General features: G+C 44.7%; 1 protein-coding gene, 1 long non-coding RNA gene and 1 pseudogene across 4 annotated transcripts; 2 read left to right on the top strand and 1 right to left on the bottom strand.

The window, feature by feature from the left end:
* Positions 1-98,273: 98,273 nt before the first annotated feature.
* On the top strand, positions 98,274-100,154 carry LOC141134574 (uncharacterized). Its single transcript, XR_012243214.1, has 3 exons — positions 98,274-98,371; positions 98,496-98,579; positions 99,719-100,154. It is a non-coding gene; the product is annotated as an uncharacterized lncRNA (long non-coding RNA).
* A 92,397-nt stretch (positions 100,155-192,551) lies between these two features.
* LOC141132388 (rho GTPase-activating protein 7-like) lies at positions 192,552-507,512 on the top strand. Of its 3 annotated transcripts, none has more exons than XM_073620714.1 (14): positions 192,552-192,684; positions 316,264-316,335; positions 340,801-340,882; positions 341,314-341,377; positions 366,878-368,190; positions 374,873-375,016; positions 388,145-388,304; positions 396,055-396,253; positions 399,124-399,340; positions 419,967-420,081; positions 433,025-433,240; positions 434,705-434,925; positions 458,946-459,119; positions 505,988-507,512. In XM_073620714.1, the coding sequence occupies exons 1-14, from the start codon at positions 192,675-192,677 to the stop codon at positions 506,076-506,078; spliced, it is 3,078 nt and encodes a 1,025-aa protein (XP_073476815.1). In that variant the 5' UTR covers positions 192,552-192,674; the 3' UTR covers positions 506,079-507,512. The 3 variants fall into 3 exon arrangements, with proteins under 3 accessions (XP_073476815.1, XP_073476814.1, XP_073476816.1); XM_073620713.1 differs by having other exon boundaries at positions 192,558-192,754; XM_073620715.1 differs by lacking the exons at positions 434,705-434,925; positions 505,988-507,512 and having other exon boundaries at positions 192,558-192,754; positions 458,946-459,107.
* Positions 507,513-550,837: 43,325 nt separating this feature from the next.
* On the bottom strand, positions 550,838-550,956 carry LOC141135930 (5S ribosomal RNA; annotated as a pseudogene).
* Positions 550,957-557,664: the final 6,708 nt, after the last annotated feature.

Here is a 557,664-nt window from a genome sequence, read left to right as displayed (position 1 = left end):
GTGTTGAGTTATTTTGAGGGGACAGCAAATTTATAGTTATACGAGCTGTACACTCACTACTTTACTTTGTATCAAAGTGTCATTTCTTCGTGTTGTAACATGAAAAGATTTAATAAAATATTTACAAAAAATGTGAGGGGTGTACTCACTTTTGTGAGATACTGTAGATAGAAAATGGATAAGATGACAGTTAGGACCCTTTCACACGTGATTTCCAATCAAGTCCGCCCGTCAGTTTTTCAGGCGGACCTGATTGGAGCCTTCATTAACTCCTATGGAGCGGCGGATGTCAGCGGTGACTTGTCCGCTGACACCCACTGCTATTCGATTTTATCCTGTCCTTGAAATCCAGACATATGGTTACCCTATTTTCCATCTGTCTGGCGGATCGGATCGAATGAAAAATAGACGGGCGGTCTGTTTTCGTCCGATCTCCCCATAGAGGAGAGCGGAACTCTGACAGGTCCGTCACAGCACAGTGAGAGGAGATTGACCTCTCTTCCTCCTAATCAGCGGATCGATCCTCCACTGAGCAAGCGGACAAGCCCCTGTGTAAGGACCCTTACACCTTGCTCAACAGTTTTGACCTATTCATTTACAGCTTTTGAAATTCTCCTGCTCAAAACCTGTAGAATTAGTAAAACTTACCTAAACAGGCAATATAAAGCACACAGCTTTCATAAATTTATTGCACATATACTATATGTGTATATGACAATTCCAATGTTTGGATTAATTGCTTAAATTAAAAAAAAACAAAAAAAGAAACGTCAGCTTGGTTTCACAATGGTGAAAATGTCATGCGCTTTTTTTTTTTTTTTTTTTTTTTAATACAGTTCCTTCAGTTACAATAAAACATGTCAAATAACAGATTGTATATGGCTTCTGTCAGGCGACTGATGTACACATGGGCCGAATGTTGCCCGTTATTTTTAACTGGCTGTTGTCTTCCAACATTCGGCTTGTGTGTACCCGGCTCAAGGCTCCTAATGTCACTCTTTTATTTCAGCCACTGGTGACAACTCAGCAGTGACAGCATTGCTAAGAAAGGGGGGAAACACTGATCTGTTTCTATGATATCACTCCGTCGCTGACCAGAACAGTGAGACATTGCTTTTCTGCTAGCTACTGAGATTCAGCCAGTAAGGGAGCAATGGCTTCGATTAAGAATACTCCTTAGAAATAAATTTCTTTTTTTCCTGTCTAGTTTATGCTGTCTCAGAGGACATTAACTTCTAATACCACAGTTATTGGACTCCCAACTACCTCAAGTATAAAGCCAAAAGTACACAAGAATGGCGCACACACACACACACGTTTTATTTATAATTTATTATTCTACAACAATTATAAAACGTGAAAGCTTCAAGGATGTGACTATTTTTTTATAGGAACCCTATCTAAATATATCTATTAATATTTTGGTGGCTAAGCCAAAGAAAAATCATTCCACATATGAAAAATAGTTTCAGATGTGTTTCTTCAGTTTTATCCGTATCCCATATGAACAGATGACCTGCATTATGCCATTGCAATTACAGATGTGCACGTTATTTTTCTTGTGTTTGTGTTCACTCTAGTGGAATTAAAAAGGATATTATTCTAAATGCTGCTTAGTGTTCAGTGCTTTATAGTGGGCTTGATTTATTAAATAGCATGTTCAGTTTGTATATGAATTTTCATTTAGCGTAGTAAATGAGGTGAAGCTATGTTGACTTCAGTCATCCAATCATGTATAAGCAAAACGTCCTGTTTTTTTTTTGTTTTTTTTTCCTAGCACATGATTGGGAATTCAAAGTGAACAGAACTTCACTAATCTAATTGAAAATTCACTTTGCAAAGTGAACGTGCTTTACTGCTTTAGTAAATTAACCCCTATATACTGTTTATAATTCTCTTCAGTTGATCATATCGTGTTGTGTTGTATAAGACTGCAATTTTTTTCTAAATCATAATAATAATTAAAAAAAATCATAAATTATTTTAAATATACTCAATTTTGCTTTGTTTAAAATATTGGCTATGTTTAAAATATGTTTACTTAATGTACAGATTAGCTTTTTGTTTGATGTAATATTCATGTTTTTAAGGCTGCACTTGTATACAATAAAACCAGTATGCATGAGTGATTGCATTCAACTATCTACTTGTGTATCACCCTGGCAGACTTCTAGTAATTTGTTTTAAAAAAAAAAAAGAAAAAAATTTTACTATTACAAGACCATAAAACCTAATACATATCTACAAATACGGGGAAAATTAGATCTCATGTGCGTGTAAAAGCAGGTGTCCCAATACTTTTGATAATATAGTGTATATGTACATACACAGCACTGTATGTTTGCCCTTTTCTTTTTTAATACAACAAAATCAAAAGTGTGGCATATGAATTAAAAAAGTCACTGTATATATACAAAGTAGGTTTTTAGGAAAAGGGGCATATGAGTGTTGCTGAACATGAGATTTTAGTGAGGCATCCTATGATTTCTAATTCTACATCTCTGAGAAGAATAATGCTGCAGCATTCTATGACTTGTAGTGCTACTGACCCAAAAGAGAGACCAGTGTGGACTTGTACAGAGACACGGAAATGCTTTTAGGACCTTCTGGGACATAAATAGAGCACTTGCTTGGACATGCATGCTACTGTACAGAGAAGTACATAGCAGCACCTATTCCACATGATTTTCCATGCAATGTAAGCTACAAGTCTCAGCAGACCTATAGTTAGACCTTACATTCCGACTTCAGACAAAATGTTTTTATTTCGTTTTGGATAGAGTGGGGAGTGGGGAAGAGTTAGAACCTCAAGCAGGTTTTTATTACAAAAATGTTAGTTGATAAGAACACATTCACCCAGTATTGCCAAGAGCCAGTCTCTCTGTGAATCCTTGCACCCTTGAATCCCTGGGATTGAGATAAAATTGTAAGCTAAAAAAAAAAAACCCACAAACCAAGGTATGCAGAACATTATTGCTTCTGAATGTTTAATTAAATCAGTATTGAACTTAGAAGGAACCCACTTGGGTACAGATATAGCACAGTATCATCACTGGAGTCCAATGCAGCTATGAGGTTGCAGAAGCCCTCTATCTTTTTGCCAACCCTCCTGATGATGCCACTATTCTGGGATAGAGGCATAGACTTTGAAATGCTTCATGAACAGCAGCAGATTTGCTAACAGCGTCAGGTGTAGATCCTAACCACAAATCATTTCTGACAGTTCGTATCCCCCCAAAAAAGGAAAAAAAACCTCGGGTCACCCAGAAGAGGGTGAAAGGCATCATAATTGCACTGGACTTCTGTGATGAAACAGTGCCTGTGAGTTTCATGTTCCAAATTTGGTACTATCTGGTGCACTTTTGCTTGGGTTTTTTAGGTTTCTGTTATTGCCTGGGAAAATTGGATAAAATTTTGAACAGGCACATGAACAAAAATATTTTTAGTAGAGTGAGGAAGGGATAATGACAATGTTTAAATTGCTGTCTTCAATGTCTATTGACAACCATACAACCCATTATTGTAAATGTTACAGGGCTGGGAAAGTAAAATCCAATTAGTTCACAGAGAAGACGAGAAAAGCTGTCAGAAATGTTCAGTTTTCAAATGAGGGTGGGAGGAGTAGTTATTGGTCGTGTCTAGTCATTCAGTATAAGACCCCTTTTACACTGAGGCGTTTTTCAGGCGCTTTTGGGCTAAAAATAGCACCTGTAAAATGCCTGAAAAACGGCTCCCCTGCAGTCCCAGTGTGAAAGCCCGACAGACGTTAAAAAGACTCCTGCAAGCAGCATCTTTGGAGCGGTGAAGGATTGGTGTATACACTACACCTAAACCACCCCTGCCCATTGAAATGAATGGGTAGCACTGGCAAAGCCCCGCTGCAGCGGCGCTATGCCAGCCGTTTTAAACCCTTTTTTGGACGCTAGCGGCTGAAAACATCCACAAAAACGATGGTAAAGCGCCGCTAAAAATAGTGGTGCTTTACCGCCGACGCCTCGGTGTGAAAGCAGCCTTAGGCTACTTTCACACTGGGGCGGACGTCGGTGGTAAAGCGGCACTATTTTTAGCGCTGCTATTCGGCCGCTAGCGGGTGAAAAAGGGTTAAAACCACCCGCATAGCGGCGCTATGACGGCGGTTTGGCGGCGCTACCCCATTTTCAAGGGGCAGGGGCACATTAGGAGCAGTGTATACACCACTCCTACAGCGCTGCAAAAATGCGGCTTGCAGGACTTTTTTTTTAATGCCCTCGGACTTTCACAATGGAGACACAGGAGAGGCTCTTTACAGGCGCTGAAGGTCCGCTTTAAAGCCCCGTTTACACCTGAGCGAGTTTCAGCTTGTAAAACGTTCAGCTCTGAAGCTCCAAAATGCCCAACAAGCAAAATTCTATTCATTTCAATGGCCCCTGTTCACATATGAGCATTCTGTCGCCTGAAGCACAACACCTGAAGCTCAAAAAAGTACATGAGCTTCTTTTTTGGCAGATTACAAGCATTTTTTGGCCCCATTGACTTCAATAGAAACGCCTGACTTGAGCAGAAAAATACTAAAATAGTAGCTCTCCACCCCTAATTTCCTCTGCCTCTCCTCCCCGTAGTGCTTTCTATTAGCTAAACAAAAATACCTGAAGCTGTAAAAAGCTGGTAATACACTTCTAAAACGCTTTTGAAAAGCTGCAAAAAAAGCTTTAAAAAGCAGAAAAGAAATGCCAGTAAATTGATATGCTCAGGTGTAAATGGAGCCTAACTAGCTGTCTTACTTTGAGATGCATGTCAGCATGCAAGCTGTTACAAGTATACTGACCAAATGAAGTGTTTATGGGAAAAATAATTTTTGAATGGCAATTGCTCAATTGGCAATCGACAGGACAATTTTTTTTCTGGTTTGATGCTTTCTTAGGATTATAGGGGAATACAGGATGATTTATAATCAACAAAAAAATGATTTGACATGTCTTGGGTCCCTTACTGTATATACTGATTGTCGTATCTGGACAATTGTATTGTTTGCAGATGATACAGCAGTAGTGGGACTCCTTTACTCACTGTTTTGAGTCAGCTAGGAAGTGGAGAATCTGCAAGACTGGTGCAAAGGTGACAATCGTTTTTTTTAAAGTAAGGAAGACAAAATAGATGATTGTGGACTTTAGGAAGATCCAGCAGCACTCCACTTGTCCATATCCAAGGTGAAGCTGTTGATAGTCCCTTTCTTTAAAGATTTGGGAGTGCACATATCTGATACCCTCATCTGAAGCACCAATACAGTCAACATAGTGAAGAAGACATATCAACTCCTTTACTTTTTGAGGAGATTAAAGTGTGCTGGCCTTAACACTTCAGTCCTCATCACATTCGTTTAAGTGTTTGGAGAGCATCTTTACTTTCTGCATTACTGTTTGGTAGGGTAATTGGTCACTGAAAATAAACAGGTACTGCAGTGGATGGTAAAGGCTGCCCAGAGGATTTTTGGCAGCAATCTGCTCATCGTCACTATTTACAATAGCAGGTGTAGGAAGATGGTCCTCAATATTATGAGAGACTCTTTGCATCCTGCTTATGAAGTGTTTGTCCCCCTTCCTTCAAGTTTAAGGTTGTTAGGGCTAGAACCACCAGTCTGGGGAACAGCTTTTTCCCTGATGCTGTGAAATTGACAAATTTGGCACCTGTCAGGGCTGGGCTCAGCCCTTCCTTCTCAGAGCTGGCCGCTCCGCTGTCGTCAAGTTGCCATCTCCTATCTCTCCACAGTTACTCAGCTGTTGATGATATCCTGTTCGTCAGTCCTGCCTACTTAAGCCGTTCATCCCAAAGGATCTCTGCCTTTGCCTTGGTCAACATCACAGAAACTATCTCCTGCGATCCTGTTCAAGACTTGCTTTGCTGACATCCCTTCTGGCTCCAGATCCTGCTTGCTGTTCTACTACATTGATCCCTGACTTCTGGCTTGGTTGACTATCCATTCCGGTTACTGAACTTTGGCTATGTTTTGACTACCTTTGTTCTTTTTACTTTTATTATTAAACAAGTGTGATTTAACTGTGTTTCTGTCTCGGGCTGATTTCATGGTTTATGACAGCACCACGCAGAATTTTTGCTGCTGTATTTGGTATTACTTCTTGCCTTTTTAAAATTTAGTTTTTTTATGTGTTGTAGTTGCTCACATTTAACAAATTAGTGTTTATTTTATATTGTTTATCTTTAGGCTGGTTGCCACATGGGGTGTCTAGCACCTGTGTGTCCCATTATGATGTTTTAGTGTACAGGTGAGGCATCCATTTCCTCTGCCTTTGGCCTGTCAAATTCTATGGCAGGATTAAATCTGTGGCTGGACAGGGCTGAACACTGTACTGAGTGGTGCCTGCATTTAGGACCCTATGCATTGGCAAAACAAAATAGTTCACTAGCCTTCTGGCATTCACTTTCAGTGCTGCTGCTCTGACCTAAAATGTGGGCCCTTATTTGTTCCACCAGATAGAACTCAAAACTCTTGTACACACATGCTCCCTTGTAGCTACATGGACTCCTAGGAAGGGTGGAGCTCTAAATACATGTAAACTTTTTAGCAAAAGCCCAGAGCAACCTATACAATCAGTGCACTGGTTGTCTGCAAAATGTGGACCCAGGGCTATAGGCTTCATTGTTTCTAAGTCAATACAAAGCCTCCGGGCTCCAGGGCCAAAATTGAGAACTGAAAATCCAATTTCTGCTCTATGAAACAAGCAGCACAGAACCCCCCAACCTGCCTGGGTAACACAAAACCATTCTTCTGCCATGGCAAGGCACCATACTGTCACAATATATAATATCTAATAGATGAGATGAACACCATGTGTTCAAAAAAGTTCAGGTAGAAAAAAACTGAGCCTAGTCTACTTTAGTAGAGTAGACCTGAACTTCTCTATGTAATAGAGTACATTAGAAATGTTTATTGTGTATAAGCAGTACTATGAAAAAACATACCTTTCACCTTGAAAACAAGTTACTGCTGCCTCTGAGCACTAGTCTCAATCAGGGCTGGCCCTACCATGGGACCCAGTGGGCCCATGATCCCAGGTGGCATTTTAAGAGGGGTGGCAGTTGTACCCGTACGGTCACCCGTGTCGGCTGTCTCCTGAGATCTGCCTGGTGGACTGCTGTGAAAGGCTGCATCCAATGAGTGTGCAGTCTGTGCTGCCTGTAAGACAGTTTCACACTTGACGATTGCCAGAGCCGCTGAGTGTATGAAACTGATATGTAATGTAACTGAATGCAGAGAGAGACCAGTTGTCAAAATTGAGCGTTGATGTTGGGGATGGGCGGGAACCAGCAGCTATCAGACACCAGCCAATGGGATGGGGTCTGGGTGTGTATGTGGCCCTGCCCCCTTTGTTAAGCAGCCCAATCATTGGCTGGTGTTTGATAGCTGCTGGGTCCCGCCCACCCCCGACATCACCGCTGAATTTTGACAGCTGGTCTCTCTATGCATCCAGTTACATTACATGTCACTTTCACACACAGTTTCACTAAGCGTCAATATCGGCTCAGTGTGAAACTGCCTCTCCTCTGTCGGTGCCACCTGCCAGTGTCAATCAGTGTTTCCAATCAGTCCCACCTGTCAGCGCCAATCAGTTTTTCCAATCAGTGCCACCTGTCAGTGCCAATCAGTGTCACCTAATATCAATGGAACCTACCTGTGCCAATCAGTGCCCATCAGTGCTACCTATCAGCGCCCATCAGTGCTGTCTATCAGTGCCCATCAGTGCTGCTAACCAGTGCCACTAAATGCTGCCTATTACTGCCAATCAGTGCATCCTATCAGTGCCGCCTATCAGTACCCATTAGTGCTGCCAATCAATTCCTATGAGTGCCACCTATCAGTGCTGCCAATTAGTGCCCATCAGTGCTGCTAACCAGTGCCACTAAATGCTGCCAATCAGTGCTGCCTATTAGTGCCAATCAGTTCAAAATATCAGTGCCATTAGTGCTGCCTATCGGTGCTGCCAATCAGTGCCAGTGCTTTCTATTAGTGCCAATCATTGCTGCCTGTCAGTGCTGCCAATCAGTGCACTGAGTGCAGGGATAGGGTGATGAACTCAGCAGCCAGGCACATTGTCCATGGGGGTGCTGGCCTGGTGGGGCACAACTGAAATCTGTTGATGTTTATTAATTCCACATGCCGATCTTTAGTATAATGGGTAATCACCACACTATTTACAATAAACTACTGGAGGTAAAATAAAAAAAGTGTCAGCAAAAGGCCCGCCGCTAAGCACTGTTGTGTTTCCACACCACAAAAAAAAGTGCATCGCTAACTTACTGATCAATAACTTAACAACAATGGTGGAATACTCTAATGTATGGAAATTTCAATAGGCTTCAATGTTACGACAATACCGGTCTCCAATACGCACCTTCACATATAATACACATTAAACTGAAAATAAAACATACTGTATAAAATGAAACTTAGCAGGGATGGTGGAAACCCCTTTCTATAGATATTGGCTATACAGATTAACTTCAAACGCAACAACTTTTTAGTTAAGAGGTTCACACCATTATAGCACTTTTGACTTTTTATTTTTTAGATTGTCACACTTAATTGTATATGTTTTAGTTACTATTCTAATGTGAATTTTTGCACTTGAAGTTAATTTTCCACCACCCTTGCTAAGTCCATGTCTTTATGGAGCTTGTTTGTGCACTGGTGTGCAGTCATGTTGGAACAGGAAGGGGCTGTTCCCACAAAGTTGGGAATATGAAATTGTCCAAAATGTCTTAGTATGCTGACGCCTTAAGTGTTCCCTTCACTGGAACCAAGGGACCAAGCCCAACCCCTGAAAAACAATCCCACACCATAATCCCCCTTCCACCAAATGATTTGGACCAGTGCACAAAGCAAGGTCCATAAAGACATGGATGAGTGAGTTTGGGGTGGAGGAACTTGACTGGTCTGCACAGAGTCCTGACCTCAACCCGATAGAACATCTTTGGGATGAATCAGAGTGCAGACTGCAAGCCAGGTCTTCTCGTCCAACATCAGTTCCTGACCTCACAAATGCGCTTCTGGAAGAATGGTCAAACATTCCCATAGACACACTCCTAAACCTTGTGGACAGCCTTCCCAGAAGAGTTGAAGCTGTTATAGCTGCAAAGGGTGGGCCAACTCAATATTGAACCCTATGGACTAAGACTTGGGTGCCATTAAAGTTCATGTGCCTGTAAAGGCAGGTGTCCCAATACTTTTGACAATATCGTGTGTGTCTATATATATATATATATATATATATATAGACACACACACACACACATGGCTTTTTTTTCCCGCAGAGAATAGGTGCAGGAACACACCCTCCCCACCCAACTACCCGCTCTTCTCTCAGCACATATTCCACCTTCCCCCACACCTTTACAGTGCACTCCTCTCTGTACAACTTCAGGCTTTGGCAACCCCTCACCTCTTCAGACGGCCACCGGTCTCTATGGTACGCGCAGGCTTTTTTATTAAATTTAGCTCTGTGCTGTAGCACAGAGCCGAGAAGGAGTTTCAGAGCTCCTCTTTGAGTGCAGTTGCTCAGCGTCATATCCAGAGGTTGTCTTTGGGAAATAGACATACGAGTGCTGCCAGCATTGCTGCAGAGGTGGAAGGGGTGGGGGGTCAGCCTGTCAATGCTCAGACCATATGCTGCACACTGCATCAAATTGGTCTGCATGACTGTCATCCCAGAAGGAAGCCCCTTCTAAAGATGAATCACAAGTAAGCCTGCAAACAGTTTGCTGAAGACAAGCAGACTAAGGACACGGATTACTGGAACCATGTCCTGTGGTCTGATGAGACCAAGATGAACTTATTTGGTTCAGATGGTGTCAAGCTTGTGTGGCAGCAACCAGGTGAGGAGTACAAAGACAAGTGTGTCTTGCCTTCAGTCAAGCATGGTGGTGGGAGTGTCATGGTCTGGGGCTGCATGAGTGCTGCCGGCACTGGGGAGCTACATTTCATTGAGGGAACCATGAATACCAACATGTACTGTGACATACTGAAGCAGAGCATGATCCCCTCCCTTCGGAGACTGGGCCCCAGGGCAGTATTCCAACATAAAGACCCCAAACACACCTCCAAGACGACCACTGCCCTACTAAAGAAGGTGAGGGTAAAGGTGATGGACTGGCCAAGCATGTCTCCAGACCTAAACCCTATTGAGCATCTGTGGGGCATCCTTAAATGGAAGGTGGAAGAGCGCAAGGTCTCTAACATCCACCAGCTCTGTGATGTCATCATGGAGGAGTGGAAGAGGACTCCAGTGGCAACCTGTGAAGCTCTGGTGAACTCCATGCTCAAGAGGGTTAAGGTAGTGCTAGAAAATAATGGTGGCTACACAAAATATTTACACTTTGGGCCCAATTTGGACATTTTCACTTAGGGGTGTACTCACTTTTGTTGCCAGCGTTTTAGACATTAATGGCTGTGTTGAGTTATTTTTAGGGGACAGTAAATTTACACTGTTATACAAGCTGTATACTCACTACTTTACATTGTAGCAAAGTGTCATTTCTTCAGTGTTGTCACATGAAAAGATATAATAAAATATTTACAAAAATGTCAGGGGTGTACTCACTTTTGTGAGATACTGTATATATACACACAAGCATGTGTGTTTGAGCTTTGGGGTGCACACCCTAATGCAATAGGCTGCGCACTCCTATGCCCGTACCTTAGTAGCCACCTGGCCGTATCCTACCTGTCAGCAGGAGGTAGGATCCGTCAGCAGGAGCAGGGCCGATCCTGGTCAGCTGTGTGCTGCACTGGTTGCTAGAATCACCTACCATGAGCAACCAGTGACATCAGAGGCCGCGACCATACCAGCATTCAGAGCGCTCAGCCTCTGCGCCTAGTCAATTAGCTCCGCCTCCACCCACCCACTTCTTCCATATTCCATCTTCTCCAGAGTGGCTCAGAGCTTGGGGGAAAGGAGCACGTCTGAAGAGAGCTGCCTGTGCCTGAGTGTGAGCTGAGTGCTGTCCACAGTCCACCTGCACAGCACCTGCTGCTGCCTGAGGTGTTGCAGCCTGCCTGTCGCTGTGTCCATGTTCTGGAGGCTCGGCATTGACCCTCACCCTGTCCATTCTGCCACCAGTGAGTTCCCCATAGCAGCATTGTCTGCAGGAGTCCTGTAAGTACACACATCACAAGTTGTATGAGACATGAGAGCCTGAGAGGGACTTGCCTTGCCCAGCCCTGATTAACCACTTCAGCCCTCGGAAGATTTGCCCCTTAAAGTGGAGTTCCACCCACTTTTGCAACTCTTCAGCATTCCTCACAAAACTGTGCACTGTAAACGAATTGGATATTTTTTATTTTTTTTTCTCAGCACTTACTGTATATCTGCTGTATTCATTTTTCACTTCCTCCTCCCTGGCCGCGGCCCATCACATCATTTCCTGTTTGCAATGCCTTCTGGGAAGGGGCGGCAACTTCCTCTGACACTGCCGTTGCTATGGAAACCTATTACACTGCTTGTGCTGCACTGAGCATGTGCGAGATCTGCAAGGATGAGATCCAGGAAGAAATACAGTCTGGCTTCAGATGCCCAGACTTAAGATGGCCACGGCCTGTTGTAAGTTTATAAAATAAAAAACTACTGCTATAAACTAACAAAACAAACCTTAGTTTACAGACTAACTTTACTAGAATACATTAAGCTTGTGTATTATAGGGATAATTTTATTTAAAAAGTATAATTTCGGCCGGAACACCACTTTAATGACCAGGCCATTTTTTGCAATACGGCACTACGTTACTTTAACTGACAATTGCACGGTCATTCGATGCTGTACCCAAACAAAATTGATTTTCCCACAAACAGAGCCTTCTTTTGGTGGTATTTGATCACTTCTGCGGTTTTTATTTTTTTGCTTTAAATTTTGAAAAAATCCAACATTTTTTACTTTTTGCTGTAATAAATATCCCCCCCAAAAAATCTTCATCAGTTTAGGCCAATGTGGATTCTGCTGCATATTTTTGGTTAAAAAAATTGCAATAAGCGTATATTGATTGGTTTGGGTAAAAGTTATAGCGTCTACAATATAGGGAATAGATTTATGGCATTTTTAATCTTATTTTCTGATAAATTTTAGTTATCATGATATAAAATAATGAATGTGTGGGCCTTTGGGTAGGCGTGAGTTTTCTTTTGGGGGGGGGGCAGCATTTCATTCTTGGGCCCAGGCAGCGCAATGTCTTGGGCCGGCCCTGGTCTCAATAGATAGGGAGTGAGATTTGATGATGCCACTATTGTGCTGCTTACAGTTCTCCTCGCTGGGGGCTCTGCCATGAGCAAGCAAAACCCTGCCTTTAACAAGATGGACACCTCCATGCAACAACAAAATGGTAAGTCAATAATGGAGAAAGTACAGCTACAGGGAGATAGCACACAATACTGGTGACTAGTTCTTTCCATTCTGTTGCCCTTTCATTGGGCACAGCTTCTAAAGTTCACTATGTGTTGTGGTGCACTGCATTGGAAAAGAATGCTGCAATATACGGTTTTTTTTGGTCTGTTCTTGTGTGTTATAAGTCCCTTAAAATGAGTAGTCTGCCTTAATGCCATGCACAAGAAAGGCAAAAGTGTGAATGTGACCTTAGTATGTTCGGCACATCACGGATCTTGTGGACAGATTACTGGGAGGGGCTGGGGAAGACCCAGCTGTCATGGTGCACGTTGGCACCAATGACAAAGTCAGAGGCAGATGGAGTGTCCTAAAGAACGATTTTAGGAACTTAGGAGCTAAATTGAGGAAAAGGACCTCCAAGGTAGTATTCTCAGGAATACCAATGCCAGGAGCATGGCAGACAAGATGGGTGAACTAGAGATACTGTTGTACGAGGAGGATTTGGATTTTGTGGGAATTTCAGAGACCTGGTTCAACAGCTCTCATGATTGGCTGGCAAACATTCAAGGGTATACCCTTTACCGCAAGGATAGAAAGGGTAAAAAAGGGGGAGGGGTATGCCTATATATCAAGAATAATGTACAAGTGAATGTGAGAGATGACATCACTGAGGGAGCTAGGGAGGAGGTTGAATCCTTATGGGTAGAGCTCCAAAGGGATGAGGCTAAGGGAAAAATAATACTGGGAGTATGCTATAGGTCCCCAACCTGAGGGAGGAAGTGTAGACAGATCTCCTATCACAATTTGGATTAGCAGTAAGGATGGAAAGTGTTATCATAATGGGGGATTTTAATTATCCAGACATAGACTGGGCGGAGGGAACCGCACATTCATTTAAGGCTCGCCAGTTCCTCAATGTCTTGCAGGACAATTTTATGGGTCAGATGGTAGACGCACCAACTAGAAATAAAACATTACTGGATCTACTGATTACCAACAATACAGACCTGATCGCGGATGTTGAAATACGGGGCAATTTAGGTAACAGCGATCACAGGTCAATTAGTTTCAGTATAAATCACACAAATAGGAAACAAAGGGAATACAAAGACACTGAATTTCAAAAGTGCCAACTTTCCTAAACTACAAACCTTGCTAAAAGGCATAAATTGGGATAAAATATTAGGAACAAAGAATACGGAGGAGAGATGGGTTTGCTTTTAGAGCATATTAAATAAGGGCATTAGCCAATGTATCCCATTGGGTAATAAATTTAAAAGAGTGAACAAAAATCCTGGATGGCTTAACTCCAATGTAAAAATGCATATAAAAGCAAAGGAGAAGGCCTTCAAAAAATACAAGGTTGAGGGATCATCCTCAGCAAGAAATGTAAGGGTGCAATTAGGACGGCTAAGATAGAACATGAAAGACACATAGCGGAGGAGAGCAAAAAAGATCCCAAGAAATTCTTTAAGTATGTAAACAGTAAAAAAGGTAGGACAGACCATATTGGCCTTATAAAGAATGAGGAAGAACATCTGGATACAAAGGATGGGGAGATGGCGAAGGTATTGAATTTATTCTTCTCCTCAGTCTTCACGAGTGAATCGGGGGGCTTCAGTAACCAAAACTGCAGTGTTTATCCTCATGACACAACACAGGAAGCACCTCCATGGTTAACAGAGGACAGAATTAAAATTAGACTTGAGAAACTTAACATTAATAAATCACCGGGACCAGATGGCTTGCATCCCAGGGTACTTAGGGAACCCAGTCAAGTGATTGCCAGACCGTTGTTCCTAATTTTTACTGACAGTCTACTGACTGGAATGGTACCAGCTGATTGGAAAAAAGCCAATGTAGCACCATTATTTAAAAAGGGCCCATGATACATCCCTGGGAATTACAGACCAGTTAGCCTAACATCAATAGTATGTACACTTCTGGAGGGGATGATAAGGGACTATATACAAGATTTTAGTAATGAGAACGGTATCATTAGCAGTAATCAGCAAGGATTCATGAAGAATCGTTCTTGCCAAACAAATTTGCTAACCTTCTATGAGGAGGTGAGTTGCCATCTAGATAAAGGAAGGCCCGTAGACGTGGTGTATCTGGATTTTGCAAAAGCATTTAAAACAGTTCCCCATAAACGTTTACTGTACAAATTAAGGTCCGTTGGCATGGACCATAGGGGGAGTACATGGATTGAAAACTGGCTACAAGGGCGAGTTCAGAGGGTGGTGATAAATGGGGAGTACTCGGAATGGTCAGGGGTGGGTAGTGGGGTTCCCCTGGGTTCTGTGCTGGGACCAATTCTATTTAATTTGTTCATAAATGACCTGGAGGATGGGATAAACAGTTCAATCTCTGTATTTGCAGACGATACTAAGCTAAGCAGGGCAATAACTTCTCCACAGGATGTGGAAACCTTGCAAGAAGATCTGAACAAATTAATGGGGTGGGCAACTACATGGCAAATGAGGTTCAATGTAGAAAAATATAAAATAATGCATTTGGGTGGCAAAAATATGAATGCAATCTATACACTGGGGGGAGAACTTCTGGGGGAATCTAGGATGGAAAAGGACCAGGGGGTCCTAGTAGATAGGCTCAGCAATGGCATGCAATGCCAAGCTGCTGCTAACAAAGCAAACAGAATATTGGCATGCATTAAAAAGGTGATCAACTCCACTCTACAAGACTGGTCTGGCCGCACCTAGAGTATGCTGTCCAGTTCTGGGCACCAGTCCTCGGGAAGGATGTACTGGAAATGGAGCGAGTACAAAGAAGGGCAACAAAGCTAGTAAAGGGTCTGGAGGATCTTAGTTATGAGGATAGGTTGTGAGCACTGAACTTATTCTCTCTGGAGAAGAGACGCTTGAGAGGGGATATGATTTCAATATACAAATACCGTACTGGTGACCCTACAATAGAAATAAAACTTTTTTGCAGAAGAGAGTTTAACAAGACTCATGGCCACTCATTAAAATTAGAAGAAAAGAGGTTTAACCTTAAACTACGTAGAGGGTTCTTTACTGTAAGAGCGGCAAGGATGTGGAACTCCCTTCCACAGGGGGTGGTCTCAGCGGGGAGCATCGATAGCTTCAAGAAACTATTAGATAAGCACCTGAATGACCACAACATACAGGGATATACAATGTAATACTGACACATAATCACACATAGGTTGGACTTGATGGACTTGTGTCTTTTTTCAACCTCACTTACTATGTAACTATGTAACTATGCCTTTGTGCAACTTTCAGTAGACATTTACTCAACATTTGGTGGGTGAAAGTACTATTAGTGACATTTACCCACATCTGTTCTTCAGTGGGTAAAGTTGGATAATGTATTATTTATTTTGTTTCTAAAATAGCAAATTGAAATTCTTTTGCTTGACATTCACCAGATATACTTTACCCCGACCACAACCTTAGTACCATTCACCAGGGTTAGTGTGACAAATTTTGTGTTTAAAGTGATATTTTGCCTTAAACAGTGGAATTTTAGCCAATTAGCAATCCATAGTCAGGTGACATTGTAACACTCTAATTTCTGAGGGATTGCTAACTGCACTTTTGTGGGTTTGTGACTTTGCAGATACAAACATGGATAGTTTTATCTTAATCTTGACTGCTGTTATGCTAATTTGTTTTATTGCATCAAATTGATCATGAAATCATCAAGTATGATCAGTTTAGGAGGCATCTCATGGTAGTGAGGCTAGTGATGCAGGGTAGCTGTCTGTGCCCGCCTCCACCATCATAATGTCATCATGTGGCTTCAGTTTTCTGCATTCTTAGAGGACCCTGCCCCTGGACAGCTAATAGGAAGTGTCCATGTTACCAAGAAAATTACATGGACATTTAAAGGCAGATCTTTCTCCTCTCTAGTAAAGAATAAATATAAGATAAATATAAGATTTGGAACCCTGCATGCCACGGATCAGGATAGTAATAGCTACATTTAGATTGTAATTTATTTTTCTTGCATAGTTATTAGGTTGGGGGGTTGATATCCGATGTTCAGCTTTAAGGAAATTCTTTCTCCAACTTGCACAAAATGCAGTTAACAGCACCGAAGATAAATGTTTTAAATTCTTTTCCTGACGCCACCATGGCAGCATACCTGTGATAGGCTCCGCCTTTCTCCCCTCCCTCAGGACCAATTAAATAGCATAAATTAAAGGCCAGTTAGGCCGCGCCCCATCCTTCTTTTTGTTCTCATACCTCCACGCACCAGTGAAGAGTAAGCAGTACTATGTTCCACCCTCTGCCTCCAGGCAGCTGCCGGCTGGGTTAAGCCTCTCCCAGTACGAAGTCCCAGTATCAGGCTGCTAAAAGTGCCAGAGTAGCTTGGGAGCTCCTTCTGTGGGTCTCGATGGAGCTGAGCAGTTTTTCCTCTTTAGGAATGAAATCTGCCTTTAAGGTTGGTGTCTGCAACGCTTGTTGGGTTTGGGGAGGCCAGCTTTGCATCCTTCTTACCTTTGCCTTTGTCTCCTGTAATTTTCTCATTTTCTGCACCTCCTGTTCTTTTCCTCCTGCAGTGGCATATGTATAGGTTTGGGGTAGGTGGGTATGTGTGTATATATATATATATATATATATATATATATATATATATATATATATATGTATATATATATATATATATGTATATATATATATATATATATATATATATATATATATGTGTATATGTATACGGATATGTATATTTGTGTTTTGTAGGGGATCAGAGGGGTGGACAGCTGGCTCAGAGACAGCCCATTAAAACAAAAGTGGCTTTATTCAGCAAAACGGCAAAGTAAACATAAGATAAGACAGACTTGTCTTGTCACACGGTTGTGCACTCAGGTACAGCTCACAGTTCAGCAGCACACAGGCTTATAGGTAATAGTTCATGGCTCCAATCAGAGCTACAGTCTTTATGTGGTTAAGCTCACCCAGCACACCATCCAGCAATGGACATTTTCACACAGCATGCTGCTGTCTCTTTCTCTCCTACTCAAAGAGCTCCTCTCTGAGACTTTCAGCCCAGCTGACAATAAGCAGGTCTGAAGGGAAAATACCTGCCCTCCTCGATTAACCTCTTCTTAACCCTGCCCCAGGCTTACCCTCTGCAGTATGTATATATGTTCATGTATATGTTTGTGTATATATGTGTGTGTTCTTATGTTGGTTGATATGTATGTATGTGTGTGGGGGGGTGTTATATGGAGCGGTATGTGCATGTATTTATATATGCATGCATATTGTTTTTTAAAAAAAAAAGGGGGAAAGGAGAGAGTGTGTAGATGTATATATGTGTATGTATATATTAAGATATACATTATTAGAGGGAGAAGCGAAGTTGCTTTTGCCTTATCTATTTTTCCTCTTCTCTGTCTTTCTGCAGCTGTCCGTCTCTCAGCTGGTCGTCCCATTTCTCCACGGTTCGAGTATCAGTCACCACCCATACAAAAGACCCTCAACACTTAGGTGGGGACCACCGTGTCGGTAAGTTTTCAGGAAAAGAGTGCCCTCTCATGCGGATTGCTTTGATTTGCTTCAGCTCCGCGCGCCCACGCTCTCAAAGGCCAGAGCCAGAGGCCATAGAAAGGCAGACGTTCTTCAGAGAAGCATAGCTCGGATGCCGCTCCCACTCAGGAGAGAGGTTCCAAGCAAAACGTCTTAGCTCTTCTTTTCCAGACCCAGCACCCCAACAAGAGTCCTGCAGGACCTGTGGCACAGTGCCTATGCCCAGGAGGCTGGTGAGTGAAGTCGGCCTGGTTGAAGTTTGCAGCTGACAAGTAATACCGAATGTCCTTATTACTTATAAGGTGGCACAAAACTTCTGTTTTAAACTCACTGTAATTACTCTAACTAGCCAGCCCCCTTGTCGTGGGTCTAGCCACTAGCAGAACAACCTGCCTCATGGATCACTTATACTCTCAGTACTCCTGAGGAGGGGGCGCAGCCTGCAAATGATTTTAGCTCCCTTGCACCAGAGGAAGATCTGGAGCTGCTTGGTGTCAGTTTTTCTTTGGAGAACTGTGTATCCAGGCAGTCATGCAGACCATTACATGGGTTAAAAGACAAAGTCATATTTACCCTTTCAATGAGCAATCACTTTTCAATTAGGAAACTGGTTTAATTCAAGGCGGATATAGCATCGCTGAAATCCATGCCTACAGTGGGACCAGCTTTTGTCCAATAGGGTGGCGGCTGGGAAGGGCCTGCCACTCAACAGAGGCCCTTACATTGGTGACGGGTACTTTGGGTTTCTGCTCCCAGGATATGGTTGGGGAGGAAATCCTTAGGACTGATATCTTGGGACCCGGCTAAGATGTATCAGCAAATTTCACTGCGGAAGCAGCAACAGTCTCAACCTGGTGCCTGGCCAAGGCAATGCTATACTCAGTTACGGCTAGGGGTACCCTATGGTTGAGACCCGAGGCGGTGTTTGGCTTCCTAGAAACAAAATTGGAATAGTCACTTTATAGTGCAAGATCTCTGTTTGATATGAAACCAGAGACAGCCATGTTGGAAGTGACAGGAGGAGGGTCCGTTCTTCTCCCATAACAGAAAGCAGGAAAGTAAAAAAAAAAAAAAATAACAAAAAATAAATAATAATAAATAAAGGGAGAAATGTGTTTCTCCCGCTAGGTTCCGCTCCTCTAGGGGCAACCTTTCATAAGGTCTATAAATGAAAATGTTTGGGTGTACCGCAGGTACCCACAAAACCCTTTTACCGGGGCATGCCCAGACTTTTAAGGTAAGTCCCAATGGGCACACACCACGGGTTACTGGATAGTGGATTGTGCAGATCCTTGGAGGATAGGCACTCATGGTCACTTTGGTGGATTCCTCACTGTTCCTTCTCTGGGCTTTTTTCTCCCCCTCGGAGCTGCCAGATCCACTGCAACCACGGTGGTTACAATACTTACAGACACTTCAGACTCAGAGGGGAGCTGTCCTGGTCCCATCTCACAGGAGAGATTGTAGGTTTCCTACCCACCCCTGTTTGTAGGTCATGGGGGTTGGAGAGAAGCATTCGCTTGCAGCAGATGGCTGGAGGCTTTCGCTAGATTGTCAGAATTCTTAGCCTTACATCCCCAACATTTTTTCTTTTCCTTTTTATTCCAAAGTAAGTAAATCTGGCGATTGGTTGGACACATCTCCGCTTTATTAGCCTACCTTTTAGCCTATGAATATCTCTAAGAATATTCACAGAGGTTTCAGTGCTGTGTCAGTTCCTCTTGGAGAACAGGGTCTCCAGATTCGCCACTACCTGGGCGTCATTCCTTTCTACATAAAAAAAAAAAAGAGGTTGCTTTTCAACAGTTCCAAAGTGCCTGTGGGGGCTCTACTGGTTCCTCTGTTTTGCTTCCATCAGAAATGGACGGTGACAGTCATAAGGAGAATTCTGAGATCAGATACCTCTACTTCCTGGACGACTTCTAGGTGTCTCAGCCTCCTGGCCATAAGGTTGTCATTCATAACCGATGATTCCTTGAGTGCATGGACACCGGTGCTAGTTTCAACTTCAACGGAGGAAACAGGATCTGGCGCAGCTATGGTCAGTGTCACGCAGTATGTATAGCGATCCACGGTGATGGAAAGACCTTGAGGATGTCATAGACCATCTGACTGGATCAATGTGATGAATCATATCGGCAAGACAGCCTGGAAGGCGCACTGCGAGGCTCTGTCGGTCAAGGCAAGCGGAGATTGCTAGCTAAGGAAGGTAGTCTCGAAAGCGCTGGAAGGTCAGGCAGCCTTTCTTATCACTTTGACCTTGCTACACAGAATCAAGGGTGACCAGTCATCTTGCGGTTGAGCAACAGGACAGCAATTGCGTATTTTCAGCTCCAGGGAGGATCTTGCGGCAATATGCTATTGAGAGATGTAGAACCCAGAATGTCTGGGTAGGGAGATCACCAGCAAATTCCGGAAGCAATTTACCTCCTAGGGGACTGGAATACACGGACATACTGTCCATCATGCAAGCTTGCCAGAGCATGAGGGGGAGGCTTGTCCACAGGTGGCCTACCACAGACAGGCTTCTTTGCTTCTCACAGCAAATGCCAATTTAAGAAGAGGTCTGACTCGGTTTCCGCTCCCCAAAGCAGAGAACAGAAGCTGAGTTTCTCCATGAAACTGCAATCAAGCCTACTGTATATGTTTTTCACCAACTTCTCTTATAATGAAATTGCTCTGGAAGCTGTCAAGAATGAGCATGGGAGTCAGGACCACCCCTCCATTCTGACCATAGGAGTCTTGGTGCTTCCTGGCTATCTACTTCAGAATACAGAAGTCGATTCCCCTTCACACATGCACAGACTAGAGATGCAAGCATAATGGCGGGAAGGGGAAGCCGCAGAACCTAGATTGCTCCAGAGTTGCTCTAAGAGTGAGCTCTACTTTGGGGGGTGCGAAAGGCATTCTACCAACAGCCTCTATGCCAAGATCTGGAACAAACTTGTGTTTTTTTCTATTTTGCATGGCAAGATATTATTCTTACTGCACCTCTGGTGGCAGCTATTCTGGTCTTCTTGTAGGTCAGATTGGACATGAACCTTATCCTATACTCTTTTGAGGTTGCAGGTGTCAGCAAGGACAAGGTTTAATTTGGCCAAAGTCCCTTTAGTTTGTAAAATTTTGAAGACAGTCAGGAGGTTTCATCAACCGCGAGAGAGAATCTTTCACAATTAAAATCTTTCGATGCTGTTGGGGTTTAGTTCAACTGTTTACTCCAACAGGGCAGTGTTCGGTTTAAGACATCGCATACTAACCAGTATTTAGCGCAAATCGTCAAACAGAAGTCGGTTTGAGTTTCAAGCCCTTAGAGCTTCAGAAAAGCATATTGCTTTTGTTACAAGAGTAGAGCTGCATCCTGTAGTTCAGCTCATTTCAGAGGTAGCTACAGCCCTCCATCTATCAATCATCTGTCCATTGCCTAACTTTCCAGACATTCAAGCAAGAAAACCACACAAATTGGTCATTCCCAGAGCTTGAAAGAAGTTCCTGTCCACAATTGCTCTTTTCAGTTCATATGATAAGTCTTTCACTGTTCCAGATGAAATTCATCAGGCAAGAGAGGTTGCCTCCTGGACTTTAGCAAGATTGGTTGTGCAGATGGGAAATGGATCATGAGCCTCCTTCAGTGGCAGGATGCATCCTCTTCCAGAGGGGTTGAGGCCTCATAGACGGCCCAGTTGAAAGCATCTATGGATTCATTCTACAGGAAAGTGGCATGCTTTTCCCAGCATACCTTTTCAACCTTCACAGAATAGATCTGGGTGCCTTGTCATCAGTGGGCTTCGGAGGAATGACTGTTCAGTCTTCTACCCCATTTGAAAAAATATATATATAATATATATAAAATAATTATTTTGGTTTGTTAAGTAGAACCCACGCTGTCAGCTAGGATATGTATCACAGGTATGCTGCCATGGTGGCGTCAGGAAAATGGAAAATTGTATCATACTTACCTTAATTTTCCTTTCTTGACGCCAATCCATGGCAGCATACGGACCCACCCTTGTGCGTTTCGGTATCTAGCTAATTAAGAAGAATGGGGCGGGGCCTAACTGGCCTTTAATTTATGCTATTTTATTGGTCCTGAGGGAGGGGAGAAAGGCGGAGCCTATCATAGGTATGCTGCCATGGATTGGCGTCAGGAAAGGAAAATTACGGTAAGTATGATACAATTTTCCGTTTTCCTTTCCATAAATGATTATGGAAAACATAACATTTTTTAATAGGTATCTAACATGCATAAAATATCTTAAAAAAGTTGTAAAGTCTCATGGTTTTTCACCTTAATGCATTCTATGCAGGGGTGTATCATGAAATCAGCTAACCCGTGTGCGAAATAAAAAGGGTGGGCCCTAAGCAGTCAAAAAAAAAAAAATGTGGTGCACATAGTGCGCTGCTGCGGAGTGTGGGTGTGGTATAAATTGCACTAAATATTGGGGCGTGTCTTAAAGGGGGTGTCATTTGATAGAGTCTGAGATGACTTACATAGTGCAGAATATGGTAATGTTAAATAGGAAATGTATAGTGTATAGAGTGTATTATGGTTGGTAGCATGTGCAGGAGAGGAGTAATGCCGCGTACACACGGTCGGACTTTTCGTCTACAAAAGTCCAACGGACGCCGACGGACTAAAGCTGGCTGGTAATCCGATCGTGTGTGGGCTTCTCCGGACTTTCAGCAGACTTTTTCAGCCTCAAATCCGACGGACTTTAGATTTGAAACATGCTTCAAATCTTTACGTCGTAACTACGATGGACCCCGAAATCCGCTCGTCTGTGTGCTAGTCCGACGGACAAAAACCCATGCTAGGGCAGCTATTGGCTACTGGCTATGAACTTCCTTATTTTAGTCCGGTGTACGTCATCACGTACGAATCCGTCGGACTTTTGTGTGGTCGTGTGTAGGCAAGTCCGTTCGTTAGAAAGTCTGCTGCAAGTCCGCCGAAAGTCCGCCGGAAGTCTGTCGGACAGGCTGTCGGACTTTTGTAGACGAAAAGTCCGACCGTGTGTACGCGGCATAAGGAGTGTATGGAGTTGGGTAATATGTGCAGGAGAGGAGTGCGAAGTGTATGAAGGTGGGTAGTATGTGCAGGAGAGGAGTGCAGAGTGTATGGCGGTGGGTAGAATGTGCAGGGAGAGGAGTGCAGAGTGTATGGAGGTGGGTAGTATGTGCAAGAGAGGAGTGTGGAGTGTATGGAGGTGGGTAGTATGTGCAGGAGAGGAGTGCGGAGTGTATGGCATTAGGTAGTATGTGCAGGATGTATGGCGGTGGGTTTTCTGTGCAGGAGAGGAATGCGAAGTGTATGGCAGTGGATAGTATGTGCAGGAGAGGAGTATGGAGTGAATGGCGGTGGGTAGTATGTGCAGTAGAGTAGTGCGGAGTGTATGGCAGTGGGTAGTGTGTGCAGGTGAGGAGTGCGAAGTGTGGAGTGTATGGCGGTGGGTAGTATGTGTAGGAGAGGAGTTCAGGGTTTATGGAGGTGGGTAGTATGTGCAGGATATGAGTGCAGAGTGTATGGCGGTGGGTAGTATGTGCAGGAGAGGAGTGCGGAGTGCATGGAGATGGGTAGTATGTGCAGGAGAGGAGTGCAGAGTGTATGGAGGTAGGTAGTATGTGCAGGATAGGAGTGCGGAGTGTATGGCGATGGGTAGTGTGTGCAGGAGAGGAATGCAGAGTGTATGGAGGTGGGTAGTATGTGCAGGAGAGGAGTGCAGAGTGTATGGCAGTGGCTAGTACAGTGGGGATCGAAAGTTTGGGCACCCCAGGTAAAAATGTGTATTAATGTGCATAACGAAGCCAAGGAAAGATGGAAAAATCTCCAAATGGCATCAAATTACAGATTAGACATTCTTATAATATGTCAAAAAAAAGTTAGATTTTATTTCCATCATTTACACTTTCAAAATGACAAAAAACAAAAAAATGGTGTCTGCAAAAGTTTGGGCACCCTGCAGAGTTAATATCTTGTACTGCCCCCTTTGGCACGTATCACAGCTTGTAAACGCTTTTTGTAGCCAGCCAAGAGTCTTTCAATTCTTGTTTGAGGTATCTTTGCCCATTCTTCCTTACAAAAGTCTTCCAGTTCTTTGAGATTTCTGGGCTGTCTGTCACGCACTGCTCTTTTAAGGTCTATCCATAGATTTTTAATAATGTTGAGGTCAGGAGATTGTGAAGGCCATGGCAAAACCTTCAGTTTACGCCTCTTGATGTAACCCCCCATGGATTTTGAGGTGTGTTTAGGATCATTATTCATTTGTAGAAGCCATCCTCTCTTTAACTTCAGCTTTTTCACAGATGGCATCAAGTTACCATCCAAAATTTGCTGAAATTTTATTGAATCCATTTTTCCTTCTGCTCGTGAAATGTTCCCTGTGCCACTGGCTGCAATACAACCCCAAAGCATGATTGATGAAACCCCATGCTTAACAGTTGGACAGAGGTTCTTTTCATTAAATTCTGTGCCCTTTCTTCTCCAAACGTACCTTTGCTCATTCCGGCCAAAAAGTTCTATTTTAACCTCATCGGTCCACAGAACTTATTTCCAAACTGCCTCAGGCTTGTCTATATATTCATTTGCAAAGTTCAAAAGCTGATTTTTGTGGTGAGGACGTAATAGAGGTTTTCTTCTGATGACTCTTCCATGAAGACCATATTTGTACAAGTATCTCTTTATATTGGAATAGTGTACCACAACTCCAGTGTCTGCCAGATCTTTCTGGAGGGATCGTGCAGTCAAACGTGGGTTTTGAATTGCTTTTCTCACAATCCTGCGAGCTGTTCTGTCTGATATTTTTCTTGGTCTTCCAGATCTTGCTTTAACTTCCACTGTTCCTGAAGACTGCCATTTCTTAATTACATTCCGAACAGAGGATATTGACATCTGAAAACGCTTTGCTATCTTCTTATAGCCTTCTCCAGCTTTGTGAGCGTCAACTATTTTCAGTTTCAGTTTTCTAGACAACTGCTTAGAAGAACCCATGGTGCTGATTGTTGGGGCAAGGTCAGATGAGTCTGGCCATTTAAAACCTTTGAGACTGACATCACCTGGTCTTCCCAGACGATGATTGAGAACAATCCTTGACACTGGCAGGTCTCAGCTTTGCAAAGGGGGCAGTGCATGCTATAAATTCTGCAGGGTGCCCAAACTTTTGCAGACGCCATTTTTTTGTTTTCTGTAATTTTGAAAATGTAAATGATGGAAATAAAATCTAACTTTTTTTGACATATTATAAGAATGTCTAATCTGTAATTTGATGCCATTTGGAGATTTTTCCATCTTTCCTTGGCTTCGTTATGCACATTAATACACATTTTTACCTGGGGTGCCCAAACTTTCGATCCCCACTGTATGTGCAAGAGAGGAGTGCGGAGTGTATGGCATTGGGTAGTATGTGCAGGAGAGGCGTGCAGGGTGTATAGCGGTGGGTAGTATGTGCAGGAGAGGAGTGCGGAGTGTATGGAGGTTGGTAGTATGTGCAGAAGAGGAGTGCGGAGTGTATGGAGGTTGGTAGTATGTGCAGAAGAGGAGTGTGGAGTGTATGGAGGTGGGTAGTATCAGGTCGTCTTTAAGGCGTGGCAAATGGGGCAGCTGCCTTGGGCCCTGTCATTATTGTGGGGCCCGACATCCTGACAATCACTCCCTAGCACATAGTGTAACTGAAGGGAAAGGGAAGCAGTGATCGTAAGTGTCCATGCCTGACAGCGGAGCTGAGTGGAGAGACACACTGACAAGCAGTGGCAGAGAACGGAGGAGTGAAGGAGGATCGCATAGAGGAGATAATGACATTCCTAGGCAGCAAAGATAAAGGAAAGCTGCTGGTGCGAAAGTTACAATCTGAAATCGAACATGTGCTTGGCTGAGCTGATGTTTGCTTACTACTAACATTACTAGGAATGCCTGTACATACACTGGTTGGTTTTGTGATTAGCAATCTGAATTAGTTAGTTTGTTCTGCTGTGTTGAACTTTCACTTCTTCTAGTTGCTAAAGTCACTTATCTCTTCTTCTCTGCTTGCTATGCTCATTGACAGTACTGTTTTGAATGTAATCCTGGCCACCTTCATTACCCCCATCTTTTCTGCCACATGTTAAATTCTGCTGCAATGCAAGACAACACTTCTACTCTGTCAAGTGGACTGCTGTGTGAGTTTGTAGCATAATCTAGCAATCAGTCAGTGAGCAGTAATTACGGTATGTGCAGTAACCTCTAGCAATCAACCATTTAACAGTAATGATGTGCAGTAATCTCCAGCAACCAATCAGTGAGTGATACTTATGTGTAGTAACCTCTAGCAACCAATTGGTGAGCAGTAATGATGTGCAAAAACCTCTAGCAACAAATTGGTGAGCAGTAATTATGTGCAGTAACCTCTAGCAATCAGTGAGCGGTATTGATGTGCCCAGAACTGGACAGCACTCTCTAGGTGCGGCTGGACCAGAGTCTTGTAGAGCGGGAGAATTCTATTCTCTAATCATCTTCATCCTCCTTTCCATCCTCTACCATCATCTCCATCCTCCTTTCCATCCTCTATCATCGTCTCCATCTTCCTTTCCATCCTCTACCATTGTGATGGGAGTCACTTTGGGCAGGGGGCCCATGGAACCGAGAATCTCTTGGAGAGGTTGGGAAACCCTTGTTTCCACTGCCCGTGCACCTCCTATGTTACAAAGACACAAGTCCATCAAGTCCAACCTGTGTGTATGCGCTTTTATGTCAATAGTACATTGTATATCCCTGTATGTTGTTATTGTTTAGGTGCCTATTTAATAGTTTTTTTAAATGATCTACGCTCCCTGCTGAAACCACTGCTTGTGGAAAAGAATTCCACAGTTTTACCGCTCTTACCGTAAAGAACCCGATACGGAGTTTCCAGTTAAATCGCTTTTCCTCTAATTTTAGTGAATAGCCGTGAGTCTTTTTAAATGCCCTTTTGTGGAAAAGTTTTATCCCTATTGTGGGGTCACCAGTTTAGTGGATTACTTAAAGCTTCTCTTTATAAGAAAATAATTCCATGCGCTAATAAGCACAATCATAGCTTTCTTTTATAATGCTGGGAAAAGCGTGCTGAAATATCTCCAAGTGACAGAAACACAGACGATGATATCACATTGAGCTTAGCAGACCATCCTCCCTAGGATGAGCAGCTCCTTTTATTTATACTGTAAACATGAATAACAAAGGAAGGTGGTGGCTTCAGAATCAGCCAGACACTTGTATTATTTCAAAAGAACCAATCACACACATGTATATATTCAAATAACGTGTGCAGATGGTCGTGTGCAGAGCCATGGGGCAAGCGTCTTGTGAGACACAGTGTCTCACAATTTGAACACTACTTACATGGCTCTGAACACGACTGTGTGCACACTCCCACTGCTACCAATGACGCGAGCCGTACTCTATCATGGTTCAGTGGGCCAAAATTTTATATGGTTATGCTATGGTTCCCATGTATGCAGATCTGCCTACTAGGAGCGTTAATGCAGGCGCCATGAGGTGGCCAATCTCTAGGTGAGGCATGAATGAACATCCTTAAAAGCAAACAGATCTCCCGTGTTCATGGGAAGGTTTCCGCAGCCAATGGTCTTCCACCAATATCTGTATGTGCGAATACGCTTGCGTATTACAGCAAAACTAACACTGGGGGACATCTGACAACATACATTAATAAAAATTTCCACAACAGTCTTTCCTCTTTGTCATATGCTCCCATGTGTCCCTCTATGACTCTTGATCTTCTTCTTACACCTGGAAATGAATCAGTCCTTACAGTCCATGTGAGTTCATCACACTGCTTGACTTGGAGACTCTGTTCTTCAGGAGGGATGCCTTAGAAGATGACATGAAGGCCAGTCGGTCTGGAGTCTTCTGTGTCTTGTACGTGGGTTGAGCTTTGGGGCGTCTCATCTCAGTGAGGAAGATGTGGTCATCTGCTCGGGCTCTATTCACTCGCCCAATCAGGCAACAGTAGCACCTCATCGCGACATATAGAAGGAATAGAAACAAAAACAACATGAGTATATATACCTCTACTTCCTTCAATCATGATCCGCTGAAAAATAAAAAAATCCCGAAAGATTCCCAGACCCTTAAAGAGGAAGTAAACCCTGATGGGTTTACTTCCTCTTTGTTTCCCTGCAAAGGTAAAGCATAATGGGCTACTATGCATCGCATAGTAGCCCATTATGTGTCACCTACCTGACACAGGAGCCTGCAATGTCACTGCTGTCCCCTCTGCTACGGAGCGTCCATCTTCTTTCCAGGTATCGTGGCTCCGGCGCTGTGATTGGCCGGAGCCGCGATGATGTCACTCCCGCGCATGCGCACGGAAGGCGCAGATAACGGCATATCGCCGTTAGCAGCAGCATGCTCAGTGCGCCTGCGCGCGGCTGTCTACAGCGCATTTGCAAATATCTTTTTGCATCTTTTTTCCTGTCTTTTTGCAAATATCTCCTAAACCGCGTAGGTTTAGGAGATATTTCTTGGACCTACAGGTAAGCCTTAATGTAGGCTTATCTGTAGGTCAAAGTGGTCTGTAAGGGTTTACAACCACTTTAAAAAGATTCCAACCGGGGGGGGGGGGGGGGGGCATGGCTTCGGCATGCACGAGTGAGGACGTGCTTTCTCAGAGCTCCGTGAGACCCGCGCCTATACTAGCCTGAACGGCAGCTTTTCCGGGGGGAAACACATTCCAAAAGATGCCACCGAAGCGCAGGATATCCCTGCAACCTCAGCGGACACCGCAGAACCGGTCCGAATCGCTGGACAACTTTTTTGGAGCCCGCAGAGATCCGGCAAGTACAGCCAAGATGGCGCCTGGCTCCCATGTGGCAAGGGATGCGTCCCCCATCAGCTCTCCTCACATGCCTGTGCTGACCCTACCTCCCCCCTCCTCTCCCTCAAGCTCAGACAGCGCTGAAAGACCCACAAATGGGGGTGATCCCTGGGAGAATAGGGACATTAGATCCCACATTCTATCTCTCCCCACCAAGGCTGATTTGGAGCAGTTTGCCCATGGAGTGGAGAAGGCCCTGAGACAGGACATTGAGGATCTACAGGCAGACACAGCACATTTGGGAGGTAGAGTGGAGGCTTTAGAGACACAATGGGAAGAAACTACCCCCACTCTGCAGGCCCTTACTGAACATTGTAAAATGCAGGATCGCAGGCTTGAGGCTCTGCTGGATCAAATGGACAATTTTGAAAATAGGAGCCGCAGGGTTAGCATTAGAGGCTTCCCTGAAGCAACGGGCCCAAGGGACATTATACCCACCCTGCAAGGGATCTTTAAACAAATACTAGGCCGCCAGGCGCCCGAGCACATTGAAATAGACCGGGCTCACAGAGCCCTGCGACCTCCCTCTGAAGACCCAGATAAGCCCAGAGACATTATTTGCAAGTTGCATAAATACTCGCTCAAGGAACGCATTATGAATCAAGTTAGAGGAGTCAGACATGTGGACTTTGATGGCGCCCAATTATCCTTCTTCCCAGACCTTTCCAGACGCACACTGATGCAGCGCCGTGCTCTTAAACCACTATTGGTGGCCTTACAAGATGCTCAGCTGCCCTACAGATGGGGTTTCCTGTTCAGTCTTTCTGCAACTAAAGATGGGAAACAATCTACTCTGTGAAGTAAAGCTGACCTACCCCGCTTCTTGGAGTCGCTTGGACTGCCTCCGGTGGATATCCCGGATTGGAGGACATCTCCAGATATACCTCTCCCCACGCGCCCCGAACCGTGGCAACCAAGCCGCAGCAGACTTTGACGCGGATCTAGGAGAGGTCCCCCCAGACATACGCCGACACCCCATCCTCCACAGGAAGAGTCCTGAATGGATGTTGTCTCTACCGATGGCTTCTAAACTGCTTACAGTCATTACCTGACCCCCCTTAGCTGCCGTATCAATATCCTCACTATTTTTCTTCCCATGTTTTAGGGATAGATTAAGCATCTTATACTGGCTGCGGTCCTCCTAGCAGACTCGCTCCTAGTGCCTTACCACTTTCCCCCAATAGGACAACTCCCTGGAGTTTGCCTCTGCTTGCTTCACCGTCTCCTCACTATGGGGGGGGGGGGGGTGGAGGCTCCCGACCAGTGGCAAAGTTGCTCTATGTTATGCCCTTTGGGCACTTTGTTTTGTTTTTTTCTTTATGTTTAGGTTTTTGTTTTCTGTGTTCTTTCTGTGCTAAGTTTACACCTGCTATAACTGCTTTACTTTTTAGGCTCATGCTTATGCTCTATGTGTTTACTGCGTTCCTTGCTGTGGGCCTGGATGTGCTGTTAGTCTCATCTCCCTCCTGCCACTGGTCTAGTGATCCTGTTGTGTGACCTCATACCATGGCTGCCCTGAAAGTCATATCCTACAATGTACGCGACCTAGGATCCCCGTCAAAGCGCAGTAAGTTGTGGCTTGAGATGAAACGTATGGGGGCGCATGTCATTTTTTTGCAGGAAACACACTTTCGCACTGACTCGGTCCCCCGCCTCCCTACCCATCCATATACATCGTGGTACCTCAGCAACTCCCCCTAAATCGGGGGGGTCGCTATAGCGATCCACAAACATTGCCCATTCGTCATGACAGATCAATTGCTTGATCCAGAGGGTCCAGAGGGTCGATTTGTTTTCGTTAAAGGCACTATTTATAACCATAAATTTACTTTTGCAGCTGTGTACGCCCTGTCTGCCTTCCGGGAGGGTCAGTTCATCTTGGGGGAGAGACTTTGACGTTAGCCCTGATCCACATATAGATACGTCTTCGGGACGCTCTACGCATTCATTTGCCTTTCTGAAACATTTTAGGAAGTCCCTGCTGAAACACCATTTAGTAGACTGCTGGAGACTACTCCGCCCAGCAGAGAGGGACTATAGCCATTTTTCAGCCACTCACAATAATTATACTCGCATAGATCTTTTGATGATGGACCAGTACTCCCTTGACTACCTATCTGGAGCTTCCATAGGCTCCATTACCATTTCTGACCATGCGCCGGTTTCTATCTCCTTGCATCCCCTATCCGTGGAGGCTCAGACATGGAGCTGGCGTTTGAACGACAACATATTGGATGATACAGTTGCCTTGAAACAAGTCTCAGACACCATTTCTCTGTATTTTGCAGAGAATAAACCAGGCGAGGTAGGCTTGGGATCCATTTGGGAGGGCCATAAGGCAGTGGTTTGAGGGGAGCTGATTTCCCAGGGGGCGAGACTGTAAAAAAGCCAGGGAGGGGGAACTACAGACCTTCTTAGCCAAAATACCCTCAGCAGAACTCATGCACAAGAAAAATGTTACCCCTATTATGGCGTCAGAGTTATATGCCCTCAGACAGAAATTAGCTACTCTATTAGACACTAAAATGAAGGCACGTATATGCCATTTGGCGCACAAATTCTATGAATTTGGTAATAAATGTGGGAGGTTGCTAGCAAGAGCCCTTAAGCACCAAAGGGCCACTGGACAGATACATAAACTCACTTCCACGATGGGTGCCTCAGTTATCCACTCCTCAAAAATAGCAAACACATTTAGGCACTATTATGCACAGTTGTGTCATCTCCCAGGAGTCTTGCCCAGCTCTCCGGAACCCCAACGGGTCGAACGCATTCTTCAATATCTCACAGAGGCCAACTCCCCACAACTAGAGGCCTCCATTGGCAAACAACTAGATACCCCCATTTCCGTATCGGAAATTCAGGCGCTGGTGAAAGACCTCCCTAATGGGAAAAGCCCCGGCCCAGACGGCTATACTAATACCCACTACAAGAAATATTCTGAGGTGCTTTCTAATCCCATGTGTGCTTATTTCACGGCTTTGGCCTCAGGTACGGTAATGCCCTCGGAAGCACTAATGACGCACATCACAGTTCTCCCAAAAGAGGGGAAAGACCACACCCTGCCTGGAAACTATAGGCCTATATCACTTTTGAACACAGATATTAAGATCTTAGCCAAAATATTGGCCAATAGACTCAAGCCAATCCTCCCGACGGTGATCCACCCCGATCAGACGGGACTTATCATGGGTAGAGAGGCTAGGGATAACTCAAATAGGGCACTCCAATTGATACACTGGGTTGAATCTCAGGGGACGACCCTCCCCTGTCTCTTGCTTTCCACTGATGCCGAGAAAGCGTTTGATAGGGTGGACTGGACCTATATGAAAACGGTGCTGACCAGACTCTGTTTGGGCCCCAATATGCTGGCTTGCATATCCTCTCTGTGTAGCTCCCCGACTGCCAGAGTGAAGGTAATGGGCTACTGTTCGATACCTTCCCGTAATGGGACACGCCAGGGGTGTCCACTATCCCCTCTTATATTTGCTCTAACCCTCGAACCGCTGCTTAATAGGATCCGTCTCAATAACGATATCAGGGGTTTTAGGGTAGGTCCGACAGAACATAAGATATCCGCTTACGCAGACGACGTCTTGTTTTATGTCTCTGATCCCCTGATATCGTTACCTAACATTATGGCAGATCTGAAAGCATTTAACTTACTATCTAATTTCAAGATAAATTATAACAAGTCTGAAATCCTGTCACTAAATGTTCCTCCGGGTTTGCGTACACAGCTGCAATCTGTTTTCTCATTTACATGGTGCCCAACTGCCCTGAAATACTTAGGGGTACACTTGCCCACGAGCTGTTCCCGGCTTTATGAATGCAACTACACACCGCTACTTGCTACTATTAAAGTAGACCTGAAAAGATGGGATAGGGTCGCATTTTCGTGGATGGGCCGAGTCAGTGTTCTTAAAATGAATGTGCTACCGCGTATATTGTTTTTCCTGCAGATGGTGCCGATTGCCCTTCCTAGGACTTTCTTCTCAACCCTCAATAGTCTGTTCTTTAAGTATATATGGGGTGGGAAATGCCCTCGGCTAGCTCTACGTATGCTACAGCGCCCCAAGACAAGGGGAGGTTTGGGGGTACCCATAGTCCGCAGATACCATGAAGCAGTAGCTTTACAACGCATTTTAGATTGGTATCACAATACCCCTTACAAACTATGGGTACCCCTAGACAAGTTTCTAGCAGGTCGAAATTTATCTCAAGCCCCCTGGGTCCCCCGGGAACATAGAGGTCTCTCGATGCTGGTTTCTCCACTGGCTGCCCACGCCTTGGCGACTTGGGACACCCTGAACAGGGGAGGGAAGCTGGCATTACCGATTTCCCCCTTGGCGCCCCTAAGCGGCTTCCCCTGGTTCGCTCCTGGGGAACATCCTTCCTTCTTTCGGTCCTGGGTGGCTGATGGAGAGTCCAGATGTGGCATATTTGTTCAGGACCATGGCCTGTTAATGCTGACCATGTTGAGGGAACAGTATGGATCTTTCCCTATGGATGAATGGTGTTACAGACAGCTTAGGCACTTTATCAACAGTCTTCCCCAAGGAGTCCGGTCACCTACTTTAGCCTCGCCATTCAAGCATTTATGTATGGCGTGCTCGGCTATTCCCCATGCCATTTCAGTACTATATGACCTATTATTGAACATGCATACTGGGGAGAAGCCGGGGTTCATTAGAGAATGGGAGAGAGACCTTCAGCACATCTTCACAGAGCCTCAACTAGACCATCTATATAGACTGACACACTCGAGCACAGTGGATACGAAAATGCAGGAGAATAGTTATCAAATTTTGACTAGGTGGTATAGAGTACCCTCCAAGCTCAGGAAGATATACCCTTCCCTTTCAGATGCATGCTGGAGAGAATGTGGCCTCAGAGGTTCTTTCCTTCACATCTGGTGGGAATGCCCCAAATTACGGCCCTTTTGGTTGGATATCCATGCTCAGATCAAGATTATTCTGGACTTGGAGCTCCCAGATTCTCCGTTGGAATCCTTGCTGCACTTTCCCACCACTCCTCTTACCCAATACTGCAAATCCGCACTACACCATTTGCTTAATGCAGCACGGCGGCTAATCCCAATCCATTGGAAAACGCCCCGTATACCTACTCGTGCCGAATGGGTGGCTTTGGTTAATCAAATTAAGGCCGCGGAGGAGTGGATGGCACAATATAAAGATAGATATGAGAAGTTTTACTCCATGTGAGCTACCTGGATAAGTTATGCAAACCCACCTGGGCTATCTGCCCAGGGGCCTTCAATGGCTGCAGCCCCCTCTGTTTGATGGGGTTGGGCTGGGGAGAGCGCAGGGCTCCAGAGATTAAACAGGCTCTGGGACAGCAGAACTCTGGCAGACTTGCCACTGACTACCTTAGCCTATCATGCTAGCAGATGTTTTTGGTTCTTTTCAGATTTAGGACACGGTACTATTTTATTTTATTTCTATTTTATTTTTGTTTTTCTCTCTTACCTTAATATGTTTCCCTCACCCCACTTTGTTCACTATGTTGATGGGCCCAGGGTCTAAATGTGCGGTCTAAGGTTTACCTTTAATTAGAGACACACATCCTCTATAGCGATGTACCGGATAGGGATGATAGGGGTGATCCATTGCTGTTAGAGTTCATATCATAATTTTTAAAATGATGAGTTATTTTTCTGTTGACCACATGCACCCGATAGGGGACCTATCATTTTATAACCTGTCATGTCATATCCTCTACTACTTACATGTCTTGTTAAATGTCTACTTGTTTGTTATCTAAAAAATGTTCAAAATAAAGATTATATAAAAAAAAAAAAAAGATTCCAACCATCACTAGCTATAGCTCTGGCTTTGCCTTGCAGGGATCTAGCCTTATCCATATGGGCCTGAACTTTGTCACTAGTATCCCCTATCCAGGTACAACAATCTTTACCTATTAATTCACAGAAACCCCCCTTGGATGCAAACAGATAATCATGGGCCATCTTTTAATAGAAGGGTCTTGATCTGCCTTTGTTCCTGTGGGATCTTCCTTGTAGCTTCAACAGTTAAAATTGAACATCCCATCCACACTGGATGAGAAATTGTTCAAGCCTCCACCCTGTACAAGCAGGAAACCATGCCCAGACCTGGTTGGGGTTGGTGAATGCTTCCCTTCTAGCTGTTCCTCCAATTCTTATGCCCCGTACACACGGTCGGACTTTGTTCGGACATTCCGACAACAAAATCCTAGGATTTTTTCTGACGGATGTTGGCTCAAACTTGTCTTGCATACACACGGTCACACAAAGTTGTCGGAAAATCCGACCGTTCTAAACGCGGTGACGTAAAACACGTAAGTCGGGACTATAAACGGGGCAGTGGCCAATAGCTTTCATCTCTTTATTTATTCTGAGCATGCGTGGCACTTTGTCCGTCGGATTTGTGTACACACGTTCGGAATTTCCGACAACGGATTTTGTTGTCGGAAAATTTTATAGCAAGCTCTCAAACTTTGTGTGTCGGAAAATCCGATGGAAAATGTGTGATGGAGCCTACACACGGTCGGAATTTCCGACAACAAGGTCCTATCACACATTTTCCGTCGGAAAATCCGACCGTGTGTACGGGGCATAACTGTCATGCCTTCTTTAATAAGGCTTGTGATTTTCCTATTGACTCTTTGATTTAATGAGATTGCTCTATGCTGCCATCTAGTGACCATTTTGCATAACTGCGCTATATCTATTTCATGTAGTAATTTAGTATAGCTGGTTAGATTTGGTACATGAAAGCCTCCGTACTTTCAATCCCATCAGGCCTTGCATCAGCTTCCTCCACCATTTTCATCTTTTCTTACCATGGAAGCATACGCATCTGCTGCTAAGCTCTACGTTAGCCATCCGGATCCATCTTGAGTATGTTTACTAATTGTATCTTCAGCTAGATAGATAGATAGGATGGCACTAATTGTATGATCTTTGTTAATTGCATTTTGTCTGTATCTGTTACAGTTTTACTCTATCTTGTATCAATAAAAGTTCAAAAGTATTCTGCGCCTACTGGAATGCATTGGTATGAGAGAAGTTAACAGTGTGCCCAAATACACCTCAGTCACGTGTAGTGAGGGGCATAACAGTAAAACGAAGGCTTCTAAGCACGGCTGGCATACAGAACAGCAGCAAAGCAAAGGCTTCTAAGCACGGCTATCATACAGAACGCCAGTAATACAGCAGTGTTATCAGCTTCCATATAGCCGGACACCATGTCACAGACAAATTTAGAGCACTTCACAACAAGGTCAGAAGTTTATTCCACGAGCACAAGGAGGTCAGTGAAAAGCGAAACAATTGCCATTGCCCGCGCAAAGGCGGAATCTGCAAAAGTAAAAGCTGACTTTGCGGCAAAGGAGGCCAAAATAAAAGCTGCATTCGCCGAAAAAGAAATAAAAGATGCAACTTAAATTAGTAAAGTTATGTATGGAAACTGCATTGGAGGAACTAGCTGCAGAGAAGGAGTCAGCGGCTGCTGCGGCCGAGGCAGACATCTTAGAAGAACTTGCAAAGCCCACCAGTGAGCGGCTCAGCAACGTACTTGAAAGAAAATCCGTTCCTGACGATGGTACAGAGCGTACCTCAGAATATGTGCGGCGACACGCCGAACCACACAGCTGCCCACTTACAGCACCAAGAGCGGAATCAACCCCTGCCATTCACAGGCCTTACGTCAAGCAAGAAAGTAAACCCGCACTCAGTCAGTTTTCAGCACATTCTGCAGCCAGGCTATCAAAACACTACGTCACAGTTGACCAAATCGAAAATGAAGAACGACAGATTAAAAGACACAGCGACTGTATCTCTGATGACCGCAAATACCCACCAAGTTCCTGGCACAACAGAGCGCCCCCTGGCTACTCACACAACGATCAAGGTATGTCAGATTTCTTTAAGTTCTTAGCACGACGTGAACTGTTAGCAAAGGGACTTGCAAAGTTTAACGATCGCCCTGAAAGTTATAGAGCATGGCGTTCGTCCTTCAGAAATGCAACTAGAGACCTTGAGCTTAAAGCAAGTGAAGAAGCCAATCTCTTAGTCAATTGGCTGGGGAATGAGTCGTCAGAGCATGCAAGGAGAATCAGAGACATTAACATTAATTACCCAACCAGAGGGCTGAGCATGATATGGGAAAGGGTTGATGAATGTTACGGTTCCCCAGAAGTTATAGAAAACTCTCTTTTTAAAAGAATAGAGGACTTTCCCAGGATTCCTAACAAAGGCTACCAGAAGCTGAGAGAATTGAGTGACCTAGTGACAGAACTCCAAATAGCCAAAGCAGAAGGAGACTTGCCAGGCCTTGCCTTTCTGGACACAGCCCGTGGCGTTAACTCTATAGTGCAAAAGCTACCTTACAGCCTTCAAGAAACCTGGATTTCACGAGGCTCCAAATACAAGCAAAAGCACAACGTCCCCTTCACACCATTCTCTTATTTTGTGGACTTTATTCGCTATCAAGCAAAGGTTAAAAATGATCCTAGTTCTGACATCTCATCATCTGACTCTGCTCACCCTAGGTCAAGTAAGCCTGCTCTAACCCGCAACTTCAAAGACGCACCTGTTGCAGTACGCAAAACAAGTGTATCTCCAACACAGGATCCAAGTAGAGAGTGTCCTCTTCACAAGAAGCCTCATTCGTTGTCAAAGTGCAGAGGTTTTAGAGAAAAGACTCTCCAAGATCGCAGAACCTTCCTCAAGGAAAACAGACTTTGTTACAGGTGCTGCGCATCAACTTCTCACCTTGGGAAAGACTGTAAGGTGAGCATCAACTGCTCTGAGTGCAACAGCTCAGAGCACAACACAGCTCTACATTCAGGGCCAGCGCCATGGACTCTTACCCCCTCACCCACAGTGGAAGAGCACGGCGGGGAGGAACAAGACACAGTACCTCCTGTAGTTACACCCCGGTGCACCCAAGTCTGTGGAGAAGGTCTGTCTAACAAATCCTGCTCTAAGATTTGTCTTGTCACAGTTTACCCCACGGGTCGCAGAGAAAAAGCAGTGAAGCTATACGTGATCCTGGACGATCAAAGCAACAGATCACTTGCCAGCTCAGCCTTCTTTGACACTTTCAAAATCAAGGAAGCCAGCTCTTCATACTTACTTAAGACTTGTACAGGGGTAAGTGAAGAAACTGGGAGAAGAGCCATTGGTTACCAAATCGAATCCTTTGATGGTCAGACAACCCTGCCTCTGCAAACTCTAATCGAGTCTAATCAGTTCCCAACGGATAGAGAGGAGATCCCTACACCAGAGGTGGCACTTCATCACGGACATCTGAAGGGCATAGCACATCTCATCCCTGAACTGGATCCCCAGGCCGAGATAGCGCTTCTCCTTGGGAGGGACATCATCAGAGTTCACAAGGTGAGAAAACAAATCAATGGTCCTCACAATTCCCCTTATGCCCAGAAATTAGATCTGGGATGGGTCATCATAGGCAACGTATGCCTAGGGAGTGTTCACAAACCAACCAGCGTGAACTCTCTCTTTACAAAGACACTAGAAGGCGGGCATCCATCCCTATTTCAGCCTTGCACCAACAGATTCCTTGTAAGAGAGAAGCCTGCCAGTGTAATTCATTCCAGCCCTTACACCGCTAATCTTCTTTGTCATGAAGACAGAGATCATTTAGGGTACTCAGTTTTCCAAAGGACTTAAGAAGATCACAAAATTGGCCCATCTATTGAAGATCATATCTTCTTGGAGATAATGAGACAGGGATTCTACAAAACCAACGAAAACAGCTGGGTGGCACCCCTGCCTTTCAAGGCGCAGAGACCCCGTCTTGCTAACAACAGAGAACAAACTTTGAAACGCCTTTCTTCCCTCAGATCCAATTTTCAAAGAAAAACAGAAATGAAAGGGCATTTCTTCTCATTCATGAGTAAGATGTTTGAGGATGACCATGCCTCTAAAAGACAATGAAGAGTGCTGGTACCTACCAATCTTTGGTGTCTACCACCCCAAGAAGCCAGGTAAAATCCGGGTAGTGTTTGACTCCAGCTCACGGAATCAAGGGGTCTCATTAAATGATGTCCTCCTAAAGGGACCAGATCTCAACAACACACTTCTTGGTGTTCTCATCAGATTCCGCAAAGAAGCAGTTGCCATAGTTGCAGACATTCAGCAAATGTTCCACAGCTTCCAAGTCAAGGAAGAACACAGGAACTTCTTGAGATTCCCATGGTTCAAAGACAATGACCCTACTAAAAACATTACAGAATACCGCATGAAAGTGCACGTTTTTGGTAACAGTCCATCTCCTGCTATTGCCATCTATGGACTTAAGCTATCTGCCCAAGAAGGTGAGAAAGACGTTACACAGTTTATTGAAAGAGACTTTTATGTAGATGATGGTCTGAAATCACTTTCTTCACCTGAAGCTGCAATAAGTCTACTCAAGAGGACTCAAAGCACGCTTGCCTCTTCAAATCTCAGACTGCATAAGATAGCATCAAACAGCAAGGTCGTCATGGAGGCCTTCCCTTCCCAAGATTATGCCAGTGACTTCAAAGATCTGAACTTAGCTACAGACTCCCTTCCTATGCAACGCAGCCTAGGACTCAACTGGGACCTCAAGTCTGACACCCTTACCTTTCAGGTTGACCGAGAGACAAAGCCCTTCACACGGCGAGGTGTCTTATCCACCATCAACAGCCTGTATGATCCACTTGGGTTTGCAGCACCAATTACCATCCAAGGTAAGATTCTGCTTAGAGAGCTTACTGCAGACACATGTGATTGGGATTCTCCACTACCTCCTGAGAAAGAGACATTATGGGTAACATGGAGAGATTCTTTAAAGACTTTATCCAACCTACACGTACATAGACCATACACCCACTTTCCTCCCACAAGGGTTCAGTCTACAAAGTTATGTGTATTCTGCGATGCTTCAGTTAAAGCAATAGGAGCAGTAACCTACCTCAAGTCAGTAGACATCAAGAGTCAAGTTCATATTGTGTTTGTTATGGGCAAAGCCAAGCTAGCACCATGTCCTGAAACCACCATTCCAAGATTGGAACTGTGTGCTGCTGTACTAGCAGTAGAAATAGCAAAACTTATTACATCTGAGATGGATCTAGAACTCGAGGACACAGAGTTTTACACAGACAGCAAGGTAGTGTTGGGTTACATTTACAACGAAAGTAGGAGATCCTATGTCTATGTACACAACAGAGTCCTAAGAATCAGGAAGTCGACACAGCCCACCCAGTGGCGTTATGTCTCAACTGATCATAACCCAGCAGATCATGCTACAAGGTCTGTACCAGCATCATGTCTCAAAGACACTACATGGCTCACAGGACCACCCTTCCTGTACAAGTCAGTGCCTACCACTCCAGTAAGGGAGACATATGTACTGCTGGAATCTGAATCTGACTCCGATATCCATCCTCAGGTTTCCACACTACATACAACAATTTCTAACCAACTGTTGGGATCCAAGCGCTTCCACAAATTCTCCACTTGGAAGTCCTTACAAAGAGCTACTGCTTCAAAACTCACACATGAGACTCTGACAACCTTCATGGCTGAAGTATCAGCTCTAATGAATACCAGACCTTTGACATCTATACCTAATGATCCTGATGATCCTTTCTTGCTTACACCTTCCACTTTGCTCACTCAGAAAGTTGAGGTGATCACAGCTCCTCCAGTCAATCTAGACACAAAGAACTTATACAGATGTCAATGGAAAAGAGTACAAGTGTTAGCTGACACCTTTTGGAACAAGTGGAAGAAACAATACTTGTCTAATCTACAGACCAGGAACAAGTGGCAAGACAGCAAACCCAACTTACAGCCTGGCGCCATCGTTCTCATGAAAGACTCTCAATCGAGGAGAAACGAGTGGCCTTTGGGTCTGATAATCCAAGTGTTTCCCAGTGAAGATGGAAACGTCAGGAAAGTTGAGCTCAAAGTCATTAGGCAAGGCCAGCCTAAACTTTTCCTCAGACCTGTTTCTGAACTTATTTTGTTACTCTCCTCCGGAGTGCCATGATGTGTGGTATCCGTGGGAAACCAAGCGGGGAGTGTCATGCCTTCTTTAATAAGGCTTGTGATTTTCCTATTGACTCTTTGATTTAATTAGATTGCTCTATGCTGCCATCTAGTGACCATTTTGCATAACTGCGCTATATCTATTTCATGTAGTCATTTAGTATAGCTGGTTAGATTTGGTACATGAAAGCCTCCGTACTTTCAATCCCATCAGGCCTTGCATCAGCTTCCTCCACCATTTTCATCTTTTCTTACCATGGAAGCATACACATCTGCTGCTAAGCTCTACGTTAGCCATCCAGATCCATCTTCGGTATGTTTACTAATTGTATCTTCAGCTAGATAGATAGATAGGATGGCACTAATTGTATGATCTTTGTTAATTGCATTTTGTCTGTATCTGTTACAGTTTTACTCTATCTTGTATCAATAAAAGTTCAAAAGGATTCTGCGCCTACTGGAATGCATTGGTATGAGAGAAGTTAACAGTGTGCCTGAATACACCTCAGTCACGTGTAGTGAGGGGCATAACACTTACCTTCTCTCATGCCATCAGATCCGCACGATCGGCCGCCGACATAAGATGCTGGGACAAGTTTCACCCGGACGCATGAACCTCTTGCATTAGGTGGAATTACCTTATAAGCTGTAGACCCGCAAAAGTACCAAACTAATGCTGAAGCATAACTTAAAACTATAACTAATTTTACCGTCTAGAAATGTATCGTTAAGTTCTATTGACAAGTGTCTGGAGTTTTTACAAGTCAAAACGCCTCATACCAATATGAACATCATATATAGCATGCACCGCTGTCATTGCTGGGGTACTAAAGCTCGGTGAAGATTCAAAGTAGACCCAGCAATTGGTCCTGTTCACTTTCTTAGCTAGTTGGAGAATACACAAAGCTAAAAATATAAATAAACAAAGATACTCCTCATCCTTTGGTGTAGTTGAGCAGCTACTTGCAGTGGCTGGCGTGGATCCAGTTGTCTCATCCCTCAAGCTTCTTTTCAACGACCCAGTCACCTGGATGGAAAGAATGTAAACTGGTTATTGTGTCAGGGTCCAGGAGAGACTCATGAACCCTGTGGTGGACCTTTTGAAGTTCATGTTACAGTGACTGCACCTACCCCATCAGCTGAGAATATAGGCGACAGGTGCTGAGGAAAGTACAACTCTGTTTTTGGTTGACCTCCAAACAAACCTCATATAGCAATATCCCAGACATGTGGGAACTCAGTGACTGTGGTCACTGCATAACCTGTCTGGGGTGTAATACCTGGAACCATTGACAAAAAGGTTCTTCATCTGGGATGGGAGCCTCCTTCACCAGACTGCTGGTTGCTGATTCAAATTCCATCAAAGACAGTCGTAGAACATGTCATCCTACTAGGTCACAAATTTGGTTAGAATTAGAGCGGTTAGTATTATTAGTTTGAAAACTGTCACTCACCATTGTCTCCCCATTTTCTTCCTCATTACAAATTGAAGGAAAAGACGCAGGGTTTAGAATGGTGCAGAAAAAAAACAATGAAACAATGATACAGCCAATTATCCTTTTACCCTCTTTTAGGCGTGTGTATTTATGCATGTGTACAGCTATCTACATACACCTTCAGAAACTCACTGGACCTGAAAAGATACTGATAAACAAAAGTTATTCATCTTTAACCTGCAAAAAAAAGGCCACCAAAACAATATTCCTGTGCATTGGTAAATTGTCACTGACATTCCCCAAAACCGACAACAATGAAACCCTCTGTTTCACATTCCTACAAAAATACAATGGCCGCAACGCGTAGGAGGGCTGCCGCGGTGGTTTCTAACATATTCATGTTACTACATACAAACAATGAGAAGACTAAGGCATGAGACAAACATTTAGATACAAACGTTACTCAACTTAGGGATTTAGGATGTTGCATAGTTACACACATCCTTGCCACTCTGACAGTAAAGAACCCTCTACGTAGTTTAAGGTTAAACTTCTTTTTTTCTAATTTTAATGAGTGGCCACGAGTCTTGTTAAACCCCCTTCTGCGAAAAAGTCTTATCCCTATTGTGGGGTCATCAGTATGGTATTTGTATATTGAAATATTCCCCTCTCAGGCGTCTCTTCTCCAGAGAGAATAAGTTCAGTGCTCGCAACCTTTCCTTATAACTAATATCCTCCAGACCCTTTATTAGCTTTGTTGTCCTTCTTTGTACTCGCTCCATTTTCAGTACATCCTTCCAGAGGACTGGTTCCCAGAACTGGATAGCATACTGTAGGTACGGCCGGACCAGAGTCTTGTAGAGCGGGAGAATTATCATTTTATCTCTGGCGTTGATCCCCTTTTTAATGCATGCCAATATTCTGTTTGCTTTGTTAGCAGCAGCTTGACATTGCATGCCATTGCTGAGCCTATCTACTAGGACCCCCAGGTCCTTTTCCATTCTAGATTCCCCCAGAGGTTCTCCCCCCAGTGTATAGATTGCATTCATATTTTTGCCACCCAAATGCATTATTTTACATTTTTCTACATTGAACCTCATTTGCCATGTAGTTGCCCACCCCATTAATTTGTTCAGATCTTTTTTGCAAGGTTTCCACATCCTGCAGAGAAGTTATTGCCCTGCTTAGCTTAGTATCGTCCCCAAATACAGAGACTGAACTGTTTACTCCATCCTCCAGGTCGTTTATGAACAAATTAAACAGGATTGGTTCCAGCACAGAACCCCGGGGGACCCCACTGCCCACCCCTGACCATTCCGAGTACTCCCCATTTATCACCACCCTCTGAGCTCGCCCTTGTAGCCAGTTTTCAATCCATGTACTCACCCTATCGTCCACGCCAAAGGACCTTATTTTGTACAGTAAACGTTTATGGGGAACTGTGTCAAATGCTTTTGCAAAATCCAGATACACCACGTCTACGGGCCTTCCTTTATCTAGATGGCAACTCACCTCCTCATAGAAGGTTAATAGATTGGTTTGGCAAGAACGATACTTCATGAATCCATGCTGATTACTGCTAATTAGGGATGAGCCGAACACCCCCTGGTTCAGTTCGCACCAGAACCTGCGAACGGACCGAAAGTTCGCACGAACGTTAGAACCCCATTGACGTCTATGGGACTCGAACGTTCGAAATCAAAAGTGCTCATTTTAAAAACTAATTTGCATGGTATTGTCCTAAAAAGGGTTTGGGGACCCGGGTCCTACCCCAGGGGACATGTATCAATGCAAAAAAAACTTTTAAAAACGGACATTTTTTCGGGAGCAGTGATTTTAATGATGCTTAAAGTAAAAAAAAAAAAAAGTGAAATATTCCTTTAAATATCGTACCTGAGGGGTGTCTATAGTATGCCTGTAAAGTGACGCGTGTTTCCCGTGTTTAGAACAGTCCCTGCACCAAATGTCATTTTTAAAGGAAAAAATCTCATTTAAAACTGCTTGCAGGTTTAATGTAATGTCGGGTCCTGGCAATATGGATGAAAATCAGTGAGACAAACGGCATGGGTACCCCCCAGTCCATTACCAGGCCCTTTGGGTCTTGTATGGATATTAAGGGGAACCCCACACCCAAATTAAAATAAGGAAAGGTGTGAGGCCACCAGGCCCTATATACTCTGAACAGCAGTATACAGGCGGTGCAAACAAGACAGGGACTGTAGGTTTGTTGTTAAGTAGAATCTCTTTGTAATTTTGAACGGGTACATTTTTAACGTGTTTAGCTCCAGCCAAAAAATCTTTTTTAAGCTTTTTGGAAAACATAGGGAAGGGTTATCACCCCTGTGACATTTGTTTTGCTGTCTTTCCTCCTCTTCAGAAGATTTCACCTCACTTTTTGTCCCAATGGATTGGAAAGCATCAGTGGAAAGGAGAAATGTTTTTCCCATATTAACTCTTACAGGAGAGAATTTCCCTTCCTAGGGGTAGATTTCATCTCACTTCCTGTTGTCTCCTTCCGTTTGCAAGTAAGAGTCGTTTGTAAGTTAGTTGTTTGAAAGTAGGGTCCTGCCCTATATACTCAGCAGAAATTTGGGCCTTAGGTGTTGCTGTGGCCACAACACTGTAAGCCCTCACAGGGCCCTGCTGTGAAATATTAGATCAAGAATTGTAATTACATGCCCCTGTTGAACAGGAGCTGAAAAATTAGGCCTTAGGCACTGGTGCTGGTGCCACAACACTGCAACCCCTCACAGACACTCTAGTTGGAACGCAGGAACGAGCCCTGCTGCAAAGTATTGCATCAAAAATTGTAATTACACGCCCCTGTTAAACAGGTGCAGAAAAAATGGGCCTTAGGCACTGGTGCTGGTGCCACAACACTGCAACCCCTCACAGACACTCTAGTTGGAACGCAGGAACGAGCCCTGCTGCAAAGTATTGCATCAAAAATTGTAATTACACGCCCCTGTTAAACAGGGGCAGAAAAAATGGGCCTTAGGCACTGGTGCTGGTGCCACAACACTGCAACCCCTCACAGACACTCTAGTTGGAACGCAGGAACGAGCCCTGCTGCAAAGTATTGCATCAAAAATTGTAATTACATGCCCCTGTTAAACAGGGGCAGAAAAAATGGGCCTTGGGCACTGGTGCTGGTGCCACAACACTGCAACCCCTCACAGACACTTTAGTTGGAATGCAGGAACGAGCCCTGCTGCAAAGTATTACATCAAAAATTGTAATTACACGCCCCTGTTAAACAGGGGCTGAAAAATTGTGCCTTAGGCACTGGTGGTGGCACCCAGAACCAAAAATGTTCTTACAAGCTATCAGCGTGATGATTGAGGAGGAAGAGGATAATTACTCAGGGATAGTCACTCAGCATCAGCATAGGCAGTCTTTGAAGGGATCTGAGATTTCAAAAAAAATTATTCGGTTACATCAGCATCAGGTGCTTGGTAGCTGGTGGTGATCCAAGACTGATTCATTTTTATGAAGGTCAGTCAATCGACTGAGTCAGTGGACAGATGCACCCTGTGATCGGTTACCACGCCTCCAGCAGCACTGAATGTGCGTTCCGAAAGAACGCTGGATGCAGGACAGGCCAGTAGCTCAATTGCATACTGTGCAAGCTCTGGCCAGTGATCCATCCTCAAGACCCAGTAACCCAGAGGATTTTCGGTGGGAAAAGTGTCCAAGTCTGATCTTGCCCCTAGGTATTCCTGCACCATGTAAAACAGACGCTGGCGATGGTTGCTGGAACCGATCATACCTTGGGGCTGCGGACCAAAAAATTGTCTGAACGCATCGGTCAGACGGCCACCTTCTCCACCGCTCCTTCTTTGACTGACCGAAGCCTCAGCAACACGTTGTCCAGAAACAGGAGTTTGTAACCTCCCAGTCTCTGGGAACGCGTTGCACAGACCTTTCTGCAAGGCCTCCCGAAGATGTTTCATCCTCTGCTCCCTCTGCGATGGCAAGATAAGGTCCGCAACCTTACCCTTGTAACGTGGATCAAGGAGGGTTGCCAGCCAGTATTGGTCCTTCTCCTTGATACCACGAATACGAGGATCCTTACGCAGGCTTTGCAGGATCAGGGAGGCCATGCAGCGTAGGTTTTCTGAGGCATTCGGTCCGGAGTCCTCTGGGTCACTAAGGACGACATGGTCCGCAGCCACCTTCTCCCAGCCACGTACAAGTCCATGTGTTTCTTGGGACTGATCCCTTAAAGACTGCTGCTGATGCTGAGTGCCAGGCTCCACCTCCATACTGACACAATCTTCCTCCTCCTCCTCCTCCTCCTCGTCCTCTTCCTGTGTGATCGGCGGGCACGCAGGAACACTGTCTGGATAAAGGGGGCCTTGAGAGCTAAGGAAGTCCTCCTCTTCCTGCCTCTGTTCTGCCTCAAGTGCCCTGTCCATTATTCCACGCAGCGTGTGCTCCAACAGGTGGACAAGGGGGACAGTGTCACTGATGCATGCACTGTCACTGCTCACCATCCTCGTGGCCTCCTCAAATGGTGACAGGACAGTGCATGCATCCCTGATCATGGCCCACTGGCGTGGGGAAAAAAAAACAAGCTCCCCTGACCCTGTCCTGGTGCCATAGTCGCACAGGTACTCATTGATGGCCCTCTGCTGCGTGTGCAGCCGCTGCAGCATGGCCAACTTTGAGTTCCACCTGGTGGGCATGTCACAGATTAGGCGGTTCTTGGGCAGGTTAAACTCCTTTTGGAGGTCCGTCAGCCGAGCACTGGCATTATATGACCGGCGGAAATGCACACAGACTTTCCTGGCCTGCCTCAGGACATCCTGTAAGCCCGGGTACCTGCCCAAGAACCGCTGCACCACCAAGTTAAGGACGTGAGCCAAACAGGGCACATGGGTCATTTGTCCCTGTCGGAGGGCAGAGAGGAGGTTGGTGCCATTGTCGCAAACCACCATTCCTGCCTTAAGTTGGCGTGGCGTCAACCACCTCTGAACCTGCCCCTGCAGAACTGACAGAACCTCTGCCCCAGTGTGGCTCCTGTCCCCCAAGCACACCAGCTCAAGCACCGCATGGCATCTTTTGGCCTGCGTACTTGCGTAGCCCCTTGAACGACTACGGAGCACCGCTGGTTCCGAGGAAGAGGCCATGGAGGAAGAAGAAGAGGAGGGGGTGGAGGAGAGAGGTGTGTCACAATCAATAGCATTTTGGAGGCGTGGTGGCGGAACAACCTCCAACACTACTGCACCTTGTCCTGCATCCTTCCCAGCTGCCAGCAGAGTCACCCAATGCGCCGTGAAACTTAGGTAACGTCCCTGTCCATGCCTGCTGGACCATGAGTCAGCGGTAATATGCACCTTACCGCTGACCGCCCTGTCCAGCGAGGCATGGACATTGCCTTCCACATGCTGGTAGAGAGCCGGAATCGCCTTCCGTGAGAAAAAGTGGCGTTTGGGTACCTGCCACTGAGGAACCGCACATTCCACAAACTCACGGAAGGGGGCAGAGTCTACCAACTGAAAAGGCAGCAGTTGAAGTGCTAGCAATTTTGCCAAGCTAGCATTCAACCGCTGGGCATGTGGATGGCTGGGAGCAAACTTCTTTTGGCGGTGCAGCAGCTGGGGCAGGGAAATTTGCCTGGTACAATCTGACGTCGGTGTACCAAAATCAGATTGCCCACAAGTACTTGGCTGTGACACACCTAATTCTACACCTTCATTCCTCTCAGTGCAGGTCTCAGAGAGGACTGAAGGTCTAGTGGGGTTGGAAATCTCAGCTGATGAGGAGCAAGGAGAGGTCCTCTTTGTTCTTTGGTGTGGGTCTTTTAGATACGCTTGCCAACGAACTGCATGGCAGGTCAACATATGTCTGGTCAAGCATGTGGTACCCAAGCGGGAGATGTTTTGGCCACGCGAGATACGCTTGAGACATATGTTGCAAATAGCAGCGGTGCGATCTGATGCACTCGTCTCAAAAAAGGCCCACACCAAAGAACTTTTTGAATAACGCGCAGAGACTGCAGCGCCCTGCACATGTGGAGCTTTGGGGTGTGATGCAGTCAATGTGCTGCCCTTAGGCTGGCCCCTGGAGGGCATCCTGCCTCGTTGGTGATGTGCCGCCTCCTCCTCCTCCTCCTCCTCTCTCCTATCAGGCACCCACGTTGAGTCAGTGACCTCATCATCCCCTCCCTCCTCATCACTGGAGCAAACCTGGCAGTATGCTGCAGCAGGGGGAGCATGACTGCCAGATTGCTGTCCTTCTTGGGCACCCCCTCTGTCCGTGCTCATGTTACTGCCTTCATCGTAGCTGCACTAAGCTGGGATATTTATATATATATATATATGTACTGATACTGCAGCTAGCAAAATCAACTGCCTGCCTGTAGTATGAGAACACCACCAACCTTCTACAGGTAGCTTTAGCTGAACACTGTGAGGTGGAGGCACCCCACTAACTTGTAGGTTTAGCTGAACACTGTGAGCAGGACGCACTGCACTAACTGTAAATAGTCTAGCTGCCTGACTGTGGTACTAATAGGATCAAAAGAACACCAGCAATTTTCTTCAGGTAGCTGTATTTACTGTAACAAGACAAGCCTGCCTGTCAGTAAGAAGATAACAGAAACGGATCTAGCTGAACACTGTGAGCAGGACGCACCCCACTAGCTTGTAGGTTTAGCTGAACACTGTGAGGTGGACGCACCCCACTAACTTGTAGGTTTAGCTGAACACTGTGAGCAGGAGGCACCCCACTAACTTGTATGTTTAGCAGAACACTGTGAGCAGGACGCACTGCACTAACTGTAAATAGTCTAGCTGCCTGACTGTGGTACTAATAGGATCAAAAGAACACCAGCAATTTTCTTCAGGTAGCTGTATTTACTGTAACAAGACAAGCCTGCCTGTCAGTAAGAAGATAACAGAAACGGATCTAGCTGAACACTGTGAGCAGGACGCACCCCACTAGCTTGTAGGTTTAGCTGAACGCTGTGAGGTGGACGCACCCCACTAACTTGTAGGTTTAGCTGAACACTGTGAGCAGGACGCACCCCACTAACTTGTAGGTTTAGCAGAACACTGTGAGCAGGACGCACTGCACTAATTGTAAATAATCTAGCTGCCTGACTGTGGTACTAATAGGATCAAAAGAACACCAGCAATTTTCTTCAGGTAGCTGTATTTACTGTAACAAGACAAGCCTGCCTGTCAGTAAGAAGATAACAGAAACGGATCTAGCTGAACACTGTGAGCAGGATGCACCCCACTAGCTTGTAGGTTTAGCTGAACACTGTGAGGTGGATGCACCCCACTAACTTGTAGGTTTAGCTGAACACTGTGAGCAGGACGCACTCCACTAACTTGTAGGTTTAGCAGAACACTGTGAGCAGGACGCACTGCACCTACTGTAAATAGTCTAGCTGCCTGACTGTGGTACTAATAGGATCAAAAGAACACCAGCAATTTTCTTCAGGTAGCTGTATTTACTGTAACAAGACAAGCCTGCCTGTCAGTAAGAAGATAACAGAAACGGATCTAGCTGAACACTGTGAGCAGGATGCACCCCACTAGCTTGTAGGTTTAGCTGAACACTGTGAGGTGGACGCACCCCACTAACTTGTAGGTTTAGCTGAACACTGTGAGCAGGACGCACCCCACTAACTTGTAGGTTTAGCAGAACACTGTGAGCAGGACGCACTGCACTAACTGTAAATAGTCTAGCTGCCTGACTGTGGTACTAATAGGATCAAAAGAACTCAAGCAATTTTCTTCAGGTAGCTGTATTTACTGTAACAAGACAAGCCTGCCTGTCAGTAAGAAGATAACAGAAACGGATCTAGCTGAACACTGTGAGCAGGACGCACCCAACTAGCTTGTAGGTTTAGCTGAACACTGTGAGGTGGACGCACCCCACTAACTTGTAGGTTTAGCTGAACACTGTGAGCAGGACGCACCCCACTAACTTGTAGGTTTAGCAGAACACTGTGAGCAGGACGCACTGCACTAACTGTAAATAGTCTAGCTGCCTGACTGTGGTACTAATAGGATCAAAAGAACACAAGCAATTTTCTTCAGGTAGCTGTATTTACTGTAACAAGACAAGCCTGCCTGTCAGTAAGAAGATAACAGAAACGGATCTAGCTGAACACTGTGAGCAGGACGCACCCCACTAACTTGTAGGTTTAGCAGAACACTGTGAGCAGGACGCTCTGCACTAAATTTAAATAGTCTATCTGCCTGACTGTGGTACTAATAGGATCAAAAGAACACCAGTAATTTTCTTCAGGTAGCTTTATATACTGTAACAAGACAAGCCTGCCTGTCAGTAAGAAGAGAACAGGAACGGATCTAGCTGAACACTGTGAGCAGGACGCACTGCACTAAATGTAAATAGTCTAGCTGCCTGACTGTGGTACTAATAGGATCAAAAGAACACCAGTAATTTTCTTCAAAATACTGTAACAAGACAAGCCTGCCTGTCAGTAAGAAGATAACAGGAACGGATCTAGCTGAACACTGTGAGCAGGACGCACAGCACTAAATGTAAATAGTCTAGCTGCCTGACTGTGGTACTAATAGGATCAAAAGAACACCAGTAATTTTCTTCAAAATACTGTAATAAGACAAGCCTGCCTGTCAGTAAGAAGATAACAGGAACGGATCTAGCTGAACACTGTGAGCAGGACGCACTGCACTAAATGTAAATAGTCTAGAAGATAACAGGAACGGATCTAGCTAAGCTGAATACAGTGTATATATATATATATATATATATGCAACACCTGGGATGCATATATATAGACAATACACTTTAAGTGCAGCTAACTGACTGACTGTCCTGCCTAATCTAGCTAACTCAAATGAAATGACACTGTCTCTCTCTCTCTCTATTTCTCAGCACCGGAACACACTGCACAGGGCCGCCGTGCAGGCGGCCTTATATAGTGTGGGGCGTGTACTAAATCCCCTGAGCCATAATTGGCCAAAGCCTCCTTGGCTTTGGCCAATCACGGCTCTCTGTTAAGGCGGCGCTGTGATTGGCCAAGCATGCGGGTCATAGTGCATGCTTGGCCAATCATCAGCAAGCAATGCACTGCGATGCCGCAGTGAATTATGGGCCGTGACGCGCCACACGAATTTGGCGCGAATGGCCCATATCGTTCGCAATTCGACGAACGATCGAACAGCCGATGTTCGAGTCAAACATGGGTTCGACTCGAACACGAAGCTCATCCCTACTGCTAATGATATCATTCTTATTACTAAAATCTTGTATATAGTCCCTTATCATCCCCTCCAAGAGTTTACATACTATTGATGTTAGGCTAACTGGTCTGTAATTCCCAGGGATGTTTTTTGGGCCCTTTTTAAATATTGGTGCTACATTGGCTTTTCTCCAATCAGCTGGTACCATTCCAGTCAGTAGACTGTCCTTCATGGTTCCTTGCTCAGTCCAACTCAAAAGTTCTCCAAAACTCTCCAGCTCCTGGTAGCCATGTCTTTCCTCATCCAATCATTTAAATTAGCTGGCTAATGTACCAAAAAGAGCATGTACTATTCTCTGTAATGCAGCATGCTACAACGTATGGTAGTGTTTTACTGTATGTTGCAGTGAGCTGGGAAGCTGCATTGGGATGCCATTCAAAATTAATGGTACTGCTTCACACAGATGTATTTAACACCCGTTCACATTATCTTGGCCTACTGCAGTGCAATAAACGTGTTGTACATTAAAGCACGCTGTGTGTTGTGTTAAAACAGCACATTCATTTGATTGGGCTGGCCATCACACCACAATGAACCAAAAATTGGGTATACTGCACTTTTTGAAGAGCACCACAAAGCAGGTTAGTGCATTTCCATTTGTTACAATGCAAGTGCGCTGCATCATGCAAGTTACTACAACACAATTGTATGTACAGGTCCTTAAAGTGACACTAAATGATATCCTTATTTTCCTAAAATTATCAAAACATATCCACTACTTAATGACCCTGTAATCTGTTTTTCAATAAATGGTTTCATCTGTATACTTATCTATTTTTAGTTCACTCTGTTCATGTGATCCCTTGTGTTATTGAGGATGCAGGGGAGAGGGGGGAGTGCTCGATAACAGCTGGGAATTCCGGGAGCCATGACGTCACTCATTGGCTCCCGTGTCCTAGCCGCTACCCTCTCCTCTGCAGCCGTCACTTGACACAAGGGAGCGGAGCTGCAGGAGCACAGGACTAGACCAGAACAGACTAAAAACAGGTAGGTATACAGATCTGTTTTTACACAGGTTAGGCAAAATAAGTAGCAGGAGGGGGAGGGTATACTTTGGACAGGCTTGAATTGCACTTGAAGAAGTTAAAGTAAACAAGTGATTTGCCCATGCAGGGCAATGCAAAGGGGTTCAATTAACATTACCAATGTTTATAGAGAGCAAACATATTATGAAGCATTATCCAAAGTTCATACATCAGTCACATAAGACCCTTCTACAGTGGAGCTTATACTAAAATGCACCTTCTTCCATCATACTTTACTCATATAGGCAGTTTAGAGGTAATTTGGTCAGTTGGCAATTAACTTTGGATTTCATTCTTGTGCTGTAGGGCAAAACCAATGGGAAAACATCATAGGTGTGTGCAGCCTATTGCATTAGGGTGTGCACCCCAAAGCTCAAACACATATGTGTGTGTGCATGTGTATATATACTGATGGTGTCAGTAGAGCAATGAACGGTGTCATTAGGGCAGAGATTGGTGTCAATAGGGCAGTGGACGGTGTAAGTAGTTTTTAATTTTTTTTACAATTGTGTTTTTTAAACAATCTTTTTACTTTATTTTTGGAGGGCTTTGGTGAAATATCAGGGGTCTAAAAAGGGGGATTCTGCACCACACAGGGTGATTAGGGTGTGCCCAGGCACACCTGGCACACCCTGTGCGCACACCTATGGAAAACATACAAAAAAGGGGTTCTGGGGGATCTGAAATAGGAACTCCAGCTAACAACATTACAATTATGCTTCCCCAGGCACAAGTCACTGTGTGTTTAATAGTATCAAATTGATCACACAAATTTAAACTGTTAAAAGTAATACTGACATATAATCACACACATAGGTTGGACTTGATGGACTTTTTTCGACCTCACCTACTATGCAACTATGTAACTGGTATGGGTAACCTATATAATGGGCATCGCTTAATGGCAGCCCACGGTCCGTGTCCAAGCTACTGCTCTTTCCAGACTGCCGCGATTGTGCCATTTAGCTGCCTGTTTTATCCACAGCCTCCGCCGCTGTCAGCAGAGTAGAGCAGAGCGGATGGCTGGAGGCAGGACAATTTTGGACTGGGGGCGGGACAATTCTGGACTCAGGGCGGGACCAGCACTGCATGGAGAGAGGCAGCTTCCTGGATTAACTTTTCACAATAACCAGGAGGTGATTGGCTGCTAGGAGGCGGTCCTAGCAGCCAATCACCAGCTTGCTAATATGAAAAGTTACCCGGCAGCTCCCGCACCCCACTCAGTGCTGCTGTGCCTCTGCTTTCAGTTCAGGGATGCCCCGCCTTCTGCTCTCTGCTCTATGAAAGGTAGGAGAGTAAAGGGAGGAAAGGATACGGCTGCGAACTTGTGAAGGATGGGGAGCGGGGTCATGTACAGGGGGCAGTGCTGTGTGTGTGTATGCGGGGGGGGGGTTATGTAAAGGGGTGCAATACTTTGAGGGGATGTGAAAGAGGCAGCGCTGTGAGGATGATATGTTAAAGGGGCAGTGCTGTGTGTGTGGGGGGGATGGGTGATGTGAAGGGGGCCGTGCTTTGGGGGGGATATGTGAAGTGGCAGTGCTGTGAGGGGGATGGTAAAGGAACAGTGTGTTGGGGGTGATATGTAAAGGAGGCAGTGCTGTGGGGATGATATATGAAGGGAGACAGTGCTGTGGGGGTGATATATGAAGGGAGACAGTGCTGTGGGGGGATATATGAAGGGGGCAGTGCTGTTGGAGAATGTGAAGGGGATGGTGCTGTGGGGGGGGGGTATATGAAAAGAGTAGTGCTTTGGGGTGAGATGTGAAGGGGGCAGTGCTGTAGGCAGATGTGAAGGGGGCAGTGTTGTAGGGGGGATGTGAAGGGGCAGTGCTGTGGGGGGGATGCGGAATGGGCATTGCTGTGGAGGTGATATATGAAGGGGACAGTGTTGTGTGTGGGGGGGATATATGAAGGGGGCAGTGCTGTGGGGGGATATTTAAAGGGGAGCGGGGTCATGTACAGGGGGCAGTGCTGTGTGTGTGTATGCGGGGGGGGGGGGGTTATGTAAAGGGGTGCAATACTTTGAGGGGATGTGAAAGAGGCAGCGCTGTGAGGATGATATGTTAAAGGGGCAGTGCTGTGTGTGTGGGGGGGATGGGTGATGTGAAGGGGGCCGTGCTTTGGGGGGGATATGTGAAGTGGCAGTGCTGTGAGGGGGATGGTAAAGGAACAGTGTGTTGGGGGTGATATGTAAAGGAGGCAGTGCTGTGGGGATGATATATGAAGGGAGACAGTGCTGTGGGGGTGATATATGAAGGGAGACAGTGCTGTGGGGGGATATATGAAGGGGGCAGTGCTGTTGGAGAATGTGAAGGGGATGGTGCTGTGGGGGGGGGGGTATATGAAAAGAGTAGTGCTTTGGGGTGAGATGTGAAGGGGGCAGTGCTGTAGGCAGATGTGAAGGGGGCAGTGTTGTAGGGGGGATGTGAAGGGGCAGTGCTGTGGGGGGGATGCGGAATGGGCATTGCTGTGGAGGTGATATATGAAGGGGACAGTGTTGTGTGTGGGGGGGATATATGAAGGGGGCAGTGCTGTGGCGGGATATTTAAAGGGGGCAGTGCTGTGGGGGAGATGTGAAAGGGGCAGTCCTTTGGGGGTGATATTTGAAGGTAACAGTGCTGTGTGGGGGGGGGTGGTGATGTAAAGGGGGACAGTGCTGTGCAGGGAAAGTGAAAGGGACAGTGCTGTGGGGGGATATGTGAACGAGCAGTACTGTGGGGGATATGTGAAGGGGGCAGTGCTGTGGGGGGATATGTGAAGGGGGCAGTGTTGTGGGGGGGATGTGAAAGGGGCAGTGCTGTGGGGGCGACCATCGGCCACGAGCATCGGCACCCCCGCAGTGCAGCAGGCGTGTGCCTGCTATCCTGATCCCGCGAGCCGACGTACAGCTACGGCGATTCGCAGGATCGTGCGGCCCTGCCGCAGTATAATGAGGGAAGCTGGTCAGCAAGCGGTTAAAAACAACAAATGTCAACAAGTTTGTCTTGTAAAAGTTTGCAAATTTCCTTTTTATTAGATGATTTTGTTAAAGTGTTAAAATTTATGTGAAGCCAAAACATTTTTTTCTAGTTTTAGATAGAACGTGAAACCAATATTTGTTTTTTATCGCTGTCTGTGTCCGCACTCCAATACTGTTAGTACTGGTGACTGGTAAAGAAAGGGATGAGTTGAGTTGTCACGGCACCTGTTCTGTCTAAGAAGGGATTTGCCCTAACTTTGTGGAGATCTTCTCTCACTATTGTGTTTCCAGTATAGGAAGTAAGGAGAAATCTCTCCGGGGGACACATGAAAATATTCCTGACTTGGGTTATAACTATTCTTTACTCTGACTTGGTTTATAACTATTCTTCAGTTCGTTTCTGTCTTTCATTGCGTTCTATAGTTTGCTTCTGATTTTCAGTTCTGATTTTCAGTCCGTTCTTGTCCGGCCGTTTCTGATTTTCAGCTTGTTCTCGTCAGGTCCTTTCTGATTTTCAGTGCGTTCTGCCAGTTCGTTCTGAGCAGCCGTTTGTTTATTAGCCATGTTGCGGTTACGTACTCATCGTAGAGTTTGTTCTGTTGTTGGGCTTTGTGTTGGAGTTATTGCTTTGACCCAAGTCCAGTCCATGAACAGTGGGAGGAGGAGTTCTTGGATGAAGAATTGGTTGCTTAATCATGACCAATTCTGTCATATGCCTTTGTTGCGGGAGCTCCAGGAGAATAATCCTGATGATGTCAGGAATTATCTCTGGATGACGGACCCCGTCTTTCACCGTCTCTTGGCTTTGCTGACCCCTTATATTACGAAGCAGGACACCTGCATGCGGCAAGCCATCACTCCCGAGCAAAGGCTCGTCGCCAACTTGTAGTACTTGGCGATGGGGAGAAGTCTCCAGGACCTGAAGTTCACGACTGGGATCTCCCCCCAGGCTCTAGGAATCATTATTCCAGAGACCTGTTCTGTCATCATTCAGGTCCTGCAGAAGGACTATATTAATGTAAGTTTTATCCTTTAACATCACATTCTATGTATTTAATGTTTGCTAATGTATTGTATTTATTTCTTCATTCCATAATTGCCATGATTGTAATATGCTATGAATGTCCTCTTTGTCCTCATGCATGCTGTAAGCTTTTAATGCTCCTTTTTTGTCCTTCATGCATATTTGCCTTCACTAACCTCCCCAGCATGCTATCCTGGGCCCATACACACCTAGCCTACTTAACAATGTATTTTGTCAGCTCCATTGTAGTGCTTACCCTAAACACCCCCTAAAATGTGTCCAAATGTTATTGTTGTCCTTAAATTCCGTTTTAGTTTGATTTTCCACCCTTTCCCCAGGGGGAGGAGGAGCCTGTGACGTTTCCAGCAGTAGCTGTGTGTGAGCACTGGCGACGGATGAGAAGCCTCTAGCGCAGAGCTCTATGCAGCTGATCATTGTAATGCGATCTTACGAATGGGGATATGTGAGTGAAACAAAGTATCCTAGCATATAGTATCTATCTACTGTGATCTCTGCACAATGGATGTGTTTTTCTTTATTTTGCATGTCAAGAATATGAGCGGAAAATCAAACTAAAACGGAACTGGCGATGGAGTGACAGTAAAACTTTCAATATATTCTTTATACATTTTTACAGCAAATCGGCACTGAACTCACTTATTTTTGATATAACTTATCAGTTGAACTTTGAGCATTTAATGTTGGCGCCCATAAATTATTCATTTATTTATTTATTTTATGTTTTTTGGCAGATACAATTAAGGATTATTGTGGTATTTATTTCAGAGGTGTTTTATATGGGTGAATGAATAGGGTCATTTATTTTTGATTGGTAGTATTTATTTATTTAAACCACTCAGTGAGCTACACACTAGGGTGTAATAATAAGAGGATAATATCAGCGCAATTAATCACATTCACTTAACTTAAAAAATAAACTGGTATTGAGCATTGAAAGAAGAAGCCACACATTGTTGAGTATAAAACATTTTACTCCAAGCACATCCACATGTGCGTTATAAACGCTTTTGGAACAAACCAACATCTTTGTGTATAACATGTATGTTTGACATAAATTTGCCTTTTTTGGGGCTAAACAGGCATATTTAAAAACATAACATACACATCCCTAACTCAGAAACTTACATAGTTCAAATTTGCTAAAGTGAAGGCCATATGAGACGTTAGTATGTCAAAACTGTGTTGATTTTGCCTTCATCAGATGGGGTGATCTCACCCCTGTAAAAGCCAAATTTTGAAAATGCACACAAATTGGGACTCAAAATGTGGATTTCCCTCATGATCCCATGCCTAAAATGTGTGTATTTTCCCTACATCTATTTTGCTAAAGCCACAAAACACAGTGTTTCAACATGTGCTATCTGCCATTATGGGATATCAATGTAAGCATTTTGTGGGTGCAACCCCTTCCTCCAAACTAAAGTAGGTGAGAGGAAGGGGTTGCACCCCTGAGACACGTCCATCGATCCCCCATGATGGGAGCTAGCACATTTTGACACACTGGGCCTTATTTCAGAAAGGACAATACACTTTGCCCTACAAGTGCACTTTCAAGTGCACTTGCATTGCACTTGTAGCGCAAAGTGGTTTTGCTTTTTTGAAATAAGCCACAGTGTGTCAACATGTGCTAGATCCTATCATGGGGGATCAATGGACATGTTTTGGGGGTGCAACCCCTTCCTCTCACCTACTTTAGTTTGGAGGAAGGTGTTGTACCCACAAAACACATACCTTGATATCCCAATGATGGCAGATAGCACATGTTGACACATTGTATGCATCTTCAAAATTATGCTTTGTAATTAATTTAAAACTTTTAAAACACGTACAAGAATAACGACAAATAATGACAACTTACTTTTTTTTTTTTTTTTTTAGATTTTAGATTTTGCCTAAAATATCAATGATGTTGCTCAGTTTTTTTTGAACATCATGGATATTTTGCTTCATCTTTTCTAAATCACAATTGCACACCATGATCTCTCTGATGAGTACTTTTGCACTTCCACTGCTGAAGTTAGTTTCTTCTTCCACGAGATCCACATCACCTAACAATAAAAAAAACACACCATGTATTATAAATATGCAGGCATATATCTATTACCTGAAGCTGTGGTCTCAGACACTGACCTGTTGTCGACACCATTTTGACCACTTCACCCAGCACTTCCTGAACCTCTGCATCCACATCCTCAGGTTGTATGCTGAGTTCCCTTTCTTCAGTAGATGTGGGGTCACTGGTGTCCTCAGATGTCCCGATTCTTTTCTCCCCTATGTGAATACAACAAAGGTATTCTTAGCAGACAGATATGTTAGGCTACAAATAGTAATATGAAACATTGCTTGGAAGTGTCATCCAATTGTCTGTTTTGGCAGAGTTCCAAGCTGAAGACATGATTTTTTTCACTTTTAAAAGCAGGAATACTTACCTGTTTTGAGCAAGTTTTACACATGGAGAGACCCCTAGTATCCACTGGGGCACCTGTGTGGGACACTATAACAAGGTTGTTATGGTGTCCCAAACTAGTGCTCCTGCGTTCAGATGTATAAACAGCTGCTGAGTGTCTTCTCCTTACACTGAATCAAGTTGTCATTTCATTATAGTTTCAAACACATATAGACAACAATGTAATAAACTTATTTTAATCCAAATAGGCATGAACAAATGTAGTTAACCTGCATCCTGCCAAAATCGCCGTATTAGTGGTTGAACAAACGCTGTTTACTACAAACGATTCCTATGCCCACGAACCTCAAACTTGGCATTTTAAACTGTACAACAGTAAAGAAAAGCACATGGACCAGTAATAATAATAATAGGAACACAGGACAAATACTTTTTTGCAGCACTTTCCTGATCTTTCTATACTGATCATGCTCCCTCAATTTCAGGTCTGACCAGCATTTCCTCAATTGCTTGGATCGTCGTACCCCAAAAGTCCTGTGCAGACTTCTCACAACTTTAGCCATGATCTTGGCCTTTCTCACATTAGGGTTTCTGTACGGTCCATGCTTCCCATCATAGTCTGTCCTCTTCAAGATGTCCACCATCTCTTCAAAGGACATATTTGAGGCCTTATATCTCCTCCTGGAATGGGAACTGCCTTGCTCCGGGCTTTCTTTGTCGTTGCTGATAACAGCACACACCTGCTGTGTCTCTGCCATGTGCTCTCCCACTGCCCGGAAAGAGAAGAGGCAGGGAATACACTAGAAAGAAGGACAGGGATGGAGTTTCACGCATTGCTCAGTGTATATAAAGCATAACACGGGGGTGACGTACGTACGATCTGTGAGTGGAGGACGGAGGATCGTTAGTGCCGATCATTTAAATGAAGGTACAATTGTAACTTGGGGCATCAGTGGTTAGTGGCCTATACTGCTTATAGATTGAGGCCTATATTGGGACAAGATTAGGAGAGTTTAGCCTGACATTAGGGTTTGTCTTCTGTTGTGTCTTGCAGATAAAATGGTTGACAAATTCACAGCCCCTGACTTCCTGCCCAACTTCATAGACAAGTACAGGGAGCTGCCATGTCTCTGGCAAGTCCAATGCAGGGACTATTCGAACAAGCAAAAGAAGAAGGCAGCACTGGATAAACTGTTGGAATTGGTGAAGCCTGTGTATCCCACAGCAGACATCAACTATTTGAAGGTCAGAATTGAGAAGCACATATAATAGGGAGCGCAAGAAAGTCCAGGATTCCCTGAGATCAGGAGCAGCAGATGACGTATATGTCCCCAGGCTGTGGTACTACCACAGCCTGCGTTTTTTGTCCAACCAGACGGAACCCAGGCCATCGCTATCAACACTTCCTTCCACATCAGCTGAGGCTCCTGAGGTCCAACCTGGGCCTTCCACCCAGGAAGAAGATGTGGAGGAGCCCAGCTTGACCCAGGTATAGCATTGTTGAACATATTTCTTGTCAAAAATTGAATGATGTTAACTAGATATTATTGATCACTAATTTCTGATTTAATAAAGTGGGTTAAATATCAATAGACAGTAGTAGCCAAAAATGATTGGGACAAGAATGAAAAATGCTGGGGTCAGAATGATAGTCTTTTCTGTTTGTTAACATTCAATTTGCAACAGTCATGAGCTCAAAATTGTGTGTGATTGATGACCAAAAACCTAAAACTATGTACCATTTTCATACACAGGAAAGTCTCAGCCAGGAGGAGGCCATGGCAAGCAGCCTGATGGAATCCCAGGTTCCTCCTCTCCGCCCTCCAACCAAAAGGACCAGGAAGGCAAGGAACCTGGAGGAGTCCGCGGCTGCTTTCCTAAAACAGGCTACTGCAGCACTTACCACGACCCCTGGTGGCCACGAGGCATTTGGATGCATTACTGCCAGCAAATTAGAACACATGGAGGAGGCCCAATGCACCATCTGCAAAGAGATTATTCTCAAGGCCTTAAACAAGGGAATGAGGGGCGAGCTCACACCTCAAACACACCTCTGTGAGTTGGACCATGCTCCTTCACCACCTCCAGCAACACCACCAACACCACAGCCACCCCACCCACCACAACAGCATGGAAGGAAATGTGGAAGGAAGTGTTGAGAGTGATGGCCTGGGTTTGGTGTGATCTGGCAAAAAACGCAGGCTGTTGTAAGATCACAGTCTCGGGACATATATGTCATCTGCTGCTGCTCCCGATCTCTTGGAGTCCTGGATATTGTGCTCCCTATTAAATGGACTCCTCAGGTTACCAATTTTGACAGTCAAATAATTGATGTCTGCCCTAAGGTACAAAGGCTTCACCACTTCCAACTGTTTCTCCAGCATTGCCTTCCTCTTTATTTTGTTATGACCTTGTGCTCCCTATTAAATTCTAAATTTTTGATTTGACAAATACTTGCCTATGTGTTTTACTTCAAAAAGGACTGTTTGTTTGTGATTAGGCAGGTACATTTCAAAAATACAATGTCAAATTAACAAGGGACACCAACATAGTTGTATCTTTGAGGTTAAAAAATACAAGAAAATAATGGTGTTGTGGTATCTTGACACAAAACGAAAAAAAAAAAAATTATGATCACTAGAAAAAAAAAAGATAAAAAAAAAGATTCTGGAGATCACAAGAAAAAAAAACAACCAAAAAAAAAATATTATTCTGGAGATCAATAGAAATAATTAAAAATACGTTTTTCAGAACTCTGTGAATATCAGCAGCAAAGCAACGTCATTATTATAGCATTATAAAGAAGAAGAAGAGAATGCGCTGCATTGATAATTTGCCGCGTCACAAATGTGATATCTCCATTACGAACGCTATTTTTACAAGACTGAGCGCTTCCGGCTCGTACTTGATTTCGAGCATGCGTGAACTTTTGTGCGACGGACTTGTGTACACACAATCGGAAAGTCCAACAACAAAGTTTTGTTGGAGGAAAATTTGAGAACCTGCTAGCCAACATTTGTTGGCGGAAAGTCTGACAAATGTTCGATGGAGCATACACACGGTCGGACTTTCAGCCAACAAACTCACATCCAACATTTCCCGTCGGAAAGTCTGATCGTGTGTACGCGGCATAACACATCTGGTGAAGTGTTAGAACCTCCTTCAGGAGTGTTATTGCTGTCTATGTCCCTATTAATGAGACCTTGCACTGTCACCAGGAATAGAAGTGAGGGGAAATCCAAATGTTCTGACTGTCACCATAAATTGAATAAAGGGTTTTTTTCTCCTCATTTTATTTCTGGTGACTTGGAATGCATGGGAATCCCTTTGAGGAGGACACAGATAGCAGTAAAAACTCTTCCCACAGTGTCCAAAACTAAAGTTTTGACTTGGGTTACACTTTAAGGTGTTGAAGTCTGTTTTAGCAGAAAGGTGTATCCTTCTTCTTACTAATTTAAAGTGTAACTAAAGGCAAAAATGTTAAGGTTTGAATAGAAATTACAACACGTGTTAGGTTTTTATTGCTGTTAGGGAAATTCACCCTCTCTATACTGTTTACCGTTATAATAAATGAAAGTAAAGAAAAATCCAAATTTTGGGTTCACATCAGGACACTAATAGAGGGGACACTAGCTTTGGTGACACACCGGGATTTCCACTCACTTCCTTGTTTGATTATGGGACAGGATGTAAAGGGAAATCTCCCCAATGGGACACAGATGGCAAAAAAAACTGACTGGGGTTACACCCTTGTGTCCAACACAATTAAATTAAATGGCAGACAATGATGCATGTATTTATTCCTCCCTATACATGGTATCTTTATAACCATGATTAAACTTCAGGGCAAGTGAAACGCGTTTGGGGGGCGTGACATGGTTGGAGCCGGGGCTGAGGCTGTCGTACACCTCCTTACATGATTTTGCTGTGATATGCAAATTTTAGGATTTCTTTTCCCTACTAGCGGTTATACCCTTCTAGTTAGTAACTAGAACTAAATAAAAAAATGAAACTGTCTGGACCACTCCCACCGGAAGTGAGCCGAGCAGGACACCTCAGAGAAGAGCTCCTGAATCCCCAACACTCCATCCGCATCCATCCAAGCCTCATCATGTCTGGAACAGGTCTGGACCCCACAGATTTGTTGGGCATCGTCCCCTGCAACCGGCCCATACCACTATTGTGCCGATTCGCGGCCTCGGCCTAGTCCATTACGGCCGTTCCTGGCGCCATCCTCAGGCTCCCAGGGCCTCATACCTGCCATCCTTCACCCAGGCAGCACTGCATCTCGCCTGCCTTCCTCCCATCCTTGTAGGAGAGCCTCCAGAGTGAGTTGTCTGAAGTGAAGGCTTCTGGGAGATGACCTAACAGGAAGTGTCAGCTGAGACCATCTACATGAAGTGATGGAATCTGAAAATCCTTTCAAATATACAAATAAACTGACAAGATTTTAACCACTTTAGTCCCAGAAGGATTTACCCCCTTATGACCAGAAGTGAATGCCCAACCTCCATCATATGCAGTACATCCCAGCCGGCATAATCCAGCCTTGATCCACAGTGAACATCCATCCGATGACCCTGCCAGTTCCTGTGAAGTACCTACCTGTGAGGTCTGACGGTCTGGATATCGTTCTACATGCCCCGAGTGGCACCATGTCTTCATGACTCCATGTCTTAGACAGGGGAGTCCACTGGATCAGGTAAGAGTTTATGCCTACCATTCTCTGATTTGATGCCGTTGTTGGTTGATGAGGTGTCCATGTACTGATCTACCCAATCTTCTTCCTACATTCGGAACATACTTCATTGCCAGTGACTTTCTTTATGTGCACATTTGGAGACTTTGGCCTTTATTATTATTATTTTTATTATTATTTTTTTTATTTTTCATTTTTTTCATGACACATGGACTTTTAACAATATTTGTTCCTTTCACCACACCTGGTTGATAGATTTGCGGTTTTTGTTGCCACATCATATTATCATTTTTTATGCGCTACATTTCTTTTACACGCCTTGATAGGCAGTTTTATTTCAATTAAACTGGTTGCGTTACTATCATAAATTGCTATTGTTTAGTTATTTCATATACGTTGTAATACAAAGGCGCTGCTGTCGGAGCAGCCTATTGGTGCCTCTGCCTGAACAGGATATATGAATTACCACTCTCCCCTGGACAGGGTTGCTTCTTCTCTGGCAGAAGATGACTCTTTAATTTTGTTTAAGGGAGCATTGGGGCCTTGCCCTACCTCCCTTCTGAAGTTAGCTATATCTTCTCATCATTGTTACATACTATTCTCCTCTCTGTTGCTCATTCTTGTCTTTCTTCCAGATGTCCTTCCGGAAAATATTGCATCCTTTCCCTACCTGACTTGAATTCCAGACACCAGGACAAATCCTGTATACCTCTTCCACGAGGCTCACGGGTAAGTGGCTGTGTGTTGCTTAAGCTCCCCCTCCATCTGCTCCATGGCTGAAGCTGATAAACTGACCTCACCCCCTATGAATGGTATCCCATAATACACAGGGATTGAACTCCCAGATTAAAAGATGAAAAATATTTCAATACTACCATAACCAAAAGATTGATGTGATCTTGTTACACGAAACACACTACCCTAGATCATATTGCCCCAAGTTCATCCATCCTAAGTTCCCAAATTTTTACCTCGCTAATGCGGAAAATAAGACTAAGGGTGTAGCAATTCTTTTCTCACACAAATCGAAATTCACACTCCAGCTGGAACATAAAGATCTGGATGGAAGATTCATCCTAATCAAGGGAGTGTTGGATGACCCACTTTACTCCTTCGTTTCTTATGCACCCAAATCGAGGCCAAGCAAAACTTTTTGAAATGTTCCAAAAACTGGGACCCATGCTGGAAGGCACAATTGTGGTGGGAGGAGATACCAACATAGCCTTCGACTCGGGGCTTGACAAAAAGCGCCCACCGGGTACTCAAACTACCTGACCATCCAAACAAAGCTTACGGATAGCTAGACTCATTCACCAACATAAATTAATTGACATTTGAAGAGAACTCAATTCTCAAACTTGGGACTATACCCATTTTTCGCACCCACACCAATCCTTGTCCAGAATTGACCATATCTTCCTGTCTACCACGCATATACCCCTAGCACACAAATCATTCATAAGAGATATTGTGTGGTCTGACCACTCTATGGTTTTTCTTCTCATACAAGGAGCCCAGAGTCCTCATGGAAAGAATCACTGGAGGCTTAATGAATCAATACTTAGTGACCCGTTGAGATCAATTGAAATTCAAAAAGCCATCAATGACTACTTCTCCCTAAATGACAAGGAAGATATAAACCCTGAAACTCTGTGGGCAGCCCATAAAGCCACCATCAGAGGGAAACTTATCCAGATTTCTTCCCAAATCAAACGAGCAAATAAAGCAGACATAGATAAACTAGAAAAGGAATTCCTAACTATTAACATCCAACATAAAAGAGACCCTAAATCTATTCCGGCAGCCAAACTCGATGAGGCCAGACTGGCTTTAAACCTTGCTCCTACATCAAGAGCAGAGAAAAATTTACGATGGTGTGGGGCCCGGTTTTACCAAATGAAAGATAAAACGGATTCAATGCTAGCAGCTGGTCTAACTCCCAAACTTCGCTCTACTACCTTACCAAAAATACGTGTCACAAATGGATCTGGGACACACAACCCTCAGAAAATAATGAGCGCCTTCCATGATTTCTATAAAACTTTATATAGCGGAGGGGCGCAGGAGGATCAGGCTGGTATTGACTCCTTTTTAGACTCTTTACCTATTCCCAAACTGGAAGATCGCCATATCGATAGATTGGAATCTCCAATAACGGTGAAGTGCTCTTGGTAATCAAAAACTTGAAACGGAGGTCGGCTCCTGGACCAGATGGGTTCTCCAACCCCTATTACAAAAAGTTTGCACCCATTCTGTCCCCATATCTAGCATGATTCTTTAATGCCCTGAGGAAGGGAACAACCCTGGAATGCTCACTTAACTCAGCGTTTATCACAGTGCTTCCAAAACCAGGGAAAGACACGGGGGAGGTTAGCAACTACAGGCCCATATCATTAATTAATAATGACCTAAAGATCCTAACCAAATTGTTAGTGGACCGGGTGTCCTCCTTCATAAGCTTATACATAAATAATAATCAGGTGGGGTTCATCCTGGGTAGGCAAGGCCCTTATCAAATTAGACTAGGGCAATTGACATTATCTCACTGTTGAGATCGGGCTGGGATGGGGGGCAATCTCAAGAAGGACTTTTACTAGCTATAGATTTACACAAGGCCTTCAATACTGTCTCATGGCCTTATCTTTTCAAAATATTACAGTATTTGGGGTTTGGCCGACACTTCACTAACATTCTAAGAGCACTATATTCGATTCCCGAAGCGCAAGTATATCTTCAGGGATACTACTCAGAGCCTTTTACAAACTCTAAAGGCACAGGACAGGATTGCCCCCTATCCCCCCTGATCTTCGCAATAGCGATTGAAACTTTAGCCATAGTGATTAGGACTCACCTGGATAATCGTGGCTGTCAGGAACCATGAATCAGACCGAGACAGAAGTATAGTTAAATCACACTTGTTTAATAATAATAATAATAAGTTAAACAGAGTAAGCGTAGTCAAAACAAGCCAGAGTTCAGTATCCGGATCGGGTAGTCAGCCAAGCAAATGTCAGAGAGCCAGAGATAAACGTAGTAGTACAGCAAGCAGGATCAGGAGCCAGAAGGAACGTCAGCCGAGCAAGTCTTCAACAGGAACGCAGGTGAAAGTCTCTATGATGTTGACAAAGGCGAAGGCAGAGATCAAGTGAGCTGGACGACTTTAAGTAGGCAGGACTGACGAGTCCAATCAACAACAGCTTGGTAACTGTGGAGAGAGATGGGAGCTGGCAATTAGCTGACAGCTGAGCGGCCAGCTCAAAAAAGGGCTGAGCCCAGCCCTGACAGTACCCCCTCCTCAACAACCCCTCCCCGTCTAAAACGTCTATGGAAATCACAGAGGAGGACAGGGGTATGTACGTCCAAGGATGAGACCCAAGATCGTACCCTTTCCAATGCACTAGGTACTGTATGCGCCCACAGAACCTACGGGAGTCAACAATGAATTGTACTTCATACTCCTCATGGTTCTCAACCTGTATAGGGTGAGGACATGTCACCGGGGTGGTAAAGCGATTGCAGACATGAAACACATTTGAGATGCGCATACTAGGAGGAGGTCCAAGGCATAAGCCACTGGGTTAATCCTACGAAGGATACGGAAAGGCCCAATAAAATGAGGTGCGAACTTCAGAGAAGGAACACAAAGTCGGAGGTTGCGAGACGACAGCCAGACTCTGTCCCCAACCTGGTAGGAAGGTGCAAGCAGGTGTCTGCGGTCAGCATGGAGTCTGTACCTATTGTTAGCATGTTGCAAAGCCTCCTGAACTTGTGCCCAAGTGGAGCGAAGACCACGGAGATGCTCCTCTAACACAGGAATACTCTGCGGAACAAACGAGTCAGGAAACATGGAAGGTTGGAAACCATAATTCGCCATAAAACGAGGACAATTGGGAAGCAGAATTCAAGGCACTGTTGTGAGCAAACTCTGCCCACGGTAATAGATCTGACCAGTTGTTATCATGGTCAGAAATATAGCAACGTAAGACTTGCTCCGAGGACTGATTGGCTCATTCTGCTGCACCATTAGACTGCGGGTGATACGCAGAGGAGAAAGTAAGCTGAATTCCCAACTGTGCACAAAAGGCTCGCCAGAACTGGGAGACAAACTGACTACTCCTGTCCGAGACAATCACCTTGGGTAGCCCATGTAAGCGAAAGATCTCCCAAGCAAAAATGGAAGCCAGTTCCTTAGAAGTGGGCAGCTTCTTAAGTGGAATACAATGACACATCTTTAAGTACTGGTCAACCATCATAAGGATAACAGTGTTGCCTTGGGAGTTGGGTAACTCCACAATGAAATCCATAGACAGGTGGGTCCAGGGCCTCTCTCCATTGGGTATGGGTTGTAGGAGGCCACTGGAAGGTGTCGTGGAGTCTTACTCTGAGCACACACGGAACAGGCAGCTACGAAGGCAGTTACATCAGCCTGTAGACTAGGCCACCAGAATTGTTGGGAAATGGCCCAAACAAGTTGATTCCTCCCAGGGTGGCCAGCTGCCTTGGGAAAATGGTAAGTCTGGAGCACGGCAGTATGGAGACTTTCTGGGACAAAGCAGCGGTCACAAGGTTTCTCAGGAGGAGCATGGACCTGAGCAGTAAGAATTTTGTCACCCAAAGGAGAAGTAAGACTGGTGCGAACCGTAGACAGAATACAATCAGGTGGAATCACAGGAACCGGAACCGACTCCAACTTGGAAGTGGAGGAAGATTGTCGTGACAAGGCGTCAGCCCTTACATTCTTAGTACCGGGTAAGAATGAGACAATGTAATTAAAACTCGACAAGAAAAGAGTCCATCGTGTCCTTCTGGGAGAGAAGCGCTTAGCCTCAGACAAGAATGTGAGATTCTTATGGTCAGTAAGAATGAGAACCGGCGCAGTGGTACCTTCAAGGAGATGTCTCCATTCTTTAAGGGCTAAAATGATCGCCAACAGCTCTCTGTCACCAATCTCATAATTGCACTCTGCAGGTGACAATTTCTTGGAAAAGTAGCCACACTGATGCATGGTGCTCTCAGAGTTAGGACGTTGAGACAGAAGGGCGCCAACTCCAGTCTCAGAAGCATCTAGGATAAAAGGCAATGTAGGATCAGGATGTGCCAACACAGGAGCAGAAACAAAGGTAGCCTTGAGACTCTCAAAGGCCTTAATGGACTCCGGAGACCAACTCTGTGGGTTACCGTCCTTTCTGGTCATATCAGTCAGGGGCTTGACCAGAGACGAAAAGTTATGAATAAACTTCTGATAATAGTTGGCAAAGCCCAGGAAACATTGCAGAGGACGTAAACCCACGGCTCGGGGCCACTGTAGGACTGCCGAAAGTTTCTCTGAGTCCATCGAAAAACCAGCAGTGGAATTTACATTTAATTTAACCTGTTCACGATGGAACTCGCACTTCTCCAGTTTACAATAGAGATTGTTATCTCTTTCTGAAGCACACGACAGACATCTGTCTGGTGGCTCTCTGGGGACTAGAAAAATATGAGGATATCATCGAGATAAATCACCACATATAACTGCAACAAATCTCGGAGGACATCGTTAATAAATTCCTGGAAAACTGCCGGGCATTACAAAGGCCAAAAGGCATTACGAGGTACTCATAATGGCCTGTTCTGGTATTAAACGCAGTTTTCCACTCGTCTCCCTCCTTAATCCGCACGAGATTGTATGCCCCTCTCAAATCAAGCTTCGTGAAAACCTTCCTTTGAGGTGGTCAAAAAACTCTGTAATCAATGGAATCGGGTAGGCATTCTTAATCGTGAAACGATTGAGACCCCTATAATCAATACAAGGTCTCAGTTCACCGCTCTTCTTCTTCACAAAGAATAAACCAGCACCAGTAGGAGACGAGGATTTGCAGATGAAACCTCAAGAAAGTGCATCTGCAACATACTCCTCCATGGCCTTATCCTCCAAGACCGACAAAGGGTAAACCTGGCCACGAGATGATATGGCACCAGGTTTAAGGTCAATTACACAATCATAAGGCCGGTGTGGAGGCAAACTACCAGGTTGACCCTTGTCAAAGACATCGCTAAAATTGCGGTACTGCTCCGGCAGGGAGGAGAGTGAAGAGGTGCACAGGACCTTGGCTACCTTCTGGAAGCCTGTCTCACTGCATTGTGGTGACCAGGAGAGAACCTCAGCACAGAGCCAATCAAAAGTGGGGTTGTGCCTCTGTAACCAAGGATAACCAACAACCAGCGGAAACCTAGGTGAGGAAATAACTTGAAATTGGATTATCTCATGGTGAAGAGCCCCTAAGGCCATGGACAACGGAACCGTCTCATGAGTCACATGGGCAGGCTGTAGAGGTCTCCCGTCAAGAGCCTGAATGGCAAGTGGAGTGTTACGCAGCTGCAGTGGAATTGAGTGCTGTGATACAAAGGCAGCATCAATGAACAGGTCGATTAGAGCCTCTATCTCGATGGACGACTCAGCCCAAGAAAGGGTGACCGAAACCAGGGGCTTATCCTTCTGGATAACTGGGGACAAAACAACACCACCTAAGCTCTGTCCATGACAGGACCTCAAGGTTCGGGTGTTCCCTGGACGGGTAGGACAAGACTTCAAAAAGTGACCTGCCTGGCCACAATAAAGGCACAATCTCTCCCTCCTCCTAAAGGCTCTCTCATCCGCAGAGAGACGCGTGAAGCCCAAGTGCATGGGTTCATCTTCACAGACCGACTCAGTACCAGGAGGCATGGGAGGTGAGGGAGGCACGGGTGGGACTGCAAAGCTCGGAGGCAAACGTACAGGAGGCCTCCGCAAGCGCTCCTTAAAAGAGAGTCTTTCTCTGAGTCTGGAGTCAATGAGGATGGCAAACATGATCAACCTCTCCAGCTCAGTGGGTATATCTTGGGCTGCTATCTCATCCTTGATGGAATCCAAAACCATGAGAAAAAGCAGCCACGAGGGCCTCATTGTTCCAAGCAACCTCTGCTGCCAGAGTACGGAATTCAATAGTGTAGTTGGCGACAGTTCTCATACTCTAATGGACATGAGGCACTTGGCAGCAGAAGTGAAGCGTGCGGGAATAGCAAATACCCTTTTAAAGGAGGCCACAAAGTCAGGGTAACACAAGACAATGGGTTTTTGCGTCTCCCATAGAGGGTTTGCCCAGGCCAAGGCTCTCTCAGAAAGCAAAGATATCACGAAACCTACTTTGCTTCTGTCCATGGGAAACGCCTGGCGCAGCATCTCAAAGTAAATCTCAACCTGGTTGAGAAACCCTCTGCTTTGAACTGGATCGCCCCCAAATCGCTGGGGAAGTGGAGCGGAACCAGACATATCTTTTACAGAGGTAATACTCGAGGCGAGTGCCTGCACAGAGACTGGCGCAGCAGCAGGGACGGCCTGCAACTCAGGTTGTACCGGAGCAGCCACAGTGGGAGTTTCCAGGTGAGCCGTGTGACTCAGGAGCATTTGTAACGCTATGGCAAAACTGATCCATGCGGTGAGCTTGCTCATCCAATCTGGAAAAAATATTACCAAGAAGTGGATTGACTGTATCTTCTGAATTCATGGCCTTCGCCTACTATCAGGAACCATGAATCAGACCGAGACAGAAGTATAGTTAAATCACACTTGTTTAATAATAATACAGTCAGGTCAATATTGGGACATCTACACAATTCTAGATTTGAAATGAAACGAACAAGATGTGCTTTAACTGGAGACTTTCAGCTTTAATTTGAGGGTGTTTACATCCAAATTAGGTGAAATCGGTGCAGGAATTACAACTGTTTGTATACTTTTTAAGGGACCAAAAGTAATGGAACAATTGGCTGCTCAGCTGTTCCATGGCCAGGTGTGTTATTCCCTCATTATCCCATTTACAAGGAGCAGATAAAAGGTCCAGAGTTCATTTCAAGTGTGCTATTTGCACTTGGAATCTGTTGCTGTCAACTCTCAATATAAGATCCAAAGAGCTGTCACTATCAGTGAAGCAAGCCATCATTAGGCTGAAAAAACAAAATAAACCCATCAGAGAGATAGCAAAAACATTAGGTGTGGCCAAATCAACTGTTTGGAACATCCTTAAAAAGAAAGAACGCACCGGTAAGCTCAGCAACACCAAAAGATCTGGAAGACCATGGAAAACAACTGTGGTGGATGACCGAAGAATTTGTTCCCTGGTGAAGAAAACACCCTTCACAACAGTTGGCCAGATCAAGAACACTCTCCAGGAGGTAGGTGTATGTGTGTCAAAGTCAACAATCAAGAGAAGACTTCACCAGAGTGAATACAGAGGGTTCGCCACAAGATGTAAACCATTGGTGAGCCTCAAAAACAGGAAGGCCAGATTAGAGTTTGTCAAACAACATCTAAAAAACCCTTCACAGTTCTGGAACATCCTATGGACAGATGAGACCAAGATCAACTTGTACCAGAGTGATGGGAAGAGATTAGTATGGGGAAGGAAAGGAACTGCTCATGATCCAAAGCATACCACCTCATCAGTGAAGCATGGTGGTGGTAGTGTCATGGCGTGGGCATGTATGGCTGCCAATGGAACTGGTTCTCTTGTATTTATTGATGATGTGACTGCTGACAAAAGCAGCAGGATGAATTCTGAAGTGTTTCGGGCAATATTATCTGCAAAATGCTTCAGAACTCATTGGACGGCGCTTCACAGTGCAGATGGACAATGACCCGAAGCATACTGCGAAAGCAACCAAACAGTTTAAGGGAAAGAAGTGGAATGTTATGCAAGGGCCAAGTCAATCACCTGACCTGAATCCGATTGAGCTTGCATTTCACTTGCTGAAGACAAAACTGAAGGGAAAATGCCGAAAGAACAAGCAGGAACTGAAGACAGTTGCAGTAGAGGCCTGGCAGAGCATCACCAGGGATGAAACCCAGTGTCTGGTGATGTCTATGTGTTCCAGACTTCAGGCTGTAATTGACTGCAAAGAATTTGCAACCAAGTATTAAAAAATGAAAGTTTGATGGATGATTGTTAATCTGTCCCATTACTTTTGGTCCCTTAAAAAGTGGGCGGCACATATACAAACTGTTGTAATCCCTACACCGTTCACCTGATTTGGATGTAAATCCCCTCAAATTAAAGCTGAAAGTCTGCAGTTAAAGCACATCTTGTTTGTTTCATTTCAAATCCATTGTGGTGGTGTATAGAGCCAAAAAGATTAGAATTCTATCAATGTCCCAATATTTATGGACCTGACTGTAATAATAAGGTAAACAGAGTAACCGTAGTCAAAACAAGCCAGAGTTCAGTAACCGGATCAGGTAGTCAGCCAAGCAAATGTCAGAGAGCCAGAGATAAACGTAGTAGTACAGCAAGCAGGATCAGGAGCCAGAAGGAACGTCAGCCGAGCAAGTCTTCTACAGGAACGCAGGTGAAATGATGATGTTGACAAAGGCGAAGGCAGAGATCAAGTATGCTGGACGACTTTAAGTAGGCAGGACTGACAAGCAGAATCAACAGCTGGGTAAATGTGAAGAGAGATAGAAGCTGGCAATTAGCCGACAGCTGAGCGGCCAGCTCAGAGAAGGAAGGGCTGAGCCCAGCCCTGACAGTGGCATACAATGTGGAACACAATCACACAAATGCACTCTTTTTGCAGATGATCTGCTCCTCTTCATCACCGCACCACTAATCTCTCTACCAAATGTCTGCCGCCTACTGGACGATTTCGGAAACATTTCGGGACTACATGTCAATATGTCAAAGTCGCAGGCCCTTAACATAAATCTACCAGATTCCTTAGTTTCCCGGCTAAAAAGCCACTTCGCCTTTACATGGCATGATTCTCACATTACCTACTTAGGGTTGCATTTACCGTCTAGGATAGATCAGCTATATGCAACCAATTATCCGGCAATATTTCGCAAATTGGAATTGGAATCAGATTTGCGTGAATGGTCTTGACTACCTATATCATGGCTAGGGAGGGTTCACGCTATAAAGATGACACTACTTACACGTATTCTCTATTTCTTTCGGTCCCTACCCATACCTATTAAAATGGACCATTTGAAACACTTTCAGATGAAAGTTATAGCCTTTGTTTGGGGATCCAAGGGGCACAGTATAGCTAAGAGGGTCTTTTTTAGAGCCCGAAACAAGGGAGGGATGGGATTACCTAACCTACACAGGTATTACCAAGCAGCACAATTAGCCCAAATATCAGTGATCTACTCCCGGATTGCAAAACTTGATTGGATGCATATTTAAAGGGAAGCAGTACCACAATTCACACTAGATTTCTTACTGTGGTGACACCCTAGTAAACGACCAGCAATTCCCCCCCCCCAACATTAACTCATTCAATGTCAGTATGGGACAAACGCAAAATGAATCCAGAGTTAATATCCCAGATTAAGCCGCTGGCCCATTTATTCCACAATCCCCAATTCCTCCCAGGCATGAACAATAGAGCCTTTCAATGGTGGCTGAACAAGGGGCTATACAGAATAGGCCATTATTTTAACTCATTGGGTCCACTCATCCTCAATCACTGTATCAATATCCTTGAAATGCCCCCAACTGAAACTTACAGACACCAACAAATCTCTCACTTCCTACACTCCATTTGGGGATCCAAACCCTTACCACCTAGCATAACGTCATATGAACATTGGTGTGGCCAGCTTACGGAGCAGATGGGTGGAATCTCGGTGATATACGAGTCACTATCTGTAGAGCACTCTAAAACAACCTGTATGTTGGCCTGGGAAAGTGAGCTCAAACAGGAATGGGAGCTGGACAAATGACACAGAGTGATCACATGGTCGAATCGAGGTATACTCAACGTATCTCTGATGGAGGCAGACCTAAAAGTTCTAACTAGATGGTACTTGGTTCCCACTAGACAAAATTATATAATTACATTTTCCCCCCTATGTTTCAGAGAATGCAATCACACTGGCTCCATGATCCATGTTTGGTGGGAATATCCAAAACTAAGAGGGTTCTTGAATGGGATCCTTGCAATCATCAGAAAGACGGCGGATTTGTCTGTCCCTATGTCCCCCCACATAGCACTGCTGAACTTCCCAATAGAAAAAGCCTCTAAAAGTAAAAGGAGCCTCATTCACTTTATCCTTCTAGGAGCTAAAATTACGATAGCGAAACCATGGAAGCAGTCCACGGTTTCCAATGACCAGGCCAAACGAAAAATATCTTGGATCATGGCTCAGGAAAAAATGATTAATATCCTACAAGATACTGTTCAAAAATTTGAGTCCATTTGGGAACCTTGGGCAGATTACATGCACATACCCTTGACATCTTCGTAAGAATTGGGTAAAACAATCTTGGTAGGTTCCCCATTGATAATTTCATCAATGACGAAACGCGTCTGGGCGAGGACACGTGTTGACGTCACCACGCTCCCACGTTAGGAGGACGGGATTTTGTGTACAGCCGGCCGGGTCTGTTTTTGATCTTTGACATTTTAACTTCATGTAAGTGCATTACTTTTTAATAAATTGCTAATTGTGACAGTATTACGCTATGGATGGTCTCTCTTCCTCTATATGTGGCTGGGTCTTGTGGTCTGGTTAAGGTCTTGTGCTGCCGGGAGGAGTCTGATTATCCTGTCTATATCACCCTGCATCCAACCTGTCCATCAGTCCGTCAGTGGATCCCCCTTATGAGGAAAGGCCCTGGCTGGGTTTAAGCCAATTGCCCGATTTACATGCTAGCTGGTAAGCAAGTTTTTCTTCAGGTGGTGGCACGTTTGTTATTCCGATTCACCTGGGTGTTTGTCACTTGATTGAACTATTATCGTCCATCTATGAACCACTGTATGGACTTTCCATTTGTAGCGCAGCCTTTTTTTCCTTTTATACAGTATACTTGTGTTGTTACATTGTGAGCTGCTGCTTTTGGACTTTATTATATTTTTGGTTTATAGTTGCTGTGAAATTCAGATATTTCCACATATGTTTCAATGTTTATTATTTTTGACCTAGCACGTTTTTTTTCTTACTAATCTAATCCGGAAAGACATCTCATTCCTCCTTCTATACATCTTCTTTCTTTTCTATACCCTTCTTTTTCCTTTCTCTCTTTATCTGTATTCCTTAATACCACCTTTGCTAAAATAGTTTAAATAGCATTTGATCTGTGGGATAGATGTGCCGCTCCCCTTTCCACAACACAGCTTGTACTAATTTGGGGTGTCCGGAGAGGGGCGTCTCTTCCCCCCTTATGTTTGATTGATGTACCTGTGCCCACTAACCACAGTTGTTTCCAAATATATCTATTTGAAATTCGTTCTCTTATACGTTGTATTAACATGGATTTATTATTCCACTATGTAAAAGAATGTATCTGTATTTTCTCTGAAAAACTTTAATAAAAAAACTATTGCAACTAAAAAATGAAACTGTCTTTAAATGGCATACAATGCATATACACTACTTCAAATGAAATTTAAATCATATGATTAAATATAAATTAAAGTTGTTCTTCTAAAGTTGCCCTCAGTCTTCCACAGTTGTGATGAAATCTTTCCTTTACCTAAATTGCTTATTCTATTATCATTGCACACTGAACGCCTTAAGCATGGCCATGATCCAGAAAACTTATACCGTATCGTTTGGGCCTGCTCAAAGATGAAATATTTCATGGAAAACCATTGCCTGCAATGCTACCAATTATTTGGTTTATTTTCTCCATTTAAAAGTGATACTAAACTTTTGAGTATGTATTCGTAAAGGGGGAGCTTTTGAAAAAAAAAAATGTATATATATATATATATATATATATATATATATATATAGCCCAAATTTTGGGCTGAATTCGGACCTGAAATGGACCAAAAGATGCACAGGGCACCTGTGCAAAGTCGCACCAGAGCCACATTGGAGATATGTGAACCGGCTCGATATAGAGAGCCATTACAATCTCCTGCTATTGCAAATTGAATGCTGGGATGCCGCATCCAGTTCGCAATAATGTAAGCCCAGCCTTAGCCTCCAATTTTATTTTTGCTGCTGTGATTTGACTTCCTGTTAGAGGGTGGCATTCAATCTCAATGATCCCACTGTAGGTAGAAGAGTAGCCACTTCCTCATGTTTTTTCCTGGGATAGACTATGGACTAAGGGATTTGTAGTGTACATAGAGCAATGCACATTACCACAACTAACGTGCACTGTTCATTACAAACAGAAGTGAGTGGAACAAAGAAGAACATAGGAACTCATGGAGGACGTTGCAAGAAGACAGAAAAACAGTAAGAAAATGTCATAATTTTTTTTTTATTACAGGGCCATTAAGTAGTGGATGTTTATGGCTTATTTTTGGCAAATAAGGATATCATTTAGTGTCACTTTTCACAAATGGATCTATCCTGAACCACCTTCAATAAATTTTTGGTAAGCTGTTTCGACTTTCAAATGGGATGGACTGAAACGACTTTATAAAATATAGACAGACTTTTTTTTTGTAGGTGTGGGAGTCATTTATGGATATTTTACCAACTGTAACCAAGCAAAAGTTAATACATACTGTTGCTTTGACATCCTGGAACACTATCAGAATTATAACAGTCCTCAAACCTTTAGTCTTCTCTGGAATGGTCCATTACATTTTCTTTCTTTTCTTACCTTTTTCCATATGGTTGGCTGGCCACCACTGAGCAATTTTCTGGTTGCAGTTTCATCTTAACGTGTTCCTCTATTATTTTTTTGCGGTATGCCCTCTTTCTGCTACTTTCACTGTAGTTTAACTCATAACTCAAGCATTTGATACAGTTCCCCATAAACGTTTACTATACAAAATAAGGTCTGTTGGCATGGACCATAGGGTGAGTACATGGATTGAAACCTGACTACAGGGGCGAGTTCAGAGGGTGGTGATAAATGGGGATTACTCAGAATTGTCAGGGGTGGGTAGTGGGGTCCCACAGGGTTCTGTGCTGGGATCAATCCTATTTAATTTATTCATAAATGACCTGGAGGATGGGGTAAACAGTTCAATCTATTTGCGGACGATACCAGGCTAAGCAGGGCAATAACTTTGCAAGAAGATCTGAACAAATTAATGGGATGGGCAACTACATGGCAATGTAGAAAAATGTAAAATAATGCATTTGGGTGGCAAAAATATGAAGGATATGAAGGCAATCTATACACTAGGGGGAATCTAGGATGGAAAGGACCTGAGGGTCCTAGTAGATGATAGGCTCAGTAATGGCATGCAATGCCAAGCTGCTGCTAACAAAGCAAACAGAATATTGGCATGCATTAAAAAAGGGATTAATTCCAGAGATAAAGCGATAATTCTCCCACGCTACAAGACTCTGGTCCGGCCGCACCTATAGTATGCTGTCCAGTTCTAGGAACCAGTCCTCAGGAAGGATTACTGGAAATGGAGCGAGTACAAAGAAGGACAACAAAGCTAATAAAGGGTCTGGAGGATATTAGTTATGAAGAAAGGTTGCGAGCACTGAATGTATTCTCTCTGGATGTGTTACATTTGTGAAAATATGATTTTTTTATATTAATCAGACATAACATTACACAATAGTGGTTGCTCATAGGTTACTGTCAGATTTTGGCCTGAGTCAAATAAATGCTGCTGCATACAATGGGTAAGTAGATACCATTGTTGTATTCAATTGACAGTTACAACAATCCATTGTTTACACAGCTACAGTAAACAGGTATGTTTTCTGTTGTTTGGTAACTATGGTAAATAGCCTGACACATAAAAGGGGGGATTCAGGCATAAGCTAGACACACATCATCATGCTTTAAGATCAGAAGCCACTCATCATACAAGAAGGGTGCCTGGTCTCAAGGAGATTCGTTGCCAATGGAGATAAAAGCACATTTACACACTGCAGAAGTCTCAGCTTCCTTGCTTATACCACAAAATAACCTTGCTAGATAGACGCAAGCAAAACATTTGGGGGACTCATCCGGGATCTGTGCTATAGTTCAATTGAAGCAGACCTGTTTTTCTGTAGTGTGTTGTGTAGCTTGTGCTAGGTAAAATGCTGCGTAAGTTGTTTAGGAAAAGCAAGGCTGCAGAGGGTTCTGGTGGCCAGAAGGAAGTGTGCAGCTTACCTATCTGGGCCAGAGACAATGAGTGGGAGCCTCTTGCTAAAGAATTTGTGAAGTATGTTTCTCCCTTGAAGCTGACTTGGGGTGATAAAGTCTTAGATCATTTTGTAGATTTTTGCCTTAAGGGGTTGGATTTAAGTAAAAAAGAGAAGAGGATAGTGTCCACAGTGAGCTGGTATATCCTTCATGCTATTTATACCGAATCACAAAGAAGGGAGAAGGCAGAGGCAGAAGTTAAGGTATTAAAAGACCAGCTAGCAGTTGCTTCAGAGTGTGTACGTTCAACCGCTAGTCGGGCTGATGATTTTCAAGAGCAGCGTGTAGCCCTCATGACCAAATCAATTAATGCCTTAAGAAAAGGAAAGGGCGTAAACCTGTTAGTAAAGCCAGGGTACGTGCCATTGTCACATTCCAAAATTGGGATTGTGAGGATGTGCTCTCCTCAAATGATAGTAAGGATGAGGAGATAGAGTTTGTAATTTCACATGATGATCTGCTAGTGGGAAAGAAAAAGTATGCCAGACCTTTCATTACTAAGCATAGGAAACGGCAACATGATAGAAAGGATATGGCAGATGGGGAGGTGAATTATCGCAAACCCAGAGATGTTGAATTTGAAGAAGTACAGGAGTTTACACAAACTGAACTCCATGAGCTGACAAAACAATACAAACAGAGGTCTGGGGAGCCCCTATTGAGTTGGCTCCTATGCTTATGGGATGAAGGGGCGGACAGTGTTGTTTTGTCAGGTAAGGAAGCAGTGACTATGGGAGTGTTAACCCATGATCCACAAGCGTCAGGCAATGCAAAAAGCCAGAGAGTTTAGCGTGAAATTTTCCTTGTTAGACCTCGTGAGAGATGGAATAGTCCGAGTATACGCTAGTTAATCCGCTATAACCGGATTAAATACATTTCCAGAATGGATAGGTCCAGATAGGGAACCCTTTACGTCTGCTCTGCGCTCTAAGCTGATGAAGTCTGCACCATTTAATCTCAGGGCTCCATTATTGTCCTTGTTGGGAGGCCTGGGATTAAATGTCAAGATTCATGAAGCCACAACCCTTTTAAGCCAGTTGGGGGAGCTAGCGGAGACTAAAACAAAACCTGTCCGGGCAGTAGATAAGGTCAAGGTCAGACAGGAAGAATACAAGCAGAAAATAACAGAGAAGAAAGGGAATGGGGTCGAGAAGACCGGAGGTGAAGAGAAAACCAGGCTAGTTATTTCTAGGAAAGAAATGTGGGTTGGCCTATTAAAGGCAGGAGTACCTAAAGATGAGATAGATGGCATTTCTACTGCAGAAATGCTGAAGAGGTGGAAACATTTAGTAGGGAAAACTGTCAGGGTTAGAAACACTACTCCTAGTGAAGATAACATCAGCTTAGACTTAGAGAAAACAGAACAGACCCCTCCTGTTAGCCCCAAACCAATTCCCAAAACTGAACATGAACCCTAACCCAAATCCCTTTATCCTGGGAGGAGTTAGAGAGAATCAGAAAAGGGGATTGGGAGGTTCCTTATCCTTTATGAAGGGAAGGTGAGTCTCCTGTAATAGCAGTGAGGGCAGTGACAGCAGGAGACCGACGCCCATATGCACCTGTCACTGAATGGTGGGGGAAGTCATCTTCTTTACACATGTAATGACTTTAGTTGATAGCGGAGCTGAAGTTACACTTTTGCAAGGAAATCATTCCCATCACAAAGGAGAATTGATGTAAAAGGTTTGGGAGGGAAAACTACACTAGCAGTTAGGATACAGGTGAAATTGGCTATTGGCAAGGGATCAGGATTTATGACAAATGTTTTGGTATCAGAGTTACCCGAAAATATTCTTGGGATGGATGTACTTCAAGGTCAGTCAATTCAGACTGAAAGAGGTACATTCACATTCTGGTATCCTGATAAAGCATATCTGGTAAGGGCGGTGAAGGCTGTGGTCTGAGGTCATGCGAAATGGACCCCTGTCTACATTCCTCCACCAGAGAAGCCAGTCTCTCTCAAGCAGTACAGACTTCCTGGATGCCACAAAGAAATTGGGGAGACTATTCAAGAACTGTTGAGAGTAGGGATCCTTAGACCTGCTGTAAGTCCTTTCTCGTCTCCCAGTAAAGAAACCTGATGGGACATATAGAATGACTATCGATTACAGAGGTCTAAACTAAGTGGCACCTCCATTGAAGTCAGCTGTACCAGATATGATCTCAATTGTTGAGAAAATTGCTAAAGATACAGGAGAATATCATGCTGTGATAAACCCAGAGTGTAAAGACCAGTTTGCTATGGTGTGGGATGGCCGCCAGTACACTTTCACCATGCTTCCTGAAGACTATGTTCATTCTCCAATGATTTGTCTTGGACTGATTGCCCGAGATTTAAGTACCCTGAGTTTGAAAGTTGCTGTTTAACTACATTGATGATATCCTGATCTCTGGAACAAAAGAAGATGTAACTGAAGCACTGCACCTGCTGATACATCACATGGAGAACAGAGGGTGGGCTATTGACAAAGACAAAGTCCAAGGACCTGCCACAGAAGTGAAATTCCTGGGAATGATGTGGACTGGGTCGCAGAGGAAAATTCCACAGACAGTTGTGGAAACTATCCAGGCTCTGTCGCCCCCTACTACCAAAGAGGAGGCACAGAAGTTCATTGGAGTTGTGGGGTTCTGGAGATCATTCATCCCACATCTTGGACTGATTCTGAGGCCTATACATAATGTCACCAGAAAGAAGACTGAGTTCTTATAGGGTTTAGAGCAGCGGACTGCGTTCCTGGCTGCTAAAGAAGCTATTTTGCAGCATCAGGGATTAGGACCGTGAGACAAGGAGTACCATTCCAGCTGGACGTAGTGGAGCAGAATGGTACCATAGCTTGGAGTCTGTGGCAGCCAAAGAAAGGACTGAGAGCAATACCCATTGGATTTTGGTCCAAACAACTGACAGGGGCACAGAAGAGATACAGGAACCTAGAGAAGTACCTGTTTGGGTCCTACACAGCACTTGTACATGTAGAGACCATTACAGGAAAAGAGACAGTCACCATCCATACTGCATTGCCAATAGCAGGATGCGTGAGCAATAATGGACTGACCACTAGGGCAGCTGTAGCCCAGAACCAGATACTAATGAAATGGAAGTGGTACCTCCTAGAAAGAGGGAATATTTCAGCTGGGGATGTTAGAGACATTTCAAATTAGTTCGCAGGGCTTGTTACTTTTACCAGCACCCGGCCAGAAGAAGAAAATCCTGTGCTGCAGTCATCCCTCATTCAAGAGGCTCCACCCTTTGAGTCTCTGTCAGAAGACATGAAGGAGTTAGCATGGTTCACTGATGGTTCAGCCATAGTCGCCTTGTCTGGGCATAAATAGACAGCAGCAGCCTACAACCCAAGTACAGACACAGTCCTGCAGGAGACCGGAATTGGAGGGTCCAGTCAGTATGCAGAGTTGAAAGCTGTAGTGATGACTCTTCAGGAGGATCCTTCTTCCCATGTCACTATCTACACTGACAGCTGGGCGGTTTTTAAAGGACTGACAACTTGGATGCCCACGTGGAAGTCCAATGAATGGGTGATTCATGGAAAGGTGGTGTGGGGAGGCAAGGAAGTCTGGGACTACATCTGGAAGGAAGCTCACTCCCGCACCATTAAAGTGGGGCATGTTGATGCACATGTGCCCCTAGTCCCAGACTTTGAGAACTATAACAGAGTTGCAGATGAAAATCGCCAAAGTGAAGGCAGTTGTGCCAATTGATCCTGTCTTGATGAACTTGGCCAACTGGTCCCACAAGCAATCTGGACATTTGGGGCAGAAAGCAACATATGAATGGACACAGTAGAGAGGATTGCCTATATCCATGGACATCATAAAGACTGTAATAGGGAACTGTACAGTGTGTGGAGAAGTGCGACAATGGCCATTGCAAAATTACTCCACCGGGTCGATTAGGAGGGGTGAGAGGCTTGCAGAGATCTGGCAGATTGACTTCATTGGTCCCCTGCCCCGGGGAAACAATGGACTGAGATATTGTTGCACTGCAGTGGACACCTTTTCAGGACTTATGCTTTTTCATCCTTGCAAACATGCAGATCAAGCCACAACACTTCAACTTGTTGTTGCTTATGGCTGTCCCAAACAAGTCCAAAATGATACCAGCTCACACTTTACTGGATCAACAGTACAGCAGTGGGCCAAAGATTCTGGAGTGTACTGGTTGTGCCACATCCCATATCATCCGCAGCTGGTTTGATTGAAAGATACAACGGGCTATTGAAGGACCAGATATGCAAACTTACACCTACACATACACTAAGGGGTGGGATCGGGTCTTCACACAGGCAGTCATGTTGTTAAATTCTAGGCCAATAGCCAAAAGCACACCATATGAGAGGATGGTAGGGACTGGGGCACAGATTCCACAGCTGGAGTGCAGAGTTCAGTATTTATGTAAGGTTCCTGAAAGAACAGGGCTTAACAGATACTATGTTACTGCTTCCCATGACATAGAAACCAAGAGTGACGTATCTGAAGCTGAAGCCTATCTAGGAATGAGAGGCAATCTGGCAGGAAGGTTTGAAGTTATACTTGCATTGGCAGTTGAGCTTCAAGACAGTGGCTGGGACTCTGACTGGTTAGTGGATACTTTGCAGCAAGAGTGGAAAGTGAGGCTACATAACATCAAACCTTCCAAAATAAACAGCAGTGATCTTGTGGGAAATATCGGTATATTTCCTCTCCTCTCTATTGATGTTCTTTGGGAGGGTCAGAAATGGGTACAGGCGGGGGCAAAGTGTTAGTCAGATATCCAGGCAAGAAGCCATTTAGAGTACAGATTTTAGCTGAAGGGCCTGGATCTACTGTTTATGTATTTATTAGAAGGAACAGATAATCCGCTTTGTTTTCCACTCCACAGGCTGTCTCCGATTTTTACAACATAGGAAGACCAGAGAAAAGTGGTTACATGATGGAAAGAATGACGGAAGATCGCAAGAGCTGTGGAGAGCAAGGCCTTTGATGTATTACAAGCCTGGACTTGTTTCTAAAGAACTTTAGAATGGACTTTCTAATGAACTTTTTAGTTAAAGACTGAAACACCTTCTCAAAGACAGAAATATGGGAGGTGTTGCATTCAAGGAAAATGAATGTTTAGAATGAGTTTTCTTAGTAATGAATTGATTTTCTGTATGGAGTCTGAAAGAAAAAAAAAACTAGGGCGGAATGTGTTGCATTTGTTAAAATATGATTTTTGTATATTAATCAGACATAACATTACACATTACAAATAGTGGTTGCTCATAGATTACTGTCAGGTTTTGGCTTGAGTCAAACAAATGCTGCTGCATAAAATGGGTATGTAGATACCATTGTTGTATTCAATAGACAGTTTCAACAGTCCATTGTTTACACAGCTATAGTAAACGGGTATGTTTTCTGTAGTTTGGTAACTATGGTAAACAGCCTGACACATAAAAGGGGGGATTCAGGCATAAGCTAGACACACATCATCATGCTTTAAGATTAGAAGCCACTCATCATACAAGAAAGGTGCCTGGTCTCAAGGAGAATCATTGCCAATGGAGATCACGAACATACAGTAACAGAAGTTAAGTAACTTTTAAGTGTATTTGTACTGTTATAGACCATAGGCTGTTCATTTGCTAGGCATTTTTCTTGTTATAGATATCTGTCAGTCTTGTATTGTATTCCTAATATTGTAATAGTTTTGTATGTACAGCATCTTTGTATAGTAAAAGCATATTTACACACTGCAGAAGTCTCAGCTTCCTTATACCACAAAGTAACCTTGCTAGATAGAGGCAAGCAAAAGACTGGGGAAGAGACGCTTGAGAGGGGATATGATTTAAATTTACAAATACCGTACTGGTGGCCCCACAATAGGGATAAAACTTTTTCACGTAAGGGAGTTTAATAAGACACGTGGCCACTCATTAAAATTAGAAGAGAAGGGGTTTAACCATAAACTACGTAGAGGGTGCTTTACTGTAAGAGCGGTAAGGATGTGGAATTCTCTTCCACAGGCGGTGGTCTCAGCGGGAGGAATCAATAGTTTCAAAAAACTATTAGATAAGCACCTGAATGACCAAAACATACAGGGATATACAAGGTAATACTGACATATAATCACACACACAGGTTGGACTTGATGGACTTGTGTCTTTTTTCAACCTCACCAACTATGTAATAGTCTGTCTCCTATCTCCTACTCTCAAAAAAATCATTAAAAAAAATAGTATTATTATTAGACATTCCATCCTTTGTTGCAAATGACAGAAAACCGAGCCTGGCCAAGATCTCCTGCATTACAGTCCCACTGCTCCGAATTTGTTTTTGCTTGAACAGCTTTGATATGGCAGCCCCTGTTTCCTCCAACATAGCAAATTTCCCAGCTCGCCGTTCTCTTGTCCAGGCTTTGCTCAGTTTACTTTCTTATGTATGTTTCATCCAGAGCAAATGAGTGTTCTAGCTGCTCGACAGACACAAAGCTGTTTTTACATAAACATTAATTAGCTGCTCACTCTGCCCCTGACAGCTCCACATACCCACCCCGAAGTGGCATTTTAAGTTGCGTCTCCCTCAGGAGTCATGCTCAGGTAATTCTCACCCGCAGATTCCCTGTAAACACCTTGTTACACTATAATTAGAATGCTGATTATTTCAGGGCCAGAAAATTGCTATTTAAAGGTCACTGCAGGCTTCTCATTTAATGTTTTTGTGTAATCTAAATGAACAGGTGAGAAGCACTGAATAAACTCATAACATTGGAGAAGACAAGAGATGATTCCAGGCGGATTACAGAGGTCCTCTGGATCTATAGAAAATGTAACAATTGTGCAATACTTTGCTAGATGCCACATGCATGAACGTGGCAGACAGGGATTAGCTTGGGGTTGAGATTGAACTTAATTCACCCCAAACCCAAGCTGAACAAACTGTGCCCTTTTGGCCAGTTTGCCTCTGTGAATTCCTGGCTACTGTTTATAGACAAACCAGACAGGGATCTCAGCCAGCTTCTGTTTGTAAGCAAGATGAGGATCTTAGCTTACATCATTACCCAAATATGGTTATGACCAAAGAAGAAGAGATGGTCGCACACTTGAGTCAACAGATTGTTTGATGAAAGAAGTCTTTATTGTTGTGTGCCAGACAATCATACAGGGTTACAGTTGACACATTTCACACAAGTGTACCGTGCTTGGTCACAACACTGAGCTGTTCTCCGCACAGGCTAGGAGAACAGCTAATAGAAAAACAACCAACATATACATTTAAAAACATGCCATGAATTATGAGTAAGAAAAATCCAAAAGTAAACATATAAATTCAAAAATGTCACTCACTGAAATAAAACAAAGCCAAAACAAAACATTTATATGTTCACTTTTGGGTTTTTCTTATTTCAGTCATTCTCAGTTGATGATACTTCAATGTTTGATTCTTATGGTACGTGTACCTATGGGCCTTTTAGGCCCCTTAGCTTCACTGTTTATAGATGGTACAGTATATGCAAAGCAATGCATAATTTGTGAACAAACGTTTTCATAAATCTTGTTTGTTCTCAGTACCTGGTATTTGCCAATTAAGTGTTTCCTTATTTGTGAAAATGACTTGACGTGTTGTATCTGAGATGCTTTGCCATAATACAATTAATGTATATAAAAAAAATAAATAAATAATAAAAGCAAACAGAGATGCCCTACTTAACCACTTCAATATAGGGAACTTTCACCCCCTTCCTGCCCAGGCCAATTTTCAGGTTTCAGCATTGTTGCATTTTGAATTACAATTACGTGGTCATGCAACACTGTATCTAAATGAATTTTTTTGCACTGGGTTTTTTATTTTTTGCGCTCCAAATAAAAAAAGACCAAAGATTTTGAAAAAAAAAAACCTTTTTCTTAGTTTCTGTTATAAAACTTTGTAAATAAGTACATTTTTTCCTTCACTGATGAGCACTGTTGAAGCTGCACTGATGGGCCCTAATGTGGCGGCACTGATGAGGTGGCACTGATAGGCACTGATGATGGGGCACTTAAATGCAGCACTGATGGGCACTGATAGGTGGCACTGATAGGCAGCACTGATGTGCACTCATAGGTGGCACTGATGGACATTGATAGGCGGCAGTGATGTGTGGCACTGATGGGATCCCTGGTGGGCTCTAGTGGGCATCCCTGGTGGGCATTAGTGGGCATTCTCGATGGGTCTACAATCATAATCAATGTGCTGATTATTAACTTTTTCACGTAAGGGAGTTTAATAAGACACGTGGCCACTCATTAAAATTAGAAGAGAAGGGGTTTAACCATAAACTACGTAGAGGGTGCTTTACTGTAAGAGCGGTAAGGATGTGGAATTCTCTTCCACAGGCGGTGGTCATTGTGCTATATGGCGGGCAGGAAATGGTTAAACTATTGGAAGGCATTGGTCAATACAGCTATTCCCCTATAAAAAAAAAAACTCATAGCTCCCAACTGTCTCTGATTTCGAGGGACTGTCCCTGATTTGGAACAAAGTCCCTCTGTACCTCTTTCCTTCTTATTTGTCTCTTATTTTAGTTTGATCTATATAGTTGTATATAAAATGCATTTTTTATCTTTCAAAAAGTGCTTTCCAGTGCTAAACCTTTCATCCAATTTCTAAATTGCTGCAAATTTCAAAAGCCAATATAAAGGAATAGAAGTGGTAAAAAAGCACTTGTGGGTTTAGCTAATCATTTTTCTTTGTATAATTCTCCTTTAAGGAGGCGTGGCAGGGTGTGTGTCCTATGCCTACATAATTTGCTAATAGGTATCCCTCATTCCCATCTCAAAAAGTTGTGAGGTATGCAAAACCACGTACCACTCATAGAAATAATAATAAATAATAAACCATGCAGTATTTCTCTCAGTAGCCAATTCACTAACATTTTTACCAAAATATTTATGTTTTGCGATATTTATCACTTTAATGTAGCATCATTTTTGGTATTTTTTCTCTTTTTTTTTTTTTACATGCTAACACTGGACCCCAGAGGAAGGTAGTTCTGTAAATAAATGCACACAGAAATATTATGAAACTGAAACCCTCTAGTGTGCTTTCATTCACAGAAAAATCTCCCTCTGTTAAAATATTACAATTTATTTTCAATCCTGAGCTCAGGATAGAACATTTCTTCATGATACATTGTATACTTTTTTTTTTTTTTAAACATAATATTTATTAGCATTTTCAATCAGCACAAGGTAGTTTGAACATTGCATCAATGTTGCAGAGAACCTACAGTAAAGTACTGAGTGGCAGTCTATCCGCTTAAAGTGGACCTTCGGTCATTTTTTCTTCTTTCCTTTATTCAAACCTTAAGCCCTTGCTGTGTAGTAATTGTGAATAAAAAATGTAAATATGTGGCAGTAAATACCTTATTTTCTACACTTCCTCTTTCCCTGTTTGTAAAACGCCTAGGCATAAAACGCTGTTTCCTACATTTGCACTGACTCCCGGGAGATAAACGTAAGCTATCCCAGCAGTGCTTTTTTTCTGATCAGTCTCGTGAGAGTTTTCTGGCAGGGGAGGGGCGGGGAGAGTGGAACAGGGCTGCGGGGAGTGAAAGGGGAAAGCTGAGGACGCCTGCAGGGTTGGATGGGGGCAGGAATGGGAGGAGACTCCAAGGATCACTGTGCTTTCCCACAGAGAAGAGATTATGTTGGCCATCGAAAGGAGGATTGCCTTTCTATTTTTTATATGGAGATTTCAGCCTCTGTGTGTGAATAACTGTAAACTTTTCGTAAGCTTCTGAGAGGTAAGAAACATATTTTCTACCTTGCATGCACGGCCGGGATCCCTTAACCATGCATGCGCAAGATTACAACAGGCGGCGAGGCAGAGCGGACGGAAACATTTCCAGGAAGACTGTGGCTAAGGCTTTATTTGCCCTCAGCTTGCCGACCAGCTGCCGCAGTTTCAGTGCAGCAGAATGCAGAAACAGAGGGGGAATGGAGCGCTGACAGGTGCTGCTGTTGAACAGGTATGGGGCAGTAGTGTGGAACAGGGGAGGAGGCAATAGGGTATATCCAGGGGGTAACAAAGAGTTAAAAACTTAGCACATATGATGAGCGGCAGCCAGCTTCTCAGAGTAGAAGGGACTCTGTGATATGGGAAAGACAAAACAGAAAAAAGGCAGCGCCGCTACAAGGGTAGTAGATTAGTTAAAACAAGGCTTTAATAATGTTAAAATGTGCACTCACATTTGAGTAAGAAAAACAGGCATGGGTTAGTTCTCCTGAGCATCGTAGAGTCTCATCTGGTTCCAGCTGGGCTGTGGTGGGGTCAGACCACGGCCGCTTCCGGTGGCATCCGTAGCTCCCAAGTATGGGATTCCCTCAGCCAGCGCGTCAGCAGGTACGTAGGTGGATGACGTCAGATGTTGGAGAGCGGGGGGCGTGGCCGTAGCGCTCGCGTTCAGAACATGCGTGCTCCTTCGTCAGACGCCTGACGCTATAACTTTTGCGCAAATCAATATACGCTTATTGCGATCTTTATTACCAAAAATATGTAGAAGAATACATATCGGCCTAAACTGAGGAAAAAATTAGCCTTTTTTTTCAAAATTGTAGCTTTTTTTGTTTATAATGCAAAAAAAAACAAAAAACCACAGAGATGATCAAATACCACCAAAAGAAAGCTCTATTTGTGGGAAAAAAAAAGAACGTCAAATTTTTTGGGGTACAACGTCGCACGACCACGCATTTGTCAGTTAAAGCGATGCAGTGCCATATCGCAAAAAATGGCCTGGTCATTAAGCAGCCAAATCTTCCGGGGCTGAAGGCATTTAAACATGGAAGTGGTAAGTGCACAGATATTGCTGTTTACAAATTATGCTGTATGGTAATTAACCTGCATAATGATGTTTTTATTTTGATTTGGCTACCTTGCCTGCAGTTCCTCTTTAACCACTTCGCGCCCGCGCTATAGCCAAAAGATGGCTACAGCGCGACGCTCAATTGCCGGGAGGGTGTCCCTTGATGCCCTCCTGTTTACTCCCTCCCCGTGCGCTCCCGGGGGCGCACATCGGGGAAAATCACAGATCGTGCTAAATGGACAATAACAGCAGCCATTTAGCACTCGATTTTTGTGTCCAATGAGAGATGATCTCAAATGTAAACATATGAGTTCATCTCTCGTTGCCAGCTCTCCATCCTCACACAGAGACCGCGTGTGAGGAGGGAGAGCTTCTGTGCTTCAGATTGTGAAATTGTGAGTTTACAAAAACACATATACAGTGCCCACAGTACCCATCAGTGCCATCTGCCAGTGCCAGTGCCATCTGCCATCAGTGCCACCTGTCAGTGCCATCTGTCATCAGTGCTACCTGTCAGTGCCATCTGTCAGTACCATCTGTCATCAGTGTCACCTGTCAGTACCATCTGTCATCAGTGCCACTTGTCAGTGCCATGTGCCATCTGTTATCAGTGTCACCAGTGCCACATATCAGTGTCATCAGTGTCACGTGTCATCAGTGCCATGTATTAGTGCCATCTATCATCAGTGTCACGTGTCATCAGTGCCACGTGTAATTCGGTGCCATCTGTCATCAGTGCCACCTGTCAGTACAGCTGTCATCAGTGCCACCTGTCAGTGCCATGTGCCATCTGTTATCAGTGTCACCAGTGCCACGTATCAGTGTCACGTGTCATCAGTGCCACATATTAGTGTCATCTACCATCAGTGTCACGTGTAATTTGGTGCCATCTGTCATCAGTGTCATTTGTCATCAGTGCCTTCTGTCATCACCAACAATAGCTAGAAGATTATATTCAGCCGAGGAGGTGTACAATATTCTTGCTGGCGACGAGAGCAACGGGGTGCTCTCCGCTTCAGATTCCTCCTCATATTCAGATTCTGAGTCTGATGTTGACTACGAGCCTGTCTTAACCAGTGGTACACTGAAAGCCTCAGGAGGAGGAGGAGAAGGAGGAGGAGGATGATGAGAGCCCACCCGCCAGACGAAGGCGTACTGGTGTGGAGGCAGTGCCATTCACCAGCATCACAGTGCCATCCACCAGCACCGCAGTAACTCAGCAAGAAAGGCCACGTACCAGTGGGGTGTCACCTCAGTCCCAAAGGGTTAGGTCCCATGCCAGCCTTCCCTATTCCCTTCAGAACCCCTTGTGGCGTCCTCCTAATTTAGGAGAAGCTAACGTTCCCCCTTTCACTGCCCAGCCAGGAGTCCAGGTGGACACAGAAAATTTTTCCCCGATAGACTTTTTCCATTTCATTTTTACTGAGGACATGCTTGCATCGATTGTGGCCGTGCAACCTGTATGCACAACAATTTATAGCAAGTAACCCAACATCCTCTTATGCCCGTCCCTACAAGTGGAGAGCCCTAACAGTGGAGGAGTTTAAAATTTTTTTGGGCCTCACATTCTGTATGGGACTAAAAAATGGGACAGAAAAAATTAATTACGTTCATATTGGTCTACCCTCCCCATCTACCACATGCCCATCTTTTCCTCAGTAATGCCCAGGACCAGATATCTCACGATTATGAGATTCCTACACTATAACGACAATACCCAGTGCCCTCCCCGAAATGACCCAAGCTTTATAAAATTCGGCCGCTAATAAATAATTTTTCTGAAATCTTCCCCCAGTTGTTTACCCCAGACCAACACATAGTGTGGATGAGTCCCTTATCAAATTTTCTGGCAGGCTGGGCTTAAAACAATTTATTTCCACCAAAAGGGCCCGCTATGGGGTGAAGATGTATAAATTGTGCGACCGAGCTACAGAGTATACCTGTGCCTTCATGGTATACGAAGGGAGGGACACCCAGCTACATCCTCCTAAGTGCCCAGAATACATTGGATCAAGCGGAAAAGTCGTTTGGGAACTCATAAACCCACTCCTGGACTTTTGTATGTGGACAATTTTTATTCTAGTTTGCCCCTGTTCCGCAACCTTCACAGAAAGAACACGCCAGCATGCGGCACCGTAAGCACAAACCGGAAGGGCTTTCCTCAAAGCCTCGTCAACAAGAAGTTAAGAAGAGGGGAGGCAGCGAGTTTACGGAATGAGGAAATTCTGGCTGTGAAGTGGAGGGACAGAAGGGATGTCTACATGCTTTCTTCGATCCACAACAATACATTCGTTGAGATCAACAGGAGGAATGGCCCAATCCAAAAGCCAACATGTATCCACGAATACAACATGTTCATGGGGGGTGTCGACTTCAACGACCAGATGCTCGAACCCTACCTTTCCACAAGACGAACATACCAGTGGTATAAAAAAGTTTCCATTTATTTGTTAAATTTGGCCATATACAACACCTATGTAATCTATCGCAACTCCACTGAAAGACCCAAACCCTTCCTTGGCTACCAGTAGGAAATCACCACTGCCCTTATATACCCGAACGGCCTACCAGAAAACATTCGATCCGATGTGATTAGCAGACTCTCTGAACGCCACTTTCCCGATAAAATACCTCTCAGACCAACAGGCCAAAAACGTCAGAAAAAATGTCGGGTGTGCACCAAACAAGGAGTGAGAAGAGACACCACTTATCATTGTCCCCAATGTCCTTCCCAACCAGGCCTCTGCATAGTTGATTGTTTCCGCCGTTACCATACTTCATTAAATTATTAGTGAAGTATGGTAAACATAAACCTCACTTCCTGCCATTTACCGTCACACCCCTTATGCCTCTGCTTGCTCTGTAACTGACCCTGGCTTGTTATTTGACCACGCTTCTGCCTACCGATTCTGTTTATACCTCTGCCTGATCTGGAACTGACCCTGGACTGTTATTCGACCACGCTTCTGCCTATTGATTCTGTACATACTTCTGCCTGATCTGGAACTGACCCTGGACTGTTTGACCATGCCTCTTGCCTGCCTCTTGGACTGATCTTGTACCCTACCAGTAGACTAGTGGGATTCTGAACACAGGGGTCTCACATATGTGAGGTAACACTTCATATTTCCATCGCACACATTCCTGGATGAGCTCTCGAGTATGGGTGGTGCAGCAACAACCAGCTGGATACTGGTTCAAGTCACAATGAAGATATTTGCCAGCACACCATGGAACGACATAGATAGCGTCCAAACATGTAATTTATGGCATGATCACAACACAAGGAGAGCGCAAGGTTTCAGAGTCACGCAGGACCCCTTCGTCAGGCATGTGATAAATGTGGGGTAACAGTGGAAAGTATTTAAAAAAAAACATCAACCAATCAGAAAAAAAGAGAAAAGGAAAAAAAAACAAAGCTCCTCCGACTCCCAGACTGGTGTGATGTCACAAATCCCGCCAAAACACTTCAAATGTTTAAAATACATAAGCAGAAATCACAAAAAAAAACACATAACAAAAGGAAGGTTTAGAAAAGGACATCCTGAAAATGTCATTATGGTACCTTTATAACAGTGTTGTGGCGTGGGTCCCCAATCATTGTGGGGACAAACCAACTGTCAGGGAACATCAGGATGCAGCGCATGATCCTGCAATAGATCGGCGCCAGTGCAGGGATCGGAGGCTGTGGGGCAGATCACAGCAGTGATCGTAAGCCACGCTTGCGTCATGCAGCGGCAGTAACCAGGGCAACCGGAGACACTGAAGTGCCGTAGTATAGCCAGCGTATGAGGGTGATGGGCTTACAACAGCCACCGCCGACTGCGCATGCGCGTTGTGCCGGTGGTAGCTGAGCAACAAGGGACGCTGCTGTGCTGGGGCCGCCGATGTCATGGAAACGAATGACGTTGGTGCACACTAGGAAACCAAGAAGTGAATACGAGATAGAGGAGAGAGAGTGCGAGTAAGAGGGGAAAGGAGAAGGAAATAGGACCGAAGAGTCATGAAAAAGGAAGCGAGAATAACAGACAAAAATGACGAGGACGCTCAATTCTTTGACTTTGTTGACTTTTTGAATAGCATCTTTACAGTGGTCGTGTTCACTCCTGAAATTTCACCATGTAATATCTCATTCTTGGATGTAATGATCACTAACTCTCAAGGCTCTCTGGTTACATCTCTCTTTACAAAACCCACTGACAGAAACACACTCCTGCACTATCAAAGCACACATCCCAAACATCTTTTAAATAGTCTGCCGATATTTCAATTCATGAGAGTGCCACGGATCTGTTCTGACGAAGATGACAAACTAAAGCAGCTAAACAAGATGTATGACAAGTTTCTGGAAAGGGAATATCCTGCAGAAGTCCTTGACCAGGCATTAACCAAGATTAAGACTACTCGCACCAAGCCCTCTGGGCCTTTCGATCGACCTCTGTTCATACACACATTCAACCGTGAATCTGATCATATTAAATGGGCCATGATTAAAAACCTACACATTCTACAAGCTGACAACGCATTGGCATATGAACTTAAAACGGTGCCCCTAATCACACATGGACGCAACAAAACTCGTCGTGACTTTCTCGTACAAGCTGATCCTAGACATAAATATGCTACAACCATACCGAGAATTTCCCAGAAGACCGGCTGCTACAAATGCCACAACTGCAATGTGTGTAATTCCCTTATATGCGGCGAACACTTTATGCACCCACATAGGGGTAACCGCTTTTGCATAAGAGAGTACCTGAACTGCAACAGTACCAAAGATATGTAGCAGTATAAATTGTGGCCAAAATTTATGAAGAAAAATTAATAATTTGCAAAATTTTATCACATAAACTAAGAAAAATGCGTTTTTTTTTTTCAAAATTTTACGTCTTTTTTAATTTATAGCGCAAAAAATAAAAAACCCAGAGGTGATCAAATACCACCAAAAGAAAGCTCTATTTGTATGAAAAAAGGACAAAAAATTCATTTGGGCACAGTATTACATGACTGAGTAATTGTTATTCAAAGTGTGACAGCGCTGAAAGCTGAAAATTGGTCTGGGCAGGAGGGGGGTTTAAGTGCCCAGTAGGCAAGTGGTTAACAAGCGGAAAAGAACATAAAAATATGCACAGTACGTATAGAGATTCAGAAAAAAACAATAAACGAGGAACTACTCAAGATGTGTGTGGAAGTGGTTGATACTAACCAGGAAAAGTCAAATTGTATATAGTATCCTAGAGGCTAGACCCAGAGGGTAAGCCCCTGAGGGACCAGTAACCAGGGGTAAAGGACTATAAGTCCCTCTTTAAGTGTTAGATGACTAGAAACAAACTTTTAAACTAATATATAATTAGTCAGATATGGTGACTGAGTAGTGATCCCTGTGAAATTGGCCTAGCTTTCCAAGTTGGATTGCTAAACAGTGTTCATAGCTGACCATCAGGTTCAGTTGGGTTTTGACATGGGAGGTATTAGGAACTAGAGAACCTCTCCACTTTGAGAATCATCAGTCTGGCAGTAAACAGGATATGAATCACTACTGTCCTATAGTCTATTGGAAAGTCGCCTTTTCCTATACTGAGGAACGCAAGTGCAGCATTCGGTTTGGTCAAGCACCCTGTGACCTCAGAAATCAGTTTAATGTTTGGTTCCAGAAGCTTTTCAAGTGTGGGCACTCCCACAAGGTGTGAAGTAGACATGTGCACACTGAAATATTTCGTTTCGGAATTTCGTTTTCGTCCGAAATATAAATTTATTTAGTTACTCCCGAAATTCGTTTTTCTTTATTTCGTTTTTCGTTAAAAACTTGCATTCGTCCGAAAATCGAAATGAATTAAGGTCGAATCGGTCATTAAAGGCTTATGGTGTCTGTCGAATGTTCAAAGTAGATTCGACGGAGCAGCTAAACTGTACGACGTCGCAATCGTACATTCCGGTCGAATTTTCTGGGATGCATTTGACCGGAAATGTTCGATAGCAGCATCGTACAGTTTGTTTAGCTGCTCTGTCGAATCTTCTAACTTTTGACAGACACCATAAGCCACATTTACGTTTGCATGTTTTCGTTTCTGTGTCGAATCTTCATCGTTCATGCTCATTGCATTGGTCTACTCTGCCCCAGCAGTCAGCCAACCAAACTTTCACATTCGTTTCTCAATCGGAAGTGCGGAAGTGCGGCCGCAAAATCCGACGCTGTGTGGCTTAGAGAGATAATGGCAATGGCAGCACCAGCAGCAACCCATTCCAGCACTAGCAGCATGGAGGAGGCTGTTCCTGGGCCTTCTAAGGCAGCATCCAAAAATGGGCGCAGGAGGGGGACACAAGCTGCATCCAGCAGGAAGCGTAACCTAATGTGGACTCATATTGAGTCCCAGGTCCTGGTAAGGGTAATCGCTTCCTTGCTGGATGCAGCTGTGTGGCCCCCGCTCCAGGGAAACCACTACGGAGTGGAAGCGAGAAAAGTGGGAGGAGATTTCCAGGAAGGTCGAGGAGACCTATCGCCATCGGCGTGACCCGACTGCCTGTCGCAAAAAATTCAGCGACATAAAACGGTAAGTAACGTGTCTGATTATTTTTTTTTTTTACATTTTAACCACTTCAGCCCCGGAGGTATGGCTGCCAAATGACCATGCCACTTTGTGCGATTCGGCACTGCGACGCTTTAACTGACAATTGCGCGTTCGTGTGACGTTGCTCCCAAACAAAATTGATGTCCTTTTTTTCCCACAAATAGAGCTTTCTTTTGGTGGTATTTGATCACCTCTGCGGTTTTTATTTGCTTTTTGCTATATAAGTATCCCCAACAAATATATAAAAAACGAATTTTTTCCTCAGTTTAGGCCAATATGTATTCTTCTACATATTTTTGGTAACAAAAATTGCAATAGGCGTTTATTGATTGGTTTGTGCAAAAGTTATAGCGTCTACAAAATAGGGATAGTTTTATGGCATTTTTATTAACAATTTTTTTTACTAGTAATGGCGGCGATCAGCGATTTTTATTGTGACTGCGACATTATGGCGGACACATCGGACACTTTTGATGCCATTTCGGGACCATTGTCATTTATACAATGATAAAAGCTCCAAAAATGCACTGATTTTACACACACACACATATAAACATATGTTATTGCTATCACAATTTGATGTCAGTAAAGTTAGGTGAATTTTTTTTTTAAAAAGGAATAAATAATTTTCAATTTATCCTCCCTCCTGTGAAAAACCAAATTTGCGCATAGGTGTGCCTAGCCTACACATAGTTTGCAGTTGCACATGTTATATATTATCGCCACAATCATTTTAAGAGGAATATTTCCATGCCGTTATTTGTTCTTAGTTAGTTATCACTAAACTGAGCAGTAAGTGCTTTTAAGTTCCACTTGACCTGACCACCTGTAGGTTGCGCCCCCTTTCTGACCAGGCCATAATTTGCTATTTAGCGCATTGCAGCTTTAAACTGCACGCTCCTGTGATGTATTACCCAAATGAAATTTATGCTCTTCTCCCGCCATATATAGAGCTTTTATTGGTGGCATTAGATCACCGCTGGGTTTTACATTTTTTGTTATTGAAAAATAAAAAAGTTATATATATATATATATATATATATATATATATATATATATATATATATATATATATGTATATATATAAAAAAGTGTTACGGTGGCTGGACTTAACCAGCTTGCGGACCCGCCATATTTTTAGTTACTATGGGGGGGGTCCACATCTGCAAGTGGGTTAATGCTTTGCAAAAGAAACAAGGAAGGAAATTTTACACTATACACAGTTCACACAAGCGCGTAATAGAAAGGTGGACTGGAGTGGACACAATGGACATTTACTCGGCACAATCCCTATCCTGCCTTTTATTATTTATTGTGCACCAAAAAAGCATAGGTTTTTCTTACAATAAATTTGGTTAATAAATAAATGTGCAAACCTTGTGCTACATGAAAAAATGTGCCTAATCCAAAAATTCCATTTGCATTGTTTCATTCTACGGGTTCATTCTACATGTGTTTCATGTGTTGATGTCATTTTCAGATTACAATTGTAGTTTAATTGTGGAACCCGTTTATCTTCTCTTTTTGTTTTGCAGTTCATAGCGCGTAAACGCAGGCAGTCGGGGCGCAGAGGAAAGCAGGTATCTCTCCTCCCCCATGAGAAGGAGCTCTTAGCAGCTGTAGGGGAGGATGAGATAAAAAAACTGCTTGCTCATCAGGGTTGGTGTCAGCATTGCATTGTGTGTAGGAAATTTTTTTTGTCAACCATGCGACGCGACATATTTATTTACCTTGATGTGTTTGATTTTATTTAAAGATCGTCTCCAGGCCCAGCGCCGCCGGAGGCAGAGGGCAGAGGAACAGGAGTCCTCCACGTCATCATGCAGTAAGTACTGTAGTAGTGACACTAATACAGTGGTTCCTTTTCCATTTGTCCAGTCTTCCATTGTTGATTCCAGCGTCATTGTTTCTCGCTCATGTAGTGACAGGTAGAGCCTCTGCGACGCTCTGTCAGGTAACGCAAGCGATTGCGTAACTTACGTAATTTGACAGAACGTGGCCGCTCTGAACTGAGGTGCCTGATCAGTGGCAGTGCACCTAGCACTCGCCAGCGCCGCTGGAACCAGGACAGGTAAGTGCCTCGTATTTGTTTTTTTTTTAAATGATTTTTTCTAAATGGTGAATGCATGTCCCTGCCTTGTAGATAAACGTTAGTGACCTGCCCTGTATTGCCATGCTAATGGATAATTAATTTGATCTATTTACACTACAGTATATTTATTTACGTTTATTAACGTTCATCATTTCTCCTTTATAAATAGGTGTCATCCAGTCAGAGGGGGAGACTGAGGAGGAGGCTGAGGCAGCAACGCCCACATGTAAGTTAGTATAATCTTGCTGGTATCTGCTGAGTGATCATACATGTTTCAATGTTCTTGTACTAATGTGTGAGATTGTTGTACACTGCAGATTGTAATGTTCTTTTCTATCATTACTCAACAGCTGCTGAGCAGGAGGTGGAGGAGACCTGCCCTGTAGAGGCTGCTGGGGATGCGGAGGAACAGCCAGATGCGGCAGATCCAGGGAGTAAGAATAACTTTTTTTGTATTTTACAGGCAAATATAGTATTTTAAATATGAAATGCTGATGGCATACCTTGTCTAGAATAGCTTGTGATTTATTCTGCAAGGCTTCGGTTTAGCTGGAACTATTAATTATATTAGTTCCCCTCTGCAGATGATTCCAGTCTTCCTGTTAGCGTGACCTGTGCTTGTTAATATTTCCCCAATGTCCCTGATCATGCCACCTTCTTGCTGCAGTTTAGATTCCCAGTCTGAGCCAATCACTGTTAATCATTATGAATAACACAGCAGGCTGGGGGGGGTGTCAGAAAAGAATCTCCAGCTATTGGCTGGCAGTCCCTGGACATGTTCAATCTCTGGCATGCCCCTAATGCATGCATTAACACTTTTCTCATGATGTTATACCTGTTATACCTCCTAGCCTAGACCAGGAGTGAGTAACCTACCTAGCCTAGAACAGAAGTGGGGCTTAATTTATTCAACAATCAGTGGCCTTACAAAATTATCAACTTTAAAAAATAGCCTGCTATATTTTATTAAACAACTTTTTATTAGGTCATCCCAAATGCAATGGCTTGAATGACTTCTCTTTGGTGAGTGTAATGTTAAAAGCTGGTATAGCTGATATGTTTTTCTGCAAGTGCAACTGATCCTCCATATTTGCCAAAGTCAGTCAGTCTGGATGAGGTAGATTAGTTAGCAGTAGCACTTAGGCGTCCATTACACCTTAAGATTTTCTCCAGCCGCCCGTGCGACCAAGCAGATAAAATCTTTGGGAGATTCCCCTTTACACTGCTCGATGTGTAGAGGGGAATCCCTTTGTACTCTGGCCGGGGAGGACACTCAGCTCCACCCCGGTCAGAGTACAGTAAAGTAGTACTACACCTTCCTGCACAGCTCTGCAAACTTGGTATGATGCAGCGAATTGACACAGACACCACTATCTCCTACACACAAATTGATTAGGTGCATCTCACTAAATATCAAAAACTGGTATGGATGGAAGTGAAAACATCTCAAGATGTTACAGGATTGTCTACAAGGGCTGGGAGATCGTTGCCTTTATATAATGTTAGGGTGAAGAAGCCATGTGTATGTGTATTGTATTATCTATCTATCTAATGTATTTTCTTTTCTTCACAGGTGAAGTCTTCATCCTGCAACTGCAGCCTGTGGACGAAGACCTGGACCTGCCCGCGTCTGGTTGGACTGGCTGTCCTTCTGAGTCCCCAGTGGTTTCTACAGTCCTCCACCCTTCAACATCCCCCCACCTGGCCTCCCCAGTGCATCCTTCACCCGCTCCAGAACAGGCACACATCCCCCACCCTCCAGAGCCACATGTGACGGATTATCTGCGGCGCATTGTGGAGGTCCAAAAGAGACATTTTGCAGTTACCCGGAGGCTGCGTCGATCTTTGGCCCTCCACAATCGCCGGCAGCTCCGTCACTCTGTGGCTCTGCAGAGGTACCAGCGTAGCCTCAGGAGACACCTGGAGGCTACGCGGTACCTTGGTGACCAGTTGGCTGGGATTAATATGTCCCTACAGCGACTGGTCACCAGGTTGGGGGAGAATGTACTCTAATTTTTTTTTTTTTTGTTTTGTTTATGTTAACTGTTAAATAAAAAAATTTTGTTCAGAAATAATTGTTTTCTTGAGTTTTGCTTTACTTGTTAGATTTGTGTGATGTTTATCTAAATGAACTAGTCCATATATTGTTACTAACTTACTAGAGGCCTTATAATTGTAGTTTTTCTACATTTAACCATCAGGCTGAACTTAGAAAATTGATGAGATTTCTCTCTACACTATTTCAATGTGCAAAGGGTAATCCAATGTATTGTGTCCAGTCACGCCGTTCAGCTTTCCCTCCACCAGAATACACGGCAGATAGTTAGAGCAGGGGTTACTCTATACAGTCCTCAACAGTTCACAGGACATAGGTTGCAGGCTTGCAATCATGAGGGCAACAGTTAACCAGACAGAGGTTCACAGGCTAACGCAATTACAAGGGGCAACAGTTCAAAGGGCAGTGTCATGGTTATGCAATAGAGTTTGTCTGTCAGCATACCTGTCTCCATGTGTTCATCTCTAGAGACCAGCTGACCCTCACCTGACTGCTTTTGTAAGCTCTCCTCTAGCATGGCTCCACCCCAGCTCCTATCAGGGAACCCTATATTAACCTGTGCACTGCAAGCCAGCAGTGCTGATCAACTATTGTGTGTTAGCTTTCGTGTGTACTGGCTGTGTTTCCTACGTCTGATTCCAGTTAACCGACTTTGGCCTGTTCTCTACTATTCCTGTCTGCTCGTGACCCTGACCTTTGGCGTGTCCCTGACCATCCCTGTTTGCCTGTGACCCTGAACCTTGGCGTGTACTCTGTTGTTCTTGTCTGCTTGTGGCCTCGACCTTGGCTTGTCTCTTACTTCCTTGTTGTTCCAGCCTGCTGCCTCTTTCCTCTTCTCCTGTAGTCTACCGTGAGCATGAGATGTGAGACCCTGGGGGCTGCGACCTGGAGCCAGACTGCAGCGCAGTCCATCCTCACCACTAGAGGCTCTGGTGAACACCTACTGGCTCTTAGACTCCGCGTCCTGGAGAATCTATGCTCTAGCTCCCAGTGGGATCTGTGTTAGTGATCCAGTAGACCTGCTTCCTGAACCTCCCAGGTTTCAATCCACAGCAGTCAGTCCTAGGATCCACTACCTAGCGGTGCACTTCCGATTCCTACAGAGTGCATCTGTCACCTAGCCTCAAGGTGACCTGACAGGCAGTCATCATTTCCAGGGCTTGAGTAACATGGCAGCAGGGTAGATTACTCACTCACACTAGTGACTATGGACAATTGCAGATGGTCATGAAACAGGCGGAGGATCAGAGAGGGCCCTGGTGTCCCCAGGGTCAGAGATGGTAAATGGGAGGGGTCCTGGGCATCTGGATGCAGCTCAGCAGTGACCAACTAATATATCTTGCATAGAATCACGTTTCCAACTGTATGCTTCTTTGTGCTATGTTGTGTTGGTAGCATATTCTGATCCTTGAGTTGACAGTCTCTCCATCAAGAGGAACTGTCATGCTGTTGAGGTCATCTTTAATCATTGTCTCTTATTTCCAGACCACCAAACAAAAATGGTTAAATTAGCACATGTTGCTATTTGTATTTACAAAGACAGCAACACGTGAGCAGTAGCGCCACGTCAAGGCTTCAACCCTTGCTACTGTCCATTCACACAACATTCATTCATGCAATCAAGCACACTCTAGTCACTCTACACAACATTCATTACAAAAAAGGGTGATGGAAGGAATAAAGGGAAAAATTTGGATTGCTTAAAACAATATAATTCTATTTAAATCTTGGGGTCACACCAAAGTCAAGTAGACAACTGCTATTGTGTCAAGTGGTAAGAAAATAAAAAAAAAGATTTTCCTCAACATTTGGATGGTTCCTCTGAGTCCCATCTATCTTCACTGTCCATTCACACAACATTCATTCATGCAATCACGCACAATCAAGTCACTCTTGTCCCATTTATCTTCACATGGTAACAATGATTCAGGTCTCACAAATTAAGGGTAGGGTAACCCAGCTTGGGGAGGTTAAATTTGAGGAAAGTTATTTGTTCCATCAAATGGGGTGTTAGTTGTGAACGGTGTGGATTAAGGATATTCCCAGTAATAGAGAAAACTCTCTCACTTTGCACAGTGGTTGGAGGACAGGATAGTAGTTGCTGGGCAACCAGGCAAAGACCAGGCCACAAACTTTTCTTACCATCCCAATAGGTCAAAGGGTCCTCTGTAGGAAGCAAAGGTGCTTCATGTAGGTAGGCCCTGACCATTTCAGAGGCACTGCTCTCCTCTCGATTACCTGCTGCTTGACCTGCATCCACCAGATTGTCAAGTGCCTCTACCCAACATGCACATGCTCCACTCTGTTGTTTTTGAGTGATGCTGCCAGGCCTTGGAATAGCAGACATGGCAGGTGAATCTTCCAAACCAGCCTCAACCGTCGTACATCTCTGTTGCTGCAAATTCCGGACCCTTTCAATCAATTTTTGTTTCCAGTAGGAGAGGCTGTTGTCTCTGAGTGCCAGTTTACCTTTGATCCTGGGATCACACAGGGAAGCCAGCATGAGTTCAGGGCTTTTGCGGACACGGTCATTTAGCCGATCTTTTAAGTTAGCTTGTAGCTTTCTGATGAAAGACGCTACATCGGCATGAAGTGGGCTGCCACAAACAGGCTCACTGTTTTCTAGGTACAATCCCATCTTATCTATGAGATAGGTAAACAAGGGTATGACCTGTCCTAGGGTGGCATTGCTCTGACTCAAGTTTTCCGTCACATTCCGAAAGGGTTTTAAGACATAAACGAGCTGCCCAATTATACACTAGTCATCACGTCCCAGTGTGGAATCAATCCCGATGCTGTGGCGGGATGATAGATTGTGGATGGCTGTCTTTTGCTCCAAAATGCGTTCCAGCATTTCCAGGGTATAGTTCCACCGGGTGCTGACATCTTGTTTCAGGCGATGTATGGGGAGCCCTGATTGTTCTTGCTCCTCCCTCAACAGTTGACTAGCCCCAACACTGCGGTGGAAATGCCCTGCAATCTTTCTACAAAGGTCCAAGATTTGAGCAATCTTGTTGGTTTTCTCCACTGGGATTGCACCCTTGACCACTAAATGCAGTATGTATGCAGAACAGCGCACAGCGACAAAAGATCCATCTTGGAGAGCTTTAACCATGTTTGAACCTCCGTCTGTCACAATGAACCCAACAGAGACATTGGTGACTGCCTGCTCTCCAAACCAATTGGCCAACATTGATCTAATTGCCCGCAATATGTTGGCAGAGCTGTGTTGGTCATCACGGACTTCTGTGTGGAGCAGGAAAGCTTGATAACCCTGCTGGTCTTGCGCTGCAGACCTGCTTCCTGATGGAGTTTGAACTCTTACACCAGCGCCACCACCAACAGGCACAGTGGCCTGCCACCAGTGTGCAGTCAAAGACAGGAAAGCGTGTTGACCGCTGGGAGCTGTCCACAAATCAGTTGTCAAATGAATTGTCTGACCCTCGGCTTTGGCCATTTTTTCCTTCAATAATCCAACGCATGAGTGGTATAGTGCTGGAATAATCTTTCTGCTGAAAGTTGTTCGTGCAGGAACAACGTATCGTGGAGCAAGGGCATGCATGAGCTGTTTAAACGGCTCCCCTTCAATCATGCGAAAAGAGGCTCCTCCAACAGCAATGAATTGGCCAATGAGGCGGGTGATCTTGTTGGCCTGCTGTTTTGACATGCCCTTGGAACTAAAGCCAACAAAACTAGGGTAGGGTAGGCTGATGATGTCCTTGGGAGGATGAGGAGCCTGATTGGGTCTGCAGTGGAACTACTGCACGTGGGCGGGTTGTATTAATTGAACCCTCCCTATTGCCTCCTGTGCTCTGAGTAAGTGGTGTGCTTGAGGAGGTACCACCAGTACAGTCAGAGTCCGTTATGCTGCTTCCTGCGCTACCATCTTCTTTTTCTGCCTCTGCCCGCAGTAAAGTAGAGTGGTGGTAATTTTTAAGGTGTAGGTTCATACCAGCATTGGTTAAATTACCTAACTTTTTACCCCTACTTACTTGCTTCCCACACAATTTACACTTGGCAAAGAACCCGCCTTCCAATGTTTGAAAGTATTTCCAAACGTTGCTGCGGCGGGATGCAGCCCCTTGACCCTGTGGATATCTATTTAGGGCTGATATAGCTGCAGCAGGTAGCACACCAGTGGTGGAAGCTGTTGCCACTACAGTTACACTTGGTGAACTAGGACTAGTGCTGCTAATGGCAGGGGTGCTGGGGACTGGGAGGTCGGTGATATCATCACAGGATTCTTCCATAATAACAGAGGGAGAAGGGGAGTTAGCAGCAGATGAAAAAAGTGGACTGCTACCTGTCCTACTCCTCACAGAATATCCCTCTTGCACTTTCTCCAGGTCAAGCTGTAAGTCCTGTGGGCTAAGATTGTATAAAACATCCGCAGTGTTTGGGGAAAGAGGAGCATCACATTCTAAATCATCTTCTTGGGCCAATGAAGAAAAAGTCTCACACTCTGTCTCTGCTGCTGTCTCCCTCAATTGCTCCTTTGGGGAGCTGGGCAGTGGCACTGGTAGTGTGATTGGTGGTGGTGACTGTAAAGGCAACTCCACTTTACTAGGTTTCTTGCCTATTCCATAAAAATATGCAGCCATGACACCTGTAGAAGTGGAAGGAGGCGCTGCACTGGCAGTGGAAGTGGCAGCAGATGTTGGTGGTCTGGCAGGAAAAGTAATATTAGAAGAACTGGGGGTGGTGGAACTAGCTTTGCTGGTGGCATTGGCGGTGACACCCACTGCTGTGGACGGCATGTTGGTGGCGGCAGAAGTGTCAGAGGCACAAGTAGCAGAGACCTTGCCACTTTTTTTACCAAGGCGTCCACCGCGACCACGACCACGACCACTACCTCTACCAGCCTTCACTTTTACATTAGAACGGTACATTTCTGAACTTTACAGCAACTGCAAGTCAGAAAATGGACTGGAGTGGAGATAGGGTATATAGAATCTCAATCTATAAATCACCCCCCACCACAACACGGGCAGCCTCTGAGGCTATCACAACACTAGCAGCAACACTAGTATCACTAGTCTATCTATCAAGTTCACAACACAGATGTAGCTTGCTTCACTACTATTCTGCTGCTGTGCTTAGCTTATGCTCAAATGAAATAGTTCAGGATCTCTGATAAAGTGACAATGAATTCAAACGGACCAGCTAAGATTGACTGTTCTGAAATGAATCAGCGTGTCTGTCTCTCTCTGCTAGCAAATCGTAAGTGAAACTAAGTTGGCTGTACATGCGGTTCTAGCTATGTTACTGCCCCTCCTCTTTGGTTACAATTGACCAATAATAACCATCATCATCATTATTTTTATTTTACTTAATTTTTCTCTCTACGTCGAATCTTCTCTCTCTATGTCGAATCTTCTCTCTATGTCGAATCTTTTCGAATAATCTTGGACTACTATGGTGGATAGACTATAGAGTTAAGGTTAGGCACATTCGACCACAGGTTCGATAGACACAAATTGTTATTGTTAGCGTCATGTCGAATCTCCTATCTATATCGAACTGTTGTCGCAACGAAAACGAAAATAAAGCATTTGTTTATGTCGGATCTTTCGTTTTTCGGAATCTGCGCTTTCGTTATCGTTTGTTAAAACGATAACGAAAATACCTGAAATTCGGACGAAAATGCATTCGGACGAAAACGAATGCACATGTCTAGTGTGAAGTAAGGAACCCACTGCCTGACAGCCTCCCCAGCATAATGCCCCGTACACACGGTTGGACATTGATCGGACATTCCGACAACAAAATCCTAGGATTTTTTCCGACGGATGTTGGCTCAAACTTGTTTTGCGTACAAACGGTCGCACAAAGTTGTCAGAATTTCCGATCGCCAACCACGCGGTCACATACACCATGTACGACGAGACTAGAAAAGGCCACTTCAGTACCAAGCGCGGCACCCTTTGGGCTCCTTTTGCTAATCTCATGTTGGTAAAAGTTTGGTGAGAGACGATACGCGCTTTTTCAAACTCGTGGCTTTCAGATCGTTTTCTGCGGTTCAGTTTGTGCTTGTGGGTTTGTATCTGCTCTTCAGTGCGTGCAAGTAAGTTCCGCGTGACTTAGTCATTGTGTTCTTGTGCGTTCGTTACTGTTTTTCACAGGCCTTGCTGTTCTTCAGTGCGTTCTGTTACTTCGTTCTGAGCAGCCGACCGTTTTCTATCCATGTTGCGTATACGTACTCCTCGTAGAGTTCGTGCTGTGTGGGGGCTTGGACACAAGTCCAGTCCATGAACAGGGTGGGGAGGAGTTCATGGACCAAGAATTGGTTGCTTCAGCGTGACCAGTTCTCTCATATGCCTTTGCTCCGTGAGATCCGTGAGAATAATCCTGATGATTTCAGGAACTTTCTCAGGATGACGGACCCCGTATTTCACCGTTTGTTGGCTTCGCTGACCCCCTATATCAGCAGGCAGGATACCTGCATGAGGCAAGCCAGAGACCTGTTCTGCCATCATCCAGGTCCTGCAGAAGGAGTATATGAAGGTAAGATTTTTATCCTTTAATATCACATCACATTGTATTAAATGTTTGCTAATATATTGTATTTCTTTCCTCATTCCCTAATTACCATGATTGGAATATGCTGTGAATGTCCCCTTTGTTCTCATGCATGCTGGATTTTTATGTAATTATTTTTTTGCTCCTTCATACATATTTGCCTTCACTAACCTCCTCAGCATGCTCTCCTGCCCTATATTCACCTCATGTAGTCACTTAACAATGTATTTTATCAGCTCCATAGTAGTGCTGTACCCCAAACACCCCCTAAAATGTTTTGAAATGTGATTTGTGCTTTAAGTTCAGGCGGAGTGCCAGAGGCTTTTTTTGTAGTGTCCCCAAATAATTTTTATTAACCCTCCCTCCCCCCAACTGCTAAGTCAGCTGATACCAATTCTCTATCTATACTCAATCATCTACTTGCTGACTTTGCCAAACCCATACACACTATACCCATCTCTTTTGTGGTCAGATTTATGGATGAATTCCCCAAAGCATGTAGTGCAAGGGCCTGCCTGTATGCTTTCAAATGGTACTGTTTAAAGTTTTTGTATCCTATTATTATCTTGATAGGTAATAGCAGAATGTCCAAATGTGCTCAAATGTGTACAGTGTGTATTTATATCTTTGTATTAGGACACTTCTTACCTGTCCAGTGGGCTGCCAATAGTGTAACTAAGGAGGGGCTGTTCCAAGTAATACCCTGTATTTAGGCATTCATCTCTCAATGAAGTGGAGAGGGTTACCTGTCCAAGATCCCCCCCCCCATAATGTTAGAAATGGACCATGAGAGGGGGGGGGGAATATGATAGGTGTACCTTATACTTTGGTGTTGTAAAATTCCCCTTAATAAATGTTATCTGGAGGTTGGCCAAGAATGTTTGTGTCTAATCTGCTTGCCATGTTTATGTGCAAAAATACTAATTTTTTTTGTTTTCCTCAACAGTTTCCTTCCATGCCACAGGAATGGCAGACTGTGGCCTCCCACTTTGCCCAGCGGTGGGACTTTCCTAACTGCAGAGGGGCAATTGATGGGAAACACGTCCACATCGTCCCACCATCCAACTCGGGGTCGTACTATTATAATTACAAGGGGTTCAATAGTATTGTGATGTTGGCGATGGTGTCGGCTAATTACGACTTCTTGTATGTGGACGTGGGGAAGAATGGCCGGATGTCCGATGGTGGAGTCATCACCCAGATGGAGTTTTACAGGTGTCTCCAGAATGGCAGCTTGGAATTGCCACCTCCAGAAGACAATGTGGAAGGACTCCCATTCGTCTTCGTTGCGGATGAAGCATTTGCGCTGGGGGACCATCTTATGCGGCCATTCCCGATGAGGACCCTCACCCCGGAACAGAGGGTTTTTAATTACCAGCTGGCCAGAGCCAGAAGAGTGGTGGAGAACACATTTGGAGTCATGGCCAGCCGGTTCCGCCTATTTCTGACACCCATCCATATGGCGGATTACAAACTGAATCACATTATCCTGGCGTGCTGTGTTTTACATAACTTTTTACGCCAACATTCTGCCAATTATGCTGGCTCAGTTGGGCCTGAGGACGGAATTCTACATGAAACAACCCTGACGGCGCTTGAAAGTGGCCGTCCTGGCTTGCCCTCCCTGAGTGCCCGTGATGTCCGGTTAAGATACCTTGAGTTCTTTGCGAGTAGGGGGGCCATCAATATGCCAGACAATTTGTGAAGCCTTTATCAAATAAAAAAAAAAAAGCTAAGCTTTGGTGACATGTACTGCTTGTGTTTGTTTTAGCTGACCCTGACAGCAATGTGGGGAGTCCTGAAAATGGCGTGATTGTGTAACCTTATACAAAGCACTGTTGGGTGTTATTTACTAAAGACGTAGACACTTTGCACTACAAGTGCACTTGAAACTGCACTGAAACTGCACTTGTAGTGCAAAGAGGATTTGCCCTTAGGAAATAACCCCCATTTTCACAGAAAACAGCAATTACATCACCACAAAAGCGTTGTAGCGTTGAGACAATAATCCACACATTCTTGATTAACAATCTTTTTAATACCTGCACAATCACATGTGCATTTAGAAAAGGTTTTTAAAACAAACCAACATGTTTGTTGTATAACAATTTTTGTGGTGGCATTATCAAAAATAGAAATGTCCATTTAAGATAAAACAGGCCTGTGTAAAACCAACAAGAAAGACAAAAATCTTGAACTTACAAAGTTCACATATGGTAAAACTTGAAGGCAATATCAGACATGAGTATTTAGGAACTGTGTATGATATTGCGTTCAGATGGGGTGAAGTCACCCCTTGAAAAGCCAAATTTGGAAGATGCACACCAATTTACGAATGTCAACATGTGCTAGCTGCCATCACAGGGGATCAAGGGACGTGTTTTGGGGGAGAAACCCCTTACTCACAGCTACTTTATTATTGAGGAAGGGGTTGCACCCCCAAAACGCGTTCATTGATCTCCCGTGATGGCAGATAGCACATGTTGGCACACTGTGTGCATCCTCCAAATTTGGCTTTTCTAAACATCACTAAAACATTTTTTAAGATTGTAGCACACAAAAAAACAAAGTGATTTTGCGGGGATTTAAATCTGCCCCAAAACATCAATGATGTTATTATTTTTTTGAATAACATCATTGATTTTTTTCTTGAGGTTTTCCAATTCTAAATTACACCCCATGATCTCCCTGATCAGGATCTGGGCACTTTCTGATGTGAAAGGATCTGGATCCACAACATCACGATCACCTAAAAAAAAGAGAGAAACCAAACAAAAACAGGTATCAAAAATCTGCCGGCATCCATCTCTTACCTGAGCCTGTGGTCGCAGACACTCACCTGTTGTGGTGACAATTTCCACCACATCTTCTTCCTCCTCCTGCTCAGCTTGGGTTGGGGGTATTTCCCCTTCTTCCAGAGATGGGGGGTTTTTGGTCTCCTCGGATGAGGGGTGTCCTCTGAGTCTTTTCTCCCCTATATAAAACAAAAATGGTATAATTAGCACACAGATATTTGATGGCCGAAATCTAAATATGAAACATTGCTTGGAAGTGGTGTACAATTGTCTATTTTTGCAGAGTTCCAAGATGTAGCATTTTTATTGTCCGTTGTCAAGCTTCAATACTTTACCTGTCTTGTACAAGCTTCACAGATGGAGACCCCCCTATAGTATACACTGGAGCACCTGTGTGGGCCCCCTAATAAAAAGGGTGTTCTTGTGTCCCACACTAGTGCTCCAGCGTCCAGACGTCTAAACAGCTGCTGAGTGTCCTCTCCTTACACAGGATCTAGTTTGCATTTCATTCTAGTAACAAACCCATCTACACAACCAAATATTTTTCATACAAGTAGGCCCTAAAAAATGTTGGCAAATGCATATGGCCTAAACAATGGTGTTTTATAGGCCGAAAGAAAAATGTTTGATACGAACGAATAATGGGCCCATGAACATTAAATTTGCCATTTTAAACTGTACAACACTTAAGAAAAGCACATGGAGCAGCACGAACGTAATAAAGACAAAAAGAATAGGAACACAGCACAACTACTTTTTTTGCAGCACTCTCCGGATCTTTCTGTACTGCTCGGGCTCTCTTAATTTCAGGTCCAACCACCGCTTCCTGAGCTGATCTTTTGATCGTCGTACCCCGAAATGCCGGTGCAGACTTTTGACCACTTTCGCCATGATCTTGGCCTTTCTGATATTGGGGTAAGGTCCATACTTCCCGTCATAGTCAGCCTTCTTCAGGATGTCCACCATCTCCAACATCTCACCAAAGGACATATTTGTGGCCTTAAATCTCCTTCTGGATCGGGACGTTTCTGGATCCGGGCTTTCCTCCTCCTCGTTGCTATAATTAGCACGCACCTGCTCTGACTCCGCCATGTGCTCTTCACCCACTGCGCCGAATGAAAAGGGGCGGGGAATAGACTAGAAAGAACGTCAGGGGCGGGCAGAGTTACACGCATGCGCAGTGTGTATAAAGCGTAACACGCGTGCATATTACGTACGATCTGTGAGCAGAGGAAGGAGCATTGGAGGCGCCGATTGTAATAACGAAGGTAAGAGACAAACTTGGGCCTATACTGCTTCTAGATTGAGGCCTATATTGTAACCAGATTAGGAGAGTTTTGGCTGACATTAGGGTTTGTCTTGTGTTGTGTCTTGCAGTTAAAATGGATATCTTGAATGATACAGACTTCATGGCAATATTCATTGACATGTTCAGGGAGCTGCCTTGTCTGTGGGAGATCAACCACCCACATTATAGGAACCAAACAAAGAGGAAGGCAGCGCTGGATCAATTGTTGGAAATTGTGAAGCAGGTGATCCCCACGGCAGACATCACATATTTGAAGATCCTAATTGGTGGCCTGAGGAGCACATATGTAAGGGAGCACCAGAAAGTCCAGGATTCGCAGAGATCCGGAGCAGCAGATGACATCTATGTCCCCAGGATGTGGTACTATGACAGGCTGCATTTTCTGGCAGGCCAGACTGAACCCAGGTCATCACTCTCCAGTCTTCCTTCCACGCTTCCTTCCCCCCCAGCTGAGGCTTCTGACGCCCAACCTGGGCCTTCCAGGCACTAACATGTGGAGGAGCCCAGCTTAAGACAGGTATATCATTCCTCTAAATATTTCAGGTTATCCAATCAATGATGTTAACTAGATGTTAGTTTGGAGTACTAATTTATGATTGTGATTGATGATGCAAAACATTACAACCATGTCCCTTTTTCATACACAGGGAAGTCTCAGCCAGGAGGTGGCCGGGCCGAGCAGGCTGCCTGATATCCAGGTCCCTCCCCTACACCCGCAAAGAGAAAGTGGCAGGAAGAGGAGTACCCTAGAGGAGGCTGCCATAGGCCTCTTTTGGAAGGCTACAGAGGCCCTGGGAGCACCACACACTGTGGAGGAAGACTTTGCTGCCATAATTGCCTGTAAAATGCAGCGGATGGAGGAGGGCCAACAACTCATGTGTGAGTCCTTAATGTTGGAAGCTCTCAATAAGGGGTTGAGGGACCAAATAACATCTGATACCCACCTTTGTGACCTCACACATGGTCCTCCTCCTCCTCCAGGTCCTCCTCCTCCTTCTCCTCCAGGTCCTACTAGTCCTCCTCCTCCTCCAGGTCCTACTCCTCCTCCTGCCACATCTCCAACAGAAGAGCCACAGCCAGGAAGGAAGCGTGGAAGGAAGACCAGAAAGTGATGGCCATGGGTTCAGTCTGGTCTGCCAAAAGATGCAGCCTCTTGATTTCTGGGACTTCTGGACCAGACTGCACTCCCTTACATATGGACTCCTCAGGCCACCAATTTTGATGTTCAAGAATTGATGTCTGCCCTGGGGGTCCAAGGCTTCGCTACTTTCTCCTGTTTATCCAGCGTTGCCTCCCTCTTTGTTTGGTTCTGATCCCTTAATAAAGGACTTTTGGTTTCAATTATACTTGCCTATGTGTGTTTTCCTTCTAAAAGGACAGTTTGTTTGTGAGGATTCAGGTACATTTCAAAAATACAATGTGAAATTAACAAGGGACACCAACACCAAACAATCTCCTTGAGATTAAATAATACAAGATAATAATAGGGTTGTGGTAACTTGACACACAAAACACACACAAAAATATTCTGGAGTAAAACTAAAAATAAAATAAAACAAAGATCAGCCTTGGAAAAAATACAAACCTAAAATAAAAAATAAATCTGCCTTTAAAAAAAAACAACACAAACAAATTTTTGTCAGATGTGACAAATCAAGATATATTAAGGGAATCCCGATAAATAATAAAGAAAGAAGTTTGTGAGAAGTGTGTGTGAATATGAGCAGCAAAACTACTTAATTCTTCTCACATTATAAAGAAGAAGAGAGTGCGCTGTATTAAACCATTTTATACATTGCACCGTGACGAAAGTGCTGTATCCATTGCGAACGCTAAGTTTACCAGACCAAGCTTTGTTCACTTTTTCATTGACTTTATTAGCGCTGCAATATTTTTTGTTTGATTTTAATAAAGTAACGCCAAGCTGCTACTGCAGCAGGTATGGTGAGGTGGGTGCTCGAGAGGGTGGCTTTGGAAAAGGATTGTGCCAGAATAAGAGAACTCAATTATCCCAGCGGGTAAAATATTGTTCTATGGCCTTCCACTCTTTGCTGTCAGATGGAGTGAACCAGTGTCTTATTTGATCCAATATTACAGCTACATCGTAGTCTTTCAAATCCAGGAGTCCCATACCACCTGCCTCTTTGTGTCTAATGAGTGTATGATAAGGACACATTGGTCATTTACCCTGCCATACGTAAGTGCTGAGGATACGTTTACCTCTGTGAAGAAGGAAGGTGGTGCATAGATAGGTAATCCTCAATACAGATACAATAATTTTGGAAGCAATAACATTTTAAAAGTCTGTGGTTCTGCCAACCCATGTCAGGTAGAACTTTCCTAGTCTATCCATCTCTTGCTTACAAGAGGTAAGCAATGGAGTGTAGTTAGCTTGAAAGAGTTTGGAAGAAGGAGACATTAGGGAGATCCCCAAGTAGGACACGGGTGAGGTAACGCAGTGGAATGGGAATGACTTCTGCAATTAGGATTTGATGGTTTTGTTGATGCCCACGCTCAGGATTTTAGATTTGGGTTCATTGACCTTATAGTAAGATATGTGGTTGAATTCTGTCAGAACTTCCCTACCTCCCTTATATGATGAAGCCAGATCTGTAATGGTAAGTATGATATCATCTGTGAAAAGAGTTAGTTTATACTCTTTGCCCAGAATGGATATTCCTAGAGTGGTGAAATAGAGGGGTGGTTTCTTATTTTTTGCGCTAAGGGTTCCATTAGAAGTGTAAATATTATAGGTGACAATGGGCACCCCTGTCTAGTGCCATTGGTGATTTTGAAGTTGTCAGAGAGTATGCTGTCCGAGAGAACTTGTGGCGATGGTGAGGTATACAAGGCCATGATCACTGACAGGATATTGCCTCGGAAGCCGAATTTTGGACAGGGTATGGTGTAGATAGCCCCAGTGGATCCTGTCAAAGGCTTTCTCGCCATCAAGTGTTAGGAAAATGGAAGGGGTTGGCGACCAGAAATTAAGCCCACCTGGTCGGTGTCAATCAGGTTCGGCATGAAAGGTGAAAACCTGTTAGCAATGACCTTAGCGTAGATTTTTAGATCTGTATTTAATAGTGAAATGGGACGAAAATTTTGGGGAGATACCGGCTCCTTTCGTGGTTTTGGCAATGTGAGAATAGTTGCAGATAACATTTCAGATGGGAACGGACTGGAGGATGCAGCAGCGTTAAATGTCATTTGCATATGTGGGGATAGTGAGGAGAAGAATAGCTTATATTGTTCGGCTGAGAAGCCATCAGAGCCTGGGGCTTTATTATTGGGGAGGGAAAAATTATTTTCTCTAGTTCAATAGCTGTAATAGGTTTATTAAGGTCTTGCAATTGGGTTTCTGACCATTTTGGAAGGTTAATGTGTTCAAGAAAGTCAGAGATCAGAGTTTCAGATGGTTATGTTGTGTTTGGGCCATTACTCAGGTTATATAGGGAACTATAAACTCTCCTGAACGCATTGGCTATGTCTTTGGGATTTTGCATTTTGCCCCCATGAGTGGGGTGTTTGATGAAAGAAATTCTTTGTTTTGCTGTCCATTGTTTTAGTTGGGATGCTAATAGTTTGCTAGCCTTATTGCCATTGGCATAGAAATTAGATCAGAGTTTGTGTAATTTTTTGCAGTGCTGGGTGGAGAGAAAGGACCAGAGTTAATTTCTAATTTTGGATAGCTGGTTGCTTGTTGTAATATTAGGTTTGTTTTTGTTTAGTCTCTCTATAGTGGCTAGAAGTGAATCCAACTGCTGCATCCTTCGGCACTTAGCCTGAGCCCCAAGTCCCAAGTTTCAACATCACCCCCTCATGACGGTCTTGTGTGCATTCCATGCGAGGAAGGGATTTGTGGCAGAGGGCGCATTGTGCTCAAAATATTCTTGTATTTGTTTATGTATATATTTTGAAATATCAGGATTAGACATTAAGAAGACATTGTTGCACCACATATTTATGCACCCTGCGACATTCTTCCCCCCCCTACATATATCGAGACTGCCGGGGCGTGGTCTGACCACATGATGGTGTGAATTTCAGAAGACATTATACCTTGTAGTAGAAATTTGTCCGTCAGGAATAAGTCAATTCTCAAGTAAGAACAATGGGGTTTGCAAAAAAAAAGAGAAGTCTCGTTTCATGGAGTGTTGACATCTCCAGATCTCAAACAGGGCATTGGACTTGAGGAAGTGGTTCAATGTAGAGGGTCGGGTGCGCTTCGTGATGGGGCGATGGGGCCTGAAATATCCAGGGAGCCCTTTGGGACTGCATTAAAATCCCCACAGAGCATCAAGTTCCCCTTCTTTTGGATCTTCTTCCAGAGCTTATGAAGAAAACAGAAAATTTTATACTTATCTGACGGTAATTTTCCTTTCCTGATGCAAAGCATGACAGCATACACAAATGGGATAGGCTCCGCCTCTCACCCAATCAGGACTGTTTATACTATATATAAATGAGTCGCCTCCCCCCAGGCGGCATTCACATAACTACTACTTAAATGCGAAATGCACAAGGGAGGGACCTGTATGCTGTCATGCTTTGCATCAGGAAAGGAAAATTACCATCAGGCAAGTATAAAATATTCAGTTTTCCTGACACAAGCATAACAGCATACACAAATGGGATGTAGCGCGCCAACAAAACCTATAAGGGAGGGCCATGCTGAAGCATTTGAATCAACATATTAGATTCGTTTAGAACTGAAGTCAACTCTCCTGCTTCCAATGTTGCTTAATTGACTTTGCAATAGGCAAAAAACGGGTTTGTAATATATGAACCGGGTTGGTATCCTGTAAAATTCTGGACCTCTGAATTTTGCCCATGAGCATGCCACCCATCTGATAAAGTGAACTCTGCACTAGATTCATGAATTTATCTTCGTCCTATAAGCCCCTTAGGTTGCTCTGACCCAAGATAATGCCATGGTCCTAGTGGACAGTCTTCTTCCGATACTGCCAGGCCTAAAGAGGCCACTGTCTGACCTTCTAGAGAAGGGCCACTTCCATGTATTTCTTCCACATAGAGTCCATTACTCCAGCTTGTGGTGACGCAGACATTTCAGTTTGGACATGCCGGAAGGGTGATGTCTTGACTCAGAAGCTAGAATGCAGACCCTCGTCTGGTGCTGGAGAGGAAGAAACAAAAGCTATTTTGTTTGATTATGGTAGCAATTAGGTAGATTACCGCTTGATGATTGGATCGCTGAAATCATTCTTCCAGATGCGATATCCTTAAGAAATACTGCTTTAGTTCCACTGAACCTATTGAAGTAGCCTTGTTCAGAAGAATGGAGGAGAGGGACAACCTTCTCATCACTAGTTGCACTGCAAGTTCTAAGGGGAAAGAATGATCTGTACCGGCGTTTCGGAATTGGTTCCCCCAGATGTGGGGCGGTCACTGGATCTCAGGAATTGAGGACCTGACCAAGACTTGACTACTGCTCTATCCCTTATCTTATATTACTTGCAGCCATCTTAATCTTTGCAGCCGGGAACAGAGGATTCTATCCTTAAATTCTGTGAGATTTCCCATGTTCTAGTAAACCTGGAGTGTGCCATAGGTTCCCCTGGTTTCCACAAGATTTCAAACAATAGTGGTGAGACCCCTCGATGAGCCGTCCTAACTCAGTCTCCCAGTTGCTAGATCCAACATGGCTGAATTTGGATACACTTGGCTCCGCTGTGTAGAGTCTGAGATCTCAGGAAGACTACAGTAGGAGGTTCTTGGGCCAAAGTCTGTACTTTGAGGACACCACGGCCTGTAAGGCCACCGGATCATTATTGCCCTTATCCCAGCTGTATGACTACAGATCCTGGTTGAACTAAATGGACTTGTGTCTTTTCAACCTGCCTAACTATGTACTATGATCCTGATGAGGAGCTTGGAAATCACCGAGTACGGTGGCTATATAGGCTAACCTGCCGATCAAGCTGGATGTTAGTAGATCCACTGCTTCCACTTCTGGAAAGCTCCTCTTGCAGGAATAACTGCCCTTCCTGACCATTGAGTTTACTGCCAAGTTGAGATTCATTGAACCGCTTTTTGGTCTAGGGATTCACCCTTGACATCCAAGGCTTCGTATTTTACCGTATCTGACAGGAAGTTCTGGGAAGCCAGAACACAGAGCGATGAGATGAGACGGGTTTTACTGTTGGCAAACCTGAATGGGAGATACCTCTTGTCACAATGATAGGAGATTATTATTGCCGTCTGTTTGGGGCATAACTGAGGCCTCCTAGGCTGTGTTGCCCAATCTACTTCCTCACTTGGGAATCATTGTACCCCTGATGCTAGACACATCTTCCTCCATTGGCCTATGTCATTGACCTTGAGCTAGGAGGTCACTGAGGTGAATACCAAGAAAGTGAATAGACGCTGATGATTGGTATGCCTGGAAGTTGATAAGAGTAACTATCCTTAGCCACCATCAACGGGACTAGTCCCATATGTGGGGTAATCTTCCCTGAAATAGGAAGCAAATCTTTCACTACCTTAGAAGGCCAGTTTATGATGTTCTCAATCTTCCAGTGCATCCAACCGACTGCATGGATTACTGCAGACTTACTTCGACCATTTGAGACCATGGGATACAAACAGATGGGATAGAGCTAGGACTTGCCTCTACATAAGACCTAATACTGTCACCTCCATGAAGGCAACTCTACAGTATTCTCCTGAACATCTAAAATGTAATTATTATAATGAGATTAGTTGGCCTTCCCTCTGAATCAGGGTTTGCCAGGAACTGAAGGATGTTGAGCCACCTTCAGCTGTTGTTCACATAAAAAAACCTGCAGCCCTTGCTTCTGCAAGGTGGCCACTCCTGGAAGCAATGTTCTGGAAAAATGACTTCAGTATGTGGAATAGTCAAAAAGTTGTTGAACGAACCCAAGGTGAAACTCTCAGAAGCCTGGGTGTACCGAAGTGCGTATGTACACATCAGCTAGATTAACCACTTGACCACTGAGCACTTAAACCCCCTTAATAACCAGACCAATTTTCAGCTTTTGGTGCTCTCACATTTTGAATGACAATTACTCAGTCATGCAACACTGTATCTATATGAATTTTTTGTCCTTTTTTTCACACAAATAGAGCTTTCTTTTGGTGGTATTTAATCACCGCTGGGTTCTTTATTTTTTGCGCTATAAAAGAAAAAAGACCGAAAAATCTGTAAAAAAATTAATTTTTCTTCGTTTCTGTTATAAAATTTTGAAAATTAGTAATTTTTCTTCATATATTTTGGCCAAAATTTATACCGCTACATATCTTTGGTAAAAATAACCCAAATTAGTGTATATTATTTGGTCTTTGTGAAAGTTATAGCGTCCACAAGCTATGGTGCCAATATCTGAAAATTGATCACACCTGAAGTACTGACGGCCTATCTCATTTCTTGAGACCCTAACATGCCAGAAAAGTACAAATACCCCCCAAATGACCCCTTTTTGGAAAGAAGACATTCCAAGGTATTTAGAAAGATGCATGGTGAGTTTTTTGAAGTTGTCATTTTTTCCCACAATTCTTTGCAAAATCAAGTTTTTTTTTTCTTTTTTTTTTTTTTCACAAAATTGTCATATTAGCAGGTTATCTCTCACACACAGCATATGCATACCACAAATTACACCCCAAAACACATTCTGCTATTACTCCTGAGTATGGCGATACCACATGTGTGAGACTTTTACACAGCGTGGCCACATACAGAGGCCCAACATGCAGGGAGCACCTTCAGGCATTCTGGAGCACCCATGCCAATTCTGACATTTCTCTCCTACATGTAAAAATCATCATTTATTTGCTAGAAAATTACATAGAACCCCAAAACATTATATATGTTTTTTTAGCAAAGACCCTAGAGAATACAATAGCGGTCATTGCAACTTTTTATCTCGCACGATATTTGCGCAGCAATTTTTCGAACGCGTTTTTTTTTGGAAAAAAAATGTTTTTTGCTTTAAAAAAAAAAACAAAACAGTTAGCCCAATGTTTTTGCGTAATATGAAAGATGAAGTTACGCCGAGTAAATAGATACCTAACATGTCACCTTTCAAAATTGCACACGCTTGTGGAATGGCGCCAAACTTCGCCACTTAAAAATTCTAGGGCCAAAATTATTGCTCTCGCTCTACCGATCGCAGCGATACCTCACATGTGTGGTTTGAACACCGTTTTCATATGTGGGCGGGACTTACGTATGCGTTCGCTTCTGCATGCGAGCACATGGACAGGGGCGCTTTAAAAAAATTTTTATTTTTTTTTATTGTTCATTTTACTTTATTTATTTTAGTTTGACACTTTTTTCCCCAAAAAAATTTTTTTGGTCACTTTTATTCCTATTACAAGGAATGTAAACATCCCTTATAATAGGAATATGGCATGACAGGTCCTCTTTACAGTGAGATATGGGGTCAATAAGACCCCAAATCTCACCTCTAGGCTGTGCCTGAAATTAAAAAAAAAAAAAAAGATCCTGGCTTCGATCGTAGCGGTGAGTCGGTAGAAGCACCGGAGGGCGGCGGGAGGGGGGGACGTCCCCTCTCGCAAGAACGATCAAGCAGTGTAACAGCCACTATGATCATTCTTATGGTGTAGGGAATCGCCGGCTGAAAAAGATGATATCTCAATGATGCCTGTAGCTGCACCCATCATTCAGATATCCCCGCACAAAGTCAAGGACGTCGTATGACGGAAGGCCGGAAGTGGTTAAAACGCTTTTTTTTTTTTTAACACAAAGTTATCCATTTATACAATATTTCTAACACATAGCATGTACATATCAAAAATGACACCCCAAAATAGATTCTCCTACTCCTCCTGAGTACGGCGATACCACATGTGTGAGACTTCCACAGCCTGGCCACATACAGAGGCAGAGTATGGCTGAGTATGGCTGAGCATGGCCGAGTATGGCTGAGCATGGCTGGGTATTGCAGAGTATCGCAGAGTATGACTGGGTATCGCCGAGTATGACTGGGTATGGCAGAGTATGACTGGGTATCACCGAGTATTGCAGAGTATGGCTGGGTATTGCGGGGTATTGCAGAGTATTGCAGGTTATGGCAGAGTATTGCAGATTTTTGCAGGGTATTGCAGAGCATGGCTGGGTATGGCAGAGTATGGCTGGGTATCACTGAGTATGGCAGAGTATGGCTGGGTATCACTGAGTATTGCAGAGTATGGCTGGGTATCACTGAGTATTGCAGAGTATGGCTGGGTATCACTGAGTTTTCAAGAGTATGGCTGGGTATCACTGAGTATTGCAGAGTATGGCTGGGTATCACTGAGTATTGCAGAGTATGGCTGGGTATCACTGAGTATTGCAGAGTATGGCTGGGTATCACTGAGTATTGCAGAGTATGGCTGGGTATCACTGAGTATGGCTGGGTATCGTGGGGTATGGCAGAGTATTGCGGGATATTGCGGGGTATTGCAGGGTATGGCAGTGTATTGCGGGGTATTTCAGGGTATTGCAGGGTATGGCAGAGTATTGCGGGGTATTGCAGGGTATGGCAGAGTATTGCAGGGGTATTGTGGGGCATACCAGAGTACTGTGGGGCATTGCAGAGGGCATTGCAGGGCATGCATAGTAGTGGGGATGGCTGAGCATGGATGGATGGATGGCTGGATGTCTCTGTGCAGCGCTGTGGGCACTACACATGCAGCCCACAACGCTGCAGCCATCCATCCATCCCCCTCTCCGCTCACAGTGTACCGATCGGTACACAGAGGGGAGGAGAGGAACCGGCGTCATCAGATGACGCCGGTTTGTTTACATGTGATCGCTCCGTCATTTGACGGAGCGATCACATGGTAAACGGCCGCGAGGACCCGGCGGTCACGGATGCTCTCGAGTGCGCGCCCTAGGGGGCGCGCGAGAGCAGAATTCTGGGAGGACGTCCCTGGACGTCCTCCCAGAGTTAAACAACCGCCCTGTAGCCGTCATTTGGCTATGGGCCGGTTGTTAAGCGGTTAAGAGAAACTGTATGTATATAAATGTGCCACGCTACTCCTAACCAACAATCAAAACAACCTATGCTGTAAAGTAATCTGGATGATATGTGTATCATAAAACAGTGAATTACAAAATAATCCAATCATAATATAAAGTGCTCGTAAAATAATAATCCAATCATAATATAAAGTGCTTGTGCTCCATGAATCACACACAGTCCATAATGATATAAATATAATCAACACAGTCCATATAAAGTGATAAGGTGTCTTCATGCAATGTGCACTCCTCCCCCTTCAGTTGTACCCTCACCTTAAGGGCTTAGAAAATAAGCCAAAAGATGTTTTCAGCAGATATCCTGGACCATCCTTCTATCTCCTATAAGTATACTGGCTGCTGTGTGCTGGTACTCCTCCCTGGTCACCTCCTGCTCCTGATAATAGCCCAGCTTTAAGAGGATACCAGTTTTCTCCTGGTCACTTCCAATAAGCCTCCTCGCATATGCCACATAGGAAGAATAATAGAGGCATACAATAGTGTGATACCGTCTAAGAAAGAGTAATCCAAGAGGAAGTCAAGAGATCTGTGACGAAACCGGTAGGAGGAGCCTGATTGTCTGACGCGTGGGAAGCAGGAAGTGATCTGGAGAGGAGGCATAGGATTGATCGCTGAGAAACCAGGGCTGCAGATCTGGGATTCAGGTGACCCTATCCCCCCCTCACCACCACAGCATTACAGCACTTTACAAGCATTCTGTTACTATGTAAATGTGAGTTGTATGAACTTTGAGCGTTTTTTAAGATTAAAAATTTCTTAGACGGTATCACACTATTGTATGTTAGTTTATAGTTTTTTGGTAGCTCACGAGGTCTCACCCATTTCTTAGAGAAACTGTAGCTGCTTTACCTGATGGTTTGAGTGATTGTTCTCAATGACTCCATATGACTACTAAATCTGTCTTCCGACTAAGAAACAATGGACCAGTGGTTCCTGTTGGACAAGATCTGGTAACATTTGCTTAAAGCCTTGATATCTCTAAAGAACCATACTGGTAATTAGAGGAGTTGGAAAAGTGGAAAGAAATTCTATTGACTTTCTTACTGCACAAAGTACAACTCGCCAGCACACCATGAATCTTCCGTTGTTGTCCCAAGGTCACATCACAAAGACAAGGGCTGCACAGCCTCCGCTGATCCTGAGCCTTCTGCCCAAATTTGCTTTAATTTCTGCAATATAACACCTACTGGGCACATTTGAGTGAAAAGGAACTTTGCTGCTCCGTGAGAGGAGCAGACTTGTGCTTAGGCGATCAAAGACGACTATGGATCTTAAAATCTCTTCTCTCGCTCTTCTCAGGCCCTGTCACCACTCTTTGTTCTGGGCCTAGGTGACTAGCCTAAGGGATTAGTCCCTGATCTGGACATCACTGATTGCATCTTAAATCACATTCCATTCGACTTATGCCCGGTACACACGGTCGGACATTGATCGGACATTCCGACAACAAAATCCTAGGATTTTTTCCGACGGATGTTGGCTCAAACTTGTTTTGCGTACACACGGTCGCACAAAGTAGTCGAAATTCCGACGAGACTAGAAAAGGCCAGTTCAGAACCAAGCGCGGCACCCTTTGGGCTCCTTTTGCTAATCTTGTGTTAGTAAAAGTTTGGTGAGAGACGATTCGCGCTTTTTCAGACTCGTGGCTTTCAGATCGTTTTCTGCGGTTCAGTTTGTGCTTGTGGGTTTGTATCTGCTCTTCAGTGCGTGCAGCGAGTACAATTGACTTGTCATTGTGTTCGTGTTCGTTCGTTACTGTTTTTCAGGTCACTCTTTACAGGCCTTGCTGTTCTTCAGTGCGTTCTGTTACTTCGTTCTGAGCAGCCGACCATTTTCTAGCCATGTTGCGTATACGTACTCCTCGTAGAGTTCGTGCTGTGCGGGGGCTTGGTGTTGGGGTCCTGACCTTGACACAAGTCCAGTCCATGAACAGTGTGGGGAGGAGTTCATGGACCAAGAATTGGTTGCTTCAGCGTGACCAGTTATTTCATATGCCTTTGGTCCGTGAGATCCGTGAGAATAATCCTGATGATTTCAGGAACTTTCTCAGGATGACGGACCTCGTATTTCACGGATCATTATCCCAGAGACCTGTTCTGCCATCATCCAGGTCCTGCAGAAGGAGTATATGAAGGTAAGATTTTTATCCTTTAATATCACATTTTATTGTATTGAATGTTTGCTAATATATTGTATTTCTTTCCTCATTCCCCAATTACCATGATTGTAATATGTTGCGAATGTCCCCTTTGTCCTCATGCATGCTGGATTTTTATGTAATTATTTTTTTGCTCCTTCATACATATTTGCCTTCACTTACCTCCCCAGCATGCTCTCCTGCCCTATATTCACCTCATGTAGTCACTTAACAATGTAATTTATCAGCTCCATAGTAGTGTTTTATCCCAAACAACCCCTAAAATGTTAAGAAATGTGATTTGTGCTTTAAATTCAGGCAGAGTGCCAGAGGCTTTTTTTTGTGGTGTCTGAAAATCAGTATTATTAACCCTCCCTCCCCCAACTGCTAAGTCAGCTGATCCCAATTCTCTATCTATCCCCAGCATGCTCTCCTGCCCTATATTCACCTCATGTAGTCACTTAACAATGTATTTTATCAGCTCCATAGTAGTGCTGTACCCCAAACACCCCCTAAAATGTTTTGAAATGTGATTTGTGCTTTAAATTCAGGCGGAGTGCCAGAGGCTTATTTTTGTAGTGTCCCCAAATAATTTTTATTAACCCTCCCTCCCCTCAACTGCTAAGTCAGCTGATACCAATTCTCTATCTATACTCAATCATCTATCTGCTGACTTTGCCAAACCCATACACACTATACCCATCTCTTTTGTGGTCAGATGTATGGATGAATTCCCCAAAGCATGTAGTGCAAGGGCCTGCCTGTATACTTTCAAATGGTAATGTTTAAAGTTTTTGTATACTATTATTATCTTGATAGGTAATAGCAGAATGTCCAAATGTGCTCAAATGTGTACAGTGTATATTTATATCTTTGTATTATGACACTTCTTACCTGTCCAGTGGGCTGCCAATAGTGTAACTAAGGAGGGGCTGTTCCAAGTAATACCCATTATTTAGGCATTCACCTCTCAATGAAGTGGAGAGGGTTACCTGTCCAAGTCCCCCCCCCCATAATGTTAGAAATGGCCCATGAGAGGGGGGGAGGGGGAATATGATAGGTGTACCTTATACTTTGGTGTTGTAAAATTCCCCTTAATAAATGTTATCTGGATGTTGGCCAAGAATGTTTGTGTCTAATCTGCTTTCCATGTTTATGTGCAAAAATACTATTTTTTTTGTTTTCCTCAACAGTTTCCTTCCACGCCACAGGAATGGCAGACTGTGGCCTCCCACTTTGCCCAGCGGTGGGACTTTCCTAACTGCGGAGGGGCAATTGATGGGAAACACGTCCACATCGTCCCACCACCCAACTCGGGGTCGTACTATTATAATTACAAAGGGTTCAATAGTATTGTGATGTTGGCGGTGGTGTCAGCTAATTACGACTTCCTGTATGTGGACGTGGGGAAGAATGGCCAGATGTCCGATGGTGGAGTCATCGCCCAGACGGAGTTTTACAGGCATCTCCAGAATGGCAGCTTGGACTTGCCACCTCCAGAATACAATGTGGAAGGACTCCCATTAGTCTTTGTTGCGGATGAAGCATTTGCGCTGGGGGACCATCTTATGCGGCCATTCCCGATGAGGACACTCACCCCGGAACAGAGGGTTTTTAACCCTTTCATGACTAAGCCTATTTTTGAAATGTGGTGTTTACAAGTTAAAATTCTTATTTTTTGCTAGAAAATTACTTAGAGTTCCCAAACATTATATATATTTTTTTAGCAGAGAATCTAGAGAATAAAATGGAGATTGCTGCAATATTTTATATCACACGGTATTTGTGTAGTGGTGTTTTAAACGCAAATTTTTGGAAAAGGGACACTTTCATGAATTTAAAAAAATCCAAACAGTAAAGTTACCCTAATTTTTTTGTATAATGTGAAAGATGATGTTACGCCGAGTAAATAGATACCAAACATGTCACCCTTTATAATTGCACGCACTCGTTGAATGGCGACAAACTACGCTACCTATGAATTTCCATAGGCGACGCTTTAAATTTTGTTTACGGTTACCAGGTTAGAGTTACAGAGGAGGTCTAGGGCTAGAATTATTGCTCTCGCTCTGACGATCGCAGCGATATCTCACATGTGTGATTTGAACACCGTTTACATATGCGGGCGCGACTTCCGTATGCGTTTTCTTCACTGCACGAGCTCGCGGGGACGGGGGCGCTTTAAAAATTTTTATTTTTTTTATTTTATTGCTGTCACAAGGAATGTAAACATCCCTTGTGACAGCAATAGGTGGTGACAGGTACTCTTTATGGAGGGATCGGGGGCCTAAAAGACCCCCGATCCCTCCTTTGCACTTCACAGTATTCAGATCGCCGAAAACGACGATTCTGAATACTGTGTATTTTTTAAAATTCGGCGCCATTGGCAGCCGAGTAAACGGGAAGTGATGTCATGACGTGGCTTCCGCGTTTACATTCAGAAGGCTGTAACGAAGCCGCCCACAGCTTCGTTCCAGCCCGCCCCCAGCCACCGAAGGGGGCCGATTGGACACCGGGCTTCCCGATCGCACGGGAGGCCCAGTAAGAGCGGCAGGAGGTGGCGGGAGGGGGGGATGTCCCCTCCCGCTCCTCCGGTATAACAGCCGAGCGGCTTTTAGCCGCATCGGTTGTTATACTCGGATAGCCGATCGCCCGCTCTAAACAGCTGCAGCTGCGGGCATCATCCCAGTATAACCCCGGAAAGCCGAGTATGCAGATGTGCGTACGGTCGGCGGGAAGGGGTTAATTACCGGCTGGCCAGAGTCAGAAGAGTGGTGGAGAACACATTTGGAATCATGGCCAGCCGGTTCCGCCTATTTCTGACACCCATCCATATGGCGGAGTATAAACTTTTTTTTTTTTACACCAAAATTCTGCCAACTATGCTGGCTCAGTTGGGCCTGAGGCCGGAATTATACATGAAACAACCCTGACGGCGCTTGAAAGTGGCCGTCCTGGCTTGCCCTCCCTGAGTGCCCGTGATGTCCGGTTAAGATACCTTGAGTTCTTTGCGGGTAGGGGGGCCATCAATATGCCAGACAATTTGTGAAGCCTTTATCAAATAAAAAAAAAAGCTAATCTTTGGTGACATTTACTGCTTGTGTTTGTTTTAGCTGACCCTGACAGCAATGTGGGGAGTCCTGAAAATGGCGTGATTGTGTAACCTTATCCACTTCAGCCCCGGAAGGATTTACCCCCTACCTGACCAGAGCACTTTTTACAATTTGGCACTGCGTCGCTTTAACTGCTAATTGCGCGGTCATGCAATGCTGTACCCAAACGAAATTTGCGTCCTTTTCTTCCCACAAATAGAGCTTTTTTTTATGGTATTTGATCACCTCTGCCGTTTTTATTTTTTGCGCTATACACGGAAAAAGACCGAAAATTTTGAAAAAAAAATGATATTTTCTACTTTTTGTTCTAAAAAAAAAATCCAATAAACTCAATTTTAGTCATACATTTAGGCCAAAATGTATTCGGCCACATGTCTTTGGTAAAAAAAAGTCAATAAGTATATATTTATTGGTTTGCGCAAAAGTTATAGCGCCTACAAACTAGGGTACATTTTCTGGAATTTACACAGCCTTTAATTTATGACTGCCTATGTCGTATCTTGAGGTGCTAAAATGGCAGGGCAGTACAAAACCCCCACAAATGACCCCATTTTGGAAAGTAGACACCCCAAGGAAATTGCTGAGAGGCATGTTGAGCCCATTGAATATTCATTTTTTTTGTCCCAAGTGATTGAATAATGACAAAAAAAAAAAAATTACAAAAAGTTGTCACTAAATGATATATTGCTCACACAGGCCATGGGCATATGTGGAATTGCACCCCAAAATACATTTAGCTGCTTCTCCTGAGTATGGGGATACCACATGTGTGGGACTTTTTGGGAGCCTAGCCGCGTACGGGGCCCCGAAAACCAATCACTGCCTTCAGGATTTCTAAGGGCGTACATTTTTGATTTTACTCCTCACTACCTATCACAGTTTTGAAGGCCATAAAATGCCCAGATGGCACAAAACCCCCCCAAATGACCCCATTTTGGAAAGTAGACACCCCAAGCTATTTGCTGAGAGGCATGTTGAGTCCATGGAATATTTTATATTTTGACACAAGTTGCGGGAAAGTGTCAATTTTTTTTTTTTTTTTGCACAAAGTTGTCACGAAATGATATATTGCTCACACAGGCCATGGGCATATGTGGAATTGCACCCCAAAATACATTTAGCTGCTTCTCCTGAGTATGGGGATACCACATGTGTGGGACTTTTTAGGAGCCTAGCCGCGTACGGGGCCCCGAAAACCAATCACCGCCTTCAGGATTTCTAAGGCTGTAAATTTTTGATTTCACTCTTCACTGCCTATCACAGTTTCAGAGGCCATGGAATGCCCAGGTGGCACAACCCCCCCCCAAATGACCCCATTTTGGAAAGTAGACACCCCAAGCTATTTGCTGAGAGGCATGGTGAGTATTTTGCAGCTCTCATTTGTTTTTGAAAATGAAGAAAATCAAGAAAAAAAATGTTTTTTTTCTTTTTTTAATTTTCAAAACTTTGTGACAAAAAGTGAGGTCTGCAAAATACTCACTATACCGCTCAGCAAATAGCTTGGGGTGTCTACTTTCCAAAATGGGGTCATTTGGGGGGGTTTGTGCCACCTGGGCATTCCATGGCCTCCGAAACTGTGATAGGCAGTGAAGAGTGAAATCAAAAATTTACGCCCTTAGAAAGCCTGAAGGCGGTGCTTGGTTTTCGGGGTCCCGTGCGCGGCTAGGCTCCCAAAAAGTCAATCACATGTGGTATCCCCATACTCAGGAGAAGCAACAGAATGTATTTTGGGGTGTAATTTCACATATCCCCATGGCATGTTTGAGCAATATATCATTTAGTGACAAGTGCAAAAAAAAAAAAAAATTTGTCTCTTTCCCGCAACTTGTGTCACAATATAAAATATTCCATGGACTCGACATGCCTCTCAGCAAATAGCTTGGGGTGTCTACTTTCCAAAATGGGGTCATTTGGGGGGGGGGGTTTTGAACTGTCCTGGCATTTTATGCACAACATTTAGAAGCTTATGTCACACATCACCCAGTCTTCTAACCACATGAAGACAAAGCCCTTTCTGACACTTTTTGATTACATGAAAAAATTATTTTTTTTTGCAAGAAAATTACTTTGAACCCCCAAACATTATATATTTTTTTTTAAAGCAAATGCCCTACAGATTAAAATGGTGGGTGTTTCATTTTTTTTTTTCACAGAGTATTTGCGCAGCGATTTTTCAAACGCATTTTTTGGGGAAAAAACACATTTTTAAATTTTAATGCACTAAAACACACTATATTGCCCAAATGTTTGATGAAATAAAAAAGATGATCTTAGGCCGAGTACATGGATACCAAACATGACATGCTTTAAAATTGCGCACAAACGTGCAGTGGCAACAAAATAAATACATTTTTAAAAGCCTTTAAAAGCCTTTACAGGTTACCACTTTAGATTTATAGAGGAGGTCTACTGCTAAAATTACTGCCCTCGATCTGACCATCGCGGTGATACCTCACATGCATGGTGCAATTGCTGTTTACATTTGACGCCAGACCGACGCTTGCGTTCGCCTTAGCGCGAGAGCAGGGGGGGCAGGGGTGCTTTTTTTTTTTTTTTTTTTTTTTTCTTTATTATTTTTTTGCTTTTTTATCTTATTTTTAAACTTTTCCTTTCATTTTTTTTTTTTTTTTAAATCATTTTTATTGTTATCTCAGGGAATGTAAATATCCCCTATGATAGCAATAGGTAGTGACAGGTACTCTTTTTTGAAAAAATTGGGGTCTATTAGACTCTAGCTTTCTCCTCTGCCCTCAAAGCATCTGACCACACCAAGATCGGTGTGATAAAATGCTTCCCCAATTTCCCAATGGCGCTAATTACATCCGGCGAAATCTAAGTCATAAAATGCTCGTAGCTTCCGGTTTCTTAGGCCATAGAGATGTTTGGAGCCACTCTGGTCTCTGATCAGCTCTATGGTCAGCTGGCTAAATCACCGGCTGCATTCTCAGGTTCCCTGTTGAGACAGGAGAGCCAGAGAAAAACACGGAAGACGGTGGGGGGGGGGCATTCTCTCCCACTGCTTGTAAAAGCAGTCTAGAGGCTAATTAGCCGCTAGGATTGCTTTTACATGAAAGCCGACCGCTGGCTGAAAAGAATGATACCAAGATGATACCTAAACCTGCAAGCATCATTCTGGTATAACCACTCAAAGTCGTGAATGGCGTACCTGAAGACAAAAAAATGGTTAACAATAAAGCACAGTAAACGGTAAAGTATAAAAAATTGCATACCTGAAAAGCAAACATGATAAAACATAATAACAATAAAACATTGCAGAATAGAATACAGTAAAAAAAGAGCAGAACAATAGAGAGAATAGAGAGAGAGAGAACAGTAAAACGACAACTATTATTTTTTATTTTATATTTTTGTTTGTGTTTTTTTTTTTTTTTTTTTTTTTACACTTTTTTTGTAACTGTAACTTTTATAACTGTAACCGGTTCCAGGTTCGGGTCTCTCAAAATGCGATGGCATCTTGGGAGACCCTGTGAAAGTGTGCCTAGTCTGTGCAATGCTGTACCCTACGCTAATACTCAACTAGTGAATGGTAGCGTTCAAAACATTCACCAATGCAAAGACCAGGATTGTCAGGACAGGAGGGACAATAATAGCGGGTGTCACGCCTATATCCGCGCTTGCTGCAGACACAACATCTTTTTTGGCAGGGGTTCGTTGGGTAGGGGTACTCGGGAGGACATAAAGAAAATGCCTCTCATGCAGCCGACTGCATTTGGTTGGGGATGTGAATGGGGGAAGTACGGGTGCTGCAGAAATGGTGGGTTCCCAATTAGGATTGGCGAATGCAGCAGGAAGGGCATTATGGGCACGACAGGCCTGTGTTTGTCTTCTTCTTGGTGGCAGCGGGACACTACTTGTGCTTGCCACCTCACCAGCTTGAACTGCACTTATGGGACTCGCCACGTCACCAAGTGTTACTGCAGTGCTGGTTTGACTACGATCGGGGTGTACTAGGCCGCTGGTGCTTGCCAGTTCACCAAAACGCTACCAAAAAAACTGTTAGCGATTGCAGGGATCAGGCCTGACTCTGCGAACGCTGCAGTTATGCGTTTAGTGTTTTGTAAGTGACAGTGATCCATCGATACTGCACTTGGGTGGGCTGGGCCGGGCGGAGGGGCAAAACGCAGGTGCTAGCAGGTATCTGGGCTGATCCCGCTAACACTGCGTTTTTGGGAACCCTAAACTGCTGGGGACGTTAGTATAGATCTGATCGGATCAGATATTGATCCGTTCAGATACTATACCACTAAGGGAGGTGTACGGTGCGTGCATGGGTGTTAGCGGTACTGGCGCTAATCTGACGCTGCCTGGGGCTGGTGCTTGCCAGTTCACCAAAACGCTACCAAAAAAACTGTTAGCGATCGCAGGGATCAGGCCTGACTCTGCGAACGCTGCAGTTATGTGTTTAGTGTTTTGTAAGTGACAATGATCGATCGATACTGCACTTGGGTGGGCTGGGCTGGGCCGGCCGGAGGGGCAAAACGCAGGTGCTAGCAGGTATCTGGGCTGATCCCGCTAACACTGCGTTTTTGGGAACCCTAAACTGCTGGGGACGCTAGTATAGATCTGATCGGATCAGATATTGATCCGTTCAGATACTATACCACTAAGGGAGGTGTACGGTGCGTGCATGGGTGTTAGCGGTACTGGCGCTAATCTGACGCTGCCTGGGGCTGGTGCTTGCCAGTTCACCAAAATGCTACCAAAAAAACTGTTGGCGATCGCAGGGATCAGGCCTGACTCTGCGAACGCTGCAGTTATGTGTTTAGTGTTTTGTAAGTGACAATGATCGATCGATACTGCACTTGGGTGGGCTGGGCTGGGCCGGCCGGAGGGGCAAAACGCAGGTGCTTGCAGGTATCTGGGCTGATCCCGCTAACACTGCGTTTTTGGGAACCCTAAACTGCTGGGGACGCTAGTATAGATCTGATCGGATCAGATATTGATCCGTTCAGATACTATACCACTAAGGGAGGCGTACGGTGCGTGCGTGGGTGTTAGCGGTACTGGCGCTAATCTGACGCTGCCTGGGGCTGGTGCTTGCCAGTTCACCAAAACGCTACCAAAAAAACTGTTAGCGATCGCAGAGATCAGGCTTGACTCTGCGAACGCTGCAGTTATGTGTTTAGTGTTTTGTAAGTGACAGTGATCGATCGATACTGCACTTGGGTGGGCTGGGCTGGGCCTGGCGGAGGGGCAAAACGCAGGTGCTAGCAGGTATCTGGTCTGATCCCGCTAACACTGCGTTTTTGGGAACCCTAAACTGCTGGGGACGCTAGCATAGATCTGATCGGATCAGATATTGATGCGTTCAGATACTATACCACTAAGGGAGGCGTATGCTGCGTGCGTGGGTGTTAGCGGTACTGGCGCTAATCTGACGCTGCCTGGGGCGACGCATATCACCGCCGGGCGATCAGGGGGCTAAACCTTTATTCAGTAATAAACGACGCGTGCCCTGACACTATAAAAAATAAACGAACTAACCAGCGTCACCCGCAACGGTTATACGGTGATCAGTGGTGAAAGGGTTAACTTGGGGGCAATCAAGGGGTTAAAACATTTATTAGGTAGTATATGGGGGTCCCTGTCGCTATAAAACGCTGACGGCGAACCTAAATATTTACTTCCCTAACTATCGTCACCAGCGACACTAATACAGCGATCAGAAAAATTATCGCTTAGCGACACTGGTGACAGGGGGTGATCAAGGGGTTAAAACTTTATTAGGGGGGGTTTGGGGGGTACCCTAGACCTACAGGGGGCTAACCCTAACTGACCTAACACTGTAACTGTCACAAACTGACACCAATACAGTAATCAGAAAACAAAAAAAAACCCTGCTTGGTGTCAGTTTGTGACGGGGGGGGGGGGTGATTGGGGGGGGGGATCGGGGGGCGATCGGGGTGTTTTGTGTGCCTGGCGTGTTCTACTGTGTGTGTGTGTTGTGCACTCACATTACAGTCTTCTCTCCTCGGCGCTGGAACGGAAAATACCGAGCCGAGGAGAGATGACATCATTTCCTCTGCCTCTGTGTACAATACAGAGGCAGGGAAATGATCCCATTGGCTGGGAGCGATCACGAGGGGGGGGCCACGAATGGATGGCCTCCCCCTCACCACCGATCGCCGGGGAGGATTTGCCGACCGCCGCAGGCACCGGGGAGGGGTCCTATCAGACCCCCCACCCGCGGGCAGGCAAGGACGTACCCGCGCTCTGAGGACGTATATGTTCGTGCGGCGGTCGGCAACTGGTTATACAAAGCGCTGTTGGGTGTTATTTACTAAAGGCATAGACACTTTGCACTACAAGTGCACTTGAAACTGCACTGAAACTGCACTTGTAGTGCAAAGAGGATTTGCCCTTAGGAAATAACCCCCATTTTCACAGAAAGCAGCAATTAAATCACCACAAAAGTGTTGTAGCGTTGAGACAATAATCCACACATTCTTGATAACAATCTTTTTAATACCTGCACAATCACATGTGCATTTAGAAAAGGTTTTTAAAACAAACCAACATGTTTGTTGTATAACAATTTTGGGGGTGGCATTATCAAAAATGGAAATGTCTATTTAAGATAAAACAGGCATGTGTGAAACCAACAAGAAAGACACAAATCTTGAACTTACAAAGTTCACATATGGTAAAACTTGAAGGCAATATCAGACCCGAGTATTTAGGAACTGTGTTTGATATTGCCTTCAGATGGGGTGAAGTCACCCCTGGAAAAGCCAAATTTTGAAGATGCACACCAATTTACGAATGTCAACATGTGCTAGCTGCCATCACGGGGGATCAAGGAACGTGTTTTGGGGGAGCAACCCCTTCCTCTCAGCTACTTTATTATTGAGGAAGGGGTTGCACCCACAAAACGTGTCCATTGATCTCCCGTGATGGCAGATAGCACATGTTGGCACACTGTGTGCATCCTCAAAATTTGGCTTTACTAAACATTGCTAAAACATTTTTAAGATTGTAGCACAAAAAAAAACAAAGTGATTTGGAGGGGTTTTAAACTCGCCCCAAAACATCAATGATGTTATTATTTTTTTGAATAACATCGTTGATTTTTTTCTTGAGGTTTTCCAATTCTAAATTACACCCCATGATCTCCCCGATCAGGATCTGGGCACTTTCTGATGTGAAAGGATCTGGATCCACAGCATCACGATCACCTAAAAAGAGAGAAACCAAAACAAAAACAGGTATCAAAAATCTGCCGGCATCCATCTCTTACCTGAGCCTGTGGTCGCAGACACTCACCTGTTGTGGTGCCAATTTCCACCACGTCTTCTTCCTCCTGCTCAGCTTGGGTTGGGGGTATTTCCCCTTCTTCCAGAGGTGGGGGGGTCTGTGATCTCCTCGGATGAGGGGTGTCCTCTGAGTCTTTTCTCCCCTATGTAAAACAAAAATGGTATAGTTAGCACACAGATATTTGATGGCTATAAATATGAAACATTGCTTAGAAGTGGGGTACAATTGTCTATTTTGGCAGAGTTTCAAGATGTAGCATCTTTATTGTCTGTTCTCAAGCTTCAATACTTTACCTGTTTAGTACAAGCTTCACAGATGGAGACCCCCCTATAGTATACACTGGAGCACCTGTGTGGGCCCCCTAATAAAAAGGGTGTTCTTGTGTCCCACACTAGTGCTCCAGTGTCCAGATGTGAAAACTGCTGCTGAGTGTCCTCTCCTTACACAGAATCTAGTTTGCATTTCCTTCTAGTAAAAACAAACCCATCTACACAACCAAATATTTTTCATACAAGCAGGCCCTAAAAAATGTTGGCAAATGCATATGGCCTAAACAATGGTGTTTTATAGGCCGAAAGAAAAATGTTTGATACGAACAAATAATGGGCCCATGAACATGAAAGTTGCCATTTTAAACTGTACAACACTTAAGAAAAGCATATGGAGCAGCATGAACATAATAAAGACAAAAAGAATAGGAACACAGCACAACTACTTACTTTTTTGCAGCACTCTCCGGATCTTTCGGTACTGCTCGGGCTCTCTTAATTTCAGGTCTGACCACAGCTTCCTGAGCTGATCTTTCGATCGTCGTACCCCAAAATTCCGGTGCAGACTTTTGACCACTTTTGCCATGATCTTGGCCTTTCTGATATTGGGGTTGGGGTAAGGTCCATACTTTCCATCATAGTCGGCCTTCTTCAGGATGTCGACCATCTCCAACATCTCCCCAAAGGCGCTGGAGCCGTCAGATACAGTCCCCCTGCCCGGCCAGCGCGTCAGTGTGACGCGCTACCGGGCACCCGCACGGGCTACGGCGCGCACACGGGGACCGCCGTGCACCCGCGCGCGCCGCACCATCAGGCCGCGGACGGGTGTGCGGCAAAGCGCTCGTCCCGTGCGCATGCGCACCGGAGCCCGGCGAGCGGAGACGCTCCCTGGCTCCTGACAGTGCCCCCCTCCTAAGGGCGGACACTGGACGCCAAGGCTGGTCATCAGTTCCGGATGATCTTGATGAAACTTTCGAATTAACTGTGGAGCGTGCAGATTCCTGGCGGGCTCCCAGGAATTATCTTCGGGGGGGTACCCCTTCCATTGAATCAGGTACTGTAGCTGTCTGCCCCTCTTTCTACAACCAAGAATGGATTCCACTTCGAATTCAGTCTCGCCATCGATTCTGACTGGCGGAGGAGGGGGTTCTCCTCTTCCCGGAAAAGGACTGGGCACCACAGGCTTCAATAGTGACACATGAAAAACGGGGTGAATCCGGTATGTCTTGGGAAGTGACAATTCCACAGCCACAGGGTTGATAATCTTCCTGACTTGAAAAGGCCCTATGAATTTAGGCCCGAGCTTTCGAGATGGCAGCGGTAATCTCAGATTAACGGTGGACAGCCAGACCTCATCTCCCACATCAAATTTTGGGTTTGCCTTTCTGCCCCGGTCGTACTGTCTCTTGTAGTCCTCCTGGGTTTTGCGTAGTGTGTCTTGAATTTTTTGAACGTTAGTTTGTAGTGAATTTATCCTATCCTGGACTGCAGGAACTGCCGTTTCGGGGATGTTGTTAGCGAAGGATGTGGGATGGAACCCACAATTGATCCAGAAAGGGGTCTGGTTGGTGGAGGCATGGATAGAATTATTGTACGCAAATTCAGCGTAGGAGAGAAGGCTCGCCCAATCATCCTGGGATCCCGAGCAGAAGCAGCGAAGGTATTGCTCTAGCGTCTGATTGGTCCTCTCTGTCTGGCCATTGCTCTGGGGATGATAGGCCGAGGAAAGACAAATGTTGATACCCAGGGCCTTGCATAGTTCCCTCCAGAATTTGGACGTGAACTGGACGCCTCTGTCCGACACGATGCTCCTTGGTATCCCATGGAGCCTAACAACCTCCTTAAGAAAGATGTTGGCCGTGTCTACGGCAGAGGGAGTACCCTTCATGGGCAGAAAGTGAGCCATTTTGGAAAGGCGGTCGACAACAACAAGGATGGTGGAGAAACTCTCTGAGCTGGGTAGATCTACGATGAAGTCCATGGAGACATCAGCCCATGGTCGTTCCGGAATAGGCAAAGGTCTGAGCAGACCCCAGGATTTGGTGTTTTGGCCCTTGTTTCTCTGATACAGGGAACAGGAAGCCACATATTCTTTACAATCCCTTCTCCATCCTGGCCACCAAAATGAACGAGAAAGGAGTTCAGCCGTCTTCTTATTCCCAAAATGCCCTGCCATCTTATGATCATGACACATCTGAAGGGTTAAGGGCCGAGTCACTTGTGGTACAAATATTTTTCCCTTAATCCAGAAAAGGTCTTCGTATCTTCTCAGGGAATGCACAGTTGGTTCTGTACAAGCACCTGATGAAGATTTGATGGAGGATATCAAGTCTGCTTGAGTTAGTCCGAGAAAATTTTGAGGAGAGAGGATCGTGCTGGGTGTTGGTATTTGGGAGTCTGCGGAAAACATCCGTGAAAGGGCATCAGCCTTCCCGTTCTTCGCCCCCGGTCTGTAGGCTATATGGAAATTAAAGCGGGAGAAGAAAAGGGCCCAACGGGCTTGACGGGGTTTTAAGCGTCTTGCTGTTCTGAGGTACTCGAGATTCTTGTGATCCGTAAAGATCATCACCGGATGGACTGCCCCCTCCAGCAGGTACCTCCATTCCTCCAAAGCAAACTTTATAGCCAGCAGCTCTCTGTCACCCACGCAGGGCCGTCTTTACTATTGATTGGGCCCTGGGCAAAAAAAATTCTTGGGCCCCCCCCATGCAAATTGTCTCTCCACCCCAACATTCGAAAAAACAAAACAAACACATAAACTTATGTATTGCATTGTATTCTACTTGTACTGTCTGCCCTCATGTTGTAAAGCGCTGCACAAACTGTTGGCGCTATATAAATCCTGTATAATAATAATATATAAATCCTGTATAATAATAATAATGATGGGGGGAAGAGATAGAGAAGTCCAGGATGATGGGTGGGGGGGGAGATATGGGAGTCCAGGATGATTGGGGGGGAGAGAGATGGGGGAGTTCAAGATAATGGGGGAAGGGGGGAGATAGGAGTCCAGGATGACACACGGGGATTGGGGGGGTGTACTTTGAGGTGTTTGTATCATACAGGGCACAGAAAAAAATCAGCACAAGGGGCAGTACTTGCATATCCTCCTCCCTCCCGCAAAGTAACTATCTATTGGTCACCTCTGCACATCACTTTGCTTACCTCTGCTTCCTCATCCACAGCTCACTTCTGTATTCCCTGTCTATCTCTGTCCCCCCCCATACACAGCTCACCTCTGTACCCCTCTATCCACAGCTCAACTCTGTACCCCTCTATCCACAGCTCAACTCTGTACCCCTCTATCCACAGCTCAACTCTGTACTCCTCTATCCACAGCTCACCTCTGTACTCCTCTATCCACAGCTCACTTCTGTATCCCCTGTCTACCTCTGCACCCCCCCATCCACAGCTCACTTCTGTATCCCCCATCCACCTCTGTACCCCCCCATGTCCACCTCTATATCTTTCTGTCCACCTTTGTACCCCACATCCACCTCTGTGTTCAGCTCTGTACCCCCATCCACGTTCACTTCTATATCTTTCCGTCCACCTCTGTACCCCCCCATGTCCACCTTTGTACCCCCTATCCACCTCTGTAGTACCCCCCATCCATGTTCACCTCTGTACCCCCCCACCGCCTCTGTTCACCTACGTACCCCCATGTCCATCTCTGTACCCCCATGTCCATCTCTGTACCCACCATGTCCACCTCTGTACCCCTTCCACCTCTGTACCCCCCATGTCCATCTCTGTACCCCTTCCACCTCTGTACCCCTTCCACCTCTGTACCCCCCATGTCCATCTCTGTACCCCCATGTCCATCTCTGTACCCCCCATGTCCATCTCTGTACCCCCATGTCCATCTCTGTACCCCCCATGTCCATCTCTGTACCCCTTCCACCTCTGTACCCCCCATGTCCATCTCTGTACCCCCATGTCCATCTCTGTACCCCCCATGTCCACCTCTGTACCCCCCCATGTCCATCTCTGTACCCCCCATGTCCACCTCTGTACCCCCCATGTCCATCTCTGTACCCCTTCCACCTCGGTACCCCCCATGTCCATCTCTGTACTCACCATGTCCACCTCTGTACCCCTTCCACCTCTGTACCCCCCATGTCCATCTCTGTACCCCTTCCACCTCTGTACCCCCCATGTCCATCTCTGTACCCCCATGTCCATCTCTGTACCCCCCATGTCCACCTCTGTACCCCCCCATGTCCATCTCTGTACCCCCCATGTCCACCTCTGTACCCCCCATGTCCATCTCTGTACCCCTTCCACCTCGGTACCCCCCATGTCCATCTCTGTACCCCCCATGTCCATCTCTGTACCCCCATGTCCACCTCTGTACCCCATGTCCATCTCTGTACCCCCCATGTCCACCTCTGTACCCCCCATGTCCATCTCTGTATCCCCCATGTCCACCTCTGTACCCCCCATGTCCACCTCTGTACCCCCTATGTCCATGTCCATCTCTGTACCCCCCCCATGTCCACCCCTGTACCCCCATGTCCATCTCTGTACCCCCATGTCCACCTCTGTACCCCCCATGTCCACCTCTGTAACCCCCATGTCCACCTCTGTACCCCCCATGTCCATCTCTGTAACCCCCATGTCCACCTCTGTACCCCCCATGTCCATCTCTGTACCCCCATGTCCATCTCTGTACCCCCCATGTCCATCTCTGTACCCACCATGTCCACCTCTGTACCCCTTCCACCTCTGTACCCCCATGTCCACCTCTGTATCCCCCATGTCCATCTCTGTACCCCCCATGTCCATCTCTGTACCCCCCCATGTCCACCTCTGTACCCCCATGTCCATCTCTGTACCCCCCATGTCCATCTCTGTACCCCCCATGTCCACCTCTGTACCCCCCATGTCCACCTCTGTAACCCCCCATGTCCATCTCTGTACCCCCCATGTCCACCTCTGTACCCCCCCCCCATGTCCACCTCTGTACCTACCATGTCTTCTCACTTCTGTACCCCCCATGTCCACCTCTGTACCAGCAATTCTCTGCAGTCTGCACAAATGAATCCTCTTCCCCTTCTCTTCACCTTGTTCTTTCTTACCTGATCACACGGCGGTGCAACGAACACAGTCCCAGCACACAGCCAGAAAACTTCACTCGGCTGTGTGCTAAACAGGTCTGCCAGGCGGGGGTGGGGGCAGGAGGAACACAGAGCGCCGCTCTCGCTCTGTCATTGACTAGGGTCCGCAGCTCCTGACAGAGGGAGAAGCGGGACGAGCGGGCTCAAACACATGAAGCCAGCTGTCCCGCTCTCCTGTATAATGAATGTAGCCGCTTGGGAGAGCAGGGGGGATTGGCTCCCCCCGCTACTCCGCAAAAACTGCGGGCAGAGCAGGGCTTAAGTGGCAGCTGCTTTGGGCCCCACAGCAATGACAGGGCCCAGGGCAGCTGCCCCTTTTGCCCTGCGTTAAAGACGGCCCTGCACCCACGTCGTAATTGAGTTCCGGTGGGCTGAGTCTCCGAGAAGCGAAAGCTACTGGGTGTAGAATGGCCTTTGGTCCCTGTCTCTGGGAAAGAATTGCTCCGGTTGCGATTTCCGATGCGTCTACCTCCAGTATGAAGGGCTGAGTCGGGTCAGGATGGCAGAGGATTGGAGCGGAACTGAATAGCTCTTTTAACTTAAGGAAAGCCTCTTGAGCCGCTGTGGACCACTGAAAAGATTGATGCTGCCAAGTTAATTGGGTAATAGGTGCCACAATGGCCGAGAATCCTACGATAAATTTCCGATAGAAATTGGCAAATCCTATAAACCTCTGTACTCCTTTTTTATTAGATGGAGCTGGCCATTCCTGAATTGCCTGAATCTTCTGAGGGTCCATGGCAACCCCATTGGTAGAGAGTATGAACCCCAAGAATTGTATGCTGGATCTCTCAAATTCACATTTTTCAGCTTTCAGGTATAGCTTGTGTTGTAGCAGAATAGCAAGAACCGTTTTAACGTGCCTTCTGTGCATCTCTAGCATAGGGGAGAAAATAAGGATATCGTCCAGATATACCACGAGAAAGTCATCTAGATATTGTCGAAATATATCATTCACTAGATGTTGGAAGGTGGCTGGGGCGTTGCAGAGACCGAATGGCATCACTAAATACTCGAAGTGGCCGAATCTAGATCTAAAGGCCGTCTTCCATTCGTCTCCCGCCCTGATCCTGACGAGATTGTAAGCCCCTCGGAGGTCGAGTTTAGAGAACACCTTGGCCGATCGGAACCTCTGGAACAATTCAGGGATGAGCGGTAACGGGTACCGGTTCTTAATTGTAATGTTGTTTAGTTGTCGATAGTCTACGCAGGGTCTCAGGGTACCATCTTTTTTCCCGACGAAAAAGATACCCGCTCCGGCGGGTGAGGATGAAGGGCGGATGAAACCCTTCTCAAGATTTTCGTCTATGTACTGCTTCATGACCTCCAACTCGGTTTCAGACAGGGGAAATATCCGGCCAAACGGAATCTCAGATCCAGGAAGAAGGTCAATTGGACAGTCGTAGGCCCTGTGAGGTGGTAGGCGGTCAGCCATTTGTTTGCTAAAAACTTCTTGAAACTCGAGATACTCGGAGGGGACGTGTTGAAGATTGCCTGGTGGTATCGCCATTGTGGCACAGACTTTGGAATCCGGGAGCAGGCAGTGCTGAGAGCAATACTGCGAAGAGAAGGATACCGACTTGGTGCTCCATTTGATTAGTGGATCGTGAGCTTGTAGCCATGGTAGGCCAAGTATGATGGGAAAGATTGGTGAACGGATTAGGTCAAGCTGTAAGAACTCCCGGTGGCCGGAGTCTGTGACTACTGGAATAGGTTGGGTCTCCTGGGTGATGGGACCAGAGCAAGGAAGGGATCCGTCGGCCAAATGTATTTGCAAATTCTGCTCTTTGGTTTGTAGAGGGATCTTCAATCTGTGTGCCAAGGTGGAATCTATGAAACAGCTGCAGGCCCCGGAATCAACGATGGCCTGCAGGCGAGTCTCCCTTTCCGGAAGCTGTAGAGAAACAAACAACATCACATAAGCCTTGGGAATGTTATTGTTTGGAAAGTTCAATACGTTTGATTGAGGGAACTTACTAGGCCTGATCGGACAGCTGCGTAGGAAGTGTCCGGTTCCTCCGCAATAGAGGCAAAGGTTAGACTGCCGCCTGCGTTGCTTCTCTTCGGAGGTTAACGGACCTCGGACCAGGCCGAGCTGCATTGGTTCGGCCTCAGGGACCGATGCAGAGGGAACTGAAGATGAATTTGAAGGTACAGTGGAGTGAGGTCTTGGTGACGCCCAGACAGGGCGAGGCAGCTGAAACCGTTCTGAGCGCCGCTCCCGAAGACGCCGGTCGAGCTTGGTAGCTGCTTGAATGAGTTCCTCTAGGGAAGCAGGGGTCTCCATCCTGGCTAACTCATCTTTGAGTAACTCAGACAAGCCTTGACGGTATTGATAACGTAAGGCCGGCTCGTTCCAGTTTGTGTCGGCCGCCCATTTACGGAACTCCACTGTATAGTCCTCAACAGGTCTTCTCCCTTGGGACAGGTGGTGCAAGATAGCTTCGGCTGTGGCCATGCGTTGCGGATCATCGTAGAGCTGGGTCATGCTCTCAAAGAAGGCCTCGATAGTGTTCAGGGCAGGATTGCTCTGTTCCATCAGGCTGTGGGCCCACGCCTGGGGCTCTTCGGATAGCAGGGAAATCACAAACCCCACTTTGACGATTTCTGAGGAGAAGGTTCTCGGCTGTAGAGCGAAGTAGAGGGAACATGCGTTTTTAAAAGCCCTAAACTTCTTGCGGTCTCCCGAGAACCGTTCAGGTGTAGGGACCCTGGGCTCAGGAAGAGCCATGACCACAGTGGGGTTGGCCGGAGCTTGGGGAAGTGGACCCCCACTGCTGGGTGCAGGAGCTGCGGCTGCGGAAGGTAGTAACCCGGTGATCTGCTGCAGACGGTTATCAATTTGTGTATAACCTTCTTGTAACTTCTGTACGGAGTCCGCAAGGGTAGATACCTGTTGACACAGGATCTCCAGAGGAGAGCGCGCTCTGTCGGCCTCAGACATCTGGCTGGTTTGTACTGTCACGGACAAATACTCACCGAGGCCGAGATGCCGAGAGCGGCTCGCCCTTACGACCACGCGCACCCAGACCCCCGAGATGGGTACAGGAGGCTGAGGGCACGCGGAGGCACAGGCTTCCGGGAGGATAGTAGGTTCCGGAGCTGGAAGCGGGTGTCCTGGGATCCGTAGGGAGCAGGGCTGAAAACACAAGCGGAGGTTAGGGTACAAGCAGGTGATAATCAGGGTATCACAAGATCCAGCAATGCAGTGGTTAAGCTGGCCAGGGTTTGGTGCACAGATCAGGCAACTAGAATCAAGATAGTCAGGCAGAGTGGTAATTAAACAGGCCAGGGGTTTGGTACACAGGTCAAGCAGGTTATTGGTAAGATTGTCCAGCAGAGTAGTGGTTAAACAGGCCAGGGGTTTGGTACACAGATCAAGCAGGTTATTGGTAGGATTGTCCAGCAGAGTAGTGGTTAAACAGGCCAGGGGTTTGGTACACAGATCAGACAGCAGCACAAAGGGATAATCCGGGAGAGTAGTAGTTAAACAAGCCAGCAGGGGTTCGGTACACAGATCAGGCAGCAGCACAAAGGAATAATCCGGGAGAGTAGTAGTTAAACAAGCCAGCAGGGGGTTCGGTACACAGATCAGGCAAGTACAGGGTAAACACAGGCTCAGGGAACAGGGAGAGCTGACGACAAACCAGCAACCCGACTGGGCGCTGGAGCCGTCAGATATAGTCCCCCTGCCCGGCGAGCGCGTCAGTGTGACGCGCTACCGGGCACCCGCACGGGCTACGGCGCGCACACGGGGACCGCCGTGCACCCGCGCGTGCCGCACCATCAGGCCGCGGACGGGTGTGCGGCGAAGCGCTCGTCCCGTGCGCATGCGCACCGGAGCCCGGCGAGCGGAGACGCTCCCTGGCTCCTGACATGCACAGTGTGTATAAAGCATAACACGCGTGCATAGTACGTACTATCTGTGAGCGGACGAAGGAGTATCGGAGGCGCCGATGGTGATAACGAAGGTAAGAGCCAAACTTGGACCTATGCTGCTTCTAGACTGAGGCCTATATTGTAACAAGATTAGGAGAGTTTTGGCAGACATTAGGGTTTGTCTTGTGTTGTGTCTTGCAGTGAAAATGGATATCTTGAACGATACCGACTTCATGGCAATCTTCATTGACATGTTCAGGGAGCTGCCTTGTCTGTGGGAGATAAACCACCCACATTATAAGAACCAAACAAAGAGGAAGGCAGCGCTGGATCAATTGTTGGAAATTGTGAAGCAGGTGATCCCCACGGCAGACATCACATATTTGAAGATCCTAATTGGTGGCCTGAGGAGTACATATCTAAGGGAGCGCAAGAAAGTCCAGGATTCGCAGAGATCCGGAGCAGCAGATGACATCTATGTCCCCAGGATGTGGTACTATGACAGGCTGCATTTTCTGGCAGGCCAGACTGAACCCAGGTCATCACTCTCCACTCTTCCTTCCACACTTCCTTCCCCCCAGCTGAGGCTTCTGACGCCCAACCTGGGCCTTCCAGGCAGCAACATGTGGAGGAGCCCAGCTTGAGCCAGGTATAGCATTCTTCTAAATAGTTCAGGTTGTCCAATCAATGATGTTAACTAGATGTTAGTTTGGAGTACTAATTTATGATTGTGATTGATGATGCAAAAACTAAAACCATGTCCCTTTTTCATACACAGGGAAGTCGCAGCCAGAAGGTGGCCGGGCAGGCTGCCTGATATGCAGGTCCCTCCCCTACACCCGCAAAGAGAAAGTGACAGGAAGAGGAGTACCCTAGAGAAGGCTGCCATAGGCCTCTTTTGGAAGGCTACAGAGGCCCTGGGAGCACCACACACTGTAGAGGAGGACTTTGCTGCCATAATTGCCTGTAAAATGCAGTGGATGGAGGAGGGCCAACAACTCATGTGTGAGTCATTAATTTTGGAAGCTCTCAATAACCAAACAACATCTGATACCCACATTTGTGACCTCACACATGGTCCTCCTCCTCCTCCTCCAGGTCCTTCTACTTCTCCTCCTTCTCCTCCTGGTCCTACTAGTCCTCCTCCTCCTCCAGGTCCTACTCCTCCTCCTGCCACATCTCCAACAGCAGAGCCACAGCCGGGAATGAAGCGTGGAAGGAAGACCAGAAAGTGATGACCCTGGATCCAGTCTGGTCTGGCAAAAGATGCAGCCTCTTGTGGTACCACAGCCTGGGGACACAGATGTGATCTGCTGCTTTCCGGATCTCTGGGACTTCTGGACCAGACTGCACTCCCTTAGATAAGGACTCCTCAGGCCACCAATTTTGATGTTCAAGAATTGATGTCTGCCCTGGGGGTCCAAGGCTTCGCTAATTTCTGCTGTTTCTCCAGCGTTGCCTCCCTCTTTGTTTGGTTCTGAGCCCTTAATAAAGGATTTTTTGGTTTCAATTATACTCTCCTATGTGTGTTTTCCTTCAAAAAGGACACTTTGTTTGTGAGGATTCAGGTACATTTCAAAAATACAATGTGAAATTAACAAGGGACACCAACACCAAACAAACAATCTCCTTGAGATTAAATAATACAAGATATCAATGGTGTTGTGGTAACTTGACACACAAAACACACACAAAAATATTCTGGAGTAAAACTCAAAAAATAATAAAACAAAGATCTGCCTTGGAAAAAATACAAACCTAAAATATAAAAAAAAACTGCCTTTAAAAAACAAAAAATACATAATAAAAATATTTTTGTCAGATGTGACAAATCAAAATATATTAAGGGAATCCCGATAAATAATAAAGAAATAAGTTTGTGAGAAGTCTGTGTGAATATGAGCAGCAAAACTACTTCATTCTTCTCACATTATAAAGAAGAAGAGAGTGCGCTGTATTAAACCATTTTTAACATTGCACCGTGACGAAAGTGTTGTATCCATTGCGAACGCTAATTTTACCCGACCAAGCTGTTCCGTCTCGGAATTTTTTCTGAGCATGCGTGGCACTTTGTGCGTCGGAACAGGCCACACACGGTGGGAATTGACGCGATCGGATTTTGTTGTCGGAAAATTTTATAGCCTGCTCTGGAAAATGTCCGATGGAGCCCACACATGGTTGGAATTTCCGACAACACGCTCCGATCGGACATTTTCCATCGGAAAATCTGACCGTGTGTACGGGGCATTAGAGTTATACGCTGTCAGTGGGTTAAGCCATAGGGCTTGACTACCCTCACAGAATAGGAGGAGGAACAGCCTGCTGCATCCATAGTGGTTGTACTGCCTCACTGGTCACTCCAATTTCACTCATGGATCAAGCACCACAGAGGCGTATTACTGGCCAAGTTTGCCTTCAACTCGTCTGCTGAGAACCAAATATCCTTGGCTACTGAAGTAAACCCCAAAGCAGACCACACCATACTCCCTAATGGTAGTATAAACCTTCATTTCCAATCCATATTGCTGTTCCCATGCCTCTGCGAAGGCAATTGCATCATCCGCTGGCAGACTGGCACTTCTGGCTAGTCTGATGAAGATTACTTGGCTTGGCTAACTGCCTCTTCAGTAAAAGTTGGGCTTTACAGAGGGGATCTTGCATCCTCTGTTAGCATGAAGACACATCTGGCCAATGTGATGAATCGGAACGATGAATGCCTGCTGTTTTTGAGGCAGGAGGTACCCTTTAAACAAACTCAGCTGTTTGATTAGCTTAGTACCTGAGCGTTAGCGACTTGAGATCCACCCAGTCAGTTTGCACTTGAGTGAACACATCTGCCTTTGTGTTTACTGCCGCCTGGTATGCAACTTGGCATAGTATATTGGCGGGCATGTCAATTAACCACACTCCCCGTTCTGCCCAATATGGCCCTTACTGTGATTTCCTTTAGTCTGCACCTTTTGGCAGTACTTTGAATGTTCGGCAGTTTTTAGAGCCAAACAGGACCTGTCACTGTTGGAAGAACAAGTTGCCACTGGGAGAGTTTTACAATCTATACTGCCCACGCACTTTTTTTTTTCATAATAGCATACTTACCTGACCCTCACCTTATTGATCGTGTCTGGTCTCTGGGTAAGCTTATGGCTCAAGATATGAGCTGCAGATTTGTGGTCATAATATACAGTAGTATCTCACAAAAGTGAGTACACCCCTCATATTTTTGTATATATTTTATTATATCTTTTCATGTGACAACACTGAAGAAATTACACTTTGCTACAATGTAAAGTAGTGAATGTACAGCTTGTATAACAATGTAAATTTTCTGTCCCCTCAAAATAACTCAACACACAGCCATTAATGTCTAAACCCCTGGCAACAAAAGTGAGTACACCCCTAAGTGAAAATGTCCAAATTGGGCCCAATTAGCCATTTTCCCTTCCCGGTGTCATGTGACTCGTTAGTGTTACAAGGTCTCATGTGTGAATGGGGAGCAAGTGTGTTAAATTTGGTGTTATTTTTCTCATTCTATCATACTGGTCACTGGAAGTTCAACATGACACCTCCATGGCAAAGAACTCTCTGAGGATCTGAAAAAAAGAATTGTTGCTCTACATAAAGATGGCCTAGGCTATAAGAAGATTGCCAAGACACTGAAACTGAGCTGCAGCATGGTGGCCAAGACCATACAGCGGTTTAACAGGACAGGTTCCACTCAGAACAGGCCTCTCCATGGTGGACCAGAGACATTAAGTGCACATGCTCAACATCATATCCAGAGGTTGTCTTTGGGAAATAAAAATATGAGTGCCACCAGCATTGCTGCAGAGGTTGAAGGGATGGGGGGGGGGGGTCAGCCTGTCAGTGCCGCACACTGCACCAAATTGGTCTGCATGGCTTTCATCCCAGAAGGAAGCCTCTTCTAAAGATGATGCACAAGTAGGCCCACAAACAGTTTTCTGGAGACAAGCAGACTAAGGACATGGATTACTGGAACCATGTCCTGTGGTCTGATGAGACCAAGATAAACGTATTTGGTTCAGATGGTATCAAGCGTGTGTGGAGGCAACCAGGTGAGGAGTACAAAGACAAGTGTGTCTTTCCTACAGTCAAGCATGGTGGTGGGAATGTTATGGTCTGGGGCTGCATGAGTGCTGCCGGCACTGGGGAGCTACAGTTCATTGAGGGAACCATGAATGCCAACTTGTACTGTGACATACTGAAGCAGAGCATGATCCCCTCCCATCGGAGACTGGGCCGCAGGGCAGTATTCCAACATGATAATGACCCCAAACACACCTCCAAGATGACCACTGCCTTGCTAAAGAAGCTGAGGGTAAAGGTGATGGACTGGCCAAGCATGTCTCCAGACCTAAACCCTTTTGTTGAGTTATTTTGAGGGGACAGCAAATTTACACTGTTATACAAGCTGTACACTCACTACTTTACATTGTAGCAAGGTGTCATTTCTTCAGTGTTGTCATATGAAAAGATATAATAAAATATTTACAAAAATTTGAGGGGTGTACTCACTTTTGTGAGATACTGTACCTGGAAGTTATGGCTAGGACATAGCCTTAATACAATATCAGTGGCCATCCACACACCCATTTGCAGACATTGAAGAAGCAAATGGACCTATATGCTGTCAGCAAGGGTTGAACGCTTAGGCTCGATTCACATCTATGCATGTTGCTTTTGAGTGTTTCTGCAGTGCTTTTTGTGGTGCTTACCGCGTTTTTGAACATGCGTTTTTGATGCATTTTTGCCACGATTTGCGGTTTTCATTTTGCGTTTTTTAAAGGACCAATTGGAAAACATCACTGCTTATATCACAGAATGTCAGGTGACATTTGTACTTCTTGCTTCTTCCCTAGTCTTGGTGTCTTTTGGTGCTTAGATTATACTGGCTTCAATGTCCTTTTTTTCTAGCAGTAGCCACAGCTACTGCTGCAGTTTTGCTTGAAGAGGATACCGAAGAAGAGGAACAAAGGAGAAACCGTAGATTTTGGGTGCATTTAGCGATTGCCGATAGGGAGCAGAGAGGGTAATTCTGGATAATTTGCAACGACCTCCTAGCACATGAAGACAAGTTTATGGATTACACACGGATGTCTATTAAAAGGTGAGTTCTTGATTTTACCATTACCTACCCCTACTCTGGTTTAGAGTTAGGTTAGGTTTAAAAGTCGGGTTAGGGTTAAAAGTTGGGTTAGGTTTAAAAGTCGGGTTAGGGTTAAAATTTGGGTAGGGTTAGGTTTAAAAGGCAGGTTAGGGTTAAAAATCGGGTTAGGGTTAAAAGTTGGGTTAGGTTTAGGGTTAAAAGTCATGTTAGGTTTAAAAGTTGGGTTAGAGTTATGTTTAAAAGCTGGGTTAGGGTTAGTCTTAACCCCAACCCAAATTTTAACCCTAACCCTAAACCAATTTTTAAAGTGAAATCTCCTGACTAAATAGGCTCAACGTAGGTTCTTGTATAGGTGACATTGTGCTTGTGGTTTTCTCAATGCCCTTTTTTGCCCACACAGTTTTGATGCTTTGCTTGATTTACTCAGCAGTAAGCTGCAACGTCAGAACACATCCTTCAGGGACTGCATTCCCCCAGTTGAAAGGCTTATTACATTGAGGTCATTTTTTACTTTTTGGTTTATACTTTAACCCACAAAGCACTAATCAAATGAACAGGCCCAGTAATGCCCCGTACACACGATCGGACATTGATCGGACATTCCGACAACAAAATCCTAGGATTTTTTCAGACGGATGTTGGCTCAAACTTGTTTTGCGTACACACGGTCGCACAAAGTTATCGGAATTTCCCATCGCCAACAACGCGGTGACGTCAAGCACGTACGACGAGACTAGAAAAGGCCAGTTCAGAACCAAGCGCGGCACCCTTTGGGCTCCTTTTGCTAATCTTGTGTTAGTAAAAGTTTGGTGAGAGACGATTCGCGCTTTTTCAGACTCGTGGCTTTCAGATCGTTTTCTGCAGTTCAGTTTGTGCTTGTGGGTTTGTATCTGCTCTTCAGTGCGTGCAAGCAAGTTCCGTGTGACTTTAATTAGTCATTGTGTTCTTGTTCGTTCGTTACTGTTTTTCAGGTCGCTCTTCACAGGCCTTGCTGTTCTTCAGTGCGTTCTGTTACTTCGTTCTCAGCAGCCGACCGTTTTCTAGCCATGTTGCTTATACGTACTCCTCGTAGAGTTCGTGTTGTGCGGGGGCTTGGTGTTGGGGTCCTGACCTTGACACAAGTCCAGTCCATGAACAGGGTGGGGAGGAGTTCATGGACCAAGAATTGGTTGCTTCAGCGTGACCAGTTCTCTCATATGCCTTTGCTCCGTGATATCCGTGAGAATAATCCTGATGATTTCAGGAACTTTCTCAGGATGACGGACCCCGTATTTCACCGTTTGTTGGCTTCGCTGACCCCCTATGTCAGCAGGCAGGATACTTGCATGAGGCAAGCCATCACTCCGGAGCAGAGGCTCGTCGCTACCCTACGGTACTTGGCGACAGGAAGAAGCCTGCAGGACTTGAAGTTCTCGACAGGCATCTCCCCCCAGGCTCTGGGTATCATTATCCCAGAGACCTGTTCTGCCATCATACAGGTCCTACAGAAGGAGTATATGAAGGTAAGATTTGTATCCTTTAACATCACATTTTATTGTATATAATGTTTGCTAATGTAATGTATTTCTTTCCTCACTCCATAATTACCATGATTGTAATATGCTGTGAATGTCCCCTTTGTTCTCATGCATGTTGGATTTTTATGTAATTATTTTTTTGTCCTTCATACATATTTGCCTTCACTAACCTCCCCAGCATGCTCTCCTGCCCCTATATTCACCTCATGTAGTCACTTAACAATGTATTTTATCAGCTCCATAGTAGTGTTTTACCCCAAACACCCCCTAAAATGTTTTGAAATATGATTTGTGCTTTAAATTCAGGCAGAGTGCCAGAGGCTTTTTTTTTTGTGGTGTCCCCAAATCATTTTTATTAACCCTCCCTCCCCCCAACTGCTAAGTCAGCTGATCCCAATTCTCTATCTATCCTCAATCATCTATCTGCTGACTTTGCCAAACCCATACACACTATACCCACCTCTTTTGTGGTCAGATGTATGGATGAATTACCCAAAGCATGTAGTGCAAGGGCCTCCCTGTATACTCTTAAATGGTAGTGTTGAAAGTTTTTGTATCCTATTATTATCTTGATAGGTAATAGCAGAATGTCCAAATGTGCTCAAATGTGTACAATGTGTATTTATATCTTTGTATTATGGCACTTCTTACCTGTCCAGTGGGCTGCCAATAGTGTAACTAAGGAGGGGCTGTTCCAAGTAATACCCTGTATTTAGGCATTCATCTCTCAATGAAGTGGAGAGGGTTACCTGTCCAAGATTCCCCCCCCTATAATGTTAGAAATGGCCCATGAGAGGGGGGGAGGGGGAATATGATAGGTGTACCTCATACTTTGGTGTTGTAAAATTCCCCTTAATAAATGTTATCTGGATGTTGGCCAAGAATGTTTGTGTCTAATCTGCTTGCCATGTTTATGTGCAAAAATACAAATTTTTGTTTGTTTTCCTCAACAGTTTCCTTCCACGCCACAGGAATGGCAGACTGTGGCCTCCCACTTTGCCCAGCGGTGGGACTTTCCTAACTGCGGAGGGGCAATTGATGGGAAACACGCCCACATCGTCCCACCACCCAACTCGGGGTCGTACTATTATAATTACAAGGGTTCAATAGTATTGTGATGTAGGCGGTGGTGTCGGCTAATTACGACTTCTTGTATGTGGACGTGGGGAAGACTGGCCAGATGTCCGATGGTGGAGTCATTGCCCAGACGGAGTTTTACAGGCGTCTCCAGAATGGCAGCTTGGACTTGCCACCTCCAGAAGACAATGTGGAAGGACTCCCATTCGTCTTCATTGCGGATGAAGCATTTGCGCTGGGGGACCATCTTATGCGGCCCTCACCCCGGGACAGAGGGTTTTTAATTACCGGCTGGCCAGAGCCAGAAGAGTGGTGGAGAATACATTTGGAATCCTGGGCAGCCGGTTCCGCCTATTTCGGACACCCATCCATATGGTGGAGTATAAACTTAATCATATAATCCTGGCATGCTGTGTTCTACATAACTTTTTACGCCAACATTCGGCCAACTATGCTGGCTCAGTTGGGCCTGAGGCCAGAATGATACATGAAACAACACTGACGGCGCTTGAAAGTGGCCATCCTGGCTTGCCCTCCCTGAGTGCCCGTGATGTCCGGTTAAGATACCTTGAGTTCTTTGCGGGTAGGGGGGCCATCAATATGCCAGCAAATTTGTGAATCCTTTATCAAATAAAAAGCAAATCTTTGTTGACATTTACTGCTTGTGTTTGTTTTAGCTGACCCTGACATAAATGTGGTGAGTCCAGAAAATGGCGTGATTGTGTAACTTTATACAAAGCACTGTTGGGTGTTATTTACTAAAGGCAAAGACACTTTGCACTACAAGTGCACTTGAAACTGCACTGAAACTGCACTTGTAGTGCAAAGAGGATTTGCCCTTAGGAAATAACCCCCATTTTCACAGAAAGCAGCAAATTACATCACCACAAAAGTGTTGTAGCGTTGAGACAATAATCCACACATTCTTGATTCACAATCTTTTTAATACCTGCACAATCACATGTGCATTTAGAAAAGGTTTTTCAAACAAACCAACATGTTTGTTGTATAACAATTTTTGGGGTAGCATTATAAAAAATAGAAATGTCCATTTAAGCTAAAACAGGCATGTGTAAAATCAACAAGAAAGACACAAATCTTGAACTTACAAAGTACACATTTGGTAGAACTTGAAGCCAATATCAGACATGAACTGTGTTTGATATTGCGTTCAGATGGGGTGAATTCACCCCAGGAAAAGTCAAATTTGGAAGATGCACACAAATTTACCAATGTCAACATGTGCTAGCTGCCATCACGGGGGATCAAGGGACGTGTTTTGGGGGAGCAACCCCTTCCTCTCAGCTACTTTATTATTGAGGAAGGGGTTGCACCCCAAAACGCGTCCATTGATCTCCCGCGATGGCAGATAGCACATGTTGGCACACTGTGTGCATCCTCCAATTTGAGCTTTGTGAAAAATCGCTAAAAGATTTATAACATTGTAGCACACAAAAAAACAAAGGGATTTGGAGGGGTTTTAAACTCGCCCCAAAACATCAATGATGTTTTTATTTATTTTAATAACATCATTGATGTTTTTCTCGAGGTTTTCCAATTGTAAATTACAGCCCATGATCTCCCAGATCAGGATCTGGGCACTTTCTGATGTGAAAGGATCCGGATCCACAACATCACGATCACCTAAAAAGATAGAAACCAAAAAAAAACAGGAATCAAAAATCTGCCGGCATCCATCTCTTACCTGAGCCTGTGGTCGCAGACACTCACCTGTTGTGGTGTCAATTTCCACCACATCTTCTTCCTCCTCCTGCCCTTCTTGTGTTGGGTGGATTTCCCCTTCTTCCAGAGGTGGGGGGTCTGTGGTCTCCTCGGATGAGGGGTGTCCTCCGAGTCCTTTCTCCCCTATGTAAAACAAAAATGGTATAATTAGCACACAGATATTTGATGGCAGAACTATAAATAGGAAATATTGCTTGGAAGTGGGGTACAATTGTCTATTTTGGCCGAGTTCCAAAATGTAGCATTTTCAGTGTCCTTTGTCAAGCTTCAATACTTTACCTGTCTTGTACAAGCTTCACAGATGGAGACCCCCTATAGTATACACTGAAGCACCTGTGTGGCCCCCTAATAAAAAGGGTGTTCTTGTGTCCCACACTAGTGCTCCAGTGTCCAGATGTGAAAACAGCTGCTCAGTGTCCTCTCCTTACACAGAATCTAGTTTGCATTTCATTCTAGTAACAAAGCCATCTACACAACCAAATTAGTTTCATACAAGTAGGGAGTAAAAATTGTGGCCAAAAGCATATGGCCAAAACAATGGTGTTTTATAGGCCGAAAGAAAAATGTTTGATACGAACGAATAATGTGCCCATGAACATGAAAGTTGCCATTTAAAAATGTACACTTGTAAGAAAAGCACATGGAGCAGCAAGAACGTAATAAACATAAAGAATAGGAACACAGGACAACTACTTACTTTTTTGCAGCACTCTCCGGATCTTTCTGTACTGCTCATGTTCTCTTAATTTGAGGTCCGACCACCGCTTCCTGAGCTGATCTTTCAATTGACGTACCCCGAAATGCAGACTCTTGACCACTTTCGCTATGATCTTGGCCTTCTGATATTGTGGTTAGGGTAAGGTCCATACTTCCCATCATAGTCGGCCTTCTTCAGGATGTCGACCATCTCCAACATCTCCCCAAAGGACATATTTGAGGCCTTAAATCGTCTCCTTCTGGATCGGGACGTTTCCGGCTCCGGGCTTTTCTCCTCCTCCTCGTTGCTATAATTAGCATGCACCTGTTGTGTCTCCGTCATGTGCTCTTCCCCCACTGCGCCGAACGAAAAGGGGCAGGGAATAGACTAGAAAGAACGTCAGGGGCGGGCGGAGTTACACGCATGCGCAGTGTGTATAAAGTGTAACACATGTGCGTATTACGTACGATCTGTGAGCGGAGGAAGGAGCATCAGAGGCGCCGATCGTGATAACGAAGGTAAGATCTAAACTTGGGCCTATACTGCTTCGAAATTGAAGCCTATATTGTAACAAGATTAGGAGAGTTTAGCCTGACCTTAGGGTTTTTCTTGTGTTGTGTCTTGCAGAGAAAATGGATGGCTTCAATGACCACAACTTCCTCCCCTTGTTCATAGACAAATACAGGGAGCTGCCCTGTCTGTGGCAGGTCAAACACCCCCTTTATAATCATAAACAAAAGAGGCAGGCAGCGCTGGAGAAACTGCTGGAGTTGGTGAAGCCAGTGGTCCCCACAGCAACCATCCCCTATTTAAAAACCAAAATTGGTGGCCTGAGGAGCACTTATCTTAGGGGGCGCAAGAAGGTCACAGATTCCCTGAGGTCCGGAGCTGCAGCAGATGACGTTTATGTCCCCAGGCTGTGGTACTATGAGAGACTGCGATTTCTGTCAGACCACACTGAAGTCAGGGAATCCCTCTCCACTCTTCCTTCCACTCTTCCTTCCACCCCAGCTGAGGCTTCCGATGTCCAACCTGGGCCTTCCAGCCAGGAAGAAGTGGAGGAGCCCAGCTGGAGTCAGGTATAGCATTCTTCTACAGATTTCTGGTCAATAAATAAATGATCTTTACAAGATATCATTATTGATCACTAATTGCTGATTGAAAAAAGTGTTTTACATATCAATAGACAGTAGTGGGCACCCAAAATTGGGACAAGAATGAAAAATGGTGGGCTCAGAATGATAGTCTGTTATATTTGTTAACATTCAATTTGCAACAGTCAGGATGTGAAAATTGTGTGTGATTGATGAATCAAAAACTAAAACTATGTCCCTTTTTCATACACAGGAAGACCTCAGCCAGGAGGAGGTTGTGGAATGTGGCAGTCAGGAGGAGGCAGGGATTAGTGGCAGCCAGGAGGAGGCGGGGCTAAGTGTCAGCCAGAAGAAGCCTGGGACCAGTCGCAGCCTGACTGAATCGCAGGTTCCTCCCCTCCGCCTTCCATACAAAAGGGCGAGGAAGGTGACTCACATGCAGGATTCAGCGCAGGCTAATTCAGGAGGCTTCTGCGTCCCTCCGAGCCTTACCCACTCCTGAAGAGGCCTTTGCCTGCATGGCTGCCACAAAACTGCAGGGCATGCAGGAGGGTCAATGCAAGCTATGTGAGGACCTGCTTTTTAAAGTCCTAAGTAAGGGGGTGAGTGGGGAACTAACACCCAATACCCACCTGAGTGAGTTGGCCCCTCCTCCTGCTGCCACAACTCCACCACCAGAGCCACAGCGTGGAAGGAGGCGTGGAAAGAAGACCAGAGAGTGATGGCCCTGGGTTCAGTCTGGTCTGACAAAAGATGCAGTCTCTTGTATGACCACAGCCTGGGGACACAGATGTCATCTGCTGCTTTCCGGATCTCTGGGACTTCTGGACCAGACTGCACTCCCTTATTTATTTATTTATTTCAGGTACTTATATAGCGCCGTCAATTTACGCAGCGCTTTACATATACATTGTACATTCACATCAGTCCCTACCCTCAAGGAGCTTACAATCTAAGGTCCCTAACTCACATTCATACATACTAGGGACAATTTAGACAGGATCCAATTAACCTACCAGCATGTCTTTGGAGTGTGGGAGGAAACCGGAGTACCCGGAGGAAACCCACGCAGGCACAGGGAGAACATGCAAACTCCAGGCAGGTAGTGTTGTGGTTGGGATTCGAACCAGCGACCCTTCTTACTGCTAGGCGAGAGTGCTACCACTACACCACTGTGCTTAGATAAGGACTCCTCAGGCCACCAATTTTGCTTGAAAATAGTTGATGTCTGCCCTGGGGGTCCAAGGCTTCACCCATTTCTGCTGTTTCTCCAGCGTTGCCTCCCTCTTTGTTTAGTTGTGAGCCCTTAATAAATGATTTTTTTGGAAAATTATACTCTCCTATGTGTGTTTTCATTCAAAAAGGACAGTTTGTTGGTGACGATTCAGGTACATTTCTAAAGTACAATGTGAAATTAACAAGGGACAACAACACCAAACAATCTCCTACAGATTAAATATAACAACATATCAATGGTGTTGTGGTAACTTGACACAAAAAACATACAGAAAAATATTCTGGAGTAAAAATAAAAATACAATACAACAAAAATCAGCCTTGAAAAAAATACAAACCAAAAATAACTAATCTGCTTTAAAACCAAAAAAAAAAAAAAAAAACAACACCAAAATAATGTTGTCAGATGTGACAAATCAAAATATATTGAGGGAATCCCGATAAATAATAAAGAAATACGTTTGTGAGAAGTCTGTGTGAATATGAGCAGCAAAACTACTTAATTCTTCTCACATTATAAAGAAGAAGAGAGTGCGCTGTATTAAACCATTTTTTACATTGCACCGTGACGAAAGTGCTGCATCCATTGCGAACGCTAAGTTTACCAGACCGAGCTGTTCCGTGTTGGAATTTCTTCTGAGCATGCGTGGCACTTTGTGCGTCGGAACAGGCCACACACGGTCGGAATTGATGCGATCGGATTTTGTTGTCGGAAAATTTTATAGCCTGCTCTCAAACTTTGTGTGTCGGAAAATCCGATGGAAAATGTCCGATGGAGCCCACACACGGTCGGAATTTCCGACAACACGCTTCCATCGGAAAATCCGACCGTGTGTACGGGGCATAAGTGTATATTTCACCAAAAAAAAATGATTTATGATTTTTAGTTAGAATTTTGCCACAAACATATAACATGTAGAACTGCTTCATTCTTTCAAAAATAATTGTTCAGATCACAAAATAATTTACTAAGTATTAGGCTCATCCCTATTTCAATATAAAAAATATTTTAGTTAGGTTTCCACTATATGTATTTTAATTATTAAATAAAAAAAACACAGAACTAGGATTTTTAATTATAAAGTATGATAAGTAAATGGGTCTTGGGAAGCTTCAGGTTGCTGGGAGGACAACGAAGGAACACTTTTTCCATAGTGCTGGTCCTGAGCAAGACTTGGAGCATTAGTGAAATGGTAAGGTGGCCCCCTATTGCCCACATCTGTTGCTCCAAAACATGATCCTGGTGGCCCAAGTGCAGACGGTAGAGGAGGTTGTTGGTGATCAAGCTGTCTAAGTGGTGGTCTAGATGGGTATTGATTTCCTGGTCTGTAACTTTGTTGCATGGGCATCTAGTAATATAATGGGGGGTTTGGGAAAGAAGCATAAGTGGCTGTCTGCGTTGGCTGCTGTGGAAGATTTCTGTCTCTCTGGAAACGGTTTTGGGGACTGGGGATATATAATTTGATGCTTTGCATCTCCATTTACAGGGCATCGGGCACCTGGTCAAAATAGGGCACAAGGGTATTCGCAAATTGTTGGGAGAGAGACAATTGCCCGGTAAAACGATCAGACAGATCCTTTAATAATGTGTACATTTCCTCAGACTTTTTCATTTGCCCATTTGGTGGCACCCCCTTAGTTGTGCGCCAATTGTGCACTGGTGCAGCAGCCCCCCCTCCTCCTGTTCCTCTTCTTCAGCTATCTCAGCCATTTGCTGATGTGGAGATCCTGGGTTTGGAGGCTCCTGTTTTGGCGCTGATGAGTCTTCTTCAGCAGGTTCATCGTCCCAGCAGGTGTCTGTGCTGCAAATCACAAAACAAACCAGACCATTGTTTTTAGGGGGGGCGGGTAATAATTGGACAGAAACACAGATTCATAATACCCTTTTTCGAAAAATTACCTTCGCATCTCCAGAATGGGTCTCAAAAATTCAAGGTCTTTGGCATACGAGTATGGTGTGAAGGACTTTGCAGCCGAACCACTTCTCATACTCATACGTTCATTTTTTTTTAAATGACTGTTAAAGCTATCCTTTGCAAAACAATGAAAACATATTTTTGTTATAATTTCAGATATCTGGACACTCCATTTCTAGTCTGCATTTTCAGTTCTTGATTGGGAAATCAACTGCTAGCTACCTAATCTGGGACACGTGCTCCATTATTTGGGAAGTTCTTAAAGAGGTGGTCTTCCCGAAACCTACAACTGATGAATGGGCAAAGATAGCAGATATCTTCTGCCCGCAGTGCATTTTCCCAAATTGCGTGGGTGCTATTGACGGAAAGCATATACGCATCCAGAAGCCAGTAGGCAGTGGCAGCAGCTTTTATAACTATAAAAAATATTTTTCATTTGTGCTTTTTGCAATGGCAGATGCCAATTACCGTTTTGTATATGTTGATATAGGGTCCTACAGCAGAAGTTCAGGCTCTAGTATATTTACCCACTCAACCCACGGGCATCTTCTGCAAGAAAATTGGCTGGGACTACCAGCCAATAGACCACTCCCTGGAACTAGTGGGCCTGCAATGCGGTATGTCTTTGTGGCTGATGAAGCATTTGCACTAGGGGAACACCTTCTCAGACCCTATTCAAGCCACTCTTTGAGCCCCGAAAAAAGTGTGTTCAATTATAGACTCACTCAGGCCAGGAGAGTTGTTGAAGGTGCTTTTGGCATACTGGCCAACAAATGGTGATTGTTGCACACACCAATATATCTAAAAATGCAACACGCTATACAGGCTGTAAAAGCTACTTGTGCTCTCCATAATTTTATTTGAGAGCATGACGGGTTCCAAATTGAGGACACCCTTGGCAATCAGGCCATGACAAAAGCTGAAATGAGATCCACTCGGGGCAGCAGGAGTGGTGCTGCTTTTCGAGAACATTTCTGCTCATATTTCATGTCTCCAGAAGGTCAGCTGCCATGGCACCTAGATGCAATAGCCTAGATAGACCAAATATGACAGATCTTCTAAACATTGTGAATGTGTTTTTTTGTTAAGCTTATGTTTGTTCAATTTTTTGAGCTCTGCTCTACTTTTTTTGCCTGTATTGAAAAATGTGTATTTGACATTAAGACGCTATTAAAAACAAATAGCCTAATTTGTAGTTGAATTTTTTTGAATAAAGTTTTTAAAAGAACATTAGTCTCAAACAGAGGAATACAGCTGTTAGGGAAATACAAGTCCCATGAAGCATTGCAAGACTGACAGCTACAAGCATCACTGACAAAGGTCGAGGCATGCTAGAACCAGTAGACCACAGGCTGAACACACATTATGCAAAGATTAACTTTAGAAACAAAGGGACATTTTAATCCCCTACACTTTGGGGGCTACAATTACTGGATAGTGACTAGACATGTGCAGTTTATCAGATTTGTAAGAATTTTTCGAAAAATAGGACATTTGGAGGTCTCTGAATTCATTATTTACAATAGTAACGAATTTAAACAATTTCAAAATAATAAACCAGAAATTGAGCTGAAATTCTAATCAATTCAAATGCAAAAGTAAATAAATAAATAACAGAATTTGCTCAAAGTCAAAAAAATTATAATTCTAATTTAAAACATCATAATAGAATAAAAAAAAATAGAATAAAATAGAAAGAGAATAACGGTTATATTCTATTTTCTTCTATTTTCTATTAATTCTTTTTGTATTCTTTTCTCTGAGTTTTAGAAAATTCAGCATAATTATACAAAATTCGGCAGAATTCAACACAAATTTGGAAGAATTCAACACAATTCAACACAAATTTGTCAGAATTCAACACAAATTTGGAAGAATTAGCCCAATTTTAGTTAAATTTGGCCCAATTTTAAGGGAATTTGGCCCAATTTTAGTGAAATTTGGCCTAATTGTAATGGAATTTGGCCCAACTTTAAGGGAATTTGGCCCAATTTTAGTGAAATTTTGGCCCAATTTTAAGGGAATTTGGCATAATTTTAATGAAATTTGGCACAAATCTAAAGCAGAACTCCACTAACTCCGTAATAAAAATTCAAAAATGTAGCGAATTTACCTAAATTAATTTATTTAAATAACTAATTAAACCAAACTAAACCCTCAAAAATGTTTTGGTCCTGCACATGGACACATGCATAGTTAGAGTGGATCTAATAGTCTACACACCCCTGGTAAAATGTCAGGTTTCTGTGATGTAAAAAAATGAGACAAACATAAATAATTTCTTAACTTTTTCCTCCTTTAATTAATGCTGAAGTTTCTTTGGGGTTAGTCAGAGGCACATGATGGCAGGTGTGTACTGACTCCTTAACATGAGTTTGAATGTGATTGCTTAATTCTGAACACAGATGTATCCCCAGTTATAAGAGGATGTGCACACTTATACAACAACATTATTTGAGTTTATTATTTTGACTCCCCCCCATAAAAGATTTAAGTAAGTTTTTCTGTTGAGTTGGTACAGTTTATAGGTCACATTAAGGTGTAAAAAGTTCTTCAAATGATTTCTCTTTGTCTCATTTTTCAACATCACAGAAACCTCAAATTTTAACAAGTGTAAGGGAAAAATGCAGAGAAATGCATTGAGTGGAAGCCCCCATGGACTTTAAAGGGCAGGAAGGAATAGATAGGGAGTAGATGGGTATAAAAAGGCAAAAAAATGCCAACTTTATTAATGTACAAAAATACAAAAGGGATTTATAGGAGAAATTCAAAATCGTATACAATACAAAAATGCACCAATGATAAAACATCAAAATTTGTTACAAAATATATATCACCCAAAGCTGGTAATCCAAAGTGTTACTCATGATGAGTTGAACTCAATTTGAATTTCACAGCATATATCCCGACATGTTTCGGAAAATCGCATTGGAGTGTACTTTTCCTTCTTCAGCGGTAATTTATAAATGGGTATATTATTGTTGTATCTGTAACACAAATGTATATATGTATAATACAAACCTAATATTTGTAGTGTAGGCATCAGCAATATGGCTTGGAGCCTAATTGTATCATGTTACAAAAGTGGTATAAAAAATACTTACATACATATCATTGACTCCTTGAGCAGAAAGAGCATAAAAACAAAAAAGGAGAATACAAGCTGGCTGCGTGAATCCATAAACACGGCATAGAGGTTATCCGTGTGTCCATGGGCTGGAGAGTGAGATGCATTCACAAGGGACGCCTGGTTTCACAGCAGAAAACAAGTATAACCACTGTGGAAACAATTATAACAAAAGGGGTGATTAAATCCACCTGATAATGTTACAGAGTGACAAGGGTAAAGGCATGCTGGTCAAGCAGAGTAGACACATGGACAGAGACCATGTCCATGTATTAACAAGTATGAAAGTAGCATTTACTTTTAAGATATACCATACAGCTGACATCGGGGCTGCAGCAAAAGGACTGACATGGAGTATCCAGGTGTCAGTCTTATTATACCCACTAGGATTAGTATGGGCCAATCAGGTGGTTGACTCTGCCTGATCAGCTGTATACTTCACAGCTGATCGCGGAGGTCAGAGCGTCCCTCTGACGAAGGGGCGCACAGCGTAGCCACGCCCCTAGGGGCGTGATGACATCACACGTCTCCACGTCACCGGTGGGAGAAGAGAGCGCCCGCCGCTTGTCAAACAGGCGGTGGCAGAGGCGTAGATAGGCTCCTATTGGTGCAGTGAAGCAAGGGCACGGACAAAATGTATGTCCAATGCCCACCCTGCTCCAATGGAGCCCACCCGCCGGGTGTCTGCATGCAACGACACAGCCGAGGATGGGGCTAAGAAGCCACCTAGCGGTGAAGAGGATGTGAGCAGCCAGCAGGTTTACAGTGAGAAAGGATTTACAAAGACATAACAAATACATATATACAATGTAGATGGTCACAATGAGCATCTCAAATGTAGAACAAGGATACCATGGAAGAACAAAAATAAAAAAAAAAATTAACAAACAGAGTTATATGAGAAAATAATATAGACAAAAAATCTTGAGCTAGGTGGAGATAGATGGGAGATTTGAACGCACATGCGCTTTGACAATGAAAATATCTATTTACGAGAGTAAATCCCAGAGAGTGTTTGTGAAGCCTCCTGGTTAACGCTGTATATTTAGCTGTATTTATAAAGTAAGGTGTTGCCATAAACAACCCTACATTACTGGCTGTGTTTGTGGATAGGAGAGACTATTACTCAAACAATTCTTATAGGTAAAAAGCAGAGACAGTGTCTTGAAATGTAGTAAAAATAGCAATGTATACAAAAAAAAATGAGGATTTTAGAGATTTAATTCACAGACCATAGAAGTAAACCCTGGAAGAAATGAGCGAAAATTGAACGCCTCATTTAGCCCAGGTAAAGCAGTGGCCTGTAGATTAAATATCCACCGTAACTCGCATTGGAGGAGGCGCTTATTAAAGTCGCCTCTCCTGGAGTGGAGGTGAATGCGATCTAGTCTCAGGAAAAGAGTCTTGGGAATGGAGTCTGGATGTGCCAAGGCCATATGATGGCCAATAGGTACCTCAGGGTCCCGTTTACGGATTGTGGATATGTGCTGATATATTCTCTTCCAAAACTCATTAATGGTCTTTTCGACGTAGTAACAACTACACTCACATGTGAGTAGGTATACTACGGCGGGTCTTGCAGTTGATGTAATGTTTGGGACGAAAGTGATGTCCATTTGGTAGAACTATATTGTGGCACCTATCCATGTATTGACAGTATGGGCACCTTTCACATGAGAAGGTGCCCAACGTTTTGCAAGGATCCCCTCTATGAGATCTGTATTCTCTTGTAACTAGCTTGTCACCCATGGAGGGAGCTCTCCTGTATGTGACAGCAGGTGTATCTGGTACAAATGGAGACAGTAGAGGGTCCGTGGTAAGTAAATGCCAGTATTTGTTCAAAATTTGCTTTAGTTGTTTGTGTTGTGTTGTATAGGTGGTGATAATCCTGGTGGTGTTGTCAGTGGAGCATAATTTCTGTGTATAGAGTAAATCACGACGTGACTGCCCAATAGTTTTTCTATACGCCTTTTGGAGGCTAGAGTTAGAATACCCTCTTTCGAGGAGTCTCACTCTGAGCTTATTGGCTTCATCTTTGAAAGTGGCGTCATCTGAACAGTTTCTACGTACCCTAAGGTACTGACTGTAGGGTATGGATGCTAAAAGTGGTTTAGGGTGAAAGCTAGTCGCATGTAACAGCGAGTTCCCTGCTGTGGACTTGTGATAAAGCTGACTTGAAAGACTGCCGTCAACTTGCTTTTTAACAAGTACATCCAGAAGTGTAATCTCTGTTGTACTATAAGATATGGTGAAAGTGAGATTAAATTCATTCTGATTGATAGAGGCTAAAAACTCCTGTAGGAGCTCAGCCAAGCCATCCCAAATTAGAAACACGTTGTCTATGTAGCGTTGCCATGAAAGCATATGGCCGACTTAGACAGACAGCAAGTCATTGGTGAGCAGTGAGTGTTCCCACTCCCCCAGGTACAGATTGGCGTACAATGGGGCACAACAAGTCCCCATCGCCACGCCCTGTACCTGGAGGTAGTGGGGACCGTCAAAGCAAAAAACATTGTGGTACAATATGAATTCTAAAGAATTTAAAATGAATTCAGTATATTCAGGTTTACATTCACTGAATTGTGACAATACATGGCGTATTGTGGCAAGACCCTTAGTGTGTGGTATAGTACAGTACAAAGACTCAACATCGATGGTTACTAATAAGACACCATCTGTGATGTGCAGATCTTGAAGGGTCTGTAAGAAATGTAGAGTGTCCCGTACATAGGATGACAGACAAGTAACAAGTGGTTTGAGGTGGTTATCTACAACTCGACTAAGGTTTTCAGTGAGATAACAACAACTGGAGATAATAGGTCTACCGGGTGGCTTTTTTAATTGTTTGTGTAACTTTGGCAATGCATAGAACGTAGCTTCTCTAGGATAGCTAGTTCTAACATACTCCCACATTTGTTTAGTTATGACGTTTTGGTGGAAGGCTGAATCCACCAATAGATAGAAATCATGAGTACATTTTTCAAGTAAGATCGCTGAATTGATCGATACCAATCGAGATTGCCGAGTATATTTTCTTACACATCTCAATGTATTGGGCATTGTCCATGACCACGACATTGCCACCCTTGTCGGATGGCTTGATTACAATATTGTGGTCACGGGCCAACGCATCGAGAGCAACTCTCTCATCGTGATCAAGATTGCCATGTGATTTGGAAAAGTTTTTAATATTTCCAATATCTGCTGTCACAAGTTTAAGGAAAAGCGATGCATTTTATTGGAGGATCGAGAACATGTGGATGTGTTTGCGTGGTAGAGGTCTCATCGACTGCAGCGAGAAGGGCCTCTAGGTCAATTGAATCAATGAGATCCACAGGTTGACTTTTCTCCAGCAAAGTAAAAGGGGTATTATCGACTATGGCTGAAAGGGTCTCTACATTAAATGGATCAGTAGCGTCCACAGGTTCACTTTCTTCAAATAAGGTAATCAAGCTGTCTAATGCCCGCTCATCTTGATTGGGAGGCCCAAACTCTGGGCTGGATTTTTTGGCGTATAGACTTTTTAACAAAATTTTACGAATAAAGAGGTGGATGTCCTTAAAGGCTCCAAATCTGTCAAGATTTAATTCTGGGCAGAAAGTGAAACGTGCAAGGACATCCATCTCTTTGGAAGTAAGCAAATGTGAAGATAGATTAACCACGTTAAGCATGGTTTTTATTTGTTTGTTCAGTTGTGAAGTATACAGCTGATCAGACTGAGTCAACCACCTGATTGGCCCTTACTAATCCTAGTGGGTATAATAAGACTGACACCTGGATACTCCGTGTCAGTCCTTCGGCTGCAGCCCCCATGTCAGCTGTATGGTATATCTTAAGACCCCATTCACACAGGGGCAACACGACTTGCAGGTCGCCTCAGCGAGGCGACCTGCAAACGACTTCCGCGGCGACTTGCAAAACGACTTCTGTATAGAAGTCTATGCAAGTCGCCCCAAGTCGCCCCCAAAGTCGTACAGGAACCTTTTTCTAAGTCGGAGCGACTTGTGTCGCTCCGATTAGAACGGTTCCATTGTACAGAACGGGAGGCGACTTGTCAGGCGACTAGGTCGCCTGACAAGTCGTCCCTGTGTGAATGGGCTCTAAGGTAAATGCTACTTTCATACTTGTTAATACATGGACATGGTCTCTGTCCATGTGTCTACTCTGCTTGACCAGCATCTCTTTACCCTTGTCACTCTAACATTATCAGGATTTAATCACCCCTTTTGTTATAACTGTTTCCACAGTGGCTGTACTTGTTTTCCGCTGTGAAACCAGGCGTCCCTTGTGAATGCATCTCACTCTCCAGCCCATGGATACACGGACAGGGGCGGACTGACCATCGGGCAGTTCGGACGCTGACCGAGGGCCCGTGGCCAGTAGGGGGCCCCATGGCAGCTTCCACTTCGGGACCCGATCTACCCGTCAGCTAGCTGTGATTGACGGGCTGATCGGGTCTCTGCTCACTGCTAAGAGACTGCAGTGTATACACACACCTCGTGATGCGCTCCTCCTCCTCCCCGCCGGCCCCTCCTTCCCTCCCGTCCACCCCAGGTGCTTGTATCTGTCATCACCTCGGACGGACAGAAAAGAGGAGGGGCCGGCGAGGAGGAGGAGGAGCGCATCACGAGAGGTCTGTATACAGGCGCTTCCCGCGCTACTCTGCATGTAGGAAGGAAAGTGCAGCAGCTTGTACCACGTGCTGCTATTAGAAAGTTGCTGCACAGCTTCCCACCCACAGTGTCCCCCTGTGCCCCCCACCTCCCCACAGTGTCCCCCACCTCCCCACAGTGTCCCCCTGTGCCCCCCACCTCCCCACAGTGTCCTCCTGTGCCCCCCACCTCCCCACAGTGTCCCCCTGTGCCCCCCACCTCCCCACAGTGTCCCCCTGTGCCCCCCACCTCCCCACAGTGTCCCCCTGTGCCCCCCCACCTCCCCACAGTGTCCTCCTGTGCCCCCCACCTCCCCACAGTGTCCTCCTGTGCCCCCCACCTCCCCACAGTGCCCCCCTGTGTGCCCTCCACCCCCACAGTGACCCCCTGTGCCCCCCACCTCCCCACAGTGACCCCCACCTCCCCATAGTGTCCCCCTGTGCCCCCCACCTCCCCACAGTGACCCCCACCTCCCCACAGTGTCCCCCTGTGCCCCCACAGTGTCCCCCTGTGCCCCCCACCTCCCCACAGTGTCCTCCTGTGCCCCCCACCTCCCCACAGTGCCCCCTGTGCCCTCCACCCCCCACAGTGACCCCCTGTGCCCCCCACCTCCCCACAGTGACCCCCACCTCCCCAAAGTGTCCCCCTGTGCCCCACAGTGACCCCCACCTCCACACAGTGTCCCCCTGTGCCCCCCACCTCCCCACAGTGACCCCCTGTGCCCCCACCTCCCCACAGTGCCCCCCTGTGCTCCCCACAGTGCCCTCCACCTCTCCACAGTGTCCCCCTGTACCCCCCACCTCCCCACAGTGTCCTCCTGTGCCCCCCACCTCCCCACAGTGCCCCCCTGTGTGCCCTCCACCCCCACAGTGACCCCCTGTGCCCCCCACCTCCCCACAGTGACCCCCACCTCCCCACAGTGTCCCCCTGTGCCCCCCACCTCCCCACAGTGCCCCCCTGTGCTCCCCACAGTGCCCTCCACCTCTCCACAGTGTCCCCCTGTACCCCCCACCTCCCCACAGTGTCCTCCTGTGCCCCCCACCTCCCCACAGTGCCCCCCTGTGTGCCCTCCACCCCCACAGTGACCCCCTGTGCCCCCCACCTCCCCACAGTGACCCCCACCTCCCCACAGTGTCCCCCTGTGCCCCCCACCTCCCCACAGTGACCCCCACCTCCCCACAGTGTCCCCCTGTGCCCCCACAGTGTCCCCCTGTGCCCCCCACCTCCCCACAGTGACCCCCTGTGCCCCCACCTCTCCACAGTGCCCCCCTGTGCTCCCCACAGTGCCCTCCACCTCCCCACAGTGTCCCCCTGTACCCCCCACCTCCCCACAGTGTCCTCCTGTGCCCCCCACCTCCCCACAGTGCCCCCCTGTGTGCCCTCCACCCCCACAGTGACCCCCTGTGCCCCCCACCTCCCCACAGTGACCCCCACCTCCCCACAGTGTCCCCCTGTGCCCCCCACCTCCCCACAGTGCCCCCCCACCTCCCCACAGTGACCCCCTGTGCCCCCCACCTCCCCACAGTGATCCCCTGTGCCCCCCCACCTCCCCACAGTGTCCCCATGTGCCCCCCACCTCCCCACAGTGCCCCCTTGTGCCCCCCACCTCCCCCCTCCCCACAGTGCCCCCCTGTGCCCCCCACCTCCCCACAGTGTCCCCCTGTGCCCCCCCACCTCCCCACAGTGCCCCCCTGTGCCCTCACCTCCCCACAGTGCCCCCCTGTGCCCCCCCACCTCCCCACAGTGTCCCCATGTGCCCCCCACAGTGCCCCCTTGTGCCCCCCACCTCCCCCCTCCCCACAGTGCCCCCCTGTGCCCTCCACCTCCCCACAGTGTCCCCCTGTGCCCCCCCACCTTCCCACAGTGTCCCCCTGTGCCCTCCACCTCCCCACAGTGTCCCCCTGTGCACTCCACCTCCCCACAGTGCCCCTCTGTGCCCTCCACCCCCCCACAGTGTCCCCCTGTGCCCTCCACCTCCCCACAGTGTCCCCCTGTGCCCCCACCTCCCCACAGTGTCCCCCTGTGCCCCCCACAGTGCCCCCCTGTGCCCTCCACCCCCCCCACAGTGCCCCCCTGTGCCCTCCACCCCCCACAGTGCCCCCCTGTGCCCTCACCTCCCTGTGCCCTCCACCTCCCCACAGTGTCCCCCTGTGCCCCCACCTCCCCACAGTGTCCCCCTGTGCCCCCCACCTCCCCACAGTGCCCACCTGTGCCCTCCACCTCCCCCCCACAGTGCCCTCCACCCCCCCACAGTGTCCCCCTGTGCCCCCCACCTCCCCACAGTGTCCCCCTGTGCCCTCCACCTCCCCACAGTATCTCCCTGTGCCCTTCACCCCCCACAGTGTCCCCCTGTGTTTTCCATCCCCCCCATGGTGTCTCCCTGTGCCACTCACACACAGTGTCCCCCTGTGCCCTTCACCCACCTACAGTGTCCCCCTGTGCCCTCCAGCCCCCCCCCCATGGTGTCTCCCTGTGTCCTCCACCCCCACTGTGTCGCCTTCCCCCCTGATGGCTACCCTGAAAGACACTGTGTTAAGTCTGGAGGATCCCAGTGCTCTACTGTGTGCCCTGTGTTTTGGTTTGTGCCCTGCTATTTGCCCTACTGCGTGCCCCATGGCCTGTGATGTGCCCTGCTAGTGTACCCCCTTATGTGCCCTACTCTGTGCCCCTTGCCCTGTGATGTGCCTTGTGATGTGCCCTGCTGTGTACCGCCTGTTGTGCTCTACTGTGTGCCCTGTAATGTGCTCTGTGTGCCCCATGCCCTGGGATGTGTGCCCTGATGTGTACCGCCTGTGTCCTGTTCCCAAGGATGTGCCCTACTGTGTGCCCTGCTGTGTGCCCTACTATTTGCCACATGCCCTGTGATGTGCAGCACGCTCCCTGCTGTGTATCTCCTGATGTGCTCTGTGATGTGCCCCGCTGTGTACCCACTGATGTGCCCTGTACCCTCTGTGATGCACCATGCTGTGCTCAATAATGTGCCCTGATGTGTACAGCATAATAAACCCTGCTGGGTGCCCCATTATGTGTCCTGTGATGTGCCCTACTGTGTGCCCCATGCCCTGTGCCCCATGATGTGCCCCGTGCTCTGCAGTGTGCCATGTGATGTGCCTTACTGTGTGCCCCATGTAAGTGGGGCTTTGTGTAGGTGCGGCTTGCATGTGGGCGGAGACACAGGGGTCCCCATGATCTTCTATTGCCCGGGGCCCCATGAGTTGTCAGTCCGCCCCTGTACACGGATAACCTCTATGCCGTGTTTATGGATTCACGCAGCCAGCTTGTATTCTCCTTTTTGTTTTTACCCTCTTTCTGCTCAATGAGTCAATGATATGTATGTAAGTATTTTTTCATCAAAGAGTTTTATTAGAAGGTTAATGAAGCTTAACAAACAAAGCCATTTAGCAATAAAAATCTGCAATACATGTTGAGTACATCCATTATACAATGCGTACAGCGGCTACCGACTTTATGAGGATATTAAGCAGAGTTTAAGTTATAACCGCCTACTTTTGTACTAGAGATGCAAACATAGATCCCGAGAATTAAACCTTTCTGTCGCTATTCTAGAATTGGAATTTGGATCAATCAGAACATTTCAAGCGGCATACATAGCCAACTGTTAGCTTTGGATTTAATGGAGATAACATAATTTTATTATTTGACAGAACAAAGAGTAGAGATAGTGAACATAAGAAGAAGTGGCGAATAAAGAGATAGGTAAAGAGAAAAGGGAGTTAATAGAATGAGGCCCTCCTGTAAAGAGATGGCGTCCCCACCCCCTCGGTCCCCTGTGCGTATATTTGTCGCATGCGGAACTACGAAGAGTTCCCACATCCAGAGATGTATTAAATATTCATAATTTGTTCATAATCCGCAGAACACCTGAAGATTAGCCATGGGGTCCATGTTTTGTGATATCTTTCTATGCTATCCGTGGATTGGGCTAGCAGGTCTTCCATACGACAGATCTCGGAGATTTTCCAAAGCCACTCCTTAACCGTAGGAGCCTGTGTGCTTTTCCACCGTAGTGGAATCAGAGCCTTAGCGGCATTCAAGAGGTGCTTCGTTAGAGATTTTTTATATCTCTTGTAGGGGAAATTCGAGATGTGGAGTAGGCAGCATGCTGCATCCAGATTAATATTAGTCTCCGTTATCTGCCGTATAATATCCCTTACTTTCGTCCAAAAAGTCTCAAGAATTGGGCACTGCCACCAAATATGTAAGAGGGTGCCTGACTCTCTATTACATCGCCAGCATCTATCTGAAGCTTCAGGAAACCATTTCTTGATTTTATGTGGAGTGACGTACCAGTGAGTTAGGAGTTTATATGCTGTCTCCTGTGTTTTGGTGCTAATGGAGCATTTATGAGCCAGCGTACAAGCCGTTAGCCATTGATTATCTGTTATATCTCTTTGCAAGGCGCTAGACCATTCTACTCTAAATCTGTCATCCGTATTTGATATAGGGTTTTGAAGCCAGGAGTAAACAACAGAGGTTGTCTTGTAAAAGTCATCTCCTCTGTGACAAACTGTCTCTAATTGAGTCATAGGTCTCCGGAAGTGAGGTAGTTTGTTCCTATCCATAACGAAGCTATGTATCTGGAAGTATGACCACCTGGACAGATGAGGGATATCAGCCTCCTCCTTCATCACTGAATAGTCTTTGATTTTGCCATTTCTAATGCAATCTCCTGCAGTCAGTAAGTTTGTTATGTCCAGAGTCTGGGAGTTCCCGCCTGCCATACCCGGAGCAAAATCTGGATTATTCTGGATCGGAGTCAGTGGGCTCAGCTGTGTTGTTAAATCATATTTTTTAACCACCGTCTGGAAGGCCTTCATGGTAGCCCCCGTCAGAGGGTGTTGTTGTGTGGACTCATGGAGCTTACCCCAGGGAATCCATGGGGAGAACCTGAGTCTGCCCAAGGTCACTGACTCTTCCAGTTGGACCCAGTCTTTTGACTTTCCATGACAGTGCCAATCAATCACCATGGTAAGGTGAGAGGCTAGATAGTAGTTGTGAAAGTTGGGCAGACCCATGCCCCCTCGCTCCCTGGGCCTGGCTAGCAAGGAAAATCCAACTCTAGGCCGTCTATGACCCCAAAGGTAGCGTGTGAGAATAGATTGTAGTTGCTTGAAAAAATGTAGTGGTATCCCAACTGGCAATGATCTCAACAGATATAATAGTCTCGGGAGGATAGCCATTTTAAGGATAGCTGCCCTTCCGAACCAGGAGAAAAATTTGGAGTTCCAACTAAGTAAGTCCGAGGCAATGTCTGTTAGCATTGGTGGAAAGTTCTTCTCGAAAGTTTTGGACAGTCTCGAGGGTATCCATACCCCCAAATATTTGAGTTCACTGGTTACCCAGCGGAACGAACAGTTCCTCTTAGTTTTAGCTAACAGATCTTCTGATAGCGATAAATTCATTGCCTCAGACTTAGAGTAGTTGATTTTGAGGTTCGATATGTAGCTATAGTGCGTGAATTCCGCCATCAAATTTGGGATTGTAATATGCGGTTTAGTTAAAAAAAACAAAAGATCGTCCGCGTAGGCGGCTGTCTTGTAGATTTTGTTGGCCACTTCAAATCCCGAGATGGATTCATTCCTGTTAACGTTTCTAATAAACGGCTCCAGTGAGAGGATAAACAGCAACGGCGACAAGGGACAGCCTTGTCTCGTCCCATTTGAGATTTTAACCTTGTCCGATAAAATGCCATTGACTTTTATCCTAGCACAAGGGTTCTGGTAGAGGGCTGCAATCCACGTCATCATGTGCGTTCCCAGACCTATATGGCGACATACCTCTAGCATGTAGTCCCAGGAGACCCGATCGAAGGCCTTCTCCGCATCTGTGGACAGGAGAAGGCCCTCGATGTCCTGTGTATGTGCCGCATGTGTCAAAAGTAAAGCCTTTATAATGTTGTCCCTTGCCTCTCTACCAGGCATGAAGCCAACCTGATCCTGTCCAATCAGTGATGTAAGGAGCGGTATTAGTCTATTGGCAAGTATCTTAGTTAATATTTTGAGGTCTAAATTCAGTAACGAAATAGGCCGATAACTTGGGCACTCTGCGGGGTCTTTCCCAGCTTTATGTATTACTGTTATGTGAGCTGTCAAAAAGTCAGTGGGTACTTGTCTGGGTGATGAGAGGGAATTTAGGGCTCTTGCCAATGGGTTAGACAAGATATCACTAAAGGTCTTATAAAAGATTGATGTATAGCCATCAGGCCCCGGGCTCTTTCCAGGTTTGAGTCCCTTAATGGCTCCCTGTATTTCAGTCAGTGTTATCTGTTCTTCCAGAGGGGTTGTCTCTGCGGTCTCTAGTCGTGGTAAACCACTCCCATTCAGGTAGTCTTGTATGGCCCGTATTCTATCGGTCAGTATTGCAGGAGGTCTTTTTTGTCTCGGTAGATTGTAGAGTTTTGAGTAGTAGCTATGAAACTGAGACGCTATAGCTTCAGGAGTTACCTCCATGGTCCCCTCCGGTGACCTAATTCCCGCTATCACATTGGCAGCGTATGCCTCTCTCAGGGCTCTGGCCAGAAACCGGCCAGTCTTATCCCCCGACTCATAGTATATCCTTTTTTTAAAAAATAGGGATCTCTGCGTTTTGGTGTGAAATAATTCCTGTAACTTTTTCCTGGCTTCTAGCAGTTCTGCGGCTGTCTGTATAGCTAGGGATTGTTTGTGTAGGGCTTCTAGGGAGTGTATTCTTTTGGTTAAGTCCCTCAGTTCTTTTTCCTGTTGTTTCTTGCGTTGTGCCCCAAACCTAATTAGTTCTCCCCTAATCGTGCATTTATGTGCCTCCCAAATCATCAACGGATCCATATCTGGTGTGTTGTTATGGGTAAAAAAGTCAGTTATTGCTTCACGTATGCGGGGGAGTAAATCAGGATCTGTTAGCAAAGAGGAGTTCAATCTCCAAGTGTTTGCCTTGGGCGGAGTGTGCGTAAGGTCAACTTCCAGGGAGATAGGCGCATGGTCAGAAATTGTCTGAATGCCAATGCGGGCCCCCTTCACCATTCGTAGGTCCCTCTGGGATATGAATATGTGGTCAATGCGGGAGTATCGATCATGAGGGATCGAGTGAAACGTAAAGTCTCGAGTGTTTGGGTGGAGGAATCTCCACGTGTCTACCAATTGTAGAGAGTTTAGGTGTTTTTTGATTGTTTTGAGGGCCCTGTACCTTATGCAGGACTTTCCAGTGGAAGAGTCTATAGTTGGGTTTAAAGGGACATTAAAGTCTCCTCCCATGATTAAAGTTCCTTCTGCAAAGCCCTTTAGTTCATGTGTGATCTTCTGGCAGAAGGTGACCTGGGACGCATTCGGGAAGTACACATTGGCCAGCGTCACAGTCTTATTTCCAAATGTGCCTTTAAGAAAAATATATCGGCCCTCCGGATCTGTTAGTCGGTCAGTAAGGATAAAGGGATTGTCTTTCCTAAGAAGGATGGTCACCCCTTTAGTTTTTGCTAGGTCATTAGTTGCATGGTATGCCCTATTGAAATATGCATTGGTGAGTCTGGGGATTTGATTGGTGCGGAAGTGGGTTTCCTGTAAAAAAACAAACTGAGGCCTACCTTTTTTCAGCTCCCTGAGAAGTGAGACTCTTTTCTCCGGGATGTTCAAACCCTTAATATTATGGGAAATCACCATAGGCCCCTCTCCCAATGATGAGTACGCCATTATTGTAATGTAGGTGTGGGGGCTTGTCAGGCTTATTCTGCGGAGACAAACAAAAGTTATATACTGTATACGCAACTGGTTAGGAGACCAAGGGGTCGGGGTACAGAAAGATCCGAAGTTTAGAGAAAAGTAGAGTATAGTTGAGAGAATTGAAAGTAGAGGATTCAAGAGAAAGAAGATAGTGAATCCTATTTCGATGGAGAAATTTTCAAGTAAATGTACTTTAGACGTATAACAACTTTTCTAAAGCAATTAGGTAGTACACCTGGGTCGAGAAATCTCTGACCCACGTGTACTTTGTGGGTTCGTGGGTGGTTCGCCACCAAAGTGGTGGGGTCCCACCTAGTAGAATCGTGTAGAGGAGCAAGTCCCGCTTACTAGACTCTAATAATCAGTGCAATGCAAAAATGTTTTGTTTTTTTGTGACTTAGATAATGTAAACCACACAATTCGGAACTAAATAAAATAGAACGACACAGCCTGTAAAAAAAATAGGCAAGTAAAAAGTGAAGACAAAAGGAACTAATGTCTTGTAGGAACAACCCTAATTTGATAAAATAATAAACTTTTTTTATAGAACCGGGACATCTTCCCTGGAGTCTGTATGTGGTATCTTGTTTCGGGTTCCTCGCCATCTCCCGCTTCGTTACCATATGAAAGTCTCTCGTTTGCTGAGGCCCAAATTAGCGAACTTCTGCTGTTGTCAGTCCTCTTGGGTCAAATCAGCATTTTAAAGCATCGTCCAGTCGAATATTAGCCATGCGCGAGGGCCTTCCTTTCCTCCTCCCTTCCTCCCTCCCACCTGCCTCCGCAGCAACTCTGGTGCTTATGTGAAGAAAGTCCTTCTGCTACCTTGGTGTGGTTGAGAGGGGTTTAAGTAAGGAGTGGTCTGTGGTCAACTGGCAGCAAAACTGTGGTGTGGGATAAAGGCAGAAAAAAGAGAACAAAAAGAAAAGGAAAAAAAGAAAAGATACCGTCCTCCAGGGTTGAGATCCAATTGCGTCACTCCATCACTTGAGAGCCGTGAGGCATTTGTCTCCTATTAGGAGTTCCTGAATGGTGGCCGCCTCCACGACCATGTCTCATTCGCTTAGGAAACTGCTTCTCCGGGGTTGAAGATGGTGAGGAGTGGGGACTTCTCGTGGTCGGTGGGAGAGCAAACTCTTGGTACCAGTCCGGTAGTTCCACTCCATCTAAGCCCAGGCCTGTACAAAAATCCGGTAGATCAGCTGGTGAGCGTAAAGTATGTTGCTTTCCGTCTAGTGTCACCACTAATGCAAAAGGGAAGCGCCATGTGTAGCGTAAATCCAGTTCCCTAAGTTTGTCCAGCAGGGGTCGCAATGCTCTGCGGTTACGCAGGGTGATTTGGGAAAGGTCTTGGAACAGCATAATGTGTTCACCATTAAATACAATTTGGTCATTTCTGCGGGCTTTTCTCATGATTTCTTCTTTCAGTGGATAGCTCTGGAGGCAACAAATGATGTCTCTTGGAGGGGCTGTATCTGGGCCCCTTGCTCTAAGAGCTCTGTGTGCTCTCACAAACTCTATTTCCATGTCTTCCTGTCTCTCTAAAAGAGAATTGAATACACGCTGTAGGGCCGGTATTATCTGGTCTGGGATTACCGTCTCAGGGATCCCCCTCACCCTTATGTTATTCCTCCTTCCGCGATTATCAAGATCCTCTAAATGTCTGTTCATTTCAATGAACTGTTCTGCATGAGAGTCCACCACCTTTTCCAACCTATGTATGGCCTTATCCCTGCGCTTGCCTGCGGCCTCCACATGCTCCATCTTATCAGACAGTGAGAGGAGGTTGGACTTCAGGTCTGTGATGGCGGCCGAAAATGTGGATTTTATATCTGCGGCAAACCCAGTCATGTCTGCATATGTGAGGGGCTTGTTGGAGCGATTACGTCCCCTACCTGAGTCCTCCTGTGTGGATTGGGAGTCCTCACTGAAGTCCTCCTCATCGTTTGGTGCCCGCGCCATGTTGGGGCCTGTACTGCTGCCTCGTGGAGACGGCTGAGCCTGTAGGAGTTCTGCTATGCTTCTAGCAGCGGCAACAGCTGCAGAATTGCGGCGTGGTCTGGGGTGCGGTGTCTGCTGATTCCGCTTGCCCATCTCCCGGTCTGTGCTCTCGGGTAGTCCGGCTTTAGGCTGTGTCGTTCCGGGAGCTCCTCTAGCACACGTCCATCTTGGTCGCTCGCCAAGCCACGCCCATGTAAGTATTTTTTATACCACTTTTGTAACATGATACAATTAGGCTCCAAACCATATTGTTGATGCCTACACTACAAATATTACGTTTGTATTATACATATATACATTTGTGTTACAGATACAACAATAATATACCCATTTATAAATATCCCCTGAAGAAGGAAAAGTACACTCCAATGCGATTTTCCAAAGCATGTCGGGATGTATGCTGTGAAATTCAAATTGAGTTCAACTCATCATGAGTAACACTTTGGATTACCAGCTTTGGGTGATATATATTGTGTAACAAGTTTTGATGTTTTATCATTGGTGCATTTTTGTATTGTATACGATTTTGAATTTCTCCTATAAATCACTTTTGTATTTTTGTACATTAATAAAGTACTCATCTACTCCCTATCTATTCCTTCCTGCCCCTTAAAGTCCAAGGGGGCGTCCACTCAATGCATTTCTCTGCATTTTTTCCTTACAATGTTATCTAGGATGTTGGCAGGCTAGCACATTATCCAATTCTCAAAATGTATATTTTTTTTGATCATTTAGGTAGCAAATACTCGTATAAGTCCCCTAATCCCCAAGAATTGTTGTGCAGATATTGATTTACACCATCTTGCTTACATAGACTCCTTTATCCTCTGTCTTTGTATTCCTTGTTTTTCCCCTCTTTTTTTCCTTTCTCTCCCCTCTCACATGGCATCCTATCAAGGTGACCAAAGGACAACTTTCATGTCCAAATTACATAAAGACTTGGAAAAAAAAAGAGTCCCTGGACTCTGAATTGTCATCTATCTTTCTAAATCTTACCCAGACTTTAGAGAAAAAAAAAGTCCTTATTATATTGGCATATTAAATCTTTTGAAGAGTACATTACTGAAAACCTGAACCCTTTTGGGCTCAGGATACAAATTTTCCCCACCTTTGATAACTTTGATCCAAGTTTCAAAGTGGCCTGGGAGGAAAATTTAAAATTATGTTAAAAAAACATATCACTTAAGTATTGAGTATCAAAAACGTATAATGCCCTGTACACACGATAGGATTTTCCGATGGAAAATGTGTGATAGGACCTTGTTGTCAGAAATTCCTACCGCGTGTAGGCTCCATCACACATTTTCCATAGGAATTTCCGACACACAAAGTTTGAGAGCTTGCTATAAAATTTTCCGACAACAAAATCCGTTGTCGGAAATTCCGATCGTGTGTACACAAATCCGATGTACAAAGTGCCACGCATGCTCAGAATAAATTAAGAGAGGAAAGCTATTGGCTACTGCCCCGTTTATAGTCCCGATGTATGTGTTTTACGTCACCGCATTCAGAACGATCTGATCTTCCGACAACTTTGTGTGACCGTGTGTGTGTAAGACAAGTTTGAGCCAACATCTGTCGGAAAAAAATCCATGGATTTTGTTGTCGGAATGTCCGATCAATGTCCGACCGTGTGTACAGGGCATAACAGGTCTGGATGAAAAACTAGAAAAATTACAAACTCAAATGTCACACCTTAGAACGCATCCCTTGTATGCTGAATCTGAGAAAAAAACTCAAAAACCATCTAGAGCAATTCAATAGAAACATCTTGATAAAAAAGGACAAAAAATTGGAGAGATAGAAAATCTTTTGAAGATGGGAAAGCTTACAAATGGCAAGCTAATTTTTTTTTTTTGCTACTTCAGCGCTTGCATTGAGAGGATTAAAAATCACCATTTATGGCTCTTTTTTTTTCCCCCATCTCATTATCGTCACATCATAGTAGCATAAACATTACTTTTTATTTTTATTAATTTTAAAAAATCTTTGTTTATTCTTTACAAAAATACAAATCGCTCAACTAGCACTGACCCACGGTATGCTACTAATATTCCCATGCCCCTTCCCCCACCCCCCCCCACCCCCAACCTGCAGTCGTGCTCCTGGTAAAGCATGTATTCATTACAAGAACTTCTCGGCGAATCTCCCAGTTTTTTTGAAGGATATCCACTTCGCCCACTTTTCACCATCCAGATCCTCTTCTATCTCTAGCCTAGTATCTTCAACCTCGCCCGCCTCTAAGATATAGGTTTCGTTAACCCTTATTAACCAATCTCGAATGCTTGGGCCCTCAACCTCTTGCCATTTTTTTGGTATTAAACATTTTGCCGAATTTAGCAGTACCGGAGTTAAAGATGCATTATACTTGCCAATATGACCTTCAGTCCCATGGAACAAACACACCCTAGGGTCCTCCTTGATCTCAGTACCCATTATCTCCTGTATTATCTTTAGCACATCCTGCCAGAATTTTTTAATAATTGGGCACTCCCACCAGAGGTGGGCCATTGTTCCCCTGACGGAGCACCCCCTCCAACAGTTTCCGGAAATTTCCGGTTGCATCTTATTGATTCTATCTGGTGTCATGTACCATCTGGCTAAACATTCAAAATTTGATTCTATCATTCTTGTGTCTACTGCTGATTTATGTGTTGCGTTTAGGATGGCCTCCCAAGTCACTCCGCTAGATGTAGATCCCAATTCGGATTCCCATTTATTGAAATATAACGGTTTCGCTGCTTCACCCTCATCCCTCACTATTTTATATAATTCTTTTGTTTTCCTTATAACTCTATTCTTCAGGAACAATTTATCCAAATACCTGAGGTTCTTCTTATCTCTAATGGGGCCGGGGAGACTTTTGATAAAGAGCGCAAGCTGATTATATCGCCATGTGTCTATTTTCATTAGGTCCTTGAGTAGGTATAATTCCTGAAAAGCGACAATTTTACCATTTTTCATAATATTCATCAATTATGTATCATTATTTTTTATAAAATTCCCTCCCGCTTCCCTCAACCCTGGCAGAAAAAACTCATTATCTTTTAAATAAATAAATGGTGAATCAAACTCCCAAGCATTTTGTTTGTGTAGCTGATCCCAAATCTTTAAAGTGTAGCATGTTATGTTATGTGTGTTAAGGCCTAACTTCCTAAAGTGTGGGGGATTCCAAATTAATTGGTGTAGTTTTGCATTACTCATCTCTTTTTCAAGGTTTACCCATCTTTTATCTATCAGTTCCTTACCCCAATCTAACACCCGTGATAGTGCTATTGCTCTGTGGTATTTTTTAAAGTCTGGAAGTGCCAGACCACCCTGTGCTTTATCCCTACTCAGGACCTTGTAAGCAATCCATGGCTTCTTATTTTTCCATATAAATCTAGTAAGAATATTGTTCAGTACCCTGAAAAAGGTCTGCGCTAACGGGATTGGGAGCAGCTGCATTTTACACAGTATTTTCGGGGCCAGGGTCATTTTAACAGTATTTACTCGTCCGATCCAAGAGATCGGCAGATGCATACTTTTTCTCGATTCCTGCTTGATCTCGTCGAGGAGAGGAATGAAGTTTAAGAGGTACATTTTCCTTAAGGAATTTGCTAATGTCACTCCCAGGTAACTAATTTTTTTGCTCCACGGAAAATTAAACATTTCCTTAAGTTTAGTTGCTTCTTGTCCCTCAATATTGATGTTAAAACTACTGACTTACTAAGGTTGACCTTATAATTTGATAGCTCCCCGTATCTCCTCAGCGTAGCCAGAAGATTGGGGAGCAAAATCCTCGGTTTAACAATGTAGAACAATACATCATCGGCGAACGCCGAGAGCTTATGTACATCTCCCCCCCACCACGCATCCGCATATATATCCGGATTCTTTCGAATCGAGGATAATAAGGGTTCCAGGGTCAGAACGAACAGGAAGGGGGACAAGGGGCAGCCCTGCCTGGTCCAGTTTTCCATCTTGAACTCCGCCGATGGTGTACCATTCGCCCTGACAAATGCCGACGGGGATTTATACAATGCTTTAATCCAGTTCAACATGGTACCACCCAAACCGACTGCCCTCAACGTGCTCAACATGAACCCCAGTCTACTCTGTCGAAGGCTTTCTCTGCGTCAATCAACAGGAGTAGACCGGGGGTCCCCTTCGCTTTCATCGCATCCATAACCAGGAGCGACCTAACGCCGTTGTCCCTCCCCTCCCTCCCTGGTATAAAACCCGTCTGATCTGGATGGATCCAGTACGACATTTTATCCTTTAATCTGCTGGCTAATACCTTGGCGTATAATTTAATATCTGCATTCAGCAATGCTATCAGCCTATAGCTCAAACATAGCGAGCTATCTTTCCCTTCCTTTGGTATTAGTGTTATTGACGCCTTCAGTGATCCCTCGCATAACTCTTCCTGACCCCCTATCCTATTCCAAATCTGACAAAGCTTGGGGGATCAGGGACTCCTTAAATTTTTTTATAGAAATAGGAAGTAAAACCATCTGGCCCTGGACTCTTTCCAGAGGAAGATGCTTTCAAGGCCCTCTCGATCTCTTCTATAGTGATCGGTCCATCTAGTTCTTTTGCATCACTGTCCGAAAGGCTTGGTAAACCTAACACCCTTATAAACTCATCCATCTTTTCCTCTCTTTCCATGGTACCTATCCCGCCTTGCCTAACCTTATAGAGGGATGCAAAATAACTCCGAAATTCCTCAGCTATATCTCTGGAATTATATTTTAGTACCCCCTTTTTATCTTGGATCCTATCTATGAAGTTGGACCCTCCTTTCCTTTTCAATACTGTTGCCAGATGCTTCCCCACCTTAATACTCCATCTAAATCTATCTTTTAGGTTTTTGTTTAAAGTACGCTTAGAATCTCCATTAAATCTTTTAGTTCTTCTCTTTTTATAATGAGCTGATGTAGGAGTAAGTTATGACTACCACTAGCGGCCTTATGTAACTGTTCAAGGTGGTAGATTTCTTCTATGAGTTCTGTTTTCCTTTTTGACCTTTCTTTTATCTCATTGGCCCCTATTGAGATCGAAATGCCCCTTATATAAGCTTTTAGCGCCTCCCACAGGACTGATCCAGAAATCTCTCCGGTATCGTTTAGCGAGAAAAACCCATCGATTTCTTCCTGTATTTTTCTACAGATATTAGGATTCTCGAAGAGCTTTTCATCTAAATGCCATGAAAATGGGGGCCTCCGGAATCCCGGGATCCATACCTTCATCAGGACTGGGGCGTGGTCAGACAATGTGGTGACTCCAATCTTCGTATCCTTAACATATTCTAATAATCTATGATCTACCATAAAATAATCGAGCCTTGAATAAGACCCGTGGACTGAAGAAAAAAAAAAGTATAGTCCCTGTCCTTCGCATGCTGTACTCTCCATGCATCAATCATATGGCAACTATGCAATTTCTGTCCTATTTTTTTTAAGAGTTTCCTACCCACTCCCTGTGAACTAGATGTACTATCCAATGTTGGATCTAAGCAGAAATTGAGATATCCTGCCAAAATCACCTCCCCTGCCCTGAAAACCATCAACTTGTTCAGGACCTGAGACAGGTATTTGGTTGGGTTTCTATTAGGGCAGTAAACATTTGCCAGGGTAAAAACCCTTTCTCCCACCCTCACCTTCAAAAAGAGGTAGCGACCCTCCAGATCTGCGCTCCTCTCCAAGAGCATAAACTTGGTCCTTTTTGAGAACCCAATTCCCACCCCTTTGGCCCTCTTGATAGGGGAATCCCTATAGAACCAATTGGGGAAGCAATTGGAGAACAATCTAACGTGTGTGTCCTGTGAGAGGTGGGTCTCCTGAAGAAACACAACATCTGCATTGGATTGCTTAAATTGTCAAGCTAATTTAACCCATGTTAAATCATTGGGAAAATCCAATAGAGGAGTGGGCACTAATAACAATAATTATGAATGTTCTGTACACTCATCTATTTCTTCTCTTTCACAGTCTTCTTCTCATCATCAAAGCCGGAGACGACAACGCTGCCGTCGTGGCGATGAATCGTATGACGAATCCTCCCACACGGAGGGCTCACCACCAAGGTCAGGTAACGGTGGTCACTCTCGGTATACCACCAACAGTGATACACCAGATACATTTACCCCAGCTACCAGTTCTGGATCCTCCTTACATATACCCACCACTTCAATTACTACACGTTCTAAATCCGTACCTCCTGGTACTTTTTTAGACTTAATGAGAGGTCATGCACAGACCCATCAAAAGAAAACTCAATCTCATCTGTCCAAAATCCACAAAACAAACAAATAAAAACCATGCTTAACGTGGTTAATCTATCTTCACGTTTGCTTACTTCCAAAGAGATGGATGTCCTTGCACGTGGCCTCACTTTCTGCCCAGAATTCAATCTTGACAGATTTGGAGCCATCAAGGACATCCACCTCTTTTTTGTAACATTTTGTTAAGTCTGTACGCCAAAAAAATCTGGCCCGGAGTTTGGGCCTCCCAATCAAGATGAGCAGGCATTAGACAGCTTGATTACCTTATTTGAAGAAAGTGAACCTGTGGACGCTACTGATCCATTTAATGTAGAGACCCTCTCAGCCATAGTCGATGATACCCCTTTTACTTTGCTGGAGGAAAGTCAACCTGTGGATCTCATTGATTCAATTGACTTAGAGGCCCTTCTCGCTGCAGTCGATGAGACCTCCACCACGCAAACACAACCACATATTCTCGATCCTCCACTAAAAAAGAAATCAACCCTGTACCCTTCACCCAGTTCAAATCGCAATGCATCGCTTTTCCTTAAACTTGTGACAGCAGATATTAGAAATATTAAAAACTTTTCCAAATCACATGGCAATCTTGGCCACGATGAGAGAGTTGCTCTCGATGCGTTGGCCCGTGACCACGATATTGTAATCAAGCCATCCGACAAGGGTGGCAATGTCGTGGTCATGGACAATGCCCAATACATCGAGACGTGTAAAAATATACTCGGCACCCTCAATTGGTATCGACCAATTCAGCGATCGGTACTTGACAAATTTACTCATGATGATTTCTATCTATTAGTGGATTCAGCCTTCCACCAAAACGTTATAACTAAACAAATATGGGAGTACGTTAGAACTAGCTATCCTAGAGAAGCTACGTTCTATGTGTTGCCAAAGTTACACAAACAATTAAAAAAAGCCACCCGGTAGACCTATTATCTCCGGTTGTGGCAATCTCACTGAAAACCTTAGTCAAGTTGTAGATAACCACCTCAAACCACTTGTTACTTGTCTGTCATCCTATGTACGGGACACTCTACATTTCTTACAGACCCTTCAAGATCTGCACATCACGGATGGTGTCTTATTAGTAACCATCGATGTTGAGTCTTTGTACTGTACTATACCACACACTAAGGGTCTTGCCACAATACGCCTGGTATTGGCACAATTCAGTGAATGTAAACCTGAATATACTGAATTCATTTTGAATTCTTTAGAATTCATATTGTACCACAATGTTTTTTGCTTTGACTGTTCCCACTACCTCCAGGTACAGGGCGTGGCGATGGGGACTTGTGCTCCATTGTATGCCAATCTGTACCTGGGGGAGTGGGAACACTCACTGCTCACCAATGACTTGCTGTTTGTCTATGTCGGCCATATACTTTCATGGCAACGCTACATAGACGACATGTTTCTAATTTGGGATAGCTTGGCTGAGCTTCTACAGGAGTTTTTAGCCTCCATCAATCAGAATGAATTTAATCTCACTTTCACCATGTCTTATAGTACAACAGAGATTACATTTCTGGATGTACTTGTTAAAAAGCAAGTTGACGGCAGTCTTTCAAGTCAGCTTTATCGCAAGTCCACAGCAGGGAACTCACTGTTACATGTGACTAGCTTTCACCCCAAACCAGTTTTAGCATCCATACCCTACAGTCAGTACCTTAGGGCAGTGTTTCTCAACTCCAGTCCTCAAGGCGCCCCAACAGGTCATGTTTTCAGGCTTACCATTATTTTGCACAGGTGATTTGATCAGTTTCACTGCCTTAGTAATTACCACAGCTGTTTCATCTGAGGGAAATCCTGAAAACACGACCTGTTGGTGCGCCTTGAGGACTGGAGTTGAGAAACACTGCCTTAGGGTACGTAGAAACTATTCAGATGATGCCACTTTCAAAGATGAAGCCAATAAGCTCAGAAATTATCCTCCACTGACAACACCACCAGGATTATCACCACCTATACAACACAAACAACTAAAGCAAATTTTGAACAAATACTGGCATTTACTTACCATGGACCCTCTACTGTCTCCATTTGTACCAGATACACCTGCTGTCACATACAGGAGAGCTCCCTCCGTGGGTGACAAGCTAGTTACAAGTGAATACAGATCTCATAGAGGGGATCCTTGCAAAATGTTGGGCACCTTCTCATGTGCTCATACTGTCAATACATGGATAAGCGCCACAATATAGTTCTACCAAATGGACATCACTTTCGTCTCAAGCATTACATCAACTGCAAGACCCCCGCCGTAGTATACCTACTCACAAGTGAGTGTGGTTGTTACTACATCAGTAAGACGATTAATGAGTTTTGGAAGAGAATATATCAGCACATATCCACAATCTGTAAACGGGACCCTGAGGTACCTATTGGCCGTCATATGGCCTTGGCACATTCAGACTCCATTCCCAAGATTCTTTTCCTGGGACTAGATCGCATTCACCTCCACTCCAGGGGAGGCGACTTTAATAAGGCCTCCTCCAATGCGAGTTACGGTGGATATTTGATCTACAGGCCACCGCTTTACCTGGGCTAAATGAGGCGTTCAATTTTCGCTCATTTCTTCCAGGGTTTACTTCTGGGGTCTGTGAATTAAATCTCTAAAAACCTAATTTTTTGTATACATTGCTATTTTTACTACATTTCAAGACACTGTCTCTGCTTTTTACCTATAAGAACTGTTTGAGTAATAGTCTCTCCTATCCACAAACACAGCCAGTAATGTAGGGTTGAGTAATAGTCTCTCCTATCCACAAACACAGCCAGTAATGTAGGGTTGTTTATGGCAACACCTTACTTAATCAGTACAGCTAAATATACAGCGTTAACCAGGAGGCTTCACAAACACTCTCTAGGATTTACGCTGGTAAATAAATATTTTCATTGTCAAAGCGTATGTGCGTTCAAATCTCCCATCTATCTCCACCTTGCTCAAGATTTTTTGTCTATATTATTTTCTCATATAACTCTGTTAATAACTTTTTTATTTATTTTTGTTCTTCTATGGTATCCTTGTTCTACATTTGAGATGCTCATTGTCAACATCTACATTGTATATATGTATTTGTTATGTCTTTGTAAATCCTTTCTCACTGTAAACCTGCTGGCTGCTCACATCCTCTTCACTAGGTGGCTTCTTAGCCCCATCCTCGGCTGTGTCGTTGCATGCAGACACCCGGCGGGTGGGTTCCATTGGAGCAGGGCGGGCATTGGACATACATTTTGTGCGTGCCCTTGCTTCACTGCACCAATAGGAGCCTATCTGCGCCTCTGCCGCCGCCTGTTTGACGAGCGGCGGGCGCTCTCTTCTCCTGCCGGTGACTTGGAGATGCGTGACGTCATCACGCCCCTAGGGGCATGGCTACGCCGCGCGCCCCTTCGTCAGATGGACGCTCTGACCTCCACGATCAGCTGTGAAGTATACAGCTGATCAGGTGGAGTCAACCACCTGATTGGCCAATACTAATTCTAGTGGGTATAATAAGACTGACACCTGGATACTCCATGTCAGTCCTTTGGCTGCAGCCCCGATGTCAGCTGTATGCTATATCTTAAAGGTAAATGCTACTTTCATACTTGTTAATACATGGACATGGTCTCTGTCCATGTGTCTACTCTGCTTGACCAGCATCTCTTTACCTTTGTCACTCTGTAACATTATCAGGTGGATTTAATAACCCCTTTTGTTATAATTGTTTCCAAAGCGGCTATACTTGTTTTCCGCTGTGAAACCAGGCGTCCCTTGTGAATGCATCTCACTCTCCAGCCCATGGACACACGGATAACCTCTATGCCGTGTTTATGGATTCACGCAGCCAGCTTGTATTCTCCTTTTTGTTTTTCCCCTCTTTCTGCTCAATGAGTCAATGATATGTAGGTAAGTATTTTTTATACCACTTTTGTAACATGATACAATTAGGCTCCAAACCATATTGTTGATGCCTACACTACAAATATTACGTTTTTATTATACATATATACATTTGTGTTACAGATACAACAATAATATACCCATTTATAAAATTTCCCTTGAAGAAGGAAAAGTACACTCCAATGCGATTTTCCGAAACATGTCGGGATATTTGCTGTGAAATTCAAATTGAGTTCAACTCATCATGAGTAACACTTTGGATTACCAGCTTTGGGTGATGTTTTTTCATTGGTGCATTTTTGTATTGTATACGATTTTGAATTTCTCCTATAAATCACTTTTGTATTTTTGTACATTAATAAAGTTGGCATTTTTTTTTTTTTTTTTTTGCCTTTTATACTCATCTACTCCCTATCTTTTCCTTCCTGCCCTTTAAAGTCCAAAGGGGCGTCCACTTAATGCATTTCTCTGCATTTTTTTCCTTACAATGTTATGTAGGATGTTGGCAGGCTAGCACATTATCCAATTCTCAAAATGTATATATTTTAACAAGGGTGTGTAAACTTTTTCAATGTTACTTACATTTCATGTCTGCTTGCTTCTTGGAGAAACTATCCCATTGTTGATGCAACTCCTTTGCAATTTCAAGCCACCCCTGGTCCCGTATTCTACGATCCTTGTGTTGGGGATCAGCAGGAGTGTACAGATAGGTTCTTGGCCTCACCAGGCTGATCAGATGCTCAGTCCTCACCATGTTTGCTGTAGTCCAAACTGGGATTTGCTGGTTCTCAAGGCATCCTGGGTAGTTTATTTTTAAAGGGCAGGTGTTTGATTAAATGCTGCTTCCGAAAAACGCAAAATGCATCAAAAACGCATAAAAAATTCTGGACTTGCATTTTTCTTGCATGCCCATTGAATTCTATTACATGCAAAACGCTGCATTTTGCGGGAAAAAAAGTCCCTGACCCTTTCCAAAAATGCAGAGGCACAAAATGCATTGATGTGAACATGTTTCATAGGAACCCATGTTAAAAAATGCATTTCTGCAAAATGCATCAAAAAACGCATTTGTGTGAAACGAACATTAGACAGGAGCAATTACAGATAGTAGTGTAATAAATTGATTACTTAAAGCACTGTAACTGTAACTGTAAAGCGCTGGCATTTAGACATAATAGGTTAATGCATAGCAATCATTAAACACATTGCACCTGAAAGCAGACCTTAAACGCATAACAGTAACATATATGCATAGCAGTGGCATCCATACTGAAGCATCACTCTGTCATAAGCAGCGCAATAAAGGGTTAATATACCTGGCAGGATCACCTACCGTAGGCGACTGCCAGGGGCGTAACTAGAAATCACCTTGTATGGGCCCCCCACAAAAATAGCAAAACAGTGCAAAACAGATGACAGTCTGCCACTCCCTACCTCCTGTCCAGACTCCAGAGCCTCCTCATGTGCCGAAAACGATGTCCCTTCACAGGACCCCTTTACATTACACAACCCCCTGCACATTTGGACCCCTTTACACTACACAACCCCCTGTATCACTGGGCCCCTTTACATTACACAACCCACTGCACATCTGGATCCCTTTACATCACACAACCCCCTGTATCACTGGATCCCTTTACATTACACAACCCCCTGCACATCTGGACCCCTTTACATTACACAGCACCCTGTACCATGAAGCCTTTGGCTTCACACTGGTGTCCTGGAGTTTGTCGCAGTGCTGGGGTATACGCAGTTTTTCTGCATTTTATCCCAATTTTTAGCTGCAGTCCCACAGTTTTCTATTAGTTTGTATAATGTTACTGTGTTTTCTGAAAGCACACCAAAGTTGCGGTATAGAGGACAGTTGGTGCGCTTTCAGAAAATGTTGCAAAAATGTGTAACCTAATAGAAGTCTGTGGGACTATAGTGAAAATGGAGTTAAATGCGGGAAAACTGTGTATACACCTGTACTGCAACTGAACTACAGTGCATCAGTTTGAACCCACTTGAGTCCTGGTTCACATATATGCGATGCAGGAATCAGCACAATTCTACTACGGATTCCTGCATTGCATGTCGCTTGCCGGCAATCACACTGACCTTTGCAAACTGCTATGGGTGTCAATGTAAAGTTAATGACATCCGCAGATCAGTTTGCAGATCGCAGTGCGAACTGTAAAATGGTGCAGGAATGGGATCGCATAGGTGTGAACACCCATGTGATCCGATTCCAGTGCGGAACGAAAAAAGGGTCCTGCACCATTTTGGAGCAAATGCGATGTGATTTCAGCCATAAGTTTGTATGGCTGAACTTACATTGCACAGACATCGCATGTGATTTGCACAGCAATGCGGTGCGAATCACATGCAATGTCTGTGATCGCACTAGTGAAAACCCTGGCTAAAGAAACATGATGTGGCCATCAATTAGTATGGGCTGATTAAAAGAAAATGCTTTGGATAGAGTTAATTCTGCTGGAGGACATCAGAGGAAAGAGGGGGAGAGAAAAAGATTTGGGAGAGAGAGAGAGGGCAGAATCTGGACACTGACAGTGCTGCTAACTCACTTGGATGTACCCAGGATGCTCACACTTGCTTCTGTAGCTGTCGGCTACTTGTGTAAACGTTCCCGCCCCCACATTCCTTTGAGACACAGCACACGGGCTGCACGGAGCTTGGACTGACACAGGAACAGAGGGAAGGGAGGGGGCAGAGCCGATGCAGCCTCTTCCATTTCTGTGGAGGGGAGGAGGAGTTGTACTCGCTGGGCTGTTAGAACGTACTGTAGAACGCACAACATTGTGTCAAGTACAGCCGACATCCCTATATTTTTGCCCAATGGGTCAGTCCACCTGAACTGGGATCTCCCTGCGCACATCGCCGCTGCTGCTACCATGCCTACCTGTTGTCACTGTTTCATACGCTGCCTGACAGCGTGCGCCATACGGTGCAGACCGCCCCCGCCACCGTTAGTACACCACTGCCGGGCCCCACTCAGCTGCGGGCCCCATAGCGCCCGCGTGGGTCGCTATGGCGGTAGTTCCGCCACTGGCGACTGCCCTGTAAAGGTTAAAAACAGCAAATCCAAGCATTAGAGCATTGACACAGTGATCCCAAATCTGTAAAGCCAGGCATTGCTAAGTTAATAGGAAAGACTCAACTTTGCAGCAAACACCTGTATATCAGTTTATGCATTAGTAGTCCACAGACAGACAAACAAAACCTGTGAAGCAAATGAAACAGACAAAACTATAAACAGCAGTTTATCCTACTTTGGCAGCTTGTATATTAACAGCATAATGATTCAGACACACCATGACATCCCATGGAAAGCTTACCTGCTCTGTATAACACCCCTCTCTGACTGACTCTAAGGGAGGATGGGAGAGGCTCCATTCCTTAACAGGGGGACACCAATCTATTCCCAGGCAGCCTCCTGGGGCTCCCGGCCGCTACTACAGCAGGCCAGCAGTTACCCCAACATCATCTTCCTAATCCCTGTCGACTGAAAGCACAGTCCAGCCACAGGAAGCAGACAAGGAGCCATCTTGGAAGGGGCAGCCCTGACAAAATATTTTAGCGTCTTTGCAAGGGAAACCAACATACCCAAAGCCAGACTAACAAAAATGTGTGTGCAGGGCCACAACTCACCAGGGAGGAGAGACCGGATCAGTCCCAACCCAACCACAAGGCAGAATGGTTTTACCTGCATCCAGAGACCAGTATCCCAGCCCCCCAGTATCTGGACCTGGGGGGGTCTTCCTCGTATGGAAGTTTTACAACCGAACAGAGGGGCTTCGCCACAGGAAAGAGGCTGAACCCGTACGGCTGGCCAGATTAATCCGGCAAGGTGAGGGCAAAAATTAAACTTTTCTTCGATTCATAGCTATAACCATTTGAGGAACAAAAAGAGAATGCCACCCGGGGGGGAGGCGACTCATTTATATATAGTATAACCAGTCCTAATTGGGCAAGAGGCAGAGCCTATCCCATTCATTTATGCTGTCATGCTTGTGTCAGGAAAGGATATTTGATTTGTGCTGGGTGCGTAGATGTTGGCGATGGTATAAATGGCTTTATCGATTTCGCATATCAATATATCATATAATAAATCTTCTCTAATCATCCAGGATGACCTCCAAAGGTTTGAAGTGAATGGTATCCTTAATGGCTGAAGGTCCCACCGTACTACTGCCTTGTTTTAAAAGTTTACAGAATTTTAAAACAAAGTGCACAAAAACACTTCAAAACTACAACCCCTCCTTCCCGTATCCCCAATCATTTCAAAAATATTCTTAATCTATTTTTATTGCATATTCCATCACAATAAGATAAAAAAAGTACAAAAAGGGAATCATGTAAAATACATTTTAAAACCATTCAGCATTCTTATTTCCTACTCCTTAACTATTTTTATATACTGTATAGGGGTGGCTCTTTAATCTTTATATATATTTAAAAACTCTTTCCATCAATAATATACACATTCTAACATTACTACAGTACTTCCCGACCCCATTTAATTCAAAGTAACATTATTTAATACAACATACATAACAAGAAATATAATTTAAAAAAAGGAAGGGGAGGTGAAAAAGGGACAGGGGACTTCACTTCCCAAAGGGAAGGAGAGAATTGGCCTTTACTTTATTTCCAGACTACCTACAAATCTCTTTATTTCCAGGCTACCTACAAACCTAATAATTAAAAAAGTCAAGACCTTAAAATAATCTATTTCCATATATAAGATCAACGGCAACCAGTTTGTTCTAAAAGCTTTATGCCTATCATGGTGTTGTGCTACCATCTCTTCCATTTTCATCAAATTTCACATCTCCATGACCCACTTCCCAATCCCCGGGGACTTGGTAGATTGCAGTCTGGGAATCAATGGGTGTACATTGGGTTCACACTATTGCCAACACAGACATTGCATGTGATTCGCATTGCTGTGCCGATCACATGCGATGTCTGTGCAATGCAAATTCAGCCATACAGTTGTATGGCTGAACTTGCATTGGATTTGCATGGAAAAGGTGGAGGAACCTTTTTTTTCTCCACACTGGAATCAGACCGCATGGGTGTTGACACCCTATATGTAGTGTATAGTGTTCACATCCATGCGATCCGATTCCTGTCTGAATTCACAGTTCACACTGAAAACCGATCTGGGGGTGTCATTAACATTGTATTGACACCCACAGCGGTTTGTAGAGGGCAGTGCGAACTGCATGCGGGGGAGATGCGATGTGGGAACCGGAATCATGCTGGTTCCCGCATCACATATGTGTGAAGCCAGCAGGGCCAGTACGAGGGGGGGGCGTAAAGGGATGGATGCCCTGGGCAGCACAATTTACTAGAGGAAGGGGGGGCGCAGCTGAAGTGCCAGCAATGTGCTGCTAAAACATGGCTGGATATGTACATGTGACTGTACACACCAGGCACAAGCCTAGGATGTGCCCTTCACTTCCCTGTCAGGCGGAGATTTCCGGTGTAATCTCCGCCTGATATGCGTTTCCTAGTCCTGGCCCGGCGTGATGCCATTAAGAGGCTGGCTGGGAGGCATAGTTACTAGCGAGTGGAGGGTAGCATAGAGTGCTGCCGGAGCTGCGAGTGTGATCTAGAGGAGGAGTAACCAAGCAATAGTAAGCCATCTGCAGATGAATTAACTCTTTTTTTTTGGGGTGGGGGGGCTGAGGGGTGGTTAATAAATTACAAATGGTATTTTTGTAGTATGCATGAAGGGGTTAATGTGTATTGCCACTGGTCACTGATACATTAATGACAAGTGGCAGTTAATTAACCCCTTTGGGCTGCATTAGTGGCAACAGTGTGAGTGTTAATTAACCCCTTCATGCTGCAGCATGAAGGGGTTAATTACCACTGACACCACTAATGCAGCCCAAAGGGGTTAATTAACTGTCACTTGTCACTAATGTATCAGTGACCAGTGGCAATACACATTAACCCCTTCATGCATATTACAAAAATACCATTTGTAATTAATCACTTGCCGACCTGCCGAAGTACATATACTGCGACGGGGTGGCAGCTACAAGCCCTGTGACGTACCCGTACATCACTGCCTGTTTCAGGGTTTCGGGTGCATGCCCCTGCCTGCCTACTTCCCTGTGATTTGACACAGTGGGAGTCTGTCAGCAGATCCCGGCCAATGATTCATGGCTGGGACCTACTGACTTGCTGTGTCAAATTACAGCCCATAGCCCTGTATTGCCATCTTCGCCCTGGGCACCAGATGAGCTTGTGCCGGCACTGGAACCCAGGCTTAAATATGTTCGTGTGAAAGAGGCCTATATTTATGTATAATTTCATGGAATTGTAAATAAAATCATGCTTTTAGAGAAAAGGATGGTTCTTTAATACAAGATACTTTCTCTGATTAGGGTATGACACCTTTTAAAGTCCCAGTATTAGTCCCAGCATTGTTCTTTTTCAGTGGTGTGTGTATATATATATATATATATATATATATATATATAAATGTAATAGTGGGATGCAATTCCTACTATTTATGTAGTACAAATCTTGATACATGTGTAATGTTTTACAAATATTTATATCACTTGAAAAGATGTAATTCTGACCACTAGATGTCTCATGTGAGCTAAAGGCTGATTTTCTTGGTGTTCAAGCAGTATCAAATCCAAAAGCATGCATGTATTATATTGCAACTTATAAACCCTTAGAAGCCATGGCTACATTAATTTTTTTTTTTTTTTGGCTTTCATCCCGTTATCATCATCTGGTGATCTGGCCAGAAAGTCTGATGTTTTTCAACAGTACAAGCTCTCCTGCAAATGTAGCAGTTAGTGTTGAGACAAACCATTTACCACTGACAGGGCTGCTTAGATTGATCAGTTTTTATTCATGTAAAACCTTTATCCCCAAACAAAAAAAACTATTGCTGTAACTGCTTGTGCAACTGCAGTGTGAGCTGAAGTTTGGCTTCAATTTGTTAGTGTATTTAAATCTGCTAGTGCACCTAACACTCCCCTCCCCTAGACTGACAATGCTGCTGTCCAAAGGTGCCCCCTGTGCCCCCTTTGAGGGTAACATTTTTTTTTTTTACAACCGCTTTAACTCTTCTCTTTGAAGACTGGAATTTTAGAGAAAAGCACAGAGAGAGCAGCTCTGAAAGTTCTAAAGTGCAAGAGCTGGGTTAAGAATTTTAACTGATAGTTCACTGTTTATTTTATTGCTCTCAAAGTATTAAATTAAAAAAATGCTGATGGTGTAAACACTACTTTAGGCTAGGTTCACTCACGTAAGCAAAATTGTATGCATTCCCGACCTCTAGAAAACATGTACTGCACTTTGGCAGATGCTGATGGTGCTATTAATTCTTAATGGCAATGCCACGTATGGGAATTGGCGCGCATGCCAAACTGCAGCGCGATTTAAAAAGAAAAGGGTCGGGTTCCCCCCCCCCCAAAATTCTTGCAGACAGAATATAAATGTGACATGCGTGCGCTTGCATGTATCTGAACAGAGCCATAACCCTTGTAGTGCAGGTGCATGCATTTTCACAAGACTTTAGGTGTGTAGTGGTTCTAAATTTATTTATTTATTTTTTTTTTTGCCATTAGTAATACTTTACCAAAAAAAAATTATATATATATATATATACACACACATTAAAAAAAATCATAGCTTGACTTTTTCAAAATAATGAGCAAATACCAGTCTCAAAACCAAACTACCATATGATAAAGTACAGAATGAGGCTACAACATCCTCCATGAAAATGACAGAAAAGGAGGGCTTGAACTATGATCTGATTGGCTCTGTTGTGGAAAGCTCCTCCCACATGGGAAGGTCCTGTGCTTTCCTCTTCCCAGCCTGGGGCTGTGAGCTGAGTGCTGATTGTGGAGTGATGGGAAGAGGTGCTGGAAGGACTGACACTGGAGCACAATGACTAGGACAAGCTGGAGATAACCTTCCTGGATTAGCCTGCTCTGCAATATATGGATACCAGTGAGGATCTTGTTTGACATCTTTCTTTATGGTTTTAACTGGGGAAGAGTGAGCAAAATGATTGGAACACGTGAGTCAGCCACACTTCTTTTCTGCTTAAAGTGCTTTGTGAAGTCCCAGAAATGAGAGCTGTACACTACAGCTTCCCATATCACACATGGATCCATCCCTCTGCTTGGTATATCACAGCACTGACAGCTCCTGTCATCCCCTTCCCTGTCCTGTCCCCTGCCACTCTTCACCCTGTATTTGTTGTTTTACTCTCATATTTTATTTTTATTTCCTTGTAATAGTTATTTTATTCTTTTCATGTTTTGTTTTAATTAGATGTTGGAGTTAGATACAGGTCTACTTACATGATGTGCCATAGGTCAGTGTTTCTCAAATCCAGTCCTCAAGGCTCCCCAACAGGTCATGTTTTCAGGCTCTATTTTATTTTGCACAAGTTATTTGATCAGTTTTAATGCCTTAGTAATTACCACAGCTGTTTCATGTAAGGGAAATCCTGAAAACATGACCTGTTGGGGCGCCTTGAGGACTGCAGTTGAGAAACCCTGCCATAGGCAACCATAAAGCTTCTTGGTTTTAATTTGGCTTATTCCTTGGCTGCGTGATCAATGTTATCACAGCCCAGAGGTGTACCGATGGCTGATACTAAATGTTGTCCCTGGAAAGGTGCCCTTTGCCAGCAGTCTGCATTCATTCAAATTTCCATGCCATTCACATTTATTCACTATTTTTGTCGTTTTTACAAATACAGTTCATTCTCGCACAGTTCTATTCTAGAGATCCATGTCCTATATTAAGTGTTTTAAAGTAAAAAAAAATAAGTGTGTAAAGCGAAGATTGGTTGAAGCACAAATTAAAAAAAAAAAAAAAAAAATTACATTATATCAATAAATTGACTATAAAAAAAGTGTTTTCTCCATTAAGGCTGAATTCACACCTGCCCGTTTCCTAAGCACGAGACAAAAAACGCACACAAAAATGTCTGTTTTGCCGCGTGTTTCGGAAATGCACGGGTTGCGCTTGTGGTGCCATTAATTGGTAATGACATTCCAAGCATGGGTGGCAGATGCGTGTTTTGCCACTTGATTGTTTTGTGACAAAGAGTGCTACAAATGCCTCAAGACGCCCACTGAAAAGGTGCCCAGTGCTCCACGACCGTTAAAGGTTCTGGAGCTACTTTTGGCACAGTGCACTTTAACACTTGAACGCAAACAACAAAAAAAAATATGTTCGTGCTGTTCTCAGGTGTATATGGAGTCTTAAGGCGATAGTAAACCGCAGTTAAAAAAAAAAAAAAAATCCCCTGCAAGGCAATGTCATAATGTGCTAGTATGCATTGCATACTAGCACATTATGAGAAACTTACCTTAAAACAAAGCCCTCCAGCATCGTGCTGTCGCCTGCTGAGAGGACTTCCATCTTCACCCGGTCTTCATTCCGGTTTCGTGGCCCTTGCCTACATGAGTGGCCGGGGGCGCAATGATGTCACTCCCGCGCAGATGCACGGGAGCCGGTGTTTACGGCACGGGCTCTGAAGGTCCGGCATGGGCTGTATGTACTCTGAATATCCCCTAAACAGTGCAAGTGTATTAGTGAAATGTGTTCTAAGTCTGATGAAGTACTCTTGATAACTAGTATGTCTAAGGTTGACAGGATGTCAGGCTGGACACAGTTGAAGCTAGCTATTCCCAAATTGTACACTCCCCCCAACATGGGTATCAGCTGTTACTTGCCCCTATGCCCATTTATCAGCAGAGAACATTGGGTAAAACTTGTAATGCTATGTGCTCTTGTCCAGTTTTCCCATTTTTGTCACAAAGAGATTTTTGCACAAACATTATTTGTAGCTCATGATGTTATTGCTCTGTGTTTATCTACATTTTTATCATCTAACATCTAATGTGGTCAACCTCCTCCACTGTTCCATCAAGCTAAATAATTGCCTGGGTCACAGATGACCTGTTTTATAGTGTATTGTCATTGTTATATCACTTCTGATATATTTAATTGAGGGTTCCACTTTTCACTAATAACGTAGTATTTGGCTCTCTACACCAAACAAGTGGAAAGCCTCTGCACTTTAAGCCTCAGTGATGATTAGTGATTGTCTCACTTGGACTTATGCATGCTTTAAATTGGTTGTAAAGGCTAAAGTGTTTTTTTTTTTTTTTTTTGTTACCTTTTTTATGGATTCTCTGCATAAAGGTAAAAAACCTTCTGTGTGCTGATCCCTCCACAGCCCCCCGAACACCTAAGCCCCCTCTCAGTCCAGTGATGTGCACAAGAGCCTTGGTTGTCCCAGGACTCCCTCTCCTCATTGGCTGAGATAGCGCTGTGAGCCAATGAAGAGAGAGTGGGGGGCTGGGCTGAGCCGTGGCTCTTATGTGTCTTATGAACGCGTAGAGTGGGGCTCGGGAGTGAGCATGCACCAGTGCCCCCATAGCATGCGGTTTGCTGTTGGGGGCACTGGTCAAGGAGGAGGAGCCAGGAGCACCTAGTGTGGACCTCATACGTACACTCATTTAACTCTGTCTTTCCCATACCATATATCTCCATAATGCTAGTCTGCTCCTGGTTGCCACGGGAGATGGACTTCTGGGGAGGGGGCCAGAACATTGACCCTGTTGCTACTGGAGGACCCGCCACCTTACCAGGTACCACGCTGGTTGCTTGTAGTTGTTCCTTCACTTGGTTACCTATAGCAAGTACACTTCTCTTCTTGTGTCTTGCCAAGTTAACCCTTTTGTAGTATTGTTACTTTATACCCCAAAATGCTTTAAAGAGCCAGATTCTTGTTCCTAAACCTAACTAAGATTGCATAGTTGCCCAGGCATACCTCTGTAAGATAAGGGACACCTATTAGCAAAAGTATGTAGGAATAGGACACGCCCTCTGCAAAAAACGCATTTATAACCCATTTGTCCCACCACCCAATTCTATCTTTGCTCTGTTCAAGAGCTATGGCTTACTGAAGAATATTCACATTCAACACTGTAAGGCACCATTCGCACAGGTGTTTGGTCACGCTGTGAATCCCAGTGACAGGAGTCTACTGGTTCCTGTGGCTGGGATTAAGAGCTGTGTGCAGATAGCTGCAGCCTCTATATGCTATACTGGGCTGCCCTGTGCAATGGTTTTACACAGAGCAGTCCTGATCCTCCTCTTCTGGGCTCCCCCACCAGCACTCCTGGCTCCTCCCACCTGCTGAGTGCCCCCATAGCAATAGACTTGCTATGGAGGCACTTGTGGAGGTTTGATCCCAAGCCACGCTCTGTGTGTTCATAGACACACAGAGCGTGGCTAGGTCTGCCCCCCACTCTCTGCTCAAAGGCTGTGATTGACAGTAGCAGGAGCTACTACTGCCTCCCTGTCCAGAGAGGGGGGAGAGAGAGTAGAGAGAGCTGGATCGAGATCGGGTTCAGGTAAGTATATAAGGGGGCCTGGGGGGCAGGGGGAAGAGAATGCATTAAGGTAAGAAAACTTCTTCCTTTACAACCATTTTAAGCTACAGTGTCTTGAAAAAGGATTCATACGCCTTCGCATTTTGTCATGTGAAAAACGTAAATTAAATTTATTGGGATTTTATGTAACAAATCAATACAAAGTGGCACATAATTGTGAAGTAGAAGGAAAATGATAATTGGTTTTCAAATTTTTTTACAAATATGTGGCGTGCATTTGAATTCAGCCCCCCTCAATAATTTGTAGAACCACCTTTCGCTGCAGTTACAGCCGCAGGTGTTTTTGGGGATGTCTCTACCAGATTTGCACATTTTAGAGAGTGACATTTTTGCCCATTCTTATTTGCAAAATAGGTCAAGCTCTGTCAGATTGGATGGAGAGCATATGTAAACAGCAATTTTCAAGTCTTGCACAAATTGTCAGTTGGATGTAGGTCTGGACTTTGACTGGGCCATTGTAACACATGACTATGCTTTGATCTAAACCATTCCATTGCAGCTCTGGCTGTATTTTTAGGGTCATTGTCCTGCTGGAAGGTGAACCTCCGCCCCAGTCTCAAGTCTTTTGCAGACTCTAAACAGGTTTTCTTCTAAGATTGCCCTGTATTTGGCTCCATCCATCTTCCCATCAACTCTGACCAGCTTCCCTGTCCCTGCTGAAGAAAAGCACCCCCACAACATGATGCTGCCACCACCATGTTTCACAGTGGGGATGGTGTGTTCAGGGTGAAGTGCAGTGTTAGTTTTCCGCCACACATAGAGTTTTTTGCTTTTAGGCCAAAAAGTTTCATTTTGGTCTCAACTGACCAGAGCACCACGTGTCTGCTGTGTCCCCAATATGGCTTCTCGCAAACTGCAAATGGGACTTCTTATGGCTTTCTTTCAACAATGGCTTCCTTCTTGCCACTCTTCAATAAAGGCCAGATTTGTGGAGCGCAGGACTAAGGCTACTTTAAGACTCGGGCGGGGGCGGTAAAGCGGCGCTATATTTAGCGCTGCTTTACCGTCATTCTAGCGCCGCTATTTGGTCGCTAGCAAGGGGGTTTTAACCCACGCTAGCGCCCGAAAAAGGGTTAAAACTGCCCGCAAGGCGCAGCAGCAATTTGCTGGCGGGTTTGCGGTGCTGCCCCATTGTTTTCAATGGGAAGGGGCGCTTTAAGAGCGGTGAATACAACACCACTCCTATAGCGCTGCAAAGATGTGGCTTGCAGGACTTTTTTGACCGTCCTGCAAGCGCACCGATCCAGTGTGAAAGCCTTCGGGAGACACTAACCCTGCTTTAAACTTCTCCACAACTTTATCCTTGACCTGTGTGATGTTTTCCTTGACGTTCAAGATGCTGTTTTGTTCACGAAGGTTCTCCAACAAAGCTCTGAGGGCTTCACATAACAGCTGTAATTTAATCTCAGTATAAATACACACAGGTGAACTCTATTTACTTACCAGGTGACTTCTGAAAGCAATTGGTTCCGCTACATTTTAGTTGGGGGTATCAGAGTAAAGGGGGCTGAATACAAATGCACACCACACTTTTCAGATTTTTTTTTTTTTTTTTTTTTAATTTTAAAGCCATTTATCATTTTCCTTCCACTTCACAATTATATGCCACTTTGTATTGGTCTGTTACATAAAATCACAATAAAATACATTTACGATTTCGGTTGTAACATGACAAAATGTGGAAAATTTCAAGGGGTGTGAATGCTTTTTCAAGGCACTGTACGTGCACTTTCTGCAAGGACAAAAAATAACTACTGATCTGCCAGAAATGTGTCCTTATAACTTCTTGCTTAATAAACTTTTAAGTTTCTTCTGTGAACTACACCTCCCACTACCTCCCAATAAAAAAAGGAGCTTCTGAGAATGAAGGCATTTGTAGTACGGATCAGAAGAGCAACCTAGGGTGACAGCATTGCTCCTGGATAGATACAGTGCAACGAGCGAATATTGACATCCCAATGCTGGGTATATAATAGTAAATTTATGTTCGAGAGGTTTTACTTTAAAAAGTTTGTTAGATTTGACTAATTGTTAATGGGTTTAAATCGATGTTCTTTTTCGACCAAAGTGATAAGAATATTTGAAGGAGTAGGATGGAATATTGTTCTCAAACAAACTAACTTTAAATAGTGTATGCGGTTTTTGTTCAATAAAGTACATTCACTCCCAAATTGAATGTTAACTGCAAATTCAATTTTAAACTACTTTTGGAACGACATATGTCAAGCTATCAAATGTACTGAGAATTTCTTTTTACAAATATTTGTATGAACATTTGTTTAAAAATCTACTAATGTATACCCAGCTTAAAGTGTTATTAAACACAGGATTCACTATATCTGGTCTCCCACAGTACACAGAAAATGCAATTATATTAGTAAATATAAACTGCTAAATACCTTTTCTCATCAGCAGTATATAGCAGTCTTGTGACCTCTATCTGTGTCTGGGTAAAGCTTGTAGGAGTAGTTTTTATTCTACTCAGTCCTTTAAAGCTGCAGGACCCCTGACCCTCTGTCTGAACAGTGCTGATTGGCCCTGGGCTGATCACATGCACCCTCCTAAGAAAAACTCTTTAGCAATATACACCAAACTGAGCATGTGCAGAGTGGCTCCAAAGGCTCTGTCTTATCAGGAGATGGATTGGGGACAGTGGAAGAAGGGGAGCATGCCCCCACCACCCGATCTGTGTTGTGAATAGGTACAGCCCAAGTCACTCAACAGTTCCCAGACAATGATTTATGGCTGGGACCTGCTGATCGGCTTAGCAAATTACAGTACAGAGCCCTGTGTTTACTACACGGTACTCTGTACAGGGAGCAGCGATGTGGCTGGCTTTTTTTTTTTCTCCCTTTTTCAGGGAGAAAAATCTGCCAAAATGATTAGTAAAAGTAGCACATAATGCATGCATTACACATTGGCGCACAGTTAACCCCTTGATTGCCTCTAGATGTTAACCTTCCAATCTAGTTTTATTAGTACAGTGTCAGTGTATAGTATTAGCACTGATCACTGTATTAGTGTCACTGGTGACTAATCAGTGTCAGATTGCCTGCAGCACTATCACAGTCTCACTATAAGTCCCCCTCACCGCCATTACGAGTAAGAATGAAAAAAAAAAATTAAAATAAATATATATTATATTTGTATTAATTTTCTCACAAAAGTGAGTACACCCTCACATTTCTGTAAATATTCTATTATATCTTTTCATGTGACAACACTGAAGAAATTACACTTTGCTACAATGTAGCACAATGTACAAGTAGTGAGTGTACAGCTTGTATAACAGTGTAAATTTGCTGTTCCCTCAAAATACCTCAACACACAGCCATTAATGTCTAAACTGCTGGCAACAAAAGTGAGTACACCCCTAAGTGAAAATGTCCAAATTGGGCCCAAAGTGTCAATATTTTGTGTGGCCACCATTATTTTCCAGCACTGCCTTAACCCTCTTGGGCATGGAGTTTACCAGATCTTCACAGGTTGCCACTGGTGTCCTCTTCCACTCCACCATGACGACATCACGAAGTTGATGGATGTTGCGCTCCTCCAGCTTCTGTTCTGAGGATGCCCCATAGATGTTCAATAAGCTTTAGGTCTGGAGACATGCTTGGGCAGTCCATCACCTTTACCCTCAGCTTCTTTAGCAAGGCAGTGGTCATCTTGGAGGTGTGTTTGGGGTCATTATCATGATGCAATACTGCCCTGCGGCCCAGTCTCCAAAGGGAGCGGATCATATTCTGCTTCAGTATGTCACAATAAATGTTGGCATTTATGGTTCCCTCAGTGAACTGTAGCTCCCCAGTGCCGGCAGGACTCATGCAGCCTCAGACCATGACACTCCCACCACCATGCTTGCTTGTAGGCAAGACACGCTTGTCTTTTTACTCACGTGGTTGTTGCCACACACGCTTGACATCATCTGAACCAAGTAAGTTTATCTTGGTCTCATCAGACCACAGGACATGGTTCCCGTAATCCATGTCCTTAGTCTGCTTGTCTTCAGCAAACTGTTTGTGGGCTTTCTTGTGCATCATCTTTAGAAGAGGCTTCCTTCTGGGATGACAGCCATGCAGACCAATTTGATGCAGTGTGCGGTGTATGGTCTGAGCACTGACAGGTTGAGACCCCCCCCCCCCACCACCACCCCTTCAACCTCTGCAGCAATGCTGGCAGCACTCATACGTCTATTTCACAAAGACAACCTCTGGATATGACGCTGAGCACGTGCACTCAACTTCTTTGGTCCACCAGTGCGAGGCCTGTTCTGCGTGGAACCTGTCCTGTTAAACCGCTATATGGTCTTGGCCACCGTGCTGCAGGGTCTTGGCAAACTTCTTATAGCCATGGCCATCTTTATGTAGAGCAACAATTCTTTTTTTTCAGATCCTCAGAGAGTTCTTTGCCATGAGTTGCCATGTTGAACTTCCGGTGTCTGTAGTCCAGTGAGAGCGATATCAAATTTAACACACCTGCTTCCCATTCACACCTGAGACCTTGCAACACTGACGAGTCACATGACACCAGGGAGGGAAAATGGTTAATTGGGCCCAATTTGGACATTTTCACTTAGGGGTGTACTCGCTTTTGTTGCCAGTGATTTAGACATTAATGGCTGTGTGTTGAGTTATTTTGAGGGGACAGAAATTTGACACTGTTATAAAAGCTGTACACTCACTACTTTACTCAGTGTCATTTCTTCAGTGTTGTCACATGAAAAGATATAATAAAATATTCACAAAAATGTGAGGGGTGTACTCCCATTTGCGAGATACTGTGTGTGTGTGTGTGTGTGTGTGTGTGTGTGTGTGTGTGTGTGTATATATATGTCTATCTATCTATCTCTCATCATTTGTAGACGCTATAACTTTCACACAAACCAATTAATATACACTTATTGGTATTTTTTGTAGCAGAATACATTTTGGCCTAAATTAATGCAAAACATTTGATTTATTTTTAATTTTTTTATTAGATATGGTTTTATAGCAGAAATTAAAAAGTAGTTTTTTTCCAACATTTTTGGTCTTTTTTGTTTGTATAATAGAAAATAAAAAAAACAGTGGTGATCAAATACCACCAAAAGAAAGCTCTATTTATGTGAAAAAATTACATAAATGTAATTTGCTTACAGTGTTGCATGGCCCAATTACCAGTTACATAGTAAGGTTGAATAAAGACACCAGTCCATCCAGTTCAACGTGAGTGAGTGTCTACAATTGTCCCTATCCCTGTACATTGTGTCTCATTAAGATGCTCATCTATTATATTATTATTTATTTAAGGTACCCATATAGTGCCGCCCATTTACGCAGCGTTTCACACATCGCACACTCAAATCAATCCCTACCCTCAAGGAGCCCACAATCCAAGGTCCCCAACTCACATTCATATACTAGGGCCAATTTTGGACAGAAGCCAATTAACCTACCAGCATGTCTTTGGAGTGTGGGAGGAAACCCACGCAGGCACAGGGAGAACATGCAAACTCCAGGCAGGTAGTGTAGTCATCGGGGATTCGAACCAGCGACTTTTTACTGCTAGGTGAGAGTGCTACCCACTACACCACTGTGCTACCACTCTCCTAACACATATGCTAACTAACCTGTGTAGAAAAGATGTATATGCTTAACTATTTTTAACCTGATCTGGCTTTCCTGTGTCAGCCAGTGGAGGTTACAGGGAAGAGGGCATTCCCAGCCATTGCTGAGCACTCTCTCCTCTCACATGCAGCTGCCACTGACGCAGGGGAACATGTGACTGGACTGGAGTGGGCTGAGAATAGGTAAATATATCCATCTTTGGGGGGCGTGACCGGATGTGAAGGAAGCAGGACATGTTCACAGTGAGCTCTGCATCTCTCCTGATAATCTATCCTTCAGTAGGAGAAATTTCGACCGATTTTCGGTACTTGGGGTACCGGTCAGTGTGGACTATAATCCGGTCATGAAAAAGGGGGCATCCAGGGCTGGAAAACAGTCTCAGAAGAGCCAACAATGGACCTGCTCTGTACGAGGCCCAGACACGAGTCCCGCCGCCGCCATCTTGCCCTACCCTCACTCTGCAAAGCAGGAGAAGAAGCAAGCCTGGAGGATGGCATTCACGGCCGCTGCAGCTCAGGAATCGGGCTCTGAGGACTCTCCCTCGGTCTCTCCGGACCCAGAGACAACGCAAGATGTCATTACCAGACCTATCCTGGCAGCCATAGATGCAAGCAAGGCGGCTGTAATGGTGAGCATAGAACATCTCACTACAGAATGTACTCTGATTAGACATGATCTAGATAAGATGAGGGGCAGGATTCCAGAGGCTGAAGACAGAATATCAGTAGTGGAGGATACATCTCACTCTCAGGGAAATCAACTAGCTGAACTGCAAGCCATGGTGAAGTCACTGCAAAGCAGAGCTGAGGATGCAGAAGACAGGCAGAGGAGGAATAATGTGAGGGTGGTAGGCCTGCCAGAGGGGGCTGAAGGTTCCCAAACTGTTTCCTTTGCGGAACTGTTCTTTAAGCGGTTGCTGGATCTGGGGGAGCTACCTCCTACATATGTGGTGGAACGGGCCCATCGGGTGCCCACGGGAAGGCGTCCTCCAGGGGAATACCCTCGTCCATTCCTGGTGAGGTTCTTAAATTATAGAGATCGTGACATGATCCTGGCTGCCTCAAGAAAACACGCTGAGCTAAAGTTTGAAAATGCCAAAGTGATGCTCTTCCCTGACTTTTCAGCGGAGACTCAAAGGAAAAGGCGCTCATTTAATGATGTAAGCAAGAGCTTAAGGGAGAAAAATATACAGTACAGTATGCTATATCCCAGCAAGCTGTGGGTTCAACATAAGGGCGCAGTAAAGTTTTTTGACAATCCCAGTGATGCGAACGAATGGCTGGACCGGAATCCTTGAGATCGGCTGGTGCCCGACTAAGAACATAGCTTGCTCTTGTTGCACCTGTTGTGCCTTGAACTGCATCCACATGGCTCAGGTCACTTTTCAATAGTCACGGACATACCGAATGGTAGGGGCTGTTCTCTCGGGATTAACTTTTATTTTTCCGTGGGTTCTTTTTTTCATTTTTTTTTTATATGCCAAATGAAGTATGTGATCGGATGGAACAGGACCTGTGAGGACTGATGCAATATCGGATAAACAAGCAAGATTCATGTGTACACAGGTATGGAAAGTGAAGGACAATCTCCTGACCTAAGAGCCTCTTATTCCAAGATTTATTTATCCTTTTTTCTTTTTCCATGGTTATTTTTATAAATTCTTTTTATTCCCATTGGTATTGGGGCTGACTAACTTTTGAGTTAATCCAAATAGTACAGAATGCTGATGTCTTTGCTTTCAAGATTGTAACAAGGTATATAAAAAGTATCACCACTGGAGGGCCATACATCAGGGTGGTTTACGAACTATAGTTGCTCATATGTGCACATTCACATGTGCCTCAAATTTTTTTTATTTTTGGGGTCTTCAGTGGCTATGGTTTATCTTTTTATCTTTTCTTTTTCTTTTTATGTGTTATTGATCTTAAGTTTCCTACTCCGTTTAATGCTTTTAAGATGTGGAGTACGGTACGGTAGACACAGGAAGGTACTACAAACTCTGTTGGACACTCGCACAGAAGGTTGACTTTCTAAACGTAATTTACTCTTCCCTGTTTTTTGTTGGGAAGTTGATTCGGTTTGGGACTGAAAGCTACATACCGGACTTTGTTTTTGTTTTTCTGGTATAATGGCAGGGGGGGTTGGTATTGTTCGAGTTTCAATGCCGGGGATCTTATTTGCTCAGTTCTCTGCTCTTGGTTAGTATGTAGGGGGCTCATGGCTCCACAGTTCGCGAATATGGGTTTCTGGAGGGGATTGATAGGCCTCTACAGGGTAACTGTGTAGACAAAAGATTATGGCTAATCCTATTAAACTGGTTTCATGGAACGTCCGAGGCCTGAATAGTAAGTTTAAGAGGGCATCGGTGTTCCAATATCTCAAGCGGGTTAGACCACATGTTGTTCTTTTACAGGAGACGCACCTAGATGGAAGCGGGATACTTGCCTTGCGTAGGCCATGGATTCAGCGGGCTTTTCACGCCACATACTCCACATATGCAAGGGGGGTGTCCATACTTTTAAGTAAATCTGTTCCATGCACAGTTCATCAAGTGATCTTAGATCCGGGGGGAAGATATGTGGCCTTTAATACAGGCATACCCCACTTTTAAGTACACAATGGGGTTTATTTACTAAAGCTAGAAAGTGCAACATCAGGCTCACTTCTGCATAAAAACCAATGAACTTCTAACCCCAGCTTGTCCAATGAAGCTTTGGTAATAAAGCCTGGAAGCTCATTGGTTTCTATGCAGAAGTGAGCCTGATTTTTGCACTTTCTAGTGTTAGTAAATAAACCCCTTTGTGTACTTAAAAGTGGGGTATGCCTGTATTAGATATTTGCTCCAGTAAGGTGTTATTAGTGAATGTATACTTGCCGCCTCCTTTCAATGTACAATGCTTATATGATATGTTAGTCAAACTGGCGCCTCATGCACATCTCCCGTTGTTAATTATGGGGGACTTCAACACCACCTTGGGGGCGTTGGAGTCCTTGAATGTGGGAAGGTCTGGTTCGGTGGATCTTGCATCCTGGGTCAACATGGCAGGACTTGCTGAGATATGGAGGGCCAAAAACCCCACTGCCAGGTGTTTCTCACATATATCACAGATGCACCGCTCTTCGGCAAGGATAGACCTTACATTTGGTAGCCTGGTAATGTTGTCATATGTAAACTAAGTTGAGTACCTTGCGGGGGGCTTGTCTGATCATAACCCGCTTTCTGTCTCGCTGACCCTTCCCTCCGGGGGGGGAGCAGTGGGGTGGAGACTTTGGCCAGGATGGCTACAGAATGATCAGATTACTACCCTGCTTGGAGATTCAATTACAAATTATTGGAAATCAAATGAGGGGTCTGTGGACCCTTCCATGGTGTCGGATGCATTTAAGGCAGTAATCGGGGGGGATAGGATAGTATTTCTGCCATAAAAAAGGAAAGATTGGAGCAAAATGCTGAGGTTCAAATGTTACAGGACAGAGAGAGAGGGAATGCGCGGAGAGCAATGCCAACTGTCCCTCGGATTCCTCCTATGTAGCATTGCTAGAGGCTCAGAGGATGCTCAACCTGCATTTCAATAATCTAGCACATACAGAGTCAAAACGTAAGACAGAATCAATGTTTATGGAGGGGGATAAAAATGGGAAGCTTCTAGCCAGGCTGGTGGCAGACTCGCAACAACTAGCAACCACCCCAGTAGTCAAAAATAAAGACGGGAAATTGGTCAGTGATCCAAAGGACATACTGTCTGAATTTCGGGACTATTTTTCGAACCTATATGCTCCCAATATGACCACTCAGCCCTGGAGGACTTGTTGGGGGGACTCCCTCTTCCTAGACTATCAGACGTAGACAGGGAGACATTAGAGGCGGACGTTTCTAACAAAGAGGTGATGTCAGCAATCTTTACCTTTCCTCCTAACAAAGCGCTGGGCCCAGACGGGTTTCCAGAAGACTTCTACAAGACGTATGCTGATCAATTAGAACCCAGACTCACTACACTATTAGCTCACTGTAAGCAAAGTCAGCAATTACCTGCGTCTATGCTAGATGCATATATGATTCTACTTCCCAAGCCTGGTAAGGACCCTCTAGAATGCTCATCTTATAGACCGATCGCGCTACTAAATATGGATTTGAAAATCCTAATGAAAGTGTTAGCAAAGAGACTAGCAGGAATAATTTCTACTTTGGTGGATATCGACCAGACAGGGTTTATGCCAGGTAAATCGACAGACACCAATCTCAGGAGAGTATTTACCCACTTGCAGATAAATAGCTTAGACACACCCACTAGAGTTGTGGTGTCCATTGACATCGAAAAAGCTTTCGACTCTATTGACTGGCACTATATGTTAACTGTACTGGAGAAGATGGGTTTTGGTCCAATTTATTTATTTTTTTTTTTTTTAAGAGGATGGGTTTCAATGCTTTTATAGTAACCCAAGAACAGCAGTTCGCATGGGAGCACACACATCCCCATTCTTCCAAATTGGTAGGGGCACTAGGCAAGGATGTCCCCTGTCGCCCTTTTTGTTTGCCCTCATGATGGAACCTATAGCAATAGCATTGAAGGCGGCGGGGGAAGTTAAGGCAATTAGGGTGAGCAACATGAATGAATGTCTGGCACTGTATGCGGACAATATGTTGCTGTTCCTAAGAGACCCAGGGGAATCGTTAGTGGCTGCACTACGCATTATGAATTAATTTTCTCAGTATTCTGGGTTAAAAGTCAATTGGACCAAATCGTCTATTCTACCTATTGACAATGGTGCGAGGGATGTGGCAGACCCAGATTTGCTGTTGAAATGGGTATCTCAGTTCACATACTTAGGGGTCAAAGTTACAGCAGATGTGGTGGATTATATGTCACTTAATCTGACACCTCTTTTAACATTTCTGAAGCAGAAAGCTCTAGCCTGGCAGAGACTCCCTTTTGTCTCTTATAGGCCGGATAAACCTGTTGAAGATGACCATTCTACCTGTCATATTGTATTTTCTGTGAAACGCGCCCATTTGGGTTCCCAAATCCTTTTTTAAAAAATTAGATAGTCTCACCAGTTCCTTTCTTTGGGCACCTAAACAGCCAAGAATAGGTCTGAAAGTATTACAAGAACCTTGGGGTGAGGGTGGTATGGCCCTCCCGGACTGGAGAAAATATTACATAGCTGGACAACTGGTGGTGGTACATAGATGGCTAACCTCTGAGGATGGGGACTCCGCAAATTTCCTGGAAGCTGCTCATCTGGGCTCCTTTGAGTCTTTGTGGATGGCCATTCATAGAGGAACCAAAATGGATCTTCCGCTGACAGACTCAATGAAGACCACGCTTGGGGGGAAGCGGTAGGAATGGCCTATCCTAGTTATCAGGGTCTATCTCCATCCACCCCCCCTATGGATGAACCCTAAACTGCCTCATTTCTATTCATTTCATGATCCCATGGGTTGGGCAATTAGGGGTATCAAAACTCTTAAGGACATTACTATGGAAGGGGAATTACTGACGTTTAACAAATTAAAAGCTAGGCATGATTTACCTAACGCTTACTATTTCAGATATATCCAATTACGTCATGCTTTTTACTCGCAATTTAAGAATATGACCGTGGAATCATTTCCCTCAGGTCTAGAAATCCTGTTAACCACAGAAGACCTACCCAAGACGCTTTCAGTTTCTTACAAAGAATTGTTTAAGACAATACCAAAAGCGGTGTCTAAATGTAGAGAACATTGGGACGCTGTGGTTCTGGATATTCAGGGCGAGGATTGGGATGACGTGGACTCACCCGTTTCAACATCTAATAGCAGCTAGAGATAAACTAAATCATTTTAAATTCCTGCATAGGATTTATTATACACCAGCTAGGCTGGCTTCTATCTACCCAACAGTGCAAGCGGAATGTTGGAGATGATCCTTCGCTCCAGCAGCGACTGAACATATATTTTGGAGCTGCCCTCAGATCAAACAGTATTGGTCTCGGGTCACCTCCTGTTTATCGGAGGTTTTGATGACTCCGATCCCAATGACGGTAAAGGTGTGTCTGTTAGGATTGGTTGATGAGGTGGTTCCTTCACAAGCTCATAGAACACTTCTCACCATATTGTTGTTTTATGGAAGAAAGGCAATTCTGTTGCAGTGGCACAGACCGGGGGCTCCTGATCTGAGCTTCTGGAAGAGACTGGTTAATACTATGATGCCATATTACAAGGCAACGTATCTATCCAGGGGTTGTGCAAAGAAATTTGACAGGGTTTGGCAATCTTGGTACAACTCTGAGTTAACGGTTGGATAAAATCATTGTATGTGGGTAGGATGATGTGAAACCCTCTGTGTAGATCCAGGGCCTAGCTCTACATTCTGGTCGTGGACTGTGGGGGGCATGGTAAATACAATCTGATTGTTTCATGGTGAGCCGAGGGAGAGAGAACTGAGCAAAGGGGGTGGGTTAAAGGAGGGAGGGGGGAGGAGGATTTTATTTTATAGATAGTCAGATACTGTTGTTAGATAGTATATTGTTGTATGTTGGAAAAAAAAACAATAAAATTTAAAAAAAAAAATATATCCATCTTTTTTACACAGGTTAGTCAGCATAGGTGTTAGGAAGAGAGAGGGGACATTTTTAAGACCAGTTAGGTTGAGCCTGGAATTCTGCTTAATTCCACTGCCCTAACATTTTATGTTTTTCATACAGCTTTTTGAAGCAGCTTATCAGTAGCGATGAGTTAATTAATTTTGTGGGTGCTAGAACTCAGTTAATCTGACTTGTTCTTCACTCTGAGCAGATGTGACAGGGCTTTGGTTTTCCTGTCCACTCGGTGACTTACGATCACGTGCTGGGATGTAATGGGAGCTTTTATCCTTTCTCTACAGGGTCCTGTTCCCTCAACATCTGGCTAAAACATTTTAGCAATTTTTCTGTGTGTGTGTGTGTGTGTGTGTGTGTGTGTGTGTGTGTGTGTGTGTGTGTGTGTGTATATAAATATATATCTATCTCTTATCTCTCATCTCCATCATCCCAGTCTTTTTGCCCCATACACACGGTCGGACTTTCCGACGGAAAATGTGTGATAGGACCTTGTTGTCGGAAATTCCGACCGTGTGTGGGCTCCACCACACATTTTCCATTGGACTTTCCGACACACCGTTTGAGAGCAGGCTATAAAATTTTCCAACAACAAAATCCGTTGTCGGAATTTCCGATTGTGTGTACACAAATCCGACGCACAAAGTGCCACGCATGCTCAGTATAAATAAAGAGATGAAAGCTATTGGCTACTGCCCCGTTTTATAGTCCCAACGTACGTGTTTTACGTCACCACGTTCAGAACGATCGGATTTTCCGACAACTTTGTGTGACCGTGTGTATGCAAGACAAGTTTGAGCCAACATCCGTCTGAAAAATCCTAGGATTTTGTTGTCGGAATGTCCGATCAATGTCCGACCGTGTGTACGGGGTATTTAGTCTGTAGGGTTCAATATTGAGTTGGCCCATGCTTTGCAGCTATAACAGCTTCAACTCTTCTGTGAAGGCTGACCACAAGGTTTATGAGTGTGTCTATGGAAATGTTTGACCATTCTTCCATAAGCGCATTTGTGAGTTTCAGGTACTGAGAAGTCAGAGACCGAGAAGTCACCGCTCTAATTCATCCTAAAGTTGTTCTAACAGGTTGAGGTCAGGACTCTGTGCAGGCCAGTCAAGTTCCTCCAACCAAAACTCGTTCATTCGTGTCTTTTATGGACCTTGCTTTGTGCACTTGTGCGTAGTCATGTTGGATCAGGAAGGGACCATCCCCAAACTGTTCCCATAGCGTTGGGAGCATGAAATTGTCCAAAATGTCTTGGTATGCTGACGCCTTAAGAGTTCCCTTTACTGGAAGTAAGGGGCCAAGCCCAACCCCTGAAGAACAGCCCCACACCATAATCCCCCCCCCCCCCCCCCCCCCTCTACCAAATGATTTGAACCAGTGCACAAAGCCTGGGATGCCATTAAAGTCCATGTAAAGGCAGGTGTCCCAATACTTTTGACAATATAGTGCCATTTACAGCTTTGAATGTTTGTTTCTGAAAGCAGAGGACCCACAGAATAAAAAGGATGGTGCCACGGATTTTCTACAATTCGTGATAGTTGCACAACTGTTTATATTTTCGATAATAATACACTAAAATCATTATTGGAGCAGACACACAACATAAATGACAAGTTTCCTATTAAATTTAAAAGATAAAATTGTATTAAATTAACAAATAAAAAATGTTTGTAAATTTTAAATTGTACAAAAATCAAAGGTACTCCAAAACTAAATAAGCAATTTGCACTTAAAAATTGGAGGCTGGCTCCAAATCTGTGCATTGTGGTAACACTTGATCCACAGTGATGTGTGTGTGTATTGCAACAAATTGATGCAGGCATACACTTTATTGCAACACAGTGCATTACAACACGTGCCAATGAATCGCAATACACTGCTGTGCATAGCGTTAAATGAAGGTCATTTTAAAAAAAGGAAAAAACAAGCACTGCAATGCATTGCAATAACGTAGTGCAGCACATGTGCATAACGAGCAGATCAGCGTACATAGGTTATGGGCACCAGCTGATATGAATAGGTCCTTACTGTTTTGCTGCACCACAGTGATCTAACACACATAATCTGCAACACTGCAGTGTGTGTGTGTGTGTGTGTGTGTGTGTGTGTGTGTGTGTGTTTTACACACAGCTTTTTTTTCTTTTCTCTCCGAGAATAAGTGCCAGGAACGCAACTAGGATTTAACACACCTCCCCCCCTCCCCTCCACATGTACATCGGACAAGTGGAATCAAATAGTGGTTGTGGCCAAATTTGACTAACAGTGGGAGGTTCTTACACAGTGAGTGCAGTGCCTCTCTCGCTTGCAGGGATGTTATATAGTGTGGGCATTGGCATTTTGGCACCACGGAACAAATAGGAGATCACAGTGGGTGCAGCCTACCACGTGAGGCCTCCTGCCTGTTAGTGCACTCTGGGCACCTACATCTTCCTTGTCCCTGTACTGCACTCAGTGGGATCTTCATAGGAGATCTGATCTGTGGGAATCACCGGGAGACAAGCTATCGCTTTTAAACACAGATTTCCACCAAGTTCCAGCTGAAAAAAGTCCTGACTGTACATTATGCATGTGTGTTGGTGGGGGAGGAGGATGTGGTTTTTATAGGTTATATTTACATGGGAAATTGGCCTCTCTTCTGGCAAGAATCATACACATTCTGTGTGAACAGCCACAGCCAAATTTGTATCTTTCACAAATCAGTGGCTGGTGCCATTTTCATTTGCATATAACTGCTTGTGTGAGCAGTTAGAGGTTGTAAACCTTGAGGGGGGGACCCTGCAAGACAAAGGCATACTAGCTCATTATAAAATACTTGCCTTAGAACAATGCCCTGTATCTGTGTCGGCTCTCCGAGTACAGCACGACATCTTTCACCGGAGTTCCAGATTCGCAGCTCCGGCTCTGTGATTGGCCGGAGCTGCGATGACGTCACTCCTGCGCATGTGCGTGGGAACCGCCGGTCACGGCACGACTCCTGAAAAAAAGGCACCAGCAACCTTTGCTTCAGTGCGCATGCGTCAATGACGTGAATATACTGAATATCTCCTAAACTGCAAGTTTAGGAGATATTCAAGGTACCTACAGGCAAGCCTTGTTATAGGCTTACCTGTAGGGGGGGAAAAAAGGTACAACCACTTTTAAGTGCAAATGGAGCCTCTGGCCAGCCCTGGATTCAGATAGTTTGCATCCAGGGAAGGCATTTCTGCATCCAGATGTGGAGTTAAGCCACATCTGAATACAGCAGCAAAATCCCCCGCTGACGTCAGTCGGGAGGAGGAGAAAAGAGAGGCAGGTGGTCACGTGAGCAGAGTGGTGCTCTGAAGTCAGGTATAGACGGTGTTTTTTTTTTTTTAATAAAGCAGACACTGGGGTACACAGGTTTAGGAAACGCATAGGATTATATAAAGCATTAAAAGTTATTTCAGCAGCAGGAGAGGAAGGGGCGAGCACTGTCACGAGCTGACAGGCAGGGAGGGGAGGGGGGAAAGGACGCAGAGAGCAGGGCTGCGGATGACGGAGGCACGTAAATTGACCACTGTGTCAGGGCTCAGCAGCCATGATAAACAATGGTCAGTTTACAGGGGAAGGGCAGAATCAGCCAGGTATTTCAGGTGTTACAGGGGGCCAAATGACACAGCACAAGCACAATGCTGTATAATATGCTTTAAAGGAAGATTATCTTTGTTACCCTAAATAAAAAAAAAAAAAAAAAACTTTTACGCAACCTATATTAAGGCTTACTGGTGGCATAGAGAGGGTTAATGACTAAGGGAATTACATCCTAGTTTGCTTATGTCTTTTGCCTGCTTTAGCCTTCTGTCTCAGATACGACGTTGTCGACAGTATTTTTTCTTTTTTTTGCTTTTTCGTTCCTATGGGTCAGCTGCAGGTATAGGATTGTGCATATAGAGGTTTTCTATTTGTGTTTTGTCGTGTGTTTTTTTTTTTTTTTTTTTTGTTTTTTTTTTTTTCTTTCTATTGGTTAAACTAGATAGGTGTATGTATTTCTTCTTCCTTTTTTTTTTTTTTTCACATTATAATATAGTAATAATACATATCAAAATGAATATTACATTTGTGTTTCTGCAACCTGACCACCCATGTAACTGCAAGTGTTACTAGTTAAAATACTGCTAGTTTATAGAATACGCTCTAACTTTAGAAAGTTTGCCTTGGATTCCCTTGTGGTGGAAGATCATGGCCTAGGTCATGGCCAAAGAATATGATGTGCTTGATTCCAGACCTCCCTTTGGGGGCAGAGAAATGGTATTCTATAGACCTGCACCTTGGGGAAATTCGTGGCAACTTATAACAGATTCACTTTAAGCCCTCATGCACACAGGCTGTTAAAAAAACGTTATGAAAACGCCAGTATCTTTGCAGTGATTTTTTTTTTACTTTTTTCAGCGTTTTTGCAATAGCGTTTTTTAGCGTTTTTTAGCGTTTTTGAGCGTTTTTGAGCGTTTTTCCGCGTGAGCGATTTTTTTTTTTTTTTTTTTTTCAATGGATCAAAAACGCTAAAAAACGTTGGTGAATGACGTTTTTGAGCGTTTTTCAGCGTTAGAGCGTTTTTACAGCTGAAAAACGTCTTTCAGAACCCACTGGTCCTGGGTTTTTTTTACAGCTTAAAAACGCCTATGCCACTTGCAGCTCAAAAACGCCTAGGTGGGCATGAAGCCATAGACTAACATAGACAGGCCTTTTTAAGATGCAAAAAAAGCTCAAAAAAGCAGCTGTAAAAACGTCCGTGTGCATGAGGACTAAGTATACGATGATAGGCGTTTTTTTTTTAATTTTCTAGGTTTTATTTAGAGATGCAGATTAGCCTAGGACAGAAAGTGTGCAACGATGAATGAGAGAATGGAATGTGTCTTGTACTGAAATCAAGCAAACATTAAAACAATAGAATTGCTGTGGAGACATTTGCACAGGATAGACATGAGATTAAAAGGGAACGAGGGCAGGCACCTTGCATTGAGGTGAATCGAAGGAAACCGTGGTTTCCTGTTCCCAAGTGGGCTGTAGTTCAGTTGTATGCATACATTGGCAGCCTTAATTGACAGCATGTTTAAAAAGAAATTTAGCCTTATTTAATGACTCGAACATAATGAAGTTTTACGTAAGAGCTCTGGGAGTGAGAGCCTGAGTGGCTAAAGCAGTTGAATACAGGAACACCATGCAATACAACCATTTTTATGGATGCAGAATAATTCTTCACTTATTGGTCTGTTCAGATAATGTTCAGTATATGTAGGGACCTTTTTATTCATGTCTGAGGTTAGTTTAACTGTATTTTTATGGTTTTCAATTTTAGCCTCAAAATGACCTAGCATTTGTCAATTGTTGGACTAAAGGTCTTTTGTCCTCTTAAGCTGGCCATCGATCAATAGAATTGTGAATGAAAATTCTTAGGAAAAGCCTAAGGAAAATTTTGTACAAAAAATCTCAGAACATTCGTTGGTCATTCAAAAGATTTTTTTTGGTTCTAAAAATTGGTTTTGGAATGAATGGATTTACGAAACCATATACAGTAAAAACTGGGTTTGAGAGTAAACTTGGACTTGATAGAAAAGTGATGTCTTGATATACAAGTAGCGTCATGTCACAACTGAGTATAAAAGAGAAGAGAGGTGCCTCTAGGTGTAGCAATATGGTTACATTTAATGAAGGTACAACATTTAGCAACTCACATGGTTGATTAAAAGAGGCACATCTAAGTATGCAGGCATCTGGCGTAAATCTGCCCACAGACCATCCTCCACACCGCCGGCTCTCACCGCTGGCAGTCTGCTATCATGACTGGAAAGACTACCCTGCAGTAGAGCGATCTGAAAGCATGGCTTGAACCGCTCGTGGAGCGCAGAGTGAAAGGGATGGCAGTAAGGAGGATGGTTTATGTGGGCAGCTTTACCCTGGATGCCTGCATACTTAGATGTGCCTCTTTTAATCATCGACCATCTAAACATGCAGGCATCCGGGGTAAAGCTGTCCACACAAACCATCCTCATCAACGTCATCCCTTCCACTCTGCCCTCCATGCTCTACTGCAGGGTAGTCTTTCCGGGCATGATGGCAGACTTACAGCGGTGAGAGCATGGTTTAGTGTAGGCTGGTGACTCAAGCTAGTTTAACAGAAAAGTTTTTATTTATCAAACCTAATACAATAAAAATGCCATGGTACACATTCCATCAGTCCACATAGCAATAGTTACAGTGGCGAGTGCTTACAGTGGTTCATTGCTCAAACAAAGCATCTAGTCTAACGGTCTAAGGCACTTAGCTTTAGACACTTGAGAGAAAGGGGTCATGTAGGTACATGAAAGGATGTCAATCCAATGTGGGGGGTGAACTCAACAACAGGATAAAGCGAAAGTACAAAACAATACTATACTATAGGGGGTGGTGGGTCCCCGGGGGGGGGGGGGGGGACCGGAAAGGACCAAGGAAAGGGGGGGGGGATAAGCAAGCACCCAGAATGTCACGGTTCAGTTAGACCTGTACTTCTCCAGGCTCCCAACCTCTCTCAGTAATAGTTCTAGAAAGGGCTTGGTTTCATCTTCACCCATTTCCCCCAGATCTTATTGAATTTTTTGGGACATTTACGGCTCATGTACGTTAATTTATATAGGGGTAGTACCTTATCAATCATTGATCTCCATTGGGGCACTGTCGGTGGTTCTGCTAGTTTCCATTGGCACAGAATCTCCTTCCTGGCATAGAAGGCTGCGTAGAACACAAACAGTTGTTTGTGTTTATTGGGTGTGATGGTATCGCTTATTCCCAGGAGAAAGAGGTTGCCCCCAGAGTCTATCTATAGCTCCCCTGTCTCATTAATCTCCGTCACCACTCCTCTCCAGAAGTCTTGTATTAAGGGGCAAGTCCAGACCACATGCATGAAGATTCCCGTCTCATTTAGACATTTGGGGCAATGGTCTGACTGTGTCAGATAGATGCTAGCTAACTTTTGAGGGGTATAATAAGCCTTGTGTAAAAACTTAAGCTGAATATATCTGTCCCTGGCAGATATCATCAATGGTATATATTGTTAAACCCCTTCATCCCAGTCTTCTGAGTTCAGGTTTGGAATGTCGCTCTGCCAGCGATGGAAAAGTTGTGTATCTTGATTCGTATCGCATGAGGAAATTCTAAGAGAGATGAGAGGATTTGGTCTGCATGTCGGGACATTGGGTAGGACTCTATCATATGGAAAGAGGTGGTTGGGGTCTATGGAAATTGTGACTGGATAGCGTGTCACAGCTGCAGGAATCTAAAAAACATCCAGGAGGGTAACTGAAACATAGTTTTGAGGGTATTGTATAGTAGTAGTCTGCCATTTGGTATCACATGTTGAAATTTAATGATTCCAAATCTGGCCTATACATTGGGGTCAGGGATCATCTGTAGGTGTGGAAATCGTGGATTTCCCCAGAGTGGAGCATGTGGGGAGATCATCTGCGAGGGAGATATACACCTGGTTACCTGTACCCATACCTTGACCGTGGTTTGCATGGTCATGGTCATGTTGGCTTGAGCCCTCGGTCCCCTAAGCACAAGGTTGCTCAGTGCACTCACAGCTAGTTTCATCCTTTGGTTATCTCCCTTCTGTTCTAGAGGCTTCTAGAAGGAAGGAGTGGAAGAGAGGTGGAGCTGTCTGGGGTGTTCTAAGGAGCCCTGACCAATTCCCAACCTGGATTGGCAGGGGGCAGGCCTCCTTAAATACCTGGAGTCAGCCCAGCTGGGGAGGAGTTGTTCAGGTGGAAGAACTGGAGAGGGAGTATTAGGCTGTTGGGGCCTTGGCGGGAGCCCCCCAGTTGGGGGGGGTGACCTTTGGCCAGGGGGCTGAACAGGAACCCCACACAACCCAAGGGGTGACCTGAACAGGAGCAGGAGAGGACAGCGGGGAATACTGCCAGGCAAGTCTCCAGGAGGGATTCACCAGGTGTCAGTGAGTGGCAGTCACAGTTGGGAGGGCTGGGAGTGTGCAGTCAGAGGTGAATGCAGAGCCAACGCAAGAGACTAATGTTACTGCCAGTAAAGTCGGGCCACTGAAGTCAGGAGGGCTGTCAGGGCTTGCAAAGGGCTGACTGGGATCAGTTGTCCACCAAAGTCAGCTAGCACTAAAGACTTTCCTATTTTTGTTGCTACACTAAAGGGGCCCGCGGTCCCTGCTTGTAATAAGGAACTTTGCTAAGGCCTGGCTAAATCCAGAGTTAGGCCTGACCATGTGCTAGCCTGAAGAATTGTGCTGGAGAGAGAAGGAGAGAGAGTCTGCAGCAAGTGTTGTGCAGAAGGAGAATATCTGAATTGTCCCATACCATGCAAGAATCCTTTTCTAGGCATCCCATGAATTCCTTAACCCCATCCAAGTTCTAATCCCTCAATAAAATACAAAAGCAAAGCTGATGGACTTGTTCATTGCCGTGGAGTATCTGGAAGTGAATGCCAGGCTGGGCAAGGTGACAGGTGGGCCACATCACTCAGCAGCCCCTACGGGGGTACTGCTACATATGGACTATAAACTGAAGGGCCTATGAATAAATGGTTGTAGAACAAATCATTTGTGATTCCATTGTTTCTGTTGGGGAAATTCATTTTGATATATAAGTGCTTTGGATTACAAGCATGTTTCTGGAACTAATTATGCTCGCAATCCAAGGTTTTACCTGTTAGAAATTAGTTTGAGAGACATGTTCCATCCTGCTCCTTTGAATTTTCCCACCGCTGCAGTTTAAAACTAATATTGATTTGAACCCCACTTATGGATTCGAAAAACGAATGTTAGAACTTTCTTTTCCTAAGAATTTTCATTTGAGATTCTACCCATCTATGGCCATGTTTAGTAGAAGTGAGTTAATATGTAAATGTACTGAGTCCCAGGTTAATGGTTAATAAGGGCACACATTCAAACATACGCGTAAAATGATTTAAATTTTTTTTCCAAAATGACCACCATGATTCCTACTGTATGTATCAAAATTGGGGAAAATCTTATACCGTATGTGGGATAAATACAGTACTTGTTGATACCTGCCACATCAAATATAGTGAATCTGGAAATATCACAAGATGAAAAGGTATTCATTAATGTGTATCTCCAGTTTTTGTCTTTTGTATTATATGCTGAATCCCTACACTGTAAAAAAATATTGTGCTGGGTCTTCTCATAAGAAAATTGAGGCAACTATTTGCATCGTTGTTTTTTTTTTTTTTTTTTTTTTTTTTTTTTTTTTAGTACTGTGTCAACTAAACTTCTTTTTGTCTGACTCATTAGACTTTTTATGTTTTCAACTTAGTAGTTTTAAGTAACGTCAACTCAATTTTTTTTTTCAATTCATATACCATAGTGTTTTAAGTTAGGAATACATATCTTAACTTGTCTGGAACTATATTTTTTAAGTAAAGCCAACTCAATTTTTCCAGTTTATAGACCATAGGTTCAAGTAAAGCCAACTAACTTTTTCCAGTTTCTAGAAAAGTTTGTTAGGAACACATACATTAACTGTTAAAATGTATTTCAAGCACTTGTATAGCGCTGTCAATTTATATAGCGCTTTACATATAAATTGTACATTCACATCAGTTTCTGCCCTCAAGGAGCTTTCAATCTAAGATCACTAATTCACATTCATACTTACACATATTAGGGACAATTTAAACAGGAGCCAATTACCCTACCAGCATGTCTTTGGAGTATGGGAGGAAACCTAAACCTACTAGAACATGTAAACTGCAGGCAGGGAGTGTTGTGGTCAGGATTCGAACCAGCGATCCTTTTGATGCTAGACAAAAGTGCTAACCACTACACCACTGTGCTGCCCTATTACTTAATTTATTTGATATATGCTTGAAGGTTTTTATTTAAAAATAATAAAATGTTTTTAAAAAAAAGGAATAGTCTCATGAAACAGGCTTTCAAAACAAATTAACATTTATTGATTTATAAAGTGTTACAAATGTAATATTATTAAAACAGCATCAAATGTAAACATTTAAAAAAGAAAAAAAAAGCTTCTCTCAGCTTTCAATGGCTTTGTAGTGACTTGGAAAAACTCTTGTCACTGGTGGCGCTCTTTTGTTCTGATGGGCCTCAAACGTATGGGGAACTGCCTTGTGCAGGTTTTCAAAGTTCCAAAAGACTACAAAATATACAGCATCAAAACTCGTGCCGTTGCACATTTGGCAAACGTGTCCCGCAATTTCAGTCATATAATATAATATAATTTTTTTTTTTAAGTAAATGTAACTCAATTTAGAATATGGAAATGCACATACCTTAAAAGTTTCCTCTAGATTACTCAATATTATATATTATTTTCATAAATGTAAAATGTGTGTTTTAAGAACTAATGAAAATTAAGTAAGGTACTTAAAATATCAAAGTAAATTAATAAATTAACGTTTTATTTTTATGTTGAAAATTATACAATTTTTATATTTAAAATTACAAGCCAGTAGAATCATTTCTATCAGTTTAACATAACAAAAAAATTAGACAGTTTGGTCTCTGTGACTGTTCAGTTTCTGTGAGAAAGTAAAAAAAATTAGGAGAGTGCATACCCTTAATCATATATTGAACCAGTATAAGCCAGTTTCTGTGGGTGCTGTAACTAAAAAATCGGGTTTTCAAGGAAACCCCAAATCCAAGGTAAGAATATAGATCAACCCACGAAACATGTTAGTTTTGTATTTGGGAATTTCATGATATTAAAAAAAAAAAAATTACATGCTACATTAGATTTTTATGTATAAGGGATCACTTCACAATGACCGTTTGAATAATGCAATAGTGGGAGATAACAAAACCAAACATACTAATATAAAGTATATACAGCAAAGGATTTAATAACAAAAGCAGAGTAGCAAGCAAAACCTCACATCGAGCAGCAAAGGTGGAAGTGAAAAAACTTTATTTTGAGGTGAAAACTTCTTTATTAAAAGTGGTTTAGCAGGTATTCCTTTCGAATGGTTGACAGCCTGTCTTTTTAACATGCATTTCAAAGATGTAGTTTTCAACCTAAAGGTAAGACATCTTTATGTGCTTTCCAAAAGTAGAGTGATGGATTGCAGAGCTCTCGTTTTTCTGGAAATACAGAATACATTGGTCCAATAAGTGATGTCTGGAATCCTTTTTTAAGAAGACATAGATTTAAAATCAAATGGCATGTTCTTGAACATTCTAGGGCTAATGAGAAAACCAAAAGGCATGATCTGACCATAAAAATTGATCAGTATCACAGTACACTATATTCCTTAACAGTCAGCATAATCAGTCGCATTATAATTAGTCATAAGCTACTATGAAGAGTGACAAAAGTCACACCACATTAGGTGTAACCCCCAACAGAATTAAGTAACAACTTCAGCAAGATTAACTAAGCTGGCCATATATGGATCTAAATTTGGCGGGTTTAGCAGGGGCCAGCCAAGTTTCGATCTATGCATGGGCAGACTGGTTGTATACAAGTCTATAGATTAGAAAATTTTCTGTCAATCAGCACCACCAGCTGTAGCCAGCAATGTTGACCAGTGTGTTCTGACGGTGGGGAAGTCTCCCTGCTGTCAGAATACAATAATTTAATGGGAGGGATCCTCCCATCGAGTGTATGGATGGGGGAATTTAGTTATTTTCTTTCATTCAGCTGGCTGGTTTAATGAGAGAAAAAATTTTCTTTTCTTTGAAGTACATCACGGGACACAGAGCCATAGTAGTTACTATGTGGGTTATAGGCCACCTTCAGGTGATGGACACTGGCACACCCTAAACAGGAAGTCCACTCCCTATATACCCCTCCCACTACTGGGAGTACCTCAGTTTTGTAGCAAAGCAATACACGTGTATACCAAAAAAGAAGGGAGGGACCTCTGTGTCCCGTGATGTACTTCAAAGAAAAGGACTTTACAGGTAAGCTGTTTTAAAAATCCTATTTTCTTATTGTACATCACGGGACACAGAGCCATAGTAGTTACTATGTGGGATGTCCCATTGCAATGCCAACTGAAGGGAGGGAGACACAACAAAAGTAGGGCACTAAGAGACTAAAGGACTTATACTGCAGCCTGCAGTACTCTGCGCTCAAAGGCGATATCCTCATGACCTTTTACATCCTATTTGATAGAACCTGTTAAATGTATGGACTGAAGACCAAGTTGCGGCCTTGCAGATTTGAGCCATGGAGGCTTGGTGATGCACTGCCCAGGAAGCACTAACAGCCCTGGTGGAGCGCGCTTTTAATATAAAAAGGTGGAATTTTCCTCTTTAACTACTTCCATACTGGGCATTTTCACCCCCTTCCTGCCCAAGCCAATTTTCAGCTTTCAGCGCTGTTGCACTTTGAATAACAATTGCGCGGTCATACTACACTGTACCCAAATGAAATTTTTATCATTTTTTTCCCCACTAATAGAGCTTTCTTTTGGTGGTATTTGATCACCCCTGCGTTTTTTATTTCTTGTGCTATAAACAAAACAAAAGTGACAAGTTTGAAAAAACACAATATTTTTTACTTTTTGCTATAATAAGTATCCAATTTTTTTCCTCATTTTAGGCCGATACGTATTCTTCTACATATTTTTGGTAAAAAATATCGCAATAAGCGTATATTTATTGGTTTGCGCAAAAGTAAAATAAGGGGATAGATTTATAGCATTTTTATTATTATTATTATTATTATTATTATTATTATTATTATTATATTTTTTTTTTTTTTATCGTGACTGCGATATTGCGGCGGACACATCGGACAATTTTGACACATTTTTGGGACCATTCACATTTATACAGCGATCCGTGCTATAGAAATGCATTGATTACTGTATAAATGTGACTTGCGATGAAGGGGTTAACCAGGAGGGGGCGCTGTAGGGGTTAATGTGTTGCTAGGGAGTGATTCTAACTGTGGGGGGAGGGGATTCACAAGGGGAGGAGACCGATCGTTGTTCCTCTGTACAAGGAACACACCATCGGTCTCCTCCCATCTGACAGGACGTGGATCTGTGTGTTTACACACACAGATCCACGGTCCTGCTCGGTTAGCGAGCAATCGCGGGTGCCTGGCGGGCACGCGCACCGGGATCCGAGCGATGCGTAGGGCGCGCGCGCCCCCTGGGCTGCCTGGAAAGCTGCGCCGTCATATGACGGCGGCCCAGAACAACAGCTGCACCGTCCCAGCAGCAAGTGGTTAAACCATAAGCTTGAACAATCACTTGACAAATTCATTTAGAGATAGTAGATTTCGATGCTGCCTGTCTTCTCTTAGGACCTTCTGGCAACACAAACAAAACATCTGTTTTACGAATCTGAGCGGTCACCTTCAAAGAGACCTTGACTGCTCTCACCACATCAAGAGAATGTAATGACCTTTCTTCCGCAGAACGAGGTTCTAGAAAAAATGAAGGTGGAACAATATCCTGGTTTAAATAAAAACCTGACACTATCTTCGGTAGGAAATTAGGATGAGGACGCAATACAACCTTATCCTTATGAATAATCAAATATGGCTCTTTACAAGAAAGCGCAGCCAACTCTGATACTCTTCTTGCAGAAGATATGGCAACCAAAAAAAAAAAAATGTTCTTGTCAAAAGGACCAAGGGAATATCTCGTATCGGCTCAAAAGGCGGTTTCTGTAATGCCGACAGGACTAAATTCAAGTCCCAAGGGTTCAGGGGTGACCTAACCGGAGGATTAATCCGTGTTACCCCCTAAATAAAACTATGAACCAGAGAGTGTGAAGCAAGTGGTCATTGAAAAAACACAGATAAGGCTGACAACTGGCCTTTGATAGTACTCAAGGCCAGCTTCATTTCTAATCCCATCTGTAGAAATTTAAGGATCCTACCTATGACATGTTTCCTGGGGTGCCAACCCCTGGATTCACACCAGGAGACATATGCCTTCCAGACTCTATAATATATGACTCTGGAGGCCGGCTTCCTAGCATTAACCAAAGTAGAAACTACTGAACCTGACAGCCCACGGTCTTTCAGAATATGGGTCTCAATAGCCAAACCGTTAAATTTAGCATTTGTAAGGTAGGATGGAATACCGGACCTTGCGAGAGAAGGTCTGGTTGCGGTGGTAGGATCCCCTACCGCCATCTTTACGATCTCTGCATACCTCCTTCCCTTCCTGCTTGATCCTGCAAAGAAGCAGCAGAACAGGAGGGAACGCGTAGGTCAGTGAAAACTGATCCCACGGAAAACCCAAGGCATCTGTTCTGCATGCCAGCGGATCCTTTGTCCTTGACACAAAGTTGTTGATCCTTTTTGTTGAACCTGGATGTAAACAGATCCACGTCCGGAATTCCCCATCTTTGACATATTGACAGAAAGATGTCGGGGTGAAGAGACCATTCTCTTGGGAACAACTGTTGGTGACTCAAGTAGTCCGCCTGCCAGTTCTCTATTCCTGGAATGAAGACTGCTGATAGGCAAAGAATGTTGTCTTCTTCCCAGGATAGGATATGGTTTGCCTCTCTGAGCCGCACGACTTCTCATGCCCCCTTGGTGATTGATATAGGCCACTGTTGTGGCATTGTAAGATTGGATCTTGACCGGATTATTGATGGACAAGGTCCTTTCTGTTTTGGACCATTTTCCTTGGACAGATGCTTCTTCCAGGACTGCTCCCCAGCCCAGAAGGCTGGCATCTGTTGTCGCCACGTTTCGGGTAACTGGTAGGAAGGACTTTTCTTTCTGAAGATTCTTTGATATCAACCACCAACTGAGGCTTTGACGCACTTTGGGGGATAAACGCATTGCGAAGTCTAGAGCTTGGACCTTCTTGTTCCAAGTTGACAGGATACTGTTTTGCAGCAGTCTCGAATGAAACTGCGCATAAGGAACGGCCTTGAAAGAAGCTACCATCTTTCCCAACAATCTCATGCAAAGTCGAATAGAAGGATTCTTCTTTGCTTTGACCAGCTGAATCGGTTCCCTTATGGAACCGATCTTTGCCTGGGGCAAAAACACCCTCTTCTGTGCAGTACTTGGGCCCGATCATAGATACAGCTATCTCCTTGATGGTTTTAAGGAGGATCCAACCTAGGTATTCCAGGTAGCTGACTGTTGTGACCAAACTCTGGTTAAAGGGGGGAGCCAGAACCTTTGTAAACACTTGAGGTACAGTAGCTAGACCGAAAGGCAAGCTACAAACTGAAAATGAAGATTTTCTATCTCGAAGCGTAGATATTTCTGATGAGCGGGGAAAATGGGTACATGTAGATGAGCATCCTTGATGTCAATTGACGCTAGCAGTTCTCCACCTTGTAGAATGGAGACCACTGATCGGATTGATTCCATGTAAAAAGAGCGGATATTCAAAAACCGGTTTAGATCTTTGAGATCTAAAATGGGTCTGACATCCCTGTTTGGTTTTGGTACCGTAAAAAGGTTTGAATAAAACCCTAACCCTCGCTCTTTCATGGGGACCACCGATGTCACTTTTTGAGAAAAGAGATGATCCAAAGCCAGAAAGGGAGACTTTTTTTTTTCTGGGTCTCTGGGAACGTTTGATCTGAGAAAACGAGGAGACGAGAACTCTCGGAACTCTAGTCTGTACCCTAGAGATATTGAGGAAGCCATCCATTTGTCTCGACACTGTTCCTGCCAGACCCTTGAGAACTGCAGAAGCCCCCCCCCCACTCAAGCGAGCAGGGGCGCCCCTTCATAAGGAGGTTTTAGTATTTTGTTTAGTGGGTTTCCTCCTCCAGGGCCTCTTTTGACCCTGAGGTTTACCTCTTGAATTTACAGAGAAGGATATATTGGCAAGGAGGGTGTGACTTTAAATGAAGCATCAGGCAGCAAGAGAGTACTTAGATGAATAGAAAGGAATCTTATTAAAAGGCTAGATAAAAAGCATACATAATACTGGTAACAATGGTACAAAATAGTGATGGCCGAAATTGTTGGCACCCCAGAAATTTTTTCAGAAAATCAAGTATTTCTCACAGAAAAGTACTGCAGTTACACATGTTTTGCTATACACATGTTTATTCCCTTTGTGTGTATTGGAACAAAACAAAAAAAGGAGGAAAAAAAAAACAAATTGCACATAATGTCACACAAAATTCCAAAAATGGGCTGGTCAAAATTCTTGGCACCCTTTCAAAATTGTGGATAAATAAGATTTCAAGCATGTGATGCTCCTTTAAACTCACCTGGTGCAAGTAACAGGTGTGGGCAATATAAAAATCACACCTGAAAGCAGATAAAAAGGAGAGAAGTTCACTGAGACCCCATTCACACAGGGGCAACACGACTTGCAGGTCGCCTCAGTGAGGCGACCTGCAAACGACTGCCCGGGCGACTTGCAAAACGACTTCTGTATAGAAGTCTATGCAAGTCGCCCCAAGTCGTACAGGAACCTTTTTCTAAGTCGGAGCGACTTGCGTCGCTCCCCTTAGAACGGTTCCATAGCACAGAACGGGAGGCGACTTGTCAGGCGACTAGGTCGCCTGACAAGTCGTCCCTGTGTGAATGGGCTCTTAGCCCCGGTTCACACAGGGGCGGCACGACTTGCAGGTTGCCTCACCGAGGCGACCTGCACACGACTGCCACGGCGACTTGCAAAAAGACTTCTGTATAGAAGTCTATGCAAGTCGCCCCAAGTCACCCCCAAAGTAGTACAGGAACCTTTTTCTAAGTCGGAGTGACTTGCGTCGCTCCTATTAGAACGGTTCCATTGTACAGAACAGGAGGCGACTTGTCAGGCGGCTAGGTCGCCTGACAAGTCGCCCATGTGTGAACCGGCACTCAGTCTTTGCATTGTGTCTATGTGTGCCACACTAAGCATGGACAGCAGAAAGAACTGTCTGAGGACTTGAGAACCAAAATTGTGGAAAAATATTAACAATCTCAAGGTTACAAGTCCATCTCCAGAGATCTAGATTTGCCTTTGTCCGCAGTGTGCAACATTATCAAGAAGTTTGCAACCCATGGCACTGTAGCTAATCTCTGTGGGCGTGGACGGAAGAGAAAAATTGATGAAATGTTGCAACGCAGGATAGTCCGGATGGTGGATAAGCAGCCCCAAACAAGTTCCAAAGAAATTCAAGCTGTCCTGCAGGCTCAGGGAGCTTCAGTGTCAGTGTGAACTATCCGTCGACATTTAAATGAAATGAAACGCTATGGCAGGAGACCCAGGAGGACCCCACTGCTGACCCAGAGACATAAAAAGCAACACTACAGTTTGCCAAAATCCTTCTGGGAAAATGTCTTGTGGACAGATGAGACCAAAATAGAACTTTTTGGTAAAGCACCTCATTCTACTGTTTACTGAAAACTGAATGAGGCCTACAAAGAAAAGAACACAGTACCTACAGTAAAATATGGTGGAGGTTCAATGATGTTTTGCTGGCTCTGGCACTGGGTGCCTTGAATGTGTGCAAGGCATCATGAAATCTGAGGATTACCAAAGGATTTTGGGTCACACTGTAGAGCCCAGTGTCAGAAAGCTGGGTTTGCGTCCGAGGATCTTGGGTCTTCCAGCAGGACAATGACCCCAAACATATGTCCAAAAAGCACCCAGAAATGGATGGCAACAAAGCGCTGGACAGTTCTAAAGTGGCCAGCAATGAGTCCAGATCTAAATCCCATTGAACACCTGTGGAGAGATCTTAAAATTGCTGTTGGGAAAAGGTGCCCTTCCAATAAGAGACCTGGAGCAGTTTGCAAAGGAAGAGTGGTTCAAAATTCCAGGTGAGAAGTGTAAGAAGCTTATTGATGGTTATAGGAAGCGACTGATTTCAGTTATATTTTCCAAAGGGTGTGCAACTAAATATTAAGTTAAAGGTGCCAATAATTTTGACCAGCCCATTTTTGGAGTTTTGTGTAACATTATGTCCAATTTTGCTTTTTTTTTTTTTTTTTTTATTCCTCCCCTTTTATTTGTTTTTTTTTTTGTTTGTTTTGTTAAACATGTGTATAGCAGAGCATTGTGTTACTGCAATACTTTTCTGTGAGAAATACTTGATTTTCTGGAAAAATTTCTGGGGTGCCAACAATTTCGGCCATGACTGTAACATACATATACTAATTAGACCATTATGTACAGTCCATGTAAACATGTAATGATAACAATGATAAACACGGAACAACATGCTGAAATTGATGGTGATCTCTCATGATATGAACACATTTAATTCCTCAATTCATCTCAAAAGAAGGGGTATATACAATAGTAAAAGTGGTATAACCTGCAGGACCTATGGCCTCACTAAGCCTGAAAAGGTAAAAATGCATAATATCTTGAAGGAACTTGGTGGATAGGTAAGGACACGGCAACCGGTAGCTCTATGCGATTTGTGGATTTGCGCCACTCGTCAGGAGCAAGCACGTGTAATGACTAGAAAAATTAATATAGAGGTAAGGGAAAAGATAGCAAATATAAAGAAAGACAAGGTTGGGGGTAGAGTATTATCCCCCATAACCAGGGCTTACTTGCTGAGGTTTGATGTATTGCCGATATGGTGGTAGGGCCACACAGGCAGTCCGGAAGTAACTCCCAAGCTGAAGTGGAAGGTTCCGCGGACAGGGAAGGGGCGATACCAGGGGCAGGCATGGCAATTGAGGACAAACTGGGGGGGAAAAAAAGGGTGTAGTGTGTGAGCAAGGGTAATGGAAAAGGAGGAGGCAATTGTAAAAAAGGGTGGGGGGAGGGAGGAAGGACCGGGGGGAGGGGGTGGAAAAGAAGGGAGAGGGAAGATGGGGATGAGAGGGAAGGGGGAATTGGAGAGGTGAAGGGAGTGGTGTAGGGAATGGGAATAGTAGTGGTTAGATAGTAAGTGAAGGTGAGTAAAACATTAGTATAACAAAATAGTGAAGGTGATAAAACCAAATAGGTGATAATGAATGTAACAAATATACCTTGTGAGGATAAGGAACCATGAGGGTTGGGAACAGCCAAATCATGTGGATATCTAGGTGAAAGAGGCCCCAAGTGCTGAGACCACCCGAGGAACGCCCTTAAATAGGCTAGCCGCGGAAGAGTCCACCAATGTCACGCCGTATAACGGGGGAGGAGCACCGTGCGCCGGATGACCGGAACTCCGGCACCGACACACAGGCAGTTCCCCCATTTTTATTCCCAATTGATCCCATTGTTCACCTATGTCCCATTATGGTTTATGGTAGGTTTTTGACATTGCCAATGGAGGGCCCATTTGGGCTGTATTGCATCTGGTCCTTCACCTGTTTCGGGAGCTGTGAACGCGCCTTCCGGGCATCCCCCCCTCCCCCTCTCTCTTCAGACTGTCAGGGAGGACGGATGCGCCATTACTCTGTGTCGCTGCTAAGCACATCACGCTGGGCGTGCGGCGTCCTTGTTTCGCCGCCGCGCACAGGCTGTGTTTACCACGCTCGTGCACAATGGGGCAACTGCCTGTGTGTTGGTGTCGGAGATCCAGCGCACGGTGCCCCCCCCCCCCATTACACGGCGTGACATTGGTGGACTCTTCCGTGGCTGGCCTATTTAGGGGCATTCCTCGGGTGGTCTCGGCACTTGGGGCTTCTTTCACCTCGATCCCCACACGATTTGACTGGTCCCAACCCTCATGGTTCCCTCCTAAATAATAGGGTTCCTCCTCCTCACAAGGTATATTTGTTACATTCATTATCACCTATTTGGTTTTATCGCCTTCACTATTTTGTTATCCTGATGTTTTACTCACCTTCACTCACTATCCATCCACTTCTTCTATTCCCATTCCCTACACAACTCCCTTCACCCCCTCACCTCTCCAATCCCCCCCATCTCCCCCCCCCCCCCCTTCTCCCTGGTCCTACCTCTTCCCCTCCCCTTTCTCCCAATTGCCTCCTCCTTTTCCATTACCCTTGCTCACACACTACACCCCCCCCTCCAGTTTGTCCTCAATTGCTGTTCCTGCCCCTGGTATTGCCCCTTCCCTGTCCACGGGACCTTCCACTTCAGCTCCCGGTTGGGAGTTACTTCCAGACTGCCTGTGTGGCCCTACCACCATATCAGCAATACATCAAACCTCAGCAAATAAGCCTGGTTATGGGAGATAATACTCTACCCCCAACCTTGTCTTTCTTTTATATTTGCTATCTTTTCCCTTACGTCTATATTAATTTTTCTAGACCTTACACGTGCTTGCTCCTGACGAGTGGCGCAAAGCCACGAAATGTGTAGAGCTACCGGTTGCCGTGTCCTTACCTATCCACCAAGAGTCTTCAAGATATTATGCATTTTTACCTTTTCAGGCTTAGTGAGGCCATAGGTCCTGCAGGTTATACCACTTGTACTATTTTATATACTCCTTCTTTTGAGATGAATTGAGGAATTAAATGTGTTCATATCATGAGATCACCATCAATTTCAGCATGTTGTTCAGTGCTTCATTGTTATCATTACATGTTTACATGGACTATACATAATGGTAATCAGTATATGTATGATGTTTTGTACCATTGTTACCAGTATTATGTATGCTTTTTAATAAAATTCCTTTCTATTCATCTAAGTACTCTCTCTCTCTTGCTGCCCGTTGCTTCATTTAAAGTCCCACCCTCCTTGCCAATATATCCTCCTCTCTAGATGCATATGGGATGGATACTCATGACCTCACCAGATCATGATATCATTCAAAGTCCCTAGGGATGGAAACACATAACCTTACCATGTCATGGATTCCTGAAAGTCCCTACCCCTCCAAAACCTTTCTCTTTTTACCTCTTGAATTTGACGGTGGAAGCCGTCGAGACTGCCTGGAGGCAGATGCCCCTGGCACTGGAGAAGCCCATTTTAAAAGACAAATGCTTAAACTTCTTAACTGGTAAAAGGGAACTTTTTCCATTAGAAATTCTTTCGATGCATTTATCCAGATCGTCTCCGAACAACTGTTCACCAAGAAACGGAAAACTAGCCAAGAGCTTTTTGCATGGCGCTTCAGCTGACCAATTTTTCAACTACAGAACTCTACGCACATGTACCAGCCCGAGCATAAGCCGTGAGGCTTTGAGACTAGGATCTTTCATAGTGTCTACTGTAAAACATAACACTTCTTTTAAGGACTGACCTACCCCGATCGCTGCCAGTGCAGGCTGAACCTGCCAGAGAAATATTGTTTTTAAATAGGCGATTCAGTTCGCATAGGTAGCACTATACAAGTCAGTCAGTCAGTCAGTCATTCATTCATTCATTCATTCATTCATTCAAGGGTTAGGAATTCCAACTTCTTATCTGATGGATCCTTCAGCATTTGAGCATTGTCTACAGGACAAGTCAAGTTTTTGTTCACAGAACAATATAGCAGTGTCAATTGCTGGAATCCCCCATTTCTTATTAAATTCTTCCTCCATAGGATAAAGCATTGAAAACTTTTTGGGAGGAAATAACTGTTTATCTGGGTGCTCCCACTCAGAATACATAAACTTTTTCAGTAATGAATGGATAAGAAAAGCATGAATAGCTTGGGGAGGCTTTAGCAAACCCAAACAAGAAGTGGGCTCATCGACTGACTCCGCTACTGGCAGCAAAAATGTGGAGCGGACCAATTCAGTGAGAGATTGTAACAATAACCTTTCCTGTGAACCCGATCCATCTGTATTAGACTCTTCAGAAGAAGTCATCAGCCTCTTCCTCGTCCCCCTGAGAGAAAAGTGTCATCTCTCGCCCCTTGTTCCTCAGTTTGAGGGTCCTGGGTAATGGACGGGGACCTATTGCGCTCTGGGATGCGATTAAGGCATGAATTTTTTGTTCCAAGCCTAAAATGGTTGAGGAAAAAACCTCTTCAGTAATATATACAGGGGCTGCAGTGCTAAAAGCAGCTGCAACACCCGACGTCCCTGATGTCTCACTCTGACCAGCCAAAGCACTCAGGGGAGGATGCCATTTTTTTTTTTTTTTTTTTTTTTTTTTTTTTTTTTTTAGATGGTTCTAGGCTTCCTGGTGGCTGTAGAAGTCTTTCTAGAGCCCTTTTTTGAGGTGTTTTTACCCCCCTTCTGACCATAGCCTGATGCACAAAGCAGAGGTACTACCAGAAGGAACGCATCCACTGCTTGAACAATAGTCCAGCCCTGCCACTGCTATTAATGCTCAGCCTGATGCAATAGTAAATGTGTCAAAAGGAATGCCTGTGTCACCAAATCTCTTTCATGCCCCTCTTGCTCTTGTGTCCTTTTTTTCAGCTTGCCGCAGTAAAAATGGTGCTTTAAAACACACATTCCCGTGCTGGACGTTGGAGGATGCCAACGCCATGCTAAGCCCTGCCCCCTCTATTGCCTTCGCCCCCCATCTCTTTTTTCTAAAAAGAGCTTGCCTGTGCTTCTGATCCTATGGGATCACTCTGAGAGGGGGGGGGGGGAATGGCGAGGAGAGAGCCTAGAAGCCACTGAGTAGGGCGGCGTGCCAATCGTGTGTGGGGTTTTTTTTTTTTCTTCTTCTTTTTTCGCTTTTTTTCTCCTAACGCTCTTCCTCGAGAAGAGGGGGAGAATAAAGCACAGGTGGGGGGTGTCTGGTGAGGAGGACCCCCCCCCCCAGACTTACCGGAGGTCTGCTGCTGACTGAAGAGAAGGAAGCCTGCTTCTCCGAACACATCGTGATATTTTGAGCAAAGCATGAGAAGGTATGTGCTCCAAACCACCCCCAGTGGTGACACATAGGCATGACAACATCTACTAATTTAAAGGAGACATAAGAAAATTAAAACATTTCTGAGAAAACTCCACTTACCTGATCCACCGCAGGGTTCTCTGTGGTAAAACCAACAGACCCAATCTTCACACTTCATGGTGGGTTCCATAAATAAACCTTCAGGAACTGGGGAGCCTCGGGGGAACCCACAATCTTGGGCCTGTAATAGCATCCCCGCCAGTAAAACTTTATGGCTTTAATACCAAAAGTACTGGATCCCAGGGTCCAGCTCTCTAAAAAGAGAAGCGTTTACAGGCAAAACCTTGTTTCTTCGGACACGAGACCGGGGTACCATTCAGTTCGGCCTAAAAGACACTTTAAATGGATCCGGCTACATAGCTAACCCCAGCAAGGATTGCTCCAGTGGAGCTCAGCACAGCACATCTTTACTTGTGACCAACACCTTAGACACTGTCGAAAAAAACTGAGGTACTCCCAGTAGTGGGAGGGGTTATATAGGGAGTGGACTACTTGTCTTAGGGTGTGCCAGTGTCCATCACCTGAAGGTGGCCTATAACCCAAATAGTAACTATTATGGCTCTGTGTCCCATGATGTACGATAAGAAAAAAACGACTCGTGTATGGCCATCCTTAGAAGTGCATAGATCCAGATTTGTTTTTGGGTGACCGTATTCCAGATCACTGGTTGTATGCTAAGTTTAAACATGGAATATGCAAGCCGTTGCAGAAAGCGAGGAGATCTTCTTTTAAGAACTGTCGTTTTTCCATCCTTTCTAGCTGACAAAGTAAATGTGTGAATCTCCCTGCAATGCATGGTATTGTCTCTAAATAGAGAGAGAGATTGTAGAAGTTCATTCTGACAGTAGGACTCGCCGCTGTCAGAATACACTGATCAAATGCTGATCGATACGTTTTCCAGCATTCCTATTCAACAGAAGTTAATCTAGCTTAAGGCCGTATGCAGATGGGAGCATTCGCTCGTACAGCGTAAACACATTGGCGTATAGTTGTGCTCAGGATGTCCTGCAGCAGGAGGGATACAACTACCCATAGATATGAATGGGTGAAGTCCGCTGTATGCAGCTATGCCCTGCTACTTGTGTAAAGTGGCACATGCACACAGACATAATGGGTGTTATTTACGAAAGGCAAATCCACTTTGCACTGCAAGTGCACTTGGAAGTGCAGTCGCTCTAAATCTAAGGGGTAGATCTGAAATGAGTGGAAGCTCTGCTGATTTTATCATCCAATCATGTGCAAGCTAAAATTATGATTTTTTATTTTCCTTGCATGTCCCCCTCGGATCTACAGCGACTGCACCTCCAAGTGCACTTGCAGTGCAAAGTGGATTTTCCTTTAGTAAATAACCCCCATTGTCCTGAACACGGGTAATACACATGCGCCCCTTATGCAAGTAGTATGCAGCCACTGGACATCCCAAGCACCAAAATACACCAACGTTTACACTGTACGGGTGAATGTGCTCATCTGCATGAAGCTTAATAGCTTTAACCCCCTCCCCAGGCACCTTTTTGTATGCATACCCTGTTCACATGTTCTAATAGAATAAGAAAAATGGCAAGAAAATGTTTTCACTTCAGGAAATTTACTTACTTTTTTACTACTTTATTACCTGTGGATTGTTAACTCTTTCATCTTCTATGTCTCTCCTTATGCCCTAATAGATGTGTAGCACTAACTCACGGTGGAGCTGCTGATTTTTAGCGGGCTGTTTACCATCACCTTTTTCCCCTGTAATTTCACCAGTACCGGGTCTACGGTCCCGTTGAGCTTACTGTCAGACAATGTAGGCAACAGTCACTTGAATATTTTTTCAATGCTTTAATGGGAGGTAACTGGAAGAAGTAGCAGGAAAGAGGTAGAAGAATAGTTGCAGGGAAGTTCAAATACCTTTTTTCTTGGGGTAGCATCAAGGAATTTAAATCTTTAGGATGGATGTATCCTCTGCTTAGGATTAAATCTTTGCCCGCCCGGATAGGTTTCTCTCACTAACCTAGCAGCTGGTACGCAGCACAAACAAAAAGAAAAGTCTCTGCCACAGACTTGGGTGAAACCAAACTGTACGATCCGCTGCCACAGGATGTAGTAGTTTCTTTGATGAACAGCAAACACAGTACCAGAACATTTAAGCCGACCCAGCAGTACTTGTGCGGTAGTGTAGTTTAGGATATGTCCTCCAACCGCGTCACCAGGCCCTTCTTAAGACCACCCTTGCATGGTCTCTTCCAAGATGGGTCCTCCCCTGGATCTTCCCGATTGTCTGGCTTCTTCCCGCAGGACAGACAGCACAGGACCATCCCAGCTTTAGCAGGCCCCAGACAGGCTTCTAGGCTCACCTGCACGGCTGCCGCAACGCAACCCTCCAAGCTGGAGGGCTACGAGGTAGAACTCACTGACACATACCTCTAGGCCTGGAGGGCCACAAGGAAAGAAGACTCCCCGCAACATGGCATCTGTCCCATAAATACCACCTCCGCCGAGTTGTCTCCGGGACAGAAGAGCACTAATACACTTCAGCCTGCTGCTTTTCCAACACCGGTCCATGATAACGACACCCACAGGCACAACGTGGAACAGAGGCCAATCTAACACTAAATTGAATCTGAACTATGTACAGAACAGATGACCCACTAAATTTACTTATTAGCGGTAGATTGAAAAATCTACCAGCGCTACAGATGGTAAACGTTTATCATCTATATTTTCTCTTGTACCCTAATAGACTATAAGCTCTTCTGTCTACCTCTGCCTCAGTGGTGATGCGTTGATCATTGAATCCACTCTTCTCAGCTCTACCTTTCACTGCTTTGGCCTGCCAGAGTGAGGTAGTGGCAGTAAAAGGTGACTCTGGACAAGAATAGTAAATTGCGACTGCACTGCAGGTCATTTGATGTACGATCATACTAAATACCAGTATATCTATCCACAGAATGGGTTGACTTGCTAAACCGAAAACTACAATGATCAAAACTGTAACTGGGTAATTTGTTAAAAACTTTTATAGCAAATCAATTAATTGCCTTGTGGGTGGTCTGGATCCAGAATAGTACAATCCTAAAATAAATTTATTGTATATGTAAACCCAATCTTTAAATGGAAATGTTTAAATGTTTACATAATTTTAACTGCCCTCCTCAATATTTCTGTCCATTGATCAATCCGAGCCGGATATGTTTGATTGTGAAATAAAGTTAGGTCATTCATGTCTACAGTAAATATTTTAAGGTGCAGGGCAGTGTCAGAGGTGGCTGTACTGAGTGGCGCAGCATCCTGGCTGGAGAAAAGCCCATTCTACAGTATATGTAAGCTGAAGTCAGCATAGTAATCACTTTGTTGCACCTAAAGTGTTTGTAAAGGCTGCTACCTCATTTAAAGTGATTGTAAAGCTTCGGGGCTTTTTTTTTTTTTTTTTTTTTTTAATAACAAACATGTCATACTTGTCAGCTCCTCCCCGCATCGTATAACTCCCTGAGAGAAGCACTCTCCCGCGGGGGGGGGGATGCAGAATGTAGGACTCGGGCCCTGACCTGCATCATAGGATGCATTAAGGTGAAAAAACACAAGGGATTACATCCCCTTTTAAGGCTCACCAAGCATTTGTATTCTATTTTTTTAACAAGTTTGTCTTGTTATAATGTGCATTATGATTTATCTAATTGGGTTTTTTAGTGGTGTTACATTCACACAGGGCTTTGACATCAGCACATGTTTGAATTTCTGATAAGATGTGGTAATTTTATATTGTGCATTAAAGGAGAACTGCAGTGACAGCATACACTTAGAATTACTGAAAACTGTCTCCTTAACTTTGGTATGCTCTTACAGCTGCGACTCCAGCTAGAATCGCATTACTGAAAACTGTCTCCTAAGTCTCTTAACTTTGGTATGCTCTTTTGCTTAAAAATCTGTAGATTGTCCACTGCTATTGTTTTTGTTTCCCTCCTATGCCTTTCCTTTAAATTATGGCCTTCTTATCTTTATTAGCTATGCACCTATAAGTCTGTTTCTGAAGTGAGAATTTTTCTCAGCATAGCCAGCTTTAACTCCCTGATTGGCTATTAAGCACCCTACCCCCATTGCTAGCAGTATATAACTAAGCATCTCTTGGGAAAGGCATGTTTGCCAAGGGGTGGCACGTTTGCAGATGAGGTTCTTTCTCAAAGTGGGGGTATTTCTCTAAGTGGGAGCACTTCTGACTCTGCACTTCAGCGAATGCACAAAGCGAAGGAACACAAGAAAACACCTTGAAACATACAATACAGGTGACCTTGTTTACACTTTCAGCTCTTCCTCCCCCTTCTAAAATGCAATGTCTACCACTCCTTCTGACAGCTGTGTCTTCTATCCTTAAACTATCTCTCCTGCACCCCTCTTCTCCACCCCACACCTTATATCACCCTCACTTCTGTCCGCTCCATATTACTGCACTCACCAACTCTGGCTAATTCTAAAACCACACGCCCAATACTCCAAACCACTGGGGCATGTCCCTCATATAAATCACACTCCCACATTACCTCCCTCACCCTTCTGCTTCTCCTATCCCCTGGTGATGTAGCTCCAAACCCTGGGTCTCCTTCATCTAACTGTACTCAACGCACCCATTATCGTACACCCTCTGGCTGCAGCCGCAATGCACACAATCTAGTTCCCATTTCTCTTCTTCCCAAGACCAGACTCCCTTTCTCTTGCGCCCTTTGGAATGCTTACTCTGTCTGTAACAAACTCGCCTCCCTCCACGATCTCTTTATCACTAACTCATTTAACCACTTCAATACAGGGCACTTAGACACCTTCCTGCCCAGACCAATTTTCAGCTTTCAGCGCTGTCGCAGTTTGACAATTGCGCGGTCATGCTACACTGTACCCAAACTAAATTTTTATCATTTTGTTCCCACAAATAGAGCTTTCTTTTGGTGGTATTTGATCACCTCTGCGGTTTTTATTTTTTGCTAAACAAATAAAAAAAAGACAGAAAATTTTGAAAAAAAATAAGTTTTGCTTTTGTTTCTGTTAAAAAAAAATTTGTAAATAAGTTTTCTCTTTCACTGATGGGCACAGACAAGGCGGCACTGACAGGCACTGATACGGAGACACCGATGAGGTGGCACTGACGATGGGCACTGATATGTGGCACTGATGGGCACTGGTAGGCGGCATTGATGGGTGGCACTGATATGCAGCACTGATGGGCATTGATAGGCGGCACTGATGGGCACTTATGGGTGGCACTGGTTGGCACTGATAGGCGACACTGGGCACTGATAGGGTGGCACTGATAGGCGGCACTGGACACTGATATGGGGCACTGATACGCGGCACTGATATGAGGCACTGATGGGCATCCCTGGTGGCACTGGCAGTGGTAGGCACTGGAGTGGGCACAGATTGGCAGCTGCCTGGGCACAGATTGGCAGCTGCCTGGGCACAGATTGGCATTTCCCTGGGGGTCTAGGGGCATACCTGGTGGTCCAGTGTGGATGGCTTCCCTGGTGGTCCTGGGCGGCTTCCCTGGTTGTCCTGGGCGGGATCGGAGGGGGGGCTGTGCTGATAATCAATCAGCACAGAGCCCCCCTGTCAGGAGAGCAGCCGATCGGCTCTCCTCTACTCGCGTCTGTCAGACGCAAGTGAGGAAAAGCCGATCACCAGCTCTTTCTATTTACATCGTGATCAGCCGTGATTGGACACGGCTGATCACTTGGTAAAGAGTCTCCGTCAGAGACTCTTTACCTAGATCTGTGTGGCAGGGTGTCAGACTGACACCCCGCAACAACGATCGCAGCGATGCGTGCCCCCGGAGGCGCGCAGCGGCTCGATATTCCTGATCGCGTCATATGACGTCCGGTCAGAAATATCAAACCACTTTGCCGCCATCATTTGGTAATAGGGCGGGCGGCAAGTGGTTAATCTACTTGCCATTACCGAAACCTGGCTTCACGAATCGGACACTGTGTCCTCTGCTGCTCTATCCCAAGGTGGTCTTCTTTGGACTTTCTCCCCCAGACCCAGTGGACGCAAAGGAGGGGGTGTTGGAATCCTTTTTAGACCCACATAGCACCTTTCAAGTACTTCGCCCACCTCACTCTCTGTCTCTTCATTTAAGGCACACTGCATTTGTCTCTTCTCCCCAGTTTCTCTAAGGATAGCTGTGATTTACCGGCCCCCTGGTCCAGTATCATCCTTTATTGATGACTTCTCTGCCTGGCTATCCTACTTTCTCTCTTCTGAAATCCCCACAATCATTCTAGGGGGCTTTAACATCCCTATTAATACTAACATTCCTGCAACTTCCAAACTTCTCAGTCTAACCTCCTCCTCCTTTGACCTGGAGCAAGGGATACATGCTCCTACTCACTCTGAAGGCAACATCCTTGACCTTGTCTTTTTCCACCTATGCACTCCATGCAACCTCTCCAACTATCCTTACCCTCTCTCCGATCACTACCTTATTAAATTCACTCTCTCCCTCACCTCTGCCTCTTCACCCTCCATACACCTATCGGTTACCCATAGAAACCTTCGCCATCTCAACCCTTCTCTTCTCTACTCTACCGACCACCTCTATGACAAAATCACACCTCTGTCCTGCACCAACCTAGCCACTTCTGTCTACAACATTTCACTTCTAGCCTCACTGCACACACTGCCCCTCCTCACTACACACAGAGTCAGGCCCCGCCCCCTCCAACCCTGGCAAACAGATCACACTAGAAGTCTGAAAAAACACAGCCGTGCTCTCGAGCGCCTGTGGCCTAAGACGAAGTCCCAGAAAGATTTCAGCCAGTATAAATCTGCCCTCCAAAAATACAATTCCATCCTCCTCACTGCCAAGCAGACCTATTTCCTCACCGTCATTAAAAACTTATCATCCCATCCCTGTCAACTCTTCTCTACCTTCAACTCTCTACTTCCCCCTCCACTGCCTCCACCCACTAACTCGCTCACTGATCAGAAGATTGATACAATTCGCGAGAAGATCTCTACTGTTCAGACACCCTCAATGCCTTACAATCATTACTTCCCTCTTTCAACCCCACCACTATAGAAGAGGTTGCTAAACTACTTGCTAACGATCTTACCACCTGCCCTCTGAATCCTGTTCCCTCACAAATGCTACAGTCGCCCTCTTGCGCTATTCTACACTCTCTAACCCACATCTTCAATTTCTCCCTCTCTTCTGGCATCTTCCCCAATTCCTTAAAACATGCACTTGTCCGCCCCATACTTAAAAAGCCCTCACTGGACCCATCCAATCTTAACAACCTACGCCCCATCTCCTTGCTTCCCTTTTTATCCAAACTCCTTGAACGACTAGTCTACAACTGACTGAGCATCCATCTTGCTGATGATGGCCTTCTTGATCCCCTTCAGTCTGGATTTCATCCAACATTCCACAGAAACTGCTCTCCTAAGGGATACTATTCTCTACTCCTACTTCTGGACCTCTCTGCTGCCCCTCCTCCTCAAACTCCGTGCCTTTGGTCTCCGTGACTATATTCTTCGCTGGTTTTCTACCTACTTATTTAACCGCACCTTTAGCGTTACCTACAATTCTACTGCCTCCTCTCCTCTTCCTTTCTCTGTTGGGGTCCCCCAAGGTTCTGTTCTTGGATCTCCTATTTTCAATCTACAGTGGGGACGGAAAGTATTCGGACCCCCTTAAATTTTTCACTCTGTTATATTACAGCCATTTGCTAAAATCATTTAAGTTAATTTTTTTCCCTCATTAATGTACACACAGCACCCCATATTGACAGAAAAACACAGAATTGTTGACATTTTTTGCAGATTTATTAAAAAAGAAAAACAAATATCACATGGTCCTAAGTATTCAGACCTTTTGCTCAGTATTTAGTAGGAAAAATGGGAAAAAAATTGGGAAAAATGCAACAAGTTTTTCACACCTTTGCCATTCCTCCTTGCAGATCCTCTCCAGTTCTATCAGGTTGGATGGTAAACGTTGGTGGACAGCTATTTTTAGTTCTCTCCAGAGATGCTCAATTGGGTTTAAGTCAGGGCTCTGGCTGGGCCATTCAAGGACAGTCACGGAGTTGTTGTGAAGCCACTCCTTCGTTATTTTAGCTGTGTGCTTAGGGTCATTGTCTTGTTGGAAGGTAAACCTTCGGCCCAGTCTGAGGTCCTGAGCACTCTGGAGAAGGTTTTCGTCCAGGATATCCCTGTACTTGGCCACATTCATCTTTCTCTCAATTGCAACCAGTCGTCTTGTCCCTGCAGCTGAAAAACACCCCCACAGCATGATGCTGTCATCACCATGCTTCACTGATGGGACTGTATTGGACAGGTGATGAGCAGTGCCTGGTTTTCTCCACACATACCACGCTTAGAATTAAGGCCAAAAAGTTCTATCTTCTCATCAGACCAGAGAATCTTATTTCTCACCATCTTGGAGTCCTTCAGGTGTTTTTTTAAGCAAACTCCATGCAGGCTTTCATGTGTCTTGCACCGAGGAGAGGCTTCCGTTGGGCCACTCAGCCATAAAGCCCCGACTGATAGAATGCTGCAGTGATGGTTGACTTTCTACAACTTTCTCCCATCTCCCGACTGCATCTCTGTAGCTCAGCCACAGTGATTTTTGGGTTCTTCTTTACCTCTCTCACCAAGGCTCTTCTCCCCCGATAGCTCAGTTTGGCTGGACGGCCAGCTCTAGGAAGGGTTCTGGTCTTCCCAAACATCTTCCATTTAAGGATTATAGAGGCCACTGTGCTCTTAGGAACTTTAAGTGCAGCAGAATTTTTTTTTTTTTTTTTTGTAACCTTGGCCAGATCTGTGCTTTGCCACAAATCTGTCTCTGAGCTCTTCAGGCAGTTCCTTTTTGACCTCATGATTCTCATTTGCTCTGACATGCACTGTGAGCTGTAAGGTCTTATATAGACAGGTGTGTGGCTTTTATAATCTAGTCCAATCAGTATAATCAAACACCGCTGGATCAAATGAAGGTGTAGAACCATCTCAAGGATGATCAGAAGAAATGGACAGCACTTGAGTTAAATATGAGTGTCACAGCAAAGGGTCTGAACACTTGGGACCATGTGATATTTCAGTTTTTCTTTTTTAATAAATCTGCAAAAATGTCAACAATTCTGTGTTTTCTGTTAATATGGGGTGCTGTGTGTACAATAATTAGGAAAAAAATGAACTTAAATGATTTTAGCAAATGGCTGCAATATAACAGAGTGAAAAATTTAAGGGGGTCTGAATACTTTCCGTCCCCACTGTACACCTCCCTGGGTCAGCTGATAGCTTCCCACGGCTTCCAATACCATCTCTACGCTGACAACACTCAAATCTATTTCTCTACCCCTCAACTCACTTTTTCAGTCTTCTCACGTATCGCTATTTTACTATCAGATATATCAGTCTGGATGTCACACCACTTCCTCAAACTTAATCTATCCAAAACCGAACTTATCATTTTTCCTCCCCCACGTGCCTCTTCCCCTGATCTCTCTGTCAAAATTGATGGCACAACTATCAGCCCATCCCCACATGCCAAGGTATTTGGAGTATTTCTGGACTCTGAACTCTCCTTTTTAAGCCCCATGTCCAATCACTGTCCAAATCTTGCCACCTCAACCTCCGGAACATCTCCAAAATACGCCCCTTTCTAACCAATGACACAACAAAGCTCGTAATTCACTCCCTGGTCATCTCTCGCCTCGATTACTGCAACTCCCTCCTCATTGGCCTACCTCTGCATAATGAATGAATGAATGAATGAATAATTTGTAGAGCGCTGCAAATGCGAACTGAATCGCCTCAAGGCGCTTGATGCCTTCTCTGTTGTCAGCTTCTTAGAAAAGGAAGGTCTTTAGTTTTTTCCTGAAGGCCTGGTGGTTTGCTTCCATGTGGATGTTGGTTGGAAGAGCATTCCATAGTCGAGGTCCTTGGACTGCGAATCTTCGTTCTCCCTTTGCTTTTTAGCAGTATTTGGGAATGATGAGGAGGTTTTGGTTAGCTGATCGAAGACTGCGATTCGGTGTTTGTAGTGTTTTATTTTCTCCTTGAGATATAGCGGAGCGTTTCCTTGTACGCATTTGTGGGTGAGGCAGAGGGTCTTGAATATGATCCGATTCTTCACGGTTAGCCAGTGTAGGCTCTTTAGGGGTGGGGAAATGGATTCCCAGGGTTTTTTTCCTGTTAACAGTCTTGCCGCCATGTTTTGGATGAGTTGCAAGCGCGCAAGCTGATATTGGGGTAATCCTACGTAGAGCGAATTTGCGTAGTCGAGTCGGGAATTGATTGTTCCCACAACTGCCACTTTGTCCTCTTCTGGGATGAAGGGGGTGAGTCTGCGTAGCAGGCGGAGAAGATGGTCGGATCCGCTAACTACTGACCCTATTTGTGCATCCATTGTCATTCCTGAGTCAAAGATGACTCCGAGACTCTTGGCTTTGGTGCTTGTAGAGATGGTCTGTCCGAGGATGGTGGGAGGTGTCCATGGAGTCTTTATTTTGGAATTTTTGTTAGCTTGTAGGAGAAGAAGTTCTGTTTTTGATCTGTTGAGTTTAAGGGAGCTAATGGTCATCCAGTCATCTATTAAAGTGAGGCATTTCTGTAATTGCTGATGAGGGGTTTTTTTTGCCTTTTGATGCGAAGGTAGAGTTGGGTGTCGTCAGCGTATGAGTGGAAGCAGAGGTCGGTTTTCCTGATGATATTGAGAAGTGGGCGGATGTAGATGTTAAATAGCACTGGTGACAAGGGTGAGCCCTGAGGGACTCCACAGGAGATTGCCCGGGTTTCCGAGGTGAATGTTCCTAGTTTCACTATCTGGGAGCGATTCTCTAAGAAGGATGCAAACCATTTTAGAGCAGAATCTGTAGCTCCTGCAACTTCTGCGAGGCGGACAAGTAAAGTATTGTGATCCACTGTATCGAAGGAAGGGTGTTCTGATGATGGTACTGATGTAGCGATGATGAGCTTGCAAGGGAATGGAGGGATCAGATGGCTAACCACTGCTTCTGGAGTGGTGTGGGTGACGGGCTAAGTGTTGGTGTGGAGGTACTAGAGGAGGTGAGGCTGCCTACCAACCTCTTGTTGATCCAGAGGAAGGCGAAAAACCCCTAGCTGCGTTGCCAATTGTGCAGCAGAGGAAAAAATTCCTTCCTGACTCCCCGAGGGGCGATCGGACTTGAGCCCCTGGATCAACTGCTAGAGTACCCCCAGTGGCTTACCTGTACGGATGGTCCAGAGGAAGAAGGGAGGAGGATCTGACTCTACTTACTGGTAGGTGGTGCGGTGGCTGCGTCTAGGACGATTTAAGGTGGACTGAACCAGTGCCCCTGCGGTGAGGTCCAGTAGCGGGAGGGGTGATTCCAGGTGTGGAGGGGCACGGGGCTCTGTTGGACAAGAGTGGGAGGGGGTATGGGTGGCTGGCTGGAGCTAGGCCGCAGCCGTGGTCTGTCCCACTGAATCTAGCAGCTAGAGCGGGGTGATTTGACCGTGGCTGCAGTGGTGTCCCGGGGGGGTGGACAGAGGGACCTGAGGGATGGTGGGTCCAACCGGGAGGTGACGCGGCTGGGGGCTAGTGGCCTCGGAGAGGGGTCCTAGGATGCTGCACCGTTCAGCACAGGGTGTGCCAATATGGCCGCCGGCTAGGCCCGAGCCACGGGCTGGCCGGTGATGGGAGTACCAAGATGGCCGCCGGCCAGCCGCCGGCTAGCCCGTGGGTCCCACCCGAAGGTAGGCCGGTGCAGGCCTGGGAGGGACCAGGTCCCGGTACTAACTGGTGCTGGGGTGGCGGTCCGGGGATTAGCTCCCGGTGGAAGGTGGTGCTAGCGGCCGCCCTGGGTGGACCAAGATGGCCGATGGGCTAGGCCCGAGCTGCAGGCTGTCCTGATGCTCGGGCTCCCGGGGCGGCTGTGGTCCGGTCCGTGGATGGTGAGTTGGGCCCGGTAGGATGGAGCGCGCGGGCCTGCCGATGGAAGCTGGGGGGTGAGCGGTGGGCCGGCGTTGGCCGGAGCTGGCTGGAGCCGCGGTGTGTCCTGTGCGACTGCTCCAGGAGGCTGACGGCTGGGATCAGCGTTCCTAAGGCCGTGACGGCGTAGTGGAGCGGTGAGAGTGGGCTAGGCGGAGCTGGCGGGAAGGGTCCGGGATCCAGTTCCTGTTTCTGGTCCACGTAGCTAGGTGGGGGGGGTCCCGGTAACAATGCAGCTAGGGAGTCCAGGGTTAGTCCTGGATGAATGGAAGGCTGGGTGGCCGGATGGCCGGAGCTACTAGAAGCCGGAGCTTCACACGCACGTCTGCTCTCTCGCACGTCTGCTCCTGTATATTCTATCCCCCCCTTCAGTCCATTATGAATGCTGCTGTCAGACTCATCCACCTTACCAGCCGCTCTGTCTCTGCTACTCCTCTCTGTCAATCCCTCTACTGGCTTCCGCTCACCCAACGAATTAAATTCAAAATATTAACAACTACCTACAAAGCAATCCACAACTCTGCCCCCAGCTACATCACTGACCTAGTCTCAAAATACCAACTTAATCATTCTCTTCGGTCTTCTCAAGACTTCCTGCTCTCTAGCTCTCATCACCTCCTCCCATGCTAGTCTGCAGGAGAAGCCTATCCTACTCACACCTAACTGTATTTTTATTTTGTCCATCTGATCATCCCCCACAGCTACTCCCTTTTGTTCCACTTGACCCTTCCTTCTAGATTGTAAGCTCTAACGAGCAGGACCCTCTGATCCCTCCTTATTGAATTGTAATTGTACTGTCTTCCCCGATGTTGTAAAGCGCTGTGCAAACTGTTGGTGCTATATAAATCCTGTATAATAATATTATTAATAATAATATCATTAGCAATGCAATAGAAATACTAAAGTTATTTATGGTAATCCAATTTAAACGCACTTGAAAAAGCTTCAATCATATGACCACTGCCTGTCTTCTGGCCACCTCTTTCAACAACTTCCTAGATTCTCTGTAGGCTTTAAAGCAGGGGTGTTGCAGTAGAATTTCATATTAACCAATATATTTTATAGGTGTGTGTGTGTGTGTGTGTGTGTGTGTGTGTGTGTTATTTTTGTGAAACCAATATATGAATACATGCATATAAGATTGTATAGTGAAAAACAATAAGACATAACACATAGAGGTGGGGTTGTTGCAAGTTCATTTTCCCAAAGTCGTAAATCTGTTATCCTTGAGTTGAAGTCTTATCAGGACAAGGAGGGTTTGATTTAACATGACTGGGTGCCATACCATCTCTATACACAAGTATTTTTTAATGGGTAAAACCATAGGCAAAACCAGTTCTAAATTATTTTAATAAATGTATAGGAATTCTGGGAATGCATAAGTTTGTCTGGTTGTAGGACAGGTTTCAGATTTATGGTTGGTTACATTGATGTAGATCTTGGAAACAATGTTGTACTTAATATGCTTGCATTGTAAGAAATTGTAAAAATTAGATGCGACTCTGTGTATATCTTGCGGCATGTATGTGCTCCTTGATCATGCGATCAAGGGCGTATACTGCAGTGCAAAATGTAAGCAGATTGTTTCCCTGGAAGCCCAGGTTCTGAATCTGGGAAAGCAACTGTCAGCACTGAGAAGTCCCTCCATACTAAAGGAGAGCTAGGAACGTACACAGCAGGGGCCAACAAAGGTGCAGGCACTAGGAAAGTGTAGAAGGGTGACAGTCAGGAAGGGTAGAGGGGGGGGGGGGGGGGGAGTGCCAGGGAGGCCGATCCAGGGCTGGCGCTTCCCAATAAGTATGCTCCATTGATTGATTGACATTGGTAAAACCAGTCAGGGACCAGCACTGCTGGAGCTGAGGGACTTTCCTAGCTGCCGGGGGAAGAACTCCTCCTCCCGTGAGAGTGGGGGGGAAGCGAAGGGAAAGGAAAGACAGATTCTGGTGGTAGGGGACTCAGTTCTTAGAATGACAGAGAGGGCAATCTGTAACAAAGACCTGAAGTGCCGAACTGTGTTGTCTACCGGGCCCTCGGGTTCGGCACATCACGGATCTGGTGGACAGATTACTGGGAGGGGCTTGGGAAGACCCAGCTGTCATGGTGCACGTTGGCACCAATGACAAAGTCAGAGGCAGATGGAGTGTTCTAAAGAACAATTTTAGGGACTTGGGAGCTAAATTGAGGAAAAGGACCTCCAAGGTAGTATTTTTAGGAATACTACCGGTACATCAAACCACACCAGAAAGGCAGAGGGAGATTGGGGAAGTTAAACAAGTGGCTGAGGAGTGTGTATAGTAAGGAGGGGTTTGGGTTCCTGGAGGACTGGGCCGAATTCTCAGTCGGTCACCAGTATTATAGAAGGGACGTACAGCTGGGAGTAAAGATGGGCAAAAAGTTCGAGAGGGTTTTTAAACTAGGCTAAGGGGGGGAGGGGCCCAGAGGTAGAGATAATCAGCATGGAACATATTTCAGAGGGTAGTATTGGGGGCATTGTTGGTAGGTTGACTAAAGCACATAAACCCAAAGTAAGTATAGTAAGTCCTAGTTGCAATCTCAGAACACCCAATAAGAGGATAGTATGCGACCGGTCTAAACTACGTGGCATGTTCACCAATGTCAGGAGCCTGGCAGACCTGATGGGTGAACTAGAGATACTGTTGTACAAGGAGGATTTGGCTTTTGTGGGAACTTCAGAGACCTGGTTCAACAGCTCTCATGATTGACTGGCAACCATGCAAGGGTTTACCCTTTTTGGCTATAGGGATAGAGAGGGTAAAATGGGGGAGGGGTATGTCTATATATCAAGAATAATGTACAAGTGAATGTGAGAGATGACATCACTAAGGGAGCTAGGGAGGAATCCTTATGGGTAGAGCTCCAAAATATTACTGGGAGTATGCTATAGGCCCCCAAACCTGAGGGACGAGGGGGAGACAGGTCTCCTATCATGTTGGGATAACAGAAAGGCTGGGAAGTGTTATAATGGGGGATTTTAATTATCCAGACATAGACGAATGTGTGGTTTCCTCTGCCCAGTCTAAGGCTCGCCAGTTCCTAAATGTCTTGCAGGACAATTTCATGGATCAGATGGTAGACACACCAACTAGAAATAAAGCGTTACTGGATCTACTGATTACCAACAATACAGACCTGATCACGGATGTGGAAATACGGGGCAATTTAGAAAACGGTGATCACAGGTCAATTGGCTTCAGTATAAATCGCACAAATAGGAAATATAAGGGGAATACAAAGACACTGAATTTCAAATGAGCCAACTTCCCTAAACTACGAACCTTGTTAGAAGGCATGAATTGGGATAAAATCTTAGCAACAAAGAACACGGAGGAAAGATGGCTATTAGCCAATGCATCCCATTGGGTAATACATTTAAAAGGGCGAACAAAAGTCCTGGATGGCTTAACTCCAATGTAAAAATGCATATAAACGCAAAGGAGAAGGCCTTTAAAAAATACTAGTTTGAGGGATCATCATCAGCATTCAGACTTCATAAAGAATGCAACAAGAAATGTAAAGGTGCAATTGGGGTGGCTAAGATAGAACATGAAAGACACATAGCGGAGGAGAGCAAAAAAAAAATCCCAAGAAATTCTTTAAGTATGACCATATTGGCCCCATAAAGAATGAGGAAGGACATCTGATTACAAAGGATGCGGAGATGGCGAAGGTATTGAATTTATTTTCCTCAGTCTTCACGAAGGAATCGGGGGGGCTTCAATAACCAAAACTGCAGTGTTTATCCTTCTGACACACCACAGGAAGCACCTCCATGGTTAACAGAGGACAGAATTAAAATTAGACTTGGGAAACGTAACATTAATAAATCTCTGGGACCAGGTGGCTTGCATCCGAGGGTACTTGGGGAACTCAGTCAAGGCTACTGACTGGAATGGTACCAGGTGATTGGGGAAAAGCCAATGTAGCACCAATATTTTAAAAAGGCCCCAAAATACATCCCTGGAAATTAGACCAGTTAGCCTAACGTCAATAGTATGCAAGCTCTTGGAGGGGATAAGGGACTATATATACAAGATTTTAGTAATGAGAATGGTATCATTAGCAGTAATCAGCATGGATTCATGGAGCATCGTTCTTGCCAAACCAATTAACCTTCTATGAGGAGGTGAGTTGCCATCTAGATAAAGGAAGGCTCGTAGACATGGTGTGTCTGGATTTTTTCAAAAGCATTTGACACAGTTCCCCATAAGCGTTTACTGTACAAAATAAGGTCCATTGGCATGGACCATAGGGTGAGTACATGGATTGAAAACTGGCTACAAGGGCTAGTTCAGAGGTTGGTGATAAATGGGGAGTACTCGGAATGGTCAGAGGTGGGTAGTGGGGTCCCCCAGAGTTCTGTGCTGGGACCAATCCTATTTATTTTGTTCATAGATGACCTGGAGGATGGGGTAAACAGTTCAATCTCTGTATTTGCAGATGATACTAAGCTAAGCTGGGCAATAACTTCTCTGCAGAATGTGGAAACCTTGCAAGAAGATCTGAACAAATTAATGGGGTGGGCAACTACATGGCAAATGAGGTTTAATGTAGAAAAATGTAAAATAATGCATTTGGTTGGCAAAAATATGAATGCAGTCTATACACTGGGGAGAGAACCTCTGGGGAATCTAGGATGGAAAAGGACCTGGGGGTCGTAGTAGATAGCAGCAGCTTGGAATTCCATGCCATTGCTGAACCTAACAAAGCAAACAGAATATTGGCGTGCATTAAAAAGGGGATCAACTCCAGAGATAAAACTATGATTCCCCCACTCTACAAGACTCTGGTCCGGCCACACCTAGAGTATGCTGTCTAGTTCTGGGCACCAGTCCTCAGGAAGGATGTACTGGAAATAGAGTGAGTACAAAGAAGGGCGACTAAGCTAATAAAGGGTCTGGAGGCTATTAATTATGAGGAAAGGTTGCAAGCACTGAACTTCTCTCTGGAGAAGAGACTCTTGAGAGGGGATATGATTTCAGTTTATAAATACCATACTGGTGACCCCACAATAGAGAGGGAACTTTCACGGAAGGGAGTTTAACAAGACACATGGCCATTCTTTAAAATTAGAAGAAAGGAGATCTAACCTTAAATTACGTAGAGGGTTCTTTACTGGTAAGAGCGGCAAGGAGTGGAATTCCCTTCCACAGGCGTTGATCTCAGCGGGGAGCTTCGATAGTTTCAAAAAACTATTAGATAAGCACCGACCACGATTTACAATGTAATACTGACATATAATCATTCACATAGGTTGGACTTGATGGACTTGTGTCTTTTTTTTTCAACCTCACCTACATGTAACCTGCATCTTGTATTACTTTGAACATAAACCTGTATGTTCCCAGCTGTTAATAAACCTGCATCACTGAGGTCCTGCCTGGTTCGATACGTTATTATTCTACTTCAGTGGCCAAAGACTGCTATGAATGTGGCCCAACACAATCGTAGACTTAAATTTATTTATTTATTTTTTTTTAAATGTGCAGACACATGTGGCCGAAGAAAACTTGACAGTGTCTCTTTACTGGACTTTTATAAGTTTTATCTTCCCAAAGAAACATATCCTACTATTCACAAACATGCCCTATTCAGGTCATCAGTTTTCAGCAGCACCTATATTTGTGAGCAATTATTTTGAATGATGAAGCGCAGAAAGGGCAAAATTTAGAATCAAAATATCTGAATTCATTGGAGAATTGCTACTACATCCATCGAACAAGATATTGATGCATTCATTTGTCAGAAACCATGTCAAATATTGCACTAGTTTTTATTTTGCCCTTTTAGAATAAAAAAAAAATTTACAAAAAATTTTTATTGCACTGATGGGTACATTATCTATATCAGTGATTGTTAACTTCTAATCTTCCCGAGTTTTTCTGCTTATCAGTTATCCTTATTGTTAGTGTATTTATGTGTGTCCCAAGACAATTCCTCTTCTTCCAATGCAGCCCAGGAAGGTCAAAGGGTTGGACCCCCCCCACATTAAAGCTTCTCTTCTGCTTGTGTCTTTGGTTTACTTTTGATTGCTAAGGACTACATATCCCATAGTACCTTGCTGCTTTCAAGCAATGATTTCTGAATTGACTATGCCAAGTGAAAGTTTTTTTCCTAGAACCCCTGTAGTTCAGAAAGCAGCCTCTGTAAAATGTGTGTCGCAGCAGTGCCTATTCACAGAACTTAATGAATATGTGTCACACAATTTAGGGAACTAAATGTGTGCGGTTCTTCCAAAGGTATGTTTTTAAACTTCAATATGGTTCAGATCAACAGGAGTAGGCTACAAATAATATTAAATACTATGTGGAAATATAGCATTTTGCATTTGGACCATAAATTTACTTAAGTAGTAGTAGACCAACAGTATAATTACTCCAGCCTTAGTGTCAGGTGCCAACAGATTCATGTACATGCCTTTTGATGGGTATGAATTGGGCACAAGTGCCAACACTTTAGGTGCAGTGATCCAACAGAATTTTAAAGGCTGTCTACAGGCCGTCCCCGTGTTACAAACATCCGACTTACAAACAGCTCCTACTTGCAAACGGAGGGAGACAACAGGAAGTGAGAGGAAATCTACTCCTAGGAAGGGAAATTCACTCCTGTAAGAGTTATCATAGGAAAAAAGTGTCTCCACTGAAGCTTTATCACAAATGCTTGCTTCCACATCAACCCAAAATTTTCAAAATCCAGTTGTCATAGGGACAGAAAGTGAGGTGAATCTTCTGAACAGGGACAGCAAAACAAATGTTACAGGGGTGTTAACCCTTCTGTATGCTATCCAAAATCTTAAATTTTTTTTGGCTGAAGCTGCACTTAAAAAATGTACATGGTATGACTTGCATACAAATTCAACTTAAGAACAAACCTACAGAACCTTGTTTGTAACCTGGGGAATGTCTGTAAATGTCTCCTTGCTGCTGGAGAGTAGTAGTTGTGATTGTGCATGAGGGCATGTTGAATCGTTGTAGTTAGAGCTGTGGTACTTTTAGCCTGCTGTGAGAAGTATGAATCTTGAACCGGCATTGGGAGCAAATAAAAAAAAAAATATATATATATATATATATATATATATATATATAAAACAATGTTTTTATGCATCCTGCCTTGGTTTATTATGATTGGCAGCAGGCTCAAATAACAATTCAAGTGCCATTAATGCATATTCCTGTCAGTTACATAGTAATCAGGTTGAAAAAGACACAGGTCCACTTAGTTTAGCCAATCGAAAAATATAAATAGAAACCTCCATATGCAGAACATGCTAAGCAAAATGGCTGTTTTTGCAGAGCACATTGCTGAGGTTGCCTTAAATTGAGTTATTTTGCTGTGATAAGCCTTTTTGTTAAACAAATTACCCCTTGACAGATGTGTGATAAGCATGGAAAAGGCTGTACATAGGATTGTGATTTGTAAACACTCTTATATTTCCTGACAACTTTCCAAAAGAGTCTGTATTTAAGGAAGGGGTTTCTTGTCACCACCCTGCAAATGATTTGACAAGTTATCTATACACCATCTTTCTGTAAACACATCTTATGTTCTAAAGACAAAGCATAATAGAGAGGCTTTCCTATGGTTACTTAAGGCACAATTACAGTATAACATTGAGTGGGAAAAATGTTGGCTTTTTGGCCCTTGCATTTTTCGAACTCCAGCCTTTGGTTTTCATATTCTGTAGACATTACAGAAAGTCTGTCAGTGAGTATAAAAGTGTGTTAAAAAGACCATTTGTGCAGCCGATGCTACTACTAGGAGCATACCCAAGAACATGTACGGCCTCTGAGGCTACGCAATTAGTGTTCACCAATGTGCATTGTCAAATTTTAAAGAAGGTAAGGAACAGGAAATATTTCTACCTCTCCAAGAATATTTATAAAAATTAGATTATGGGCAAAGTCAAAAAGTACATAGTTGTGCTCATAAGTTTACATACCCTGGCAGAATTTGATTTCTTGGCCATTTTGAATGAGAATCTGAATAACACTTTTTTCACTCATGGTTAGTGTTTAGCTGAAGCCATTTATTATCAATCAACGGTGTTTGCTCTTTTTAAATCATAATCACAACAGAAACTACCCAAATGATCCTGATCAAAAGTTTACATACCCTGGTGATTTTGACCTGATAACATGCTAACAAGTTGACACACAGGGGTTTGAATGGCTATTAAAATTTACCATCCTCACCTGTGATCTGTTTGCTTGTAATTAGTGTGAGTGTATAAAAGGTTAATGAGTTTTTGGACTCCTGACAGACCTTTGCATCTTTCATCCAGTGCTGCACTGACGTTTCTGGATTCTGAGTCATGGAGAAAGCAAAAGAATTGTCAAAGGATCTGCTGGAAAAGGTAGTTGAACTGTATAAAACAGGAAAGGTATATAAAAAGATATCCAAGGAATTGAGAATGCCAAACTCTAATCAAGAAGTGGAAAATGAAGGGCTCTGTTGAAACCAAACCATGGTCAGGTAGACCAACTAAAATTTCAGCCACAACTTCTAGGAAAATACTGTAGGTTGGGATGCAAAGAAAACCCCACAAATAACTTCAGGTGAAATACAGGGCTCTCTGAAAACATGCGGCGTGGCTGTTTCAAGATGCACAATAAGGAGGTACTTGAAGAAAGAGGGGAGAGGAGATTTGGAGAGGAGTCAAAAAGGCCTATAATGAAAGGTACACCATTCCTACTGTGAAACACGGTGGTGGATTGCTGATGGTTTGGGGATGTTTGAGCTACAAAGGCACAGGAAATTTGGTCAAAATGATGGCAAGATGAATGCAGTATGTTATCAAAAAATACTGGAGGAACATTTGCATTCATCAGCCATGAAGCTGCGCATGGGACGTACTTGGACATTCCAACATGACAATGATCCAAAACACAAGGCCAAGTTGACCTGCCATTGGCTACAGCAGAATAAAGTGAAGGTTCTGGAGTGGCCATCTCAGTCTCCTGACCTCAATATCATTGAGCCGCTCTGGGGAAATCTCAAACATGCAGTTTATGCAAGAATTTACAGGAACTGGAGGCTTTTTGCCAAGAGGAATGAGCAGCTTTACCATCTGAGAAGATAAAGAGCCTCATCCACAAATACCACAAAAGACTTCAAGCTGTCATTGATGTTAAAGGGGGCAATACACGGTATTAAGAACTGGGTTATGTAAACTTTTGATCAGGGTCATTTGGGTAGTTTTTGTTGTGATTATGATTTTAAAGAGTAAACACAGTTGATTGATTGTGTTTGGCTGAAGCCATTTATTAATCATGAGTGAAAAACGTTTGTGTTTTATCATTCATATGAAAAATTACCAAGAAATCATAAATTCTGCCAGGGTATGTAAACTTATGAGCACAATTTTATGTATAATGAAGTCAGTAATTAGCATGACCTACATGTAAAATAGATTTATTGCTTGTTGATCCTGCCAGTAAATACATTATTTTTCCATCTTCCTTCTACAGTCCAAGCTGTCCAGCAAAAGTGTCAGGTACAGGGGTTGGTACAAACCATTCAACCAGTTCATGAGTGCTTACCACAATTAGTCTTTAGTAGCTGAATCCTTTTTTTTCCAAAAAACGTTGCAACTGTTCAAAAGGTGTTAACGTGCACCCTGCAGTAAAATACAAGGTTTTCCTATATTGTTTTTTTTCCTGAAACTTCCCTCTTAAATTGGGGTGCATGTTGTACGCCGATAAATACAGTATTTGATGTAAAGGTGTGTGTGTGTGTGTGTGGTTTTTTTTTTTTTGTATGGAAAAAGACAGAAAATATAGAAAAAAAAAAGACAACTTTTTTTAATATCTGCTATAAAACATATCCAATAAAAAGTTTAAAAAAATCTAATTTCTTCATAAATTTTAAGCCAGGATGTATTCTGCTACATGTCTTTTTTGGTAAGGAAAAAATCCTAATGTATATTTGGCTTGCGTGAAAGTTATAGCATCTGGTATAACTACTGGAATTTTTATTTATTTGTATACTATTAGTGGTGGTGATCAGCAACTTAAAGTGGGACTGTGATAGTCTGGCGGGCAATCTGACACTAGCTGACGCTGGCTGGGAGGTACACTAACTGGGTTAACATCTCAGTGATAACATCACCATTAGTGATGCCCCTCACTAAAGGCATTTGTGGTCAGTGATGTTTTTACCCTCTCCCCCTAAAGGCAAGGCATTGGTGGTCATTGGTGTTTTTCCCTCTCTTCACCTAAAGGCATTGGTGGTCAGCTGTGTTTTTCTCTCTCTCCCCCTAAAGGCATTGGTCGTCAATGATGTTCCCCCTTGTTCCCTTACTTGTATTGGTGGTCAGTGATGTCCCCCCATTCCCTAAATGGCAGGTGGTAAATTATAAAAATATGTAAACCTTGCGTCAAAAATTAATGTGAATGGTTAAATAAAAGCTGCTAACCCCCAAATTAGATGAAAATTCCAGTGCAAATGAAAAATTGTATATGGTGGGGGGCGCTAGGTCTATATTTACTGTTAGCTATAATGTATAGAAAATGTCATACCCAACAAATTATTACATACACATCAATTTGCCATACAAAAATGCTGAAAATACACAGAAAACCATGGGGATTTATTCACCTGCAAACATCCATGTGCATAAGCCCTTAATCACCAAATGCAAGTGCTCTCACAGAGAGTCACATGATCCAATCAGATGCAGGCACTATTAGGGTATTCTGGTTAAACATGCTGGATGTCATCATGCTGTTTAGGGTGGATAGAGGAATTTTAGATTTTTTCATTTTTTATTTTTTTTCAGTCCACAGGCTGAATGAAAGATCAATGTGTGTACGGCCAGCTGTAGGGAGAGATGCATGCTGTCAACATGTGTGCATGGATACATGCTGTGGGAAAGTAAAGTTTTTGAGATTGAAAAAAAAAAAAACAAACCATTATACTCACCTAAATGGATGCATCTGTCCCCTGCTGGCTCTGCAGTGAGAACTGAGTAATCAAACGCCTCAGTTCTCCGCCTCCACTCTGAGCAGAGAGCCATGACTGTTTAATCAGTGGTTCTCTGCTTACCCCTCCATTACTCGGAGCGCTGGGCTGTGGAGGGGGGCAGGATGGGCTGGCTCAGGCTTTCAGCGGATCGCTAAGGCTGCATTCACACCTGAGCGTTCTGTTTTTAAGGCAGAAAGTTGCACGAATTTGCTGTGATTTTGTACAGGTCAAAAGGTCACCAATGTAAAAAGCAGAATAACGCTTGGTAGCCAGTTTTGATCTGGTGAGCGTTATAGCGATAGCTAGCTTCCTTTTTTTTTAACGATCAACTATCTACTTTTGAAAATTTCTATTTTCCCTCTTTCATCTTCACACGAGAGACCTCGGCTCCTCCCCTCTTAGGAAACACCGCCTCCACCAGACTTAAGTCGCCCCTTCCCTTTAGCCCGTCAGTTTTGGTGTTTCCTCCAGAAGGGAGACATCACTAGGAACCTGGGCCATATCAGCTGGTGAGGCTGAGGCCGTTCGTTAGAAAGGAGAGACAGAGGTCTCTCATTCACAGCAGTTCGGATGGGGAGTCTGGTTACCTGCTGTGGCATTGCGCTCCCTGTCCTCCCTTGGGGAATGCGAAGGCCTGGGATTTCGTTTTTTCCGCTGCCTGGGGAAGGCGATACGAAGGTGTCCAGATTCCCCTCATCTTGAGAGTCAGCATGGAGCAAACGCTGAGCCGGATGACAGGCGACGTCATTTCCGACGGGAAGGGCACTTCCGTTTGGACCGCGGCTTCCGGTTCCGGCTGCGGGACGGATAAACGAACGGCGCAAGGGCTGGTGCGGGCTCTATTAAAGCTGAAGTGTTAGACAGAGGAGCATTCTGAGGCAGACCACTCCCCTGGCCAGAGGGATGTCAGAGACGGATGGTTCCCGTTCTGTGCCGGGTGACGCCAGCACCAGCCACACTAAGGTAAGTGGAACCCTGGGGTGGTGTTCCCTTACCTTATTTCCACTTAGCTCCATGGGATAAACCCCCCTCTTAGTGGTCAGAGGGGAGGAGAGGCACGTCTGGGACCCTGGTGGTGGTTGGTCCTGCGGGGGTGCACTCCTGGTGTTGGTCACTTGGTTCTTTGTTTTTAAAAAAAAAAAGACTGTTGCTGATCCCGACGCCTGTTTTGTCATTCCAGGACAAACCTGCGGAAAAGACCAAGCCCTTACATGTGTCCAAAAGAAAGTGCCCATCATGTAGAAGTACTTTGGGAGAGTCCTGGGGGAAGGTTTTGTGCAAAAAATGCATTGAAGACTTAGTTAAAGAACACTCTATGGAACAGAGCTCTGACCTGGCAGCTTCTGTTAAGGAGCTTTCCAGCACTTTTCAATCTTTCAAAACATTGTTTGAAAATTTTCAGCCTATACAGCCCCCAGCAGGTCCTCTGCCAGCACAGCAAGATGTCGCACCTGGTCCTTCGGGTCCCTCCAGTCAGTGAGGAGTTACCGGGGGTTTCCAGAGAGGCTTTAGAGGATGAATCGGATGGTGCATCCTCACATTCCTCAAGCGAATCAGATGGAGAGAAGGTGGATGGCGAGTCCTCCAGAACCTCCCGATATAAACTCTCCTTGGAGGAGGTGGAGGAGCTCTTGGGAGCAATCCACAATACCCTAGGTATCCAGGAGGAGAGAAAATCTGTCTCTACATGACCGAATGTACGTGGGTCTTGGAGGGCAGAAGAAAAGGGTCTTTCCGGTGCATGAGGTCCTAGTAGATACCATTTAAAAGGGAATGGCGGGACCCAGAAAGGAAACCTTTCTTTTCCAGAGCATTAAAGCGCAGATTCCCTTTTTCAAAGGATGAAGCTGCTGTATGGAACAAGTCACCTAAACTGGATGCAGCCTTCTCTCAGGTATCCAGAAAAACAGACTTGGCGTTTTGAAGATATGGGGGTGTTAACAGATCCCATTGACAAACTGATGGATTCTCTACTTAGAAAATCCTGGGATTCCTCTTTAGGCAACCTTAAGCCGGCCATGGCCGTCACAATGGTGGCACGAAACATGGAGCACTGGCTTACACATATAAAAGCTCATATTGAAGCCGGAACCGCTAAGGAGACGATTCTCTCCTTCTTCCCAATGCACTTGAAGGGAATCGCATACATTGCTGACGCCTCGGCGGAGTCGGTCCGCATGTCTGCTAGATCTTCTGCCTTGGCCAACTCAGCCAGGAGAGCCCTTTGGTTAAAGACCTGGCAGGGGGACAACGCTTTAAAAATAAAACTTTGCGGGGTCCCTTTCACTGGGGACTTGCTGTTCGGTCCGGATCTGGAGGCGGTTCTTGATCGAACGGGCAAAAAAAAGAAGGCCTTCCCCTTGAAGAAAAAGTTGGGGGAACAGCCTAGAAAGAAGACTCGTTCGCAAAGGAAGTTTAATTTTCCTAGAGCAGAGTCTCAGAAAAGAGTCTGGACCAACAAGGGCAGAGGGCGCGGGGGAGCGATTTTTTTTTTTTTTTTTTTTTTTTTTTTTTTTTTTTTTTGCCCTCCTGAACAGCCCCGAAAGCCCCAATGACGGGCTAACCCCAGTGGGAGGAAGACTGGGGGCCTTCCTCCCACAGTGGGAGTCAGTGACCTCCAATCGGTTTATTCTGGGGATCGTAAGGAGGGGTTACAGATTAGAATTCTCAAGTCCCCCCCCCCCCCACACAGGTGGCTGGTTACGGACTTGCCAAAGTGTGTGGAGAAGGCAGCGGCATTAATAGCCTCACTGGAGGATCTAGAGCGGCAGGATGTGATGTCATATGTCCCATCCGGAGAAATAGGCAGGGGTTACTACTCCCACATCTTTGTGGTTCGGAAACCTTCAGGGAAATTCAGGCTCATCCTGAACTACTCCCTCCGAATTGCTACATGGCGTCCATAGATCTAAGGGACGCCTATCTGCACATTCCGATTACAGAGGACAGTCGGAAGTTCCTCAGGCTGGCGGTAGGGTCCGGGAGGAAGTAGTGTTCCAGGCCCTCCCCTTTGGGCTCTCCTCTTCGCCCCGGATATTCACCAAAGTTTTGGCGGAAGTTCTGACGTTTATGCGCCTGCGGGGAATTTCGGTAGTAGCATACCTGGACGACCTGCTCCTTTTTGCTCCCTCCCCAGAGCAGCTGGTCCAGGATCTACAAGTAGCGAGAGGTATACTGGAACATCTGGGATGGCTCCTAAACTTGGAGAAATCCCAGCCTGGTTCCAATCCAGAGGATTACATTCCTAGGTTACATCTTGGACTCAATCCAACGGAGAGTTTTTCTTCCCGAAGAGAAAATTGCCAAAATAGACAGAGCTTTGGCAGTTCTACAGGGCAATCACCAAATCACCATAAGAAGGGCCATGTCAGCCTTGGGATTGCTGACAGCTGCCCTCCCAGCAGTAAGGTGGGCAGGAGTGCACTTCCGCCCTTTACAGTGGTTCAGTCTGAAAGTTTGGGACCACACTCAGAAGTCCTTGGACTCGGCAGTCTTCATTCCTGTACGAGTGAAGAGGTCCCTGTGGTGGTGGAGAAAGGCAGCAAACCTATCGCAGGGTCTGGAATGGGTTCTGCCTGTGTCCAAAATTGTGACAACGGATGCAAGTGGCACCGGTTGGGGCGCACACCTGGGAGGTCGAGGATGCAGTACAGTCCTCGAACTGGAGAGAACTAAGGGCCATTTTTCTGGCTCTCAGAGCCTTCCAACAGGATCTCCGGGGACATCATGTACAGATCCATTTAGACAATTCCTCAGCGGTTGCTTATGTGAACCGACAGGAGGGCACCAGGAGCAGCTCCCTTTGGGGTCTGACGGAGATCATTTTCAGTTGGGCTGAGGTCACGGTACTCTCACTATCGGCGGTTCACCTGAAAGGGGAGTTAAACCAGAGAGCAGACTTCCTCAGCCGGAGGAAGTTGAAGGAAGGCGATTGGGTCCTCAATCAGGTAATTTACAAGATGATGATTGAAAAATGGGGGATCCTATGTGTGGACCTATTCGCTTCAGGGGAAAACACGAAGGCCCCTCTTTTTCTCCCTGAACCGCTGGGACGGGGCGATAGGGGTGGATGCTCTGTCTCAGAGCTGGCATTTTGCCAAATGCTATGCCTTCCCCCCTCCGGTTCTGTTGCCTGCGGTCTTGAGAAAATTCCAGTTAGAGGACACGACCCTGATCCTGATAGCTCCACACTGGCCCAGGAGGCCATGGTTCTCAGGTCCTAAGGAAGCTGGCGGTGGAACCACCCTGGATTCTACCATTCAGGGAGGATCTGCTCTATCAAGGCCCAGTCTGCTGCCCTCAGGTGGAGAGGTGGAATCTGGCTGCCTGGCTACTGAAGAGGACTTGCTGAGAAGTAAGGGGTTTTCCGAAGGACTGATAACAACTCTTCTGAATTCTAGAAAAGAAGAGACGCGCAAAATCTATTTGAGGGTCTGGAAGAAATTCAGTTCTTGGTGCGCAGAGAGCTCCTTTAATGTTCGCAGTCCAGTAGCAGTGCTAGAGTTCCTACAGAGTGGGGCAGATAAGGGATTGGCACTTAGTACCCTTAAGAGTCAGGTGTTGGCTTTAAGTGTATTCCTTGAACAACAGCTAGCAGTGAATCCCTGGATATCCAGGTTCTTTAGAGCTTTAAGAAGGCAGAGACCAGTCAGCCCCTGCCCTTTTCCAGTATGGGACTTATCCTTAGTACTACAGGCCCTTACAGAGGGTCCTTTTGAACCTATTGAGTCTTGTACGGTAAAGTTTTTAACCCTCAAGGCGGTTTTCTTAGTAGCTATCACTACTGCAAGGAGGGTTAGTGAGCTACAAGCCCTCTCTAGGAGGGCACCTTTCTTTCAAGTTTCTCCGGATAGGATTATTTTTAAAACCGATCCGGCCTTTTTTCCAAAGGTGGTTTCGGAATTTCATAGAAGCCAGGAAATTTGTTTACCCACCTTTTGTTCAAATCCTGTGAGGCAACAGGAGCAAGTCTTCCACAAGTTAGATGTCAGAAGATGTGCATTAAGGTACCTGGAGGTTACGGAGCAGTTTAAGAAATCCGACTCCTTTTTTTTTTCTTTCTTTTTCAGGGGCAAGGATGGGTTCCAAAGCCTCTAGACACACTATAGCCAGATGGCTAAGATTGGCTATTGGTCAGGCCTATATAACAAAGGGGGTGGAAGTCCCGGAAGGTATTAGGGCTCATTCCACTAGGGCTATGGCAACGTCACAAGCAGGGTGGGCTGGTGCTACACCCGATCAGATCTGCAGAGCAGCAACGTGGTCAAGTTTTAAGACTTTCGTTAAGCACTACAGACTGGACCTATTGTCTGCCCAGGACCAGGCTTTTGGGCGAAAGGTTCTGCAGGCAGTAGTCCCACCCTAGGGTAAGTGCTCGCTTATCCTCTCAAGTGTGCTGTCCTGAAAGACGAAAGAGGGAAAATCGAAGCTACTTACCGGTAACGTTTTTTCCAGGAGTCTTTCAGGACAGCACCGGTACCCACCCAGATATTGTCTTGCCACTAGGACGTGAGAGCATCAGGAATATAAATGTTATGATGTATTCTTGTGTCTCCCTAGACTGGCCGGAGGTTCTCGTGCAAAAACTGACGGGCTACAGGGAAGGGGCGACTTAAAAGTCTGGTGGAGGCGGTGTTTCCTAAAAGGGGAGGAGCCAGGTCTCTCAAGTGTGCTGTCCTGAAAGACTCCTGGAAAAAACGGTAAGTAACTTCGATTTTTTTTTTTTTTCCTAGTAGCTTTCTCTGCTCTCTATTCTACCCTCACCCCCTCCCTCCCCCCCACCCTCCTAAACAACCCCCCGCCCTCCTAAACAACCCCCCATTCCACTCATGGAGGTTCTCAATGTGATTTCGCTCAACGCTAAGTGACTTGATGTACCAGAAAAAAGACTGATGCTCCTACAAGACTTACATCTCCTCAAATCAGATGTGGCCTTTATACAGGAGACCCATTTTAGGGATGATAAATTGCCCATACTCAAGAACCGGTCTTTTCCGATGGTCTATCACTCCACCAATATGTCGGCTAAGTCAAAGGGGGTTTCTATACTCCTCTCAGGCAAGGTACTATGGTCCCACATAGAGTCAATTACGGACACTGCTGGTTGCTTTTTGTTTCTAAAGGGCATGATTTGCGGCGTCAAGGTCACACTGGCAAATCTATACGCCCCCAACGATCACCAAGATGTCTTCATAACTAAGACACTTGCATGCTTGACTAAATTTACTGAAGGGCAATTAATTGTGGGGGGAGATCTAAATGTACCCTTAATCCCAGCCGAGGACACTTCCTGTGGTTTGTCCTCCGTTCCTCTTGGCTCCCGTAAACGCATCACCCAGTCCCTACACAAGAGCCAACTAATAGACTAATGGCACTTACTACATCCTACAGAAAGGGACTTTACTTTCTATTCCCTACCCCACAAGGCATACTCGCTCATGGACTCCTTACTCTTACCCAATGCACAGCTACACGCAGTACGCAACACTACCATAGGATCCATCACTTGGTCTGACCATTCCCCGGTGTTATTGACGTATGCTCTCAATTACTCCATGACATCCAGATTCAAAAGCTGGAGACTAAATGAAAGCCTCCAAGATAATGATGTACTTGTACACGTCACTAGAGAACTTGACTCTTCAGAATCAATGACACACCCGACTGTGACCCTGGTATTGTTTGGGAGGCACACAAAGCGGTTATTCGCTGTGTGCTTAACATGGAGCAAGGCTCAAATTGAAACGTTCCGAACAACTACTGATGCTACTGGACGACCTGAAATCCCTAGAAGTCCATCAAAAATGTACACTGTCTCCCTCCCTAAAGAGAGACCTCCTCTCCAAACGCACGCAAATCACAGACCTGCTGCAATTCAAGGCCAAGGCGGCAATGCAGATATGCCGGAAAAAGTCGTATGAATGCGGTAATAAATGTGGTAAGATGCTAGCTAGAACCCTAAGAGAACATAAATTAGCGACTTCTGTACCTTTTATCTAGTGCCGCCACGTAAGCCCAAGGCCACAAAACCGCATGACATAGCAAGGGAATTTCAGGAATTTTACAACTCTATATAAATTGACAACCAAACCACCCCCCACCCCCCCCCAAAAAAAATATAGATTCCTATTTGTCCTCCTCACATATGCCTCAATTATTGACCGCAGACAGGGGCACCTTGGAAGAACCCATTGCTATGAAGGAACTCCAGGGTGCCGTGGGAGCCACCAAACCAGGGAAAGCACCTGGTCTGGATGGTTTTACTATCCAATACTATAAGGCCCTATTGCCCTCACTTGCCCCCTATATGACTAAATTGTTTAACACACTAGAATCTTCTGCGACATTTTGCGGCAGGCACCCTGCAAGCCCACATATTGGTGATCCCCCAAGGAGGGAAAAGACACTTACTTACACTTGTTACTTAATCTAGATCTCAAACTCTTTACAAAAATTTGGGCAAACAGGATTCAACACCTCCTCCTGAACCTAGTCCACTTAGATCAAGTGGGCTTCATTCCCACCAGAGACAACACCACAAAATTTCTAAATTTACTCCAGGTAGTCAACAAAACCCGCACCCAATGTATATTCCTTAGTACCAACGCAGAGAAGACCTTTGACAGGGTGAACTGGAAATTCATGCTCTCAGTTTTAAAGTATACAGGATTAAGAAACAATATGCTTAAGTGGATTTCCACAATTTATTCCCACCCAACGACTCGTGTTCGGGCCAATGGAGTACTGTCAGAACCTTTTAAGATTACCAACGGGACGTAACAGGGTTGTTTATTGTCGCCCCTCTTCGCCCTGTCATTGGAACCTTTTCTATGCTCAGTCCAGTTAAGCCCAGATATCACTGGAATTGAAGTCGGTGGTACCCAACAAAAATTTCAGCTTATGCAGCTGAAATGTTCTCTCTCACGAATCCCCTGATATCACTCCCTAACTTGATGAAGAAGTTCGAGAGATATGGAGCCCTCTCCAATCTCCTGATTAATCTCTCCAAATCTGAAGCAATGGGGAATTAATCTTCCGCAACAGACTCTTACAACTGCAGAACAACTTTAAATTGAAATGGATTAACACAGCACTGACGAACTTGGGTACCCTTATCCCCCACAACATAGCCAATATTTTTGAACTAACCTTTTCCCCTCTACTGAAAGTCAGAACACTCCTAGACAAATGGAATACTGGACTCCACTCGTGGTTCGGGCGCTGCAACAACCTTAAAATGAGCACCTTCCCCAAGTTTCTATACCTCCTACAAGCCCTGCCAATCCGTATCCCATCTAACTATTTTAAACAGATCCAGGCAGTATTTTTCGCTTTCATCTGGGCCCATAAACGTCCACGACTGAAACGCAGCCAACTTATGTTACCTAAACAATACGGGGGACTGGCCGTCCTGGATATGCGTAAATATTACCAAGCCATACATCTGAGTAGACTGTTGATTGGAACAGACGTGGAGACTTACAATTGTGGGTTCGCATTGAACAAGCCCAATCTCCTATACCTCGCGGTAGGGCACCGTGGTGCTATGCCTCCCTGCCAAAAGAGGTGAAAGATCTCCCCCTAGTAGGCCGAACAGCAATGTCATCAGGATGCGAACTTCCAGAACCTAAAGAGATCAGGCTATTCACAAGCCTCCCAGTTCCTTGCCATGGGGATCTGGCTGACAGTCTCGACGTTGGACAACCCAAATGGTACTTTCTGTCTGGGATTTTGGAGAGCCCTCCAACTTACCCACTTTCTTCGATCTCTCCCACCCCCGGGGCAATTCAGTAGACCCCTCACAATTTTTGAGGAATATTGCTTATACACAGGTGCGATGCCCCACACGCTCTCAGCCACCTATAACTTACTAATTACACCCCCAAACCTCACACTCTAAGTTGCATCAGTGAATGGGAACGAGACCTAGGTAAACCACTCAGCACACAACGACAGCACATCCTCAGGTTTATATACAAATCCTCTATCTGCACGAAAGTGCAAGAAAGTAACTTTAAAATTCACACTAGATGGTATAGAACGCCGGTGAGATTGCATAAAATCTTCCCTACAATTTCTGATCAATGTTGGAGATGCCAGGAGGGGCGGGGTACCATCCTCCATATTTTTTGGACTTGTCCCAAACCAGAACATTTGTGGAAGGAGATAAAATGCATTGCCCAAAAATTTACGGAACGCCCAATACCAGATAACCCGGCCTTTTTTCTTCTCCATGCCTCCCAAACCCCTGGGGAAGTATAAAAAAAAAATCCATCATACGCCACCTATTAGATGCCGCTAAAGCATGCATTCCTCTTAAATGGAGATCCCCACAATGCCAGACCGTAGGAATGTGGCTTTGAAAAGTGGGAGAAATAAACAAACAAGCTGGAAGACCTTGTTCTTCCAGCACGGCATCAACAAGAACGCTACTCCACGGCTTGGTCACTCTGGAACCTTTTCATCTTCTCTGATGAGGTTCACTTCTGGGTCTCGCTGTGGCACCGGGAGCCATTGGCTCCCAGTGCTGTCAATTAAAGCCGGTGATGAGGAAGCGGGGGCGGGCAGAGTCCCACTGTCTGTCAATGGACGCGGCAGAGGGAGCCGGGTGCGAGCACGAACGTGTGCCCACGTGGGAAGCGGCTTCCCATGGGGGCACTGGCCAGAGAGGAGGGGCCAGGAGCGCAGGTGGGTGGACCCAAAAAAGAGGTGGTTTCCGCCCACTCTGTGCGATTCCATTGCACAGAGTAGGTAAGTATAGAGATGTTTGTTTAAAAAAAAAAAAAAATAACTTTACAACACTTAAGGTTTTTTTACCTTCATGCATTATGCATGAAGGTAAATAAACCTTTTGTGTTCAGCAGCGCCCCCAGCCCCTCCTAAAACTTACCTGAGCCCCATCCTGATCCAGCGATGTGCAGAAGCGCCTCAGTTATCCCGGGTCTCTCCCTCCACATTAACTAAGATAGCATCTTTTGCAATTGGCTCCCTCTACTGTCAATCACAGCCAGTGAGCCAATGGGAAGAGAGCGGGGGCAGTGCCAAGTCACGCTCTGTGTGTGAATTGACACACAGAATAGCGGCTTGGGTGCCCCCATAGCATGCTGCTTGCTGTGGGGGCACTCGGCAGGAGGAAGGAGCCAGGAGATTTGGCGAGGGACCCTAGAAGAGGAGGATCTGGGCTTCTCTGTGCAAAAACACTGCATAGGGCAGTTAAGTATACCATGTTTGTTATTTTAAAAAAATAGCCTTTAATATCACTTTTAAATGTGGTGGCTTCATTAGTTTACTTTTTTTTGGGCATTATTTTCAGCTGGTGATCCGACCAGTAAGTCTGCTATTTTTCAACAACCTTTTAACAGACCAAATTATCCAGCAAAAGTGGCACTTAGAGTTGTGACAAGCTATATTAAAAGTAGAATTCCAGGATATTCCTAACTAGCAGGGCTTTTTTTTTTTTTCTCAGAGAATAGGTGCAGGAACTTGCCCTCCCCACCCAACTCCACGCCCAAACTCCACCCCCAGAGAAGTACTGTGGCACCAAATAACTGTAATAAGCTAAGGATTAGAACTGCATATCACACAAGGTACAAGGTTTAGTACTGTGTATTGTGCAGTGGTGAGAAGTGCGTATCGCACAAGGCACAGAAAAAAAAATCAGCAAAAAACGACGACAGTACTTGCATTCAATCCAAAGCATCCCTTGTGCTTGGGTATATGCAGCATATAGCCCTGAGTGCAGGGGTCAGGAATATGTAACAGAGGTTATCACACAGAGTTAAGTGGTAAAGCGTATGTAATATGCAGACCAGCATACAGAATGCAGGGCTCAGGAGAATGTAACGCAAAACCCATTGTACAGAATACAGCATGCAGTAGGCCTTTAATATGTGACATGCAGCCATGCATTACATACTCTTGCTCACTGAACGCTGCATGTGTTCCTGTCCCCCATCCCTGGTCTTCCCCAAGCAAAAATCCCCCTTCCTTCAAGTATCCTACCTCTGTGTCCCCTCTTCCACAGCTTACACCCCCAGTCCACAACTCACCTCTGCACCCCCATTAGGGCTGCAAATAACGATCATTTTCATAATCGATTAGTTGGCCGATTTATTGTTTTAATTGATTCATCGGTTAATAACCTTAAAAAATAGTGTGGTGTATAATTTAGTTAATATATAAAGTTTAAAAAAAAACGCAATTTATTCTTAAATATCTATATGCAATGGTAAATATAAATAACCAACTATATGGTTAGAGAGCAAAATCCCTAATCCACTCTGAGCATAACAGACGGAAGAGATATACTGTATATACTATTAGAGGTTGAATATGGTAAATATGGTTTCTTCTTTCTTCCTTCTTCCTTCTTCCTTCTCTCTTCTCTCTTCTCTCTTCTCCCTTCTCCCTTCTCCCTTCTCCCTTCTCCCTTCTCCCTTCTCCCTTCTCCCTTCTCCCTTCTCCCTTCTCCCTTCTCCCTTCTCCCTTCTCCCTTCTCCCTTCTCCCTTCTCCCTTCTCCCTTCTCCCTTCTCCCTTCTCCCTTCTCCCTTCTTTCTTCTCCCCTTTCCTCCTCCTTCCTCCTCGTCAAATCGCCCTTCATTTTCAACCACAGTGACAGGAAAATTTAGAAATAGAAAACTGTTTTGTCAAGGGATTTTTCATTCAGAAACGACATTCATTTTAAAACAGAAATGTTTGCAGCAAGTGAACATTTCAAACAACATTCTTTCATTCAGCTAATGTACAAAGATTTTTTTCATATGAATATTCTCATCTGAAAATTGATCCACATGGCCGGCATAAGGCTCGGTACACACCTATGTAGTTTGCTTTTGATCTGTTTCTACACTGCTTTTTTCTGTGCGTTAAGTACAGTATAGAGTGCTCCAATAGCATGGTGAAGAAAACTTCTGCCTTTAGAACCACTCACTTCCTGCCCAGGACTACATGTCCCATGAGGCATTGCTCCTCACACATTCACAAGTTCTCAGGCACTTACTGACACGTATAGATGATGTACTGAGCTGTATGTGTCCTGCAATGTATTTCCTGATATGTAAACAAATAATGCATTCTGTATGCAGGCCAACTAATCGGCTAGCTGATTAATCCATTATGAGAATAGTAATCGATTATGAAATCAATTTAGTTGTTGTTTCAGCCCTAACCCCATCCACATATTATCTCTGCACCTCCATCTAAAGCTCACCCTAATCCACAGCTCTTACCTTTGCCACCCCCCATGTTTCACTTCTGCACCCCCAGCTTCCCCCATGGCTCTCACCTCTGCACAACCTGCCTTCTGTAGCTCTCCTCTGTGCACAGAGCTCCCTCTTCCCAGTTCTCATCTCCCTCTGCACAGATCCACCTCCACCCACACTTTACCAGTTCTCTTCTCTGCACACATCCCCCCCCCCCGATCTCCTTCATGTACAAATGCCCCCTAGCTCTCCTCCATGTACATATGCCCCCCAGCTCTCCTCCATGTACAACTCCACCCCAGATCCCCTCTCTGCACACATCTCCCCCCCGAGCTCTCCTCAATGTAGAAATCCCTTCTGCACACAAATCCCCCCCCCCCTCAGCTCTCCTCCATGTAGAAATCCCCCCTCCCCAGATCCCCTCTCTGCACGCATCCCCCTCCCCCCAGCTCTCCTCCATGTACAAATTTCCCAGATCCCCTCTCTGCACACAAATCCCCCCAGCTCTCCTTCATGTAGCGATCCCCTCTCTGCACACAAATCCCCCCCCAGCTCTCCTCCATTTAGCAATTCCCTCTCTGCACACAAATCCCCCCCCCCCCAGCTCTCCTCCATGTAGAAATCCCCCCTCCTCAGATCCCCTCTCTGCACACAAATCCCCTCCAGCTCTCCTCCATGTAGAAATCCCCTCTCTGCACACAAATCCCCTCCAGCTCTCCTCCATGTAGCAATCCCCTCTCTGCACACAAATCCCCCCCCAGCTCTCCTCCATGTAGCAATCCCCCCTCCTCAGATCCCCTATCTGCACACAAATTCCCCCCCCCCCCCCCCAGCTCTCCTCCATGTAGAATTCACCCCCTCGCCAGATCCCCTTTCTGCACACAAATCCCCCCAGCTCTCCTTCATGTAGAGATCCCCTCTCTGCACGCAAATCCCCCCCCAGCTCTCCTCTCTGCTAACCCCCCCCCTTCACCTTGTTACCTCTGCACAAATTGCTACCTGCTCTTCTCTCAGCACATATTCCCCCTTCCCCCACACCTTTGCAGTGAACTCCTCTCTGCACAACTTCAGGCTTTGGCAATTCCTCACCTCTTCCCACGGCCCCTGCTCTCTATGGTATGCACTGGCTTTTTTTTTTTTTTTTAATTCAGCAGAATACAGAGAGCTCCGCCTGCTGTAGCACAGAGCCGAGAAGGAGTTTCAGAGCTCCTCGGCTCCGTGCTACAAGATCTCAGTAGCAGCAGCAAGCGGGGACAAGCCGTCTTTGGAATCACTGCAGCTGTAGTTTACAATGCTGGGAGCAGAAGCATGCACAAGGGCTCGAGGGCAGCAGCACTGAGTGCCCAGAGCTAACACAGAAAAGCCAGCAGAAGTGAGCTGTGTAGAAAACTTCCTCTACTGGCTATGTGTTACATGACAGGTCGGAGAGGAGAGGGCTGCCAGAGGTTCTGGAACGCAGTTCTGGCTGAAAAAAAGCCCATCCAATCCAGTATACAGAGTGACTACAGATCTAGATTGCTTTTTGTTGAAACCTCTAAGGCTCCATTCACACTAGCGCGTTTTTTGATGCATTTTGCATTTTGCAGAAATGCACGGGAATTTTTTAACATGGGTTCCTATGGAACATGTTCACATCAATGCCTTTTTGTTTCTCTGCATTTTTGGAAAGGGTCGGGGACTTTTTTTCATGCAAAAAGCAACGTTTTGCATGTAATGGATTTCAATGGACAAGCATCAAAAACGCAAGTGCACCGTTTTTTGCACCGTTTTTTGCACCGTTTTTTGCACCGTTTTTTGCACCGTTTTTTGCACCGTTTTTTGCACCGTTTTTTGCACCGTTTTTTGCACCGTTTTTGATGCGTTTTTGCCGTTTTTTTTTTTTTTTTTTTTTTAGACTGTAAAAAAAAACTGTAAAAAAAAAAAAAAAAAAAAACGCAAAACGCAAAAACGCTGCTCAAAAACGTGGCAAGCATGAAAAAAAAACCTCCAAAAACGCTCAAAAGCAACATGCATAGGTGTGAATCGAGCCTAAAGGGCTGGGTATCTCCACTATTTCAGCATGGATGTCTGTGAATGCATTTCCTGGATGCACATCTTTGATGTGTTCTAGGGATAGTCCCGATGTTCGAGACGAACGCAAGTTCGACTCAAACATATGGGGCACTCATGGCAAGTGCGCCTGCCGTGGAGCGCCCCATAATGCACTGCGAGATCGCAGTGCTTTGACGGCTGCCAATTGGCCAAAGCATGCACCTAACCTGCATGCTTTGGCCAATCGCAACATGTGCTGCTGCTTACACGACGGCTGTATATAGTGAATGAATGGAGATTAAGCAGGTAGTTCGTGTAGTGTGTAGATAGATAGATAGATGGATAGATAATGGGGATGGAAAGTATTCAGACCCACTTAAATTTTTCACTCTTTGTTATATTGCAGCCATTTGCTAAAATCATTTAAAGCGGGAGTCCACCTAAAAAAAAAAATATATTAAAAGCCAGCAGCTACAAATACTGCAGCTGCTGACTTTTAATAAATGGACACTTACCTGTCCCAGGGTCCAGTGATGTCAGCAGCCGACGCCGATCACTCGCTCGACTCTCGGCAGCTGCCGCCGCCATTTTAGGTGAGGAAATCAGGAAGTGAAGCGTTGCGGCATCACTTCCCGGTTCCATACTGCGCATAGACGAGTTACGCTGCGCGTCGTAACTGGTCCCCGCTATCTCCTGTTGACCTGTGTGTTTCCCAGGAGACAGCGTGGAGGGACGGGAAGAGGCGTAGACTCCCGTGGGAGTCTATGCCAGGAAGTCTATGACAGGTATTTGCACCCCCCCTCCCCCCTCAAATGTGACACCGGAGGGGGGAGGGTTCTGAAAAGCGGAAGTTCCATTTTTGTGTGGAACTCCGCTTTTAAGTTCATATTTTTTTTCCCTCATTAATGTACATACAGCACCCCATATTGACAGGAAAAACACAGAATTGTTGACATTTTTGCAGATTTATTAAAAAAGAAAAACTGAAATATCACATGGTCCTAAGTATTCAGACCCTTTGCTGTGACACTCATATATTTAACTCAGGTGCTGTCCATTTCTTCTGATCATCCTTGAGATGGTTCTACACCTTCATTTGATTCCAGCTGTGTTTTGATTATACTGATTGGACATGATTAGGAAAGCCACACACCTGTCTATATAAGACCTTACAGCTCACAGTGCACGTCAGAGCAAATGAGAATCGTGAGATCAAAGGAACTGCCTGAAGAGCTCAGAGACAGAATTGTGGCAAGGCACAGATCTGGCCAGGGTTACAAAAAAATTTCTGCTGCACTTAAGGTTCCTAAGAGCACAGTGGCCTCCATATTTCTTAAATGGAAGACGTTTGGAATGACCAGAACCCTTCCTAGAGCTGGCTGTCTGGCCAAACTGAGCTATCGGGGAAGAAGATACTTGGTGAGAGAGGTAAAGAAGAACCTAAAGATCACTGTGGCTGAGCTCCAAGGCTTTATGGCAGAGTGGCCCGACAGAAGCCTCTCCTCAGTGCAAGATACATGAAAACCCGCATGGAGTTTGCTAAGAAACACCTGAATGACTCCAAGATGGTGAGAAATAAGATTCTCTGATCTGATGAGACCAAGATGGAACGTTTGGCCTTAATTCTAAGTGGTATGTGTGGAGAAAACCAGGCACTGCTCATCACCTGTCCAATACAGTCCCAACAGTGAAGCATGGTGGTGGCATCATCATGCTGTGGGGCTGATTTTCAGCTGCAGGGACAGGATGACTATTTGCAATCGAGGGAAAGATGAATGTAGTACAGGGATATCCTGGAAGAAAACCTTCTCCAGAGTGCTCAGGACCTCAGACTGGGCCAAAGGTTTACCTTCCAACAAGACAATGACCCTAAGCACACAGCTAAAATAACGAAGGGATGGCTTCACAACAACTCCGTGACTGTTCTTGAATGGCCCAGCCAGGGCCCTGACTTAAACCCAATTGAGTATCTCTGGAGAGAACTAAAAATGGCTGTCCACCAACGTTTACCATCCAACCTGACAGAACTGGAGAGGATCTGCAAGGAGGAATGGCAGAGGATCCCCAAATCCAGGCGTGAAAAACTTGTTGCATATTTCCCAAAAAGACTCATGGCTGTATTAGATCAAAAGGGTGTTTCTACTAAATACTGAGCAAAGGTCTGAATACTTAGGACCATGTGATATTTCAGGTTTTCTTTTTTTTTGAATAAATCTACAAAAATGTCAACAATTCTGTTTTTCTGTCAATATGGGGTGCTGTGTGTACATTTAATGAGGAAAAAAAATGAACTTAAATGATTTTAGCAAATGGATGCCATATAACAGAGTAAAAAATGTAAGGGGTTCTGAATATTATAATAGTGGGGACGGAAATATTTACGTTGTTGTAAATATTATATCTTTTCATGTGACAACACTGAAAAAATGACACTTTGCTACAATGTAAAGTAGTGAGTGTACAGCTTGTATAACAGTGTACATTTTTGTGTTCCCTCAAAATAACTCAGCACACAGAAATAAATGTCTCAACCACTGGCAACAAAAGTGAGTACACCCCTAAGTGAAAATGTCCAAATTGGGCCCAAAGTGTCAATATTTTGTGTGGCCACCATTTTTTTCCAGCACTGTCTTAACCTTCTTGGGCATGGTGTTCACCAGAGCTTCACAGGCTGCCACGAGTCCTCTTTCACTCTTCCATAATGACATCACGGAGCTGGTGGATGTTAGAGACCTTGCGCTCCTCCACCTTCCATTTGAGTATGTCCCACAGATGCTCAGTAGGGTTTAGATCTGGAGACATGCTTGGCCAGTCCATCACCTACACCCTCAGCTTCTTTAGCAAGGCAGTGGTCATCTTGGAGGTGTGTTTGAGGTTGTTATCATGTACATGCACATTTTTCACTTAGGGGTGTACTCGCTTTTGTTGCCAGTGGTTTAGACATTTATGGCTGCGCGTTGAGTTATTTTGAGGGGACAACAAATTTACACGGTTATACAAGCTGTACACTCACTACTTTACATGGTAGCAAAGTGTAATTTCTTCAGTGTTGTCACATGAAATGGTATACTAAAATATTTATAAAAATGTGAGGGTGTACTCACTTTTGTGAGATACTGTATATAGTGCAGTCCGTGTAGTGTATGTATGTGTGTGCATATGTATGTATGTATATGTATGTGTGTGTGTGTGTATGTATGTGTGTGTGTGTGTGTGTGTGTGTATGTATGTATGTATATATATATATATATATATATATATATATATATATATATATATATATATATATATATATATATATATATATATATATATATATATATATATATATATATATATATAATTTTCTCTCATACGGATATGAACAAATAGACTTACCATAAGACTTGCAACATGAAATGGACCTGAAGTGTGCCCTGGTCTGATGGTCGGTATACCAAAATAAGGGGGCAAAAACAGGGTGTAATTTTATTAGTTTTAGCTTTTATTGAGCAAGTTTGGTGAATGCTTGTGCCGTTTCCATCTGAGGATTGGGGATGTACCGGGCGAGGTAGGCAGAGTTCCACCTGCTAAGTCTCTTAATGACATGATCTAGGACCCATGCCGAGATGCTGTCAAGGCTGCCCCAATACTAAAGAGTGACCAGAGTACTGACTGGGGTCGAGGTGTAGGCTGCGTAGAAGAATCCCCATGTGTTTGAACTGGCAGGCACTCAAGGGTTTGCCCGAAAAGGCAATGGGGGACTAGAATTTGAGTGTTCCAGTAGGAGTGGCAGTATGCGGTCGAGTATGGTTACTGGACACCGGATGTTGTTTATTTTATAGAGATGGATGTCCATCCTGGAGCTTGATTGCTGGGTTTTAGACACTGCAAGATGGAGGATGAAATGGTGTTGGTAGCGAGCCTACTACACAGAACTTGGCCTGCGGGATTGCTGCGGGTGAACTCGCTGGACCACCAGAACCCGTAGTAGGCTAAGTAAATGGCTGCTTGTATGAGCAGACTGGGGAGAAGGCCAAATGGCGAACTAGTAAAGATAGTAGACATGTCCCAGAAAATGGCAGCCTGGAATGAACGTACAGTGGACATTAAACTGGTGCTGCCAAGATAATTGCACCAGCTTGCGCAGGAAGGACATAACAGAGCAATGCGGATCTGGCTTCATCAACAAGATCGGCCTTGGACCGGTTGTCGGTGGCGAAAGCCACGGCCTGTCCTGTCCAGATATGACCTTAGAGTTGAGCGGCTGCCATGACCGCGTATAGCTTGAAGAGGGAGGAAGTCTGGGTAAACCCGGGGTTTAGGAGTATCTCTGGAGGCCATGTTCCTGTAAACCAATGGTGGCCAAAAATTGCAGCGAAGCCTGTGGAGGCTGCAGCATCTGTCACTACCTGGGGTGATAGGGGCGACATAGAGAAGGTATAAACATTAATATACCGATCCACGTAGTACGGAACCTTCCGACATTGATAGGTCTGCTACCGCCGCAGTGTCTAAATTTAAGGATCTAAAAGGGGTCCTGTGTCTGGGAGAGGAAGACCAGGAAGCATAACACAGAAGATCGACCCTGGGGAATGACCCGTATTGCAAAATTGAGCATTCCCTAGAAAGACTGAAGCTGTTTCTTGGTACACTCCCGTGTATGGGTGAAGTCTTGGGGAACTGGCCTGATGCGGGTCAGCTTGTCAAGGGGGAGGCTGGCCTGCGTGGAGTTGTTAGTTCGAAAGAGGTTATTGTAGACCTCGATTCCGGATTGTTAAGTTTTGGGACCGCCAGCTGAAGGATGTAATGATTTTATCAGCGAGTCAAGTGGTGTCTACATAGCACCTGGCTGCCGGTGCCACTAAAAGTGAATTTGTTAGGCTGTAGAAAACCGTAGAGTGCCAGGTAGGCGGCTGCTTGGATGACTAGACTGGGGAACGTGTGAGGATTTTTGACATGTTCCTAAAGATGGCAGTTGTGATGGACAAGCGTTTGCCATTAGCTATGGGCTGATGCTTCTGGATGCCACGTAGAAGCGATCTTGCTGTATGGGCTGTAAAGACAGACCGCTCTCTGGGGTCCTGTAAGGACAGGAAATGCTGGATGCTGACTAGGTATAGCCTGATAGTGTTATGAGAAGGAGTCAGCTGCATGTGGCAATACGATACCTGGTGCGGGATGGAACCTGAACTCAACTGACCTAAGCGAGAAATGATACAGAAAATGTTGAGTGGCTCGTATGAAGATGCCCCTGGAGACAATTGGCCGATTAAGTGCCACTGAAGAATGATGTGTGGCTGATTGTGTGCCACTGGGAATGTGTTTGCAATGATTGCAAGAAGTCATGCTAAGATGCGAGCCCTGCCATGATTGCAAGAGTTGTGCTAAAATACGTGCTTGCAATGAAGGGAGTTTGTTAATGGAGTTGTATTTGCAGTGACTGTCCGTATTACTGCATGTGCTTGCTATACGAATCATTCGTAAGCTGTATACAATGAATCCGAATACGAATCAGTTTTTAAAGTGTATGAAATGAAACCAAACATAAATCGGATTGTGCGACTATGAGTGGGAATAGTAGTGAGGCGAAGGTTTTAATGAATCGGGACCATGACTGTGACAGACTCACCCGGGGCAGAGGCTATTGGAGGGGACTGAACGCAAGCCTCTTGCCCACCGATTATGGGCCCTAGCATTTGGGGGAATGGTGCTCTCTGTGAGCTGTATGCCTGGGGACCCTGGTTTGGTGTTACTTTTGGATTCAGCTCCATGTCCCCCCAAAACACACAGACTCTGGAACCCGTTGTATGCCATATTAGAATGATAAGACTGAATTATACTGTTGGGACACATCCTGTGAGGAGATGCTAATGTCATCAACTCCACTCACCTGTCTGATGTCAGCTATAATGTGTTTAATGTAAATAAGTTTAGTCTAGGTTCTAAGGGTATTCAACTTATTGTTGTTTGTTCTAATTAACCCTATGTTGATGTTTATGGTAATGTATGTTAATTGAATGAGCTGATCACATTGTCCTCTATACAATGTAGGAGACGGGACGACTCCTATTGGAGCTCATGTTAATTAGGTTAATTAGGTTTTGTTTGTATTGTTAATTGTAATTCGCTCCAGCTATTGTGTTTATACTACTGTGTGAAGCTCGGTGCCCACAAGTCTGTCATCTGGTCTGGGTAAATGTTTTAGTAAATTAGCTCATGTTAATTAGGTTAGCTTTGAGTCAGCCTGGTGTATAAATGTGTGTGAGATCTCAAATAAAGAGTTAGTTCTGATGTACTCCAAGACTGGTGTTGTCTAGTTCTTGGGGGTTCCTATAGCCAGATCCATTGGACTTGTGTTCCAGAACTTAGGAAGCGATATACTGACAGAAGCACTCAAGCGGAGTGTGGGACGTTCCGTGACATTGGTGGCAAGCAGCGGGAAAGCTTCCTGCAGTCTGGGACATCCAAACCTCCAACTGGATCCAAGATCAGCATAGCAGACGTCAGTCACCCCAGTGGAGATATGGACCTGGCATCAGAGTTCCCGGGGCTGCTGCGGATCATCCTTTCAACATACACCAGAACGGTGTCTGAGGATGAATACCTGGAGCTCAGGCAGCTGATTCGGGTGAAGCTCTGGATTGGAGCCCTTCAGCTCGCTGGTATAAAACAGGGCAAGTGTTTTCCAACCCAAGAGCAACGGGCCAGTGACCAACGGGCATTGCGGATGGCATTCCTGGGAGAGCGGCCCCAGGAGCAATGGGTGACTGAGTTGGACAGGCTGGTCCAGCAGGAGATAGAGCTGGACAATCGTTAACGGGCTCTGCAATGGCACGCAGAGGAGGGATATTTAGGGGAGACAACAGAATGCTCTCCGGAGGGATATGACTTTGGCGGCCCTGGATTGCTGTGGGAGAGCCTTACAGATCATTTTATGTTTGGTGATGAAGGGGAACCTGACCTTGAGGACCTGAGAGAATATAGAGAGTCTGTGCTCAGTCTTGCAGGGGTCTCAGAGCTCAAACCTGATCTGGACCATTTGCTAAGGAAGGAACAGCATCTGGAAAGGGCATACAGGAAACTGCTAGAACAAGTTCAGCAGCATGCCAGAGAATCGGCAGTGGAAAATCCGGAGATTGCCGTCCCCAAACCTGAAGTGCTGACAACAGGGCAGAGCTCTGTTAACCTCTGCCCAGAAATGATAGCATCTTCTGGGTTCCATGGACAGGAGATGGTGAACCTCTATCCCCAGACATCAGTTGCAGAGACATGGGATTTGATAGACTTTTCTGCTGAGGAAGAACAACCTGATGAGCCTCCAGCAGAAGAGCTGCTATCAGGGCCAAAGTTCACTGTGTTCTGCCCAGCACCAACAGTGGCTTCGGCCTTCTTGAGAGAAGAGGTAGTCGGCCTTTCTCCCACAACACTGACAGGGACATGTGATTTTCTGCCAGCAGCATCTATGGAGTTAAAACAAACTTCTCCAGCAGAAGATCTGGTAACTGAACAGAGGGTCCAAGACCTCTGTCCCACACTTTTACCAATTCCAGAGACTGGGGATTTAATAGACCTTTCTGTAGAGGAGGACTGGAGCTACTTACTAACTTCGGAGTCAACCCGTCTGGGGTCTCCTCCTGTGTTAGTCTCCTGCCGAAAGGGGAGAAATGTGACAGACTCACCCGGGACAGAGGCTATTGGAGGGGACTGAACGCAAGCCTCTTGCCCACCGATTATGGGCCCTAGCATTTGGGGGAATGGTGCTCTCTGTGAGCTGTATGCCTGGGGACCCTGGGGTTGGTGTTCCTTTTGGATTCAGCTCCATGTCCCCCAAAACACACAGACACTGGAACCCGTTATATGCCATATTAGAATGATAAGACTGAATTATACTGTTGGGACACATCCTGTGAGGAGATGCTAATGTCATCAACTCCACTCACCTGTCTGATGTCAGCTATAATGAGTTTAATGTAAATAAGTTTAGTCTAGGTTCTAAGGGTATTCAACTCATTGTTGTTTGATCTAATTAACCCTGTGTTGATGTTTATGGTAATGTATGTTAATTGAATGAGCTGATCACATTGTCCTCTATACAATGTATGAGACGGGACGTTCCGTGACAATGACTGAACTTCGAAGGAAGACGGGGTGTGGCTTTTTTTTATTTATTTGTGTTTTTTTGTTTTTTTGTTTTTTTTTTAAACTTGACTGACCTGGAGGAAATTGACAGATGACAACCGGTGAAGGTTTTGACTACCTGACTTGAAAAAGTGACTTGTAATGTGTTTTAAGCGACAGGTGCATGAAATTAAATAAAATGAGTGAAATGTTTATGCCATGATAGAGGCACGAATCGGCTTGGCCTCATTGGCGTAGTCGCGGCACAACTGGGGCTTGCTGGGATGAATCGATGCCTGACGGATACCCTGGACTCGAATCGGGGCACAGCATGTGACAAAGGAATGAATTAAATGTTTGCCTTAGAGAAATGAAATGAATGAAAATGTTTCGCCATGACAGAGGCACGAATCGGTCATACTACGACTGACAACGAACCGGAATCTGGAGCATGTACTAAAATGTGGCCGAAAATACCTGGGGCACGCCGGAACAAATCGTTGCATCATGGATGCGACTGGATTCGAATCGTAACGTGATACGTGACATATCTCATATATCTCATGACAGAGGCACGAATCGGTGAGCCGTAAACTGCAACGGACAACGAACCGGACTCTGGATCATGTACTGAAATGAGGCCAAATAACTGGGCACACCAGGATGAATCGGTGCATTACGGATGCGACTAGATTCGAATCGGAGCGCAGTACATGACGGTGAAATGATCAGCCATGACAGAGGCACGAATCTGTGTGCCGTAATTGCTACTGATAACGAACTGGACTGTGGAGCATGGTATAAAGCATGAGACAAGAACAACTGAGACACGGCTGGACAAACGGGTGCGAAGCGGACGCAACTAGATTCGAATCAGAGTGATGTACGTAAAAATGAATTAAAAAATGTTTTAGAAATGATAGAGGCACGAATCGGTGGCTGAGTGCTACGGCTACGTGCAGGGTTTTTAACTAATGACTCGTAAGTTCCGTACCGGGGTTTGAGCGACACACGGTATCTAGCAAATGGTGATACATGAAAAGAAGAAATGTCAACGAAACCCTACCTGCGACAGCCGAGCCAGACACGTTTGTACGAAAAACTACGAACGGGAACGGAAGCCTCTCAGAAACTGCAAACGGGAACCGAAAGCCGCTAAAATTTGGAACGCGCAACTCACGAACGCCAAGGAGTTGGAAGAGTCTGCCTAGTGACGTAACGTACCGCGCACAGGAAACCGACAAAGACCACAAGCGAGCGGGCTAATTAAATACCCCCCCCTCGGGCTCCTCCTATAAATTCAGGACACCATACTGATATATATATATATATATATATATATATATATATATATATATATATATACAGTATGTGTGTGTGTATATATAATAATTAGATTATTACACTACTGAGGGTATATATACAGTGTATTAAGTGGTTAAAGAGAACCCTATGTCAATTAAGAAGCTTTCTTTTGGTGGTATTTGATCACCTCTGCAATTTTAATAAAATCCTCTCTCTCTCCCTCTCCCTCTCCCTCTCCCTCTCCCTCCCCCTCCCCCCCCCCTCTCTCTCTCTCTCTCTCTCTCTCTCTCTCTCTCTCTCTCTCTCTCTCTCTCTCTCTCTCTCTCCCTCTCCCTCCCTCCCTCTCTCTCTCTCTCTCTCTCTCTCTCTCTCTCTCTCTCTCCCTCTCCCTCCCTCCCTCCCTCCCTCCCTCTCCTCTCCCTCTCCCTCTCCCTCTCCCTCTCCCTCTCCCTCTCCCTCTCCCTCTCCCTCTCCCTCTCCCTCTCCCTCTCCCTCTCCCTCTCCCTCTCCCTCTCCCTCTCCTCTCTCTCTCTCTCTCTCTCTCTCTCTCTCTCTCTCTCTCTCTCTCTCTCTCTCTCTCTCTCTCTCTCCCCCTCCCTCCCCCTCCCTCTCTCTCTCTCTCCCCCTCCCTCTCTCTCTCTCCCCCTCCCTCTCTCTCTCTCCCCCTCCCTCTCCCCCTCTCTCTCCCCCTTTCTCTCTCTCTTCTCTCTCTCTTCTCTCTCTCTTCTCTCTCTCTTCTCTCTCTCTTCTCTCTCTCTCCTGACATTTTTTCTCTTCTGAGTGAGGCAAGACTGTGAGTACAAACCGAAGTGTGGGTGGACTGCTGAACGTCCAGGCATGTCCTGAGGAGACGATTTTGACGGTTCAGTAATCCTTCATCGAGGCTGCCCAGATGTGTTGAAAATGTAGTAACCGAGCCCCAACTTGCTCTGCCTGGACAGGCCCTATATTAAAAGGACTTTGAGGCTTCCCGTCCACCGGAAGATGCTCCCTTTAAAGAATTTTGGCCTGAAGGCTGGTTTCTCTTCCAGTTCTTCCTGAACTCACAACCTAGCCTATAGTGGCGAGCGTCTCTTGCACGATCCGGATCTTGCCTGGGATGAGCTCTCCTCTGACCTAGCAGGTGACGATCCTGGGGCAAGAACCCTGTCTTGCTGCCCATGGCACAGGTTTTGGCACTGTCCAGCTTGTTACCAAAGAGGGATGAACCCTCAAAGGGAATCCTGCACCATGCCTGCTTGGAGGCAGGGTCGGCTACCCATGGGCGCAGCCACAAGGCACGCTTAGCTGTGACGGATGAGAGCATGACTTGTGCCACCAGGCGAATTATGTCAAGGGAGGCTTCCACTAGAAAAACTGACACCAGCTTTAGCTCATTTACCAGTGAACTCCTGGCCACTTCTTCAGAGACGCTTCCCAAGGATGCATCCACACCATCCTCCCAGGCCTCCATCGCTTTGGACAGGGCTGCAAGGGCCAAGGCTGGTTTACAGGCCATACCTGCTGTAATATAAATGCGTTTTGAGGCCAGTATCAATCTTCCTCTCCAAGCCATCCCTGAATGAAACAGTGTCCTTCAGGGGGAGTGTGACATGCCTCCCTAACCTCATTAGGGCTGCGTCCGTGAGAGGAGCCGACCCTAGATGCTTCACATCCTCGCTCTTGAATGGGTACATTTTTGCTATTTTAATAAGTAGCAAATTTTTTCTCTCAACGCCACCCCATTCATCTGTAATAATCTCGCCCAGTTCACCCAGTAAGTGGATGTTTGGGTGCTCTTTCTTGAGGTATTTGAAACACTCTGCTTAGAGGGTGCTTTCACTGGCTCTTCCCACCTCAAAGCTTCCTTGACTGCTTTGACCAGCTGTGGTACTAGGGAAAAATCAAAACCCGCACCAGGGCTATCCACCTCCACCTCATTGTCCGAGGTTTCACTTAATGACTATGATGAGAAGGACCTGGAGCCTCAGCATTGTCCCCCGCAGGGACTAATGCTGTGTCAACAGAAGGATTGATTGATGGTACGGCCGGAGTTCGTTCTGCTCAGAGGGATTCCTGAACCACCTTTCTGAATAGTGCTTCCACTTGTTGGTCTCCACCTTCTTTTTCCCACACAGCTCGGGTATAGCATGGCTGACAGAGGGATTTACCCTGAGCCCCACATCCTCAGCAAGCTTTCTTATCAGAGTGGCTGGAATGGCAGTGAGATTGGTGCCCAGACATAGTTTTAGGCTCTTCCCTGTGACGTCCAGATCTAGAGGATGATCTATGGCGTCTGGAACTTGATGAGTGACGATGTTGTGACCTAGGATGGTCTTTATCTTAGTGTGCCGCATGATGGTGTTCAGACCTAGAAAGGCTGAGAGGGAAAGAAAACCTAACGTGCTCCTGGTGAATAACCCCAAACAGGCAAGATAACCAAAAGAAAAACTTTCTCTTCCCTTTTTTTTTTTTTTTTTTTTTAAATTCTGCCTGCTGTGTAAGGGTTGGCCACACACAGGGGGCGATGACACACCCATGGCAGAAGGTAACAGGACTGTACTGTAATGTAATGTAATAAAACAGACCAACAATAAATATAGAGCAGGCAGCAGCAGCTAAGCCTGCAGCCTGGTCACCTACCTTAGCTGTAGAGTAAGCGATGCCCAGGGAAACCGCCGCCAAAGCCCGCAGTCTATCCCAGGGATCAGCTTCTCTGACAGCTGTTTTAAATCTGCCGCCTGAATATTATGTCATCACGCCCCGCAGCGTACCAGCACCGGGATCATCACCGCCCGGCCGCCATATTGCCAATACCGCACATGCGCGAACCAAGCCTCAATCCCACTCTTGGCCAGCGGCTGCACAGAGGGCTAGGAGGACTCAGGAATGGCAAATTGAAATGTAGATGCCTTCCAGCCGCCATAGCAATGGGCACCAGCATTACTCCTGCAAGGCAGACAACACAGATAACAGCTGCCATGATGATATCTTATACTTTACCACCATCAGCAGTATCGCAAGCAGACTTGGAACCGGGATCTGATGCTGTACCCACTGCACGACCGGGGCGTGTGGTAAGGAGGCCTCCCGCTAATAGCTGGGGCGTTTGGCCATATTGCCGCTTGCCTGCCAATGGCCAGACTAGTAAGCTCTGTGGCATTGCAGATATTGCCCATATCCACCCTTCTAATAGCTAGGGATTGCTGGACTCAAGAGAAGGCACCGCCATAAAGAGATCGTGTGCACACCACCAAGCCTGAATCGTAGAGACTTCATAAAAGGTAAGGATTCGTTATGGTCCTAGGAGGACAAAAAAGGAACATGGCCTCTGGCTCGGAGCTAAGATTTATGGAAGAGGGGTCCTATGAGGTATGAGAGGTGGGATTAACCCATATGTAGGCTGCCATGGAGTCTGTCAGGAAAACTGCAGTATATGAGATGCAATAGAATTTTTGAGGTGAATGACAGAATAGGGTAGACAGAGACCGATTTACAACATAAGAGACACAACACAGGTAATAGTTTGTCATGTTTACACTTTCCTACAGAGCTTAGTACTCTGTAATGTTAGCATGTCATTTTTCATGGATAGTCGGCAAGAATGAACCACTGCAACTTTATGTGAACGCATTGGCTAACACTGTGCGTACACAAACAGATCGATAAGTGATTTCCTAACCCTCTTAAATTAGCTACAGACTTTAGTGAATGGTTCCATGTGTTCAGTCATTTATAGTACTGTACAGGCTGGCTACAGATATAACCAAGAGTTGCACGGGGTAGGTGGCCACCTCATCTGTAATAGATTCTATCACTGAGTTGTTTGGTGTATATTTCTTAAATGCTTTTAATGTGTTTTGAAAATGCAGTGCCTGCACAAGTTGCATAGAACAGCAGTTTAGAAAAAGGTTTGAGACTTGGTTCCTCCTTTTCCACTCTTTCTGGCCCCTGTGAAACAGATGGCCTATGTGAAACATCTTAAAATTTGTGTTACTGGTTAGATTTTACTGCTGTTCTATGCTTCTAAAACCTACTAAAGTTGTTTACATTTTTCAGGCATCTGGTGTGTGTAATTGTGGAAGGTTAGAGCCTGACCCCGCTCCTGTGGGAATGTAAAAGCATTGCCTCTAGAGTTGTATTAATTGCTGCAAAATGAGCAGTTAAATCTCCACATCTGTTGCCTGTAGGCCGGAAAGAAAGTATAAGAATGAGGTGATATTTTTGGCTAAAAAGAAATTGTAGGAAAAAGCTAACAATTTATTTTATATTCTATGTATTTTTAATTTTAATTTACAGCTGATAGAATAGCCAAATGGAAATAAATCCTACGTACAGTAATTCCAAGGTATGATGTTTGTATTTCCTGTTTAACTTCTAACATTGCCCTCTCCACAGCTACATAGTTATCAGAGGACGTGATCAGCCTGAGGTTTTCAAAATAACCTAAAAATCACATTAAAAAATGTATACTGTAAGTTTCCAGAAAAAAGACAAGTGAAAACAATAAAGACATACAGTATGTTGATACTAATAACTATATGAACCTGAAACTGGATAATAACTGTGCAGCACTATCCTTGAAGGGGCCACTCGTAATAGCTGGTTCTTTCCAAATAGTACAGAGGCTGCCCACCCCCACAAGCACCAGTCCATACATTTTGGCTCCAATAACAGTCTAGGGGATATTTTTTTCTATAGCTTTATTGCTTGAAGAAACTTTAATGGGAGAGGGCATGGAATACTCCAAAATTCTCAGCACTTAATGTTTAGAGGATGCTCTTTTCCTTGAGTAATATTAGGTCTTGACATTCTAAAGCATCATAGCTGAAGACCATGGGGCAAGTCTTTTTGGCATTTGGTTACCTTGCGCTGATGCACAAATTCTTGGTTTCCAAGATGCTACACAGTCACAGGGATCAGTTTAGGGACTTTACTCAAGTCCCCAGGACAGCTGCCACCTTCCAACTTCCTCTGGTCACAGTCCAGTGAGTGAGACGGCACCTTTCAAGACCAGATCCTTGAGGTGAGCTTCTGAGATTGGCTCCAAGCAAAGTCCATCCAAGCCTTCAGCCCTGACACCCTTGAGGCCTCTAGAGCAAATGTATAGTCTATGGGCTGCCCAAGAACAGCAGCCCCTCTAACGCTGAAACCTGCTGGGGAGAAGGAGCCCAGTGTTTCTGACTATTTTATAGCCATTAGCCCCCTTCTGAACACCCCTCCCCAGGGATTGGCTGGAACCTGGTAAATATTCTGGCTGGTTATTTGTATCTCTTGCCCTATGTTCTGGAAGTGTATTTCAGAGGCAGGGGAAGCAATCAAACTCCCAAATTTTGATTCAGTCTTAGGACTAAAATGGCATTTTAGTTTTAGTCTCATTTTAGTCTTCTGCAATTGTTTTAGTCGTATTTAGTCGACTAAATCTCCAGTACATTTTAGTCGACTAAAATGGCCTATGTTTTTTTGGGGCGTGGCCTGGCAAGCGATGGTGTAAGACGCAGCTAGTGGGAGCTCCTCTTGCCAAACTCTCCTGTTTACCAGCCTGACTGCTAATTGGCCCTCACAAGAGCCCGAACGGACGCTACATTAACCCGGGATCGGGATCCACTATGTCGCCAACGAAAAAGGCACCAACAGTGGTGGATAAGCTAGCCAAATACCGGCATTAAGGTACAGAAGAGCAGGCCAAAGATGGCGCCGCCGCGTGTTCGGGAGAAGACCGCCAGGCCGCAGAAACAGCAAAAGTACTGGAGGCAATAGCGGCTCTTCAAAGTAATCTCACTACCAAAATAGATGAAGTAAAAACCAAAGTAAAAACCTCAGACAAGATCTATCCAAGGTGAGAGACAGGGTTACAGAAGCTGAAGCACGCATCAGTAGTGTGGAGGATATCCTGCATCTATTACAGCATACAATGGAAGACATGCAGCGACAGATCCAGCAGCTTCACTCCCACCAAGATGATCTGGAGAACAGAAGTCGTAGATGTAATCTTAGATTTATTGGATTGCCTGAAAGAATCGAAGGAAAAGACCCTGCAGAGTATCTGGAGAATCTCCTTATTACCACATACGGCCGGGAGGCCTTTTCGGTGATGTTTGCGGTGGAGAGGGCACACCGAATACCTTCTAAACCACCACCTACAGGTGCACCTCCCCGCACTCTTATTGCTAAATTTCTGAACCTTAAGGACCGTGACAAGATCATGCGACTTACAAGGGAGAAAGGCAATATGCGACTAGAAAATGGCCATGTGGCAGTATACCCGGACTTCTCTAGTGAAGTGCAGCGCAAAAGATCCCAATTCCAAGATGCCAAGCGTCGCCTGAGGGTACTGCACCTTAAATATGCCATGCTTTTCCCAGCTAGGCTCAGGGTGGAAGAGGATGACCGGGTGCAATTTTTTGAGACCCTCACCGCAGCAATGGCATGGCTGGACCGCCGTGACAGACCGACATGAGGACTACACTAAAGAAACAGAACTGTGAGTACACCTACCCAACCCCATTGATGCCCTGGAACCCACATCGACTTTTCTTCCTGACAACAGCCGGCAGTATATTTTTTCCTTCTAGGCTGCTGGATGAATATTAGGATTCAGACTGCCCAAGTCCTTTACAGTTAAGTGGGGATATTTTATACTACAAGGGGTTGGTGATTGTTCCTAGTTCCACTGCATCTAACTGATCCCGGTTATAGATCTCCTGAAATGCGGCTCAAATGCTGGGACTGAGTCGCTAATTGGCAGATGAGTCTCCTTCCAAGAACAGGAGGATGGCATACTCGCTCTGTATAACTATACCACACTATGTTCAGTGAGGAATCGCTCCCGTAGGGACAATGTTATTGGATGCAAATTACCAAGCACAAATATTAAGCCTTGTACCTCCAGCCAATTTTCATGCTGGATGCTTGTTCTTTTACTTTATTTTTTCGTTCGGAGTCGCATGCTCTCACCATGTTGGGGAGGTGTGGAGCTGGGAGGGAGGGTTGTTGCCCGTTTGCAGGGCCTAAGTTTTGAACCAAAACGTATATACAAATGTTTGTTTAAATGCCAGATACGCACTCATACAGGTATAAATATATTATATGCAGACAGTGATATAATTCACAAATGGAAATATGCAAGGTCTCTAGACATGATAGCCCTGGTGGTCTGCTCCACGATATTCTGCTATGTGATTAAAGGACTACAATTACATTTCTGACTTGGAATGTCAGGGGAATGAGAGATAAAATTAAACGCACAGCAGCCCTTACATATCTAAAATCGCAGAAAGCAAATGTAATAGTCCTAACTGAAACTCATATCACGGGTCACCTCCGATCTGCACTGAAACGTCCCTGGATTGGTTGGGCGTACCATAGCACACACACTCATTTTTCCAGAGGGGTTACCCTAATGGTAACTAAAAATACCCCATTTGAGCTTATATCAGTGGAGTCGGATCACCAGGGTAGATATTTTATTTTTGCATGCCATCATGGGGGGAATGCCTATATTATTGCTTGCGTTTTATATGCCTCCTCCTTGCAGCTCGGAGGTGGTCAAGGAGGGCTTATCTTTCATGGCTCAGTATCCGATGGTCCCAGCTGTCTGTATGGGGGATTTTAATATGACAATGAACCCGTACTTAGACCGCCCTGTGCAGGATGGGGCGGGGGCAAATGAAAATCAGCAGACTAGGCTAAGTCGGTTGATGGAGGAATTTGCGCTAATTGATGTATGGCGACCTAGAAACCCGCAGGAGCGAGCAAATACCTGTCATTCCACCAGTTATGCCACCATGTCCAGGATAGATCACATCCTAGTATCTAAAGCACTACTTCCCAAAGTTTCAGGGGCAGGCTTTGCACCGAGGGCCCTGTCGGACCACTCCCCATGTTGGATACAGATGTCCATGCTTACTAAGGCACCTACATCTGTATGGAGACTTCACCCATATTGGTTATCTGCATTGACAGATCATGCCTCTATAGAAAGAGAGCTGGAATTCTTTATCCCGACTGATCAAAGCCTCTACTCATTTAACGCACAATGGGACATGTTCAAATTTCATGCAAAACCAGTGCTAGATGGCAGGATTAAAAGGCTTAAAACTTCCTCTAAAATGATAGTACATCTCACAGAAACTACCCTACAGGAATTGGAGGAGGTATACAACACTCATCCTTCTCCTGAGAACCTCAACAAAGTCAAAATGCAAGAAAGGGTGGTATCACAACTGCATATCGAAAAAGCCAAGCAATGTTTATTTTTTTGTAAAACTAGAATATATGAGCACGGAGAAAGGACAGGGAAACTGCTAGCATACCTGGCACATTTAGAGGACAAACCACCAATAGTGGTGTCTCTGATTGGGCCAGATGGAACGCTTATCACAGACCCCACACTATTGGCCAATCAGTTCCTAAGCTTTTATGGAGAACTTTATCGTTCACAAAGTATATATACGCCCCAAGAAATTTGAGCGTACCTACATACAATACAATTTCCACATATAAATCCAGAGCAATTTCAGATTCTAGAGGCCCCCATAACTACTCAGGATATCGCCATAGCTATCTCCCAACTGGCCAAATCCAAGGCCCCTGGGCTAGATGGACTCCCCCTGGAGTTCTACGCCACATACTCCGAAATACTTATCCCAAAATTAAAGACCCTATTTCACTCAATATATGAATTGGGTAGACTTCCCCCATCAATGCAACAGGCCCAAATTATAAACTAAGGAAATGGTTTCCGCGCTTACGGACCTAAAGGCTTGCAGCCTCCCCTTGCACTTACCCCCGAAGGGGTGAGTTAATAATAAAGAGAAATTGATTGGGGGTGGGTGGCGCTACCTTATCAGGGTACCTTAATTTACAATTTAATAAGCCTCAAAAAAATAAAAAAATAAAAAAAATATATATATAATAATAATAAATGCACCCCTTAATCCCTCTTTAGGTGGTGGATCTAAATGTCCAGCATTACCTGAATAGAGTGTGCTAACAGGTTATTCTCATACCCACATGCAGGTGTGCACCATATGGTAAATCAACACAAATAAATTAAGTGACAATTAATAAAAAGTCAATAGTGACAAACCGAAACTAATAGAGTAAATAAAATAATGCCCAAATGTGCTTGTAAACATAAAAGTGAATTTGAATAGTCCCAACATTAGACATATAGTGCAGGGTTGTTCTTTAGATAATATAGAACTAGTGAAAAATTAATAAAAATGATAAATGATGATGAGCAGCTTTGTGGAAAAAATTAATGAGAAAAATATAATGTAAAAAGTGTAACAAAGTCCAATAGCAAGAGGTAAAAAAACGTCTGTGATAGGTGACTTTCGTGAACACAACTGATCAGATCCAGTGACTTGCGGTGCTCCCCCTCAAAGATCCCCACTCACCAACTCCCTGCACCCCTGCAGGGGTAGTAGGCATGTAGTAGTAGGCTACAGTCAGATGTGTATGGGTCCTCAGGGTACGCAGCTCCAGCTGTAAGGTATCCTTCAGTGTATCCTCATAGAGAAGAAACAGGGCTCCATAGTGTGATACTTTTTAGGTAGTTTATTTATCACAACAGTACAAAAATAAACCAAATAAATAAATATAAAGCTTAAAAAGGCAAAGGCGCCTTTGATAACGTCGATGACGAAACGCGTAAGGCGGAGCTACGCACTGACGTCACACGCGGAAGTAGGAGAGTGTGGAACGCAGCTGAGGCGCACGCCGCGCGGCTGACGGTTCTAGAGGCCCTGCACTCTCCATACGAAACAGCTTACACGCGGTGTGACTGTCTGCTTGGTTTTTAAGCTTTATATTTATTTATTTGGTTTAAGGTACCCCCAGGCCCAAATTATAGTTCTCCTCAAACCAGGTAAAGATCCCCATTATCCAGAATCATACCGCCCTATTTCACTACTGCCAGTTGACATCAAGATATTAGCCAAAATTCTATCCTCTAGATTGAACACAGTTATCCTTTCCTTGATTCATCTGGATCAAACTGGTTTTATGCCAGGAAAGAACACGGCAATGAATATCCGGAGACTATTTGCGAACCTTCAAGCCCACTATGACAATACAGGAACTAGAGTGGTAGTGGCCCTTGACACAGCCCAGGCATTCGATTCTGTCGAATGGGCCTACTTGTGGGAATTTCTATGCTGCTATGGTTTTGGTCCCATCTTCATAAGGTGGGTCCAGCTTCTCTATCAGACTCCAAAGGCGTGGGTGTATGTGAATGGGTGGCTCTCAGACCAAATTTCCCTGGAGAGGGGAATGAGGCAGGGGTGTCCTCTATCGCCCCTGTTGTATGCTCTTGCAGCTGAACCTGTGGCCATAGCTATAAGGGCAAGCCCGGAAATAATAGGTCTTAGACGGGGAGATTCATGGGAAAAAAATTAGGATTATACGCAGACGATACCCTACTTTACCTGGCTGATCAGGGTCCCTCCTTACAAGCAGCTTTGAAAATTAGAGACCATGGGAAAATACTCTGGACTGCGCATTAATTGGGGAAAATCACAAATCCTCCCCATAGATCAATTCCCCCCAGCAGCAGTGAATCCAGAACTTCCCTTACAGAGAGTAGCGGAGATGAAATATCTGGGGATTAAAATTACAAGGAATCTCAAGGAGTATGTGGCCCTAAATGTAGAACCCCTATTTGCGATTATTAAATCTAAGACACAAACCTGGGCAAGATTACCACTGGGAGTCATGGGCAGAATCAACTTAATAAAAATGATTCTCCTGCCCAAAATTCTATACATGATATGGCATGCCCCCTTGTACATTCCATTTAAAGTATTTAAACAAATGGAGTCTATCTTAAACTCCTTTGTGTGGGGACAAGGCAGGCACAAGATAGCATGGCACATTCTTAAAAACTCCACTCTTGAAGGAGGGTGTTCCCTTCCATGATATATGGGATTACTATGCATCGCAACTATCGCATATATACTACATTCAACACCTCTGAATCTCAAAGATTTAGGTCTTTAGTATGTGATGGAATGGGAAATCCGCTACTCACTCCTATCCAGGCAATTCTTAGAAAAGGACAGTATAAACATGACACCGCTCGTTTCAACACAGGAATGTTAAAGCACCACCAGAAAATTTGGGACATAGCAACTAAGAAGCAAAATTAGTCCATTATACATTCGCATACCCCGCTGTGGTTCAATGACCACTTACCTGCGTTGAGAACGGTACCTGACCCACAAATCTGGGCAGCGTATGGTGTCATATACCTATCACATGTTCTTACAGAAGAGGGGCCTATAAGTTTTCAAGCACTCAAAGACAGATTCTCACTCCCAAACCAACTACTATTTAGATATTTACAGCTCCGCCATGTGCTAAGAGCACAGATGGCTGCAACTAGTATTACGTTTGAAAACCCCCCGGCTCTGGATGTTCTACTCGGAACAGACTCCACAAAACTTATATCTAACCTCTACTATGTTCTTAGACAGCATAGATCACATAAAGTCTCCCTAGTGGCAAAAGAAAAGTGGGAACAGGACGTGGGCCCAATTGATAACACGGACTGGGATGAAATTCTGGAGGGGGTTAGGATGGCCTCCCCCAGCTTTCGGATAGACTTGTACAACTGAACATTGTGCATCGCACATACATCACACCTATACAAATGGCTAAATTCCAACATGATAGAAATCCCATGTGCCCCATGTGCTTATTGGTTCCAGGCTCTTTTTACCACCTAATATGGAGCTGCCCGAACGTACAAAACCTACTGGATACAAGTAACAAAATTTTTACATGACAATATGGGCTCACCGGTGGGTCTTGACCCAAAATTATGTCTCCTGGGTTTACTACCTGACACCGAAATAGATAAATACTTAGCTATATTTATACATGAGTCACTATTCCTTGTAAGGAAAGCAGTTACTAAGGTTTGAAACAGGCGACACCTCCTACTCTTCGAAAATGGAAAAAATAAATGACGTTCTTCCATGTAGAAAAATGATACATACCCACAGAGGTCGACCGCAAAAATTTTCCAATATATGGGATAGATGGCTGGAGAATGGTGAAACTTGTACTATGTGATGTAATTTAGGGGAAAAAATACTCCAGTATAGGTTTTAATCTGCTCAACTATTGACGAGGTATGCATATATGAAACTATTGACAAAGTTTAATATGACTAATGTGAATTGTAATTTTCATGCTGTGTTATACCTATTTGATGCAACTTGAATTAGATGTGAATGTATGTGTATATCTGGTTCGTATCCCAATAAACTGTTTTTAAATAAAAAAAAAAAAATGTCCTATGTTTTAGTCTACTAAAATCTCCAGTACATTTTAGTCGACTAAAATCTAATGGGTGTAATTAAATTGTAATGCATTAGTTAAACATTTCTCTACAATTTCCAAACTCATTCTATACTGCTGGAGTGAAAAATCAAATGTTATTTATGGTATTGAGGTCAAATTTAAATTTAGTTTTAGTCTTATGCTGTGTACACACGAGCGGAATGGCCGACAGGAGTTTTTCATCGTATATTCCGATCTTGTGTATGCCCCATCGGACTTTTTACGTCAAATTCTGACGGACCTAGAAAAAGAACATGTTCTAAATATTTTGGACAGAACCAATTCCGACTGGGAAAACCGATCGTCTGTATACTGTTGCGACGTACCAAAAACGACGCATGCTCTGAAGCACGTACGAGACAGAAGCTATTGGCTACTGGCTATTGAACTTCCGTTTTCTAGGCCCGTCGTATGTGTTGTACGTCACCGCGTTCTGGACGGTCGGAATTTGGTGTGACCTTGTGTATGCAAGACAGCTTGAGCGGAATTCCGTCGTTAAAACCTTCAGAGTTTATTCCGACGGGAAAACCGGTCGTGTGTACAGGGCATAAGTCTTTTGACTAAAATGCCATTTTAGTTTTAGTCGTATTTTAGTCATCTCAGTTGTTTTAGTCGTATTTTAGTCGACTAAAATAGTATTCATTTAGTCGACGAAATTAACACTGCTCCCAGCCTCTGAAACTCTGAGCAGACCAGGCCAAACATTCACTGCTCCCTTCATTACAGAAGGAGCTCAAAAACTAAATTTGCCTAGCGTCCTATGCTAGGAGGGTGCTACAGATGCATACAAAGTGAAATTCTATACTCAAACATATACACCCCAGTATTTACCTTAAAGTCCATGTTAATATGGAGACTAAAAGAAAGACCATAATCTTGGCAAATAAAAAGAACACGCAAGAGACACCAAAAAAAGGAACTGCAGTGATGGGAGACCAAGTGAGAAAAAGCTAAAGACTTCAGCTGTGTGAGAAAGAAGTACTGCTGGTCTGACAGAAGGCGTGACACATTTGGGTCTATTTTTATAAAGGTTTTCACACAAGATATCCACAGCTCTCATAAGAAATGTCTAATATTTTTCTAATTGGATTCAATTGGAAAAATATAAAATCCTAGGAGAAAGTTGTATGAAAAACATTTTTAAATAGACCCCATAGTGTCTTGAATGGTCACTTTTTATCAGGAGCGGGGAGATAAATTGAGGTAAGTTTCCTCGTTTATATGGAAAACCAGATAACAAGTGGTGTGCATTCCTGCTTTTGGGAATTTATCAAGCTCTGCTAGCCGTTTGTGTTCCAAAGCAGAACTCGAGCTATACTGCAATTCTGCTATCTGACAGCCTGTATAGATGGGCAAATGCAGTACACTTTGAGATAGGTGAAAATGTGTGGGTGGCAATTCAGACAAAGTTGACAGGCGTGTTTAACCTGCAGTTGATCTATATATATATATATATATATATATATTTTTTTTTTTTTTGCTTTTTTCCACTGCTACTTTTGTTTTCCTTTTTGACTTGTAGGGAGAACAAAGCAATTCTGACAAAAAAAGCCTGTGTACATAATACTTATGGCTACATGTAGTGGGTAATTTCTATGAAATGCAATATGTAAACTGAAAGCATAAAATACAAGGTATCTGCATGTGTAAGTCCTAATAAAAGTGACCTGTTGTATACATATATAAATGGTTAGAAATGTGAAATAATGAACATAAAAGGCAATGAGATATTCACTGGATCAACAGTTGTTAGTGGTATTACTTATAAATAATAATATATAGCTATATTTTGTGCATTTAGGAATGCATTCAGTTTCTTTTTTCAAACAATCTACTAAGCTGGGCAGAACTACTCCCACATTTTCACAGCTCTTACTCCTGAAAGAATCCTCTACGTATGTGGAAGTTAAATCTCCTTTTCTCCAGATGTAAAAAGTGCCCCTCTGTCCTTTTTTGTAATGACCTTAAAATGAATAAAGCTGGCTATACACTAATAGATTTTTCAACAAATGTTTTACCAATATTTGTATGAAAATTCTTTGTACATTTTGATAATTGGACCAATGTTATTTAAAATTATTTCAAAATTTGTTTGCTTTTAACAACTGATTTTGGAATGAAAATAACTTCCTGAATGAAAACCACATGCATTGGTAGAAATGCTCCTTGGATTTTTCTCATCACTGTGGTCAAAAACAAATGTTGATTTAATCCCACTAAGGATTAGAAAATCGAATGAACGTTCTTAAAATAAAAAAATTTCACTTATGTAATTATATATATCAATCGTATCCCCCTTTTAACCACTTAAGGACCGCCTAACGCCGATTTACGTCGGCAAAGCGGCACGGGCAGGCAAAATCACGTACATGTACGTGATTTGCCTTCCGCGGGTGGGGGGTCCGATCGGACCCCCCCCCGCCGCCCGAGGCGGTCCCGTTCTGTTCCCCGGCGATCCGAGATGAGGGGGAGGCCATCCGTTCGTGGCCCCCCCCCTCGCGATCGCCGCCGGCCAATGGGAACATTCCTTTGCTGCTGTATGCTAAACAGCAGCAAAGGAAATGATGTCATCTCCCCTCAGCTCGGTATTCCGTTCCAGCGCCGAGGGGAGAAGACATCAATGTAAGTGCACAACACACTACACACACAGTAGAACATGCCAGGCATACAAAACACCCCGATCCCCCCCCCCCCGATCGCCCCCCGATCCCCCCCCAATCACCCCCCCCCCCTGTCACAAACTGACACCAGCAGGTTTTTTTTTTTTTTTTTTTTTTTTTTCTGATTACTGCATAGTGTCAGTTTGTGACAGTTACAGTGTTGGGACAGTTAGTATTACCCCCCTTTAGGTCTAGGATACCCCCCTAACCCCCCCTAATAAAGTTTTAACCCCTTGATCACCCCCTGTCACCAGTGTTGCTAAGCGATCATTTTTCTGATCGCTGTATTAGTGTCACTGGTGACGCTAGTTAGGGACGTAAATATTTAGGTTCGCCGTCAGCGTTTTATAGCGTCAGGGACCCCCATATACTATCTAATAAATGTTTTAACCCCTTGATTGCCCCCTAGTTAACCCTTTCACCACTGATCACCGTATAACCGTTACGGGTGACGCTGGTTAGTTCGTTTATTTTTTATAGTGTCAGGGCACCCGCCGTTTATTACCGAATAAAGGTTTAGCCCCCTGATCGCCCGGCGGTGATATGCGTCGCCCCAGGCAGCGTCAGATTAGCGCCAGTACCGCTAACACCCATGCACGCAGCATACGCCTCCCTTAGTGGTATAGTATCTGATCGGATCAATATCTGATCCGATCAGATCTATACTAGCGTCCCCAGCAGTTTAGGGTTCCCAAAAACGCAGTGTTAGCGGGATCAGCCCAGATACCCGCTAGCACCTGCGTTTTGCCCCTCCGCCCGGCCCACCCAAGTGCAGTATCGATCGATCGCTGTCACTTACAAAACACTAAACGCATAACTGCAGCGTTCGCAGAGTCAGGCCTGATCCCTGCGATCGCTAACAGTTTTTTTGGTAGCATTTTGGTGAACTGGCAAGCAAGCACCAGGCAGCGTCAGGTTAGCGCCAGTAGCGCTAACACCCACGCACGCACCGTACACCTCCCTTAGTGGTATAGTATCTGATCGGATCAATATCTGATCAGATCTATACTAGCGTCCCCAGCAGTTTAGGGTTCCCAAAAACGCAGTGTTAGCGGGATCAGCCCAGATACCTGCTAGCACCTGCGTTTTGCCCCTCCGCCCGGCCCGGCCCACCCAAGTGCAGTATCGATCGATCACTGTCACTTACAAAACACTAAACGCATAACTGCAGCGTTCGCAGAGTCAGGCCTGATCCCTGCGATCGCTAACAGTTTTTTTGGTAGCGTTTTGGTGAACTGGCAAGCACCAGCCCCAGGCAGCATCAGGTTAGCGCCAGTACCGCTAACACCCACGCACGCAGCATACACCTCCCTTAGTGGTATAGTATCTGAACGCATCAATATCTGATCCGATCAGATCTATACTAGCGTCCCCAGCAGTTTAGGGTTCCCAAAAACGCAGTGTTAGCGGGATCAGCCCAGATACCTGCTAGCACCTGTGTTTTGCCCCTCCGCCCGGACCAGCCCAGCCCACCCAAGTGCAGTATCGATCGATCACTGACACTTACAAAACACTAAACGCATAACTGCAGCGTTCGCAGAGTCAGGCCTGATCCCTGCGATCGCTAACAGTTTTTTTGGTAGCGTTTTGGTGAACTGGCAAGCACCAGCGGCCTAGTACACCCCGGTCGTAGTCAAACCAGCACTGCAGCAACACTTGGTGACGTGGCCAGTCCCATAAGTGCAGTTCAAGCTGGTGAGGTGGCAAGCACAAGTAGTGTCCCGCTGCCACCAAGAAGACAAACACAGGCCCATAGTGCCCATAGTGCCCTTCCTGCTGCATTCGCCAATCCTAATTGGGAACCCACCACTTCTGCAGCGCCCGTACTTCCCCCATTCACATCCCCAACCAAATGCAGTCGGCTGCATGAGAGGCATTTTCTTTATGTCCTCCCGAGTACCCCTACCCAACGAACCCCCCCAAAAAAGATGTTGTGTCTGCAGGAAGCGCTGATATAGGCGTGACACCCGCTATTATTGTCCCTCCTGTCCTGACAATCCTGGTCTTTGCATTGGTGAATGTTTTGAACGCTACCATTCACTAGTTGAGTATTAGCGTAGGGTACAGCATTGCACAGACTAGGACACACTTTCACAGGGTCTCCCAAGATGCCATCGCATTTTGAGAGACCCGAACCTGGAACCGGTTACAGTTACAAAAGTTAGTTACAAAAAAAGTGTCAAAACAAAAATATATATATAAAATAAAAAAAATAGTTGTCGTTTTATTGTTCTCTCTCTCTCTATTCTCTCTCTATTGTTCTGCTCTTTTTTACTGTATTCTATTCTGCAATGTTTTATTGTTATTATGTTTTATCATGTTTGCTTTTTCAGGTATGCAATTTTTTATACTTTACCGTTTACTGTGCTTTATTGTTAACCATTTTTTTGTCTTCAGGTACGCCATTCACGACTTTGAGTGGTTATACCAGAATGATGCCTGCAGGTTTAGGTATCATCTTGGTATCATTCTTTTCAGCCAGCGGTCGGCTTTCATGTCAAAGCAATCCTAGCGGCTAATTAGCCTCTAGACTGCTTTTACAAGCCGTGGGAGGGAATGCCCCCCCCCCCCACCGTCTTCCGTGTTTTTCTCTGGCTCTCCTGTCTCAACAGGGAACCTGAGAATGCAGCCGGTGATTCAGCCAGCTGACCATAGAGCTGATCAGAGACCAGAGTGGCTCCAAACATCTCTATGGCCTAAGAAACCGGAAGCTACGAGCATTTTATGACTTAGATTTCGCCGGATGTAAATAGCGCCATTGGGAAATTGGGGAAGCATTTTATCACACCGATCTTGGTGTGGTCAGATGCTTTGAGGGCAGAGGAGAGATCTAGGGTCTAATAGACCCCAATTTTTTCAAAAAAGAGTACCTGTCACTACCTATTGCTATCATAGGGGATATTTACATTCCCCGAGATAACAATAAAAATGATTAAAAAAAAAAAATATGAAAGGAACAGTTTAAAAATAAGATAAAAAAAGCAGAAAAATAATAAAGAAAAAAAAAAAAAAAAAAAAAAGCACCCCTGTCGCCCCCTGCTCTCGCGCTAAGGCGAACGCAATCGGCGGTCTGTCGTCAAACGTAAACAGCAATTGCACCATGCATGTGAGGTATTACCGCGAAGGTCAGATCGAGGGCAGTAATTTTTGCAGTAGACCTCCTCTGTAGATCTAAAGTGGTAACCTGTAAAGGCTTTTAAAGGCTTTTAAAAATGTATTTATTTTGTTGCCACTGCACGTTTGTGCGCAATTTTAAAGCATGTCATGTTTGGTATCCATGTACTCGGCCTAAGATCATCTTTTTTATTTCATCAAACATTTGGGCAATATAGTGTGTTTTAGTGCATTAAAATTTAAAAAAGTGTGTTTTTTCCCCAAAAAATGCGTTTGAAAAATCGCTGCGCAAATACTGTGTGAAAAAAAAAAATGAAACACCCACCATTTTAATCTGTAGGGCATTTGCTTTAAAAAAATATATAATGTTTGGGGGTTCAAAGTAATTTTTTTGCAAAAAAAAAATAACTTTTTCATGTAAACAATAAGTGTCAGAAAGGGCTTTGTCTTCAAGTGGTTAGAAGAGTGGGTGATGTGTGACATAAGCTTCTAAATGTTGTGCATAAAATGCCAGGACAGTTCAAAACCCCCCCAAATGACCCCATTTTGGAAAGTAGACACCCCAAGCTATTTGCTGAGAGGCATGTCGAGTCCATGGAATATTTTATATTGCGACACAAGTTGCGGGAAAGAGACACATTTTTTTTTTTTTTTTTTTGCACAAAGTTGTCACTAAATGTTATATTGCTCAAACATGCCATGGGAATATGTGAAATTACACCCCAAAATACATTCTGTTGCTTCTCCTGAGTACGGGGATACCACATGTGTGAGACTTTTTGGGAGCCTAGCCACGTACGGGACCCCGAAAACCAAGCACCGCCTTCAGGCTTTCTAAGGGCGTGAATTTTTGATTTCACTCTTCACTGCCTATCACAGTTTCGGAGGCCATGGAAAGCCCAGGTGGCACAAACCCCCCCCAAATGACCCCATTTTGGAAAGTAGACACCCCAAGCTATTTGCTGAGAGGTATAGTGAGTATTTTGCAGACCTCACTTTTTGTCACAAAGTTTTGAAAATTGAAAAAAGAAAAAAAAAAATGTTTTTTCTTGTCTTTCTTCATTTTCAAAAACAAATGAGAGCTGCAAAATACTCACCATGCCTCTCAGCAAATAGCTTGGGGTGTCTACTTTCCAAAATGGGGTCATTTGGGGGGGTTTTGTGCCACCTGGGCATTCCATGGCCTCCGAAACTGTGATAGGTAGTGAGGAGTAAAATCAAAAATTTACACCCTTAGAAATCCTGAAGGCGGTGATTGGCTAGGCTCCCAAAAAGTCCCACACATGTGGTATCCCCATACTCAGGAGAAGCAGCTGAATGTATTTTGGGGTGCAATTCCACATAGGCCCATGGCCTGTGTGAGCAATATATCATTTAGTGACAACTTTTTGTAAATATTTTTTTTTTTTTTTTTTTTTTTGTCATTATTCAATCACTTGGGACAAAAAAAATAAATATTCAATGGGTTCAACATGCCTCTCAGCAATTTCCTTGGGGTGTCTACTTTCCAAAATGGGGTCACTTGGGGGGGTTTTGTACTGCCCTGCCATTTTAGCACCTCAAGAAATGACATAGGCAGTCATAAACTAAAAGCTGTGTAAATTACAGAAAATGTACCCTAGTTTGTAGACGCTATAACTTTTGCGTAAACCAATAAATATACGCTTATTGACATTTTTTTTACCAAAGACATGTGGCCGAATACATTTTGGCCTAAATGTATGACTAAAATTTAGTTTATTGGATTTTTTTTATAACAAAAAGTAGAAAATATCATTTTTTTTCAAAATTTTCGGTCTTTTTCCGTTTATAGCGCAAAAAATAAAAACCGCAGAGGTGATCAAATACCATCAAAAGAAAGCTCTATTTGTGGGAAGAAAAGGACGCAAATTTCGTTTGGGTACAGCATTGCATGACCGCGCAATTAGCAGTTAAAGCGACGCAGTGCCAAATTGGAAAAAGACCTCTGGTCCTTAGGCAGCATAATGGTCCGGGGCTCAAGTGGTTAATTGCTTCTTTTCAAGAGAGACAAAATTCAGTTTCTCAGTTTCTCTAATCTTTCCTCATAGCTGAGCTCCTCCATGCCTCTTATCAGTTTGGTTGCCCTTCTCTGCACTTTCTCCAGTTCCCCAATATGCTTGAAATCCAGAAATTGTACTTTTTAGGCCTCGTGCACACTGGGTGTTTGCCCAGCTCTCCTAAATATGTCTTTCCTGGGCGGAGAAAAGCAGCGTAAAAAATGCACTTAAAGCCTCATTTTTGTATAAGCATTTAGACGAGTTTAGGATCGTCAAGCACTTAGGCTTTTTTTAAAATTTTATTTCATTGGCCAGAATTAATACTTTATTCTGGCAATTTAAACAAATGAATGCTCAAGTGCTAAACAGGTCTATCGTTAACATGCATTTCGATGCTTTTACATGTGTTTGTCCTATTCTTTTGCAACCTGTCATTTGTTTTGAATTTTTTGGCCTTGGTTTCCTCTTTACATATTTTGTTATGTTCTCTGTAACTTTTAAATGAGGATAGTGTTCCTTCATTTTTATATTTTTGAATGCCCTTTTAGATTTTCTTTATGGCTTTTTTAACTTTTAGATGTTAGTCACACAGGTTTTACTTTTAGCTTTTTAAATCTATTGCCAATGGGAATAATATTTTGCAGTGTTTGCATAAAGTTGATTTGAAGCACTTCCTATTTCTGCTCTGTGTTGATGACAATATTCCCTAGGTCTTAGAGAGCAGTCCTCAGCCTTTGAAAATTTGCTCCCCAAAATATTGGATGTTTTTATCTTTCCAGTATATGTACAGCTTATATTAAATTAAATCCCATTAAGGTCTGTGCTTCCCAGATGTTCTTTTGTATGAACTTTAGTAATAAGCTGCAGATTATTGAGATTATCAGGTCCAGCAGAGCATCGTTTCCAGTTGGGGCTTCCATAAACTGTACCATAAAATAATCTTGTAACTGGTTTAAAGATTTCTGCACTTTCACTGTTCCAGCAGCACCAATAATGCAATCAGTTTCAGGATAGTTAAAATCCCCCATTATTATCACTGTCCCAGTCCTTGCAGCCCATTCTGTTTTTGCAGGGACCTGAGTCTCCACTTCCTCATTAACACTTGGTGACCCATAACAGACTCCACTAATGAATTTTAAAGTACGCACACCAATATGCAGCTGCACCTTTTATGCATCATAAAATGGATACGGCCCACCAGGGTGATTTACCCGGCCCGGGGACTGCCCCTCCATTATATCGCAGCATTCGTACATCCCCCCCCCCCCCCCCGCTACCTTCTTCACGCAAGACAGGAAACATGGCAGTTTCGGACAAAGGGCAGGACTTTTCATGTTAAGAAGCGGATGATTGGTTACTAGACAGCAGGGTGGTCCCAGCAATCAATCACCTGCCTTTAACATGAAAAGTCCTGCCTTGCATGAATAAGGCAACAGAGGGGAGTGCACGTGCTGCGCTCTTATGGACGTGTGTACTATTGAGGGAGGGGCTCTGTGATGGGGGGGCCTTTATGTGAGGGAGTCTGTGCCCCCAACAGTCTGAGGGACAGTGAACTGGCCCCCTGTTTTAAAAAGTTTGAGCACCCCTGATTTATACAATGTACACCACAGTTATAATTTCTACATTTTAACCAGTTGAAGACTAGCATGTTAACCCCTCTTCCTGTTCAGTCCATTGTTCAGTTTTCAGCATTGTCACACTTTGAAAGCAATTATTTAGTCATACAACACTATCCATACCTCCAAACTGTCCCGGATTTAGCGGGACCGTCCTGTGATCTAAAGTAATTCCTGGGGTCCCGTGGATCTGGGCTGAAGTTCCGGAGCCCAGGGCTGGAACAAGTTCTAGCCCTGGGCTCCACTTAGTAGTGGTATACTCAATAGGCAGGTCTCTTAGCTCCGCGTCCATCTTGGGCTCCCGATCCCGCCTATCAGCGGTGCCTATGCCGGGTCTCAGTGGCCCCGATCCTGTGTGCCAGCAGGCTTTATGCCGGCTCTCATCAGCAATGGTCCCGCCTATCAGCGGTGCCTATGCTGGCTCTGGGGGGCCCCAATCCTGTGTGCCAACAGCCATGATGCCGTGTGCTAGCAGCCTCCATGCCGGCTCTCAACAGCCCTGATCCCACCTCTCAGCGGCTTGTGTAAGGTGAGCGGAACTTTTCACACAGAAGCACTCCACCTGCTTCTGTGTGTTTGCGTCAGGAACCCAGGGGGGACATGCCCACGTTTGCTGGTGGGTGCCCTGGCGCCACAACTACCCACATTGAGGATGCCAGAGGTGTCTTTCCCCACCTGTCAGGACTGTAGCATGGAGCCGGTGAAGTTCTGTGAAACTCCTCCTCGGCTCCATGTGCACAGGGATACATATCAGTCTGCATTTGTAAAACAGCTGGGGGGGACATTAGTAACTGAGGAGGGGGGAATTGGTGGGAGAGCTGGGGGGGGGGGGCATTAGTAACAGAGGAGGGTGGAATTGGTGGGAGAGCTGAGGGGGCATTAGGAACAGAGGAGTGGGGAATTGGTGGGAGAGCTGGGGGGGCATTAATAAGAGAGGAGGGTGGAAATGGTGGGAGAGCTGGGGGGGCATTAGTAACAGATGAGGGGGCATTTTGTAAGAGCCGGGGAGTGAATTGCTGAGAAAGCTAGGGTGGGGGCATTGGTGAGAGAGCTGGGGGGCATTTGTGAGGGATGAAAGAGCTGGGTTTTGTTTAACTACACTCCTTAAGACTCTCCATTCATTAAGATTTTGACAACGCCCACAGTTTGCCATTACATGCGCCGCAGCTCACTTACTCCCTCATTCTGAAGTTCAAAAGTTGGTATGCTATACCCAAATTAATTATATATTATTTTTTTTAGACATATGAAGCTTTCTTTTAGTGGAATTTAATCACCACTGGGTTTTTTATTTATTACTTTATAAAAAAAAAAAAAAAAGGCCTGACAATTTCTTTGTTACAAAACCTTACAAACAGAGGCGTAACTACAACCTTCAGGGCCCCGGGGCAAGAAACCCATGAAGGGCCCCCCTGACCCCTTCCTAGGGCCATTTCTCATGTTCTGCAGGGGGCCACCTCCTGTCATCTTGAGGCCCCCGCATGGTGGTGGAATGCCAGAGCCCAGTCGCAAGTGCAACCTTTGAGACCCTGGTAGTTCTGCCACTGACCTTACTATTATTAGGGGGCATTTTGGGGGATGTAAGGGAGCACTCTGGAGGATATAGGGGGGCCCCCTGGAGGTACTAAAACAGTACCTCCAGAGCACACCTTTAATGCAGTAGTAGCAGCGGTGGTGGGATCAGCGGCAAAGGCGGGGGGATGGGATCAGTGGCGGTGGTGGGATCAGTGGGGGGATGGAATCGGGGACAGAGGGATGGTGGTGGGGGAGAGTGGGATCAGGGACAGAGGGATGGTGGTGGTGGGGAATGGGATCATGGACAGAAGGATGGTGGTGGGGGGAATGGGATCAGGGACAGAAGCGTGGTGGTGCGATGGGATCAGGGACAGAGGGTACCTGCGACGACCCCCCCCCCCCCCAGAGTACTGCTATGTGTGGGGCGTAATGTCTCGATCATTGCCTAGAACCGGCGGCAGGCCCCCCTCACAGTGGCGGGACACCAGGTCCCAGTCGCAGGTACAACTGCTGAGACCCTCGTAGTTTCGCACACTGCTTACAAATAATCTTTCTTTGTATATTTAGGCCACAATGTATTCTGCTATATTCCTTTACTAAAAAATAAACTAATAGGTGTAAATTATTAGTACATACACTCCCAAAATGATTCATGGACTAACTTAGATAGTTAAGCAGCTTTTTTGGCACTTTTTTTTTTTTTTTTTGGGAAAATGAAGTCCGTAAATACAATTTTATTTCACAAGTTAATTGTCACATACAGCATGGGCTTTCTTACACCGAAAACATTCTTCTACTATTCCCTAGTATGGGAATACCACCTGTATGAGCCTTTTTTGCTGCCTAAATGCATAGAGGGGCTCAAAATCCAAGGATCAGGGACAGAGAGGGATGGTGGTTGGGAGGGATCAGGAACAGAAAGGGATGGTGGTGGGATGGGATCAGGGACAGAGAGGGATGGTGGTGGGATGGGATGAGGGACAGAGAGGGATGGTGGTGGGATGGGATGAGGGACAGAGAGGGATGATGATGGGATCAGGGACAGAGGGATGGTGGTGGGATGGGATCAGGGACAGAGGGATGGTGGTGGGATGGGATCGGGGACAGAGGGATGGTGGTGGGATGGAATCAGGAACAGAGGAACGGTGGTGGGGTGGGATGGGAGCAGGGACAGAGGGATGGTGGTGGGGTGGGATCAAGGACAGAAGGATGGTGGGGTGGGATGGGATCAGGGACAGAGGGATGGTGGTGGGTGGGAGTATTACTCACTTGCTCTTGGTTTCAGTCAATTCCCTCTCCCTGCTCAGTGTTCTAAGTCTGGACTCACAGTGCCTCCAGTAATTGCTCTCCTGACATGGGGACAATGTCTACATATCTCACTAAGGGGAGAGTTCGCCCCCCTCCCCAGAGTACTGCTATGTGTGGGACGTAATGTCCCTATCATTGCCTAGAAACGGCGGTGGGCCCCCCTCAGTGGCGGGACACCAGGTTCCAGTCGCAGGTGCGACTGCTGAAACCCTCGTAGTTTCGCCACTGCTTACAAATAATTAATCTTTCTTCATATATTTAGGCCACAATGTATTCTGCTACATTCCTTTACTAAAAAAAAAACTAATAGGTGTAAATTATTAGTACATACACTCCCAAAATGATTCATGGATTAACTTAGATAGTCACAGCTTTTTTGGCACTTTTTTTTTTTATTTTTTGGGGAAAATGAAGTCAGTAAATACAATTTTGTTTCACAAGTTAATTGTCACATACAGCATGGGCTTTCTTACACCGAAAACATTCTTCTACTATTCCCTAGTATGGGAATACCACCTGTATGAGCCTTTTTTGCTGCCTAAATGCTTAGAGGGGCTCAAAATCCAAGGAGTGCCTACAGGCTTTCAAGGGACATAAATAGAGCATCTGATTTCCTGACTACCTATCACATTTCTCGAGGCCCTGAAATACCAGAATAGGAGAATCGCCCACAAATGACCTCCTTTTGCAAAACAGACCCGTCAACATATTTATTTAGAGGCATGGTGAGTCTTTTGAAAATCACATTTTCTTCCTACAAGTTTTTGGAAAATGAAAAAAGAAAATTTTAAATTGTTTTTTGTTTTTTTACATACCGCTGTCCAAAGATACTTAGAATTACACCCTAAAACACATTCTGCTATTCCTCCTGAGTATGGGGAAAACATATGAGACTCCTTTGCATCCAAGCTGCATAATGGAGCCCAAAAAGCATTCAAGCTTTCAAGGGGAATAAATTGGGCATCTAACTTCCTGACTACCTATCGTGTGTTTCTAGGCCCTGGCGTGCCAGGACAATAAAAACACCCATAAAAATGACCACATTTTGGAGAGTAAACACTCCAAGGTATTTAGGAGGCATGTTGAGTCTCCTGAAGGGTTAGTTTTACTGCCACAAGCTTTTGGAAAATGCAGAAAGAAAATGAAAATTTTTTTTTTTTTTTTTTTTTTTTTTTTTTTGTTTTACAGTTGTCAATTAGTAAAAAACTTCTACCACGCAGTATAGGCACACTTAGAATTATACCCCAAAACATATTATGCTACTCCTCCTGAGTATGGGGATACCACATGTGTGAGACTTTTTAGAAATCTAGCTGCATAGAGAGGCCCAAAATTCAAGGAAACCTTCAGGCTTGCAAGGGGCATAAATTGCACATCTAATTGCCTGACTACCTGTTACATTTTGGAGGCCCTGAAGCACCAGTACAGTAGAAACTCCCATAAAATTACCACATTTTGGAAAGCAAACACCCAAGAGTTCTGGTGAGTCGTTTGAAGATTTACTGCCACACATTTTTGGAAAGCAAGATCTTTTCCTTTTCTTCTTCTTTAAACAAAGTTGTCAATAAGACATTCCTAACACATAGTATGGGCATACTTATGCCGCATACACACAGTCACAATTTCCGACAATGTTCGATGTGAGCTTGTTGTCGAAAATTTCAACCGTGTGTAGGCTTCTTCGGACATTTGTTGTCAGAATTTCCCAAAAACAAAAATTTGAGAGCTGGATCTCAAATTTTCCGACAACAAAATCTGTTGTCGTAAATTCCGATCGTGTGTACACAATTCTGATGCACAAAATTCTACGCATGCTCGGAATCAAGCAGAAGAGCCTCACTGGCTATTGAACTTCATTTTTCTCGGCTCGTCGTACATGTTGTACATCACCACGTTCTTGGCGATCCAAATTTCCGACAACATTTGTGCGACCGTGTGTATGCAAGACACGTTTGAGCCAACATCCATCGAAAATAAATCCAGGATTTTGTTGTCGGAATGTCCGATTGTCTGTATGCGGCATTAGAGTTACACCCCACAACACATTCTGCTGCTCATCTGCCAAATAGCTGCCCACCCTCTATTTTAACTAGGCCTTCCTGTAAAGTTGCTATACTTCGTTGTGAAGTTTTTGCACCTGCTTAGCTTTATATCATATCAAATACTGAGATTGAACTACTTATTCTATCCTCTATATTGTTTATGAGCAAGTTAAACAGACTTGGTCCCCGGACAGAACCTTGGGGCACACTGCTCACAACTCTAGACCATTCAGAAAGTATGCCATTAACCATCACCTTCTGGGCACACTTCTGTGACCAGTTTTCTGTCCAGGAACATGCAATATTATCAGTGTCAAAGAGCCTTGCAAAATAAGGAATTAACGGGGCACATTGACTGTGAATCTAGATACACTTCATACACAGGCCTTGCGTTGTCCAAATGACAGCTCACCTCTTCATAGAATGTTAAAAGGTTGATCTGGCAAGAAGGGTCCTTAATAAATCCATGTTGGTTTCCACAAATGATACTATTCTCACCAGTAGATTCTTCGATATGGTCCCTTATCATTCTTTCCAATAGATTACATACTATTGATGTTGGGATGACTGACCTGTATTTTTCCGGAATAAATATCTCTGCCCTCTTTCCAATATCTCTACCATGTTTGCTTTGTCAGTCTATTACGATGTCCTTAAAAAAAATTTACTGCATCTTAAACCTTGCTGACACTCATTATCCCAATTACAATATTAAAGAGAAACTATGGTTACCGTAATTAAAAAAAATAAAGTCAGCAGCTACAAATACTGTAGCTGCTGACTTTTAACCACATGTCGACCAGCGCACGACTATATACGTCGGCACAATGGCACGACTGGGCAAGTGGGTGTACAGGTACGTCCCCTTTAAGAAGCGGCATTGTGGCCGCGTGATCCATGACCATGACCGCGGGTCCCGCAGACTCGATGTCCGCCGGGTGCCCGCGATCGTGTCATGGAGCGGAAGAACGGGGAGATGCCTTTGTAAACAACTGTCATTGGGAGTAGTGATCGCTGTCATGTGAGTAGTAGCCCATCAATCCCTAGGACACACTTAACCCCTCGATCACCCCCTAGTGTTTAACCCCTTCCCTGCCAGTGTAATTTACACAGTAATCAGTGCATTTTTATAAAACTGATCACTGTATAAATGACAATGGTCCCAAAATAGTGTCAAAAGTGTTCGATGTGTCTGCCACAATGTCGCAGTCACGATAAAAATCGCAGATCACCGCCATTACAAATGAAGAAAAAAAAGTTATAATAAAAATGCCATAAAACTATCCCCTATTTTGTAGACGCTATAACTTTTGCGCAAACCAATCAATATACGCTTATTGCGATTTTTTTTTTTTTTTTTTCTCCCCAAAAATATGTAGAAGAATACATATCGGCTTAAACTGAGGAAAAAAATTGTTTTTTTTTATATATATTTTTGGGGGATATTTATTATAGCAAAAAGTAAAAACTATTGCTTTTTTTTCAAAATTGTCGCTTCTTCTTCCTTTTTTTTTTGTTTTTTTGTTTATAGCGCAAAAAATAAAAACCGCAGAGGTGATCAAATACCATCAAAATAAAGCTCTATTTGTGGGGAAAAAAGGATGTCAATTGTCAATTAAAGTGACACAGTGCCGAATCAACAAAACAAAAAGTGCTCTGGTCGGGAAGGGGGTAAATCCTTCCGGGGCTGAAGTGGTTAATAACCAGGCACTCACTATTCCAGGAGTCCAGTGCCATCTTCACACCAGCCAGTTCTTCGGCAGTCTTTGGATCCCTGGCGCTGTCATCTTGGCTGTGGGAAGCTGGCTGTGACTTCCTGCTGCTTCACAGCCAGCTCCCCACTGCAAATATGCGGGATGTGCTGTGCTTTTAGACTGGTCTCACAGTCTGTTGCGACTGTGAGGTGTCCAGGAGATTGCGAGGAGGTGAACTTCTGTTATTGTTGCCTAGAGGCAAATTGTTGGAGTGGGTACCTGTCACAAAAAGGTACCCGATCTCAGAAAAAAAAACCTGCCAATCAAGGCAGAGAAGAAGGAAAGGAGAAGAATAAGCAGAACTTTCACTTTTAAGTGAAGTTTCACTTTATTATTAGTCGCAGGAAATTTAAAATTCTACTACAGGTTAGATTACTCTTTTTTTTTTTTTTTTGTCTTTTTAATTTTGTTACATAGTAAGCGAGGTTGACGTGAAGTCCATCAAGTCCAACCTATGTGTGTGATTTATATAAATATTTTTATTATAATATTTATAATTCTATATATTTTGGATATAGTAAGGGAGGGGTATAACCCCTGTTAGATTTTTTTTTTTTTTTTTTTTTTGCCATCTGTGTCCCATTACGGAGATTTCCCTTCACTTCCTGTCCCATAGCCAAAACGGGAAGTGAGAGAAAATCCCTGCAAATAAAGGGAATTTCTTGGGGACCCCCAGGTCACCAGAACTAGTGTCCCTATTGGAAGATTTCCCCTCTATTACTTTTCTGGGGACAACCCAAAATTTGATTTTTTTTTTTTTTTTTTTTTTCACTTTCAATGAGAATGGCCAAATAGAGAGGGTGCATCTCCTTCATGGGGGAACAGACAGCAATAAAAACTGACAAGCTTTCTAAACCCTCTCCACTGTATCCAAAACTAGTTCTACTTTAGTTCTACTTTAAAGGGGTTGTAAAGGTAAACATTTTTTCACCTTAATGCATTCTATGCATTAAGGTGAAAAAACTTCTGACAATACCGCCGCCCCCAGCTCCCCGTTTTACTTACCTGACGCCTCGAAAGTCAGCTTCTCGTTCCCGACATCTATTCCTCCGCTCACCCTGGCCGCTGATTGGCTACAGTGGATGGATTGGAAGCAGCGCAGCCATTGGCTCGCGCTGCTGTCAATCACATCCAATGACGCGGCGCGCTGGGGGGCGGGGCCGAGTGATACAGTGAGCAGCTATAGCCGCCGGCTGTATCACGGGAGCGCGCCCGCAAGCACTAACCACCATGCGAGGGAGCTCGCATTAAGGTGGTTAATGCTTGCGGGGAGGAGCTGAAACAGCCGCCGAGGGACCCCAGAAGACCAGGTTCGGGGCCACTCTGTGCAGAACGAGCTGCACAGTGAAGGTAAGTATAACATATTTGTTATTTAAAAAAAAAAAAAAAAATTACCTTTACAACCCCTTTAACTCCTCTTTTGTTTTAAAATTCCTGTTTTTTAAACTTACCTTTTCAAATCCTACTTTGTTCACAGTCCCTAATGTGAGGGAATATACTGCATTGTCAGTGCAACTGCTTATCCTGTTAATTGACCAACCATCCGTCAATAAACAGCAGGTCACAATATGCAGTGCCAGAAAAACGGAATAGGTGAAAACTTGTAGGTGAAAAGTCCTGATTCAGCTTGGGTTCAAACTTGTGTGTTACGGGACACTGCATGTGATTCACACAGGAATCGCACTGCATTCCTGTGTACATCACAAGCAATGACTGTGCAGTGTGATTTGGGCCATACATTTTGTATGGCTCAAATCACATTGCATCCGCAACAAAATGGTGACAGACCCTTTTTTTTTTTTTTTCTCCACACCTGAATTGCCATGCGATCTGATTCTGGCAATCAGATTTTGCACTCCGTTTCGGGGTGTTGTTAATCTAACATTGACACCCACAGCAGATCGAATGGACACCGTGCAATTGCAATGCGTTGCAGGAAACGCACAGAGTTTGCTGTTTCCCTCATCACATTAGTGTGAACCAGGGCTTAAACTTGTAGGCTACTTACTTACTAAATTGTATATCCACCATGGTTCTCTTTGAAGCAAGCTTTTAAAGGATAAGTATTGTTTTTTGTTTTTGTTTTTTTTTTTTTTTTTTACAGATCCCCCTATGTACCAATATAGCATTAATGTACCATTTTCTGCAAAAATATCAAAGCTTTCCATTAAATCTACAGTCACTTACTTCATATGACCTCATCCATGTTTCCAAACGTACCCATTGCTTCTGCCTTCTTGGTCAGGCTTTAGGTCATGACACAGGAAGGAGTTGACCAGCTGACCTTATTAGCACACACCCCTGCATTATCCATCCTCCTACCTACCCACCCATTCCCAGCTCCACGTTTTTAAATGAAATGCAATCAATCAGTGGTCACCCTTATCACTAAATACACAATTCAGATTGCATAGTGTATGGCCATCTTTCTACAAGTACATAGGAGGGAGTGGACAGAAACACTCAGCTGCGAAGCCACGTTCACATCTCTGCATAGCGGGAACTCCCACATGCGTGTTTTTTTTTTTTTTTTTTTTAGCGAAGGGGGGGGGGGGAGTATTTTGGAGCATTTTCACTCATCACACATAGGGTAACCCATCCACCTGAATGGGCTGCCCTGCACACAGCAATCGCATCAAAGAAGCTTCAGAACATTTTTTTTAGACCGGAGCTTGATGCATTTTTTACTGGAATTTTTGGTGCGGCGCATTTCTGAAATACAAGAAACGCACAGATGTGAATGGAGCCTCATTGTTCTTGTGGTAATGCACCAATTTCACTTTCAGGGCCCCATTCACATCTAGCATAGTGGGAGCGCACAGTTTGTAGCTCGTTTTACCTTTGACACGCACAGGGCAGCCTGTTGATTTCAATGGACTGCACCACGTGTGGCTTATGGGACATTTTGGCGTTTTGTGGGTTGCGGGTTTTTTACTGTGCATTTTGCAGCATTTGCCAGCCGTTTTTTCACATGGCAAAATGTGTTTTTGCTTCTGTGTTTGGTGTGCCATTAACAATTAATGGAACTGAAAGTGCAACTAGTAATTTTAGGTGTATAAAGGTGGTCATGCACTATACAATCTGATTGTGCATTTAGTGATAAGGGTGACCACTGATTGCATTTCATTTTAAAAAACGTGAAGCTGGGAATGGGTGGGTGGGTAGGAGGGTGGATGACGCAGGGTGTGTGCTATTGAGGTCAGCAAAGTCAACTCCTTCCTGTGTCATGACCTAAAGCCTGACCAGGAAGTAAGGCAGAAGCAATGGATACAGTTGGAAACATGGATGAGGACAAGCGAAGTAAGTGTCATTAGATTTTTGCAAAAAAAGTACATTAATTACATTAATGCTATATTGGTACATAGGGGAGCTGGAATTTAGAAAAAAAAGGTGAACTTAGCCTTTAAGGTTAGCATCTCTTTCCATAATAGTGACCTTTTTTAGCCTCATCACCTTGATTCCTATTGGAAAAGCCTGCTGACAATAGATTTGACAACTTTTCTGAGAATGGATGATTGCACATCGTTTCTTTTAGCACCCTTTTTCTAATTCCGGTATGGGCTTACACATCGGAGGAGGGAAACGAGGAACAAGGACTTCTCCTGCTCTGCTGTATACACAAATATATACACACTTGAGGAGCATTTTGTTTTGTTAGTGTTTTTAGTTTTGTCTTGTCTTTAATGGAGATACATCTACATTTTGTTGGTCTACTAGTTCATAATTTTTACAGCAGGGAACTCCTTTTTACACAAAAAGCTATATTTTTCTGACCCATTTTCAGCAGACAGAGGTCTGAAGTCCACTGTCTGCTGACATCACAGAGCTGGTCCAGGCTCAGGCAAGATAGGACCGATGCTGCATCTAGATAGGTAGGTATGATTTTTAAAAAAAAAACTGATTCCCATGCTTCTTTTATTGGTTTTATCCTCTACAAGTTATGTTGAAAGCTGACTATACCAATTTATGTATTAGTAATCAGGCAATCTTTCTCAAGCAACATGCATATTAGAATTTCAGAGTACACTACTGTGCAAAAGTTTTCGGCAGGTGTGAAAAATTGCTCTAAATTAAGAATGCTATCTGAAATAGAAGTTTTAATAGTCATTTAGCAATTAACAAAATGGAAAGTAAGTGGACAGAAGAGAAATCCAAATTAATATTTGGTCTGACCACCCTTTTGCCTTTAGAACATAATCAATTCTCATAGATACAGTGGGGACGGAAAGTATTCAGACCCCCTTAAATTTTTCACTCTTTGTTATATTGCAGCCATTTGCTAAAATCATTTAAGTTCATTTTTTCCTCATTAATGTACACACAGCACCCCATATTGACAGAAAAACACAGAATTATTGACATTTTTGCAGATTTATTAAAAAAGAAAAACTGAAATATCACTTGGTCCTAAGTATTCAGACCCTTTGCTGTGACACTCATATATTTAACTCAGGTGCTGTCCATTTGTTCTGATCATCCTTGAGATGGTTCTACACCTTCATTTGAGCCCAGCTGTGTTTGATTATACTAATTGGACTTACAGTGCATGTCAGAGAAAATAAGAATCATGAGGTCAAAGGAACTGCCTGAAGAGCTCAGAGACAGAATTGTGGCAAGGCACAGATCTGGCCAAGGTTACAAAAAAATTTCTGCTGCACTTAAGGTTCCTAAGAGCACAGTGGCCTCCATAATCCTTAAATGGAAGACTTGTTTAGACGACCAGAACCCTTCCTAGAGCTGGCCGTCCAGCCAAACTGAACTATCGGGGAAGAAGAGCCTTGGTGAGAGAGTTAAAGAAGAAACTAAAGATCACTGTGGCTGAGCTCCAGAGATGCGGTCGGGAGACTGCAAACCATCACTGCAGCCCTCCACCAGTCGGGGCTTTATGGCAGAGTGGCCCGACGGAAGCCTCTCCTCAGTGCAAGACACGTGAAAGCCCGCATGGAGTTTGCTAAAAAAAAAAAAAAAACACCTGAAGGACTCCAAGATGGTGAGAAATAAGATTCTTTGGTCTGAGACCAAGATAGAACTTTTTGGCCTTAATTCTAAGCGGTATGTGTGGAGAAAACTAGACACTGCTCATCACCTGTCCAATACAGTCCCAACAGCGAAGCATGGTGGTGGCAGCATCATGCTGTGGGGGTGTTTTTCAGCTGCAGGGACAGGACGACTGGTTGCAATCGAGGGAAAGTTGAATGCGGCCAAGTACAGGGATATCCTGGACGAAAACCTTCTCCAGAGTGCTCAGGACCTCAGACTGGGCTGAAGGTTTACCTTCCAACAAGACAATGACCCTAAGCACACAGCTAAAATAACGAAGGAGTGGCTTCACAACAACTCTGTGACTGTTCTTGAATGGCCCAGCCAGAGCCCTGACTTAAACCCAATTGAGCATCTCTGGAGAGGCCTAAAAATGGCTGTCCACCAACGTTTACCATCCAACCTGACAGAACTGGAGAGGATCTGCAAGGAGGAATGGCAGAGGATCCCCAAATCCAGGTGTGTAAAACTTGTTGCATCTTTCCCAAAAAGACTCCTGGCTGTATTGGATCAAAAGGGTGCTTTTACTAAATACTGAGCAAAGGGTCTGAATACTTAGGACCATGTGATATTTCAGTTTTTCTTTTTTAATAAATCTGCAAAAATGTCAACAATTCTGTGTTTTTCCTGTCAATATGGGGTGCTGTGTGTACATTAATGAGGAAAAAAATGAACTTAAATGATTTTAGCAAATGGCTGCTATATAACAAAGAATGAAAAATTTAAGGCGGTCTGAATACTTTCTGTCCCCACTGTACATTTGCACACAGTTTTTGAAGGAACTTCCTTTTGAAGGAAGTAGGTAGATTGTTCCAAACATCTTGGTGAACTAACCACAGATCTTCTGTGGATTTAGGCTGCCTCAAATCCTTCTGTTTCTTCATATAATCCCAGACAGACTCTATGTTGAGATCAGGACCCTGTTGGGGCCAAACCATCACTTGTTCTTTACACTGAAGATAGTTTTTATTGACATTGGCTGTGTGCTTGGGGTCATTGTCTTGCTACAGAATACCTTTTGGGCTAATCACATGCCTCCCTGATAGTAGGTTATCTGCCTGTATTTCTTAGCATGGAGGACAACATTGATCCTGACTCTTCAGCTCTATTTGCAGAAATGCAGCCACAAAATTGCAAGGAATCCCCATCATGCTTCACTGTTACATGCAGACAGACACTCATTATTGTACTGCTCTTCGGCGAACAAACTGTCTCTTGCTATAGCCAAATATTTCAAATTTATTGGACTCATCAGTCCAGAGCACCTGCTGCCATTTTTCTGCACCCCAGTTCCTGTTTTCATACATAGATGCGTCATTTAGCCTAGTTTCCACATCAGAGGTATGGCTTTTTTTTGGCCACAATTCTTTCATGAAAACCACTTCTGGCTAGACTTCTCTGCACAGTAGATGGGCGTACCTGGGTCCCCCTGGTTTTCATCATTTTGTGCTGATGGCACTGCTAGACATCTTCCAAAGTTTAAGGTAAGTAAGCATGATATGACTTTCATCTGCTGCATTGTTTCCTTAGACCAACCACTACATTTATGGTCTTCAACGTTGCCTGTTTCTTTGTGCTTCTTCAAAAGAGCTTGAACAGCACATCTTGAAACCCCAGTCTGCTTTGAAATCTTTGCCTGAGAGAGACCTTGCTGATGCAGTATAACTACTTTGTGTCTTGTTGTCGTGCTCAGTCTTGCCATGAAGTATGACCTGTGGCATTAAAGTGTCTTCCACATCCTTCCTAAGTAGCAGTTTGGCTGTTCCTCACCCAGTTTTAAGCCTCCTACTCAACTGTTTGTTTCAGGTAATGACTATGGGAGTTATTTACTAAAGGAAAATCCACTTTGCACTGCAAGTGCACTTGAAAGTGAACTGAAAGTGCACTTGGAAGTAAAGTTGCTGTAGATCCGAGGGGGTCATGCAAGAAAAAAAAAAACAGCATTTTAGCTTGCACATGATTGGATGATAAAATCAGCAGAGCTTCCACTCATTTCAGATCTACCCCTTAGATTTAGAGCGACTGCACTTCCAAGTGCACTTTCAGTGCAAAGTGGATTTGTCGTTCGTAAATAACCCCCTATGTTTCAACCTACATATGAAATTGATGATCTTTACCACCTGCTTTGTATAATTGATCATAGACCTAACGCTAATCCTAAAAAATCCCTGACTCTGTGCAAGTGTAAGAATTGATGCTAGTTTGAAGCCAAAGGGTAGTCACCAAATATTGATTTGATTTAGATTTTTCTTCTGTTCGCTCACTTTGCTTTTTGTAAACTCCTAAAAATAAACAATTTAAAATATATATTTTTGAAATCATTCTTACTTTACAACATTTCTTCACACCTGTCTAAAACTTTTGCACGGTACTGTACGTAGACAGATCTTCTAACCAGCAATTCAGTGATAAAGTATTGTTTGATATTTTCCATTCATTGGATCTGTTCTGCATATGACACCTGTTTCCCAAGATAATTTATAACGCATACATTGAGGAACAGTTTGAGCTTCCTTTTTGATGTCCATTATTTATTTTTATATGCAACAAGTCATCATGTATTGTGTCTCAGTAACTCACAAGGCACCATTTGTAAGTGTACCCTAAGTTGCCCAAATATACCTTGTTTTACCATTTTATATCTAATTCACTCGAACTATGCCCACCTTCAGGGCCATGTTTTGCATATCTACAAGAAAAAATAGATAGGATACAGGACTTTCAACCTCAGGAATGAACATGAACAACTCCAATATTGAATTACCATATTTTATTATATTGAAAATATTAAAATCAGATTCAAAATAAAAATGTGTATTTCAATTTTGTACAATTTGGTTACAACACCAGACACTTCAGCATCATACCCACTACATAATTGCATATAACATAAGCCTGTAACGATGCATAGAAAACGAATGATATGAGAGTGGGACATCAGGAGAAGCTGAATCTCAATGCGTTTTACGGATTACGCCTCCTCAGGAGATCTTTTTTGGTGCGGTTGATGGGAAAAAAAGTATATATTCGTCACAATTTCAATCGTCACAATAATCACTCCCTATCCTATACATAAATATTGTACACCATATTCAAAACTGGTTATTATACAAATGTGTGGCGCTGCTTAACCATAGGAAAGAGGGGGGAAAATATATTGTAAATCCAGGTCTGTGTCACCTCAAGGGTAGGTATGAATGGGGGCACACTCCACATCCAGGGCATCAAAAAATCTCCTAAAGAATGTGTATTAAAAAAAAAAAAAAAAAAAAGACAAAAACGTTTTCCTTTCAATATATACAAAAAGTATCATACACTTCCCAAAATGCTGCAACAAATGAAGAAAAGGGGGAAAAATATCATACCACTGAAAGGCAAGGAACTAATCCCTTCCAAAAATCAGGAACGAAGGCCGCCTATACCCAGTTGTAGCAGAGAGAAGTGGACCGAAACTCCCCTCCCTCTCGCCCCACCCCATCTGATTTTTAATATTTTCAATCTAATAAAATATCTGATACTTAAATATTGGAGTTTCTAATATTCATTCCTGAGGTTATACACCCCTTCAAAGTCCTCTATCCTGTCTATTTTTTGTCATAGTTTTTGTAGGGATGAGGTGCTTGGTATACATATTCATGCCATTTCTGACACTTTAATGTTTTGCGATCCTATTACTCTAACTATAACCACCTTGGTGTCACTTCACATCTTTCACAATAAAAAAAGCAGTACAACCACAGCCTACCTCCCATAATTTAAACATTCATAATAGATTTTGAGCCACTTATAACTCTTACTGGCCAATAGGCCGGAAGGAGACCTCTCATACTTTTTTTTTTTTATCATATGTTCCAGATTAATGACCCATTTACTTTAAAGGAGAAGGCCAGCCTTAGCTCATTCGGCTGGGCTTCGCCTATGGGTCACAGGGGTCCAATTAGTTTTGCACTCCTGTGACCCGTTTTCAGCAGAGAGCAGTTTGAAGTCCGCTGTCTGCTGATGTCCCCAAAATCAGTTCAGGCATGGCGTCATCCCAACTCTGGTAGTCTGGATCCACCAGGTGCCTGGACTGATAACAGTCTCAGCGAGCCGCTGAGATGGCCACTCCTCGCCCCTCCACAGCTCAGCGCTCCAGTGAGCATGGAGGAGCAGAGCACAGAGAGAACCGAGCCATCGGGAGTGTTCGGTGGCTCAGTTCTCAGTAAAGAGGCGCCGGGAGACAGATGCAGCATCGGACCGATGCTGCATCCACCTAGGTGGACCACTAGGTCCACCTAGGTAAGTATTAATCTGCAAAATACAGGATTCCCATACTTCTCCTTTAGGCTACTTGCACACTGAGGCGCTACAGCACTAAAAATAGCGCCTGTAAAGAGCCTCTTCTGTCTCTCCATTGTGAAAGCCTGAAGGCTTTCACACTGGAACGGTGTACTTGCAGGACGGTAAAAAAAAGTCGTACAAGCCGCATCTTTCCAGCGCTGTAGGAGCGGTGTATACATCTAAAGCGCCCCTGCCCATTGAAAATAATGGGGCAGCACTGCCGGCATAGCGCTGCTGCAGCGGGCGTTTTTTTAACGCTTTAACGCTAGCCCCGCTAGTGGACGAATAGCACCGCTAAAATGATGCTAAAGTGGCGCTAAAAATAGCGCCGATTTACCGCCGACGCCCACCACTCCAGTGTGAAAGTAGCCTTAAACAGATGACACAACTTACAACAGTTTTAGTTGGATTATTCTGTAGTAATATATTTGACCCAAAGTGTTTCTCAAGCCAAAATGTTTTAATTTTACATTTTGGTTAGCGTGGGAAAGAGTTAAAACCTTTTGACAGTAATATTGAGTTGAGGAAGGCTATAATTTGTGCAAGCTTTGTTATTACTGGCTGTGCCCCATCAGATTTTTCTGTACTTCCTGTCATAGTGAAAATGTTGTCACTGATACAGAAAGTCGGGAGAGATCTCCTTACTGGAGCCACAGACATCAGTAAAAAAACAGAGGCTCTTACCCTACCTAAACTAAAAGGAAAAAGGTTTTAACTTTAAATTAGTGTCAAGTAAGTTAGCATTTTATATACAGTATATTGAGTTGTTAAAGGTAATCTTTGAATATAAGAATTACTAATTGTGTGGGCATTTCTTTTAGCTTCCTAAGGCTGCACATAAATTTTACCTTCTAATTCCAGCTATGCACAGAAGCATCCTAATGTGGTGTGTGTGTGTGTGTGTGTGTGTGTGTGTGTTAGGCATGCATGCATATTGTTGCAGTTGATGTATACTGTTTTACACAGTCAAATTTAAAAGTGTTGTTGTTTTTTTTTTTTTTTTCCTGTCATGCTATTAGAGATTGAAGCAAAAGAAGCCTGTGACTGGCTGCGAGCAGCTGGATTTCCTCAATATGCACAATTATACGAAGGTAATTCTATAGGCCAGGGTTGGCCGGCCATTTACTACTTCTGCTAGAATGCTAAGGGCTTGGTAAAATTAAATCAGATGTGCTGGTTTACTGATAACAAGTGTAAATATAGTGGTATACTTTGGTGGTACAGCTCCAGGAAAATATCATTTTTATCTTTTACTGTCAGTATTTTTGTTTTTGTAGCAGTGCAATAAATACACAAATGCCTTTATTTCATTGGTAAAAAAACAGTGTTATTATTAAAAGAATGGATCAGAGAATACAAATTGGATTTGTCAAATTGGAAATTGTGTTTTTTTTATTGTTTTCAGAGTGCATAATAGAAACAGTGTAGATAATATTAGGAAGAAAAATGTGATTGTCCCTCAATTTTTCAGAAAAATGCTTAAGGTCCCTTTTCATGCAAACACTCCGATCGAGGTTCACCTGTCAGTTTGTCATGCGGGCATAAACGAAACCTCCATTCTCTTCTATGTCCATTTACACCCGCCTACATCCGATCCACTAAAGACAGACAGATGGGGATCAGTACCCCTTCTGTCTAGTGGATCAGATGGCAGTCCGCCTTTTTAGAGGGGATCAGTGGACAGATCCTCTGCTGAGCTAGCAAATCGCAGGCAGATTCTGCCCTGTGTGAAAGGACCCTTATTAAAAAAATTCATGGTTTACCATTACAACAGTATAATGCATCTGATACACATAGTGAATCTTCTACTGAAATAAGAAGATATTAGGGTATTTATGGGATTTTTAAGGTGTGTAATAACCTCCCAAGGAGATTTATTTAAAAGAAAAACCTTTTTATTTTTTTATTTTTGAAGGAGCGCAAGGTCTCTAACATCCACCAGCTCCGTGATGTAATCATGGAGGAGTGGAAGAGGACTCCAGTGGCAACCTGTGAAGCTCTGGTGAACTCCATGCCCAAGAGGGTTAAGGCAGTGCTGGAAAATAATGGTGGCCACACAAAATATTGACACTTTGGGCCCAATTTGGCTTTTTTTTTCACTTAGGGGTGTACTCACTTTTGTTGCCAGCGGTTTAGACATTATGGCTGTTTGTTGAGTTATTTTGAGGGGATAGAAAATTTACACTGTTATACAAGCTGTACACTCACTACTTAGATTGTAGGAAAGTGTAATTTCTTCAGTATTGTCACATGAAAAGATATAATAAAAAATTTTAACAAAAATGTGATGGCTGTACTCACTTTTGTGAGATACTGTATGTGTATATTCAGCTGAAAGATGTTCCTACTCACCCCAGGATCTAAAGATAGATTATCAAATTACAATCAATGGGAGTTCAGGGATTCTAAAGATGCCACAGCCAGCCAAAGACTGCAGGTGACCCTGGGAGGCATTTAAGGACCAACTAAATAGATGGTAAAACATTTTTGTAAACCATGATGTATTTATATATAAATAGGGAACAGGATAAATATCTATGAGAAAGCAAACTTACAGAATATGGTTTGCAGGGAAATTAGGCACACAGGGACATAGAGTTTTCAAAGCAGGACGCTCATTAATGGAGCTAAACAATTGAATAGAACAAGAAATCCTTTGTACGTGCTGGTAGTATGAACCAACATTCCAACATTTAATACCTAGAGATGCTTCTAAATCTAACAACCTAATCCCCATGTTGCTATTAAAGCAGCCAGGGGATAACCATAAAGAATGAATGATACAGCATTAGTGCACAATATACAGGCAGTCCCAGAGTTCCGAACCTCCAACTTGCAAACGACTCCTACTTACGAACGGGAGGTGTAACGTTCTGCACATGCGCGCCCACTTTTCGACGCCGCGCACCTCGGAAAATGACGCATGCACGGCTACTTGACAAAACGTTGGAAAACAACGTCTGGCATTCTGCGCATGTGCTTCTGACTTGCGAACATATCAGACTTAAGAACAAACCAGCAGTCCCTAACCCGTACGTAACTCAGGGACTGCCTGTATACGGGATCTCTATTTAAAGAGTTAGTACCTGGAGTCCTGCAGTGTATGTGCATATTCCTGTGTTTCTGGCGGTTGTACTGGCCGAATCAAGCGGCCTTAAATGCCCCCCCATCCAGCCTGTGTGTCACGCGGACGAAAAGACCACACTGCACCTGCAATGGCGTCCCTAGGGGGGGCCAGAGGGGGCCCTGACCCCCCCCAACATTATGCTGTGCCCCACCATGTGCCCCCCCCCCATAAAAAAAAATTGCCTTTTTTGTAAAAAAAAAAGTCTAAGAGGGAGAGCGTCAGCTCCTGCGGGTGATTCCTCCTCCCTCCCTCTGCTCGCTGACACTGCATAATGCGAGCGCTCACATAACCACGGCCGCCCGATCTGCTCCTTCCCCTGCATCCTCATTGGCAGGGAGAAGAGCGAGTTGCAGGAAGGACTCCACCAGGACTCTTAGTTACTGAAAAAACAGACTGATTTCTCCCGTCCTTAGGACAGGAGAACCAGCCTGTAAATTCCAAGAGATGCCAAACCAGCCCTGTCAACAGCAGGGGCAGGACAGCAAGAGGAGGCTGGGGAACCCCACAGTGGCAGAACACCAGGGGCTGGTGGCAAGACAACCTTTGCAACCCTGATAGTTCTCCCACTGCTTTGGACCCTTATATTTTCTTAGTATGCTGGTGACATATATCTCTTGTTTTCTGCCACCCTGGGGGGGGGCCCCAATACAGTAGGAAGGGAGCTCACTGCAGAAAATGTGAAAGGGCCGTTGTGGGATCGTAGTAAAGGGCCCCAGGAGATATATAGTTGCCCCCCTACTTTTGTCCCTGTCCCCCCATGTGCCCCCCCTAAATATGAAAGCTGGAGACGCCACTGTGCACCTGCGCCGCTTGCGTCACTTCCTTAACCACTTACCGACCGACTCCTGTACATATACGTCGGCACTTTGAAGATGGATATCTCGGTAACGGCAGCAGCTGCTGCCACAACCGAGGTATCCATCTTTACAGGAGCCGGTTCTGTGTACGATAATGGTGGTCTCTGCGGCGGGTTTGCAGCGAGATCACCGTTATCAGCGGTGGGAGAGGTGCCACCCCTCCTCCTGCGCCTTCCGCCGCTTACCGGAGCAGTTGGTAGCAGCGGAGGCGATCGGGACCTTTCTGTGCCTGGGTATGGAGACGAGTGAGGCTAAGATGGCCGCCACCCGTCTCCATACCATTGGACGGCTGAAGCAAGGTCATTACGTCAGCTCCGCCCACTTTTCTTAAAGGCATATTTTTTTTTTTTTTATGTCATTTTTTCAAACTTTTTTTTTTTTTTTTTTTTGCATTTTAGTCCAAATATGAGATCTGAGGACTTTTTGACCCCAGATCTCATATTTAAGAGGACCTGTCATGCTTTTTTCTATTACAAGGGATGTTTACATTCCTTGTAATAGGAATAAAAGTGACACCATTTTTTTTTTTTTTTTAAACAGTGTAAAAATAAATGAAATATTGTAAAATAAATAATAAAAATACATTTTTTTTTTTTTTTTAAACCCCCCCCCCGTCCCGACGAGCTCTCGCGCAGAAGAGAACGCATACACGAGTAGCGCCCGCATATGAAAACATTGGTCAAACCACACATGTGAGGTATCGCCGTGACCGGTAGAGCGAGAGCAATAACTCTAGCCCTAGACCTCTTCTGTAGCGCAAAACATGCAACCTGCAGATTTTTTTTAAACGTCGCCTGTGGAGATTTTTAAGGGTAAAAGTTTGACGCCAATCCATGAGCGGGCGCAATTTTGAAGCGTGACATGTTGGGTATGAATTTACTTGGCGTAACATTATATTTCACAATATAAAAAAAATTGGGTTAACTTTACTGTTGTCTTATTTTTTTTCCAAAAAAAGTGCGCTTATAAGACCGCTGCGCAAATACAGTGCAAAAAAAAGTATTTCAATGACCGCCATTTTATTCTCTAGGGTGTTAGAAAAAAAACAATATATACTGTTTGGGGGTTCTAAATAATTTTCTAGCAAAAAAACCTGTTTTAAACATGTAAACACCTAAAATCCAAAACGAGGCTAGTCCTTCAGTGGTTAATCCACCTGACACACCTCTGGGTTCTGATGCTCTAGCCCGCATAATGGCAGCGTGGATGCCCTCTGCTGGCTGGAGGGGAGTGTAGCTGCCCAAGAGACAGTAGTGGGCGAACAGACAGAAAAGTAGGGCTGCGGGGATGACGGGAAGAAACCTGATGATGGTAATGGGTTTTGGACACTAAGGCGCACAACGGCACGGTAAATACAGGCGCTCTCTGGGGGGGGGGAAGGGTAATCCCAAAGATGAGACGCCCTGGACATCCGTATGGTCCCCCAATTGGTCCAAGTCGAGCGGCCATGACAGTAGAACTGTGTGCGTGTGTGTATATATCTATCTCAACCCATTACCACCATTAGGTTTCTTCCTGTCATCGCCGCAGCCCAACTTTCCTGTGTGTTCGCCTGTTGCTGTCTTTTTGGGCTCTACACTCCCCTCCAGCCAGCAGAGGGCATACATCCTGCGAACAGAGCATCAGGACCCAGTGGCGCGTTGGGGGGATTAAGGAAGTGGCGCATGTGCAGTGCGGTCTTTTTGTCCGCATCTGGCCACGTTCCACGCTGGCTGGATGGGAGGCATTTAAGGCCACTTGATTCGGCCAGTACAACCGCTTGAACCACAGGGATATGCACACACACTGCAGGTTATCCCCTGGCTGCTTTTAATAGCAACATGGGGATTAGGTTGTTTCATTTTGAAGCATCTGTCTAAAATGTTTGAATGTTGGTTCATACTACCAGCATGTACAAATGATTTCTTGTTCTATTCAATTGTTTAGCTCCATACATGAGCAACCTGCTTTGGAAACTGTCCCTGTGTGCCTTACTTCCCTGCAGGCATAGGCGTCCTTAAGGGGGGGCTATTGAGGCTTGAGCCCCGAATGTGGGGCCAATAGCCCCGAGTGTCTAAGCGCAGTGGCCCCAGCTGCAAGATCTAGAGCGGCGCATTCCGATTCCCGTGCGCGCCGCCATCAGTGTTATATTACATACAGCCTGTACGAGCGCTTAGCTGGGCAGCGGGCGCTCCCTGATTGGCTGTGCAGGAGGAAGACATAAGGGTCTGTGATCGGCCCGGTGGAGCTGCTGACTGGTCACATGTGGAGGCGGGTAGGGGCTTGACTGTGGGTGATCGCGGCCGCCTGGAGCCCCGCCTCCCTGCCTGGCGCGCGCTGTGTCTCCTCCTGACGGAGGCGGGGAGGGGCTGGACTGTGGGTGATCGCGGCCGCCCGGAGCCCCGCCTCCCTGCCTGGCGCGCGCTGTGTCTCCACCTGACTGAGGTCTCTCTGTTATCTGCCCTTCCACTAGTCTGTCAGCGTGCCACTCTCTGTAAGCCCACCCCTCTGTCATCCCGCCCCTTTGTGTAAGCCCACCCCTTTCTGTCACTGCCCCCCTCTCTGTCAGTGCACCCCTCCTCTGTCAGCACCCTCCCTCTGTGTCAGCACCCCCCTCTGTCAGCCCACCCCCCTCTGTCAGCAGTGCACCCCCTCTGTAAGCACCCCCCTCACTGTCAGCCCACCCCCCCCCCTCTGTCAGCACCACCCCCCCTCTGTCAGCACCACCCCCCCTCTGTCAGCACCACCCCCCCTCTGTCAGCACCACCCCTTCTGTCAGCACCACCCCCCTTCTGTCAGCACCACCCCTTCTGTCAGCACCACCCCTTCTGTCAGCACCACCCCCCTCTGTCAGCACCACCCCCCCGTCAGCCCCCCCTCTCTGTCAGCAGTGCACCCCCCTCTCTGTCAGCCCACACCCTCTCTATCAGCGACCTCCTCTCTCTCAGTGACTCCCCTCTCTCAGCACCCCCCACCCACACCCTGTCAGCACCCTCCCACTCTGTCAGCACCCCCCCTCTCTGTCAGCACCCCCCCTCTCTGTCAGCACCCCCCCTCTGTCAGCACCCCCCCCTCTCTGTCAGCACCCCCCCCTCTCTGTCAGCACCCCCCCTCTCTGTCAGCACCCCCCCTCTCTGTCAGCACCCCCCCTCTCTGTCAGCACTCCCCCTCTCTGTCAGCACTCCCCCCTGTCAGCACCCCCCCTCTGTCAGCACCTCCCCTCTCTGTCAGCCCACCCCCCTGTCAGCCCCCCTCTCTGTCAGCAGTGCACCACCCTCTCTGTCAGCACCACCCCCTCTCTGTCAGCATCCCCCTCTCTGTCAGCCCACACCCTGTCAGCACCCCCCCTCTCTTTCAGCACCCCCCCTCTCTTTCAGCACCCCCCCTCTCTGTCAGCAGTGCATCCCCCTCTCTGTCAGCCCACACCCTCTCTATCAGCGACCTCCTCTCTCTCAGCGACCCCCCTCTCTCAGCACCCCCCCTTCAGCCCACACCCTGTCAGCACCCCCCCACTCTGTCAGCACCCCCCCTCTCTGTCAGCACCCCCCCCTCTCTGTCAGCACCTCCCCTCTCTGTCAGCACCTCCCCTCTCTGTCAGCACCTCCCCCTCTCTGTCAGCACCTCCCCCTCTCTGTCAGCACCTCCCCCTCTCTGTCAGCACCTCCCCCTCTCTGTCAGCACCTCCCCCTCTCTGTCAGCACCTCCCCCTCTCTGTCAGCACCTCCCCCTCTCTGTCAGCACCCCCCCTCTCTGTCAGCACACCCCCTCTCTGTCAGCCCACCCCCCTGTCAGCACCCCCCTCTCTGTCAGCCCACACCGTCTCTGTCAACACCCCTCCCTCTGTCAGCCCACCCCCCCTCTCTGTCAGCAGTGCACCCCCCTCTCTGTCAGCCCACACCCTCTCTATCAGCGCTCCCCTCTCTCTCAGGGTCCCCCCTCTCTCAGCACCCCCCCGTCAGCACCCCCCCTCTCTGTCAGCACCCCCCCTCTCTGTCAGCACTCCCCCTCTCTGTCAGCACTCCCCCTCTCTGTCAGCACTCCCCCTCGCTGTCAGCACTCCCCCTCGCTGTCAGCACTCCCCCTCTCTGTCAGCACCACCCCCTCTCTGTCAGCACCACCCCCTCTCTGTCAGCACCACCCCCTCTCTGTCAGCACCACCCCCTCTCTGTCAGCACCCCCCTCTCTCTCAGCGTCCCCCCTCTCTCTCAGCACCCCCCCTCCGTCAGCTCACACCCTCTCTGTCAGCCCACACCCTCTCTCTCAGCGTCCCCCCTCTCTCTCAGCATCCCCCCTCTCTCTCAGCATCCCCCCTCTCTCTCAGCATCCCCCCTCTCTCTCAGCATCCCCCCTCTCTCTCAGCATCCCCCCTCTCTCTCAGCACCACCCCCTCTCTGTCAGCACCACCCCCTCTCTGTCAGCACCACCCCCTCTCTGTCAGCACCCCCCTCTCTGTCAGCCCACACCCTCTCTCTCAGCGTCCCCCCTCTCTCTCAGCACCCCCCCTCTCTGTCAGCACCCCCTCTCTGTCAGCAGTGCACCCCCCCTCTGTCAACACCCCCCTCTGTCAGCACCCCCCTTTCTGTCAGCACCCCCCTGCCTCTGTGTCAGCCACCCCCTCTCTCTCCTGCCTCCTCCCCCCTTTCACTCACCCCCTTACCTCCTTCTCTCTCACCTCCCCTTTCTCACCTCCTTTCCCCCCCTCAGGGGGTGGAGGCCCCATGATTCCCAACAGCGGCCCTGTGAGTGAGTGTACCAGTTCAAATGTGTCTTGCCGACAATGGAAGGAAAATGGCACTACAGAAGTGCAGCTTTGCTCCACCCCCAAACTCCGGCTTCCACACTTCCTGACTCTAAATGGCTCTCGGTAAAGCAGTCTAATGGGGGTCTTAAGGGGCAGGGGACACTGATGGGGGGGAGGGGTCACTGATCTAATAGAGATCTCTAAGGGGGGTGCTGATGTAAGGGGACTCTGAGCTAATGTAGAGGGGGTGCTGACTGCTGGTGACCCATTAGATCAGCAGTCAGTGCGTGTCAGGTAGGTCAGTGTATGTCAGCCAGGTAGGTCAGTGTGGGTCAGGTAGGTCAGTGCGTGTCAGGTAGGTAACACCCCCCCTCCATACAACCCCACCGCCCGCCACCCCATCATCCCCCCCGGTGCCGGGCTCTGCCTCGGGCTGAAGCCCCTGGTCTTTTTGCCACCTAGCAACGCCCCTGCCTGCAAGCCATCTTCTTTAAGTTTGTTTTCTCAGATCATTATCCTGTTCCCTATTTATATATAAATACATCATGGTTTACAAACATTTTTTACCATCTATTTAGTTGGTCCTTTAAATGCCTCCCATGGTCACCTGCAGTCTTTGGCTGGATGTGGCGTCTTTAGAATACCTGAACTCCCATTGATTGCAGTTTGATAATCTATCTTTAGATCCTGGGGTGAGTAGGGACATCTTTGAGCTAAATATGCACACCTGTATTGTTTGTCTTAATACTGTTTTATGCTAAAATATTTTGTGCTAATTATAGTGTACAGTGCCTTGAAAAAGTATTCATACCCAAAAACGTAAATGTATTTTATTGGGAATTTATGTGATAGACCAACACAAAGTGGCACATTGTGAAGTGGAAGGAAAATTATGATTAAATGGTTTTCAAATTTTTACAAATAATTATCTGAAAAGTGTGGCGTGCATTTGTATTCAGTCCCCTTTACTCTGATACCCCTAACTAAAATCTAGTGGAACCCATTGCCTTCAGAAGTCACCTAATTAGTGAATAGTCCACCTGTGTGTCATTTAATCTCATTATAAATACAGCTGTTCTGTGAAGCACAGCATCACGAATGCCAAGGAACACACCAGACAGGTCAGGGATAAAGGTGTGCCGAAGTTTAAAGCAGGGTTAGGTTATAAAAAAATATCCCAGGTTTTGAACATCTCAGACACTGTTCAATCCATCATCTGAAAATGGAAAGCGTATGGCACAACTGCAAACCTACCAAGACATGGCTATCCACCTAAACTGACAGGCTGGGCTAGGAGAGCATTAATCAGAGAAGCAGCCAAGAGGCCCATGATAACTCTGGAGGAGCTGCAGAGATCCACATCTCAGGTGGGGGAATCTGTCCACAGGACAAAAATTAGTCACGCACTCCACAAATCTTGCCTTTTTGGAAGACTGGCAAGAAGAAAGCCATTGTTGAAAGAAAGCTGTAAGAAGTCCCTTTTGCTGTTTGTGAGAAGCCACGTGGGGAACACAGCAAACGTGGAAAAAGGTGCTTTTGTTAGATGAGACTGAAATTCAACTTTTTGGCCTAAAAGGAAAACGCTATGTGTGGCGGAAAACTAACACTGCACATCACCCTGAATACACCATCCCTACCGTGAAACATGGTGGTGGCAGCATCATGTTGCGGGGATGCAACTGGTCAGAGTTGATGGGAAGATGGATGGGGCCAAATACAGGGCAATTTTAGAAGAAAACCTGTTAGTCTGCAAAAGACTTGAGACTGGTACAGAGGTTCACCTTGTAGCAGGACAACGATACTAAACATACAGCCAGGTCTACAATAGAATGGTTTAGATCAAAGCATATTCATGTGTTAGAATGGCCCAGTCAAAGTCCAGACCTAAATCCAATTGAGAATCTGCGGCAAGACTTGACAATTGCTGTTCAGACACTCTGCATCCAATCTGACAGAGATTGAGCTATTTTGGAAAGAAAAATGGGCAAAAATTTCACTCTCTAGGTGTGTAAAGCCGGTAGAGACATACCCAAAAAGTTATACAAAGAAAGGCTGAGCTGCTGTGAATAAGTGAGTGTGGTCAAAAACCATTTAAATGACCATAACATATACATACACAAATTACCATAAATACGTGACATATAGGATTACTTTTTTTGTATATGTGCAATCAGACATCAAATATGTTGAACAAGGTCCATACAAAAACGTTCCTTTTTTTAAAAAATGTCTTTCACCAGTAAAAGAATGAAAAAGCATCAATAATATTGATATAAAACACCACTCTTCTGTTGATGTGAAGCATGCACTGTTGTCACCCTGGAGAATGTGATAATAGGGAAATTCCTCCACCAAACAAAACGATCTGCCCCTTACCAGATATTTAGATCTCTTGTTTAAGGAGATCGTATATGCAGGTGGCTGTGTCCCCCAGCCACTGGGTCTTTATCAAAATTAAGGCTCCTAGGGTCTCTACTCAGGGGGTCCGCTGGATGTTAAGCTGGCACTCAAATCCCAAGAATGAAAGAAAAAGCTCCATAGCGTAATACTGACATTTATTGGTAAAAAAATCATAAAAAAATGCACTTACAATGTTGTAGAATTAAAATCGCGTGTGTACACAAACAATGCCGGCCGGCTCACAGCTGCTGCCCGTCGCTTCCGGGATCAGCGGTGGATGGTGGTGATGTCAGCACGTCGCTCCTCCCTACGCCGTTTCGACAAACTTGTCGTCTTCCTGGGGTACGGGCGGCGTGCTGACACACCACCTTTATACATCTAACATTTGTACAGAGACGCCCTCTTCTGAAGTCAAGGCATCCGAAACTAGATTCGCCATTTTTAAAATGGGCTAAAAGACTCATATTCCATTCTAGTGACTGGTTGTATACTCTAAAATCTGTTCTTATCTAATACCTCATATCTAAACTTCCGCACCAAAATCGCAAGTTACTATAGTGAAAGCCAACATAAATAAAAATATATAAATGCAAATAAAAAATGTTATTAAAAATGCCAATGACCGTAAAGGGAGAGAGCCCTAAGAGTGTGGGAATCCCACCACACCTGTTTGTAGAACATAGTGGGTCAATAATAATTTTTTACACCCCCACTCATGTATGAATTATGTTCTAACAGTTCAACTCATATAAGGGTAAATTTCTAAAAAATATTGAAATGAAAAATAATTGAAATATAGAATTACAAAAATAAACAAACAAAAAAAAAAAAAAAATTTAAATTTTAACCATAACTCTTGTCCCGGGATGAGGAGGACAATAATCCCCCATGTCACAACTATGCTGGTGATATTATAACCAAAAATGGTCAATCAGATATTTCAATCAGGGGGGCATATATGCATGAATATTAATTGTATCTAATAGTATATCTAAAAAGACACATTGGTTATTTGCCCGCACACCGATGATGAATAAACAAAAAATGTCAGTCTTGCATCTAGAGACGCAAAACATAAACGGATCAAGACTGACTATAGAGCAGTATATTTCTTGAAACAGGGGCACCTTAACATCTAAAATGGACCTACATAATAGGTCCTAAAGTTACCCATCTGTTTTCATAAGGGTTTCATAGAGAACGCCATAAACTATAGGAAGAAGGGTGCACCTTATAAGGTGGGCCCCTAATGAACTGAGCTCAAATGCTCCAATAAAAGCTAGACAGAGGAGTGTCCTGTGTGTCATATTCACCCAAAAAGACTTGCAGCTGTACTTGCACCTAAAAGGTGGTTCTACAATGTATTGACTTATGGGGGCTGAATACAAATGGACGCCACACTTTTCAGATATTTATTTGTAAAAAATTTGAAAACCTTATCATTTTTCTTCCACTTCACAATTATGTGCTACTTTGTGTTGGTTTATCACATAAAATCCTAATAAAATACATTTACAATTTTTGTTGTAACATGACAAAATGTGGAAAAGTTCAATGGGTATGAGTACTTTTTCAAAGCACTGTATATATTTCCTTATATCTTATTAGAAGGCTTTGTTTCCAAGTGCATCCCCTGAGGAAGCCCAGCTTTAGGCTGGTCTTGCTGTAACCTTAAAGACTGTACTATATGAATCTGCTACACTATACTGTTTTTAAACATTATTTTAACCAATGTTAAAAATAAAATGTTTTTCTTTTAAATTAATCTCCTTGGATTCACTTAATAGTCTATGCACCTTTAAAAATTGCATAAATACACAAATATCTTCATAGTTTCTAATATATATCTTCATATCAATTCTTGACAATATACTTATAAAGTCGATTCAAGATCACAGAAGCATACATACAGAATACAAATTCAATACGCCATAATCCAATCTGCCATTCTTATAGGAGTCTATTTGCTACCAGGTCCAACCACGTGTCTAACCAACTACCACATTTTTTTTTTCAAATTTGGTACTGCATACCCTGCGTTTAAAAATGAGGGTTCATTCTGTGTAGGTTGGAGGTTCTACTGATTTCCAGTGTTGTAAAAAAAGTTTTCTTGCTTATACCCAGTATACAGATTTTAGGGTCTAACTTGAAATTGAGTAGGAAAACATTTAGAGTGGTAAGGACTGCACTCCAGCATCATGTAGTGCAGGGGTAGGCAACCTTTGAGAGGTGGAGCTCTACCATGACATCATGGAAGACAGCAAAGATCACTACAAGCCCACAGAGGTCAGTAGTGGGTAGGACAGTATACAGAGATCAGTAGTAGTGTATCAAATGGTGAAACAACATTTATAACAGAATGAAGGTATACTAGACAGTCATGCCAATATCTCGTGAATATTTAAAATGAACAGACACACCGAGAGCAGTTTTGATAAAAAGCATAAAACAAAACTTTAATGGACATCAAAATGGATAAAGTTCCTTTACACATAAAAGTTACTATAAACATTAACAAGACTTAAACATACACACCTATTCCCAATATCCCAAAGAAAGGTCAAATAATACTTAACACTGGCAACAGCTTACACTGGATATCTGGAACAGGAGAATCAAGAGGTTTTTTTTTTTTTTGCTGCATGCTTTCCTTCCACAGCTCCAATGCTAGTGACTCTTTTTTTTTTTTTTATAGTCCTGTATACCAGAGACCAACCACGGGATGTAATCATTCCTCTTGACCACTCACAGGTTGTTTTGTGAATGATGACAGCATTGCACACCCCCCCCCCCCCCCCACCAAAACCACATGGTCAATTGAATATGCGGCAGCCATCTTTAACCGCTTAAGGACCAGTTTACTGTGGCAGGTTGGCTCCCCTGCACGAATCGCTGTCATTGTACGTCGGCCACTTTTAAATGAAATAGGGGGCGCACGCGCGCCTCCCACAGCGCAACGCCAGAGCAGATGCGTGTGGCCAGCTGCCGCAATGTCCGCTGGCCACCCGCGATAGCTCCACAGAGAGACAGAACGGGGACATGTCAATGTAAACAGACGGATCCCCGTTCTGTCAGGGAAGCAGAGAGATCTGCTGTTCCTAGTGATTAGGAATAGCTGTCTCTCTACTCCCAGGCAACCCATGCCCCATACAGTTAGAAACGCCTCCCAGGAAACACATTTAACCTCTTGATCGCCCCCTAGTGTTAACCCCTTCCCTGCCAATGACAATTATACATTAATCAGTGGCTATTTTTAGATCTGATCACTGTAAAAAAGTGTCAAGTGTCCGATCTGTTCGCCGCAATTTCGCAGTCCCGCTAAAAATCGCTGATCATCGGCATTAGTAGTAAAAAAAAATATAATAATAAAAATGCCATAAATATATCCCCTATTTTGTAGACGCTACAGCTTTTGTGCAAACCATCAAAAGACACTTATTGCGATATTTTTAGTAAAAAAAAAAAAAAAGGTAGAAGAATACATATTGGCCTAAACCAGGGGTCTCTAAACTTTCTAAACAAAGGGCCAGATTATTGTCCTTCAGACATTAGAGGGGTAGCAAATGCCCAGAGTCCGTGGGAGTAAACAGTGTTTCTGACTTTGTGCCCAGTGGGAATAAAAAGGAAAAAAGACATAGCACCTCTGGTCAGTAGGAGTGGGAACAGTGCCCGGTCACTGGTATTGGAGGAATAGTGCCCCATCGTTGGTGTTGGAAGGGATAGTGCCCCATTGCTAGTATCAGTGGGAGGAATAGTGCCCCATTTCTGGTATCAGTGGGAGGGATAGTGCCCCATTGCTGGTATAAGTGGAGGGGGGATAGTGCTCCATTGCTAGTATCAGTGAGGGGGGAGTGCCTTATGTCATGGAAAAACCCACCATACTCTTTTACGCTAATAAGCGCCCATTTCGTCTAACGGTATAATGCATCTTACCTGTCACTCTATTTCCCACATATCCCCAAGTAAACAGACATGACCACATCTTATGTCCTTATCTCAGCATGACTGCCCCCACCAAACACAGCACTGGGTCTTTTATTCAAAGACAACAAAAGCAATGACAAACAGGAAGTGATCGCCACAACAGCCAATCGCTTCCTCCATGGGATTTGACCTCGCAGGATATGAATGTCAACACAGGAAATCCTTCCAACAGGATGAGTTTATACGAAATAATGGCTAGGGGAGTCTTATGGGTGTGTCTAGGCAGGGACAGTGTGTATGTTTTACCTGGAAGCCCTGCTCTTCAACTAAACAAAGGAAGCCGCATGGCTAACAAACATGAACTCATGATCGTTTTAGCAGATGTACGCTCATGTCACTACTGTGTGCCTGATCAACACATTTGGGGTGCTGTGGCGTGCACCTGCAGATAATCTCCCATCCACACTGGACGGTAGTATAGTCTGGGTATGCTTGGTTCTCTGAACAATGCAGAATAAGGACTCACGAAAAACGGTAAAAACTGGAGCTTTTGAGTTATGGTGTGTGAAGCCACAAGTGGAACGCTGCACACCCGCCAAGGAGGATGTGGCGTCTGCAGCAGTGGGCACAGGCACCAGCAAGGCTCAGGTAGGAGGCAGCGGTTAAAGTCTGCCTATTCCCTTACCTGTTCCGATCTCTCTCTTTCTTTCTTTTTACCTTTTCCCCCTAGTGGCAAGGGGCCTGTCTGGGCAATGGAGGTTTACCTGTTTCTTCCTAGTGCACATGTGGGGTGGTCCATAAAAGCAGAGGCTGGGTCTCACTAAGGTTCCCTGGTTTTCTTCCCTTTTTTGTTTGCTCTCATAGGCCAAGAGCTCTGACCCAGGCAAAGAGATGCCCTTCATGCAGGGCCAAAATGGGAGAAAATTGGAAGAAAGCCCTATGCAGTACTTGCATCACTTATTTAGTCAAGGAGGAATCGGCTTCTGTTTGTGATGACTTGGTTGCCTCTGTAAAGAAGGAACTATATGCCACGATTCAGACTTTTCGTGACTCGTTGGTTAATCCGGCTGCTAGTCAGCTCTCCACTTCAGAGTCTTCCCAGGTTTTGCTTTCTGTCCCAGTGTTAGAAACTCTATTTGAGGGTCCTTCTACCATGGAAGAACAGTGCCCCGCACCTTCCGTTAAGGACTCGGAGGAGGCTAAAGTGGCCCCCTCTAAATTTAAGTTATCCCTGGAAGAGGTTGATGGGCTTCTTAGAGCCATTCATGTTACTCTTGGCTTAAGTGAAGAAAAGAAGGAACTATCTCTTCATGACCGCATGTATGCAGGTTTAAGCTAACCTAAATGTTGGACATTTCCGGACGATCAGGTCATTTCAGACACCATAAAGAAAGAATGGCAGGATCCGGAGAGAAAAAAACTTTTTTCTCTAAAGCCCACAAAAGACTTTTTCCTTTTTGAGGAAGACCCCTCTGCAGTTTGGAACAAGCTTCCCAGGTTGGATGCTGCCTTCTCCCAGGTCTCAAGATCCACCGACCTGTCCTTTGAAGACATGGGGGTTCTAAGGGATCCAATGGATAAATGTATGGATCTCTTGCTCAAAAGATCATGGCAATCGGTCATGAGCAATTTAAAATCAGCTATGGCCATAACATGTGTAGCCAGGAACCTGGAATACTGGATTAACCAGCTGAAGTCTCATAGTGGTAGATTCACCCAAAAGGAGATTTTGGATTAATTTTCTACCTTGTCTTCTGCAGTAGCTTATATAGCAGATGCTTTGGCTGAAGCAAATAGAATGTCGGCTAGATTAGCATCTTTGACAAATGCTGTGAGAAGAGATTTATGGCTAAAAACCTGGCCAGGTGACGCAGCTTTGAAAAGTAAACTTTGAGGGATTCCCTTTTCGGTTAACCTTTTTGGTCCGGATCTAGATAACATTCTAGATAGGACTGCCGATAAGAATAAGAAAAGGTCCTTCCCGGTTAAAAAGAAGAAACAACCCCAAAATGTTTTTTGACCTCAAAAAGCTCAGGAGCAGTACAGCAAGTCCCAGGGGAGAAGGAAGAACTACCTCTACCTCTCAGGCATGATCTACTAATACAGGGCCCAGTAAATCACCCAGAGGTGGCCAGTCTGGCTCTTGCAGCCTGGTATCTGAGGAGCAGTTCCTAAAAAGCAAGGGGTTTTCTAACCAGCTGTTTGCAACATTAATATTAAGTAGAAAAAAGGTAACAAGGGACATTTATACTAAAGTCTGGAAAGTCTATAATTCATGATGCGATTCATCTGGCCAAGACCCTGGGAGCCTTGTTTCCATTCTGGAGTTTTTACAGGATGGAGAAGATAAGGGATTAGCGGTCAGTACCCTGAAAGTACAAGTTGCTGCGCTAGCAGTGTTCTTAGAAAAATCTGTGGCTTCGGAACCACTGGTAATCCAGACTTTTTTTTTAGAGCTCTTACAAGATCTAAACCAGCACCGGTCAAAGGTTTCCCTAAATGGTATCTGTCGATAGTCCTGCAATCCCTAACAAAGAGTCCGTTTGAGCCTTTGGTAGCAGCATCTCAGATATCTAATTCTTAAAGTTGTGTTTCTGATCCCCATTGTTTCTGCACTCAAGATCAGTGAGCTAAACGCTCTGTCAATTAAGGAACCTTACTTATCAGTATTTCCGGATAGAGTTCTACTAAGGACAGACCTAAAGTTCTTACCTAAGGTAGCTTCAGTGCATAATCATTCTCAAGACATCGTGCTCCCAACCTTCTGTGCAAACCCATCGGGGGAGAAGGAGGCTTTTTCCATATGTTGGATGTTTAAAGGACTTTGTTTTTTCCAGGTAACATAACAAAGGACATTAGGCTGCAGATTCATTATTTGTTCTTTTTTCGGGCAACAAAAAAGGTTGTTAGGCTTCTAAAGTTTCTTTAGCCAGATAGCTGAAATTATCAATTTCGGAGGCATATTCGCATGCAGGTTTGTCTCTGCCAGTGGGAATTTGTGCACACTCGACCAGAGCACTTGCGGCCACTTGGGCAGAGAGCTGGTGCCACCCCTGAACAGATTTGCAAGGTGGCAACATGGTCAAGTTTCCGCACGTTCGTGCGACATTACACCTTGGACCTCACATCTGCCAACGATTGGGCATTTGGCAGAAAGGTCCTGCAAGCTGTTGTCCCGCCCTAAGAGGGTAAGTCTCTGTTATCCTCTCAGGTGCTGTCCTGAAAGACTCCTTGGGAAAATCCAAGGTAGACTTACGGGTAACTTGTTTTCCTGAAGTCTTTCAGGACAGCAACGACCCGTCCTATTGGTTCTGAGTACTATGCTATGACTAATGTATGTGTTTGTTCCAGCCGGGGCCAGAGGTTCTCTTCTACAGGTGAAGTGTGGTAGGGAGGTGCCTCCCTTTAAAGATCTGGAGGCAGAAGGTGTTTCCTGTGGTCTGGTGGGAGGAGTCACTATCTCTCACGTGCTGACCTGAAAGACTTCTGGAAAACAAGTAAGTTTAACTTGGATTATTTATTTTTTTGTGTGTGTTTTTGTTTTTTTTTGTTTTTTGTTTTTTTTTTACATGTGCGAGGATGCAACCGCTTTAAGTATATAAACAGTAAAAAAGGGAGGACAGACCATATTAGGCCCATAAAGAATGAGGAAGGACATCTGGTTACAAAGGAAGGGAAGATGGCGCCGGTATTGAATTTATTCTTCTCCTCAGTCTTCGCGAGAGAATCGGGGGGCTTCAGCAATCAAAACTGCAGTGTTTGTCCTCATAACACATCACTGGAAGCACCCTCATGGCTAACAGAGAACAGAATTAGAAATAGACTTGGGAAACTTAACATTAATAAATCACCAGGACCAGATGGCTTGCACCCAAGGGTACTTGGGGAACTCAGTCAAGTAATTGCCAGACCATTGTTCCTAATTTTTACTGACAGTCTACTGACTGGAATGATACCAGCGGATTGGAGAAAAGCCAATGTAGCACCAATATTTTAAAAAGGGCCAAAATACATCCCTGGAAATTACAGACCAGTTAGCCTAACATCAATAGTATGCAAGCTCTTGGAGGGGATGATAAGGGACTATATACAAGATTTTAGTAATGAAAACGGTATTAGCAGTAATCAGCATGGATTCATGAAGAATCGTTCTTGCCAAACCAATCTATTGACCTTCTATGAGATGGTGAGCTGCCATCTAGATAAAGAAAGGCCTGTAGATGTGGTGTATCTGGGTTTTGCAAAGCATTTGATACAGTTCCCCATAAACTTTTACTGTAAAAGGAAGGTCAGTTGGCAAGGACCATAGGGTGAGCACATGGATTGAAAACTGACTACAAGGGCGAGTTCAGAGGGTGGTGATACATGGGGAATACTCGGAATGGTCAGGGGTGGGAAGTGGGGTCCCTCAGGGTTCTGTGCTGGGACCAATCCTGTTTAATTTGTTTATAAATGACCTGGAGGGTGGGGTAAACAGTTCAATTGTATTTGCGGACGACGCTAAGCAGGGCAATAACTTCTCCACAGGATGTGGAAACCTTGCAAGAAGATCTGAACAAATTAATGGGGTGGGAAACTACATGGCAAATGAGGTTCAATGTAGAAAAATGTAAAATAATGCATTTGGGTGGCAAAAATATGAATGCAATCTACTCACGAGGGGGTAAAGCTCTGGGGGAATCTAGGATGGAAAAGGGACCTGGGGGTCCTAGTAGATGAGAGGCTCAGAAATGGCATGCAATGCCAAGCTGCTGCTAACAAAGCAAACAGAATATTGGCATGCATTAAAAAGGGGAATAACTCCAGGGATAAAGCGATAATTCTCCCACTCCTACAAGACTTTGGTCCGGCTTCACCTGGAGTTATGCTGTCCAGTTCTAGGCACCAGTCCTCAGGAAGGATGTACTGGAAATGTAATGAGTACAAAGAAGGGCAACAAAGCTAATAAAGGGTCTGGAGGATATTGGTTATAAAGAAAGGTTGTGAGCGCTGAACTTATTCTCTGGAGAAGAGACGCTTGAGAGGGGATATGGTTTCAACTTACAAATACCATACTGGTGACCCCAAAATGGGGAGAGAGTTTAATAAAACAGGTGGCCACTCACTAAAATTAGAAGAAAAAAAGGTATAACCTTAAACAGCATAGAGGGTTCTTTACTGTAAGAGCAGCAAGGATGTGGAATTCCCTTTCCACAGGCGGTGGTTTCAGATAAGCACCTGAACGACCACAACATACAGGGATATACAATGTAATACTGACATATAATCACACATATAGGTTGGAATTGATGGACTTGTGTCTTTTTTCAACCTCCCCTACTATGTAACTATAGTGCCTGGGGGGTCCCCTTAGCCTGCCTGTAAAGTGGTGCATTTGTACTGTGTATAGAACCTGCTGCAGCCAAACTGCCTCAGTCTAAAAATGCCTATGATGGGTCTGCACATGCACAGTACGCAAAGTCACTCCAGCTGATATGTTGATCAGCTGGTGTGACGTAAACACAGCGCATACGCAGTTTGTCGGAAGCATTCTCCCTCCACTGTTTGCATAGCATCGGATACTGGCTCCGACGATCTGCGCATGCGCTGTGTTGTCACGCCAGCTGATCAACATATCAGCTGGAGTGATGATGCGTACTGCGCATGCGCAGACCCATCCGAGGCATTTTTCGACAGGGGCAGTATTCGATAGAACACCAGCAATACAAAAATGTTTTTAAAAAAATGGCGTGGGGGTTCCCCTCCCAATCTATACAAGGCCCTTTGGGTCTGGTATGGCTTTTTAAGGTGAACCCCATGCCAAATTGTTTTAAAAAAAGGCGTGGGGGTCCCCCCTGCAAGCCATACCAGACCCTTATCCGAGCATGCAGCCCAGCAGGTCAGGAAAGGTGGGACGAGCGAGTGCCCCCTCCCTTCCTGAACCATACCAGGCCACATGCCCTCAACATGGGGGGGTTGTTTGTTGGTTGCATGTTGAGGACAAGGGCCTCTTCTGGAAAACACTGGGCTGTGATTGTGGGGGTCTACGGGCAGGGGGCTTATTGGAATCTGGAAGCCCTCTTTTAACAAGGGGGCCTTCAGATCCCTCCCCCCATGTGAATGAGGATTGATTTTAGAGGAGGGGGGGCCACACCGTTTTTTTTTTATTTTGGCATGGGGTTCCCCTTAAAATCCATACCAGGCCCAAAGGGCCTGGTATGGAGTAGGTGGGGCCCTCACGCCATTTTTTTGTTTGTTTGTTTGTTTGTTTTCTTTTTCACATTTTGCTATTGCTGGAATTTTTTTTTTTTTTTTCTCAGCTGTCAGCAGGGAAGCCCGTTTAACAGCTGATGACTCATCCGTTGTTGAGGACACAGCGGCTGGCTTCCCAGCCCACTCCTTAACAACCAGCTATTCACTGTTTGCCCAATCAGGGCTTAGAATTCACTGTGCATAAATTTGGGTGTTCGCCACAGAGCCGAACGGGCGAACAGGCGATGGTCGGTCCGAATCTTTGCTCGACCCAAACTATTCACCCAACTCTACTGGTGATCCAGCCAGTAAGTCTGTTGTTTTTGAAAAGTACAGCCTTCCTGCAGATGTAGCAGTTAGAGGGTTTAGACAAACCAATTAACAAGCTATTGAACCAACCATTAATGTAAAACCTTCATCTCAAATGGGGAAAAAAAAATGTTTGTATTTGCTTATAAAGTGTTAGCTGGAATTTAAATTCAATTTGTTAGTGTATCTAAATCTGCTAGTGCATCTAACACACCCTTCCCCCAGATTGACAGTGCTGCTGTCTAAAGGTGTCTCTGTATGCTACTTAAAAAAAAAAAAAGTGACAGAACAGACAGTTGCCCTGTTGGCCAAGAGCATGAAATGTTTGTTTGATGCACCCCCTGTGAGTGATGATTTCATACTTACCACTTACCTACTGGGCACTTTTACCCCCTTCCTGTCCAGGCCAATTTTCAGCTTTCAGCACTTTGACAATTGCGCGGTCATGCCACACTGTACCCAAACAACATTTTTAGCATTTTTTTTCACACAAATAGAGCTTTAGTTTGGTGGTATTTAATCACCGCTGTTTTTTTTTATTGTTTGCTAAATAAACACAGACTGAAAATTAAAAAAAAAAAAAAAATGTTTTCATAGTTATAACATTTTGCAAACAGGTACATTTTCTCCTTCACTGATGGGCATTGATAGGCTGCACTGATGTGCATTGATGAGGAGGCACTGATACTAGGCACTGATAGGTGACACTGATGAGGAGGCACTGATGGGCACTGATTGGCAGCACTGTTGGGCACTATTGGGACTACACTGATAATCAGTGCCCTGATTCAGTGTAAATGTCCCTTTTTACACAAGCCGGTTATCGTCTCTCTTCTCCTCGTGAGGAAAAGAGTACCAATAACAGACTTCTGCTTACATCCGTGATCAGCTGTGATTGGACACAGCTGATCACGTGGTAAAGAGCCACTGATTGACTCTTTACCTCAATCTGTGATCAGCAGTGTCTGGAGGACACACTGATCAGAGTGTGTCGCCTGTGGCCTGCTGTGGATGTGATCACAGGAGGCCCTCATATGATGGCCTCCCAGAACTAGCCGGCTGTGCTGTAGCTGTCATTCGGCTAAAGCATATCTAAACCCCCCAAAAAATAAATTATTGATATTGTAGCTTATCAGTCTGTAGATATGGTGGCTAGATTGTTTGTTTGTTTTGTTTTTTTTTCTTTTATTTGAATCTGGTTACCAGGGGTTGATAGGAAAAAAACCTTTAAAATGACATTTAGTGGTGCATTTAGTTGCTGAGACTCCTGCATTTGTTTGTAGATTGGCCGCTAGAGGCAAATTATGCCTAATATACACAATGAGAAAAATTGGACAAAAAATACAATTTTCGGAGCGATTTCTGATAATCTGATCATTAGTACACAGCTTTTGAGAGCCGATCATGACAGTTCATGAGAAATTATCTGAAGGGAAAAGCACAAAAATTATTCTGGTACGATAACAGAACAAATGATTTTTGTTTAATCAGTACAGTATTCGTCCATAAATCAAATGACCGCCCATGCTTGGAAACGAAGGAATACATTACAATATATTTCATCATTCCGGGAAGTATTCTGTCTTACGACAGTTTTCAGAACTCTAGTAACCTATTCATTTTGATATAAGACTAGCATGCAAAAAAAAAAAAAAAAAAATCAGACGATCATTTTGTCCAACATTCTCATCGTGCGTTCCAGGCTTTACTCATTGCCATCATGCTTATCATTCACTAACACTTGTTGAGTTAAAGTGGAAGTTCAGCCTGAAACTAAAATCACTAAGACTAACCTATCCAACCCTGTAAAGCAAAAATCGCTATTGCATACCTTCTCTGAAGCAGATCCGGTCCAGTCTCCAGCGGCGGAAGCTGTGTGCAGGAGACAGTCAACCACGGCTGTGAAATGCCTGGGAAGTGACGTCACCCATAGGGTTATTATGGGGCTTTCGTTCCACACACACAAGCCACCGCTGGCAGCTCAGCGTGGGAGCGGACCAGAGCGGCTTCAGAAAAGATATGTATAATAATTTTTGCTTTACAGGGTTAGATAGGTTAGTCTTAGAATGTGGCTGCAAGTAGATTTAGAGATTTTCGTTTTAGGCTGAACTTCTACTTTTAAGATACTGTATCAACCTCTACAGGGAGAGAGATCATTGTTCTCAATAAGTCGGATGTATAAAGCTGGTCATAGATGGCTCAAATTTTGGCTGATTCCTGCTTTATCAAGCAAAGAGGGAAGACACATTAAGGAGAGATATATCAATGCTGCTCACCCCAATATAGACAAGAAAAATGGGAAAAAGTCCCCCGAGCAGGGTTTTTAGGCAGCTAACTATAGATATGAGCAAAGCATTAAGTAAAATATTAAAATTCTTTATTAAAGGGTAATGGATAAGTGTAACAACATATGAATATAAATTAAGAGCTCAAGTGGGAAAATACCCATACCAAATACATATAATAGCACACATAGGTTATACACAGCATATGATAAGGCTATTGCATAACAATCCTGACGCGTTTCGACCCATGAATTTTGGGGTCTCTTCAGAGGATGAGTTTGCTAAGGAAAAAAGAAAAATTTATAATAGTATGTCCAGCTTATTTAAGAGTTACAGCATAGGCAAGTTTGTTTCGCAACATGTTTAGTAACACTTTGCACATAATTACCACTGAGTTTGGATGTACCCCTCGATCAGAGCCTCCCCACATAGCAGCTAGACCATCCAGTGTGCCCGCACGTAGCAGCACCCCGGAAGAGGAGGGAACAGGAATCCACTTGATATGGCTTGCAAGGAGTCACACGTATAATTGCCCCCCCACCAACACGCCACAGGGGAGGTGGGGCCGGAACCTACGAAAATTGTCAGAGCGTTAGCTCACGAATATACCCATGTTGGTTAATGGTTAAATTTATCTGTTGGGCGGTCAGAAGGTGTTGTAATAATCTATTACAGCTTGAATTGATCATGTAAAGGATAATAATATTAGTAGAGTGACTATATTGGTATAACTAATATAAAATATGTCAGGGATGACCTTGTCTTTGAATGCTGACAATGGCAGTGATAGGAGGAAAAGTGAGGGATGTGCACAGTGAATATTGATGTGTAAAATATAAAAAAAATATAAAAAATATAAAGAAAATGTAAAAAAAAGAAATGTGCATGAAAATGATGCGAGTGAATGTTTGAACAGCAAGAAAAACAAAAAACAAAACAATGAGTGTGTGATGTGTGAATTTGAGGAAAAAGTGCATGATATTGCCAAGTATCTAAGTCTACGGCATCCAGAGCTGGTGTGCACATAAATCAAAATTAAATAGAAGTAAAATATTATTCTGTGGGGTCTGACAAAGCATTGATAATCAGATGTATCATAAGTTCTTACTCACTCCTACCCACTTACTTAATGCTTTGCTCATATCTATAGTTAGCTGCCTAAAAACCCCGCTCGGGGGATTCCTGCTTTATCAACCAAAAATTGTGTCATTGTGGCCCACAGTCATCACCCAGAATGACAAAGAAATTAAAAAATCGACTGAGCTAAATAGAAAATGATCAGCCAAACAGTAACTGCATCCTATCAGATACTGTCTGTTCAGCAGCCCACTGAATATATAGGCAGGTGTAGGTGCTGGAGCTGCTGAATACACTATCCAGTGGTGGATATTCCCTCCATCCATGCTGTTTAGCATGGATGGAGTATGGATAGATAAATCAAGCCATGTATGGTTAGTAATGTAAAGTGTTCACTTCACGCAATACCGGTTAATTTAGGAATGAGGTGCTGTGCATTCCTAAACAGATATATATTATCTCGTTATTTTTGTACACATATATAATATGTCAGGATGCAGCTTGTCAATAAAAGTAATATGTGAATATCAATATATCTTAATCTCAGCAGTAGTAAGAATTTCACTTGGTTTTTAACTGATATTTTTTTGCAGTTCACAACTACCATTGTTTTTATTCTGTTTCAGATTTACTGTTCCCCATTGACATAGATCTTGTGAAGTATGATCATGAATTCCTTGATCAAGATTCAATGGAATCACTGCTCAGGCAAGTTGTTGTTCTAGATGATGACCCATTTGAAGAAATGTGATACCAAACACAAAAAAATTGTTTACATAAATAATACATTTATATACTCTTTGACTGTCCACAAAGATACAAGCTGCAATCACTACAGATAGGAAAGTGTATTTTTCATACTGATAAATCTGGCCCTGAATTTTTGGTCTTACCTCCCTTATTTTCCTTATATTTTCTTACCCAACTGATGTAACAAGATTCAAATAATGAGGGGTAGAGCTGTTCATCAAATAAACCATTAGACTTTAGTGCATACACATTGTATGGCCTCATCCATTCCTGGTGTTGCCAACCTCTACTGAATTCTCTTTAGGGAAAAAAATCCATAGCTGACTGTAGGACATATGTATTTTAGTGTACTTTTTAAAACTGTATTACCAAAATTATTTATTTTTCAGGCGTTTGAACACCTTGAACAAATGTGCAAGTTTGAAAGTGGAAATAATTAATCATGGCAAACAAGTATGTTAGTTTTATTTGTGTTAGTACAGTTTCCTTTGCATAATGTTATTATATTTGACAACATAAAGAAAATTAACGTATATGTGTGCATATTAAAGAGTAATACAGTGATACCTTGGTTCACACACTTAATTCGTAAAACGACTCTGGTCGCGAACCGAATTGGTTGCAAACCGAGACAAACTTTCCCATAGGATTCAATGTAAATCATGTTAATCCGTTCTAAACTTTGTTTATATATTAAATTATGAAATGTATGTACAAAAAAAAGGATTTTTATCATATATTACATACGGTCTTTTACATTAAGCTGGCCTCTTTCATGTGTACATCCAAAGGAAAAAAAAAAAAAAGCTCCTCCTTTAATCCTTGTTTGTTTGAAACAATCCAAAACCTCAATTTAAATGACTAATCTAGGGGCCAGATAACAGCACTGTGCATCTAGGAAAAGATCTGAGGGCATGATAAAGTTGCAGAATTCATTTGAACTGTTTTTCCATGATTCCCAATCAAGTGAGCCCACTCTCATGGTAGTCAGGGGGCAGAAACCCCAATCTGAGTGGACTGGTTCGCCTAAGACTCTCATCTTGCACTTCTCTTCTCAATATGAATGTGTCAGAGCAGAAAAGATGGCTGCGGCTTGTGTTCGTGAACTGAAGCAAGTTTTTGTGAACTCTTCTGTTCGCAAACTGAGTTGTTCGTGGACAGAAACGTATGTGAACCGAGGTATGACTGTATATGCCTTTTAACTACTCCCTTATTACTTATCAAGTTTTAGCTAGAGATGCACATTACATATCCATTTAAATTGTTTACTTACAGCTTAGTGATATAACAAGTTCTGCTTAACCACTAGGAGTCCATGCTATAGCCGAAAGACGGCTACAGCGCGGACTCTAGTTGCCGGGAGGGCGTCCCTGGACGTCCTGTTTACTTCCGCGATGCAGGAGCGCATCGGGGAAATTCTGTGTTGGCCGTGTCCCTTGGACACAGCCAATCACAGATCATACTAAATGGCCAATCACAGCGGCCATTTAGCACTCGATCTGAGTGTCCAATGAGAGATGATCTCACATGTAAACATATGAGATCATCTCTCAACGGCAGCTCTCTCTCCTCACACAAAGACAGCGTGTGAGGAGGGAGAGCGAACGGCTGCAGGGTGAGTGAAAAAAAAAAATAAAGAAGAAAATACAGTACCTGTCAGTGCCACCTGTCCCCAGTGCCATCTGTCATCAGTGCCACATCAGTGTCACGTGTCATCAGTGCCACCTGTTAGAGCCATGGGTTATCAGTGCCATGTTTTAGTGCCATCTGTCATCCGTGTCACGTGGGAATTTCAGAGACCTGGTTCAACAGCTCTCATGATTGGCTGGCAAACATTCAAGGGTATACCCTATACCGCAAGGACAGAGAGGGTAAAAAAGGGGGAGGGGTATGCCTATATATCAAGAATAATGTACAAGTGAATGTGAGAGATGACATCACTGAGGGGGCTAGGGAGGAGGTGGAATCTTTATGGGTAGAGCTCCAAAGGGATGAAGCTAAGGGGAAAATAATACTGGGAGTATGCTATAGGCCCCCTAACCTGAGGGAGGAAGTGGAGATGGATCTCCTATCACAAATTGGATTAGCAGCAAGGATGGGAAGTGTTATCATAATGGGGGGATTTTAATTATCCAGACATAGACTGGGCGGAGGGAACCACGCATTCATTTAAGGCTCGCCAGTTCCTTAGTGTCTTGCAGGACAATTTTATGGGTCAGATGGTAGACTCACCAACTAGAAATAAAACATTACTAGATCTACTGATTACCAACAATACAGACCTGATAACAGATGTGGAAATACGGGGCAATTTAGGTAACAGCGATCACAGGTCAATTAGTTTCAGTATAAATCACACAAATAGGAGACATGAAGGGAACACAAAGACACTGAATTTCAAAAGAGCCAACTTCCCTAAACTACAAACCTTGCTAAAAGGCATAAATTGGGATAAAATATTAGGAACAAAGAATAAGGAGGAGAGATGGGTTTGCTTTAAGAGCATATTAAATAAGGGCATTAGCCAATGTATCCCATTGGGTAATAAATTTAAAAGAGCGAACAAACATCCTGGATGGCTTAACTCCAATGTAAAAATGCATATAAAAGCAAAGGAGAAGGCCTTCAAAAAATACAAGGTTGAGGGATCATCCTCAGCATTCAGAATTTATAAAGAATGCAATAAGAAATGTAAGGGTGCAATTAGGATGGCTAAGATAGAACATGAAAGACACATAGCGGAGGAGAGCAAAAAAAATCCCAAGAAATTCTTTAAGTATGTAAACAGTAAAAAAGGGAGGACAGACCATATTGGCCCCATAAAGAATGAGGAAGGACATCTGGTTACAAAGGATGGGGAGATGGCAAAGTTATTGAATTTATTCTTCTCCTCAGTCTTCACGAGTGAATCGGGGGGCTTCAGTAACCAAAACTGCAGTGTTTATCCTCATGACACAACACAGGAAGCACCTACATGGTTAACAGAGGACGGAATTAAAATTAGACTTGAGAAACTTAACATTAATAAATCACCGGGACCAGATGGCTTGCATCTGAGGGTACTTGGGGAACTCAGTCAGGTGATTGCCAGACCATTGTTCCTAATTTTTACAGACAGTCTATTGACTGGAATGGTACCAGCTGATTGGAGAAAAGCCAATGTAGCACCAATATTTAAAAAGGGCCCAAAAAACATCCCTGGGAATTACAGACCAGTTAGCCTAACATCAATAGTATGTAAACTCTTGGAGGGGATGATAAGGGACTATATACAAGATTTTAGTAATAAGAATGATATCATTAGCAGTAATCAGCATGGATTCATGAAGAATCGTTCTTGCCAAACCAATCTATTAACCTTCTATGAGGAGGTGAGTTGCCATCTAGATAAAGGAAGGCCCGTAGACGTGGTGTATCTGGATTTTGCAAAAGCATTTGACACAGTTCCCCATAAACGTTTACTGTACAAAATAAGGTGCGTTGGCATGGACCATAGGGTGAGTACATGGATTGAAAACTGGCTACAAGGGCGTGTTCAGAGGGTGGTGATAAATGGGGAGTACTCAGAATGGTCAGGGGTGGGTAGTGGGGTTCCCCAGGGTTCTGTGCTGGGACCAATCCTATTTAATTTGTTCATAAACGACCTGGAGGATGGGATAAACAGTTCAATCTCTGTATTTGCAGACGATACTAAGCTAATCTTGCAAAAAGACCTGAACAAATTAATGGGGTGGGCGACTACATGGCAAATGAGGTTCAATGTAGAAAAACGTAAAATATTGCATTTGGGTGGCAAAAATATGAATGCAATCTATACACTGGGGGGAGAACCTCTGGGGGAATCTAGGATGGAAAAGGACCTGGGGGTCCTAGTGGATGATAGGCTCAGCAATGGCATGCAATGCCAAGCTGCTGCTAATAAAGCAAACAGAATATTGGCATGCATTAAAAAGGGGATCAACTGCAGAGATAAAACGATAATTCTCCCGCTCTACAAGACTCTGGTCCGCCCGCACCTGGAGTATGCTGTCCAGTTCTGGGCACCAGTCCTGAGGAGGGACGTACTGGAAATGGAGCAAGTACAAAGAAGGGCAACAAAGCTAATAAAGGGTCTGGAGGATCTTAGTTATGAGGAAAGGTTGCGAGCACTGAACTTATTCTCTCTGGAGAAGAGACGCTTGAGAGGGGATATGATTTCAATTTACAAATACTGTACTGGTGACCCCACAATAGGGATAAAACTTTTTCGCAGAAGAGAGTTTAATAAGACTCGTGGCCACTCATTACAATTGGAAGAAAAGAGGTTTAACCTTAAACTACGTAGAGGGTTCTTTACTGTAAGAGCGGCAAGGATGTGGAATTCCCTTCCACAGGCGGTGGTCTCAGCGGGGAGCATTGATAGCTTCAAGAAACTATTAGATAATCACCTGAATGACCGCAATATACAGGGATATGTAATGTAATACTGACACATAATCACACACATAGGTTGGACTTGATGGACTTGTGTCTTTTTTCAACCTCACCTACTATGTAACTATGTGTCATCAGTGCCACCTGCCATCTTTTATCAGTGTCACATGTCATCTGTGCCACGTATTAGTGCGATCTGTCATCAGTGTCACGTGCCATCTGTCATCAGTGTCATGTGTCATTGTCCTGGTGCTCCAGAGCCTTCAAAAGTGTAATAGGTAGTCAACAAGTTAGATGTGTCAATTATGCTCCTAGAACACCTGATGTGCTCCCTGCATGTTGGGCCTCTCTATGTGGCCAGGCTGTGAAAAAGTCCCACACGTGGTATCGTAATACTCAGGAGGAGTAGCAGAATGTATTTTGGGGTGTCATTTGTGGTATACACATGCCATGTGAGAGAAATAACCTATTACAATGACCATTTTGTGGGAAAAAAAAATCTTCATTTTGTAAAGAATTGTGGGAAATAAATGACAACATCAAAAACCTCACCATGCATCTTACTAAATACCTTGGAATGTCTATCCTTGGAATGTCAAAAAAGGGGTCATGGGGGGGGGGTGTTGTACTTTCCTGGCTTGTTAGGGTCGCAAGAAATGAGATAAGCCTTCAGTACATCAGGTGTGATCAATTATTTATGATTTGCACCACAGCTTGTAGACTCTCTAACTTCAACAAAGACCAAATAATATCCACTAATTTGGGTTATTTTTTACCAAAGATATATAGCAGTATAAATTGTGGCCAAAATTTATGAAGAAAAATTAATAATTTGCAAAATTTTATCACAGAAACTTAGAAAAATGCGTTTTTTTTTCAAATTTGGCTCATTTATAGCGCAAAAAATAAAAAACCCAGAGGTGATCAAATACTACCAAAAGAAAGCTCTATTTGTATGAAAAAAAGGACAAAAAATGCATTTGGGTACAGTATTACATGACTGAGTAATTGTCATTCAAGGTGTGAGAGCACTGAAAGCTGAAAATTGGTCTGGTCACGAAGGGGGGTTTAAGTGCCCAGTTGTCAAGTGGTTAAAGGAGAAGTATGGGAATGAAAATAGGTGGTACATGCAACCCTCATACCTGCATTGCATCTCTTACTTTCCACAATCCTTTAGTTTTTGCAGAATAGTCTTTTGAAGTATGATGACATCAGAAGATGACATCAGTAACAGTGGTGGTGGGGATAGGAATGACATCGGTAATAGTGGTGGTGGGAATAGGGATGACATCAGTGGTGGGGATAGGGTTGACATCAGTGGTAGTGGACTGATGTCGTCCCTATCCTCGCCACTGCCACTGATGTCCTCCCTATCCTCACCACCGCCACTGATGTCCTCCCTATCCTCACCACCGCCACTGATGTCCTCCCTATCCTCACCACCGCCACTGATGTCCTCCCTATCCTCACCACCGTCACTGATGTCCTCCCTATCCTCACCACCGTCACTGATGTCCTCCCTATCCTCACCACCGTCACTGATGTCCTCCCTATCCTCACCACCGTCACTGATGTCCTCCCTATCCTCACCATCGTCACTGATGTCCTCCCTATCCTCACCACCGTCACTGATGTCCTCCCTATCCTCACCACCGTCACTGATGTCCTCCCTATCCTCACCACCGTCACTGATGTCCTCCCTATCCTCACCACCGTCACTGATGTCCTCCCTATCCTCACCGCCGTCACTGATGTCCTGCCTATCCTCACCGCCGCCACTGATGTCCTCCCTATCCTCACCGCCGCCACCGATGTCCTCACCGCCGCCACCACCGCTGTCCTCCCTATCCTCACCGCCGTCACAGATGTCGTCCCTATCCTCACCGCCGCAACCGCTGTCCTCCCTATCCTCACCGCTGTCCTCCCTATCCTCACCGCTGTCCTCCCTATCCTCACCGCTGTCCTCCCTATCCTCACCGCCGCCACCAATGTCATCCCTATCCTCGCCACTGATGTCATCCCTAACAGTGGTGGTGGGGATAGAGGTGACATCAGTGGCGGTGGTGGGGATGGGATTGACATCAGTGGCAGTGGACTGATGTCCTCCCTATCCTCACAGCCACTGATGTCTTCCCTATCCTCACCTTGTAGGCAATGCTGACAAAAGCCAGTGCTGGATTTTACTTTAAAAATGTATTATAATTTTACCAGGAGAGTAGAATATAATCTACAGAGCTCAGCCAGTGACTTCTACACTCACTGAAGTCTGCTACTTTCCTGAATGTGTGCTTAGATGTTCTGTCTGCAACAGGGAGGGGGAGGGGAAGAGCTGCTCTGTGTGTTGTGTGAAGTCTTGGGAAAGAGCAGAGAGCCGACATCAATCAAGCAAGATGACAGGAAAGTGGGTGCATCCAGACTCCAGAGCCAGACCATGGTCGGTGAAAGTCTGTAGACCCTCCCACAGGTAATTAACTCGGGGCACTTTTCAGAGGAGAGGAAAGATTTGTAGATACTAGCAGCTCATAAGGATTAGGATTAAGCATAAAAAAGGAAACCCATACTTCTCGTTTAACAAGGTTTAGCCCAACAGCCATAGAGAAACCGGTTCTTAGAGAAAATTAATATCTTGCAGCAAAAAGTGTAAATCCAGGGAAAAGCTGCTTCAACTGATACATTCTTTCACTCAAGGGGATTGGGTAGAATTTCAAAAATCCTTCTTCTCCCACAGTGATTGCCTATAAAGACAAACTAATCTAAATAGCGTTCACTTTAACCTCTCAGTGGCCTTTCCACAACATAGGTGCATTAAAGGTGGCCATGGATGGATCAAAATTGTTCTGCGGGGCCCAGGTGAATTTAAATCCATTTGTACCGATTCTGTTAAAGATCAGTCAATCTACTGATCGACTGCTCACAAACAGACTTGCTTTGAATTTAGTTTGATAAGCATGGTTAGCATACAATGACACAGCGAGGAGGATTCCTGTATCCACCTGGAACGCATGTATGGGGGAATCGGTTCTTTATTTTGGTTTGCCATGCTGATCAAAGATACTGTACAAAGATACTGTACAGTTTACCAAACTGCTACTGTTTCCATGTTTTATCCCTCCCCTGCCCTCTTCTTCTTACAGAAGGAGAGGAACCGTAGTAAGTTATCACTGGGAAATTAATGGATTGAGCTGATGATTTATTTATTACCAAGCTCCATGTTTTAAACTACTAAATACCAGCATTTTATCTAGTCATCTGTCCAGGACAGCACTAGAGATAAGCTCCACCTCTGGAGGCAGGAAACACATCAGCAGATCTTTAAAGGGCGGCTTCCATCCCTCTGCTTCAGTATTTGTGTTTCATCCACCGGAGGAGGAGGCTAGATATAGGAACTCTCCTTCCCCTGACCCTGGGAGCTACCCATGGGAGAAGGGGAAGGAGGTCTGCATACCTGACGGTCAGCACGTCGCTAAAAGGTGGCAGGCATCTGGATCCCCCGGCCAGGCTAAGTGTAGCTGGTGCCGGCGTCCTCCTCCTTGATAGCCCGGAGAGGGCTGTCGTTCCCCGCTCAGCTGCTAGATACGAGCGTGTCTGGCGTGGGGCGAGCGTAGACCACGAGTTCCGGCCTTTGGAGCACAGGAGGAGGTCGGGGACTTCCGGCGACCACTTCCGGTTCCGGGTCACGTGGCGAGCGTGGACGACGGAGCCTTTATTTGAAAAGCGCCAGCCACAGAAGGAAAAACGCTACTCCACAGCACATTCTACCTTAATGCAGGCAACAGACAGCATGAATGCAGCCAATCCAGATGGCAGTGGAGCAGACCCAGCTCAGGTAGGTGGACACAGGGGTGCCTTGGACCTACGGGGCTGACGGGGGGGGAGGTGATGGACTCCTAGGTAGCCCGTTTTTTGCCCCACCTCCTTATTAGACTAGATCCGGACTAAAGAGTCCTGTGAATCCCGTCAGCAGCTGGTGGGGTGTACTGAGGTGTTGCACAGCCCAAAGAACCAGAGAGGTCAGGGGGGGAAGAGGAAATGTCCGTCATGTGCGAACAAATTTAAGGAAGGGTGGAACAAGCCCCTCTGTAAGCCCTGTATTGACAAATTGGTTTACAAAGAGGCAACGGGAGCCTGCAAGGAATTGATTTCTTGGGTCCAGAAAGAAATGAAGGCCATTAAGACAATGCTGGCAAACCTTGAAACCCCGAAACAAACAGCCGCAGTCCCCCCTGCTTCCGCCCCAGAGGTGAGTGACGAATCAGGGGCAGAGGAATCGGATTCTTTGGATTAACCAGGTGAGGCGGCATCATCCAAAGATATTCCTAGCCAAGGGACAAGTTCACCCAGATACAGGCTCTCACTCGAGGAGGTTGATACCTTATTGGGGGTGATCTACGAGATGCTTGAGATTAAAGAAGAGCAAGTCAGTCTCCTTGTCTTTGCATGACCAGATGTATCGGACCCTGGAGGATGACCAAACCAGGGTTTTTCTGGTGCACAGCGCACTGGCAGACTCTATTAAAAAAGAGTGGGTGGAACCAGAGAAAAAATAGTTTTTTCCCAAAAGTTTGAAGGAGATTCCCTTTCAGTGAGGATTCCACCTGTGTTTGGAACAAGGTGCTCAAAGTAGACGCAACCTTTTCCCAGTGCGCCAAATCAACAGACCTTGCCTTTGAGGACATGGGTGTCCTTAAGCAACCCATGGACAAGAGGATGGAGTTACTGCTGAAAAGGTCATGAGAAGTAGCCATGGCGAACCTAAAACCCGCATGGCTACAACAATAGTGGCTCGTAATTTTGGAGGTCTGGCTGGACCAATTACAAGGTCATTTGGAAAGTGGGACCTCCAGGAAGGAACTTCTGGATTCCCTTCCCATGCTGCATAAGGCAGCGGGCTATATGGCAGACGCATCTGCCGAGTCGGTCAAACTATCAGCAAAGACCGCTGCCCTTATAAACTCATCTCGCAGAGCGTTATGGTTAAAAGCCTGGTAGGGGGACCCGGCCTCAAAAGTTAGGCTGTGTGGCATCCCATTTGAAGGAGACCTCTTGTTTGGACAGGATCTAGAAAAAGTCCTAGGTCGCACTGCAGACAAGACAAAGGCCTTCCCTACCAAAACTAAGAAAGCCCCAGGGGAAATGTTTTTTTTTTTCGTTCCCAAAGACAAGGGCTGTCACAAGGACAGACCTCTAAGGGGTCAACTTCTAAAAGACAGTGGGGAAGGGGAAAACAGAAAGGAGTTCTGTTTTCCTCTCCTAAAAAAAACACTAAATCCCAGTGACTTGGTTACCATGGGAGGGAGACTGGGGCAGTTCCTCCCACAATGGTAAAAGACTACCTCAAATGCTTTTATACTGAGGATTAGGGATGAGCCGAACACCCCCGGTTCGGTTCGCACCAGAACCTGGGAACGGACTGAAAATTTGCACGAACGTTAGAACCCCATTGACGTCTATGGGACTCGAACGTTCGAAATCAAAAGTGCTCACTTTAAATGCTAATTTGCATGGTATTGTCCTAAAAAGGGTTAGGGGACCTGGGTCCTGCCCCAGGGGACATGTATCAATGCAAAAATGTTTTTCGGGAGCAGTGATTTTAATGATGCTTAAAGTAAAAAAAAAAAAAAAAAAGTGAAATATTCCTTTTAAATATCGTACCTGGGGGGTGTCTATAGTATGCCTGTAAAGTGGCGCATGTTTCCCGTGCTTAGAACAGTCCCTGCACAAAATGACATTTTTAAAGGAAAAAAAGTCATTTAAAACTGCGGCTTTAATCTAATGTCGGGTCCTGGCAATATGGATGAAAATCAGTGAGACAAACGGCATGGGTACCCTCCAGTCCATTACCAGGCCCTTTGGGTACTGTATGGATATTGAGGGGAACCCCGCACCCAAATTAAAAAAAAGGAAAGGCGTGGGGCCCCAGGCCCTATATACTCTGAATAGCAGTATACAGGCGGTGCAAACAAGACAGGGACTGTAGGCTTGTTGTTAAGTAGAATCTGTAATTTTGAACTGGTACATTTTTAAAGTGTAGCTCCAGCCAAAAAATCTGTTTTTAAGCTTTTTGGAAAACATAGGGAACGGTTATCACCCCTGTGACATTTGTTTTGCCGTCTGTGCTCCTCTTCAGAAAATTTCACCTCACTTTTTGTCCCAATGACAAATGTTTTTTGAAAATTTGGGCTTTTTAGTGAAACAAGGATTGGTGATAAAGCATCAGTGGAAAGGAGAAAAGTTTTTCCCATATTAACTCTTATGCCCCGTACACACGATTGGACATTGATCGGACATTCCGACAACAAAATCCATGGATTTTTTTCCGACGGATGTTGGCTCAAACTTGTTTTGCGTACACACGGTCGCACAAAGTTGTCGGAATTTCTGATCGCCAAGAACGCGGTGACGTACACCACGTATGACGAGACTAGAAAAGGCCAGTTCAGAACCAAGTGCGGCACCCTTTGGGCTCCTTTTGCTAATCTCATGTTAGTAAAAGTTTTGTGAGAGACGATTCGCGCTTTTTCAGACTCGTGGTTTTCAGATCGTTTTCTGCTGTTCAGTTTGTGCTTGTGGGTTTGTATCTGCTCTTCAGTGCATGCAGCAAGTTACGCGTGACTTTGTCATTGTGTTCTTGTTCGTTCGTTACTGTTTTTCAGGTCGCTCTTCACAGGCCTTGCTGTTCTTCAGTGTGTTCTATTACTTCGTTCTGAGCAGCCGACGGTTTTCTAGTCATGTTGCTTATACGTACTCCTCGTAGAGTTCGTGCTGTGCGGGGGCTTGGTGTTGGGGTCCTTACCTTGACACAAGCCCAGTCCATGAACAGGGTGGGGAGGAGTTCATGGACCAAGAATTGGTTGCTTCAGCGTGACCAGTTCTGTCATATGCCTTTGCTACGTGAGATCCGTGAGAATAATCCTGATGATTTCAGGAACTTTCTCCAGATGACGGACCCCGTATTTCACCGTTTGTTGGCTTTGCTGACCCCCTATATCAGCAGGCAGGATACCTGCATGAGGCAAGCCATCACTCCGGAGCAGAGGCTCGTCACCACCCTGCGGTACTTGGCGACGGGGAGAAGCCTGCAGGACTTGAAGTTCTCGACAGGCATCTCCCCCCAGGCTCTGGCTATCATTATCCCGGAGACCTGTTCTGCCATTATCCAGATCCTGCAGAAGGAGTATATTAAGGTAAGATTTTTATCCTTTAATATCACATTTTATTGTATTTAATGTTTGATAATATATTGTATTTCTTTCCTCATTCCCTAATTACCATGATTGGAATATGCTGTGAATGTCTCCTTTGTCCTCATGCATGCTGGATTTTTATTGTCCTTCATCCCTTTTTGCCTTCACTTACCTCCCCAGCATGGTCTCCTGGCCCTATATTCACCTCATGTAGTCACTTAACAATGTATTTTGTCAGCTCCATAGTAGTGCTTTACCCTAAATACCCCTAAAATGTTTTTAAATGTGATTTGTGCTTTAAATTCAGGCAGAGTGCCAGAGGCTTTTTTTGGGGGGTCCCCAAATCATTTGTAACCCTCCCTCCCCCCAACTGCTAAGTCAGCTGATACCAATTCTCTATCCTCAATCATCTATCTGCTGACTTTGCCAAACCCATACACACTATACCCATCTCTTTTGTGGTCAGATGTATGGAAGAATTCCCCAAAGCATGTATTGCAAGGGCCTGCCTGAATACTTTCAAATGGTACTGTTTAAAGTTTTTGTATCCTATTGTTCTCTTGATAGGTAATAGCAGAATGTCCAAATGTGCTAAAATGTGTACAGTGTGTATTTATCTCTTTATATTATGACACTTCTTACCTGTCCAGTGGGCTGCCAATAGTGTAACTAAGGAGGGGCTGTTCCAAGTAATACCCATTATTTAGGCATTCATCTCTCAATGAAGTGGAGAGTGTTACCTGTCCAAGAGCTCCCCCCCCCCCATAATGTTAGAAATGGCCCATGAGAGGGTGGAAATCTGATACGTGTACCTTATACTTTGGTCTTTAAAAACTCCCTCAAATAAATGTTATCTGGATGTTGGCCAAGAATGTTTGTGTGTAATCTGCTTTCCCTGTTTATGTGCAAAATGAATAATTTTTATTTTTTGGTTTGACTCCACAGTTTCCTTCCACGCCACAGGAATGGCAGACTGTGGCCTCCCACTTTGCCCAACGGTGGGACTTTCCTAACTGCGGAGGGGCAATTGATGGGAAACACGTCCACATCATCCCACCACCCAACTCGGGGTCATACTATTACAACTACAAGGTGTTCAATAGTATTGTGATGTTGGCGGTGGTGTCGGCTACTTATGAGTTCCTGTATGTGGACGTGGGAAAGAATGGCCGGATGTCCGATGGTGGAGTCATCGCCCAGACGGAGTTCTACAGCCATCTCCAGAATGGCAGCTTGGACTTGCCACCTCCAGAAGACAATGTGGAAGGACTCCCATTCGTCTTCGTTGTGGATGAAGCATTTGCGCTGGGGGACCATCTTATGCGGCCATTCCCGATGAGGACCCTTACCCTGGACCAGAGGGTTTTTAATTACTGGCTGGCCAGAGCCAGAAGAGTGGTGGAGAACACGTTTGGAATCATGGCCAGCCGGTTCCACCTATTTCTTATACCCATACATATGATTCAGTTTGTACTCCGCCATATTATCCTGGTGTGCTGTGTTCTACACAACTTTTTACGGCAACATTCTCCCAACTATGCTGGCTCAGTTGGGCCTGAGGCTGGAATTCCAAATGTATCAACCCTGACGGCGCTTGAAAGTGGCCATCCTGGCTTGCCCCCCCCCAGTGCCCGTGATGTCCGGCTAGGATACCTTGAATTCTTTGCGGGTAGGGGGGGCTATCAATATGCCAGACAATGTCTAAAAGCATCTTCAAATAAAAAAAAAATACTCAAATCTTTGGTGACATTTACTGCTTGTTTGTTTTAGCTGACCCTGACAGAAATGTGGTGAGTCCTGAAAATGGCGTGATTGTGTAACCTGACAAAGCACTGTTGGGTGTTATTTACAAAAGGCAAAGACACTTTGAAAGCTGAACACTTGAAACTGCACTTGTAGTGCAAAGTAGATTTGCCCTTAGGAAATAACACCCATTGTCACAGAAAAGAGCACCACAAAAGTGTTGTAGCGTTGAGACAATAATCCACACATTCTGGATTAACAATCTTTTTAATACCAACACAATCACATGTGCATTTAGAAAAGGTTTTTAAAACAAACCAACATGTTTGTTGTATAACAATTTTTGTGCTCACATTAGAAAAAGTAGAAATGTCCATTTAAGATAAAACAGGCATGTTTAAAACCAACAAGAAAGACACAAATCTTGAACTTACAAAGTTCACATTTGGTAGAACTTGAAGGCAATATCAGACATGAGTATTTACAAACTGTGTTTGATATTGCGTTCAGATGGGGTGAAGTCACCCCAGGAAAAGCCAAATTTTGACGATGCACACAAATTTACGAATGTCAAAATGTGCTACCTGCCATCACGGGGGATCAAGGGACGTGTTTTGGGGGTGCAACCCCTTCCTCACAGCTACTTGATTGAGGAAGGGGTTGCACTCCCTAAACGCGTCCATTGATCTCCCGTGATGGTAGATAGCACATGTTGCCACACTGTGTGCATCTTCAAAATTTGGCTTTTCTAAAATTTGTCAAAAAATGTCAAATTTTTAGCACACAAAAAAACAAAGGGATTTTGAGGGGTTTTAAACTCTCCCTAAAACATCAATGATGTTTTTCATTTTTTGAATAACATCATTGATGTTTTTCTTGATGTTTTCCAAGTCCCTATTACACCCCATGATCTCCCCGATCAGGATCTGTGCGCTTTCCGAGGTGAAAGGATCTGGATCCACAACATCACGATCACCCAGAAAGATAGAAACCAAAAAACACCATGTATTATAAGTATCCCGGCATCCATCTCTTACCTGAGCCTGTGGTCGCAGACACTCACCTGTTGTGGTGCCAATTTCCACCGCGTCTTCCTCCTCCTGCTGTGCTTGTTCTGGGTTGGTTTCCCCTTCTTCCAGAGGTGGGGGGTCTCTGGTCTCCCCGGATGAGGGGTGTCCTCCGAGTCTTTTCTCCCCTATGTAAAAAAAAAAAAAAATAGGTCTACTTAGCACACAGATATTTGATGTCAGAACTATAAATATGAAACATTGCTTGGAAGTGGGGTACAATTGTCTGTTTTGGCAGAGTTCCAAGATGTTGCATTTTTCTTGTCCTTTGTGAAGCTTCAATACTTACCTGTTTCGTACAAGCTACACAGATGTAGACACCCCTATAGTATACACTGGAGCACCTGTGTTGCCCCCTAATAGAAAGGGTGTTTTTGTGTCCCACACTAGTGTTCCAGCGTCCAGATGTGTAAACAGCTGCTGACTATCCTCTCCTTACACAGAATCTAGTTTGCATTTCATTCTAATAACAAACCCATCTACACAACCATATTAGTTTCACACAAGTAGGCCCTAAAAAATGTGGGCAAATGCATATGGCCAAAACAATGGTGTTTTATAGGCCGAAAGAAAAATGTTTGATACGAACGAATAATGAGCCCATTAACATGAAAGTTGACATTTTAAACTGGATAACAGTTAAGAAAAGCACATGGAGCAGCACGAACATAATAAACACAAAAAGACTAGGAACACAGCACAACTACTTACTTTTTTGCAGCACTCTCCAGATCTTTCTGTACTGCTCGTGCTCTCTTAATTTTAGGTCCGACCACCGCTTCCTGAGCTGATCTTTCTATCGACGTACCCCGAAATTCCGGTGCAGACTTTTGACCACTTTTGCCATGATCTTGGCCTTTCGGACATTGGGGTTGGGGTAAGGTCCATTCTTTCCATCATAGTCGGCCCTCTTCAGGATGTCGACCATCTCCAACATCTCCCCAAAGGACATATTTGTTGACTTAAATCGTCTCCTTCTGGATCGGGATGTTTCTGCCTCCGGGCTTTCCTCCTCCTCCTCCTCCTCCTCGTTGGTGTAATTATCAGACACCTGCTGTGTCTCCGCCATGTGCTCTTCCCCACTGCGACGAACGAGAAGGGGCGGGGAATAGACTATAAAGAACGTCAGGGGCGGGCAGAGTTTCACGCATGTGCAGTGTCTATAAAGCATAATACGCGTGCGTAGTACGTACGATCTGTAAGCGGAGGAAGGAGTAACGAAGGCGTCGATCGTGATTGCAAAGGTAAGATTTAACATGGTGCCTATACTTCTTCTAGATTGAGGCCTGTATTTGCACAAGTTTAGAAGACTTTAGGCTGACATTAGGGTTTGTCTTGTGTTGTGTCTTGCAGTGAAAATGGATATCTTGAACGATAAGGACTTTATGCCAATCTTCATTGATATGTTCAGGGAGCTGCCCTGTCTATGGGAGATAAACCACCCTGAATATAAGAACCAAACAGAGGAAGGCAGCGCTGGATCAATTGCTGGAATTTGTGAAGACGGTGATCCCCACGGCAGACATCACCTATTTGAAGATCCTAATTGGTGGCCTGAGGAGCACTTATCAAAGAGAGCACAAGAAGGTCCAGGATTCCCAGAGATCAGGAGCTGCAGATGACATTTATGTCCCCAGGCTGTGGTACTATGACAGGCTGCTTTTTCTGGCAGGTCAGATTGAACCCAGGCCAGCACTCTCCAATCTTCCTTCCAGGCTTCCTCCCCCCCCCCCCCCCCCAGCTGAGGCTTCTGAAGCCCAACCTGGGCCTTCCAGGCAGCAACATGTGGAGGAGCCCAGCTTGAGCCAGGTATAGCATTCCTCTAAATCTTCATGGCTATCCAATCAATGATGTTAACTAGATGTTAGTTTGGAGTACTAATTTATGATTGTGATTGATGATGCAAAAACTACAACCATGTCCCTTTTTCATACACAGGGAAGTCTCAGGGAGGAGGTGGCCGGGCCAAGCAGGCTGCCTGATATCCAGGTCCCTCCCCTACACCTTCAAAGACAAAGTGGCAGGAAGAGGAGTAACCTGGAGGAGGCTGCCATAGGCCTCTTTTGGAAGGCTACAGAGGCCCTGAGAAGCCCCCACAGTGTGGAGGAGGACTTTGCTGGCATAACTGCCTGCAAAATGCTGCAGATGGAGGAGGGCCAACGACTCCTGTGTGAGTCCTTAATTTTGGAAGCTCTCAATAAGGGGTTGAGGGGCCAAATAACATGTGCTACCCACATTTGTAACCTCACACATAGTTCTCCTCGTCCTACTCCTCCTCCTCCAGGTCCTACTCCTCCTCCTGCCACATCTCCAACACCAGAGCCACAGCCGGGAAGGAAGCATGGAAAGAAGACCAGAGAGTGATGACCCTGGGTCCAGTCTGGTCTGGCAAAAGATGCAGCCTCTTGTAGTACCACAGCCTGGGGACATAGATGTCATCTGCTGCTTTCATGATCTCTGGGACTTCTGGACCAGACTGCACTCCCTTAGATATGGACTCCTCAGGCCACCAATTTTGCAGTAAAAGAATTGATGTCTGCCCTGGGGTCCAAGGCTTCGCCAATTTATGTTTCTCCAGCGTTGCCTCCCTCTTTGTTTGGTTCTGAGCCCTTAATAAAGGATTTTTTGTTTCAATTATACTCGCCTATGTGTATTCCTTAAAAAAGGAAAGTTTGTGAAGATTCAGGTACATTTCAAAAATACAATGTGAAATTAACAAGAGACACCAACAGCAAACAATCTCCTTGAGATTAAATAATACAAGATAATAATGGTGTTGCGTTAACGTGACACACACAAAAATATTATGGAGTAAAACTAAAACTAAAATAAAACAAAGAACAGCCTTGAAAAAAATACAAACCCCCCCCCCCAAAAAAAAAAAAAAAAACAGCCTTGAAAAAAAAAAAAAAAATAAAACAATAAAAAAGAAATTTGGTCAGATGTGACAAATCAAAATATATTGAGGGAATCACGATAAATAATAAAGAAAGAAGTTTGTGAGAAGTCTGTGTGAATATGAGCAGCAAAACTACTTCATTGTTCTCACATCATAAAGAAGAAGAGAGTGCGCTGTATTAAACCATTTTTTACATTGCAGCGTGACGAAAGTGCTGTATCCATTGCGAACGTTAATTTTACCAGACCGAGCTGTTCCGTCTCGGAATTTCTTCTGAGCATGCGTGGCACTTTGTGCGTCGGAATTGTACACACACGGTCAGAATTGACGCGATCGGATTTTGTTGTCGGAAAATTTTATAGCCTATTCTCAAACTTTGTGTGTCGAAAAATCCGATGGAAAAAGTCCGATGGAGCCCACACACGGTCGGAATTTCCGACAACACGCTCCGATCGCACTTTTTCCGTCGGAAAATCCGACCGTGTGTACGGGGCATTACAGGAGAGAATTTCCCTTCCTATGGGGTAGATTTCATCTCACTTCCTGTTGTCTCCTTCCGTTTGCAAGTAGGAGTCGTTTGTAAGTTGGATGTTTGAAAGTAGGGGCCTGCCCTATATACTCAGCAGAAATTTGGGCCTTAGGTGTCGTTGTGGCCTCAACACTGTAAGCCCTCACAGGGCCCTGCTGTGAAATATTAGATCAAGAATTGTAATTACATGCCCCTGTTGAACAGGGCCAGAAAAATTGGGCCTTTGGTGATGGTGGTGGTGGTGCTGGTGCCACAACACTGTAAGTCCTCACAGTTACTCTTGGTGAGCGCTGGAACGGGCCCTGCTGTGAAATATTAGATCAAGAATTGTAATTACATGTCCCTGTTGAACAGGGGCTGAAAAATTGGGCCTTAGGCACTGGTGCCACAACACTGCAACCCCTCACAGATACTCTAGTTGGAGTGCAGGAACTAGCCCTGCTGCAAAGAATTGCATCAAAAATTGTAATTACATGCCCTTGTTAAACAGAGGCTTAAAAATTGGGCCTTAGGCACTGGTGGCAGCGCCCAGAACCAAAAATGTTCTTACAAGCTATCAGCATGATCATTGAGGAGGAAGAGGATAATTACTCAGCTTAACAGGATAGTCACTCAGCATCAGCATAGGCAGTCTTTGAAGGGATCTGACATTTAAAAAAAAATTATTCGGTTACATCAGCATCAGGTACTTGGTAGCTGGTGGTGATCCAAGACTGATTCATTTTTATGAAGGTCAGTCGATCGACCGAGTCGGTGGACAGACGCACCCTGTGATCGGTTACAAAGCCTCCAGCAGCACTGAATGTGCGTTCCGAAAGAACGCTGGATGCAGGACAGGCCAGTAGCTCAATTGCATACTGTGCAAGCTCTGGCCAGTGATCCATCCTCAAGACCCAGTAACCCAGAGGATTTTCGGTGGGAAAGGTGTCCAAGTCAGATCTTGCCCCTAGGTATTCCTGCACCATGTAAAACAGACGCTGGCGATGGTTGCTGGAACCGATCATACCTTGGGGCTGCGGACTAAAAAATTGTCTGAACGCATCGGTCAGACGGCCACCATCTCCACCGATCCTTCTTTGACCGAAGCCTCAGCAACACGTTGTCCAGAAACAGGAGTTTGTAACCTCCCAGTCTCTGGGAACGCATTGCACAGACCTTTCTGCAAGGCCTCCCGAAGATGTTTCATCCTCTGTTCCCTCTGCGACGGCAAGATAAGGTCCGCAACCTTACCCTTGTAACGTGGATCAAGGAGGGTTGCCAGCCAGTAACGATCCCCCTCCTTGATACCACGAATACGAGGATCCTTCCGCAGGCTTTGCAGGATCAGGGATGCCATGCAGCGCAGGTTTGCTGAGGCATTCGGTCCGGAGTCCTCTGGGTCACTAAGGACGACATGGTCCGCAGCCACCTCCTCCCAGCCACGTACAAGTCCATGTGTTTCTTGGGACTGATCCCTTAAAGACTGCTGCTGATGCTGAGTACCAGGCTCCACCTCCATACTGACACAATCCTCCTCCTCTTCCTCCTCCTCGTCCTTGTCCTCTTCCTGTGTGATCGGCGGGCACGCAGGAACACTGTCCTGGGGGGCCTTGAGACCTAAGGAAGTCCTCCTCTTCCTGCCTCTGTTCTGCCTCAAGTGCCCTGTCCATTATTCCACGCAATGTGTGCTCCAACAGGTGGACAAGGGGGACAGTGTCACTGATGCATGCACTGTCACTGCTCACCATCCTCGTGGCCTCCTCAAATGGTGACAGGACAGTGCATGCATCCCTGATCATGGCCCACTGGCGTGGGGAAAAAAAAAAATCAAGCTACTCTGACCCTGTCCTGGTGCCATAGTCGTACAGGTACTCATTGATGGCCCTCTGCTGCGTGTGCAGCCGCTGCAGCATGGCCAACGTTGAGTTCCACCTGGTGGGCATGTCACAGATTAGGCGGTTCTTGGGCAGGTTAAACTCCTTTTTGGAGGTCTGCCAGCCGAGCACTGGCATTATATGACCGGCGGAAATGCACACAGACTTTCCTGGCCTGCCTCAGGACATCCTGTAACCCTTGAATGCCTACGGAGCACCGCTGGTTCCGAGGACAAAGCACAGGAAGAGGCCATGGAGGAAGAAGAAGAAGAGGAGGGGGTGGAGGAGAGAGGTGTGTCACAATCATTAGTAGTGGCATTTTGGAGGCGTGGTGGCGGAACAACCTCCAACACTACTGCACCTTGTCCTGCATCCTTCCCAGCTGCCAGCAGAGTGACCCAATGCGCCGTGTAACGTCCCTGTCCATGCCTGATGGACCATGAGTCAGCGGTAATATGCACCTTACCCCTGACCGCCTTGTCCAGCGAGGCCAAGACATTGCCTTCCACATGCCGGTAGAGAGCCGGAATCGCCTTCCGTGAGAAAGTGTCGTTTGGGTACATGCCACTGAGGAACCGCACATTCCACAAACTCACGGAAGGGGGCAGAGTCTACCAACTGAAAAGGTAGCAGTTGATGTGCTAGCAATTTTGCCAAGCTTGCATTTAACCACTGGGCATGTGGATGGCTGGGAGCGAACTTCTTTTGGCGGTGCAGCAGCTGGGGCAGGGAAATTTGCCTGGTGCAATCTGACGTTGGTGTGCCGAAAGCAGATTGCCCACAAGTACTTGGCTGTGACACCTAATTCTACACCTTCATTCCTCTCAGTGCAGGTCTCAGAGAGGACTGAAGGTATAGTGGGGTTGGAGATCTCAGCTGATGAGGAGCAAGGAGAGGTCCTCTTTGTTCTTTGGTGTAGGTCTTTTAGATACGCTTGCCAACGAACTGCATGGCAGGTCAACATATGTCTGGTCAAGCATGTGGTGCCCAAGCGGGAGATGTTTTGGCCAAGTGAGATACGCTTGAGACTTATGTTGCAAATAACAGCGGTGCGATCTGATGCACTCGTATCAAAAAAGGCCCACACCAAAGAACTTTTAGAATAACGCGCAGAGACAGCAGCGCCCTGCACATGTGGAGCTTTGCGGTGTGATGCAGTCAGTGTGCTGCCCTTAGGCTGGCCCCTGGAGGGCATCTTGCCTCCTTGGTGATGTGCCTCCTCCTCTCTCCTATCAGGCACCCACGTTGAGACAGTGACCTCATCATCCCCTTCCTCCTCATCACTGGAGCAAACCTGGCTATATGCTGCAGCAGGGGAGCATGACTGCCAGATTGCTGTCCTTCTTGGGCACCCCCTCTGTCCGTGCTCACGTTACTGCCTTCATCTAGCTCAGTATGATCATCAGAGCCTTCTAAACGCTGGGCATCCTCCTGGAGCATGTACCCAACACTGTGGTCAAACAGTTCGAGGGACTCCTCAGGAGGACATGGTGGGGCTAGGGAAGGAGTAACTGATGCCATTGAGCCGAAGGAAGAGGCCGCGTTGGCAGCTGCTTTGCCAGACAAAGTACCCTAAGCATTAGTGAGAGAGGATGAGGACGGCTTGGTCATCCACTCGACCAAGTCTTCCGCATGTTGCGGCTCAACACGGCCAGCTGCCGAAAAAAGGCCAAGCGTGTCCCACGGCCACGTGCTGATGAGGATGCACCGTCTCCATGACCAGCACTGTTGCCTCTAGACACAGAGCCTGCTTACCCTCTTTTATTGGCTTGTGTCTGCCTCTCCTTGTTGACCTTCCAGACATGCTAATGGCCTGTAGCTTCACTAAGCTGGGATATATATATATATATATATATATACTGCCTGTAGTATGAGAACACCACCAACAAATAATTGTTGTAAATAATTTAGCTGCCTGCGGTAGTGATAGGATCAGGAAAACACCACCAACCTTCTACAGGTAGCTTTAGCTGAACACTGTGCAGAGGTCGCACTACACTAACTTGTAGTTTTAGCTGAACACAGTGAGGAGGACGCACTACACTAACTTGTAGCTTATTTAGCTTCCTGCGGTAGTGATAGGATCAGGAAAACACCACCAACCTTCTACAGGTAGCTTTAGCTGAACACTGTGCAGAGGTCGCACTACACTAACTTGTAGCTTTAGCTGAACACTGTGAGGAGGACGCACTACCCTAACTTGTAGCTTTAGCTCAACACTGTGCACGACACTAACTTGTAGCTTTAGCTGAACACTGTTTAGAGGACGCACTACACTAAAATGTAGCTTTAGTTGAGCACTGTGCAGAGGTCTCACTAAACTAACTTGTAGCTTTAACTGAACACTGTGAGGAGGACGCACTACACTAACTGTAAATAGTCTAGCTGCCTGACTGTGGTACTAACAGGATCAAAAGAACACCAGTAATTTTCTTCAGGTAGCTGTAAATACTGTAACAACACAAGCCTGCCTGTCAGTAGCAAGATAACAGGAACGGATCTAGCTAAACTGAATGCAGTGTGTGTGTGTGTGTGTGTGTGTGTGTGTAGATATAGATAGAGATATATATATATATATATATATATATATATATTTACACAACACCTGGGATGCATATATACACAATACACTGTAAGTGCAGCTAAGTGCAGGCGGCCTTATATAGTGTGGGGCGTGTTCTAAACCCCCTGAGCCATAATTGGCCAAAGCCACCCTGGCTTTGGCCAATTACAGCTCTCACTACTGACGGCGCTGTGATTGGCCAAGCATGCGGGTCATAGTGCATGCTTGGCCAATCATCAGCCAGCAATGCACTGCAATGCCGCAGTGAATTATGGGCCGTGACACGCCGCACGAATTTGGCGTGAACGGCCCATATCGTTCGCAATTCGGCGAACGATCGAACAGATGATGTTCGAGTCGAACATGGGTTTGACTCGAACACGAAGCTCATCCCTACTGAGGATAATCAGGGAGGGCTATCGAATACAGTGCAAGGCACTCCACCCGCAAGGACGTGTGTGACCACACCTCCCAGGGATCCTCAGAAGGTGACGGCCTTGTTGTCACAAATTGGCGACTTGGTGGACCAGCGGGTCCTTGTTCCAGTGCCACAGAAGGAAGTAAACCACAGTTTCTACTCTCACATTTTTGTAGTAAAGAAACCGTCTGGCAAATTCCGTCCACCACTAAATTTGAAGTTGCTAAACAACTGGGTAACGTACAAAAAATTCCGGATGGAAACAATCTTTTCGGTAAAGTCAATTCTTCCCCCAGATTGTATGTTTCATGGCCTCCCTCAATCTGAGGGATGCCTATCTACACGTCCCCATCCACAAGGACTCTCAAAAATTTTTGAGGATAGCAATCCAGTGGGATAGGCAGGTTCGACATTTTCAGTTCAGGGCCCTACCATTCGGCCTGTCCTCATCCCCCAGGATTTTTACGAAAATCTTGGCGGAAGCACTGGCTCCCCTGAGATTGATAGGGATATCGGTCATGCCATATTTGGACGACCTTTTATTCTTTGCCACCTCCGTGCTCCAGGGAGATCTGCGGGCGGCCATTTCCTTTTTAAAAAAATTGGTGTGGTTGATAAACAAAGAAAAGTCGAACTTAATCCCGACACAGGTCTTACAGTACCTGGGGTTCTTGGTGAACTCAGTGACGCAAAAGATCTATCTCACAGAGGAGAAGGTAGAAAAGGTGAAGGCAACTGCAACCTTTTTCCAAAACAATCTGGCAATTTCTCTCCGCTCAGCTATGTCAGGTCTGGGTTTTTTGGTAGCAACAATTCCTGCGGTACCATGGGCAGGGACCTATTTCAGGTGTCTCCAGGCCAACATCCTGAACAGCTGGGATGGAGCGCAAGAATCGCTAGACACAACCATCTGCCTATCTTCAAAGACCAGAAGGTCTCTGTGGTGGTGGAGGAACGAAGAGAACCTTGTGCAGGGTCTATTATGGTCTCTTCCAGTGTCCGTCCGTATCACCACGGACGCCAGTGCTTGGGGCTGGGGGGCCCATTGGGGGTCAAAATTAGTCCAAGGGTGCTGGGAGAAAGTACAGCCCCAAAGGTCTGCCAACTGGAGGGAGTTACAGGCAATCTGTGAAGCGCTAAAGACATTTGCCAGAGAGCTGAAGGCTCACCACGTACAGGTCCTCTCGGACAGTGTGGTAGCAGTGTCTTATTTAAACAAGCAAGGGGGAACAAGATGTCCATCCTTAATCAGACTAACAAGTAGTATCCTTGGGCCGAGAGAAACCTGAAATCGTTATCTGCAGTCCATCTGAGAGGAGTGGACAACCACCTGGCAGACTTTCTGAGCTGACACCAAGTGTCAGAGTCGGAATGGTCACTAAACGAGATCTTCCAGATAATAGTACTGAAATGGGGTCTCCCAGAGGTGGACTTGTTCGCCAACAGAGCAAATGCCCAGGTTCCGGTGTACTTCTCGCTAAAGAGAAAGAGAAGCAGGGGCCAAAGGGATAGACGCCTTGGCCCAGAGGTGGGCCTTTCCCCCATTCAAACTTATTCCTCTAGTCCTGAGGAAATTTCTTCAAGAACGGACCGCAATGATATTAGTGGTCCCGTATTGGCCGAACAGGCCGTGGTTTTCCAGACTGTTACACCTGACAGAGGAGCCTCCCCTCATGCTGCCCGAGAGGAAGGATCTCCTGTTCCAGGGCCCAGTTCTGTTACCAAGAATACAGACTCTAAAATTATCAGCTTGGTGTCTGAAGAAAGCCTCCTGAAGTCTAAGGGGCTCTTGGACAGGGTGGTAAACACGATTCTTTTTAGTAGAAAGAAGGTAACCCAAGCGATTTTATGTTAAGTTTTGGAAAATTTTTTGTTCATGGTTAGATACCAAAAAGGTGTCTGCAGGTATTCCGGCAGTCTCTGAGTTTTTACAAGACGGCGCGGATCAAATATTGACCATTAGCACATTTAAAAATGCAGGTTTTGGCCTTGTCTGTTTTTTTTAGAGCAACCTCTGGCATTAGATCCGCTAGTTAGCAGGTTCTTTTAAGGGGTCAGCCATAATTAGACCTGTTCCGTTTAAGATTTTGCCAAAATGGGACCTATCGACAGTTCCACAGGGTTGGATAAAATGGTCACAGGAAGAAGAGCTTTCCTTAAAATGGGTCACGCTCAAAACAGTCTTCTTAGTGGCCATATCCACAGCCAGACGCCTTAGCGAGCTACAGGCACTTTCCATTAAAGAGCCTTTTTTGCAAGTTTTTGAAGACAGGCTTTTACTACGCACAGACCCAGGGTTTTTGCCTAAAGTAGTGACAAAAATCCATAGAACGCAGGAAACTGTTTTGCCATAATTCTGTGGGTCACCCACCAATCCAAAAGAAATAGAATTCCACCAACTGGATGTGAGAGCCTGTGTCTTACGGTATCTGGAAATGTCAAAGCATTAGAAAAAACAATGCTCTATTTATTTTACATGCAGGGAAAAAATTGGGGTCCCAAGCTTCAAAAAACACAATTGCAAGGTGGATTGAACAAGCTATTGTGGAAGCCTACAAAATTATGAGAAAGGAATGTCCCTTTTTCCCCCGTGGCTCACTCCACACAGTGGAGTGGATTGGACCTTAACTCAGTGCAAGACCAAGCGTTTAGGAGAAAAGTCATCCAAGCGGTAGACCCCCCCCCAATATGGTAAGTTCTCGTTGATCCTCTCTAGTGCTGTCCTGGACAGACGACTAGAGAAAACTAGTTAGTCTTACCGGTAACTCTGTTTCTAGGAGTCGTCCAGGACAGCAGGGATTCCCTCCCTATATGCTGTTATAACTTTGGATGAGTGTTTTTGTTGTTTCAGAAGCCATTCCGGGGAAGTTCTCGGTTAAAGACTGAAGCGGAGGGACGGAAGCCGCCCTTTTTTAAAGATCTGCTGATGTGTTTCCTGCCTCTGGAGGTGGAGCCTATCTCTCTCTGGTGCTGTCCTGGACGGCTCCTAGAAACAGAGTTACTGGTAAGGCTAACTCTAGTTTTTCTTCATTGCCAAAAAAATTGTGGCAAAAAATTAGATAACCTTGCTGTGTCTCCATTCCAAAACTAAGTCATCTTGTGGGTTTTCATATTGTCCTGCATCTTTGCTGCAGGGGGATACTTAAGTGGTTAATAAACAGTAGATTTATTATTATAAAGGCTTTGACTAGTGGTGTGGTTGACCTAGCCATCTTTATAATTGACCTGTTAATGTTATTGCTATGTTGCCTTGTTTTTCAAACACATTACATTTTATTTTTAAGAGTGATGAATCTGAAGATGATGAACCCTGTGCCATCAGCAGTAAATGGTCTTATCAGAGGCAAAGCAAACGCTGGTCCCGCCTAGAAGATATTGATTTTTCTCCATGTGAACAAACATCTTCCCTTTCTGTACGCATAGAAAAGATCCCAGTAGTGGATGCTTTGAATCAAGGAGAAAGAAATGATGCATCCTCAATGTACAGCTCCAGTAGTGGTGAGAGTGGCTGCTTTTCTAAAACATATGAAGATCTATCAACAAGCAGATCCTCCTCTAGAGCTTCATCCTTAAAACATATTTCTCCAGATTCAGCTTTTTGTGGCCCTCCTTCCACTGAGATGCTAAATATAACAACTGAGAAGTTGGTTGATAAGCCTCCTGGCAAAAAAAAAGATAGTCTGCTCAGGAAAATGGAGAAGTTTCGGCTTAGAAGCTCTGTTGTAAAAAGAACTCCACATCCAAAGGTCAAACCTATCATTAGTAGCCCAGTTCTTCTTGATCTTGATAACGAGAAATTGCGCAGTCTTAACTGTATAAACATTTCAGACTTTACGGAATCGCAAAGAGAAACTACTTTTTCTAGCTCTCTCCAAACATGTAACAGTAGTAGTCCATCTGAAAACAGCAGCACCATGAGTACCCCAAGTCCAATTATTAGAGCCAGAAGTCATATAAAGAAACGGGGAGTAGATGAGGAGTATGTTGAAGCCTCCAATCCTTCTTTGTGGAATGAGAATTCTGATCAAAAGCTGAAAAATGAAAGAAATTTGCATGAATGTCAAATATTTCACACACCACAAGGCCACAGGCCCGGGACATTTCCTAAAACTATTACTGCAAACAGCATTTTATCAACCAAAGAGACTTCTGTAAACAGGAGAACTGGAAGCATCCATGGCTTCAACAGTAACAGGATTAGAGCTAATGGTATCAAAGCCACTGAAGCTCCACTCTTATCACTTGTCAATCGACTAAGCATTTATGATAATGTACCCAATGTTTCCTTCCAGATTGATAACATTTGCTCACCTGATGATGATGTCTTTTCAGAACTAGATAATGTTATTGAGGATGTCAATGGACTCAGCAAACTGGTCAGTTCTTGGTCTGAAATGATGTCAGAGAATGGGGGCTCTGATTTTATTGACTCTATGTCATCATGCCCAGCCTCTCCTAAAACTGGTCATTCCCAAGTGAAAGACAAGTCAGACTATTCAGACGTCAACTTTTCTAAACTGCACACAGACAGTGAATATCCAGATCTGCCATATATAACAATTTCAGAAATTCATTCTCCCTTAATCAACTGTAGCAGGTTAGTTAATGATTAATTCTGCCTTTGCTGTGAAGTGACATTGCTTATTTTTTAAAGAGCTTTTTTGGGGGAAAAAAAAAATGTCTCTGCGATACATGCGCCTTTCCCCTTGTTTTATCCCTTTAAAAATATGCTGCAAGTATAAAAAATATATGTGCCCAAAACCTTCCTGTAATGGACTGACAACTCTACCCCTGCTGTACTGAAAGCTCAAGCAAAGTTATTTGATGCCTGAGTTCTTCCCTGCTGGATTACGGAACACTTTCCCCTCTCCTCATCTCCATAACATACAGCGGAGATGTTCTGTGGTCCAAGATTAGAGACCTGAGCAGAGCTCATCATACCACTTTGGGACCTCATTGCAAGAGGCAGCATTGTCCACTTAAGTTAGTTAGCAGCATACTGGATTTTTAGAAAGATCGATGGGTATCTTACTGTATTTGCAGCATCTTGGTGACCAAACATGGAAAAATGTGCATGTATTGCAGTGATGGAATTTTGTGCAGACATACAGTTTGACATCTTGAATGCCTATTTTATATGTAATCATCAATGCACAAAAATATGCATGTTGGGTTATTTTGTATCTATATTGCATAAGCACAACAGATCAAAGATGGTTCTATTTTTTTGTTTTTTGTTTTTTTTTTTTTTTTTTTTTTTTAGAAGATCATTCACACCTTAACAGTCAAACAGGCTAAATAATATGTCTTCAAATAGGAGTTATCCAACTTTAGTTAGTGCACCTCTATGACAATATTTGCAGTTTGAGTACCATATTTAGAATTTGCCATGTGTATAGCCATCAACCCTGGTTGACTCTATTAGAAGTAACTGCATGTATATTGCCTTGCAACCAAGTAATACAGATGCCTACAGCCTGCCCACTTCTGTCCAAACAATACAGATCTCACTTGGTCAATATTACCATACAGCAATGCCGCATATTATTGCATTATGTATTTATTATAGAAAAGCAATTGAAGCGCTTGACTTTGACCTGGTATCAGCCTTTGGCAGTCTCTGTACAGCAGGGCTGGGGTGTGAGAGGCAAATGCAGTATCAGGAGTTAATCAGTTTGTGTGCCAACACTAAGCATGCTGATAGGGAGAGGGCGGTCCAGGACAGCCTGGGTTTAATGGAAGTGGGTTAATCGATGCTGGAATTCAGAATGAGAACATCTGGTGGCAGAAAATAAAAACTGCGGGGGGAAATCTCTGGATTGTAGGTGAATAATGCAACAAATCCTGGTTTTGTTGTTTTTGCTCCTTTTTTTTTTTTTTTTATATTCAACTTGAATTCAGGAAAGGTTATATACCAATAATGTTTGCCACTTGGAACTGATCCCTTAAGCCGGCCATAGACGGTTCGATTCTTGACAGGTCCAACAGGAATCGGCCGAGATTCAAACCATATATGGGCAGGCTGAATGCACCCGAGGTGATCGATCGATTACCTTGGGTACAACCAGCCTGACGGAATTTACTCGCAATTATTGCCAACGGCTGCTATAGCCGCTAGCAATAATTACTGTCTTCTCCCAGCAGGGACGGCTTCCCCCGCCGGGAGAACACAATCCCTCGACAGGAGGGACTCCCCTGTCAGCACTGTCTGTGTTGATGGGGAACCCGTGGTTGCAGGAAAGAAATTCAATCTGTCTATGGCTGGCCTTAGATCCTCCCTCCTTTCGTTTTCCATAATCTCATTAACCCTCAAACACCACTCCTTCACAGAATGAATTATACCTTTCTTTCAAAGAGCTGGAATAAGGCTTTTGAATGCTTTCAGCAGGTAGGAAGTATGAGCAAGGGAACATTTTTAAGGTTAAAATTACTCCACACCTGTATTGTATTACAGGTAAGGAGGAAGAAAACTCTGGCAGTCCCCTATACTTGCCAGCCAGGGTGAATGTGCCATGTGGAATGTGGGGAGTTTGCCTCACCATAAATGTCTCCAAAGAACCCTACTATTTATCTTTGGTGCTAAAAGCTTTAGGTCTGGCAGGCCTAGCCCATCAGTTCGTTTGGATCGCCATAAAATGGCATAAACTATTCTGGCATTGTCACACAAAAGTAGCTATTACTATAGGTAATATCTGGAAGAACAACAGCACCCTTGGTAGGATATTTTACGTTTGTATTTGTAGAAGTACATAAATATTTGTGTCTTTCCCAGCCAAGAAAAAGCAGCCCTTTCCTGTCATATAGGTCTGTTTAAATTGCCTGCAGGAGAAGAGGTAAAATTGGTATTATAAAGCGATTGTGGATTATCTGTAGGTTTATTACCCACGTAGCTAATAGCCTGTGCTGCTAGGTAATGGGGAATGCCGCTTCAAGATGAGCTATGACACTGTCCAATACGATAGAAGAACTTCCATTTTGCTAAAATCTTAAAATTTGACAGTTCTCTAAATCTATCCTATTCAGCCATTATATTTGAGAGTAAAAGTCATGGTTTGCTCACAAAAAACAGGATGTCACCTGTGAAGGCTGCAGTTCTGTGCCGTGCTGAGCCGATTTGTCAAACTACGCAAAAATACACATGCAAAATACACATTAGGAGGGACACCCCTGGGAGAACTGGTGATGGCAAAGAATCTGGGGTGATCGTAGATTAGCATGCCATGCCAAATCACCGCTAACAAAGCTAGTAAAATCTTCTCATGCATCAAACAGATCATACATACAAGCGATTAATCAATAAATCTACCCCTTTAAAAAAACACTGGCTCAGCCTCATCTTGAGTATGCAGCTCAGTTTTGGTCACCAATCCTCAGGAAAGATGATGCTAAATTAGAAAGAGTTTAGCGAAGAGAAACAAAATGAATAAAGGGGTTGGAGGACCTCAGCTCTGAGAATTGATTACGTAGATAAGTTATTCACTCTGGAAAATAAGCTCTGAGAGTCCATTCACATTTGTGTGACTTAAAAATCGTGCACTTTCCATTGTGACTTTACCCTGCGACTTGATGCGATTTTGATGCAACCTTGGCTTTGATTAAGTGTGAATGGGGCCTTAAAACCTAAAATTAAAAAAAAATAAAAATCATTAGCACATGGGACGTTACTTCCTTTCAGTGTTAGGTGTCCCTTGTGCTGCTGTGTCCTGGGTTAGAAATCTTCCTCCTCCGATGCCACCCCACCCCTGCTGCTGTAATGCTCTAGTGCGGTGGGGGTTACTGACATTAGGGGAACTGTGACAGGCTAGTGCCTGACTATGCCTGCCCTTTCCACCCTACATTCAAAGAAGCTGGTACTACAGCTTCTATGTCCAGGAAAGAAACACACACACCACATCAGACACTAATCAGGTGCACTGGGTTCAGGTGCTAACCTCGGCTCACCATGCATGTTCACAAGTGCAGTATATCCGTGTGAAATGCGTCGACTAGCTGTACCCTGCATATATGACCATATATGCAGCAATAAAGGACTTCTTTTTCAAGCATCTGATGGTCTTGTGTGCAACCAATTTATTATTCTTTACTACAGCTTCTATGAATGAAACTTAATCTGTGAATGGACGGGGAGGACCTTTCAATCATCCACCTGTCAGTCCACACAAGTAGTGCATTCCCTTTCCTGTATTGTGAAGTGGGTACTTGAGTATTAGAGATGGGCTTGGGCATGTTTGAAATCCCACGTGCCCGTTCCTGCCAAGAAGCTGACACTGCACACAGCTAATCACAGGCAGTATGACATTTCCCGGTTTGCCACTGCACAGATAGGGAAATGTCTCACTGCCTGTGATTAGTCGTGTGCAGTGTCGGCTCCGCTTACTGGTGGGATTGGGTACATGAGATTTCAAACATGCCCGAGCCCATCTCTATTGAGAAATTAATGACTGTTGTCTAGACAGGTATATACACCCTTTACATGGAAGGACAATTTTTTTGTGGTTAACCTTTAGAAGTCCTATGACAAGATTGACTTGGCAGCATTGAAAACCGTGGAATTGGGAGACACGCTCTCCATTATGAAAATATCTAAACACCCGAGTGTGATCAGATCTGTGCTGGTGACAGGTGTTGATTGGAGACTTTTTTTGTCTTTTTGATGCATGTGCATGTTTATTTTGAACTGTGCTTTAAATCTAGATCCTTTATGCTAGTTATACTTCAAATTACTGTTACATTATTAATCACAATTGTTTTAGGCTGCATTCACACCTGAGTGTTTTCAGCTCGTAAAACGCTCATCTCAAAAGTTCAAAAACGCCCAACAAGCAAAATCCCATTCATTTAAATGGCCCCTGTTCATATCTGAGCGTTCTGTCGACTGAAGCTCAAAAAAGTACATGAGCTTCTTTTTGGGCAGATTACAGGCCGTTTTTCTGCTTTTTATATTGGTGACCTTTTGACCTGTACAAAATCACGGCAAAATTGCGTGACTTTTCGCCTGCAAACAATTCGCTCAAGCCCCTTTCACACTTGTGCGACTTGTCCTGTGACTTGGGACTGCAAAGTCGCATGACAAGTCATTCCCCATGATTTCCAGTGATAACCATTCATATATGTGCGACTTCAAGTTGTGCCGACTTCAAAGTAGTCCCTGTACTACTTTGCTCCGAATTTGATGCGAGTTGAGGTCCATATACCTTGAAGTTTACACAGGCATTCCCTGAAATTGTGGCAAAATCACATGACTTTGAAGTTGCGGTAATGTGAAAGGGGCCTAAAAGAAGCTCATGTATTTTTTGAGCTTCAGGCCCCTTTTAAGACCCCTTTCACACTGCTGCGACTTGAAAGTCGCACGGTTTTGCCACGATTTTAACGCAATTTCGCTGCCGCGACTTTGCCGCAATTTCAGGGAATGCCTGTGTAAGCTTGAGGTCTATGGACCTCAACTCGCACTAAAGTTGGACCAAAGTATTACAGGGACTACTACTTTAAGGTTGGCACAACTTGAAGTCACACATATATGAATGGTTAACATTGGAAATCATGGGGAACGATTGTCATGCGACTTTCCAGTCCCAAGTCACAGGACAAGTCGCACGAGTGTGAAAGGGACCTCACACTACCCTGACTTCAAAGTCACGCGATTTTGCCGCAATTTTGCAGCTGCGATTTTGATGTGATTTTGCCGCAATTTCACGGAATGCCTGGGTAAACTGAGGTCTATGGACTACGACTGGCATCAAAGTCGGCCCAAAGTAGTACAGTGAATGCAGCCGAATTTCATATTATTCACACTTGAACATATAGTACTAGTTGAAGTAATATTATTGTCTTTAACTTGCTGTCTGATCACTGTATAGCGCATACATAAGTTAAAGACAATAATATTACTTCAACTAGTACTATATGTCCAAGTGTGCATAATATGAAATTCGGCTGCATTCACTGTACTACTTTGGGCCGACTTTGATGCCAGTTGTAGTCCATAGTTTACCCAGGCATTCCGTGAAATCGCGGCAAAATCACATCAAAATCGCAGCTTCAAAATTGCGGCAAAATCGCATGACTTTGAAGTCAGGGTAGTGTGAGGTCCCTTTCACACTCGTGTGACTTGTCCTGTGACTTGGGACTGGAAAGTCGCATGACAATCGTTCCCCATGATTTTCAATGATAACCATTCATATATGTGTGACTTCAAGTTGTGCCAACCTTAAAGTAGTAGTCCCTGTAATACTTTGGTCCAACTTTAGTGCGAGTTGAGGTCCATAGACCTCAAGCTTACACAGGCATTCCCTGAAATTGCGGCAAAGTCGCGGCAGCGAAATTGCATTCAAATCGTGGCAAAACCGTGCGACTTTCAAGTCGCAGCAGTGTGAAAGGGGTCTTAAAAGGGGCCTGAAGCTCAAAAAAGTACATTAGCTTCTTTTAGGCCCCTTTCACATTACCGCAACTTCAAAGTCATGTGATTTTGCCACGATTTCAGGGAATGCCTGTGTAAACTTCTAGGTATATGGACCTCAACTCGCATCAAATTCGGAGCAAAGTAGTACAGGGACTACTTTGAAGTCGGCACAACTTGAAGTCGCACATATATGAATGGTTATCATTGGAAATCATGGGGAATGACTTGTCATGCGACTTTGCAGTCCCAAGTCACAGGACAAGTCGCACAAGTGTGAAAGGGACCTCACACTACCCTGACTTCAAAGTCACGCGATTTTGCCGCAATTTTGCAGCTGCGATTTTTATGTGATTTTGCCGCGATTTCACAGAATGCCTGGGTAAACTGAGGTCTATGGACTACAACTGGCATCAAAGTCGGCCCAAAGTAGTACAGTGAATGCAGCCGAATTTCATATTATGCATACTTGGAACATATAGTAGTAGTTGAAGTAATATTATTGTCTTTAACTTATGTATGCTCTATACAGTGATCAGACAGCATCTATTTTTTAAGATGTGTGTAATTAATAAATAATAATGTCTGTAGTATATTGCAGTTTGTGCTTTTTTTTTAATAGCTTATATAGTTACTATGAAATCTTTTAAATCTTTTCCTTATACAGGGCTGTTTTTTCTTTTTGTTTTTTGCATTTGGGTGACTCCAGACAAGTAGTACTTTAGATTGTGTTTCTGAATTAAGATGTGTTTAGTTTCATACAAACTATGAGCAATGCCTAATTTCTTTCTTTATAAATTATACCTTGTAAAAAAAATAATGTGCTAAATATCCTGGGATACAGTAAGCATTTTAAGCTGTTTGGAAATTTTCAAATTTGCAGAGAAAGTCCAGAGCCTGAAAATATTTCCATGCAAGTTGAAAGACAGTCAGCAGCTCACATGAACAGGATCCAGAAACTGTCTTTGTTAAAGCTCACAGCGCTGATGGATAAGTATTCCCCTCCCAACAAACAAGGCTGGAACTGGTGAGTTCATGGGAATTCTGTGTGACACCATCTGCTCTAAGGCCCCTTTCACACTGGGGCGGTTTGCAGGCGTTATTGCGCTAAAAATACCGCCTGCAAACCGCCCCTAAACAGTCTCCGCTGTTTGTTCAGTGTGGCTTTCACACTGTTTGTCCCGAGGGCTTTCACACTGAAGCGGTGCGCTGGCAGGACGGTAAAAAAAGTCCTGTGAGCCGCATCTTTGGAGCGTTGAAGGAGCGGTGTATTCACCGCTCCTTCACCGCTCCTGCCCATTGAAATCAATTGGACAGCGCGGCTATACCACGGAAATACCGCGGCTATAGCCGCGCTGTACGAGTGGTTTTAACCCTTTTTCGGCCGCCAGCGGGGGGTTAAATCCGCACCGCTAGCGGACGAATCCCGCGGTAAAACAGCGCTAAAAATAGCACTGTTTTACCGCCGACGCCCCCTACCGCCCCAGTGTGAAAGGGGCCTAACTGAACCTCAGCCTATATTGGAACTAAATGAAAATTATTTAAGGTTTGTGCAAAAGCATAAACTAATTTTGTTTGTATTCCATGAGATCTATTGCTTTGTCATTTGCGCAGTATTCAAAGGGAAGAAGTAATATAATTGGGACTAGAACCATTGTCACATCTTTATTGCTGTTTGTATCTCCTATAAAGTGATCCACCTCTACTACTTGTGATATTCATTGCTGTCACTGGCCATTTGTTATGGGGAAATCCAATCTCTTATGCTTGTCACAAACCATAAAACCTCAATATACATTATCCTATACCCACAGTTGATCCAGAGGAAGGCAAAAAAATAAAGCACGATCCAATTTGCTCCGGGGGGGGTTCCTTCCTGATCTCCCAAGAGGCAATCCAATATTCCTTGGATCAACTTTACCTATAAATATTAGTATCCCATTATATTTTGTGAATTTAAAAATTAATCCATGCCTTTTTAAAAAAAAAAAAAAAAATCTGAGCTGGCCAGAACCTATATTCCACATTTTCACAGCTCTTACTGTTAAGATGCCTTTCCATATTGTGGAGGTTAAATCTCTCTTCCTCCAGATGTTAGCAAGTAACCATAGACATGTTAGTTTTTTTTTTTCTTCTCCTCAGTCTTCACGAGGGAATTGGGGGGGCATTCCAAAAATGCAGTGTTTATCTTCATGACACATTACAGGAAGCACCCTCATGGCTAACAGAGGACAGAATTAGAAATAGACTTGGAAAACTTAACATCAATAAGTCACCGGGACCCGAGGGTCCTTGGGGAACTCAGTCAAGTAATTGCCAGACTGTTTCTCATTTCTACTGACAGTCTACTGACTGGAACGGTACCAGCTGATTGGAGAAAAGCCAATGTAGCTTCAGTATTTAACCACTTGCCGACCGCCTCACGCAGATATACTGCGGTAGAATGGCACAGGCAGGCAAAGTAACGTATGGGTACGTTACTTGCCTCCCGGGGGCGGGGGGTCCAATCGGACCCCCCCCCCCCCCCCGGTGCCCGAGGCGGTCGGCTTCTGTCCCGGAGCGATCAGAGGTGAGGGGGAGGCCATCCATTCGTGGCCACCCCCTCACGATCGCTCCCAGCCAATGACATTCTTCCTCTGCTGCAGTAATGTAAACAGTGGCAGAGGAAGTGATGTCATCTCTCCTCGAGCCGGTCTTTTCGTTCCGGCGCTGAGGAGAGAAGACATCAAGTAAGTGCACCAAACACTACACTAACTGTAAAACACTCTAGGCACACATTTCACCCCCCTTCACCCCCCCGATCACCCCCCTGCACCCCCGTCACAGTGACACCAATAGCAGTTTTTTTTTTTTTTGCATTGGTGTCAGTTTGTGACAGTTATAAGTGGTAGGGCAGTTAGTGGTAGCCCCCTTTAGGTCTGGGATACCCCCCTAACACAGGTTAACCCCTTGATCACCCCACGTCGCCAGTGTCACTAAGCGATCCTTTTTCTGATTGCTGTATTAGTGACACAGGTGACGCTAGTTAGGTAAGTATATACATTCGCCGTCAGTGTTTTATAGCGACAGGGACCCCCATATACTACCTAATAAAGGTTTTAACCCCCTGATTGCCCCCTAGTTAACCCTTTCACCAGTGATCACCGTATAACTGTTACGGGTGACGCTGGTTAGTTAGTTTGTTTATTATAGTTTCAGGGCACCCGCCATTTATTACCTTATAAAGGTTTAACCCCCTAATCGCCCAGCGATGATATAAGTTAAGTTTTAGGGTCAGATAAGGTCTGCGTCGCCCCAGGCAGCGTCAGGTTAGTGCCAGTACCACTAACGCCCACGCACGCAGCATACACCTCCCTTAGTGGTATAGTATCTGAACGGATCAATATCTGATCCGATCAGATCTATACTAGCATCTCCAGCAGTTTAGGGTTCCCAAAAACACAGTGTTAGCGGGATCAGCCCAGATACCTGCTATCACCTGCGTTTTGCCCCTCGGCCCAGCCCACCCAAGTGCGGTATCGATCGATCACTATCACTTACAAAACACTAAACACACATAACTGCAGCGTTCGCAGATTCAGGCCTGATCCCTGCGATCGCTAACAGTTTTTGTTGGTAGCTTTTTGATACAGTCGCTAACAGTCGGGAGCTTTTTTGCCTGTGAGTCTCACTAGTGTACCACTAAATTTAGAGCCCACAAAGGCAAATCGAAGGTACACTAGTGAAGAGGCCTACACGTTTCTGAGCATGACAGATAGTGAAGAGGAAGTCACTCATCTGTCAGATTCAGGCTCAGAATACGATCTTGTAGAGGACAGCGGCTCCATGACAGATAGCTCTGATGACGGAGTTGTGGTCCCTGCCACGGTCAGGCGTACCAGACCCCGAACATCCTCTTCTGTCCTTGATGTGCAAGAACCGCAGGTCCCTCGTATGGAGCAGAGCAGTACTAGCTCCACTATTCCTTCTGGTGAACTGGCAAGCACCAGCGGCCTAGTACACCCTGGCCGTACATCCAGCACTGCAGTAACACTTGGTGACGTGGCGAGTCCCATAAGTGCAGTTCAAGCTGGCGAGGTGGCAAGCACAAGTAGTGTCCCGCTGCCACCAAGAAGACGAACACAGGCCCGTCGTGCCCATAGTTCCCTTCCTGCTGCATTCGCCAATCCGAATTGGAAACCCACCACTTCTGCAGCACCCGCACTTCCCCCTTTCACTGGCCAACCTGGAATTCAGGTGGAAACAGTTGATTTTACGTCACTTGATTTTTATTCGCTGTTTTTCACTGAAGATCTCTATAGATCTATTGTGGACCAAAGCAACAACAATCAACACATCGCCACTATTCCCCAGCCCTCCCTTGCCAGAGATTGGAAACCAATTACGGTTTCCGATTTTAAGATCTTTCTGGGCCTTTCCCTCAACATGGGCATAACTAAAAAGAGTGAGTTGCGGTCATATTGGTCCACTGACCCAATTCACCATATGCCCTTGTTCTCTGCCTCCATGACCAGGGCACGATACGAACAGATTTTGTGGTTCATGCACTTCAACAACAATGAACTCTGTCGTCCTCCTGGAGACCCTGAATACGATCGGCTCTACAAAATTTGGCCCCTCGTAAACCACTTCAACCAACGTTTTGCAGACTTGTTTACTCCCCATCAAGTTGTCTGCGTTGATGAGTCCCTGATTAAATTTTCTGGCCGCTTGTCATTCAAACAGTACCTTCCCAGCAAGCGTGCCAGATACGGGGTCAAGATGTAAAAGCTCTGTGACAGGGCCACAGGCTATACATGTAGTTTTATGGTTTACGAGGGCAAAGATAGTCACATAGAGCCAACAAACTGCCCTGACTACATAGGAAGCGCTGGCAAAATAGTGTGGGACTTGGTGTCACCCTTATTCGGAAAGGGGTACCACTTGTACGTGGACAATTATTACACGAGCGTGCCACTTTTTAGTCACCTTTTTGATCATCAAATTGGAGCATGTGGCACCGTGCGACCTAATCGCCGGGGCTTTCCCCAACGGCTTATAGATTCCCGTCTTAGGCTGGGGGAGAGAGCCTGCTTCAAGTGTAATAACTTGCTCGCTATGAAGTGGAGGGATAATAAGAATGTTTTCGTTCTTACCTCCCTTCATGCAGACACGACGGTCCAAATTACTACGGCGTCTGGTGTTGTGGAGAAACCCCTCTGTGTCCACGAATATAACCAAAATATGGGAGGGGTGGACCTCAACGACCAGTTGTTGGCGCCGTACCTAATTGCCCGTAAGGCCAGACGCTGGTACAAGAAAGTGTCTGTCTATTTATTTCAATTGGCTTTGCTGAACGCTCATGTGCTATACAGAGCTTCAGGACGGACTGGATCCTTCCTTAAATTCCAGGAAGAGATCGTCAGAGCCCTTCTGTCTCCAGACGGTGCTCTACCTCACCTTCCCCAACCAAATGCAGTAAGCCGGCTGCATGAGAGGCAGCCGAGTCCTCCCGTATGTCCTCCCGAGTACCCCTACCCAACGAGCCCTCCAAAGAAGATGTCGTGTCTGCAGCAAGCGCGGATATCGGAGTGACACCCGGTATTTATGTCCCTCCTGTCCTGACAATCCTGGTCTTTGCATTGGTGAATGTTTTGAACGCTACCATTCACTAGTTGAGTATTAGCGTAGGGTACAGCACTGCACAGACTAGGCACACTTTCACAGGGTCTCCCAAGATGCCATCGCATTTTGAGAGACCCGAACCTGGTACCAGTTACAAAAGTTATAGTTACAAAAAAAAGTGTAAAAAAAAAATTAAATAAAAACACAAAAAAAAATATAAAAAACAAAAATAGTTGTCGTTTTATTGTTCTCTCCCTCTCTATTCTCTCTCCATTGTTCTGCTCTTTTTTACTGTATTCTATTCTGCAATGTTTATTGTTCTGTTTTTACCATGTTTGCTTTTCAGATATGCATTTTTTTTATACTTTACTGTTTACTGTGTTTTATTGTTAACCATTTTTTTGTTCAGGTACGCCATTCAGCTGCAGAGCAGATTTATTTATCTTGACAGCAACAGCGTCTGCTCCCACGATACATAAAGCCGTGACTCCAGCGCTGTCGGAGGTGATTTCACCACCACAGTTACATACTTCAGCATATATGCCGAAGCGTGGGGGCAGCAGTGGGTGGATGAGGGAGGATGCCCCCATGCTTCGGCATATATATACGGTGCATGTATGCTCATCATTAGAGGTGGGTGGATGAAGGGAGGTATTCTAATGGTGGGCATACCCACCGATCAATCTCTTTTTTTTTTTTCATTCAGCCCACAGGCTGCATGAAAAAAAAGTTTACAATATATGCCCAACAAAGACCAGCAACGTACTGGTATGTTGCTGGACTTTGAGTGGTTATACCAGAATGATGCCTGCAGGTTTAGGTATCATCTTGGTATCATTCTTTTCAGCCAGCGGTCGGCTTTCATGTAAAAGCAATCCTAGCGGCTAATTAGCCTCTAGACTGCTTTTACAAGCAGTGGGAGGGAATGCCCCCCCCCCACTGTCTTCCATGTTTTTCTCTGGCTCTCCTGTCCCAACAGGGAACCTGAGAATGCAGCCGGTGACCATAGAGCTCATCAGAGACCAGAGTGGCTCCAAACATTTCTATGGCCTAAGAAACCGGAAGCTACGAGCATTTCATGACTTAGATTTCGCCGGATGTAAACAGCGCCATTGGGAAAGCATTTTATCACACCGATCTTGGTGTGGTCAGATGCTTTGAGGCAGAGGAGAGATCTAGGGTCTAATAGACCCCAATTTTTTCAAAAAAGAGTACCTGTCATTACCTATTGCTATCATAAGGGATATTTACATTCCCTGAGATAACAATAAAAAATAAAATGAACAGTTTAAAAATAAGATAAAAGAGCAAAAAAAAAAAAAAAAAAAAAGCACCCCTGCCCCCCCCGCTGCTCTTGCGCAAAGGCGAATGCAAGCGTCGGTCTGGCGTCAAATGTAAACAGCAATTGCACCATACATGTGAGGTATCACCACGAAGGTCAGATCGAGGGCAGTAATTTTAGCAGTAGACCTCCTCTGTAAATCTAAAGTGGTAACCTGTAAAGGCTTTTAAAAATGTATTTAGTTTGTCGCCACTGCATTGTTTGTGTGCAATTTTAAAGCATGTCATGTTTGGTATCCATGTACTCAGCCTAAGATCTCGTTTTTTATGTCATCAAACATTTGGGCAATATAGTGTGTTTTAATGCATTAAAATTTAAAAAAGGTGTGTTTTTCCCAAAAAAATGCGTTTGAAAAATCGCTGCGCAAATACTGTGTGAAAAAAAAAAAAAAAAAAAAGAAACACCCACCATTTTAATCTGTAGGGCATTTGCTTTAAAAAATATATATAATGTTTGGGGGTTCAAAGTAATTTTCTTGCAAAAAAAAAATAATTTTTTCATGTAAACAAAAAGTGTCAGAAAGGGCTTTGTCTTCAAGTAGTTAGAAGAGTGGGTGATGTGTGACATAAGCTTCTAAATGTTGTGCATAAAATGGCAGGACAGTTCAACCCCCCCCCCCCCCAAATTACCCAATTTTGGAAAGTAGACACCCCAAGTTATTTGCTGAGAGGCATGACGAGTCCATGGAATATTTTTAATTGTAACACAAGTTGCGGGAAAGACAATTTTTTTTTTTTTTTTTTTTTTTGCACAAAGTTGTCACTAAATGATATATTGCTCAAACATGCCATGGGAATATGTGAAATTACACCCCAAAATACATTGTTGCTTCTCCTGAGTATGGGGATACCACATGTGTGAGACTTTTTGGGAGCCTAGCCGCGTACAGGACCCCGTAAAACCAAATTTTTTTTGTTGTTGTCATTTTTCAATCACTTGGAACAAAAAAAATAATATTCAATGGGCTCAACATGCCTCTCAGCCATTTCCTTTGGGTGTCTACTTTCCAAAATGGAATCATTTGGGGGGGTTTGTATTGCCCTGCCATTTTAGCACCTCAAGAAATGACATAGGCAGTCATAAACTAAAAGCTGTGTAAATTCCAGAAAATGTACCCTAGTTTGTAGACATTATACCTTTTGCGCAAACCAATAAATATACGCTTATTGACATTTTTTTTACCAAAGACATGTGGCCAAAAACATTTTGGCCTAAATGTATGACTAAAATTGAATTTATTGGATTTTTTTTAATAACAAAAAGTAGAAAATATTTTTTTCCAAATTTTCGGTCTTTTTCCGTTTATAGCGCAAAAAATAAAAATCACAGAGGTGATCAAATACCATCAAAAGAAAGCTCTATTTGTGGGAAGAAAAGGACGCAGATTTTGTTTGGGTACAGCATTGCATGACCGCGCAATTAGCAGTTAAAACGACGCAGTGCCAAATTGTAAAAAGTGCTCTGGTCAGGAAGGGGGTAAATCCTTCCGGGGCTGAAGTGGTTAAAAAAGGGCCAAAATACATCCCTGTGAATTACAGACCAGTTAGCCTAACATCAATAGTATGCAAACTCTTGGAGGGGATGATAAGGGACTGTACAAGATTTTAGTAATGAAAACGGTATCATTAGCAGTAATCAGCATGGATTCTTGAAGAATCATTCTTGCCAAACCAATCTATTATCATTCTATGAGCAGGTGAGCTGCCATCTAGATAAAGAAAGGCCCGTAGACGTGGTGTATCTTGATTTTGCAAAATCATTTGACACAGTTCCCCATAAGTGTTTACTGTACAAAGTAAGGTCTGTTGGCATGGACCATAGGATGAGTACATGGATTGAAAACTGGGTGAATTCAAAGGGTGGTGATAAATGGGGGAATACTCTGAATGGTCAGGGGTGGGTAGTGGGGTCCCCCAGGGTTCTGTGCTGGGACCAATCCTATTTAATTTGTTCAAAAAGACCTGGAGGATGGGGTAAACAGTTCAATCTCTGTATTTGCGGACAATACTAAGCTAAGCAGGGCAATAACGTCTCTGCGAGATGTGGAAACCTTGCAAGAAAATCTCAACAAATGAAGGGGTGGGCAACTACATGGCAAATGAGGTTTAATGTGGAAAAATTTAAAATAATGCATTTGGGTGGCAAAAATATGAATGCAATCTACTCTCTGGGGGGAGAACCTCTGGGGGAATCAAGGATGGAAAAGGATCTGGGGATCCTAGTAGATGATAGGCTCAGCAATGGCATGCTGCTAACAAAGCAAGCAGACTATTGGCATGCATTAAAAAGGGTTTAACTCAAGAGATAAAGCTATAATTCTCCCACTCTACAAGACTCTGGTCCGGCCTCACCTGGAGTATGCTGTCCAGTCCTCAGGAAGGATGTACTGGAAATGGAGTGGGTACAGAGAAGGGCAACAAAGCTAATAAAGGGACTGGAGAATATTAGTTATGAAGAAAGGTTATGAGCACTGAACTTATTCTCTCTGGAGAAGAGACACTTGAGAGGGGATATGATTTTAATTTACAAATACCATACTGGTGACCCCACAGTAGGTATAAAACTTTTCAGTGGAAGGGAGTTTAATAAGACACGTAGCCACTCATAAAGATTTAAAGAAAAGAGGTTTAACCTTAGACTGCATAGAGGATTCTTTACTGTAAGAGCGGCAAGGATGTGGAATTCCCTTTCACAGGCGGTGGTTTCAGTGGGGAGCATCGATTAGTTTAAAAAAACTATTATATAAGCACCTGAATGACCACAACATACGGGGATATACAATGTAATACTGACATATAATCACACACATAGGTTGGACTTTTGTCTTTTCAACCTCGCCTAGTATGTAACGTCTATAGTTGGGAAGATACTGGAGAGTTTAATATAAGACCACATAGATGAGTTTTTTTGCTAGAAAAAAACATTTTGAGCATCATGGATTCATGAAAGACAGAAGTTGTTAGACAAACCTGATATTTCTTTGAGAAGGTGAGCAAAACCTTGGACAGAGGGGGGCTGTGGGCATGGTGTACTTGGATTTTGCAAAAGCAGTAGATTTGTAAAGCGGTGCTTTACAAGCCTTGCTTGCTGTTGGGTTGGCAGTGCTTGCTCTTGATGTGTCTGATCTACTAGAACCCCCATTCCATCTTAATTCCCCCAGAGGTTTTCCCCCTAGCGAGTAACTTGCATACATATTTTTTTAGCTCCTAAGTGCATTTCTTTAAATGTTTTTTAGAATGAAACCTTCTCTGCCATCTAGTTGCCCACCCCTCTATTTTAAAGCGGTATTAAACCTAAAAGCAAATGGGGGTGTGGCCAGGATGTGAAGCAGACTGGACGGTTGATGCCGGAGATCCAATCCTGTCTACCTTTCATCTGCTTCTCACGGAACTCTTCTCGCCTCTCAGAATCGGGAACATTGTCCACGTTTTTAGGTGATCCCTTGCTTCATTTTAAAGGATTCAGATGGCCCCAGAAAGCCGCATTCTACCTGCACATCGATGGGCCATCCCCTTCGGCAGCCATCTTGGCCCATGAGATCTCCTAATGCAGCCATGTCAGTTGGCACGGTGGGGGATGGCGCGAAGAGGGCCCCCTCCAGTGCTGAGTTTCTTGCAGGTATCACTGCCTGCAAAGAGACACTGACAGCCAATATTGTCTTCTGGCCACGATCATCCGCCTCATCCACCATGACCTGGATAAATTCCGCTCCCAGTTCTCCGAAGTTGAGGACTGCGTTTCTGCGGTGGACATGGTGCAGTCTGACACCAGGAAGCTGCATGCCCTATAACTCCACATCAGAGAGCTACAGGAGAAGGCTATTGATATTGAAAATCGCCTTTGGCAGAACAACATCCACATACTGGGTTTGCATGAGTGTGTGAACAGAGCCAAACCAGCGGAGTTTGCCGAACAGCTGCTGACCTCCCTGTACAATCCCGCCGACCTTCCAGCCTACATTTGTAGTCAAACGGGCTCACAGGGTCCCTCCTAAGCCTGGGGCACCTCCATGCCTTTTTCTCCTTTTTACCTGTTAATCTACTGGGATCATGGCCGCATCCTAATAGCTGCCCGTGCTAAACTGGATCTGCAATAGAAGTGCCTAAAACCATATTTTGTTATTGCATACTTTTTGGTTTCTTTATCTTCAGCTGCTTATGGGCTCCCACCCAGCAGCTCCGGCATACGCTCTTCTATGGTGTCTAGATTTGGCTACGGTTTTGCCTCAGTACAGGACCTACCCGAGGTACTACATGTGGACACCCCTCTCAACCGTGGAGTCCCTTGGTCCCTTCCTTGGCCCCAAGCCTAGTCATCGGGGACTCTTTAGGGTGACCTACTGGACATGGTACATTGCTATTACCAGTTTTTGATTGTTTTGGGTATGGGCCTCTTTCTACTCCCCCCTGCATTTTTTTGGGGGGTGGGGTTAGTAATGGGCAGGTTATCCACCCCGGTGTATATTGGGTTTTTGTACCTAATGTTGTTTGTGGGTGTTTGTGGTGTGGGCTCATGACTACATTACTGCTCCTTGAATGTCCCTTTTTGTCCTGTAAGCGCCTTATGTTTTTCAAACACCACTACTCCCACCATGGCTCCACATGACAATGCCTCATTCACTTACCTCTCATGGAATGTGAGTGGGCTCAACTCTCGTTCGTGGGCAGCAAATTATTGGCGTTAAAAAAACCCTGGGTTCAGAAAGCCTTCAGCTGTGTTAGTCTGGGACCTTCCTTTTCTCACATTGGTTTCCTTGCAAGATCGAAGTAAGACTGCTGATGTCATCGCCGCCGCATATAGACCATGCGGTGGTGCTGGCTATTTTCAAATTTATTGCAAAAATGGCTTATACAATTCAAAATAGTTCACAGAGCCTACTACACTCGTTTTAGACTTCACAAGGTGACTTCCTCACATTCGCATGAAAGTTGGAGATGTGCTTACTCCCCTGGGGTTTTTCCCCATATCTTTTGGACCTGTCCCGCTAGCTCCGGGTTCTGGAGAGAGGTACTAGATATGATTATCATCTCCCCCTCACTATCAATCTCCCTGAGGCCAGCTATGGCAATCTGCTTATTAGGACTGGTGGAAAATGTCATCCCCACGGTAGCTAAGACAACCCTGGTTAGCTTGCATCTCTTATATGCTAGGAAGGCAATCAGGATGCACTAAAAATTCTGTCCCTCCTTTTCCTGATTTCTGGAAGCAATTAGTGAATAATAGCGTATCCTTATATAAGGATACTTACTTTAATAGGGGTTGCCCCAAAAAAGCTGACAAGGTGTGGTCCAGTTGGTCAGCTGAGCCCACAACAGCACCTGCAATGTCTGTGCCTTAATAATAAACGTACTGTACTGGTTACATGTCTGAGTTTTTCCTTAAAACTTAAACATATAACAGTGTATGATTTTATTATAACTAATGTAGTTTATGCGTACTCTCACAAACCGCAACTTTGTTTTGGGCAAGGCCCTTGCTTGTTCTACATGATTGTACCTTGCAAGAATTCCCTTCCCGAAGCCCCAGCATGGGCTCTCACTTTGTTATATGTTTTGTTTATTGTCATTGACAAATGCTTCACTAAACAGAATTTTCAGTAAATCCGTTGTTTTTCAACAGAGCAAGCTGTCCTGCAGATGTAGCAGTTAGAGGGTTTAGGCAAAACATTTACCACTGACAGGGGGCTTTCAATTATTAGCTTTTATTTTTAATGTAAAACCTTTATCCCAAAAGGAACAAAAATGTTGCTTAAATATAAGCTTATAAAGTTTTAGCTGAAGTTTGGTTTCAATTTGTTAAGTGCTTTTTAATCTGCTCGTGCATCTAACCCTACCCTCCCTTCAGACTGACAATGCTGTTGTCCAAATGTTCCTCTGTGCTCCTCCATTCAGATTGCAGGCACAGGAGGTGTGTTACTGGCTAGATCACCAGATGAAAACAAAGGGGGGAAAAAAGTCTAAACAAAAAACCAAAAAAACCAAAAACACTCCTTTTGATTGATAAGCTGCAATATTTTCCTTTTTTGATTTTACGTTTAATACAACTGGGGCACACCCCTCACAACCATTCAGAAAATATGCCATTACTCGCCACCCTCTGGACATGCTTTTGGAACCAGTTTGCTATCCAGGTATATATGATCTCATAAGTGCCAAAATACCTTAATTTGTAAACTGAGCATTTCTGGAGTACTGAATCAAATGCCTTAGCGAAATATAAAATTACTAAGTCCACAGGCCTCCTCTATCCAGATTAAAGCTTATGTCCTCCAAGCAAGTTAAAAGGCTGGTCTGGCAAGAATGGCCTTTTTCTAAGTTCATGTTGGTTACTACTAATGAAACTATTTTCATCAGCAAATTCTTGGCTATGGTCCCTTATTATTTCTTACAATAGTTTACATACTATCTTGCCCCTTTTTTGAAGATTGGTACCATGTTTGCTTTGGGCCAATCTGCTGGTACCATTCTAGTAAGTAAGCTGTCCTTTTAAAAATTAGGAACAAAGGTCTGGCATGTTAGACAATGCAACTTGATGGATAAAGTTTTCACTTAACCATGGAAGAAGCTTCTTTGAAACTGTAGTAAAGTGTATCTATGTAAAATCGTATATTCCTTTCTACAATGTATTTCAATTATTTCTAGCCTACTTCCATTAATAGGAATGATCCTAAAGTTTGTAAACTTGCATTGTGAATCTCCCCACACATTTACTTCCTGGAATTATTTGCCACTTATTTACTGTGCCTTGTTGATGCACACTGCTGTGTCAGAAAAATCACAGAGCCTTCTGAACTACAGAGGTGCAGTCAAGACATAAAGTCAGCACAGGAATCTCAGCTTGCAGGCAGCAAGGTACCTTGGGATATGTAGTTCTTAGAAATTGAAAAACAGCAGAGAAGCCTCAAAGCATGCATGAAATTCAGAAAGTGGCAGAAAGAGGTGGCTAACAGACAGGCAGAGAAAGCTTATATTGGGTTGTCAAAAATAACTATTGATGGTACTCCTATTACAATGCTGATAGTATAAAATACATGTATGATCATAAATTTCCTTTAACAATTTACCATGATGCTTTGCTGCTTCTACTTTGAAATTAAACAGAGCTGGGATGATGTTTGTTGTGAAATATGCATGATGATTTGTGTAATTCCTTTGTTTCCTATACTTACAATAGTTTGCATACGATGATAAATTCTTCTTTAATTTATAGGAATGTTCCAAAGTTTATTCGTAAAATAAGGGTTCCAGACTACAAAGATAAAAATGTGTTTGGTGTTCCACTTATCCTAAATGTGCAGAGGACAGGCTATCCTATTCCTAAAAGCATCCTTCAGGCTATGGAATATTTGCGGATCCATTGCGTTGATCAGGTAATTTTCATCCAGCAGCTAGTATTCTCAATTAATCTTTTCTGCAAAGCAGTTATTGTAACAAAATGTGAAAAGTAGTCCAATGCTTCATCTGATTTCTGTAAATAGTAAATATAAATTGTTCATATGCAGTATTTTATACTTGACAAACTCAAAATAAAGGAAACTCGTTTTTTTTTTTAAGCCCTGAATATAATTATAAATGCATGCCCTTTAAAAAAAAAAAAAAAAAACACAAATCTGAAAAATGTAAATTTAATAATGAAGATAAGTGTACAAGAAGAGATTATCTTTCATGGAGATGTCATAACAAACAGGAAACAGAGTTTGCCGCAAACCTTGATTTTTTTTTTTTTTTTTCCTGTAAGTGTTGAGCTTGGCCCCACACCACTCCCACTTTGTGACTCTCTATTGGCCTTTGAAAATGATTATCATTTTATAGGACCAATAGCGAAGGCAGACAAGTTCACTGAGCTCAGCTTTGAAGGAAAAGTCTACTGTCTACATTATATGTCTAGATCTATGAAGGCCTATAGCCCAGTTGGTGTAGTGCTTTTCCGAGAGGTAATTTTGAAAATAGAGACCATTGGCATTCTTTCTAAACGGTTGTTCTATCTTGCACTGTGGGAACAGGAAAAAAGTAGGTATAATGAACCAGGTGCAAGGTAGATGGAATACCAAGAAAAAAGGAGGAGTATCAAGAGTGGGGGGCGTCTGTCTGGTAGGGCGATCTATCTCTAAGATAATTAGGAATCCCTTAGCATGATCACAAGAATGATTGCTGTTTAAGGGAACCGTAAAAATCGATCCAGGTGTGCCATAATTCCAAAAATTTTGGATAGCGTTCATGAAGGCTGGCAACAGACTCCTCTATTCTCATAATGTGGTGGAGCTCCACCACCCATTCCGAAATAGTGGGAGGTGTAGGAGATTTCCAATGCCTAGGGATTAATGCTTAGAGTGCTGATATTGAGAATTGAAAAATTCCCTTCTTAGTCTTAGCAATAGGCCCCAGATAAATAGAGTGACCTCTGGGGTTTCTGGCTAGGTGTTGCCTATAATGAAATGGCAGAGATGGAAAATGGAATGCCAAAAAGGTCAAAAGGGAGCAGGTACACCACAAATGGAGAATGCCTCCAGGTTCTTGCCACATCACCAGAACTGGTCAGTAATTGACGGTATTATTTTGTGTAAGATTCAGGCGTCTATACCATCTAATCAAACGTTTGAAATCTTGTTTTTGATCTTGGGTGGCTATACTGGTTTTGAAGGTGAAAAAGGAATGACTTGTCCCATCCCTCCTCCGGGATGGGGTGCCCCAACTTTCTTGTCTAATCCCAGACATGGAATGGACTACCTGGGAATGCCTTCAAAAGAAGAATGTTATAGAGCTGAGTGAGTGTATGTGGGCATTCAGAGTCCTGCAAGCACAGGGCCTCAAAGGGTTTAAAGTCCCTTTTGGAGTCTCCCTAACGCTGCAGATTTAATCAACAAATGTCTACGTTGTAGGTAGGGGAACCAACCTCCCTGGCGTGAAGTGTCTGGGGTTATGAGTTCCCTCAAGGATTTAGTATCAGAGGGGGAAAGGGAGTGTGTCCTTCCAACATAGGAAGTGATTACAATTTATCCCTGAGGGAAATTCCAGATTACTGAGGAACGGCTTGAGTGGGCCTATATATGAGGATGTGCTAAACTTAACGATGGTGTCCCTCACTTGAAGGAGGACAGTCACTAGGGGAGGAAGGTTTAGGCCCAGTGGGAGTGATAAGGTATAGGGTATATAGGTCATTAGCAGAGGTGTGATATGTCATTGGATGCTCACATAGAGTTTAGCCTTTTCATTTAAGAACCAATTGTGGACTCTGCAGAGGACTGCTGCCCTGTAGTATAGTTGTCGTGGCATATTCAAACCGGGGTTTGGGGCCATAGGTACTTAAGTATGGCAGATTGTACTGTATTGTGAGAAAGAAATTGAGGGGGGGAGGCTATATGGACTTTAGGGGTACTGTACAACAACTGAATTTGACAGTTATATGTAAAATATTTAAATGAATTTTATTACAAAAATATAAATCTTTCACAATAAAGTTATTTTTTAAAACCAACAATGATAATCAAAACAAGCTCTAGTTCTAAGGTCACACCAAAGTGACCAAAGGCCACTATGATCACATCTGTGTATTAGTTGCTCTACATGTTTCGCGGAGCACATTTACCGCTTTTTCAGGCGCTACAATGTACATATACATGAGGATTATAAGACGATTATCATATAACTATGAAATAAAGAAAACATACATTAGTCAAACAATGTATAACAGTGTTACATATGGCATAATATGGTGTGAAATGATGAGCATCCACTGTGAATAACCCTCCATGAAAAATCTAACCCGGCAATGCCAACCTGCCGGAGGCCCAAGGGAGGATGGCCCACCCCAGAGGGCATGGGAGCCCCCTACCAAGGCACAGGACACGAAATAAAGATCTAATAATAAATGAGTTATGTTACGAATGGTGATCCAATTTGGTTAGGATAACATAAATGTTCAACCATATCAAATGATCATACCAAAGGGACTTGACTTCTTAAACCTGTAAGAAGAAGGAATATATGGGTAGGTGCCCAAATTAAATGTTAAATAGGGCTAGCAATCAAGCCCATATGAATTTAATGAAAGATACATATATAGACAAGGTACCTTGGCATGTGTGTATGTATCATGGACTGGTATATTCTATATAGAGATAATAATAGTTGGGACAGAAATTTATCGAAATGTTCTGAAATAAGGTAACCAAAAATTGTATCACAATATAAATACATCAAAACATATAGAAGCAACCGCCACATGTGCCAATGTATAAAGATAGTGCATTTAATCTATCTCGCCTTAGAAGAGAGATCATTAATTGTTGGAATAGGACCATCCACCGTTGTTTCAGTGGGCAATGATGGGTAATGAGCCCCCTAGGGGAAAACAGAGTGGTCACAGAGGCCACCGTAAGATATGTTAATTTACAGGATTTAAAGAAGGGAGTTTGAGGTGGGGAACATCCATACAATTAACCTACCTTGACAGATCAGAGCATTGATATAGTCCCAAAGGCAACAGAGGATGAACGATGCATCCTTTCTATTTATGTGTCTGCGTGATAGTGGGCTCCTATCCGGCGCCCACAATGCCACAGGGCGTCTGACATCACCGGACCTGCAGTGTGCATGCGCGATGTCCAAAAAACGGCAACTTGCACAACCTGGAGTCATCCATGGCTGTGCGGCCGTAAAGACATTGGTACATTGCTATGCGCAGTGCTCCAGCCCCCCTACAGGGCCGCAAAAACCCACTGGGGAGAGCCATAAAACCGGGCTGTACTGTATTTGCGTGGAAAAAGCGCCAGGGAACACTAATTGGTAAAGTTTGCAAGACAAAATAGCAGCATGGCAGAATGTCCATCTTAAAAAGGGGCATCCTGCCTAACCAGGGAGGTTTCAGAGACGACAACTAACTGGAGTTTATGTTGGGTAGACATCAGTAAAGGTAAGTAGTTGAAATCATACCATTTTTATGAAGATGTGCAGGGATCTGAAGCCCTAGGTATTTTATGAAGCCAAAGAGGAACCTGATTCTTAAAAACTCCTGGTCGTTTGGGGGCAATGACACATTGAGGCATTATAACTTTAAGGCATTTACTTTAAAGTAGTTAAGAGATTCAAATCATTCCAGTTCCTTCAGTATTGATGGAAATGCAACTCTAGGGTTTGACACATAAATGAGCAGGTCACCTGTGAAAAGGCTCAATTTGTGTCATCTGCCTTCAGTGTCAACTATCATTGTCATTGGACCTTAAGGTTACCGCTAAATGTTCCATTGCAAGTATGTTTAGGCGTGGGGAAAGAGGATAACCCCTGGTTAATTCCATTGGTAATGGACATGGGTCCGAAAGTAGGCTGTTGACCTTAATTCTAGAAGTGAAACAGTTACATAGTTACATAGTTACATAGTTAGTAAGGTTGAATAAAGACACCAGTCCATCCAGTTCAACCTGAGTGAGTGTGGGTCTACAACCCTGACCCTTGTCCCTAACCCTGAACATCGCACACTCACATCAATCCCTACCCTCAATCCAAGGTCCCCATTCATATACTAGGGCCAATTTTGGACAGAAGCCAATTAACCTACCAGCATGTCTTTGGAGTGTGGGAGGAAACCGGAGTACCCGGAGGAAACCCACGCAGGCACAGGGAGAACATGCAAACTCCAGGCAGGTAGTGTCGTGGTTGGGATTCGAACCAGCGACCCTTGTTTACTGCTAGGTGAGAGTGCTAACCACTGCACCGCTGTGCCGCCCACAGTATAATACTTGACTTTTATGAATGAATTCCAACAGCAAGCCTGTCCTAGGGAGGATAAGAGAAACTTCCAATCTAAGCAAACAAATGCCTTTTCTGCAACTAGAGCAGTGATTCTCAAACTGTGCTGTGTGAGATTTGCAGGTGTGCCGTGGGAGTTTTGAAAAATATTTAAAATTGATAGTGTTTTGAAACCTTGAACATATCGAAAAATTTAATGGTTGAAAAAGTTAAAGTAACATATATAAAAACGCAATCTCTGTCAGTCTGTCATTCACTGTTTCTTTTTGTAACGTGAGAATTGTGCGAGATCTCGGGAGAACTAGATTGGTCTAATTATATTATAATAATAGAAACCGTTCAATTTGTTTGTACCATTTGTTGACTTTGGAGCCTCGCTTTAATCGGATTTGTTATCGAAAGCAGGCACATCCTTCACATTAAATTTTAAATTAAATATATGTAAAAATAAACAAGTTCTTCACAACAAAAATTGTTGAATATTTTCAGGTGTGGCATGAAAATGTTTAGATCCTTTTTGGTGTGCCTCAGGACAAAAAAGTTTGAGAAACACTGGAGTAGAGACTAGAGATAATGGGCACATTGGGATTTGATGTCATTGAGAATGTGTGATCAAAGAAAGCGTTTTGATTGTGTAGACTTGTTTAGCCTCCAGGAAGCGAAAAGTTTGAAGGCATGGGGGAGCTTACCTGAAAAAAAAAAAAAACGGACGTGATCTGACCAGAGCTGTGAGACCATGCTGGCTTAAGGTCGCCAGCTGAGCAAGCAATGTGAAACAAAATCAATTGTGCTGTAAGTGAAGTGAGTCAAAGAGTAGCAGGTGTAGTACCTAGAACTACAGTACCCTCTTTGATGCCTGCCAGATGTTATAGTAGGGCTACCAACATTGGCACCTCTCCCTGATTGGGGGTGTACACCCTGACTAGAATAAATGGCTAATATATAAATGACACGTAAGTATGAGGAGCCTCCCCGTGGGGTCATTATGTTCCTGTACGTTTGAGACCAGGAGAGATGAATAGAACCCTATAGCCACCCCTTTTGGATTCACCTAAAGTGTTCTTAAACAGATGCCATTTTGTATAATATCTAGTAGGCCGAGGAGGTTTTAAGGTGCGTTTTTACTTGGAGGAATAGAACATGAACACATTGTTTGTTTATATGGTACAACACCCTGGATAATTTTTTAGGTTAGTTCAACCTTCCCCCATTAAGTGATCCAAATTTAATGGATGTCATGGCGGTCTTGTGAGAAAAAGTTGAGCAACAGAAGAGCAACTGTAGCCTAGCCGGGGACTAGGGAACTAGTATGACAGATCAAGAGAAGCAGAGATGCAGGGAGAAAAAGGATAAACATTGGAGAGGATACAGAAAAAGATTGCCCCAATGGGATCCAATAAGACCTATTTGGACAGGGATGAAAATGATCAGGGCTCTAGTAGAGGAGAGGGGAAAACACTAGGGAAATTAAGGGGGAAGGAATTCATCCACTCAAAAGCTTTTTTCAGAACCACCCAAATTCAGAACTTATTGGGGGAAGAGGTCCATCAAGGGTTGTGAGCTTGCACTCCTTGGGATATAAAGTGGCAGGGAACTGTGTGTGTTTTATGTGTGTGTATGTGTATGTATATGTGTAATATAAATATATATTCTCGAACATCTCAGTTAAGGCATAAGAGATTATTCTGTTCCTGCAAGTGTCCTCATGTAAGCGTTTGTAGATGTGGTGTGTGGCCTAAAACCATGGGGTACACTCTGAGCAGGGGAGTAAGCAAAGGACAAATTTATATGAAAAATATAAAGACCTAATAAAATCTTATATCGCTCCTAAGGGCAGGCAGTGCAAAAGGAGAATCATTTTAAGTAGAACCATTATAATATATTTGTCAGTCCAATAGCATTACAACAAACTTAACTAAATAGGTATAGAGTGGAGGGGCAATATGGTGAACAGGTGTGCTTCTACTGGGAGAACACCCCAGGGAGCAACGTCTAAATACAGTAGGCATGAGAACACCCCCAGAGGCCCTCCACTACACCTGAGAAGAGGAAAGTATATTCAGACTTTTATATTTCAGGAGCCAGTACAGCACTGAGCCACAGCTCATTGCACCTCATATGCATCGCCCCCTCTACAGCACACTTTAGAACATTACGATAACATGTTTAACCCCAAACGGTTGCCCAAGATAACATGGTGCTGGAGCTCAACAAAAAAGGAGTGTTTAGGTAAACCTGTTGCCTAGTGCGAGATGAGTTGCTTCATCTCGCTATCAGAACCATGCCTCCAGTGGGGTGTAAGTCTCATTAAGTGGCAGATGCCCATGTAGAGCTAAACTATTAGTGACTGGATCCCCACTTACAAGTTAGAATGAAATGTCCTTTCTAGAAGCAGCATCTCTGGCAATGTAAACTGGCTGTAAGATGGCTGTGATCTACCCTACATAGATGCTGGTAGTGAAAAGCAGACCAAAGTGGTGGCACCACTAGAACTTAGTAGGCTACTATTCATTGACTGTCCATGTTGGTTAATGCTACAGAACGAGAGCCACTATAATGCAGGGCGCAGGCCCCCTAATCCATGCATGCGGGGCACCAGACACATGGATTCCAATAGGATTTTTTTTTTTTTTTTTTTTTTTAGAAGCACATGGTTAGAGCCAGAGGCTCTAATAGGCTTCGCAAAAGGGTGGCCTCACGGCGTAAAGCCCACCCAGTTGTGTGACAATAGCAAATTAATATTCGCTATTGTCTTCCTCATTCCCCTCTCGAACAATCAGGATCACCCAATTGGCCATGGGGAGAAGCGATCCTATTGGCTGAGGAGGAGGAGATGCAGGGGAAGCCACCATGAAGCACTAGGAGGAAGCACTGCCCGCAACCTAGATGGGGTAAGTGCGGGGCTGGTGAAAGAGTCAAAATGTCTGGCCTCAGGTACGCTGTAACCATCAGACTAAAGCTCTGGGCTTTCCTCCTGGGTTGCCTGCTTATTTCTGGGGTTGGGAATACCAATGTGTACAGTTCTCCGCAGTAGGAGGAACAGCAGGTGCAGAAGCTCAGGAGGTGAGCATCTTCGCGTGGCCATTGGCAATCCACACCCCATGAAATATTTTTAAATGTGGTTTTCACCAAAGGTCATGTACGCTGCTTTTGCATACTTTCACACAGTCACTTCACATTGCCTTGTTTGCAAAGCTGTTGTTGTTGTCCTGTTGTAAAAAAATCCCCCCCCCCCCCCCCCGTATTTGTTTTAATGATGTAGGTTTTTGTTAAGGATAATTTGTTAATTGGCACAGTCTCAAACAAAAAATGCTTCTAAAATATTGAAAATTAATGATATACTGAAAACTATTACTAATGATTATGTTTGTACAGGTTGGTCTTTTTCGAAAGTCTGGTGTAAAGTCTAGAATCCTGGCTCTACGAGAAATGAATGAATTAAACTGTAACTTTGTGAATTATGAAGGCCAATTTGCATTTGATGTGGCAGATATGGTGAAGCAGTATTTTCGTGATTTACCTGAACCTATATTCACAAGCAAGTTGTATGAATCTTTCCTGCACATTTATCAGTGTAAGATCCTTCTCTGTTCTGTGTGTCTGTGTTCCTTTTCACCCAGAAATTGATTGAAGTTTCTTTTTTTATTAAAGAGACTGTCAATTCAGCGTAAAATGCCAGGTTCATTTTTAAAAGCATTTTTAAAGAATTTTTTTTAACAGATTTTTAAAAAAAAAAATTTAATTTTAAATTTTTCTTTTTTTAAAAGAACATCACCCCACTCACTGATGCCTACCTTTCTTGCATGCTCCCTTAATTCTGTTCCTTCTTAAGAATCAGGATTCCTAACCCTCTGTAGGCATTGGCATCTTCTGACACTACTTTAATGACTTTCTCTTCTCTCTTAAGGGATAATGTTCATGAATAGTGAACGGTACATGTGCCACAGCAAATTAAAGTGTATCTGTGGTCGATATTTAAAATTGTTGATAATTTCCACATTGTGTTTCAACTGTTTCTAGCCTACTCCTATTGATCTCAATGACCTTGACGTTTGTAAACTTACATTGTGAAGATCCCTACACAATTACTTCCTTGAATTCTGTGACACATATTCACTATGTCCTGTAAGTATGAATCTAGGAGTTATGAAAGCACCAACAGAGGATGGAACTGTGGGAGCTTGTGGTAGCGCAGTGTCATGTCCTAAACGTCAAATATTGTAAGTGAAAAAATTGACTTTCTAGGCACCAATCATAAGAAATAAAATTTTTTTTTTTATTAACAATACATAGAAATTTTAAAAAACACATTAAAATATTGCAGTATTACTACAGTGGCAGCTGTATTGGAGATGTCAAAAGATATTTTATCTGTAGTATGTGGATGGAACCTTAGCGTATGGCTTTAAATGTGCTTAGCGACAAAAAATTGCCATCTGATAAATGTAATCGTCTAATAAAAGTAATGCCAGCATTAACAGAGCTGGAAATATGCTCAAGGGAGCTTCTCATCATATAGGAGTCTTATAAGCATATCGCTAAGGCTTAAAGCATAAAAAGCGCAAAAAATTTCAAATCCACACCATCTAACCAGGTTATGTCATAAAGTAAAAGTTTGTAAAAGTAAAAGTTTGTCCGCATATAGGGACCCACGGATGGAAGTAGTTGTCACTTAGTTGCCGCTAAGCACATTTAAAGCCATATGCGAAGGTCCCAGCCACATACTACAGATAAAATATCTTTTCTACAAATATTTAACGTTCCTTTGAAGAATACACACAAGATCCTGAAGAAGTGATTTTCGCAAAACATGTAGAGCTTAATATATTGTTACACTATAGTTCAGTCATACATGTCTATATCATGACATGCTTTTGACATCTATGACCAATACTGGAGAGGTCCAGCTGCCACTGTAGTAATACTGCAGTATTTTTATGTGTTTTTTTAAGATGTCTATGCATTGTTATGTATTGTATTGCCTGATTGCAACCGAGGATTTGTGAGTAGCGCTTTGTAGCGCAAGTGATCCTATAGCTCCGCAATACTTCACTATATTATCTTTTTCTTTGCTTTTGGGTGGACATCTACAAGCCTATGGTTTTTCTAATTTGAATATCAGCCACTTCACCCTCTTATCCACGCCAGAGGTACCGCTTTGTAAACCTCTTTGGGGATTGACTGATAGCACAGGTTGAAGAGCCGTTGTCTGCGTTCCGGCAAAGCTGTCTGTCAAAGAGCTCTGGGACCAACCCAGCTGGTGGTATTTACTTTGGGGACTATTTGCAAGCAGTTATTATCCAACTGTGCTAGCCCAGGTGGTGGTATTTCTGGGGGATTATTTGAAATTATATATTAATTTTATTTTGGTAGTATATTGATTTTTCACCTTTTTAGTGATTGGGTAGCACCAACGGTTTATATATATTTTCTTGATATTTTTATTTCACTTATATGGCAATAAGCAGCTGATTTGTGTATTGCACCCACTATATACCATTCATGGTATTTATGTTTCAGTAATTGACCACAATTGCGTATACTAATATTTTTCAAACTGCACCAGATATGTAGTATATTGGCAATTATCAGTTGATTTGTATATTGCACCTACTATCATCATCATTCACATAGCACGCAGCACTTTATATTTAGTTTTTTTGGTGTAGCTTTTTTTATCTGCGCTGTATTCGTGTGTTTGTTAATAAATGTATTGTTTCTTATGATTGGTGCCTAGAAAGTCAATTTTTTCACTTACAATATTTAACTTAATGTCCTGTAAGTAGGCACTGCTGTGTCACAGAATTCACACAACCTGCCTTCTGAACTACAGAGGTGCTCGAAAGCAGAGTTTCAGGAGGCGGAATCGGTATAGGAATCACTGGTTGCAGGCAGCAAGGTACCATGGGATATGTTGGCCTTAAATTGAAAAATTAACTTGAAAATAAAAGGCAGAGGAGTAGCTGCAAAGCATACAGGAAATCCAAGAAGGTGTGCAAATAGATGGCTAGCAGACAGGCAGCACTCACAAAAAGATTTTTGAAGTAAGCTCAAATTGGATTTTTAAAATTAACTAATGTTTATATACAGTGGGCATTTGGGCACCAATGATAATCCAGCAGCCAGATAATGAAAGGAGGTGCCCCAAATCCATCTAACCATAAACCTTCAGAGTCTAAGAAAGGTAGGTATCATATAGTAATAAAAACAATAGAATAAAATTATGAGACTTGTTAGCATTATCTGCAAAAAATATCAAACTAATTTTGGTTTAGTCTGGAATAAATATTGTTTGGGAAGAAAATCATTAGCGTTGAGGTTTCAACTAGCAGCTTTGCTAAAGAAATGTAAAAGCAAACACCACCTTCATCTGAACTTTTTTGCAGTTTGGTTGTTCAGATTTTCCTGTGACTGAACCCATATAGTTTTTTTCTTGTGTCTCAGATGTGCCAAAAGATCAACAAATGTTTGCAGCTCAGGCTGCTGTAATGCTGCTTCCAGATGAAAACCGTGAAGCCCTTAAGATGCTTCTGTACTTCCTAAGAGATGTGGTTGCCTGTGCAAGTGAAAACCAGATGACCCAAACAAATATTGCTGTGTGTCTCGCTCCCAGTTTATTTCATTTAAACTCCCTCCGAAGAGAGAGCACTTCTTCAAACAGGTATGATTATGAGTCTGACTGAGTAAAATTAACTTTTTTTATGGCATTTGTCTTAATGATCCAATAAAGAGATTGAAGACCATTAAGTGAAGTATTTTTTTATTCTGATTTGTAAATTGTATTCCTCTACCTCTATCCTGGATTTACAATTTGCATATTTCAATTCAGTATATAGTTAATGCTTGTAATACTTGCATAACTTCACCAAGTCTGTCAGCACTTGTTCAGGCCAACAACTGACAGCCCTACCATAGCAATGAATAGAAAATCTGTTGTGCATGCATTGCCCATCTTGGAGAAGAGATGCTCCTTAGGGAAGATCTCAGTAGACTGTGGACAGTTAAGTATAGGATTTGGAGGACTTTCTGGGTGAAAAAGGACAACATTTTAAGGATAATTGTACTAAAGTGGCAGTTATCCTAGGGTCGGTTCATAACACATGCAGTACAGTGCATTTTTTTTTTCTGCAGCAAAAATGCATGGACAGTAGGTTACATGGATTCCAATGGCATAGTTCTCACCATTGCAGTGTGTTCCAGTACAGTCAACAAACGTAGAACATGCTGCAATTTTTCCACATAGAACTGCACTGGAATGCGCACAACGCACCAAAGATGCACTGGAATGCACTTAAACTCTTTAGAAATGCATCAGAACGCACATGCCACTAATTAGCCCCTTTAATCCTTTGGGGGAAAAACATTTGAAAGTTTAAAAAAAGAACAGTCTTCTGCTTGCCACATCATTTCGATTACTGACAATAATGACTATTTGAGTCTTCATATTTCTGTTCACCAAAAAATATATATTCAGTATTCTTCATATGCTGATATGTAAAATACCTTATATACATTATTTTAGGTGAACAGGCTTTTTTTTTTTTTATATTGGGCCACAAATGCCAAAACTTGAATCTATCATATTTGATTTATGCAGAACATTTTTTTTTTTTTTTTAAACCTACAGTGAGTAAAATAAGTATTCACCATCAACACGTCACCATTTTTAGAAGTAAATGTTTCTAGAGGTGCTATTGACATGAAACTTTCACACACGTCAGTAACAAACCATGTAATCCATACATACAAAGAAACCAAAACAAATAAATCCATACATTTAGTTATGTTTAATAAAATGGAATGACACAGGGAAAAAGTATTGAACACATGAAGAAAGTGAGGCGCAAAAAGGCATGGAAAGCCAAGACACCAGCTGAAATCTATCAGTACAGTAATTAGAAGGCAATCCTGCCCCTTGTCAATGCAAATTGATATCAGCTGGTTCAGTCTCAACTGATGGCCTATAAAAATGGTGTCTCATTGCCAAGGTGTCACACAAGAAACCTCTCATGATGGGTAAAAGCAAAGGGCTCTCTCAAGACCTTCTCAACCTTATTGTTGCAAAACATACTGATGTCATTGGTTACAGAATGATTTCTAAATGTCCCAGTAAGCACTGTTGGGGCCATAATCCAGAATTGGAAAAAACATAATTTCACCATAAACCGGCCATGACCAGGTGCTGCTCGCAAGATTTCTGTCAGAGGAGTGAGAAGAATTATCAGAAGAGTTGTCCAAGAGCACTTGTGGAGAGCTTCAGAACGACCTGGAATTAGCAGGTACAATTGTTTCAAAGAAAACAATAAGTAATGCACTCAATTGCCATGGCCTGTATGCACCCTCACTACTTAGTAGGAGGTAGATGGAAGGTGCGTGATCAGACGCTCACATCAAAACACGTTAGGTTTAATCGTGTATAAAATATATATATACAGACATGAATTACATCATTCAAATACTACGTTGCATAAAAACAGGTGACAAAAGAAGCACTAATAAGTTAAAACTGGGGTATGCCCATGTTGAGGCAAGTAGTTAAAAGGCTGACGCGTTTCGAGTGTAACCTCTTCATCAGAGCCAGGAGAACAGGAGCACAGTCTGTACAGGCTGGTAGGCCGACATGTGTACATGGAAAGGAGTGGCAAGTAGGAGAGTATGTCCTGTAGTGGATAATTAGTTGTTCTAAGTTTTCATACCAGTCCCTGTCCAGGCGTTCTAGGTGAAATACAATTCAGAACAATATAGTATGGGGCACATGGCAAAATATGTACACTACAGACTGGAGACCTTATAGTAAATTTACATTAAAAGAGGTCAGGTGTAAATAATACAAAAAGTTGTTAAAATAATATATATAATAAAAAAGGTACCATATCAATAAAATGAATCAATGGTAGGTGGTAAACATTGAAGCAGAAAGCATGAAACACTAAATAAAGAATATATGTATAGATATATATACACATACACACAAAAATATATATAAATAAATATACATAAAGAAAGGGGGGGGGGCACAGAGAAACGCTGAGAGATCTTTTTCCACATGTGCAGTTGTGCATGCAACAAACATGAATATATTCATATGCACATGGAAACAAAAAATATATATATACACATGTAAATGAATATGAATGAAGAGAAAGGGCCCACCTATAGACACATGACATGTGCCTATGTTGAAAACGTACAAGAACATATTTGGGGGGCACACCATACAATGCATTTAAATTCCAGATGGTGCTGCTGTAAGACCTATAAACAGTACAAAATATTTTACAGCGCACACATACAAGAATGACATTTCCTGCAGGGCTAGTTAAAAACACCTGAACACCTGAACATATTCAAAAAATACGGGGGTTTGGTCACACTATATGGTCATATAGTGCTAAGCCCACTTACTGCAACAAAGTACCCCGAATTAGTGGGTCCTACACTAGTAATAGAATGGAAGATCCTCTGTCTCAACCATGGGAGCTGAACTCCTCCATGTGGGAGGAGTTGAAAATGTTGAAAACGTGTCTTACCAGTGTAGTGCACCCTCACTACGCAAGACTCCATTGCTGAAAAAAAGCATGTTGAAGCTCCTTTATAGTTTGATGCACAACATTTAGAAAAACCTGTGAAAGACTGGGAGAATATAGTCTGATCAGATGAAATTTTAACACTATGGATGCCATAATACACTCCATGTTTGGAGGTCAAATGGCACTGCACATCACTCCAAAAACACCATACCAACAGTGAAGTTTGGAGGTGGGGACATTACTGTGTGGGTGGGCTGTTTTTCAGCATATGGTACTTGCTAACTTCATATAATTGAAGGAAGGACAAATGGAAAAATGTACCAAGACATTCTTGATAAAAATCTGTTGCCGTCTAGGATGATGAAGATGAAACGAGGGTGGATATTTCAGCAAGACAATGATCCCAAACACAAAGCCAAGGAAACTCTCAAATTTGTTTCAAAGAAAGAAAATAAAGCTGCTGGAATGGCCCAGCCAATCATCTGACTTGAATCCAATAAAAAAATCTATGGAAAGAACTAAAGATAAGAGTTCATAGAAGATGCCCACAGAACCTTTAAGATTTGAAGACTGTGTAGAAGAATGGGCCAAAATCACACCTGAGCAATGCATGCGACCAGTTTCTCCATACAGGAGGTGTCCTTGAAGCTGTCATTACCAACAATGGATTTTGTACAACGTATTAAATTTCAGTTAGCGTGTTCAATACTTTTTCCTTGTGTAATTCCATTTTATTACACATAACTTTAATTTCTGAACTTATTTGTTTTGGTTTCTTTGTGTGTTCAGATTACATGGGTTCTTACCGACATGTGGTGAAAATTTCATGTCAATAGGACTTTTAGAAATGTATTTACCTAGAAAAATGGTGACATGTTCAATACTTATTTTATTTGCTGTCTTTATTATTGGGTGGGTATTAGAACACCTGAAAGATTTCAGCGCATATATCTTTAACATTTAAACATGTTACAGTTTAATGCTATCAGTTATCTAATTGTGTGGGCAGGCCTTTATCTCAGATTTGCTGGATCCCAGTAAAAATGATGTAAAAAAAACAAATTTCTCAGGCAGCTGTGGGACCACAGAAAAAGCTAGAGTGGGCTGCATCCGGTCAACATCCTGACATCTGGATGATCCTACACTAGATCAGAGTAAAAGCACATACTTCTGCCGTGGGATGTCTGCTATTTAGTTTGGGTGAAAGTCAAATCAGATTAAAAAAAAAAGTTTGAATAATTTACATGTTTTAGTTCATAGCCCTGCATTTTCTTCAGAAAACACCCCTTATATCCTATTAACATGCATGGAGACTGATAGACATTTTAGCAGAATTACTTAAAAAGGATTAACTTTTTTTTTTTTTTTTTTTTTTTGAATGACCTAATCCTACTCTTTACAAATCTTTCTTGTATGCAGCATGAGTAGTTCATTGTGTAGTGCGTTTTTTTTTTTTGAGCATCTTTTCTACTTAAAAAGTCTACTTTGAAGGAACTTGCCAGATATATAGATGTTAATGTTTTACTTTGTAATGGAGTCTTCAAAGAAGTATAATCTGAAAGCCCTGCCTCCAGGGGTTAATCTCTTATCATTAGTTTCTTTGTGTGGTGATGTTCTGTAGATAATCAGGCAGGAAATATGTTGTAATAATGTCATAGAGAACTTTTACTTAACGTTAATAGTGAAAGTTAGTGATTTTTTTTTTTTACCTAGAATTCTCTAAATTCCAAGATATTTGGTTGAAACGTAATTATTTATAATAGGTCTTGTATACATAATTACAAAGAAGGTCATCTTTCTTTGAAATTTTTTACTTTCAATATACCATAATTTATTTGTTTTTATCGGAATATAGTATATAACCTCAAAACAGCAATACATCAAACATACATAAGCAAAACAAGAGCGGGAAACCTTTCCCCCCAGGTACATGGTCCATACCCACAAATTACATTTGATGTAAAAAACTTTATTCTGAGCCAATGACTATGGAACAGTACACAGCTCATATTGGAAGGGATATAAAGGTAGAGAACAGTCAGCATAGAGCTTGCAGCCAATGACCTTGAAGGTACCGACCACAACCTTGAATACCAAAAACCTCCAGGAAAGACAGAGAAGCTGGAAAAAAGAGGGGGGTGGGGGAGGGGAAAGGCAACAGAAGCAGACCAAGTATAGAAGACACTCACCCCCCAGACCCCAAAACATACATGAAGGCTCAAAGGAAATATGCTAATATCGTTTTTCGTGTAACATAATCCATGTAATTTTTCTCTTTGCTTATGCAAGGGATACAGAAGGTTTCTTTCAAGATTTAGCAAAAGTCATTTTGCCACCCAAGAAGATGAAGATCAAACGTTGCACACTATTAGGTATACACTCAACCAGGACATTAAGAAGGACAATTTGGGGTCTTTGTGGAATTGACACACCTATAACTCTACGCAGCAGAACAAAGATACCATTCCAAAAGCTACGAATCCTAGGGCACTCCCACCATACATGATACATAGATTCCAACAGGTTACACCCTCTAAAACATAATGGAAATGTGGAGGGATACATTCTTGCCAGTCTTGTGGGGACTAAATACCATCGGGTAAGAACCTTCACATAATTTTCCATTAAGGCAACATTCACATTACCAGTAAATGAACGTAAAAATAATTTATGCCATAGTTGAAGGTCCTTATCTTCTGCTAGAATCCTCTACCATTCTAGCATGTAAGAAAATTTGGGAGGAGTGCCCAGTAGTAGCCCATAAATAAGATGGATACCTCCCCGCTGACCAGAGTCTTGGGTGCATCATTTCTCGTAAGGGTTAACAGTGTGAGGGGTCTGTCCCTCTGGCTGGATAGATCTCAGAAAATTGAAAATCTGGAAGAATCTAAAGCATTCTGTAGGAGCCATCTGAAGGGTTTCCTCACAAAAACACAGTGTAAAAGGAAATGTCCAATTCTATAGAGGCCTTTATCAAGCCACCACTGAAATGCCTTAATATCCTGTCTCGGAGGAAAAAACAGATTAACCACTTCCAGCCCAAGGACGTCATATGACGTCTTTGACTTTCAGTGGGGATATCTAAATGATGCCTGCAGCTGCAGGCATCATTCAGATATCATCTTTTTAGAGCCGGCAGTTCTGTACACCATAAGAACAATCAAAGCAGCAGTTCAGCTGCTTGATCATTCCTACAGGCGGCGGGAGGGGACATCCCCCCTCCCTCCTGCCGCCCTCTGGTGGTTCTCCAGGCTCGCCCGTGCGATCGGCGACACGGAGAAAGAATCAGCCGCCACTGTACAATGATCGTAGAGAAGTTAACAAAGCCAAGCTCCCGGCTGAAAAGAAAGCGATCATATAGAGACGGTATGCCCCAATATACACAAGGGGACTTTTAAGGCAACTAGTATACAGAATGTGATTAATACATTTTATTTAAACACTGTTTAAAACATTATACATCACTATGTACCAACATATTAAAAAGATATGACGGAATTAAATAGCAGTGTTCTCTTGGTGCTATGCCAATGCGTTTTAGGACCTGTGAAGAATTCTTTTCTTCTGGGTCATTCCATTAGGAGATTAACAAATTGCAACATTCTATAATAAAACACAACATACATTAGGAATCAGGCCAGAGACAAAAAAATGGGAACAACGTAGGAAGTGAGTTTGGAAACATACCAATCCAACAGAGTCTGCACCTTATCTGACAATGGATAAAAGAATAATCATTGGATCATCCGAATCACTCTGATATCCCTGAACGTGTCTTGTAGGAGGTGAACTTAGGGCCCTCTTTTATCACACCCAGTTTGCTGAGAATCCAGAATGGTAATCACGCAAAGGGCCGGGTGATGAAAAAATATTTTCAGCCGATAATGAGTCTTAAAGAAGTTGGCTGTTTAATCAAGGGTCTACAAGTATGCCAAAGGAAGAGTGGTTCCCGTGGAGAGGTATAGCTTTCAACATAGTTGGTGGAAGTGGTAAAGATATCATAACTATCTATTATATGTGTGTGTCTCTCTCTCTCTCTCTCTCTCTCTCTCTCTCTCTCTCTCTCTCTCTCTCTGTGTCTCTCTCTCTCTCTCTCTGCCAGCACAATCATGTCATGTGCAGTGGGAGGAGCAGGTCATCCCAGTGCATGTCTCTTTTGATGGCACCTCCCTCCGCCGTCAGCGTGGCCACGTCACGTGCCACGGGGGGGATGATTGGACCATCATTGCATCTGCATCACGTCATGTACAGTGGGAGGAATAGGCAATCCTAGTATGTGCCTCACTGATGGCACCTCCCTCTGCTGTCGGCGTGACCACTGCATCTGCATCACAGGCGGCTGTCCACTGCATTATCAGAGCGATTGTGCCCTATATAATGGGATGGATAGGTCATCCTCCCATAGATTATTCTATTAGCTGGACTTTCAATATAGGCACCGGCATTGTATACCTAGCCGGTGTGCATGCGCTGGAAATAAATATGTAGTCTGATTCATCGTTCAAACATTAGCGGATGCGGTAGGCATAGCAACCATAGAGAGATGAAAAGTAGAAAGCAGGTAGGTAACGCGCAGGAAGGCCAATGCTATTCAATAGGCCCCCATTTTAGACATAAAGATGCCATCCCGTATAGATCAAAAAAAGGGAGGGAAGTTTTGGTTAAAGAGAGCATATAGGGCAGGTTCCCATAGTACCTCCAGGGATGATGAGACAAAGAGTGACATTTAGTCTATGCATATCAAAGGACATGCAAATCGCAGAATCCAGTGCGGTCCGTAGGTTGGTCAGCCATTTCCAAAGCCACTTCAGGGGATTATAAAGCTATCACATGAAAACAATTACATCAAAGTACATTGTCTAGTAGGACGTTACATTTAGATGTTACAGTCAATTCGCAGTTGGACATATACATTTGACATACATTAAATGCTCCAGAGACAGCCCCATTGGAATTGTAGATTGTAAAGAGCCCCAATTGGTCACTTAGGGGGGCCAAGATTATCTTAAAGGGATAATCTGCTATAGATCTTTCTCGCAGATTCCTGACACAAAACCCACTAGTAATGGTCAAAAAGTTAATTGACTGTTTAATCCTGGTGGGGTGGTAGCCCAAAGCTCCATGACCCAGCCTGATTTATGCTGGAGGAGGAGCTTATTCTAGCCCCCCCCCTCTGGGATTTGAATGATTACTGTCCAGGATCAAAAATTTAATTCGGGAACATATACCTCTATGATAGTCCCTAACGTGTCTCCCTAATAGGAGCTCAGGGTTGGTTGTTAGCATACTCGTAATATGTCTACCCGCACATTTACGAAATTCCAATTTTGTCTTACCAATGTAAAAACATTGGCATTGGCATGTTAATAAGTATACAACCCCTATCGACTTAGTTTGCGTAGTGTTGAGGTCTAAATAATTGACCATTGGGTAATGTGATATCTGATTTGGTATTCATATATTGACATGTGGTACATCCACCATATATAAATGTACCTAAGCGTTTACAGGGATCGGATCTAAATGATCCTATGAATTCACTTTTAACCAATTGGCCCTTGATCGATTTTGCTTTACAAAAGGTGATTGCTGGATAAGATAGTATGTAGGGACTTAGAGTAGGGTCTATTTGTTGTATATGCCAATGTTTTTCCAATATTTTTCTAATCAACCTATGTTTATTATATTTCGTGATTAGATGAGTTGTTTGAGGTTTTATTTTTTTATTATTGGAAAAGAGGGGCTCGTGTCTGGATTGATTATTTGCCCATTTAAAGGCTTTCTTAAGACAAGTGAGGGATTGCGTAATCCTTAGTTTTAGGTTAGCCATTTCTTTTTAACCTTAAGTACTGTAAGGGATTGATTGTACCAAAACGGTTGAGGGTGTGCACTAGTTAAATGTAGGATGGTGTTTCCCGCAATGAGCTTTTCGAAAAAGACTACTGGAGAGACTCCCATTAATAATTTTTATGTTTTTCACATCCAAAAAAAGTAATCATAGCAGCGCTGCAAGACATTGTGAAACTCAAGTTGAAGTTATTCTTGTTAATAGCTGACATAAACGCATTGAGGGCTTCAACAGAGCCCTCCCAAATAATGAATACATCGTCTATGTAACGATACCATGTAGTGATGTGACTAGTTAATGAAAGTAACTCCTCATCATTCAGAAGGGAACGTTCCCACTCCCCCAGGTACAGGTTGGCATACGATGGGGCATAACATGTCCCCATCACCACCCCATGCCTGGAGGAAGTGGGGAAAAAAATGTTCTCAATCTTTCCAGCCTGGAGGAGAGATGTGGGGTCTTATAGACCCACCTCTCTCCATAAAGAGGACCTGCCACGCACCATTCCTATTACAAGGAATGTTTACATTCCTTGTAATAGGAATAAAAGTGATCAAAAAAAGAAAAAAAAACATTTTTTTAAAGTGCCCCCTTCCCGTGTGCTCACGCACAGAAGCGAACGCACACAAGTCACGCCTGCATATGTAAATGCCGTTCAAATCACGTGAGGTATCGCCGCGTGCGTTAGAGCAAGAGCAACAATGCTAGCACTAGACCTCCTCTGTAATTCTAACCTGTGAAAAAAAATTAAAGTTTTGTCTATGGAGATTTTTAAGTACCAAAGTGTGCACAATTTTAAAGCGTGACATGTTGGGTATCGATTTTAATTAATCTTATTCCATTTTTTCACACGTTATACATTCAAAACACAGAGGACAGAGAAGGCAACATACCCACTCTCCCCTTTGCCCGCAGGGCCAAAAATGAGAACTAACATAGTTCAACTAATCAAAAAACTAAACTCAAAATGCCCCTCCCCACCCCCTAAACTCAATTATCAGTACCAGTCCAGGAGATATAGAGCACCAGTAAGTTACAATCCAGGGTGTGGTTATGTCACTTGTCCATCTGGATTCGGGGTAGAATTTTAAAGATGTTTGTGCATACATGTAGAACAATCTATTCACAGCAGTGGCAAGAATGCATAGTGCCTATCTCCTATCCCATAAGACTATACAGTCCAATAGGTAAAAACTGTTGAAGTGTCCAACCATGGCTGCCAGACCTTGTAGAACTTTTATTTTTTTTTTAACAGCCCCTGGAGGTATATGTGGCCTTGTAAAGATGGATTATGGCATTTATCAGACCCTTCCAGTATATTGTAGGAGCATTTGGCTTCTTCCAATGCATTAAGATGGCCTTCCTACCATAGAACAACCCCATATTGAGTAAGGTGCGATTAGCTAGAGAAGGAACGACCTCTTCCACAAAACATACTCTTTGTGTCGTTGGGATTGGAATACTGAGAACCTCTGACAAGCAGGGAGTGATTGCAGACCAGAAGCTCCGGATCTGCGAACAGCTCCAGAAAATATGTTGTGCATTCGCAGGCGAGTAGGAACACCTCCAGCATTCATACGTAGCAGAGGGATAAATGCGCACCAGCCTGGCTAGACTGTAATAAATCCTATGTAAAAACTTAAATTTTATAAGGTGGTCCCTAGCGGATACCAAGTGTTTAAAAGGGTAGTCCCACATATCTTCCCATTCCTCTCCTTAGTTTTCAGGGATTTCCACCACCCAACGTTCTCTGACATCTAGTTACCACTAGTGGCGTTTTTTTTTAAGAAGGATTTGTACATAGCTGATAGAGGTTTTGGACAATTCTTCACCTGTTAACAGATCCTCAAGGGCAGAGGGTGGTACCTCTACCCTCCGGGTGGAGAATTGTGTCTGAAGCGCATGGCGCAGTTGTAAATACTGTAAAAAGTATGGATTAGGTAGGTTATGTCGTATTTTTAATTGATCAAACGTTACGAGTTCTTCCTCCCTTGTAATGTCCCCAAGTACCTTAATACCCCTACTAGCCCAAACCATGGGGTCTGGTAGGGAGTGGAAATGAGGCAGGTTAGGATTTATCCATAGGGGAGCAGAGGGTGTAGTTCCGATGTAACTGCGGGAAGTTAAATTTATAGCTACTTCCCAGGCTTTTATGGTTGCTTTCATTGACAGAGTCAAAGTTGGATTGGATTTTGGACCGCTGTACAGCGCTAGTCTTAAACTCTCTCATAGGAGCCCAACTGAGCTTCCTCAAGAACTGTGGCAGAGTCTCCATCATCTGCCAAACAGCCAGTGTTGTGCAAAAACCATCTGGCCAGCCAGGTAGAACTTCTGCCAATCTGGTAGTGCTAACCCCCACTGCCCCATGGTTCTTGGAGTACCTTTGAGTATGCAGGGTGATTGGAGAGACCACAGAAAGGATCCAATAATACTGTTCAATTTGTGGAAAAATGACTTGGGAACCCACACTGGAGAGTGCCTTAAAAAATACAAAATTACTGGCAAGGACTTCATTTTCAGGAGACTTATACGTCCTAGTAGGGACAGGGGCAACCTTTTCCACGGTTGTGTTTTTTGGTTAAGTTGGGAGACTAATGACAAAAGGTTCAGTGGCATATAATCCCGGATGTTAGCTGTAACTTTTACCCCCAAGTAAGTGATAGCGGAAACCTATTGAGAAGATTGTCATCCTCTGCTCTCTTTGCACCCGGACCTAACGGCAATATCCATGACTTGCCCCAATTCACATGAAGACCCGAAAAAGAGGCAAACTTATTGAGTATTTGTAATGCCGCCTGAAGGGATGGTCCCGGGTCTCTGAGGAACAGGAGCAGGTCATCAGCATAGAGTGCGAGGCTTTCCTGTATAGATCCTACCTGGATTTGCACCCACCTCCTTAGATTGACGTAACGCTCTCCCATAGGCTCCATCATTAAGGCAAAGAGGAAGGGGGAAAGAGGGCATCCCTGTCTAGTGTCCTTTCCAATAACAAAAGGTTGAAAGCCCCAACCGAATTGCTGTCTGAGGGTCGCTGTACAGTAAAGTGACCGCCGGAAATTGGGCCCAAATCCCATACTCTCCAATACTCTATAATAGCCTATCAATATATATCAATGTTGATAGATACTATAACTTTTACTGGGACTTCTGTAGTGTCTAATTGTAAATGAGTGAATAATTTCCGTAGGTTGGTGTCCGTGGATTTTCCAGGCATAAATCCCATCTGGTCAATGTCCACCAGTGAAGAAATGACCTTGGCCAGTCATGATGCCAACACTTTGGTTAGGATCTTTAGATCCGCATTCAATAATGCTATGGGGCGGTAGGACGAACACTCCTGTGGGCCCTTACCCGGTTTCAATAGGGGAAGCATACATGGTTCGCCATCATTGAAGATGGGAGGACTCCACTTTTAAGGCAGTTGGCAAAAAGGACACTGAGTCTTGGGGCTAGTTGTGCCACATATTGTTTATAGAAGTCTGCCGGGAAGCCATCTTGGCCTGGGGATTTATGAGGCGGAAAAGCTAGTATCGCCGCTTCTATTTCCAGAGCTGAAATATCAGCATCCAGAAGGGTAACATCTGTCTGAGTCTGACAATATGGGGAGAGAGAGTTAATTTAATAACCCATCTAGCTCACCGGTGTCGTATGCTGGTATAGGGGAGTAGAAAGTAGTATAATACCTCACAAATTCTTCCAAGATACCGGAAGGGTCAGTGACCATGTTCCCCCTCCCAGCGGTTTTAATAACAGGAATACTGACAGGTATTGTTTGTTCTGCCGCCAAGAGGGCCAAAAGCTTGCCATTTTTGTCCCCTTAAGCAAATATCGATTCCGCCCTCTTCCCTATTTCAGCACGGCCCAGTTCAGAGAAGTGCACTGACAAAAGTCGCTGTGTCTCTAGCAGAGATGTATCATTGGTCTCTGGAGAATCAACGTGAGCACTTGCACATTCCCGTTCATTAGCTAGGACATAGGCGTGCGCAATGGGTGTGCCAGGTGTGCCTGGGCACACCCTAATCCTGGAGTTGGCAACCAGTCAGTCGTGGACAGGTGACCGTAAAGCCGTGGTCCTTACATGCCGACCCCCAGAACCTGGACAGGGCAGGGAGTGGAAATTTGTGGAACCAATCTGTAGCAGCTGAAAGTAGGCATCTTCTCCTCTCCCTCTCACTGACATTCAGCTGCCACAGGAGGAAAATACAGGGGATCGGTACAAATATATGCCACCCCTCTTGTCCCAGTTCCTCTTCTTTCTGCTACCCAGGTCCCCCTGTGTGCCCCCCATTGTTTCAGGATTACAAGCGGGGAAGAGGCTGATTAATATGTCACAAACGCATATGTGTTTGAGCTTTGAGGTGCGCACCCTAATGCAATAGGCTGCGCACACCTATGCTTGGGACACTCTTCATTAGGAGAAGCTCTCCCTGTGCATTGTGATCTTTCCTGGCTGCTTTTATCGCAGAGATACATTCCCCCCTTGCCACAGCTTTAAATGCATCCCAAACCAAGGTCAGTTTAGCCGTATCAACATTGGTTGACCAGTAAACTGCAATGGAGACCTGTATCTGGGAAGTCACTTGATCCTCCTGCAACCAGTCTGGCGACGACCTCCAGCCTCCCCCTAACCGGGAGAGTCAGGGTGACCGAAAGTGGGCAGTGGTCCGACGTTCCCCCAGTCAAGTATTCAGTGTCATGGACATACATTAGCAGTGGAGGATTGCCAAAAGCCAAATCAATTCTGGCAGAGGATCTATGGGTAGCAGATAAGTGTGAATAGGATTTGTCATTGGGGTGTTTCCAGCGCCATAACTCAGCGAGACCAGTCAGACATCCAAGAGCATAGGTCAGCGGAGACAGGTCTATTGGTATTTTGAAGATTCCAGTGTGGGGTCTAAAATGGCATTGAAATCCCCCATGAGTAGGGTAGGCAGGCTAATAAAGGGAGCCAGTTTTACCATTAGATCATAAAGCACTTGCATTGAAATAGGAGGGGGCAAGTATATATACACAATCAACATTTTCTGGTTGTATATATCCAGCACCACAGCCACATATTGACCCCCCCGGGTCAGAGAACACATGGTGAATAGTGCAAGGGACAGCCTTGCTAATTAGGATGGAAACCCATCTTGCGTAAGTGGAGTATGTAGAGTGTAATGCCCTTTGAATCCAGGATTTGCGCATGGATAAGATTTTGCTTCCCTCCAGGTGGGTCTCCTGCAGGAGGATGACATGTGGCTTTACTTGTTTAAAAAAAAAACGGCTGCTCTTTTAAATTTACTGTTCAAACCCCTTACATTCCAAGACACTACCTTGAGCCTGCTATCCATCAGTATGATTCAGAGGAAAGGATATTGCACATACCTGTTGCTATCCAGATCCTGTGACATAGTTTCTGAACTAAAGCAATAATTGGTGCATCTAAAAAAAATAAAAAAGGAACATGCTGAATGGTAACCATCCCCGCTGTTATACCAGAAACTTGCAACCAAAAAGTAGAGAGTAAAAATTGTCCAGCACCTTGCTCCCGAAAACCAAAAAAACTGAAAAGGTCCAACCATTGGTGTCGAAAGTTCGGCATTGCTATATGAAAAACTTGCATCTCCACGCACAACTCCTTGCCAACCAGTTATAAGAGCGGTGCATCCTTCAAACTGCAGGTTAGAGTGTGATTACTGAGAAAAGAGCGCTTGGCAACATACAGTGCTAGCCAGCACCGCAAATGGTGGTGATGCAAACGTGATAATGAAAAACCTCCCATGGGTAGCAGAAAAACATGGAAATAGAACAGGCCTCATCCGAGGAGAATTGGGCACCCAGGTGGCGTTAGGGGTTACCATCCAGCCAATCACATGCATCTTGCGGAGTGTCAAAGAATTTGATCGAGCCTTTGTATTGAACCCGGAGATGGCTAGGATTCAACATGCTGTATTTTATTTATTTTTCTTGGAAGCGTCTCCTCACAAAAGGAGAGACGTTTCCTCTGTGTTTCAGCAGAAAAGTCTGGAAAGAGCATTATGCGAGCATTTTCAAACTTGAAATCCTGATGCTTTCTTGCTTCAGCCAGGAGCATGTCACAGTCTCTATAGTTTAGAAACCTGACTAGGAAGGGCAGAGAACCAGGGGGTCTAGCACCGGTGGGAACCCGGTGTGCTCTCCCCACCATGTATGTGGGCGGAATATCCTCCAGGGAAAGCAGGGTTTTAAAAAGCTGTTCAGCAAACAGGACCAGTCTAGCTCCTTCTGCACCTTAAGGCAATCCCACCACCCTCACATTATTTCTCCTCTGCCTATCCTCAGCGCCCTCAGCGCAATGTTGGAGTGATCTTACCATGTCACTGAGTTCAGACCGTTGGGAGCCCTGGGAGGGGGAGGCATCTTCCACCTGAGATGCGGTCTTTTGCCATTATGAGCCTGCCTCTGATCTTGTCTAGGCCGTGTCTGATGAGATTACACTCAGATGCCAGGTAGTCAGTACGACCCATAAGCTCAGTCTCGGAATCTGTGCAGTTATCTGGGCAAGGGTCGGTTTGAAGGGCTCCAAAGGGATAATTTTCAGGAGGCAAGCCGGAGCTCAGAAGAGACACGTCTTGCCCTGATCACATCCGGTCACAACCCCCCTCCGTCATCCACGTTTTTTGAGTGCCATTTTGTATTGAACTGCCCGGTGCTTATTCGGCTGAATCTTGTATGTTTCTATACCTTCACTATATTTGTTATCATCAAAAACAAAGTATATACAGTATACCACGTGTATGACAGGCCTGGCAGTAATGTCTCCTTTTAAATAGGGCTAAAAGAAATACCTGACCTCCTCTAGCATGCTGCAGAGGAGGACTCTTGCTGTCTGTATTAAATCATTGGTCCAACATACCCCCTTCTCTCCAGTCAGCAGGGAGCACAAGCATTGCTAATTGAAGAGCTAAAAGTCTGATTCAGTAGGGGCTATGTGGGACCTAAAGGGAGAACTCAACCTCACAGGAAACAGACTTTTCCACTCAGGCTGTGGCTACTTTCTTAAGCTAGGTACACACTACCATTTTTTTCGTTCAGTCAATGGGCAGATTCCAGTTGGATGCAGGAGTCCCCCACTTTCAGGATACACTAATCAGCACTGCAGCTAATTGGCTGCAAGCCACTGATCGAAGCAGTCCCATTCAACAGAAGCCGATCTAATGACTGGCTTCTGTTGAACTAGGACGACTACACACAGCTTGAAATTTGGCCGGTCCCTGCTTAAATGGCCAGACTTCGATCTGTGTGTACCTAGCTTAAAGAAAATATACTGGAAAGTTGTGCAATTTCAATATATACAGTACTATAACACCCTTAATAGTGTCAGTGCATGACATAAAAATCTCCTATTCTTGTGTAAAAAAACAAAAAACAAAAAAAACACTTAAACATGCTTAGAAATTTAAAGGATAAGTTCACGTTTGAGAGCATGTTTCACGTTACACCCATATTTAAGGTGTAAGAGCATGCAGGAGCCTGGCATTGCACCCATGATCTGCTGATCACAGGTGCAATGCTTTCCAGGCTCCTGTGGGAAATACATTTTTTTTTTTCTGCAGAAACGTGCATTTATTATGTTTTCCCAAAATGTAAACTTAGCCTTTAAAGCTTTTACAAAAAATAAGACATTAGTCCTCTTCTTCCAAAAAGTGCCAGGGTCGATAGGGGCATATTATTCCTAATATTGTCTCTCAAGATGAAACGCATTAAGAAGGGGCTCGGGTAAGTGATATCATGCCGTATTTTTCGGAGAAAACAACCTCACACTAGCAGAGGTTGCAAGTGGGGCGCCGCTCTATTAGACGCATGGGTTTTCATCTCTAGTGCTGAGTTTGGCACTTCGTAATGTGATTGTATATGTCTTGTATATGTCTTATTTTATTGGTAATGTTTTAATAAATGGCTTTATGTTATTAAAGTCTTATTAAACTCAAAAGCAAGCATGTATTATATTTCAGCTTACAATTTCTTAGATGTGATGGCTGCACTTGTTTTCTTTTTTAGGCTTTCTTTCTTCTATTTTCATCTGGTGATCCAGCCAGTAAGTCTGTTTTTCAAAAGAACAAGCTCTCCTGCAGAATGTTCCACTTACAGAAATGAGACAAACCATTTAACGCTATCAAGGGTGCTTACAATGATCAACATTTATTTATTTAAAACCTTTATTCTAAAAAGGGGGGGGGGGGGGGGGGCATCAGCAACTATTACTAGCAGGTTACTCAGTCGATCAACTCAGTACATTCAGCCTGCTCCCACACAGTTCGATTCTTGGCTGGTCCCTGCTAAACTGGCCAGGCCAAGATTTTAATCGTCTGTGTCCAGCCTTACTGGCCAGAGCACCATGTGAAAACAGAAAAAACCCCGAGAAAAGAAAACTCATGCAGTCACCACATCTAATGATTGGTGCGCTGCAACATACTACATTTTTGGGTTTAATACCACATTAAGGTTTTCAAACAACAAAATAAGCGCTTTAAACCCACTTGTTTAAGGGCACCAATTTGTTATGTGAAGATTCATGTTGGTGGCACAGTAATAGGAGTTTTTTGTGTGATGCACTTAATGGTGGTATATATTAATTTGTATGTGTTGTAGATATATATATATATATATATATATATATATATATATATATATATATATATAATTAAAATTGCACAATGTTTGGGTGCCTATGGAGGAATCATTCACAACAGCTTTAGAGATTTAAAATATCCATAACACATGTATAGAAAAAAATATATTTAGATATACCGTATTTATCGGCGTATAACACGCACTTTTTTCCCCTTAAAATCAGGTAAAAATCGTGGGTGCGTGTTATACGCCGATCCCCGCTGTCTGTGAGCCAAAAAAAACCGAGCGCCTCCGAAAAAAACTGAGCACCGCCGAAAAAGACCGAGCCGAGTGCTCGGCTCCGCTCGCTGTCACGCCGTCACGCCTCCCTGCTGTCTCTGAGAGGATGAGGAGCGAGCGCTGCCGAAAAAGATTGAGCCGAGTGTACTGTGTACTCGGCTCCGCTCGCAGTCCCACCCAGTCCCGCCAATGGACCTGTGTTATGTCAATCATAGGAGCTGGGCGGGACTGCAAGACGAGCCGAGTACACAGGCTCTGTCTATCTCGGTGGTGGCAAATTTAAACAATTACATGCTGAAAACAGCACTGGGCAATGCTGCAAACGGCACTGGGCAAGGCTGCAAACAGCACTGGGCAAGGCTGCAAACAGCACTGGGCAAGGCTGCAAACAGCACTGGGCAAGGCTGCATGTGACAATGGGTAAAGCTGCAAATGGCACTGGGCAAGGCTGCATATGACAATGGGCAAGGCTGCAAATGGCACTTAGCAAGGCTGCAAATGGCACTGGGCAAGGCTGCATTGATGGGCATTTAAATGTAAATTTTTTCCCCTTAAAATGCCCTCCTAAACTTGGGATGCCGGCGCGTGTTATACGCCAATAAATACGGTATTTTCACTATAAAGCTGGCCATAGATGGATCAAAATTTGCACAGTTCAGCAGGGACCAGCTGAATACTGAATTGTGTGGCAGCTCCCACTCAACAGAAGTCGATCTAATGATTGACTTCTGTCAAATTTTTCTCAATTAGCAGCTACAGCCGTTGACCATTATAATCAGGCAGTGAAGAGTCCCCTGCTTGTCAAAATACAATTGTCAAAATACAATCCCAGTGGGCTGGATTCCTCTATCCATGTCTATCCATGTCAATTGTGAAGATAGAGGAATCTTTTTTTTTTTTTTTTTTTTTAAGTATATATAAAAAAGATCCTGTGAGCCTCCTCTGATTATAAATTTCCTGAATGGCACCGTGAAACAGCTGCAAGCGTTAAACAAGTCTCATAAAAACATGCAGATAAAAGTAGAAATAAATATATACGCTGCACTTTCCAATATACTCTTTACGTGATATATATGTGATAACCAAAGTGCAAATATGCGTGTGAGTCATACACCGTGATACATCCAATGACTAGTGACTGTAAAAAGTGACAATAGTGCAACAAATAGTTATGATTACTTAAAAATGAACATATATATGGAAATAATCACACTAGTAAAAAGTGCTATAAGGTGCATCCATATGGTGATTGGTTGTATCAAAATTATTGTTCATAAAAGCATATAGTGGACTCAATCCACTAAAACAGATGAATAAAAAGTGCTTCTATGTGCATAATGTCATCCAATTATTTAAATTCAAAAGTGCTTCTAAAGTCCATGCGATTTGGAAACTGCTGTGTAGATAATCCAAAACAAGCTGCAGTGATCCATGCGATTTGGAAACTGCTATGTAGCAAGCCACAGTGATCACACTCAGGTGCTTCCCCCTAGGTATTAAACGCTCACCTCTGAATGTGTGACTTTGCACTTAAGCTTAGTCAATACATGTCTGTGAAGAGTATATTTGAAAGCGCAGCGTATATATTTATTTCTGCTTTTTTTTTTTTTTTTTTTTATTCTAGCCACTGGCTAAACAAATTATCCATATATGGCCAGCTTAAGGCTGCAGTGATGATCAGTGTATTCTGACAGCAGAGGGGGTCCCACTGTCAGAATAAATAGGTCAGCAGGGAAGATTCCCGTATCCACCTCGCTTGGCTGATTGAAAAACTGGTCAATTATGGCAGCTTTACTTTAAGCTTTACCTTGGCTCTTTTTATTCCTTCTTTTTTTAGATAACCGTGTTGCACCCTCTAGTGTGTGCTACTAGAATGAGAGTATGCAAACTTAAGTCTGGCCCAGGGATAAACCTGAGTGACTGAATCTGGGTCAGGGTTATTGGAGGCCAGGGCTGAATGACCCATCCATGCAGCTCTCTGGTGCTTCCCCCTGTTTCTAGAATGTGGGAGAATGTTGTAGAAGATAGTGGGCGGAAGCATTGTGAGGTTGCCTGGAATATTTAGGGGCCTTAGTCAATCCTCAGGTTGGGGCCCTGGCAGGGAACTAAGGAGCTTTAAATAGTTACAGTATGCGCCATGCCAGCAGGGGAGTTGGGTGGAAGATGGAGAAGCAGTGCTGAGGGGAGTCTGTCAGTGGCCCTTGAGGGACCCCTGCCGGGGAGGGGTTTTACCTCGAATTGGAGCTTGGGAGGCTGGCCTGAAATGAGGCAGGCACTACAGTAGGCAGTTGGAGGGACCCTAACCGGAGAGGCAGCAGGAGCAAGGAGAGACAGTGAGTAGACCAGCACAATCTACTCACAGGGACAGACAAGGGGAGAGACTGCCAACTGTAGCAGGTCTCTCTTGAAGACAGAGGTGTGCCAAGTCTTCATCCAACCTTGCCCTGGGGAGTCTCCATGTGTATGTCAGTCAGGAAGACTGAGAAGAGAAAGCAGCCAGGTGGGCTGGTGGCAGCCAGACGGGCTAGCATTTCTGCAAGCAGTAGAACTGGTATCAGTGTCTACAGAGAAGCAGAAGGTGGTTCGAGATGCTGTTCACTCCCTGTGTGCTACTTTACCAAGGGACTGAAAGTTCCTAGCCTGTAATGGGCTATTGCTGAGCTAACGAGAGCCTGTTAGTTACTCCAGGAGCGATCCAGCATAAGCTGTACAAAAGCGAACCAAGTTTGTGCAGGAGGAAGGAAGAAGAGGAATCTGTAAATAATGAGGAAGTTGTTCCTGGTTCTGTTTTATTGAACATTTGCAAGTTGGGCATCCCATAATCCCTTACCCCATACTAGTTATCATCCCCTAAAAAACAACAAAAACAAGCCAAAGGCGGATTTTTGTATCTGGATAAAAGAAGAAAATGCTTAGTGATTGGCTGTGTAGCAGTTGGAAACCCTGACATCAGCAATTCCTACGGGGGGTAGTGCTACAACTGCAATGAGATTGTTATGCGTAAATATAAAACTATCTTTTTCTTTTGAATTTAGGTCAAGCCAGAGGAAATGCAGTACTGGAAAACCAGACCAGAAAGACTTAAGTGAAAACTTGGCAGCAACTCAAGGCTTGGCTCACATGATTGCAGAGTGCAGGAGGCTATTTCAGGTACATCATTGATTTTTTATCAAAAAGATACTGCCTTTGCTATTTAAAAATACACAGATTGATGCACATAAGTTATACAGCATCACATAAAAATATAAATAGCTCTCAACTCTTATTTATGGTTGGACTTTTTTCTTGTAGACAAACTTGCTGCAGAGAGTGTCTAACTCATCTATCCAAGATATCACATGGTCAGACCGTGCGCCTATCTCTTTACAAATAGAGTAGGGAAACGACTTTGCACCAAAACGTTTGTGGAGATGCAACAACTTGGTAATACAAAATCCTGAAAATCAGAAAGAACCCAACTCTTGAGTTTTTCAAATTCAATGTGCCCGAAGCCACAAATCCCTTTGCTAATTGCAATACCCACAAAGCTAATTTACTATGCCAACAATAACAAAGCAGGCAAGTTTCTAGCCAGTAGACTCAAGGCCTGGAGAGTTAAGACTAAAATCCCACATATTATCCATCCTGCCACATAAGACAAACTTACTAAACCCACAGGCAATAGCCGACTCGTTTGCGGACTATTAGAGCTCACTATATAATTAAAAAAATGACCCGACTACCCCTCAACCCTTGAAGCCGCTATCAGAAACTTCTTAAACACGTTAAATCTTCCATCTCTGTGACCATTCCAACTAGAGTCTTATGCTCCGTACACACGATCGGACTTTCTGACAACAAAACCGTGGATTTTTGTTGGAAGGTTGTTGGCTCCAACTTGTCTTGCATACACACGGTCACACAAATGTTGGCCAAGAATTACGAACGTGGTGACATACAAGACGTACAACGAGCCGAAAAAGAGGTTCAATAGCCAGTGTGGCTCCTTCTGCTTGATTCCGAGCATGCGTGAACTTTTGTGCGCCGGACTTGTGTACACACAATCGGAAATTCTGACAACAAAGTTTTGTTGGCGGAAAATTTGAGAACCTGCTAGCCAACATTTGTTGGCGGAAAGTCCGACGACAAATGTTCAATAGAGCATGCACATGGTCCGACTTTCAGCCAACAAGCTCACATCCAACATTTGTTGTCGGAAAATCCGATGGTGTGTACGGGGCATTAGAATGCCATGATCACTAAAGAGGAAATTGACCACACCATTCTTTCCCTCCCTAATGCTAAATCCCCAGGCCCAGATGGACTCACAAATTAATTATTAAACTCTTCAAAGATATCTTAACCCCACATCCCCTATTAGTGTTTCATGAAGCTGCCTCATTAGGCTCTTTCCCCTCAGATATGCTTGAGGCACACATTGTTACTTTGCTCAAACCAGGTAAACCCCCTATTACGCCAGCTAACTTCCATTCAATCTCCCTACTGAATGCGGACTTAAGTCTATGCCAAATTACTAGTAAATAGTGTAACCAGCGCGCATCATATCTTAGTGTGTATTAAATATAAGTGATCCCGATAGTTATGACTACTATTGGTATACCACACTTAAAGCCATTTCAATCCGGCCAAAAACTCATGAAAAACGTTATTACTATAGACATATGTTTAAAAAATCATGAAATTGACTTATTTTTCTATATTAGGAACATTTAAATCCTATACTCACACCACGTGTTCAACAGTGAAAGAAAACATGTGTTATTAATTACAATGTTACTTATGAAAATCAATCCGCAACAATGTAGTGAGCACCCTGAAACATATGTTGCTAGTAACAATGTTACTTGTGACTATCAATTCGCAACAATGTGGTGAACACCATACATATCCAAATTAGTGCTAAAAATGTTTATCAGTGGGACACTTATTCCCCTTGAACATCTTAGATGTAGAAACAATGATCAGTCCTTGATGGAAATATGCTAGGTTGATATTAGCACCAATCTTCTTTATAGAAAGAGACACACCGATATTCCTCCTTTTCACAAATATGGTAAAAAAGGCTGCTTACCGGATCAGATGGAGCTCAGGTTAGTGAGATCAGATGAGCATGTTGCATTAGCCTGCCGGCCTTAGATTATCACCTGGGCGTTTTCCTGGGAGATTTCCTCAGCCACTGTGCTCCAATTCACAGGCAGATCTGGGCGTTTTCCTGGGAGATTTCCTCAGCCACCGCGCTCCAATACACAGGCAGATCTATCCTCACTGATACAATGTATCCGGTTTCAAAATATTAGTTCATCCATACAGAAGATACACCTCAGTGGGAATAAAACAAAAAGGGCTCCATAGTGCAAATGTGTTTTATAGATTTATTCAAAATCTCTTTCACAGTCACTTTAAAACAATTTTTTCCACTGCAAATGTTCACAGCAACACTCCACTGCACATCAGGAAAAACAAATCAAAAAAACTCCCAAGTATACACCAAACGGAACTCAGATAAAAAATGGGAACCAGATAAAAATTAGCTAAAAATCAGCATACATGCAGAGCGGGAGCAAACCGGCTGACTGATGTCATATATTTTGACATCCTTGATGTCATATATTTTAGTAGTTACATTAGAGGAGAAAGTTGAGGTTCTAATCGTCTGGGAGGTTTTGCATACCTTACACCTCCTACAGGGAAAAAAACCTTTTAGATTCCCGAACATACTTATCTTAGGGGGACAATCTATGGCACTTGGTGACCGCAGGAAGGGGATGTGGGAATTGTCCCTTCCTGTGTCTCCTGCCATATGAGTATAAAAACGTGATGTGTCAGCACTCAGTCATGTCTCTGTTCCCAGTGGAAGCCTGTTTAGGGGAAACGCGTCGGGTGGAGCTAGAGGCTGTGACGCCATCACGTTTGTCTCATCTTTCTCCATGCAGTCAGCCGGTTTGCTCCCGCTCTGCATGTATGCTGATTTTTAGCTAATTTTTATCTGGTTCACATTTTTTATCTGAGTTCCGTTTGGTGTATACTTGGGAGTTTTTTGATTTGTAGTTCCTGATGTACAGTGGAGTGTTGCTGTGAACATTTGCAGTGGAAAGAATTGTTTTAAAGTGACTGTGAAAGAGATTTTGAATAAATCTATAAAACACATTTGCACTATGGAGCCCTTTTTGTTTTATTCCCACTGAGGTGTATCTTCTGTATGGATGAACTAATATTTTGAAACCGGATACATTGTATCAGTGAGGATAGATCTGCCTGTGTATTGGAGCGAGGTGGCTGAGGAAATCTCCCAGGAAAACGCCCAGATCTGCCTGTGAATTGGAGCACAGTGGCTGAGGAAATCTCCCAGGAAAACGCCCAGGTGATAATCTAAGGCCGGTAGGCTAATGCAACATGCTCATCTGATCTCACTAACCTGAGATCCATCTGATCCGGTAAGCGGCCTTTTTTACCATATTTGTGAAAAGGAGGAATATCGGTGTGTCTCTTTCTATAAAGAAGATTGGTGCTAATATCAACCTAGCATATTTCCATCAAGGACTGATCATTGTTTCTACATCTAAGATGTTCAAGGGGAATAAGTGTCCCACTGATAAACATTTTTAGCATTAATTTGGATATGTATGGTGTTCACCACATTGTTGCGAACTGATAGTCACAAGTAACATTGTTACTAGCAACATATGTTTCGGGGTGCTCACTACATTGTTGCGGATTGATTTTCATAAGTAACATTGTAATTAATAACACATGTTTTGTTTCACTGTTGAACACGTGGTGTGACTATAGGATTTAAATGTTCCTAATATAAATAAGAAAAATAAGTCAATTTCACGATTTTTTAAATGTATGTCTATAGTAATAACGTTTTTCATGAGTTTTTGGCCGGATTGAAATGGCTTTAAGTGTGGTATACCAATAGTAGTCATAACTATCGGGATCACTTATATTTAATACACACTAAGATATGATGCGCGCTGGTTACACTATTTACTATTTATTTTTTGGGTCTTTTGTATTTATGGACTAACACGAGCAGCAGCACAATTTTTTTATTTTTTGTATGGTTAGCGCAAAATCACGTTTCTTTATATATATGCCAAATTACTGGCTACAAGGTTGCTTGACATCCTTCCATCCTTAGTGAATCCTGATCAATTGGGCTTGCCGTTTGCCTTCTCTGCTTCTCTCCATAGACACAGAGAAGGCATTCAATAGCATTTGTTGGGGTTACATGTCTGCGTGCTCCAGAAATTCTGTTTTAAGCGGACAATCCTCTTAGCCATTTTCGCCCTATATTCCCAACCCTCTGCCTTCACTGAACGTCTGTTGTCCAAAACATTTAATATTTCTAATGGTACCAGGCAGGAGTGCCACTCCTCCCATCCATTTTCAACTTGGTGATAGAGCCACTAGCGGAGGCTATTCAGATGCACCCACATATTTCAGGCTTTAGACTCAGCCAAAATTTGCACGTTATAAACTTATTTGCATATGATCTAATACTTTTCTTAACCAACCCAACCATCTCACTTCTATTTGCTCACAAAATCCTTAATCGTTGAAGTACCATATCGTACTCTACAAAGTCAATTTCACAAAATCCTTAATTTTAGATCTAGGGGTCAATGCGCGGGCTCATCTAAAATCCCCTTTTCCATATGCTTGGACGAACCAATCCATTCCTTAGATAGGGTTCACCTTAGCTGCCAAAATGTCACAACTGTCTGACACCGATATCAAATCACTTTTAAACCACATCCGCAAAATCTTTTACGCATTGCTAAATTTGAATTGTCTTAGGCAGGGAAAATTGCTTCTTTTAAAATGATGGTTCTCCCTAGAATATTGTACCTTTTCCCTTGTCAAAAGAAGTTTATTGAGTATACAATGTTATAAAGATACATAAAGTAAGTTTACAAGGATCTATAAAGTAAGCTCATTGTTTTACAGTAGGGTTTATATAGGTAAATATCATGAAATTTCAAATATTAAACTTTGGGTTCGCATAAACCTAAATTAAAGATATATATAATTTCCTTAGTTACTTTTGTAGGTATTTAAATGATTTATACCTACTATACATATTGTTTACAAGTAGAGTGTGTATAGGTCAAATAAATTCTGATAATGAGCTTTAATCGTAAGGTGGAGAAAAGGAAAGAGAAAGAAGAAAAAGGGTTGAAAGGTAGAGGTATGGTCCACAAGGTTGTCCCGCTCGTCAGTTTATTATTCTTTTTAGTTCTCTTTGAAGCCTTAGAATGGGTGTCTCTGTAAGTCATTTAATCTGTTACCATGGCAACAGGACAGAGTCATTGAAGTTTGACAGGAACTGTTGTTTTATCCAAGGATGCCAAAGTTTTTCAAATTTTGGAATTTGATTTTGATCGATGGCTACCATCTTAGCATGGGACATTGTATTATTCATTCTGTGAATTGTTTCTGCTAGTACCAATGTAGGAGATTTCCATGCCTTGGCCACTGTTTGTTTTGCAGCCGTTATTAGTTGGATCATAAGTTTGAATTGAGAGAGTGTTAACCATTCCGGTTTTAGATTAAGTAAAGTTAAATATGGATCTGGTTGTATTATTTTTTTAAATATTTTAGATGCAATCACGAAGACTTCCTTCCAGAAGGTTTGGATTACTGGGCACGTCCACCATATGTGTAAATATGTGCCTATTTCTGGGCATCCTCGAAAACAAATTGCTGAGGTATTAGGTGAATATTTTGCCACTCTAGCGGGTACAAGGTACCAGCGAGTTAGGACTTTATAATTTGTCTCCAGTGCTAAGATGTTGGGTGAAGATGACTTAGATGTGAGCCATATGTTAGACCAGTCCATGTCTTCTAAAGTTCGTCCCAGGTCCTCCTCCCACCTCTGAACGTAAGAGGGTCTATTAAGATTTGCTACTCCATATAATTGATTATAAAGTGATGAAATTGTACCTTTAGCAAATGGATCTTTTGTACAGATTGATTCAAAAATGGATAATTGGGATAATGGTGTATCCCCCTTTAGGAATGGTGTATAGAAATTTTTGATTTGGAGATATCTAAATATCTCAGAGTTTGGTAGATCATATTTTTCTCTAAGCGATGGGAATGAAAGGAATGATTTAGATGCTATGAAGTCATTTAGTGTCTGAATGCCTGATGTTGTCCAAGCTTTAAAAGAATTTGGGTAGATCCATGCCGGATAAAAGGCCGGATTTCTGATAAAAGAAAGGAGAGGATTGTGTGGAGATTGTAACTGATATTTGGTTTTTAGTTTATCCCAGAGAGATAAGAAGTGTTTAGTTATGGGATTATGAATTTTAAAGCGGTCTTTAGGATCAAGCCATAATAAATTTGATATTAATAGAGGGTCATTTTCTGAAGCCTCTGTAAATACCCATAATGGGATTTCCTGTTTTGCATGGTATTTGGACAGACTGGCCAAATGTGCTGCTCTGTAGTAGTTAGTAAAATTAGGGTATCCCAGGTCTCCTTTATTTTTGGGAAGATGTAGTGTGTGTATAGGTATACGTGGTTTAGAAGAGCCCCATATAAACGAAGTTGCTCTTTTTTGTACTATTCTCAAAAAATAGGAAGGAATTGGAATAGGGAGGACTCTGAATAGATAAAGCAATTTGGGTAGAATAGTCATTTTGATTGCATTAATCTTCCCTATCCAGGATAAAGGAAGTTGCGACCATTGTTTTATTAGATTTGTGATCTGTCTTAATACAGGAGGATAATTGGTTGAGAATAAGTCAGAATGAGATGCTGTTAAATGAATTCCAAGATATGGGATTGATTTTTCTGCCCATGTGAATGGGAGTGCAGCCCTAGCCGGGATCAATTCCATGTTTGTGAGTGAAATATTAAGCACTAGGCATTTCTTAGGATTAATCATAAGGCCGGATAGGGCTGCAAATCCATCAAGAGCTGGTATTAAGTTAGGACCAGAGACCTGTGGTGATGATAGAAAAAGTAATATATCGTCTGCAAATATACATAATTTGTGTGTAATACCTCCTACTTCAATGCCAGTTATAGTTTGGTTTGTTCTGATGTATTGGGCCATGGGTTCGAGTATAAGGGCAAATAATAAGGGAGATAATGGGCAACCCTGTCGGGTACCTCTTTCGATATTAAAGGCTTCAGATTTGTATCCAGCATATTTTATATAGGCTTTGGGTTTATTATATAATGCTTTGATCCATGTTAAAAAGCGGGGTCCAAAACCCCATTTTTGTAATGAATATTGCATATATTGCCAGGATACTGTGTCAAATGCCCTCTTAATATCGAGAGATAGAAAACATAAAGGGATTTTCCGTTTTTTAGCAATATGTGCCAATAACACTGCCCTGCGTATATTATCGCCTGCCTGTCTATTTGGCATGAAGCCTACTTGATCTCTATGTATTAATTTTCCTATAATGCTATTGAGGCGTTTTGCTATTATTTTTGCTAATAATTTAATATCGAGGTTTAACAGAGAGATAGGCCGATAATTCACACAGGAAGTATCATCAGAAAGGGGTTTTGGGATCATACAAACAATTGCCATTAGTGTTTCTTGCCGAAAAGAATGTCCATCTAGAAGTTTGTTAAAAGTTTCAGTGAGAATGGGAGAGAGTATTTCTGAGAATGTTTTATAGTATAAAGCCGAGTAGCCGTCTGGGCCTGGTCTTTTGTTAAGTTTTAGGTCTTTTATGGCGTTAGCAACTTCATCTATAGTTATAGGCTCATCCAAACTGCTTTTTTGATTCTGAGATAACTCAGGTAAGGTTATTTTTGAGAAGAAGGATTCAGCCTCTGTAGGATTAAATTCATTGTTTGTCTTGTATAAAGTTGCGAGATGTGAGTGAAATTTATGGACTATTTTAACTGGATTACAAGTGTAAACATTTTTTGATAATTTCAAACGTATTGGTTTGAAAGATTTGTAGGTTGAATTTAATGCCCGAGCCAAATATGTACCTGGTTTGAGGGATTTATCAACTGACTCAGTGAGAAATAGATCGTATTCCAATCTAGATTTTTCCAGATGAGATTTTGTACTCTGAGATGGATTATCTTGAAATGATATGTAGGCTGCATTAAAATTGAGTTCTAGTTTTTTTGCTAGATTTTTGCGTTCCCGTTTAAATAGTGCCATTTGTCTTTGTATTGTACCACGCAAGACAGGCTTATGAGCTTCCCACAGTGTTATTGGGGAGATGTCTGTTGTATTATTAATTGATATGTATTCCTTTAAAGCTTGTTCAATGGCCATCTGATGTAGTGGGTGTTTGAGCATTATGTCCGGTAAGTACCACGTTGGGTCATGCGCTTTTGGTATGGCTGAGGCTATAGTAGTGTATACTGCATTATGGTCAGACCACGGAATCGGAATTATATCTGATGCAATCATTTCTGGTATCATTCCTATTGTTAGAAAAATATGATCTATTCTGGTGAAGGTTTGATGAGGGTGCGAGAAATAAGTGAATTTCTTTTTCATTGGGTTACTTTCTCTCCATGAATCTACCAGATTGTATTTGGAAAGAAGTTGAGAAAAAGGTAATCTAGAGGTTATTTTGGATGGTGTAAAAGGTGATTTATCTAGAAATGGGAGGAGGACCTGGTTCGAATCCCCACACATTATCACTGTTCCTATTTTGTGTGTATTAATCACTTGTAATATATGTGAGAGGAATGGTGTAGGTTGTTTGTTAGGAGCGTAGTAGGAAATCACCGTGATTTCTGTATCCATTATATAACCCATGAGTATCAGGTATCTACCTTCTGGGTCTTTAATTTCTGATGATAAGGTGAATGGTGTGGATCGGTGAAATGCAATTAGAGTTCCCCTTTGCTTGGTACAGGCAGAAGCCGTGTAAATTTGTTGATAAAAAGGAGAAATATATTTTGGAGTAGAATCTTTGGTGAAGTGTGTTTCTTGGAGGCATACTATGTGAGCCTTCTTGTTATGGAAAGTACGGAAGGCTTTGGTCCTTTTTTGAGCGACATTTATTCCCTGAACATTCAGGGAAAGTATATTCAGTGGTGCCATGGCAATAGATCAAATAGTTTTGACTTACTTTTTGTTATGCAGAGCTGACTGCGCAGATCAACCTGTGTGGACTGAAGAGATGAATAGATAGAAAAGAAACCAGTGAATTCTGGAGTAAAGAGTAAACAAAAAACATATGAGATTAGATGATACATTGTATAAATTATTTTTTGCAAGTAATCACAATTTACCTGTGAAAGAGAATAAATATCTCTCTCAGGGGAATAAGTGCCTTCGTCACACTCCCACATAATATGGTTGGGAGAATGAGGAGGGCTAATGGGGGTACACGGATCTTCCGCTTACAGGAGAGAAGTGCTATGTCAAAAGACATCAAAATGATGTTTCATTAATTGGAGTGCAGAATATAGTTTTTGTTGAAATTATTTATTCCAGGGTGGTTGTATATGGTTAGTCTTGCCCTAGGCTAAATAATTCAGTTAGAAAGGTACTGTTAATAACTTTGGTATTGATGAAGATAGTTTGAATTATTTTGGGATTTTAACCCTTTTAGAGTAAACAATTACATATTTTATTCATATGTAACTGTTTAGATATGTTAACTCATAAAATTGAGGTTGTATTGCTTCAGATTAGAATAAACAAAAACATAATTCTAGGAACTAGTTAGGTAATAATATATTTGTTTTAAGAAAAGAAAGAAAAAGCTTCCATTACTTCTGGATTATTGAACATATTTGTCCTAAAAAGTAATAAATCTATTGTTATTACCTGATAATATATAACTGAACATGAATTTCCTTATTTCACTTATATATTCTAAGGCTATATGAATCAGAAGTAATAAGAAATATAACTGGAATGTAACATGATCCCATACAGTGTGCGACTATCAGAATGCAGTTACATTCAGTTATAAATATAGGTTTTTTATAGAGAACCATCTCTTAGTATAATAAATGAAGAGATATTAGGAATTAGGATGTCAGTCCATTGAATCTTCTTGGTCCATGGATGATGTGGCATAACGACCTCTTATGTGAGAATGATGATTCCCATTTTGTTCTGAAATTTTCTGGGTGCTGCCTGAAGGTGAAGATGATGCCATTCTTCTGCATGTGGGAGAGTTGCTGCTTGTGGGTTCTGTCAGATTTAATTTTAAAAGGGTTTGTTTTAGTTCATCTGCTGATCTGCTTCTGTAAATTGTACCTTGGTAGTTAAATCTGACTGAAAAGGGGAAGCCCCATTGATACATAATGTTGTGGCGTTGCAGTTCCATTAGTTGGGGTTTCATGGATCGTCTTTTAGTAATAGTAAGTTGGGATAGGTCAGCAAAAATTTGATAATTGTGTCCTTGAAAATTAAGTTCCTTTTTTTCTCTTGCAGCAATTAGTATTTGTTCTTTCGTTCTGTAATAATGAAATTTTGTGATTATATCACGTGGGGGTCCATCTTTCTTTTTGGCTGTGAGGGCTCTGTGTACTCTGTCCAGTTCTAAACGTTCAATAGGGATATCTGGCTTTAGTTCTTGTAATAGAGCAGTAATAGTAGATTGCAGGTCTGTCACAGTTTCAGGTATTCCCCTTATGCGCAAGTTTGAACGTCTGGCTCTATTTTCGTAATCTTCGAGCTTAGTTTGAAGTATTAAATTCTCTTTTTTTAATTGTTCCAATTCTGTTATATTTTCTTGGGTTGTAATTTCAATTTCATCCATTTTTATTTCTAAGGCTGCGGTGCGGTTTCCCAGCTCTCTTATTTCTTTGGTTAGGCTTTTTGTTATTTGGTCTGAGGTTTGTTTTAAAGCCTTATGAAGCATCTTTTCAAATTGTAATAATATTACTGGGGATACTGAGGAGGCTTGTGGAGAAGTTTGTGAGAGGATTTGTTCTGTATCTGACTCAAATGGAGAGTCTTGCTGTGACATTTTCTGTCTGTGAGAGCGCCCTGGTGCTGTATCTTGTGAGGTGACTGGAGCTGCTTCAGCTGCAGTGAGTGCCTGTGAGCTCTTTGTGAGGTGATTTTTATTTCTGCCACGGTTTCCTCCCAGTACCATATTTCCTGCCCAAACTTTCACAGTTTGTTCCCTGGGGCAAAAAGGTTCAAATGGATACCTTTTGAGCCTGCAGGCTCCGCTTTGTCCTTCTCTTCTCTCCTCAGCAGTGTGGAGCTCTAACAATGCATGTCTGCTCCGCTAGGCTCCGCCTCCTGCCCCCTATTGTACCTTTTCCATACACTCCCGGTTCAGCTAAAGCCATTTCACTTGGCAGGCATCAACAGTAGTTTTAAGCATTTCCTATGGCAAGGGAAAGGAGAGCATTGTTCACACAAACACCTTATTCAACATAGAAAGTCAGGGCGAATGGGTTTACCAGACGTCGGGGATTACCAGATGGCTACATTCCTGGCACAACTTAAACACTTGTTTTTGACCACATTGGAAACTCTGTGGGTTGACGTAGAAGCAGCTTGGTCACAAGCTCCCAATTTACCCTGCTTTTGCTAGCAGATTTGTGGAAACCACTTTCATTGTCGAACCTTCCTCCAATCACACAGGCTTCAATTATATCCTGGAGAACTATTCTTCATCCGTCACAACAAGATCCAATATGCACTAGACTTCAACTGCAGGTGGGAGTACTGGAAACACTAATTCCATACCTTTCAGTTAGTCAATGGGTGGCGAAAGGTATATCCTGGATGGATGAAGTACTGCAGAATGGCATACCCAAAGCTTTTGCAATGTTGGCATCTCAATATGACCTTCCTAAATCATCCCACTTTACTTATACACATATCACTACCTTCCTGACTAAACATCCACCTCCCACTTTTTCTATTAAATTCTCAAGTGTGGAACTACTATACCAGTTTCTCAGTTTCAAACAAGGGTACATCCCTACTGTACAATATACTGCAGCAAAAACCACAATTGGTTAAAGCTACCCCTATGCTAGCATGGGAACTGGACTTAATGTCGGGAATTGACACCCAAACAGTGGTCCTTAGTCTTCCTAAATAATTATATAGCCTCCCACTCCCACTGTATCAATCACTAGGAATTAACCCAGAAATTAGAAACTGGCTAAGTACTAACTACCCCTCCCAGTCTTCACTTTGTTGGAGAGAGCGTGGCCCCTCGGGTACCATTCTTCATCTTTTTTGGGCCTGTAGGAATAAATTAGTATTATCCTAAAAATCACTGGTATACTAGTACAACCAGAACCTGCCTTAGCAACTTTACATGTAGGTATTGAGAAATATCTCCCTGCATACAGGATAGTGGTTACTCATATCCTAACTTTATGGGTTTCCGGATCTTTCATGATCTACTCACAAACTTGGCCAAATGATGACTACAGTACACCTGTTCTTTTTACACTTTGACAAATTCAGTCTTTCTGTTGATATTAGGAAACAAACAGATGTTTTTTTATTTGTAAAAGTGTTTAAAACAGCACCTTTTGCCCCCCCCCCCCCCCCCCCAATTATTAAAAGTCTGTGTGTGCATGGACACATAGGCTAACATGCAGGGAAATTTAAAGTCAGGAAAAAAAAAACACCAGATTCCATTAGAAGCAGCTGCAAAAATGTCAGTGTGCATGACGCCTTAGTGGTATACCCCAAGGCTCAGTGTAAGATCCTTAATGTTTTAACCAATTAATACATGATATAGAGTTTGGGATTCAAAGTACAATTTCTGTGTTTGCAGATGACCCCAAACTATGTAATGGAATAATGTCCTTACAGGATGTCTCCAACTTCCAAGCAGACTTGAATGCACTGTTTATTGGGTGTACTGGTAGATCATAGACTTAATAATAGCATGCGGTGCAAAGCTGCAGTTTCCAAAGCAAGCAGATGACTTTCTTGTATTAAGAGGTAAGACTGCAGAGAGAGGGACATCATTTTACCCCTGTACAAAGCATTAGTAAGACTTTATCTAGAATTTGCAGTTCAGTTTTGGGCACCAGTTCACAAAAAGACTGGAGAAAGTGCAGAGAAGGGCAACCGAACTCATAAGAGGCATGGAGGAGCTCAGCTATTAGGAAAGATTTATGCACAGAATTTCTTTTTTGTGTTTTTAAGGTACCGGAATACTGCCATGACTTCTGTCTAAGTATTTGTCAGCCAATGTCTGCACCTTTTAAAGTGACCAGAGGCACAAACTCATTGGCAGCATATTGCAATACTCTCAAATCCTTGGAGAACTCTATGCAGGATCTTCTGAGAGACGCAAAGGACAAATTCCGTAGCTGGGTGGCATGTGCAGGATTTGAAAATGTTGAACTAGCTTACAAAAAGGTTTGTAAAATATACCTTGTTCTTTTGTAGATGTGCACCTTTTACTGGAAAATCACTTTTAGACAACTTTGATGGCAAAAACAGCCAGATACTTCAATGCAACCTACCACCAACAGTTTCTTTAAAGGGCAACTTTACCCACAATAACAATAAAAAATAATGTTCTTTAGCATGGAACATGAATTACATGTTAATTATGCTACCGAAATTAGTGTGTTCTGTAAATTGTTTCCAGCATTGCTCTTGTTTCTTTTTGCTGGAGGGTGACATTTTGCTGAAGCTCAAAGCCCCTAAAGCAGCAGTAAATCTTTAGGTTGTCAGCAGATCAGCCTCTATAGTTTTGGCACAATGCGAAATGAGAAATAGAGAGCAACTAAGCTAACTGTTCTAATTCTTGCAGTAAACTTAAAAAGAACTACTAAACAGGAGCTATGCTTATACAATCTACTTAGTTACAGAAAAACAATACAAGACCTATCGAGTCCTACAAACATGCATACATACACACAAACACACACTTAAAAATAGTCCTTGAAAATAAGGAAAACACATAAAATGTCCCATGATGTAAATCCATCGCCAATCATAATGAATAATGTCTGCTGACTGCCAAATGAAAAGTATGCCAGACAAATAAAAAGGCAGGTTCCCAGCTGACAGTTTATTCCTATTATTTTATAAGAAAACACAACTGGCCTTGTGCAAATACATGCTTAAACAATAGTAAGTGAAATAGATAATCTCATAAGAAAACTAAACTTTTTGTGTCTGAAAATCACAAATCTGTGTGTGTGTGTATAAATATATACATACACACACCATTGGTGCTAGTATATAAAGTAGAAAACTGTCAATGTTTGGGATTATAAGGCTCTCAAGTGATAACCCTTATAACTCAGTAAAGTCAAATTTTCTGCTTTGCCTATTGTATTTGCAAAGCCGCTGACAGTGGCTGTTAGAATACCCTAACGGGTTAAATATGATTGGATGGCAGCCGCTACTCAGGTGAAATTTTTCCTGTCTGGCTCTTTCAATTTTATTATTGAAGGATGTCGGGTAAGATGGGGCTAACAGGACCACCCACTATGCAATATTCAAACAGTGCATGGGCAGTTTAAGATTCGGGGCAGGACTAAAGGTTGGACATAATTCCATAGCTCACACGAGGAGTCTCTGAAGGTTCCCAGACCTTGCCAGTTCAAGGAGTAGGGTTCATGCTGCTCACTGCTAAACTGAAGTTTATTAGTACAAACAGAGGCAACTGCCTCTGTTTGTACTAATAATATTTGGTCTAGCAGTAAGCATCAGAAGTATGACATCAAATGACAGTATTCAGAGTAGCTCATTAAAACTCGTGTTATTACCGTAGTGTGTTTTTCATAGAGTTGGTATAAAATCAAAGATCTAAATATCTTGAGATCTGGAATGCTGATGGTTTGTGTATGTTACGTGTTGTAATCTCAGGTGGAAAATAATGACTATCCAATCAGGGTATGGAAAGTGTCTATTGAACTTAATGCAACACCATACGTGGCCTTACAATATATTTTGAGAGAACAGCATACATGGGATTCCAGTTTACAGCAGTCCAAAATCTTAGATACTCTGGATGAAGATACAGAAATCTACCACTACTCTACAGAGAGCATGCCTCCAATACCATGCAAGGAATATGTAATTTTAAGGTAATTTTCCTTTTTATGCAATTTATATAGTAACCTCTGTACATTCAAGCACAGTACATGAGCAGCTGCTAAATATTAGTGTGTCTAAACCCTTACAAAGAACTTACAAATATAACAAAATTGCAGTTGATCTTGGCACACATCCACTGCTGTCCTGTGTCCTATGCACTCTGCAGTGTTTTCTCAAGCATTGTTTTCAACCCTGCCCAGATCACCTCCGTGAACTACAGAACACTACCCCATCCCCCCCCCCCCCCCCAATGCAGTGGCATACCTAGTGTATTTGATACCCAGGGCAGATCATTTTCCTACATATGTCAAAGGCCATAATTATTATTTAATGTGTTAGACCTCTTCTCCCTTATGGATAGATTACTCTTGCCGAACTAGTTTATTATTTTACTTTGAATCTTCATTCAACTGCTCTGTACGATCACAATAGAAGCAGTGCATCCAGGTCGGTGAAACCTTAGTCCAGTCATAAGGAGGGTCTAAGTGGCTTTGAGCACTGGGTCCTGTGCTGGGTGCTTAGTGATGCTGTGTGGCACTTTGTACAATGCGTGTAGTTAGCTGAAGGGTGCTGTACAGTTCCAGGCCCATGGTCCATCCCTATGGAACCCAGTCACTGAAGACCCCTGTAGTGGTATGTCTGCCATGATAGATGAAGTCTGGACCCTATATAGTGAGCAACAACATGGACAAAATAAGACAGGGTCAGGCTGCTCATTGAACAGTTACTGTAGCCCCCATTTTTAAATACTTCATGGTTATATGTTGAATCTCTCGGGAAACCAGGTATGTGCTTGAAATGTATTCACTAAATGGTGTAAACTTTTCAAACTTGGTGCTAAAATTCCACCAATCAGCTTATTCTCAGGTGGATGACCTAGTGTGACATCACACCACAGGTCACTCACTTTAACACCACTTCCACCTGGAGCCCTAATATGGTACTCAGGTGCTTCCTCCTGCCCTTTTGCCAGGAGAATTCGCTATAGGATGGTCAGTACCCGGGTTTTATGCTATTCTTCCAGAACAGGCTTATCCTATTTCTGCATCCTGCTCTGCGAGTACCCCACAGGGGAATGCCCTCACCTGTAGCAATGGCAGAAACTAGGCAAAAGCTCAGGAAAACACATGCTCTGCCGAAGGCACAACACTCAGTCCAAAATTTATGATGCTTTCATTGCACCCGAGCAGGACCCAAGTCTTACACTGGTCTCTGCCTCAAATTCTAGCTCCATTTCAGGCATGCAAAAAGTGGTCTACCTGACTAAAACAGAATTGTATCTGGTTATGTCACAGTTTCTCAGACAGCTAACAGCTTTAATACAATCATCACTGTCCAGGCTTAAAAAATGCCAGGCCCCTTTACCAGCTCCACTGTCTCTACCCAAGTCCTTAGAAGAGGCAGGCATAGAAGTTAACGAAGAGGACCGTGAGACGGTGCTAAAGGAAGATATAGATGATTTTACATCCCCAGGCTTCTATGCACCTGATGTGAGGGCTTCACACAGTATGCTTGCAAATCTTGATATGCTCACTGCTGCTGTGCTCAAAAGTCTGGGCATGTAGCATTTGATTCTCCCCCAGCTAACCATGCCCCTTTGGTTACAAAGAGACCTGCTAAATCTATAAACAAATAGTATGGGCAATTTAGTATGATTTGGTAATCCAAAAAAGTTTGCAAGAGCATTGGAAAAAGTGGAAGTGGAAAAAGTTCACAAAGAAATGATCTGTTTTGGTGATAGACCCCACTATCTCCATCTTAAATAGACATCTCAGGCCAGGTTCACATATGTGCGGCCGCAGTTTCCAGCCTGGGGTCTAGTGCATTCCTGTTCACTGGTTCGGATGTGATTCAGGTCCGACTTTTTATCTGAATTTGCACTTGAACTGGACCCAAAAACGCAGAGGAACCTTTTGGAATTCGCACTGCAGCTGCCTGGGACATGTGTAAACCGGCTCCATTGAGAGCCGGTAACACTCAATGGAAACCGCATGCAATTCGCACATACAGTTAAGTCTATAGATATTTGGACAAAGGCACAATTTTCATACTTTTGGCTCTATATGCCACCAGAATAAAATTAAAACAAAACAATCCAAATGAATTTAAAGCGCAGACTTTAAGCTTTAATTCAAGGGTTGAACATAAATATCAAGTACAAATTTTAGGAACTGCAACCATTTTTATACACAGCCCCCTCCCCCCATTTTTAGGGATTCAAATGTAATTGGACAAATGAATATAATTGTAAATTGTTCATTTTTAATATTTTGTTGAGAATTCTTTACTGGCAATGACTACCTGAAGTCTGGAACCCATGTACGTTACCAAATGCTGGGTTTCCTCCTTTCTGATGCTTTTCCAGGCTCAAACTGCAGCTGTCTGCAGTTGTTCTTTGTTTGTGGGTCTTTCTGCCTTTTTAGTTTTGAAGTGAAAAGTGAAATGCATGCTCAATTGGGTTGACATCAGGTGATTGACTCAGCCATTGCAGAATATTCCACTTCTTCTTTTCCTTCAAAAGCTCCTGGGTTGCTGTTGCAGTGTGTTTTGGATCATTGTCCATCTGTACTGTGAAGTGCGGTCCAATCAACTTTGCTGCATTTGGCTGAATCTGGGCTGACAGTATATCTCTAAACACTGCAGAATTCATCCTGCTCCTTCTGTCTTCTGTCACATCATCAATAAACACCAATGACCCAGTGCCACTGGAAGCCATGCATGCCCATGCCATCACGCTGCCTCCACCATGTTTTACAGATGACGTTGTGTGCTTTGGATCATGAGCTGTTCCAAGACTTCTCCACACTTTCTTTTCTTCCCGTAATTCTGGTACAGATTAATCTTAGTTTCATCCGTCCAAAGAATGCTTTTCCAAAACTGGTCTGGCTTATTTAGATGTTTTTTGGCAAAGTCTAATCTGGTTTTTCTATTCTTCAGGCTTATGAATGGTTTACACCTTGTGGTGAACCCTCTGTATTTGCTCTCATGAAGTCTTCTCTTCATTGTAGACTTTGACATCGATACGCCCACCTCCTGGAGAGTGTCTGGATGTTGTGAAAAGGTTTTTTTTTACCATAGAGAGGATCCTGCGATCATCTACCACTGTTGTCTTCCGTGGACGTCCAGGTCATTTTATGTTGCTGAGCTCACCCGTGCATTCTTCCTTCCTCAGAATGTACCAAACTGTTGATTTGGCCACTCCTAATGTTGCTGCATTGTCTCTGATGGATTTGTTCTGTTTTTTGAAGCCTTACAATGGCCTGTTTCACTTGCATGGACAGCTCCTTTGAATGCATGATGTAGGTTCACAGCAATAGATTCCAAATAACACACTTAGAATTAACGCCAGACCTTTTACCTGCTTAATTGATGAAGAAATAACAGGAGTAGCCCACACCTGGCCAGGCTGCAATGTCACTGGGGAAGGCTGCAAATGTCACTGGGCAAGGCTGCAAATGTCACTGGGCAAGGCTGCAAATGACACTGGGCAAGGCTGCAAATGACACTGGGCAAGGCTGCAAATGACACTGGGCAAGGCTGCAAATGACACTGGGCAAGGCTGCAAATGACACTGGGCAAGGCTGCAAATGACCCTGGACAAGCATGCAGATGTACACTGTGCAGGGCTGCATTGATGAGCATTTAAATGTAAGTTTTTTTCCTTAAATAGTTTTTTCCTTAAAATTCCTTAAACTCTTATCTTGAGGTTTGCTGATTGGTTATTGGCAGTAACGTAGTGCCTCATTTACTGCCGTTGAGAAAACCTGTCTGCATTAGTGATGTAATGGTGGACAAACGGTATGAGAGTGGCGTGCTTAAAAGAAAACTAAAGGTTTAAAGTAATGTATAGAAGGTAGAGCCCAAAAGTGACTCAAGCCCAGATGCCCCCCACCAATTATATAAGTATAGCTTGAATATGTTTAGGTAAATACCTGAAAAAACGAAAATTGTGCCTGTATCCAAATATATATATGAACCTAACTGTATGTGAACCCAGCCTTACTGTTCTATTTGAGGGTGTTCCTTTTTTCAAAGATCCTGCTGATGAAAGGCTCTCTTTACTCTTGCAGACCCAGCTCTGTAACCAGCCATCGTTGCAATTTCTCTCAGCAGCTAACTGGACAAGGATACTAAACAACACACACAATCCTGTCTTCCAGGACTGATTTGTAGTTGATCAACTGCAGTAATCTGCTGCATTGCTCTTTTGTGTCGATGCTTTTGAACAGGTTATGACACAAATCTCCAGAATGTCTCTAATCCTCATTCACATGTGCAGAACCTTGTGGCTCTAAGCCTGGTCAGCTGAAACTGCCAGCAAAAGACGCTTCACATGTATGGCATTTGAAGGAGGATGTCTGTTTGTTGAGGCTTTTGACACATTTATAAAAACATGTCACAGGAGGAAAAGTCCTTCCCACACAGAGAAGTTCCAAAACCTCCCTCCTCAGAAAATTCTACTGCCTCAAAATGAAGAGTACCTCAATGCTCTACCCAGGCTTCCACTTGCAAGCCCAAGTTCAGCACTTCTTTTTGGTGCAAGACTTGGCCAACAAATCCAACCAAGTCTTCCCCAAAGCACTCTTCCCAATGAAGTAGAACCCTCAAACCAAAGAATGGGGGGATGTCTGTTACAGCTTGCCTGTATCTGGGTCACAGATGTCCCAGACCTGTAGATTCAATCAGTGGTTTTAAATGGGTACAAAAAAAAGCTCAAAACTTTACCCCCTCGCCTTTTCTTTTAAATCATCCAAAATCTTTCCAAGGACAGTCAGAATTGTAGAATGCCCTGAACCATCTCTTGTCCCAACATCTATAAAGGACAGGTTCAAAGGCCTCTACCTAAACCTTTCCACGGTACCAAACCCTAACAGGGGTATTCGTCTTATACTGGACCTAAAATCCATAAACAAATACCATTTGGCATGGAATCTGCAAGGGCAAGGATCGCCTCTCTGAGAAAAGGGGAATAAATAGCTTTCCTAGACATCCAAGACTCCTATATTCTTGTTCCGATTGATTCACCTCAGCAGCATTTTCTACGCTTTTGCAGTAGGGGGTAATGATTTTGATATTGCTGCACTGCCCTTTGGCCTATCCTCTGCTGCCAGAGTATTCATAAAGCTACCTAAATCTCTACTAGCCCTTCTCAGAACTCAGGGCATCCTGGTCAAAGGCTGTCTATATAACCTGCTCCTGAAAGACTCTGCTTTTAGCTGGCTGCAAACATCCACAATGCAATTCAGATGGTCCAGGCTTTTGGCTGGATGATCAGCTTCCAAAAATCTGCTTTCCAATCCTCTTTTCACCTGGGCATGATTCTAGATATAGATCAGGCAAAGTCTTCCTTCCAGAGAAGAAATTGCTCTCCCTCATATCACATACTTGGGTCTTGAGGTCAAAGAAATTCTCCTCCTGTGAGATTCTCCATGAAAGTACTGGGTCTTATGGTAGCCTTTGAGGCTGCCCTTTTTCCCAATTTCATTCCAGACTTAAAACAAGACATTCTCCTGCAATGGAACGAGCAAGCTCTTTCTCTCAATCTACCTATGCTCTTATCCAGTCAGGCAAAAACTCCAAAGCCTGGTGGATTTCCAGCCCATCGCTGACAATGGGGGAAGTAATTTCTACCATGTCACCGGAAAGAAATTATAGATACCAGTCTCACGGTCCAAGGAACGTGGTTACCAGTGGAAGTCAAGCTCCCCATCAACATGCTGGAGCTCAGAGCAAAAATGATGACTCACCATTGAATCCCCTCTTCTCCAGAGACAACCAGTTAGAATGCAATCAAATAATGCAACGTATGTGAGGTACATCAGTCCCCAAGAGACATTCAGCCTTGAAGGAAGCTAGCTAGATCATCTAATGGATGGAGAAACATCTTCCAGCAATCCCTGTTGTCCACATCCCAGGAAGTGACAACTGGAGGGCAGATTACCTCAGCCATACCCACCTGGATCAAGGGGAACAGGCCCTTCAGTCCATCCTCTTCAGCCTGATCGAGAACTCAAGATGTGGACATCCTGGCCTCTAGATTCAACACCAAGTGACCTAAGTTACCTCTGTTTATAGCAGGACAAAGGATCCTCTAGCACTAGCAGCAGATGCTCTAGTAACCTAAAAAAGTCCAAGAAATTGGATTTTTTAGGCACTACAAAATACACGATAAAACATTACTCCTGCCCTTCTTACCAACTCCTGACAAAAGACTGGTCAATCTCACACCAGCCTCACCCTGCACAAAGATTTTCCAGCACACGGGACCACAATCTAAGTGCCAGCAGGCTAAGAGTGATTGTCACTGGAATAAGTTAAGTAAAGAACCCTTTAAACTGCCACCACCAACTTTAAGGCTCCATGCACACAGGACGCTCAAAGTAATTTTGGACGTTGGATTGCTGGCAGGAAAACACTGCTTTAAAAAACGCAATTTCATCAGCATTTTGCATTGGCATCAATGCGCGTTTAGCCACGGTAGCTTTTAGCCATGTTTCTCTGCCTCTATTCAAAATCAATGGTTCCCTATGGGAGCCCATTGGTTTGAATAGAAGTCGCACCAGAAGTTGGATAATGATCTGACTTGTGGTGCGACTTGTGTGCTGAGGATGAAGGGGAACCCCTGCCAAAATGAAGAAAAAATTGGCGTGGGGTTCCCCTCCTCAGACGATACCAGACCCTTTGGGGTATGGATTTTAAGGGGAACCCCCAAGTATTTTATGGTAGTTTCTTCCGATTTTCCTTCTCCTCTCTCCGGCCCTTCTCCCTCTCCGGTTCTTCTCCTCTCTGCTGTCGTTTCCCTCTTCTGCCGGGTCTTCTCTATCCGCTATCTTCTTGCACTTTTACCGGGTCTTCTCCGCTCTGTTCTTCCGATGTTGACTCAACTCGATCTCCCGGTGTAATGCTGGGTCCGCCATGTTCAATGACTTATATTGGCATGGGGCGGGGCCACTCGCTGATGTCATCTGGAGGCCCCACCTCCTTATGACATCACCACCCAGAGCATGATGGGACGATGGTGTCACAAGGGGACGGGGCCTCCGAAAGACATCGGCGGGTGGCCCCGCCCCATGCCAATATAAGTCATTGCACACGGCGGACCCAGCATTACACCGGGAGATCGGGGCAAGTCAACATCGGAAGAACAGAGGGAGAAGACCCAGCAAAAGAGCGCAAAGACAGCGGATAGAGAAGACCCGGCAGAAGAGGGAGAAGAGAACGCAGAGAGAAGGACTGGAGGAAGGAGAAGAGCTGGAGAGGGAAGAAAAAAATGTGTATGTGTACTGTTTAATTTTGACACTTTTTAGGTGAATGAGCATGGGGTACATTGTACCCCTACCCATTCACATAGGCCAGGATCTGGGGGCCCCCTTGTTAAAGGGGGCTTCCAGATTCTGATAAGCCCCCACCTGCAGACCCCAACAACCACCGCCAGGGTTGTCGGGAAGAGGCCCTTGTCCTCATCAACATGGGAACAAGGTACTTTGGGGTGGGGTGCGCAGTGCATGTTGAGGGCATGTGACCTGGTATGGTACCGAAGGGGGGGGGGGGGCAAGCTCGCTCGTCCCCCCTATCCTGAACTGCCGGGCTGCATGGTCGGGTAAGGATTTGGTATAGATTTTGGGGGGGACCCCATGTCGTTTTTTTTTTTTTGCCTGTGGGAGTTCCCCTTAAAATCCATACCAGACCGAAGGGTCTGGTATTGTCTGAGGGGGGAACCCCACGCCAATTTTTTTTTTCATTTTGGCGGGGTTCCCCCTCATCCTCAGCACACAAGTCGCACCACAGGTCGGATCATCATGATCCGACTTCTGGTGCAACTTCTATCCAAATCAGTGGGCTCCCATTGGGGACCATTGATTTTGAATAGAGGCAGAGAAACGACTGACAAGGCTTAACACTCTGTTTATGGCTTTAACCCACGTTTAACAGCTTTTACCTGCGTCTGTCGTTTTCAGGACTGCTCTTGAATGCAATTTTAGGGCGTTCAGACAACAGCATATAAACGCCCCTGCTTATAAACATCCAAAAACATTCATGTGTGCATGGACACATAGGATAACATAGAGAGGAGTTTATGGGCTGTTAAACGCCCAAACTCCCAAAAACGGCCGTTTATGAGCTTCAGTGTGCATGGAGCCTTACCGAAAAGTTGTAAACTTTCACAAGATTAGGAATAACAATTATACATTTTAAAATAAATGTCTGTACACACACACTGTCACCACAGACAGGCATGTTCAGAAATGTATCATGTAGTAGCACTCTTCAAGTGACAGGGATTATTTTAGTTTGCGTTAGTGTGTTAGAGACAGTTTAAACACTTCAAAATATGGTTTACTAATGAAAAAGTCAAAGTGGTGCAAATAAAATATTTACAGAAAAGGGTATTACAAAGAAACAAAGACAATAATGCAATAGTGAAATAAAAAGGAGTTTAAGCACCAGACCGAGATGGTCCGGGGGAACAACCGAATGCCACCAGTTATGTTCCACAGCCATCCCCACTTCTCAGCATGGCAGACCTGCAGCTAGTGGCATTGGACATAAAAAATACACTGACCGCCGCAATATCAGACCTTAAAACTGACCCTAAAGCAGCTGTCTCCCCCCTAGAGACTGTGGAATCGGCGGCCATGACGCATGGAGCAGCTATAAGGCAGGTACAGCAGGTCGCAGACACACATGAACAGCATCTTATTGAGATGCACCGCCACATCGAAGACCTTGATAATAGGGGGCAAAGGCGCAACCTGCGAAATAGGGGGATCCCAGAAACGATAGATACCCCTCAACTACAGCCAGGGGTGTGGGCAATTTGCACACTTCTTGGCAGACCTCCCGGTGTCCACATAGAGATGGAGAGATGCCACAGGGCCCTTAGGCCCAGGGGTCGAGACGGGGACCCTCCCAGTGATACGGTATGCTGCTTAGTCAGCTACATCCAGAAGGAAGACATATTACGCCTAGCCCACAACCACGGGCACCTGCAACATGAAGGCTCTCCCATACAAATCTTCCAAGATCTCTCTGCTATTACACTTTAGCATAGAAGAGAGCTTTGCCCCCTTCTCAACGTTTTGCGTAATAGACATATTATGTATCGCTAGAAATACCCCTTCTGTTTGGCAGCGACAGTGGGGAACCGTACGACTCTCCTGCGTACGCCAATGGATCTACGTGCTTTCTGTGACGCCCTGGGCATCCCGGTGGTTGCTGTACCAGAATGGTACAGCTCATTCATGCAACCTGAACACTGGATCTCCACAGAACAAGGAGCGACCCTCCACTCGCAATGCAACCGCCAGAGGCGCAGCAGATCTTCCTCCAACTCGCCTAGGAGAAACGTGGATGACATCACAGATCGTGAACCGAGATCCTCGTCCTCATCGGCTCGTCGGAGGACAGTCCGCTGAACCCATACTAGCCGGCTCTGTGAGTAGTTCCACACTCTGAGCCGCCTTGCACTTTCTGTTGGCATGTTTGCCGCTACCTACAGTGCCTGTTTACTCTTCAGACCCCTAATGTTCCTTTTAACTGGAACTTCTGCGGATGCACAAGTTTCTATGATGTCTTGTTGGCTGTTCCCGTGCCGGTTACTGAAGTTCTCTATATGTTGAAATCTGTTGAAATAACCCTCAATGTTCCTAGCCTACATATGGCTTCCTCCTGAAGAATGTCTTCACCTTATTAGCTTCCAAAACATTTCTGCTCCCAGGTGGCCCTTACGCCACTGACGCTATATAGTTATTTTTTTTCCCTTTTTGCTTTTTTTGCTCTTTCTTAGGCCTGGACTGAACTATGAGGAACTGCATATGAGACTTAAAGACTTACTCGGGTACCAAATTATATCTGTAACCCACCCACCAGCCGAGTCCAGACTAAAGACTGCCCTTCTGTGTAAGCTAATATTGCTTAGATAGATGTTTTACTTTGCAGCTATGCTTTATCAGTACTTATGTATGATGAGTAACACTTGAGTTCCTTGCAACATTGACACCTAACGTATATATCTCAATGGGTATGACGCTACTGTGGTAATGTTATCCGCATGCGGGTTGTAAGACTACTGTCTGCTTTATGTGGCCTATGGCAAATCACGGGCCACAGGAATCAGTAGATGGAAGGGAAGGTCCTCTTTACGGACCAACAGCCTATCAAGATTCCATTAAGAGAGATATCATAGCCCCTCACAGGGACCGTTTCTAGTCCTCTTTTTGACAATCAGTCCTGCAGGGCCCTGCAATGGGCTACTTAAGCTGCCCGCCCCTGATCACAAGGAAGTGGACTACAGGAGAGACAACTGATTCCTCACGCTTCTATGGACCCTGACACCTCTGATTACAGCTCCCTCATAGCAATACCTGGACGGGTAGGCTCACCTTGTGGTACCTTAATGCCTAATGGTGCAATATAACATATAAAATGTAATACATGCAAGTTATGGGTGAAAAGAAACTGAACTGCGGACAGCCAGAGGAGCATCTGCTTGGACCCTTGCCTATTGGTGTAGCGGTCATTGCTCTTTAGCACATATACCTCTTTACTGAGGAAAACCAGAGGGAAACAGATCCTATAGCAGTCCAAACTTTCTAGCTTCATTTTCACAATGCTCCCTTATATCTTAAGCCTAAGATGGGAGGCCTAGAAACAGGACCTGTACTTACTAGAGTGATCGCCTCTCTGACCCTCCTCACTTCTACTTGCTGAAGCTGTTTTGTATGTAACTATTCTCTTATATGTTAGCCCTAGTTTGTTGATACTACTTTCTATTCTGGTACTAGACTCCTACCCCACCTCAGAGTGTCAGGCTCCCCTTTGAAAGTTTCTGGCTAACCCTCCCCTGATCCCAACATTACCCCTATCCTGTGCAGCTAGGTGGAATAGCAGACCTGTCTCCACCTCCAAAAGTCAATCTGTGATTCTCTTACCTCGATCTCCCTATCTCTCTCACCTTTCTACCCCCCCTTTTTTTATCTTCCCTGTCCCCCCTACCCTCTCCCCCTTTTCCTTTCCCCTCCCTACCACCTCCACTAGTCCCTCCAGCCCCACGCAGCCTTGGTTGTCCGATTACAGGACTATCCCAGTCAACTTGCTATACAATGTAGACCATTTTGCTTAATCCGGCACACTCAGCTCCCCTCTCTCTCAAGATTTATTCTCTTAATGCTAAAGGATTGAACATCCTGAAAAGTACAGCAGTGTCCTCGCAGAAGCACACTGACTTAGGGCACAAATCCTTTTTATCCAAGAAACACACTTTAACTCTGACGTAACTTCACGCTTCCATAATGACCACTTTCCCACACATGCCACCTGCCCTAACTCCAAGACTAAGGGAGTCTCCATACTGCTCTCTAAAACATTATTTTTTGACATCAAAGACCAGCTACTAGACCCAGAAGGTAGATTCGTTTTCCCGAAGGGCTTGTGAAGAAATAGGCCGGTGGCATTGGATAACGTATATTGCCCCAACTCCAGACAAGTTACATTTCTGCGGGAGGTCATTACGAAAACTCACGCTGCCTTACCACATACTGACTTGGGTGGGCCTGGACCAAGTAGGATTTGTCCCAGGAAGCGAAGCCAGGGACAACACCATTAAGTCCCTGAACCTGCATACCTGGCTTACTTCCTCCCAACAGGAGGGCTTCTTCCTGGCAATGAATGCGGAGAAGGCGTTCAACAGAGTGGCTTGGGACTATACTGATGGTGTTTTGACCTCGCTGGGGCTCAGACCCCGTATGCGGGCCTTTATCCTATCATATGCTAACCCAAGAGCTTGGGTTAAGGTCAATGGCCATCTGTCGGACGCCTTCTCCATCCGTGATGGAACCAGGCAGGGTGCCCCTTTTCCCCCTTGCTTTATATACTTACACTAGAACCCCTCCTCCGTTGCATCCGAGCCAATCCAGATTTCAAAGGTATACGGATACGGGAACGAGAATTTAAGATTACGGCCTTTGCAGATGATGATCTACTTTTTCTCTCTTCACCGCTAACGTCCTTACCCAATCTTCTCCAAATTCTTGAACTCTTTAAACTCCTATCCAACCTAAAAATTAACTATTCTAAGTCATGCGTTGAACGTATCCCTACTCACGGATCTGTCCAAGCAATGTCAACTTAATTTCCCCTTTCAATGGAAAGCGGGAGCCATAACCTACCTGGGCATCCAACTTCCTGCTGACTTAGCAGAGCTATACAGCAGAAACTTCCAGATAGAATTACAAAATATATGCCAAGACCTCCAAAAATGGGATAAACCGACCATCTCTTGGTTTGGACGAGCGTCCATCCTTAATATGACGATACTATCCCGGCTACTATACAAACTGCAAATACTACCCATCAGCCTACCACCTTCCTTTTTTGGGTTTTATAAGTCCATATGCAGGACCTTCCTTTGGTGTAATAAACCCCCACGGATAAGCTGGTCGAAATTGGTGCTTCCTAAAGCGTATGGAGGAATTGGTCTTCCTGACCTACAATGCTATTACCGGGCAGTTCATTTAGCACGAATCGTTGACTGGAGAGTGCATAGTCGACGTAAGGACTGGGTGTCTTTAGAAAACCTGGTAACAAAATCTGATCTATGTCATACTCCTTGGCTCTCGAGAAAACACATATCTCCAAAGGCCCTAACCTATCCCTTGGTAGGGGCCACCCTACATGAATTTGATAGGGCTTTCTCTGTACATGCAGTATCGGCTAAATTATGCCCCATTACTCCAGTGAGAGGCAACCCAGACTTTACTCCAGGCTTATCTGGTACCTTCCAGAAAGCCGAATGGCCACATACGGAAATGTTGGCCAAACAATCAAAGAGGCTGCTTTTTGCGGCAAACTGATCTTGCTAAGCTTTCCGACGCGGGTTAATTTCCATTCTGGCCTTATATCCAGCTCAAACATTTTTTAGATCCGTCCCGCAAACAAGGCTTTACAAAGAGCCCCACAACCATGGAGTCGCTCTGCTCCCGGTCGACCCCCAATGTCATGTCATCTCCATGCTCTACCCTTCATTATTTGGAGAATTTTCCACACACTTACACTTAGAACGAATCTACTGGGAATCTGTCCTGGGCTCAGAGATAGACGAGGAGAGCTGGGACCGCATTCATTTTGTACATCCACAAAGGGTCCCTGAATGTATCTGTCCAGGAAAATGGATACAAATTAAAAACCTGCTGGTATAGAACCCTGGACCCAATTCATAAATTCTCCCCTTCTATCTCTGATCCCTGCCTGCGTTGTGGCAAAGAGCCATTTCTCCATATTTGGTGGGATTGCCCGGCACTCCAACCTTACTGGCATAAAGTTCACGACTTGACAAAAACAGTGTCCTTGCTCCCATTGGAGTTTTTTGCCCTGCACAATATCTCTTAAATCTAGCTAAAATTCCTAAAAAATGATATTATAAGTCGGTTGCCATGTACATGATTAATGCTGCTAGGATGTGTATACCAATCCATTGGCTACATCTCCGCCTGCCATCCCTGAATGGCTTAATCGAATAAATTGTGTCGCTGAGATGGAGGAGCTGATCTATACTGCCTTAGATAATATCTCCAAATTCACTGCTACCTGGGAAGCCTGGATAACCTTCAAAAGATCCCAACTATACCAAGACCTTATAAATACTACAAACTAATTCCTAATCGAGGTGATTCTTCCCCTGTCCTTAATACAGAACCGGATTCACGCTCATGATGCAACACATTTTATTGTTCTGATCACTAGAAGCTGGAGAGGGTAGCTGGTGCTTACCTCACCCCCTCTCCTCATCTCGTATTTCCCCTCTTCCTCCTCCCCCCATCACCCCCTCCCCTTCTCCTCCCCCTTTTTTGTTCTTTTCTTTCCAGTATTTTATTATAGTTCTCTTATTTTCCTTCTTGTCTCCCTCTCCGAGGGTATGTTCTCCTAAACATTGTTTCCCCATCTGAAAATAAGCTTAATACTTAGAGATGTTTAGACATGTTCCATTATATTTCTGTTTGATTGAATTTTACATGTGTTGTTATTTTGGGTTCATAGAGCTTGGTTTGCAGAGTCCAATGAATAAGCAAAGACAGTACAGTGGCTCTATCAAGTCTGACGGGGTGTTCTTTGGTTTGATGGTAAACAGGAGCTGTGCAATGTGGGTGTAGCCCACTTTTCTTTGGTATCAAGGGGGTGTTGACAGAGATCATCTGACCAATTAGGTGGCTGAGCAGTGGCCATGGGGTGTCACGGTGTTTGACTGTGTCCCAGGTACAGTTTTCTATAAGTGTTTTTATATATCTGAATACCTACAGTTTACAGTCTGCTAACATGCATATTATTATCCAGCATGAAATTACCTTAGAAATAGATATAAATATGGCAGGTTGCGGTTATTTACTTTATCTAGCAGGGTTATTGTGTCTCGTTGGCTCCCTTTATTGCCTAATATAGGGATGTTTGGACTTGAAATGTTACAAATTTGCACTGTATTTGCACAGCGGTCTTTCAAACGCATTTTTTTTTAAAAAAAGACACTTTCATGAATTAAAAAAAATACTAAACTATAAAGTCAGCCCAGTTTTTGTTGTATAATGTGAAAGATGATGTTACGCCGAGTAAATAGATACCGAACATGTCATGCTTTGAAATTGCGCACACTCGTGGAATGGTGACAAACTACGGCACCTAAAAATCTCCATAGGCGGCGCTATTAAAAAAATAACGGTTACCAGGTTAGCGTTATAGAGGAGGTTTAGAATTATTGCTCTTGCTCTGGTAATTGCGGCAATACCTCAGATGTGCGATTTGAACACCGTTTACATATGTGGGCACAACATATGTGTGTGTGTGTTCTTTGCTGCGCGAGCTCGCGGGGACAGGGGCGCTTTAAAAAATGTTTTTTTTTTTTTTTTTTTATTTATTTAAATTTTTTTACATTGTCGCTTTAAAAAAAAAAAAAAAATTGATCACTTTTATTGCTGTCACAAGGAATTTAAACATCCCTTGTGACAGTAATAGGTGGTGACAGGTACTCTTTATGGAGGGATCGGGGGTCTAAAAGACCCCAAATTGTGACGTTGCTTCCGTGTTTACACAAAGGGGACTGGAAGGAAGCCTTTTCTGGCTTCCTTCCAGTCTCACTTTAGCCAGCGGAAGTGCCGCATCGTGGCTCGGGTCTCCCGATGGGACAGGAGGCCCGGGAAGAGCAGCGGGAGGAGGGGACGTCCCCTCCCGCTCCTCCTGGATAACAGCCGAGCGGATAACAGCCGACAGCCACCACTAGCTTTTAGAAGGCTTACTGGAATATATAAGAAAATAAAAAAAAAACGCGCTATATCCCAAGTGAACAATTGATCATAAAAATAGCAGCAATCTCAACAATAAACATCAATTGTGAATAAGTATAAAAAATAAGAGGGTTGCACTAATACATATAAAAAATTACATAAGGATCATAAGTGAAAACACTCTTATTAATGTGTACAAACAAAAATAAATGTGGATAACAGCTGAGTGTGATCCACCAAACTGTCCCAACAAGTGAAATAAATAAAGTATAGTAGTGACTCCAAATAACCCGCAGATAAAAAAGTCCAAGTGATAATTGATAAGTAATCCGTGACTACAAAGGAGGGTCCACCACCGAGAGTAGAAGGGGTTACTCCTTACCGGATGGCCATGACCCCCCACTACAGAGGATCACAGCAAGCAGGCAAACTTGTAGGGCAAACAATAGAGGCTTCTACCGGCATCCACTAGAGGTCATCACACCATCAGCCAGGGGCACCTGGAAGACGTGATGATGTCACGAAACGCGTAGGGCGGAGCCAGACGACGCGCTGACGTCACCCCCATACAGTGTTACATTCCATTAGGACGGGTTTGTCCGTGCTCCTGTGGCCAAGGAACCGGACTTAAGGCTATTTTATCTTCAAACGCTATTTCTGTTGGTGTGGCTGATGGTGTGATGACCTCTAGTGGATGCCGGTAGAAGCCTCTATTGTTTGCCCTACAAGTTTGCCTGCTTGCTGTGATCCTCTGTAGTGGGGGGTCATGGCTATCCGGTGAGGAGTAACCCCTTCTACTCTCGGTGGTGGACCCTCCTTTGTAGTCACGGATTACTTATCAATTATCACTTGGACTTTTTTATCTACGGGTTATTTGGAGTCACTACTATACTTTATTTATTTCACTTGTTGGGACAGTTTGGTGGATCACACTCAGCTGTTATCCACATTTATTTTTGTTTATACACATTATTAAGAGTGTTTTCACTTATGATCCTTATGTAATTTTTTATATGTATTAGCGCAACCCTCTTATTTTTTATTACTGGAATATATGACTCAGAAAGGCATATGCCCAATGAGTCACCAATGCTTTATGGTGTATAAACGCCAATGGGATGGAACATCTTAGGCTTTAACTTCTGGCCAGAATAGGGGATGATCCCTCCGTCCCTCGGATGGCTTGAAGTGTGTCAGGGCTAGGCTCAGCCCTTCCTTCTCTGACCTGGCCGCTCAGCTGTCGGCTAATTGCCAGCTCCCATCTCTCTCCACAGTTACTCAGCTGTTGATATCCTGCTAGTCATTTCTGCCTACTTAAGCCATCCAGTCCAGAGGAGCTCTGCCTTTGCCTTGGTCAACATCACAAGAAACATCGCCTGCATTCCTGTTTTAAGACTGGTTTTGCTGACATCCCTTCTGGCTCCGGATCCTGCTTGCTGTTCCACTACTTTGATCCCTGACTTCTGGCTTGGCTGACTATCCGTTCCGGTTACTGAAATTGGATATGTTTTGACTACGTTTGTTCTTTTTACTTTTATTATTAAACAAGTATGATTTAACTGTACTTCTGTCTCGGTCTGATTTCATGGTTTCTGACAAAGTGGTAATAACCTGGCAATCTGGTAGTCTCAAACAAAGGGTGGACCAAGGCTTCCCCGTACATTCAGCCGGTATGACCGGTAACTTGTTTTGGAGTAGTGTCTTTCAGGACAGCACCTCCTTCTACTCAGGAAACATTGCCACACCCATCTTTAAAAGGAGGCTCCTCCCCATGGATCCTCTGCTGCAGAAGAGTACCTACGGCTAAGCAGTATAAAGACAGTACCAGTCTGGGGCACATCATTCCCTGGTGACTCATTGGGCATACGCCTTTCTGAGTCCATATATTCCGGTAAGCCCTCTCAAAGTTGGTAGTGGCTGTCTTCTATATTCACGTGATTTCTAAGGATTATTGATACCATAAGGACTAAACCTCCTTGTCCAGATCAACTTCAACACTTATATTTTATTCACTCTGTGGAATGCCTAGCTGTCATTATTATCATCATTCTGTTTAGACACATTTATTTTTATCACATCAATATATGGTTAATGTTTGTTTATTTTTTTTGTGAAATGGCCATTCATGTCACTTTTTACAGACAAGTGTCTTTTTGGTGTATTGTTTTCACTGTCACGTATACAATCCTGTAGTCATACAGAGACCTTTTTCACATTAGTACTGCACGTTTTTATAAATATTCATACCTCTGTGCTTGCCAACAAGGGTTTCTCCACCAAGTACTAAGTCATGTTTTGCTTGGGGATCAAATGCTTATTTTACTCACTGTACTGCAACTTAATTTATAGCATTGGTTTTATGTTTTTTTTTCTAGATTTTTGGTTGATATTCTGTCTCTATCATTTAAAATACACCTATGATAAAAATGATAGACCCCTCATTTCTTTATAAGTAAGCAAACTTACAAAATCTGCAGGGGAACAAATAATAATTTTCCCCACTGTATATCACCAATGGGGTCCAAAGACAGTGTGCGTTCCAGCGGCCCATGTCAGCGAGATGGAGCTTGGAACGCTGGTTACGGACTATTTGTACGCATTTTATTATCGGTATCACTTTACACTATGTCACCTAGAGATGTATTTATATTGCATGGGCTAATGCTTACTTCAGTTGTTGGGTTTTTACCCCCTCTTTTTATTTGACTATATTTAATTATGTGCTATGCCATGATTTTGATTTATTTATTACCCCTATTTGCTGCATTGGCTCTACCCACCTAAAGTGGGAATGGGCTGAGAGTGATTACATATTATATTTTATATAAAGGGGGATGATGGCCCTGTTTTAGCTTTGAGGAAGGGGGTGCATCTCCCCATTCCCCAAAACGAGCAAGGCTATTGTGTTGAATGACTGCTTGGGCCACGTGATTCAGTCGCAGTGGTGGAGTGGAATTTAATGAGATACAACGCCTGTTATACAGCACACTTGAGAGTATGTTTTTGTGCTTTCAGTTTTTGATAAACTTTTTTGGTAATGCAAGGCATTTGCGTCCACCTGTGTGTTTTTCATTTTATGTCAAGATTCCCCTGTCTGAGGTAAGCTGCATCAGTAGAGCATTCCTGTTTTGTATTTGGTACTGTTTAGATGTCTATACCTCTGGAGTGCTGGAAAGTTTGTAACACGTTATCGTGGGGGGGGGGGGGGGGGGTGTCTAGATTGGCTAAGGTTGTATGTAACCATGCCCTTTTAAGCCCCCCCCACACACCCACACACATTGTTAGTGCAATTTGGCCATGCGCACAATGTGCTACTCCAAATTTTGGACATCACTTTATTACTTCAGAATATTAGATATTATAGAATATATTATTCAACCACTGGTGCCAGATGACCTAGGCACACCACTGAATACCACATTAGCAATTTCCTTTTCTTCTACTATCCAATCCTTGAACGAACTGTATCGCTTCAACTGCATTGGAGAAAGCTAAATTGTCAGGACAGTGTCTGTCATGTTTACATTAGAAAACTGGGTGAACGGATTTCTAATTTTTTTTCAGGTAGTACAGTTTACAAATGTTAAATGGAGAGAGGTAGGTGTGGCGCCGTAAATGTAATTTAAGAAAAAAAAAAACATCAAATTGCTAAAGGTGTTTAAAGTGTCAAGTGCTTCGTGCATACACTGGTGTGTACAAGTGCTGACAACACACACATGCAAACATGGATGAATGTGCTGTGATCATATTGTCACGGAACGTCCCACACTCCGCTTGAGTGCTTCCGTCATATACCACTTCCTCCCAGTCTGTATACAGATATCAGATATTCCAACCTCTCTGAGCAGAAAACAAGGCGACACTTGCTTCACTGCTAACATGGACTGTTTATTATGAATCAAAGTTACAAGACTTTATATGCCGTTGGAACCTCCTCTAACAATACAACTGTAACTTAATTAACATGAGCTAATTATCTAATCCTTTATACAGCCTAGGTGACTGAGACATGACCTTTCGCCCAGACTTGTGGTCACCGAGCTTCATACAGTTAATTAACACAATAGCAGTCGTCCCGTCTCCTACATTGTATAGAGGACAATGTCATTAGCTCATTCAATTAACATAAACACAGGTTGATGACACCAGCATCTCCTCACAGGATGTGTCCCAACAGAATGAATCCATTGAAAATCCAGGGCCCATAATCAAAAGGCAACAGGCTTGCATACAGTCCTCTCCAACAGCCTCTGGCCCGGCTAGGTCTGTGACATTTCTCCCCTTTCGGCAGGAGACTAACACAGGAGGAGACCCCAGACGGGTTGACTCCGAAGTTAGTCCATAGTTCCAGTCCTCTACTGCCTGTACCCACACAGTACCCCAAACAAATTGTTCCAAACAGAGTATTACTCACCCAGCCAACCTCTGCCTCTCTCAGAGAACATATCTGCCGCTGGGGAGAGGCCTGGACTGGCTCTTCTCCCTGGAATCCTTTCTGCCGCTGGAGAGGAGACAGGGTGTCTGGGCTCACTCTGTCATTCTGTTGGGGATCGGGGCCCACTGCCCAGCATCCCTGGGGTATACAGGTGGAGACTGAAGTCCCATCCACCTTCACAGGAAATCCATCCTCTGTTAGTTGAGGGCAGGGTCCAGCAGTCCTCGGCCCTGTTGCCAGCCCTTCTGCTGGAAACCCCACACCATCTGTTCCGGCTAACTGTTGGAGAGGGAGGCCGACTGCCCCGCCTCCCTGGAACGCTGTAGTTGTTGCCGGTGCTGGGCAGAGGTTGGTAGCACTCTGCCCTGTTGCCAGCACTTCTGCTGGGGACTCCGCATCCTCTGCTCCGGCTAACTGTTGGGGCAGGAGGCTGGCTTCCTCCACTCCCAAACTGTGTAGCTGCCATTGGGGAGGTGAGCCGGCTGCTTCCTTTTCCATTCCCTCATCTGGCTGCTGGGACGACATGTCGATGGTACTGTCTCCCAGGTACACGGATCTTTGCTGGGGAGGAAAGCCCACTTCCTTCACCCTGGCCAACTGTTGGGGAGGGACAACACACACCTCCTCTCCCTTCTCCCCCTGTATCTGCTGCTGGGAAGTGATTGCCATCTTCTCAGCCTGAGCCTCCACAATTGCTGCAGGTGTGGGGCAGAGGTCTTGGACCCTCTGTCCGGTTGCCAGCACTTCTGCTGGGGGTTTGCCAGGTGGTTCCTCCTCTACAGAAACGTCTATTAAATCCCCAGTCTCTGGAATTGGTAAAAGTGTGGGACAGAGGTCTTGGACCCTCTGTTCAGTTACCAGATCTTCAGCTGGAGAAGTTTGTTTTAACTCCATAGATGCTGCTGGCAGAAAATCACATGTCCCTGTCAGTGTTGTGGGAGAAAGGCCGACTACCTCTTCTCTCAAGAAGGCCGAAGCCACTGTTGGTGCTGGGCAGAACACAGTGAACTTTGGCCCTGATAGCAGCTCTTCTGCTGGAGGCTCATCAGGTTGTTCTTCCTCAGCAGAAAAGTCTATTAAATCCCCCGTCTCTGCAACTGGTATCTGGGGATTGAGGTTCACCATCTCCTGTCCATGGAACCCAGAAGATGTTATCAGTGCTGGGCAGAGGTTAGCAGAGCTCTGCCCTGTTGTCAGCACTTCAGCTTTGGGGATGGCAATCTCCAGATTTTCCACTGCAGATTCTCTGGCATGCTGCTGGACAGGCACATTCCTCCATCCAAGATCATCCCATGCAGAAACAGGATCATCAAGGTCAGTCAACACTTGCTGCATCCGCCATAAGACCTCTGCCTCCATAGCTGTGGGGGCAGGTTGGCAAAGCACACTATTGCTCTGCCACATTGCCGACTCTTCAGCCAGGATTTCAGGGTTGTCAGCTGGTATTTCCTGATAGTCCCAGGCAAAGGGAGCCCAGCCCTGGCACTGAGCAATGTCTAGCAGCCATCTGTAGGCGATCTCTAGCTCCCATTCCTGAACGGCCAGAAACTCCAAATCTTCCTGTGCCCAGTGCACTTCCGAAATGTTCAGTAGCCCTTCTCTGAAATCCATGATTTCGTCCACCCGCCGCTCCAAATCACTCCCAAAGTTAGGGTCCCCTGTCAGCTTCACAAACAACAGTCCCAAGCCGCCGTAGCTTAAGCCTTCCGTTGGGCTGTCATCCGCTATCCAGGGACATGCTTGGGATACATGCCACCGGAGGGCTCTGTAGCTCTCATCCAGCTTTATCTCTGCCCAGACCAGCCTGCTTAATTCAGCTGTCTGCTTCTTGTGTGGTTTTTCTCCCAAAAACCGCACCCGCAGTCCGTACTGCGACCAGTACCTTTCCTCGATGGAGGGGAGAACTTTTCCCTGGTGTCGCTGCTCACGGGCTAGCGCTTCCTTCCAGAGTTTGCAGCGAATAGAATCACACCATCCCAGCAGGACCTGCTCCGATACTGGTCCTCTGTGCTGTATCTGCATCTCTTGCAACCTCCTTCTGAATTCCTCATCCATGGCGGCTGGTATCTGTACCTCTCCTCTCCTGCTATCTGGACCTTGGATCCAGATGGAAGTTTGGATGTCCCAGACTGCAGGAAGCTTTCCCGCTGCTTACCACCAATGTCACGGAACGTCCCACACTCCGCTTGAGTGCTTCCGTCATATACCACTTCCTCCCAGTCTGTATACAGATATCAGCTATTCCAACCTCTCTGAGCAGAAAACAAGGCGACACTTGCTTCACTGCTAACATGGACTGTTTATTATGAATCAAAGTTACAAGACTTTATATGCCGTTGGAACCTCCTCTAACAATACAACTGTAACTTAATTAACATGAGCTAATTATCTAATCCTTTATACAGCCTAGGTGACTGAGGCATGACCTTTCGCCCAGACTTGTGGTCACCGAGCTTCATACAGTTAATTAACACAATAGCAGTCGTCCCGTCTCCTACATTGTATAGAGGACAATGTCATTAGCTCATTCAATTAACATAAACACAGGTTGATGACACCAGCATCTCCTCACAGGATGTGTCCCAACAGAATGAATCCATTGAAAATCCAGGGCCCATAATCAAAAGGCAACAGGCTTGCATACAGTCCTCTCCAACAGCCTCTGGCCCGGCTAGGTCTGTGACACATATATAGTCCATTCTTCAAAGCACAAAATGAAAGCTAATGTGACAGGTGCTCTTAAAAAACCATGCCCTGGCGATCCTTACGTATAAAAGGCATTCATGGCAAAAAAAATAAAAATAAATAAATATATATATAATATATATATATATACATACACACACACACACACACACCTACCTCTCTCCATTTAACGCTTGCATTTACATACCACCTAGGTGGTTGTACCAGTAGGGGCAGCAGTTCATTTTCTTTACTTATTGCCATAAGTGCAGGACCAAACATATATTTTACATTCAGTTTACAAATGTGTATTTATCCCAAGTACTAAGCTGTCTGGCTACACTTAAAATTTAGGTCCCAAATTACAGTTTATAGACAACATGATTCTTACACATGGAACAGTAGTAAGTAAAAAAGAAAATGGGAGCGAAAACTAGGATTTTGCCCATAGCGACCAATTATCCATTAGAAGACTGTTAATAAAGGGTAAAATATCAGTGTATGCTTCACTATTTGGTGAACATTTGTGGTTGTATGGATATTTTTTTTCCATTCATTAAAGTATATTTGGCTTTGCTCACCATGGTAATTTGTTGATTTACTCCTCAGTTGGCTATGTGCTAACCAGCCTGCAGCTGTTTTTAGCTTATCTTATTGACTTGCATCACATTTATTAAGAGGCATACATGAGCTGTGAAAATAGCTTGCATTTATGTATCTGCCCTATGACAATGGCAAACATATTTTTCCACTACAGGCTCTCAAAATTGTTAGATGCAAAAAGAAAAGCATATACCACAATATACTATTTCCTTATAAATAGGTCCCATAGTAGAATTTAGGTTACTTTGGTTACAAAATAAAAAAATAATCAATATTAACATCTCAAATTAGTGCAGTTTTAGTCCAGGAAACATTAAAAAAACTAGGAAAAAATGCAAACTTTTTTTCTTTGTAGAGGGAACTGAGTGATCAAAAACCACTGTTCGCTCAGTTCTTTGTCTTCAGTGAGCAGAGAGCAAGTCACTGTCAGTCACCGGCTCTTTGCTCTGCCCCTCCAGTGCTCACTGGAGTGCTGGGCTTTGGGGGTGGGAATGGCTGGCTTAGGCCTTCAGCGGCATACTGAAAGGCTGAGCCAGCTGCAGGTTAGCCATCTGGCTGAATCCCGACATTAAAGTCAGGATCCAGTCAGAACCTGGACCAGCTGAGTGACGTCTGGTGTCAGCAGACTTTAGTCTACTGTCGCCTGAATACAGGTCACAGGAGTGTAGAATGAAGTGCACTCCTGTGACCCACATGTGAAAAAGAAGGGCCAAAAGAGATTTGGCCTTGCTTCTCTGTTAAACCCTAAAAAATAAAAGTTAAAGCCTGGCCATTAATTTTTTTTTTCGATAATTTTATACAGAATTTTCAAAGAAAGAATGTACAAATCTGGCCATTATTATTATTATTATTATTATTATTTTTTTTAACTTTTTTTTTCCAGGTTTTTACAAATAACCTTAATATATAATTGCGACAAAGTAGTTTCCATACTAAACTAAGCCTTTAGTCTTTGCAACTCTCTGGTATATACAAGATGGGTTTGCTATAATTGCATTAATGTTGCATTGTTTTTCAGGACATGGAGGACTGACCCTAAAAGTGGCACTTGTATTTTGGCAGCAACTTCAGTTAAATGTGAGGATGTTGAGATCACTGGGATCCTGGGACATGTCGTTTTGTGTGAGCACCTGATAGAAAACATTGGCACTCAGAAGTGTAAAGTGACCTATGTCTGTAGGATAGACACAAGGTAAAACAACCTACATCACTGTAGAATATTAACTAAGTGGTCAATGAGTAAGAAAATTAGAGCTGTCCTGTGTCCTATGAACATTTTATGTGTTGTCTCAAAGAACTTACTTAGGCCCACCTAATTCTTATCTATGGTTACAAAATGATTAGCATTAATGTTTTAGAGATCTGAGAGTGGGAAATGTTTAATGTAATTTAGCAGGAGACACTAGCAGGGTTAACATCACTCAGTCCACAAAAATGTTTTGTAATGACTGATGTGGTGCAGTTTTCCTGTATGGGGGTGAAAACAGCGTATCCATGTGTTTTGTGCAGATTACCTGTGCTTTGCTGTAGACTTCTATTGCATTGGGTGGTTTTGGTGCATTTTCTAAAAGTGCACCAAAATTCCTGCATGCAAGACTTTTGATGTGTTTTCAGAAAACACATCAAAACCGCGTGATTAAATAGAAGTCTATAGCAAAGCACAGATAACCTGCAGGTACACTGCGCTGCACCCGTGTTGCAGGACACCCGCACCGCATCAGTGTGAAGGCACCCCAAAGTGACAATAAACAATATCCTTATTCTCCAAAAATAATCCATACACATCCACTACTTAATGGCCCTGTAGACTATTTTTCATGAAATTGTTTAAGAGCTGATTGCACTTCTGGCAGGACAATCAGGTCAACAAGTATTTTTCTGTACTTGCAGAGCCTTTAACCACTTCAATACTGGACACTCCCCCCCCCCCCTCCCTTCCTGCCCAGGCCAATTTTCAGCTTTCAGTGCTCTCACACTTTAAATGCAACTCTGTACGCAAATTCAATTTTAATAATTTTTTGGAGACAGATCGAGCTTTCTTTTGGTGGCATTTAATCATCACTTTTTTTTATTCTATTTTTTTTATACCTTGCTATACAAGTGAAAAAATACCAATAAAAAACAAGTTTTTCTTTGTTTCAGGAGACATAGCAGAATGTGTTTTGGGGTGTAATATAAGTATGCCTATACTGTGTGTGAGAAATAACTTGTTAAAATTACAACTTTGTGAAAAATCATGTTATGTAATTAATTTTCCAAGATATTTAGTAAGAGGCATGGTAAGTTTTTTGAAGTTGTAATTTTTTTTATCACAATTTTTTAGACCATGAATGAATTAATATGATTTTTCACAAAGTTGTCATTTTAACAAGTTATTTCTCACACACAGCATAGGCATACTTATAACTGCACCCCAAAACACATTCTGCTATGTCTCCTGAGTATGAAGATGCCACATGTGAGACTTTTTCACAGCCTAAATGCATAGAGGGGTCCAAAATCTAATGAGCACCTTTTGGAGGCCTAACACATTTTTGGAGGCCCTGGAGCACCTGGACAGTAGAAACTCCTAAAAATGACCCCATTTTTGAAAGCAAACACTCCAAGGTATTTTCTGAAAGGCATAGTGAGTCTATAATTTTCTGCCAAAAGATTTGGGAAAAATAGGAAAGAAAATTTAAAATGTATTTTTTTTAAAAAACAAAGTTGTCAATTAACCTGCACAGACGGCTAACGGAAAGCTCCCGATGGCTTTACGATCATGTGACTGGCGTGATAGCCAATCACAGCGGTCACATTATCTTAGACCCCACCCCAGCCTCCTGGCATCTGAAAACCCTTAAAGGGACGGGAGGCACCGGTGCCAAAGAGTTAATAATATATTTCTGACACACAGCATAGGCACACTAATGCCGCGTACACACGATCGCACATTCTGACAACAAAGTCCATGTTTTTTTTTCCGATGGATGTTGGCTCAAACTTCTCCCCGCCACCGCAGTGTCCCCCTGTGTCCTCCCTGCCACCGCAGTGTCCCCCTGTGTCCTCCCCGCCACCGCAGTGTCCCCCTGTGTCCACCCCGCCACCGCAGTGTCCCCCTGTGTCCTCCCCGCCACCGCAGTGTCCCCCTGTGTCCTCCCCGCCACCGCAGTGTCCCCCTGTGTCCTCCCCGCCACCACAGTGTCCCCCTGTGTCCTCCCCGCCACCGCAGTGTCCCCCTGTGTCCTCCCCGCCACCGCAGTGTCCCCCTGTGTCCTCCCCGCCACCGCAGTGTTCCCCCCCACCACAGTGTCCTCCTGTGTCCCCCTATGTCCTCCCCCCCACAACAGTGTCCTCCTGTGTCCCCCTATGTCCTCCCCCCCACAACAGTGTCCTCCTGTGTCCCCCTATGTTCCCCCCCCCACAACAGTGTCCTCCTATGTCCTCCCCCCCACAACAGTGTCCTCCTATATCCTCCCCCCCACAACAGTGTCCTTCCCCCACCACAACAGTGTCCTTCCCCCACCACAGTGTCCTTCTGTTGTCCTCCCCCCCACAACAGTGTCCTATCCCCCACCACAGTGTCCTCCTGTGTTCTCCCTACCACAACAGTGTCCCCCTGTGTCCCCAGTGCTCCTCTGTGTCCCCCCCCACAGTGTCCCCATGTGTCCTCCTGTGTCCCCTCACCACAGTGTCCTCTCCCCCCCACCATAGTGTCCTCCCCTCACCACAGTGTCATCCTGTGTCCTCCCCCCACCACAGTGTCCTCCCCCCACAACAGTGTCCCTCTGTGTCCTCCCCCCACCAGTGTCCTCCTGTTTTCCACCCACCACAGTGTCCCCCTCCACCACAGTGTCCCCAGTGTTCCTCTGTGTCCTCCCCCCACAGTGTCCCCATGTGTCCTCCTGTGTCCCCCCACCACAGTGTCCTCCTGTGTCCCCCCCCACCACAGTGTCCTCCCCTCACCACAGTGTCCCCCCCACCACCGTGTCCTCCCCCCACCTCAGTGTCCTCCTGTGTCCCCCCCACAACAGTGTCCTCCTGTGTCCCCCCACCACAGTGTCGTCCGCCCACCACAGGGTCCTCCTCCTGTGTTCTCCCTCCCATTGCAGTGTCCCCCCCCCACCACAGTGTCCTCCCCCCTACCACAGTGTCCCCCTGTGTCCTCCCCCCACCAGTGTCCTCCTGTGTCCCCCTCACTAGTGTCCTCCTGTGTCCCCCTCACCACAGTGTCCTCCTGTTACCCCCCCACCACAGTGTCCCCTGTGTTCCTCCGTGCCCACCCACCAGTGTTCCTCTGTGTCCTCCCCCCCACAGTGTCCCAATGTGTCCCCCCACCACAGTGTCGTCCTGTGTCCCCCCCACCACAGTGTCGTCCTGTGTCCCCCCACCACAGTGTCGTCCTGTGTCCCCCCACCACAGTGTCGTCCTGTGTCCCCCCACCACAGTGTCGTCCTGTGTCCCCCCACCACAGTGTCGTCCTGTGTCCCCCCACCACAGTGTCGTCCTGTGTCCCCCTACCACAGTGTCGTCCTGTGTCCCCTCCACCACAGTGTCGTCCTGTGTCCTCCCCCCCACAGTGTCCCAATGTGTCCCCCCACCACAGTGTCGTCCTGTGTCCCCCCCACCACAGTGTCGTCCTGTGTCCCCCCCACCACAGTGTCGTCCTGTGTCCCCCCACCACAGTGTCGTCCTGTGTCCCCCCACCACAGTGTCGTCCTGTGTCCCCCTACCACAGTGTCGTCCTGTGTCCCCCCACCACAGTGTCGTCCTGTGTCCCCCCACCACAGTGTCGTCCTGTGTCCCCTCCACCACAGTGTCGTCCTGTGTCCCCCCCACCACAGTGTCGTCCTGTGTCCCCCCCACCACAGTGTCGTCCTGTGTCCCCCCCACCACAGTGTCGTCCTGTGTCCCCCCCACCACAGTGTCGTCCTGTGTCCCCCCCACCACAGTGTCGTCCTGTGTCCCCCCCACCACAGTGTCGTCCTGTGTCCCCCCCACCACAGTGTCGTCCTGTGTCCCCCCCACCACAGTGTCGTCCTGTGTCCCCCCCACCACAGTGTCGTCCTGTGTCCCCCCCACCACAGTGTCGTCCTGTGTCCCCCCCACCACAATGTCGTCCTGTGTCCCCCCACCACAGTGTCATCCTGTGTCCCCCCACCAGTGTCCTCCTGTGTCCTTCTCCCACCACAGTGGCCTCCTGTGTCCTCCCCCCCACCACAGTGTCCTCCCGCCCACAACAGTGCCCCCCCCCACCACAGTGTCCCCCTGTGTCCCCCTCCACTACAGTGTCCTCTGCCCACCACAGTGTCCTCCTCCTGTGTTCCCCCCCCACCACAGTGCCCCCCCCCCAGTGTCCTCCCATCACCATAGAGTCCTCCTGTGTCCCCCCCACCACAGTGTCCCCCCTGTGTCCTCCCCCCTACCACAGTGTCGTCCGCCCACCACAGTGTCCTCCTCCTGTGTTCCCCCCCACCACAGTGCCCCCCCCCAGTGTCCTCCCATCACCATAGAGTCCTCCTGTGTCCCCCCCCACCACAGTGTCCCCCCTGTGTCCTCCCCCCTACCACAGTGTCGTCCGCCCACCACAGGGTCCTCCTCCTGTGTTCTCCCTCCCATTGCAGTGTCCCTCCCCCCACCACAGTGTCCCCCTGTGTCCTCCCCCCACCAGTGTCCTCCTGTGTCCCCCTCACTAGTGTCCTCCTGTGTCCCCCTCACCACAGTGTCCTCCTGTTACCCCCCCACCACAGTGTCCCCTGTGTTCCTCCGTGCCCACCCCACAGTGTCCCAATGTGTCCCCCCACCACAGTGTCGTCCTGTGTCCCCCACCAGTGTCCTCCTATGTCCTCCCCCCCACCACAGTGTCCCCCTGTGTCCTCCCCCCACCACTACAGTGTCCTCCTGTGTCCTTCTCCCACCACAGTGGCCTCCTGTGTCCTCCCCCCCCCCCACCACAGTGTCTTCCCGCCCACAACAGTGCCCCCCCACCACAGTGTCCTCCTGTGTCCCCCTCCACTACAGTGTCCTCTGCCCACCACAGTGTCCTCCTCCTGTGTTCTCCCCCCCACCAGTGTCCCCCCCCACCACAGTGTCCTCCCCTCACCATAGTGTCCTCCTGTGTCCTCCCCCCACCACAGTGTCCTCCTGTGTCTTCCCCCCACCACAGTGCCCCCCCCTGTGTCTTCCCCCCTGTGTCCTCCCCCCACCACAGTGTCCTCCCGCCCACCACAGTGTCCTCCTGTGTCCTCCCCTCACCATAGTGTCCTCCTGTGTCCTCCCCTCACCATAGTGTCCTCCTGTGTCCTCCCCCCCACCACAGTGTCCTCCCCTCCACCACAGTGTCCTCCTGTGTCCCCCTCCACTAGAGTGTCCTCCGCCCACCACAGTGTCCTCCTCCTGTGTCTCCCGCCCACCACAGTGTCCTCCTCCTGTGTCTCCCGCCCACCACAGTGTCCTCCTCCTGTGTCTCCCGCCCACCACAGTGTCCTCCTGTGTCCTCCCCCCACCACAGTGTCCCCCTGTTCCCTCTCCCCCCCACCATAATGTCCTCCCCGCCGCCACAGTGTCCCCCTCCACCACAGTGTCCCCCACCACCACAGTGTCCTCCTGTTTCGTTTCCTCCCCCCCACCACAGTGTCCTCCTGTGTCCTCCCCCCCCACCACAGTGTCCTCCTGTGTCCTCCTCCCCCCACCACAGTGTCCTCCTGTGTCCTCCTCCCCCCACCACAGTGTCCTCCTGTGTCCTCCTCCCCCCACCACAGTGTCCTCCTGTGTCCTCCTCCCCCCACCACAGTGTCCTCCTGTGTCCTCCTCCCCCCACCACAGTGTCCTCCTGTGTCCTTCTCCCCCCACCACAGTGTCCTCCTGTGTCCTCCTCCCCCCCACCACAGTTTCCTCCTGTGTGCCCACCACCACCACAGTGTCCTCCCCCCACCACAGTGTCCTCCTGTGTCCCCCTCCACCACAGTGTCCTCCACCCACCACAGTGTCCTCCTGTGTCTCCCCCCCCCCCCACCACAGTGTCCTCCCCCAACCACAGTTTCCTCTTGTGTCCTCTCCTCCACCACAGTGTCCTCTGCCCACCACAGTATCCTCTGCCCACCACAGTGTCCTCCTGTGTTCTCCCTCCCACCACAGTGTCCTCCCCCCCACCACAGTGTCCTCCTGTGTCCTCCTCCCCACCACAGTGTCCTCCTGTGTCCTCCCCCCACCACAGTGTCCTCCTGTGTCCTCCCCCCCACCACAGTGTCCTTCTGTGTCCTCCCCCCCACCACAGTGTCCTCCTGTGTCCTCCCCCCCCACCACAGTGTCCGCCTGTGTCCCCCTCCAATACAGTGTCCTCCGCCCACCACAGTGTCCTCCTCCTGTGTTCTCCCTCCCACCACAGTGTCCTCCCCCCCACCACAGTGTCCTCCCCTCACCATAGTGTCCTCCTGTGTCCTCCCCTCACCATAGTGTCCTCCCCTCACCATAGTGTCCTCCTGTGTCCTCCCCTCACCATAGTGTCCTCCCCTCACCATAGTGTCCTCCTGTGTCCTCCCCCCACCACAGTGTCCCCCCCTCACCATAGTGTCCTCCTGTGTCCTCCCCCCACCACAGTGTCCTCCCGCCCACCACAGTGTCCTCCCCTCCAATACAGTGTCCTCCTGTGTCCCCCTCCACTAGAGTGTCCTCCGCCTACCACAGTGTTCTCCCCAACCACAGTATCCTCTTGTGTCCTCCCCCCACCACAGTGTCCCCCTGTTCCCTCCCCCCCACCATAGTGTCCTCCCCTCCGCCACAGTGTCCCCCAGTGTCCCCCTCCACCACAGTGTCCCCCACCACCGCAGTGTCGTCCTGTTTCATTTCCTCCCCCCACCACAGTGTCCTCCTCCCCCCACCACAGTGTCCTCCTGTGTCCTCCTCCCCCCACCACAGTGTCCTCCTGTGTCCCCCCCACCACAGTGTCCTCCTCCTGTGTGCCCCCCACCACCACCACAGTGTCCTCCCCCCACCACAGTGTCCTCCTGTGTCCCCCTCCACCACAGTGTCCTCCACCCACCACAGTGTCCTCCTGTGTCGTTCCCCCCCCACCACCACCAGTGTCCTCCCCCAACCACAGTTTCCTCTTGTGTCCTCCCCTCCACCACAGTGTCCCCCTCCACCACAGTGTCCTCTGCCCAGTGTCCTCCCTCACCACAGTGTCCCCATGTGTCCCCCTCACCACAGTGTCCCCCTCACCACAGTGTCCCCATGTGTCCCCCTCACCACAGTGTCCCCATGTGTCCCCCTCACCACAGTGTCCCCATGTGTCCCCCTCACCACAGTGTCCTTCTGTGTCCCACCCCACCACGGTTTCCTCCTGTGTCCCACCCCACCACGGTGTCCTCCTGTGTCCCACCCCACCACGGTGTCCTCCTGTGTCCCACCCCACCACGGTGTCCTCCTGTGTCCCACCCCACCACGGTGTCCTCCTGTGTCCCACCCCACCACGGTGTCCTCCTGTGTCCCACCCCACCACGGTGTCCTCCTGTGTCCCACCCCACCACGGTGTCCTCCTGTGTCCCACCCCACCACGGTGTCCTCCTGTGTCCCACCCCACCACGGTGTCCTCCTGTGTCCCACCCCACCACGGTGTCCTCCTGTGTCCCCCCCACCACGGTGTCCTCCTGTGTCCCCCCCACCACGGTGTCCTCCTGTGTCCCCCTCACCACGGTGTCCTCCTGTGTCCCCCTCACCACGGTGTCCTCCTGTGTCCCCCCCACCACGGTGTCCTCCTGTGTCCCCCCCACCACGGTGTCCTCCTGTGTCCCCCCCACCACGGTGTCCTCCTGTGTCCCCCCCACCACGGTGTCCTCCTGTGTCCCCCCCACCACGGTGTCCTCCTGTGTCCCCCCCACCACGGTGTCCTCCTGTGTCCCCCCCACCACGGTGTCCTCCTGTGTCCCCCCCACCACGGTGTCCTCCTGTGTCCCCCCCACCACAGTGTCCCTCTGTGTTCTCCCCCCACCACAGTGTCCCTCTGTGTCCTCCCCCCACCACAGTGTCCTCCTGTGTCCCCCCCACCACAGTGTCCTCCTGTGTCCCCCCCACCACAGTGTCCTCCTCCGCCCCCACCACAGTGTCCTGTGTCCCCCCCACCACAGTGTCCTGTGTCCCCCCCACCACAGTGTCCCCCTCCACCACAGTGTCCCCGTGTCCCCCCCACCACAGTGTTCCGCTGTCTTCCCCCCACCACAGTTTCCTCCTGTGTCCCTCCACCACAGTGTCTCCCCTCCACCACAGTGTCCCCCTGTGTCCTCCCCTCCACCAGTGTCCCCCTGTGTCCCCCTCCACCACAGTGTCCCCCACCACCACAGTGTCCTCCTGTTTCGTTTCCTCCCCTCCACCACAATGTCCTCCTCCCTCCCCCCACCACAGTGTCCTCCTGTGTCCTCCTCCCCCCACCACAGTGTCCTCCTGTGTCCTCCTCCCCCCACCACAGTGTCCTCCTGTGTCCTCCTCCCCCCACCACAGTGTCCTCCTGTGTCCGCCTCCCCCCACCACAGTGTCCTCCTGTGTCCGCCTCCCCCCACCACAGTGTCCTCCTGTGTCCGCCTCCCCCCACCACAGTGTCCTCCTGTGCCCGCCTCCCCCCACCACAGTGTCCTCCTGTGCCCGCCTCCCCCCACCACAGTGTCCTCCTGTGCCCGCCTCCCCCCACCACAGTGTCCTCCTGTGTCCGCCTCCCCCCACCACAGTGTCCTCCTGTGTCCGCCTCCCCCCACCACAGTGTCCTCCTCTGTCCCCCCCCCCGCCACCACCAAAGTGTCCTCCTGTTTTGTTTCCTCCCCCCCATCACAGTGTCCTCCTGTGTTTTCCCTCCCACCACAGTGTCCTCCTGTGTTTTCCCTCCCACCACAGTGTCCTCCTGTGTTTTCCCTCCCACCACAGTGTCCTTCTGTGTTTTCCCTCCAACCACAGTGTCCTTCTGTGTTTTCCCTCCCACCACAGTGTCCTCCTGTGTCCTCCACCCACCACAGTGTCCCCCACCACCAGTGTCCCCCCACCACCACATTGTCCCCCTGTGTCCTCCCCCTCATCAGTGTCCTCCTGTGTCGCCCCCTCATCAGTGTCCTCCTGTGTCGCCCCCTCACCACAATGTTCCTCTGTGTGCCCCCTCACCACAGTGTTCCTCTGTGTGCCCCCTCACCACAGTGTCCCCATGTGCCCCCTCACCACAGTGTCCCCATGTGCCCCCTCACCACAGTGTCCCCATGTGCCCCCTCACCACAGTGTCCCCACGTGCCCCCTCACCACAGTGTCCCCACGTGCCCCCTCACCACAGTGTCCCCATGTGCCCCCTCACCACAGTGTCCCCATGTGCCCCCTCACCACCACAGTGTCCTCCTCCGCCCCCCACCACCACAGTGTCCTCCTGCCCCCCGCCCACCACAGTGTCCCCCTCCGTCCTCCGCCCACCACAGTGTCCTGTTCAGTGTTCCCCTGTCGTCCCCCCCACCACAGTGTTCCCCTGTCGTCCCCCCCACCACAGTGTTGCCCTGTCGTCCCCCCCACCACAGTGTTCCCCTGTCGTCCCCCCACCACAGTGTTCCCCTGTCGTCCCCCCACCACAGTGTTCCCCTGTCGTCCCCCCACCACAGTGTTCCCCTGTCGTCCCCCCACCACAGTGTTCCCCTGTCGCCCCCCCACCACAGTGTTCCCCTGTGTCCTCCCCCCACCACTACAGTGTCCTCCTGTGTCCTTCTCCCACCACAGTGGCCTCCTGTGTCCCCCCCCCCCCACCACAGTGTCTTCCCGCCCACAACAGTGCCCCCCCACCACAGTGTCCTCCTGTGTCCCCCTCCACTACAGTGTCCCCCACCACCACAGTGTCCTCCTGTTTCGTTTCCTCCCCCTACCACAGTGTCCTCCTGTGTCCTCCTCCCCCCACCACAGTGGCCTCCTGTGTCCTCCCCCCCCCCCCCACCACAGTGTCTTCCCGCCCACAACAGTGCCCCCCCACCACAGTGTCCTCCTGTGTCCCCCTCCACCACAGTGTCCCCCACCACCACAGTGTCCTCCTGTTTCGTTTCCTCCCCCTACCACAGTGTCCTCCTGTGTCCTCCTCCCCCCACCACAGTGTCCTCCTGTGTCCTCCTCCCCCCACCACAGTGTCCTCCTGTGTCCTCCTCCCCCCACCACAGTGTCCTCCTGTGTCCTTCTCCCCCCACCACAGTGTCCTCCTGTGTCCTCCTCCCCCCCACCACAGTGTCCCCCTGTGTGCCCACCACCACCACAGTGTCCTCCCCCCCACCACAGTGTCCTCCTGTATCCCCCTCCACCACAGTGTCCTCCACCTACCACAGTGTCCTCTTGTGTCCTCTCCTCTACCACAGTGTCCTCTGCCCACCACAGTATCCTCTGCCCACCACAGTGTCCTCCTGTGTTCTCCCTCCCACCACAGTGTCCTCCCCCCCACCACAGTGTCCTCCTGTGTCCTCCCCCCCACCACAGTGTCCTCCTGTGTCCTCCCCCCCACCACAGTGTCCTCCTGTGTCCTCCCCCCCACCACAGTGTCCTCCTGTGTCCTCCCCCCCACCACAGTGTCCTCCTGTGTCCTCCCCCCCCACCACAGTGTCCGCCTGTGTCCCCCTCCAATACAGTGTCCTCCGCCCACCACAGTGTCCTCCTCCTGTGTTCTCCCTCCCACCACAGTGTCCTCCCCCCCACCACAGTGTCGTGTCCTCCTGTGTCCTCCCCTCACCATAGTGTCCTCCTGTGTCCTCCCTTCACCATAGTGTCCTCCCTTCACCATAGTGTCCTCCTGTGTCCTCCCCTCACCATAGTGTCCTCCTGTGTCCTCCCCTCACCATAGTGTCCTCCCCTCACCATAGTGTCCTCCCCTCACCATAGTGTCCTCCTGTGTCCTCCCCCCACCACAGTGTCCTCCCCTCACCATAGTGTCCTCCTGTGTCCTCCCCCCACCACAGTGTCCTCCCGCCCACCACAGTGTCCTCCCCTCCAATACAGTGTCCTCCTGTTTCCCCCTTCACTAGAGTGTCCTCCGCCTACCACAGTGTTCTCCCCAACCACCGTATCCTCCTGTGTCCTCCCCCCACCACAGTGTCCCCCTGTTCCCTCCCCCCCCACCATAGTGTCCTCCCCTCCGCCACAGTGTCCCCCAGTGTCCCCCTGTGTCCCCCTCCACCACAGTGTCCCCCACCACCGCAGTGTCATCCTGTTTCATTTCCTCCCCCCACCACAATGTCCTCCTGTGTCCTCCTCCCCCCACCACAGTGTCCTCCTGTGTCCCCCCCACCACAGTGTCCTCCTCCTGTGTGCCCCCCACCACCACCACAGTGTCCTCCTGTGTCCCCCTCCACCACAGTGTCCTCCACCCACCACAGTGTCCTCCTGTGTCGTTCCCCCCCCCACCACCACCAGTGTCCTCCACCCACCACAGTGTCCTCCTGTGTCGTTCCCCCCACCACCACCACCAGTGTCCTCCCCCAACCACAGTTTCCTCTTGTGTCCTCCCCTCCACCACAGTGTCCCCCTCCACCACAGTGTCCTCTGCCCACCACAGTGTCCTCTGCCCAGTGTCCTCCCTCACCACAGTGTCCCCATGTGTCCCCCTCACCACAGTGTCCCCATGTGTCCCCCTCACCACAGTGTCCCCATGTGTCCCCCTCACCACAGTGTCCTTCTGTGTCCCACCCCACCACGGTGTCCTCCTGTGTCCCACCCCACCACGGTGTCCTCCTGTGTCCCACCCCACCACGGTGTCCTCCTGTGTCCCACCCCACCACGGTGTCCTCCTGTGTCCCACCCCACCACGGTGTCCTCCTGTGTCCCACCCCACCACGGTGTCCTCCTGTGTCCCACCCCACCACGGTGTCCTCCTGTGTCCCACCCCACCACGGTGTCCTCCTGTGTCCCACCCCACCACGGTGTCCTCCTGTGTCCCCCCCACCACGGTGTCCTCCTGTGTCCCCCTCACCACGGTGTCCTCCTGTGTCCCCCTCACCACGGTGTCCTCCTGTGTCCCCCCACCACGGTGTCCTCCTGTGTCCCCCCCACCACGGTGTCCTCCTGTGTCCCCCCCACCACGGTGTCCTCCTGTGTCCCCCCCACCACAGTGTCCTCCTGTGTCCCCCCCCACCACGGTGTCCTCCTGTGTCCCCCCCCACCACAGTGTCCTCCTGTGTCCCCCCACCACAGTGTCCCTCTGTGTCCTCCCCCCACCACTGTGTCCTCCCCCCACCACAGTGTCCTCCTGTGTCCCCCCCACCACAGTGTCCTCCTGTGTCCCCCCACCACAGTGTCCTCCTGTGTCCCCCCCACCACAGTGTCCTCCTGTGTCCCCCCCACCACAGTGTCCTCCTGTGTCCCCCCCACCACAGTGTCCTCCTCCGCCCCCACCACAGTGTCCTCCTGTGTCCCCCCCACCACAGTGTCCTCCTCCGCCTCCACCACAGTGTCCTGTGTCCCCCCCACCACAGTGTCCCCCTTCACCACAGTGTCCCCGTGTCCCCCCCACCACAGTGTTCCCCTGTCTTCCCCCCACCACAGTTTCCTCCTGTGTCCCTCCACCACAGTGTCTCCCCTCCACCACAGTGTCCCCCTGTGTCCTCCCCTCCACCAGTGTCCCCCTGTGTCCCCCTCCACCACAGTGTCCCCCACCACCACAGTGTCCTCCTGTTTCGTTTCCTCCCCTCCACCACAATGTCCTCCTCCCTCCCCCCACCACAGTGTCCTCCTGTGTCCTCCTCCCCCCACCACAGTGTCCTCCTGTGTCCTCCTCCCCCCACCACAGTGTCCTCCTGTGTCCGCCTCCCCCCACCACAGTGTCCTCCTGTGTCCGCCTCCCCCCACCACAGTGTCCTCCTGTGTCCGCCTCCCCCCACCACAGTGTCCTCCTGTGTCCGCCTCCCCCCACCACAGTGTCCTCCTGTGTCCGCCTCCCCCCACCACAGTGTCCTCCTGTGTCCGCCTCCCCCCACCACAGTGTCCTCCTGTGTCCGCCTCCCCCCACCACAGTGTCCTCCTGTGTCCGCCTCCCCCCACCACAGTGTCCTCCTCTGTCCCCCCCCCCGCCACCACCAAAGTGTCCTCCTGTTTTGTTTCCTCCCCCCACCACAATGTCCTCCTGTGTCCCCCCCCACCACCACAGTGTCCTCCCCACCACCACAGTGTCCTCCCCACCACCACAGTGTCCTCCCCCCACCACAGTGTCCTCCCCCCCACCACAGTGTCCTCCCCCCATCACAGTGTCCTCCTGTGTTTTCCCTCCCACCACAGTGTCCTCCTGTGTTTTCCCCCCACCACAGTGTCCTCCTGTGTTTTCCCTCCCACCACAGTGTCCTTCTGTGTTTTCCCTCCAACCACAGTGTCCTTCTGTGTTTTCCCTCCCACCACAGTGTCCTCCTGTGTCCTCCACCCACCACAGTGTCCCCCACCACCAGTGTCCCCCCACCACCACATTGTCCCCCTGTGTCCTCCCCCTCATCAGTGTCCTCCTGTGTCCGCCCCCTCATCAGTGTCCTCCTGTGTCGCCCCCTCACCACAATGTTCCTCTGTGTGCCCCCTCACCACAGTGTTCCTCTGTGTGCCCCCTCACCACAGTGTTCCCCCTCACCACAGTGTTCCTCTGTGTTCCCCCTCACCACAGTGTTCCTCTGTGTGCCCCCTCACCACAGTGTCCCCATGTGCCCCCTCACCACAGTGTCCCCATGTGCCCCCTCACCACAGTGTCCCCATGTGCCCCCTCACCACAGTGTCCCCATGTGCCCCCTCACCACAGTGTCCCCATGTGCCCCCTCACCACAGTGTCCCCATGTGCCCCCTCACCACAGTGTCCCCATGTGCCCCCTCACCACCACAGTGTCCTCCTCCGCCCCCCGCCCACCACAGTGTCCTCCTCCGCCCCCCGCCCACCACAGTGTCCCCCTCCGTCCTCCGCCCACCACAGTGTCCTGTTCAGTGTTCCCCTGTCGTCCCCCCCACCACAGTGTTCCCCTGTCGTCCCCCCCACCACAGTGTTCCCCTGTCGTCCCCCCCACCACAGTGTTCCCCTGTCGTCCCCCCCACCACAGTGTTCCCCTGTCGTCCCCCCACCACAGTGTTCCCCTGTCGTCCCCCCACCACAGTGTTCCCCTGTCGTCCCCCCACCACAGTGTTCCCCTGTCGTCCCCCCACCACAGTGTTCCCCTGTCGTCCCCCCACCACAGTGTTCCCCTGTCGTCCCCCCACCACAGTGTTCCCCTGTCGTCCCCCCACCACAGTGTCCTCCTGTCTCCCCCCCACCCCACTACAGTGTCCTCCCCCACCACAGTGTCCCTCTGTGTTCTCCCCCCATCAGTGTCCTCCAGTGTCCCCCCCTACCACAGTGTCCTCCTCCTGTGCCCCCCCACCACCACAGTGTCCCCCCTTGTGTCCTCCCCTCCACCACAGTGTCCCCGTATCCCCCTCCACAGTGTCCGCCTGTGTCCCCCTCACCACCACACTGTCCCCCTGTGTCCCCCCCCGCCACCACACTGTCACCCTGTGTCCCTCCCCACCACAGTGTCCCCTGTGTCCTCTACCCCCACCACAGTGTCCCCCCCCACCACAGTGCCACCCTGTGTCCCCCCACCACAGTGTCCCCCTGTGTCCCCCCCCCCCCACCACTAGTGTCCCTCTGTGTCACCCCCCCACCACAGTGTCCTCCTGTTTTCTTCCCCCACCAGTGTCCTCCCCCCCACCACAGTGCCCTCCCACCAGTGTCCCTCTGTGTCCCCCCCCCAACAGTGTCCCTCTGTGTCCCCCCCACCACAGTGTCGTCCTGTTTTCTTCCCCCACCAGTGTCGTCCTGTTATCTTCCCCCACCAGTGTCCTCCTGTGTCCCCCCCACCCACCAGTGTCCTCCTGTGTCCCCCCCACCCACCAGTGTCCTCCTGTGTCCCCCCCACCCACCAGTGTCCCTCTGTGTCCCCCTCACCACAGTGTCCTTCTGTGTCCTCCCCACCCACCAGTGTCTCTCTGTGTCCCCCCCCCCCCCACCAGTGTCTCTCTGTGTCCTCCCCCCCCCCCCACACCAGTGTCCTCCTGTGCCCCCCCCCACCAGTGTTCCCCTGTGTCCCCCCCACCACAGTGTCCCCACTTCATTGCTCTCTGTCCTCATCGCACTGTGTCCCTCTGTCTGTCCCCGGCGTTCCTCTCTGTCCTTAATGCACTGCGTCCCTTTCTGTCCCTGGCGTACCTCTCTGTCCTCATTGCACTGCATCCCTCTTGGTCTGTCCTCATCGCACTGCGTCCCTCTTGGTCTGTCCCCAGCGTCCCGCTCTGTCCTCATCGCACTGCGTCCCTCTGTCCCCAGCGCCCCTCTCTGCCGTCCCTCTCTGTCCCCGGGGTCCCTTTCTGTCTGTTGCCAGCGTCCCTCTCTGTCCTCATCGCACTGTGTCTGTCTGCCCCCAGCATCCCTCTGTCCCTGGCGTCCCTCTCTGTCCTCATTGCACTGCGTCCCTCTCTCTGTCCCCGGTGTCCCTCTATGTCTGTCCCCGGCATCCCTCTCTGTCCCTGGTGTCCCTCTCTGTCCTCCTCGCACTGCGTCCCTCTCTGTCCTCCTCGCACTGCGTCCCTCATCGCACTGCGTCCCTCTCTGTTCCTGTCCACCACAGTGTCCTCCTGTCATCCCCCCACCACAGTGTCCTCCTGTCTCCCCCCACCCCACCACAGTGTCCTTCTGTGTCCCCCCCCTACCACCACAGTGTCCTCCCCCACCACCACAGTGTCCCTCTGTGTTCCCCCCCATCAGTGTCCTCCAGTGTCCCCCCTACCACAGTGTCCTCCTCCTGTGTCCCCCCCCCACCCCAGTGTCCGCCTGTGTCCCCCCCTCACCACACTGTCCCCCTGTGCCCCCCACCACCACCACAGTGTCCCCCTGTGTCCCTCCCCACCACAGTGCCCCCCGTGTCCCTCCCCACCCCAGTGTCCGCCTGTGTCCCCCCCTCACCACACTGTCCCCCTGTGCCCCCCCCACCACCACCACCACAGTGTCCCCCCATGTCCCTCCCCACCACAGTGCCCCCCCGTGTCCCCCCCACCACAGTGTCCTCCTGTTTTCTTTCCCCACCAGTGTCCTCTTGTGTCCCCCCCACCACAGTGTCCTTCTGTGTCCCCCCCCCACCAGTGTCCTCCTTTGTCCCCCCCCACCACAGTGTTCCCCTATGTCCCCCCCCCCCTACCACAATGTCCCCACTTCATTGCTCTCTGTCCTCATTGCACTGTGTCCCTCTGTCTGTCCCCGGCATTCCTCTCTGTCCTCATCGCACTGCGTCCCTCTCTGTCCTCATCGCACTGCTTCCCTCTCTGTCCTCATCGCACTGCGTCCCTCTCTGTCCTCATCGCACTGCGTCCCTCTCTGCCTGTCCCCAGTGTCCCTCTCTGTCTGTCCCCAGTGTCCCTCTCTGTCTGTCCCCAGTGTCCCTCTCTGTCCTCATTGCACTGCGTCCCTCTCTCTGTCCCCGGCGTCCCTCTCTGTCCCCGGCGTCCCTCTCAGTCCTCATCGCACTGCGTCCCTCTCTGTTCCTGGTGTCCCTCTCTGTGCTGATCACACTGCGTCCCTCTCTGTCCTCATTGCACTGTGTCCCTCTGTGCACAGCATCCCTCTCTGACCCCAGTGTCCCTCTCTGTCCTCATCGCACTGCATTCCTCCGTGTCCTAGCGTCCCTCTGTCTGTCTTTGCATTCCTTTCTGACCCCGGCGTCTTTGTCCTCATCGCCCTGCATCCCTCTGTTCCCAGCGTTCCTCGCTGTCCTCATTGCACTGCATCCCTCTCTCTGTCCCCAGCGTCCCTGGCTACCCTCTCTATCCTCATCGCGCTGCGTCCCTCTCTGTCCCTGGCATCCCTCTCTTTCCTCATCGCACTGTGTCCTTCTCTGACCCCGGCAGAGTGGGGCTTCACTGTTAGGCTTCACTGTTAGGCTGCACTGATGAGGCAGCACTCTTAAGCTGCACTAATATGCTGTACTGATAGGTTGCACTGATGGGCACTGATAAGCTTTACGTTGATATTGTTTATTTTTGGAACTTAATTGTGCATAAAACATTTAACAGTGTAAGTTCATGAGATAATTTACAAGGGCATGTTTAGGGGCGGGGCAGGGTAGGGTTGTATTTAAATTAGGGGTGCATGAGTTTAGTCAGGCCTAGGGAAGCACATAACCTAAATACACCACTGCATAGAGGGGTCCAAAATCCAAGAAGCACATTCTAGGGGGATAAATTACACATCTAATTTCCTGACTACCTTTCACATGTTTGGAGATGAGGACAATGCAAACATCTACATAATGACACTACCAGGTGACACTGGGATTGGTGTGGTGACAATTAGGGATGAGCCCGTAGTTTGAGTCGAACGTAAGTTCGACTCGAACATCGGGTGTTCGTTAGCTCGCAAACAAACTGAACATATGGGGCATTCACGGGAAATTTGAGTGCCGCGGAAAGCCCCATAATGCACTGCGAGATCGCCCCATGACGTAACCGAGTGACCCCGCCCCTTCTGATGTCATGTGCCCTCAGAGGGGGCGGGGTCATCTGGTTACGTCAGCGGCTGGCCCCGCCCTTGCCTTTATAACAGCTGTCACCGCAAAAAGACAGCCATTGGCGGGACGCCTCCCATCGAGGCAGAGCCTTTTTTTTTTTAATATAATTTTTGGGGGTCCGTTGGGTCCGTTGGGGCTGTGATTGAGGAGGGATGGACATCATGGAACTTTTTTTTTATTTTAATAAAGAAATTTTTAAAAACTGTCTTTGTGGTTTTTTACTTTTTGACAGTTTTTTTTTTTTTGGGTGAATGGGTAGGGGTACGATGTACCTGATACACATTCACATGGGGGGGCCGGGATCGTTTCCAGATTCCGATACGCTCCCCCACCCGCAGACCCCCTCAACCACCGGGTAAGGGTTGTGGGTATGAGGCCCTTGTCCCCATGAACATGGAGGCAAGGTGCTTTGGGGGGGACCCCAAAGCTCCCTCCCCACGTTGAGGGCATGTGGCCTGGTATGGATCAGGAGGTGGGGGCTCGTCCCCCCCATCCTGTCCTCCAGGCTGCATGCTCGGATAAGGGTCTGGTATGGATTTTGGGGGGACCCCCAGACAAATGTTTTTTGTTTATCGTACATCATGGGACACAGAACCTAAGTAATTGCTTAATGGGTTATGGGCCACCTTCAGGTGTTGACACTGGTATACCCAATACAGGAAGTTTACTCCCCTTTATAACCCCTCCTCCTTCCAGGAGTACCTCAGTTTTTTCGTCAGTGTCTAAGGTGTTGGTCACGAGTGAAGATGTGCTCTGAGGAGCTCCAGGAGGAATCCATGCTGGATTTAAATAACCTCCACAGCCGGATCCATCCAAGCCACTGAGGCCACAGGATGTACCCGGGCCTCGCATAAAAGAGCAAGGTTTTGCCTGTAATGCTTCTCTTTGAGGGCTGGACACTAGGAACCAGGACTCATTTTGATCTTGCTATATTACCTAAAGTTGCTCCTGAGGGGTGCTATGCAGGTCCAAAGGAGTGGAACCCCTATTAAAAGGGACCTGGTCTTTGAAGGTTTACTAACGCAGCCTGCCGTGATGGGTGAAGTTTGGATTTCTTTGTCAACGTGAAACATGTAGAGCAATTGGAGAATACACCATTTCGGAATACCAGACCTGCAGTGCCCCTTCAATTTCCAACTCTCTAGGGGAAGTCTACCCTTTTCTTTTACCTGGAATATATTGCACTGTTATGAGTATTAGAATTATTTAGGAGACTGCAGGATAGGACCCTCAATGGTGTTATTACAGATGTTGTATGTCTATATTTGATGTGTTTTTAAATGTCCATGTCTACTCCCCATGTTCTCTGTATGTTATGAATAAATTTCATTTTTTTATATACTTTTTGTAGTCCATTACAATTGTGCCTTAAAAGTCCCATCTTTTTAGTCCTTTTGATGCTCCTAAACACACTATCGGGGACGCTGGCACAAGTAACCAATAAGTACCTACAGAGTCACCCTGTATACTAGGTACTTTAGTACTAGGATCTCTCTTTTGATATGAAGTTTGGATTAGTCTGTTTCAGCAGTATCCTGCAGCGAGGATAAGGTAAGGGAAGAAGCCTAGGAACTGTAAAAAGTCCACCTATGCCTTTCTTCCATATATATTAAACATTGTATGCCTTAAGTCTCCTCTAGAGGAAGTAAAAATACAGATACTATGGTACGTTGGCTAGATCAGCATATGTGGTCCCAGCAGTCAGTGGGGATTCTTATTGAACAGTGGGGGTACAGCAGCAGTTTTTGACATTTTTGTATGTATAAACGGCCCCTACTAAGTAAGCCAGGTATATATCCTGCAGATTAGGGACTCTGCTATTTAAACCCCCCTCTCCCTCCTCCCCCCTCCCGGAGAGGTGCGGTGGCGGCTTCATTTATGCTTGTATATTTATACTGGCCTTCTTATGAACAATGTCCAGCATTCTTGTGGCAGGCAGCACCAGTTCTCTGCTCAAGCAGTACATTCACCACTCTGGCTAGGTGCCAGACGGCGCTCGCTGCCTCCTCCTCCTCCAAATGCAAATGCAGACCCGAATGCCATTCGTTCTTGTGCACACATGGACTAGTTCTTTTGAAAGAAGGAGGGGGGCGGGAATTAAGGGGCGTGGTTAACAGTCGGCACCGTGTACAGCGGAGGAGAGCGTCCTCGTGGAGCATGTGGTGCACACGCTGAGAGGCGGAAGCGCTGACTAATGCCAGATCAGGCTCACCTGAGGCTTTTAAGGGACAGATCCTCTCATATCAGTAACAGAGGAGAGGAAGTCTGACACACTGGAGGACACAGGAGTGCTGAGTCACTTGAGGGGTGTATACAGGCATTTCCAGTACAGGAAATACAATTGTTATTCAGCACCAAAAACTGATCTTTATGGTGGCATTGTTTTTTCTAAAACTATTGCTCAGCAAGTGGTATATTTTTTCTTTAGTGCCTCTGCTTTTGTGCTTTACACTATGACTTCCAGAACTACCACAAAGGTACCAAAGATTCCACCCCCAGGCACTGTCATCCTCTCCGGTGATACCTGACATGGCAAGCCAGGGTGAGTCATTGGAAGCAATTGGTGGTGCAACTGCTTCTCACACTTCAGCCCCTGTATACGTGACTGAAGATGCATTTTCCTCTGCCCTGCAGAGCTTAGAAGGAAGATTGGCAGCTTTAATCGCATCCTCCATCCAAGGGGATAGGAAGCGTGCTAGATTCCCCTCCCCCACCTCAAACCCTTTACCAAGGGAACAGTGGGGACAGGATGAGGTATTACCCTCAGACGATCGAGAGGAAAAACAAGCCGATTATTCCTCTGCGAAGGAAACAACAGTTGATGATTCAGCTTCACAATCTGAGGTACAAATCCTTCTTTGAAACCTTTACAGCTTTTGCATGCGTTTCCTGTCCATGCGTTGCTAGAAAAGCTTATTTATACTGAATGGGAATGGCATTTTCTCCCTCCAAAGAGATTTTCAGTTCTCTATCCCATGGAGGAGAAATTCACCAAAAAATGGAAGGTTCCAGCAGTTGACGCTGCGATTTCCAGTGTGAATAAAAGTTTAACTTGTCCTGTAGACAATGCACAAATGCTTAAAGATCCAACAGATAAAAAGTTGGAATTCTTGTTAAAATCCTCTTTTTCCTTGGCAGGGACCGTTACTCAGCCTGCAGTCACAGCAATTGGCATCTGTCAGTCCCTAAAGGACCAGTTCACAGAGGCTCTTAAAGCATAGCAGGCCTGTAAGTTGCCCGAACTACCAAAGGCATTATGTTTTGCCATAGACGCTATGAAGGACTCTGTAAACCAGGCGGGCCTTGCACTAGGGCTAGTACACATGCATAGAACCCTTTGGTTAAAAAATTGGTCAGCCGAAGCACCTTGCAAGAAACTACTGACTAGTTTCCCCTATCATGGGAAGCGACTATTTGGCGATAATATGGATAAATACATCCAAACGATTTCTAGTGGAAAGAGTACACTCTTGCCAGTCAAAAGAAAGTATAAGCGTCCTTCATTTAAACTGACTTTTTCTACTGCGCCAGGGGCATCCGCCTCTAGGCAGTGGTGACGGCCTCCGCCGTCAGACTCTAGAGAAACCTTAGGGCCAGACCCAGGCACAAAAGAAGACATGGGGCCGCAAATCTGCAAAGCAGAATACTAAAGCCTCATCATGAAGAGGCGCACCCCTCACACCCGTGTGAGGGGAATCTAAATCAATTCCTGAAAATCTGCTCCTTTCGCATGGAGTCAATCAGGTCAATAGTTTCTATCCAAAAGGGAAGAGAACTTCTAGCATTCATCGATATCAGGGATGCATATCTGCATGTCCCTATATTTTCTGCTCACCAAAGGTTTCTGCGATTCGAAGTAGAACAGCAGCACTTCTAGTTTGTAGCCTTGCCCTTTGGGCTAGCTACAGCACCCCGGGTGTTCACAAAAGTACTGGCCCCACCTCTAGCCAGTTTAAGGGAACAGGGCATAACAGTCTTGGCGTACCTATACGATCTATTGTTAATAGACCAGTCAGTGGCCCGCTTGGAGCAAAGTGTATGCATTACAACCAGTTACTTGGAAAGCCTGGGTTGGATTCTCAACCTAGAGAAGTCTTCCTTAAAACCGCTAAGAAAGCTGGATTATTTGGGCCAGATCATAGACACAGCCCAGAAAAAGGTGTTTTTGCCCCAGGCAAAGATCAGCTCCATACGAGAGCTGGTGCGCATGGTCAGGTCGAAAAGAAATCCCTCAATTCGCCTTTGCATGAGGTTGTTAGGAAATATGGTGGCTTCATTCGAAGCAGTCCTCTATGCCCAGTTCCATTCGAGACTTGCAAAAGAGTATCCTGTCTGCTTGGAACAAAATGATCGAAGCTTTGGACTTGCCAATGCGGCTGTCCCCAAGAGCATCCCAAAGCCTCAGTTGGTGGTTACTAACCCAGAATCTGCTGAAAGGAAAATCCTTCAGACCAATTATCTGGAAAGTAGTAACAACAGATGCCAGCCTTCTAGGCTGGGGAGCGGTACTAGAAACAAACGACTGTACAGGGACAGTGGTCAAAAACCGAAAGAGCCTTGCCCATCAGTATCCTAGAGATTCGGGCAGTGTGTCTGGCTCTGAAAGCCTGGACTTCCAGGTTAAGGGATTGTCCTGTCAGGATCCAATCCGACAATGCCACGGCTGTGGCTTATATCAATCACCAAGGGGGCACCAAGAGTCTCAGCGCAGAGAGAGGTGAAGCATATTCTAACTTGGGCAGAAAGGAATGTTCCATGCCTATCGGCAGTCTTCATTCTGGGAATAGAGAATTGGCAGGCGGACTAAGTCGCCAGCAGTTATTCCCGGGGGAATGGTCTCTTCACCCTGACATTTTTCGGGCCATTTGCCAAAGATGGGGGACTCCGGACATAGATCTTATAGTGTCCAGATTCAACATGAAGTTAGTCAACTTTGTGTCCAGGACAAGGGATCCACAACGCATGCAGAACAGATGCGTTGGTGACCCCGTGGGATTAGTTCTCACTGATCTATGCATTCCCTCCTATTCAGTTGCTGCCTTGACTTCTTTGCAGGATCAAGCTGGAAAGAAAGCCGGTAATTCTGGTAGCACCAGCATGGCGCAGAAGGCCATGGTATGTAGAAATCGTAAAGATGGCAGTGGAGGGTCCGTGGCCCCTCCCACTAAGGCCAGACCACTAAGGCCTCCCACAGGGGCCGATATTCCATCCTACTTTACGAACGCTAAATTTAATGGGCTGGCTATTGAAACCCACATTCTGAAGAAAAATGGGCTTTCTGGGTCAGTTATCTCTATTTTGATTAACGCAAGGTAGCCAGGGTCCAGAGCTATATATTATAGAGTCTGGAAGGTTTATGTTTCCTGGTGTGACTCCAAGGGTTGGCACCCTGGGAGATATATCATAGGCAGAATTCTTGCCTTTCTACAATTAGGCGTAGAGATGAAGTTGGCCTTGAGTACTATTAAGGGCCAAGTCTCAGCCTTATCGATTTTATTTCAAAGACCGCTTGCTATGCATTCTTTAGTCTGAAGTTTTTTATGCAAGGGGTAATGCGGATTAATTCACCAGTTAACCACTTGAGCCCCGGACCATTATGCTGCCTAAGGACCAGAGGTCTTTTTCCAATTTGGCACTGCGTCGCTTTAACTGCTAATTGCGCGGTCATGCAATGCTGTACCCAAACGAAATTTGCGTCCTTTTCTTCCCACAAATAGAGCTTTCTTTTGATGGTATTTGATCACCTCTGCGGTTTTTATTTTTTGCGCTATAAACGGAAAAAGACCGAAAATTTTGAAAAAAAATGATATTTTCTACTTTTTGTTATAAAAAAAATCCAATAAACTAAATTTTAGTCATACATTTAGGCCAAAATGTATTCGGCCACATGTCTTTGGTAAAAAAAATGTCAATAAGCGTATATTTATTGGTTTGCGCAAAAGTTATAGCGTCTACAAACTAGGGTACATTTTCTGGAATTTACACAGCTTTTAGTTTATGACTGCCTATGTCATTTCTTGAGGTGCTAAAATGGCAGGGCAGTACAAAACCCCCCCAAATGACCCCATTTTGGAAAGTAGACACCCCAAGGAAATTGCTGAGAGGCATGTTGAACCCATTGAATATTTATTTTTTTTGTCCCAAGTGATTGAAAAATGACAAAAAAAAAAAAAAAAAAAATATTTACAAAAAGTGGTCACTAAATGATATATTGCTCACACAGGCCATGGGCCTATGTGGAATTGCACCCCAAAATACATTTAGCTGCTTCTCCTGAGTATGGGGATACCACATGTGTGGGACTTTTTGGGAGCCTAGCCGCGTACGGGGCCCCGAAAACCAATCACCGCCTTCAGGATTTCTAAGGGTGTAAATTTTTGCTTTCACTCTTCACTGCCTATCACAGTTTCGGAGGCCATGGAATGCCAAGATTGCACAAAACCCCCCAAAATGACCCCATTTTGGAAAGTAGACACCCCAAGCTATTTGCTGAGAGGCATATTGAGTCCATGGAATATTTTATATTTTGACACAAGTTGCGGGAAAGTGACACTTTTTTTTTTTTTTTTTTTTTTCATAAAGTTGTCACTAAATGATATATTGCTCACACAGGCCATGGGCATATGTGGAATTGCACCCCAAAATACATTTAGCTGCTTCTCCTGAGTATGGGGATACCACATGTGTGGGACTTTTTGGGAGCCTAGCCGCGTACTGGACCCCGAAAACCAATCACTGCCTTCAGGATTTCTAAGGGTGAAAATTTTTGATTTCACTCTTTACTGCCTATCACAGTTTCGGAGGCCATGGAATGCCCAGGTGGCACAAAACCCCCCCAAATGACCCCATTTTGGAAAGTAGACACCCCAAGCTATTTGCTGAAAGGCATGGTGAGTATTTTGCAGCTCTCATTTGTTTTTGAAAATGAAGAAAGACAAGAAAAAACATTTTTTTTTTTCTTTTTTCAATTTTCAAAACTTTGTGACAAAAAGTGAGGTCTGCAAAATACTCACTATACCTCTCAGCAAATAGCTTGGGGTGTCTACTTTCCAAAATGGGGTCATTTGGGGGGGTTTTGTGCCACCTGGGCATTCCATGGCCTCCGAAACTGTGATAGGCAGTGAAGAGTGAAATCAAAAATTCACGCCCTTAGAAAGCCTGAAGGCGGTGCTTGGTTTTCGGGGTCCCGTACGCGGCTAGGCTCCCAAAAAGTCTCACGCATGTGGTATCCCCGTACTCAGGAGAAGCAGCAGAATGTATTTTGGGGTGTAATTTCACATATTTCCATGGCATGTTTGAGCAATATATCATTTAGTGACAACTTTGTGCAAAAAAAAAAAAAAAAAAAAAAATTTGTCTCTTTCCCGCAACTTGTGTCGCAATATAAAATATTCCATGGACTCGACATGCCTCTCAGCAAATAGATTGGGGTGTTTACTTTCCAAAATGGGGTCATTTGGGGGGGTTTTGAACTGTCCTGGCATTTTATGCACAACATTTAGAAGCTTATGTCACACATCACCCACTCTTCTAACCACTTGAAGACAAAGCCCTTTCTGACACTTATTGTTTACATGAAAAAGTTTTTTTTTTTTGCAAAAAAATTACTTTGAACCCCCAAACATTATATATTTTTTTAAAGCAAATGCCCTACAGATTAAAATGGTGGGTGTTTCATTTTTTTTTTTCACACAGTAATTGCGCAGCGATTTTTCAAACGCATTTTTTGGGGAAAAAACACACTTTTTTTTAATTTTAATGCACTAAAACACGCTATATTGCCCAAATGTTTGATGAAATAAAAAAGATGATCTTAGGCCGAGTACATGGATACCAAACATGACATGCTTTAAAATTGCGCACAAACGTGCAGTGGCAACAAAATAAATACATGTTTAAAAGCCTTCAAAAGCCTTTACAGGTTACCACTTTAGATTTACAGAGGAGGTCTACTGGAAAAATTACTGCACTCGATCTGGCCTTCGCGGTGATACCTCACATGCATGGTGCAATTGCTGTTTACGTTTGACGACAGACCGCCGCTTGCGTTCGCCTTAGCGCGAGAGCAGGGGGCGACAGGGGTGTTTTTTTTTTTTTTTTTTTTTTTCTTTATTATTTTTTTGCTTTTTTAATCTTACTTTTAAACTGTTCCTTTCATATTTTTTTTTTTAATCATTTTTATTGTTATCTCGGGGAATGTAAATATCCCCTATGATAGCAATAGGTAGTGACAGGTACTCTTTTTTGAAAAAATTGTGGTCTATTAGACCCTAGATCTCTCCTCTGCCCTCAAAGCATCTGACCACACCAAGATCGGTGTGATAAAATGCTTCCCCAATTTCCCAATGGCGCTATTTACATCCGGCGAAATCTAAGTCATGAAATACTCGTAGCTTCCGGTTTCTTAGGCCATAGAGATGTTTGGAGCCACTCTGGTCTCTGATCAGCTCTATGGTCAGCTGGCTGAATCACCGGCTGCATTCTCAGGTTCCCTGTTGAGACAGGAGAGCCAGAGAAAAACACGGAAGACGGTGGGGGGGGGGGCATTCCCTCCCACGGCTTGTAAAAGCAGTCTAGAGGCTAATTAGCCGCTAGGATTGCTTTTACATGAAAGCCGACCGCTGGCTGAAAAGAATGATACCAAGATGATACCTAAACCTGCAGGCATCATTCTGGTATAACCACTCAAAGTCGTGAATGGCGTACCTGAAGACAAAAAAATGGTTAACAATGGTTAACAATAAAGCACAGTAAACAGTAAAGTATAAATAATTACATACCTGAAAAACAAACATGATAAAACATAATAACAATAACAATAACAATAAAACATTGCAGAATAGAATACAGTAAAAAAGAGCAGAACAATAGAGAGAGAATAGAGAGAGAGAGAACAATAAAACAACAACTATTTTTTTTTATTTCATATTTTTTTTTTTTTTTACACTTTTTTTGTAACTAACTTTTATAACGGTAACCGGTTCCAGGTTCGGGTCTCTCAAAATGCGATGGCATTTTGGGAGACCCTGTGAAAGTGTGCCTAGTCTGTGCAATGCTGTACCCTACGCTAATACTCAACTAGTGAATGGTAGCGTTCAAAACATTCACCAATGCAAAGACCAGGATTGTCAGGACAGGAGGGACAATAATAGTGGGCGTCACGCCTATATCCGCGCTTGCTGCAGACACGACATCTTTTTTGGGGGGTTCGTTGGGTAGGGGTACTCGGGAGGACATAAAAATGCCTCTCATGCAGCCGACTGCATTTGGTTGGGGATGTGAATGGGGGAAGTACGGGCGCTGCAGAAGCGGTGGGTTCCCAATTAGGATTGGCGAATGCAGCAGGAAGGGCACTATGGGCACGACAGGCCTGTGTTTGTCTTTTTGGTGGCAGCGCGACACTACTTGTGCTTGCCACCTCACCAGCTTCAACTGCACTTATGGGACTCGCCACGTCACCACGTGTTACTGCAGTGCTGGTTTGACTACGACCGGGGTGTACTAGGCCGCTGGCGCTTGCCAGTTCACCAAAACGCTACCAAAAAACTGTTAGCGATCGCAGGGATCAGGCCTGACTCTGCGAACGCTGCAGTTATGCGTTTAGTGTTTTGTAAGTGACAGTGATCGATCGATACTGCACTTGGGTGGGCTGGGCCGGGCCGGGCGGAGGGGCAAAACGCAGGTGCTAGCAGGTATCTGGGCTGATCCCGCTAACACTGCGTTTTTGGGAACCCTAAACTGCTGGTGACGCTAGTATAGATCTGATCGGATCAGATATTGATGCGATCAGATACTATACCACTAAGGGAGGTGTACGGTGCGTGCGTGGGTGTTAGCGGTACTGGCGCTAATCTGACGCTGCCTGGGGCTGGTGCTTGCCAGTTCACCAAAATACTACCAAAAAAACTGTTAGCGATCGCAGGGATCAGGCCTGACTCTGCGAACGCTGCAGTTATGCGTTTAGTGTTTTGTAAGTGTCAGTGATCGATCGATACTGCACTTGGGTGGGCTGGGCCGGGCGGAGGTGCAAAACGCAGGTGCTAGCAGGTATCTGGGCTGATTCCGCTAACACTGCGTTTTTGGGAACCCTAAACTGCTGGGGACGCTAGTATAGATCTGATCAGATCAGATATTGATCCGTTCAGATACTATACCACTAAGGGAGGCGTATGCTGCGTGCGTGGGTGTTAGCGGTACTGGCGCTAACCTGACGCCTGGGGCTGGTGCTTGCCAGTTCACCAAAATGCTACCAAAAAAACTGTTAGCGATCGCAGGGATCAGGCCTGACTCTGCGAACGCTGCAGTTATGCGTTTAGTGTTTTGTAAGTGACAGTGATCGATCGATACTGCACTTGGGTGGGCTGGGCGGAGGCACAAAACGCAGGTGCTAGCAGGTATCTGGGCTGATCCCGCTAACACTGCGTTTTTGGGAACCCTAAACTGCTGGGGACGCTAGTATAGATCTGATCGGATCAGATATTGATGCGTTCAGATACTATACCACTAAGGGAGGTGTACGGTGCGTGCGTGGGTGTTAGCGGTACTGGCGCTAATCTGACGCTGCCTGGGGCGACGCATATCACCGCCGGGCGATCGGGGGGCTAAACCTTTATTCGGTAATAAACGGCGGGTGCCCTGACACTATAAAAAATAAACAAACTAACCAGCGTCAACCGTAACGGTTATACGGTGATCAGTGGTGAAAGGGTTAACTAGGGGGCAATCAAGGGGTTAAAACATTTATCAGATAGTATAGGGGGGTCCCTGACGCTATAAAACGCTGACGGCGAACCTAAATATTTACCTCACTAACTAGCGTCACCAGCGACACTAATACAGCGATCAGAAAAATGATCGCTTAGTGACACTGGTGACAGGGGGTGATCAAGGGGTTAAAACTTTATTAGGGGGGGTTAGGGGGGTACCCTAGACCTACAGGGGGGTAACAGTAACTGTCCCAACACTGTAACTGTCACAAACTGACACTATGCAGTAATCAGAAAAAAAAAAAAAAAAAACTGCTGGTGTCAGTTTGTGACAGGGGGGGGGGTGATTGGGGGGGGATCGGGGGGCGATCGGGGTGTTTTGTGTGCCTGGCATGTTCTACTGTGTGTGTGTGTGTGTTGTGCACTCACATTGATGTCTTCTCTCCTCGGGCCGGAACGGAAATTACCGAGCCGAGGAGAGATGACATCATTTCCTTTGCTGCTGTTTAGCATACAGCAGCAAAGGAAGATTCTCATTGGCCGGCGGCGATCGCGAGGGGGGGGCCACGAACGGATGGTCTCCCCCTCATCACCGATCGCCGCTGGACAAAAGACGACCGCCTCGGGCACCGGGGGGGGTCCGATCGGACCCCCCACCCGCGGAAGGCAAATCACGTACCCTGTACGTGATTTTGCCTGTCCGTGCCACTTTGCCGACGTACATCGGCGTGAGGCGGTCGTCAAGTGGTTAAATCGCCTTTAAGCTCTTGGGACTTGAACTTAGTTTTGTCAGTGTTACAAAAACAGCCATTTGAACCGATACAGCATATTCCCTTAGTCCTTCTGACAAGGAAGCTGGTATTTTTGGTTGCTATATCCTCAGCAAGGAGGGTTTCGGAATTGGTTGCTTTTTCTTGTAAAGAGCTATATTTGATTATTCATGAGGACAGAGTGGTGTTAAGCTCTCATCCAGGCTTTTTGCCAAAAGTGGTTTCAGGTTTTCACCTAAACCAAGATATTGTCCTGCCATCGTTTTTTCCAAAACCATGTTCCAGGGAAGAGAAGTCACTACATTGTCTTGATGTGGTGAGAGCAGTGAAAATCTATTTAAAGGCAACTGCTCAGATTCGTAAGACTGATGTCTTATTCTCCCAGAGGGTCCTAAGAAAGGACAGGCAGCGTCGAAATCCACTGTCGCTAAGTGGATTCGACAAGTGATAATTCAAACTTATGATTTAAGGGGTGAGATTCCCCCGTTTCACGTTAAGGCGTACTCTACCAGGGCGGTTAGTGCTTCTTGGGCAGTGCGTCACCAGCCCTCCATGGCTCAGATCTGTAAGGCCGCAACTTGGTCTTCAGTGCATACATTCACAAAATTTTATCAGGTGGATGTAAGGAGGTATGAGGATATCGCCTTCGGGCGCAGTGTGCTGCAGGCAGCAGTATAAATCCTCAGGTCTGGGGGTGCCCTACGGGTTGTCTCTCCCTCCCTCATGTAGCATTGCTATGGGACATCCCATTAAGTAATTACTTAAGCTCTGTGTCCCATGATGTACGATAAAGAAAATAGGATTTTTATAACAGCTTACCTGTAAAATCCTTTTCTTGGAGTACATCATGGGACACAGAGGTCCCCCCCCCCCCCTTTTATAGGGTTTAAGTATATTGCTTTGCTACAAAAACTGAGGTACTCCTGGAAGGAGGAGGGGTTATATAGGGGAGTGAACTTCCTGTATTGGGTATACCAGTGTCAACACCTGAAGGTGGTCCATAACCCATTAAGTAATTACTCAGGCTCTGTGTCCCATGATGTATTCCAAGAAAAGGATTTTACAGGTAAGCTGTTATAAAAATCCTATTTTTTTTTAATTTTGCCATGGAGTTCCCCTTAAAATCCATACCAGACCCGAAGGGTACCCGGGTCTCCATACACTTTATGGAAATAACTTGCATATAAGCCTTTAAAATGAGCACTTTTGATTTTTCATGTTTGTGTCCCATAGACTTTAATGATGTTCTCATGTTTTTGCCTGTTCTCGTGTTCTGGTGCAAACCAAACTGGGGGGGTGTTCGGCTCCTCCCTAGTGACAATCAGGGACACCTTGCTGGCTTACATTAGTATGGTGACACTGCAACTGGTTTGGCGGTGACCAGGGACACTGTAACTGGTGTGGTGGTGGTCAAGGACAATATGACTGATGTGGTAGTGATCTGGGACTGTATGACTAGTGTGGCAGTGATCAGAGATACTGTAACTGGTGTGGCGATGATTAGGGACAATATGACTGGTGTGGGGGTGATCAGGGACTATATGTCTGTTGTGTTGGTGATTAGAGACAAAATTACTGGTGTGGCGGTGATCAGAGATACTGGGACTGGTGTGTCAGTGATCAGGGAAACTGGGACTGGTGTGGTGGTGATCAGGGACATTGTACGTGGGTGGTGGTAATTGGGAACAATAATTGCTGTGGCAGTGATTAGGGCACTGACTGGCAGCATTGGTCTGGTGACATTGTACTGCTGTGATCAGAAATAATGGCCGGTGGCACTGACATATGATATCAGAGCAGCCAGGCATTTTAAATGATCTCTGCCACAGCAGTACGATGTCACCATAGTGTAAAAAAACAATATCTTTTTTTTATTATTTATACCCTGTCACCAGAGCAGTATAGTGTTACCATAATAACACATCACTACTCTAGGGAAGTGATTAGGATTTTTTTTTTTTGCACTATGATTGCTTATACAGCCTCGGCTGCATTTCTACAGCCATTGAGAACGACTGTACTACTGTGATGAGCTGTGATTGGCTACTGCTATCACATGGTACAGGGAGGTGGTGCTTGGCCCATGTGATCACTGAGACCAATCGCAGAGCTCACAGTAGTTTTCAATGGCTGTATGAATGGCAGCCATGTTTACTATTGGACATGTAATTGCTGTGATTGGTCACGGCGATCGCATGGTACCAGGGCGAAGCACTGCCGCTTGGTACTCGGATCGTTGATCTGCTGTGTCCGGTGGACAACATAATTCCATAACTTGTAATACCACACATGTTGTATATGCACCACAGTGCCAATGTGGCTTAATTTATGATGGATGCACGAAACGCCCCCTGAAAAAGAGGATAGCTGAACATGTGCAGTAAAGGGCTATAAATACCACAGCATGTCACAACATTTTAGGCAATTACATAGGTTGAAAACAAGACACAAGTCTATCTAGTTCAACCAATTAAAAAAAGGAAAGGTGAAAACCCCCAGAAAAGCATGATCCAATTTGCTACAGCGGGGGAAAAAATTCCTTCCTGATCACCCGAGAGGCAATCCAATACATTACAGGGATCCCTCTAATTTGCAGTTTTGGGGTATTAATATGAGGTGCATCCTGTTATATCCTCTGAGTTGTGAGAGACACAAGACTCTGGTCTGGAACAATGGATGTTTATTTCAGCACACACTGTACACTGCAACATGCATCTCAGGACAGGTACATCTTATATGCTTCCTTACATGTGCTCTAAGATGGCTACTCTACCCCTTGACCCTTGTCATCACTCCTGGGTGGAGCCAGCCTTAAAGTAACAGTACATGTGGAACCTTTCAGGTATAACACCTTCCATCCATCCCTAAAAAAAAAAAAAAAATTACAACAAAACGAGAAAAGGCACAAAACATTAACTAATAACTGTCCAATAACAGTCCTCCAAACACAGGAGATGCGCAAGATATTTCCTGCATCCAGATGTGAGACCAAGCTTCCAGGGACAGTTGCGGGGATACAATGTCATCGGATCACTTTCGGCGGCCCCGTCGAAAGTCTCGTAACCGGTCTGGAAGCTGAAACCGATCAGGAGGGCGACAGTGTCGTTGAGGTCGGGCACCCAGCGACTCGGGACTGGAGGAAACAGGGCTGGCTGGAATGGGCACCGGCGGGGCCAAGAAGGGATCCACCAGCTCAGCGGGTGAACAGACCTCCGGACCAGGGCTGGAGGGCTCTGTTGGAGCTGAGTTCAAAAGTTCAGAGTCCCCCCAATCATCAGTCCCCATGCATTCTGATCCGCTGGGAGCAGATCCTTGCGACACTGGTGGTTCAGCTGGCGTCAGGGATTCGGGCAATTGAAAACGAGGACGCAGTTGGTCTGCATGCCGTCTGCAAATGGAACCATCTTCCAGGCAGACCCTATACATCTTGGGTCCCAAAGTCTCTGCAATGACAGCAGGAAGCCACCGGGCGTTGGAAGCCCCATAAGATCGGGCCCATACCTTTTGTTGGGCTGTGAATCGAGGGAGCTCACCATGTTTGACCATCTTGTCTTGCGACTGCAGTACATGTTCCTGGACTGTTTGAGGACGGAGCATGTCCAAAACAGTCCATGGCTGCCGACCCAGAAGGAGTTCTGCTGGAGTTTTCCCGGTGGTTGCATGTGGTGTGTTTCTGTAAGCAGAAAGGAAGGAGTCCAACTGCTGGGGTGACCGGGACTGTTGTTTACTTGCAGCCACTGTAGCTTTGAAATAGCGTTTAAAAGTCTGCACAAACCGTTCTGCTTGACCATTAGTAGCTGGGTGGTAAGGTGCAGTCAACTTGTGCTTGATGTTGTGGGCAGTCAGGAAACGCTGAAACTCCTGACTGGTGAATTGTGCACCATTGTCAGTGACGATCTCTCTGGGGTATCCAAACGTAGCAGCGAGATGTAACAGTATGGAAACCGTTGCCTTAGTCGTTGGCTGAGTAACAGGAATTACCTCAGGCCACTTTGAATGGGCGTCCACTATGATCAAGAAGGTGTGTCCTCTGATCGGGCCTGCAAAGTCCAAGTGTAGGCGAAACCAAGGAACCGTGGGCCAAGTCCAGGGCTGGACACACCCTCGAGGAGGGTCTCTTGCAGTTTGTGCACATCCAGCACAAGCATTTACATATGTTGTGATATCTGAGTCTAGGTTTGGCCACCACACATAGCCTCTGGCTTTTTGTTTCATACGTGTGCCCCCGGGATGACCAGTATGTAGCAAGCCCAGAATGTGTCTCCGGAGGGTCTGTGGAATGATCACTCAGTCTCCCCATAAAACACAGTTGCCAGCCACAGTTAATTCCATACGCCTACGAAAATAAGGTTCATAATCCTGTGTGACGGTTGCAGGCCAACCGGACCGTACCCAGGAGAGTATTGTTTTCAGAAAGGTATCCTTGGCTGTATGGGCTGCTATCTCCCCAGAAGACAAGAAGGACAGGCTGGTGTAACGACAACTCTTGACCGGTGGAGAAGAGTCCATCGACTTCCCTGTCAGTCGGGACATTGCGTCCGCATTCGCATTGGCATCATGACCGCGATACTGGATTTTGTAGCTGTATGCTCCCAAGAATAGGGCATAGCGTTGGAGGCGGGCCGCAGTAGTCTGAGAGATGCCTTTGTCAGGGCTAAAGATCTGAAGGAGTGGTTTATGGTCTGTCAGTATGGTGAATTCCCTACCATACAGGTAAAGATGAAACTTCTTAATTGCCCATATCAGCGCTAGAGCCTCTTTGTCAATGTGTGAGTAATTGTTTTCTGCTTTTGTCAAAGACCTGGAGGCAAATGCCACTGGTTTTTCTGACCCATCTGGTAAGATGTGAGATAGTACAGCACCCAGACCATAGGGTGAGGCATCACAAGCCAAGGTGAGAGGCTTCTGGAGGTCATAGTGCACGAGCATGCGTGACGCCAACAGCTTCCGCTTAGAGACTTCAAAAGCCCGTTGGCATGCAGCTGACCAGTCCCATCTTGAATGTTTTTCCAAAAGCTTGTTCAGCGGAAACAAGGTGTGTGCCAGATCTGGCAGGAATTTGTGGTAATAGTTCAGCAAGCCAAGGTATGATCGCAACTGCTGGACGTTGGTTGGGGCTGGAGCTTTGACTAAAGCATCAACCTTGGCTTCCGTGGTGTGTATACCCTCTGCATCCACAAGGTGGCCACAAAACTCCAATTTAGGCACCATGAATTGGCATTTTGCTAAGTTCACTTTTAGACCCTGTTCTTGGAGTCTCGCCAACACAAGCTCCACGTTCCGCTAGTGTTCCTGCTCTGTCCGTCCTGTGATGAGCATGTCATCTAGCAGGCACTGTGTGAAAGGAATGTCCGCCAAAATCTCGTCCATTTTTCGTTACCAAATGGCTGGGGCGGAGGCTACACCAAACACCATCCGATTGTATTCATACAGTCCCTTGTGGGTGTTGATGGTTAGAAACTTGCGGGAAGAAGGATGGACCTCAAACTGTAAATATGCTTGTCTGAGATCAAGCTTGGTGAACTTTTGGCCCCCTGCAAGAGAGGCAAAAATGTAATCTACTCTGGGTAGAGGATACTGGTCTATCTCCAGTTGGGAGTTCAGTGCCATGCGGAAATCGCCACAAATGCGTAAGTCCCCATTCGCTTTCTTTACTGGTACAACTGGTGATGCCCACTCGCTGTGCTCTACCTTGGAGATGACACCTTGTTCCTCCAGCCGACTTAGTTCTGCTTCCACTCCTGCTCGCAGTGCGAAAGGTACTGTCCGAGCTTTGAAGAACTTAGGCTGTGCGTTGGGTTTCAGCTTGAGTCTTACACAGTCGTGCTTTATTTTCCCCAAATGGTCATCAAAGACCTTTGGGAAACGCTGCTTCAGGGACACCACCCATCCCTCATTATCTCCTAATGGAATTGTAACAGTGTTACAGGGATTTATGGTGATGTCTGGCATACCAAAGTGAGCAATCCAGTCCCTCCCAAAGAGAGGGGGTCCCCCATTTTCTAGGATGTATAATGGCAGTCTCTTTGTCTGACCCTTGTACAATACCTGTACTTTCGCATAACCCAGTGGGTGGAGTATCTGCTTTGAATATGTCTGCAGTTTGATTGGTGTTGGGCGGACAGTTGTTTGGGTCTGAAGTTGTCTCCATTGTTTCTGGGTGATAACTGAAACTGCTGCTCCTGTGTCTACATCTATCTTGAGTTTCTTTCCCTCCACAGTTACCTCTACAGTCATTGCGGAGGGTGCTGAATGCATATGATGTATGTCTAATCTGTGGAGCACTTCCTCATCCTCTGACTCAGATGATGTATATCTTCCCACCATATATGTCTTTGTCTTGGGGTTCAGAGGTTGTTTATCTCGCACCTTCTTGCTACGGCAAACTCGTTTAAGATGGCCTGTCCTACCACAATTATGACAGGTCTGATCCTTAAACCGGCAGACTTTGTGCTCATGGTCTGTATTTCCACAACGGTAGCAGGCTGACTCCCGGCTTGGTGGTGGTCTGTATTTCCAGTTTGCGGCAGTTGGCTTGACTGCTGTTCTGAAAACTTCCTGTTTCACCTCTTCTTTTCTGCCCTGGGGGTTCAATTCCTCTGTATCTTTCACAGCCATTTCCATCACTGAAGCTATTTCAATTGCCTTTGTAAGGGTAAGATCTTTCTCTGTTAACAGTCTCTTTTGGCTAGACTCACAATTCAGTCCCATTACAAACTTATCTCTCAGTGCAGTAGGTAGATACTCCCCAAAAGAACAGGTAGAGGCTAGTCTGCGAACGGCGAGCACATAAGCTTTAATTTCTTCACCTGGCTGCTGCTGCCGCTGATAAAACCGAAATCTTTCTGCAATCTCTAATGGTTTAGGCTGGAAGTGATCCTCTAACAGTGTCAGGAGCTCTGCCAATGTCTTAGTTGCTGGCTTTACAGGGAAAAGGAGATCTCTAAGAGTGTCATATGTCTTAGCACCAACCACTGTCAGGAATACTGCTACTTGCCTGTTGTCTGGGATGGCATTTGCACTGAAATACTGTTCCAGTCTCTCAACCCAGGAACTCCAGGATGTCTGTTCCCCATCAAATTCACCTAATGTCCCGATCAATGACATTTTCCTGCTGGGCTCTGTGATTGCTTTTATCCAGATGACAATCCACACTGCCTTTGTCTCTCTCTCAGACTGATAGACACTTTGTAAATCCCATCCTCGTCGCCACTGTTATATCCTCTGAGTTGTGAGAGACACAAGACTCTGGTCTGGAACAATGGATGTTTATTTCAGTACACACTGTACACTGCAACATGCATCTCAGGACAGGTACGTCTTATATGCTTCCTTACATGTGCTCTAAGATGGCTACTCTACCCCTTGTCATCACTCCTGGGTGGAGCCAGCCTTAAAGTAACAGTACATGTGGAACCTTTCAGGTATAACACATCCCTCCTGGAGAGGGTCCAGGAGGGAGACCAAGTGGATCTATAATTTTCAGTTTTTAGCACCTGACAGTTTGAATTTTGAAGTGGATATCAATTGTTTCATAAGTGATTATTGAAATCTTTTATTTGAGTATTGATAGATAATTGCTAATATGGGTCCAGTTGTTTTTGTGAATAATAGAATATTTTATTCCATGATTTTATTGGATTTAATTTTATGCATTTTGATGTTTTTATTATTTAAGGTTTATCTGGTGTATACTGTTATCGGAATTTGGCTGCACACAGCCAAATCTCCTGTTTCTAATGATAATAACAATTTCGTCTAATGATATAATACCATCTCACCTTCTGATCGTATGCCATCCTCTGCCGTAGCCCATCCTCTGGCGTGTGCCCCATTACCCACAAACAGACACAACACATCCTTACGTTCTCAGCTCCAGCATCGCTCTCTCTGCCCCTCAGCCGCAGCAGAGTCCCTTTATTAACATATCAACAGGAAGTCCCAAAACTCGAGGGTTGGGCTTCCAACAGCCAAACACCTCTTACAAAGCTTGTGACCTCACAGGAAATGAACACAGGATGTGAATGAGCATATAAGGATTTAACAACACAACAAAATACATACAACCAAATGACGATGACTAGAGTTCCTCATGGATGGGAGATTATCTGCAGGTGTACGTCATGGCACCCCAAACATGTTGATCAGGCATACCGGGGGTGATAAGAGCAAACAACTGCTAAACCGATAATGTCTTTGCAGAGCGAACACACCCCCACCAGACGATCGTTCTGTGCATTCCACAGGGGCCCTTTGCTGGCGGACATGTCCTCTCTCCGCCAGCACCTCTCTCCAAACACCAGGAAGTTTTCCACTACCTAACAGGTCTCAACCAGCGTCAGTCTGCCCCAGTCAGCTCTTTACAGCGGGCTGCGAGAGAACAGACACTGGGAGACTCTTATGACAATATATTAATATAAAATTTTCCACAACAATACTTATTATTGAAAAGTGAAATTATTATTATTAGATTTGAGATTAGTTTCCCCGCTTGGACTTGTATTTGTGATAATTCCGTTTCTACGGTGATACTTGCAAAGGAAGGGTTAAGTGCACAGGTGGATGAACTAGAGTGCTTGTGTGCATCTGGTCTTGTGTCTTTGTCTTTTGCCTGATTTATTTATATATATATATATATATATATATATATATATATATATATATATATATATATATATTTTATAATATATATATATATATTATAATATAATATTGTAGGGGATCAGAGGGGTGAACAGCCGGCTCAGAGACTGTATTCAGCAAGCTGACAAAAAACAAAAGACCCAACAGGCTTGTCTTGTCACTCAGTTGTGCACACAGGTACAGCTCACAGTTCCTCAGCATACAGACTTATGGGCAAAAGTTCATGGCTCTAATCCGAGCTAGTCTTTTATGTGGTTAAGCTCACCCAGCAAGTACACAATCCAGCAGTAGATCTTTTCAGACAGCGTGCTGCTGTGTCTCTCTCTCCTATTCAAACAGCTCCTCTCTGACACTTTCAGCCCAGCCCGCAATAAGCAGGTCTGAAGGGGAAGTACCTGCCCTCGTCAATTAACCCCTTCTTAGCCCTGCCCCAGACTGAACCTCTACATATCCCCCCCCCTTGTTCCAGGCCAGGGGGTCTGGACATCACGAATCAAGTGGCAATAGATCCGGGAAAGGGCATCCGCATTCTGATGTACCTTTCCTGGTCTATGTACCGCTACAAACTTGAAGTCCTGTAGAGCAAGGAATCGCCGGGTGATTCTGGAGTTTTTGCCTTTATTTTGGGCCATCCACATAAGGGGCGCATGATCTGAAACTAACTTGAATGGTCGGCCCAACAAGTAGTAGCGGAGTGTCTCCAAAGTCCATTTTATTGCGAGACACTCCCTTTCCACAATGCAATAATTCCTCTCAGCTGGCATGAGCCAAGTACACAACAGGGTGTTCACCCATCCCCCCCCCCCCCAACCATGGGACAGTACTGCACCCAGACCCAACTTTGAGGCATCTGTTTGTATCAAGAACTCTTTTTGGAAGTCGGGAACTACCAACACTGGTTCCTGGCACAAAGCTTGCTTCAACCGGCAGAACGCTGCTTCTGCACTCCACTGAACAACAGTTGCGCTCTTTCCTTTGGTGAGATCAGTCAGAGGCACTGCTAGACTGGCAGAGTTGGGGACAAACCTCCTATAATAGCCCACAATGCCAAGGAAAGAATGCACCTGTTATTTTGTGAGTGGATGGGGCCATTTCTGGACAGCCTCCACCTTGTTTAGTTGGGGTTTAATTACGCCCCTGCCTACAACATGCCCCAGGTAGCGGGCCTCCTCCAACCCAACCATGATCTTTTCCAGGTTCACTGTGAACCCCGCCCTTCGGAGTGCATCCAAGACCAACTGGACCTTCGGTAAGTGACTCTCCCAGTCCTGACTAAAGATGACAATGTCATCAAGATAGGCTCCTGAGAATTCCCTATGAGGTCTCAGGACAAAGTCCATGGCCCTCTGGAGAGTGGCTGGGGCCCCATGTAACCCTAACTGCATTCGGGCATATTGCCATAGCCCCTCTGGTGTGGCAAATGCAGTTTTTTCTTTAGCCTCTGGGGAAAGCGGGATCTGCCAGTATCCCCTGGTCAAGTCAAGAGTGGTGATGTACCGGGCCGGTCCTAACCTCTCAATTAACTCATCCACCCGGGGCATAGGATATGCGTCTGGCTTGGAGACTTCATTTAACTTGCGAAAGTCATTGCAGAACCGCCAGGTTCCATTCGGCTTGAGTACAAGGACTATCGGGCTCGACCAGCTACTTGAAGACTCCTCAATGATCCCAAGGTCCAACATACTCTTAAGCTCGGCCGAGACAATATTCCAGCGAGCTTCGGATATGCGGTAGGGTTTGAGGTTTACTCAAACGCCAGGGTCTGTGATGACATTATGTTCAATTACCGAGGTTAGGCCCGGCAGGTTTGAAAAAATGTCTTGATTCCTCTGCAAAAACGCCCAGGAATCCTGTTTTTGAGAAGGGTGGAGAGCCTCTGCAATCCCTACCTTCTTAATCTGAGCGTCTGGGACCTTCAGACTGACCGTCAAAACCTTTCTATCTTTTTCCATGGTTTATTCAAGTTGACGTGGTAAATCTGGTAGGGTTTACGTTTGGTGGGCTGACTTAGTTATAGTTGACCTTGCCCACGCTCTCAACTATCTCAAAGGGTCCTTACCACTTGGCAAAAAACGTACTCTCCACGGTAGGCACTTACACCAGCACCCGATCCCCAGGTTTAAACTCTCTAACCTTGGCAATCGGTTGTATACACGACTCTGGGCATTTTGCGCAGCCTGCAAATGTTCCTGTACTATGGGCATAACTTTTTTTATTCGGTCCTGCATTTGAGAGCTGTGTTCCACCACACTCCGATACAGGGAAGCTTCTTGTTCCCACATCTCTTACATTATGTCCAGTCCACGGGGGTGTCTCCCATAAACCAACTCAAAGGGGGAGAATCCTGTGGAAGCCTGAGGTACCTCTCTTATGGCAAACAAGGTAGGCAACAAGCAATCCCAATCCTGACAATCCTCCTCCACTGCTTTCTTTAGCCTTCCCTTTAGGGTTTTGTTGAACTGCTCCACTAACCCATCAGTTTGTGGGTGATACACTGAAGTCTGTAAGTGTTTAAACTTAGTTCCTTCATCACTTTTGACATGAACGGGGTACCTTGGTCTGTCGAGATCTCGGATCGGAGCCCTGTTCTCATGAACATCTGAAACAACTCCCGTGCGATGAGCTTGGATGAGCAATTTCTTAAAGGGACCGCTTCCGGATACCTGTATTGGTGTCCCCTAGCTGACAAATCCATGGCTATGTGATCAAGGGGGACCTCGATAATTGGAAGCGGTACCAGCAGACTGCGAAAATGGGTTGTTGGAGCAGTTCTTTGACAGGTAGGGCAGGACTCGCAGTAGTCCTTAATTTGCCGATATACACCGGGCCAAAAGAAACGCTGTAAAACCCGTTCCTGAGTTTTAACCGCTCCAAGGTGACCCCCAAGTACATGACTATGAGCCAAATGTAACACCCTAGACCTAAAAGGTTTGGGTACCACCAGTTGTTCCAACACTTCTTTATTGACTTTAGTTACCAGGTACAACAAGTCATGATTTACAGCAAAATGGGGGAACTGCACATCCGCCCCAGGGTGCTGTGGTTCACCGTTTAAGACTGTGGCCTGTTCCCTGGCGGGGATCAAAGTGGGGTCCCTCATCTCAGCACTAAGGAAATCTTCCCGGGAGCCGCCGAGATCTGACATATCTGGCTCAGAGGAGGTACTTTCCTCTTCCAAACCCGCAAACACCTCCAGGGGACCGGGCTCACTTCCTGCAGGTTCAGCAACAACCTCCTGCAACACAGTATTATTTACCACCTCTGTGGGTTCTTGCTTTTTGGGGGAAACCCCCGAACCTTTAAGCTTTTGCTCATACAAGTCCTAAACATGGGACGGTCTCGTCCAATTAGTAAGTCATGAGGTAATCCCGATACCACCCCAACTTTTAGTGTAGCCGTTCCTGCTGGTGTACACGGGGTCACACAGGTCACTGGATAGTTTTTAACATCACCATGCATACAGATGACCCCGACCTGTTCCCTTGGTACCAGCTTTCTTGGCAACCCGTCCAATCGGAGCAGGGTGACGACACTCCCTGAGTCAAGGAGCGCTACCACCTCCTGTCCATTGACCCGCACCACACACTCATGTGGATTCAGGCTGGTTGCAGCACATAATGCATGGACATGCATGGAATGATGGCGACTCATGTTGCACACCATTGGTTCTTCTCTACATGGGCACTGGGCCACCAGATGACCCAGTTGATGGCAGGACCAACAGCGAACCTCACGGGGTTCCCCTGTCAGTTCCCTGGAAGCTTAGGTCCTGGGGTGCTCCTGGCATCTCATCCAGGGACTGAGGCTCGGACTGAGCCACCCATCGGTGGAGCTCCCTGGGTAGTCCATGCAGGAAAGGGTCCAGTGCGACTTTCCACAATCTGAGTGGGTGTCTTTTCCTCAGGTTTCAGTCAATCTTGGAACAAGTGCATCGGGGTAAAGCTGTGCACGGGCAGGCTTAGCCTTGTCAAATCGCCAGCCATGGACTCAGTTCGCTATTAAAGCAACAGTCACTCCCAGCCTTGCTAGGATTTCTGCTTTTAGAAGCTTATAATCCCATGCTGATTTAGGGGCCAAGTACGCTTGTTGGAGGTCTGCGGTCAGGAAAGGAGCCAGTACATCTGCCCAGTCTTTATCAGGTAGATCTTCCCTTGCTGCAACCCGCTCAAACATCACCAGGTATGCCTATACGTTGTCAGAGGCCATCATCTTTTGCAAAGTTCGCTGCACTGCCTTCCGACGGTCACTCTTTACAGCAGGATCACCTTTTGTCATTTCAGCCTGCTGGGTCACCGCCTTTTGCAGTCCTGCTAGCCGTTCAACCAGTAAGCGGTTTGTTTCCTGTTGCACAGTGACTGCCTGGGCATTAACCATTGCTTAATTAGCTCCTCCATGGCTTCTTCTGAAGACTTAACAGCCTGTGCAGCTTTCACCCAGGACATGGGATTGGTCTGTAACCCTCAAACTGCCCGCATTCTCCACCAATTTGTAGGGGATCAGAGGGGGGAACAGCCGGCTCAGAGACAGTCCAATAAAATAAAAATGGCTTTATTCAGCAAACTGGCAAAAAAACAAACAAAAGACACAACAGGCTTGTCTTGTCACACTGTTGTGCACACAGGTACATACAGTTCACAGTTCCTCAGCATACAGGCTTACAGGCAATAGTTCATGGCTCTAATCAGAGCTATAGTCTTTTATGTGGTTAAGCTCACCCAGCAAGTACACAATCCAGCACTGGATCTTTTCAGACAGCGTGCTGCTGTCTCTCTCTCTCTCCTACTCAAACAGCTCTTCTCTGACACTTTCAGTCCAGCTGGCAATAAGCAGGTCTGAAGGGGAAGTACCTGCCCTCTTCGATTAACCCCTTCTTAACCCTGCCCGAGGCTGACCCTCTACATAATAAATAAATTAAATATATATATGGAAAGATGAAACGCGTTGGATGTGGCTACACAGCAACTGAAAGTGATGTCAGAGCTGGAACCAGAAGGGACGTGCAGGGGGTTCTTGTGTGCTCTGGATGTGGTGAGAGGCTGAGGCTATCATTGTTCACTACTACCTGATACCACTTCTAATACTGAGATGAACGCTTGAGGTCCATGCGCACTGAAACTGACGTTAAAACTAGTACCAACGCTGGGAAAAAAAGCGGCGTTAAAAACGCTATTTTATCAGCATTGGCGTCAATGTGCGATTAGCTGCATTTCTCTGCCTTTATTCAAAATCAATGGTTCCCTATGGGAGCCCATTGATTTGAATAGAAGTCACACCAGAAGTCAGATCACGATGATCCTACTTGCGGTGCGACTTGTGTGCTGAGGATCTTGAAGGGGAACCCCTGGCCAAAATGAAAACAATATTGGTGTGTGCTTCCCCCTAGGAAAATACCAGACCCTTCAGTCTGGTATGGATTTTAGGGGGAACCCCCTGCCAAAAAAAAAATGGCATGGGGGTCCCCCCAAAATCCACACCAGACTCCTTCCTCCTGTACCATACTAGGCCACAACATGGGGGGTGGGTGCTTTGGGGCAGGGGGGCCCTGCACCCCTCCCACCCCAAAGCACCTTGTCCCCATGTTGATTTCATTGAGAGCAGTGATCTCTGTCATGTTATAGTGGGGCAATCCCCCCCCCCAGTTAGAATCACTCCCTAGGACACACTTAACTCCTTGATCGTCCACTGATCACTGTATAAATGACAATGGTACCAAAATAGTGTCTAATGTGTCCGTAATAATGTCGCAGTCACGATAAAAATTGCAGATTGACGACATTACTAATAATAAAAAAAAAAATAAATAAAAATGCCATAAATCTATCCCCTGTTTTGTAGGCACTATAACTTTTGCCCAGACCAATCAATATGTGCTTATTGCGATTTTTTTTTTTTTTTTTTTTTACCAAAAATATGTAGAAGAATACATATCGGCCTAAACTGAGAAAGAAGTTTGTTTTTTTTTAAATATTTTTTGGGGATATTTATTATAGCAAAAAGTAAAAAATATTGTTTTTCCAAAAATGTCACTCTTCTTTTATTTATAGCGCAAAAAATAAAAACCGCAGAGGTGATCAAATACCACCAAAAGAAAGCTCTATTTGTGTGAAAAAAGGGACGTCAGTTTTGTTTGGTTGCAACGTCGCACGACCGCGCAATTGTCCGTTAAAGCGATGTAGTGCCGCATCGCAAAAAGCGTTCTGGTCAGGAAGGGGGTAAATTCTTCCGGGGCTGAAGTGGTTAATAAAATACTCTAGAAATACCTCTCTCCTTTTGTTTGAAAATACTCTAGAAACCTGTGTACTGTGTTTATTTGACACTTTTTTTTTTTTTTAGGTGAATAGGTAGGGTGGGGGGCCGGGATCTGGGGGCCTCCTTGTTAAAGGGGGCTTCCCGATTGTGATAAGCGCCCGCCCGCCCCCTGCCAGGGTTGTCGGGAAGAGGCCCTTGTCCTCATCAACATGGGGCTGCCCCAAAGCCCCCCATGTTGAGGGCATGTGGTCTGGAATGGTACAGGAGGGGGGGCGCATGATCGCCTCCCCCCTTCCCTGACCTGTCGGGCTGCGTGCTCGGATAACGGTCTGGCATGGATTTTGGCGTGGGGGTTCCCCTTAACAACTTAAGGACCCTAGAGAATAAAATGGCGTTGTTGCAGCGGTCTTACAAGCACACTTTTTTAAAAAAAAATCACTAATTAACAACAGTAAAGTTAACCTAATTTTTTTTATACTGTGAAAGATAATGTTACGCTGAGTAAATTGATACCCAACTTGTCACGCTTCAAATTTGCACCCGCTCGTGGAATGGCGACAAACTTTTACCCTTAAAAATCTCCATAGGCGACGTTTAAATAATTCTACGGGTTGCATGTTTTGAGTTACAGAGGAAGTCTAGGGCTAGAATTATTGCTCTCGCTCTACTGATCGTGGCGATACCTCACATCTGTGGTTTGAACACCGTTTTCATATGTGGGCACTACGCACGTATGCGTTCGCTTCTGTACGTGAGCTCGGCGGGACGGGGTGCATTTAAAAATTTTTATTTTATTTACCCTTTATTTTTACAGTTTTAAAAAAAAATAAATAAAAATTGTCACTTTTATTCCTATTACAAGGAATGTAAACATCCCTTGTAATAGAAAAAAAGCATGATAGGACCTCTTAAATATGAGATCTGGGGGTCAAAAAGACCTCAGATCTCATATTTACACTAACATGTAATAAAAAAAAAAAAAAATTGTCATTTAAAAAAAGAATGAAAAAAATGGCCTTTTAAGAGCTATGGGCAGAAGTGACGTTTTGACATCGCTTCCGCCCTGCAATTGCATGGAGACGGGTGGGGGCCATCTTCCCCTCACTCGTTTCCATGCCAAGGAAGGCACAACATCCAATCGCCTCCACCAACGGCTCCGGTAAGCGGCGGAGGGCATCCGAGTGTGGCGGGAGGGGGGTCCTCTCCCGCCACCGATAAGTGATCTTGCGGCAAATTCACCACAGAGACCACTTTTATCTTGAAGCAGACCGCCGGCCGAACAAGAGTATACCTGGGTTATGGCAGCTAGCTGCTGCCATAACAATGATATCCTCCTTCAAAGAAAGGATGTATATCAGCGTGTGGCGGTCCGGAAGTGGTTAAAATCCATACCAGACCGAAGGGTCTGGTATCGTCCTGGGGGGAACGCCACGCCAATTTTTTTTTTCCATTTGGGACGGGGTTCATTTTCAAGATCCTCAGCACACAAGCTGCACCGCAAGTCTAAACATCATGATCCGACTTGTGGTGCGACTTCTATTCAAATCAATGGGTTCGCATAGGGAACCATTGATTTTTTTTTTTAATAGAGGCATAGAAATGCCCGATGAGGCCTAACGCTCTGTATACAGCGTTAAACCACAGTTAACAGCTTTTACCGGCGTCTGGATTTTTAGGACTGCGCTTAAACGCGATTTAGGGCGTTCAGACAACAGCCCATAAACTCCCCTGCTGATAAACGTCCATGTGTGTGTGGACACATAGGATAACATAGAGGGGAGTTTAAGGGCTGTTAAAAAAAAAAATTAAAAAAAAGCACCCAAACTCCCAAAAACATCAGTTTAAATTTACAAGTTATGCGCTGCGCTTGGGTGACCCCAAAAACAAAATTAATAATAACCAACTCTGTGCTTACTAGTGCGATAATATTAAATACAAATAATATGAATGTTGAATAAATAAACAAGGTGTGAAAAAACAAGTGCTTGTTACACCATAAATTAGTGCTTAATAGTGCTTGTTACACCATACATAGTGTCTTAATCAACATAAAAAGTGCTTAGTGCTCAATATAAAGTATCCTGCTTTTTTAAATGAAAAAATTAATAAATAGTGAAAACAAGTTCTCTTTGGCACTCTAAATAGTGCGTGCAAATAATGTCCAGCAGTGATAATAAAACAATTGGACATTATTTGCACGCACTATTTAGAGTGCCAAAGAACTTTTTTTCATTATTTATTAATTTTTTCATTTAAAAAAGCAGGATACTTTATATTGAGCACTAAGCACTTTTTATGTCGATTAAGACACTATGTATGGTGTAACAAGCACTATTAAGCACTAATTTATGGTGTAACAAGCACTTGTTTTTTCACACCTTGCTTATTTATTCAACATTCATATTATTTGTATTTAATATTATCACACTAGTAAGCACAGAGTTGGTTATTATTAATTTTGTTTTTGGGGTCACCCAAGCGCAGCGCATAACTTGTAAATTTATCCTATGCATGTTATATGAAGCGTGATTAGCGCATGCAGCTGGAGGTAGCACAAGCAAGGCATAAGATCATTGTGGCTCACAGAATTTTTCCAATTTGATTCAGTTTGCATGGACCCTTAATATTTTACCTTTTATACCATTGGAGGCTGTTTCTTTTATATGCTTTGGTGAGTCATCTTCTGAATGGAGGAGTGATTTAATGGTGAATTATTCCACGTTTTTATGACCAATATATACAAGCCCTTAGTGCCATTCATGAGAATGAACCTAAATATGGTTTGGTGAGTTTCTCTCTGGAGGGGGAGGTGTGTCATGGGCAGAAGTGGTGGTTTATGGAAATTCCTGGTGGATATATTCACAGTACCATTGCATTGTATATGGACCTTGATGGACTTTACTTTTCTTGCACTCTACTATCTTTGTGGATAATGGTTGTGTGTCACAGCGCTAATTTGAGGTTTGAGTTGTAGGTTCACTTGCACTTTTTTCAATGCGGCTATAATTTTAATTTCATATTTTTTAAGATAGCAGCAGTGACACTTATTCATGTGTACTCCTTCATACAGGGATTTACAGTATGTCTTTAATATTTATGTAGCTACAGTATATAGTCTTAGTACAATGTATTTCTTTTTCACATAGAAGCTTTGTTTTACAGGGGTCGTACAAGTGAGTGGTACAATAAAGTTTTTGGTCACATGTGTGCCACTGAGATCCAGCGAATAAAAAGCTCCTTTGACAAGAAATAAGCAATGAAGACATGGACTGATAAGTCATATGGATGATGATTTCTGGCGACTTTGCGGCAAAATGAATGTAACCAGAAAAGCCAATGCAATCTGAGGAACTGTTTTGGCTAGGTTTCAATAGTTTCTGCATGTATTTTTTTTGTGTTGTATAGAAAAAGGTACTTGACTTTGTTTTAATTTCATAATACATAAATATAAATTTTATTTATGTACAAATTATATATTATGACAAAAATGTATTAAATGTATTATAAATATATAAAAGACCTTTTGTGGAAACATTTTTGAGGTAAAGCACATGGTTCTTTAGTCCTCTTACCCCTTTCCTGCCAACAGTGCACATATATGTGGCCTCACTGAAGTACGTATTTTTCCGTGGGGCCGCATTTATGTCTATCTGTCTTTGTGCTGGCAGTGCACCACACAGCGTGCTCACAGCACAGAATCCAGGCTCTCACCAGGTGCCCCAGGAATCCTGCTTCTGGGTCATCTGATCGATGTGATAGCCTCTGATTGGTGATCAGTCACTGTGCAGCCAAGCCATGTGTTTTCTTTCTTCCTGAATGGAGGGAGAGATACAATGGGGTTTATTTACTAAAGGCAAATCCACTTTGCACTGCAAGTGCACTTGGAAGTGCAGTCGCTGTAGATATGAGGGGGGCATGCAAGGAAAATAAAAAACAGCATTTTTGCTTGTACATGGTTGGATGATAGAAATCAGCAGAACTTCCCCTCATTTCAGATCTTCCCCTCAGATCTACAGTGACTGCACTCCCAAGTACTCTTCCAAGTGCACTTGTAGTGCAAAGTGGATTTGCCTTTAGTAAATCAACCCCATTGTATCTCTCTCCTTGCAGGGAGAAAGATATAAATAAACAAAAGTGTATAAATAAAAAAAAAATAGGTAGATCAAGGTTTGATCCAAGTCAGTGTCAGGGCTAGTGCTTGGGTCAAGTAAGGATCAAAGGTCAGGGTCAATGGTCATGGTCAGTATATTTGGGGTAGGATTTAAAAAAAAAAAAAAAATAAATAAAATTTGTATCAATGTCAGTCAGTGTCCATATGTTTTATGTAGGCTAACGAAAAGCAAAATGTGCACTACTGTTTCTTGGCCTTACTACGGGTATAAACAACATACACATATGTGGTATCACTGCAATCGTCAGGAGCAGGAAAATTTATTTTGTCTCGTTTTTTGGTAGGTTATGGTAGTAGCATGTAATATACAGCTAAATGTAATAATAAATGCTGTTACGATCTTGGGCCAGTTATAATCCACCTAGATGCACAAAGTAGCTGTGATGATATGTATGGTTTTACTAACACATGTTAAAGTTGCAAAATTGTGTTCAGGCATTAACATTTGTTTTACCCTCAGTCACTAAGGGGTTAAAGAAAAATCTATTATATGTATTAAAAAAGCATAAAATTGTACGTCTGTAAAATAATTTCCTTTTTGTATATATGGAAGAAGAAACTATGATCAATCCTTTATAAAAATTAATAAATATCAATAAAAAATACACTTGATCAAGTGATGATAATATTCAGACATTAAATCCAATAGTAATTCTGATTGTGTCAGTCCAAGCTGCAAACTGTGCAAATCTACAGTACACTGTGGAATAAAGTGTGACATGTCTTCAATCCAAATTTACAGTGAAAAATCATTGTGATCCTGAAGGGATTCCACCACTGACATGTAAAGGACGGCTACTCACCTTCTGCTGTGGACTTTCAAAGGATAAAAAGTCTCACTGTGCATGTTCCCCTTTAACAGCTGGGTTTAGCATAAGACAATTGGCTCCTTAAATGTAAACTTTCTGACCATCACTAGATCACGTGTATTGTTTTTTATTGACATTAGTTAACTCCTTTTTATTTATTTTTTTTTAACTTTATAATTTTTATTGAAATTTTTTTTCCATCGAATGTATTTACATACAAACAACCCTTATCCCTCACCCCATTTAATACGCAGAGATACAGAAAGAAGAGAAAGAAGCATATTCGCAATACATTTTTTTTCAATTATTTCTTCTATACCGGGTCCATCTTCCTCTCGTTCACTTCCCATTTGAGACCTCCACACCTACCCTCCTAATACACCCTCTCACAACATTCAATCCCCTTCTGTTCCATCTCTTCCCTCACTATACCAATACCCACTCTTGACCACCCTCCCCTCCTTGTTCCACGCCTTTCACCCTCATTCACACTACTCTACCGTTCCTATATAGGTGACAACCTCTTATTTTTTATTGCATTCTTTCTCTACTCCTTTTCTTTTTCCTTTTAACATGGGTATCATTTATCCCTGTCCTCTCTACAAACCTTCTTGTCTTTCCTCTATACAAATGGTTCTTGACTATTGATGTCTTCCGCCTCACTCTAGGAAGGATATCTTTTTGCCTCCCACCAGGGTTTCCAGATCTCTTCATATTTCTTTAAACCACCTTGTCTGACATACAGATTTTTTCCTTCCAATTTGTCTTATTGATGCCTCGCTCCCATTCTGTATAGGATGGGGGTGAAATCGATTGCCACCTTGTGCTATCGGTTTCCTCGCCTGAAATAGACACCAAAGGACTGCAATCTGGGTGCATGCGGGGTTTCCCTCCCCCTCTAAAAACCCCAATACACAGAGCCTTACAGCCAGGTTTGGTGGTCCTCCGAATACCTGACTTATAATTCCAGATACCTCCCTCCAGTACCGGACTAGCTTTAGACACCTCCAAAACACGTGGATTAAATCAACTTCAATTTCCCCACATCTTGGACAACTAGCGTTTGATCTGCGGCCAAAAAAAAAAAAAAGCAAGCCTTTGAGGGGTATAGTAAGCTCTGTACAGCAGAAACAAATGTGACATCTTTTGGGAGGAGGAAAGTGAAACCAAGGGGTTCAATTCAAGGATTCTACTCCATTGCTCTTCCATTATAGTTCCTACATCTTGTTTCCATCTCCTCCTACTTGGTGGGACCCCTATCCCTTCCATGCTCCTCTTGGATATATGTGGATATAAGCTTGAGATAAGACTTTTTAGGGTGGTTGCATTAATTACCTTCTGGAGCAAAGGAATCTTGCTCCATTCAAGCGTCCTCTCTCTAAATTGCGCCCCCCCCCCAGAGCATGCCTGACCTTTAGGTACCTAAAAAAAAAGCATTTATTTATTCAATATTGTATATTGTTCCCTCAGTTCCCGTAAAGATTCCAAGGTGTCATCCTTTTATAGCTGGCTAATAAACTTTATTCTACACCTTTCCCATTCCTTAACTTTTATCTTCTGAATTTCGCCCAGATTTCCATTCTCCCATAGGGGAGTATACTCTGTGAGTCCCCTATTACCTAGCAATGTCTTCACTGCTTCCTATACTTTTACCATTAGACTTGGTGTGGGGAGCCTAGAGGGAAAAGAGCCCGCTTCCAACATTGATCCATGTGGAGTGCTTTGTAGCAACATTTCCCTCCCTTCCAACCCAATACACCCTCCAGTAGTTGTGCCACAAGGAAGTAACTCTGAGGGTGTGGAAATGCAACCCCTCCTTCCTGTCTCTGTAATTGTAGGGTACGCAAACGGATTCTTGCCTGACCACCTTTCCAGATTAATTCTCTGAAAATGACATCTAACTTTTTGAATTCCCACACTGGAGAATTATGAAGTGCAGTTAGATCATCCTGCTACTGATAATGGGAGACTTTTCCATATTTTAATTTTTCCCCTGAATTTTTCCAAAAGTAGGACAATATTTTTTATGACATACTGTTTAGGGTCTCTTGTGATATTAATTCCCAAGTATCTCATTTTGTCCACTATTTGAATTTGGACGACCTCCTCAGGTAAGTGACTTTCCAGGGGGTCTATTGGAAACAATGCAGATATTTACCAGTTTATGGTAAGTCTGGAAAATTGACCAAAGTTTTTAATTATTTCCATTGCCTTCAACAAGGAAGCCTGCGTATCTCCTAGAAATAGTAGAAGGTCGTCCGCATATGTAATGCCACTTTTTCTTCCACTACTCCCCTTCTAAATCCTTTTACCTTCGGGGAAGACCTGAGAGCCACCGCCAGAGGTTCAACTGCGAGGGCGAAGAGGGGGGGGGCCATAGGGCACCCCTGTCTCGTCCCCCTTAGCAGTCAAAATTTGTCAGAGTATTCATTGTTCACTCCCACTTTTGCCTCTGGCCCCTTGTATAGCATTTTTATCCAATTAGTGAAACCCGGGCCAAATTGGAACTCGGCCAGGGCCCTCTACAGATATCGCCACTCAAGGCTGTTGAAAGCCTTGGCGGCATCCAAAGACGAAATGTCCCTCGATCCATCACCATCACTCGGGATCTGTAAATTCAGGTACACACGTCTTATATTTATACTAGTGGATCTTCCAGGTATAAATCCCGACTGATCGGGGTGGACAAGTTTCTGGATGACCCTATTTAACCTAGTCGCCAAGACCTTCGCCAAGATTTTAATATCCATGCTCAGGAAGGAGATGGGTCTATATTAGGTGGGTGGAGCTCTGACATCACGATGCTGTAATGTGCCGATCGCGGCCATCTTTATGGTTGGAAACTAGTGCTATCAATGACAGACTGCTGCTTCTGACATGCCTGTTTTTATTTAACAAAATGTAAGTACCCTGGTTGTTTTTTAAGAAATAAATTTATCCTGGTTCTAAATACAGCATGAGGAGTTGCTTTCTTGTATTCTATGCATGTACCTATGAATTCCCATTTGGTGAGACTACAAGACCCAGCCATCTATGATCCAGTTGATGTGGTTTTGTGGCACTGTGGACATATGCTTGTTTGACCACCTGTAATTCAGTGGTCCATTTTCTTTGGTAAGAGGCCCGGTGTGTTGATGTTCGGTGGAGGATAATTTCATGCTCGCCTAATTGTGTCTCTGTCCACACCGTAGGTGGTTCCAGTTTTTCCCTGAACAAGGACTTTGTTTTAAACACTATGGACTCTTAATTTTATGTTTTTAGCACTGCATACACAATTTTTTCTATATGAGGATGTATTAGGTGGGTCCTTGCCTACCTTATGTATAACAACTATGGTATAGTCGCCGACCGATTTAAGACCCCCAGGACTCAGGTAGTAACACCTTTCCATAACGTCTGTAGGTCTCCGCCGGAAAGGCCATCGGGACCAGGAGACTTCTGGCCTGCCATCTCCCTTGTGGCCCGCTACAGTTCCTCTAATGTTATTGGCAAGTCCATTTCCTCCCTGTCAGTTTCTTTAGGGGCTTGGTGATTCCGGCCCTCTCTGAAAGTGTCCACTTCCTCCCCCATTTCCTCCTGCCGGGAGCTATACAAGTGCTCATATTATTCTTTGAACTGTAAATCTGTTGTTCCTCTGACCAAGCCCTGAGAGTATCAGGGGAAGGAATATTTACATATTGTTCTTCCATGGTTGCCACCCTCCCTCCAGCCACCTTTTCCCAATCCTTTGTCCTTTTTTTTTTTATTTTTGACACTTTTTGTATCAGTATACCACGAAGGAAGGCCTTCAAGGTGTCCAAGATTATCTCCACCGGAGCAGTCCCTCTATTCAAATCAGCAAGTCTCTTAAGGCTGTTAGTGCCTCATCTGGGCCACCTATTAGTTCCATCCAAAAAGGGCTTATTTTCCACTCCCCGGGTCGAGAATTCTCCCTCGCCGCTATAAACACTGTCACTGGGGAGTGATCCGAAAGACCTCTTGGCATGTAACTTACATTTTTATCACCTGCAGTGCCTCCTCATTCCCCAGAACAAAATTAATTCTAGAAAGAGTGGAGTGTGTCCTGGAAAAGCACGAGTACTGCTGGGCTGCCGGATTCTGCGCTCTCCATATGTCGATTAGTCCAGCCTCTCCAAAAATAGGGACAATCAATAATCAGCTATAGCGCCTGTCTGTGTCCCCCGAGGAAACCTATCCACCTTCCGGTCCAAAACTGTGTTAAAATCACCCATGACAATAACCGGCACACCTGGTTTGTCCAGAACAAACTCCATCAACCTATACAAAATTAAAGTGTCAAAAGGGAGGAGGGACATATAAATTGGCCAACACGTAGGTTTTATTCTCTATAGTACAATACAAAAAAATGAAGCGCCCCAGTTCATCAGTCTTAATCTGCCTGCAGGTGAACATTACCCCAGACTTGTTCATTATACTCACCCCCCTAGAATAAGAAGGTGTGAACTGAATGATACTGGGTTCGAAGTTCACCCCAGCCCAGCTGGGGTATAGAGACATGAGTAAGGTGCGTCTCCTGTAGGCAGAGTAATGCCACCCCATACATTTTTGCTAGGGATGGGATCGTCCGGGATCTCCCAACCCCCGGACATTCCAAGAACATATAATTATTTTTTTTACCTGCATAGAATTAACCATTTAGTGTTCAGCAAATGCATGTAATTCAAAATATCCACTCCAATTTGTGTGATTTCCATATACTTTGTGTGGTCTTTCTTTATTAACCAATACCTATTCTAATTATTTTTATTCTGTGATAATTTAGTGATAAAATATTTCCTATTTGAAATGCATTTATTCTTCATACATCCCCACATACCCCTTTCATACCTAACACACAATCCTTGTCTCATTCCTGATTCACTCACCACCCTTTTGGGTCCTCTCTTCCAATGTGACCTTCCCATGTGCTCAAGATAACAAATATTTCCTTCGTACATAACCTCCCCCCCAATGACTGAGAAAGAAGGCCATATACACATTATCCCTCTAATCTAAAGGCAACCCCCCGCCCCAACTCCTTAATGTGCGAATGCAGTTATTATACTTCTATCTTTGAAATGCCATTTTCTAGTTCTTCTATAATTTTCCCTTTTATGGGATGCCAGCCACCCCTCCACGGATTCAAAAAAACAAAGTCTCCCCCATAGCGGTCACCCACAGTCTTGCTGGATATAACAAGGCATAGGAAACTTTCAGGTGCTGTAGTTTGCGTTTTGATTTCCAAAAACTTAGCCCTCCGTCTTTGCAGTTCTGGTAAAAAATCTGGGTATATAACGGAAAATTTATATCAAATACTTACCATAATTTTCCTTTCCTGATGGACTCCATGGCAGCCTACGTATGGGTTAATCCCGCCTCTCATACCTCATAGGACCCCATTCCCATAAATCTTTGCTTCTAGTCAGAGACCATGTTCTGTAACTTAGCCTACTCCAACAAATGGGAGGGAACTCCTGCTGCCATGGAGTCCATCAGGAAAGGAAAATTACGGTAAGTATTTGATATAAATTTTCCGTTTTCCTGACAGACTCCATGGCAGCCTACGTATGGGAAATAACTAGCTAAACACTCCCGGGTGGGAAATTGCTGGTTAACGAAAGAAAGGTTTAATTGGCACCATCAACAGATAAGACATGCAAACCAAAATTAACCAAAGACAAAGAAGCCGTTTCTACGCAATAGTGCGTCATAAATGTGTTAATCGACGACCATGAGGCCGCTTTACAGATCACTTCCGGAGATGCATGACGGGAAGCTGCCCATGATGTAGAAATACTCCTGGTAGAATGAGCGGTCACTGCCTCCGGAGGAGCCAAACCCTTAACCTCATAAGCCCCTTGGATAGCTTGGACAATCCAAGCTGCAATGGTTCTGGAAGAAGCACGCAATCCTTTGTTTTTCCCGTGGAAAGATGAACAGATGATCAGACTTCCGAAAAGAAGCTGTGGCTTCTAAGTATTGCTTTAGAACTTCTCCAACATCTATAGGATGAATATTAGAGTTTTCAGTTGTCCGGAAAGTTGGAAGAACAATCTCTTGATTCTCGTGAAACACAGATGTTACCTTAGGATTTGATCCTAGCATAGGAACCAATACCACTTGATCAGGAAAGAAAGTAAGGAATGGCTCCTTAATCCTAGAGAAGTGATCTCGGAGACCCTCTTAGCTGATGTTATGGCTACTAGGAAGACAGCTTTGAGAGAAAGATCCTTAATAGCCAACTGATCCATATGTTGAATTTCTTTCCCTGAGAAAAAAAATCAGGACGAAAGGAAGGTCCCACTTGGAAAATCTTGGTTTTCTTTGGGGTCTGAGCCTTATTGCTCCTCTGAAAAACTGCCTGGTAAGAGGGTGTCTGGCCCAGGATACACCTGTGAAGGCAGAGATTGCGGAAACCTGAACCCGCAAAGAACTCACTGATATGGATAGATCCAGGCCTGTTTGCAGGAAACCCAGAATATCCTGCATCTTTGGATCATTACAGAAACCGTCAGTGGTAGAAACCTAGTCAGCAAACTTCGACCAAATTCTTTGGTAAACTTTGTTGGTACCTGGTCTTCTAGCATTCAGTAAAGTAGCAATAACTGTACTTGGACATCCTAGCGCTTCCAGCCTTCCCCTCTCAAAAACCAAGCCATCAGATGGAGATGGGATGGGCATGGGTGAAGAGATGTTCCCTGCAACAGGAGATCTGGCCTGGAAGGAAGAGGAACTGGATCCCGGTAGCTTAGCTGCATTAGGAGGGGAAACCACGGCCTGTTGGGCCAATACGGAACAACTGTCACCACTTTGGCTTCTACCCACCTGAGCCTTGATAGGAATCGGAGGATGACCAGAACTGGGGGAAAGGCATAAGCCGTGCGGAGCCTCCACTGGTCCGTCAGGGCATCCACTCCGAAGGCCTAGGGACAACGACATCTTGTGTAAAAGTTCTTCAGTTTGAATTTGCACGGGGAGGCAAACGGGTCCACTTTCGGTAAGATTCCCAGACAGAATCCAGTTGAATACCTCGGTGTGGAGAGACCATTTGTTGTCCAGGGAGGACTTTGAGAGGACGTCTGCCTGGACATTTTGAATTCCGGGAAGGTAAACCGCCATCTAATTCGTCAAGTTCGCCTGAGTCCAGGACATGATCGGGCTTACTTCCTTCAGTAAAGAGAGACTACGGGTGCCCCCCCTCTTGATATAAGATACTGCTGTCGTATTGTCCAACCTTAAGAGAACTGAGGCTCCTGATGTCAAGTGGAGAAAAGCTTGTAGAGCACGGAAGGCAGCTCGGAGCTCCAGAACATTCAAGACTACACCTCAGGATGGGAAATCCCATTTGCCTTGGGCTACCTCCGTCAGACAAAGAGCGCCCCAACCTCTGTTGCTGGTGTCCATTGTCACCGTGATCCAGGAGATGGGTGCTATGGAATGGCAATTGAGGAGATTTTTCCGCTGCAGCCACCAGGAGAGACTCTCCCGCATGGAAGGAGTTATCCTGACAAGATGGTCCCGAGACTCTGAATCCCACTGTTGAAGAAAACCCTTCTGAAAAGGGCCGCATCTTCCATTGTGCCCATTTCACTATGGGGGCTGTGGACACCATGGGGCTGATTATCTTGAGACACTGTGAGGCTGCGAGTGCGCATATGCGGGACCTCCGGAGAGACACGCTAGTCCGGAGCTCCGCACCGCTCCGGTTCCTCAGAGGCCCCTGCTCCAGCCATCACTAGCGGGACCCCTAGGTGAGACAACCCCCCCACCGAAGGACGACTCTGAGCACCCGCCCGTATGTCGAGAGGCCTTCCAAAGAAAGAGGTAAACAGACAGCTTCAGTTCGGCCTAGCAGCCCCTGAGCCCTCCAAGATGGCGGCCGCGGCCTCCCCACACACTAATCTCGGATCACAGGACTCAATAGCTGACCCTCCACCTTCTATGGATTCTGTCCCAAGGAACATCAGACAGGACCTGTCAGTCTCCCCTGCCTCTACAGAATCTCTCATAGGCAGATCCCTGACAGGATTGCCTCATTCCCCCTTGATGAATACCCTTAATAGCCTGGCTGACTCTCTGCAGGCCTCACCCCTAATCCAAAACCACTCTCGTGAAATGGCACAGCTCCTCAGCAGCTTTTCTGACATGCTAGCTGCAGGGCTTGCACAAATGGCTCAGCAAATCACTACATCTATCAGCTGATTTGGAGAACCTCGGAACCCGCATGGACGCCACTGAACATGCGGTGGACAAATCTTCAGCTCGCACTAACCAAAATACCGCATGCATGCAGACACTGCAAGATCAACTCGAAATAGCTCTCTCTAAGATCGATGATTTAGAGAACAGGAGCAGACGCTATAATTTCCGCATCAGAGGTGTCCCGGAATCGGTCGTAGACATACAAGACACCGTTAAATCCTTCATAAAAAAACATCATTCCTGATATTCCGGACCACAGATTAGAATTGGATAGGGCCCACAGAGCGCTGCAACCCCCTCGCCAGGACGGCCTCCCACGAGATATAGTGGTCAAACCTCATTTCTACATGGTAAAAGAAGATATAATGAAGACATCCCGTAACATGGATAGTATGGCCATACAAGGCAACAAAATACAAATTTTTGCGGACATCTCCCCTACCACGATCCTGAAATGGAGATCCCTCAAACCCCTCCTGGACGTTCTTACTCAAAAATCGATCAAGTACCGGTGGTCTTTCCCTTTCCGTCTTCAATTCCACTATGAAGACAGGTCCTATGGATTCACCAATTTCCAAAATGGCGAACGTCTTCTCTTACAACTTGGACTTATCACCAAGAGGAACATCGGCCTAACACCTCCAAGAGACCCCCACCAACAAGCCCCCTCACCCCCCTCTGGGTCAAGCAACAAGCAAAAAGACTCCGTCCCGCCGAGATGAACCCGAGACCCGATCATCCAAGATGGTTTTACTCTACTCTTTCCCGAGGACACTCTTCTTTCTGATGGTGTAGTGTTCATTCCTACACCCACCTAGGCCTCCATGACTATGGCCAGAACAGTCCGCTTTCCTTTAGGCATTTTTGTTTCTATCTTTTCCCTTTTTTTTTTTTTTTTTTGTTTGCACCCTTTTTTGTTGAGGTCTCTGATATAATTTTTACAGGATCCTCCTCCACACGGGTCGTTGATCTATACCATCGGACTGGCGGATCATGACCTAGGGTCCAGAACCTAACGGACTGGTATTGTACTTCCATATGGTTATCTTCCCCCTCCCCTTCCTAACCCGTCCCCCCCACCCCCCCCTTCCCCCCCGAATCCAGCTTCCCTGTACCCCTTCCCACCCTCCCCTTCTTACCCTCACCCCCCCTAATTCCCCGAGACGGTCCCTTGGTGTGGGACCAACAAACATGTTTTCCCTTCTGGGAAGTTTAGTTGATTTTTGTATTTTTTGGTTTGCTAATTTGTTTTGTAAAATGTTTTGCTGTATTAACATATCTGGTTCAAGAAACGTTGACTCTCATCTTTGGGTCCATTTCTCCTACTTTTTTCAAGGGGCCTCGAGGCCGGAGCGGTTCCACTTGCCACTCCACCTGTTGAGTTCTAGAGGAGCTCTTCTCCCCTAGGTTCACCAGGAATGCAACCCCATTGTCGGTTGCCCCCACACCAAACTCTGAGTTTTTTAGGGTTTCGGAGTAGGCCTGGCATGCCGGCCCTACCCCTCAGGTACCTGGGACATTTTCTTCCCTGTACCTGAGGTCTCTCATTTTCTTTTTTTCAACCTTATTTCTGGCTTTCCTCTACCCTCCCTAATTTCTTCTTCGTCCCCCTCCAGGTGCACTCAGTAATGGCTCGCAGATATTGCTCTCCCAGGTTGCAGAACTCAAAAGGCCGCTTCAAGACAAGACCTCCCGCTCCACAATTCCAGGTAGGATCTTCCTTATTGTACGTGCGCTCCCCCCTCACATCCATGGCTGACTCCTCCCCACAACCAGCTAAACTCAAGATAGCCTCCCATAACACGCAGGGCTTTAACTCCCCTATCAAAAGATGTAAAGCTTTACAATACTATCACTCCAGAGGGCTGGAAATTCTCCTAATACAGGAAACCCACTTCCCCAAAAGTTTCTCCCCCACCTTCCATCACCACAGCTACCCGACTTTTTATCTGGCCAACGCGGATGACAAAAAAAGAGGGGTAGCAGTTCTCCTCTCTAAAAACGTATCATTCACCCATTCCCAGACCATTAGAGACAGTGAAGGCCGCTACATCCTTGTCAAAGGCCACATCAATGGTGCCCTTTTCTCTCTGGTTTCTTACTATGCCCCCAATAGGAAACAAGCGCCCTTCTTCTCATCTATGTTCACTGCCCTATCATCACATCTTGAAGGCATGGTGATATTAGGAGGAGATTCGAATATAGCATTAGATCACCTTTTAGACAAATCACCAAAAGGCATCCCCATCTCCAAAAGACCCCCCAGAGTCTCCACATCGCCCGTTTACTCCACTCTATAGGGATGATAGACACCTGGAGGGAATTTAAACTCTTCTACAAAAGACTACACTCATTTTTCGGCTCCCCACGGGACCTATTCCCGTATAGATCACATCTTCTTACACACATCTGCGATACACTTAGCGTCCCAATCCTCCATCTGTGAGGTACCCTGGTGAGACCACTCCATAGTTACTCTCCATATCACAAGCTCCCCATCTCGAGTAGGCCCACCCCAATGGCGCCTTAAGGAATCTCTTCTCTCCAACCCAGTGCATTGCACTATTTTAGAAAAGCATCTAAAGGAATATTTCCTCCTTAATGACAATGCTGAGAGTACACCCAACTCCTTATGGGGGGTAAACTCATCCAACTCTCTTCTCGTCTCAAACGTGAGAAACAACTGGACATCCTTAAACTTGAGAAGGATTTCCGGTCTCTAAGCAAAACACACAAGAAAAATCCAACACCAAACTCACTAGCTAAACTTGATGCAGCGAGAATAGCCCTGAATACAGCCCTTGCCTTCAGTGCCAAAAAACACCTAGATTTGGGTTAGGGGCAAGTTTTACCTCCTTGCTGACAAATTCGGTCCCAACTAGCAGCAAAACTCTCCCCTAAACAAAAAATTTGCGCTCTTCCTAAAATAAAATTGCTATCGGGCTCGTTATCCCAAAACCCAAAGCAGATATTAGAGGCCTTCCACTCGTTCTAATCTAACCTCTACGCTGATACCAACCCCTGCTCCCCTCCTCAACTAAACTCCTTTCTGGACAAAACCCCTCTTCCCAAACTTTCCGACTCTCATAGCACTATTATGGACTTCCCTTTCACTGAAGGAGAGGTTAAGGAGGTCATCAAAGGACTTAAAGTCTCTGCCCCTGGCCCGGACGGTTTCTCGACCCAGTATTACAAGACCTTCTTGGATACTCTCTCTCCTTATCTGGTCCGGCTATTCAATTCCCTTTGACAGGGACAGTCTTTAGACACGACAGCAAACCTTGCTTACATCTCTGTCATCCCCAAACCCGGCAAAGACCCCAGTCAAGTATGCAATTATAGGCCAATTTCGCTAATCAATAACGATCATAAGATCATGACAAAAATTCTCTCCAACAGACTGGGGTCTTTCATAGGGTCCTATGTACACAAAGACCAAGTTGGCTTCATACCGGGGAGGCAGGGACCGGACCAGATAAGGAGGGCGGTGGACATCATTTCCCTTCTTAGATCGGGTTGGGATGGAGGCCCACCACAGGAGGAATTCCTACTTTCATTAGACCTTCAGAAGGCCTTTGATATAGTCACCTGGCCATTTCTATTCACAACCCTTGAAAAGTGGGGTTTTGGCCCACACTTCCTCTCCTCCATTAAAGGCCCTATATTCCCTCCCCAACGCTCAGGTTAGGATACAGGGATCCCTTTCTGATCCATTCCCTATCACTAAAGGAACACGTCAAGGATGCCCTCTTTCCCCCCTCCTCTTCACCATAGCAATAGAGACTTTAGCCATCGCAATAAGAGAACACCCAGACATTCACGGAGTTACCTGTGGCCCTTCAACACACAAATGTGCGCTCTTTGCGGACGATATCCTCCCCTTTATAACCTCCCCCCTCATCTCGACCCCTAACGTTTTACAGCTGCTAGACAATTTTGGCCAGGCCTCAGCACTTCGAGTTAACATGTCCAAATCCACCTCCCTTAATATCTCTATCCCATTACCCCTTCTAGATAGACTTAAAGAACACTTCCTATTTAAGTGGAGTTCCACCTCTATCCCTTATCTAGGCGTCCACCTCACAGCTTCTATTGATCAACGTTACAAAAATAATTATCCACCCATGTTCAGGAAACTCAAGTCCGACCTTGACCAGTGGTCGCTCTACAATCTGTCCTGGCTAGGCAGGATAAATGCCATCAAAATGACCCTACTCCCCAAGATCCTTTATCTCTTCCGCTTCCTGCCCTTACCAGTCCCCAAACTCCATTTAACTAACCTCCAATCGGCAATTATTCGCTTCACCTGGGGCAAGTTAAAACACCACCTCCCCAAACAGATGCTCTTTCGTCCCATAAAAAAAGGAGGCCTAGTATTTCCTAACCTCTGGTGGTACTACCAGGTGGGCCCACTATCCCAATTTTCTGCCATTTATTCCAGAGGCCCTAAACCAGACTGGGTGGAAATAGAAAAACAAGCTGTCCCTAACTATACTTTAGATTTCCTTATTTGGCAGCCCCCTAAATCTAGGCCCCCTATCCTTTCTCCCACACTGTCCCACTCGTTCACCTTATGTGACTCCCTGCACAAATTGAACTCTATAGCATCATGGTGGCACCCCCTTGCTCATATATTTCACAACCCTCAATCCCCCCCCCCCCCCCCCGGAATGGACATTAGGGCCTTTCAATGGTGGCTTGATAAAGGCCTATATCGAATCGGGCACTTTTTTAATTCCAACGGCCCCCTAAAACTTGGTTACTGTACCGCTAAACTAGAGATGCCCCCCTCGGAAAAATTCCGCTTTCACCAAATATCAAATTTTTTACTCTCTGACACCCAAAGATAATGTCCCCCTCACGGTCACCCCTTATGAGCAGTGGTGGTCCTCAGCCATGGATGTGCGGGGAGGAATCTCCCTGATATACTTAGCACTTGCTGACCCATCGGAGAAGGCGCCTTATATGCTTAGCTGGGAGCACGACCTTGAGTTCGAGTTGGATTTGGAAACTTGGAACATTCAGGTTTCCAAAGCCTTCAAAGGAATCCTTAATGTCTCCCTAGTCGAAGCAAACCTTAAGGTCGTTACCCGCTGGTACTTGGTCCCGACTCGACTAATTAAATTTTTCCCACAATCTTCGCCCCTTTGTTTCAGAGGTTGCGATCACCTGGGCTCCCTGCTCCATATCCTTTGGCAGTGCCCCAGGATCAGGAGCTTTTGGAACAAATTCTTTGGCTTAATCCGTACAGTTACTGGGGCAGTACTCATCCAAGATCCAACAATAGCCCTTCTGAACAAGAGGATTCCTAATATCACGAAATATACACAAAGGTTGATACATTTCATGCTCCTTGGAGCTAAAATAACAATAGCTCGGGCCTGGAAGTCCCCCTCAGTATCTCTTCATTTAGCCAAACAAAAAATTACTTGGATTATGTTCCAGGAGAAAACCTCCAGCACTATATTGGATAAATACTTCTCCCTTTCATTCTAAACTTGTCTTTCCTCTCCCCTCTAATCTCTCTCCTTCCTCACGCACCCCATTAGACCTAACTAATGGGGTATTTGGATTATGAGCGTAACATTTCTTCAACTTTTGCTCCCGTATAATACCTTTTTTTACACAGGGCGACTCCTTTTTTTTTGTCAACGCTCTTCAGGAAGGGCAACCTGTACTGTTTTGTTTCACTAAAAGTGCTTCTAATTGTTACTTATATTATTTCCTAAGCTACACGGGTTTCCTCCTGGTGGGTACACAGGCTCACTTTTAGCAACCTATACGGGATTGGCCCAGTGCCCCATGGCACAGATTGCTCCCAATAGGGGTGCCGGGGCGTCTGGGCTAATCTCGGCCAGCTTCCCGTGTCCTACAGTGTACACCACATATATATATGCATCCACTGTTTTATTTAAACCTTATTTTGCATTATGCTGATTGCTCATATGCCGATCGTTTTGTACAAGAATTTATCCTTTCTCATTTATTACTGTATAAACCTCCTCCACCCCTGCGCGGGTGTTACTCTGCCCTAATGTTACCTTCCTTGTTACCAATAAAGCTCTTTTGATAAGTAAAAAAAAAAAAAAAAAAAAGAGACACTGTGAGGATCTGAGAAGAGATGAATTCTGTTCCGGATCACCGGAATTTTCTTTAGAGGCAAGGAGATGGTGCTCTTCACTGTGTTGAATTGGGCTCCGAGGAATATCAGAGACTGTGTCGGCTCTAGGTGGCTTTTTTCCATGTTCAACAGCCAACCGAACTCCATCAGAGTAGAGATGACCTGAGCTCAATGTATCAACAGCTGCTCTCTGTCTTGGGGAAAGTAAAAGTAGATTGTCTAGATAGGGATGTAACCAGATGCCTCTGACCCTGATTAGTGCCACAACAGCCAGTAAGAGCTTCGAAAATAGCCGAAGCGATGTAAGCCTGAACAGGAGACCTGAAAATTGAAGATGTATTTGGTCCACTGCAAATCGAAGATGTTACTGAAATTCCTTTGCAATTGGGACATGAAAATAGGCATCTTTCAGGTCTATAGAAACAAGACAGTCGTCTGGGAGTATTGTGTGACGTATTGTTAGCAGTTTCCATCTTGAACTTTTCCTTCTTGATGAAGGAGTTCAGGTGTGTCAAATCGATGACTGGCCTCCAGGAGCCATTCTTTTTGAGGACCATGAAAAGGGGGGAGTAAACCCCTTGAAATCTTTCCTCGGTTGGGACCAGAATGGCGGTGCCTTGATGGTCTGTGTAAGAACTTGTTTCTTTTCTTCTACGAGCGGTAGAGCTGTAGGAACAAACTGGTGTATGGGTGGACTGCTGAATACCCAAGAATGACCTGAGGAGACTGCCTTGACAGTCCAGTAGTCTTGGATCGAAGCTGCCCAGACGTGCTGAAATGGAGTAAACGAGCCCCGACTTGCTCCGTCTGGACAGGCCCCATATCAAAAGGACTTGGAAGCCTCTCGTCCCCCTGATGTGGCTGTCTTTGAGGGTTTCTGGCCAGAAGGTTGACTTCTCTTCCAGTTCTTCCTAAATTCCTGACCAGGCCTGTAGCAGCGAGCATCTCTAGCGCGCTCCTGTTCTTGTCTGGGTTGAGTTCTTCTGCCATGATGCTGCACATGTGATCAGTTATGACACCAGCCATTGGATAGTTTGGTTGAGAGCACAACCAATGGGAGTGTTACATTTCTGGCACATGCCGTAAATGAAACTGTTTCATGAATGGGTTTACTTCTGCTTTAATCTATAGTAAATAGGTGAGTGCGAACGAAATAATAGGATCTCATTGCACTGCTGCATTTAGAACGTTAGTCATAAAAGCTAAAGCCATGAATGTAGATTACGTCAAAGTTGCAGGTGTTGAGATTGATTTTACCCTCCGTCTTGTAGAGATTAAAATGACAGTGGCTTGAAGGTGCTAAGAACAAAAATTTTCTCAGTTGTACAGTAGAGGACACATTTAAGTTGTTGGGACAGCCCAGAAAAACCCTCCTAGCAGTCCTCAGCTTTTTTGCTAGTGTCCTTAGGTGATGGCAGAACCTGCTCTCAGTAAATTACGTCATCAGAAGCCCCAGAAGATTCTGATGACGTTATTTACTAGGGCAAAACATGTCAAGCTAGGACACACAGTGTGTGGGAGCAACCTTTTAGATGCTTTGCAGCAAGTTTTAGATGCTATACAGTAAGCTTATCGCTGTTTTGGAGAATTTGTGAGGACCTTTTATGTTCCATCAATAATTATAGCAAGATGTTTCTATAATTTTTGCTAAGAACTGTTTTAAAATACTTTTAAAGTTTTTCAAAAAAACGTAAGTGGAGCCTGTGATCGCTGAGATCTGATCGTTGGTTGGACCTCGCAGAGTGTAGGGGAGTGGAGGATCCCTCTCTGGGCTGTTCCGTGGGACCACAGATCACCGTTACCATCGGGGGCCGGTTCCTGTTTCCACGGGTCTTTGAGACCACAAAGTGCATTTGACCTCTCTTGCTATAAGGTAATGAGGGTCAACTCCATTTGGCGAGTAGGAATTTCACCTGTTTATGAATCGGCTGGGAGCACCAACGTTTGTTGCTTCTTTCACTGCGGGATATACAGCGCGTTCACATTTGAGCAAGGACATTTACTTCACCTTTTGCTACATTACCATCCTTTTGGTTGGACTTTTTTTCACTGGATACATATTTTACACTCATTGTATATGCAATCGTGTTTGGATTGTTAAATGTAATTTTTTTTGTAGAGGATTGTTTCACTATTTATTTTTATATACTATTGGCCACCTTACTAGCGCCGATTTGTCTGTAGGTTTTTCAAGAAGTGTAACAAGCCTGTGTTGGATCTGGCTATTTTCCATCTCAACAAATCCCTTACAGTTCCAGTTGAGAGTTTCTCAGCTTTCAAAGACCCAGTGGATAAAAGATTTGGGGCCCTCTTAAAAGCCTTTTTTTTTTTTTCCCCCTCTGTAAAGCAGTCCTTGGTGGTGTCTATGGTCTTTTGTCAAATCTTGGCAGTCTGGGCCAAGCATATGGCAGTACCTTCAGTACTCCAAATACTGGAGCTCCTCCCAGTAGCTCTGCACTACTGCATAGATGCTTTGACAGACTACCTGTGTTCAATTCTCACCTGGCACTCATATCAGTACAGATGTGCAAGATCCTCTGGCTGTAAAATTGGTTTGCAGAGACAATTTGTAAGAAAAGTTTAGAAAGGATTCAATTTGACTGAGAATGACCTCTCAGAGTTACTAGACACCCTAATTAAAGATGTCATGGGAAGAAAGCACACGCTTACCTAGTAAGAAGAAGCCTAAGGTGCCAAGGCAAATTCTGCCATTTTCAGAAGAGTTTCTTTCAACCTCTGCTTCAAAAACAAAGTCCTCCATTCCATTCCTGGATGTCAAAGCCAGCCAAGTCCTTACAATAATGGGGACCCCCATCCTTGAAAGTGGACATTTTGTTGCATTTTCGACTGCCTTGACTCAGAACATTTCAGATCTCCGGCTCCAAGAAGTGATGTCACAGGGGCACAAGCTGGAGTTCTGCTCCCTGCCTCCCTTCAAACCTAACCACCTCTCTGACAAGATTGTGGGCCCTTCAGACAGCTTTGCAGCAACTCCAATCTCCAATTTTCTATAAAGGAACAGTTTTGGGGATTTTATATTTAAACCGGTTGTGGTTCCGAAGCCTAGTGAAGGTATGCATCCCATCCTGGATTTTAAGGTCCTCAACACCTCCTTGCAAGTCCAAAAGTTTTGCATGTAATTGACCCATTCTGCAATTGCACCAATGGAACAAGAGCAATGTCTACCATCAATAGACATCAAGGATGTATATATCCATATCCCCTTTTATTTCCCCTCTGAGAATAAATGTTTTCCCTCTGAACTCATGTCTAGGCCATGCACTTCCAGCAGTCTGATTTTACATGAATGCTTTGTGCATCATTTAGGTAGTGATGTTCACCCAGTTTTACTCTAGGCCTCTGCAGCTCAATATACTAAACTGTGGGAAAAGCCCCTTCAGGCTCTAGCCAGACCCATCCACCTGAGTCCCAAGGCCAGGATATCTCTGACCTGGTGATTGACTTGCCCTGCACTGCAATTGGGGAAGTCTTTTCTCCCTTTAACCTTGCTGGTTCCCATGACGGATGCCAGCCTGTTAGGCTGGGGAGGTGCCCTAGGAACATAAGCCATCCATGGCTGTGTTCAGCAAGCAAGCCCAGACTTCCCAGTAACATTCTTGAAGAATTTTACTTAGATTAGCCTATTCCTGCTGGGTAGACTAACCACTTTCAGGAATATCCAGTGATGATTCAGTCAAGCATCATGGCAGCACCAGAAGCCGCAAAGCCATTGAAGAAGCAAACCTAATTCTGGCTTGGGCTGAAAGGCATCCTTGTTAGCAGTTCACATTCCTGGAGTAGATGGGCATGATCCAAAAAAAACAAATACAGATTTTTTTTTTTTTTTGTGAAAGAGGTGAAACTAGAGGACTTGCGAAGGAATAACTTGGCCTATTAGGGTGTTGAGAGATAGATTCTGGTCAGACTTTTTTTTTCAAGAAGACCAGACGTGGGGCACCAAGTAAATTGGCGAATTAATTATCTTCAGGTATGGCAAAAAATCATCCTGGATATTGACTTTGTTAAGCTCAGGAATTAGGCAATGAATGACAGACCAAGGGACACCTCTGTCCTTTAAGACCTGGGTTTCAACAGTCCTGCCATTAGGTCAGAGCCTTGAACCAGCTCTGGTGGCAAAATTGTACTGCAGGGTTTTTGTTGAATCTCAGCAGTCGAGTCTAAGCCTTAGAAAAGGAACTTACTTTTGGAAGAAGGATCTTTTCTTGTGGAAGTGCAAGATTGTAGAACAGATCTCTGTGTTTAGATGAGGTACAAACATCCAAAGAGAAGGGTTTTGTTACCCATCTCTGAGCAAGCGGAACTTTCCCAGTTGTGACCTCTTTAAATGACCTGTTCAAGTGTCTCACCAACCAGGTGCGTTCCTCAAAAAGGCATATGTGTGATGCACCTTTTCCATGCAAGTTCTGCTTTCCTGGCTTTTAACCAAAGAATATTGTGAATATGAAGAAAGATAAGAGCCATTCTAGATATGTCTCATAACGTGTTCCAGGATATCTATTCAAAAAAGAAGAGCCGACGGAAGAAACTGAAAAACAGGGTCACGATGGTTGTGCATTGTCCTGGGCCAGTTAGCTGTAGTTTGACAAACAAAAATAGCTGCAAGAGCTGGTTGCAGGGCTGGGCCTGCAAGGGTGCAGAGAGCTTTTAGGAGTGTCTCATATCTCTTGCCCAGAGATGCCCAAACATCTCACTGTCCCCATTAAAGATGTTCTATAAGATAAAGACTGCAAGATCAACCGCAGGAATGGCCTGTAAACTCTTTTTCAACTGGATGAAGCTCAGCAAAGATTTTGAGGGGAGTAAAAATTATTTCAGAAATTTCCCAATCCTCATTCTATTCGTGAACAGAGAATGTTTGTGCCCAAAGGGACATGGCGAGGTGCAGGAAAGTTTACCTGTACAATGCCAAGGGATTTGAGTACAGAGACAACAAGCTTTTCAACATTAGCAAGCATGTTGCAGGAACCTCCTTCAAAATAATAAGTGTGGGGGAGAGAAACCTCCCGCAGCTTCCTTTAGCACTGCTTCAACATTCTCTTCATTGATTCTGTGTCATCTAGGACTGGCATAGCAAAGTCCAACTCCAGTTGTAAAACAGGAGTAGGAAAAGAGGCGGGGCATTTTTGGGCTCTAGACAAAGATGGCTGAGTTAAGGCCATAACCTGTCTGAGAAATTGTGATGTAGATACAGAAAATTCTGCTTTAGTCAAGTAGGCTGCCTGATATGTGGCTGAATAGAGCTAAAATTGGATGCTGTAGTCGGTTTTAAGACTGGTTTCTGCTCTGGTGCAAGGGATGCATAGTCACTTTAAGGTTCAGTGGGCCTTCGGCAGAGTGAATGTTTGCCTGCTGTTTAGAATTGACTCCCTTTTCCCTGGTCTCTGCCAAAGCTACAAATGAAGGAATTCTCCTGTGGGGTACTCACGGAGCAGAGTGTGGGAGATAAGGTAAATGTGTCTGGTAGGAATGCGTGCTAACCCAGGCATACACCGTCCTGCAATGAACCCTTGTAGTGAAAGGGTGGGAGTAAGTGTCTGAGTACCTTTTATAAGGGGCTCTGGGCAGAAGCGGCATTAAAATGTGCGACCAGTGGTGTAATCTGGGAATGAGCTCTGATTGGTTGATTTCATTTTAGGCCCAAGTTTGAAAAGTTTACACTGTAGAGTGAATACATACCAAACCTAGCTCCATGGTGAACCTCTCTTAGCTGTTCCCAATGGTGGACTGTGTCCAGACTTCACCTGTCACAGTGGGCATACCCCCTAAGGTGCCTGCAGAGACTGGGTTCCATTGTATTGGACCATGGCTCTGGACCTGTATGCCACCAAGTGCCAAAGTGCGTGCCCCACCCAGTTCGCAAAGCAATATTACAGGCTATGTCCACAGTGTGGGGTCCAGCTATGGTTTCCAAGGTTTTATAGACCGTGAAGTTGATTGAAGAATTCTTTAGAAAAATAATGTAGTTAAGCCAGTTACTCCAGCTGGAAAAGTGGACCATCACCAGCATACACTAGCAGAAACTGAGGACTCACTGAATGGCTTAGGGTTATAAGGGAGGCATCTGAGGGGGTGGGGGTTAGTGTGTCCAATCATCTGATGGTATGAGCCTATAACCCATGGTGTATGAATAAGATGCCTGTGTCCTGTACTGTAGAATTAAAGTGGAATTTCAGTAAAAATCTAAGGCTAAGGGGGGCGTGGCCTGGCCGGAGACCGAGATGGCAGCATAAGGTGTGAGCTTCTGCGACCCAGGAACTGAACCTCGCCTAATAGACTGCCTACGTTTGTGAGCCACTATGAATAGATCCACCCGGAGCTCCTCGGCAACCCGCACAGCCATGGATCCAGGTACCCAGCTTAGCAGAAACATACCAGAGCTGTTCCGGACCCAAAAGCAATAACTCCATGCGGCCGTGCAGGCCCAAGCCCCGGCCTCGCCTAATTCCCAGCATGGAGATACGAAGGGGAGTACACAAACCCCCAGCCTACTCGACCTACAGAAGGTGGCCTCAGATATAAAGAATACTGTCACAGCAGCGATTGCTGATCTAAAGTCAGACCTACAGGTAATGGCACACCGAATAGAGGATGTCGAGCAAACCACCGTGACCCGTGCTGCCGCCATTCGACAGGTCCAACACACATATGATGCACAGCTCTCCCACATGTATGACCTGCACAGACACATCGAAGACCTCGATAACCGAGGCAGGAGACATAATATCAGGGTAAGGCATGTCCCTGAAAGCACAGATCCGGGCTCGATCCAACAAACAATCTGCACAATCTTTAATGATTTGATAGATCGCCCCGCAGATTCACTGATTGAAATGGAAAGGGCACATCGGGCTCTACGCCCTCAACCCCGTGAAAATGAACCACCAAGGGACATAATCTGCTGTGTTGTAAACTTTACACTTAAGGAGGAGATTCTCCGCAAAGCCAGGGAGAAAGGCCGCATTCTCCATAATGGCGCAGAAATTAAACTGTTTCAGGACTTGTCCCAGATAACTCTACAAAACAGGAGAGCTCTGCGCCCCCTGCTGGATTCTCTCCGTACCCGAAACATCCAATATCGATGGAAGTTCCACTTCCCCCTCTCTGCGTCCGCCAGGGGACGCTCTGCTTTACTTTGTACACCGGAAGATCTGCAAAGTTTTTGCGAGCAACTTGATCTCCCTAACATTGAATTAGGAGTGGGGCTCTTTCTATTTCCCAGCTGAACCTTGGCTCCCAGTATCGCTCAACCCCTCTCCTAAAGCACAACGACAGAGATCGCGCAGACACAGAACAGATAGATCTTCTCCAACCCCAAGATCGTCTCGCCGAGATTTGTACCAGCGAGGACCAAGTTCTCCCGCTTCACCTCCAGGGAGAAGGGCTCCGCAGGAAGCATGAGTCGCACTTTACGACTTTGCCATGGATCGCTGCCTGTGAGTATGACTTTCACTCCAGAGACATCGTACCTGCATCATTACCCACTAAAGAAAACTTAAATCTCTGACCCCCGGGTCTGTTCCTTATGTTACACCGATTTGATGCTCCCTTAGGTCCCCCAACCTGTGTCCCACACTCAATGGGCGTTTTGGACGCGATGCTGCTATGAATATATTTGGCACACACAACACAACTCTTGGACCATGATCCTCTTAGTTCTGCAGAGGAAGAAGCACCTGCTTTACGGACTTCTTACTTATCCCTCCACACGGTGATGTGTCCCGCAGAAAGCAAACCTATGGCCCTTCCTTCTCCAAAACAGGCTCCCCTCAAGGAACAAACTTAGTTTTTGTCTTATCCCCTAGGTTATTCTAGGATCGTGACTGACGACATCGATACATGTCCTCACCTCAAAACCTTTATTTGCTGCTCGAGCAATACTCAAGTACCAGTGTGATAAGTACAAGTCTAAACCTGTTACTTCATATCCCTACTTTTAACACTGAACATAAGGGGAATTCCTGGGATGATATCAGCTCTGTCACGCTTACTTACCTGACGCCAATGTATTCCCAAATATGTTACTATGCAGATTGTTGTTACTCAGCCTATGATATTATTGGGGTAAGAAGTGGCCCTGGCGTTTAGGTATTAGGCTCAGAGAATCGCCGTGAAGCTCTTTAAGCTCAGACGGCAAGTCCTCGATCGCACTATGGTTCTGAATGGGACCCTAGGGCTGAACGAAAATTATAATCTCAACCTTATAACAAAGCTAGACACCTCCCTACCCCCCCCCAGTTCACCATCCACCCTTTCCTCCTTTCCCCCCCTCCTGCCCCCTTTCCCCCCTTTTTTTTCCCCATCCTTCCCCACCCTCCCCATACCCTCACCCTCCTTGCCCCCCCCCTCCTTCCCCCTCACTCCCATCCCCCCCGCCCCTCCCCCTCCACAATGTTTCCCCCCCAAGAATTTAGCTTAAATTACTTAGGTGGACTGGGATGGGAAGACAGGAGCAATATTAATATTAATGTGAAATTTAAGACGTACTTCAACTTTGGCATTAGATACCACTATGGCGATTCATGGCAATCATGCTCAACACAGATTTCTTGATCTGACCGTTACTGTTGTTTTATTTGTTTTATAGGATTTTTTACTGTTTTAAGTTAATAACTTTGATATACAACACGTTGAATTTTGGCTCACTTATGCTATAATTCCTGCTATGAAGTAGGCTCTCTATACTTTTTATACTCTTAAGACTAACATACTAGGTTCCTGGTTCGCAGACGACCTGTGGTTTCCGTTCATCCTTTCACCCCCACACAGCAGCCCAACTGTGGACTTTAGCTGACACCCCAGATTTTCCCTCTCCAGGTGGAATAGACACCCTATATCCACCTCTGGTTTGATTTACCTTTCTATCTTTGCTTTTTCCCTCTTCTTTCTCTTACTCTAAGTCTCCCCCCTCCCTCGACTCTATTTTTATTTCTGTTTTTTTTTTTTCCTCTCTTCATTTCCCCTGCTCGCCGCATTGCCTACTCTGTCCCGTCCCCCGGTGTCTCACTTTAATTCTCTCTCAGTGGACGGCTCCACAAACCTGATTCAACTTAACTATGATCTCAAAAACAGCAGCTACAGGTTCCCTGACGTTGAAATGTATCTCCCTTAATGTTAAGGGCCTAAATCAACCAGAAAAAAGGTTGCAAGTCCTAACGTCTCTCACCAAACACAAAGCACACTTTATTTTTTTTACAAGAGACCCACTTTCGTTCAGATGCCACCCCTAAACTTTCCAACCACATATACTGCACAGTAGTTCACGCTACGAATCCTGAGGCCAAAACCAAAGGAGTCTCGATACTTATCGCTAAAAATGCTAACTTTCACCTAACAGACTCTCTCATAGACCCAGAAGGCAGATTTAACTTTCTTAAGGGGACTTACGCTTCCAAACCTATCACCTTAGCCAACATTTATTGCCCCAATGACCATCAAGTGGCATTTTTTAGAAAGATATGTGAACTCCTTACCTCTTTTCGGAGAGGATTGGTTGTGTTGGGAGGGGACTTTAATGTTCCCCTGCACCCGACATTAGACTCCTGCTCGGGTACATCTACCCTAACATACAGAGCACTAAGACAAATTAAAACGCAGCTCCATAAATTAGCTCTCCATGATGCTTGGCGTACCTTGTATCCCTCAGTCAAGGACTATACATTTTACTCAGCCCCACACCAGAAATACTCTAGGATCGATTACTTTTTTATCTCCCAGACTGACTTGCCCGCCCTTCATCAGTCCACTATAGAACCCATGTTCCTCTCTGACCACCACCCGGTAACACTCACTCTGTCCTTCCCTGATACAGATTTCAGAACTAGGATCTGGAGACTGAATCCTTCTTTACTTAGGGATGAAGTCGTTTTAGATCACGTTCACACGAGACTCCGACAATATTTCTCTGAAAACTTGAACCCGGAGATTTTACCAATCTCTATCTGGGAAGCCCACAAATGTGTTATAAGAGGGGAACTGATTTCACTGGCCGCAAAAGCTAAACGACAAGAAACTATTAATTCCCTTTTAAACACAATCAAATCCCTAGAGAAAACCCACAAACTGACACAAGCACAAGCCACTCTCCAAAACTTAACACACGCACGCACCCAGCTGTTGGAGGAGTTGGACAGAGGCGTCAAAAGGAGATACATTCTTGGCCAGAGAGTTTTCTATGAGCAGGGCAACAAGTGCGGCCGACTTTTGGCTCGGTCGATACAAAATTCTAAAAGCTCATCTATAAATTCACCACATCCGGGACCCTGGGGGAACTCTCCGGACCAAGAATGAAGAAATAGCCAAGGAATTTGAGAAATTCTATTCTGGCCTTTATAATCTGCAGACCGACCACTTGACTCAAACCAATCCTGAAACACGCTCTAAACTTATCAAAGATTTTCTCTCTCAATACAGTCCGAAACCAATCACACCCCAACAGACTCTTGACCTTGAGAATCGTATCTCGACGGTAGAACTGGAGGCGGCCTTGAAACAAATGAAAGCGGGCAAAAGCCCAGGCCCAGATGGCTTCACTCTCCAGTATTATCAAGCCTTCGCTGATATCCTTACGCCCAAACTTTTAGAGACCTTCAACGCTTTTTCAGACCCCCAGACTAGACCAAAGGGAATGTTGGCGGCTCACATAACAGTAATACCTAAGGAGGGAAAGGACCCAGAATTGGTCGCAAATTACAGACCGATATCACTTTTAAATGTTGACGTCAAATTATACGCAAAAATCCTGGCCAACAGATTATCGCCCCTTATTCCCAATCTCATTTCTCTGGACCAGGTGGGATTCGTCCCTGGCAGAGAAGCCACAGATAACACCATTCGCACATTGAATCTACACCACTGGCTAACAACATCTAAGACCCAGGGATTTCTCCTTTCATTAGACGCTGAGAAGGCGTTCGACAGGGTGGCTTGGGACTATATGCGGGAGGTCCTGCTGGCTATCGGGCTGGGAAGCCGTATGCTAGCACATGTTATGGCCCTATACTCCGGTCCCTCTGCAGCGGTGAGGATTAATGGCCACCTGTCGAACGCCTTCCCTATCAGCAACGGCATGCGCCAGGGATGCCCCCTCTCCCCTTTAATTTATATTTTGACTTTAGAGCCCCTCCTCAATAGATTGAGAGATAATCCAAACATACAAGGGATAACAGTGAAGGAGAGGTAGTTTAAGGTAGCAGCTTTTGCTGACGACATTCTCCTATCACTAAAAATGCCTTGCATTTCCCTACCGAACCTCCTCAAAGACTTACAGTCATTTGGGAAAATTTCCAACCTGAAAATTAATTATTCCAAGTCCCATGCTCTAAATATCACGCTCCCCTCTCAGGAAATGACCCACTGCCAAGATATGTTCCCCTTTAGATGGGATAAGAATGCAATCACATATCTGGGCATCCAAATTCCTACCCAGCTATCTGATCTCTATCTAGTTAACCATCACCCGGCAATTATGCAGATCCAAAAACTTTTAAAGGAGTGGTCAGGCTTTAATGTTTTGTGGTTTGTTCGCTCTTCCCTGATCAAGATGATAATTTTACCTCGTCTACTTTACTTAATGCAAGCAGTCCCGATCTCCTTATCGGCATCGGAAGGCTTGTTCTGTCTTTCTTTGGAGAAACTCTCCTCCTCGTATCAAATACGCACGCCTCACACTAGCCAAATCTAAGGGAGGGATAGGATTGCCTGATTTATATAAGTATTACGTGGCTTGCCATCTTACAAGAATTGCGGATTGGAATATCCATGCCTCTCTCAAGGCATGGGTATTCCTTGAAGATGCCTTTGTTTCTGGGCCGCTACATCTTCTTCCTTGGCTCCCCTCCAAAAATTGGTTACACCCCATCTTAACTCACCCGCTAATTCATCCATCTCTTTTAGCTCATAAGAAGTCTTTGCTGAGTGGCAACTCCACATCTTCTCCAAGCCCTCTAACGACCCTTAGAGGAAACCCAGAATTCCCACCTGGGATATCTAACATCTTTCTCAAACAAGAATGGCCCTTTGAGGACGTGTTGGCTCAGCAGTTTTTCTCCAATGGAAAACCAGTCACCCTAGAAACACTGAGGGCGCTTTCTAAAACTTCCTCTTTCTCCTTTTGGACCTATAGGCAGATTAGACACTTTCTGGAGACTCAGGCCCCGCGAACAAAATGGACAAGACACCTCACACCATTCGAGACCTTATGCCATCGCAAAATACCGCAGAGACACTTAATTTCTCTCCTACACACCCTGATAACGGAGACACCTACCGAAACCCCGAACCCTTAAAATTGTCATGGACCAGAGACCTAAACATTCCACTGACTACGGAAGACTGGAACGCTATTCATGACTACACACATAAAGGGTCGCTAAATGTGGCTATCCAAGAAAACTGCTATAAAGTGGTCACTAGATGGTATAGAACCCCCTCACGGTTACACAAATTCTCGCCTGCCATCCCTAACACCTGTTGGAGGTGTGGCACGGAGATAGGCACCATGCTGCACGTGTGGTGGGATTGTGAGATCCTTCAGCCATTTTGGAGGGATGGTTCACAGCATCATCACACACGTCACAACATTTAATTTAGACTATACCCCAGCCCAATTTCTCTTACATCATACCTCTCTTCCCAGAAGGGATTATTTTAAATCCCTTGCTGTGCACATGGTCAATGCGGCCAAACTTTGTATACCCAAACTGTGGCAGTCCACTCGCGCCCCAACGATCAGGGATTGGCTCGCAAAAATTTCAAATATTAAAGAGATGGAGGAACTGATCCATATTACACAAGACAGAGTTCATAAATTCTCTATGCTTTGGGCCTGCTGGTCACACTTCACTACCACCGAGAGATACCGTCAATATACTTCGCGGAGTGATTAAATGTTATTTAAGCTGGTTGATGTGGTATAGGGGGATGGGGGTGGGGGGTGAGCGTGGGTCCACTTAAATCTCTTCCTGATATCCCCCCTTTTTTTTTTATTCTTTCCCCCCTATAGGTTCCCCTCTCTCTCTTATCTCACACCCCCTGTCTCTTTACCCCTAGTCCTCTCTACTCTTTGTACTTTTCTTTCTCTATTCTTCTTCTTCTTTTCTATAGCTGGACATATTCTTTCATAAGATGCTATACGAACATACATGATTTACTCTACGTTATGGTACCCTCCTTTTAAAACCTGGTTAGCCTTATTGCGAGGCACATAGCATTATCTGTTGGTCAAGAATGAACCACCTATCTGTCCCCTTATTTGGTGGGTGTCCAGAGGGGGAAGGGGGACGAGGTGAAAAAATGAGAAAGAGATCCTCTGCCCCCACACACTACTGGTATATTACAAGTTCAGCTCTTGTTCACTATGTCTCAGAATGTCTCCCCAAGTACCTTTTAAAGAGTACCATTTTGATGTTATAGATATATTTTGTTATAAAAAGTATGTACCGGACTTGTTCTGTTTATGTATGTCTTTAAACTGAATAAAATCTTTATGGAAAAAAAAAAAAAAATCTAAGGCTAAATCTACTCTCACCCTCATATCTATCCTGTGAAAAAAAAAATATGCTTATACTTATGTATTCTGAAGCTGCTCCGGTCTGGTCACGCGATCGCTTAAGCAGAGGCTTCAGTGAAGAGGAGAGATCACCGACAATGGCTAAAAATGCCTGTTTGGCGATGTCACCCATAGGCTTACTATGGGGCATCCATTGTTGGCTGCCCCTCCACTACACTGAAGCCGACGCTGGGATCTGATCATGTGACCAGACTGGCTTCAGATTAGATAAGTATAAGCATTTTTTTCTTTTACAGGGTAGAAAGAATAGTCTTAGAATGGGAGTAGGTTTAGACTTTGACTATACTTCCATTTTTAGATATTTTAGTTTAACTCTCTCAAACTCTGTTCATTAAACACAGAGCTGTTGTAAAAAATAAGAAAATGTTGGCACAAGGGAAAAAAAAAATCTCAGGGCTAAACAACTAAATACAGGATTCCTACTTAAATATATGTGTCCTTTGTAAACATTCTTTTAGATCTGTGCCATAACCCAGTGTGTAACAAGTCTTACACTTTGCCTGTGTGCACCACAGTACAAAAGTGCCCAAATGTGTAGATTCCTAAACCACATCACTGACCTGAAGCAATAATGAGCTCAGAGTTCAATTAATACATACTGTATATACTCGAGTATTAGCCGACCTGAATATAAGCCGAGGCACCTAATTTTACCACAAAAAACTGGGAAAAATTATTGACTCGAGTAAAAGCCTAGGGTGAGAAATGCGCAGCTACTGTAAGTGGAAAAGAGGGTCAACAATGCCCATTTGCAGCCTCACTGTGCTCATTTGCAGCCATAGGTCCCCCAAACTTCAAACTTGGTAGTTAAGGGTTCCTAGATGCTCCCTAGCTGCAGCCAAAATTTGGGGTCTCTGGAGCCAAAGGGTCCCGAAATGACACTGCTGCAGATGGACACAGTTGACCGACTTTGCTGCCCCGTATCTCGGGGCCACTTGGTGCTAGGAACCCCAAATTTGATGTGCAAACCCAGTGGAACTAGCACTACAACATATATGGGGTTGCTAGCACCAAGTGGCCCTGAGATACGGGGCCCCAAAGTCGGTTCGGAAAATGTCATTCTTTGCACCAGAAAAGTGCTTGACTCAAGTATAAGCCGAGGGGGGCACTTTCAGCACAAAAAAATGTGCTGAAAAACTCGGCTTATGCTCGAGTATATACGGTACTTATTTTCGGTTCCATTATGGCAGCATACAATGGGTTGTGGCTCCGCCCCCCCACAACCTGATAGGACTGGTTAACTGTAAATTAAAGACAGACCCGGCTCGCAGCATTCTCCTTTTTGTCCTCACTTGATCAGAACTGGAGTCGTGAGGTATCCCTTACTGTTTGTCACCCCAGCCAGGTTCAGCCTCTCCTAGGTGGAAATCCTTCCTGTACAGCCTGTAAATGAGCTATATGGTTGGAGCCCTATTCTGGTGGTGCACGTCTGTCAAAGAAAGCTTTAACCACTTCAATATAGGGCACTTATACACCCTTCCTGCCAGATCAATTTTCAGCTTTCAGTGCTCTCACATTTTGAATGACAATTACTGTATCCAAACAAATAGAGCTTTCTTTTGGTGGTATTTATTCACTGCTGGGTTTTTTATTTTTTTTTTTTTTGCGAAAATTTAGAAGTTTCTATCGAAAAATTTTGCAAATAAGTAATTTTTCTTCATAAACTTGGGCCAAAATGTATACAACTTCATATCTTTAAAAAATTTGTGGATATTATTTAGTCTGTGTGAAAGTCTATAGTGCCAATCACTGAAAATGGACCACAATTGATGTACTGACGGCCTATCTCATTCCTTGAGACACTAACAAGCCAGGAAAGTACAAATACCCCTCTTAAATTACCCCTTTTTGGAAAGTAGACAGTCCAAGGTATTTAGTAAGAGGTATGGTGAGGTTTTTGAACTTGTAATTTTTTCCCACAACTCTTGGGAAACTGAAGAAATATATTATATATATAATTTTTTTTTGTAATATTAACAAGTTATTTCTCACACACAGCATATGCATACTTGCAACTACACCCCAAAATACATTCAGCTACTCCTCCTGAGTATGGCGATACCACATGTGTGAGCCTTTTATACAGCCTGGCCACATACAGAGGGCCAACACTAATGTAGCACCTTCAGGCGTTCTACGTGCATAAATTACACAACTCATTTCTCAAGCACCTGATTACACTTTTGAAGGCCCTGGAGCACCACGACAATGCAATTGCCACCAAAATGACCCCATTTCTGAAAGAAAACACCCCAACGTATAATCTATGAGGCGTAATGAGTCTTTTTTAATGTTTTTTTTTTTTTCCAGAAGTTTTTGGAAACACAAAGTTGTCCATTTATAAGATATTTCTAACACACAGCATGTACATAGCAAAAATGACACCCCAAAGTACATTCTGATACTACTCCTGAGTATAGTGGTACCACATGTGTGAGACTTTTACACAGCCTAGCCACATACAGAAGCTCAAAATTGAAGTAGCACCTTCAGGCGTTTTACGAGCATAAATTGCACATCTCATTTCTCAACCACCTATTACACTTTTGAAGGCCCTGGAGCACAAGTTCAATGGAATTGCCCACAAAATGACCCCATTTTGGAAAGCAAACCCTAATGTATAAGCACTGACAAACAGAGAAAAGAAGTGAAAAGCATATGGAAAGCAAAGGGAAATGCTGCCACTTATGCCAAAGCTCGTTTAACCAACTTCCCGCCCGGCCTATAGCAGAATAGTAGGGCGGTGGTTTCGTTATCCTGACTGGGCGTAATGACGTCCAGCAGGATAACCTCATAGCACGCGCCCACACGTGTCCAATCACAGCCGATCACTTCTGAGCAGTTGAGGAAAAGCGCACCGCTGTGATCGGGGATGGCGTGTCCCTTGGACATAGCCCATCCCCGATCAGGGTAAACAGCCAATGAAATTGGCTGTTTACCATGTGACTGGCTGTGTCCAATTACAGCCGGTCACAAATGTAAATGAGGGTGGTTACTATCTGATCCCTGCTCTCTCCTCACAAACTGATCGTGTGAGGAGAGAGCAGGGATCAGTGAGTGATCATTGTATTGTCTGACAATTTTAATTTAATTTTACTGTGCACAACACGCCCCCTTCCCCCCCAATAAAGAGAACCTGTCACCATGGAACTGTCACAGCCCATCTGGATCTGCCACACAGGCCTGCCATTAGTACTGTCATCAGTACGTTACACAGGCCCACCATAAGTACTGCCACACAAGCCCGCCATTAGTACTGCAATCAGTACCGTCGCACAGCCCGCCATTAGTACTGCCATCAGTACAGTCACCCAGGCCCGCCATCAGTGACCTGTCAGTACCACCAGCAGTATCGTCACACAGGCCCCGCCATCACTACCGTCATCATGGCCAAAAGAGTGTACACACTAGAGGAGGCATATGCCATGCTTACCATATCGGATGATGAGAGCAGCGGGGAGCTCCCATCATTCGATTCTGGTTCAGAATACAAGCCAGTAGAGGGTAGTGGATTGGAGTCGGAGTCAGCAGAGGAATTCGTCCCTCCTAAAAGAGCCTTTTGCAAGAGCAGTTAAGGATGCCATTGCCTGAGGTGAAGTGGAGGAAACTTGCCACAAGGTTAGTAAGTACTAATTTCCCTTTTCCTATTGAACGACTGAAGGAGTTAATCCAGGAAGAATGGCAGGGGCCAGAGAAAAAGGCCTATATAAAACAACAGGTTAATGTAAAGAGGGAGACAAAGCTCACTCCAAAAAATAGTGGGATTTTAATGGGAGGTGATGTGTCTGTTTGAAGGTGAGCAATACCACAACAGTTAATATAAAAATATAAATTTTATTGAAAACATATAAAATGTACAGTAAAAGATCAATCAAGTAACATGATATGACCGTAGAGAAACTTTCTCTATGAAATCAGTTGTAATCAGCCAAAATGTTTTGCATATTTGCTTCATCAGGGCATTAAAAGCATCACAGATTTAATCTAAATTGTATAAAAATATATAAATCATTAATGTGATCATACATGTCAGATACATTTAAGAGACAATATTTCATTGTGTAGGTAAAGAATAACTAGGTACAGAGTATCATAACTAAGCTCACCTGGTCTATTACAAAAAAGAGATCCACTGAATATGCATCATTAATAGCCAAATGTCTCTGTATGAACCACCTGGTGCTAATTAACCCATGGATGCAAGGTCCAAATGGGTTACGCCGGTAGGAGAACTGGACCGTGTTCACGGTAAATCTGGCAATAATGAAGAAAATATAATAATAATTCGGCCGTCCCTGCCGAATTCTGCCATCCCTGCCTAAGAGGGCGGAGCTTTCCTTTCCACCCTCACATGCCATCCACGCTCGGGCGCGGAATGGACAGTGTACGCGCGTGGCTTTTCTTCCAGTGCGCGCGCACCTTAGCAGGGACGTCCGGACCGGAAGTGATGCCAGAGGTCGCATCTGACCCTTCACTTCCGGTAGGACTGTGTAAATAAAAGATGGCGGCACTGGCTTTTTGCCCGACAGACGCATCCCTCACTCCGCAGTAGGGTTAGCATTCCCAGACCGCTGCTGCACCCACCAGGACTTAGCCACACTCACATTAACTACAAGGTAAGATCCGCTGTGACCATTATGGGCTTATCTGTACGGATGCTTGTTTAGGGGCTGGCTGTCCATAGTATGGTAGTACCTATTGGTATTTTGCTGTTGGACATTATTCAGCTTATTACCTTATAGAAATACATAATGTTTAATAATAAAGGTAAATGAACATATTTGGCATTAGTAATAATAATGTTATTAATACATATATTATCAAAAGTCACCTAAATGAGGTTTTGATATCTGGCATTAGACACAATATTTTGTATTTATTATTATTATTATTTTCATTATTATTTCTATTATTGTTGTCTCTATAGTTACCTGAGGTCGACCTCAATTTAGGTCAATATCGGTTATACTATTATCCTAAAGCAAGGGGATTCTTTTAAAAGAACTTTTCATTGCTTTATCATTTATCATTACTATAATTAGTATTATTATTATCACTACTATTATTATTATATTTTCTTCATTATTGCCAGATTATCATTTACCGTGAACGCGGTCCAGTTCTCTTACCGGCGTAACCCATTTGGACCTGGCATCCATGGGTTAATTAGCACCAGGTGGTTCATATCATACAGAGACATTTGGCTATTAATGATGCGTATTCAGTGGCCCTCTTGTTTGTAATAGACCAGGTGAGCTTAGTTATGATACTCTGTACCTAGTTATTCTTTACCTACACAATGAAATATTGTCTCTTAAATTTATCTGACATGTATGATCACATTAATGATTTATATATTTTTATACAATTTAGATGAAATCTGTGATGCTTGTAATGCCCTGATGAAGCAAATATGCGAAACATATTGGCTGATTACAACTGATTTCATTGAGAAAGTTTCTCTACGGTCGTTTCATGTTAATTGATTGATCTTTTACTGTACATTTTTTGTTTTCAATAAAATTTATATTTTTATATTAACTGTTGTGGTATTGCTCACCTTCAAACAGACACATCACCTCCCTTTAAAATCCCACTATTTTTTGGAGTGAGCTTTGTCTCCCTCTTTACATTTTCCTATTCACCATAGGGATTGGGAGTCTTGTCTCTGTATCTGGAAACAGTCCAATTACCTATATAATTACTACATAAAACAAAAGGTTGTCAAAACTGCATCCCCTGAAAGAGCCAAAGGTAAACCTGCTGCTGTCTCTTCCGGTGGGGAATGCATCATTAATGTGACTGGCAAGCTGGACATACGGACACTGGAAGTGACATTCTGGCCGCGAGCTCGCTGCTCGTTTTGATACACTGTAATATTTTGATACACAAATGTGAGTATCTGATCTTTTAAACCTTTATGCAATGAAAGCTGAATATTTTAAAAACATACTACACTATAGAGGCTCCTTGTTTCCTCTTTATACCACCTGGTTTTGATGTATTTGAGAGGTGTTTTGGCTACTTACCTAGTCCTGGAGAAAGGCATCCAGAGGAATCACCTTCTAGGCTCTGCATACACTGGAACCCCTCAGGAGGAATGTATGGGAGACCCTCCTCTTCCCTTTGAGTGACCACCAACCCCCTCTGTTTTCATTGAATGCTTCTTACTTTACAGCAGTAAGGTAAGACGTTAGCACACCTACGGGTGTCATTTGCACCGAAGATTCACAGCACTTAAGTCACAGTGCCACTTCTTGTTGTCAGCTAGCACTTTTGGCTTACACTTTACACTTTCCCATGGTTGAAAGATAAATATCACTTCCAGATTGTTAATCAACTGCACCATTTGCACTTTCATTTATATGGACTATTGTTGAATATTATTATATTTTTTTAATATTTTTTTTAATTTTTAGTTTATTCCTTCTCATGCATTTTGGACGTTTTAGTATTTATACACAACAATCACTTTATTTGTATCCTTTGCACACTTATTTGCACTTTTCTGATCATTATCGTAATTGCTTTTGACAATTTACATTTATCAGTATGTGCATTGCTTGAATTGATATATACTGTCACTGTATTTTAGCACTATATCTTTTTATTGGAGCGCAACACCATCTATTGATTTTTTATATTAGTCACCCAGGCCCGCCATCAGTAACCTGTCAGTACCACCAGCAGTACCATCACACAGGCCCCACCATCACTACCGTCATCATGGCCAAAAGAGTGTACACACTAGAGGAGGCATATGCCATGCTTACCATATCGGATGATGAGAGCAGCGGGGAGCTCCCATCATTCGATTCTGGTTCAGAATACAAGCCAGTAGAGGGTAGTGGATTGGAGTTGGAGTCAGCAGAGGAATTCGTCCCTCCTAAAAGAGCCTTTTGCAAGAGCAGTTAAGGATGCCATTGCCTGAGGTGAAGTGGAGGAAACTTGCCACAAGGTTAGTAAGTACTAATTTCCCTTTTCCCATTGAACGACTGAAGGAGTTAATCCAGGAAGAATGGAAGGGGCCAGAGAAAAAGGCCTATATAAAACAACAGGTTAATGTAAAGAGGGAGACAAAGCTCACTCCAAAAAATAGTGGGATTTTAATGGGAGGTGATGTGTCTGTTTGAAGGTGAGCAATACCACAACAGTTAATATAAAAATATAAATTTTATTGAAAACATAAAATGTACAGTAAAAGATCAATCAAGTAACATGATATGACCGTAGAGAAACTTTCTCTATGAAATCAGTTGTAATCAGCCAACATGTTTTGCATATTTGCTTCATCAGGGCATTAAAAGCATCACAGATTTCATCTAAATTGTATAAAAATATATAAATCATTAATGTGATCATACATGTCAGATACATTTAAGATACAATATTTCATTGTGTAGGTAAAGAATAACTAGGTACAGAGTATCATAACTAAGCTCACCTGGTCTATTACAAAAAAGAGATCCACTGAATACGCATCATTAATAGACAAATGTCTCTGTATGAACCACCTGGTGCTAATTAACCCATGGATGCCAGGTCCAAATGGGTTACGCCGGTAGGAGAACTGGACCGTGTTCACGGTAAATCTGGCAATAATGAAGAAAATATAATAACAATTCGGCCGTCCCTGCCGAATTCTGCCATCCCTGCCTAAGAGGGCGGAGCTTTCCTTTCTACCCTCACATGCCATCCATGCTCGGGCGCGGAATGGACAGTGTACGCGCGCGGCTTTTCTTCCAGTGCGTGCGCACCTTACCAGGGACGTCCGGACCGGAAGTGATGCCAGAGGTCGCATCTGACCCTTCACTCCCGGTAGGACCGTGTAAATAAAAGATGGCGGCGCTGGCTTTTTGCCCGACAGACGCATCCCTCACTCCACAGCGGGGTTAGCATTCCCAGACCGCTGCTGCACCCACCAGGACTTAGCCACACTCACATTAACTACAAGGTAAGATCCGCTGTGCCCATTATGGGCTTATCTGTACAGCTGCTTGTTTAGGGGCTGGCTGTCCATAGTATGGTAGTACTATGGCCAAAAGAGTGTACACACTAGAGGAGGCATATACCATGCTTACAATATCAGATGATGAGAGCAGCGGGGAGCTCCCATCATTCAATTCTGGTTCAGAATACGAGCCAGTAGAGGGTAGTGGATTGGAGTCCGAGTCAGCGGAGGAAACCACCCCTTCTAAAAGAGCCTTTTGCAAGGGCAGTTAAGGATGCAATTGCCTGAGGTGAACTGGAGGAAACTTGCCACAAGGTTAGTAAGTACTAATTTCCCTTCATTGAACGAATGGAGGAGTTAATACAGGAAGAATGGCAGGGGCCAGAGAAAAAGGCCTATATAAAACAACAGGTTGTCAAAACTGCATCCCCTGAAAGAGCCAAAGGTAAACCTGCTGCTGTCTCTTGCGGTGGGGAATGCATCATTAATGAGACTGGCAAGACACATAACCTTGCGGTTACATTCAAAGACGCTCTAGTCCAAAAATGAGCTAGATCTGAAGTGCTCCTATGTACTGTAGCATCTACAAGTGCCTGCAGACCAGCAATAATATTTCCAGTGGTAGGCTGAGCAATATCGAGTTGGATGGTTAATATTAAAGAAGCCCTTCTGGAGTAAGTGGAGAGAGACAAGGTGGTAACAGCTTTGTAAGAGCAGAAATTGGCAGGAGACCGTGTGACATCAATGGATGTCAACTGATGTTTTTTAAGAGTGATGTTGCCCACGGTAAGGATGGCTTTATGGCTGAAGCCATGATCGACGGATCCCACCTTAAAAATAAAACTGGTGCAAGATACCAGATGACTGATCCAATCTATTTGGGAGTAGACAGGATACAGCCATCTCAAAGGTGACCACTGGCAGGTCAGGGCAAATATCATCTGACAAAAAAAAAAAAAATGAAAAATCAGAAAGGTCCAGCATACAGGCTACAACTCCCAGGTAGATAACAGGAGGCAAAATCCTATAGACTAGGAAAAAATTACAAAAGGAACTGGAGAAGTGCCCAATAGTCATCTTGAAAGGACTTCTGCTGTTCTCCTAAGACAGATGTCTTAAATTTTTAAGGGTGCGCTCATCCAGGGGGTGTCTGGTAGCCAGAGGAAGCTTTGCATACACACCTGGATGGAAAATATTTAGCATCAGTGGGCTATATCAGCTGTATTGGTGTGATATTGGTTGAAGTTTAGGGGATGTCCTCCTTCTGATTTTTTACAGCCAGCCATTTTTGACGGAAATGTAAAAAATTCTGGTTTGTATCCGAATTAAAAATTAATTAATTAAATATGAGCGGCCAATTCATGCAGAGGTGGATGGTGGAGGACATTGCAATCACTCTTATTTTGGCACGGATTGAAGTTTATTGTTTGAGTGGGAGCTTTATCCACTCATTTTATGATTGTCAGAGATTTGGACTTTTGAAGTTATCACTACTGCACTTTGTTTATTTTATTGTTTGGGGTGTGGAGACACACTTATTGCTGTGTATATATATATATATATATATATATATATAATATAATTTCACTCCCTTATATATGATATGGATTTAGATTCAGTGTTGAATAAGCGCACCATTATTTTATTATATTATTGTTTTGGGTGTGAGTTCACTAATTAAATGGTTCATACACTTATGCATTGATTCAAAACAGAAAAATATATAATTTTTTAATAATCTTGTTTTATGCACTAATTGTGTTTATACATAGCAGCGCACATGTTTTTTTTTTTTACACAAAGTGTTACTAAATCCACAACAATAACATCAGTCTGTCTATAGTTGTGCTCATAAGTTTACATACCCTGGTAGAATTTATGATTTCTTGGCCATTTTTCAGAGAATATGAATGATAGCACACAAACATTTCTTTCACTCATGGTTAGTGTTTGGCCTAAGCCATTTATTATCAATCAACTGTGTTTACTCAAATCATAATCACATCAGAAACTACCCAAATTAACCCGATCAAAAGTTTACATACCCTGGTGATTTTGGCCTGATAACATGCACACAAGTTGACACAAAGGGGTTTGAATGGCTATTAAAGGTAACCATCCTCACCTGTGATCTGTTTGCTTGTAATTAGTGTGTGTGTGTGTGTATATAAAAGGTCAATGCATTTCTGGACTCCAGACAGACTCTTGCATCTTTCATCCAGTGCTGCACTGATGTTTCTGGATTCTGAGTTATGGGGAAAGCAAAAGAGTTGTCAAATGATCTGTGGGAAAGGGTAGCTGAACTGTATAAAACAGGAAAGGAATATAAAAATATAACCAAGGAATTGAGAATGTCAATCAGCAGTGTTTAAACTCTAATCAAGAAGTGGAAAATGAGGGGTTCTGTTAAAACCAAACCATGGTCAGGTAGACTAACTAAAATTGCAGCCACAACTGCCAGGAAAATTGTTCGGGATTCAAAGAAAAACCCACAAATAACTCCAGGTGAAATACAGGACTCTCTGAAAACATGTGGTGTAGCTGTTTCAAGATGCACAATAAGGAGGCACTTGAAGAAAGATGGGCTGCATGGTCGAGTCGCCAGAAGAAAGCCATTACTACGCAAATGCCATAAAGTAGAGTCAACAAGGCCTATGATGAAAGGTACGGAGGTGGATAGTTGATGTTTTGGAGATGTATGAGCTACAAAGGCACAGGAAATTTGGTCAAAATTGTTGGCAAGATGAATGCAGTATGTTATCAAAAAATACCAGAGGAACATTTGCATTCATCAGCCAGGAAGCAGAGCATGGGACGTACTTGGACATTCCAACATGACAATGATCCAAAACACAAGGCCAAGTTGACCTGTCATTGGCTACAACAGAATAAAGTGAAGGTTCTGGAGTGGCCATCTCAGTCTCCTGACCTCATTATCACTGAGCCTCTCTGGGGAGATGCTAAACGTGCAATTCATGCAAGACAGCCCAAGAATATTACAGGAACTGGAGGCTTTTTTTGCCAAGAGGAATGGGCAGCTTTACCATCTGAGAAGATAAAGAGCCTCATCCACAAAAGACTTCAAGCTGTCATTGATGTTAAAGGGGGCAATACATGGTATTATGAACAGGGGTATGTAAACTTTTGATTAGGGTCATTTGGGTAGTTTATGTTTCCATTATGACTTAAAAACAGTAATCACAGTTGACTGATAATGAATGGCTTCAGCCAAACACTAACCACGAGGGAAAGAAAAGTTTTTGTGTTATCATTCATATTCCCTGAAAAATGACCAAGAAATCATAAATTCTGCCAGGGTATGTAAACTTATGAGCACAACTGTATATGCAGTGAAGCAGGCTCTTTATACTTACTGTGGAACCTAAGGGGTTGATCTTCTGCATTGTGTAAAAAGGCTGTTAGATCCTGTCTTCTCTGATCTTCACCTTCTTCCACTGTCCTCAATCCATCTCCTAATAGAATAGAGCTTGGGGGCACTCTGCACATGCTCAGTTTGGTTTGTATTGCTAAAGAGTTTTTCTTTTCTTGGGAGAGCACTTGTGATCAGCACAAAGCCAATCAGCACTGTCCAGACAGAGGGTCAGGGGTCATACAGCCTCGTAGGACAGTCAGAGGAGAATGAAAACTCCTCCTACAGGCTTTAACTAGTGTTTAGCCAAACACTGATAGAAGTCACAAGACTGCTATATACAGCTGGTGAGAAAAGGTATTTAGCAGTTTATATTTACTAAAATAATTGCATTTCTATGTTCTGTGTACTGTGGGAGACCAGATCTAGTGAATGCAGGGTCATGGGTTTAGTAATACTTTAAACCAAAAGCAAATATTTATATTGCAGCTTACCAATGTTATGTGATGGCTGCATTTGTTTTCTTTTTTAGGATTTCTTTTTATTTTCACCTGCTGATCCTGCCAGTAAGTCAGTTGTCTTTTTAACAGAACAAGCTGTCCAGCAGATGCAGCAGTTAGAGGGTTGAGTTGATCATTTAACACTTACAGGATTGCTTACAATGGTCAGCGTTTTATGTAAAACCTGTGTTCCAAAAGGCAAAAACAGTTTGCTGTAACTGCATGTGTAATTGCAGTGTGAGCTGAAGTTTGGCTACAATTTGATAGTGTATCTAAATCTGCTAGTACATCTAACACTCCCTCAGACTGACAATGCTGCTGTCCAAAGGCATCTGTGTTGCTCCTCCATCCAAGTGTAGATGCTCGGATACAGGAGGTGTGTTACTGGCCAGATCACCAGGTGACAACAGAGGGGGGAAAAAGAAAATGAATGCAGCAAACACATCTAATGATGTATAAGCTGCAATATATTACATTTTTGGTCGACCTACTATTCTAGGTTACAGTTGTGCTCATAAGTTTACATACACTGGCAGAATTTGTGATTTCTTGCCCATTATGAATAACACAAAAACATTTCTTTCACTCATGGTTAGTGTTTGGCTGAAGCCATTTATTACCAATCAACTGGGTTTACTCTTTTTAAATCATAATGGCAATGATCAAACGTTTACATACCCTGGTGATTTTGGACTGATAACATGCACACAAGTTGACACAAAGGGGTTTGAATGGCTATTAAAGGTTACCATCCTCACCTGTGATCTGTTTGTTTGTAATTAGTGTGTGTGTATAAAAGGTCAGAGAGTTTCTGGACTCCTGACAGACCCTTGCATCTTTCATCCAGTGCTGCACTGCAGTTTCTGGCTTCTGAGTCATGGGAAAAGCAAACGAAATTTTGAAGGATCTGCGGGAAAAGGTAGTTGAACTGTATAAAACAGGAAAGGGATATAAAAAGATACCTAAGGAATTGAGAATGCCAATCAGCAGTGTTCAAAGTCTAATCAAGAAGTGGAAAATGAGGGGTTCTGTTGAAACCAAACCACGGTCAGGTAGACCAACTAAAATTTCAGCCACAACTGCCAGGAAAATTGTTCGGGATGCAAAGAAAAACCCACAAATAACTTAAGGTGAAATACAGCACTCTGAAAACATGTGGTGTGGCTGTTTCAAGATGCACAATAAGGAGGCACTTGAAGAAAAATGGGCTGCATGGTCGAGTCGCCAGAAGAAAGCCATTACTAGGCAAATGCCACAAAGTATCCCGCTTACAATATGCCAAACAGCACAGAGACAAGCCTCAAAACTTCTGGCAAAATCATATGGAGTGATGAGACCAAAACTGAGCTTTTTGGTCACAACCATAAACGCTACATTTGGAGAGGAGTCAACAAGGCATATGATGAAAGGTACACCATTCCTACTGTGAAACACGGAGGTGGATCGCTGATGTTTTGGGGATGCGTGAGCTACAAAAGGCACAGGAAATTTTGTAAAAATTGATGGCAAGATGAATGCAGTATGTTATCAAAAAAAATACTGGATTAACATTTGCATTCATCAGCCGCTGCGCATGGGACGAACTTGGACATTCCAACATGACAATGATCCAAAACACAAGGCCAAGTTGACCTGTCATTGGCTACAGCAGGATAAAATGAAGATTCTGGAGTGACCATCTCAGTCTCCTGACCTCAATATCATTGGGCCACTCTGGGGAGATCTCAAACGTGCAGTTCATGCAAGACAGCCCAAGAATTTACAGGAACTGGAGGCTTTTTGCCAAGAGGAATGGGCAATTTTACCATCTGAGAAGATAAAGATCCTCATCCACAAATACCGCAAAAGACTTCAAGCTGTCACTGATGTTAAAGTGGTTGTAAACCCTGGTAAAAAAAAAAATAGGATTTTTATAACAGCTTACCTGTAAAATCCTTTAATTTGAAGACCATCACGGGACACAGAGCCATAGTAATTACTATGTGGGTTATAGGCCACCTTCAGGTGATGGACACTGGCACACCCTAAGACAGGAAGTCTACTCCCAATATAACCCCTCCCACTACTGAGAGTAATTCAGTTTCGTAGCAAAGCAATACACGTGTATACCAGAAAGAGGGGAGGGACCTCTGTGTCCCATGATGTACTTCAAAGAAATTGGATCCTGAAAACATGTGGTGTGGCTGGATCATGACAGGACAGTTCCGTAACCTGAACATCCAGGCCCTCAGAGCCAAGCGCGCTGCCCAGATATCTAGAATGTTGATGGGCAAGGTCATTGTTACCATCTTCTAGGTAACTGGTAGGAAAGATTTTCCCTTCTGCAGATTCTTGGTTATCAACCACCAACTGAGGCTTCGGCGCACCCTGGAGACCGATACATTGGGAAATCAAGAGCTTGGATCTTCTTGTTCCAAGTCAATAAGATACTGTTTTGCAGCAGCCTCAAATGAAACTCCGCATAAGGAACGGCCTTGAATGAAGCCACCATCTTTCTGAACAACCTCATGCAAACTCGAATAGAAGGATTCTTCTTTGCCTTGACCACCTGAATTAGTTCCTTTATGGCCCTGATCTTTGCCTGGGGCAAGAATACCCTTGTCTGGGCTGTATAAATAGACCCAGGTAATCTACTCTCCTTGATAGTTTTTTTTTTTTTAAGGGGGATTTCTCTAGGTTGAGAATCCAACCTAGGTATTCTAGGTAGTTGACTGTGGATCATACTTTGGTCTAAGCGGGCTACCGACTGGACTATCAAGAGCAGATCGTCTAGGTAAGCTATAATCGTAATACCTTGGGCCCATAATCCGGCTATAGGAGGGGCCAGGACCTTTGTAAATACTCGAGGTGCAGTAGCTAGACTGAAAGGCAGAGCTACAAACGGAAAACGAAGATTTTCTACCTCGAAACGTAGATATAGGGTAGTGGGAAATATAGGTACACGGAGGTATGCATCCCTGATGTCTATTGACGCCAAAAGTTTTCCACCTTGTAGGACAGAGACCACTGATTGGATTGACTCCATGCAAAAAGAGCGGATATTCACAAACCGGTTTAGATTTTTGAGATCTAGAATGGGTCTGACATACCCATTTGGTTTTGGTACCATGAAAAGGTTTAAATAAAACCCCAATCCCTGCCCTTGCATGAGAACCACTAAGATCAATTTTTTGAGACAAAAGATGGTCCAGTGCTTGAAAGAGAGACTTCTTTTCCTCTGGAACCTGAGAAAACAAGGAAACAGGGACTTTCGGAACTCAAACTTGTACCCTAGAGTTATTGAGGAAGTCACCCATCTGCAGCCTACAGGACCTGGTATTCCCAGGTGGTCCCCCATCCAGGTACTAACCAGGCCTGACCCTGGTTAGCCTCTGAGATCAGACGAGATTGGGCGCCTTCAGGGTGATGTGGCCGTAGGCTCCCGACACTATTCCTACCAGACCCGTGAGACCTGCAGAAGTCTTCCCCGCACTTCAAGCGAGCGGGGGCGCCCCCTCATAAGGAGGCTCCAGTTCCCCTCTTGAACTTGATGGTGGAGGCCATTGTGACTGCCTGGAAGCAGATGCTCCTAACACTGGAGAAGGAGCTTGTTTAATTGAAATACGATTACTCCTCTTCCTAACTAGCAAAAGGGTACTTTTTCCACTAGAATTTTTTTGGATGTATTTATCCAAATCCTCCCCAAACAGCTGTTCACTGAAAAGAAAAACTAGCCAGGAGCTTTACATGACGCTTCAGCTGACCAATCTTTCAACCACAAGGCCCTATGCCTATGCACCAGCCCAAGCATAAGGCTTGAAGAATAGAATCTCTCATGGCATCTATTGCTAAACATAATGCCGCTGGTAACTCCAGCAAAATCCTGGCCTGCTGATCAGGAATAACCTTGAGCACTTGTTTAAACTGGTCTCTCAATGATTGTCATACACCAATTGCTGCTAGCGCAGGTTGAGTCATCAGAGAAAGTGTTTTTTTTTTTTTTTTTTTTAAATTATAATAGGAATTCCAACTTCTTATCCATTGGATCCCTAAGCATATGAGCATTGTCTACCGGAAAAGTCAAACTTTCATTCACAGAGGATATAGCAGCGACTATTTCTGGTATCTCCCACTTCTTAGTGAATTTTTTCCTCCATAGGATAAAGTGTTATAGGAGGAAAAAAAAATGCTCATCTGGGTGATCCCACTCAGATTGTGAAGCTGATCCCCGTGGATTTGACCCCTCAGAATTGACTTTTGGCATGACAACATTTACTTTTTAAAGGAGGCAATTCATAAGAAACTTTAAAATTCCTTAGAAATCTCCACTTACCTTTCCCACTGCAGGGATTTCTGTGGTAAAACCAACAGACCCAATCTTCACCCCTCACAGTGGGCTCTGTTTAAAAAACCTTCAGGAACTGGGGCCCCTTTTTATCGGGGGATCCGCACTTCTGGACCCCTAATTGCACCCCGCCAGAATAAACTTATGGCTAAAAAAACCAAAAGCACTAGATCTCGGGGTCCAGCTCTCTAGAAAGAAAAGCATTACAGGCTAAACCTCGTTTCTTCTGCCACAAGGCCCGGGTATCATTCAATTCGACCTAAAAAGACACTCTGAATGGATCCGGCTGCATAGCTAGCCCCAGCAAGGATTGCTCCAGTGGAGCTCAGCACAGCACATCTTTACTCATGATCAACACCTTAGACACTGGCGAAAAAACTGAGGTACTCCCAGTAGTGGGAGGGGTTATATAGGGAGTGGACTTCCTGTCTTAGGGTGTGGCAGTGTCCATCACCTGAAGGTGGCCTATAACCCACATAGTAATTACTATGGCTCTGTGTCCCGTGATGTACGATCAAGAAAAAAAAAACCCTGCAAGACAAGGGCATAATGAGCTAGTATAGCATACTAGCTAATTATGAATTACTTACCCGGGTATTGCGGCTCCGGGGCTGTGATTGGCTGGAGCCGCGATGACGTCACTCCTGCCCATGCGCATACGTGCCATTGCTTCAGTTTGCCCCAGTGCGCTCAGCACATGCAGGGGACAGGGGATATCTCCTAAACTGTGCAGGTTTAGGAGATATCCTGGGTAGCTACAGCTTACCTATAGATTAAAGTTGTTGTAAAGGGTTTACAACCACTTTAAAGGAGGCAATACACGGTATTAAAAACTGGGGTATGTAAACTTTTGATCAGGGTCAATCGGGTAGTTTCTGTTGTCATTATGATTTAACCTTTCGCTGCCAGGCCCTGCGCTCCATTTTGTACACTCAGGTGGCCAGACCATTTTTGCAATTTTTCCTTTGCTTTTTTATTTTTCACTTAAAGCTTTCAGAATTTGTAAAAGACCCCCCAAACCATATATTTTCTGAAAGCACATGATCAGTAGACTAAAAAGAAGGTGCTACTGATTTTTTAGACCCTCGGTATTTGCACAAATGTTTATCTGACCAGTATATTTGCAAAAAATACACTAAAACCATTATTAGCAGATAAAACCACAGCACATTTTACAAAATAACAACTAAATATAAAAGCTTAACCTGTATTGAGTTAATAAATAACAAATATTTGCAACTTTTAAATTGCGCCTTTTTGCGAAATGGTGAAAATTGAACAGACACAAAAGTGTAAATATCCACATTTCTCAAAAAATCTGAAGATTTTCATTTTTCCCTTACAGCTTTCAGAATTTGTGAAAGACCCCCTAAAACCATATTTTCTGAAAGCATATGACCTCTAAAATAAAAAGAAGGTGCTACTGATTTTTTAGAGTCCGTGGTATTGGCGCAAATGTTTATCAAACCAATATATTTGCAAAAAATACACTAAAACCATTATTAGCAGATAAAAGCACAGCTAAGTTTACAAAATTCCAGCTAAATCCCTACTGCATATAAAAGCTTAATTTGTATGGAGTCAATACATAACAAAAAGTTCAAATTTTTACATTGCACCTTTTTGCAAAATGGTGAAAATCGAACGTACCCAAAAATTTCTCTAAAAATCTGGAGGTTTTTATTTTTCACTTACAGCTTTCAGAATTTGAAAAGACCCCTCAAACTAGACATTTTCAAAAAGCACATGACCTGTACAATAAAAAAAAAAGTGCTATTGCTTTTTTGGGCCCTGCAATAATTGCGCAAATGTTCATCATATCGCTATTTACACTAAAAATACGCTAAAACCATTAATATTGCACATAAACACAACGTAACTTACAAAATTCCTGCTAAATTAGTACTAAAGCATTGTTCACATGTGGCATACTAAAGTGTACGCCCATGGGTGGCCATGTTTACCCGCACAGGGATGCACAGGTTTTCTATGCATCCCCGTACAGGCAGTCCCATTTATGTCAACTGGGATGCAACGGCTGCACAGGCATAGCTGCTGTTCCCAATCTGATATCCGTGTGGGTACATGACCCCAAACGCAGACAGTGTGAGCTCAGGGACATGCATGCGGACCTACATGGATGTAAAATTGGGAGCAACGGCTCTGGTCGTGCAGGTGCTACATCCCAAATGACATCAATGGGACTGTCTGCACAGAGATGCACAGGAGCACCTGTACATCCCTGTAAAGGTACGCTGTGTATGCCTTAGGCCTCTTTCACACAAGCACACCGATCGGGTCTGCCTGTCCGTTTTTCAGGCGGGCCCAATCAGACCACCCATTGTTCTCTGTTACATAGTTAGTAAGGTTGAATAAAGACACGAGTCCATCCAGTTCAACCTGAGTAAGTGTGGGTTCGTGTAAACCCACACTCTATGGAGAGACTGATGTAAATGGACACGTGTCCATGGGGGGGGGGGTGTCTTTGGTGAGATATCAGAGGTCTAAACAGACCCCCATATCTCTTTTTTGAGACAGAGATAGGGACTGGAGATAGTCCCTTTCACTGTATCACTTTACTTGAATGAATGAGAATCTGTATAGAGATTACTTTAATTCATAAAATTACAGTCTGATGCATTGTAACATGTTTACTAAGCCCCCCCAAGCCACCACTCCGCCCCCCCCCCCCCCCCCCCCCCCGCGCGGTCTCCAAGCTGACAGATCACAGAGATCTGTGCAGGGAGAAGCTGCAGGCAGAGGAAGAGGAAGCAGAGATGCCGCTCTTAGCGGCCATTGATCAGGGGTGCGGAGGCAGCAATCTGACTGGGTGGGGGACATATTTGGACACCCCCTCCCCCAAGCAGCACCTGAAGCTGGCGGGAGTGGATGAGGAGGGATGCCGGCTAATGATGGTGGCTGCAGGGAGTGGGTTGAGGGGGGGGGGGTCGGATTGGGTGGAGGTGGGTAATTAGTGCTGAGATAAAGAAGGGGGTGAAGGGGAGAGGAGAGTGAGGGGGTGTTTCAGATGGAAGGGTGTGGCGGGGGTGGAGAGGCTGGGGACAGGGAAGCGGCGGCATGGGTGGGGGGGACGGTCACATTAGGGGTTGATCAGTTATAGAATTGAGAGAATGAGGGGAGAGAAGAACAAGGGCTACTCCAATTCAGCCCTGCCTCCCCATAGGGGGATTAATGGACTATAGCGGTACCCAATTAAGCCAAGTAAATAAAATTCAAAATTTATTAAGATACAATTGATAAAATATGTGAATACAATGTACAGCAACTTGGGAGTTGTTGCAACAGGAGATATACATAACAATCAAAGTAAATATAGCCCACATGTGTATTGAAGGCACAATGATGTATTTAAGGACATTTGGCCTCAACAGTTTTGTGGCCAATGCTGCTTCTTCAGGAGACGTCCAAACATAACATCTAAGAAGATGACACGGGGGCTGATTGAGACGGCCTAATATATAGAATAGTCAATGTCGGTTCGGGAAATAGTTTATATTTTAGACATACACCACCCAAGTGCATGGGGAGGAGGGAAATGAGAGGGAAAGGGAAGAAAAAAAAAGGGGGGGGGGGGGCAAGGATGACATAACAAGGGAGAGAGGGGGGACAAGAGGGGGACAAGGGGAGGGGGGAGAGGGGAGGTGGGGAAAGGTAAAAGAAAAAAAGTAAGGGGAGGGGAAAGGAGACGAGGGGGGGAAAGGGAGACAGGAAGGTGGGGAAGGGAGGGAAAAGGGAGGGAAAGAAAAAAAAGGGGGGGGGGTAGGTGCAGGGGGAGGGGAAGGGGGGGGGGTAGGTGCAGGGGAGGGGAAGGGGGAAGAGGCAGAGAAGGGGGGAGAGGGAAATAGAAGGGGAAGAGTGAAAGTGGAAAAGATAAGGATGTGGATAAGAACCCCAATGGGCATTACTCATATGCTAGTTTTTTCTTACTTTTGCTTTATTTTGTAGACTTTTCAAGTCAGTGCTGGATTTTGTTATCCTCCCCCGGGTGTCAATATTAAGAATTTACCGGTCCTTTAAACCGGTGTGTGTTACATTTTATAATTACTGGTTCATGCACCACTCCTGGGACTCTTCTTGGGGTTCTTATCCACATCCTTATCTTTTTCCACTTTCACTCCTCCCCTTCTATTTCCCTCCCCCCCCCCCCCGTGTCCCCGGCAACACTTCCCTTCTCTGCCTCTTTCCCCCTTCCCCCCGTTCTTCCTCCCCCCCTTTTCTTCCCCTCCCCTCCTTCCTGTCTCCCCCCCCCTCCCTTACTCTTTTTTTCCCTTTCCCCACCTCCCTCACCCCCCCCCTTGTCCCTCTCTCTACCCCTCTCTTCCTTGTTATGTTGTCCTCGCCCCCCCCCCTCTTTTTTTTTTTTGCTTCCCCTTTCCCTCCTCCCCATGCACTTGGGTGGTGGTGTATGTCTAAAATATAAACTATTTCCCGAACCGACATTGACTATTCTATATATTAGCCCGACTCAATCAGCCCCCTGTGTCCGCCCCCCAGGGGGAACGCCCTAACGGGCGTCTCAAAATTGCCGTTCCTCACTTGTTGGGGCAGTCATTGGTGAGTGTGTTTATACAACTTATAACTACTCCAATGTCACACTGTATTTCAATATATTATTTTTGAATATAATTATAATCATTTATCTTCTTAGATGTTATGTTTGGACGTCTCGGAAAGAAGCTGAGTTGGCCGCGAAACTGTTGAGGCCAAACGTCCTTAAATACATAATCGTGCCTTCAATACACATGTGGGCTGTATTTACTTAGATTTTTATGTAAATCTCCTGTTGCAACAACTCCCAAGTTGCTGTACATTGTGTTCACATATTTTATCAATTGTATCTTAATACATTTTGAATTTTATTTACTTTGATGGCTTAATTGGGTACCGCTATAGTCCATTAACCCCCCTATGGGGAGGCAGGGCTGAATTGGAGTAGCCCTTGCTCTTCTCTCCCCTCATTCTCCCTTCAACTTATCAATGTAGGATGATGCTACTCGGTAATTAATACGATAACTGACCCTTGTGACAATATCCCTCTAGTCAGTTATAGAATTGTTCAGCAGAGTCTGCTGAACAATTCTGATATAAGCTTATGGTCATTGAAGTGACCATACACTTATAGGAGAGGGAGAAAGGAAGTCCATACGCTGTACTGACTTGGCCACCTGCGGGCACTTCTGTAGGTCCGTACAGCGTACAGACTTGGCAGTGAAAGGGTTAAAAAGAGTAAAAACAGTTGATTGATAATAAATGGATTCAGCCAAATGCTAACCATGAGTGAAAGAAAGGTTTTTGTGTTATCATCCATATTCTCTGAAGAATAGCCAAGAAATCATAAATTCTGCCAGGGTATGTAAACGAATGAGCACAACTGTATGTACTGTATATTGACATCAAGATTTCCACAAAATCTTTGAGCTGGAACACTGATTTTTAACCACTTCAAAACCAGGCCAATTCCTCACAAATCTGCATTTTGTCCTAGAAAATTACTTAGAAACCCCAAAAAGTATATAATTTTTTTAAGCAGAGGCCCTGCATTTTATGTCATATGAAATTTGCGCAGCAGTTTATCAAATTTTTAGGAAGGAAAATAAAAAAAACTGTGTGTTCATTAAACACAATATAACACCCAATTTTTGGGTAAAATATAAAGATGTTACGCAGAGTAAATGGATACCAACCATGTCAGGCTTTAAAACTGAACACGCCCCTGGAAGGGCAACAAACTACGGTAAATTAAATTATCCATAGACGACACTTTAAAGGCCTTTACATGTTA

Source organism: Aquarana catesbeiana, linkage group LG03, assembly GCF_042186555.1.
Source record: "Aquarana catesbeiana isolate 2022-GZ linkage group LG03, ASM4218655v1, whole genome shotgun sequence".
NCBI classification, from domain to species: Eukaryota; Metazoa; Chordata; class Amphibia; order Anura; family Ranidae; genus Aquarana; species Aquarana catesbeiana.
The sequence above is the reverse complement of the archived record's forward strand: the minus strand, read 5'-3'. Positions and strand labels throughout refer to the sequence as shown.

What these genes read in the sequence shown, in the direction of transcription:
- LOC141132388 (XM_073620713.1), top strand. An exon ending in ATATGCACAATTATACGAAG is followed by an intron (nt 316,336 to 340,800) that starts GTAATTCTATAG and finishes ATTCTGTTTCAG; the next exon opens with ATTTACTGTTCCCCATTGAC. An exon ending in GGATCCATTGCGTTGATCAG is followed by an intron (nt 388,305 to 396,054) that starts GTAATTTTCATC and finishes ATGTTTGTACAG; the next exon opens with GTTGGTCTTTTTCGAAAGTC.